The following is a 465,126-nucleotide window of genomic DNA, read 5'->3' as shown; positions in this document are numbered from 1 at the left end:
CTACATTCAGTGAACACTACAGAGCCCTCAAGGAGATGGGGAGCAGCCACATTCCCCCAGCACACTTTAATTGGAAGTGATGCTAGACAGATCATATCATAACCATTAATGATGCCCTGATAAGACTGTCCTAGGAGCTGCTCTGTGAAGCGTCTTTGTCTGAGAAGGGTCCGATGAGCCCCAGGACCCTCAGCCTGTCATCTCCAGCAGCAAACAGCCTGACCTCAGCCACCTCTCTCAGCCCTTAATGCCCAGAATACTGGCTCTGGGGCTGTGCAACAAGGGCAGTTGACCTCCCCCTCTCTGGAGGATACAAATGCTGATAGCAGGGACTAGAAATTAAAGACTGTGGCCTTTGAAAGCCTCCATTATTGTTAGCCGCAGCACAGCAATGCATCTCAGTAGCCCTCTCCATGGACATGCATTATCAGAGGGGTGATTATTTGACCTAAACTCTCAGCATGGCAATGATTTATTTTACCCAGACACAGGTATGCTTCATGACCTCTCTGCCCTTTCGGAGGACAGCTGAGTGACAAAATACACCAGCATTTTGTTGGACTTTGGAATGTAAGTGGTAAAAATGTTTCAAAGAAATGTTAGGAACCAATTTTAATCCATTTTGGAGTCCATCTCAAATACTTTTTTATCTCTGTGGAATTAATCTTTTTACAGGAATATACAGGGGACCAAAAAGATTGGATCAATTGTTCCACTGCTACAGTAATTCAGAAAGATGGATTGCAGTCCAAAGTGAAACCAAAATGTGCTGTGAAAAGCTAAAACCGAAAGAGCACCTCACTTCAAATGTCAGCTCTCATGGTTAGTGAGGTATGATCGCAGACAAGAGAGTCGTTTTCTAAAATATACAAGATCTTGAAAAACCTTTGCAGCAGTGAGAGGTCTCTGTTTTCGGAAGTGTTTCTAGCTGTTGTTCTGTTCTTTGTGATCTTTCAGCAATCAACCTACCTGTAGTTTGAAGATATTTAGACAGAATCTAAACAAAACTGAGCCAAAATGTTTTGCAGCACATGTTCTCTTTGCATCTGCATGGCTCACACCTTAACTCAATTTAACATGCTTTATTGATCATTTACTACGCATTTGATGACATATTGATTTTAACCTCTTTGATTTGCTGCTACTGCACAACATAATGTAATAGCATGTTTTCAAGCAACCGGTATAGTTTACACGGTTCATTGCTCGTTTCTTGGCCCTCCGTTTTCATATGGAGTGCCAGGGGAAATAATGCCTCCATTGTGTGTAGGTAAAGAATGCAACAGTGAAATACGCTTCTTAGAATAAAAGGCCTGTGGAGCTCAACACTGGTGAAGAAGATGAGCACTTCAGACCCATCACACACCAGTTTGTGCGTGACTTACACTAGTGGCTGTAGTTAGTCCTCATCAGAAGTCATTCTGCTGATGCAACATGTTGAATTGAACTGTCAGTGGAGGCAGTCAATGTTGTCTGACTGGCTAGTAAACCAGTGATTTCCTCCATGAAGTGTCTTTTTGCCGCTCTGATTATTGTGTCAGCCTTTTCTTTTCTTCTTCTGCAAGCCAAAGACTACTGGCTGTCTACTAATCTGACAATGATTTCTTAAGCGTACAAATAAAACATGAACCAACAGGTGTTAAGTGAGGTTAAGTTGATTTGTTTCATTCCTCTATGATGAAAAAGTAACTCAGTTATAGTGTTTTCTCCACATCAACTGCTGTTCGCATGTTAGTTTTGAAGTGGTCGTTGGTCATTTTCTTTTAGGTTTGATCAGTTTCATCTGAGACCCTGTTCAGCACATTCAGAGGTGGTCTGGTGACATTTGTCATTATTGTTTTAGCAATGTCCTGGCCCACTTTAAAGGAACTCCTATTTTACTTGCATCCTCTAAATAGGGAAAAGTAAACACTTATTCGCTGGCGGATGTCAGTGTTATAAGTACAGTATCCCTATTTTTTCACCAACCACAGAGTGAATCTATTATGTTGGATGTTATGATCATACTGTTGGTGATGTCTGTGTATATTCCAGTACTTCCAAGATCTGACACATGCCTCCTGCTCTCTGGACCTCCTTGCACCTCCATTGCCTGGTGGAGGCAGTGATGGGAGGAGGTCCGTGGGGAACGTCAGTTTACAAGTAGCTTCAATATACTGTACAGGGTCATACTGTAAAATGTCCTCCAAAAATCAGAGGATACGCTTTTTCATTAGTCATTGCACGTTTCAGTATTGTAGGCCTAACAACTGAAATATATGTAAACAAGACATTCCAATGCCAACATATACATTTGGTATATGAAAATGGAAACGATCAAGTCTTGCATGTTATGTGCATATTATTGACGGCACTTGGAAAGCAAGATCAGATCATAAGTGGTCACTGAAGAGATGCTTTGTGATACGTGCTGTGAACTGTCATTTCAGAGCTGGCAACCCAAATCACATTCAAACATTATATCCTAACACGGCCTTATTCAACCATTAGGCGATGGACAGTCTGTGTCTGTAAAAGTGTTCTCTTTAAGCCCAACTGTCAGGCATGGCAGGTCCCTTGGGTTAGTAATGTTACTAAATTTCATTTGGGTTTTACTTGAAATTAGAAGATAGAGACAGTAACCATCTGTACATTAATTAAAACTATGGAGGCTGACAGTCCTACCTCAAAAATGTCTCTAAATGAATAAACACATTTACAAGATATGGCTTTTCTCATCTTGTATTTCTTTCACAGCACAAGACACTGCACCTGCATAAAGGATAATAAAAATGTGTCCGTCAGTGATTTGAAAAAAGAAAGTCATAAAACATATGGCAAAACAAAGTTATTGCCTTCTCTCTTGTGACCTTGCTGTTAGGAAAACGTTTGTTTTTCTTCTCAACTTTAATACTAATGCTTCAATTCTGCTGAAATGCTATTGACAATAACAGGGTAGTGTTTCCCATTGCACTGTAGCCTGGCATATAACCAGTTAACTATTGTGATATACTATGTGGCTCAAAGACATTTGCACAAAGGGCCTATGGCGCTTTGAAAAAAAAAAAGTTTTACTGCTGGCAGAGCAAACAAAGTGAACCGTGAATAGATAAAAGGCTGGCAGCTGGAATATAAAAAAACACTTGTTTTGTCCTGCATGTCACCTAACTAATTTCCCTGTGATGTCTCATTGTGACAGAACAAGGCACTTTTTTTTGAGCTGCAGTAGAAACAATCATTTGTAACACCCGATCCAAAAAATACTAACTATAAAAGATTATTCATTTTTTATTATCAAGAAATGTTGCTTTGTGGTTGTATTGGCCTTTTATGATTCAGCTGTATTCCTCTGACAGAGGCAAAAGGATTGTTATGCTAAACTATTCGACTGCAGCCATTTAAGTAACTTTAGATCATAAAATGAAATTTATGTTAAAGCAGTCTTGTCACATTGGACACTACTTAGGTATAACCATGAAGAGTTTAGCATGAGGTTGCTGCTTCAATTGTATTGCAAGATTGTAAACACTGTGTAAATAATTCAATATCAACATTTTTCCCAGATATTTCCATTATCTGTTTGTTTATCTCATATGTTCTTTTGCAAATGAAAGTAGTAGGATATAAATTAAATTCTAAAGGACAGTTTGAGGGATAATTACAACTTCAGTTTTATTCCAAAAACTAAAAGATTCAAATACTTTAACCTGGGTAAACCTTTCGCTTTAGTCCAGCAGCACATCATTTATTTTGAATCCTATTCCTCATAACAAGTTATTCATACATCAGTTTCCAACCAGCTCATTGGACCTCCATGCCAACCTGATCAAATGTTTGTTTCACTCTAGTAAGTAGTAAATTGAATTTCAGGTGCAAATGTATGAGAATATCTTTATTTATTATGTGCAGTGCACTCGTGGTAATAATGACGATAAGCATTTTATAAGCAGAAAAATCCAACCTTGGAGAGGGGTCACACATTAGCCTTGGCAAGAAATGCTGTATGTAATACATCTACATATTGTTATTGTGACATTGTTTGCATTGTCAGTGACAAACAAACAAAAACAATTGTTGAGATGTTAGAGAGCAACTTTTGTAAATATTAGTCTTCAGTATTTATTGATGCATACTGTGCATTTGGATCAAACTAATTCAGATGGACATCATATTCAAATAACGTGTTAACATATTTAGATAATATTCATAATATTTACATAGGACGGTCGGTACATAGATGCTTTTGTACTCCTTCTAAGAGGCAGTGACAAAAAAAGGTTGAATGGTTTTCACTATTCTGCAGAGAAGAATGAGAGATTACTCAGAGAGCTGAAATTGGAACAATGTGTAGCGTGCGCGCTTCTTATTGTTCTCTATGTTATTTAAATCTCCGAACAAAAGTGAATGGATTGCCTGGATCTTTGGCTACAGGTGTGTGTAGCTTCTAGTGCAGCTGGTGGAAGAAATTGGACATGTTTTTTTGTTGAGTCTAAGTTGTAAAAATTGTTAGATACAGATTCCTCCTGAACACAAAAGCAGAACATGAAATAGTGTCTGGAAGAAAGCGACAGGATAGAAAGAGAGCGCTTGGGCCATGGCGGCGAGTAGCTGCATCATCACAATACATCTTCACAGATTTCTTGTGGGTGGTTTATGTAATTTGTTACTCGACACAGGGATAGTCACAGCAGTGTATATATCTCCATGCTGTGATTATTGTATCGTTAAAATCCTCTAGTTCAGCATGCAACAGCTGAAGAATTATCAACACTTGTGGCCATACTTTTTGATTTACCATGCCTGCAAGACATCTCCGGTGCAATTCTGTTGTCCAATGCCTTTCGTACTGCTCCCAATGGTTTCATTCAACTGTGCAAACTTCAGTAGTGGTGATTGAATTCAAATTGATGAGCAAATCAATTTTTCTCCTCGATGGAAAGTTTTAGTCTGACTCATCTAGCCAGTGCAGCTCATACTAACAACGTAATGCTTTTAGAAATAATAGAAAAGTCTGGAAAGTGGGTGTCTTTGTTCACTGTGACCTCATGAAGACTAAGTAGCCTGCTGCAAGGTTTTCCCCCTGAAATACTTAAACAATAGAAGGCCTGGGTGATACAATCATCACTGCAGAAAAGGGAAGGTTCAAACGTTCATCCCCCATCTCCAGGGTTTTCTCTCTACCTGACTCACTTGGGAGCTTGTTCTCAAATTCCACAGGATGGCTTCTAATGAACCTGAACCTCAATTTCCAAAGCAAACTAGCATTTGTATAGAACAGTGTGCCACCATTACGAGGAGGTCCTTAAGGGATTTAGTGGAGTCTGCATTACAGCTTCAGTGGTGCAGTTCATCAAGTGTTAGATCAGCATGGTGAGGCAGGCTATTGCAGAGGAACAAGGAAGGTCATTGGTAATGGAAATGGGGAGAGACCAAGATTTGTACAGTCAAATATCTTTCTTCAGCTACAAACCCTCAGGTCTGGCTGCAGTATAATTGCCACACACAATCACTTAGCTGTCAAGTGTTTTTTTAAGCGATTAAATTATTTGTAACTCACAAAGAGTCCTACGAACTTTGTCAGGGTCCATAAAACCAAAATAAACTCCTTTCAGGCAAAAAGCTTTTTAGACTGACAAAAGGATGTCAAAGATTATATTAACATAAAAATAAAAAACATTTGGATAGTCAATGCTCCATTTTCAAATAAATACAAATATTTTTAGCATAGAACTTTGTTTTAGTATATGAATAAATAATACAGCAAATAAAAGGTCAAGCATAATTTGAGGCAGTCATTTACCTGATTCTCCCACAATATTCTCTCCCAACCACAATGATGAATTAATCTTAATAGGAACACTTTATATCTTACTGCACATCTACTAATATTGCTAAGCAATGGAAAGATAACTTGTACATAATGTTACCATAGAAATATGATTATTATCATAATAATAAATCAAGAAGAGACCAATGTCCTTGTGCTGCAGTCATTAAGATAATCAAAAACAAAGACTGGGGAAGAAACCAGAGCCCCTGATGGTTATTGTTTCCCTCGGTAGCACCTTATAATACATCACTACAAAAGAGTTAATGGTGTGACAAAATCATTTTTTCTTTCATTAAATAAAGAAAGAAATAGTGTATTAACATTGCTATACCAAAGGTTTAATTTATGCTTTTCTAAGTCCTCTCTTTCAATGTGAAAAACAAGGGTGTCTCGTTGATTCACTCAATGTTTAAAACAGAAGACTCTTATAATAAATATCTGTGCAAGTATTTCAGATTCCTTTTTGACACTGCTCTCACAAATACAAGGAGATTATAGCTAAGGCCTTTCAGATTTTAAATACACAATAGAAACCAAGTAATACAACTGGATAATATCTTCATGGTCACAGGGAGGTCAACCGAGTAAAGCGTGTGACCCTGGACATATATCCACAGTACAGTTATAGAGATAACGCACTTGTCCTTATGCAGTGCCACAACGTTTTTCATAGGAAACAAAGAGCGTTGCGTGGCTGATGCAGACATTCATTAAAAACGGTATTTGGCATGATTAATGATACTTGTAATTTGCTGGGAAAAGTCCTGGCTCTATTGAGGCTTGGGAAGTGGAAATTGCACTGCATTGGGTAAAAGGGTGGGTGGTCCTCACCCCTCTCTGTGGAAATCCACTCACTCTGTCTTGTTGCGTTGGGCTGCAATGCCTCTCAGGGAGCAGCTCTGGCTGACTTGATTTCCTACGACGAGTACTCTCTTAGTTTTTTTCTTCTTTATTGGACAGATCGTTATTTCCTCATTTTGCATTCATTTCATCAGAGATAATTTATCTCTGCCTGCTTTAATGAAGTGATAATTCCACGATAATTAACGTAATCCTGCACCAAAGCAAATTTGCCTAATGACTGTTGTTTTGATAGTCAGAGTTGGTGCATGGGAGAATGTCCACAATGGGAGGATGCAAGGCACTGTGCCAAGCAGAGGAAATAGGAGAAAGCAGAGTCAGGAGCCAAAGGATGGAGAAAAAGTACCAGAGAATTTTACTTTGTGACCTTAACTTTCTGCGATGGGTTGAAGGGACCCTGGCACTTTTCATTCAGCAGTTCAAATAATTGGGTGCTAATAGGTCAGCTCAGTGAAAGAAAGCCTATTTGGTCTGCTCTCCTGTGTCTGACTACAAATATGACGATGAGCAGGTGAGGGAGGGCGCGTGGGCTGAGGTATTGTCCCTGACATTTCATTTGTTCACAGGTACCAACTTTGACATTTCAATTGTTTGATATGTGTTTAACTCACACCCCAGCAAAGTTTAACCTTTTCAAATCCTGGATAAAAGATCCATAAATTATGCCTTTCTGGTAAAAAAATAAATATTGAAACAGGTAAGGATTTGATTAGGAACAAAACCTCGTACAGTATATAAAACTGTGAATAAATCAGATTGACTAGTAGGCACATTCAGCATGAGAAACTTTAATAACAATTTGTAATTAAAGTGCATGTTTTTCCTGTCAAAAGTGATATCTTTGTTAATTTACTTGACAGTGAAGTCTGTTAAACACTTGTCATGTTGTCCAGTATTTATAGATGGAAATAGAGATGGATTAAGAGAGACCCAACTATACACCCATACTGTCAATACTTGTTGAATATAGCTGGATCTCGACACACTACATACATGAAGTTAATGTGCAAAATTCTAAGACACACAGTTTAGTGACAATAAGCTTGAACCTAGAGTGTAAAACCAGATTAATTGGTGACTTTTTAGGATTAAAAGCATTGTGTTTGATCAGAGAAGATAGACATTTTAATAATGTAATGGAAGGACAATATGTCTTTTTGTATTATGTAAGCTAGAAAATGATAAAGGTTCATAATGATAAATTATTGACATGTTTACAGACCAAGACCTAACATGTGGGTTCAGTTTCACACTGACGGAAGTAGAACATGTGCATTTCGTAAAACAGACATCATTATTCATATTGAGTCTTGTAACTTTTTTTTCTCCATTAAGGAACAACAGACACAAAGACCCTCAATGATGGCTTAAACGGAAAGTGGAGGTGGAACGTTCATCTGGTTTAAAATAACCACTGGCTATTCCCCAATGCTGGAAGGGCTGGCCGCCAACAATTCACTATATTTGTGTGTTTTACATGATTCAACATACGGAGGGAGCTTTAAATCACCCTCACCTTGCTTTGACAGACTGACAGCTGGGAAGACCCTTTTATTTTTCTCTGTGCATGTACCGACAGGAAGTGATTCTATTCAAAAAATTAAGATTATTCTCTGTAACATAAACTTGACCATTACACCTGATAACAACAAATTAAAAACAGCTTTGAGTGAAAGCTTGGCCCTCTTAGTGTGGAGATGATCATCTGTATTTTTTATGTGCTATATGGTTTTTCATATTATTTATTAGAATACGTGACACTATCAGCGTTATACAAACTCTGCATCGTTTTATAAAATGCTCCTGATCAAAACATGATTTAGCTTCATACCTCTGCTATAAGATATATTAAGGTGGTATATGAATAGCTTACAGGTGTGCTTTGAAGAAGTCTTTTGAAGGTTTTGTTTCAACGTATCTACTGTGATACATTTCTTCTAATGATGCATGTTTGGTTTATAAACGTGGTGACAATTTCTGCTATTTATGTTTGAACTTATTTACACAGTGGCATGTGTAAAAAGGTGGCAGCAGGTGGCACCTGAGCAGTGGGTAAAAGTTGCTGAAGTCAGCAGTTTATGCAAATTGGGTCAAGATTGATTTTGGTGGAAAATAAGAAGGAAAAATAGGATTAAGTCTATGATAAAAAAAGTGGTGAAATTCTATAATAAATAGATTTAAAAAAACATAAACAGATATTTGAAAACGTTCTAAAGTGCTTCAGGTGTTTGTAAAGTACAGTACAGTGTGAACAGATGTGTGAAGTTAAGATCGACAGATGGAAATGATTTTGCTTTTGACCACAGCAGCACATGTACGTTGTAAGATGTATTATTGACTTTTCATTCTAATGTCTACTCCAAGAAAGACAACAAATCCCTGGTCCATGAAATGCCCTTTTCAAAATCACATGACTTCTTCTGCAAAAACCAGACAACAAATGAAAGCCATGACAGCCATCACAACACCCAAACAACAATGTGTACACTGTATTTTGGCTGAGATGATATTTTTGAGCAATTTTCACTTTAAAGACTTAAAGATTATTTTCAAGAAAGTGTGGCAATTATGCTGTTATGTTATTACCTGCGCTCCATGGAGCTCACAAATGGCATTCTGCTCATTGTTGCTTCTGGTCACAAGTCCTTCAAGTCCTCCAAATGTTCTGAAGATAGCCCTCGAGGAGAAAGATGGAGAGGAATTACAGCGTGATGACTGAGGCAAACAAAATTGATATGTTATTGATGAGATGATCATTTTGCCCAGCACACTTAGGCCACTACAGCGGATCCAACCTGGACAAGGGGAACACTTTTTCCAAAAGTACAATGTTGTTCATCTTTGTGAAAAGAATACAAGAAGAGTTAAATTAAATCTTAGGTATTAAGGTCAAAATAAAATACCAAAGTATAGCTTACATTTTGAAAGATTTAAACATTTGCAATGGCTTTATAATTACAATAGCTAATTGTTATGACATCTATTGATTCAAATGAAGTAATTTCAAAAGAAAAATCCAATTAAGCATATTCAAAATGAGCTGATCTTAAATGACATTTGCATTAACTAACAGAGGTTTGCATGTGTTGATGAGTAATTCCACATTGAAGTCATGATTTGATGTGAAGTTAAAATTGAGAAGTTCACAAATCTCATTTTATTTTGAATAATGCATTCAAATCTGCCATAAAAAACTGAGCTGATAATTAACAATTTGCAGGTTGACATTTAATCAGGATAATTTGACGAAACATTAATGCAGATTAAGAAAGTGTTGTTACAGATATAAGTGTTTTGTTAAAGAAAGTACATTTATATTTAAGAACTGATCTTGTAAAAAAAAACTATCACTGCAGTTCATCCCATTTACTGAGGAAACATAATAGAAAGTCTTTCAGACCCTAAAGTCCAGCTGTGGAAAGCTGTGCCACAGACAATGTTTGAGAAACAGGGTGGTCGCTCATTAAAACCTCCAATTTGCTGGGAGAAGAATGGCAATGGGCCCAACAGGCCGCTACAGCGGTGTGTGTGCTTGTGTGTGGGTGTATCAATTAGGGAGGCTTGTTGGGTTTCTCTCTTCAAAGTACCTAAATAATTCAACCATCAGGGGTCAGATCCTATTAACCAGTGTGACATCAGGTCTACCTGTTGGCAGTGTTTATAGAACTACAAATTATTGGGGAAGCTAAAGAGAAACAGGGTTAGGAAAGTGTGACACTACATGATGCAGCCTTGCACCCGTTCTCTGACAGTGAAAGGGTATCATTGCCATAACTACAAGTATCTGATACTCGCTCTCACTACTAAGGTGGGAGCGATTAAAATTGGCTCTGCTGATTCTCTAACTGCTTCCACCAAACTAGATTAGGAAGGTGAGCCGGAAGATGGACCCCTGATGGTTAATTGAAGTTTTATTAATGCTGCTGAAATTCAAATGGAAAAGAGCCGATACGACCGCAGGGCTACTGGGGAGTCTTCTACATTGTAGTTTAAACCAATTATAGGTGTTTCCCAGTGTCTTTATCCTTACATAGTTGGCAAAGAAACCTATTTTCTTTGACCTTGAACGTCCCTTTACGGTTGTCTGCTCTGAGGAAACAGGGTAGCTCCCTAGTGAGAATTCGATGTATTATATAATTAATAATTCATCGGCTCACCGCTAACAGATAGCAGTCTGGTGAAGGAACTGACACATTAGTAGTTTGGGGCAGTCTCTTCACTCAACCTTAATGAGGTATTGATAGTTGATTATGTAACAATACTAATTTTAACTTTGACTTTCTACTTCTTTCTACCACTGTCAAAAGGATTCTAGTCTTTTTCTCAAAAAGCATTCTGACCTACTTTGAGGCCATATACGCGTTCAAAGACTGCCCATATACAGTACAGTCATTTATCATTATCTTGGAACAAAAAGACATTACAAAGTCCATTTGAGACTTCCTTAAATGATTAGTTAGACATGATGTTCACGCCTCCATTGAAGTCATTTATCTTCTGAAGTTCACAAAGCTTCGGAAAACCCTGACCGCTACATTTCACATTTGCTCCCTTAAACATTCAGGCGCTGACTGAATTTTTGAATCAGAGTGCAGAAGCAGTGGTTCTGCACAGCATGAAATGAAGTCACACTGGATGAATGGATGTTAAAGGAATAATTTTACAATTTGAGACATACCCTTATTATTGTTCTTGCAAAAAGAAAGGAAACATCTAAAAGAGACCATATAAGACAGTGCTTAGCTTCCATTCTCCCCGCTGTGGTTTCATAGTTAAAAGACAGACAAGAGTTTCCTGTGTTACTCAAGAAAGCAAATAGGGAAAATCTCCAACTATTCCTTTGTCGATAATCATGTTCTAGGTTCAGTGCTTCTTCTCCCCATATTTTCTAATAAGTCAGAAAGAGTCAAACATGTTTTGAGAGACTTCTGATCTGATCTGTGTACCTTCTAGCAAGTTCCTCAGCTGGAGAGTGAGCGTATGATGTTGCTGTCTGTGGATGTTTACTAATATCCATGGATGAATTGACACGTCCGCTCGCTGGTGTTACTGGTGCCAAGTAAATTGAAAACAGGCTGTCATAAATGTGACTGTGATGGTAACTGACACTATTTTCTGCCTTCCCAAGATCAAGGTTGCCCATGCACACACAGTTTTGTCAATTTACTTCTCTCTGTGACAGTGGGTTCCACAAATATCTATTTACAATCGCACAACTTGCAATGTTTATGTAGCTAGTGTGAATTCAAAAGGGATCAAAAAGCATGTTTTAGTGGTATGGTATTTTTAAGTGATTAAGAGTCGGACATTCCTCCCATATGTGTCCGTTGATTTGTCATTGTGAAACAGGTGTGTGCCACGGTCCCCCGCAGACATGGAAATAAGGTGCAAACAGCACTTTGCATATTGATAGAGCATGTCTTTCTGCTGGATTGGACCTTCGCAAAAACACCCTATTAAGTGCACCAAAAAATTGGCGCTAACAGCCTTTGGACTGACGACCCCTTCTGCTTCTGCCGCTTCCAGTATGTATGACATTAATATTCATTTTCTTAGTTTTAACGAAGCAGGCAACAGGCATGGGGTGCCCTGGGAGCACTGCGTTTAGCATCAATGGAGATCCAGTCAAACAACCAAACACAGAGGGAGGAAGTTGGCTGTCTCCTTCCCCTGGGCTCCATATTAATGAGATAACGGCACACTGCAGCCAATTACAGCCACTCCCAGACAGATGCCTTTGGTCCAAGACAACCTCCCACTGTAGACTCAACCCCCACCTCCCTCAAGTCACCATTCCTTTACTTGACAATACATACATCATTTCCCCATGACACCAATCCATGCAGGATATATTATGCATGATTTTGCAGAAAAAAAGAGAGACCAATAAAGTACTGTAAAATAAAAACTGTACTAGTACTAAAAACCATAAAGAAAATGTACCTTTAACTTTTATTTCCATCCTTTATGTCAAAGCATTGTCAGTTATCCATTTACCCATATTCTCTGACCCCACCTGTACAGGGTCATGGGGGGGTGGAGCTTAAATTCAGCACACATTTGGCATGAGGCAGTGTGAGAGGTCACCAGTATATCATATGGCTAACCTATACAGACAGTCAACCACTCACTCACATTCACATCTACCAACACTTTTACCTGACCTACACCTTGTAGGTGTTGGCCTGTTTGAAACCAATACAGACAGAAAGAGCAGGAGAGCAGGGGGGCAGGAAACTCAAAAACACAAAAAGGCTGTAGTTGCTGGAGGTGGGTATGAAAGCATGACTTTCTTGCTGTGAGGTGATTACCCTTCATAGTCAAATATGATTCATCAAAACCTTCCCAACAGAGTAATGTAAGAGTTTGTACTGTGGCTTCCAATAAAAATGCCATTTCACAGCAACCCCCAATAGAAAACCTATAAACTACAACTTCTAGGTGGCTAGTCTAGCATGACAAAAGACTCCAAGTGAGAGTGCTCTTGAAAGTACCTCAGTAGTTAAAAGTCCTTGTCTAACTCGTGTGAGATGGCTCATTAATTGTGCATTACAAAACTAAAGGCAGTGGAAATAAGGCTACCTGCCTGGCATCACAGCAGCCCTGATACTGGATAGCGCAACTACATGATCCTTTGAAAAGGCAGGCAGAGTGGTATGGCCTTTACTCAGCACAATGGGAGTAAGCAGCTGCTGTTTGCCTACCAAACTCTGAATTGAGACAGAGAGCAATTATCATTGCCTAAGCTCCCTGGAAAAAGGCCCCATGGCCTGATGGAATGTACCTTTACCCAGAAACAGCTGCTCCAAAAAAATGAACAGCTTTACAACACTATCTCTCATGTGACCCCATTACAAGAAGTTTCTTTAAACTGTCTTAACTTTCCCTTATTGTTATTAAACTGATGCTGGCCTAAATGTCATGCAGAGCAATTATAATGTATCAGACAAAACTCCTCATTATGTTGTTATTATGGCAGTGTTTTAAACTTTAAGGTTGGACAACATAATTGAAATTGACGATTTAGCAACAAAACATGTTTGCTACATGTTGCATCCAATCAAAATCATTGAAGTCTTTGCGAACAGATAAAGATAAATCAATGTATGATAGATATTTACTCTACCTATCCCAAATTGGGAGTTTTTTGTTCTAGCATTGTGCTCTATATTTAGTTTTGTTTGCCTTACAACATATTTTATTCATATTGATGACCTGATCAATGTAATTGTTGAAATCCACAGTCTTGCACTTGACAGAAGCTACAACATACACCTCCAGAACATTGTAAAGCAAAGATAAGCGTTGCAGTTTGAAATTATCAGCTCGTATAGAATAAAAAAATACTGAATCTGCCTTAATCAGGCAGCTTCATATGTGTGCAGACAAAAGACTGGCCCATTTCGGGAGTGGAGGCAGACAGATACCAATAGGGGCCTGGGGACAAGAAAATCGTTGGGCTTGGGTGGTACTCAGGGTGAATCAGGGCCAGTAGTACGATGTGTAGGCCCGATACAACTCAGGGGAAGGGGGGGGGGGGGGGGGGAGTGCCATGACTGGAATTAATTTCCTGTGATTGAGGCAATTGCCAAGGTTACTGCAGAGAATCAAACAGCGGAATGTCACAGGAAGTGTTGATTCAGAGGCAGTGTATCCTTGGTCACAGCTCATACCAAGGAGATACTAATGATATCTCTATCTTTTATCTCTTTGAACAACTTTAATAAAGCTTTCCCCATGAAGCAAACCTCTTTCGTAGGTAAGGACCATCATAGTCTTGTTTTCAAAGGAGATCTATCCAGTTCAGCCTTTTGAATTATTTTACAGTGTACATTGTCATAGGCACAGTGAACAGAAATGAGCAAAGAACATGAGACGTTTGTATGTTTCAAAAACAATGCAGAAGCCATATTCAAAGTAATTAATCATTTGTAAAAACATGTGATGCACAGAACTAAAGTGAGCAGCAGTTGTGTTTTGCTAAATTAGATATTCTGGTCTCCATGGTGCATCAGTGTTGTAGTGCCACTATGGGTAATTACACCTTGATCTGGGTTTGTAAGGACCTTAGGAATTGAGTGTAATAACCATAAACTGAAACCAGGCAACTCAAGTAATTTCATCCAAATGGAATTCAGATTGTTAACCTTGTGCAAACCTACTGTGAACCTTAAGTCAACTTTCACACATCTCATGGGTGTTATTCAATGGGACACTTTAAAAGTCTAAAGAGAGCTGTATTAAGTGATTAGAAACAATACAATCCTTATTGAAATTATGAGGTACTGTGTTAGGTACAGTGGTGAATAACCATGTATAACTATAATTGACATGTGAAAATATTAAAAATATATATCAGATTAAATAAAGTAGTAAAATGTACTTCCCTCCTCTGATAATCAGACTGCAGCGGCATAGGTGGTGATACTGTTGGAGCAAACAGTCCCACCAACATCATCAGGGCTGTCATCAGCGGTGGAACAAGTGTTTGATTGGCAAGACTTGTGATCTGACAACTCTTGTGGGGCAGATAGGCTAAAGTAAAGATGAGAGGGAACCCGGCAGGCCTGCAGTCAGAACACCCGGAAGAATAATACAGGCGGGAGAGATGGTGGGAGTTTGGAGCCGAGCTACATTGAAAGTGGTAATTGGTCAACTCATTTGTTCAGCCAGGAAATCGGATTGCAATGTTTATTCAATTAAGAAAAGCTGTTTAGAGCTGTTCATCAAACCCAGCAACTAAACAGAAAAGAACTGTGGGACACTAACCTTTAAAGAAAACATCTTCCTTTACCAGTGACCTGTAGTTTTGCGACCCTTACCAAGAAAATAGTTTAGCTTGTTCCCACCAGGAGGTTGGCCTTTACAAACTTTGAGTTTACATTTCTGTCATTGTTCCAGAGCTGAGTGACTTGGTGCTGTCATTGCTGGCTATGGAGTGCAACCCTGTGTGATCGATGGGGTTTGAGGATTTTATGGATCAGTTTTCACTCTCAAAGTCAATGATGGAACTCATCAAAAAGTAAGACCTTGCTCCATTAACTCTATGTAGTGTGATCATGTGTTTATTGTGCAGTATCTTAAGCTTGTGCAGTGGATGAATATCGTTGTTGTTTTTTATTTGGCTTGGTTGACCTGATTGTGGATGGTTAATGCACATCAGTGCTGCTACATATTCATCTCTGTATGAGATTTGTTTTCATGAGTTCAGTTTGTATTGTCACATCAGCCTGTTGTTGTGCTTTGTGGTTGGTGTTACTGTTCTCTGGCTATGAGTGGAGTTGCTGAGTGCTGAAGGGTTGCTGCAGTTATTCAGATGGGCTATCATATAAAACTGTTATTATGCAACTCAATACAAGTTAGGAGTGCATGCTCTTTATTTTCAGTTTTGGACATTTAGGCATGATTATATGTTGTATGTGGTATTCTGAACTGAATATTGCTAGAGCTGCAATGATTAGTAAATTCATTGATAAGTCTTTCCAATCATGTCCTGCTTTTCCCTGTTTTCCGACAAGTGATTCATCAAGAAAGTAATAGCCATTATAAAATATAATGAAAATAATCAGTATAATCATCATCACATTGTTAACCTAAGCCCAGGGCTATGTCATTTACGCAGCACTTCTACCAGCCCAAAAATGTGGGGCTTTTGTTTTAATTTACACCTGTTTCACAATGGCAACTACTAAACCTGTGAAAAGTCAATTGTCAGGGGATAACCCCACACATTGAAGGATGACCCCTTTCCTCAGCAGTGCCAGCAAACACTGAACTAAAGTAAGGGTTAGCCCACTGTGGGATTGTGCCAGAATGAAAGCTTCCTTAGCCCCAGGCCAACAGCCCCCATAACCTGGGGCAAAGTGCAGTGTAAAAAGCCCTATTTATGATTAATGAGCTGAATATTTTCTTAACTGTTAAATGAATTGTTTAATCCATGACATTTGGAAATAGAGAGAAGATCATTTTCTTTAAATCTCAAAAGTTAAATTTTTGAACAGTGCAAAACCTTAAGATATCCAGTTTACTGTCACATTAGATAGATGGACGATAGAAAAACTCACCAAAACATGATATTTCAAGAAGTGCAACCTTCAAACGTTTGTAACCAATCGTAATGGATTAATTAAGTAATTCAGCTCTTAAATCCTTGCAGTCTTTCCTATATGGAATATGCTATACGCATGTAAAAGTAAAAAAAGTTGGTACTTAGGCCCATGTTGTCTAATACACCAAACTCCCGACTGTGAGTTCTCTTGACCAGTGTTTGGTGGTGCCAATGTAAAATAAAGTGGAAAAGAGGATTGTTCTGCAGAAAAAGTTTGAGAAGCTTATATAACACTTTGATACATTGGTCATACTGAGAGTGCTGAAACGAACACCGCAGTTGTGTGAGAAAGATAGTGCTGAGGGGGCAAGGATAAATTAAATGAAAGTGATAACTCTAATAATTTGAAGAAACTGAGTGAGTTATTTAAGGACATCTTATAATACGTCTTCGGAGCACCTGCAGCCATTCTCCTGCTTGAGTTTTTTCCGTTTGCCAAGTTTAATTATCCAATCTTGACAAGTGTGGGCAATGTTCTACAAAAAAAAAACATACAACTTTATTCTCCCTCTTGATAAAAGTTTTCCTGTAGAAGGTTTTGTGTTATAGCCAATATGGAAATGAAATGACCGATACACACATAGGTGGGTTAATTGGTAACTATCTTGGCATTTTGGAGTGTTGCTTTCCACGTGCAGTCTCAAACTAACATAATTTATCAGATGGTCGCTACTTCTACTTTTTTCTGACATTTTGTTAAATTGAAATATGAAATTACAGATTCCTGAACTGATTCCAGCAAGTTGTCAGCAGCGCACTGGACTGTAGTCAGTTTGTTGTGTACATATTGTGATATGTTTAAACATGACTTAGTGCAACACAGAGAGGGACAGCTGAGTTGTGTCAGTTTCTGTGTGCTTAGGACAAATAAGGAAAGCAACAAGGAAGAAATGGTTTGTTGAGAAATAAGTTGTTGAAAGCAAGTTTCATAACATTTGACTCCCAGTTAGTTAATGGGAGGGGGACATACCATATCACAGTCAGTGTATGCACTTTGGTTTTTGTTAATGACGAATGATTTTAGCAAATTCCTCTGAATTGTTATGATGGATAGAATAATTATGATGATTTGAATTTGGTCATACTGTAAGAACAAGTATGCCATGCTTAAATTAAGATGTAACTGCAGCTCAATAAATTCAGCCTCATTAGTGGTGATTGCTAAGTGTTTTGTCACAGTTGTTAGGCCTATACAACGTAGAAAAAGCGGTGACTTACTCACATCGTAAGGGGTTACACCACAGTTAAGATAGCTTTTAGGCCCTTCATTACAAAATAAACAGCATAAAGGTAATGACTTTGTAATGAGGTGTTGCTATGCATTGAGATCACAGTTCATCTGGTCCAAAGCAAATGAGTTGGGAGGTTCGACTCGGTAGTGAGAATTACAATGCAGTAGAAGGGATTCAGGGATGTTGAGAATATGCTTACATTAGTCTTTTATTATGGAGAGGGAGTGCAAATTACCCTCCCTAAGAACTTAATTTGTTTTAGCAATCTATAGAGTGGAGAGAGATGAGATATGTGGCTCAGAGTGATCAGGAGAGCCCCAGGAGTTCTCAGATCTGCATATTTCTTTAATTGTGTCACATGCCTGCAAAAACACTGTATACTACAAAAACAGTTAGAGCCCACTCGATATATCAATCTATTGTGTAATTTATTCTTTGAAATCATCTTTAAAGAAGTGAAAGAATGTTGGTAATGTCTCTATTCAAAAGCACCACCTGTAGAGCCAATTAACACCTCAAATCTAATCTAGCCGTTCTTGTTCTCCACCTGGCACACAGGCAATAGTGCATTTCAATTGAATCAGAATCAGAATACCTTTATTCGGCCCCCAGAAGGGAAAGCACAAACCACCACAAAATAAAAGTCACATTTATGGGAAGCAAATTATATCTTGCAAAATGCTGGCAGTATTGCGATGCATAATATTACTTTGAAGAGTGATGGCAGCCACTAACCGCCAGTTTAAAATCTATCATATGAAGAACTCCAAAAATATTCTGCATGTTAAGGCTCCTGTATGAATGTGATGAAAAAGAGAGTCTTTAAAAATGCTATCCATGGGTACATTTCCTGTTTATAGGCCCAACTGCAACGTAATGCTTACTAGGCTTTTTCATCTAAGTATAAAAAAATTAACTGCAATAAATTGACCTTTACATTATATTGGGGATTATGATCTGACATATCTTAGATAAATGTTAAATATTTTGTTAAAGCTGTTGACTACTTTGTTTATTTCAAGTATAATGACAAATATATATTTGTATCCATACATATCAGAGTCAGAAATACTTTTTTCATCCCAAACTGGGATTTTGTTTTATAACAAATAGGCCATTTTAAAGGTACTGCTACTGACTTTGCCTAAAGGAAAATACAGCACAACCTTACCTAAGCCAGGGCACTGCTTTAGGCTTTTTGTTCACGCCTTTATTTACTGTGGAGATAAAAGAGGAAACACCTATCAGCAGAAATTGTTTTGCTTGGAGACCGTGAATTGTGATACCATTGGAATCAACTCAAAACGAACCTTTGGCAATGACTGTCCACCCTTGGAGAGGTCGCTTTTGCCTCTGTCCCTGAAACATATCTTTGTGGCCGAGGTGTGTTCCATAGTGACAATTTGCCACAAGGTATAAGTAATGTGATGTGGGCAGACAAAGGCGGCCTTTGCCCTCCCTGTTGCTTCCCACAAGGCAAAGAGAGGCTTCTGTCTTGTCAAGGTCAACCTCCCTTTCAAGCAGACAGCACTTCAAACTGCAGGGACTGCAGTCACCTCTGAGCCACCTACAGTAGGAGCATCACTGAGAGACTGGGCCCCCTCAAACTTGCAATTACTGCCATGTACACCACACTGATATTGCATTGCAGGAGCTGAAAAGACAGGAGAGAAGTGTAAACAAAGAGGTGGTTTAGATGTTCCACTGACACATTGGGCCAATTACCAGTGTCTGTGGTCTACAATTGGCTGTCTGGAAGAGGGAAAATGGGTCTGAAGTGAAACATCATTGAGGTCCAACAATATAAAACGATATTTACGTTTTCCGTTCATACCATCAACAAAGAGTTGTTTGGAGTTTTGAAGTATGAAGGCCAATCATTTTTATAGTTGATAAATGGTTGATATCTCAATATGTATAATGTTATGAAAGACTAAAATACAAGTACTTTTTGAAGGTGACATTCTCTGTGCTCTGCTGCTGAGAAATGTAGATTGGCTTGCAATGTCTTGTCAGGTCACTGAAGCTGGTAAACAGTGCCAATACAGTCTGCTCAAAAACAATGTGGGCGCACTGGGAACAATGCTCTTTTTTTTGCCAGTTTTGTACATACTGTATTTTTGCTTGTCAAAATCAAGCATAAGCCTTAGCAGAACTGCACATAGTGAACAGACGCCTTTTCCAAGTTTTGCAGTGTTCTTTTTCTAAGTAAATGGCAGACTTCCACATTAACTGCACATCGACTGTTTGTTTTGCTGCAGACTGACACAACTCAATTTATCTCAGAAGCAAAACCTTTTTATTGCCCACTACATGCGATTAATACATACATACATACATAGGTGCCAAATGCATTAGGTAAAATGAATGCGTAACCCTAACCCTTTCTACAGTACACTGATACAACTCTTATTATGCATTACCATGCACTCCACTCTCTGTGTGCTCATAGTTAGCATGCAGCTGATCTGAGCTGTACCTTCCTATAGACAGATATGCATGTTAACATCAGTGTACAGGGTTAATGTAGGCATCAGTTACCACTGGTACCTGTGTCAAGGAGGTCTCAAACTTAGATTTTTTGGAAGAATACTTTAAAGAAAGCTGTACTTCTTTTTGGGGGTGCTAGTGTTGGCAGTTGTGCTGGCTGATATGAGAGGGGTCAGGGAAGATATGTGTATTTAGGTGCATCTCTTGATCCTGGTGTCACACAGGCTTGGGAGGAGGATGTGATGGACACACTGGTGTTTCAGCTTTTGTGACTGTTGCAAAATAATATTATATTTCTATACAATGTAATGTAAATAAAGAATAGACTCTGTGATGGCAGTTCCTGTGGCAGCTTTCCTCAACTCCGTCGAGCCTGGGCTGCCAGCACGTTAGTTTTTCTCCCCTATGATGATAATTTGGATTTTCCGCCACAAAATTAGATTGTTATTGAGGTGAAACAGTGCCACTTTGTATGGTGTCACTGATATGGTGTCTTTCTATGTGATAAAGTTTCAGTTATTTTGTGGTTTAGCTTTTTGACTGTGGTAGCCTGTTGGATCAGAGCAGCTGAGTTTGACACCAGCTCAATGTCATTTCGCTCCAGGATCAGCCTGATCCCTCCAGCTGATCAGTAAAATCAGCTTTTTCCCTTCCCTTTCAAAAAGCAGTGAGTAGCTCCTCCAAAGAAACACCCTGTCTGCACATTGTGACACCTCTGTGTCAAAATACGCCAACATATACACAAATGCTTTGTGTGCTTTTAAAAAGAATCATGTGTGCACCGCTTGGTAAAGCCATACAAAGCTGTGACTACACCTTGCACCTTACACATGTCTGATCACGTGGCTTCCCTTACTGCCCCTTTTGTAACATATTGATGTCAATCCCATAGATAGTCACCAATATCCCAATGCATGAAAACAGCTAAGAAAGCAAACATAATTGTTGAGGTTTGGCTTTACCCCCAGACCATGTTTTATCAATTGAGCATTTGTTCTTTATTAGAGATGCACCTTGGTGTGTCCCATTTTAGGAAGGACTCTAGTTTAAAAATTACACAATTGTTTGTTTATTTGTGATGATAAAGGTGTATGAATTTCACAAACCTCTATGCTCTGTACCATTATTAACATGTTGTTCAAAGTCTGACTGTTTCATAAAAAGAGAATATGCATTCTGAATATCAAATGGATTGTACTGCAAAGTGAAAGAAACTAGAGAAAGGTTGACAAAGTTTATAAAAAACCCATTACTGTTCTCCTTCACAGTTTCCTCCATACCTCCTGTATTGTTGTGAATTAACTTTCAAGGGCACAGAGTTTCAGCAAATATTTCATTTCCCAAGATGGCCATCACTCAAGCTATCACTTGAACAACTCAAATCTCTCTTTTGTGAAGGAAAAAGGGAAAAAGATAGAGGGTATATAGAAAGTTGAAGATGATTGAGATTACTTTGTGATCTTTTTTCAGTGTCAATATCTGAAGCCAGAAGTTGAAAAAGTAATTGGATTCCTCAAGATGTCCCTTTTATCAGTGGACAATACATATAAAAGATATCTCTTAACTATATAGAAAGATGTTTTAGTTGTAATTATTATTTAGGAAAACTACACCGTTGCACATCATTTTGAATGCTTCACTTAAGCTAATTAGGATGAATTAGACTTATTTTAAGGATAAAAAGAAAAATGCTTGAGACATTGTGTTAAATGATATTATTTGCTTACTTCAAAAGTATCTATTTTTAATTGATTGGGTCTTTCTCTTATGTTAGTTAGTTTGTCCGTTAATCATTTGATGCTGTGAGCAACATGGCAGTTACCCAGCAGTGATGCAAATTGGGCTTCAAAGACAAGGTTTATTTTTAAAATCAGAGAGCTCGCAGTTCTTATTCAGGTTGATTATGTTGACATACAAAGGCTTGACGGAGAGAATTAAAGAACAAGCGGCAGCGTGTGGAATCAATGCATTCCATTTCCTTTACACATTTTGGATTCTTTGTGCTCAAAGGAAACATCTTGATGGGCCTCATCATGGTGCTTTGAAGAGTAATAGTCTGTTTTCATAAAGCATATCAGCGAACTGATAACACTGTCAGCATTTTCTCTGCTGAATTAGGTATGTTGACAACAAACGAGTAAAACAAAAAAGATGGCATGCTCTGCATTTAAAATGGGAAGCCATTCAAACATTTATCATACCTCTTTGTAATTTCCCCTTTTCCTTCCACCTTGTTTGACTATTATCTGATTCTTTGTATATATATATATTTTTGGGAGGACAAAAAAGTTGGTGTGTAAAGTGCATGTGTCTATGAGGGGGAGTGATGTTGAGGACAAGGATCTAGAGGTCAACGTCTTACCGGGTGCTGCTTTCACCACCTTGAAACAAGACGCAAAAGGTCGGATTACCCCCACTAGGATAAGAAAAGAGTGCATTAGCTATCTTTTGTTCCTCCTGCATACAGGGGTTTCTCCCACCGGTGCTGCTGCCTCATTGTCCCCAGGGTCTCAACGGGTCACAGGCCTTCAGGGTAGAAAGGACAGGGGGTTGTCATACTGCTTTCCGAAGTTCGGTGCCTACGTCTGTCAGACCCCTAAGCCATCAATGGGAAACAACTGTTGCTCCGTTATCGCAATACAGGGATATTAAAGCTATTCATCTAGATGCCCTGCCACTGCTGAGACAGCTCAGAGGGGCTCTGATGCATGCTTAATACACTAATCACGCTCTCTAGGACCCCTCCTTGCTCCCCTAATCTCTTTCTGTCTCTGGTTCTCTCTTTCTCATAACTTTGATAACGCATGCCATGCAAACATAAATTGACATGGAGTACACTCAGAAAAATACGGACATCCCCTTCATGAATACATCACTGTGTGTTGTCTTCTGCTCGGAGCAGGCTGGCAGTGCTGTGCATTCAGGGGACCTGTTTATTTTTCCAATGAAGACAGCTTACTTGGGGGCTATTTCTGTGTCCGAAGCTGTGGTCCCATTTTAAACCTTCTTCTGGTTGTCCATTTGGTGCCAACACATCAAATTATTTGGGATAAGTTTGTGGGTGCTGGTATCCAGTATAATCTCACAGAGCTGCTGATGTCACAGACATGAGATTATTATGTATGACTCAGAACTGGTTATAATTATTTATTTGCTTAATGGTTGCTCTAGAAAATGTTAGAACATTGTAAAAGCTGTCCATCACAATTTTTTTTTGATATTCAGTTTGCCGTTTTTGTGGGAAAAAGACTAGCATTCTCACGGATGAGCGGCAGGAACTAAGCAATATTTAGCATTTTATTTGGAAAACGTTGATGAATTATCTACATCTGTTTTTTAAAGCACAATTTGAATGTTGGATTAGATTTCTGCAAAATGTGTTTAAAAACATGCATGTTGATTTTGAAATGTCCAAGACAGATGGCTCTAATATATAATGAATATGTTAAAGTCTTTGTGGTGTAGGGTAGTACCGAGACTTATCAGAACTAGTTCAATGCATGACTATAATCATGAGGGATAGTAATGGCATGGAAAGCGCTATGAGGGAAAGTTTCCTCCCTAAACATCTCTCAGTTCCGTTCGATTGTACTGATGCTCGCTATGCAGCGAACTGCAGGTTGACTGATCAATTGCTGTGGCAATGTTCATTTGAAGCTGTTCACAGCCGCTGGTATGAATCAATAGCTTTTAATAATGAGTGGGACTATGTATTCTCTGTTATTATTGTCAATGATCTTGAAAAAAGAATCTGACAAACTATCGCTCTATAGCAGTGTTTACTGCTAAAACTTATTTTCCAACCAATTTAACACGTTTAATTTAGTCTAATTAAAGACAATAACAGGCCTTCTCTATTGCTATTTCTAACTTTTGTCTAGGTGTATTTGTTGAACACTTTTCTGTAAACTATTTGCTCATTATAAATGGCAGAACGCCTACAAAATCAATTCCATTAAAATGTGTATTTTTGTTTATGCTGTATTTTTAAAGCTTTATTCTATGGATAGAAAATGTAATTTTGTCCTTGGTGTTCCCTCCCATACCACAAGCTTTAATGACCCTCTATGTCCATGCACGTTTCTTTGTGCCTCAGTTTTTTCAAACTGCGTATATTGTCCGACATCTAAATGTATCTCACCCATTTATAATGTCTGCACTGGCAGTTTAGAGGAAATTGCCTTGTACTAAAAAGCCATTAAAGCATTGGGTCATGGAAATTCACCTGCAAAAGTATTCACAAAACACTTCATGTGGAGTGATACACGCTTTTGCTTTGCCACACTTCCATATTGACTTATTGTGGATGAATAGAAATGTGTATGTTTTTTTAGTTTTGGGTTCATTGCTGTAGCCTCTCTAATGCTAGAACATTATTATCTAAACACAAATTGCTTCTTGGCAGGATTTCATGTAAACATCACAAAAGAAGCTTTCCGTTTGAAGTCCTTCATCCAGTGAGCTTTAAACCAAGGTTAGCAGATTTTTTTTTTCTCTCTCACAAACTGCTAATTGCATATTTGAATAGTTTTTTATTTTATTATTTGTATGTGAGCAACATGTGTCCAATGTACAACTGCTGCATTCTCGGCTAAATCCCCTTGCAATAGAAATGCATCTGAAATAGTTCAATAAAGGTTAATGAAAAAAGTATCAAAGGGACATTGTGTGATCTTGACGTGCATTCAATGTGCACGTAGCACACAGCTGCGGTGCTTGTCCTTTTTCAATTGAAAAACTACTTTCATATTCGAATGTCTCATTTTACAATTCATATTTACACTACCTACAAAATAACCTTCAAGTTGGCACTGGCACCACACAGCTAAACTTGTTCACCTCAAACCTAATATGAGTCCTTCTGATGAATGAATACATATTTAATCGTTTTCCTTAGTGCATTCCAGCTCCTAAAGCAAACAAACACAGGGCTACTTTAGTGAAAAGATCACTACAAATATATGCATAAAGAGAGAAGGGTCCCTGTTGATATCGTTAAGTTGTCATTATTAGTTGATGCATGTTAGTTTAATAAGAAAATCCTCTCAGAATGTTAGATCCAAAAGGCACCAAGTGATGTGTGCCCTCACATAGATGTTATTTATTTATATAATATGATATAATATTTTCAACATGATATTTATATAAAACCATTTTAATGCCTGTCAGTATCACTTCAATTCAGTCACAGGGAAAAAAGATGGCAACAGATCAAGTCTAAAAGGTGCTGAAATGTACTCCATGACTCTTCCAGGCAGTGCAATTTCAAATCCAAACCATGACAGCCATGTATAGCTCTTTCAGAGCTTTTCCTTGTATAATGCAAGTGTCTAAGAATGCTAGGGATGCTTCACACACTGTAAAGCCCCTTGAGACAAATGTGAAATTTGTTATATTGGGATATATAAATACAATTGATTTGATTGATTTGTAGTTTGCTAATTGCAAACAACATGTTTTTGGAGGATGTCCTTTTGAGTGCTAGTGACCGTTCTCTCTGAACAATCAGTGGTCTGCAGTGATTCAAAGACCCCTTTTAGTCTTGGCTCAGTATGCTTCGAACCCCAGCTGAGATGGTACTGCATAAAGTTCCAGGTACTATCCATATGTTAACTGAAAAAACGAGCAGCAGTAGAGCGGTACCTGGCAAAGGAAACGTTGTATAACATATTTCATTGAGAGGGAACTGAATGTATTAATGATAGGGCCTCTTTATTCTTATTGAGTGAGGTTCAAGGTCACTCACTGAGGTGGCCATAGCTATTTATCACAGCCATAACATATTTCCATCTTCTCAAACTGTCTCATCATAGCCGTCGAACCTCAACAGAATATTACTTCCGTGCCCTCTGGCTCAACTCACTTATCCAGAACTTCAGGTCGGAGGTCAACAGAAAAACCTATCTGAGATTCATAGTCAGAACCTCCCTCCTCTGTATGTCCTGCTGTTACAATGATTGAACATGTCACCCTTTGAATAAGCCCCAGATACCTTCTTACTACACTGAATGACTGCAACAGAAATGAGCAGACAAAAAAGAAGGGGTGAACATACTGACAGATCATATGAAGCTGTAGCAAGTACCCCTAGGAACAAGAATTATTTATTTAAAAAAATACTCCCAAACCCTATAATACCTCAAGCAATCAATGTTACTTTCCCCACCAATATATAGTTATATCATTATAGGGATGGGAATCCCCAGAGGCCGAATTACATGATAAAATGAAGATACTTAAGTCCCAAATACAAAGTAATATAGAGTCTAAACATTTCACAACATGTGAGAGTATTGCAATAACATATTGCACTTTATACTACATTTTTACTAAATGGAGCTTGTACTCATCATATTGTAAATCAATGGAACGGAAAAACGTATCCCCAATCAAATTAGCAAAGGGCTAACCTGATTGCTTAACCCATGACAGCAAGAATAGTATTACCAATGGAAATGCCATTGAGCAAATAGCTTTTTTATTTAAGTATTGACTGTTACTTTTATGCAAATGTTTGAACGGTTTTTGTGTTACAATTTGAGAAAAACTAATTGGTATACAAGTGACTGTGTCTACATAAACACGTTATGAAGTTAAGATGGTGTGAAAATATAATCAATTCATGAAACAATCAAACAGGCAGGTGGCACGGTTCAAAGTGAAAATACACTAAGTGACGTACTTGCCGGTGAAGTGAGCTGGAAACTCTAAATTGTGTTTGTCCAAGTGTGTTTGCCTGGTGATAGACTGAAGATCCGTCAAGGTTGTACCCTGCCTCTCGCCCAATGCGTGCTGGGATAGGCACCAACCCCCTGTGTCATTGAACAAAATAAGTGGATATAGAAAATGGATGGATGGATATAGTCAATTTAACAGTCACATCCTTCTGTCTGTCCCTCTTTCTCGGTCCTTCTCTCTATTCAGGGTTTTTCAGAATTATCATTTTCCCAGTGCTGCTGTTCTGTCACAAGGGTCCTAAACTCTGATACACCGTCAGTTCACAGGGGACCTAGTCCTTTTCCCCGAGCTTTAGTTTCAGTCATCAAGGCCCTATCCCTCATGGCTGCCGTCTCAGGGGAAAAGCCCAGACAAAGTGGCAGCTGTGGAATTACAGGAAATCAAGAGTAACAAGATAACTTTGAAGAAATAGGAGCTGCTGGCTCAGTCGTTGCAATAGTAATTATGTAATTCATTACAAAGTGCATACTACATTTGTAAAGGACTATACTTAATCGTAAATCCAACAAAATGTAACTAATGAATAGTCAATATCATAGTGGTATAGTGATAATTAACCGCCCACCACCTAACCCAGGCATGGTATTGTTTGATCTTCTTTCTTATTTTCCAGTCACTTTCAATCATTAGGGCTACAGTGCATTTAAATACAAAGTTGATATTTGAAAGGTTTTCTCCAGTTTTCGGCCTTGATGTTATAACAACTAAACTCTTGTAGAATCTCATTACTCTTCATATCCAAACTTATTCTGGTGATAGCCCTTCACAATTCAGAGGGTTCAATCATTATTTCTCTCGAAAACAGATTTTACTTACTGCCTAAGTTTGTCCTGGCTAAATATTGTTTGTGTTAGCTGCTGTTGCGCCTAGAGCCCGGTGAGGACAGTTATTTTTATAAGCTCTCTTCTTGCCTGGCCTGCAGCACACTTGCTATCAAAAATGTTCAGCTCACCTGAGACCAATGGCAAGGTCACTGGCGATCAAAAAGCCACCTGCTCCACTTCTTTTTTCAGGGTGGTAGTGGGGTCATACGTCTGGCTGGCAAATGGCTTAGAATTTCTTTGGTTTGGGCTGATGTGTCAATTGTGGAAATATTTATTTAAACGCTTTTTGAACATTTTTATCACTACCACATTTTATAAATTATTCAGTCTCCAAGAAGGTCTAATACATTGTTGAATGTGGTGATGCAGTTTCGAATAATGGAGTCCTACTGTTAGCAGGAATATTTTCAGCTTCTCACCATTTCTGTGTTCAGCGGGTGATTCGAGTTCACTGACTGAAAGCTGTAGTGTCAATGGTGTTGCAGCAGTAGGAGGGAAACATTGTTCACCAAATCTAGCATGTGATTGGCTGGTAATGATTTATCTTGCATGTACGGTTACAGTTTTTGATGTTTTAAATACGTTTATGCTTGCCACCATTTTATTATATCATTCTATGTCATCCAAAGCCAGAAAAATGTCCATCTTCAAAGTAGTTGATTAACATATTGAAATGCTCATTATGAATTTATGTGAATTTAGTAAACGGCTTTTATAGAAGTGCAGTATGGGCTTTGTTGGTGAATTATCACAAACTTTGTTTATTGTTAGTTCTTCATGCACATTTAGGGAATTAATTTTAATGATGAATTTAGTATCACAGCAAAACATTGCTTTTCTCTTTGGCAATCAACCAGTGTAAATTGAGGCACTCATTAAGACCAGCATTGTAATTGCTTGGTGGTGTTACACTTTGATTTACTGTCATCGATAAATAAATTACAATCACCGCTGTTTGATTATACTGTGTTCCCTATTCTCAAGTGATGAGATGAGGCTGTTAGAAAGTTAATGTATGATATACATGAAAATGTAATCTAGGATAGATGAGTGTTCCTCACCCTCTGTATTGTAATGCTACATCCTATTACTGTGCTGTATACAATATGGTGAGCCTTAGAAATTGGTCTGGCTTGGCAGATTTGACTCCAACAATAGTGAAGTATAATAATTCTGAAAATGTTTAGCCCAGTGGTGTTTTGTAAAAGGCCATTTCAAGAACATAAAGAGCCAGAGGGAACATTTCTTGGAGGCAGAGTTTCTTTTGTGTTGTATCAATTTCTTATGGCATGCTGCTGTTACCCTTCTCTAGTGGTGCATAAAGCCACCCAAAACATTCTTTTAGGAACCAACCTCAAGGGTTTTTACCATTGAGTTGTAAGTCAACTGCAGTGGTATTGTAAACTTCACACGATTCCTTAATGTTAGAAGGTTGTGTAATCTATCAATTCTTAGGAAAGCATGACATATATTGCAAAGCAGCATATGTCACATAGATACAGATGGTGAGCTCTAAATAAAGCACCGTCTGATTGTTCTGATGTGAATGTATGATGAATTCATGATTAACAGTCCACCAGACGCCAAATTAAGCTTTGTTTACGAGGACATACAATCAAATATACATATATCATCTTCATTTAAAAAAATAAATGAGCTTTCCAGGGAGAGAAAAGACGTCTAGATTTGCTTTTTAATCATCTTCAAGATTCAAACCTCTCAAGCACATCTGTCATATACTAATTAATGGAGGTGGCTGCTGAATGTACTGCCGTTTCGTTTATTACTGTATGTAATCGGAGGAAGACATTCAATGCAAAAGAAACAATTAACTGTTAACTTTTTAGAGAAACCATCTTCTAACAAATATATCAGGATTATTCAAACAAAATCTCCCAACAGGGCGAATAGATTTGTTTTACCCATCCAAATGTTCTATTAAAACATTTTTGTTAAATGAGGATCTAGGGATTCTTTCAGTGGCTCTACACTAACTGAAAGCATTGCCCACAGCATTTAACTGATGGTATCAAGCTAGGCTAACTAAGTAATGTATTATTAATGAGGGACAATTACCCATAATGGCATGCAGCACTTTCTGGTCATTGTCACCTATTAGCCATTTTAGAAACACAGCCTGTACTGCAGTGCTGAGTAAAATGTGCTAGCAGATGTAGCCACAGTCATTCTGTTGGTTAACAGATTAATAATCTTGTTTAAATTCTACTCAGGTTTAATATCAATAATGCACTATCCTTAAAGGTACAGTGTTGGCAGCTACAGGGAAAAATACAGCCGACAACTACATAGATCTGTTTGTTGCTTTTCCAACCACTTACCTACCCTTCACCTGCAAAAGCAGCAACGATACAAGGTCAGGGAAAGATGAAATCATAAAGAGTTAGAAAAGTACAGCAAAAGTGCTGAAGAAACACAACAGCGAGTAGGCAATTAAATCACTTTCTGCTGTCATAAAATACTGTTAGGATCTCAGTTTTGTGTTTATAGTTTATGCTTTTATTTTGAAGTATATCTTGTTTGGTCACTTCCTGTATAGTCTTTTTCACTTCCTGTCTGTCTTTTTTACTTCCAGTCTTTAGTTTCCCTCCTGTCTGATTGTCTGATCGTGCTCACCTTTTGCCCCTGTGTGTCTCCTCCCCCTTCCCAGCTGTTTCTTGTCTTGTGATTACCCTCCTCTGTATTTAGTCTGTGCTTTCCTTTGTGTTCTTTGTCATGTCGTCGTCGTTGTTCGTCCTTTCTTGCTGTTTCCCCGTGATGTCTTGGATCGCCCTTTTTCAGCCCTCCTTTTTCCACTGGTTTGTCTGAGTTTTAATTTGATACTTTTGCTTGGTTGTACTTTTTGTCTGCGTTTTTGTCAACAGCTTTTTTATAAATAAAAGCTCGCCTTCTGTTACGTTGGAACCCCTGCCTCCTCTATTTGCTTCTGCACCTGGCTCCTTCCCCAAATCCTGACAGTAGCTACGACACGACCAAAGAATGGACCCAGCAAAAACAAATTCAATAAGTCTTGATGGCCCACCAGGCAACCTCGACCCAGGTACCTCTGCTGAGCTGACCTCCACATCATGATGCAGCAGCTGGCTACCATGATAGATCAGCTGATCCCCATAGAGGCTATTCTACCTCCACCCTTAGCGCCAGCACCTGTTCCAGCTCCTGACCTGACTGGGTACGCTATGGAGCCTCGTGTGGGAACGGCCGAATGCTACACTGCCCTTACCCCGTCCTCCTTGTCACTTCAAGGCCTTCCCGGCCTTCACATTGTTCCCAGGCCGAGTCCCGGCCGACATGCTTCCACCTGCAGTCTGGCCCACTCCATCCCTTCCTACCCTGTCGGCGGCCCGGCTGACTCCAGCCACTCCTGTCCGGTCGGCGGCCTGGCCGACCCCAGCCCCGCCTGTCCTGTTGGCGGCCCGGCCGACTCAAGCCCCGCCTGTCCAGTCGGCTCCAGCCTTGCCTCCAGTCTCGCCAGTCCTGTTGACTCCGATCTGGCCTGTTCTGTCGACTCCGGCCTCGCCTGTCCAGTCGGCTGCAGCCTCGCCTGTCCAGTCGGCTCCAGCCTCGCCTGTCCAGACGCCTCAAGCCTCGCCTGTCCAGGCGACTCCAGCCCTGCTCTGATGGGGGTCCCGCCAACACCTGTTCGTGCTGCAGGTCCTCCGGAGCGGTCCCGCAACCCTCCAGAGGGGTCCCACCGCTGCCTACGCCGTCCTCGAGCATGTTCCTGTCGTCCTCCAGCCCGACCTCCAAAGACATCTCGTCGTCCTCCAGAGGCGTCTCGTCGCCCTCCTGCCCGTCCTCCAGAGGCATCTCGTCGCCCTCCTGCCCAGGCCCCCAATGTGTCCCCGTCGCGGCCTCCGGCCCCGTCTTCGTCGCCTTGCTACCGGGCCGTCCGCCGTACTACAGTAAATATAACTTAATTATAAAAAGCCACATGTACAATATGGGAAACAATCTGACATTTATCTATTGTGTAAGGACAAAGGGACATGTAGTTAAAATTACAGTTATAAATGTTTAAGGTAGAAAAAGGAAAACCAATCAAATTGTGTTCGCAATAAACAACTTTAAATTGAGCTTTATAAGTGCATAGCCTGGCCCTACCAACATATACAGTACTGTATTGATCAAAATAAGGTGGTGAATGTTAAGTGAGAGGCAGGCAACAAGAAAAATGATGTTGAAGTAGACTACAGGTATATCCACATGCATAAAAGATTTAATTCCTAAATGTTAATCCTACATTTTGGTTTTGCGGTAACAAACACCAACCATTGTCAAAGAGCGATCATTCAACTTGACTTCCAATCAGTATGTTGTCATGAGACGCATCCAGTTATTGGGGTCGCTGAATTTTCATCCGCATATGGTCACATTCCAAGTCGAGGAAGCTGGCTGTTTCTAATCCTAATGAGGAGTATTACTTCACTGGACTGATAAGGCAGTAGTCTGTGACACTCAATTTTCAAGACCCAAACCATATCAAGGAACTATCAAGTGATAGGATAGCTGCAGGACTAGTAAGTGAATGTCTAATTAACTTATTATACAGCATTTCTGAGCTGGCTATCAAATCCCTTCTCTAGGCACCAATGCATCCTTCTGACCTGATTTGATTGCACCGTCACATTAATGAGCTCTGTGATGTCCCACATACAGGCTCACCTCGCTTCCCAGCTGCAGCCAACAGCAAAGGGGTATAAGGGGTGGGGGGTTGATTGTGTGTGAGGCGGAAAGAGAGATACCACAGTTCTAATAGATGTACAACAAGTCTAACCAGCACTTAAATGCCCCTACTGGTATTTAAAGGTTAATTTGTTTGTTTCTGTGATTAAATAGCTCTCCATTAACTCTGTGTCTCCAATAGATGTCCGATAAGTAGTCTAACGCTGAATCCTGTCAAGAATATATTCTGTTAGTGTGTGCCTGATCTTGCCATGGTGATTGAATGGGGGAAGGGGAGAAAGACCGAGTCAAAACAGTTCATTTAGAGAAACAGGACCTGCCCTCACTGCTTTGTGCAAGAACACTGGGTGGAATCAAACCCCATTTGCTATCTATGGGTGTCATGTGTCTGTGCTGGTGGAAGGGAAGAAAGGAAAAGGACAATTTATTTTCATGCAAAATAAAATAATTTGCATAACACGCGTGAAACTCATTTGCAAGACTCCCCCCAAACTTTGCCTGAAAACAACCTTGGCAACAAGCAGACAAAAGAAGTTAGGTGTCTGTCACATACTGAATCAACCAGCAACAGTGAGGAATTTTAGATAGTATAACTTTAGTCAGTTACCTACCATCCGATATTGAGACTTGTCTCTGTGTTTTAAACCTTTGGGATTGACTTTTACCTATTGATTTAGTTGCTTGTTTAACACATCCTTGAGTATGGAGTATGTGACCGAAAGTATAACCAAAGGTCATCTCCTTAAGTTGATTGTGAAGGATACTGGGGGGAGATTTTGTTAGGATTACTGTCTCTGTGTGCATAAGCCCTGGGTTTAAACTCTCACTTTAACCATCTACTGTTCTCTCTCTGAATCCCTGCGCTGGCTGAAGTCAGAGAGGTTCACTGCACTGCCCCCTCCTGTATGGGAATGACTATGAATATAAATAGGTGAGCTCCTCAAGGTATTACAACTCATCCAGGCTTGGTAGCTGGTTGAGAATGTCAATACCTACATAATACTGGAATTGTAATTTCCCTTAGTTTCTAAAGGTTACAATAGTGGAAGTTTTCACCTAGGGTTTAAATTATCTTTGGCACCCTAATATGTCAATGTAAGAGTCAAGGATATGGCAAATGTATACCATAATCCTCCCTTAATGTAACACTTAGATAAATCTGGTATTTTAAACATTTGAGTAGAAATGAATGCTCGCTACTAAGTTGGTGCTGACAATTGATGCCAGATGTTTACATGATGATAATTGTCTCTGTTTTGTTTCAGATCACTTTCTAATTTAAAATTGTGTGTAAGGGAAATAGAGTATTCTTCTCAGCCTCAGGGCGCGCTCTGGTAATCGATGAACAATCTGAACTGGAAATACCCCTATTGGATTAAAAAGCTTAGCTCTATGCATGTGCAGCCTGGCATGTGAAGTGTGCAAATACAGAACATATTGCCTACCTCTTTACGAGGTCAACATCCAACAAGCACAATAACATTTTTGGGACTACCTCAAGGATCTGCAAGTGGATCACCAGCATACCTGGCAGGAAACGACTCAGCAAATACAAATAGGAACAGAGAGAACATTATCAGGCAGGAGACAAATCCAGAGACAGATATGTGAAGACAACGATGCGGTTTAAGCAGAGTAGGCCATTAAAATTCCATTTGAATCATTGCAATCTGCGGTAGTGAAAAACTGCAAAGCTGGGTAACACATAGGGACTGATGCTGGGAATGTGTGACTCAATCCTCCCCTGAATTCAAAAATGTTGCTCCTTCCTGTGATCAGTCAGCCCGGGGCAAAACTGGCACTGCTGGACTGCGCCTTAGTGAGAGAGGGAGAGGTGAGAAAAGGGAAAGGGGAGAGGAGAAAGATGTTGCTGTGTGTATTTGAGGAGGGCTCTAGGCCATGATACCAAACTTCCTTTGAACCAAGCAGCTGCAGGACTGATATAATATTTAATGAAATAATTAGATACACGGAGAATGCATTGGTAAGGGAGAGCACCTTTTTTATGCTGAGGATCTGGAAAAATGCAGCACTAATAGACATCATTTGGCGAGTTGCCATCATCTCTCAGTTTCTCTTCCTCCCTTCTCTGCGTAACGATTGCAGCCCAACTCTGATATTAAAAATGTATGCATTAATCCAGATTTTTTTTTGTGTTGGTAATATATTCCTTTTATTTATTTCTGTAGGCAAAGTCTCATTGTCAGCAGCATTACATTCAGTGGTTTTGCATTCACATATATATATATTATGGATGACTCAACTATTCAATTTAAAAGTTGGTACCATATGTCTAAAGTAAACATGATAAAATTACACATTGTTTATTTGAATGCTGGATTTTGCCAATAGGCTGAAGCTGAGATATAAATGCTTTGTCTTGTTTTCGTGTTATTTGTTGTCTCTGTAAGTTCTGTTTCCATGGTAATATTCCAATAATGGTCTTTTTAAAGTACGCATAAATATTAATAATTGAGATATGAAGTGCTACTACCTACAACTTCATGTAAACACATTCTGCAATTAATAAAGAAATGCTAATATACTACTTTTTATAAACTTGCTTTTCGTATCATGTAGAATATTTGTTGTAATAGAAATAAAGTAGGTATTTGATTTGAATAGATTCTTTGGGCGGTTACGAATTTCAATGTGATGTATTCCAACGTGTCAACACTCTCATCATTTCTGCTTACGCCGCATCCCCCTGCCAAGCGGTGCATATATCAAATCCTTACAGAAACCCATTGCTCATCTTTCCTTTAGCAAACTACGACACACCATGCACTGTTACCTAGAAATTCATATAAGATGAATCGCTTATATCTGAAGTGCAGGACGACTTAGGAGTTGCTGATGAATCTGTACTGGTTTACCATATAGCTCTCTCTTTTATATAAAAAGCATTATGTTATCCTGTTTCTTCTGATAGGAAAAGCATTCACATGACTTTATGTCTCTCAGTCCAACGTGATACATTTATGATATTATTTTTAATTATGTTGAACATGCATTAAAAAAAATACATCAAACTTTACATTCTCTTTTTTTTCCACCCAAGTACCCCACCTTATCTTAAGTGCAGAGATTACCAGTGATTTATACATATAATAGCCAAACCCACCGCAAGCTTGCTCAATAACGGATAGATGGCGTTGCCTAGCAACTGCTGCGTGCCATAACAGTGTACCTACTCCTGGAGGCAGACTCCATCTTGTAGGTTTCTCTGTCTTCTAATTGGCCAGGTGGGTAAACACTGATCCCTTGCTCCTCCATCCTCCCATTTTCCACCAGGGTCTTAAGTGACAGGTAGCAACAACATTATGCTAACCTTCTGAATGGGGGAATGTTCACAAATGCACTGCTACTGGCATGAAATGACAACATGAAGTATGGGGGACATTTACTCCCCAACTGCAAAGACCATAACTTAACTGCCTAAAAGTATCCTGTTTTCCAACAATACATCAACTGTGTTGTCCCTCATTCCCAATCAATTAGAAATTATTCAGGAGGTAAATTGCATGAAATGTGCTTGTGGCACTTCGAGCGCAGGGAAGTCAACAGGCTGCAGGGAGAGATTGGTAATTATAAACAAGTAAACAGAGGAGCTGAGCCGGATGCAAAACGTAATGTCTGCTTTACACCTTGTCCTACTTTTCAAAGATGGACCGTGCTGTAGTTCTTGTGTGGCAGTACAACAAGCTTTTGTCTTTTCACAGATGAGGAGTTACTCATGGATGTATAAAGAGAAATGGAGTAGGCACTCGAGACGGGATCCCCTTATTTCTAGAAAGTCAGGTGCGCATTGATCCAGTACCGTTTTCCGTTATGGATATTGCAATACGTCATAAGTGTTTTTTCATCCTTAATTAGGCGACTTAAATACCTCAAACCTCAGCTTTGTATCAAATATTTAACTATATACTGTGTATATGTGTGTTTATAATCTAAATCTAATCTTAATCTAAATGTCTTGCACATTTTAATTTCCTATCCAAAACTATTCCACAAACTAACTAAAATAATGTCTTTTGATTACACAAATAAAAACGAATTATGCTTATAGTATGTCTAACGTAATATGTGTAACTTCCATTCTCATGCATCTTTTTATTATTTTGCAGCACTTGATAATGAGACTTAATTAGTCTTTGAATTCATTGAACAGTGTAAACGTGTCACATTGTGATGAGCTGATGTTTTGAAGTCTCTTCTAGTTTTCGCCCTGAAAAACTGTCACCTCACTACCTATCCATTCTCAAACCGGTGCCTAATAAGCCACAATTAAGTCTGAAAAAGGCTACAAATAGAATAGCAAAATAGAACACTTAATTATATGTCTCTTCAAGCGAAGAGGGAAAATGCATTGCTAATTAGCTGATTCTTAATATACGGTAGCCCTGCCCTGTATTTTGGAGTACCTTTTTATCAACAGGTTCTGAGAGACAATCTGTTCTAAACTGCCAACATGAAAGAAGTTTCCTCAGTATAAGGGTACTGTACGTTTGCAATGTGGTAAAGATAAGTCTTTACTACATTACCCCACTCCGTCGTCAACATGCACACACGTTTGATCAATAATTCAAAGTAGTCCTGAAAAACTGGTAGATTCTCACTCTGAAATGTTGAGCTACTTATTGGTTGAAATTACCATTCGCAATGTTTACAGGTTTTGCCAAAGTGCATATTAGTATTGAGATGAAAATGCATTGATAATTGGCATCTAATAAGCACATTCCTCTTCTAAAACATCACATTATTGCAAATGCATATTAATAGGGAAATATTACCGATATATTCCTTATGTGTGAATGTGTGCATATTCTCATGCATACATGGATTTATGTGTGCATTCATACAGAGGCATGCATCATGTTTGTTGCTATCCAATTTAACAGGGTGGAAATACATGCAATGTATATAGCTACCAGGCTAAACATTACATAATGAACATTATGATTCACCAACATGTTTTCCCAGTGACATTTAGACCCTACCTCTAACAAGTCTTCCCTCATAGCTGTAACACATGCCTTGGATGGCCTTCGAGGCTGTCATAGCCTTGCTGATTCCCCCTGAGTGCCACAGTCTCTGTCCACATACATGATCAGTCATGTCTCACTATTTATCATCAGCCCTGTGGCATGTATCAGTGTAAGTGAGAGGAACTTAGATAGCCATGTGTCACTGTAAAGACAAGAAGGAGTTGGTGGCCATCTCGGGAGATTTGATAGAGAGTAAATTCATTTGCTGTGGTGCTGATGATGATGCAGGTCATCTGTACACACAGACTAGATGGTAGTCCCTTGTGGTGAGCAGAGGACAGGAAAGGGGGGAGAAATGGAGCATGGGAAAAGGGGGGGGTAAGAAGGGTGTATCCATGCCCCTCTCACACTGAGCTGGGAGGTGAGATGGAGAAAAAAGCCATAGGGCTGATAAAAGAGCCATTCACCTGAAAAAACCGAGGACCTAATCGCCAAAAACAGCCTTGAGATTGAGCCAGATCCCAGAGGAGTGAAGAATGGGCAGATAGAGGGATTTCTGCAACCCCTCCATTAATAGCATTTTTTATTTTTTGTGTCCGTATGACATGTATCTAAAGTTATTACAATCAAATTAAATTATGCTTTATCTGAACTGGAAAACATTCAGGGCAAACTGAAGGGCAAGAAAAAGGCTAGGAAAAAAAATACATTTTTTAAGGGATTAGATAATGCATGTAGACATGTCATCACGAGTTGCAACATTGCTGCAATTTCTCTGGTGCAAAAACGTATGTTTACATTTTTTAATCAAATCCAGATGGAAATGGGGTTTTTAGCCTTCAGATCTTAGCAACTTTAACTCCACACATCTGACTCCCTCTTAACCTGCAAAAGTATTTCTACAGCGCTTCTTTAAACGGCACCTTTTATGTGTTTCTGTTTGCCTCAAAGTTGGACTGTATTGGAAAAAATGTAGCTTAATCCATCAGAGATTGTCTTCCACCTGTATGTTTTGGTGCTTTTGGATATCTGTGATAAAAAAAGGTTAAGTAATATGGACGACTTGTGATGTATTTTGACCATACTGTATCGGCAGGACTTTTTTTTTTTTTAACAAGGTATGGAATAAACCTATTTGCTTAAAGGAAAAACACAATCAGGTTATGGTTAGGTGAAGCTATAGCAATGCATTATACCTGAAGGACAAAAATGGCAACTCCTAGCTGTCAATATGTCAATGAAGTGAAAAAAGAGCAGTCACATTGCATTCAAGCAAAGGTCCAATACATCGTAACTGTGTTCACATTCTGTAGCTTTAGAAGATACTATGATCATATGTTTCTGTGAATAAAGTAAAGTGTGTTTTTAAAAGATTAAACGGCTTTATGTTATGCAGATATTTATTCATAACAATGAAGGGCAAACATTTTTGATAAGGTACTGATTAGTTTTCAACACTATTTAACTGAAGAAGGAAATCGTTAAATTCCTTGCTAATTTGAAATCCCAAACAAAATGATTTTATACACTATATCATTCCCTCAGACCAGGTACAGACCCCATATGCTATTGAAGGCTAAAAGCTTTTATTCTAAACATTTAATGTATATATTATTTTTGTTTCTTTGGTTGTAAGTAAATCCATGAAATCACCTAGGCCACATTTTGGAGCTCCAACACTTAAATGGCGTGTTAAATGCTCGGAGAATGCATGTATTTTCCACAAAAGCAAAATGATGCAGGCAGTAAACAAGACCATGGTGTTGGTTAGTGAAAAGGTGCAGACTGTTGACCCATCAGGGCAGATGTTTCTTTGTCTGTCAGAGAAACTCTACTCTCTCCGTTTCGCTCATTGGTAAAAATACGAGCTTTATGTGTCAAAAGTGTGCACTTTGCATAATGATTGATGTTTGGCAGCATGAGGTTATAAATCTTAATAATTCTGGATAGGTTTACTTGTTATACAAATAACAAGTAGCTCTTTAAAAATGGTCTGAACTCTGTAAGAGGCTCTAAAGCTCATATTCCCAGACGGGCATAGTGAAAGTTTGTATGCACATTTATAAGCAAACAGGGTTAGAGCTCATCTTTCCTGATGGAAAGTCTGTGATTCTGTTATTTATCCATTATGGTTTCAGCAAATAATGGAAAAGGAAGAAAAGCTAGTTAAAGGGCTCTCCCTGTGTTAGTAGAACTAAGGTTATAATCCATAATGGTTGCTCTATTTCACACAAGCGTTGCCCTTTAATGAGGTTGTTTTTGCAGAGGGAGTGAAGCCTGATAACTTGCTTTTTTGTAAAGCACTCAGTAAGACTATTAGACTCTTCATGAGCTTCAATTTAGTGCCACTCTCGGGTCAAGTTGTCACATTTGTACACAAATACAACCCTTGATTTCTCATTATTCTTTTCCCATTATTAACATCTAAAATGAAATGATGCCATGAAGTTAAATTTGTGACCAAAGCTGGTTTATTTGAACACATTTCAAGGATGATTGAGGTAATTTTGAGTGTCAATTCAGTTAGTCTGCAACTACCGATTATTTCCTCTGCAGATTATTTCTTGATCTTTTTTTCTATAAAATGTCAGGAAAATAAGAAAAATGCAATGGTTTCCCAGAACCCAAAGTGACATCTTTTAAATAGCTTGTTTTGTCCAGCCAATTATCCAAAACCCAAAGATACTCAATCAACTATCATATCAGACAAAGAACATCAGACGCTCACATATTAGCAGAAAAAAATATGATTTTTACTAAACTGAAGATAAACTGTATGTCTTTACAAACCTATAATATATTTTCGAAAATGAAATGATGATATATAAAGAAACGCAGCAGGATAGATATGCGTTTTCCACCTGCCGCCACCAATTTAAGAAGACACCATTACACACAATAATTTGTTTAAGACATTGAATCAATCTCAGCCAGGCAGAAAAATCTACATGCAAACTTTTGTCATTCTGTTTAGTGTTTTGACATAACTCCGTGTCTTACCAGTTTGTATACGTAAAAAAATTGGGATATTTTCATATCGCTATTTTTAGCTGTCAATTTATCTTAACTACCCCAAAAGTATCTAATAGACCATTTAACTTTATCTATTTAAATTTAATTTCTTTAAGACTTTATTTGGGTTTTTTGCCTTTCATTGATTAATAGTTAAGAAACTGAAGTGAAATCTCTGGATACTTGTAGCATCAATTTTAACACATTCACCTGCACCACCCTTTGGACAAACTTTTAGCCCTTTTACAGAGAATAGCATAATTATTAGTTTGTGGTGAATTTCATTAAATGATGTTGTCCTTATGTGAGGTTAAATGAGTATTGCAGCCTGCAAGGTCCACTTACATTGGTTTAGACTTTTTTGTCTTGATTAAAACAACCTTCTCCTTTGGGCATTTTCATTCTGCTCTCTGCGCGTTCACATGGCCTTCACACGGCAATTTGTCTGTTTCTAACTTGTTGGAACAGCAGCACAAATTTTCTCAGGTCTCTGTCTCTGGGCTGTGAATGATTTATTTGCCTCCCAAATGCCTGAACCATGACAACTTGTCAATTAAAGTCAGGATCATGGCTGCTGACACATGACAGTTTTCATTTCATTCACTGCCACCCCGGTACACCACTTCATATTTAATCACAGCGATCCATGGGAACCTTAAAATGTTTTTTAATTGGACCGTGATATTACGTAGCATGCCATTTTGCCTTGTTCGCACACACATCCTAGTTGAAGCCTCAATTTGACTGGGCCTTGGGGCCTGAATCCACATTTGTCCCTTGGGTGAAACTTTATCTTCATTTTATTACAGCTGACTCTTTGAAGGTCTTTCTACTGTAAGTTTAACATGAACAGGAAGCCATTCACTCTTCCAATGATATCAGAGCCACACATATGTTTGCTCCTACAGCATGCACATAAAGGGACAATAAATGCGTGTTAGACCTGAGTCTTGTATGTGATGTGCAACATGAGATGCAGGCCCCTAAGTATGTCATCAAAGCAGAAGGTTTACACTGGCATTTTCTTTCAAGGCATGAGACATTGTTCATTAGTTCTGATGACATGTAACCAGCACTAGAGAAAACCCTGTGTTTCAGGATAAAATACAACGGGTGCATGAATTTACATGTTATTTTAGTCCACATAGAAAAATAAACAATACAAAATCGTTATTGACCCAATTCGCCACCAGTTTACTCGGTGACAGAGTTCATTGTCAAGGGTAAACTCAGTCAACTTCACCTACATTGAATTATGCAGGAAGTATAGGCAGGGGATCATTATGTGACATCTGCAGTGCCACCAAGTGCTGGCAAAATTATAGCCTGGAGAACTGTGTGATTGGCACTTAATGAGCAAATGTGAGTGACAATGAGCCTTAGCCTGGGGGCAACAACAGCATGGGGCGGTGGTAGGTCATGAATCTAGAATAATGAAACAGTAAACGGTCTCCGTCACTGGTATTGATTTTCTTTAGCCTCTGTATGTTTTATGTCCATGATCATCCACCAACATTGTAGCCACTCACACATAAGGAAAGCTGCACTTGTAAGCACTATGTATGTTGTAAAAGAAGAAAGAATGAAATAGGGTAGGCCATATAAAGAAAATCATATCTTACTATGTTTATGGCCAAAATGTCTTTATCGATATTGTGACGATATGACAGGGTTGACCCCATTGTGCTTTCACATTGAGATGTTTAATAGGTTATATAAATTAAATGACTAAGCCCGTAAAGGCAGATAATAAAGCTGTTAGAACAGTCTGGTATATTTAGAAAAGTATCTTCATTTGCTGTAATGCAGCCTTTAAAATCAGAACAACACTTACGATATTACAATATTTAAAATATAGAGCTATCTATTCTCATAACAACACTGAAATACAATTGATATTTTTCCCATCCCTAAGATGAATTAATAATTTCTTCAGTGATGAACTCTTTTCGTCCTTATCTCAGACTATCTCTTGTGGACTGAACAGACTTCGTAAAACTGCTCATTGAGTATGCAGCTCTACCTTATAGGAGCTTAGACTTCAAAGGTCCAAATGGATGTCCTTTGTCATCACTTTTAAATGGTAAGAAAATGGACAGGTTTGCAGAAATGGCACCTTAGCAGAGGACTTGCACTTGACTCATGCTCTGTTGTCTTATCAAGTATTGCATTAGCATGCTGCTGCTGGAGCTCTTCATAAATGTAGCTGGTAATTCACAGGAAGCACCCCCACCCGCTGAGGCCTTCTCCTCCCCATCCCTAGCTCTTATGCAATTCCTCATGGTTGTGTGACTGTCTTCCACTCCCACAAACCTTTCTGCCAGTCTACTTCCCCTCCTATCTGCCACTCACATTTTCCTCTGCAACCGCCTCCTCTCCCCACAGCTACTTCTTACTTTTCATTTCGTGTCTCCATTCGGTCTCAGCTTCTAAGCACTCGGATTGATGTTTACAGTAACAGAGCTGCCATACTCTGATTTTATGTTTCATCATCAAATTAGCCGTGTGCCACATTTGAATGATCTATTTTTTCACTAAGTGATGTTAACAGGGTGATATGATATTCCCACCAATGTATTAACGTTATGTATGCATCATTACTAAGCTTTGAATAACTATAAAAGTGGCTGCCTGCTGGGGAAAGATGGAGGTATAGTCTAGCATCTCAAATGTTTCATTCATCAACATGAAAAATATCCCAGTGTGAGGCAACAGATGTGATGCAGCTTGGTCACATTTTAAAAATCCATTGATTTATTCTGGTGGTTACTCTTCCACATATGTTTTATTGGTCTTAAATAAGTTAAATAATTGGTTAATTTCTAAAATACATTGCACAGCACCCTAAAACCATATGTATCACTGTTTTTTTACATTACATTGGTATGTGTTGCATAAAAATTGTATTGTTAGACATGTAAGCAACATGGACAGATGGATGCTTGTAAACATGTGAGGTTTCAAAACAGGTTATCCAGTTCAAATTGATGCCAAAGTTACAGAAATGTGCTCCTGGCACTTTATAAGTCATATTTTATATATAACTCTTTAAAGTGGAAACAGAATGGTTTAGTAAGGAAGGAGGATATGGATAATATGCCAAATTGGAAGCTTTGCCATCACATGCACTTGGCAAGACTTGAGCCAAGTGGGAGCTGCCGCTCAGTGTCCCGAGGCAAACTATTGTTAGCCTTTGCATCCACCACAACTGACAAATCTCACTGACCTTCTGTACTGCTTAGCAAGCCAGACTATTAGCCTGTAGCCTCCTTGCTGAAAATATTTGATCAATCTAGGGGATGTTTTTGCTTTTCTCTTAATTTTTCAGACAGAAACTGAGCACAACATGACTTATCAGGTATATTATTCAAAAATGAATAACCTTGTCATTTTCAAAAGATGTTATTCAATTTAAAACCCCATCACCTTTTTTTCTAATGTCTATTGAACATTATTTTCTAAAGTTGTGCTACAATTCTCTTCTCAGCTGAATGCAGTGTTCCTCTGAGATCTGAAAGCAGTCAATAGGTAAAGAGGTGAGGGTGATTTCAGCAATCCAATTGCTATTCAGAAATTTTGATTTTTTTTGTCTCGCATTATAATAATTTGCTTTCCCTCCACTGGTATTTAGTGAAGGCCAAAATGGCTGTTTTGTTGCATTACAAATAATAAGGGTCACTTACAAACAGTGTCCTTGTATTCAAAGGTAGATGAGACCTCTTTGTATTGAACAGGAACCTCTTACTTTGACACAAATTCTGAAATTAAGGACTGCACATAAAAAGAAAGCATTTAACTCATAATTAAAGAGGATGACTTCAATTCTTGCTCCCATTAACTATGCACATCTTGATTGTCTTTATTTATTAAAAAAATCTGTCAAAAAAGATCTAATGTTTATTTGTGGTATTACACCGGTGAGAATCACCCATCAAACTTAATGTTTCAGCCTTGTCCAACTGCTCTAAAATGCAACACTGTTTCTTAACCATATGAATTCATTTAACAATTCATCATGGCTTTTTTAATATTAATGATTCTGTCGGAATGGTGAAAATTTGGTGGTGTGCCACAGATGGCCCTATGTTGGGGAGACACTGGAAACCCACAGAGTTAATCAATTCAGTATGAGCCAAATGTTGTCTGATAACTTGCAGTGAGCACCAAAATAGAAAGCATACTCCTCTCACACAGAAAAAGCTTGCTGCTACTGGGTCAGTGTTTCCACTACACAGATCCATATGTTAAAAACAAAATGTTCATTTGAATCATACAATAACTTAAACCATGCTTACAAATATTATGCTAATGTTAAAAGCATATAAACTCCTGAGCCATGGATAACAGTTTACTGTATTTGCCAGTTTAGCATTATTGCCAACTAGCATTTTCTAATTAGCACTGAAAACAAAGTATTTGTCCTGCTGGTGGTGCTAGACATGAGGCGATCTCCAAAGTCAGCTTGATTCCTCCTCTGAGGATCATGAATGTCGGTACATCATTTTAAGCCAATTGCCCAATGGAGACACAGACCAACTAGAAGCCACTAGCCTGACTAATAACGCACCCATTCCCTAATTCCCTCAAAATGTATTTTACTGCTTTTAAAATAAAATAAAATCTAATAGCATTCCCACTGTAAAGTATTTCTTCATGTGGTAACAGGAGCATTTATTCAGCATAATTTGGAAGAACTGAATGTAAGGTACAACCTCCACTATTGATTTTTATCGGAATATGCGATTCCTCGTTTAGCACTTTAACTGGAAGTATGTTCTCTCATCACTGTGATTTCTTTGAGTTCACTGGGAAGTATAGTCACTTGTGCAACTCAGCGGAGATAAGCATCCAAGACACCAAATGAGTTTCAGCGATTTCACAGTTTTTAATTGGATCCTATGGATAAAACAATTTGTTATCTCAGTTTTTGGGGGTGTTTGTGACTCTAGGCGAAGACAGACTGATCGGATTTGAATGAGAGGAGCATTGTAGTGTCGGCACATTTTCCGGTCTTGAGCAAAAGTAAGTCCCATGTTTCCATGCGTACATGCACAAACATCAGAGTATATATAACTAGACCATAAACCAAACGGAAGATCTATTATATTAGCAGTGCCAGAAATTATTACAAATATTGTAAATAAAACACTTTTTTGTTCAGGATATCAAACAAGGAAAAGAACAAAGGCAATAAACAGTAAGTTGAAATCTCAGCAAATCATTTAAAGTAATTTAAAGTTGTCATAACAAATTTAAATTACTTTTAATAAAACGTTGTCTAAATTGCATGACATCAATAAAAAGTGAAAAACATTTGAAAGCTTTTGATTGCTTTTGTGGCTTGGCAAAATTTGATGTATTATACTTTTTAAACCGTCAGGCGATGATGTCTGTCATGGGTAAGGGATCCCTCCTCCGTTGCTCTTCCTCTTTGTTTGGGGAGTTTTTCCTTATCCAAAACAAGGGTCGAAACAGGAAAGATGTTGTCATATTCTGTACCGATTGTGAGCCTCCCTGAGGCAAATGTGTGATATTGGGCTATATAAAATGGACTTTACTTGACAGGTTCATCGGGCGGTGCTGAAAGAAATATTAGGGAAAAGTTTTCCGACAAGGAAAATTAAAAGTGTTGCCTTTAGCCATAGCCTTTTCTCTGAAAACGTTCTCCTTACAAACTATTCAACAATGTTAATAGTTGACTTGGGAGTGCTTATGGCAGATGCTCATTGTTTATGTGATGGCTCAGGGGTATGAGTTGTCCCTGTTGAAGGTCTTTCATTCAGTTAATGTGTAAGAAATCTACAGTTGGAAAAAAAAAACATTGAAATGTCTGGCAAGGCCTATTGATCTTTTACTCCACCCTCTCCCCTCTCTCTCTTCCTTCCATTCAAATTCAAATAGCTTTGATGACTTTCGGTATTGCTAATGAAAATCAAATGTGTGCATTTGAAAACAAAAAAGGAATTCAAGTTTTGTAAGGAAACCAATGTACTTGTCTTTGAACAAATAAATTCAACAGATGTTATCCTGCTCCCCTTGCCTTACTTCTATTACCTTACCCGGTAATGTGACAAAAAGAAGGAAAGTAAATAAATGGATCTAGATATAGCTGATAACACATACAGTATAATACAGGAATTATAAAGAGATGTGAGGCTTGCTGTAGATAGAGCAGTTCAGCCGTATTCCTTTCTGTTGTGGCAGGCAAGATTGTCCAGCCAGAATGCAAGTTTCTGTCATTTCATCCAGTATGAGTTTTTTGATCAACCAAATTATTGTATTGTCTATCTGGCAATTTTGGGATTAATTGTTCTTGGCAGGTTTACATTTTTGGGACTGTGTGGGGAATTGCTTCTCTGTCTGTACAGCAGTTCCTCATCACTGTTGGAACATTTGCTCCACTTTTGGCGGCCACAATTTCTTAAACCTCAGAATCAAAATCCGAATACATTTATTTTTTTGTGGAAATGGTACATGCTTGACATGAATTTAGTTAACGTATCTCTATGTGTTACATCAGTGACTGTGCGCAGGTATGTCACTGTGTACTTTCTTTTTAGGGACAGATTCTGTGTTTGTGTGTGAGTTTGGGTAGCGTAACTACTTACTGTCCTGGTTAGCGGAATAACTCACACTCGTGCACAAAATTCACACTCATGCAAACATGAACTTGTGCTCATGTATGGTTCCTGGCAGTGGGATCGAAGGCAGTGGGCTGTGAGGATGGGTAATGGAGGACAGTATGTGTCCTGGGATCACGGCGGATGGATCCTCCATTGCGAGGGCGATGAGACCTGAAGGGCGACAGGGAGATGGAGGCATTGAGGGAGAGAGCAGCCGCAGCCCAACGCTCTGTTAGGCGCCTAATGGAGAGACAGCAAGGAAGCAGCAAGCACTATAGGGCCCACTGCTCACAGAGGAACGCTGGAGGAACACAAACTCACACACAGGGAAGAAAAGTCTACTGCTGCGAGACTGAGGCATTTCCGATTGACAAAATCCTTTAGTTCTGCATTACAAGAGTTCTCTGAAGGTGAAACAAGGTGCTGCCTAGTAGCACAGAAAGACCATAATGCATCTGTAAGGGTTGACTGATGTTTTGATCAATGCCTATGACATAACAATTACTTCAGTGCATGTAAGTGGATATTCAAATGTCAGGTTACTTAAATAGAAAGCTTGATTTTTTTTTACTAGCTGGAGATGGTGTATCTAAGACACGACTCATAGTGCTATTGATATAACAGACCTCAGCTGCTACGACTCCTGTTGTTGGTGACAAATGACACTAAAAAAGGTAATAGACAATTTAAGCCACAATTCGGCATTAGAACATTTTCATGACATAAGAAAGATGTGTTGTGTTTTATTCTGCTCTTAGAACTCACTTGCTTCCGAAAGCGGACTATCAATCCTGTTAGTGTATCAGGCTGCAATTAAAGGCAAATTAGCTTTAAGGTTTAAAACCAGTGCTGCATCTTGCTTCTTAATTTGTCTTTCAGGTCACTGCTTTCGCCTCATCTAATGTTAATGCTAATGTTCAGGCATTAATATCACTAACGATGAGTAGTCGTATCGAGTTGTATTCAAACATCCAGATGGCCCCTTGTACTGTCTATTTGCTATCCTATTTTCGGGAGAACTGTATTTAAGTCCAGATGAAATATTTTCGAGGGATTTATTGGTATTATTTTTCATGGTGTTTAATCAGTTTTGATTTTTCTGTGCCAAATCCTGCATTACCTTTCCCCAAATATTTATCTCTCAAGATGGAAAAAGGACTACACCATATTACGTTACTGGGACTATGTATGTAAAACTTGCTTTGATCTTTAAGTCTGGGACAAATACAAATGGGGGGACCCATTTTTTCATTTTCTTCAATTTAAAAGGCAGACATTATTTTCAGATACAGCACACGACTCAGTCTACCTTGGACCGCTGTTATCACGCTTAATTGGATCAAAGTCTTCCTTTGCAAAAGGCTTACAATTATTCTTCCTCAGTGGTAGAGCTATTTTAATGAGCTCCTTTTCAAACATTCTTACCTTGCTAGCAACTAATCTACATCATTGCTGTGTTTTCTGTACATGAAGAAAGCCTGGAAAAAACAGGCCTTCTTATAAATTAGATATTTTTGTTTTACAAAAAGTTGATATTCAGTTAATTGTGGGGAATGTTGATTCTAACCAGAAGCATTTTTTTGCTGGTTACATAAAGTGCTGTGAGTAGGTTGTACAAGTGTGAAAAGCTCAGTAAAGTACCTTTCTGTACATTTCATACACACTTAGGTGAGAAACAGTACAGACTGCACATTTGGATGGCAATACAATATATACGTATCCTCTCTTGTGCACGGCATATTTAACATGCTCTAAACATGCTACATGTTCAAAGCTAGTCACTGACACCAATTAAGGCAACACACTCAGAACAGGACTGAACAGCCAGCTATGTCTCCTTCTGTTGCAAAAGGCATTTGTTATGTAAAATGTATTATGACTACAACTATGACAACAAACATTGCTTCCAAATTACAGTTACCTTCATCCATGGGAGGTACACTAAAGAGAGAAAACAACTCTTTCAAGAGTGGTATGAGAGTCTTGAAGTAAACAGATATATTTATAGGTTTTGGAACACATTTTCAGCTCATTACTGAGTGTCTGGCGAGGACTGCTTTAATAATTTGGCATACCAAATGTTCATATATGTATCTGTTTATATACCAGTCAGTGACTTAACTGGGTGAGAAGTGTATTCAAAATCCCTCAAAGAATCAGCAACTTACAGCAGCCAGACATACACTGTGCAAGGTATAACTTTTAAAATATCTTGCATGAAATAATTATGAAACGATATCCTCACTTAATTAATCATGGCCCCTTCCATATATGGCCTTTGTACTGTTTCCAAATGTATTCACAAGTGGGAACAGGTTCATTGAAAAGACACAGAGGAGGAACTAGGTTAGAGAGCTGAAGCCCCAGAAGGACTCCACTACACTCCACTCAATAAGAAAAGCCCTAAACGGATTTCTGCAAGGAAACTGCTCAGGGAGAACTGAACAGATTGATGGATACACGTTCTGCATGCTATTGCTGGTGGAACAGCAACACCAAAAGCTTCTCATCGACAATTACAGCAGCGAGAGCAGAGAGGGAGATAAGGCCAGGGGAGACGATGCATTTCAGGAAGATATTAGGTTTGAGCAGGAGAAAAATATATCCACACAGCCTTATTCAGTCCGTTTCCAGAATGGCGTGTCGAGAATCCTTGGCAGTATTACACGAGTGTGTGCAATTCAAATCCTTTCATTGTATTTCTGCAGATTCAATACGTTTCAAGGTCACTCATAGGCACCTGTAATTGATTATTACACACAACCAGCACCAGGCTGATAAGCTCCTTTCACCATCTTAACACTGAGCCTCTTTGACGAAGAATGTGTTCATCTCCACTGTTGACACAGGAGGTGTGGCCCATTTAATAGAGCAGGCGTAAGCAATATGGCTGATCTCCACTGTGCCATTTCAAGTCACAGATAATGGAACACAATGATATGATTGCAGAGGCCTTTTTCCATGCAAGACAACAGTTATTCATCACCAATGCAGCGTGGTCAATCAAAGCATGTGTACATTAGGCGGGCCGAAGGAGAAATGGATCAGGTGCCAACAGTGTAGTTAAGAGAGACACGTTAGATCACGAGCACAAACAGATGCATTTCTTTCCTTTCCTTCAGGTGTATTGAGTGCAAAAGCAGGAATCCTCACTGCTAAATTGTTCAATATAACAGTGTGGAACACAATCACAGAAGGAGAATAGGCTGTAAGACAAGCCACCTCAGGATTCAAAGTGACATGGCGACACATCCCAGGTACTATTCAATGCATATGGCGAAAAATATTATCAGCTTCTGGGGGGCTTTGATAAGTAATCTCTCTCTCCTCTTTCTCCTCTCCGCCACTACTGTCTAGCACACAGCGGGAAGTGTATGGCTTGGCACAACTTTTGAAGTCTCACTTGGACACGCGGCAAAGGAAAGGGTTGCAGGTGTTGATTAGACGTCAGCTTCACTTTGGGAGATAAGTTGCCGTGTGAACAGGCCATTCTTGATTTTCAAGGGCACAGGATGCATTTGAGAGTCTGCCAAAGGTCCACCTTCATGCTGCTGTTCACACCGAAAACCACCAACAGAATGTTACTGTAGTTTTCATGTAGGCTTTTTTAAACACACTGTAAAATAACTCTTTCAGTCCTTTGGTCTAACACTAATGCAAAGTCTTACTCAAAAGAGGTTAAATCAGACATTAAATTAGATGCGCTCATCAAATTAAACTATTTCCAGCAGAATAATGCGTCTTAATTTTGCTTCTCTTTTATTCATACATAATTCTTAACAAAGTATGAATTAAAAGGCACACTACCAAAGAAAAACTGCAGCTTTTATTAATCAGTTACTCAAACACATATTTTTTTTAATGTATGTTTTATATTCATTTATTCAACAATGTTTACTTGTTTATAAGGAATATGCAGAAAGGAAAAAAAAATGCCTTCAGAATTTATACAGGCTGCAGGCAGTTGTACCTGGAGAAGACTGTAGAAAAATCACTTGAACATGAACCTTCACATTCTACAATGTACTGCGGGACTTGAGCCCAGTAGCCCATCAGCCAGTGTGTAAAACAATGCAGGTACTGATGATGTTGTTGCTAAGCAACACTAACTACTTGATTATTTATTAAATAAAAGGAGGTGTGTGAGTGAAGGTGATTGTGTGTGTGTGAGTGTGAGTGAAGGTGATTGTGTGTGTGTGAGTGTGAGTGAAGGTGTGTGTGTGTGTGTGTGAAGGTGATAGTGTATTATTCATGAAAATTACTTTTATTTTTCATATTTTGGCAATCTTTTCTCTCTAGAGGGGAAGCCATGTGATAGCAGTGTTCCTCTGCTTTAAACATGATGTGCTTTGGGAACGACAGAGCTCAAGGCCAGATTGAGAAGTGGTGAATGTGTGTGTGTGTGTGTGTGTGTGTGTGTGTGTGTGTGTGTGTGTGTGTGTGTGTGTGTGTGTGTGTGTGTGTTTGTGTAGCTGTGTGGATGTGTGTTCATGTGTGCATAGTTTGTCTTTTGAGCATAGTGCGCATAGTTCAATACCAAAAAAAGGCGACCGTGCAACTGAGCAACATTACCTAAATTGCAGAGAAAGTTAATTGCTGTGGCACTAAAGTTGTTGTTGCGACTGACCGAAACAAATTGAACACAGACATTAACTGTTTCTCCTCCTGTAGCTCTGGCAAATGAGTGCTGACTGAATCCTCTTTACACGCCAGTTCCATTTCTGGCGGCAGCAACATTATTAGACCTCGGACATGTACTAAGTCGCTGCATTGCAAACGGTTTAGGAGAAATGTAGGTCATCATTGAAAACCCACCTCCAAGCCCCCCTCCAGCTCAAATCCAACTGACATCTTTGTGGTAAGAGAAGTCTTGGGCTGCACACTAATCCTTCCGGTCATACCGAGTTTCAAATTCAATCTCGGTTTTCTCATTATAGGTTTTGGAGATACTGAGACCCCATATTGGTCAAGAGATAGTTCAGCTAATCTGATGGGGCTCTGTAGTGAGGCCTGTGGAAACTATGATCCTGGATCCATGGGTTAGGGATATTAACAGCACAGAGCGGGTGGTGAAAACTCAAGGGGAAAGACAGAGGGCTAATGCCAAGCATGGTGAATATAACCCCACTGATTGCTGTTTGTTTAGATAGCCAAAAAACGCGACCAAAATATCTGAAAGGGTGACTCCATGGGTTGTTTGTGCAGAAATTAAACTATGAAAGTGAAGACATCTACAGTAGGGAAGGAAGAGCCAACAAAATCAAGTTGTTGCATCGATGAACACTAAGGCAAAAGTTTACTAATTGTAAAATAAACAGCAAATGTAAAATGTGGCTTGTGCCCAGGGGACGAACACAGTGTTTATAAATGACCTTAACTACTCTCAGGCAACTTGTATAGGCACAAGAAAATATACAATCCTACCTTTTCCAACACACAACTTTTCATGGTTGCGCTGCTGTCTGATGTCTGCGTTTCATGTCTTTCTGATGAAGTCCTGTTTTTTCTTTGTGCCTTAATACAAAAGTCATGGATTTTTTTCTTCTACTACAGAGATAGCCTGACATGTTTAGTGACAGTAATTGTGACAGGAATCTAATTCCATCTCATAACAGGCTAAAACCCTCCTCATTGGGGTGAGCACTAAGATCAATACTGTAGACATGGTAGAAAATAGGTCAGTATATATGTCAAGTCAAAGCACCACAGGAAATCAACATATCTACTACACTGCTGTCTTTTGAGCTTTGCCTGGCCTGGAAGCTGTGTTTTTGGATGAAACCCAAACTCAAAACAGTGACTAACGAAATGTTAACAGGCAAAACTTCTAGCTACACAACACTTTATATTGCAATATGTTGGTTATGTTGTATAGTAACACACTTTACATACATCATGTGAGCATTCTTCAGGCATCACCCGAAGTGATTTACTATAACCAAGCACACACACTCTTGTGAGAGCTTAGCCATATCTATGCACAAGCGTGTGGATTCATACACATACACACCAGCGTTGGGAAAATGACCTTGGAAAGCTGGTCTGAATCTTGTGTTGCACAACTGTTCAGTATTAAAACATCATGTAGCAGTTGCTCAACTTCATTGTTTTTGGAAACATTAGATGTCCTGATTTGTTTATATATTCTCAGGGACTCTCAGGTTGTTGGCTGTGTGAAGGATTTCTTTTTTTCCTTTCCCTGTTCAAGCTGTTTAAAGCTAATCTCCAGCAGAGTTCTGACCCATTTAGGCAGTTTTTATGTAAGGTGAATTTTAAGGGAGGTGTGATGCGGATGTTGAGCCGAGGCTGACAGGCCAAATGTCTCCCTAAATAGAATGACAAGTAAAGCATCTAGCTTTTTTTCAGCTGGAGTTGATTTAAGTTATGTCCCAGGCTGTAAGATACAGAAAGTTGTGTTTCACGGTTTGAAATTTGGCACTGTGCTACTGGTTAGTAGACCTTGCTGGGACCTGTGTGGGCAGATGTGCTGCTCTGATTTGGCTTAAGGCTAGCAGTGGTAATGCAGTCTGCAGGGTGGAGATTGAGCATGGAGACAGATCAAAGATCTCTCAGTGTGGATCATGTGGATGCTAAAGACGACATATCAAAATTTAAGAGCACAATAAAATGATAACATTTTTAGAAAACATCAGAAATCTGCCCTGGAAAAGAGAAGTTGATTTCTCAGATACGTGTTTATGTATTGTTCTTTATTGTATTTAATGATTTTAGGATTCACATACATTTTACACAGCTAAATCATCCTAAAGGATAGTCCCCATCCAACCTTTTCTATATGTATAAAGACTTATGTACCATGCATTTTTAATAACTGCCAAAATATCAATTTTGAGTGTTTTAATACTAAGGTCTACTTCAATTAAAATAATTTGTAAATTGCAATTTGATTTTTGAAGAACAATTAAAAAAAATAAGAAGGATCATTTGTTGCATTAAGGCACCATTAAATATGATTACTCTCTTTTCACCTGTGTGATGAACAAAGGCTGTTCCAAATTATTCCTCCACTCATGTGCTCATCTAATCTTCTTTGGACAGTGAGTGGTTTGTGCATATATAGCTGCTTTAAGAAAGATACTGTCTTCCCTATAATTAAAGTCATAAATGTCTAAGTCCTAATGCAAAAGGTTTGACCTGTTTGTCATGTGATGAGTGAAGTTAATATCATCAAAGCCGACTTATCTCAAGAGGATGGCCTGATGATTAAAGTTGGCTTTTAAGACAATCCTATGCTGACATTCACCTGTATTGGAGGCTAATACTCTGCATATAAGCTACCTGACTGACAGCTAATATTTCTCGAGGGGGAATGACTCTTTAGCATATGCACACATACAAACCGATACCCAGCCACCCCCCCCCCACATACAAAGTGTTAAGACCTAGAGGTCTATGGTTTAGACCCGGACCATGGGCACACATTGAACTGCAATCCATGACTACAAGACCGGCACGGTTAAGTGCACAGCTATGGATTAGCGGTTAGCCCAGCAGTACCCCTTGATTATAAACTTTGTGGTGACAACCTGAGCACGACTCCATTATAATTGACCTCCTGTTAAACCAAGCAAGCTCACACTTTCCCATAATGGTGCCTGCGAATAAACCTTTAGTTTCTTTACCTGATGCGTGGCCAAGTCACATGGCATTTCACTCTTCAATTACCAGACAGAGAAGACCTCCTGCTCCCAGACTTTATTATCACTGCATGCTCTTTGGATCTCCCAAAAGGCAATTATCTCACCATGTTCACAGGTGATTCAGCATGAGTTCCATTAGACTCTTGGTAGAAGACTGTTACATTACTTCATGGCCTCTGGTCTATGGCTAGTTCCCCGGCCACATTAATGACAAATTGGAACAGACTCTTAAGTCAGGTTTTAAATATAAAAAACCTTATTACATTATTATTTTTTTTAGATTGACTGGCAGCCCTGTTTTCAAATACAATATAGTTTGTTTTGACGTATGTAACCAATGTCAATGCTTGCCCCTGCAGACTAAAAGGTATTGCAGATAACAATAACACAGGAATGGAAGTCAAATGTAATCAAATGGAGACCTTTAGATGTGATAAGGATTTGTTTCAACCTTGATTTGAATTACTGACAAAAAACAGCCATGCTTTGCATAAACTGAATTGTCTAAACTGTATTGTTTTTCATGTGCTGGTTGTTTTTGATATTGACACTACTATTATCTGGATACTAATGCACAATATTCATGGTTCTTTGTCACCTGTTAGAATAAGGCTGCATGAATCAACAGTTAGCTGCCTACCAGCTCCATTGTTAGGAGCTGTCTTTCACATTTACATGATCCTTTTCATGATGTCCATGTCGCGTATTCTGCGTTTGACACATGACAATGCAATACTGTACAGCAGCCAACTGAAACATGAGTCAGAGGTGTTGTTGATTTTAAATATATTATCATTGTTTTTTTGTTTGTTTTTTTAATGCTCATAGGTAGTGTGATTTATTTAACTAAATATGCCAAATTAAAACCCCAGTTATGTAATTTGAAGAAAGGCAAGACACAGTGTTTCCCTGGACCATATCTTTTTTTTTTGTCTTGAAATGAAATGGCTCTAATTAAGTCTAGCTGTTTATACAAGACATCCCAAGTAATTTCACATGCAGACAATTTAAATGTCATTCCATAAAATAACACGACAGATTAATGTAGGTTTATTATTTATTTTTTAGGTTCTAACCTTACAGTATAAGTACATTATAACAAAATACTTCCATCAATATGGCACCCACGAATGAGCAGTCAAGTGATTGAGATTATCCAGCTCTTCCCTGAATAAAAATCCATCTCTAAAGAATTTAGATCTCTGGCCATCATTGGAGAGGGGTTCCTGTGTTGCTCATCTGTGTGATGGATGATAGGGCCTTGCTCTCAGTGGTCTATGACAGGGCCTCAGTGGACTAGTCCCATAGCAACTACTCAAATGTGACAAGCAGACCAAGCTGGCAGACATTGGCCAAGGTGAGAGCAGGACAGATGGGAAGCCTCTCTCCAGAGTATCTGCTACAAAGCAGAACCAAACAAACTGCTTAAAGATTCACTTTAGATTCCCCTCCCTTCCCATCCTGCAGACCTGGCTCTCTTCTGGCCCCTCCAACAGGTCTGTTTCATTTACGTTTTGACACTGGTGTTCTTCACGCTCCCATGCTATGCCGGGTCCCAGGTCTTCAAGGTTAATCAGTCTTGTTGGTTGTATACGCCAGGATGCATCTGTAATCTCACGGTAGTCCACATACCACACTGAGAACATTAGGGATAGCAGGCACGCTGCTCTCTCAATAACCTGGAACAGTGGACTTATAATGAGTTTGGACAGACAATGCTCCCCCTTGATTTGCTGTCAAATTTTACAACAATGGAGAGGGGTGCTGGTGGAACTCATGTGAGCCACCTGAGGGGACGGCAATGCTCACACCACCAGTCAACCAGGCTCGGCTCCTCCTCTTCACGCCTGAACGGCATCCTAAACATGGCTGTGCTGACCTTGCGAGCAGCCATTAAACACCTGGAGGAATTCTCCCCGTCTAATTACATCTGCCTCTGCCAGCCCTTCAGTGAAAACAGGGACTGTTCCCCATAGTGATGTTTTATAAAATGTGAACGGTGTCACATTAAGTTCAAATTTAATTATTCCATGATAAATTGTAGTGGAAGCACTGTATGAAGATAACAATATTTGCTTGGATGATAACAATCTCTGGTATTTTAGATAAATAGCATATACAAGAAATGTCATGATCCTGCTTTCGTGTCTGTCATGTGTTTGGGTTGTGTGTTTTTATTTTGAAATGTTTTCCCCTCTTGTGTGATGTTAAGTTTCACTCCCTGTCTTAAGTTTCCCTCCTTTCCCTGATTGTGTCATTGTGTTCACCTGTTGCCCCTGTGTTTCTCCTCCCCTCTCCAGCTGTGTGTTGTTTGGTGATTAGCCTTGTGTATGAGGTCTTGGTTCCCCTTTTGTCTCTTGTTTGGTCGGCGTCATTTCTTCCCTGATGTTGTACATGTTACCTGCCTGTTCCTGCCCATCCGTCTTTCTGCTCCGGTTCCCAGTGTCCCTGTATCCCCTGGTTAGTGTTGGTGTGGTTATTTTTTGGTTGAATGTACAGCTTTAATTTCAATAAAGCTCGCCTTTTGTTTGGACCCATACCTGCCTCCCGTTCATTTTAATGCACTTGGGTCCTGTTTCCCCAAACCCTGACAAGAAACACATGCATATCTGTTTCTATCTGAGGTGATAATAAATAAATGTCAGAGAATGGTTTAAATTGCCAAACTGTAAAGCCAAAGGTTATTGCTTGTTTTGTTTTGCTAACTGTACCAAATTTAACCTCAATATCACATTACTTAAAATAGCTGCAGTTTATTTACTGTTACTCAACTAATTTAAAGTCGTCCAGGGCTTCAGCTGTATACAGGAATTGACAGGCATTTTAAAGTACATTAGATATCAAGTATTTACAGTTGTTGGTGAATGGTTTCATTTTCCAGCTGCCAATTTGAGATATTAAAGTGGAAAAACTGAAATCTTCCAAGCTCCTACAGATGGGGCATGGTATTTTTTGGACCCAATCAAACATGAAATATTATTTGAAATTGTTGTGCATCTCACCACACTCAATATGTGTCTCTTTGATTACACACGACTACAGACATTGTTCATCTGGAGCCCTGCTGAAAAGACTGCAGTGGGTCTAACAGTGGTGGAGCAATCCCAAATAGGTCTCATGGTTGAGTGAGTGAAAGCCGTTGGTAATAGCCCTTCATTGTAGATAGACAGGATGCTGAGCAGAGTGAGGTGGGTGGGTGGATGGGCAGGGTGGTGATATTTTGATATCATTCAAAAACTCAACCATGACTTCTCAGAGCAATTACTATACTGTCATTGTTGAAAATTGAGTGTCAAAACCAGATCACTAAAAAGAATGCAATTACACCTAGACCTGATATGAATGAGAATACCTTCTATTGTTAACACACTGTAGGTTGACCAATGCACCAAAGCTTAGCATCTCTCAACTCAGTCACACACAATTTTTCCAGATGAGCAAACACACTCTGTACTGTGTCGGCTGCAAAAACCATTATTCATTTAATGTTCATTAGGGTTTGAATAGGCTTGTACACCACTGGTGTAGTCCCTTTGTAACACCATTTATTTATGCAGGCCATCCTTCTATAGTGGTCAAACAACATGAGTTAATATTCTGCTTGTAAACATGGAATGATTTATAGATGTCATGTAATGGGGTGTTAAGTTTCTATTTAAGGTAAGCACTTTGTTTTAGAATAAAGTCACATTTGGGTTATGGTTAAATGAAACCATAGACAAATCATTGCTAAAAAATAAACGTATTTAATATCAGAATGTTCTTCTCCATGAGGTAGGAGAAGAACCAGAGTTGGACTTATGGAAACTACTGGGGGTGGATGAATAAAAAGTACCCTTAGTAAATTTTTTAGTTATGTAATGCAACGGCGCTGAAATAAGTTTTGCTTTTGTAATGCTGATAATGTTCATTGTGTGTTGAGTCATTGAGGGGTTGATTTAACGCAGGATTTTTGAAGCTGCATTAAAGTCTGTGTTGGTGTTTTATTCGATTGCATTCCATAGTGATGTTTCTCCCTCGCCTACATTCACCACTGGTCTATCAAACCTACTCTTTGTTGCTGAATGAACTTTTCATGCACAGATTTACTTTTGAGATAGCATGCTGACTTCGTACATTTTGGAAGACCAGACTCAAAGAAGTTGTGTTTTGGAACAAGTGATGGGAACGATTAGATTTTAGAAAAAAACCCAAAAGCTTTACTTGGAAAGAGCAACAGAAGAAAGTGGCCAGGCATGCGGTAACAACAGTAACATAGTCACAGGCTGTTTTTGTATACCACACAACTGGTACAATTCCTTTGATGCCTTTGGCCACAGAATTTCTTCTTCATCCAATTGTGCAGTATGTCCTCTTTTATTTGTGTAGTTTTTCTTTTTTGCGATTTACCAGTGATCACCCCTGATTCAGAGTTTGCCCCAAATTATGCCTGGCTGCTGCAGCAACCCAGCCAGGAGCATCTTTGAAACTATGTTTCAGTACTTTCTGGAAGAGAAGCCTGACAGCCTGAAAAGGCTGTTTGTGTTGAAAACCCAATGGTCTGAGGCTGCCTGTTTTGATGAATAAAAGTTTAAATCATTCATTTCACACTTTCAAAACTGACCAGTGTTACTGCTCGGTGTAGGTTGCGTTACATTTTAACAGCATGAAATGAAAACTTTAAAAATGAAACTAAGATGAGTGATTTATTGTTCTAAGACTGAATGGACTTAGTGGAGAAGTGAGTAAAACCAGCTTATATTGTAACCGGGTAAATAAATGGAAACAACAACAAATCAATTGTATATTTTTTTAACTGTTAACTGGAAACCCACTTCACGGATCACCAACAATAAACCCAGCTCGCATTCTGCCACATGTTTGACGCTATGACTGCATGTGACTAGTATAAGGAATAAATAAGGAATATTTTTGGGACATTCTGCAAGCTATTTAAACAGCCTATTGTCCAAAGCAAGCTAAGCTAAGCTAAACTAGTCAACAGTCTACATTAAACTAAGGATAGAAACACATCATATATGAAATATATCATTTACCTATACACATATATGTGTGGGATGCATTTCACCCATTAAATAGCACTTTAAACAGAATCAAAAGGACAAAAACAACAATGCAATAATATGACAATGCTAAAGCACAAAAGGCAAGACTGAAAGAAAAAGTGAAATGTGGCTTATGTCAGTGGATTTGTCCTAAAGTCAGAGTGACTCTTGTGATTATTCACCCTCTAAGGAGACTACCAAAGGGGATATGACCAATCCACTTGCAATTTGGAGTCACTGATGCATTGATGTAAAACAGCATTTTCCCTAAAGATAGGCCTTCATCATACCTCGGTCTCTTCAGAAAAGAGTATGAGTAATGAGGATGGATGAGGAGCCGTGGCCTTACTTGATCTTTTTGTTATTACTATTGCATCTATTAGTTCACACACAATTACTTATCGCTGAATAAATGTCATGTTTTGTTATTCAATAAATCATTTAAAATATGTTTATTGAAAAGGCAGGGCTGAACCAGATGCTGGTGAACACTGAACCTTTTTCCTTTAGTTGCTGACAATGTTCATTCTTCTGATTATTGTCAAATTGTGAATTGTCATGCCTTGTCCCTGATAGGGCTGGGAAGGCAATACAAGATTCTCAAGTTTTGTGGATGTAAACAGTTCACTGGTTGACATGAGCCAAGCCCTGTGGGATGTAAGTTCAGCATACACGGGCCGTGTTTTCTGCCAGTTCGACCACTTTATAGCAACTCAGCTGGACAAGAACTCTGATCCTTGAGTTGGTCCTTCAGTTATCTAACTTCTACTGTGAAAAACAGGACTGTTTTGTAATTGCTGTCTAGATCCTGATCAGTGTGCAGACGCTGAAAGCTTGTAGCTGCAAATAAAATGTGCTCGTGCTTCATTACATGTGGTTAATCCAACTAAATGAAGGTAACCCATGAGAAATAACTAATGCAGATTCATTTAAAACACTAATATTAGCGTCTCAGAATGTGTTTGATTGAAAAAGGAAAAGTCTTTAGGATGCAGTGTTAACTTCCACACAGCTTGAAGGAGGAAGATAATGGAGCTGTTAATTCATTCATTCATTCAAACCTTGACCTTTATTGGAATTGGCACATTACCATGTGCTGATAGCAACCATCTCAAACATGAAACATAAAACATAAAAGGTGATATTATTGTGTAAGTAACTGGTTTAACATGTGAGAATTTAGCACGGTGGTTGTTTTAAAATAACATAGCTTTGTGTTGCTTGAATAGCCTGAAGAATGTTTGAAAAAGTGATGAGTACTTTTATGAAGTCTTGTTTCCTGATTCAAGCTTTTGTGAGCAAAGGCTGATCGCCCTTCCAGGTGTCATAAAGGCTGAATGGACCGGTGGCTTTGTGCAATGACATGGTAGCCATTTCATGGCACTCCCCAATGGTCAATGACTCTGCTTCATCATTGTTCCAAGTCATTGTGCAGCATTTTATGGGCCCAGCTGCCACCTGTCCTCCATGCAGTGTTATCCAGCATGGGAATGGCATTTTTGCAATGTTAGAACTACAAATGACAAGCTTTTGTCAATGTATTTGAAACACTCCACAAACACTACCTTTTAAAATAGACTATGCTTATGTATGACATTAGTAACTGTGATTTCGCTTATCTGTTGTAGAGTTATTCTGAAATTGCAGAAGATTGACTCAGAAAATAGGCAGTTTCATGCTTCCTGAGTGGTATCCCTCCAGCTTAGCCATTAGCTTGCTGTTAATTTCATGCAGAACCAGTCACCGTCCTGAAAACCTCCCTGTGTGCAAGCACATAGTGCCTGCATATTAACTGCTGAGTCAAATCAGACATTTACAGAAAAGGGCAAGACATTTGAATTAATGTTTAATTGACATCACATTAGTTTTATGCAGTATACAGTACCCACCCAGTCAATAATCACTTATCTTTGCTGAAGCTCATCACTAAAATGTGAAAGGCTTCAATTTTCATTAATCTCTGAAACATGGAATCAGTAATGCTGTTAGCCCCAGGGCTGCAGCTTGACTGTCTTGGAAGGATCTTGTCTTTTTATCATCGTTTTGTAATTTTTCTGGATATTTGCAGTATTGGTCAAAACTACAGAAATGGACTGTGAAAAACTGCAACTATGTCATGTTATTTACCATGTATAATATTTCATAAATATACTGCATTACTTTTTTTCTTGACACATGAAAAGATGCAGGCCAAAATGTAATCATAGCAGTTACCCCAAATTAAGACCCAAATAAAAATGATAGGTCTTTAACTTCCCTTTATAAATTGTTAAAGATTCTTAGCAGTTGTCTTTGGTGTCACTAGCGTATAATTCACTCCATTTCTCTCCTGTCCCAAGAATTAACGGGAGGGTTTTTCTAGCCCTTAAGGATGCAAAAAAACAGGAAGCAGCCTCACACAATCTCTCGTAGGACACTAAGAACTTAAAAAGGCAGTGAAAGATCTGACTGTTCTTATTAGGACATAAAAAAGGCAGTGGCTGATATATGAATGTGCTAGATTATGTAAGGCTTTGTTGATGAGTAAAGGAACTTTGAAGTCAATTCTAAAAGATTTAAGAAGCCAGTGCAGTCTTGTAAATAGGGGGTCGAAGTGATTTAAAAAGATGTTCAAATAATCTAAGCATGTATACATGTTTCAGCATTGTTCTGAGTTAAACTGGACCTAATCTGTGCAATTATTCAAAGTTAAAGAAATATATTTTTAACGTAAAGATGTTTTTAAAGTGTTTGCAACCTTCTGCTCCACGCTTTTAAAAGTATGCAGGAGTTCCTTAAATGAACTTTGCTGCGTGAGACATGTATTTTAATGTATCTACACTTTATTTCTCAATTAGGAACACTGTTAAATGGTTTTGTCCTTGAGAGTCATAGTGATTTCACAGAGTTGAAAAATGGCTAATTATGTAACCACATAGCATGATAAAACTCATCTGGCACTGGGAACCATGCTGCTTCAATAGTCCTCCAGCAGTGCAAAAAGCCTACCTCTTCATATGCCTCATATCCTGTGAGATTGGAGTTCTTAATACAACCCAACTGCATTTCCCCTCGTACTCTTTGCTTATGTCAGCACGTAATTATATAGCACTCATTATAGAGTTTTTTCCATTCAGCAGTCAATTAGAACAGCCTCACCTGCTGCCTTAAATTCTCTAAAGTGGAAGCTGCACACCAGCGTTTACCTTTACCTTCTCCCATCATGCTTTGTGCATTCTAGCTTGTCTTCATGCATATACATTTGAAATGTCATGGCCATTGTCTGATGTTTAAATGCGCCGTTGTTTTTTATTGTCTGTTTGGCCATATAACTCATACATCTTTTTGTCAGGGATTAGTTCAACTATTGCCCAATGTATGTCGCTCCTCTTTTGCTTAATATTATATTTTTTTATATTTAGCTAATGCTGTTCATTGTGAATGCTGTATGTACAGCTAATTGCCCCTCAGGGAAAGTAAAAATCTACTCAAATCAAAATCCGAGGCCCATTTAACTACCAATGGTGGCGCTTTGTGAACCTAAATAAATGTATTGTATATGCATGATTTCAAAAGTGGAGGAACATTTACACTGTTCAAAATCTACTGATGTTGTAGTTTCAGTGGTGGGCCTTATGTTTGTTGAACGGGTAACCAGCTTGTGAAGGATCTTACTTAGCAACATTATCTAGCTAGCACATTTTTGCATTAATGTCTTATCAATACAGTCATTAAGCTATCATGAATATGGTTTTATAAAATGTTTGTGTTACAAGGAAAGTTGTAATTCAAGACAAACACAATGTTTTTAATGTTATATAATTGTTGAAAACTTTGAACTTTGACCTAATTCATTTAACTTGACCTTGCATAAATTTTAAATATGTGGCATATTATTACAATTTAAAAAATGCAATATATCTATATAAATTCTATAATATAGTTTAAATTTGCCTTATAAGTAAGATAGCTAATATTTATGGTCCATGCAACACATCAATATCCAGCTTTAAAAATGACTCCTGCTTATTACTCTTATACGTAAAGCTTAAGTTTTGAATACTTTAGTAAGTTTGTGTGGATGTCATAAAACAGAACAACTACTTTTCAGAATTCAACTTGTGGGATTGGGAAATGCAGAGTAGACTAGTTTTGCAATGTTTAAACTCACTTTGACTGTTGTGCGTCATGCTACTAAACATCCACATTTAATAATTGCAGCTTTGGCTGGAAGTTATTATTTGTAATAGTGTTAAGAAATATCGCCCCTCATCTCATCAAGAACAAACAAGATCAGTGTGTAATCACAAACGAATAGAAACTGTGAGACTTGAGGATGAATTATAGGCAGGCCTCTGATATCTAGTTAGAGGAAGGTTTTTATGCAATGTGCAACAGTGAAGCTGTTCTGCTCAGACCTCAGTGGGCCTGTTAGCTTGTTTAGATGACTGGTCCAGTGAAATGACCCAAATTAGGTTGTTAGAAGAATAGCTTTTATGTGCCAAAGTGCCCCCAATAGGGTTGCATGAGTGAATGCATGCACAGCTTTCAATCTGGGCAGAAGAAAGTTTTCCAATATTTCATCTGGTTTGTTGGATATGCCAACAACTCAATGAGGGCTTTATTCCATTTCTCTGTAACAATTAAATGTGTGCGTACAAATATCACATGACATTATAAACAGCTTCGATTTAGCCGAACCACTATGCTGGGAATCTGATATTTATTTTAGAAATATCAAAGGATTAACAGTTGCTGTGACGCAAGATCAGTCAATGTCTCTAAGTCTGTTTATTGCAAATATCAACAAAATGTTGAGTAATTATTTATACAGACCAAATACTAGGCCTAAATAGTTTCACAAGAGTCAAAGCATAAAACATGTTAATCTCTATTGTTTTTCCTTCTTCTCATAATTACACTTTTGAAAGTTAAATCCCAGTTGATATTTTATCTATTCTGACTCCAAATAATTTCCCCCTAAATGAATTGCTTTAATCAAAGCACAGTTATGGGAATACATTTGAGCCCTGCCTTTGGAGAGACACTGTCAAGGCAGGGACAATAAATGATGAAGTCCGTACATGGCAAGACCGAGAAACCATCAACCTGAAGCACATAACTATTCCCATTAAATACCCAGCTCACCATAACGTGTCTACCGTTGATGTAATTGCATATGTTCTATGAATTGTTTTAATATAGAGTGTAATGAATATGCCAATTACATTTTCACTTTGAAATTATGACTCTGTAATTTGAAGTAACCGGGAGAGTGTACTATATGGTTTACATGGGTTGGCACAGTAATAAGCCTCAAATGCTGACAGTGCATCAGCAGCACAGCAGCACGGCCCTCAGAGAGCCATCAAGCAGAAAATGATAATTAATTAATCATGGAGTGTGAGGCAAACTCCGCTCTATTAGCCCTTTGGTAATTCCTTCCCCTCGGCCTCCGCACTAACCATAGAGATCATGCCTCTCCAATAAGGCTTGTTTACTCAGCAGCATTTTGGTCACTGCACTGACAGCTGGTTGGAAATTGTCCATGACCTCTAAGATTAACATAATTTAACCAAAACTAAACAATCTGAAGATATGCCTGTTTCTTATGTACATGGCGTCTGGTTTTGTCTTGCAACACAACACCGATAATTTGCTTCCTTTCTCCTCTGTCAAAAAACAATAGAACATTCGCTTAAGGGGTCACTCACACCCTTCAAAGTCCTTGGTGGTTTCTTTAATAATGAAAACCTGTGTTTTCCATATGGTACTTGGTTATACAGTATATAGTGTGACTATATAATATTTCATGACTTGGTTCAAATGTGGTTCACATATCGCAAGCTGCTGTCATGCTTTTGGTTGAGGTCCAAATCCTTTCCCTCTCCTCAAAACCAGATTCTGCTGAATCATGTCTCCTTCTTCTCTCAAGACTCTCCTAATTTCATAAGTTTGAAACTGAGATTCAGCAGATTTTGATTCATAGGCCCACTGGTTGATCTCTCCCCGTAGAGTTTAAGCAAAGTATAAGGGAAATGTTTAATTATTAGCACAGGCTGTATCACTGCACTGTGTTCTATTAATTAAAAGAAGTTTCTGCTCTTTAAACTGAACCAAGCTGCTCTTCGTCTTGTATTATTGCTATTTACTGTGTTAGGATTAATAGGATCACAGACATCAAATAAATTAAAGCAAAGTACAATATAAGATCAACGCTTAGATTATGTTAGGGTAGTAAGGGTAAGATATTTTTTGATTATATCAAACATCTTTTAATCATCACTTAAACACAACACATTTTTCTTAGTATTGACTTTCATTTTGTAATGGATCATTTATTTCAATTAAACCCTATATTTAACATCATAACATTAAGTGCAACTGTGGATACCAGCTATTCAAAAGTAAAACTTCCTGTTTAAAAATGAAAATGGCCTGAATTAGTATTTTATTCTCATTAGAAAAGGTTGATATACTGATATTAAAACGATACTCAAGGCACGAGAGTCATCGCCATATATACAGTCAAAGTAAAGATCCATAAATTGATTTCTAACTATGTAAAATTGACTCTCTGGCACTAGAAGCGTGGCAATGCACATTGGCTATTACTCATAGTGGATTTTGTATGCGCAAGCGTGCCTGTGCAATTACAAAGCAAGCCCATAAATTAGTTGCTGAATCTGCCTTAAATCATGAGGGAATGCATCAAATACTATCTAATCCACATCCAGACGGGCGTCTACACTGTAAGAGGAGCAGGAATACTGTAGTTACGAGTGTGACAACAGATAACCGCCAGCCCCCCAGGGAGAAACAAAGGTGATTCTTTCTTGGTGGGAGGGAACTGCACTTCAGTGTTTCAGTAAGTGATCTTTGTTTTTGTTGCAGCATGAAGATATCAGAATTCAAAACTATGTTTTGACAACATTAACCCATAATATTTAGACAGATAAAGTTCTTATTTTCCAGAACCTGCTTAGACTGGCTAACAATTTGAAGAGAACGAGAGTGTTTGGGTCTAGAGGGCGGGTTATGTGATTCCTCTTAGGACACGCTGAACCACAGGAAATGGCAAAGTCAAAACAAAACAGAATCTCAAATAGCCCTAATAAAATATTAACAGTCTGGTAAAATTTCACTATGGACACAACAGCCTGTAGTCTCCACTTAAAGATGTTCTGATCTCTCGGATGCAGATGCTTTATCTCATAGCTTATTAAATAAATGTATGCCCCCATTAAACTGGGAGGGTTTAGAGCCACCATGCTGTAACATTAATGTTCTTGCTTGCCTAAAGTTATTACTACTGATAAAGTATAAAAGGTATCTCGAGAATACGCAACTTCCCTTGTATTTAAATTTAAAACATGCACATGACATTCATGGAATTGATGCCTGATGCTGAACTCTTTCAGCATCTGAAAGACATTATCTCAATTACGTCAAAGACAGCAGCATGTGCTTTTATTCTATGTCCCATGAGGACTATGAATATCTTTCATTTCGTTACAAACCATCTCAACCATGCAGGTCCGTATATATGGGTATTTTATAGGCCTGCGGTCTGGCAAGGACAGAGGAATTAGCCTGATCCACATTCATTAACCTCATTCTCATTCTCCAGAGCAACAGTGCTGTAGAACTATCTGTCACCGCAGCACAAAAATGATGAATTGGTAATCAGTTGAGAGCTGTCAAGAAAGCCCCAGGAATGCAAAATGTACGCACTTGTTTGCCCTTGCATTAACCATTTGTAATCAAATCACTATTTATCGTTGGTTCAGTCAGACATGTTTTATGACCCAATGTTGTCATATATAGGCAGGAAGACAACAGTGGAACTCCTCATGGAGGCAACATTCAATTCTAGGGGGAGGTAGAAGTGTCTATTTCAAATAATTACACCCCACCCCTCTCAAGCCTATGATGTGTGCTGGTTTGGATTCATTATTAATCATCCTCTTAAATTATTAATCATTTCCTTAATGAAAATGGAGTGCGAACACAACAAATCAATATGTCTAGCTGATGTGAAAAATTGAAATACACCTTCAGGTAAGCAATAAATATTTGAAATTCCACTTCCTAAAATTGCTGTTATTTAAAATCACCAAGCAGTTAAGTTAAAGTGTGCATATGTGAATCTTCAACAACAATTAGAGGACTGTCGGAGACGTCACCGCCTGGGGTCTCGTGTCAAACCTGACCAATCCATGAGCAAGAGAATCCAGGGGAGAAATCAATACATTGACAGCCGAGCTCCAGAAAAATCCAGACTGTATCCTAATTAGGAGGTCAGTCTGCACCAAGAATTTGTCTCACTCAGCTAATTGTGCTTTAAAGTTCAGACACAGTGAGTGGTTGATAGCAGAGTGCTTGGGAGGCCAGCCGATGGGTAGTCTACCAACCTGTTAATGGCTCATGTTTTAAAAGTTAATGAGAGCTGGAGTTAAAAGCAGCATTAGCTAAAGGCTAGGTGCAGTTGGGCTATGTGGATTAACTTTTCATTACCTCCTCATTAGGTGGGCCTGGGGATTAGAGAGACCCCTTTATGAAATGTAGCATGAAAATATCCAAATGGACCTGTACAAAGACAGTTTGGAAGCGGGAGAAGTCGAGGAGTTAACGTAAGTGATTGAGCTTTTAGCCTCTCCCTTTCCTTTACGCTGAGAATCTCTACGGTTAAATTGACACCATTTGCTCCCTATTAGCCAATAAGAAGGCTTGTAGGGGCAGGCAAGCATACCTATTCCTGAGGAGGTGACTTTGAAAACTAGATTGGGTCATTAAAAGTATAATAAGAAGGCCATTATAATTCCAAGACTGAAGTTGCCATTTATTTGCATTGTGAAGTCCCTGGTGTAGAAGTTAAATGTCACTTGCCAACTTTAATGAGTCTAAAGTTAGGGAGTGTGGCCAGAGCTGATTAGAATGTTTTCTACTGCAACTCCTCTTCAAATCCTGCTTCCAAAGAAATCATCAACACTTCACACTGATAGAATACTGGACAATCAGATCCAGCCTCCCCCACACCTACTACAGCCCTCACTACAACTTAATTACCCTCAATGAGGAAAAGAAGGCCACTGATCTTCAAACTTGCCGTAAGTGATTTGTAATGTGGTGAGCCAATGGGACGTGTCATTAAATCTGGTGTGTGAGCATCCCTATGTGTGTATAGTGTGCAGGACTTTTCCTCCTGTATTTCCAACGTTCATTAAAGTAATGCTGCAGAGGAAAATAGAAGGTCATATCAGCATTTCACTCAATTGAATCCGGTGTACACAAAGCTGAACGTAGCATCTGTGTGCAGATAGAGCAGCACTATCTGTTGGAGGTCTTCTAGGGTTCACTTGGTTTTCAGGAGCCCTAGTCAGACTCGTTCCAAATATACTTAATAAGCTTGGGTCTGTTTTTACTGCCACATGTTTCAGATCTGGACATATGTAGTGCTTTATTAAAATGTGCTTGATTACACTAGTGAACATATATATTATCTTCAGTTTATGTGTTGCTAGATGGCTACAGAATTGTTCCTAGTTGGAGCAGGAGGATTGAGTTTGAATATGCCAGTTAGCTTTGGATCGGATTTTGTGAGTAAAATAGGTTTTTCACACGTCCAGTTTGGATAAAGTAAACTTTTCGACATGCAAACCTCAACATGGCCATGTTCTGTTTTGGAAAATATGCGTGAGCATAAAACAGCTTAAGAGTAAGCAAGGGTGATAGAGGTGGGCCAATCTTTCCTTCTGATCCCATTTTGTTTGTTTAGTTTCTTTAATGTAAACTACATTCGTATATTGATCCTTTTAGACAAGCAGGCTGCAAACATCAGTAAGTGTGTAGTACTGCTGCAGTATATCATAAAGCACAATTCACAGGATAATTCCTTTGTTTTTAAAGTAGTGTCCTAGATGGCGATTAACCATCATATTGGTACATATTGCCTTTTTTGTTTTTTATGGCATTTCAGCCTATTCAATTACCAGCAGCATCAAGGAGCCATTACATACAATAGGTAATGGAACAATAACAGTTTATTTAGATACAGGAATAAACTCAAAGAAAACAATGTCCAGAATTTTTATAAGAAATAAGAACTTGCTCATGCTCCACTATTTCTTTAAGAAACGTGTGAACAGCCAAGAACAATCAACACCTCTTGCAGTTTATTGAAATGATCCATGTTCAACGCCTGCATATGCAGATATTAAATCCCTTGATGTTTTCGTGTCCATTTGTGTGACCTGTCAGAAAAAAAGAAAAAAGAAAATGTGTGAAAACAACCCTGAGAGGTGTGAATATAATATGTATTAATGAGGCCATATCATATAAGAGGAACATTCAGGAGTGACTGCGGGTGAATTCACATCATTTTGATAATTAAAGCTACTTACTTTGACATTTGCCACACGTTTTTGAGAATCACATTAACGATATCCGACACTAAGGCTGGCTTCTCTGATTGTGTTTATGATCATATTGTTGCACTATATTATTTCTGCTCTGATGGAGAAAGAGAGAGAAGACTGTTGCCTAACATAACTCAATGTTCATTATATCATTTTCCCCGATGCTTATCCTTAGATTGTAAAGCATAGACATGCTATTTTTTCACCTTCTCTTTCATTGCCATCCATTTAACTGCATAACCTTTCCTGCAGCAAAAAAGTAGCTTTTAAAGATGCTGCTAATGCGGGCTCCTGATAAGTTCCCTTTACCAGTCACTCGTTGGGATATCACACATGCTCCGTGACACCATTTCAATGGCTGATTTCCCTTGCTGGCCAATTAAGGGGCAGCACCTAGGAAGTTAGTTGTAGTCACATTCCTGTTTTCTTTCGTGTAGTGGAATGAAATAATCACTCACAAGCCCATGAAACAAAAAAATGCACAACAGGGAGATTTCTGTGACATTATAAATCCTCCATTAATAAAATAGTACTGCATACCATGGCATTTCACAGAGATAAATGCTCTGATATTTTATTCAGCGTTTATTCGAGAGGGATACAATATGCCTTGACAGAAAGAAAGCAGCTATCCGATACAGGTATCCTAGTGTTTATACTGAATGTTTTTCTGCAACACAACCCTGCACATAAAACAGACAGATTGATTGATAATGGAGGAACATTTCCATAACTCCAGAAGAGTTCTCGAATGCATGAATTCTGTGTGCTAGTGTGGGTGACTCATGCAAAAGCTCACAAAGAGGCCTGATGGTTAATATTCCAAACCGTGAATGCCAATTATCGATCTTTAAGGCTGTGGGTATTTATCCTGCATTGTAAACCCCAGGGTAATTAAATGCAAGTGCTATGCTTATGATAGCTATCATCAGTTTCTTTTCCAGAGCGGTCAATCATTCTATTAGGCCTTGCAGGAACTCTGAATGCTACGAGGACAGTGGCAATGCACTGCCTCGGGCTAGCAGAACTAATTAGAAGGTTGCCCAGTGGAATTCTTTCACCACCATGTCCAATCCACTCCACACATTTCAACTTTTTCGTCCCAATTTTCATCTTAATTTTAACATGCTGTATGTCTCTTTTCCTCTTAATTCCCCTGCCTCCCTCTCCAAGGCCATCCATCACATTTGCTTGATATGTAGAAAATGTGATGGCACCTTCCAATTCAGAGGGGAGCATTACGTTTTTTAACTTCTGGATATTCTCAATAGGCTTTCTGGTTATGACAAAAAAGATTTCTATTCTACCATTGTAAGGATTCTTGTATTACTCTTATTAATTTCCAATTGCCATTAAAACTATAATTTCAGCCTGATATCCTCAGCATGCAGGAAACACAATCAAGGAACAGAACATACATTTTCAGAACCAAAAGTCTTCTAATACTTTCTTTGTTCAACGAACGGTCCCAAAGCCACCATCAATTGTATTTTTACTGAAACATTTGAGAAGCTGGAAATGAAGAATATTTCACCTCTTTGTGACATAATTTTATCTCAATTGCTCAATGAATACACTAATCTAACTAACCTTTTTCAAACCACATCTCTATCACATTATATTAAGTTAATAGAATATAATGCAGACTGCAGTGTGAATACTTTCATTGAGGATGACATTATTATTTAGAATATTTATCAAGATTTGTTGTCAGGGGTTAACATATTCTAATGCAGTGGAGCATGTTCATTCCTTGAGCTATCAAAAACAAGATGGAAAGCAATCTATAGTATATTAGCACTATTATGTCAGTTAAATATAGCTATCCACTTAAGTTAGAATTAAATTACAATGACATTAAGATTGTTGATAGAAGCAAAAGACTTTACCTCTGCCAAACATAAATGTAATTTCAAATATATAACATCAAAACATCTTTAACAATTCCCACTGAATAGACTTTTGTTACACTTCAGATACAGATTGCCATCACACGTGTCAACAGATTCCCACCCATCCTGTGTCTCTCAGACACAGAGGCATTAACAGCCTGCACATGCACATCTTGATCAATGTTTGATCCACCCCCTTGCTAGTGCCCAGCCATCCTTCAAATGTACATGATGAATTACTCTCAGCTAGTCACATGGTAAATTAAAAACATACAGAGCGCTGGTTGTACAATAATTATACCCTGGGGTTCATTCAAGCAAAACTTTTTTTCATCTCTGAATCACTATACGCCACACCTTAAAAGTTGTACCATGTGTATTGTTCTGCATAACCATTGCTTTATTGCCTGGATGCTTATGTTCCCAAGTCCCCCATCTATTAAAGCCAATGCTCGTACAATATAAGCCTTTGATTTGACAGACCTGCAGATATAAAAACAAACTGACAAATGTAGAAGCAGACAGATATAAAGACAGATAGACCAAATCAGACAGAGCATTGAAAGTAAGACGACAAAGGGAAGGATGAGAAAGGCTAGATTTAGACTGTGTGTGACATGAGTTGTTTCTGTCAGTTTCAGGACTACAGGCATCCTCTGGGGTTTAGGGATTGTTCCTATACACCGCCAAAGATGGATAATTGGTTATTTTGAGTAATTTTATGAACAAAGCTCAGCTGCTGCAGCTCAACCTCAAGTAAACAACACACCTTGGGAATAGCCTCTGTTCAGCCGTCTCGTGTCTGTAGATTCCTGTTTGGATGCATGTTTTTGTCTGCCAGATTTAAAGAATAGGCCTAACCTTTTAGCCCAGATGGAGCTATTTGTATTCACTCTGATGTTCACATGTACGTTGCATTTCATTACATACACCAGGCATTTGGAAAGCTATTTTTATGTTATGGTTAAGGTAACATCCCACAAATAAATTTATTTCAACAGCTCTAGATAATAAGAGATTATTCTGTAGACACAATTGCAAATAATTTTTGAAAGTGTATCTATTTAGTATATTTATAATGAAATGCTTCCCAATCTCTATGTTAAACTACTGTAAGTCACCAGTACAATGACCATTTTGTTATAGTTATATCACTGTTGAAAAAGTCTTGTTTCCAAAATGTCAGCTTACCAGAAAGTTTGAAGAACAAAACCCTGCTGTTTGACATTTGACATTTATTTTTAGAATTGTTTCCTGCCCAGTTAGTTCTCTGAGGTTCGAACAGCGCTTTTAGAGACACAGTGCTTGAAATTACCAAAGTCACAGAGTACCACAAAACTATTCAGAAAAACATTGTATACATATGTATAAGCCCTTGTGTAAAATAACACCACATAACAATCATATACAGTGTAATAATCAACACTGCATGGAGAGACTAAATGTCATCGTAATTCTGTCACAAATTATTATTATTAATAATTCATTATTTTATAATTAGCTGATAGAATGTAATAAAGTGTTAAAGAAAACTCAGTCTTAGAGGAGCAGGCCAGGAGGAAACAGCAATTATCCACGCATACAAACAGCTTCCCTCCATACCGCTCCCCCTTCATGAGAAACATGGATTCCACAATAACATCTGTTAGCACAGCTGGTTTCATCATTTATATCTTTGTTTAATATTATCCACAGTGGATCCAGGTCTGAAGGGTTCCATTGTTTCCTGGTGTTGGCCTTGGCATACTTTACTTCCTGTAAAGCCATAATAAAAGTAATTGCTAACTTATGCGGACTGTTTTCTTAACAGCGATCTCTTTATCACCATGATGATTAATACCTTGATGATAAACTGTGGGTAGTCACACAAATCATGTGATAATAACACAGTTCAGTCATAATAGGCTTTTGGACATGAGGTGTTGTGAGGTTATTACACATTTGAGGCACATTCATATCTTATAGAACATTCTCTGTTCTACGCTACATGAATGAAGAACAATGCAGCTTGGTATAAACACAACACATATTTAAATGGTTTTATGCCGATAGTGTCAACTGTTTAGTTTAAATGTTTTATACGGAAGCTAATTTTCAGTTTTTGACCTCAGTCAGCATATATTTCCAAAGGCGAAGGGGGAAATTCTTCATTCTATCTGATATGAGGCCATTTATTGTAGGTCGGATTTATTCATTTCAATTATGCTTGCTATGCTATACTTTCATCAAATAATAACAAATGGCACTTTGTTGCACACTAGCTCTGGGATTATTCCAGTGTAACATGTTTCATACTGTTCCATAGAATTCATCATTATGTGTCATGTGATCCAGGTGGGAGGATAACTTGACACATGGTGAAACATTCACACAGTAAATGGTACATCTGCTGCTTGTCATTTAAAGCAATGTGTCTCTCACTATTTTTTCAAGTTGTCTCATATTTTGACATTCCTCCATTCAATTTGTAACAATTTGTCGGGGCAACAGTGGCAACACAGCAAGCAGAGCAGCCAGGCATAATTTCTCTCTTACAATTACTTGAATTCTTACTGTGGGAACCCCAAGTGTGCTGTGCCTGGAGCACCTCCAAAGGGAAGCATCCAGGGGAATCCTACCAGTTTCCTATACCTCTTCTCATTGTTGCTCCTGTTTCTGTGGAGGAGTAACAGTTCAATACCAAAGCCCTCCTGTCTCGTTAAAGTCTGCAGACCGAGGCCAGACACCCTGTTGAAGAAAATCAAGTCCATTTTTAGCCACTATCTATTTATTTAAGTCTCAATCCATACATTTTGATACTGGTGGTCAAAGTTCAGAGAAAGACTGACCAGATAATCAAATGCTTTGCCATGTGGCTTGCATGCCTCAGCCAGCTTCAACTTATTGTGGAATCTGTATATGGAAGTCAGTCTTTAGTTGTGATCGTAGGTAGGGTGAAAACACATTTAATGGTAGATTTCTCTCTGTGGCTCTGTATGATTGTGTTTCTTTTTATTGTAAACTGGCACATGAGCATTGCAATTTAAAAAAATAAATAAAAATACAATAAGTGAAAAAAGAAATGGATTGAGAAGCTGTATTTGAGAGGAAAACAGAAGATCCATTCCAGATGCACAGAGTAGATATAAACCATGACTTAATGCTGCTTATGTCCACCTCATGTAAAAATATAATATGATAACAACGGAGTCATTTCTTCGAAGAGATATGAAACTGTCATTACGTTAATTAGATATCTAGATATGTGCTCAGTGTTCTTCAGTGTTGGCAGAGAGAGCCAGTTAAAGACACAGAATATATCAGACGAATTATGACCAGTAATGAACACAAATCTGAGCAGCTTGATACTATTTTATATGGGTTATTGATTGACTTATAGTCTATACCCTTTCATTACAGACAGGCATATGTGCTTTATTCTTACACTACTGCCAGGGAATAAAAAGCACCTGTCACCCGCCAAATGCAGGGTAAATGTGGGTAAAAATCCGGCTTTCAGGGAATAAGGGTGAATGATATATTTCATATTTATTCTGTTTAGTAAAATGCAATCGTTTTTTGCAATCTGAATTATTCTACTTAGATTTCACAAACAACAAGTGACCTGCCATAGTGGCAACCAAGGAAATCACAAAATATTACACCCTGAATACCACTGACAATTATTATCACTATGAGTACATTTAGTTTTTAATTTCAACAAACACTGTATTTATAATTTACGGGATGTAAAAGTTAAGTGTTCCAACACCTCTCTGACATTACGGCAACAGAAATCTTAATAAATCATTGTTTAAAATACCATAATGCAATTCTATTGTACCAGTACCCATATGCTATTGTACCAGTACCCATACAATTGAGTCCACCTCCTGTATGTTATTAGTTCTTGAACCAGTTTAGAACCTAATTTCCATGTCAAATGTATTTTATAGTAGTACAATAGTAGCTAGCACAGATGACCTATAGAAAATGAAGTGAGCAGTGCAATGTGGCTTTGGGAAGTGCAGCAATGTTCTCACGCAAAGACACCCATCTTGATATTCAAAACTCTCAGCTATCTCATATAAAAATAAGCTTTCACTACTACCTCTAGCAGCTTCCTTATTCTATTGTCGATTTTCATTAGCCAAAATATGTTTGAATATTCCAGCGAGGTTATATATAAATCATTAAATAACATTTCCATTTAGACATGTCTATCCCATATCTATATTCAGTGAAGGAAGTATTTCTTCCGAGTTAGGATGAATATATATTCATGTGAACATAACAAGGATGTGATTGAATCGACTGCCTGCCCTGCCCACCAGCTAGTGAAGAGTAATTGCACAGTGCACAATTACCTACAGTCCTTTCCCTGTGTCATTGGCCAATATCAGTGTGTCAATATACTGATATTCACAGCAAGCTGGCAGAAGTGATGTCTCTACAAATGTCATCTAATTAAACAGCAACAATGAGGAGAAAAGTGTTTTGACACAGTTTAAAATGTTATATGATACAAGCACACTTTCCCTATTATACACTGAGGAGTATCCATGAAACAGAACATTTTATTTTCAGTCTCATTCCGATTCATCCGTAGCTTCTGCAAAAAGCCTCTTACACTGAATTTATGTCTCAGTATTGAAATATAATGATGGCAGTTTGAATATGGATTTGGTTCTATGTTGGTAAAATTCCCAGATTCATTACGCACAGAGCAATTTAAAAAACAATCATGCCAATTAAAATAAATCCCTTATGGGTAATGTAAATCTAGAAAACGTGCATTTTCAGTTCTTGGAGAGTCGATCTTCATCTTTATTTTCTTAGAACATGTATTATTTGAATTTCTTTTTAAAGCTAACCCTAACATACTTGTAAATCTTTTAAAAGGTTTGTTCTCAATAAGTAGATTTGATACTGAATATACTGTAGATAGCTGGTGCAACCTCCCAACAACTTCTTTAAGCAGTCAATCAGAAATCATGTTACTTATTTCTTTGGTCAAATATCTAGTATTGAAGAATACCTTTTCACAGACAGAACACATTTTTGAATATTTATTTCAAAAAACACAACGCACGTTTTTCTTAAGCACCCTCACTTAAAAATGACTTTGCTTGTTTGAAGAAAATATGTCAGCACTGTGCTTGTGGTCCTTAGTTTGAATCTCTATGGTTTATTGCACTTATTGTAAGTCCCTTTAGATAAAAGCATCAGCTAAATGCTATGTAATGTTATTTAATTTCTTAGCCTTTCACATAAAAGCTATAACCTTAAATTCATGTTTTGTGTATCCATTATTTTTTCTTCGAATATTCTGCGTTGTAATAAATTAGCTCCTGTGCATGCAAAAGAATGTGATGCCATTGAACTTCATATTCACAACATGAATGAAAATGTGCCCTCAGTCGACTTTTTTTAATTGTATTATTCCATCATATCACAAGTTTAAAGTGGCAATACAGTGGCTCACTGAACAGTGCTGGATAAACTCAGATAGTTCTAATAAATGCACTGTACTGTGGGTAGTACTCAATTCTAATTAAAATGTACACACTGATGGAAATGTGTGCAAAACTTGAGCATCATATTCAAAACCATTGCAGGTAGATAACAAAGATCATGGTCTCTTCACAATGGAAAGCATCTTGCGTATGATTTTAGACTTGCAGCATTTGTTTAACAACTGAATGCTAATCGGGAACAGTGAAAATTACTTGCATGCCAATCAGATGTGTAGTTAGCCTTTTTGCCCAATTAATGATTACTATAATAAAAAACGTTTCCCTTAGCTCTGCCGCTAATGAGTAATAAACTCAACAATGGTATTTTATCATTAGTTAGGTGTGGCAGCTCAACGCTAAAAGCCAGTGCTTTCATTATAAAATAACTTGCAGCTGTTGCTATTCTGTTGTGCATCATGCTTTCACACATATACATCTTTATCAGCTACAGGTGGGCAATATATTAACCAACAGAAATATCTGGTGTTCAGGCTGCTGCAATATTAAACAAGGTTGTATTCCTTCATAGCGAGTGTACGGATAAATGCTGCTAAATGCAGTTGGAGAGAACTTCAGGATAAAATGTACAGAAGTGCTCAATTCACCGGCATACTGAGCACTACACTTCTCATTACTGACAAAAATGGAAATTATGCGCAAAGAAACCTTTTGACCTGCACACACTCACAGAAACACACAAACTATACAAACACTACAAAGGAGGGACACACATTCCTGCTTTGTGCAATAAGAAGGTTAGCCCTGTTACTAATTATGACACTAATTCATTATGAGGGAGAATTAGAGCTGGCCTCCTCTGCGCCCAAACTCCAATCAGGCTGTAAATGAGGCAGAAAAAACTGGCTGAACCTGCTAATGGAGAGACTCTTCAGACTTGTGAATTTCAACACCTGCGCATCAAGAAATCACTTTTTAGGTTCGAAACACAGCCGACAAAAAGCCCTGATATAGAAGTCATACAATTTATGAAGTTGTTCATCTTCACCACACACTTCTAACTTTTACCCACTTGATCAACCCAGCAATATCATTCATTGCACTAGCCAATAGAAACGCCAGTTTGTTGCAATTTTATGTGAATTTCTACTTCCACAAATGATTTATACAACAAAAAGAGGCCCCTTTAAGCGCTTGTATTTATGAATGCATCCTGATTGTGATCTTGTTACCACAGAAATGGTGTTGATTTGCAGTATGATCCCAGATAAGACTCTAATTAGCACACATTAGAAATATATATCTTGAATTTAGTGTACACAAACTAATGCATGTGAGTTAATGAAATGCATATCAAACCTTCAGTATTAAATCAGAAACTTGCAAATATATTAAAAACAATTGTAGAAATAGAATGTCGATGTATTAACAGGCAAACCAAGGCATTTTGTCTTAGCACACAAAGGGAAGTTGGATGAAATATAATGAATTATTTATTTGTTAGTGACTTTTTGGAACATCAGATCTGCCACTGTTTTAAAGAACTGAATTGTAATATCTAACACCCAGATATTTAGGTCTTATAACTGAACAAGACCCCATTTGCACTGGGACATGACAATCTGTCACAATATGATGTATATTGTGTCCTCACCCTTTCGCCTCCCCCATTTCCTGTTAGGATATATACAGCTAACACCCAAGAGGACATTGGCCTAAAAGAGACTATAAAAGCAAACACTAGTTAAATATCCTAGAAACCAGCCTTCCCATCTTTTCTATTGTCCTGCGTCGAGGGAAGCATCTTTTCTGGAACTCCTCTCGGCCATAGTTTGACAGCTAATTATCCTCTGATGATGAGTGCTACATTGCTGTGATGTGAGAGTGAAAAATTAAAGATGAAAGAGGAGATTATGTTTCTATTAATATGATTTTAGTTTGCTCTTTCTCCACACCCCGGTCTTATGGAGCATCATCACTATTAGGGAGAAGGAGGACATCACAAACATTTGTCTCAGTGAAATTCATAATTGCACACAATACATCTGCATTGCACACATAACGATACAACGAGGGTTTAGTGTTCTTCTATAAAAGCTAGGGCCACTGACATATTATAACAATATTCACCAACACCGACGAGTGGAAGGTGAGAACATTAGTGGTAATAGAAAATCGTCTGAATAGCAAATCATTTTAGGAATGAAAAACACGGCTTGGTTTTACTTTAATGCCATGCATGGCTCCGCTATGAGATAAGAATATATCCTGCTGCGATTTTATATGGACATTGCTTGTGTTTACACAGCATGTTGATAGATTGATATTCAAAACTTATCTGTGAAACACTATGTAACGGTGGACATTTTTATTTCACAATCACATAAACATTTCGAGCTGTTTTTCAGTTTTCTATCGTCCTTCCATTTTGCTTATGTTATACATTTATTTTTTTCACTTGTTCTTCCATTACATTAAGAACAAGACACATTTTCATAGGTTCATATAATTTATATCCTGAGACGATTGTAAACAGAGTGAAGGAGATAAAAGATTTGAATTCATGCTCCTCCTTTTAAATCATTCTTGTACCACTCATTTGACTAACGCTTTGCACAAATATGGGTTGTATCGACCTCCAGAACCTCTCAGACTGAAGGAAATGATGAAATTAAATCAAACCTCCAAAGAATTGAGGTTGATTGATGACTTGGTGGTGGTCTGGTCATTGCAATTCCAAGTGAAATCAGATAGACTCTCAAAACATTCTCTGGGTGAGGCCACAGGGAAAGTAATAGACGTCACAGATGCAGTAATTCGCACACTTGATGAAGTACAGAGGTACTGTAGGATATACATGAAGGCGTACTGTAGATGGAAAAAGCAATATTAAGAGCAAATTGGATTGAATACACTATAAAATGTTCATTATCATTCATTCCTCCCAAGAGGTAGAATCCTACTAACTTTGGCGATTCTCTTTTTTGTCTTCTTGTTTCACCATCTTGACACTTCAGTTTTTAGTGAAATATCTCAACAATTACTGGATAAATTGCGAATTTGTATAGACATTTATAATTCCTATAGGATTAATCCTGATTACTTTGGGTATTTCGTAACATATTATCAATGGCTCTTCTACGGTTAAATGTAGTGGGCAATGATTGGTACAGACATTTGTGGTTTCTACATAATTTGTTCTTAAGACTTGAATGAAATCATTGAGAGAGATCAAGAAGGTCCACGCAGCTGTTCTAAACACTTTTTGTAACTTGTATAAGCTTCAAAATTAACATTTGGGATTTTACTGATGCACTTAATGATGAAGGAAATGTGAAAATGTCTTAACTTGTGGTGAACCCAGTTCTGAACTAACCAATAACCCATTTCCAAAACCCTACAAGATGAGGGAACCGAAAGTGCAAACATGCTAACAAATTACTCTACAACCATTCTAACAGAGCTGTGAGAATGGCTGTAGACTATCCCTATATTGTTTTAGATGCACACGCTTTGACAAAAAACTATAATAACCATCTTAAAAAATCTTTATTGAGGTAGATACATTTCACAACATACACCTGCATAGCACTGCACACAAAATAATAAGCTGCCTTGGAAAAACCTAGCTTTCTGTTCACAGTTCTTCTGGATTTGGGTCTTTGCAATACTAAGATAAACTTTGAAAGTCACTTTCAGTCAAGGCTACCTCCAAATGTATTTGAGGCTTGGCAGCAGAGTTCCCTGACAGGTTGCGCCCCCGCTGCCCTAGTTGCCGCTTGGCCCTCCTTTACTGTGTATGGTGAGAGCAGCTCTCAGCACTGGCACGCCTGTGGAGAGGCTGTGTGTGGGGGGTGTGGGTGGTGTTAGTGGTTATGTGTCTTGTGCGTGTGTGTGTGTGTGTGTGTGGTCAAACTTGCATGGGCTCAAACTATATTCTTTTAAATAAAACCTACAATCTCTCTGGTTAAAAGTGTTTATTAAAAGATGATGGTCATGGAGGAAAACATTTTCACACTGTTCAAACTGTATCTCAACGTCATTTCGATTATTTTAAAGTAATTTCCACCAAATTAATCTGCTTATTGCTATAAATTATGTCAGGCACTACAGTGACGTGCAGATGATACTTTTAATAGGGAAATAAGTAATATATGCCCTTCATCTGATGACAAAATCACATAATGAAGGCGGTGTTAATGAGGTTGTTATTCCATATCTCGACTTCCCGTTTTGGTTTTGTAGGGAGCCCTTGTTCTCAAACTAAAATATGAAGTAACAGTAACATTGTTAACATATGTTACTTTATCATATATTACCTCTTCACACGTTGTTGTTATTAAACTTCATTGTTGGCTTGAATCATAAGGACACTGTCACTCAAAGGGATGGATCCAGGGTGGGAAGTTGATGATGGGGGGTTGCTTGATATTCTTCTTTTTGACACTCAACGCGCCCACGCAGGTTGGTATGCTTGTCATGTGTGGGCGCTTGTTGACATGCCATCAAGGATGTGTGCATTGGTAGCACAAAATCAGAGAATATATAAATGTTAGACATTGCCAAATCGGGTCTTTGTGTCTGAGTCTCTTTAAAAAATATATATATATCCTTAATAATTGTTCAATTAAGGCCAGTATGTTGCACATGAAAAATGTAATTGTATTTGTCAATAATGAGGGTCATTTTCAGGAGTTAAAGACCGACTCTCTATCTGTTTGCACAGGTTGTACCATCAGTGTGAATATATTCAAAAAAGGCTCTGTGAGTGCAAAGCTTTTTGCTGGTAAAAAGCCTCCAGGCTACATTTTGAAAATCTGTGAGTATTCTGGTTAACATATTGATTATATCTTGTAATTATCATAATTTACTGCTTCACTGCATTAATGATATTAAATTGGCCATTTTTGTCATTAATTTAATTTCCACAAGGAAAATTAAAAGGTGAGGTTAAGGTAAAAGCAGAGGGAACTGAAATGTGCTAACTAACTGTGAAATGCAAAATAGAAATCTAGCACAATCTAACAGGCTTAAAGACACACTGTACATGTACATACACACACACACACACACACACACACACACACACACACACACACACACACACACACACACACACACACACACACACACACACACACACACACACACACACACACACACAAACACACACACAAACACACACACACACAGCAGCATACAGGCACATGGTGAGCACCTGCTGGGAATGTCTGTGGGTCTTGACATGACCCTGTCAAGAGTCTTCAGGAGATTAATTCCCAGGCCTGTTTTCTTAGATAAAAATTGAGACGGAATTCTGAATGTGAGACGTGGGGAACAAATCTGAAAATGATATATATTTCAAAGAGATTAAGTACATCAGCACATTTCTCAGTTCCTTCATTTGTCCTTTGTTTCAATCCAATATTTCATTTAAAAAATAGACGGTTATCTTTGTCTGAATGTAAGAATTTCGGGCGGTACACAATTGTGGATGAAGCTTGGGATTCCACGCAATGGTAATCAGGGAAAAAAAGCCCTCCTAAGTAATTTATCCTCTAAAGTAATTTCAGTATTTATGGGATTCACCTTCAAAATGTAATGTGGCATACAGGTTGAAAAAAAAAACGTGTGGGAAATGAGAAATCCAGTGAGAACGAGAGCGAGGGAGAGGCAGGAAGACAAGGAGGGAGAGAAATCCAAAGTGGGAGTCATAAAGTAAGCAATCTCCTCAGTCTGCCATCCAGACAGGTCTCCTGTGACCTCAGCCACCAGCGCCCTACGTCCTTCACATCTGACAAAGTTGAGAGGACACTGGAAATATGAGGCGGTCTGAGCCACCTCCGTATTTGAAGGAACCCATTATGTCTGTCTGGATAAGAGCATCTGTTAAATGACTGAATAGTAAATTGTGTGCTGAGGACAGCAGACTAGCAGGGCAGATAAAGGAGCTTTGTCTTAGTTACATTTCAGCAGGTAGCAGCATGGCTTAGACTGCCAACAGGTTTTTGCTACTGTGCAAGCCTAATGGTGGATGACTGAGGGGAGGAGAGGGAGTCGCTGGGAGAAGACATGCGATTTTCCACTTGTCCAAGCCATTTTCTGTGAAATCACACATGATTTGCCTTGCACTTTGTTCAAGAACTGTATTGCATCTAGATTTTTAAAAATGCATAACCCATCTTTGAAATTGTACCAAGCATTGGTCAGACAACAGAGATTGAATATCTTTGACAGTAAAGACTGTGTTCATCATGCCAGCTTTCTACAATAATACCCCAGATGTGGTGGGTTGTTCTAATAATGATTGAAAGGAATTGTGAAGTTTTATCTGTTGGATTGGTAAAAACACCATGCGTTAAAGCTTTGGTTTGCAACCAGACTTATGCTACCTGTCGTTTGAAAAATTGTGTCACCATTTAGTGTGACTTTGAAAGGTCAGATTTTCCCCAGAACATGTGAAAAGAGTTGTTCAGTGTTACCCACTCAAACACATTGTGTGAATCTCTGGGGTCTAAAAATGCGCTTAAAGTTCACCCTATAGCTTTAAACATTTGGAAAGCAAATAGTTGATATGTTTTCAAATTATGTGTTGTTTACATCTATGTTACCTTTCTAATACTCTTCTCCTTCACTGACTTTCTTGATATATTACCGCCATATAGATATAACAAACGCAGGTTGTGTGAATAATAAAGTATATTATTCACACAATCTGCGTTTGTGAATGGAGATGTGCATCCTCAATGGAAGACTTTACTGTTTACTGAGTACATCAAAACCAGAGTAAAGGCACTGTAAACTGAATTTTAATCTAGGATTTTTCTTTTACTAGCCCAACACTTTCTAGAAGTATTTATATTCAAAATTTAACTAATTGTAATTAGTAAGTCCATTTGCTATGTTTTGGACTGAGTCATCTCTATTAAGGCAGACATATATAATAGAATAAATCCATCGTTATTATTTCCCTCCTTGATTTTTTAGGAAGCTGGACCTTTGTTGTAATCTAATACAACATCAACTTTCGCATCATGTCCCTTTTTCATTTAGAAGAAGATGGACATAAATACATAAAAAAATAAAAAAGCAATTGTATTATTTTTTTTAACTTCTGAGGATTGTGTGTTAGTACTTGAACATCATCCAGGACAGTTTTCTTGCAGCTGATCAGAATTCTTTCAGACCTTCTATTTAAGGATCACACTCCCTCCGAGCTATTGTACCAGTGCCACTGTGCTAATCAATCACAGACCACGCTGTGTGCAGTAGTGTTTGTGTGTGTGTGTGTGTGTGTGTGTGTGTGTGTGTGTGTGTGTGTGTGTGTGTGTGAGCGCGTGTGTGTATATATTTGCACATTTGTGAAGGGGTGTTTAGCTGATGCTATTCGAATGATTATAAGTCCTTAAACATCAAGCCTATTGCCAAATTGCCCTTGACAAACAGGAAATATGTTGTTATCTAAGATAATGTGCTGCCTATTATTTTAGGCTATAGTGCTCTGCCAGAACGCAGGATTATTCAGAGCTTGCAGGGTGGCGGCAGCTGCATGCTTAAAGATACACAGTGCTGAAACAGGGAGCATCACCACCATTATGTTGCCAGTTATGGAGACAAAAAAGAAAATTGTAGGTTACACCTACAAGTAAATAGTAAAAGTATTTAGACATGCAACATTTTTACGCTATAAAAAAACAAACCTATTTGTGTAGCCAGAAATGAGCAATAACGACACACTCTAGGGCTTTAAAAAAAAAATCTTTTACACAAGGTACAGTCACTACAAAGATCTTCTGAGTGCTCAATTTCCCTCTAAATACTGTATGAAAACAGTATATGCCATCAGACATCATTATAACTATTCATTGGACAACAATATAAAGGAAATTATTTGTGAGTTAACTGTAATGTTATCACATTCAGCTGATTATAGGTTACCCCTCATTGCTAGTTTTGTACATTATCTCAAACTCAAGATTGAAGACTTGCAGTATGGAACAATAAAATACATTACAGATAGATTTTTTTCCTGAGTAGTTCCTGAATAAAAGCTGGATGTGATTGATGTACGTGCATCCCTATAGTTCTGACTTGCATTTCAGATATTTAAATGATTTTTATTACTTCCATTCTGTGGAGGCTAAGATAACCAATATGTCATCCCCAACAAGGCTTTCGATAAAGCAGGTGATGTGGGCTAATATCTATTGTCCTTTATATTTCCTCTATCAACATAACAGTATATGGAAATGTTTCTCTACCTATAAGACTGCATCATAAATCATTTACACATCCCAACATATAACATCTCCATGAACATGGATGCATGTAAGATGAGGGAATCTCTCTATGTGTCAATCTCCTACGGCAAGGCACGACGGTAAAATTTCTTAAAAACATGATGAATAAAAACACCCGCTGACATACATGCACCGTAAAAGAAGCTTGAGAGGATGCATGTTTCACAGTAAATCAAAGGTCTCCCCACAAAACTGTCATGGCGGTGTCAGTCTGTGAGTTTAAGTGAATCACTAGTCTATGTTGGGACTGGGAGCATGGCACTGGCAAAAGTAATTAACTCAGCAAAGGATGTTTTTTGAGGTAAGATTAAAAAAATAATAAACTGAATGTTAAAAATGTTACCATGATTGCAATGTAATGTTCTCTATGCTATCAAATTGTGTGCTGTATGATTTTTAATAGGAGGAGTTATTTAAAAAATAGAACCACCAATTGTTAAACTAGTTGACTATTAAATGATACGACAAGGTCTAATTAAAATAAATATATATACTTTAACATGTAAGTGTGTAGACAAAAAAAATGAAACACATACACAATATAAAACAATAAATATTGAATATTCCACTGCTAAAACTAGAAATGATTACACTCATGACAGTCTTAGTTAAACTTGCACTAAAGGTTTGCAAGGCCTCACAGCAGGATATTATCATAAAGGAATGTCAAAGAAAAGAGTTTTGGTAGCTTGTGGAGCGTGTACCAATTAAACCAGTTTGTGTTTTGTGGAAAACTGAAAAAACAGAAGTCCAATAGATGACAATAAATAAATGGGAACACAGCAGCCGAGACCAAGCCTGCATCAGAGGCTTGCCACGGGTAAGATGGTGTCTGTAGGACTAACACAACAGATGCGATGTACACCACCTGGCTGGTGCATCTCACACAGAACACCATTTAATCACTGACCCATTGGCTCTGAAACAAACAGAGCGGCAGACACTGCAATAAATGCCTGTAAATCAATTCTGAATCCATGAGATGTCATATGAAGCTTTACATTTGGAATACTCCTGTAAAAAAATGACCAAATGTCAAATGTACCAGCAAAAACTAATCCTTTTTATAAATCCCTACATTTTTCTACTTTGTCTTGCAAATGCGAGACCCCGTGTGTCTACTCACTCTCTTCCCTAAAAAGCATCAAATACAATATGTGGAGTGGGATGCAATCTCATCCATCATGATTAATGACTCCATGTGACTGTCATACCATTGGAAAGCAAAAACATACTTACTGTAGTTGCAATTCCCAATGATACAGAAAATAAGGGCAGAGCCTAGACTGAACATTAAGGAATATAAAAGTGAATTGGAAAGCCGAGGAAAACAATAAACATCTACAAAATAGACAGCACATGTAATAGATTGTGCACAACAACCTCTTACACTAGATTATATCAGTTACCCCTTCCGGCGGACTACACACTCCATGCTGCATTTCTGGTCAGACGTTATTGGGTTTGTAATTGTCATTATGTCTCTTCAAACCACGCAAGCTTGATAACATTTCAGTAAAATATGACTTGAGGGGGAGATTTGACGGACAAGAGAGTAAGATAAATTAAGGAGTGGCAAAAACATTGAAGCCAAACAGTCACAGAAATAAATCCTCTAATAGCACTGAGAGTAAAATGCTTTGACAGGGACTTTTGGATGGCTGAGGTCTGGAGAAGATTATTTTTGCTGAGTGACAGCTAGCTTGTGAGCAAGTTTAGCTGGTTAAGCTACTTCCAAGAAGGATGATACTTGGCAGTGTGTCCACAAAATGGCCAGAGGGATCCACCAAGCATACTCCTTCCAGACCCCACTTGTGACATTGGTACACATCGGAGGCTTGTTTTGATTTAATTATATATTTTTTATCTCCAGTAACTTAAAATGATACACATCTTTAGAATATTGTCCTGCATTTCAGGGACCATTTAATAAGGATCACTGTTGTTTATCCATTTTGTTAAACTGGATAATCTTCTGTTCTTGGCAACCAGAGCTCTGCTAAAATAGAAATATAACAATAGTGGAAAGCATTGTTTATTATAAGCTGTTATGGCATAGGGCTTTAAAAAGATACTCATTTTGAAAGTGCAAAGACTGGATAATACTTGTTTTGAATACTTGAACATTTTTATTATTATTTATTCTGATTTTGCAGATTTATGTTGTATGTGAGATGTATTTTTGATTATAATTTCCATTCACATTACATTACAATTTTATTGACTTAATCTGTACCCCAGTAATGTCCTCAGCTACACAATCAGAAGTTGGCAATCGTATGGAAAACAAAAAGTGCAAATCTGCAGTGGCACAGAGCTGAAACGAGAACTGAGGATGAATACATGCAGTGAATGAGTATGAGTATCATCCAATAAGTATTATCATAAAGTAAATGCAACCAATTTGCATTGGCAAACAGGTAACAGGAGGAATTGTAAGGGGGACCGGATTTAGTTAACAATCATCACAACGTTCAGATGCAAATGTTACACATAGATTCTAAAAATACATGCTGTTTAAACTAAAAGTTTCATTATCTTAAAAAAAAGAAATTGCTTTCCAGAAAATTGTTCACAGCTATCAGAGATGGAAAAATAAGGTTTGGAAGACAGCATGAATCAGTTATAATGATGCATCTATCACATTTCACCATCATGATAGCACAGAAACTGCTGCACTGTAGCCTATATAATCCACTGCAGGATTAGGACCCTATGGAAAGGTTCCTGTACAATCCATCCATATGGCTGTGGGAGGCCAAGTAGATTTAATCATGCATTTTGGCTCATAATCCTATCATCAACTGTGCATGGTGTCTGGCTGTTTTTTCTGTTGTTTTTTTTTTTTTTGCAATGTAGCAGTTAGTCAAATGAGGCCAGCGCAATCAGTCCTGACAGATTTAGAGCATGTTACAAGCCCTGTTTGTCACAGGCTGTACCTGCCACTCAACTAACAACTGAGAGAAACAGAATAGGAGCAAGAAAAAAGGACCATTTTGCCTTTTGAATATCTTTAGGCAACCTGAAAAGAAGTAATTTTAGGGCCCCCTGGGGCTTAAATAGCGTGCCGTGATTTTGTTGAAAATCACTGCCACCCACACAAAAGACTGTACTAATTCCATACTTCTACTAATTGCTTATAATTGCCCACCGTTATATATTTGACACTGAAGTCCTAATGATAGGTCTGTTTGATTTGAAGGGACAAAAAAGGAACCTTGTCAAGATAATCAAGACATATCTTAAAGATGTGTTTTGTAACAACGAAAAGAATGTCACTATTTGTGACGTCTTTTTATTTATAGATAATCAGTACAAGCACCTGCATTTCGTTGTTGTGACAGTCTAAATTGCTGTTTAGTTTGTATAATAGAAAACAAGACAGAAGTCAGAACAGACAACGAAAAGGATATATTTTTCAATGTCTCTGCACATCTGCATCCTGCCATCTAAATACATCTACTTATATCGCCACCTTTTAGTTTGTGACTTTACAATTTTATAAAGTTCTTTTTATCCACAGAAGGTCAATTGTTTCTGGCAAACCCACAAAAAAAATGTGATTCTTTCAGTCCTCTCTGTATTTCCTGATTTGTACAGATGTGGTTTGACACGGCAGGTGATGATTTCAGTGCTAAAAAAAATTGCCACTTTTGAAAACAGGTTTCCATTCTTGTTCAGCTTCAAGGTGAGACGTGGTGGATGGTAAATAGTTATTGCAGTTTAAAAAAAAACAACTCTGTCTTTTATGCAATGTTATTATTCAGGAAATCAGAAGAATAAAAAGTGTATGGTTTAATATTTGACATTGGCCATGACAATTGAAATAATACTCAGGTTAATTCATTTGGAAACAAACAAACCAAAATGTTGATTGTGTTTTATATTAAATGAGACCATTTCTCTACTGACCTATCTGTGAGTTTGAGTTTGTGTGTCAACACTTTCACAGCAGTGTACAGGAAGTGTAGGGGAGGAGAGCAGAGGGTGTAGCCCTGTGTTTCTCAAATTCTCTTCTCATAATCACCTGCAACAGGATTAGTTCAGGGGCTCAGGGTCTGCCACTAGGTCCAAAATATGTTTGCCAAAAGCCCCAGCTGGCCTTCCCCATTATTTGGACCAGGTACTGCAGAGTCCCTCCACCCCCCAAGTGCATGCCATGCCTCCACCTTTTTTTGCATCCTCTTATCCATCCATTCGCCTATTCCCATCAACAACACTGGGTTCTCTCTGGGTTTCCTTTTAAAAGTTCGGCCAAGTTAACAGAGCACTGGTAAATATGTTTATCAGTGCTCGATATCACTGCATTTAAACATGATAATGTGCATTTATTAGATGCAAGTCAGACAGACAGACAGACACTCCTTTCATCTGAACACGACTTCATGTCATGTAACTAAGGTTATAAGTGTTGTGCATTTTTTTCATGCCGTGTCATCATTTGTTGATTGAAGGCTTTAAAAAAACTGCCAGTTTGTATTTTGTGAACGCCTGTTATTAGCTAGCAAAGCAGTAATCAAGCTAGCTTAGGGCTGCAAACACAGCGAGGGGGTTGCAAATATAGCTCATTTGAGAAATGAATGAAAGGGACATCTCTGAAAACATTTTACTGTATATTTTATCCTGAGATACATGAACTTTAAGGTTTTATTACCTGGTGTATTGTTTCTCGAATTATCCACATGGGAACAACGATTATTGACACGTTGTAGACACTTAATGGTAGACGCTAGGCACTATGCAACACATAACATAAATTGCATACGGGAAAAATTCTAACCATGCTACTAGGCACAAAAGTCAAATCACATCAAATTAAACCTTGTTGTTTGTTGACCTTAACACCAGCCAAATCAAACTGTAAATGACCAAGAAAACCCCTTTCCTATGATGATGCTGTTAGTTCTATTTGTCAATTATTTGTGAATTTTCTTCAGCTTCAATCTAACAGTGATGTCTCTAATATGCCTGAATTAAAACATGACATATGGTCATTTAACTGAGCTCTCGACCCCCAACCGAAGGGGAGAATGTCATCCCCCTTATTATGTGTAGACAGCCTGAGACTGGGAAGCACATTTCATCAATACCTTACATTTTTTGTTGTAGGAAATTAAAAGGCAAACCAATAAAAGATAAAATCACTAAACCTCTTTGAGGCTCTTTATATAATATTTCTAATTATTTTCTTTAAATGCTGACGTTAGCTGTTTAGATAGGATGATCCCCTTCTTAGGAAGCAAATACATCAACCACACACAGAAACACTAGGATTGCATCCCTGAGGTGCCAGACAAACATTCGCCAACTATAAAAATATCTCATAATAAACCATACTTGAGAACAAAAATACACAACATCAATAAACTATTAAATATTATAAAATAGATTTCATAAGGGTTGAGATGAATTCCACCCAAAATATATTTTGTGTTTTTCTGAAAGTTCAAAAGGCAGATTATGGTTTTGCTTGTCCAAAACACTCGTAATCTTAACATTTTGATCAGCATTTGCAATTGAATTAAATGGATAAGGGGAATTTCTTTCCATACAATGCATGAAAATAATTACTTTTATTTATTTATTACCAATGATCATTATTTTAGAGCAAGAAAAAAAAGTTTGAGCATGCACAAAAAATAAATCATGATCCTAAAGTGCATTACAAACCTTCAATTTCTGGAGAGTTTTCATTCTATTATTTCTTGTAAATTATTTGAATTGGTGTTTAATAAAGTCGAGGATTTTTATTGAAGAATAAAGGTTTGACTATGCAAGTGTCAAACAGACATTTGTAAATCGATCTTAGGTCAAGCATAAAAGATTTAGATTCTAACACCTTACAATCCTGATAATCTCTCTATGCTTATCAGCGCGGAAGGACTAGGGAAAGATGAGAGCGTCCTGCTGTTGCTTATCCCTTCCCAGCATGGCCACTGCACTGATCAGAGGAGGAGGACGCAGGTGGAGACCTGGAACAGTGTCATCATCAATGCTCAAACAGAAATGAAACAGTCTGGCCCAGGCACCAAGAACTGGATTTAGCCAAGGTGGGAAATGCCAGCCAAATGTCTTTTTGCTCTTCTTGATTCCATGCTCCCCTTTCATAACAATATCAGGGGCCGTTCTGGGGATGGAGAGAAGGCTAATATTGAACAGGCAGGCCAGACAAATAAGAGCAAAGTGTACTTAGCCACCTGTGGACCAGCTGGAGCAGAAATGGCTGTAAGATGGCATGGAGCCCTTAGAGATTCAGCCTGATGAACAAAATGAATGAAAACAACAGAAGAACTGGACCTGCTGCCACACAGAAAATTATACAGACCCTTCATCAGAATTTCTAATGAATGATTTTGCCAGACCACCTAAAGACATCTGCAACTTGATGAATCATTAGTCGCTTATATTTTATTGGTCAAAACTAATTTGAAATGTGTCATTTGTCATTCGCAGATAGAACCACAACATTGTGCCTAACAAGTTCTCATTTATTAATAATACCCTTCTCTAATAAAAGCCTGCAGTGAAGTGTAAAGAATTGATCTTAGACTACTATTTAAACCATTGGGGCTTCACTGCAGCATTACCAGCTCGACTAGGGCAATAGTATATTTTACCAACCTAACAAGCTTTAGCTCCATTTTCCCCTTTTTCGGTATCATAAGTAACTTGCAGAATTTTGTGGATTATTGCGGTTATTCTAGAAAGGTTCGTGGCTGTTAAACAATATGTGCCTGAGGTCTTCCTCGCAGCTTATTTGAGCCCATTGTTAGCCTTTTATGAATGTAGCTGATGTTGGAAAACTAATCTTAAATTCACTGCTGAGAACCAGTGGTGAGGAAGGATAAGATACCACTGTGTGTTAAAGCAAGAAAGTGGCCCTTCCTGATCGTCGAAGCAAGCAGATAGCCAGGAAGGCGCCATCAGCTATGCTTCTTCCCACACACATGACCTCATGCTGCTAGTTGAGAGCGAGCCCATAGAACAACAAGGGCTAGTTTGCTACCATGCCCAAGTCTAAAGTCTGCCAGCAAATAAGAGCTAGTGGGAGATCTACAAGCTGCACCCATCTCTAGTCCTTCCAATCCAAGTACAAGCTGAAGGCTGTGCTGCATAGAGATAGAGGTCCAATTTCTTTGAGGACAGCTAAGGATTTTCAGGTCATTTCAATAGACTCAGCTCTTTGTGGCATAGATGCATTCCCCAGAGTCTTGCTACCAAAACTGAGAGCAGGGGGCAAACCATTTATTTGTGGCCCTACACCTTCGAACTGAAATTAGTGAACAAGCATACTTGACAAAATAAATGTCTTTGGGACCAAATACACCTAATTTTTAATCAGTGCAAGCTGTGTTTTTGTTCATATCCCAGGCATTGAACTCTCTTGAGTCTTGAGGCATACATCATACTTCGTCTAATTGTCCATCACATTTCCAAAAAATCAAATCAGTGGTTATTCCGTTATTTTCTTTCATAAATTAGCAATTGTGACTGTTCTATTACTTTAATAACATTTTCCAGACCATTTAATCACTGATAATGCATTCACATTAACTCTCTATATCCAATTATCTGCTTTACACTGAAATCAGTCCACCCTGTGCTCTATGTTAGCACTGATCAGTATTAATCTAATCAATTATAGAATCATTTGACAAGCCAAAGGCTACGCAAATCTTATACTAACTGAGCTCTGTAAAACACGTCATGCATTGTAATGAGAGAAATTGATAATATCCTCCAGCCTGAGCCATTTGCGTGGCAACAAGGGCAGATTATATCAAATATTGAGCATTTAAACAACATGGTATTGTTGCCAATTATACATTTCTGAATCTACAGGGGTACTACCCCCTGAGAGATGACTTTCCCCTGTCGTGATGCACATGCTCAGAAACATCTTATCCTTGGTAATATTGGCTGAGCTGTGATTGCAGAATTGCTGATATTCTGCAGTTCATTAACCTATAGTTAAAAAACTCCCCAGACAGTTGATCTAATAGAGAGGACGCAGTGCTCTATCCCCTCTGCTCCAAAAACTGAAGAGTAAAGATAATTAGGACCCAGTTAACAAGAAGAGATGCAAATTCTCTTTTCCATGGTGTAGTTCAATTATAATTTACTCCCAGCAGGCTTAACATTCTTGAGAATAGTCACCGTGTATACCCAAGGGTCATACAAATACTTTCCTTCAGTTTATTGGATGGCATTTTCACAGCAAGACAGGTGTAATCTTCTGGATATTGCGTGTCAATAACCACAACTCAAATGCAATCCTTCATTTAGCTCACACTTATGGCCGCACCAGGGAAAGTTGGCTATTCTAATAAGAGGCGGAAGTAAAAAGGAGTGCAACAATGCCAATGCATAATGGATTAGCCCAGTTTTGCCGGCTGCATATCAAGCAGGTTCTCTGATACACACAGGCCACCTGAGCTCTGTTACAACAGAGTTGTTAAGGTGGGAATAAGCCACTAGGTGAACGCCCACCCTGACACTCACTTTGACACACGTGATATAGATAAATGAGGCATGCTGATGAGCTTTCCAGAGGCTTCCCACCAACAGGAGGGGATAATCTGTAAGGACTCCCTGCTTGGATTAATTTTCAATAAAAGGAGAGCAGTGAATATCGCTGGCTACTGAGTAAAAATATGATAATATGATGCGGTCATATACAATCTTTAAAATGTAGCACAGCACTTTATTTCCTAGCACTTTTCTACTTTGTAAAGCTGAGGTAATTTGTAAAATCCTTTTCATCTAAGAAAACCTGTGCTATCGTGTCGTGGCTAAACTGGAAAAACTGATTATGTGTTGTCATAACGTTGGTATTCTCAATGACCGCAGCCAAGATGTTCACATAAATACGCAGATGTTGAATGGGTGGAGGATGTCAGAGTGAAAAGTTGCTGCAGCTGGTGCCAAGATACACAGCATTTGGAAATAGACACAGGTACACATACCCAGCACTGCCATGAGGTACTGGCACATGTTGAAGTGGACTTGGCACACGAGCTGGCGAACAGATGTTAATCCAGGACAGATAATTACATCAGTGAGTGAGCAGACATTTTTCCACTTAATTTCCGTCTTTTAAAAGTGTGACTACTCCCCAGAGGCACTTTACTAGAGAGATGCCTCTGGACCTGATACCTGGGAAGAAGCCCAAAGCATCCCGGTGAGAGTCCTGATCACTTGGCTTCAGTGTGACCCTGTCCTCAGTAGCAGTTCTGTCAGTGTCACTTCCACAGATGCGTTGCAGTGTGTGTGAGTGTCAGTCTGACTCAATTGTGTTTCTTTTCTGAAAACTCTTCTAAACATCTTCATCTAGTGCCCTAGTTAATTATGCATTACAAGGGCTTTTTTATTGGTGTGCAAAAACAAATATGCATTTTATAGTTATTTTATATCATAAATACCTATTTCATACACACACATTTTGGAAAAAAAATATATAGAGATTTTTACCATGATTGCTTTAGCTCAATTTACTGTTAAATGCAGTAACCACTGGAACGTACCTTAATTGCCTATATGAGAGTCATCCATGTGTTTACAAGGAACCAATTATTTCCACTTATAACATACACGTAGCCATTGTTTGTTTTTTTTTCTCTTTTTCCAACAGTTGGGTTTGACAGGGTGATAGCAAATTACTTCAGTGTTGAATGATTCTTCATTATTGTCTATCTGGAAACCGATAAGTAGGTTAAATTAGAGAAGGACAATTTATCAGCAGCTCTTGGTTGTAATTTAGCAACCCAGATTCACAACAGTTGAGCTACGGGACAATGGTTCTCCCCTGCCCAGGCCACAATAAATCTCACTTTAAATTAACTTAGCATGTTCTGTTACATTGCTTAATGAGCTGCGCTAGTAAACAATATTGTGGTACTCCCCCTGATTGATTGGTGACAACAGCTTTACTGCTTTAGCAAGGGCCTCAAAAGGACACTGGGGGTTTCTTACGGCTGATGCTTTCATCACTTATCCCTCACAAACAAATGTGGGCACTTTGTTGCCTCGATACACCATAAAACTGGGGATGGATGAAAATGGAGTAGTCCCACAAAGGGTGACTTTAGGGGTATTATGATTGTGTATGTGCATGGTGTATTGTGGTGTGAGTTTGTGTGCACACGTGCATATGTTTGTAGATAAGTGTAAAGGAAGGGCGCAGAACTGCATTAGGGAAATTTACAGTCCATAAGACATTAGATAATTCATGGTGTGGAACCATGCAATAAATAAAAGCACAAGCGTGGGTAAATAGTGTAGAGCAATGAGTGTCACACTTGAAAAAGACCTTCCAAAGACCTTTTTGCCTTTGACAAAGCAAGTGCGTACCAATAACTCCTCCCTACCAGCCACATGTCTGAAATATAAGTGCCTATTTCTCACAAGCTCTGCTTAAGCAAGTCTTTGTCTTATAATATATATTGCCTATGAAGAGTCAACCACATATTGTATAATAATACTAATAATACTAATAATAATAATAATAATAATAATAATAATAATAATAATAATAATAATAATAATAATAATAATAATAATAATACTAACAATAATAATATAAAAAAATAATTTAATTTAATTTGTCCAGTACAGAAATAAAGGTACCCAAATGTACTTTACACGTAAACTAATTTAGAAACCATAAAAGCAATAACGTGTACATATACATGTACATTGTTAATATGTGTACACAACATTGCATTCCCTAATCTGTCCCTCTAAAATGTGCAGTAACTGATTTGGTTTCCCTGGTTTAGGGAAATAGTGCTTTCTTATATACAGTGATGTGTTTCTGTCTTCCTCTCATTGACAGCTACTTTAGGTAACCGTACAAAGTTGGAATTAAAACAATTCCATGTGGTATAATTAAATGTAAGGTCCTCTGTTGTGTGGGAAATGAAGTGTGCAGTATTGAGCAGTGTTGATATCCAAAAAGCCCTTTCCCATCGATCCTTGGGAGAACTTAGTTTAATGTCCTTGGAAAGTGCGGCAGGTAATCTATTGGGTTATCAAACTGTGAAGGGCCAGGGAATGCTGAGGCAAATTCTAATCCTTGAGGGAATTATTGTAGCACCACAGCTTTCACCACCAACAACCTCTCCTCCATCCAAACCCAGCAGACTGCACAGATTTTCAGTATTAATAGACCAGACATTTCTCTTCTGACCTTAGATATTACAGTGCTTCAACTTAAGGTAAGGGGAAACAGTGAATGTAAAGTAGAACTGGCTTTGGATCCCAAGGGTATTAATTTGGCATAACTTTCGGTTAACAGGAGGACATGTCAAAGAGACATGTTATACACAGGAAACATGGATAACACTTCTGATCATCTCTGGTGTGAAAGCAAAATCACTACACTAGCACGGTAAAAACAACTCTGCTCGAGGGCTTGTCTTCCTGTCAAAAAAAACCAAGCAGTAGCACATGGTGAGGCAGTTCCCATGCAAAATTGTGCCATTTTTGACACGTCCCTTCTGATAGTGTTCAAACCATTGAGCTCAAATGGAGGTGGCACTCAGCCGGGCAGTTTCCTGGCCTCAGATATGTGACAAATTAATTAAAAAAAAGGTACAGGTGGCAGATGAGGCCCAGTTATTCAAAATGAGCACATATCCCTGGGCTTATTGAGAATGCCGGTATGCTCCATATGTGTTTAATAACTCATAAGGGAGCAGAGATGATGCTAGCCCAGACCTGGCACACTGTCCAATAGATTAACAATGTCTATGTGTACTATAATCAGACAGGGAAAAGCAAGTACCCGGTGCAGTAAGCTGAGAGGGAGTTCATTCCAAGTGGAGAATCAAGGGTGTGAGCTGGAGGTATGGGCAGCAGATTTTGCCTCTTGGTCTCCGGGATCAGACTTGTGTTTTTCTCCTTCTTCTGCCCATCTCCAACAGGAATCCTAAGCTCAGCAACAATATAGCTCAATTATGGGCAGCGATTGCCGCAACTATTCTCTAGTGGCATGTAAGGAGGAATTAAAATGTGTAATGTCTCAGGAATCACACACACGGACGCACTGACCTGATATGATACACTTTGGATCCTACAGCCTGGGAACTTTTGTTCTGGAAGAGTAGTCAGAGGAAAAGCTATGTTAAATAAAATTGCTTACACTGTCAGGAAGGGCTGTGCTGGAGGAGGCACGTTGGAGCAATATTGTGTTATATATTGTTCACAGCACAAGATATTTTTTTTCCCCCACAATTTATTGGAAGAAATCTGTGAGGAATCAGGTGTGAAGACAGATCCTTGAAGATGTCATTACATGAACGACACCTTACATGCAGACTGTTCTTTAGAAAAAAGAATGAAAAAATAGGTCTGACATTTGAAACACAATTTCATCTTTTCAGGGATAGAGGAAGTGTCTGTTCACTTTTATAGTTAAGTCTTCTCAGATGTTACCATAAATACATAAAAGAAAAACATCCACCGAGGCATTTGTTGCATTCAAACGAGGTGAACACAGGTGCATTTTTACTACAATATCCCCAACACATCAGGAGCCTGTTTTTATTGTCCCCATACACAGCTAACCATATCAAAACCATATCATGCAGATAAATGTCACATGCTCCCGATGTTTGTCCCTCAACAAAGCATTACGGGACCTGATAAGGACACAATGTAAATTAGGCCCGGGGCTCTACTGTACTATAAAGGAGCCTGTCATATCCAAGAATTAAATGTAAATCATGCATTATCGCCCAGCACACCCCCTGTCCAGGAGAGTGATGCTTTTGTGTTCTCATGCAGCAGCAGAAGGTGCACGGCCTTAAAAGGGAAAGAAGGTCTTTGAGAGAAAACTGCACTCCTGACTGAAAGGGACTTGTCAATCACGTGAACAATAACCATCCTTCGCCCTGTAATTATGGGTTTCATTACACAACCATGCACCTCTCTCATCCTGTCGCTACACCTCTCTCTATCTCTATGCATGGCTGCATCCACAAGCAGACACAGGCAGTCACGCACTCACATGAAGTGAAAGGGGGGGGACTAGCTGAAAACAGGATATGACAACACTTGCTTTTTTTGTAATCTTCTTAAGGAAATGTACACATCACAACAAAATGTAGTAAATCCTCAGGCTTGGCTTTTTGGCTTGTGGGAGACAAACTAAACCGTAGCGGGTTGAAGCAATGCAAAGATGGCAACAAAGAAATGTCAAAGGAGATTTTAATCAAAGATTGTGTTGGGAGCCTATGGAGAGTTACATCTACAGGCAGCTACAACAGGACTCAGAGCACTCAGTCTTTTTATACATTTAAAAGCTCCTTAAATATGCAGTCTGCCTGAACATTGTTTGAAATCTCAGAAGGAGTATCGCTAGATTTAGCAAAATCTCATTTTGTGGTAGGTGTAAAAAAACATACTTGTATTCCCAGGTTATTGTATGTCTATGACTTTGTCTCAGACTTTATTGGAGTCCTTGTGTACACCTGTGTGGGCAATTCAACTCCATTCGTTCTCACATAACCAGTGAGCAATATGCTTTGAATATGTGTTTATTGAAGCCACTAAAAGGAAGATTTAATGCTTTGTTAAAACTATGGAAAGACATCAACAATTTGTGGTTTGGTCATGCAACTTCAAAAGCTGATATTGATTAATGGCAGTGAGCAATGGGTGTGTGTGTGTGTGTGTGTGTGTGTGTGTGTGTGTGTGTGTGTGTGTGTGTGTGTGTGTGTGTGTGTGTGTGTGTGTGTGTGTGTGTGGTTGTTACTGCAGAGTACTTAAATAGAAACTTATTATGAATCCAAGTTCTTCACAAATGTGTATTGTATTGGATGTTGGCCATGTAACATTCATCCTTTTGACATCCGACAAAGGACCTCAACATTTTTCATGAACTCCCCCCCCCCCATAATAAAGGGACCCAGTGGCATTGGACAAGTCTACTCAATCTTTCATTCACTCTTTTATTCTCATATGCATGTGCTATAATGCTTTGGTGGAGGCCATTCAGAGCTAATGAATGGATGTAATTGAGAGGCTGGAGTAATACACAATTGAAGTCTTTCAAGGGTTTTATGGATCTGGGGCTAATTAATGAAAAATAGAAGCTGCATTGTCTCCCATCAAATCCAATCCTTAATTCACCAGGGTCCCAATCACCCCTTCACTGGAGCCTTACTTTTTAATCATCCTACCTCAAGAGCACAAGGCCAATCCCCTAGTCGATTATTGCAATTCAATTTAGCATATTAATTATAGCCCCTGCAGAAGGGGAAGTTTTTTCTTTCCATATGAGGTAAACCTTTCCTATCACAACATGTTTGCTTATCTCTGGCCTCGTTTAGGGCATGTGTATATTGCATTGTTACTGTGGGATTCAGTATGGGAATATGCCTCACTGCACCCCAGACCGTCCGTGTAACTGAGTGGACGACACCACCGAGGAGCTCCCACTGTTAATCCTTCTAGAAAGACTAATAAGATCAATGATGCCCCCCATGGGAGGTGAGGCGCTTCAAGGGATTCTTGGTGGTGTTGAAGATGGCCTTGACCTTTTTAAAAGACCCATGTGATTCCAAACTCTGCATAGGCTGTCTGCGGTAAACTGAACCACATGGTCAAGAGCAATTGGCTGACTGGAAGTAACCATAACCTTGTAGTGAGAACTGCAAGGTGAGAAAGTCCGCAATGCTTAATGTAATCCATGAAGAATGGATATACAGTATTATACATCTGTTTTGAACTACGAATGATAATCATTTCAAAGAGATATATTCCTGTTCAGTAATAGCCTAAAACAATTCCCATTACTTTCACATTTTATGAGTTAATACAAAACAGTTAGTGCCGTTCTAGCCGATTAATGGTTGATAGCCTGATTTGTATACACTGCACTAAGACTAAAAAGCCTAAAGGCAAGTTCAAGCTTTCCACATTACAATGCTGCAGAGTCTGCGTGATGTGAGGTGATGATAAAGTGAGTCCCCCTGCAGTGGGTCTCTCCTTGCTTGGTGCAAAGGACTTCCACCCCCCCTCCCTACGCCCAGGCCCCATCTCAGCTCCGCTCTCCCTGGGCTCCTGGCATTCTTGCCCAGACCTCTGTCAAATCCCTGAGAAGAGGCAGATGGGCCGGGCTTTTTATGTACTAATCAAGGAGGAATTTGCTCCCTCACAGACACGTCACCTCTGACCCATGTGTCTAGTCACATTCATTATTCATTCTCACTGAGGTGAGCCGCTGTACAGGGTCGAGAGCAGAGTGGAGGATGTGCAGGCGAAGGGGAAGAGGATGTGGGGCGGGGTGATGAACGCTTGCCGTGCTCTGCTACAGCTGCCAGCTCATCCCAGCATTCAAGTGTCCCTCAGTGCCTCGCACCAAGACGGGGGCCCTCGTCAGACATTTAGGTCAAAGCAGTTAGGCGTATGTTGTGCTTTTCTTGCCTTCACTCACACACACTCCCATACCTCCTTTATTTCTTTCCCTTTGTGGTGATAACTAGAGACAAACCATCCGTGTGTTACCGTCAGCAGAATGGCTGAGTTAGGAGCAAAGGAGACAAGTCCAGTGTGGGGTTCTTGAGTTTGTTTTAAGGTCAGTTTGTGTTTGCTGTAAAAAAAAAAAAAATAAGCTGCGGTCTTGATGATTTCTTTAAAGTTATGTTTTGTCCTGTTATTCCATTTAGAATTTGCTTTACCATAGCAATTTGTTTTAGATTGTTATTCCTTGTTTTTTATCTTCTCCTTCATAAACATGCTTAATCTACCATGAGAGGGTAAATCATAGAGGTCTGAAGCTTTGCATACAAAAAAAAACTTGTGAAAACCAGATTTTGAAGGCCAAGTGGAAACTAAATAATTGTAGTCAATTGAATTGCAACTTTTAGAAAAATATAAGATTTTGCTTAAAGTACTCACCTGTCAACATTTTTCAGAGCACCCATGAATGCATCACCAAACAGATTTTTCAAAACCATCTATACAGGATGATAAAGCAATAAAACACTCACTGTGATAGATGGCTTACCGTTAGTGACTATCATGCCTCTGCAAGTTTATTTTATACAGTACTGAGATGAATTTAATGTGTTTATTTTTCTTAAGTTTATGGTAAAAACCTTGTACAGTATGTGCTATATTAAAACTGTTTCTGTTGTTACTTTAAAATCCTTTAGATAACACAGCTAGAAATAGACTTGTTGGGGTACATTAGCCACAGAAACACTCATGCGCTTTCTAATGTCCTCTTCATACCACTTCAAGTTCATTACAGACATGACAACACATATTTTTGAGAACGTCAATATATTTTCTAATCAACAGAATGGGAGGAAGAGAAAAAAAAAACTCTTGAGTGCATACAGTACAAAGAAATGGCTATTAGTAAGACATTAAAATGCTAGAATGTAATAAGGTCGGCCAGTAGCAGAAAAATGTGATCACACTTTTCAAAGGCTAATTCCATATTACATTCATGTTAGCTCACTAATCAATTTAGATTCACCCATCAAGCTTAGTCAGATCATTAGGAAGCAATTTTCATTTTGCCTGAGAGTCCATTAGTTGCTTGAGTAACATTGGACTCTAAATTGATGCGCTCAAATTGCATCTGGACTGATTTCAGAACAATAACAAGCACAGAGAATTACATGCAAATGCATCATTAGATCTAAAAACACATTGTCAGTTGCAGCCACTGATGGTGCAGACCCATCAACAGCAACATCTTCACATTACCACCAACTTTGCCAAACCGTGCTTTTATAATTGATGTGTTTATGATGGCTTCGGGCACCCTTGCTCTTTCACATCTTAATAGATGGAAATAGCAGCATGAAGGCTTCACTGAGCCTCACAGGAAGTGACTTTCAGCTACCTTACACAAGGTGGGAAAATCAGTGGGGAGTGAGCCATTATGGCAGTGTTGTGGTTCATTTGAGTGCCATGCACTGTGCAAGAAAACATGATCTTTCCAAATGGCCAGGGGATTCAGCACAGCAGGGTCGCTGGGGAGGAGTTGCCCCGTAAATTACAACTAATTACAGCTTCTATTGAGCTGAAATCCAGTCTGCTCAGGCCCACAATTCCACTAAGGCACAGGAGGGATTTCACTTTCCCCACTTAAAGCTCACTATCCATAGACATCTCTGAGAGACTTATCAGCATTTAAATAAGCATACTGACATGTACTCAGATGTACTGTGTAGATAAATGTTTTAAACAGCAGAGCGTTTCATATGCAGTCATATACACAACTGTGAAATTGTGCCTTATGAATTAACAATGACAATATTTATATTAAAGGCAATTATATCTAATTTCTCTATGGATAAATAATGACCATTGGGTTAACACAATGCACAATGTATCTCAATGCACATAAGATAATTAATGTTGTATAGACCATGACATTAAAGCTATTGTCACTTTTTCATTGTCCACAATACTACGATTATTGAAATAAATTAAACACCACTGTACACTCTGTTCATAGCTAGGCATGATGTAAGTGTGATGCAATTCCCTTGGCCCATGGTTTCAGAAAAAGGAAAGTTGTTTTCAAGTCTGTAACAGTGTGAGCTCTGACAGAAAAGAGGATATGTTTTAAATAAAAATAAAAACCTGTATTTTCAGTTGCTGTGTCAAGCCTTTTATCGTGTGCTGCCGCTACACGAGACCAAGGCTTTTCACTTTCCAAATCACACATTATGCACACCAGACAAGCTTGGGCCCAGAGGATGCTAGCATTGTGAATTGTGTTTACAAGCATCTTCACACAATAAGCCCACAAGCAATATACACTCTGATAGAGAGCAAGAGCAATAGAAAAGGCTTGAGATGATGGTGCTACCTGAAATACACACAACAAAGCCATTAATTGATTTCAGAAACCAATAAAAGATACAAAATAATAATCACAGGCTGAAACTGCTTTTCGACCCACTTTGTGAAGAGAAGATGTGTTGTTTGAGAAAAATGAAATGAGAACACAGTGACCAAAAATCCTCCCAACCCCTTTTTGCTTTGTTAGATAGTGTCCAAGGAATTGTTTATGGTAGTGTGGGCGCAAGAACAAATGTCCTTTTCTCAGCTACTATTAAAGAAAACTAACTGGTGGGACTCGCTCATCATAGTGCAGGGATGATTGCCACCCGTCTCTTCTGCAATGTTTGTCATTGAAATAGAAACAGCCCTTATATCCCCTAAGAAAGGGAAACAAATGGTAGAATGGGCTGGTGGTGGTAACTTTTGTGCCAGACACTGGGCTGTTAAAAGTGAGTGTGATGCCCAATCTTCTCAGTAAGAGTGGCAGACAGACCGCACATTAACACCTGTGAGACTAGTAAGCCTCAGCTTTGGCAAAGCCTCTTAGTCCAGGCCTGTGTCATCCATTTAATGTGCCACTGGCACAGGGGCATTTATACACTGCTGCCTCACTTCTGCATTACAGAGGGATAAAGGATTGATGGCATGTCCAGTGTGGAAATGTTTGCCGTTATCTTAGTACAGCCCGGCCCATCACAAAAGTTTTTGCAACTTGGAGAAAGGCAGGAAAGAACTCCTATGTATACCAATATTAATAATTCATATTAGTGTAAGCACTCGTACTGACAATTTAAATCCAAACAGACACCCCTTACAAACACCAAACAAGCTGGGTCTTTGATTTAATTATGAAGACTCAATCAGTAAGAGAAGATTTATGTTACTAGTTGGTTGATGATAATCTGGTACAAATAGTTGATAATGCACCTGTGTTGTCTTTTTCACACCAGCAGTGACAGAATCTCCTCCATGCCGTATGTTACTGCTCTGTCGGATGTGGCTTCCTGATGTGGGTGTGTAATATTCCACTGAGTGTTCAAGATTGATTGTCACTCCACCAACTGTGAAAACCAACTGTGAAACACATCTCATCTCTGTTACATGAAGAACCTCTAAACAGGACACACACACTGAACAAGCAACATAAATCAAGCTAGGAATAAACCCTGAAACTGAAACACTTAATAGCATATAATACTGAACATATACACTCAGTTTCCAGATTTCTTGCTACAGCTACCTTAAATGAATGCAGTCAAATATTACTCCATCCTTTATGAAGGTTGAAGTGAATTGTTCATGAGACATTTTTATTATCCTTTATTGTCTTTTTGAAGGATGTGCATTTTGGCAATTTTGAATCATAATGCTAAAATGTATTTATAATAAGTGTACCCTTGTAAATATACAAGAGGTGGGAAAAAACAACAACATCAACGTTGAAGGACGTTTTTATTTAAATCAAACTAGAAGGATGGTGGGAGTGTCGGCCATGTTTATGTGGAGTGTCAACATAGCAAAGAACTCCAATCGTTGTAGCAAGCTAACCTATTCTATTCCTACAGTAAATGCACAGTGCTTTGCAGCCTTTTCCATGTACGTTATACCCTCATTCTATTACTATAATTATAACTTTCACAATGACAGAATTTACATAATAGCTGTATCAAACAAAACCCCTTTGGAATTAGTCTTAAAATGCAGAAAAATACATTATTTACTCACTGTGACGTAGCTGCAGAATCATGTATGTTTAATATAATAAAGTAAAAGAGTAAACCACTCCATCACAAGCAGTATCATAAACTTGAGTATTTAGAACATAATGGCATGAATATGTTAGAAGTCTCTTTACTGAAAAGTCACTCACCCTGTAAAAGTATGTTCGGTGTCCTTAAATAAATATTATACACGGATTGAAATAACAAATTAATTGAACAAAGTGTTCTCATTTGTACATTTTTCTGCGGACATTTTTCTGTTATTTATTTGTTCGAACCTCAACTTTCTTCTCTGAATAACATTTTATTTTGTATCACTGTATGGAAAAACAAAAAGAACAATATACACAGCGAGATCATTAAAGTTTCATCTTATTAGCCCTGTAGAGAAAAGTACAGAATGCATGAAAATGGACATCATTACTGAGTATGCTACTATATCCAGGGAAACATAATACTTTTTTTTCTTTTGGCTGACATTAATGATTGGCTTTTTTGTCGTGCCATGGCAGGCTTGTCAGATGCAGCTGCTATGGAGATGAGATCCACCTCAGGCTAACTAATGTTAATGGGATTCCCACACAAACACCTATCATATATGTCTTTAAGATGCTACACACACCCCTTAGTTTTTCCTTGCTGCAGCAAGACACTACAAATCTAAACAATTTCCTCACCCTTGAGCTGCTCTGTGATATATTACCTTGAGAACTTCCTTCCACAAAAAAATAATAGGAAAACATACATTTAAAAGTTTAACATCTGGAATCCTGTTTGTATATATATGAAATGTACGGCAAATGTACACACTGTTGCTCTCAGTCCTATAACTTGACACAGGGCTAAGTGATGTCACCACTGTGCTGACAGCTCTACAAATGCATGGGGGGTGGAGAAACAACAGTTGTGGGGAAGTGTGGAGAGTTACTAAGGGAACAAATAAGAGATGAGGGGGGAATATATTGGACACATCTGTGTGGAGGATGCTGTGGCATGGAGACACAAATAGTCTGCACCGAGAACTTCCTAGGGGAAGGGGTGAAGTGGGCTGCTTCAGCTAATGCCACATCCCTGTTGCGTGGCTGCAGAGAGGAATGAAGGCTAAAAATGATCATTGCAATCATTACATCGAATAGACAGGTGGCTGCAGTCAAGTAAATGCTGAATTCTGTCCAGTATCTGTGGGATTAAGGAGTGACGTGATTTCCTTGTCGGTAATTCTTAAAGACAAATAACAGGGCTCCCTAGACACCACCCCCTTCTAGGCAGCAGGCAGCCTGCACTAATTAGCAAGGGAGGTGTGAAGGAGAAATCATTACTATATCCACACACTGTGCCCTACATTCCGCTGTCTCTCCTCCACAGACACCTTCAGTCCATCTCTCATCTATCTCTCTCCCACAACTGCAACATGCTGCATGTTCCTTTGTCTATAAGTGTGCACATGAATTTGTGAGCAAAGTCTGCCCGCAGCAACAAGGAATACTGCCAGTGAGATCAAAATGGAGAGCAAATGGAGGACCACAGATGCAGGCAAGAAATCGGAGATGGTAAAAAAGGACACAGAAGAGGAGGGGAGATGATGATGGAGGTGCTGGAGGGAATAGAAAAGAGCGTCAGACTAACCACTTGATAAAAGAGGTGGAGGGAGGGATGGAGGGAAGGGGCATGTGCTGCAAGGTGTGGACAGCACAGCGCCATGACTCCCTGGGTGTAATTATGATAGAACGGTCTCTGATTGAGCCTGCAGAACCCACCAAAGCACCTCTGTGCGTTGGAAGAGGCCTTGGTGGCGATGCTTAGCCCCCCTCCTGTGGACCTCAGCTGGGCTCCTATTCCCAGCAGCATGATTCATGAGCGCTGGAGCTCTCTTATGACCCAGGCAGGCCTGCAGCCCAAACCATCAGTTACAACTCAAAACAGTTGCCCTCTCCGCAATTAATGAGCTAAAAAACCTGAGGGCAACCACCAGCGCCCCCACCTTGCTTTCTCATTTCAAAGCCTGCATTCATAGCTTTTCAGGATAAGATCGTGTAACCTCAGCGCACAGATCAACAAGAGGGGGGAAAACCACACAGAACAATGATCGTGCTAAAAGTGCCGCTGTTCATATACAGATACATACCGCCACAGGCTTACCAGTTGGAGTACATAGTCAAACAAATCAGATTTAGGGCTGGATGCCACAAGTAAAGTGGTGCACTTAGTACCCCAGTACCCTGGCCACTATCTCTTCAAGAGCATCTTGAATATTTAACCATGGTTCAATTTTACGTACAAGCTTTTAAAATATGTGATATTTATTTCATGGGGACAGAATGCATAAAAGCCGCGAAAATTGAGCCCTGTTGCGTCTTCCTCCATCACAAATGCACTTATATAGAGCAGCACTTACAGTACTATCACAATGCACTCTTTATCTTTGCGCCCCAAGTTAGTACCATCTCCAAATAAATAAAACGTTTTAAGTAGAAGCAAGAAAAAGTACATAAGAAAAGTATGTATTGGGGAAAGGATGAAACGGGAAAACATTGCCTATCAAGACCAGCAGTTTTAAAAGCATTTTTAAGCCATACAGTTTCACTCATACCCAAAGAAAAACATCTGCACAAGCACAGTCCCTAAGCACAAGAGTACTCCGCCCCACCAGCATCCCAAAAAAGGATCAAGACCGATACAAAATAAAAAGTGCTAAAAAAGACTCGGGAAATCTAACATTCATAGGTGGTACACAAGAGCAAAGCAAATGATAGCATTGCACAATAATCCCTCTCAACTACCCACCCACTCTGTCTCCACCCCTGAAAAAAGAGCCCTTTCAGCACATATTCATAAAGGTTCTCTAATGGCTTCCAGAGGGACGAGGGGGCCTTCTCCTCAGACGAGACATTTCACAGGCCCACAGGCAGAGCAGGGAAGAGCCAAGAGAAAAATATCAAGTCTGAGAGAGAGAGAGGTGAAAAAAGAGAAAGAGAGCGATAGACGGAGAAAGAAGGAAAGAAACAGAGAGAAAGAAAATGTCTTCATCATGAGTGGAATAGGAATGATGCCCCACTGGGGTCTATTAGTGAGCCTTTACATACAATGGCAGCTTCACTAACTTCCAAGCTTGGCAACAATGCAAAGTCCCCAGCTTACTATGGCAGGGAGATTTAGGACGTTGAGGAAAACACACCACTTGTAAAATCAAGTATAGATACTCACAGATTGGTGCGGTCCATTTCTCCTTAAAATAATATATAACTTCAGGGTGTTTTTGCTATTACAATACGATCTGACACCTTTGTGTAATATAACATGCAATTTATTACATTTCAACTGAAGTCCTAGACTTTACACGAGGAACTGGGGATTCGATAAACAATCCACTCTACCTTCTAAGTCATATAGAGTATATTCATATATGATAGAATAACATGCTCATAATGAAACCTGTGTCTGTTTCTACATTGTAGATTTAAAGTCACTGATGCAATAAACTCATACGTGCTGACACCTATATTAGACCCCATTTAAAAATAATTCCAGCAGGCCCTGTTGGATCAAACAAGCATCCAGCTGGTGATTATAAAAGTAACTTCAGCCTGGTCTTAAAATGTTTTTCATAATTGGGTCTCCATTGGCTTTCACAAAGTGTTTCCTTGTTATTTTTAAATACTTTTGGTCTGTGTTTTCTTTCTTTTTTGGTCTTTTACTTGTGAAATTGTTTATTTGATTGATTAGTTATTTTGCCTTGACTTTACTGAAGTAGAGTAGTGTTTTTGCGACATAATGATCTGAAACTCTGGCTAATAACCCCAAAGTGAATATAAATGTGGTCAATCTTCACCTGAGACCTTCACCCGGAAATGAGACTGATTGTGACATCTCGTTTGGCAATCCATTTTGTCACTAGACAGTGATTTTTCTGGCCTTTTGTAATGTGATGTAGCACCTTTTCTCTTTGTCTCTGAGAGTTATTGTGTTGTGTCCCGTCAATCGTGCTAGTCTAGTCATGTTTTTCTTGTTTGATGTTCTTCCAGTTCCAGTGTTATTTTGTACTTACCTTGGCTCTCATTTCAGGCCCCTTTACTCCCTGCCTTTGTGTCTCCTCCCATCATCGTCAGCATCTTCCCCAACCCCTGATTGTTTCCACCTGTGCCCTCATGTATAAATTGTCCTGTTTCCCCTTGTCATTTGCCAGTTTGTCTCATTCGTCCATGAAGCCAAGCGTTCCAAGCCTTTTGTTATTGAAATGAGTTTGTTCCTGTACAAGAGATTTTGCTCCATGGGAGCGCTTTTCTTTAGACAATTTGTTGCACCCTCTTTTGTCCAAAGTTATTTTGGATTTTCATCACAACATTTTTGCCTCTGGGTTGTGCATTTGAGTCCTCATACTGTGTGTCAAGGTTCATAATATAATGTTGATAAACCACATCTCAAGACAACGCTATTTTTGAGGTCGATCATTATTGTTACTGCTCATTATACAATGAATTTGTATGACATCAAACCAAAACCGCTTCTAAATAATACCATATGAGAGGGTACACATCTGCACTGGTTGGACCTTTGCATTGTGTGTTTGATGGCAAACATCTGGAAGGAAAAGCGCCCAAAGCATTTGAACTTGAATTAAGGTCCTGCTGGCAACACATGTTTGAAAGTGTGAAAACCTTACCAATTCACAGTAAAACTTTGACTGACATTGATGGACCACAATTTGGCTTGGTTCAACTACGGACCGTGCACCACCAATTAGGTAAGTCTCTAGTTCAAGTGCATTAACAATCTCTGCCTCACTGCTTAGAATCAGAAGCAGCCTATTAACAATTCCTCATGAACAGATTCCTCAACTCAACATGGTGCTCATTAAAATTGCAATGAGAAGGTGCCATTTTCACTTATTAGCTTAATTGTCAGGTCATGTAGATTGGACAGATGACAGTGAAAGTGTCAATGCCAAAGGACATGTTAGTCTCAGTCAGCCACCACCGCTAGACAGTGTAAGCCATCAATTGCCGAACACGGTCATACGTCATATATATACGGGCCAAATTAAGCCACAGACAAATTAAACGAGCTTGCTCATAAATTATAGGACAGGGATGGGGGCACCCTATACATCATTGCCATCTAAGTCATCAATCACTGTGAGGTTGGAAATCTTAACTTCTCACCTCATGGGGAACTGTGAGGGTTATTCTCTCATATACTCTTTCAGGGTCCCTTCACTCTGAATGAAAGGTGTGATGGCCGAGCTGACTGGGTAGCTAATTGCTGAACTCACAGTCTAACAAACCTCAGTCTTGCTTCATTACACGGCTTCATCTCTGATTGAACATTTGAAGACATTACTACATCCTGATAAGTTCATCAGTGATAAGCAAGAGAGAGGAATCCTAGGCTTGTAAAAGGAACAATATTGTGTGTAATTATCTATACCACAAGCCCGTATTCTAGAGCATGATTATGTGTGCTCATGTGCATGCGCCTGGTTTTCATCTGCACAGGTTGTGATTGTTATCGCCATAGCATCAACCAGTTCAAAAAGGGAATTAAATGTGTACTGGTTTCGTTTTTTTTGACTGGGAGCTAAAAAACCCGAAGGGTAAACTATTAACATAAACTTGTTCATTTGGAATTATGTGAACTCAACATTGAGGTAGCTATTGTAAAGTGTGCCAATCATCCGGACCATAAAGCTGACGGGAATGCATTAAACTGGAGTTATACGTGGGAAGTGAATGTTTGATTGATATCTATCAGCTGTCACATTTGAGTTTCACTTTGCAAACATACAACAGGTGAAAGCAATATGAGAACTCTGAAAGCACAGTGTGTTCTTTGAGGTTTGGATGGGCCTTGTATACTTCAGTTTGTTTTCACTAGATCCAGTCGGGACTGTACATCCTACGCAGTTAGTCAAACTAGAAGCTTGCAGCCAACTTTGCCCATTGGGCCTATAATTGCTCTGCTGTAGATATTTATCCAGGCTGTACGTGTACTTATTTTTCACTTTTTTATGCACTTCACAGACAGAGCCAGTAGCAAGTTGCTATAATAAAAATGTACCACAGTCCTGACTCTGTTTCATGACTGACATATTAGTGCATGTTGCCCTTTAGGCACTCCTAAGGAAACACTTGACACATGCTTCTTTACTTCAATTCCTCAAAATCCTACAGCTGCATGTAAAAAGTATATTTTATGTACAGTATATACAATTTGGAAATACCCTGCTACTTGACAAAAGTCAGGCACAAAGCTGGGAGCTGTCATGTGCTCATTCAAGATGCTCTAATAAAATATGTTTGTATTTAAAGTTATGAATGTCATTATGGAATTGAGTTGCTTTAATGATGAACTACCCTGTGTACGGTAGCAAAACAACCGTGCCCATCCCCCCACCTCCTGCGTTGATTAACCGCTGTCAGTCAACAACACATTAAAAATGTTTTTCAAGTGCAACTATATCTTATTCATCACATTGATTCACCTGATCAAAAAGATTGGAGGCATGGATTATTTATGAGAAGCCGAAACAAGTCACAACTGACCATATCATGCAATCCTGTGGGTGAAAAACAAAAATCAATCATGAAAATTAGCTGTAGTCACTGAAGTGAGACGCCAACATAGAGGGGTCTGAGGGACACACTTAAGGTCATTCAGTCCAGACGCTTTCTACAATAACAAGAGGACCTTCAGTAAATAATACTTATGGTACTTTCTGACACTTATCTGTTGCTCCGTCCTTTCGACGTGGCTCTGAAGTATATCAGAGTATTACCTAGCACGCTCTACCATCATTCTTTCTTCACTTACTCTCTCCAGTACAAGCAAACAGTCCATTTGATTATCGAAAGCCTTTTTCAAAATACTATAAGAAATATATTCTGTACCTTGTATCAGAAGAATGTGAAATTGCATTAAATGTAATGTGGTGTAAAGTAGATATATAAAGAACTGTCCAGCTTTTAACACAAAGTGAAAGGCCAACTTTGTTGTCTTGGCAATATCAGCGAAGGCATCACAGGTGCTATACTCCATGCTCTCTTAAACCTGCACAATGGCTCTCCAATAATATAAAAGGGAGGAAGTGAGAGGGCTGTGCTCCATGCTTCTCAGGTGAACAGCTGGACTGTGGAATATTTGGCGGGCAGAAAGTATGAGGCACAGCTGGCTTTTAAGAGGAAGAGCTCCCCTGGAGCCTCTGGGAGGTCACAGCCTGCTAGGCCGTGAAGCGTCGCTCGGCAGGAGCCGTGTGTAAAGGCAGAAGGCCTGTGCCACTGTGTGCAGATGTTCCCCCCCGCTCTGCTGGCTGCCTCAAAACACACACAATGCACAGACCTTGGTGCAGAGATGATTTAATATACAGAGAAAACACTTAACACAGACACCTTCACCAAACATATACATAAACACAAAGACTCCACACAATCCTTCGCACTCCACACACATATTCCCTCTCCATATCTTGTCGGCACAACCACGTCACTTTCTTGTGTCCTCCATAGCAACACGCACCACCTCAGTGCTCCTGAGTGGTGCTGCTGGAAACAATAAAGTAGGGTTTAAATGAGCTCTCCAAGGTCTGAAACACACAACCAAATGTAGGAAGGTGCCCCTCAAATGCAGCAGCAAACTGCTCTTCTCTTCATAACAGAGCAGCTTCTATTCATTACCCCCAGGTAAAGCAGAGTTATAGGACAAAATAAAGTGGGAAAAAGCTCAAGGCTCCAACCTTCACACCCCTTTAGTACTATATCTTATTATGTATGTCCCTCACACTGCGCCACATGAATAGCATTTCCCAGCAAACAATCAATACCACAAAAAAAACGTCCTTCCTTTAATTTCTGAGCTGTATGCGTGTATCGACCTGAGTGCTCCTCTGGGATATATGCATAAGGGACAAACCATGCTCTCCAATGCAAACTGAGCCAATGTTTCTGGTATCATTACAAAATAACTTGTCGAGGAATGTCAGTCAAAGGCATGTGTTATGGGAGATTTACTTCAGGTGGAACATGTGGCATGGGAGCTGCCAACATAGGGTAGGTATAGTCATCAGATACCAGCATCAGCAGTCCACTGACAGTGATGAATAGAGAAAAAGACAGTATGAGTGGCAGGCCCTAGTGAGGGACAGCACTCCGCTCAGCAACCTCCTCCGTACCGTCTGTCCACCCCGACAAAACCTTGCAAACCCAAGAGACAAATCCTGCTGCTGACACCACTGGACAAGCACATCTGGCTACCAGGGTCCACCAGGGTCTACAGTGACAGCCCCAATCAGCCACTTGATATTCACTGTGCCGACTTCCTATTCTCTCAGTCCAGTGCCAGGGAAAGAGGGTAAAAGAGCAAAGTAAGGGGGGTGGGACCTTTCAACAGGAAATGTTAATCAGCCCAATCACAGGCATATCTTCATAACTGCAGTCCGACACTGATATCCAATCAATCAAAAAGCTTAGATTGAGAGAGATCTCTGTGAGATAAACAATCCAACAATAGACCATTTAGAGGGATAGATGACAATGGAGCCATGTACAGTGGGGCAAAAAAGTATTTAGTCAGCCACCAATTGTGCAAGTTCTCCCATTTAAAAAGATGAGAGAGGCCTGTAATTTTTATCATAGGTATACCTCAACTATGAGAGACAGGATGAGAAAAAAAAATCCAGGAAATCACATTGTAGGATTTTTAATGAATTAATTGGTAAATTCTTCGGTAAAATAAGTATTTGGTCACCTACAAACAAGCAAGATTTCTGGCTCTCACAGACCTGTAACTTCTTCTTTAAGAGGCTCCTCTGTCCTCCACCCGTTACCTGTATTAATGGCACCTTTTTGAACTCGTTATCAGTATAAAAGACACCTGTCCACAACCTCAAACAGTCATACTCCAAACTCCACTATGGCCAAGACCAAAGAGCTGTCAAAGGAGACCAGAGACAAAATTGTAGACCTGCACCAGGCTGGGAAAACTGAATCTGCAATAGGTAAGCAGCTTGGTGTGAAGAAATCAACTGTGGGAGCAATTATTAGAAAATGGAAGACATATAAGACCACTGCTAATCTCCCTCGATCTGGGGCTCCACGCAAGATCTCACCCCGTGGGGTCAAAATGATCACAAGAACGGTGAGCAAAAATCCCAGAACCACACGGGGGGACCTAGTGAATGACCTGCAGAGAGCTGGGACCAAAGTAACAGAGGCTACCATCAGTAACACACTACGCCGCCAGGGACTTAAATCCTGCAGTTCCAGACGTGTCCCCCTGCTTAAGCCAGTACATGTCCAGGCCCGTCTGAAGTTTGATAGAGCGCATTTGGATGATCCAGAAGAGGATTGGGAGAATGTCATATGGTCAGATGAAACCAAAATAGAACTTTTTGGTAAAAACTCAACTCGCCGTGTTTGGAGGAGAAAGAATGCAGAGTTGCATCCAAAGAACACCATACCTACTGTGAAGCATGGGGGTGGAAACATCATGCTTTGGGGCTGTTTTTCTGCAAAGGGACCAGGACGACTGATCCGTGTAAAGGAAAGAATGAATGGGGCCATGTATCGTGAGATTTTGAGTGAAAACCTCCTTCCATCAGCAAGGGCACTGAAGATGAAGCGTGGCTGGGTCTTTCAGCATGACCATGATCCCAAACACACCGCCAGGGCAACGAAGGAGTGGCTTCGTAAGAAGCATTTCAAGGTCCTGGAGTGGCCTAGCCAGTCTCAAGATCTGAACCCCATAGAAAATCTTTGGAGGGAGTTGAAAGTCCGTGTTGCCCAGCGACAGCCCCATAACATCACTGCTTTAGAGGAGATCTGCATGGAGGAATGGGCCAAAATACCAGCAACAGTGTGTGAAAACCTGGTGAAGACTTACAGAAAACGTTTGACCTCTGTCATTGCCAACAAAGGGTATATAACAAAGTATTGAGATGAACTTTTGTTATTGACCAAATACTTATTTTCCACAATAATTTGAAAATAAATTCATTAAAAATCCTACAATGTGATTTTCTGGATTTTTTTTTCTCATTCTGTCTCTCATAGTTGAGGTATACCTATGATGAAAATTACAGGCCTCTCTCATCTTTTTAAATGGGAGAACTTGCACAATTGGTGGCTGACTAAATACTTTTTTGCCCCACTGTATATCAATGCTCCCAAAAAGCGCTTATACATTCCTCCAGAAAAGTGTCATTAGCTTTTTCCAAAGTGGCAAAGGTGGTTGTCGTTGTTAAAACCTATGTCAGGAGCACTCGTTTTGAATTAAATGTTATTTCTATTGCCCTTTCATTAATTATGCACCAAAAACTGGCCAAAGGTTATATTGTTGTCAACAGTGAAAATTAAATATTGATATAGCTCCAGCTTTCACCCCAGATTTCATTGTGTTAACAAATATGTGTTGTTTGCACAACAATTTGTATTTAATAATTCATCAAAAGGGATAGAGGCCATTATCATTCAGTATGAGCGCTGTGCGGGCTCCAGATGTCAGGGATCATGTCCCCGTGCCGACGATACATGCAAAGTCTGTGCCCTCTTTTATACATTATTGAAAGGAAATTCTGCAAGGTGGGTTTAGACATGGGCATGGGGACTGATACATAACATGTATAGGGGTGACCTGAGACTGTCAGTCAGGAAAAAATCGTGACAGAACTACAAAGACGTATTTACACACATATTCTGTGTGATCACCTTGACTCTATACAAGCAATCGCTTCTACAAAAGAGGGATTTTTCCAAACATCTGATTTAATATAGAGAGAGCTTTTTAATTAGCTCTAACCAATCTATTATCCTTTCATTTGTGAAGTACAATCAATTTACTGTGCAGCACAGAGTTTTCCCTCCGTCTGATCTGACAATGAATACTTGTTGTTTAAAGGTGAAAAACTCACAGGGCCACAAATCCAAGGTACAGAGAGATCAAAGCGTCCCAGCGGGCTATGACATTAGTCACACGCTTCATGTTGGTCATAAATCTAACACAGCGGCATCTTGACTCCGCCTGGGAACACGATTGCAATTGTTAAAACTAAAATTATCCTTTATTTGTCATTTCTGGCTGAAAGGAGGGTGAAAAACAGTGGCAATTACAAGCCTAACCTGGAACATCCAAATGGCATTGACCACTCTGTCAGCCCCGGTAACAAAGCTTGGCTTGACATTCTGTTAGCGGCAGTGAGGGGGCTGCAGAAAAAAGGGGAAGAGGTGGCTGATAGGCGTGACGGAGAAGAGAAAGAGGAAGAGACAGGGGACGCCTGTTTGGGATTTACAGCGGTGGCGTGCTCACCTAGAAGCTGACCGTACTGCTTCACAGGTCAGCCACTCTAACCGGACTCCATTAATACGCCAGTACACCTTGTGGCACACTTAATGCTCCAGCGCATCCGATGCCTTGGGGACAACTTCACTGGCACTTTACTCCAGAACAGAGTTAGAAAGGGTGGAGGCCCGGGGTCCAAGAACAAAGAAACCCTCTGAAAAGAGAGGAGGGGTAAGAGAAAAGTCACATCAAAAGTTTCAAGACTAGTCCTTCTCACTGCAGACTTATAAAGTTCTTTACAGTAAAGTTTATGCCGAGTGAACTTTCACAGCTTCAGGTCACTTATTGAAAAGATTTCTTTCTACTATAAAGGTCAAAGTGTGTTGTTTTCCTGCTTTGGAGTTGACTCAGGTTCCTCTCACATACCAGGTTTCTCTTTTTTGGCCCTGTAGCCTGAAGCACACTTTAGGGACGGGCACGGACATCATGGTATAAATGTGTTTTATGGCCAGGCAGCTGCCGGGGGCAGGCTGTTTTTTATGCTTTCTGGCCGAGTACAACATGGCCACCTGCTTGGTGTAAAACCCTCACTGCAATGCTGGGCTTTATGAGCACGTTCGGCAACTAAACAAAGATATACAAGGACGTGTGCGCGGGGAGCTGCCTGCTGCATATGGTGTGCACTTAAGCAATTCATCGGTGCCATAAGCATCGGCGGGAGAAAATCCTCAGCTCCTTGTGGCTTTCAGAGCACTATTGGACCTGAGGGACACTGCTTGGTTCATGAACCTACTGATGAATTACTTTCCTCTGCAAGTTCACGTTTCCCTTAAGCGTGACTGTATGTCTCACTCCTCTGACAACTCTGTTTGCCTAAGCTCCAGAAAGCCTGCTGATTATCCTCAGGCCCTGGGCGGACGTTCTGCAATGGGTGGGGATTCACAGATGATCACCCCTAGGATTCACAGCAATGAGCCCATGTTTGGGCTGTGGTGGGAGTTGAGTGGCACTCAACCACCTGCTCTTCTGATAAACAAGTTCATGTATGAGGGAGAGGGAAGATGATTATTAGAAGGATTTCAGAGTGTCATCCCTCCCCCTCTCCTGCTATCTCACTCTCACAACTGCGAGCGGCAGAACAAAATTACTCCCCGCCAGTGAATAATAAGGAAGTTTATGAAACGTGACGAATGCGACGGCGCTCTACATGACATACCAATGAGGGAGGCGCCCCAGCGTAGCAAATGTTACATCCTAATATCAACAGTCACCTTGTGATACTCCCTCTACTCCCCAGAAGGACACATCATGGAGAGAGTTTGAACACACGGCATAATGCGGTGACACTGCAATCTCAGGGTGGGGCACAGCAGGTGGATAGACACATGCAGGCAGCCTGGCACCACAGAGGGCCGGCAGCAGGACAAAGAGGAGGAGGAGGAGGGCCGGATGGGAGGAAGTATGGTCACACTTTCCTTGTAGGGTCGAAGGTGCAGCGGCACCTGTGAACTGACATGCTGAATGCATATTTTGTTGCAGCGAGGGTCAGAGGAAGTGTGTACATGACTCAGATACAGTTTCCAATCAGTGTATGAGTGAGTGAGTCAGCTCATACACACATGCTCATTCAGACACCCGCTTGGTTTGATACGCATGGAGGAAAGGGAACAAAGCAACAAAGAATATGACGCTGCTGACCTCTGACTCACTACCAAAACTTGTGCAAATACTATAATTTGAGGAATATGTTTTTTTCAGAAATCAGAACAGTTATGGAAGATAGTATGAATCTGAGCAACCACTAATTGCCAGATTTTGGTTCTTGACTGTTTGTTATCCCTAAAAAAGGTGTTAGATTAGATTTAGTATTTTTAGGTCTTCTAAACTCTGATGCATTTAGTTCGTCATAAAAAATGTGCTGATCATTTTATATCTACATTGTTTTATATTTATACTTGCTAACGCATACGCAGTCTTTTTTGCTCCTGTCTTTGCTGTAAATGTCTAGCTCCCTTGGCATGTTTCTGAATTCAAAAGCTACACATGCAACCTATACATTATTAATTTTTAAAAATCATAGAAGGATTAATCCATCCATCCATCTTCTCCCGCTTATCCGTCAGGGTCGCGGCGGTAACAGCTCCAGCAGAGAGCCCCAAACTTCTCTTTCCCTGGCCACATCAGCCAGCTCTGACTGGGAGATTCTAAGGCCCTCCCAGGCCAGCAAAGAGATATAATCCCTCCACCTGGTCCTAGGTCTATCCCTCGGTCTCTTCCCAGCTGGACGTGCCTGGAACACCTCGATAGGGAGGCGCCCAGGTAGCATCCTCACTAGGTGCCCGAACCACCTCAACTGGCTCCTTCCAACGTGAAGGAGCAGCAGTTCTACTCCGAGTCCCTCCCGGTTGACTGAACTTCTCACCTTATCCCTAAGGGAGATGCCAGCCACCCTGCGGAGAAATCACATTTCGGCCGCTTGTATCCGCGATCTCGTTCTTTCGGTCATGACCCATCCTTCATGACCATAGGTGAAGGTAGGAACGAAGATGGCCCGGTAGACAGAGAGCTTTGTCTTCTGGCTCAGCTCTCTTTTCGTCACAACGGTGCAGTAAAGCGACTGCAGTACCGCTCCCGCTGCTCCGATTCTCCGGCTCCATTGTTCCCTCACTCGAGAACAAGACCCCGAGATACTTGAACTCCTTCACTTGGGGTAAGGCCTCATTCCCTATCTGGAGTGGACAGTCCATCGGTTTCCTGCTGAGAACCATGGCCTCAAATTTTGAGGTACTGATCCTCATCCCAGCCGCTTCACACTCGGCCGCGAACCGATCCAGTGAGAGCTGAATATCACCGACCGATGAAGCCATTAGGACAACATCATCTGCAAAAAGCAGTGGTGCAATCCTTAGCCCACCGAACTGCAGACCCCCTCCCCCTCGACAACGCCTCGAAATCCTGTCCATGAATGAATTGGCGGAGGCCAACCCTCACCAAAAATCGGTCCGACGTACTACTGAGGACGCGGACACAGCTCTCGCTTTGGGAGCACAGAGATTGGATGGCCCTGAGTAGAGACCCCCTCACCCTATACTCCCGCAGCACCTCCCACAGTATCTCCCTGGGAACCCGGTCATACGCCTTCTCCAAATCCACAAAGCACATGTAGACCGGATGAGCCCAGGCCCCCTCCAGGCCCCCTCCAGGATCCTTGCGAGAGTAAAAAGCTGGTCCGTCGTTCCACGACCAGGACTAAATCCGCATTGTTCCTCTTCAATCTGAGGTTCGACAATCGGTTGGACCCTCCTGTCCAGCACCTGAGAGTAAACTTTCCCGGGGAGGCTGAGTAGTGTGATGCCTCTGTAATTGGCACACACCCTCTGATCCCCCTTTTTAAAAAGAGGAACTACCACCCCGGTCTGCCACTCCTTCGGTACTGTTTCCGACTTCCACGCAATGTTGATGAGACGTGTCAACCATGACAGTCCCTCAACACCCAGAGCCTTCAGCATTTCTGGGCGGATCTCATCCACCCCCGGGGCTTTGCCACTGTGGAGTTGTTTGACTACATCAGTGACTTCCCCCCGTGAGATTGGAATTGATCCCCCTTCATACCCCAGCTCCGCCTCTAACATAGAGGGCGGAGTTGTGGGGTTCGGGAGTTCCTCAAAGTGTTCCTTCCACCGCCCTAACACACTATCAGTTGAGGTCAACAGCGTCCCATCCTTACTGTAGACAGCTTGGATGGTCCCCTGCTTCCCCCTCCTGAGGTGTCGGACGGTTTTCCAGAACAACTTTGGTGCCAACCGAAAGTCCTTCTCCATGGCTTCTCCGAACGTCTCCCACACCCGCTGCTTTGCCTCGGTCATGGCTGAGGCTGCTGCCCTTTGGGCCTGTTGATACCTTGCAACTGCATCAGGAGTACCCAGGGATAACATATCCCGGAAGGCCTCCTTCTTCAGTTGGACGGCTTCCCTGACCACCGGTGTCCACCAGGAGGTTCGAGGTTTACCGCCCCTTGAGGAACCTAAGACCTTGAGACTGCAGCTCCCTGCCGCAGCTTCAGCAATAGAGGCTTTGAACACCGCCCACTCTGGTTCAATGTCCCCAGCCTCCACAGGGATGCCTGAAAAGCTCCGCCAGAGGTGTGATTTGAAGGCCTCCTGGACTTGGGATTTCTCCAGACGTTCCCAGTTCACCCGCACTACACGTTTGGGCTTACCAGGTCTGTCCATAGGCTTCCCCTGCCACTCGACCCAACTCACCACCAGATGGTGATCAGTTGACAACTCCGCTCCTCTATTCACCCGAGTGTCCAAAACATGCGGCCTCAGGTCCCATGATACGATAACCACATCAATCATGGACCTTCTGCCTGTTCGAACATGGTGTTTGTTATGGCCAATCCATGACTAGCACAGAAGTCCAGTAACAAACCACCACTCCGGTTCAGATCGGGGGGGCCGTTCCTCCCAATCATGCCCCTCCAAGTGTCTCCATCATTGCCCACGTGTGCATTGAAGTCTCCCAGCAAGACTAAGGAGTCCCCTTCGGGAGCCCCATACAGGACTCTTTTCAGGGTCTCAAGGAAGGCCGAATACTCTGAACAGCTGTTTGGTGCATAAGCACACACAACAGTCAGAGTTTTCCCCCCAATAACCCGCAGGCGTAGGGAGGCGACCCTCTCGTCCACTAGGGTAAACTCCAACAAAGCGGCACTCAACCGGGGGCTTGTGAGTATCCCCACACCTGCTCGGCGCCTCACACCTTGGGCAACTCCGGAGAAGAATAGATTCCATCCCCTATCAAGAAGTAAGGTTCCAGAGCCGACGCTCTGCGTAGAGGTGAGCCCCACCAGATCCAACTTCCACGTCCCCAAAGCCAGCTTCTGCTGCCCGGGTCTGGTCTGCCGAGACCTTCTGCTTTCAGTGCCACCCTTCTGGCAGAAGGATTAATATATATATTTTTTAAAAAGTCATTGCCCATGACCTTAAACAAAACAGTAAAGCTTATCTAAAGTGATGTGTTTATCTAGCTGCACACTGAGATTGCAGTTTTGTGTTATACATCAAGCTGTGGGTTCATCTCCAGGGTACAGCAGCTCCTGTTCACTCTCCTCTGAAGGCCATTCTGCTAGCCTCGCAGGTCATACTCTGCTGCAACAAGGATGAAAACTCTACTTCGATGGCTTGCTTTCACACTTCAAACCTTTCAGAACAAAATTAGTTGTTATGTCTCAACTAGAGCATTATTAATAATATCTCGGGTTAAGATGCAGAGCTAAAAAACTGTTAGGAGGCCTGAATGGGATGCCCTCTATTTTTTATGAGTATTTGTGTTGCTGTGTGTGTGTGTGTATGCGCATGAATGTAAGTTTGTATTTGTAGGGTCAACCCTTTTATCCTCGTCTTTCAGCAGTGAGTGTTTGTGCGTTTCTGAATTCTCCGCAGGGACTATTTCAGTGGAGGGCAAAGAACACAGAAACTTTGAAAGAGCTTTTATGTACTTTTGAGTGAAATGATCCTAAGAAAAGCATTTTATAAAAAATATTTTTTTTATATTCAGGCTTCCACATCCAGAAGGGCACTTACTCAATTACTGAGCTCCTTTCCTCCCTTTATACATCCATCAATCCCTCCTCTATTCTTAGGCCTGCCTGTATTGTGTGTGGAGGCATTGCCATGGGCTAAGAGCATGAGCTTAGTAGTAAAGCAATGTAGGGCACGTCAGTGAGTGTCCAGCCATTTGTAACCACTTTTTGGTCATATTTTAAGCCTCCAAAACATCACACAAACAGAAAAAAGGCAACATATTTGATTACCAATCTTGTTAATGTTGATTATTTTTTAAATGAAGGTTTATTGCCATCAATGTTTTTCTAGATGATTAATGTGACTTGTGAAATTGTTCAAAAAGACACGAAAAAAACCCAGACTTTTTTTCACACATTAGCTGAAGTAAAAGAGGGCACATACAGATAAGGCTGATACTGTATGACAAGCTAACTGAATGAGAGGTAAACTCATTCTGTCGCCCTCACTTTCGCATCTCAGCTTTCTTTTAACTGCAGCCTTGTCACTCAGTAGCCTGAAAGGCAAGACCTCACACAGGTTTGACAGATAAAAGTCTCCTCACTTCATTGCTGTTTGACATTTTGCCTCGCAGAAAAGTTTCTCTCCCTCCTCCTCCCTTTCTTCCTCTCCTTCCATCTTACGAACACGCACACACACACATTTATATATACTCCCCTCGATTTGAGTCCATCTCTTCTTCCCCTGTCCATCTGCCAGGCAAAATGGAGCCTCAGACAAAGGAGACGGAGGCTAACTCAGTGATCTGAATCAAATGGCAAGAGGAGGAGGGTAGCAGAGGGAAAGAGGAGTGATGGGTGCCAGGGAAGGAGCACGGGAGACGTGGGAGACGGAGGGGTGGGATGGTGAAGGCAGGCATGAGGGGCTAGATGTGAATTTTTCTGACAGGTTGAAGTCTCCTCTGAGCTGACCCTCTCCCTGCTGGGAGCCATGTCTCCTCGATGTGGGCGGTGTGAGGCAGGGTGGAGAAAAGGAGATATAAGATGGAGCAATGAACTGTGATCATGGAAATGCCGTACTGAATGCAGTAGTACCAGCAATTATCAATAATAAGAGAGCAGTATTTCAATGTGAGCAACACCAAAGCTCCAACTCTTGCAGAAATGTCGGTATTACATTTCCAAAGTAAGGTTAATACCACCATCACTCAGTGTCAAGCAGCATTATTGGACATAGTGTTACAAGCCATCACTTGAAGTATAGTGACACAGAAGACACATCTGCTGTCTGGGTCATTTTAAAATTTCATGTACTGAAAAAAGCGTATTGATTTCTAAGTAGTAACACTCCGGCAGGGTAGACTGGACAAACACGATGACAAGTGACTGCAGGGTTGAGAGGAAAAAAAACAAGATAAAGAGGACAGATCATTGCTTTGAATGTCTGGGGAGGAAGCCTGAGTGTCCTCAAGTGTACGAGATGAGTAAAATGTGTCATAGTCAGATGGTTGAGTAATGCAAAGACGTGTATAGACGTGTTGATGCATAATGCCAGCTCATTCTGGTGCTAAAACAGCTATTTAATCAACTTGTCAATCAACACAAAATTAATTAACATTTTTTTGCTCAAATGAAAGTGTATTTCTCAGAATGTCAACTTTTCACTGTTTAATATTTTCAGTAAATAAAATAATTCTTTGTATTTTGTAAGTGTTTACAAAATAAAAGCAGCAATTTAATCGCACCACTTAACCACTCTTTTTTTTTAAGATAAATTTGTAATTAGAAAAAAACCTTCCACAGATAAGTTAATTAAGAAAATAATTGTTAGTTGTGACCGACATACAAACAGCTATGTAAGGCTGCACTCGAGCACAGTAAGGCTTCAACTAAATGCTCATATTAGCGTGCTAACATACATCATGAAATCACTAATATGCTGACATAAGCAGGTATAGTTAATCATGATTAGCATGTTGACATCACAACATACTTATTTGTGTCATGACATTTTTGTTGCATATCCTGTATACTCGACCGTTTGCTATGATGTATTTTTTTTACATTGACATTTCACTTTGACTTTTTTCATGTCGTTTTCAATGACACTTTTTTTAGAAACTATGTTGTAAATATACTGAACATAAAAAGAAAGGTTTCAGATGTTATTACAGCTGTGAAACTGTTACCACCTCTGGCATATTCTTAAATGTACATATTTGTTTGGTGACATGGATGCTTGGCCAAACAGTTTAAACTAAATACCTTTACGGGTGAATTTGAAGATGGTCACCCTATTTTACACACTATTCATAGGGACAACACTAAGCTGTTTATGGCACACATTAAACATGAAAATTCCTTCACAGAAAATTGAGAGACCCATTCGCCCTGAACGCACAAATATGTGCATTTGTCAATTCTCAGAAGATTCCTCCTCAGACAGAATTAGCTCAGGTAAAGAGGGAATCGTTACTGTTGTCTCATCTCCATAATGTTTGCGTATTCTCAAGTAGGTGGAAATGCAAAATGAAACATAATTATGTTGCTCTCCCGCTGACAACTGATCTGTCACCAGGCGCATTAGAAACACATCTGTGTATAGCATGAAGAAAGAGGGTGGGCAGAGAAAAGAGAACTTGTGTGGGCTTGGCTCATCTCTCAGACTCTGACAAGGCTACTTACCTGGAGGTTGTGAAAAAAAATAACAGGATAAAAATATATATATATATACAAGTGTACCTGCCACACACACACCCTAAGCTCATTAGCTGAACACACTTTCCTTATCTCATTCCTAGTTCTACCATCCCAACCAAGACAGATCTCTCACCTTCGGTACAAAGCGCAATTACACCAGACCAGACAAAAATAGCATGGAGGTATAATCTTTCTGAATCACCTGGAAAGTCAAGAAGATAAAAAAAACGCGATTCTTCATAGCTGCCTTGCAAGGAACTAGGTTGGCCTCTTTCAGCATGTTTACTGACAGCCAAGTACAAATTAACCTCCCAAGATCAACAATAAACCTAATTAGGGTTGTGTTCTGCAGCACACATCTCTAGACACAGATCACAGCTTGTTGAGAGATGAATCTCCATCTGTCTGGCTCACACTGGGAGGAGGAGACTCGAGAAGAAACCGTCCCAAGACTCCGACGCAGACTGAAGCTTTGTGTGTTTTTGTGTGTGTGCAGGAAGAGAGTGCAAGAGGCCCTTGTGGACACAGGGTTACTTGCTCTTGTCAGACTTAATTTTATGACGTCATGCTGAAGCGGGAGAGCGGTGCATGGCACACGCAGGGGGAAACAGCAATGGATTTGAGCATGTTTGGAAGGAAGAGGGAAACGCTAAGATGCTAGGACAGGAACAGCTCTGCCCTGCCATCTGACTCTCAGTGCTGTGACTCAAGAGTTCAACTTATATTAAATATAGTCCCATATTTTCTTATTTATTACAAACTCTCATAAAATATGTTTAGTTATATATTTCTTTCTTACTTTGTACATAGGATGAACTCTGTAAATCATTCAGTATCAAATAATAAACAAATGTTAAGTGTGTTTCTGTCCTTGTCCTCCAACTTGGGCAGGGGAAATTTGTAGTGACGGGGGACATTTTAAGGTTAAGGAAAAATGATTAAAAAGCTCTATTTTTCCTGGATATATTATTTCTGATTTTGAAGTAATTTTCCTAAGCTGCCGTTGGACATGGCAGCATTTTCACATTGCCTTTGACATTGTGCAAGATAAAGTATTGGGGGCACCAAGGTCCAAATATTGTGCTTTTTTATAGGTAGGAGCTGTCTCGTTCATCATGTGCTTACACCTAGAGCTCTCTGTAATCCCTGTCCATAAGTCAGCATGGGGCAGGTTCTTCTGCCCGGCACAAAGTAAACTGAGGACGTGATTTAAGATCAAGAGTAAAAACAAAAGCTGAAGACTTGGAAAAACAAAGGGTTGATAATGAAATACTTTAACACTTCTGACAAGTCGATAAGGAAATGCATAAAGACAGAAATCCAAGACAAAGCAGACAAAGTATTTTTCAGAAATCTGTTTATATAACAAAGTGGTTATTATTTAGTACGATGATCCATTACATGATCTATGGAAGGACAGTGTGCATAACCATTTTATTTATTCATGTTCTTAAGGATACAAATAAGCTTACAATGTTACAAATATAAATGTTTCTTAAGACAATAAAACATACTCAATGACAACGACGAGGGTAGGCAGGGATATGGCAGCTTACACATCACGGTCGGACAGGGTTTGTCAACAGCTATGAGTGGTGTTTATTCCTTCGGCCGCAATTGGTCTTCCACAAATCAATAGTAAGCACTCACAAAGTAGGGAAGAACTGGATATGTGGCAGCTGGAAATGTTTACCAAAAGAAAGACTTTGCAAATAGTTTGCTCTGTTAGTGGCAATGTCGTATCCAAACAACGCTTCCTCTGCCTGAGCAGAATCTCTTGTGAGGTAAAGTGCAGTTTTCTTTTAAATAAACCACCAACTGACACCAAAATGGCACCTTTTACAGTTTGTCAATAATTCATACCCCTGCCTCCTCGTTCCTATAATCACCATGAGCACAAGTCAACACCGGTTCAGGTTTGTTAGTCACAAGCTAAAATACAACGGGATGATCGGCACAAACACATATAGGCCTGTTTTTCACACTAAAATGATGGAACAATACAGGTTCTTTGACCTGAAACACTCCTGCTATCTTCTATATCAACACATAACTCTTGATTATCTTACTAGATGGAATGAGAGGGGAAATGATTCAATCACTTACAGGGAAGATGAGGAATGTTGTCATTGTAGAAGTTTCTATTATTTTTTCTTCTTTCATAAAATAAAACAACGGTCATGTTGTCTGCCGATGCTCTCCATCAATTTTAGGTATGGAACAGCATCAACCTGTAATTTCAATGTTGTAATCCAATTTTGGGTTGCATCGCACTGTTGCAGTGAAGATGGATGATCTGAAACTTCTACAACTGCTAACGCCGTAGCTCCTAACTCATCACACTCCACAATGGAAATGAAAGTCCAAATAAATTACATCTAACTAAATATTTTTGAGTGTTTCAGATGAGAAATACCACATGACTATCACATCAAAATATCCTACTTGAATGAGTTCTTAATTGGATCAATTTTCATACAATAGTTCAAATAAAATAAAACTTAGTTTTTAAGTCTGTACAATCTTTCTCATACTTTGACAAAAAAGATACCTGTACTCCCTTTGATATACAAAACAAAATAAACATTGAGGTTTTCTCTCATTGTATGGGGAGAACTGGGTTTTTCCAAAAACAAACCAAAAGAAGAAGTTGGCACATGTGAAAATAATCTGATTTGATTTAATAGTCAAGAAAAAGTGTCAGTCAAATTGACAACCATGAACTACTGGTTGTTTTGGCATGTACAGTATTCAATCAGAGGGTTGAAAAACACCAAATGTCCCAGCAGACATTGGTGTCAATGGAGATCTGATATTCATACTGTACCTAAACCATACAGGCGCGGTCGTGTTAGAACAGAGGGTGAATTGAGATTAAAAAAGGAAATCATCTCTTTCCCCGCTTTATACAACACACCTTTAAACTCTTATCCCCGCAGCATCCGTTATGTGGAAACCTCATTCTCTATACTTTCTCTGAGCGACTGCATTCACCTTATATTTGCGGGAGAATTATTATCTTCTTAAATATGCAGACTTCTCAGAGCACTGTGGATGCACCTTGAGCCGAGATGATGTGTAAAATTGCATTTTTAGAAGCATGCGGGCCGGGAGAGGAGGCATCATGAAACAGACACATCACAAACAGCAGCGGCAGATTAGTTGAAATGAAAAATCTCCATCTCTTCAGCCCAGGAGTCAAGCACACTGAATCCTATTTTGTCTGGGTTCCTGTCCGATTACTGAGCTGGCATGGCGCGCGCACACACACAGAAACACAGAAAGCTTGAAGCAAAGCTCTGGTATTACTGAAGTAACTTGTGTTATGGTAAAAAGGGTCACTTATGCTATTAGTGTTGGGGAATTGAAGGGTCTTTGGAGACTCACTTGCTAAGACAAGCATCATCTTGTCTTCTGTTCCCCTTAGTCGATTATTCTGCTCGTGCCCAATCTCCATGTGGATTCAGTGGTTGTTTTTAGTAGCATCTGCTTACAGTTTAGGGCAGTGAGGGGACAGGGTGGCCCTAGGCATGAATATATGAATAAATAGTTCACGTGAAGAACTGTGTGACAGTGGGTCCTTACGGAGAAACAAAACTTACAGCAGAGTTTCAACTGATCTGCACGTTAACACCAAGAGCCAGGTGTTTGTGTTTCCATGCTGAAACCTTTCATGAATAAAATACATCTGAAGCCTAAGAACATTTTACATTTACCCTTTAAGCTGCATATCTCTGTTGATATTAATTACACCTTCATAGTGGTAAAAAATGTTGAAAATAATAATGTGTAAATATGACCCTAAGTTTAAATTTGTTATCCTACAGAGTTTTTTTAATTATGTATTTTTTTTTTTGCAAAACGGGGAAATAATTAAATCTGGGATTTCTAAATGGAGCAATTCGTTTCCCAGTAGTCTTATTTAGAGAGAATTCTGATAAAAAAAAGCAAAAAAATATACAAAGATTAAAATAGAATCCTTTTCAAAATGTTGTCATACCTTTGTACAATCCACACCCCCCACTGAAACCTGTGTGACAGCAGGAAAGGTCAAAGGGTCGGGTTCGCTCCCCTCGGCAGTTATATGCATTTAGAAATGTGTCAGTCTCTCACATTAACAGCAAAAGCGACCTTGGAACAGAGATCAACACCCGAAGGCATTGGTCAGATATTATACAACTAAAAATAAAATGTGTCCTGTCAAAACGGAGATTACAGTTCTGAGATCCATGAGTCACATGCTCTGAAATATCGGCACAGACAGGAGACGCCTCCTGTGGCTTTGTGGGATTTGTGATGAAACTAAATGATTAATTGAGATTTGTTTGTACATTTACTGGTGACAGAAATACAACAAAATAAAAACAAAACCACTTCCTCTTCTGTGAAAAGTTCAGAGAATTGTTGAAGAAAACATCAGCAGGATGTTGGCCGTTCAATCTTTAAAGGACCGCCGGCCCTCTGCACCGTTGCTGAGTGTGGTATGTTTTTCTGGACAATATGACAAAATGATCCATACACTACGGTGCAGTCTTCCTTGATTCTTTTCAAAACACAGCATTTTTCATATAAACTGAAGTATTTCAATAACAAAAAAAAATTAGCATGAATTAAAATGTAATTCCAAGCAAAAACACTTTACTTTCAACCGCAGCAGCCCTAATCTAAATAGGACACAAATATTTAGAGCGACGATAAAGTGTTGAATAAATATGTAAGGCATCATTATCAGTTTCTTTTGTTGAATTGCTGTGTGTTAGTTTGTGAGTGCTATGTGTGTGTGTCAGTGTGTGTGTGTGTGTGTGAGCGCTACAGTGAGGGGCGGTCTGTCCCTCCTTCAGATGTCTCCACAGTTTCCACCTCGCAGGCCTCTTTGGCACTTATCTAGCGTCTTGTGGTAGGTGTGGACGATCATCGAGCTTGGTGATTTGCGTTGTGGCGTGAACGAGACCTTTCCAGGACTGCGCGCCGGTTGTCTGTTCAGAAGGGGAAAAAAAGAAACAACAAAGAATCAGAAAGAGTGAGACTGAGAAAGAACAAGAAAGTGTTGTTACATTGATCCATACTGGCGCGCAGGAGCTCAACGTAATGAAAGACTGTATAGTGAAACCAAGGGAGGCAGAGAAAGGAGAGAAGAAACAACATGAGGCAAATCCAGGCTGATTGAGGGCAGAGCAGCAGGGGAGGACGGAGAAACAGAAGAAGCTGCTGGAGTTGAGGTGCTTGTGTCTGGTGTCATAGTAACTCCATTCAACTCCTGATGCAGGCTTCCACTCAAGAGCCTCTCAACTCCTCACAGAAGCAGCATATGCACAGGAGACAAAGTAAATGCAAACATGCACGCACAAACACTGCCGAACAAAGCCAAACATACGAGTAGAAAGACTACATGTACTGTACAAAAAGAGCAGGGAAGGAACAAGGAAGCAAGACTTCTTTTTGCTATTCAGAACTATGTCCTTGTAGGAATAAACATTCGCTAAACCTTACATTTGATAGTTTAATGACAACCAAAGAAGCAGTTAGAATTACATTGAAGTAATAAAACAAAAGTTGCTGCTGGTCATTTGTGGCAGAGAATGTTCCACTGTGGCGTTTGTGGTCAAATAGCACTCTGGGTTTTCTCAGTTGCCAGTTCTGTGACAGAGTCATACAAACACAACCTCCCATGCTATCCAGCCACGTCTGCCCAGAAATGCCCATGGCATCTGCCGGGCAGCCAGGTGGCAGGTGGGGTTGGACAGAACCAGGAAGCAGAGCCATGGAGATGACTGCAAGCGCACCACACAGGACTCCCTGGTGTTTCCACGCACGGCGCCACCACTATGCCCATTACTCAGTGCCAGCTGCAGGGTGCCAGGCGTCCCGGGCAGGGCGTTATTTAATAGCACTCGCTCCATCCATCATGTCAGGTAATGAGCTGAGAGTGACTTTGATGGCTAGGAGCACATACACAAACATACAGTACAGGCACACAGACAAACACACTCCCACCATCACAGTGGAGAACAGAAAGCCCTCCTTCAGATTGGATACAAAGCACCATGCAGATGGTGCACAGGAGGAGAGAGAGAGAAAGAAGGAGGGAAGGAACAGAGAGAGCGAAAGGAAGACATAATGAAATGTTCCCAGAAAAAACTGATGAAAGGTTTATATTCTCTGCTGCTTTGAATTTAATGCACATTAATACAGTTGCTGGTCGTCAAAGCTAGCATGCTCTGACAGCGTGTCCTACATCATGACTACTTACCGTATGCTCACACTAGTTTTTCTATCCACAGGTTGTTTTTGTAAACAGGATTTATACAACCTGCCTACTTTCTAAACAGAAATTTATACAACACACAAAAGAACGAGGACAAAATTGAAAAGCCAAAAAGTAGAGCATGCACTATCAATCCCTGCCAATCATTTGCAAGCCCAATTGCTGCAACCTCATATCTGGGCAAGCAGTTGCCTTTAACCCTTGGTCTATCAGAGGAGCAAGGAAAACAGAGCTGGCAGAAAACAGACCCTGTGTCTCTAATGCAGTATCCTCTTGCGCTACGTCTATTACTGTAAATAGGACGGACAGGCGGAAAGGATCAAGGAGAGGACTACACAAAGAAAGACTATAAATGAATTGGGAGACAAATGAAATCAAGATAAAAACTGGAACAATCAAAACTTGTATACAACAAAAGATGTATACAAATGACTAGAGTGAATGCAGAATACAGGTATACTATTTTTTCTCTCTACATAAACACACATAATACCCACCATTAACCCAACCTTTCAAATCTGTTTTGCATCTTTATTGTTCTTTGTTCTTTCATTACAGTAAACCATAACTGGGCTACATTTTGCCCTTAGCTCTCTACACCGCGGCAGCAGACTTATAGTTAACCTTGATGTTGATTAAAGCAGACATATATTGAGATGTTTATGACAACATTTGACAAGCACACACACACACACACACACACACACACACACACACACACACACACACACACACACACACACACACACACACACACACACACACACACACACACACACACACACACACACACACACACACACACACACACACACACACACACACACACTTGTTGTTGGCTTTGTGATTTGAAGAGGCAGCCATGTGTGCACTGTGTAAACTGAAAACAATAGAGACCATTAGTATGACCACTTGTTGAGACCCTTTGGAAACATGTATAGCATGGTCCTTTTTTTTGGAATAACAAATGAGAAGTGCCCTTTTTGGGGGGTTGCCTAAATACATGGGAAAGCTTTTGTCAAAGACTTCACAGAACGGGAGGAAAAACTTCCAGCAAAATGCATCTCCCATCATACGATCCTTGAGCGGAGAGCTATTGGCTTCACATAAAGACTTTTCTATTCCTATCTTCAGGTGCATAAAAGCCCATCTTTTCCCACCCCACATCAATCTATCACAACAATTGAACAAACAGCAGCCATTTCTGCTGGGAGAGGAACATTACTACTAGCCTCTACTGAATTGAACGCTTCAAGCACACAGACAGAGAGGGGAACAAAGTGAGACTGGGGGATAGGGGGGAGCGATCCAAACAAAAGACTAACTCTACGGTTATTTGGAGCACTGATTGCAACTCTTTCTACTTGCATCGGTTTTGATGGCTTCTTTACCTGCTTTTCCCAGCGGCAACATCTTTCCGAGTTACAGTAGGCGCGACACAGAGGAGCACAAGAACAGGAGAAGAAATTGACAAAAGAAGATCAGGTATTCGATGTTTCAGTAGGGAAATGTTGGCATACCAGAACTTAATTAAATGCTGGCACCGCTTCTCAAAATGTTACTAAATGCACCGAGGATTTCCATGAGGGTGGGCAGATGGAGGGGGAAGTCACTGACACACACTATCTCTTCCTCTCTCTCACACACAAACAGAAGGAAATACATTGTTGCTTAAATGTTCAAGCGATGCGCAGAAAAACAGCTCAATGCACTGCTCTAAGGAAGTCACACACATACACACCCATCTGTTTCTAACACACACCAGCATATCCTTCATGTATATCATGATGATCTGTGGCATCAGGGAGACGCTCTGAATGAGACAAGGGTAATAGGAGGAGGAGAGGAAGCCAAGATTACTAAACAGCTAAGCAGAGGCCTTAAGCTGGCGTAGTCAACTCCAACCTTCTCCTGACTGTTTGCGGGGCCTCCAGTGAGATGTCATTTCATGTTATAATAAAGCCGCAGTTTCCCCAGTGGATTCCCTAAAAGAGATTAAATATCATAATGACTTTTGTGTTACTGTCATCTTTGGCTAATTACGCGGAATTACATCATGATGAGGCTCTATGATCCGTAAAAGAAGGAAAAGCTGCCAGTCATCTATCAAAGCCTTTCAGCATGGGATACTTTGAAGAATTGCCTCTCGTTGGGCAATCTAAACAGGAAGACTTTCGGAGTGATTATGCTATGTTTGTTGAATATCGTCTGGGTAGCGACAGACCCTGGGCCAACATCTAAACATGGTACTCACATTCATCAAGGCCACAATAACAAGGTCAGGCTCACATAATCACCCATCATGTGTGTAAATAGCTCTAGAAGGAAAACAGGACGCATCATACGGCATGACTGGAGCTGCATCTATTTTTGAAAGTCGGTGCATATCATGCAATCTCGTGAACAACGGCATGTTTTCTCCGACATTTCATTGCCTTTGTCTAATTCTCTCTCCAAGTCGCTCGGCACTTTATATTTTGATGAGATAAAACATAATAAAGGTGATTAAATCTCTGCTCGCTGCGCATCAACATGTTGTGTTTGCTCCTGCGTTGAAGTAAAGAGCGTCTGCAGCAACAGCAACAGCAACAGCAACAGCCGCAATCTTCTATCACCTCTTTTCATCTCGTGCACCTCCCTTCCCCCTTCCCCTCTTCCAGCCTGCAAGCTACAGAGAAATGGAACTCCCTACACAGAAACAAGATACGGTATATAAACGGGATGCAGAGGGAGAGAACCTATTTCTTTGTACTGAAAGTTATTGGCTGGGTATCGCAAAACTACAGTCGTAGCAAATACAGCCCCTCGTTCAGCGGTGAGAGTAATCACCCCAAACTAGGAGCTGGGCAGGGGAAAAAGTGCAACTGAAGAAAAAAGCGAGTTCAGATGTGGAGAACTGGGGGAGAAATAAAGCTGGAAGGACTATGGGGGTGGAGAATAAAGAGTGTCATTGACCCTTTTCTATCTGAAGTCACTCATTGATTTATAACAAGCAGCTGAAATGTATAAAAACCAAGGCATGGTGGAAGGTTAAAGGATTAGAAGCCAAACTCTTGGATACTGCACTATGGAAGTTAGGCTTGTTGTGTGTTTTAGGAGGGGGGATGGTTAGTGTTGAATTATAGAAAAAATATCTAGGTTCTTAAAAAAGCAAAGGTTGTCTAGCTTCCATTAAAATAAATATATGATTCTGTGGTTGAGTTTCTAGTTACCAAAAAAGGAATACAATCATGCCTACCATGGACTATAGCTGGGCCTTGCATGATTTCACCTTGAAGTGTGTTTGTCTCTCTATAATAATAGCGAAAAGGCAACAAAAAAAACCAAACAAAATTGCTGATGAACACACACACACACACACACACACACACACACACACACACACACACACACACACACACACACACACACACACACACACACACACACACACACACACACACACACACACACACACACACACACACACACACACTACTCTTCATACTTTGTCTTACGGAAATGATGAGCTGAGAGCTTTTCTGTATTTCAGCTGATGTGTTAAAATTTAGGGAGAGTTGACTTTTAAAATGAGGTTTTATCTAATTTACCAGATTGATATATCCAGTTTCACACATCCAGCCTCAGCAACATTTTCACCCATTGATTTCCTATATGTCCTAGAATGACTTTCACAAATTCCCTTGGTAATAAACATGGTACTTTCACAGACGACTGTGAGTGGCTAAAGATATATTAAGCTAGCCAACCTTTCTTTGAACACAAGGATGCATCTCTGTTGTCAAACACAACGGGCCTGCATTGTATTACAATCTGTGGAGGTTTATGGAGAAAATGTTCTCTCCGACTTCCTTTCCCAACTTTAACTTTACATTACATGAAGCCAGTGTTTTTTTTAGTATCACCTAAAGTAGGAAGGTGTAAAAATGTCATGGGATCTGAGACCGCGGGGGCTGAAATCCGGTGCTTGATGTGTTTTGGTGTGTTTTCTCAGCATGCCGTTGCAGGCAGAGGCCATCAGAATAGCACGACAGAGGGAATGCCTAAGACAGCCCTGGATAAACATGCTGAGGCAAGATACAGAAACTCTCCCACTCAGTCCCTTGTGCGCCAGACTGTCTTGCATTTACTCGTTTTCAATTTTCTTCTCCTGCCCTCCTTTACTTTTCTCTTTGTAATCCCCCTTATTACTGACATAACCTCCAATGTTTACAAAAAAAAGACCACTTGTGATTTCTAGCCGCCCAGGAAGCATAGAAAGCAATCTAAACAATGACAGCAAATTTGAACTTGAAATGGACACTAAATGTGATATTATTCAGATTAGGCATGCTTGTATACAAATTCACGTTCCTGCTTGACAGTTTGTATACGAAATGTGGAGGAAAAGTGAGTTTAACTGACAGTCTGTTGAGATAAGTGGTAATGACGAGAGGTTCGCAGAGAGCAGGGTGGTCATAACACATGCAATGGCTTTTGACAGCGCAAGGATGTGGTTAATCTTTCCATGCTTCTATCACCACTCTATCTCAGACGGTTTTGTGATGTGCATGCTTGGAAATACCGGTGACTGACCCAGATAGTGAATATAGACATTCTTCCTCCTAACAGCCTCTCACGACTCTCTATTCCTCCATTCCATTTAAGTCCCAGATTCTCTTTGACAAAAGCTGAGCTCTTCACCGTCACTCAAAAAGTGGCAAAAAGTGCTTTTTCCCCACTTACTGCAACTTGCCCCATTGGTCCTTGTAGTGCTTTTATTGTCAGACATACAGTACGGTGCATAAATCGAGCCTATTTCTCTGAACTGCTTGTGCACACACTCACTCACTCCCCCTTAATAACCCTGCTGAAAAAAGTTTGGTTGTAGAGCGATGTTTCCTAACTGCTTGGCACAAAATATGTTAGGAGAGGAGGAAATCACTGCATGTTTATGTACAAGTGAGAGGAAAGAAAATCAGTTGTTTACCTTCTCAGTAGGAAAGCTTTGACAGGTCTGAACCGGGGACGACACAGCAGGAGAGGAGAAAGGAGCTTTCACGTATTTTGTGCAGGTAAACACCTGTGTGTACTACATACACTTTAAGCTCAGCGTGAATCTATGTGTGGGGTAATTTTAAGAAAATCTATCATATTCTTTAAAGCTCGGCTAACATTGGTTAGGATTCTGATTGAAAACAACAAGCCTGACAGACTTAAGGTAGCACGGATTCCTCAGCGGGCCCTCAGGTTCAGAGATCTTCCTGAAAATATCTCTGCTGGACCTGATTCCTCAGTCACGGAACAATGCCTCTTTGCATTCTGGGATGCAGCGGAGGCACACACAGCCCAAATGAACAGTTATATGAAAACACTTTTGCGATCGATCAGTGCCTGAGGCAAAACTCACATTCATGATTGTCCTCTCAGCAGTTTCAGAAGGCAGACTTAAACCTAAGTATAACCATGTTAGAAAACAACTATCCTCAAGAGTAAAATCCTGAAACTGCTAAACACTGCCTGCTGTTAGAGTTTTCTTTTCCCTTTCACATTATCTCCTTACTTTTGCGTAACACTTAAGCACACCATAGCTTATAAGTGGTGTGGTATTATACAGTATGTGCAAAACATTATGTGCTGTACTGAGAGCAGGAGCACTCATACTGCATTTGAACAACTCTTGGGCTGCAATTAGACGATATTTCAAAATCAATGATACCATTTTCTTTGTTATTAATTGTTTACTCTGTTAAAACTGTGAGACTGCCTTGTTTTGTTCAGCCAGCAATGAAAACCCCCAAAATAATCATTTTACTAATGCAAGCATCAACATTTCAGAAACAAATCTGAATATATGACAAACTATTAATACGTTCTCAAAAAAACTGCAGATTATGTCTCTAATAATGAATTAATTATGAAGTTCTAATTAAGGCCTTTATTTGCTCCAGTCCACTTTATGCACGGAGGGTTTCGGCACTTTGAGAATGTGTACACTAGACTGAAGCTTTGATTTGGGGCTTCACCAGCAGCCTGCGACTTTGAACACAAGGCATGCGGGAGCCATGGAGAGCACAGATGGGGCCTGTAGCCGAGGCCTGTGCTTCACAGGCCCGAGCCAGGAGAGAAAGTAATCCATCAGGCCATGGCACTCTGGTGCCTGGGGGGGCCAGTCACTGACCCTATAAGACTGATTGGGCCTCTATGGGGGGCCAGACCCCCTGACTACATGGACATCAGTGTCTGGCTCGCTCCACCGAGGCTTGATCTGAACTGTACCGAGCCAAAGCGGTGACCTGCTTCCGTTTGGATTATGTTGATGGAACGATCTAGATCACAGAGTGTGAAAATACAGCCTAAATTTTTATATTGTACAACTTAACTAAAATATGTTCAAGTTAAAATTTTGTGTGTAAAAATAGGTCAACGTACTGCCATTAATAATTTATAACATCTGTCCATATATTTAGCCTCATGTCACCCCTGAAATTGATATACCTCCGTTACTATAATTACATTGTGGTGTAGTTAAAAGTGTAAAACTTCAGATTAAGTGATAGGAATCTAATTATTCTATATCAACGGTCCTCTGAGCTGACGAGGTCAGACACAGCATCAGGCAGACGGGTGGCAGGAACCTGAAGCAGCCAAGGCAAGCGGCATGATTGACAGGTGAATGAGTAAACAGAGAGATAGTTAGACAAATGGAAGCTAAGATATAGTTTGACAGACAGATGGGAGCGTAAATGGATGGTTTGGCAGCATGATAAGGTAAATAGGCTGATGGATCACAAAACAAATGTGGGAGGAGGAAGGAAGAAAAGAAAAGAGAAGAAAAGAAAAGAATGCCTGCCTGCAGACAACAGAAGATAGAAAGTCAGATAGCCTGATGAACACAGATGGATTGTGTTGTTACACGGGGAGGTGGGGCAAGATCGATAGATTGTTTTATACTATTTGCCTGGCAAACTGGAGATTTGATGTCACTGGTATCGAGGTGATGTGATGTGATGACACCAGGCATGACTGTTACAGATGGCGAGATAGCGACACATCTCAATCTTTGGCTAGCTGGCTCAGCCTCGCTTATCTTCGCCTTAGTGCTAGCACCACTTTTGGTGTCAGCACTTCTGAGCGTTATCAAAAAGGGGTTTTGTGCAATGTATCTCTTCCTATCAGTCTAAATTAGAGTTTGTGAATCACTAGGTGATGTAAGGATGCTGTGAGGTGTTCACCTCTGTATTGGCAAGGAGCTGTAGCTTAAAGAGAATCGGCTCCAGGTGTTTCAAAATGGAGAAGGGCTAGACTAGGGCTAGGCTTCTACTCAGATTTGAGAAAAACAAAATGGATTCCCTGACAACGGGACGCCTCATTACTGCTGCTTGCGTTTATCATGTCAAAATGGAAGACAAGGGTATGTGAAGTTTAGAGGCAAGGGCTCTCCTAGTTAGAAAGGTGGCTTTTCTCTGTGGCTGCTTGAGGGACATGGGGGTGCACTTCAACAGACTTGATGAGTGTTGCAGGGCTTATAATAGACAGGAAAGGCCCAGAAAGCATGCCCTTTAGAGGTGCAGCATCTCTCACTGTCTGACAGCTTACAGGGCCTAGGCTGCACAATGACACCTTCACAGTGCGCTCGAGATGACACACAAACACACACACACACACACTCACTCACAGGTGCATAATGCTCAGACACACTTGCAAAGAAACCAAATACGTTTGGCAGAAACAAGTGCACAATTACACACAAACACGTTTTCTAAGTCTAAGTGCACACACTCACGCTCACGCACACACACACACACACACACTAATCCAACTGCGATGTTTAGATAATACCTGACAAGTCGAATTTCAGCATTATGCTAGCAGTATTAAAACTCATAAAATAATCCAGGCTATAAAAACATCCAGTGTTCACTCCAAGAAAAGGTTTATGGAAACAAACATCTGTTTGTGCCATGTAAAGAAAGCAGTACAACTTCCTCACTGTAAACACAAATCCAGCTGAAGCCCCATCCCTAGGAAAAGTCTTGGATTTCTGTCAAACCACATTGTAGGTTAATAAGATAAGTAACCAGAGGTGGCTGTTTGACGAAGAGTGTGCAGAACATGTGTCAATCAAAGTCCACGAGGAAGGGGAGCACTGTCCATCACTCTTTTTAGAGTTATTTTTCCTCTTTTCATTGCACTGAATTGAATGTTGGAATGTTAGCTGATGAAAATAAAGAAATGAACTATCAGCAATTTAAATTAAATCCACTGAGTTTGTTGAGCAACATTTGGTTGTTCCAGCTTGTTTGAATCAGATTTGCTTGCTCTGTTTCATATACATTTAAATAATTTAAAATTAATTATCTGGACTGCCTCAGATTCTCGCTCTGACAAAATGAACAATTATTAAACGTCAGTTTGGGCTCTTAAAACTTTAAGACATTGTAATATTTGTTGGCATTTTACAAACCAAACAATTCATAACTTAATTAAAAAAGTCGTGCAGATTCATCATAACTGTTAGCTGCGGTCGTTCTGTATTGTTTGAAAATAATCGGGCCATGTATCCATTTACTGTAGGTGTTTATGACATACTTTTCAAATAACAAAATGAGAGTGCACATGAAGAAGTATTAAAACACACCCCTACAGCAGTGCAGCCGTGAGTTCCTGTTGTGCATATCACATTAATAAGCGACTATTTCTGAAAATGCTTCTCATGCACATGCTGTACTGTAATACACACTGATCTTTATCCATCTACAGGGTCTCCATGTGACAGTGAGAAATGCAGTGTCTGCAGTTTACTACTATTTTTGTCATTGCTTAGTTCAATGAAAACTTCCTAGAAGAATCTGCAACTGGTTAGACAGCTGCTACAAGTTTTCCAACAACAATCCAAGCCGCCATCCAATCTCAGGATTCTCAGAGACCACTCTCCACGGATGCCTTACCCAAGTTAATAAAACATGGTGTTGTGTGTTATTTATTTATTAATTCCCTTTTTGATGTGTCCCAGCGTGCAGTGAGAGTGGTGGTGGAGATCATAAGGCTGTGCAAGCGAGCAGCCCTGCTCCCTCCTCCATGCCATCACCATCAGACCCATTTGGCCATGTGAAGATGCTCCCTTCTGTTCACATGGAGGGGAGCGCAGGGTGGGTGTGCTTCCAGAAAGACTTTTCACTTTCTCTTTTAAAATAAATCATTTATACAGAGAGATGCTCCCTCATGTACACAAAACACCACAACCCTTCCTGTGATGCGCTACACTTTGCTACCTTCATGTTTCTGCTTGTGCATTGCCCCTGTGACTGTCAACGCGGGTTTCTGTGTACAAGACTTAAAGTCGATGCTGTAGACGCAGAACACAGCAATATACCATCTCTTTTTGTTATTTTACAATATATTAATTTCAATATTTTGATTAAATTCCCCATCATTTAGTAAAACTTTGTCAGTTTTTTCCGTTCATATTTTTTAAAATTAATTTCCTTTTTAAACTTTAAGAAAAACAGAGCCATTTATCAGCTTTTTTCTGGGTTGTGGATGTGTCAGTGCTTTGACTGATAACCTGACTTGCAGTCATGTGGCAGAGTAAACTCTAATTAATCTATCTTCCTTAACAAAATCTGACAGTCACTGTCTATCAGAGCTCCGCGCTGTCCACAACTCGATTGGAGCTTGTGTGTTTCTGCATTTATGTGTGAGTTTTTTAATATACATTATGTGCTTATATTCATTTGTGTTTGTGCATGTGTGTCGAAGGGAGGTTATGTTTCTTTTTAACTGCCTGCAGGTTGACTACACACCCACAGACCAGACATCTCTCAAGCGACAATGGATTCTGTGTGAATGAAAAATGTATCTGTCCCCTTCACTTATTCATCAAGGAGGAACATTTTTCTGCAGGGACGCCCTCCAGAGATGTGGCGCTCACATGCCAGGCGGCCTGCCGCCACTTTACCCACAAGGTTTTCAATAAAACAAGCAAACAACACAATTCCAACACCTATAAATAAGTGATTGTTCCTGAATAAAGTGCTGTACACAGAGCCCCTCACTGAGGCCACTCATCACACTTTAATGGGCCCTGTACCGGCCAAAGTTATTCCTCTCCTCTCTCCCTCTCTCCATCTTTCTATCTTTCTCTATCTTCGCACAGAGTGGGAACAAAGTCAATGGACGTAGCTGAAATAGGAGACGCTGAGTCGCATTCAGATCATCATCATGCCATCACCTGGCTCAACACTGGTTAAGATACAGCACTATCTCTTTCATGATTTATGAGGCTATCAACATGCTCTTTCTTCCCCCTCTCCCTCTTTCTTTCCCTCTCTCCCTCATCTCGCTCACACACACACAAAAACACAAACACAAACACGCAAGCACACAAACTCCTTGAGTTTCCTTCCCAGTTATTTTCTCTCTTGGAGACAGGTTGTTCACAGCAGTTTGAACATTCAGAGCGGTGGCTTGCCAGATGCTTGGGCGTCTGTCAACGTGGTGCTATTGTTAGCTCGTTTTTGATAAGATTTACATGGCAGAAAAGCCATCAAATAAGATATACTACTGAGAATATGAGAAGGGATCACACCTAATCCACACACCTGCGTCTTGGCAGTGTTAAGTCTCTTCTCTATCAAGACCAACACACGCGCATGCAGATACATGCGACCGCCCACCCACACCCACACAATCTGTAAACTTACAGCATAAATCTGAGAGTTATACAGCAGCTTGGGTCTGATTTTGTCGTGGGTTTTCCTTGGGCTCAAATGCTCACAATTATCATACTTGTTCAAAAACTAACACACATACATTACACAGAGTCCTTCACACACACACACACACACACACACACACACACACACACACACACACACACACACACACACACACACACACACACACACACACACACACACACACACACACACACACACACACACACACACACACACACACACACACACACACACACACACACACACACACACACACACACACACACACACGCATCAACGTATCGTATGGTTCCTTTTCACCACAGGAGCTTTCTTTTTGGAATTTCACCAGCATTTAAGCCAGACAAACCTTCCATTGTCAACATTTGCAAAATGACATTTCAAAGCAAGTGGTTCTTCAAGTTCTAATGAGCTTAACATTTATTATTCTCAAGGTGAAATTTAAATGCAGACATAGATTCTTGGGGCCTTTAACTTTCTGGGACTATTTGGCTAAAAAAATCCCATTTCACTTTTTGTCTACCTGATGTGTCTGCACGCACACACACACGCACACACACACACGCACACACACACACACACACACACACACACACACACACATCAAACCTGTGCTGATTAGAAAAGAACTGGGTCACTTGTGCCCCGGCTGGTGGCACTTTCTGCTCTGGCCCTATAAGCCCCTCGGTTACCCAGAATCCCTTGGCATCCCTGTCAGAGCCAGGGCCCGCGGCAACACACCTGTGTCCACGCTTCTTCACTGGGATCAATTAGCATTAAAGTTTCAGAGCTGCTCTCCCGCAGTGTGGACATAGTGTACACTGGAGGGGTACAGCCTGAGAACATCCCCAGAAAGAGACTGACAGAAACGTGAAGAGAGAGATAGATTTGTAGACACACACAACAGCGGTACTAACACAGACACACACACACAAACAGGCTTCTGCGGTTAACCCTATACTACATTGCTAGGTCCAGTTTAAAACATCTGGGGGTTCTTGTAATGAACAAATCACCACATTTCACAGGAAGGTTTTCAATGCAACTTCTAAAGAGTCAAAAAGAAAAAGATTCCTCCACATACTATCTGACTATCAAAACCAACATCAGCACATCCATAAGAATACAGACATACGTTAGATAATCTGCTGTGGTTGTAACTGTATTATATCCCAGTTGACTTGAAATGTGAGTAGGGAAAGTATGGTTGTTTTTTTTCTTGATGAAAGTCTATCCAAATCACGTTCCTTAAATTAGCTCTGAGCACTGAAGGGAGGAAACTGTGACTTTATTGTGTGTACCTCTACTTTAAAGTCATTTATTATGAAGTTTGGTTGGATTCTCGTACAATCTATTAAAAAAAACCATAACATTCACCTGTTCTTAAAGCTCTTTGTGGAGAAAGTGTGACTTATTATCTGCACACTTATTCCATTATATGTTAACATCATTAACTATATTAATGTTCTAAATAAGGTTTATAGAAACTTTTGAAAATCAAATTCAAAGCTGTTAATATCAATATGAGGGAATGTCTTTTGACTGACTATTACATTACATTATCAACATCTTTTTCCAGAAGATTTTCAGGTCTTAACTACAACTGGACTCGATAGAGGTCATCCGTTCAAACTAACATTATATGTCTTCTATATGAAATATCTATCCACCCACAGGTTGTTGTTGTTTTTCACCCAAACTCTTCCACAATTCCCTTGGTGGCTCTGCTTGAGTTTCTATCTTTCTATTTATACGAAGTGTCACATAGCTAGCCACCAGCAAACATACAGTCAACAAGTAGGCGGTACCATTTGTTTTGAAAAGACTGTACAATCCTAGAGTTTTCTCCCTGGGGGGGGTTTCCCATCACTGTGTGTCAGTTTACACGAAGCATAGATGGTTTGTCTGTTTGTCCCTGTCAATGTGTGTATGTGTGTGTGTGTGTGTGTACCATCGAGGAAAAAGAGCACTGAGGCCAGCTGTACCTGTGCTGCCTCGTGGTTGTCTCTTGACAGTGCCCTTCACATCACAGCATGGGCCTGGTCGCTGGATCTGACAGAAGTGACCTCCATGCCACATCACCCGCGCAAGACACACAAACACGTGCCTAGACAAAAACAGACGTGCACCAAAACCAGACAGACAGATCCCACACACACACACACACACACACACACACACACACACACACACACACACACACACACACACACACACACACACACACACACACACACACACACACACACACACACACACACACACACACACACACACACACACACACAGGAATACCCCTGGTAACTTGCTGGCATATATGAAGACACTTCATTTGTGACGAATGGCACACAAAACAATCTACCTAGATATGCATAAAATGACACACATTAACACATTCATACCGTGTACGACAACAAACTGCACAACTCAAAAACCCCTCTGGGCTCCTTAATGTCAGACAGTTATCAAAAGGGATTCCAGAAGAGCGACTGCTAAGCAGCATGGGTAAACAAAGGAGGGATGAAAAAAGATCCTAAATCAAAGGCAGAGTGGGGACCCTGTTATTTTTCCGGAGCAGGAAATCATTTGCTGGCAATTTGTGACTCATCAAAGCATTTTGTGTGGGGGTGCTTGTGACACATACTGTAATGATGGGGAGGTGGGTTGAAGGCAGTTGAGTTTGGTGGTAAACTTGACTTAAATATTTAAAATGTCAAGTCGTTTGCTTTTTACAATGCTGCTATTTCCAGAGAATTGTTGGCTAATCAGAATTGGTGTTCCATGTGTCAAACAGAAAGCAGTAATTGATGGGATTCAGTGCAGGCACAATTTAGTGTGATTGATGGAGAGTGAATGAAGCACTGAGACGTGCATTTTTCTCCCTCTGTAAATAATAAACAATAGACAGCAATTGTGCCATTGTTTGGAAATCAGTAAAATATTTTGTTTCCATTTGGCGTCTCTTTCCTGAACTTGTCAATCAGTACTGGTCTAACATAGACAACTTTCTCAACTGATTAGCCTTATCTAAATCCCCATAATCATAATTTCATTACAAGTAAATCCATTTCCTCAACACTCTTTCCAACAGACATATTTTCCTGGCCTCCAATAGGGCTGATTGAAATAAAGTCAGGTGACCTTTGGTGTGCCTATAGGCGTCTGCTTGTTCTACTAGCCCCTTACTATATTTCATGCTAGAACCTCATAAATCAGCCTGTTGAACTGGGCCGCAATGATGGTCCCGACCTTTCTCATGACATTTCCAAATGGCTACATCCTCTACCTAGGCTCATGGCACCATGAAAGGCACCCAACCATGGTATATGAAGATGAGAATGAGCCCACTACACTCTGCGCAGGGTAGCAAATAAACCAGTGGCATTGGGAAATGGCGCAGGGAATTGCCATTGATTGTCAAAAATGCTCATCCGTTTGTCAGTTTATCACTGAAAATGCAATGCACTCTTTCACATACCGTGAGTTTATGAAGAATGCTTTTGACTTTGAAAAAAATGAGTCAAACTCATTCACAATATACACCTGTGTACTGTGAAGAGGAGCTTTAGATTTTCTAAGGACACATTCCAAATTACTGTTGGGGAAAGAAAAAAGGCTTTATCTTTGAGGCCAGGTGGGTTTTACATGTCTTCCACTTCAGCATCCTCTGAACAAGATCCTTATTGTATGCAAATCTACAGTGGCAACAGCATGAAGTAGCTTTCCATTATGTTTCTGTGCATGTACTATGTATAGTCGGTTGAAGAAATCCTGTGTGTGTGTGTGTGTGTGTGTGTGTGTGTGTGTGTACTGCAGGGAGAGAAAGCAAGGTCCACTTGTGACAAGTCTGGTGGGAATAGAAACATCTGGTGGGCCGGCTGCTCCTCTGGTTAACATGCTCCTCCTCAGTGGCCCCCAACGACACAAACCCAGACACCACATGCACAACATACATATGGACACAACCAAAGTGAAGTGCATGTTCATGTGTGTATACACACACACACACACACACACACACACACACACACACACACACACACACACACACACACACACACACACACACACACACACACACACACACACACACACACACACACACACACACACACAGAGTCTTTATTCCTGGCTATTGTTGTGATATACTTCAAATGCGAATCCACATTAAAGTACATTAATCTCATGGCAATAACGGTCACTCTTGGGAAAAGACTCAATGCCATTATCACACTGGAGAGAGGTATGAATAGAAGGCCTATCATTCATGTAATGATGCTAAAGAACAACTATGTCCAATTTGCACCAGATGCTCTTCAGAGCCGCATTAAGCCTGCATTATTGCCGGAAGAAAATGTCATGTTATTGGCAAGGTGAACCCTCTCCACTCCAACCCCTCTTCTTGATGTTGCTTTGCATGGATTTGTGCTGGCTCACTCCCATATCCACCCTGTAATCGACTAAATACAGAGCCATTACTTATTTTATCTTTCACACTCTGTCACTTAAGCACACAAACACATGTACATAAAGTCATCACTCATAACTCTGCTGAGCTTGAGTGAAATGTCATCCTGGCGGCCATGGATAAAACACAGCATCAATTTACACAGCCTTTATCAAGTAATGCTATAGGCAGGGGTCACATTATCACAGAGTATATGGTGGTATAACAGAAAACATCACGCAGAATGGATCACTATTCTTTCATGAAAGGTTGAGTTACTTGATAGAAGTGGCAGCAGTCCAACTAGAATGATTGCTCACTGCCTCCAGGCCTGGCATTTGGCGCCTTAGGCGAGATTTTGGACTAATAACTCCGGCCTCCGTTCACTCCCTTCCTCCTCGCTCTCTCCCTTCCTCACACATTTCCATGTCTGTAAAGACCAAAGTTAATTCTTATATTCAGATCTTCCATTAACAATACCACAATCTAATATTGTAATAGCTCTGTAACTAACATCGTCTCCAGAAATAACCCAACTCTGTAGGAGTTAAAACTAAGAACAAATGTTCCCTAGCCTTGCCATCATCATGAAGATATTTGGTCCTCAAAGTGATAGTAAATGTACATGGCCATAAAAACACACACCTAATCTCCAGCTTATCTGCAGCCTGCAGCCAGGTCTCAATGGAGACATAGTGGGAGGAGGGTGTTTGTGTGGATGAAGCAAACTAGACTTCCTGATGACCCGGCCAGCCGAAGGAACACTCAGCTGATCTCCTGCCAGGGCCTCAGCACACTTCCTTCACCAATATATATAATGGCCGTGCTAATGATGCCAAAGCAGCCAGTACCTTAGAGAGCAGTAATTTAGACACTGCTAACACTATCACCAGTGCAGTCATTCCATGGCGATGATATGCTCCTGATATCAGCCACTAGAGCAGCCAGCGATTTACTTGTGGCAGCATGACAAAAGTACATAATTAGACAAAGAGCATGTGTGCACACACATACTTTCAGATTGAAAAAGAAAACCTTGGAATCTGAACAGAAAATACCACTCTAGACTTATTGTGAGTGTTTACTTTCTCAGCTGTTCTCACGGCTAAGAAAGGGAGTGCATTGATTTTTCTTTTCAGAAAAACAATACTGAAGAAAAAATAAACCCAAATAAAAGCAAGAAAACTAGAGAATGTTATAGAGAAGAGGAGGAAGAGTGGAAGGCATGAAAGAGGAGGATAAATTGCCCAACATGAAAAGGCTTTTTAATGTTATTGGGCAACAGTAGTAAACAGCAGTCTTAAATCTTAAACAAGGGGATATTTTTACTCCCAGCGCTCATATGAGCAAGCATGTGTGAAGCAATGAACCTGTTGGATATGAATCAATGACTCTAATATTGAACAACACAAGAAGCGAGAGTTTGGCCTCCTGTAGCTGACCATCACAAACACCCTGCACCCAAATTGATAAATCTCAATCTCATGGTTTCCCTGTGGTTATCTGTCGTCCATCAATCATTTCCACCTGGGAATAGAAGTTTGTTTGTGTGCATTTGTGCAATTCTGTGTGAAGCTGCACTATAAAGCAAATACAAAATACCTTGATTCACTTACACAGGGGAAGACATGGACATACAGTGATTAAAAAACATAGGTGTTAAAAGGCAAGGAGTCTAAAGTCCAAGCAGCATTGTAATGCCTTAATTGCCTTCTAACTTTTTTTACTTTAGAAGTTTGCTTTTGCCCTTGTCGACAGCCGATTTAACTGAGACTTCATGGGCAACACTTCAGATGATGATGTAATCAAGCTGCATTTAAGTCACACAGGCTTTTAATTATTTAATTTTATTTATCTTCTTTTCTAATCAAACTCAAACTACTATTTTATTTTCCCTGGTCAGTGGCAGTTGTTGGTCACAATAAGGAGCTCTGATGTATCTTATGATATGAAAAATGCCACTAAGTGTTGTAAAAGTCATCGCCTCAATATGTCTATTACTTTCTTAAATTAAGACATCTCTTCGTGCTTTATCGCTTATTTAACCGCATAATGTTTAATTAAATCAAACTAGCTCTTTTCAAGCAAATACATGAACATCTTTACTGATTAAAAATATAACCATGGATGCATCTGAGTGAGCAACTTAGACACATGTCGAGGTAAATCAAAGTTGTCCAAGAAGCTGCAGCTAATTTGATTGGGATACATTTTGACAGAAAATCAACTTTTAATGAAGAGTCGTGTGGTGGGAGAAATTAGCCATTACCCTGCAGAGCTGGCATAAAATGTTTATAAATGACAATGATGTTAGCACTGACTATAAAGGAAGTGCAGAGCTTGGGGAACACACTGACGTTTAGGCTGTCAGAGAACAGGGCACAGACTGTGTTTCATCTAGGGAGAGAGAGAGAAAGAAAAGGAAGGGGGGGAAAGGAAGAGAGTGTGCGACAAAGGAGGAAAAAGAGCACAAGGGGGCATGCAGTAGATTGCAGTTATGATGTGCATGAGAGAGGGAGACAGTGAACGACAGGGCGAGAGAGTTTAAAAGGCACGGCGTCTGTTGGCTGGCAGGATGGACAGAGGGAGAGAGGGAAGTATGCGACAGCAGAGCGTGACAAGTGCGGCAGAACAAACCGGTGGTGACTCACGGGCTCCTTCATTCACGACTGTGATCAGATCCAGCAGGACAGCCAACCATATGGGATGGCACAACTTATTCATCCAATCACTTGGACTACATACAAGACCAGAGGAGAGGGGATGGTGTGTGTGTGTGTGTGTGTGTGTGTGTGTGTGTGTGTGTGTGTGTGTGTGTGTGTGTGTGTGTGTGTGTGTGTGTGTGTGTGTGTGTGTGTGTGTGTGTGTGTGTGTGTGTGTGTGTGTGTGTGTGTGTGTGTGTGGGCTGGGGAGAAGGTGCCTGAAGGTAAATATGAAAGTAAACGAAAGGGGAAGTGAGGAGAACAAGGCCACAACAAACAGAGTAATTAATCTACGTAAAGCTCAACATTGTTTAACAAATAGAAAAGAGGCATATCTGTCATAGGGAATGAACAATTGCAATATACAGTAAAACATGCGCCGCTACATGATTTGCTTGTTGCAGTTATAAAAACAGATCAATTAATTAAGCCCTTTGTGGGTCCCCTATGATGATCCTATTAACAGTTTTTTTTTTCAAATTTGAAACCAAACCAATTGTGCCTGCAATTTGACTACGAATCTTGAATACAGCATAATTAAATGGGGGATTCTCTAACAATAAAATTAGCTCCTGTCTCCCCAAACTACAGATTATTTGTTTATCCAAAACAAAATTAAAAATAACCTCTGACTCTGTCACCCAGATGACACATTGAAAGTAGTTCAAGACATTAAATTATTAAATAAGGCTTCTGAGAATATAAACGTAGTGATAATCACTTCTGTCTTTTTCCGGGCCTCCGTTAAATGCAGATTAAAGCTAAGCTCTGAGAGGTGAAGGGCCTGGCAAATTGAGCCCCAACACACCAAGCCTAGGAATAGAAACAGACATAATCTAACCAAAGCCAGATATTTTTGTGAAGAAAAGAATGTTTCAACCCGGTTGGCAAGAGGCGTCTTAAACCCTTTTATAAGGTACCTAAAGTACACAGTGCTTCACTGAAAGCAGAACAAATTTGCTTAACTTCACAACATGCAGGGGCCCTCCGATAAAAGTGTCTGTCCTATGCTGTGGCTGGCAAAGATATTGTTATCCACTTTGTTCCTCTGCCACCTTGCCAGCTTACTCAATTTTTGCAAGACCGATAGCGATCGTCGTGGGGTAATTTAGGGATTAGACTCGAGGTGTATTGTAATCGCATACTTCTGCTGTAGCACGACAGTCATTGCCGATATCTGAGGCAGAAACAGTCCAAGATCTTCCTTTTGTCTGTTATATAAAACACGGGTTCTAAGAAATCCTCAGACCTACACCCAAATTAGGGATTTGTATTTTCATGGTTTCAACATGCTTTATACATCGTACATTTTCCATTAAAAAAACTGTGAACAGTCTGATTGGGAGCATTTTTCAAACCGAGAATGTGGCACAACATGAATTCTGAGAGACTACCCTTTAAGACCTCCTGATATTTTCATTTTCCTCAAGCTGAGCAAGAAACTGTTTCACCGACATCATTTGCAATTTAATGGTGATATGTTCTCACATAGGAATCAATTTGACTTTTTCCTTTTTAATAACCTCTGATGTAGCACACATCTTAAACGGTAACTGAAACACTGCAGTACACACTTAAGCTTTCAGTAAACAGATAATTAGTGGTTATTTACAATAAAACCCTCGAAAAAGAGGACATTATGACAATAAATGAGAATTCAGCCGGAAAGTCAGAGGGTAGCATTAGCTAAGGTAAAGAAACACATTACAAATCCCACGAGGTTAGTTGCAGTGTTATCACATTGTCAGTGAGTCTTATTCACAGCCAATCCCTCTGCCTTCCTGTTCCCTCTGCCCTCTGCCACAGGCTCTCTTCTATTCTTAGATCCTCCACTCCAAATGATCTACTTTTCACTTTTTTGGTCCCTATATTGCAGGCAATTCAGGAGCAATTCCGTTTGTCAGGTACAATACTGCACTTTAAAGAGGATATTTGAATTGTACAATGAATGTAATGTCATGTTGTATCTTGTCATTGTTCAGCTGTCTAAAGGAATTCAATTACTACTAGACAGCTCAAAAAAACGCATCTTTCCTATAGGTTTCTACTGGGAGTAGTGTGACTCTAGACCCTTATATTCAGTACAGTTAAATTTTATCTGAAATGTATTACAGTTTTAAGCAGTAGCATCTGTCAGCACTAAAAAGGAAAGCCAAAATGTCCTTATTACAGCGGCTGCCTGATACTGTAAAAGGAAAGTTAGGGACATTACTCACACTCATCAAGACAGAGCTCCATCTCAAGTCTAAAGAGACATTAACAGTTCCTATATCTGACCACTGCCTGGAGGCTCCCACTCTCCACATTGTGCCTGTTGCCCTATCTGGGGCAGCAATATTTGATGAGGTTTGACAGTAGTAAAAGACTGTCCACATCAGAAAAGAAAAGAAAAAATGGTCACATTCTGACTCCAGATAATAGATGCTGCCATTCTAAGCCAATAATAGTGTCTATAATGAAATCAGTGGAGCAGAAAAGAGGCACTCTTTCATTTCCTTATGCAGGGCCATGCGTTTTGTACATCCCATTATTCATCAGGTCCTGGCTGCTGATAACTGTCCCATTTGCATCTGAATCAAGAATGCCTTATTACCTTCCCCCGAAAAGTACCACTCCCCATGCAAATGAAGTGACCTAAAAAGAGCAGGTACTGTATTTAGTTGTTTGTGAGAAACTGTGACCTACTCTTGAGGTAGTGTTAATGCCAAGAAGCGTGCACTCGGTCTGTGGCCATGCATCCTGGCAACATTGCTATGACAGTATTAGGATACTTGCATGTATCATTTCTGTTGTTGACCCCCTTGAAAACAAATAGTGCATCTCAATGGGTAATTCCTAATGAAACATTTAAAGAATGTTGGACATCTGGATGCAATGTTAAAATATTATTGATAAAAGTGCTTTCTATTTTTCCTTACTCCAAAAGCGGCAGTTTTCCTGAGGATGTCTGTGTCCATACATTATGTTGTGCTTCCTTTTTTCCTTGACATGTCCTACTTCTATTAACAAAAAACTTCATAGAAATCAGTGAATAATCTTGGGCTTCCTTTTCAGAGAATGTCTGACTCACTTCAGTAAACCCTGGAGTTTTAAATCCCTGCTGCAAGCCAGGAACACACCATCTGATATTTGTGATCAATCATAACTGCAGAAAAAGATTGCACTGGCTCAAAATAATAAAAAAGATGCTATCCATAAAGGGGCGACCTGTGGAGGGATAAACTCCTCAGAGTAAAGTGAAGCTGCGCCAGACAGACTGTTCAAAACCTCTGTAGACGGGCAGATTAATGGAGTTTCTTTCATATAAAGTAGTGGTCTTGAACCTAACATTAAGTTGGGTGCAATCCTCAGCTGTCTCAACAGCATGGTCAGGCAACATTCTGTATGGTCATGTTTGTGTCATGTGTTGAATCATGGGGGGGTTTTGCTTTTATGTGTAAATCGATGTATACTTGACCATTTACCAACTATACAGTAAAAGCTATTCTAAACCCGGCATTAACATAACAAAACGTGTTCAAACAAACACACACACAATGTCTGTTTCACACCCGTTACAAACAAAAACAATTCCTAAAGCCAGAGGGCAAATGGGTAGGATGGGGGAGTGGGGGGCTTTTTTGCGCACTCTGAGTTTAGGTCGTGGCCATTAAATAAGCTGCCGCTGCAGAGGTGAGCCGCATTGACAATGATGTATGGGGGAACCACAAAGCATTGCTGTTATGAATTGGTTGGTTCTGGTGCGGACAATGCTTGCGCACACGCACACACACACACACACACACACACACACACACACACACACACACACAACAGGCAGTGGTAGAGCCAATAGTATCTAACTCTCTTCCAGACAAATTCAATTTTCATCCAGGACATATGTAAGTTGATTAAAACAGCCAACAAAGACTGGAGAAATATGTCACATCCTTCAGGACTGGACACAATATTGAGTGCTGCTTTGGCAATGCGATGCCTACTCTCCTCTCTCTTTCGCCTGCTCTTTTCTCTAATGACCTTTCTGTGTCACCTGATGTCATCATGCATCACTTCTTTCTTTTCTCTTTCACTTTCCGCTTTCCTTTTCTACACTCGCTAGCTCTCTTTCCTACACAGCTGACCTGGAAAAGGAAGACACACAGTATTTTTCATTATACTGTATGCACAGTAATACATGCTATGAATTCCCTCTATAAGGACATTTCAGTTATTTAGCTTTGTGCTTAACCATTCAAAGCAGGTATTGCAAACCTTCGACTGTTGAAGTAGCAACGTGTAAGATCAAAAGCATGTGCAGTGGTTATCTAAGCTCTAGCTGTAAGCACGTATGTCTTTTTTGTCATAAACCATCTGCAAACAATGAAACTAAGAAAATCTTCAAAGTAAAATAATAATCTGAAAAACCATCGCGCAGTTACAAGATAACAAAGGAAGGAAGTGGTGGCAGCTTCGTCTTCCACTGTGCACTTGTGGCTGGGGTGGAGCCTTGACAGTCAGAAGTGTGTCAGGCAGACACACATGCCGATGCACCAGGGGCGTCACAATGTCTGTTTAGCCACCGAAAAAAATGTCATATCACCAGAAGATGTGTGAAGAACACAACTGAATTATGAATGTAGGGAGGTTAATTATGGATGGAGGGAGGGCAGAAGAAATACCTTAGACATTTCCTTGAAACACATGGTTGGATTCATGGCTCTGGACCAACTGCACTCTCCTTGGCAAGTAACGAGTCAGAGAGACTCTTTAATTAGCTAGTCGGCACTGATAATGGTGGGTCTTTGTTGCGTGTGGACGTATTCAACCTAATTTTTGTTAAAGAACACTCTTCAAATGAGTGCAAAAGATGAATGTGCTTAACTTAAGTTGACAAGAAAAACTGTGCTCTTGTCGACAATAAAGCAGCACCGTTTTTATATGAAAAGCAATTATAATCACAGCTCATCCTTATAGGCTGATGTGGAAAGTGATAGTCAAGACAGATATAAAAGGAATCCATTAAAAGAGAGAACAAAGCGTTGAAGTTGACTAGTGTCAAAACTTTCTTTTTGGGCAAATATCCTGCTTTCACTCATGTTAGATGTACTTAATGGTGATGACACACATAAATATTTGACAGGTATAATATGTGTCCTTTTCATAAGTCTAACGTTAAAGATGTTTTCTGTTTGATGCAATCAACCATCTGCATTTATATGGACAAATTATTCCTTTGCAAGAGAGCTGCACCTGGAACTCTGATGGATTGAACAGACTGTCAACCACAAACAAAAGCAATACCCTCCAAAAAGGGAGACCAAGATTTAGTTCCATAGCAAAGAATAGGGGGGATGCAGCCTGGGTTGGCGGGGTGATTTAAAGACAAGCAAAAGGATAAGGGTGGAACTAACAAGGGGCGTGCCTCCGCCTGCATGGGAAAAAAGACAAGGCCATTGGGGATGAATGATGTTCCAGACACCCTTGGGGTCTTGATTTGGGGGCTTGTGACCCCTGGAGGTTGTGAGGAGTAGTAGGTGGACTGACCCCACTGTCTCCACTGCTTACGTATCACTGTCATGACAAAATGACCCTGTGCAGCTTGTAGTCATAATTGAACTTTTACTGAAAACAGCAAATTCTCCTCACACACCAGCTAAAGGCACCATCTAGTCACCAACCCAAAGCTTTAAAATATAATAATCAAAATATCTGAATCATGTCAGTTAGTCACAGGAAACTGAACATTTTGTCTTACATCTACCAGACTTCTGTTTGGCAGTGAAATTCAATAAAAAAAAAAATAAAAAAAAACCGTACAAAGCTTTTTTGAGTTCTGAACAGTGTTGTTGAACTGAGCTCCCTCTATATCTGTCTCCTCTAGCCATACCAGCCATGTCTCTAACTCTACTTCTTTACTTAGATATAGATATACAGTATACTACTGCTGATTGTAATAAAGATATGACTATGCCTAAATAGTAATGACATAATGTCATACATTCATGCAGGTTTCATCATTGGGTGTACGCAGGTAAAGCTGATTGCCAGTCTCAGTATAAAATACAATTTGAATTCCAACATTGCCAGTGTCTAATAAGGGCCAACATATAAAAAAACATTTCTCGTGGGTTCCAGTTTGCAGACAAAAGAAGAAGAAAAGGAGCTGTCTCTGACATTGTCAGGTCCAAAGGCAGCTGAGGGTCCTGGACAAGCCAGGGTCTGACGCCTGCCTGTTGCAGTCCACAGCACTCAGAGCCTTGGGACATCCACAGGGCCCATTCACGCTGTTATGCTGAAACATTCAAAGCCTCGCTTCCAAAGGGCCAAACTTTTGTTCCTTCACAAAAGGCAAGACCAGAGGTTCTCCCATAAATGGGAGCTCCCTTCAAAATCTGATTATTTCCAGTGAAATCCTCCTTTCTCCACCTGCCAGTTAACTATGTCAGTGCCATCGTGTTTCCCTTGAAAAAGCTCTCCATTTTGGCATAATGGAGGCTGGATGTGTATTATTGCTTTTACTGCCATTTATTCTTGAAGGAAAGAGGCACACCCCACCCCCACGCTCCTTCCTCTCCTTAGATTTTTTTTAAAAGAAAAATCTGGGCCACATGCCCCAGAGGAACGCAAAGTGCTTTAATTCATTCGCACCTTTTCTCTCTGGCTGCCATCTCCAAGGCCTCTTTTTATGCCCAGAAGTGATTTGTTCAGGCTGGACCATCAAAGCAATTATGGTAGCGGCCTGCTTCCCTATTATGAGGAGAGATGACTGACAACACAGGGATAGTGCGGGGGTGGAAGGGCACTTGGCTTCAATTTATTTGATCTGAAAACTTCTTTTTTTTCCCGTTGGCATCCACTCATGTCACAAAACCCAAACAAACTGGTCAGAAGATCTGCTTGAGAATGTTTGACTATAAACAGCTTATCCAATTCACTTTAAAACAGTTTTCAATTACCTTTCTCACCTTCATGGGCAAAGAGATTGTCGGCCACAGTTAGGCGGTGCAGGACAGAGGATGTCAGCCGTGTAACAGAATACTGAAGGGCATGGCAGGCAGTGATGTGTAGCAATTAATGTAATGGACATGAGAGAGAGTACAATCCATGGACTAATGAGAATGTCTTATACTACAGTGCAAATGTACAGGGTCGCCAAGACTCTTATCATTACAGGGCTATAGGAAGATGGCTCACCACAGAAGGGGATACTCCATAAATGGATAATGCGTAGAGAGCAGAGTACGGCGCCACTGAGCCGGTGTTCCATCCAAGAGTAATAATTCTGCCTGGAGTGACATGGGGTCATTGGGATGGATGGAAACAGGATGTGAGGCTAAAGTATTCATTTAAAGAAAAACAGGGCATTAGGTTGAAGAGGGGGGTGGTGAGGAATGTGGCAAAATGAGGTTGATAGGGAAGAAATTAGAGTAGTACAAGAGTAAAAGCTGGAAGTGAAACAGTAAGTAAGGAAGAAGACTGAGTGGAACGGGGGCGAAAAAAAGATGAGAGAGCATAGTTTACAGACAGCAACGAAGCAATATGACACATTGACTAATCAGTCTGCTGTCTTTTTCTTTCACAAGCTGTCATCTCTGCCATCCAGCCATCAAGACCTTGTGCCTCTTCCCCTTTCATTGACTGATTCCCCTGTTCAATTATTCAAGGTTTATAAGCAGGAACCATCTATTCAGCAAGCAGCAGATCCAGTAAAATAATGAAAGGGCTGCTTCTTCAGCCATATTGACTGTCATAACACTTTTACAATTGGCAAAATAAAAATCAATTTCTCAGACAGACTTGTTGCCAACACGGTAAACACATTTAGGGTGGTATTAGGAGCGAAGAAAGAGCCATATTATGTAAGGGACTTTAATAATGCCCACCATAAAATATTTTACATGCTCTCTCACTAATCATAAGGCATGCCGGCTAGTATTTACAATGAGGGAATGCTATATTTAGACATGCAGAAATACAGAACATTTTTGCATATTTAGCTATGCTACAGCTGGAGTAAGTATGTGATAAGATGTAGGGAACATACTGTATATGTGGTTTCAAGTTTTCCCACTGACCTTACTGCCCCTTAAAAAGAACCCTATGTGAGTCATATTGTTACACAGAAATCAGGTTAACCGCTCCCCTACTAAGGAACGCTAAGCTTCAGTAAACATTACCACAAATAAACAGCTCACACACAGTCACACAAACCAACAAGCACACACACAAAAAGAGATCAAACGTTTGGACACACACTCCCTCCCTTCACTTGTCAGAAATCTTAAGGAACATCAAAGCTCCCATATGCCATAATCCACCCTGGGGCAACAGTGACCTGAGCCACTGGAAGAAACTCATCTAGAGTGGAAGGAAAACAAATATATAATAGTTGAGGTAATGCAGTGTGCAGCCTCATCCTTTACTTAGCTGGCAATGCCTTCAGGGTGCAGATGTTACAAACTCAGCAACCTCCAAAGGCTTTCCACTAATGCATGACCCTCTGTACGGCTGGACTACTTCTCAGGCCTTCACCCTTACATAGAAACTGAGCTCCTTTTACATACAGTACACCTGCAAAAATACACACACATAAACCAACACATTTATAGTATACACACATAAATCACACACAATTATATCTGTGTACATATACCCTCTAACTGTGAAGACGGACTACACTGTCACATCAACACACACTCAACCAAAATATCACAAATATCTACCCTTTACCTTATAACTGTTAATCCCTCATCCACTGGAGGAAGAGGGTCTGAACTCTGTGGCAAACTGTCTATTTTTAAACTTGACATATTCGTCATCTCTTAGGGGAGTGACATTGTAATTTATGGAATTCATGAATACCAAGCTGTTGTGTTCCCTTCAGGTTTATTTTCTCCCACCTTCTCAGCACAGCAACTGTTGCGGAAGAATTCGAATGAACCCACAGATGCAGTTGGGTAGGATCCGTGTCTCCATAAGAGCACAGATGCCAATCAGCTCCTGCTGAAGGACCTCGGTAGCTCATCATATCATCTTGGGCGTTTTGTAAAATGTGTTGTGGAGTCGTAACCCAATTTATTTCCTCCTCAGCCACCAGGGGAACGATAAAATTGCTCTGAGATACAAAAGGTGCACAGGCAAACACTGTAATTTGGTTTATCTGTCTGTTTTATCCTCTACTATTAATCCTACCAAATTGAGTCTCAAGTCAGACAACTGATCCCCTCTCAAAGAAGATCCCCATAGTTCCCCTTAATTCAGTTTGATTAGGCATTATCACTTATAAATCAGCTGCTAAATCTCCATTTATATTTTGTCTCAGCTGATCTCAGACTTAGCCGTATAAAAGTTAATCAGAATTGTAGATAAAGACAGCTGACTTTGATGAATCTAATAATGGCGATCATGTGGAAAGGAAACTAACGTTAAGTATGTTAAAACACAATTCCCTGGGCCATTTTCTAACTTGCCATGCTTTGTTCGACTACAAGACAAGGTCCTTGGCAGACCTCTGGCCGGAGATATTGGCATCCAAAGCTAATGGTCTCAAATTGTACACTTCTGGGTAATTAAGAGTCGCTGTTCCCTCAGTAGCTTACAACAGCAAATATGTCATTGTGAGAATAAACATAAATTGCACTTCCACTCATAACATTCTAATTGCAACATCCAATGTTATAATGATAAGCCAAGACACAACATATTAGAAACCTAAACAAACAATATGTAAAGCCATAACACAATAAAAGACAATAGCCCAAAAACAAACAAAAATCCATTTCGGAGAAAAAGGTGGTTTTGTGAACACAAGGCATTAAATAGAGCATGCATTTAAAAACCTCGTGGGTATTCGGTGGTCAACTGGAACTGAAACGTGCTGCATGCACTTAATGTGGATCTGAATATTGGGAAACTAATACAGGGAGTAATTTGACCCCACTCAAATCCTTCCATCAGACACTAACCAAATAGAAGTCAAAGGACGAATGAAGAAAGACAAAGAGATAAAAGGGAAGAAAAAATCGAGAAGCGGCTAACCCATTGGGATTAGTGCTAAAGTAACTAAATGGGCCATATCACTTTTCCATTACCAGAAAGGAATAGCTATTTCAACTGCTGGAATTTAAATAAAAAAGGTGAACTCTGTCCCCCCGCTGTCTTTTGTTCATCCATGTGTAAATGTACCATTATAGCTTTCCGTTTATGCCATCCCTATATGAGCAAATGGAGATTTGCCATCACATCCTTGAGGCCCATCAATAAATAAAGTTGACGCAAATAAACAGATAAATAAATAAATGTTTAGAGGCTCGCAAATGGGCATCAGTCAGCTGATGGAACCATGTCAAGCACAATCATGCTTGCCTGGAGGGGAGTGCCTCAGTGTAGGGAGCATTCTTGCCGATTGCACATCCAGTGTGTGTGTGTGTGTGTGTGTGTGTCAGTGTGTTTTCTGCTTTTTACCTTCATTTATCCCTCTCAGTCTCTCCTGCACTCTTTAACTTTTTAGATCTGTCTTTTACTGCACACCCACTCACTCAATTTCACGTGATTCCACGCCTCCCTTGTACATTGACCCTTTCACATACACACTCCTTTTACATACCATACCTTTTGTTTTACCACAACATACATCAGATCACAACTTCTGTATCTTTCAAGCCTCGTTCAGATAATATAGTTTGAACGTTTTTACTTTCTAAATGGCTTCGTCATCTGTTTCCCCCCCTGTGTTTTACATAATTGAATTGCTTATACCAAAGCTTTATATATATTTTTAGTCATTGGTCTGAACAGCCGACAGTATAATTGTTAAGCATGTACCATTTATACTGTATATGTATATAGTTTCACTTATGCGATAGCGACAGTCACTCAGGAAATAAAAAAAGAACACACTTTTTCTTGGCCTGAAAGTCAGGGTCTCTCACAATGATATGCCTATTCTATTCGTTTTTGCTTTGTTCTCCAGACAGCAAGTATCTTTAAGATATTTAGTTGCATAAAATCATGTTAGGCAAGCAACACACCAAAAATATGCAAAGTGTGCACATCTCACCAAGAGTGTGGGAGGATTTATTGATGCCAAACATTGTTTTTTACACTTTTAAACTAGTGTTAATTACAGGGTATTAATCCAATAACATTTTATAACAGGCATCAGACATAATTAACCTTTACCTTTTTTTCTCAAAATAAGGCAAGGTAAGTCTGTCAGGCACTCCGGCTCTAACAGCCTGAAATTGACGATCTATATATATATTTATATTAATCAACTTGTCACATAACGGCAACATGAAACTACAAGAGCAACTTGTTTTTTTCTTTTAACAGTTGTGTTTTTTTCACATATCTTGATTCCCAAATGTATCATCATTTATCACCATTAGTTATCATCATTTTTTTGTTGGTCCTAGGTTTGTTCCTAAGAACTACATGAAGGTTACACCATGCTGATCGTGTTCTGTGTGTTATATCACAGCGAAAAATGTAAAGTGTTAATGCCATTGTTACTTGCCCTTGCTGCCAAAACCATCGCAGAAACTTTGTTAACGAATTATGCTTTATTCGTTTTGATCTGAGGATTTTTTTTTTTGTGGTTGATTTTGAGATATTCTCAAAATTAGCATATTCAAATACTAACTATAATGCTGGAAGCACAATTTTCTCTTGCACTTCAGACAAGGAGAGTCTGACTTAATCAACACCACTGCAAAACATGTTGAATTAATTTTGTAACACGTTTATATGAAGTGTGAAATACTCAGGAAAGCAATGCTGCCCGATCTACCGACTTTTAGATGAAACACTAATTCCAAACATCTCCTTAAATAGTATGTCCCATTGAATGGAACATTTAACATTATTTGACACATTCTCTTTTGTCTGAATCATTTGGGAATTACTATGATCATTCTTCGCCTGGACTGCCGTTACTTTTCTATACCTCCTTATTACAGACATCAAGCCAACCTAATGGGAATGTAAAATATTAATTCCACCTCATTGAGGCTGACAGATTGTAGATTGTGACTGACACTTCAAATGCAAACATCAGCCTAGACATTATATCTTATAATTCAATAATAGCCACATTAAGGTGTTTAAAAAAAACCCACAAGTATGACAGCAGAGGAAGCAGCCTTTTATTCTGGCACTGCCTCCTATTGTCAGTGGAACACGTAACTATACAGGATGGCGTGCTATTCCACTGCACATTATTTGCTCTCTAGCCGATCATCAGTTGGCCCTGCTGTATGCCTAATGAGCGATAAATAAGGTTTAATTCAACCGACACAAGTCGCCCATCCTTCAACACTAAGCATGATGGCCTGGGCGAGATTCCATTGGAATTATATGAGGGCAATCTTTCAGCTAGTGGGACGGTCAGACTTTCACAGGCATTCCTTTGGCTTTAAGCTCTGCAAGTTTATAGGTCTATTAGGAATTCATCAAACAATGAACGATATCAATCTTATTGTGTGAGTGTGCCCTGGGTAAAAATAAGATGAAACCTTCCATTATGGGGCCTCCAAAGCATATTTGCCCTCCAAAATTGATCTAGCATTGACAATTTACACTTAGGGTGACCTTTCATAACTGCCCACATACTTGAAAGCCAATATTGTTTGGAGAGTGAGCAAGGAAAAAACACAGCCCACTGCAAACGCTCTAGGATATTATTGAATATGATAAGCTAGTAGAAATGTTTTGCTCTGCAGTTGTTTGTTGATGGTCCAATGGTGGGAGGGCTGAGTACTTGTTACGTCAAAGAGGACTTATGCTTGTCATTCAGCAGCATTAAAGACAATATGTGACACATGTGTTGAGAGTTCTGAGTCTATAATAAGACCAGGTCATTGACTTTATTAAAAAAAAGAAAAGAAAAAGAAAAGTGTTACTAAGGGAAGCTAGGCTCCACATGATAAGTCTCAAAATGAAGTTGCAAAAGGGCATAAAGACATCAAAAGGGCAAGCAGACAGCCCCCTGTCGATAGCCTGTACTAAAGCTGATACCTTCAGTATATTTTAAACAGAAAAGGGTTTAGGGGGTACTTAATAGCAGGGGCAGGGGCGAGAGACCCCTCATTTCCTCTTAAAGAGACCGCCTTTTATTAGGATTTGATTTATCCTCTCAAAATGGCTCCATGTCACACTTCACTAACTTTATTTCCTTTCTTGGCAGAGTCAAGCAACGGATCAGTTATGCGTCAAGGGTACTCAAATGGTACATAAAATCTCCATCTATATTTCCATGATGGTGTTTTGGATGTGGATGAAAAATGATTAAGTCCAAAGAAAGGGCCTATGGGTCAATGGGAGGGACAATGGCTTTGCCTATGACCTCGAACGTCGAAATGTAAATGGAGTGGCTGTCCATGCCTCGGTCCCTTTCGGCCTGCCTTTCCCTTTGGCTGTTGAAAAATATCCTTATCTATGAGAAGCAGGTGATAGAGTTAGACCAGCATGTCTCTACAGTGCTCTGCTCTCACCTACTCTATTGATATCTCTCATCTACAAAGCAATCCAAGCTATAGCAAAAAAGAACCCGCACCCTCTGGATCTCTTAGCCCCAAATCATGTTGGCTCTACTTCCCGTAGGAACACCTCTGGGGTCGCCACAATGAATAACATCTATTAACACCCTGAAGTGGAAGCCAGGAGCTTCTGGAGGGAAAAGGTTTTAGTCCTCAACTCAGAGAGCCTACAGCAGCAGTCCCTATCTGATATGTGACACAAGCTTGCAAATGTGTGCTTGTGAAACAGTACAGGAGAACAACTGCTGGATAGGTTGAGCGACAACAAGAGAGAGATAAAGCGCTGGGTACGACATATGTGTGAGCAAATTAATTGCTAAGGGAATTGCGATCACTATCACATCCTGTGATGTAATTTAAGAAACAAATGGGTGATTTGCAACCAGATCAGGGGAAAGATGAGAAAATAGCTGCCAGGCTGAACATAGTGTGGCTGTCTACATCAGGGTGATGTGGATAACAAACATATAAGATTAAAATATAATTTAAGTCAAACAAGGGGTTAGGAAATGTAAGAGAACCAGGGGCCATTCTTTATCTTTGCCACCGTCTCCTTCTTACAGACACTTCCCCTTAGTCTTTTCATTGGCCTATTTGCACATTTATCCCCTTCCTTCTCTTTAAAATTTCATGACAGAAAATAGGTAATTTAATCTTCATTAAACTTACAGGGGGCCTACTCTCTGGCCTGACCGGCTGAATTAACTGCAAGGCTTCGGGGGATTAGACAGTTGGGCTGAAATTCCGTAACCCTGACAAGCATTATATCATTGCATCTCTATATTTTAATGGAAACGAGATGATCCCTCCCTGTTCAATGTCAAATAAGTCCTTAAGAAGCTTACTATACAGAACACAGGGGGGAACTTTTGATGGACTCACTTGTGAAGGTGAAGAGAGTAGGGCAGAGAGAGGAAAGGAGATAGGTCCTGGTTTGGGATTGAAATGACGTTGAAAAGACGGTAAATAAATAAGATTAGCTTGGTCCTCTTTGAAATCTGATTGATGTGTCTTTTGGGATGCCCCCCCAGAATGAAAGACCTACTGAGTCTGTGGCTTTCATCCCTGACCGAAAATCGATGAGCCAGGATGTATGAGAAGCTCCTGCCCTCTACCCACCAATCTCTTGCAAGATACCCAGGTAACTGTCTCACAATAAAGTGAAGAGGATCATTTATTTACTATCCCTATCCAAGTAAAACTTTGATATATATATAAATATACGGTGTTAAACCAACATGATTCAACACCATTTAGTACTTGATAGATTATCTTCCTGAAATGAGACTGAACCCACAACAGAAATGCTTTTCTGGTCTCCATCAATCCATCCAGCTGCTGTGTGTTGAATTAGGACTGGCTGGTGTAATTGCATAACACATGAGTATGGCCTCCCGGGTTAGGTTTTCCATCTAACACAAAGTGGAGACAAGGAAATGGGAAATGCTCCTGGAATTGGGTGTAATTGTGACTGGCGGCGCCTTGAATTGTGTTCTGTTTGACACTTGAGGTAGTCTAACTGCAGTATAGTTTAGCCTGAAGGACGACAAAAACTACACGCCAGGTTTAAATGAACTCCTTTGACGTAAGTGGAGATTCTTGTGCGACACTGAGCGACTCTCTTTGGTACACGCTGCTCGTTTGAGGATGACAGAAGGTTAATCAAGCTTTAAAGCATGAGATTAGAACAGCCATGACAAGCAGAATACAACAGATTTAGCACACTGTCTGATACAACTACTCGAGGAACCTTCTCCACTAATGAATTCAGAGACTGAAAAGCTGTCATTCTGCATGAGAGAAAGCAGATATGTACCCAAAAAAGAAAATAAACATGATTGCTGCTGCACTGATCCAAAAGTAAAAACTTAATTCAGTAAATATTGACTATACCTTGAAAGTTTCTCCATTAACAGAAACTAACAGGTTTTAGTGGCTGAAATTTCCTTTGTCACCAAATTGTCCATCGCTGGGGAACTTTACTTTGTATTTTTTACAGTCCTTAAAAAATAACCAGCTTTTACCTCAAACTGTGTGTAATGGTTTTTGATTGTCCCTCCCTAGCTTTCTAAATCTGATCTGGAAACGAGTTCAATCGCTATAGAGCGTCGGGGAATATGTTTCATCTCATGAAAGGGGACAAAAATAAGTCTTTAGGCACATATTCCCCCTGTGCTGTATAGCAACTGAATTTATTTCCAGATTCCATTAAAAAAAATCCATTGAGCCAGCATGTCAAAAGGATTTTCCCCTCTCATCACCTCAGAGTACAGCATCCATGCAGCTGTTTATCAAACCATACTCTAGGTTCCATATCAGTAAACAGGGACCGTCAGTGAATAATACATTTTGGTAGCATCGTGGTGTGCAATAGCAGACACAGTTCACTGGTAAGGGGCTGATGCAGGGGAGAGAGCCATCATAAGAAGCACAGTTCTCTAGCTAGTATAAGAAAATATGTCACAGTTTTTTTTATATCAGGCAAAAACAAACAAACCATTCACAACCCTCATGTTCATTCAAAAATGTAACATAGCAGTGCTACTCTGGGAATATCCCCACATCCAACCAGCGTTTGTCACCTAGTATTTCCAAAGTTCGTAAGAACAGCTGTGCAAAAGCTGTCCAGAGGTTTGGTTTGAGAAGGTGTTTTGCATAGGGATGAGACTAACTTTATTTAATTGGTACTTCTGCATCCTGAATACTAGAAGCAGCTTTTTTCAACCAACAAATTATTCCACATCTTTAAAGACAATTATCATAGTTAGGTGTCCTATCTTTGCTTTGCTTAAATTACCTTCAGTTTCTTCTTCTGATTTGAGGAGAAAACACACATATAGAAAATGGTTTAGCAAAAACACTCAATACATTTTTGACATATACTCCATTAAAACACCAGCATGATGTCAGGTACTTGGACAAACAAACAAACAAATCAAACATATAATAGCAAGAGACATTTTTGAAACACGCAGAGGGGCAGTCTGAGTTGCAGCCAATTCATTCTTAGCCAAAGTTGCCTAAAAGTAGGCCTGCAGAGCACAGCTTACAAGGAAAGAATCCTTCAGAAACAGCATACATGTATCCAGGTAGCTTTGCACATCAGTTAAGACGTTGAAATAAAAATAAAGAAAGATGTTACACAAAACCATTATTTGTACCCAAAGTATGGAGGTCTACTGGACATGTGTCTCAAGTAGAGACGTTTCCTAAACATCGCCACACGATAGCAAATGATATCATGCTGTGACAACATAGGCCAACCGGAAGAGCAAGACATGAGATGATAACTGGAGCTGCTCTACAAGGCAGAAATTATGCAGAGTAAATCAGAAATGATTTCCTTCAAGTAAAGTGACCGCTGCCAGGATTGTATTAGTGTGACAAGATTAAACATTTCAGATCAAAGGGCTGACACAAGGGCAACTTTAATAATAGTGTACTTAACGGTATTGGATTTTAAAGGTATTCAATGTAAGATTTCCATCATGTCATTCAGCAGCATTAATGTCCATTAGAGGCTGTCCAGTCAATCGTTTTCTTCTTTTGTACTGCACTTGTTCATTTTATACTATGCTAAAAAAAGATGTATTAATGGTTATGAAATATATTGTAATATGTTTAAATTCTGTGATATTTTTACCTGTTATTTGTAAAATTGTTTCACTTGCTTTTATTCTAAGGAACACAGGGCATCAATTTGTTTGAGAATTCCTTTTGGTCATTAACAAAAGCGTTACTTTTTAATGTGTTTTTGGAACTAGGGTAATGTTACCTTATGCCATACTTCCGCAAGACTTTAGTATGAGTATTTTCTACTCTAAAAATTATATATGTAGAAAGAGAAGTGGTTCCCAACACAGACCACAAGGGAGAGAATAATATCGACTTAAAGCTCCACTTGTGGTCTTTGCATATTACAACACTGACTATAACACGCCCTGTTGTGTTAATAACTGTGCAATATATATCTGGCTGCTATACTCGGTTTGAGTTTCAGAGGTTTTTATTTTGTGTATTTTGTAAATTGTTTGATTGTTGTATATTTTTTTAGTATCTTGGGTGTGCTGTCTTTGGCTTTTCCTGCTGTACAAATGACAATTTCCCCTCTGTTGGACGATTAAAGGTATTCTGATTCTGATAAATGCTCGCTAATAAAGACCAGTAATTACTCAGTTATTTTCACATGCCATTGCAAATTGAAGTCGAGGACATTTTAGACATCATGTGTCCCTATGAATCATTCCTCGAGGCTATCTATACATTTTATTCCTTATAAAAGTACAGTGTTTTTTTTTTCTCAATAAGGGGCTATGTGTTAATAAGAAGCAGGTTTTGTCTTGTCTCAAATTGTTCACGGTTGCTTTTTTACATACATTAAATCTTACATGTTATACCTTGTCAAACTGCCTAGTCAAGTTCAGTAACACAGCACAATTCTCTGCATGTTGTAGACCAGCTCAGCTTAAGGAACGACAGACATTTGAGTTATGTAGCAAAGAAAAAGAAGTGCAGCAAGAGGCAGGGCCGTGCTCTATGTGGGTTAAAAAGGTAGTTTAATGCACACACCTAGTGTTCTGTTACCATAGTTAGCACCCGGCCACCGAGAGGATGGACTGGAAGGGCTTTGATCACCTGTAACAATGTTGGTGATAAAAAAAGGAAACAAAAGCAGAAAAACAAGAAAAAGAGAAGGATGGAGAAAAGGGGAAAGAGAAAAGGCCATCAGAGGTGACACATTGCAGACATAAGGCAGGAAATATCCACTCCCAGAGTTTTGTGAAAAACACAGTTTCTTAAAAACCTGCACACACATTTTGACACAGACTCAAGCTAAATCCAATCCCAAGAAAGAAAAAGAAAAGAAAGCAGCTGGTTCTTTTTTGAATGAAAAGCAGCATTTTAGGTGGAGAAATAAGAGTGAAGTGTGTGTGAGTAAGTGTCAACATTATTTGGATGATGATTATTATATGGTTAATGATCTTTCATGAATTATATATTTAGAAATGGTCTTTGATTAATCATAAAAACATAATTATGTGTAATAACTTGCATTATATTGCCTATGATCATATCATAAAGTGTTTTTAAAGTGGAATTAATTTATTCCACTGTTCTGTATGTACACATTTGAGTAATCACATAATTGCAAATTCAAAAAGTCACAGTCAAAAGCACATGAAGATTGTGTAAATATGAGAGTCAAATTAACCTATTTATTATTAGAGAAACCAACCAAAAAAGGTTCAACGTGAGATAATGTGACCCAGGCAGTGTTAGAAAAAGACTGACAATATGTCCTGGCCTTGTCATCAAACAGGTAACTTTGCATTATTTTATTTATCTTATTTGCACTATGTATGTTGAGTCGTTGGAGGAGTCTGGGATATAAGATTTTCATTGCCAACATATGCGCTGTATCTGCTGTGCATATGACCAATAAAACCTTTGAACCTTTGCCCCCCTTACTTATGTGTAAATAACACGTTTCTCTACAGTGTCTTAATTCAGTTGGACCATATATTGTATTTTAAATGTTGCCCACTTACCCTTTTATAACATATATTAGACAGGAAATTACTTGCTGAAGCTTAAAATGATACATTTGTATTGCTTGCTGCTCAGAGTATAGCCTGTCTATTGCAGAATCATCTTATCCAGCCATGGTCTGATTTTTCTCCCCTCTTTTTTTTCTACCATGATTGCCACTGTGGAATTGGCTGCACCTGTTGCTCTTCCACAGAACTCTGACTTGCATATGAATTGACCCTGGCACCCCTACCAGGTGGAACTCCCCTGGGTACAGGCCATTCAACGAGGCATAATGAAATGTATTAACACCAGGATTACACTAAATCAGCCTCGGTCCAACTGCAACCAGCATGGCTACATTATAACAAGTGCTTTATGAATGGCAAAGGGACAATACATCACTAATGACATGTACTGGGCCACACATGTACTTCTTTCTGTGACATCTATTGTTATTCGACATATGTTACATGTTCATGTTTAATGTGTGTTTCAATCATGAATCCTTGGAACCAGACAAAATACAAAAGCACAGGAATACATACTAAGTACATAAACACTGTACAGCAAAGATTATTGCATAGGATAAACAGGAAACTGTAACCAACTAGAAGGGTCAGGTGGTATTTTTCTGCCCACAGGTGGGAACAGAAATTATAAATTGGCACATACCATTTCGAGGTGTCCGTTTTCGCCGATCACGGAAGGCAGCTCCAGACTGCAGAGCTTCCATTAGGCTGTCCATCACACCAGTTTCATCTCCCTCTGTAAGAGAGCACATGATAGAGGCAAACATGTTTATACATACATTAACATAACATAATTAATAACAAGCATACAGGTCTGTACATGTAAGCAATGAAAACACACACACACACACACACACACACACACACACACACACACACACACACACACACACACACACACACACACACACACACACACACACACACACACACACACACACACACACACACACACACACACACACACACACACACACACTCCTTGTCTAATTGTAGGCATTCTGTAGTGGAAACAATGGATGCCGTCTAACTAAAGGTGCATAAACAATCAGCTTACTTCAAAGGAAAAGTGAGCTGAGTGAATAAACAAGCATTTTAAAGAGCACATGAGTGAGACAGAGGCCTGTCACTCAGGCCTCTCCTTTTTTCAGTAAACAGTTTTAGAGGAAAAATACACTTAGAGTTTAGCAACTAATACAGGCAGAGGAGCCTTAGGATGAAAGCTTCCACTGATGGTCATTGACAGATATTCTTTCTGTGGCTAACGCAGGGGAGCTAAGTGCTCTTTACAAAGATTTAGTGGGGAGCCGCTCGATACCCGGGCGCTCTATCATTGTTCAGTCAATGACACCAGGACCGGCCTTCGAAAAACATTCCCCCTGCCCACTGTTTTAGCTGTCGTGTGGATCCATGCAACTAGAGAACTGCAGGCAGTTGGCCTGGCTGAAGAGACAGGTAGGAGACACTTAAAGTGCTATGAGGCCAACAGCATGACAAGTTGTGCCCACAGTGCATATGCAGCATAAGGAAAGAGAGTTCAAAAATAAGCTTAGGTTCGATATCTGGGTCATCTATCTTTACGCCCCAATACTAATGAGTCAGAGGGACACCCTTTTTATCATTGTGGTCCAGAACAGACATTATTTTAAACTAGGATCATTAGGGTGACTTATTGTGGAGCTGGAGACTTGGCCATCAATTATTTTCCATACATGAGTGAACTACCTCTTCCCCATGTTTACCGTCGGAGTCCAGGCATCTTGTTTTTGTACTGCGATAAGAGCTAGAGCAGAAGGGTAACGTTCCAAAATAAGTGCAGACAACTGCTACTTTCAGCACAAAGCACTTTTTCAGACACTGTGGTGATCAATCTTTTGTTATTTTCGTGTTCCCCAAAAGACACGACACTCAGCCAAATTGAATTTATGAACAAAACACGTTGACACAGAATGCTACACGATTAATATGAGGAAACGGCACATATTTTGCCATTATCATAGAAAGTAGGGCCTGGTTATGCTTTTCCCTTCTCCTCCAGCAACAAACCACCAAACCTGCAATCATTCATGCAAGTGAAAGAAGACAGAACAACTAAGAATAGAAAAATGTCTTATGCAAATTAAAAAAAACAACAACTTCACTCATACTCAGACTACTTTCTGTCTATATCTCATTCCTTGTCTTTCTTCCTCAAGTCCTTCCCAAGGGCTACTTTGAAATCAAAGTATCTGTTCCGGTTGTGTGCTGTGCTTTAAAGCAATTCCGATTAAATCAGGCTTAATTAGACCAGCTTTATCAGAACAAAACCAAAGCTGAGCCAAGTAGTGCTTATCTGAAATTGCAGCACTACACCTTAGATAACAAGCTCATTGGTTTAAAAGGGGAGAGCATGGGTTTTGTGTGCTGTGGACCCAACGAACAATATGGGAAACAGCTTGCAGCTACTATAACTGTATCAACTCCAAAATCTCTAGCTTCCTTCTTCTTATGTAGGCTAGCAAGGACACATGGTGAGTCTGACAGAAGGTAGAACGTGTTAAGTGGCAGGTAAACATTTATCTACAACCACCTTGGCACAAGAAACTTTTTGACAGCCGTTTCTTCATGGAGACCTAGACATCACAGGGGGCACCTGACACTTTGATCAATTTGTCCTACTTCTAGCTTAACTGTAGCACAATTCATCATTTGTAATGGCCAGGACTTGGGAGTTGTAGTAGACAAGGGTTCAGAGGGAGGACTGAAGACACAAAGAACCAAAATGACTAAAACGGGAAACATACTCCCAAGTCACTCCACAGTGCTCAATTAACTATGTCCTATTGGACCAGAGCTTAAACTCGAGCAGACCTTACTTATTAATATAGGCCTATATATGCATTTAAGTACCTTTATTTAACAAAGACAAGGAAGCCCTTAGTAGAAAAAGAAATAAAACAGAATATTATTTAACTAGACTTCTTCCAGTAATCCTCAGAGCAAACTTTCTTCATCATTTATTGTCTTGCATTGCCCACTTTAGTAGACATTTTGGTCTCATTTCCGCAATTTACACTTGTCTTATTTTCAGCTGTTAAACCTAGGGCAAATTTTCATCCGCTACTCATTAGCAGCAGTGGTAGTTTGCATGCTGGGGAATTACAGAAAAGCTAACCTTTTATGCCCAAAGATCTTTCTCAAGAGGAAAGATCCCCTCTGCTCACAGGAAATTGCTTTCTAAATGGGTTAAGATGGGCTAAGACCCAAGACATTGACAAACCCTTCCAGTGATGAAACACCTTGGTGGGCACCTCAACAGACAGCCCCGGGGTCCTTTAATGATCTTATGAAAGCTTTTGGAAGTGCTTAACGTGGTTGCGGCTTTTGTACTTTTAGGTACTTTCTTAAATAGTTAAACCTTTAAGAGTCGAAATAAAGCTATGTGAAACTCTACCTCCCTGAGAGAGATGGTGTACCAATTCCATATCTATCCCTTTGATCCATGCCAGCATCCAGTCTCTCATTTACCTTCTCCTATACCTGGATATCAGGTGGTACTTTGACCGAGAGGCTGTGTCAAATGTAACAATGAACCCTCGAGATTGGCTCACTCTGCCATATATTTACAACAGGTACTATCACATTTTGTAATCAGGAGGCATAACAAGAGAAATGTGCTCTCACCAGGATTGGCATGAATGCAAAACAGATTAGTTTTTCCCTAAGAAAAAAAAACCAAAACAATAAAAAGGGATGAAAATGGCTGCAATGTACCATTCATCAACCCTAGCAGCTGAACACAAAGTGGAGTGTCAACAGTTGCAAGGACATAAATGGAAGTAAAGGAAAGGAATAAATAACGATATAGTATGTGTGAGTATCAGAGAGGAGGAAGAATATGGGGAGAAAGACAGCGCCAGGAAGGCAGCGAGTGAGAGAGGGGAACACGGTTTCTCCTGGTGTGCTTGGTGGAGTGGGTTATTGAGAGAGGCTAGTGGAGCGAGGTAAGACACAAGGTCGTAAAACACCTTCCTGGATACTTGACGGCCTGAGCCCTGTGACATTTAATTATTCCTAAAACATATACCGCACAATGTCTGCACGCACATACCCTTGCCTATGCTTTTAAAACCTGCCTACACATTTGTAGTGATTCGGATGCATGTTGTGTACTTGTAAGTCTACTTGTTCGACTTAACTGATCTTAATTTATCAGACAAAAATTTCAGGTGACATTAGTTTTTGACAAACAAAGACAAGTAGGCATGACGAGTAGATAGAAAGTGTATTGACTCATGTTAGATGCTACATGACCTATACTCATGGCTGATCATGGCAAGATCATTTAAAGGAGGCAAAGGATTCTAGCCAAGTCATCCAGAAAACCAATGCATCACAAAGCCGCCATATACAACTTTTGAACCTCAGTCAAGGACCATTTAGGAATCAATAAAACAAACTTAATTTATGCAAAACCTGACATCTCATTTGTCTATTTATACAAATTAAAAAATATGTTTATAACTGCAAAGTCAAAGAACAGCTGTTGCCTCGAAAACGTGTCTAAAGCATTTCAATCATCCAACCCAGAATAAAATGCTTGGCTTTTTTTTTTTTTTTAAACACCAAAGGCATGGCATTCCTATAATTATGCAGCAGTGTCAACAAAGCCTGTTCATAAATTCATTTTGCTATCTGTCATCTCCTGCATGTTGTGCAGGGGAGAAAAAACACAGTGGATCGATTGAGAACTCAATTTCTGATGGCTCGCATGCAGCCTTCGTGATTCATGGGGGAAAAGAGAGACAAATAAGTTTTAGAATTCTAAAAAGCTTGTGTCTGGTACGTGCGGGTTTCCAACATATCGACAAATTATGACATCCTTTATACCACGAGTGAAAATGGTAGCAACAGTGGCATGTTAATTCAATAGATAAATAACAGTACAAGCATACAAAGTCACATATTTTAATCATTTACAGCTACATATCCTCTGAATTTATTAAAGCGTAGCACTCTCCTTCCTAAACAAATTAAAGAGTTTGACATAAGGAACATCAGGGATAAGAGATATGTCTCTTATCCACTTCTATTTACTATCCTTCCACTAGCCAATCCCTGAGTTTAATTTGCACTGTAATGAGATCTAATGAGTGCTTACAGGCCTTGTCCTTGATGAATTAAAACCACTGGAAGAGAGTAAAAAAGTAATAGTTTAACCTCACCCCAGTCACCCCCCATGACTGCAGGAGAGTATATCAGAGAGAGAAACAGATGAATAAAGAGGAGAGGAAGATCTTTCCTTGATGCGGACTGTTTTTGAACACATTTGAGCCCATCTGTTCCCCCACTGAGAGTCACCTGTGCAATTAACCTGGACCATTAGCCGTGAAACAAAAACCTCATGGAGGACGGGGGTGGTTGTTGCTTTATGGCCAGGTGGAGAGGCAACAAATACACTTTTTTTAAATCTCGCCTCCCTCTCTCAACTTTGACATCTGAATTCAGGCTCAGTCATCTAGACATACACAACCACCTGCATTACTCAATATCCCCCTCCTCTTACGGCGCTGCTGCCTACTCTCTAACTGTCTGGCTTTGAGGGGAATAACCCCCCTCCCTTCGCCCTGCTTACCTGCAGTCACAGCAGCTCCTAAGACCCAGGCAGACAGACTATTACTGCCACAGAGAGCAAAGAAAACACAAGTGCCGGAAGGACAGCAGTCATGCACCTGTTAGGTGTCCTTCCTTTGTTTTTTCCTCTCTCCCTTTTGTTCCATCGCCCTGCAGTCCAACCAACAAACTCTTACGAAAGCTTTGACACAATGACCCTGGAAACTTTTCAGACATGCCACCGCCCAATTTGTAGGTGTGTGTCTGTGTGCATGTTTGCTAACCTACTGCAGTGAAATAGAGAGGAGGAAAAAGGGCAGCGGAAGGTTAAGATGGATAATAAAAAAGACAGATTTGTTTGCTGATTCATCTGAATTGTTTTACTGTAACAACTTGATGAGCAAACCCACTCATGTCCTCCTTAACTGAATTAGGGATGCTCCCACAACCCTCCACTCTAGGGGGAAGTGCATTGTAGATTCTACTTTCCTCTTGATATGAGCCCCTGTGTGGCGCCAGGGTCAGGGGGGAGAGGGGGAGGGAAAATGTGAAGAGGGCCGAATGTCTTGAAGATGGAAAAGGTGGGTGGGAGGTCAGAGGTGAATTGTGTTTGACGTGCATGAAGTAGAGACAAGTATTGGAGTTAGGCTGGCATGGTCACTGCAGGCCTGATCCCGTACCCTGGAAGAAAGAGAGATGTCCCGACTGCGAGAGACTCGTGAAAACGCAGAGAGAAGTTGGATGTCGACAAGGGAGAGATGAAAGTGGATTAGCCGCCGTGGCGATTTGCATTCTGTGGTGGAACGAAAGCTCCTGCGATGCCCCGAATAGCTGGATGCATGAATAAGTAAACAAACAAAAACAAAAATAAACCTTCCATCTGGATGGATGCTGCCAGGCCCCAAGTGGGAAACAGTAGGGAGGGGAAGTTGAGAGATGGGGGGTGATGCTTGCAACGTAGCAGTCACCATGCTTTGCTTCCTCTGCTGTAATTTACTTTTACTGCCTGCGGGCCCCCCCAGTAACCATATTGCTATTGCTATCCATCTACTGCTTCTGGCTACTTTGCCCCGTAACACCACCAACACACAAGGGAGAGCTCCGACCAAGCAGTGACAGATGTTAAGATGACACACTTTCTCTAGGCCACAGAGGGTCAACATTTCAGGGTGCCAGCAGGGCCACGAGACCCCTGTCCTCAAAGCGAAGTGGACCACTACTGACACTGTTGTATAGTCTGAGTACAGCTAATTTGAGCTGCAATACGGAAGACCCTGAACTATATGTATTTTCACTGTGGTCACACACCAGGGGATCAACAGTGATGGGTCTGCTCAGTGGTATCTGATCTAAATGCTGTTGTGGATATTACTATGTTTAGCAGTATGGTAGTATCTCTGTAAGAAACACTCGGGTTTAGAGATTAGTGTCAAGTCATTTGCGTCTTTTTTTAACCTAATCTAACACATTCTTGTGAGAATGTGTTATGAACTGCTCTCTACCATGACACAAGAGTATGAATTCTGCTAAAATTCAACCCCCTTAATGTTATTTTTTGTGGCCTTCACATTTTCTGAAGAAAAAACAAGACAATTCCAGTGAATATGTGTGTAGTTTGCATAGAAAGTTTTACTTTCACTATAGTTTCCTGATGGTGGATCTTCAGAAAAGGACAGGTGCTTCAGTGTTCATTTATGCTAGCTACAACAGTGTCTATTGCAATCTGAAACATTGTGCTAATTCACATTAGATGTTTTTACATGCTAAGCGTTAGAAGGCTTCTATAACGCTACAGCAACAGGAAGTGCAACCGTAATCCTCTATGTTAGTGACTGTGAGTGATGTGTCTACTTTAAGGACAACTTCTGTGCTTTACACAAAATGGTTTTGAAATATTGCAGGGGGAAGTATGTCAAAGAGGATGAGGTGAAATAGAGCTGGCAAGATCAAGAGGTGCAGGTGACAGCATTTTGGGTGAACCTCAAACCTTTTATCACCTTTCACCATGCTGCTTTGACGTATGGATGGCAACTACTGCCATGGCAACATCACAAGGTCTTATCAGTCACCTATGTACAGTATATGGCAGGGTATATTAACTGCACAGACATTAGCATATGGAAGTGGCTCTTGACGTGGATGCTACAAACAGTTTGGGTTTCATCCATCCATGGCAGAGGTCTATTACCTCTTTTACAGAAGTGCACATATGGATTCTGGATGCAGAGATTTGGAATCCAGATCAAGTTAACTTCCGAACCAAACCACACGTAGGCTGTTTGCATCAGTTCAAGGCGGTGCTGTCTGGGGAAGCTAAATGGATTTGACAATAGGATTTGATTATCTTTGTAGTGAGGGTAATTACGCTTGATTGACTGTAAAGTGACTGGTGAGGTCCAGATCTGGAAGGGGAAATGATCAGGCACTTGAACTACCCACACATTAATGAGATTCAACTGTGCCTGAGCTGAACTTACCAACAAGATACTTAAATAAAAAAAATGGATAAGATAAATTAGTATAGTGAGAGTGAGATGCAGACATAGACCCACATGAGAAAACAGGAAAGGCAGAGATATCTGATGCATGTCTCACTTCCTTGATGGTGACCTTAACTTAATTAAGTTAAAGATAAGAGATAAATGTGATTAAAAGCTTGAAGGTGCAATTTAATTGGTGTTCTTTGTCTTTCTCTCGATACAAAAGAGCGTGCCACACAATTTAAAATAACAATACACATGGAGGCATAAGGCAGGCGGACAAACGTGGGCGATACTTTTCCCTGGTGTTTAATTGCTAATGAAGTATTGTATTTATCATAGAATATTCAAGGGTTTCCTTTAAAGCCAGGCTCGTTTTCCTCATGCTCACATTTGTTTGTAGAAATGCATTGGTAATCTTATCATTTGGGGTATTTTATTGTAATACCTTCATAAACAACATCAGGATGTGTTTAATTTGTGTCACTTTTTATTAATTATTTATCTTTTTCTACAGGTTTCTCATCATGCTGGCTGCTCCTATGGGTCTTATTTGAGATGCAGTCAGCCATATTCTGTATGCCATCATTGCTGGAGGCAGATTCTGATTTCAAGTCGAGATATAACACAATCTAATATGCTGTTATTTATTAGAATGGGTGTATGACAGCAGATAATCCTGCTGCCCTTGTTCCTGTCTTTGGAGGTAATGAAGGAATTCGGCAATCTATACTCAGTAGTTTCAGAGCATCCTGCACATCCTGCACCCCGGATCGAGTCAAATGCAATGACAAAGAAAAAAGCAATTTGCTCAGAGTTTGTCATTCTACTGCTGCAACATCCATATGCAGATGTTGTGAAAGATCCTTCATCTTTATAACTCATCAGATACTACAATTATATACCCAGAGATGGACGCCATCAGCTGCATGACAAAGAAATGACACTTTAGGGAATAAACAGGGAGCACATCTCATAGCATTTTGCCATAAATCATCATTACATTCTGGAAAGGTCTGTCCTTCGTCTGTTCGTTATATTCTGCAGCAAACATGAAGGTCAGCTTTAGCTTTCTAATACTGGATTCATTTCCCAAGCTAAGCTGAGGAATGGTGAGTCTTATAAGACACTTTTCTTTTATCTACTTATGTTTCTGACCTTCACGTCTCAATAAGGCCATCTCCCCTGGTGATATTGTTTGCCATGTCGGCTGTGCTGTTGAGACACTATGCAAACTTATAGAGCTAACCTGTTCACCCGAACACTAGCTGTCAGCGCGTGTCAATGATCACCTAGCTGTTATGGCTCAGACGTAGGTATGCACTGGCCATCCGGCAGCTGTCAGTGTCACACAAAGCCATCAATCCACATCTCTGCCACTGTCATTGCTGACAGAGCTTCGCCGGCCACAGACAGCTGCATAGAAATATGCCAATTTAGCTTAGCATGCCCAACTAATGTACACTTAAATTTAAACAAAGTAGTACAACAGTTAATTGCAGTACTTTTTCTTTCAGGAAAATTCAACAACAGCACTACACTATGATGAGGCTATACTAACTCTAGACATGAAATACGAGTGAAGTCCAAATTAACTCCATCAGCCAAACAAATGACACAAAAAAAAAAAGCTGAAAGATAAATTGTGCAGATGTGGATCTTTAATTTGTATTATTTGACATCTGAATCTTCTTGAATCATGTTTCCAAGTGTGGATGTATTCACATACAATTTATTGTACAGACACTGCAGTCTGAAATGCAGTCAAAGCCTAGACTAAGTTTTTTTTGCATGTATTTAGTAAAGTCAATGCCTTTTTTTTTTACAGCGGAGCCTACTTTTATTTATGTAAACACACACTTGTTCATCTTGTGTGAAAGGTTGACAAGGAGGATGCATAAATAGAAGCTGCAGACCCATCATTGTCAACATGCCAACTGCTCTCTGCAGAGAATCACAGAGACATGGAGACCTCCTTCTAGCAGGCCTTGCTGAACGGGAAATATGCCTAGACGACAATCACCAGCACACAAACAAACCAAAAAAAAGGTTTTTGGAGAAGGAAGGAGGATGCAACTGAATGAAAAATGTATTTAAATGCAAATGAAACCCGATGTATAGATTAACTTAAAATGACAAGGAATTTGCTGCCAGCTGGTCCTTAAATTATTTGACATTTTGTTAAATATCGTTGGCTTTGTGAAATTTAACATAATAAGACCTACATTATTAACGGAGTGATTGAGTATGATATAAACATAGCTTCCAGCTGTTGTATAAACAAAGACAATCAGATTTATAGTGATGATATATTCTTCAATAGTTTTGTAATTCTAACATAAACACTTCGACAGAACCTATTCTTCCACTATATTATTCTCAGAGAACAACCTAATGTACAGGTCTTCATTCTGCAGCTGTCTACAAGCTGACTCAGCTGAGTGGGCTCCAAGTTATAAAGATTAAAAATAGCATTCTGCGATGAAAACTTTGTCATAAAACTACATTACTACACTACTGTTTTAGGGTTTAAAGGGATCATTGAATTTATGTTTAGTTTTTTCAAAAGTGTTTGTTTTTTTTATCGAATATTACATGCCAGCAGTTTGATTACAATTAATGCATGCAGTCAATTAAGATAGCAGACAGTTGGAGCAACCATAACGGGTGTTGTAAAACTTGAAAGCTACAACAAATATGATCCTACTCTTGATACTCAGGTTGGCAATAACAATGTTTTGTAGAGGTTCATATGGTTGAGGGGGCTGCAACACCTGCTACTACAACCATTCACTGACTGAAAACCGTACTGTATAAAGTAAGTCTAAGAAACGCTCACAGTGAACATGTTAAACACAAAGTTATACAACATTTCTCTTAGGTACCTGGGTGAATCGCCTGGCCTGAATAAAATGTTGGAATAACTTTTTTTGCCCTGCTTGTTTGTTTATTACTATGTGCCTTATGCCAAGCTGGATTGAGCTCAAAGCATGTGGGCTTTCCGGCTCTGTTCTAAGCTTATTGGATTTGACTGGGGTACACAGTTGACATGTGGGTGCAGACACTTGCCCCAGACGGGAGCACTGACCTCCGTGATGCCAGCCGAGCAGGCAGCCAGAGGGGCCTGCATCTCCTCACAAATGCCTTAGAGAAAAAAAGTCCAGATGCTTTACCATGCTCCGGCTTTTGACACACTCTGCATGCTGCTTGTGACATTGTTTCGTATGCCGCAGTGATGAACCTTCCATCTCTGTTTTAGACAGAAGCATTACTTTGGGTTTATTCTACAATGTTTAACAATGATTTCCAGTGACATGAAGTGATTGTGTAAATGTGGAACATCTGGTCAGTTCAAGAGAATATGGAAATCCACTTAGAGAAAATTAAAACAAATGGGGTGACCGGGTAATGATTTCATAAGCTATTTCCCACATTAGGATTTCTAATACTTCACAAGGAAAACACGTTTAGCTCGGCACTTGTCTCATCTATCAATCATGCTTTTTGAAGAAGGGCATATGCAATGCATTCGGGAGGGTATATTATCAAGTTTTATCAACTGGGAAATGGCAGGAAAAAAAAAATCTGTTTCCTAAAAGCATTTGTCTGCTTCCCCTCCCCAATCTGGTGCCATCCTGACAGAAACCAAATGAATTAAACTCTCATTAAATATGCATTTCTTTGTTAATCATTTTCAAGCGAGGAGGATTATGTCGCAATTTGTGAAATGACTCAAAATCTATCCCTTCTCAAAAATAGCCTCTTGAAATTGCATTAAACACAATAGTATTATCCATCAAACAGTATGTAAAGCTCTTTAAAGCATTAAAATAAGTAAATCAGTAAATCCATTAAAGAGATATTGACCTGTAAATACTTCTCTTAATACAATGGCCATATGTTTACTCCATCTGTTAATGCAAATGGGTTTGTAAACATAAAGAATGTGCTATATTCAGGTCAGCAGACCTACTTATCTATCCGTCTGTCTGCCTGTCTGTCAATCTGTCTGTATGCCTGTCTGTCTTTCTGAAGACTCAAGGTAATGAACACAAGAGTAGGTATATGAGACTGCCGATATATTTCAGTGCTTGAATAAGCCTTTCAACCTTAAAAATGTAAAATTAATTTGGAAATGTTTGGCCACGATTCAATAATGGTAAGAGGAATTAAAAAAGCCTCTTTGTGCCAAACACTACCTTATATTCATCAACCTTCACAGAAAACATGGCTGATGCTCGGCATGAAATATTGATGTGAAAGGGCTCCTCAAATAACCAACTCAAAATTTCTGAAGCACACATTGAATATTAAAACAGAATGGAAGAAAAGAGTCAAGACTCTAAAGCCAAGGCTGTCAACTGGAGAGGAGTAGAGGCAGAGAAAAGAAAGATGTGCAACAAGAAAACACTGCATATCGTGCTATATGTGACCCTACCAAACAGCTTGAAGAGAAACTGAGAGTGAACACAAGAGCTGCTGTAACCTCCAACCTGCTTCTGGCTTCGGTTCAGATTTCCATTCACTTAATCCATTTAGAAAACTTGATTGTCCTTTCTCTGATTGCTTTGCACATCAAAAACAAGTTAGTACACAGAAATGAACTATTCAAGGTTTAATGAAAATGTGTAGTCAGTGCAGGTAAGAACCTTGACAGGGGGAAAAAAGCAGCCTGGATTTAGCATATCTTGAATTTCAATTTAAAAAGGTGTATTTCTTAACTGCGAAGGTCATTGTGTTTGCGACAGTCCAACGAACTAGGTGTTGGTGTGGAGGACAATCCTCACTATCTCCAAGGCTGCAGGCAATGCTGCCCATGTCATCCTCATGTTTTATTCATGAAAATCATATTATGGCATTCAGAAACTGAGATCAAGATCTGCTCTGGCAGAAATATTTAATATCATACCTACTTCTCTACCCTTCTCCATCTGGTTAGCCAGCATGAGAGAGAGGGCTAGACAGACTCCTCCAGCTCAGCCATGTTGGATTATTAAAAGTGAAGCTTTCAAAGAGGTCACTGCTCAGGGAAAAAAAAAGTGTAGCATGCATCAATTATCTTGGAGAGTTTGTGGCATACTGAAGACTGTCTTGTCATATTTCCCAATGTGGCTGAGCTACAGGGAGGTTCTTGGCTGGCGCTGACATTTAGAAGCTGGTGAGTTGTGGAAATCTCAGTCTGTTTGTCAGAAAATGGACAAAAGACCACACTGACTACTTGCAAAGCCCCTTCAGGCTTGAAATTCCTTCTCAATGTCATAGGCATAACCAGACACAGGCATCCAGCTCTGTCGCCCTAATTTTTCATGTCGGAACAACTGCAACTTATACTGATCAATAAACAGTTTTACTGGCAACGCTGGAGGACAATAGAGTAATTCAAATGATTCACAACAATAAATATAGCACGCTACCCGCAAATAGTCACAGACTGGAGAAATTATATTTATTTTGTCGTGCTGCTTGCACATGACCAGTGATAAATAACAACATGATGATGGTGTTGGAAATCTAGAGCCAATTACAGCTGCGGTTCGAAGTCGACCACATCTTCCCGTCTGTACGTGTGACCTACATAGTGCGTGCCACAGTTGCAAAGTCTTTGTAATTACAGTATAAATGTCTACCCTTCATAACTGTTGCTTATACTGATTTATAACACTCTTTCTTCACTTGTGTTACATGTTTGGATAGAAATGTGCATCTTACTGCATAGAAGAATGTTTCTTTTTATGTGACCAGATGTACCATGGAGAAAAACAATCTAAAAGTAGCATAATCTTCCTATTGTTTGGGAGCATTGTATCAGCTATGGGTGTAAGTATATGAAATCTTCACAGCTGAGAAAAGATGACTCCACCCACTCCTACACATTATTCTCTTCCTTCAGAGTTCAAATCTGTGTGAAGCACAATTCCATGAAACCCCCTCTTCTATCCTCCTGTTCTCCTCGTCCTAACTCCCCACCTGCCTCCCCGTCTCCGCCTCTGTGGTGGCGCAGAGAGAAGTGGCATACCTTTGTTCATGTCAATCAGCTGCTTCTTCTTCTGCTGGCGCTCCTGCTTCTCGCGCTCTGCTTTCTCCTTCGCCAGCTTGGCTCTCTTGATCTTCTCCTCCATCTCCCTCTTCTTGTGGTTCTCCTTCATTGCTTCCTGATAACACACACACACACACACACACACACACACACACACACACACACAGACACACAGTCATATATAATAAGAGCCTTGCTCTTGCTCAAACCAGCAGCATCTCATCAGCAGTACTTCTTGGTTTTTTTTCTAGTCTGAGATAAAAACTGCTGGAATAAACAGCATATCATTCCTTGTGTCTGGGCTTTGTAATACAAGTGTATTTGTCTGCAAGCCTTGTGCCCAAATTTACATATTTCCGATCACTCACAGAGCTTATTTGTTGTCAATAAAACATAAAACTATGCTTGATGAGCAATGATAATTACATATATGTAGCATGCTGGAAAGTTTCTTTTGACGATATTGAGGAGCTGTTGCACAAGAAAAGAAAAGTGTAGCAGCGGTGTGTCAGTCTCTGAGGATAGAGACAGAGATATCACCCTCCTCTCCCTTCTAGACCGGCCGAAATGTCAGGAAGGAGTCAGAGAAGAGAGATAATCAACGGTACGGATACAGCCTTTACAAATGTGTCAGCTTGTTTTTGTGCCAACAGAGAGTAAGATGCAACCATGTGACCTTTGCGGACAACAAAATGTTCTTTCATCCCAGGCCTGTAGCAGCGCCCATGACAGGAACCATCATAGGTACTGGTGTTAGTGGGTAAACGTGTCATACTGTATCCATATGCATGCAAATTCACTGTGTGCCTATACTGCCCATTGGTATCTCGGTGATTCTGCTCATCTGTGGTGTTCCATCTAATATATGCATATGTGTGTGTGTGTGTGTGTGTGTGTGTGTGTGTGTGTGTGTGTGTGTGTGTGTGTGTGTGTGTGTGTGTGTGTGTGTGTGTGTGTGTGTGTGTGTGTGTGTGTGTGTGTGTGTGTGTGCGCGCGCATGTCAGTAAGTGAAGGCATGGCCCTGTCTTTGCACTGATATAATAAGTGGCGACAGTACGCCCCCCCCATCTAATGCCCCTGTGGTCCTGATGTGTGTGTCGTGTTGGCAGCTAAGACAGAGGGATTACAGGGATTGTAGGGAAGGAACAAGGAAAGAGCAGCTCATGATGCCAGTCAATAGCAGAGCTTTGCTCCATGTCCAAGGACACAAGCCCTCATTGTCACTGTCTCCTTGTTGGATGACAAGGGCAATGAAAGAGACAGAGTGAGAGGGAGAGAGAGAGAGCAGTATAATAAGAGAGTGAGCATGCTTTTGTATTATGTGCATTATAAAAGCACATGATATCTTTTGCTTCGTCAGCTGCTTCCAAGTCGATGAACACTCAAAAATCAACCTACATTTTATCACTTGATCGAGGTTGTATAAATGATACAGCTACACTCTATAAGGGCTATTGACTGTGTGCACTTTGCTGCTGTTTTGAATTAGAGAGGATGATGGAGAGCTGTGCTGCATATTCAGTAATGCAACAGTTAACGTTCTGTTTAAGTGATGGGCAGCACTGCCAGCACAAATCAAATTGATGTCTGTCTTCATCTGCTGACAGGACAATTCATTTTTTAAGAAATATCACAGCCTCAGTCAACATATACAGCATAAATTGGCAGATAAATTATGCAGATTACAAATAAAATCCTGCCGGCAAAACTTATTTTAAACAAACAACTAATTCTGACTGTAAACATGATTATGCAACACAATTATGTTGCTCTAATCACACAGAACCCCTAATTGCCATAGTAACAAATATGTTTTCACTGATCTTTTTTTCACCATTCTCTTTGACGGCCTCCATTTTGCCGCTGGCAACAACTGATTCTATCAGGTCTCATTTTCTTGCCAACTCTGTATATTGTAGGAGGATAAACGATGCTCATGAGGCATGTGAAAACACTCTTCAGTGCAGGGACCCTGTTTTAAACCGCATCGGAACAAGCTAAAAATATAGGGTTCCTCTGCAATTTGCTCAGGTATTCGATATGAATGTTGACAACTATGTTAAAAAAAAAGTCCATGCAATTTAATTGTCTTGGGGTGCTCTTATCTACTCAAGATCAAAGAACTTACAATATGATTTCAGGTGACCATGGAAACAAGTTATTTTTAGCCTTAACAATGAGTCATGTGTCCCCCTTTGAAGACAATCAGTACAGTTAGAGTGCCAACCAATAAGAGCCTCATATTTTTCAAATGGAAACACTCTACAAAATAACACCTGGGTCTAAATAATATAATAATAGGATTTTGTAAATAAGTAAATAACACAATTTACAAAAAATCCATAACACCTAGGCAAATAAAGTCACATAATTGAGAGAAGGAGAAAAAATAATGCCAGTATAAAAAAATGAAAAATGAAACCAAAATTAATTGTTGTGTGTGAACTAAACCTCCATTCACACTGATAGCTCTGTAAGCACTGTAGCTTTGGCCACTTCAATGTTCGATGTGGCTCGGAATTCCGTGTATAGCACTTTTAACACCAGGTGGGGTTGTCAACAACACTATCGACGCAGCACTTTCAGCCTATATGAGCCGGAAAACCTGTCCATCTCAGACACACCAGAGGCCATGAGTGTGACATACACTCTCTTCTACTCAGGTGCCCCTGGTGTGTTTCAGATGCAGATTATAAATGCTACTCTGTCTATAACAGGCGTAAAACTGAATGGTGTGCAACCCACAGGTCCAATCTACCAGCAAGGGCCACAAAGCATTTTCCCTTTGCAGGTCTGTTCTTTTAATAATTCATGAAATGTGTTTTCTGTTCTTCCTTGACCCTGCACAACACAATACATTTCCCACAGCATGGCTTCCCTCCATGCATACAAGTGTGCCAGTCTAATGATGGAGCGATAAGTATTTCCAACCGCTCAGTTGCACCAGTGATTTCACACAGAGAGTGTCACTGCTATATCTCATTTGAATTTTACAAACACTACAGCGCTGGGCTTTAGGCAGCAAATGTGTTTATTAGCCATCTGTTACACTGTGTGCCAGGATGTGAGGGGAAATGGCTTCAAGAAGTTATAGGTTACAGATTGTGAGACTTCTGCTCTGCGGTATAGATGTATTCCCATATTGATAGGTGACCTCCAAAATCTGCTGCAATGATTTGTGAGTGTATTTGCTTGGTTAAAAAAAAGAGGGACACTGACAGTGATTCAGCAAGAAGGTGGGCCGAGTGGCACTGCAGAAGCATCATCTTCAGCATCATCAGCATTATTATGATAATTTGTCATATTGTGAGGAAATTAGCAAGCTTTAGAAATATGAAATGGGTTCCGAAGTGGACGGACACACCCGCAAACAGGAACAAATTATCATTCTAATCTCATAGATGCTCTATCTTGCTACTTTGGGAACCAGGTCTGGGTCTTTTTGGTCTTATTCTAAAGTCACTCAATTAACAAGAAAGACTGTTAGCTCATCCCAGTCCATCTGCTGTGCTTTGATAACTCATTAATGGAAAATATCTCATCCCCCCTGCTCCTGGTCAGGATTACACATACAGACCCTGCGATTGCATTTCACTCATACTCTATTTCAGAATATGGCAGCAGCATTAAATTAGCAAATTGTTGGACTCTTCCAATACTGACTCCATGTGCTGAAATCAAATAATATTTCAAAGGTCGCAGAAAAAAGAGAGAATGGGACAGGATTGAGGGAGAGAAAGAGAATGAAACAGAAGGAAAATAGAGTTAATGGATTCTCTTATCGGTTACATTCAGTTCTGTGAGGACTGTCTGTCAATGCGTTTACTCAAATGCCTCATGTCGGTCGGGTGCATTAAGCCTTAGCTTTTGAGTAAAAGCAATTTAGGGTGACTGTATTGCAATGGAAATCTTTAATACTGCAGATGCTTTGTGCTGTGAATGCATTACACAGGGCAATGCAACAAAGACAGAAGTTAGCAAATATGTTCTGTCTGAGTCAAACACCTCAATGTCTCAATATTGAAATGAAAGTCGGAGGCTCACCAGGCAAATCAAGAAGTTGAATTCAATGCTGTTAAATTATTAGCTGCCAAGAGGTAAAAGTGTTCATTAGATGTGCCATTTAGAACAAATCACTACTGGTTGATGTAGGTCAACTTTGTCAAAGATAAATAACCAGCAGACATCTCCCTGAAATTCCTTTGCTTACAAGAAAAGGATAGAAGGATGCTGAAAAATAGCTAGCTTAATTATTTTCAGAGTATAAAATAATAATTAAAGAAACATTCAAGTAGACAACCACTGATTCCTTGCTCTGCAAGCAGATGGGATTAGCCTTTCTGTCAGCAGAGCTGAGGAGCCAAAAACTATAAATAATATCTGAAGAATATGGTGATTAAAGGATTGTTTTTATATGAATACATTAACTTATAACCATCCCCCCTATTTCAACCACACCACAACACTTTATCCCACTCAGTTCCCTCCCCTTATCCATAGCAGGAAAGTTTAAATCAGTAATAAAATATTCATATGCAGCTATTTGCTTGAGAGAATAATTTATTTTCTTGGGTGGATGCCTCTTTTAGAGATATGCAACTCTGGAATCCTTGAGGGATGGTTGTGTTGTGTGTTGGTGCACTTTGATCAGTGGGAATGAAAAGTTGGTTTGAGATGGGGATCAGAGTAAAGAGTGGAGAAGGATTCAGACAAGGGGACCTTGCCATTCACGTTAATAGATTGTGAATACTGAGAGCATGCCTTTTGGACACCATGTCATCATCCTGACACCAGGATCTTTGGGGTGGTGCCAGGAGGGAGGGATACACTGTAGAAGGTGGAAAAGCAAAGCCATTTGAATAAATGTTTAACAGCCTTGCCAATTCGGGAAACAAAGAGCAGTTGGTTTGTTCTGAGATGATGTGGTGTTTATCTTGTCATTAATATAACTTGTTTAAAAACTAAAATGCTTTGGTGTATGTGCTTTATTCACCGCCCTATGTAACCCAATTTTATATAACAGAAGGAGAAATCCTTTTTAGTTTTACTTTTTTCTACTTTAGGACTTGAAATATTTACCTTCTCTCTAGACTCATTACCTCCCAATACAATCCAACAAGTCCCGCAGTGGACACATACTCACACACAAGCAGCTGCAAGCTAATGGAACTATGTTAAACAGGTTATGAGGCTTGCCCAATATTTTAAATAGCCCTTTTATCAGCAAGACACTGGCATTATCATTTTTCATATTCTGAGGTACTTTCAAATAATATGTTTTATAACTTTGTCTTTCTCTTACAGCTCCCAAGATGGTACTAGATCTTACTAAGTACTTTATCAGTACTAGTAGGGAAGATAAAATGTTCACAAGTGTCTACTTTCAAGCAAAATTATGTTCTGCAGGTTTAAACTTCTGAAACAGGATTAGACTTCAGTATGCTCAGGACAATGCCATTAAGTTATGTTGTTTCCCTTTTGGTCCAGAACACAGTAGTACTGAAAGCCGAAAGAAAGGATGTATGTGAGCTTATACCCATACTACATTATATCATATTTCACACACAATGAGCTTTGAAAAACATATATATATATTTTATGACATTAAATACATGCTAAATCCAGCATGCCAATTTGAGTAAAATGATCTTGAATATGATAAAGAAAACTCGCCTGAAACAATTTAGCAAACGAAAAAGGTAACAATAAACTTTAAGCCCCATTAAATAAAGCACATTAAAGCTGTTCATATACATTTTATAAATGCTTTATAACATAATGTCATTTGAAGTTTTTATTAATAAACATTATTTTATAGCAAATGTTTTATTTTTACTTCCCGGACTCCTATGGCACTGGAGAAACAAATAAAATAAACACTTCTATGACAAAAAAAGAGGTTACCTCTGTGGTAGCTAAAAAGAAAAATCGTTCAAGCCACAGTGGCATTATGACCTACTAAAAGATGACATATGGAAGGAAATCACACAGCAGGGGAGGACATGCACATTTCTTCAGAGAAAAAGTGCAAGAACTTAAAAGAAAAACTGAAAAGGATGTCAGGGCCAACCAAGGAACAAACCAAAAGAGGTGGTCAGAAAATATGCTGCACTCTCCACAATCACAAAACCTTCTGGCAGTTTTATCTGAGGAAAGTAGAGTCATCACCAGAACAGAAACTAGAAGCAGATAACCTCAAAAGCACAAACCTAAGTGGACTATGAGATGACTGTGAGGCAAATGGTTCTATCCTTGTTGCTCACTCCCATATTACAGCTGTATAATGTCCTCTGTGGCTCTGCAGCAAATATGTCATGACACAGGCCTGTAAGGGCTGGCCACAGTGACACACAATCAAAAGACCAGGTTTTCCTCTTTAAAAAGGATCTTTCACTTTCAGGTGTGGTTCAAGTAAAAAAACTATGATCAATATTGAGGATACACACATCAAGTTTTCTGAGATGAGTGTGTGCGTTTACCTCAAATTAATGTCAAACACAGGTGTCTGGAGTAACTGTTTGAGGCTCAATAATAGCTCAAATAATAAAACAAAAGCATAATTTTCATTATAAATATTCCAAAACAGCCTCCCAGTAGGAAAAAAAGACCTGCATGCAATCTATTTCTCCCTTAGTTTTAAATGTATACTGTTTTTATCCTTCCTGCTGCATATAGTTTGATAAGTGGTTGTAATGAGCGACATGATGTGCTACAGATCGGTCAGGTTCAGTTTTTATGCTGCTAAGTGATACAAAATAAGCGGTTATCAGCCCATTCGTGTTCCATCTGTATGTTAAAGTTGAAATATTCTCAATCATAGGAATCATATCATGCTATAATTACATTATAATGAGTTCAACATCCAACTAGAGACGTTTTTCTTCAGCTATCAGTTTTGTATTCTCGTAAGTAAATCATTAGCATGCATGTGATCCCGCTGAAAATATGTTCCCTGGCACATGAGTTTCATCCATAAGAGTACAATTATAATGTTTTTATCTCCATCGGTTAGGATGTACTCTAAGTCGGATGTGTGCATATTTAACACACAAATTCTGCTCACATTTCACTGACACCGTATATGTATGAGCAAGTGAAAGTGTATGCAGAAGAATGTGCATGTGTGGGTGGTGGCTGCTGTCAGTCAGAATCTGTCTACTTTGAAGAAACCGTCAAGACGAGTCTCTTTATGTCCATATGCACAGACCATATACTCACCAAGAAGAGCAGGCGGAAGTTGGCGAGCTCTCCGAAGAAATCCTCCACAGTGACTGAGTGGGGGTCAAAGGCCAAAAAACTGCCTATGTTCTCGTAGAGCTTCTGCATGTTCTTGTGCATCGTTGACAGTTTTTCATACTGCTCCCTTGCATGCTTGGAGAAGCCGTGAGAAACACATGGTTAAGGAAAAATGGAGAAAAACATCAAACACAGACTGAGCATATTCAAAGGCACTGTAATCATCAATATAATGACACTTCACAAATATGTTCATCCATGACAAAACAGGCCATTGTAAGGAATGATCACTTCAGAGGCTTTATAGCATTCAAAAGCCCACCTATGTCAAGGTCAACAAAACAAAACACTGGATAAAGAAGGGTCAGAGACAATTTAATGTGCCATTACAATAACCTCTCCAACTCACTTTGGAGTCAATGGCATGGTGAGCTAATAGCTGCAGCCCTGGAGTAATGGAAAGGTGTTTTGTAGTCAGCAGCATGACACAGATGGTTGCTGGAAAAGCTGATTGCAGTCATTGTTCTATTGTTTCTCCCAACAACAGTGGGGTCAGGTTGTTTTGAACCTAAAGGGCTCACGTCGCACTGTGTAATTTACTGAACAGGCGAGCACTTTTCTCCTGGTGAATGGCTATTGACAGCCGGCATCAGTTAAGCATTATCACAGCAGCCACTGACCTCATGGAGACTGCACTTGGACACTCTAAGACTCACATGCCCTGTGTGGGATGAGCACTACACAACTATGCACAACACGCACAACACACACGCACACGCACAACACACACACACACACACACACACACACACACACACACACACTGTGTATGCTCACAAAGGCAGACAAAATAAATAAAAAATACCATTATTATCAACTGTGTGTGTGTGTGTGTGTGTGTGTGTGTGTGTGTGTGTGTGTGTGTGTGTGTGTGTGTGTGTGTGTGTGTGTGTGTGTGTGTCCGTGTGTGTTTTCAACCCTTTAAATGATTCTTCTTAAGTGGCTATAGTTATTAAAGCTATATTTTCTATAATAGCTCAAAGCTTATTACTATGATGTTGGAAATTTGGTTTTATTTTTTATAGGTCTGGGCATCGGTTACATTGCTTACTAAAAGGTAAGTGCATAAAGCTAAGTGCTGAGATCTCACAATGTGGCAAAACTCCCTAAATAGGCCCAACAGACCAACATTTATAAGCAATCAGATTAAAAATCATGTTTCACCAGATTAGCTACAACTCACACAAACGTGAGCACAGCTGTAATGTTGCTAATAATTCCTCGTTGAACAGAACAATGGTGAACCACTTTATCAAGTACACTGCCAAAGTTGACACTCGATTTATCTTGTAACACATTTTGATTATCTTATGAGTTTGTTTACAACCTTCCTGATAAAATAGATGGAGATGGTCCCGGATGGATCTTTGTTTTAGAGGGAATACTCTCTGTTTCTCCGATGTTCAAAGCTCATAAATGTACGAATCTCAGTAAAACCAAAACCTAATAGTCAGCTTATGAATCGATATCTGTCGTATTTCTAGACAGTTTTGGCACCTTTCTGTTTTACAGTAAATGTCAATAAATCCTGATTATCCTATAATGTTGGATTTCTGTGTACGTGTTGAGAAAAAGGCTTTCGATACAGACATGAAGTGTGAGTGTGTAGAGAGAAGCATGATTCAATTGTGCTGCTACATGTGTTCACATATAAAGGCAGCTGTCTCTTGTTCACAGCATCTCAGGTACAGATAAATACAATAAGTGGCATACGCGGTCGCCTTGACAACATACACAAGCTGGTGATACAGAATGACGCCTGTGATTGTGTGTCAAGGTCAAACAGTTACTAAGATATTCTTATTGTATTTTCATCTTTGTAGATGTCCATGTTCATAGATGTTTCTAGATGTCTTTAGTCACGTTTTTAACTCACATTTTTTCCATCTGGATTCAGTGTTCTGTGCCTGTACAAGTGCGTTGTATTTGTGCTCTTAGTGTATATATGCTCACTTTTAAGTGTGCATGTGTGGAGAGGCTTTGTGTAGTTGACGGAAAACAAACCCTAACGGGGTCGGCTGGTTGGAATAACTCCCTGTATGCTTGGGTTTACCAAAAGACCCACACCGACGGCAAAGTCCAGGTTAGCACCGAGCCCACACACTGCCCCGATGGATGGACTCAGCCTTCTGTCTTTCCTCTTCCCTGTCTATATCTCCTTGTCTGCCTGGACCTGCTTTATCCCCCCTGCTTCTGTCAGCCTGCCTTTATCTCTCCTTTTGTCCACCTCCCCCTCACTGCACTTATGTGAAAAATCACGGGCCCTACGGATGGTTGTAAAATGTAACTTTGCAAAAGAAAGATATCTTTTCAAAGTCCAAACTTCTGACAGAATTGAAGTTTTTATTTGTTTGGTCAAGTCTTGAAAAGGCCCCTTGGAGAGGAATGAATCAATTTGGAGGGACCAATCTATGATGATGACCCAAATCATATTTTTTTGGTATAGTCAAGCTCTGACTTGAAATGTTATTTTCTATAACTGTTATTTGTTTTATATCTGAAACTTTCCTTGATGTACTGCTGCTGCTCTGCCAGTAGATCTTTAAGTTAATGTCTGAATCTCTGTAAAGCTTTCCTGGTTAAATACACAAATATAATATATATTTTGGTGTCAATTATTTTGTGGAACTAAAATCAACAGTGCTTTATCTAATAAAACAACTGCAGCAAGTTCCAAGAAATTGACTTTGCTTCACATAACGTGCCCCTTCAGAACAATTACTAGTCGGTAAGAATGCAAGATTTCGTCTGAGGGAAAGGAAAAAGAGAAAGCAGAAATATTTATAATGTTAATGACAACAAAGATCAGCAACAGGTTCATGCCAGAAAGCGATCCAACCATTAATGTGTCAAATTAGCAGTAACAGAGATGTTGATATTGCTCTGGCATGATGATTTAAATACAATATTGATTCCTGTCAGCAGCAAAGTCCACACTGCCTTTAGTTTGTAACTGTTCGGGTCAACACTGCTGCCTCCCTTGTAGATTGAAAGATAAACATTAGTAAAATATTGAGGCAGTGGTTATTTTTTCGGTGCTTGTTGTGGCTTGTGGCTCTCAGGTTCTTTTTCTCTCCTCTCTCCGGCTTAGTCTTTTTCACACACACACGCTCATATACACACGTGTGCACATGCACAGTGGTAGATGTGTCCCGCTGAGGACTGGACTGAGGCTGACTGGGCTTTTGCTCCTTGTATTTCCACATCAAAGACATGTCATATTGACAGAGCCTGATGCACACTATCCTGCAGCAACACAACCGGTATGCTGGAGCCTTCACCAAACACACATACTGACACAGGCAACACACGCACGCACACGCACACGCACGCAAACACACACACACACACACACACACACACACACACACACACACACACACACACACAGAGTACTTTTTACAAATGCACACATTCACACCTGACAGTCCCTCTGTCAGCTTGTCTGTTACTCTTTTCTTGCCCTTAGTTTCTCATAGCCATTGTATCCTTTATTGTCTCTTCTCCTCTATGTCTTTCTCCTTTCTTCCTGTCCTCCACTCTTTTAAATATATTCCCTTTATAATTCTTTCTACATCTCCTCTTGAAATTCCCTCCATAACATTCTCTCTGTAAAACAAGAACTTCTTTTTTTCTCTTCTACTCACCAGAGTGAACTTTCAGAAGTATGCCGTCTGAGGTGTCTCTGGTATTCACTTGGGCTTGAGGCAGAGCAGGGAGCAGAGGCGATGGGTCTCCAGGTAAAGCATCATGCAGCCTTTAGTTGCCCCGACCCTGTTTGTCAGTCTGTGCTCTCCCCTTCTCGCTGTCCTCATAGAAGTGCTACTGCCTGCACTTCCTGTGCACTGCACCTCAACAACCCGAAGCAAAACAATTGCTCGAGGACTCAATGGTGTAAATATGAATACTAGTAAAGATACCTGTGGATTGCTAGCTGCTTTATTATGATATTGATACGATTAGGACATTTTACAAATAAAGGCATTTTAAACATTATCTCTAAGCCTTATCCTTCTTAAATGTCTGTTAGCCCATGAATGACTGTTTAAAGACTATTTAAATAACTGAAGCTGGCACAGCTGGTGGATAAACAATTATAGTTCAAAAGGGGCTCATGGAATAGAAGCAAGTCACTAAACATAACACACTCAGGGTAGACTTACACAACTCTAGTTTCTGACAGCGTCTTATCTGACAGTGTTGATTTACAAAGACAATGTCAGATGTAAAATGTGACGGCAGTGCTCTGCTAGTTCATGTTTTTATAATTCTCCCTCTCTCAAATCTTCTGTTTCTCCTGTCTCCTATAAAATCCCAGCCTGTCCTTGTGAAAATCCAGAGTTCTTTGTCCTGCCACAGTGTCCTCATTACTGTGTTTAATCAGTCACTTTTTATCTGTGTATTTGACATGCCAGAAAGGGTACATTTAACTTCAGTAAGCTGCGATTAAGGGCACTCATTTTTAAAACCACAGAGTGACATCAAAATCATATCCAAGTCAGACTTACCCCAGATGTAAAAAAAACAGAAGCATTTTTGGAGCCGGGATCTATTCAAATTTGTAATAAAAGCCAAAGGGGAAGAGGAGAAACCTGATGTATTTGCCAAAACAAAGTTAAAACAGTTTTCACAATGGCCACCTATGAGGATGGCAATAAATTACCTGGTTTGTTTACCTGTGTGCATGGGAGAGTTATTAAAGTGCTGCATAAAACCTTACAGTGGGGGCCCAAAAAGCTTCCTCAATAAATCTCCTGTAACCTAGTTACATTAATGTTTATTTAATGCTTTTCGTATGTGCTTTCTGGCCCCTCCATCCAAGGCCGCACACTAAGCCTGCTTTTCTCCAAGCCCCACCATCGCTGCTCCCTTTATCCCCACACCTACTGCCAACAGCCCCTGCGGGCCAAATTACACTAAGGCTGCCCACTGACTGGACACAACCCATCATGTTAAGAGTGAGAGTAGGATGAGGGGCGGATGAAGGAATGGAGTGCAGAGGTAGAAAAAGAGAGCATACAGATCACTCAAATCCGTCTATAATTCAGATCTTTTTTTTGCAATGTAAGACATATGCAATTCTTTGTTTAATCACATTTTCCCAACTTTATATGAAAAACAAGGAGAATAGAGAATAAGTGACAGGAAAAGGCAAAGTTTCATATATATACTGTGTTGATAGTTGTACAGGTCCCCCCGTATTAGCCAATACAATTTTAGAATTACTCTCCACAAGTCAGGTTCCTTAGTGAACTCAAATTGTTCTAATTCATCCACTGAGGTTAATGAATACATGTGCCACTTATCACGGCAATCCATCCAATAATGATCAGGAAAATTAGGACCAAGACAAATGTGTCAACCTCACTATCATGCAAGATGAAGAGTCAGGGGCTCACAAACTATAATTATTAAATCTAGGGGAAACATTGATGCTTGCATGACATTCCGGTGAAATAAATCCAGAATTAAAGACATTTTATTCTGGATCAGTGGCTGACAGGCTGTCTGAACAAACAACCAACATCCCACATTTCAAGTCCAAGAGTCATGCTACAACCTTGGCCAATAAAAACGGTGGAAATATCCCCTGCAGCAGCAATAGTAGTCGGGTGTATTTTAACAAGACCTGCATTTGGTAAATGATTATACTCCACTCTGGATAATAAATGACTTAATACTAAAAGAACAAGAGGAAATGTGTTTAGGCCTCAACACTCTCAGCTAATATCAAATGGGAACTTGGGAGACCAAGAATAAAAAATTCAAGTCAGGTTCATTTCACATGGTGAAAATAATTAAATCTGTAACAAACTGAATGCCTTAGTGAACCAATACTCTCTTTGAATATTGCTGGACGTTGTCCAAAGTAATCAAAACAACACCTTGGATGAAAATCAACAGTGTGTCATCAAAAAACTCTATCCTGTTGATCAGTCGTTGCCACTGCACACGCACACACAAACACACACACACCAAACTGTATCTGTTTCCCCTCTCTCCCCCTCTGTCTCTCTCTGTTGGATTACAGAAGGTGCCAACTGGGTGATTACTCGATGCCATCTCCCTCCCTTTCACAAAATGTAATTAATGTAATACTCAGTGTGGCGCTGCAGTGATCAGACTCTGCTGTAACCTCCTAACCTTCATGTTCTCAGTGTCTCAAAAGCTTCCTTAAGTTACTTTGCAGCCAGATTACAAAATATTCCAATCTTTAACTTCACATCGCACACACACACACACACACACACACACACACACACACACACACACACACACACACACACACACACACACACACACACACACACACACACACACACACACACACACACACACACACACACACACACACACAGAAGACAGAGAGTGTACAATAGAGTATGTTAAATGCATAGATAGCATATATATATATATATATATATATATATATATTTAATAACTCAGATGCATTTTTCACACATCACAGGCTCAGTAGATTATATTACCACTTTGACCTGGAGTCATGACCTTCCAGTATCCTCCTCTACAACATCTCCCCTACAGCTCATACCTACTTTTTCTCTTGAAATTAAAAGCCCGATTTGATGTCAATTTTACTGTCAATTTATTCTGCCCGTCTGCCCCTGAAATATTTATACCTGTAGAGAGGAAGGTTGTTTCTGCTTAAGCATTCAAAGCCCTTCACTACAGCACCCAGCTGGTGTTGGAACAACTCAATGAGGGGCAGGCTGTTGGGTGTAATGACTACATCCGAAATAGGAAAAGAGACTATATAAATTAGATATGAGGGGATTAGGTCCATGGGAATGACCTGCTGAATCATGAATAGGCTATTAAAAAGGGAAGAGGTAGCATGGAAAAATTTGAAAAATAATTTGGTGTCCACTATAATGGTGCCGGTGAGTGAGTGTGTTTGCACACAGCTCAGTCCCATTAAAGATTATTGAAAAACACACCCACGCTCACAAACAATTTTATCTTTGATGACCTTTTATGGCGTTGTCATCCTTTCATGCTTATCCAAAGCAATCTCATGTCACATCAATGCCCAGGGCGTATGCCTCTCAGAGTCATTTTCACAGAGTGGAAACATGACAATGCAAATCCACTGTGTTTACAATGTTCATACTTGTCAAACTGTAAAAGGTCAAGTCTCTCGCTTCCCCTGGTGCTGATCTAATCGGTAAACATCAATCCTACCTCTACATTACAATGGCTCACAAGATGCCTCTTGAAGAGACACGCATGTGAAAGACAACAGACACTGGTTTGTTACATGTTCACAGAAAACACCTTTGGAGTGCATGTTTTGACACCATTTTGAAAAATATCCACAAGTTAGCTTTCCAGTGATAACTAGTGTTGCACATTTATTAGTTTGGTCTAAAATATATTTCTTTTCTACAGCAAACACCTGGTTGAATCTGGTATAGGACAATTAATACATTATGTTCATTTTATAATTACACATCCTTTTAGTTCAATTATAATCATGATGCATATAATATACACCTCGGGACTGAAACAACATACACTAACGCATTATCAACACAGCTAGTTTTAGTGCAAAATACTTTTGCTGTCAATGGTGCTGCCTTGTGTCTCATTTACATTGCCCCACTTTCTGACCTGGCTTCCCTTATTTTTAGATTTCATATTAGGATGCTAACACACTATGCTCCAAGTCTCCTACTGGGGAGGAGGACGTGTTTTTCTGATCAATTGAAAAGACTTTTCTGGCGTTTCTACTAAGGGAGCACAAAAAATGTGTGGGATGCAGTATAGACTTGTTGTTTTTTTACCACACATGCTATGTCTATGTAATCGACGCTGACAGTGATGAATCACAATTGCTGGTCTGCACTTTTCGTTCTCTGCTCCTCAGCCTCTTTGTTTTAACAGTCTTTATCAGCGTCTAACCAGCGTTTTGCCAAGTTACTCACTGGCAGATATACACGCCCATTGTCCATTCTGTTTCATAACAACAGCATATTTTCTAGATTTGTACAATGTGTGGCACAATCACATTCACTTATATTATGGATTGTAATTTCGATACTGGTGAATATTATGTTTAATGTTATATTGATTCGCAAAAATAACAATCAATGTATTTAAGTTTCTTATAACTTCTTATAACAGATCAACATTTATATTTTGAGTCAATGCCAATCTCATGGTGTCCAAGGCATGGGAGACATGGCACCAAACTGCTGCCATATTTCTAAAAGGGACATCTTTGGAGCTGCCATGTCTCCAGTTACCCTCCATCATGTAAGTACTTTTCTAAAGAAGAAAGATTGCAACAAGAAAAAGCAAGTACTTATCATTGACAAAAAAATGACACATGCCTGAACCACGGTAATGTGATCAACTCTATTCTATACAATCTACTTCTCCGATCCACTTTGGAAAAATGTATTTGAAAAGTGCCATTTGACCAAGGTTTGCTCACAGCATGACCAGATTACATCTTTTTCGTGTGATCACGGTGCATAAAGCTGGAAATGGGACCTCTTAGGTGGCCACTTAATGCATGCCTTCTGAACAGACCAGTAATCAACCCAGACAGCACAGTTTGCAAATAGACATCATGTTGGGCTGCCTTTGATGTGTGCCTGGAGACTGCTGGCGAGTGTTTTAAATGTCAATGGAATCTCCCGCCTTCATGCAACCCTTTGCGCTGCACAATGAACAGAACACAGACTATACTTGAATTTCTGGATATTATGTAAATTACATCGATATGCTGTAAATAACTTGATGATTAAATCAAGCGTTGGTCTCTTCTAATATGGGAATGAGAGCAAGGGTTAGCTTCACTGGATATGGAAAGTATTATTTCCACAATCGACAACAAAGACAGATTTATTCAAATCAATTAGATGTAAGCGCATAAGTGTGGGTTTGTTTGTTGTGTATGTGTTTGTGAGAAAGGAATACATCTGACATCTAGCAAGGTCAACTTGCATGGTTTGTGCACTAATCATTAAATGTGCTTGGATAAAGTAACAATCAATGTCTAAATTGTTTTCACTTATGTATCCAACATATTTACATTAAAAGGTACGGGTTTCTACTGTAGCTTTCAAAGGCCTTATCTGTAGCTATAATTATGGTTTAGGAAGGCATGCTTAGTGCCGTAACGATGAGAGTAAATTGTATTTCTATTTGGTAAAACTTTTAATTTGTGTGTAAATAAATAAATAAAAAAACAACTGGTGGTGTGATAGAAGAAAACAAAGAGGAAGTATATTGATCAGATTCCTTCAGTAGGACCACTGGCCCAGCAGCTAGCGTGACAGAGTACAGCTCCATTCAATAGCCTTATCATTATCACAGCACAAACCCATTCAGCAGGTCAACCTATTTGGCCCCTGGTTTAGTGTGATTGTGTTTGCGTGTGTCTCTGCGTGAGTGTATGTGTGCGTGAGTGCATTCAGTGGGGAAAAAAGAAGGGCTACATTTCGATTCTTTAAGCCAATGAATCCCATTATAAGACCACTTACAGCACATTCCTTTGTTGAAAACACTTTCAGCCTAATGAAGTGTCCTAGGAGTAGAGGTAGAAGTAGAAAGAAGATGCTAGCCACTAAAGACTTTGAAGAAAGACCATGGAAAGTTATTTGTGGTCAACCATCTGCTAAGTCCCAACAAAAATTGGATGTTACAAAACAAAGTTAGCCTTTAAAATCTAAACCTACACTTTTCATCTTGTGCTCTAATCATACATGCAAGTTCCTATAGATGTGCCATAGTCCTCTGTGATTTACATGATGTAAATTAAGTAACATTTTCATAACAGAGAGAGCAATGACAAACACAACTAGGAGAAATTCATATAATCAGCGGCATTAAGATCGTGTTGCTTTAAACATCCTTATATTCCATTAATCAGACATGAGTGGCAGAAGTACTTGTCAATGACGGTGAGTGAGAGAAGAAAAGATGCAGGCCGGGGAGAAAGGAATAATGGAGCTGTCTCCATTGGCAACGTAGAGGCACAGAGGCTATTTTTAGCAAATTAATTTAAGGCTCTAAATAATTAACTGATAATTATCTGGCAATCAAGAGTAAGATAAAATGATCTCGCCATGAGTTTTTTTGTCATGCGCCTCAGCAGGTGGCTGGAGGGGCTTTCAGTGACTCGCTAGTCAGAAAACTGCTGGGCGACATGAGAGAGAATTAAAAAGAGTGACAGGAGGAATACATTAAGATGTCCTCCTTAAAAGGCAAGGGGATTTGCCAATGAACAGTGCCTAATGAGTAACGGATAACTGGCACTTACAATCGGTTTGATAGTAGGATGTTAGATGTATGTAGCAGTTGTCCTCCATGTGTTTATCACATTTACGCACATAAACATATAAGCAGTCACAGAAGGAGCAAGTGGCACACACATTCTTGAGACATTGCCTGGCAGAAAGCAACATCAAATGCAATTACCGTAAGTCAAATTAAGCACAGAAATCTGTCAACTCATCTTTTGCTCCAACACCTCTACCTTTGTACAGCTTCCTTATCTGTTGTGTTAATGGCACACATCTAATAGTTAAGCCCTGTTACTGCTGAATTGTGCTGGAGGGAGAAGAAATCCCTGCTGGATAATAAAGAGAATGCATGTTTTGGGCACTTACCAATTGGCTTCAATTTTTAAAACCTATATAATCATGACTTTGCAGCCTTTATACTATCCTAATTATTATTATTATCTACAAATATAAAACCCTTTCCTCAGTGTTGCCTTATAAATAATCAGGGAATATGACAAACATGTTGAATACAAGATACATAAATAGAGAAACTCTTTTGTTCTAGCTTTGTACTTGAAATGTAATCTTGAAATGGAAAACATGCAATAATTGTACTAAAAAAGTACAATCACACACAACAACTTGTTATAGTAACGAGAGCAAATGTCATTAATGTTCTCCACCTCTACATATGTTTGCAAAATGGGTCGTTTAAAGGGTTTTGGGATTACAGAGAGGGCACAATTAGCTTGACAGTTTGATGTGCTTTGGTGAAAGCTAAGGTTGACAGGCCTACCTATCCTCCCCACTGTGCAACCTTTTATAAAATCAATGCCACCACTAAACACAACTCTCCCCTGTGGAGCTGGGTCCTGTTACAGCCTCCTTTCCCCTCCTCGTGTGGGAAGGAAAACACGGACAAACAGATACATTAGAGCCTCCCGAGCTGCCCTCTTCTAATTCTCGAGTCTCTCCCAACACTGGGAAGTGACAACACTACGGTCAGTAACAAAAAACAACAAAAACATTCCTTTATTGAACACTTGCATTTAAACGTGCACTTTCTTCAGACAATGATATTCTTTTTTCTCCACAAACACATAGAGCTGTCTGTGAAAATCATGGTTATTGGCTTAATTGGTTGTCGATGGGTTACATAGCAGAAAGGTTTGCGAGGCTTTGTACAAATCCAAGAATCCTAACAACAAGTTGACCGCTGAAGAAAACATTTGCTCAAATTATATCAGCTGTGATACAAACATTTTTCTCCCTGGAAAAATACTGCAAGAGATATGTATTATCACAACACGAACATAAAGGAGTGCGAGGAAAAGTCTTGAAAGGGGATGAACAACCATGTCGTTTTAGAGGAGCAAACAATATATCTATTGATGGGTCTTTCATTTCCAGGTAGGAGCCTCAACTATAGATGATAGCTGTGCTAGGGGAACAAACTGACATAAGACAACGGAAACCGGACAATAAGAACCCACAATCCTTCGCAAGCGTAACATCCATTCATTGCTGCATTACACCATTTTTCCTGGCAAGTGGCATGCTAAGACACTGGGATCGATTTGGGGCCTCGTCAATTTCACAAAATCTTTATGAAGACGTGTATCGGAGAGACACACACACGCACACGCACACACATACACACACACACAACAACACTAAAGGTATGTAGCTCAGCTGTGTTACCTGTTACAACTGCTCTATTTGGCAGTCTGCTGCTGTAATTTGCATCAGATTACATGCCCACAGAGGCAAACTCTCCTTAATGGGTAGCATCATCCTCTGCAGGTGGCAGGGGAAGAAAACGTGAGCTGGGAACACAAAAATGATCTGCCTCCTCAAATGCTCACTTGTCATTGGCTGGTTGCTGCTCTGATGACATCCATTTGTGCTCTGAGATATAATTTTCAACTGCTCAATCTCTCTTCATTAACATCAACTGCACCATTCCACAATGTGGACACATTAACCCAGTTATTTTCTAAATTACCATATCTGGACTTTTTTTTTTTTATTCTTGTCCTGCTGTCACTTGAAACACTGGAGAGCTGATAGGCCACTATGCTGCCTCTTCAAAATAAAGCCGCCTTTTATGCTCGTGGATAGAACATCTGCGTTTTAATTGTCGCTTACTGTACTGTGCGGTTGCAGTTGTTCTTATTAACTAAACTCTGTGTAGCCCCCTTTTTTATCTACGATGGCAGGGGTGAGTTGTGGGTTGATGGGGATATTGAGCAAAATAACAATCCATATCACTCATTAAAATGCAAATGTGTCTACCGAGTCTTGCTTTGATTCTGCACTAATAACAAGCAGTGGGGAACAATCATGTATCAAACTTGTGTAGCGACCTATTGAACGCATGCCGACGCCATGTAATGAAACAAGAGCTGAACTAAGAGCAGTTTTCGACAGTCAATACAAATTCCCGTCATTAACGTGGAACAGAGACTTAAGCAGCACGAGATGATGCTGGCACAATTCCAAAGCTGAATTTCAAAGGAAACCTACATTCATTCCCCAAATTAAAGACTATTACATGTGAAACAGATAGGAAATGCTAGTGTGCTCAGTAAATACACATGGCTTAAAGCACAGCACCTGTTTATGCATTGTAATCCTATGCAGCTGGATAGACTTTGCGGGTAGCCCCATTTAGGGTCCCCTGCTGACTGTGTCAACTGAGGTACAGAGATAATAACACACCGGGTTTCTTGTATAAATACTTTTGTAATTTAAAGCCTTGCCTCTAACCCAGTAGTTCCCAACAGTTTACGGCTTTTGACCCTAAAAATGAAATGGACCCCTGTTTATAGGTTGCTTATGTTCTATGATCAGCTTATCTTAACAGTAAGTCTGTTTCTAAAATGTTTGAACTGGTCATTTTTAGAAGGCTAAAAAGGAAAACTTTCCAGCACAAAAAAAACAAACCGAGAAACAAATTGAATACACAATTCTTAACACAAATAAAATATATATAATTTCTGTACTTTGAAGCTCCCCCAAAACATACAAGGAAATGCTTTAAATAATATCTAGTGTCCTTTTTATAAGATGCCATTATGATGAACTGAGAAAAGTCAGTGTTAGGGGAAAAAAGCTTCAATCTATCAGTCATTTCTCATTAGGCTGCTAATTGATCGTAACGCCTCCCTTCCTCTATTAGCTAGTGATCAGTGAACATGTGGATTACTATCGAGCTACACAACCACACCTAAATATTTAAACTCCAGATGAGCACAATACAGAAAAGGAAAATTCCCTACAGTCCTCAAACAAATTACAGGATGCTACGTTTAGATGAGACGTCTGTCACATCAAAAAGAACAGACACATTTAAAGCCACAACATACATACTGTTCATCCTCCTTCTGCAACTACTAGTTTAGAAATGCAATACTTTTTCATCAAAAGCCACACCATTATACAGTCATATAAGATGGTATCAAATGAAGCACCGTAAACAATGCTGTCCGGCAACTTCTTCTTTTTTCCTGTATTGTCAACAAGTGGAACAGAAAACCATACTACTAATCACTACGGATTGACACCCCTTTATACGTCTAAAAAAAATGAAGGTCTCCACAAATCTAGTGGATGCCCTACTGGGAGTGTGCGTAGCAACACAAAGCCATTTGGGGCTCTGTTCAGAATGTCTACTCTCATACAATGTCTTCCTCTTGGAATCCTGAAGAGAGTTAGCAACCCACTTTTGAGCTTAGTTAAGCTGAGAGAAAAGGGATAAAGAGAAGAAAGGAGATGGGCACCATGAGAGAATGAGGACTAGGCAGTAATAAATGGTTGAGGAAACAGAGAGAGTAAGTGAGAGAGATAGAAAGGGGGTCTCATTTTTTGCAAATCGTATCATCTCTGTGAAAGAGGACAGAAAGATAGATATGAGCATTACTACTAATCTCCAATCCGCACCTTGAATAGAAATCTAACTTTCATTTGACACTGACAAGCTCCCTCCTGTGATCACTGAGGATGACAATAGCACTCAAATGAGCAGATTACATAGTGTATTTACTGTCCTACAGTATGGAGTACATCTCCAGTCCGTAATACACTGTCTTGATTTAAATTCAATGAATTTCAGTTATTTTAAGGATGTTTTTCAAATCTACAGTTTAGAAAAATTAAAAAAAACATACCTTATATTATATATACACAATCGGTGGACTGTGAAATTAAAACTACTTTCTGAAAGGATTATTATCTCTGATCAGCCTTGCATCAGGGAGAGAATACTTGATACTGCTCTGTTTTAGATCAAATCTAATAAGCTTAAAGGTAAGTATATGGCTTAGTATTCATTTGTGGATAGAGGAGCCCATTCTGTACATAGTTCACTTGTAATATGATAAGGAGATATTGTTGGGGGATTAGGTTATCTCCCAAGAGATCTATTAGTGGATAAATCCTACTGGCTGTCTTATGAATCATTACCTTACTGGTTACAATCTGATCTGCACACGCTCTTTTTTAACAACCGACACAATGACCACACACATGCACACGGAAGCAAAGCACCAGTGCAAAAACAATGATTTAAACCCTCGTGTCTAACAGCACAGCAATGCATTTTCAAGACATTATAAATCCCTTCCAGGTACGTTTTTAAGAATGAAAGTCATACAATACATATTCTTTTCCACCACAACAAAAACCTCTGAAAATGGACTGGAAGCTAATCCTCTTTCTGCTTCATTAAGACCTTCTGGATCTGGTCTTTCTCTGGCCACTGCTGCTAACATGTCTAGACAGCACATACAGTAAGGGCATATCCATAGCCCTTTGTGTGATAGAAAGGTAGGGAACAGGTAATTAATTAGTGATAAATCCTGAAATAATGGCTTATGTGACATTAAATAACACAATGAATAATCTTCTACGTGGGGGATACAGTTCCTGTCACACTGGCTCCAGCAAAGTGCTTTTTGGCTATTAACACCATAACCAAAATGCAGGGCTTTAACAGGATGGAAATTTAGAGGCAATCGGTGGGATAATTCTGTGAAGAATGCCTTTTCTAAAATCATTATTAAAACATTAGCACAATGTATCACCAGCATGGCTCTTTTTATTTCATGCTCAGCTCAGACAGCATCCTGTACCAAAGTCACGACTGATATTTAGCAAGGAGAGAAAAAAAAAAGACAACAAACTGAACCGTGTTCCAACACAGAGCCTAAGGGTTGGACGGGTGGAATTCAATCTACTTTTTTCTACCTGTTAGAAATCTATTAGAGGCCAATAAGGATGTTGAGGGGAGAAGGTTTGCGATATTTCAGGTCAGACTTAGAGGTTAATTGTTGAGTCGTCTGTCTGGTCAGTGTGGGGATCACTGTGTGAATCCAATCCAGAAGGAAGGGGATGAGCAGGAGTGTGGATGGCATTCAGGAGATTAGAGCAGTTGATGGAGAGGCAGAGGTAGGTAGAGAGAGTGAAAGAGGAGGGAAACATGAACCCATAGACCTCAAATCAACCCTTTCACAGGGCTGCCAATGCTAAGTAGATTTAGACATACACTTAATGTGCTTGAGAATGGTTATGTGTAGCCAACAAGGCCATTGAGGCTAGCTGTACTTACACTTAAGGTACAGGGTGGGGTTTAACCTTTGTGTCGAACAGACTCTCCAATGTTCTACTGACACATGTAAGTCTATCTGTAACACCTACTCACCCTTCAATGAGGTAATTAAATAGACTGATGAACAGAGGAGACAAACTGATTACTGACCGGCTTAATCATATTCACATAAACCTCAAGAAAATTCCATTCAACCCATTTTACCCCTGTTTTTTAAGGATAACATTTTAGCAAATACAAAAACAAGGCGTCGAGGTTTGCAATTGGGGATTGTTTACTGTTCTGATGAAGGTCAAATTAAAATGTAGACTGTGGCGGGGTGATGATAAATATTTGGCTGTCTATTCAGATGTAAAGTGAAAAGACGTGGCCCTCCTGTGGGCATTGCTTCACATCTCTCTGGCCGCCCCCACGCCATTCCCATTTCACAACATGTTCTACATCTGTGACACACACAAACACACAGGCTCTCACATTTACATGAATGCAGTAAAGGACTTTTTTCACAGACACTGGCACATACTGAATGTCCCTCGTCACCTTGCTCAGAGATGAATGAGTTTGCCATTGTCTTCAATCATTTTAATCACTTCAATGGAAAATGCCTCATTCACTGCTATCATTCTGTACTGCCTTGCAGCAATCTCATGTGTAAACATTCATACACTCCCAAAAACCTCCCCCTCCTTCACCAATACAATGATCACCACTGTCTTACAAACGCCTGTGATGCTATAACCCTGAGTAACCCCCTCTAATAATTATGATAAATGAGCAATTATTAACTAACAACTATATTAATCAGCATACATAAACACACAACTGCAAAGTAAAATAGGCTAAGAGAAAGATCTGTAGTTTGTCTTCTTTGAAACATATGCATTTTATAGTATCCTTTCCCTTATCATGACAAAGTATGATATTAAGGTAACAGTACAGACTACTTACAGAGCAACATGTCTTTTTATCTGCATTCTTTTGAATTCAGAATGATTGTTACATTTTATGATCTCTAGTATAGGGGTTGGGGATACACAAATAACACAACCTAATTGAAAAACTGTTCAAACAATGATAGATCGTAAACAATCCCAAATATGACGGATAAGAAAGCAACACACAATGATACAGTTAATATTAATGAATATAGCTGTAAGGCTTAAACCGGGGTCAACCTGAATGTTTCAAAGTGCATACGCTTCATCCGTAGCCATGGCAATGCTAAAACAAGAAATATAAATTAAATTACTTTGTTTTTTTAAGATGTGATCTCTGGTCTTCCTGTCATGCACATACCAGGGGAGGATGGTTCAATCCATTATTGTTATTGGACAAAAATGAAAACTGAGATTTGTTACTTTAAGAGCACTGCCCTTTGAGTATGCTGCTCTGCTGTCTAGGTTTTACATGGAAGGTTCCACGCTGCTAAAGGTAAAAATGAACAATTACAGAGAAGAGTTGTTTCTTTTAGAGATCATCCTAATTATGCTTGGTTGGAAAAATAAACCAGATTGAAAGACATGGTGTAAGAATCAGTTAAAAAGCTTCTCAGCAAAGTGGCATGTGTTTGTTTCCATGTAAAATGAATAATGTATTAATGTATTATAGAATATGCTATTTAACATTTAACTTCGAAGCAACACTTTGGACTTATTTAACCAACATACTTTGAATAAAAACATGTTTTTCAGTCGATCTAAGCCAATATTACATAATGTATGTTTTATGCAAGTGTCTACAATTTGAATTATGAAGAGAAGTTTTGATTTCCAACCAACAGATACTGAATGTTGAGTATTCAGTCACATCAGAAAATAATATGAAAATAAAGGGAATATACTAGAGGCTACAGAAACAACGTGATCAGATGATACATTGTTTTTGATGGACCGGTGATAAGCGGCTTTTTATAAAAGAGATCATTATGTTTTTTAATCAAACATTTTCAATATTCTGACTTCACATGCAAACTGAACGAGTGGGCTAATGGAGAACAAGCAAATAAAATACATGGATTCAGATTTATTTCAGATGCAGCATCATAACCTTGTTCGTAGATGTTCAAGAATATGACCAATAGATCCAACAAGCCTGAGGCATCATGACCTCTACTGTACTATTCATCACAGACATGACTCAAGAGAACATCGAGCCCACAGAGCTGATAACAATGGCAATCATTTGAATAGTTTAAGTTATTCTTCATTTTGCAACATTATGTTTTACTTTGCCTCTACAAACATTGTGGAAACCTTTCCAACCTGTGTTCAATCCCAATGATGGGTACCATGTCTTATTTGACAACAGTGGGGCGGGTGCTTTTAAGATGGCTGTGCAACACCAGCTTGTCACCACTGAGCTTCACAGCACCAAACTGACATCTCCCTCCACTTAACGCCTGTTGCTACCTACACCTCTGCAAGTGTGTTTTCACACCTGCGAGTGATCTGTGACGTGGAACATCAGGACACAGTTGGACAAAAATGAACTTGAATTTAATACAGTTGGCACTGTTGTGAGTGTGTTTAAACATATCAGCACAGCGGGCTTTTAAAGAAGGAGGTGTGTAAACAAAAAAAGAACTAAACATATTTTCTAAAAACAATCTCATCATCACCCAGGAGTTGTGTGAAGTGGGAGGAGCGGCGGGTTCCAAAAGGATTTTTGCCCAAATTTAAATGAGCATTTCTTTACACAAAACCTCAATGCCACATAGTCTCCTAAACATTGTTGTCCTTTTATGTTATAGCCATATGATTTCAATATTCAACTTAATTTCTGAGAAGGTATGATATTTTTATTTTGTTTATTAGCTTGGTGAGTTTGATCCAAATGCTATAGTACCCATCAGCCTCAGCGGTTGTTGCCACGGATAATAAAATCTACCCTGAGGTAAAAATCAGAGCTGCAGCTTATTCAGATTATTTTTTCATTGTTGCTATTGGGAACAAAACAATGAGCCAGAGTTGCCGAAATTCATCTAATATTGATGTAAGTGAACTGATTTGAACTAAAAGGGAATTGATTTAATATTTATGATCAGGTTTCTGCAAAACATAATCATTACTTTGAGCACGCTTTTAGCAACTGTTCAACATCATTTTAGGCTCAGGGGAAGGGTTGGTTTCAGAATGAATCTTGGGAGTTGTAGTACACTACTTATGTACGGGGACATGTGCCTTTGACTTATTATTAAAGAGCAGATATCATTCCATCTGCTGTACAAAGAACAAACTAAGGCACTTCAAAATACTCAACGTTTTTATATTTCAAGAAAGGGAAAGTAAATGCACAACATGTGGTGCTCCTGAAGGAACTCGTGTTTATCCATTTTGGGTGTGCAATGGAAGATCTTTGGTTTTGCAAAAAAACAAACAAATAAAAAACAATGAACCACTCATAGCCAATCCACGGATATCTTAGGTAAAATGAATCACTGACCCAATACAAATGGTTAGGTTGAAAAGGGAAGCCGGTAACAATATAACATAATGAGACAGGGTGGCAGTCAAGGACTTGAAAGAGAACTGATTATAATTATTAAGTGTTGTCTTTCATGTCTGTTTTAGCAATTTGTGTTATGTGTTGAAAGGTTAATGTACAGTAGAACAATGACATTTGATGTAAAGTCAAACTGTTTGCATTATGTCAGTGAACAATGAACAGAAAACAACATATTTGATCTAACAGCATTTATGATCTTTTGTAATAATTAATCAACCTGCCCATCCAAGCCTCAGATTTTTCACACTATAACATGAGCAGGTGTATACATTTCACCAAATAACCTAAATGTTAGTTTCATGTTACCTGAGAAACCACAGTTTCACAGTGTAGGGGTATATGTGTATGTATACAAACACACACAAGAGTAATGTGTGATGGACTTTCTTCCACTTAATTTGCTGTAAGGATGCATCTCAAAAAAGTAGATACTGTTGTCTGTTGCAAAAATATCTTTCCTTAATACTTCCACTCTATACTCTTGGCTTTAAGCACACATTTTGGGATGTGTTATGCTTCAAAATGCTGGTTATACCCTGGTGGTGCAAATGTTCTCCTCTAATTATACTTTTGATGTAAGCATAAGCAAAACGGTTTTAAGAGAAGCATTTATTCATAGAGAGGAGAGAATCATACTTGTTTGGTTCATACAGAATCAGATGCCTATGACAAGATATCCCAAGTAGAGGGAAACAGTTCTGTTTTTTCAAAAGGTATGAAAGCATAAAAGTCATTTTGATACTGAAGAATATTTCAGCCTGCAATTTGGGATAAAAAGAAAATTCTACTTTTCTACTCATTTTGCAGTTTTGTAACTATATGTTTTTGCTTTCGGAACACAGGAACCTTTGAAAGTCTTGCCAAAAAAAAGAAAAAGATTTACGAAAAGGAGTGAAACACTACGTTCTTAAGTTAGGATGGAAAGCTGCCAAGCATCAAGCCAAAAAGCCCAGGGATCAACCAAAAGCCTTCATCACGGAAAGTCAATTCAAGGTCAGCTGCTGGTTCAGGTAGCAGATGTGTTTCACACATCCCTGTTGCTGTTAAGTGACAGGGCTTAGATCCTTAGACCCACCAGCAGCATACAGTCTGAAAATGTGTGTGACAGGAGGAAACAAAGAGAGGAAATACAGAGAGGGAAAAAGGAATCTGAAGCATGTATGTTGCTAATCCATTTTTATTTTCATGTTACTGCTATTGCGACTAACTGCAATGTGTTAAATGCCTCTCTCTCTTTCTGTCACTGTAGGTGTTAGTGCAGCAGCCAGAGGTTCCTCTTCACAGCTCATCTCATGCAATCATGTCCATGGAAGAGCCGTCATCAACACAACCACTAGCACTTGTGGAGGTCACCCTATCTATCAGTTCTGCTAATTGTCAATAAAAAACTCACACAGGCATGACTGTTGTGTACACTCGCCGTATATTAACATCCTGACATATAACTGGTTCGATGCATTGGAACGAGGTAATGAGGTTATCAACATACAACACATGTTCTAATGTGGGAGTGAGTATACAAATCAGGTGACATTGGAGTGTCTGTGCCAAGTCAGTCTGCACCGTAAAGATACATGAAGTAACATACTAATACAGATAAAGCAGAGGAGCAATTAAGACCAATAACCATCGGAAATAAGCGTTTCCCTGTGATAGCTTTACATCAAGCAAGTTACATATAGACTAGGGACCGTCCATTGATTGGTCAAATTGATGAAACAGTCAATTATTGCCTGGGTAAATTACTGACCTGTAGGCAGAAGTGGTATGTTACGTGCCCCAGCATTTATTTTGCCTACTTAATCATCGCAGCACATTGCTCATCGGGATATTACTCTCCTTGTTAGGTTCATTCAAAGTTCATAATATGCTCCCTTTGCATGCTTCCAATCCTAGGTTCCTAGTTCCTGCCAATTTAGAGGATGGCTGTCAATATCACAGGAAACAAATGGTATTATTAATTGAATACAATTATCAAGGTCTTTTGAATAGGACATTAGCAGTTCAAGTATTTTCCTGATTGTCTATATATAGAGGGAGTATGTAGTTAGAAGCCTTTAAGGACAATTCATAAGCAACGAATATCCTCTAAAAGCTGACATTCAACAGTGTGTTTTGACAATTCTGTCTAGGCCTTGACTGGCAGAGAATGCCAGCCAATCCCTATTTGAAATGCGACAAGGAAAAACAAAGCCTGTCAGAATGAGTTGGGGAGACGTCTACTGAGAGCCACATGTGGTGGGAAACAGAGTCGTGGGGAGAGAGGGAGGGAGGGAAAGAGAGAGAGAGAAACCGTTCCGTCTCTACATGACTCTGTCCCTGAGACACACATCATGCTGCTCCCCCCACAGTTGGAGACTCTGACAGGATACTGTCTGTGCAGCATTCCCCCTCTGTGTGATTGATGAGCCTCATTTTGCCAATTAATGGAGAATCCCCTGTTGACTACCATCAGATTGCCGTTTGTAACTGTTAGTGTTTCTGACTGTCACAGACTCATTTTAATTAGACATGTCTTTCTCCTTCGACTTTCCTATTGTGCCTCAAATTTCGCAACGCTGAGTGCACAGTTACATGCTGGGGAAATGGCTCACTCTGTTATTTGCCGTCATTAGTTTATCCACAAGGTGCACGGCCCAAACTGTTGAAGGCCTAGTCTTTCTGAGGAAGTCAACCCTAAAGTCAACCATATACCGTATCTTATAATCAATTAGCAAACTTGAGGTAATTAGAGCACTTATTTGCATAATGAAGCGCCTAATTGCTCCAGTACGTGCGAATGCAGTCAATAACTTTGGCTAATCGCTTCTGTGGCCATGTATACGAGCAGGGAGCAGGGAGATGGCCTGCAGTCATGCAGGCAGTGATCCCTGGGTCCTGCCAGGTGAGAGGAAGGATAGCCACCATGGAGCGAAGTTAGAAATCAACAGAGAGGCCAGAAGCAAACAGCAGAAGAATACTGTATTCCCTCGACAGCATCAGCAAGAAAGGAATAACATTACTGTGGGCATAGGAGAGGAAGTGTTTGGGCATTAGTTTGATTTACATTTTAGAGAGGCTTTCAACTGGCACACACAGCATCTTCAGCTAATGATACAAAGACCTTTTCATCAAGGAGCGTGTCCACGCCTTTTTGGCGCTGCCCCCAAGCCACTATTTGCAATAAAGGCACAGAAATGGTGCTACTAGATGTCTCTACAGGAATAAATGTCAGCCTTATAAATGTCTCCTCCGTACACCATCTATTAACATTAAGTACATTTCACCCAACTCACTTCACAGTTAAATTATGCTATGGCTATTGTAGTAACATGAGTCATTATGGCAATCCTATGAATGGATAATGCAGGGGCCTATCAAGCACATGAAAACAGCATTATATCGACCACTTTGTCTGAATCCATTTCCTGTGAGTCAACCTGTGTCCTTTAACTCAATCCATCTTATATTCTGGATTCCCATAGTGAGAAACACTCTTAATCCTTGATAGCTCATATTTACTAGACAAATAACTCCAGCCACATTTTCCTTCCACTTGCATTTGATAGAATAATTTGCCAACAATGGGCCTGCCATTCAACTGAGTCTCAGGGATTTCATTAAAACATCAAATGAAAGTGAAATCATGAGCCATGACGGTGGAGAGTGGGGATGGCTAAGCAGAGAAGCGTGGCTGGTGTCTACTGCAGGATTAGAGCTCAGCAACAAGTGCTCAAGGGGGGCTTTGAATCAAACCCAGGAGCCCATGACAAATGAGGGCGGCTGGGCCTCTGTCTATTACCCTGCACTAAGCTCGGGCCTTTTGGGGAAGTAATGAGGTGCAGATTGGTGCTGCTGCCACTGGGTCCTCAGCCCAACTTTCTGTAGAGCAGAAATAATCAGTGGGGACCCGAGCCAATAGGGACAAGGCTATACAGGAGCCGAGCAACACATGGAATCCTGTAGATAAAACAGAATAACTAAAATAATATTATTTTCAAACCACTATAGCCTGATACATACATTGGCTCTTCTCCTTTCACACATAAGCACTTACTTATACTGTGACTCAACAAGAGGCAAATCTATACAGAAGGTGTTTTTTTAAAGGGGGAGTAGTTCTGAATCCCTACAGGATTCAGCAGATCCCAAAGGGCACCTTCCAGACTGGCAAAGCACAGAGGCCTTATCAGTGGCATATGAAAGTTGTATACTCAGGAGCAAATAATAATAATAATAATAATAATAATACATTTTATTTGTAAGCGCTCAAAGGCATAAATCCAGAGTACACCATGGGTGTAGCTTCTGCACTCCAACACCACACTGCTCCTGCCCCTGGGAGCAGCAGTCCAGGCAGCCTGTCAGCAGGATTATTCTGCTGGTTAATGGAGCTGCCACATCAGGCCTGGTGTCACTGCCTAACAAGATACTGATTGGCCAACTTCTAGGGAATTCACTTTTATGACCAGAGGGCACTAATACGGTCTTCTGTCTGACATTGAACATGACGAGAGACTGACAAGACAATGGCAAAATGACATGTTTTGCACGGTACACATAACGTCTGTAAAATAATACATTTCTTGGCCTGATATAAAATATTCAATATTTCAAAATGTTATATACATATTCATGACTTACAGATTTTGTATTGTGAAAAGTATAAACCTTTCTTGCTAAGTAGTTGCTCTGCTCATGTATATGTCCCATGTACTGTACTTTCCAATTTGGCTCTGAGAGGAAGCACTGTCAAAGTGAAATGTAAAGATCTGTAAGCAGAATTGTTATTTCAATATGTCATATGTGAAAACAAACAAACAACAAATCTCTGCCTTCAAATTAAAGTGTTTGATTGCAATTCATTCTGTCATTTGCAATTTGTAAATTGCAGAGCTCAAAGTATTGGTCAATAAGCCACTAATTAAAGCAACATCATGTCTAAAAGGTGAGGAGCTGTTTGTCTTTCTGTTTCTTTCATTATATTATATTTGACTGGATGAAATTCACCATTTCTGTTATATCACATAGTAAATACCAGTAGAATGAAACAAGTTTGGCATCCAACCAAATAGTGCATGTGGATAAATATATACATGTGGAAAAAAACATAAATAATGAACAATTAACAAACAGAGATTAAATAGAAATAGTCTCAGAGAGCAGTATGAGAGTAGTAGTGTATACAAGTGTGAGACGATATACAGTAGGTGCTGTTGGTTAAGCAAAATCATATTTTAGTCAGCGTTTGTACTTTTTGAGGTCAATTTAATAGGCTCTGTGTGCAACAATGCCAGTTAATGCCTTACTTAAGGTAATTAAAAACTGTATATAAATGTGGTTAATTTTATATTTGCTATCATACATAATACAAAATAATGTAACAAATAATGAAAATCCTTAGGACTGCAAAAAAAATCACCAAAACATTATTTTGTCATTTATCAATTAGAATTACAGTTTTAGCAAAATAACAAATAATTATTCCAGAAACATCTATTAAAATATGTTAATTAAAATGGTACTATCACTTTCACTGTGTGGAATGTGACATGAACTATGACGATTTGTTTCAGGGGTTGTCATTTTCTGTTGCTTTATCTGAGTCATGGACATTCATATTGAGGTGAGAGATACGGACACGAACTCCATCAGTCCGTCTTATACACCTCTACTTATTTACACGGGTAAGATAATTAAAAGGCTCCATGGCTTATCTGTGCTTCAGTTAATTGGCGACACAGTTTACAGTGAATTCCATTAGCAGAGGGTTTGGGAGTGGGGGGTAGGCTCAAAGGAAGGTGGTGATTAAGAGAGGGCTTGCGTGTGGCAAGCAGGGTGGCTGTTTGTGTTATTCTGCTTTAAATTTATAATGTGCTACTGAAAGAGCCACCAGCATGTTTTAACCCAGTTTCTAGTATACAAACATGCAGAAACAGTCATATAATATCTGTAAATAACCCAACTTACATCTCATTCAAACACATACAAGGTGTGGTAAAGCAGAATAACTCCTTGAAACAACTGTGCTTCTCTAGACCAAACAAGCCTCTAAGAGGGGATGTTTCCAAGCTTAAACTCAGCTGCCTGCTAAATAGAACAATTGTTGCACTAACAACCATTTATTTAACCTTAAGTGCCTGGTGCCAAAACAGGAGAATGCTATGTAGACCTGTTCACTAGCCTGAAGGAAACAGTTTCAACTATTGCAGTTTGACCCAGGCCATTCATAAGCACATTGTAGTGAATAACTCCCTTTGTGAGTGTAAACTAAATCAGGCTGAAGTATCTGAGAACAACATAGAGGTGGTACCTGTATAAATACATCTATCAATTGTTTTACCCTGAGTGGGCCACAAAGTTGGTGTGAGAAACTGCCAATGGCAGGTGTGTGGGCTTTTTAGGATCACGTAGAAGATTTCCATTTCATCAACATGTAGGTACTGCAAATCTGTCTTGCTCTTTGAAAAATGGCTTCTTCACAGTGGCAGGGAATTGTCAAGGGAGGCGTCAATATAATAGACGTACTAGAATATGAAATTATGTTTGGGTAATTAAGCACACTGCTTCAACAATATAAATGCACCTCCATTTGACAAAGAAGCTGGTTTCAGTTGAACAATGCGTTGCACGTCCTTGGTATTTTAAAGAATTGTTTTTTATTTTGGGCAAATAAGGAATGTTTTGAACAACATTCATGGCCAATGGCTTCAAGCTACAGAGTTCCATTCACTCAGCCTTGTAGCCATTTAATTATTCGGCAAGGCTATTTTACGGGCAAACCCCACAGTGTGTAACAATACCACACCCACACACACAGGTAGACAAGCGACCATTTTTTGAGAAAATATGGCAGTAAACAGGAGCATCAAATGTATTTCAGAAGAATAAAAAGAGAAAAGTAAAGCATTTGTAAGACTATAGGAAAGTACTCTTCAACAGGTAAACAACAACAGGGTAATATTTAAAACACAAAAACACTGCAATGCATCCACAACACTCAGTGGTTACTTCTTTTTATGTCTGTTAATAATAGCAGGTAGCACTGATTGTTACTATGGAAACACAACTCTAATTTAAGGCCTGAGCTTGAGGGGAAAGGGTATTGGCTTACCTTTAGGCCAATTCTGATTTGTGTGAAACTGTCTTACTCACATTAGACTACTCAGAGACAAAAACAAATTAAGACTGGCTAAATCTTTGAGCCCGGTCTAATATATCTTAATGAAACTGGCCTGAGAAGACAGCTCCTTGTCACTCAATGTGTGAATATGTGAGAGAATGATGTGCTCTTACTCTGGTCTTCTGGGAAATGAAAGGTTAAGCTGAATATCAGTGGGTTGGTTAAAGGCGTTGAGAACAGTGGGAAGGAGATGTATTGGACATGTCCAGGCACCCATCAAGGTTCAGTCCGGTCTCTCATCATCCCTATCGAGCCAACTCACCACCATTAATATTCCAGTATGCAGAGTCCCGCTCTACACCCCCAGCCCTACTCTATCATATCCAGCAGGAACTAGAAATGGGTATGTGAGTAACTGTGTGTGTGTGTGTGTGTGTGTGTGTGTGTGTGTGTGATAACCATAGCCTCTCTGGTGAAATAGGGCTCTCTGGGGGCTTGTGCCTCAACTCTACAGCCTTTGTGGGCTCCCATTACTCCTGACAGATAGAGATCACTAAACTGCTGAACAAACACCCCATTCAGTCATTTGCATACATTACAGTAATGGAAAGAGAAAAATGTATCAATAAAGCCAAATGAAGTGCTTCCACTAAGCTGTTCTTCCTTTCTTTTTTCCTTTCTGCATGTCGTTCATTCTTCATTTCTTCCTTCATTTCCTCTTTCTTTTATTCCATACTTTTTTTCTTTCAGTATTTCATCTTTTCACATTTCTTTCTGAATTGCATAACTGCCGCTAAGTTTTGCCTGCAAGTCTTATTCATTTGTGGAAATATTTGCTCTTAAGGTTAACAAATTATATGATAGATTGTTTGATTGCTTGACAGATTTGTTCTCACAAATTGTTTGCGGCAAACATTCATCAGGTTTTTTAATGGGAAAAACCTGGAATATCTGAAGCCTAAACAAATTAGTAAAACTAATCATGCGTGGTTAACAAAAACAAATCATAATTTATTGTTGAAGGTTTAATTAAAACTATGCTGCTTTGGGGCAGATATTACTTTAAAAATACCTCGCAGTGACCATGGCCTCCTGAAATTAATCTCAGGATAAAGCTGACAAGAGTCAGAGTGAAAAAGAGTACTCACCTACACTTTCACTGTAAATTACTCTCTCTCTTTCTCTTTCTGTGACTGACACACACACACACACACACACACACACACACACACACACACACACACACACACACACACACACACTGACTCATTCATCACAGTGCCCAACAGTCAAGACAACAGAGCTTTACTTAACTTTTTCAGGGTTGCTCAAGCATCAAATGCATGACTTTTAGCTGTTGTTTTTCTTCCATCTGTCATGCTTCAAGGAACGAACATCCTTTTTTTAATCCCAGGGATAAGTAAAAAAAAAAGTATGTTTGCCTTGAATCTACTATCTTATGTGTACCAAAGGAAATGCCAATTGAAAATACACAGCGCTGTATTTCACACTGTCATTGTTCCAACCCTTTGCTGTGCAACACAGATTAGAACACCACCTAAGCTGCCTGCAACACTGGTACTAAAAACCTCCGCAAATCAAGCACAGCCTGCACTTCTATCTCCTGCACAGAAAAAAAAATCACACACATTTAATATCTTGGAAGGTTAAAAGCGGTAGAAAATATTGTCCTTCAGAAAAGTGTTTGTAAAAATATATATTTAATGTGTTTTATTTTATTGTATTATTATTATTATTATTATTATTATTATTATTATTATTATTTGTATTTCTTTATTTATTATTCCTCGATTTATCTATTGACTGATTTCATGTCTTTAGTCTTAGTCTGGGATTATATTCTTAGTCTGCTGTGTTTGTCTGTCCTGTCTTGTTTTGGTTCATTTAACTTGCACTGTTACTTTGTCACTTATATTTACCAAATGTTATTGTATTGTATATTTGTTTTAATTGAAAAATCTCAATAAACAGATTGTTAAAAAGAAAAGAAAAAGAAAAGTAGGTTAAGTTTAGAGACACACTTGTATACACACATATGCAGAAATGTCTTAGTGTTACAAACAGAAACACATATACTTGAAGGAACAATGTGTGTATACTCAGTGTCCTATTGCAATGAACATCCAGACAAAGACAAGTACAACACAACATACACTATATACTCACTGGAAAGTAGAGGTAACATTTTCCTGATACCTTTTTGTTATGATTAAATTACATCAATAATATTTACATTATAACCAGGAGATGAAAAGCAGATAGACGCCCCAGGGAACTAACTGAGAACAAACAAGGATGCCTATTTAATCATTTGAATCCTTCCTGTGTCTGCCTCCCAAAAATAAGAACAATGAAAGTTGTGATAAAAAATAATCACAATTTAAGCAATTTTGCACTTGAAAAATCAAGGAGAGGGAAAACACAATGCCTTGAACCATTACGGAACAACTCCAAATGGAACACAACGCAGATGGGGAATTAAATATATATGCTTGTCAGTGCTTGCTATCGGGGGTTTCTTAAATAAGGCAAAAAACAAAATAGATCTTTTTAAATTCTACTAAGTCTTCTTCCTGGCACCAAAACTCGATCAAGTGGGAGAAAAGGGGAGGAAGTGGGATGTTTCAGGTCATGGCGAGCGAGCTTCCTCCCTCTGCCCCCCTCTGGAGAGGAACTCCAGACAGTGAGGAAGAGCCGAGCTGCAGTATATCTACACTTCTCCATTTCCTCTCACTCAAGCCTCTAGTTCGCAAAGAGGCCTGGGAATCAATACTGACATAGGGGGGCCGCGTAGCTTTCTTTCCTGCCTGCTCTGCCTCCAAGCCGCCACCAGGGAGGTCTCTGCTTCAGTCTTTTTAATTACACAAATTTAAGTGCCCTTCTTTGACTGGGAGCAGATTGTTAATGCGTTAGGAAGCTATTACTCTTATACCACCCTATGTGCACACTCAGCTTTAATAAATCTCAGACAAAAGGAAGCAAACATCAGGTTAAATGCTGTCTTACGTGAGGTTGCCTAGCATATGGAAACACCTACTCACTTGTTTAATTAGTAAAGTAATTATTTCTTTCCTTAATAACGAAAGACACAAACAAAGAATTCTGCTTTACTGTTTTTTCTCCTATAAAAGGAACTCTTGCCTCAAGGTATTGACGACAGACTTGATTTCCACCATTGATCAAACCTATACAGTGAGGAGCTTTTCTCTCAGAAAGGGCATTCAAGAAAGTGCAGAGACATGGCTAATTCAATTTGGGAGCAGAGATTCTTGACTTTAAGTGAAACACTCTGTTATCGAAACAGGAGAGGTGCCATGAGAGAAGATAGTGCACGGATGGTTGTGTGGAGAGACTTGTGGCTGGTCAGGAGATGAAATCAGGGATCGGCGATAAGTTGGTGTGAGGGTCTAGAGCCCCCATTAGAGTGTCCCGGGGGACAGGCAGCGGTGGGAGAGTGCAGTAAAAATAGCCACAGGCATGATTTTACACTTGGGACCAAGGGAGGAGTGAAGAGGGAGATCCGATCAGCATCTCATAGTGAGGCTGCCAGATCCATTCCCCTATGTTCCCTTGGGTGCCACCTATCACACCGAGTGACTTTAACTGCTTACCACTGCCAAGCAAAACACAAACAGCACACGCTTTTGCCCCTGATGGTGACAAATGAGTGCACACAATGTCCTAAAAAGCAAGGTTTGAAAATGACCACCAGAAAAAGGATATCAACATCTTTTCCACAAACTTATCTTGTTGGTCATCTGTTTTGGGGAAGTTCTCGATGTCGCTCTCAAGCCTCTGAATGTGACGTTCCATGGTGGTCAAACTGCTTTTTAAGATCTCAGCAGACACTAGAAACAGATGAAACAAAATGAAAAACAAAAACAATACATTATTAGGTACCACCATTATGACTTACTATACTGTGACAGTATGGGACATGGTGAAACAACACATATTGCAGTAGGTTGTGTTTACATTTAAACATAAAAACAACCCACAACTGAGTCAGAGTGTATGCTGTGACAAACCGACTCCTGTATAATCCAAGTGTGTGTGGCCTAGATATCAAGCATGTGCAAACGTGTGTGTGGAGTGTTCGTGTGACTCATTATTCAGTCTGTAATCACTGTTTGCAGAGTTGCTGTGAAATCCACAGTATTCAGATCAGGCCTTTCAAGTGGAGATTTCAAACAGTAAGCAGGGTCTTAGGGGATCAGATGGGGCAGGAGCATGGATGTAGTACCATATTTAGGTTGCTTTTAAGGGTTTACTCTTATTGACACAACACACACACACACACACACACACACACACACGCATACACACACACACACACACACACAGAAAAAAAACCATTACATTAAAAGTGATATGCAGAATTTTAGTAGATGAAACATTATCCTTTACATCTTAAAAAATACAGAGTAAAAACCTCTTCTTATATTGAGTATTTTAATTACATTGAATACCACATGTCAATTCTCGGCAATATTGACTGCATTTTATAAAACTTCTGATTGAAATTATTTTCCATTGACATTGCTTTTGATATGCTTTTAAAACCCTTGACCTTTTACAAAACACAGACTCATGACAAAAGCAAGCAAGTGGAGATAGCAGACCGCTGCGTTATAAACCCGTGTTAATCCTCAAGAGCAAAACAAACATTGTACTGTGTAAGGATAATGAATAGTTATTTGGGACTAGTCTAAAAGGGGTGATGTGTAGAATATTAAAAGATACATCAATTGTATTGTTTAGAAACACACCAACTTAAATAGATAATATTTAAGCCAGATTAAAAAACCGATGGAGAGGTCATGGGGTCATTAAAATAAGTCTGTTTGAATTGCTCTTTGACACAATGTGAATCAGAGCTATGTTTATTTGAAACTGGAAGCTCGGGCCTGTACAACAGGAAAGGTTGCAGGGTCGCAAAACCAATAAGATTCTTCCTCTTGAGAGAGTTAATGTGCACAACTAATTCCATCCCAGTCTAGCCTTGAGTTTCAACATCTAGGTGGAAGAAAGACAAAAAGCAAACCCATAGATGGAGGCAATCATGTCTCCTTGGCAGTAGTAAAAAAGAACAAAGGCATGCACACAAATGTTACATGCCAATATTCAGTGATACTTTTAAATGTTCTTCATTCAACTTGAATTTAATATTGATTATTTTTATATAATGGCAAGTGTCATGAGTGTATGAAACAAATGTGTATTTGTTGTTTATGTAATTACTGGCCAATCAGCAGATGGAAGTATATCATGCATGAACAGCAAGTGGTCCATACTATGTTGGAGACAGTAAGAGTGATTTGCTGATAGATAACCTTAAAGAGCACCAATAAGGACAGCCCTCCTAAAAAAAATCGTTGGTCATTTAACCTACACTACACCCACACCCACATCTGCAAGGTTGGCGCTCCTGCTACACCGTAATTGTAGCGCTGAGGGATTGAGGAGTGGCAAAATGGACAAGCTGTCAAGAGATTTGGCCTCGGTGACACAGGGGTCAAACTTGTCTTGCTTTACATCAATTCCATAGCTTGGATTTGTTCTTTTCTCATTCTATGACAATACAATTGAATGGTGAGCTTGTGTATCACAGGCACCCCCTGGCACACAACCTTCCACCTAAACAAAAAAGGTAAAGTGCATTACCTCTGGAAAGCACACATAAATAGACACAATGCACAGATGGACACAGACCACCTGCTGTGATAGGTCTAGAAGCAATATAATAAGAGTAAAGGGTGAGGTCACTGTCATTATTACACTTCGCACAGAGCAGACTGGCTGTACAGATCCAGTGCCTGGGAGTTTCAAAATCCCTCCTCCTCACTCCCACAGAAGTGACTCTCGGGGCTGACAGTGAGAAAACCACACTATCACATTGCTGTTTCTCCACTGATAGGGCCTCTGAGATCCACATGCTCTTGTCAGTATGCTCTCAGACTCAGTATTGGTGAAAAAGTAGAAGGAACAAAACACAACACGGTGGGTAGACAGATGGATGCATGAAACAAAACAAATGTATTCATATAAATGTATCAAGCCAAACTACTTTGTCACTCAATGTGGCTCTTAATAATAACTTGTAGCATGAGTGATATCATTTAGTAATAATTTGGCTGTATCACCGATCACTATGGTAGCCAAGAAACAGTGGCTCAAGTTAACAGTGATAGCGTGTCAGGGGAGCCATTTACAGGATCAGAGCCAAGCCCTGGGACTTCAATACAGACTATTGTTTACATGGTAATTACTCACCGTTGAGACAAACTGAAACAAATAAACGTGGTGGGTGAAGTTTGCTAGTGTTTGGGTCCTCAAACAACTTGACTAATATACATGTTTTATGGTATGGGTAAGTGTATTCATTTTACAAATACATATACATTAAAATCATAATCTTCTTAGCTTGGAAACTGTCATTAATACAGAATCTAACTTATATTGTTTCATGTATTTATTTTCAAAGTACAAAACATGGCAACACTGGTATCTTCTGAATGCACATTGCAAGTGGATCAGAGGAGAACGAGGGGATAGAGGGGGTTGTATATTTTGTCTTTCCAGACAGAGAGAATCTCTGAGACATGTACAATTATTCTAATGACTGCTGTCAGCAAAGCCTGCCAGTGTCTTTGAATGACACACAAAATATGTCTGTCTCCTAAACCAGAAAACACGCAATTTTATTCTCAAGTAACGTCAGTTTTACACAGGGAAAAAATCATGTTTCTTTAAGTTGTCTGTGTGCAGTTTCTGCTATTCTTGGCAAGCAAACTAAATAAAAACTGCAGAGGCTGATTCATGGGGGACATGAAAGAGGACAAGAAGCCATTTGAAAGACAATAAGTTAACTTGTTTGAACAACAGACATCATAAAACTCCACTGTGGTCAACATCCTTTAGTTATAGATACGAGCTCTGCAATATTGGCCCTTGATGCATTACTTATTCTCAGGAACAAAAGACAGACAATGAGCATTTCATTAAGCTTTGCACTGCTACTTTCAAATAAACTGCCAGGGAAAAATACTGTTACAGCTCACAATACCAAATCAACCACTATAATGTGAAGATGTCAACTTTATATTCAGTCATTTGTAGAAAGGGGCAATTTTCATTTTGATTTATAGACAAACAATACCAATTCCTCATCCACTGCTCTTGCTATGCCGCCAAAGGTTACAAAGGAAATTGAGATTTATTTTGAGCTTTGCTGCCAACGTAAAATAAAAGATCAAGTTCTAAATAATCTACACACTTGAGAAAACAAAGACAATGCAACATAAAACTAAAGGAGAAGGTCGTTCATACATGCATTCATCACCTTAGCCAAGTAAGTGTATATATGTTTGTGGATGTGTGGAAAGAGATGGCCCTGATAGAAAGACAAAAAGTGCAAACATAAAGACAGTAAGTAAATGTGGTCATAATAACAATGAAGTCATCATACTGGTGGACCAAGTGTTGTTTTGCACATTCGTTAAAGGACGTTAACATTGGAGGCGGAGCGTGCATAAAGAAGTTCTCTTGGTTAAATGATTAGGACTCGGAATTGAGGCAAGAATTTGCATTATCAAGGCATTTAAATTAAACACATCTTAGAGCCAAACAAAAGTGAAAAAGTGAGACTCAAAGTCTACATTCGACTTGCTTTACGTACTTAGGCTAGCACATAAACACCTCAAGCTAAATTCATCTTTATAAAGTCATCAAGTTGAAAATGAACAGTTGCTGATCTTTAGCAGTGGAAATGTTAATAGAGTTAACCATGTTAGTTTAACATGGACAGCTCCGGAAAAAAATAATAGACCACCAAACATTTTTCCTTAATCTTTATCTCTACATGTTTGGCAGCCATTCCTGTGTCTGTTGAATTCCAACACAGTGAAAACATCGTCAGAAGTTTATAGAAAACCATACAAAAAGGATAATAACCATTTCACTCAAAGACAACTATAAATAATAAAACCAGAGCAACTGATAATGCTGCGGTGGTCTACCAATTTTGTCCACGGCTGTATGTTAACAATTGCCAATCAGCATTAAACACAAAGTATGTCTGAGGATGATTGGAATTCACTGTGTAGATATTTAGTCATCTAACAGAGCCTGAAAAAAAACATCTTTCTACCTGATGGTCACATTAGATCAAAAGTCAAATGATCACCAACAATATTACAATTCATACTCACACGTAAACTATTCACCCAGCGATAATAATTGACATGTGACCATGAACATAAGAAAAAGGTGTTTCAAGCTCTATAGGTTATACATGTTAAACCCTTTAAGAGCTTTGCAGAAGTTGTTGTACCCCAGTTAATAATCATCTCATCAAACCTCCCCTCGCAGCGTCTTTTTTTTTTACAGCACAGGCTGTAAACGACAACCTTGAAGGGACTCCACACATGAAACCAGACACACATACTGTCTGGCAAAGAGCATACTCATCACAACAGGGCAAAACTGACTATTGATCAGCAGCGTGATAGCACGACTATGATGAATTGTGTGTCAATTTGAAACATATTTGACTAAATTAGATTTCAAATTCCCCCACACCCTTTTAAATGACGCAAAATTTGATTCATTCCCAATAAAAAAAAAAAATCACGATTTGTCTTTTAGCTGTTGGTAGCACCTTAGAGTGAATATGAGTTGAAGTAGGAGGCAGACTAGAGAACATCAGAGGAAAGAAACAAAAGGATAAACACGACTATGTGTTCCCCTTTCAGCAGGAATCAAAGCAGCTCAAGTTGCAGGAGTGAAAGTGATATTATTGCTGTGACAAAGCACTCACATTGTCCTTTCTGATTACCTCGGATCATGTGATGTTAAAAACAGCAGGCAGGGGAAAAACGGCAAATGAGAAAATGTAATGGACAGCATAAACAAAGGAGTTTCCAGTTAGCAGACAACAAGCAAATTGTATCGGCCTGTTTTCCTTTTTTACTGCTGGGGGAAAAATAGACCAAGCAACTTATCTATTTGTTAATAATTAAACACAGTTCTTATGTTGCCATATCAATTATTACTCACATATAGAAGAATTGTGTTGTTACATCATACCAGACAATAGACACTGTCGTTGGTAGACAATGGAATTAATATCACTCAGAGGACACACATCCACACTCGCACAAACAATCACAATTTTCCATCAATGTTGCATTAATTGCATGCACATAAAAGGCTAAATCCTTTTTACTTTTGCTCTATTTCCTCTTTTAATTTGCATTTTCCTTAAACCCTCCATATTACAGAACTGTTATCATAATGAAGGATTTGTTTTCTGATTAGAACTAATGGCCCCCCCAAGAGACAAACCATAAGGTTAAAATATGTAATGGTTAATCTGCAAATGGGTAATGCAGCAATGATCACACATTCCAGTCTTTTTAATAAATCAAGATGAAATTCATATTATGGAGGAATGTGTTTCCACATATAATAGAATATTAAGTTAAAATGTAATACATTATTTAATGTTGTATTAATTGAAATCTGGGCAACGACTACATTTTTTTTTTTACCACAACAAAATTCATACATAACTTACAGCACATTAGAAGTGCTATAATAGAAATTGCTTAAACATGAATTATTACAGCTATAGTCCACTGCATTATAGCATATCTATGACGTAGTGCACAGTGCAATGTAATATTCACTGTGCTTGCTTCCAGCCAACACTGGTATATATAAAAACGGTTGTATGAGACAACTCTATTTTGCACTATAGGGTCACCCAATAACTTAAAACAGCAAGATATATAATGGAGAAGGAGCAGCCGGGCCAAGAAGAATACAACATGACGTGATAACTACACAATGAGGAATTACACAAATTGAATGGAGGTATGGGCTGGGGCCAGAGACCAAAGGAACACACTGGTGTGCGCCTCACACTCTGGGAGGAGGCCTTGTTTACAATGGCGGTCATGTCTGTGAGACTTTATTGTTTTCGGCAGCCATCAGAGCTGCAGCCCGGTGCCAGATCTCTGGAGGAATTACAAATGGAGTCAATTACAATACATTTTGATGCATGGGAAAGTTTAGACATTGACCCGGAAAGGAGACAATTCCCCAGGAAGTGCTGAGGAAATCAGTCAGGGAGATGTGCTGGTACTATAGGTGAGTCTCTGCCCACTGCACTACAAATAAGGAACTCACAGAGGCACAATGGTTCCCCTCCACTTCTCATCCTGCACTTACTTGAAGATGATCATTTGTGTTTCCAGAGATATATTTTTCTGTGATATTGTTAGGATACATTTCTAGTGTCAGACTTACAACGGAGGAGAAAGGAGTGTACACTTGGTTAGCTGTAGAGCTGATTTATTTTTTAAGGTTGAATGAAATATAGTGATACGACATGTGTGACCATTTTGCCAATTGTTTGTTTTTATGCATTTTTTTACACACCCCACTGTCAGTGTTGGCTTGGTTGTTAAGATGTGTGAGCCTGTTGAGTGAGATAGATGGAAAAGCTGGAGGATATTTGTGAGTAAAAACTCAATTTTGTAAAGGTAATCAAGGTAAATGATCAGATTCATTGCCTCTGGTGTCGCTGTTAAAGCCAAAGATACTAGCACAACGTTTAAAATGAGTAATTAACTTCAACTAAATAAGAACATGCAAACAGACATAATTCCAACATAATGCTAGAGGTAAATAACAGACTTTTACTTTAAAAAAAAAAAACAACAACAAAAAAAACGGACTGCATTATTGGAACAGGGACATGCTTGAGGCAGGGAAAGGAAATGACTTATGTGAGTGTAGTGGACAGGAGAGATGCTCAGAGATGGGGTGTGGTGGTTATAATAGCCTGCAGAGGTTGACTGCTGCCTCTAACCTCATTCAACACTTCAAAGTTACACCTTATCACACAGCTGAGGCCAACACCTCCAAGGGACACACTTCATTTAAAATTTCAAGAAGCAAGAAACCTACCAAACTGAGATCTGCAAAATGCGGGGCAAAGACATAACTAAATAAAGTCAAACCAAGCCCCAGCTTTTAAATATTGTAAAACATCAACATCAATTAATATGCAGGAGCTGCAAGCAGCCATTACAAGGGTGTGAGCCTTCAGGCGCAGACACACACACATAAACAAACTGCACCACACACACCTGAGAGTAATTCTCCCTCACAAAAACATTGTGCGACATGACCAATTTCATCTGGCACACTTTAGAGTACCATTTCAAATATAAGAATGATTACTCTGAAAATAAAGTTTAGGACATAAACACCTTTGGCATGTAATCATCTTCATGTGTCAAACTTTTTTTATTCTAAATGCTAAATAAAGGTGGGTTAAACATACTGGCCGTTAAGGCTATTGAAGACTATATCGACTTTATCAGCAAGAAAAGGTTCTGCAGAATATCAAAGACAATACATGTATGGTGTTTCTTGTAAGCAGCAGCTAAAGATATGGTGTGTTCAAAGTACAGTGTTGACCTGCATTGCAGTGCCAATAAAAAAGGTGTGACCTCTATATTAACGAGATTATAATTCACATTTTTTGTATTCAGCACTCCAGAGAAAAACACAACGCCCTTTAGCTTGTCGGATGCTCTGCTGCACTTGCCAGCTATTGGCTAATTTTGTATGACCTGAGGGTTTATTAGCTTTTTAGCCAAAATAAAGTTCAGAGTTTGCGGGCCAGTGAGCCCCCCGGAAAAAAGCTTGGAAAGTGAAAGTTCCAAGAAGAGAACTGCAGAGTTGATGATTATTTTCTAAACTTTGGGTGACCCTATTGTGAAAACACGTCCACTTGAATCCATCATAACAGATCTGAAGTTGATCACACTGTTTATACAAAGGACACCAGAAACTGAAGCCACTGCTCGAGATTATTTATATAGTATCCTTTTACATTAGAAATGGCAGAAACATTGCAAACTTTCTCTCCCTCATCCTGTATGTTAGTCAATACTTGTTCTCTTTTTTTTTATCAGACTCCCTTTTTCCCTACTGTCTCTTTTTTTGTGCCTGTTATGTTCCCATTTTTAGCTCAACAGCTCCCTCTGTGAGAGATTGTTGCCCACATAAGAAAGTACTTTTATGGACATATTTAAACAAATGCTATAAAAGTTAACAGTTAGACTATCCGATACAGTTCCTTGATAAGATTGCTTACCGACAGATACCGATTGCAAATACTATACAAATACAAACAAATATAATGGTTGATTTGATATTTTCCTTGTGATGATGGATATGAGCTATGAAAATGCTTAACAATACAATATAATATCTGACATGTTGTTAATTAAACACTGAGATGTTCAAGGAAAACAGATGCATGTATTAACATTATTCCAGCATAACATTTCAATGATCTCCCCAAGACATATTCTAAATTTCAGATACTTTTTGTAATAAGCAAAAATTGTGTTAGTTATAATTTGAACCACTGAGCATATTTCAGATATTGGATTTGTAACTCCTAAATGTCTGCACATGTGTGGTGGTGCATGACTCATAAGAAGAGTGTGCGGGTGGGCGATGACTAAAGGACTGTGTTTGTCTCCCCTCTCTCGCTTTTGTTGATGAAGGGAATGTAAAAGATAGGTTTTCCCACAAAACATAATGTACATACATATTCTTGTGCCTGTCAAGAAAGAAAAAAGCCTCACATGGATTATTACTCAGCTTTTGTCTTTGACACATGTAGGTGAATATGTTTGTTGTCTGAGAATCACAGGTTCACATCATATCACTGTTGTAACTGTAGAGGTATAGATCACGTTATTCTTTCAGTATGGCTTGCTTATTTAATTCATATAAATTAAATATATAAAGTTAAAACAGAATGGTTAAACCCTTAGTTGTATTTGTGGGTTATTTGCTGGACTATTTCTGTACAAATCCTCCCAACATTTTATTTTTCTTTCAAAAGATGTTGACCGAGCAAGGCCACTATTTCCCCCCATTTCCAGTTTCCAAGCCAACCATCTCCTTGCTCTTGTTTTAAATTAAACAGACCAATAAGCGTGTGTTTTTGCACTTTGGACCGAACTCTGTACAAAGTGAATAGGCATGTTTTCAAAAATGTATGTTTTAAATCTATGTCTTACTTCACAGGCAACGAGACTCCAATAACAACAACCGCAGTGCTCATATTTTGAACATCAAAACATGTTGACTTCAAAGAGGTGGCATAATATTGTATTTCTTTGTTTAATTTAAATGTGAAACCCTTAAATACATCCCCAAGAACAATGTAATTCCTCTCCATTCTGATGAGAGTAGGCTGCATCTCGTCATTGGATCCAAGCAAACACACTACCCAGCAATCCAGTGTTTCAACAACCACAAATGTTGGCTCTTAATCACTCTGTTTTTGATTTACACCATCCATCCATGCAGACAGCAATCTTTACAGTATTGCTCTGTGAACTCTGGCAATCATGCCAATTGCTGCCATTGCCATCCCTGATTATTGATGAGATTGAGATGGAAATGATGTAGTCACTGGAGAAGAAAAGAAAGCCAGGCTCTTCCTGATTGGCTTTAAGCTGAGCGGTCATACTAAAGAGGCATCTGTCAGGTGGTAGGAAACTATTGGTTTTGTATTCCAGTACAGAGTGAAGAAGGTTAAAAAACAACAGAAACGGAGCAGGGCTTGGGAAGGTAACTGCAGGTATTACATAGGCTGACAGACTAAAATATATGGAAATGGGTAAATGGTATTTGGCAGTGGCAACAGCAACACATTTTGCATTATTTAGTTAGAGGAACAGTTGTCAATAAAAATGCAGAATAGATGCAGTATAAAACAGCCATCTTCCTCACCTCAGCAACTCATACATGTGCATTCAAAAAATCTAACAGGATTATAGAGTAATCAACTCCTTTATCAATAACCATGAATTTGTTTGGCAATTGAAATCAATAATAAAGTCAAATTAATTGTTTTCACTGACTTATCACCAGCTGATACCAACAATGTTTCACTACTTCATTTTGGAATGGGAGTCTCTGTTATTGTTATTTATTTCTCAAAATTCAGGTGCATTTATGGGCGTCGTCCTTTTTACAGTGGATGTGTAGTCCGGCAACACCTGCAACTTGACTTTGTGTTTAAAATGTGACTTTTCCTGAAATACATATATTAAAAAATATATATTATTGGTCTAATTTTCAGACATGGTTCAGCAGACTCAAAGCAAATCAGCAAAAGTCAACCATTTAGTCTCTCCCAAATCTAGTTGTACATGTAACACAGAGATTTGTATTCCACGGACAAATATTGTGCATTTGTGTTTTGTTACCGGCTGTAAAAATACCTTTCTGTCTGTCTTTGATTTGAATTTAAAATATTTAGAAAAAAATAACAATGTATTGTAAATGTTAAAACCTTGTGCCAAAATAGATGCCTCGATACTTTCAAAAAATGCCGCTATACCACTTGTATCTGTGCTGTGACCTACATATATCCGCCTAAATTAGGATTTCCTGTGTCCCTACATCACACTGATGAAGTAGATGCGGAGAGATTCATATTCCTTACACGGCGAGAAAGGTCAGATCAATTTTTCTACCAACCATATCTGTCTTCATTTGGCAGCCGCCATATGAAGACTTCAGAGGACATAACATCTCTTTAGAAATGTGTTTAAATAAATGTAAGATCATGAAGTATTTAAGAAGGGATGTGTTCAGTAATAATTTGGCTGTAGTGTCGACATGTCTTTTGTTTTCCACCCACAGGAGACAAGGAGACTCGGTACGCACGATTGCCGAGCCATAAACACAGTCCCTTTCCACCTCAGGCAATCCTTAAACTCATCAGCAGTGTAATGAGACTTTCGAGCTGGGAGATGAATTAACTGGCTGATTTTCTTGTTTTTATCCCCCTCCCTACATACAGAGTAGCTTAATATATCCAGGACTGTGATGTATGTAGCATGACCGAGACACATACAAGCATAGATGAGTGCAAACAGAGGAATTGATTCTCTGTTGCTGGAACAGTATGAGACAATCAGGCTATGGCATTAATCAATGTATGAAAAATGGCGTGCTGAAAGGCACTCTGGTAGAATAAGACGTTATGTATACACTAACATGCTTAGATATATATAAAGACACTATTTAATTGTAGTTTCATAACTTTACCCGCCAAGGGGTTAAGAGTAAAACAACATATTTTCCAAAAAGACTCAAAAGTGTTCTCACTATCCTCACTTTCCTCTCAAACATGTTAGATAAATACAATGTCAAAGTTCAAATCCCACAAAAAAATGGTTCACAATGAATTTGATTGCATTGCTTTAAGAATAATGAATCACAAGTGAAATAGTTTCCTAATGTGTGTCAACAGAATACAAAGTATCTGTCTACCGTAAGAGACCACATATAGTATAGTGTACAGGCAAACACGTCTGCCACCAACCCACCATAACTACATCTAAACCACACAATGAAAAACATATTTGAATACATTCCAACCTTTATTATATTTGCAAAGAGTCAAAGCCAGATACAAGTGAAAACCTGTATTGCTACTCTATCTAAACCACCAAAAAATGAAGCCTTTGAAAACATAGCCAAACTATTTTTACGTGGACGTGGCGTGTGCCTGGTTTACAGGGAAATTACAATTAAACAAATCGTTAAAAAGCCTGTCTTTATCCAATCATGCAGTTTCTTAGAACAACTCTATTGAAGTTCCCACCCAAGGACATCAGGCAACACAAAAGGTAAAGAGTTGCTTTAACGACACAATAAACCTTGCAGCAAAAAAGTATTTCAGTGAATTGAGCCTTGTGCCAATTTTTGACCCTTATTTTACCTTACTCTACTTCAGGAATGTCTTGAAAGGTTTTTTAAAAAAAATGTTTCCGGTTTATGTTTTTGTCTCTCAAAAATGTGAATTACTAGAATATTTTGATTTCAATAAATAACAGGTTTTGAAAATAAAAAGGACTAAATGTCAGCAAACTCAGTTGCAAGTTAAAAGTGGATTGTATCAGGTGCTATGGCTTTAGGGCTGAAAGAAGCATTAGGGAACTAGAACTGCAAAAGACATACAGTCCTGGGGTGTTTGTGCTGTTATCTTGTAGCCAAAGGCAGCTTCAATGTGTGCTCCCATTTACCCATTACTTAGGGGCATTTATAGCTTGCAGCCAATCAGCCTATTGTAAGAACCAACAGCTTTAGGCTTTGCTGAGAGCTGTCATTACCCTGCATGTACTGTATTACTCCATGAATATAGGTCACCAAGACAATTTAAACTTCAACACAACAGGAAAAGGGTTATAACACATATATTGGGGGGGGCTTTTGTGGCTTATTATATCTGGTTTTATATTGCTTTTAGGCACCTCTTTTCAGTATTATTTAATTTAAACTATGGTATTATAAGAGTAAACATGAAACTTTACCTTAATGTGCATTGTCTATAAATCCATGTCAGGAGGGTAATGAGAGTATACGTGAAGTAGAAGCCTTCAACTGTAAAACATTACCATGTCAATGTTTAGGCTTTTCATATAGGAAAACATACACATAAGGGAAAATTACACTGTTATTATGCCTTAAGGGCTCTCTGACTTGAATACCTGTGCGGGCCTTTTTCCACTATTGTTTACTGCAGGTGGTCAGCTATTGATGGTGAAGTGGGAGGAGAGGAAGCTTTGTAAACTGGAAGACAACAGAGGCCCGATGGTGGACATGTGGTTCATGTCCATCCACAAAGTCAATTTCAGACTCAAAATATAGTTACAAATAGTGACTCTAAGAAGTGAGAACACTCATCAGAACATTTCAGTAAGAACAAAGGGAGGTCTAGTTTAGTGTAACTGTTTTCCCATAAAGCAAGTTGTGGGGTGTATTTTACTGCAATGGGACAAGGCATAGCTAGCATCTAAACACATTCTGGATATATGTGCGGCATGCTTGAGAAGCACTGGTGTGATTCTTTTTTTTACTTGATTAAGTCAGCTTTGAAACATAGCCCAAGGGCGAAAAGGAGGAGATTATCATCGTCTTCCTCAAAGAAAAAAAGCTTTAAATGCGGCCATAAAATTACTGGAGTCATTGTCATTTCCCGCTAATGGGCTGCGTGATTAGCTACAAGGCTATTGCCCACCTTCTCTGAGAATAGGTGGGCAGTATTTAGCTGGTCATCCCAGATAACGACTGGTGTAACAGAGATAGCACACTCCACTGAGTATGTAGTGGCTCACAATAAGAGTTCTTGGTAGCACAGGCAATCTTGGAATAGACATTCTTAAAACCACAAGCAAGGGTCACACAAGCTGGGAGAAGCTGTGCTGCCAGGGCACATTCGAGTCCAACGCTGACCAAATACACTGTATGAGCACCTCTGCCAAGGTTGTACACCCACAGTGGCAAATTATATCTATTGGTTGAGGGAGAAGGCTTGGCAGAGGACAGTCAGTAGCAATAAAATTGTTTCGCTGCTGTGTCATACTTCAAAATGACCAAGCAGTGCCCAACACTTACTTTTAGAAGTGTTTGCCAGGCATCACATTTTGGTTGTCAAAACTGCAAATACTGTTGCCCTTTGAGATCAATTCATATATTTCAGATACATGAGAACCAACAAAAATGAATTACAGTAAGGGATGCTTTTATGTACAGTAGATGTGATTTATCTGATCCATCAGTTTAAGTGTTATTAGTTAATGTGTGTCCACTTATGGAAGAAAAACCTTCTAGTAAAGCTAGGTGTTTTTTTTAACCTAATTTTGCTAATAAGTTAGCCTGCATCAGAAGAATATGGGCAGATAAATCAATTTTTCTCTTTAGTGATTGCTTTGGGATTCACATATTGCCGTCCATATTTTCTTTATATCTTCAAAAACAAAGAACATCCACTGGTGGCCGATAGCTGCAAATGTTAAGCCATCCAAAGGAATTTTTACTGCATGTTATAACATATCCAACGTATCCAACCAGCTGTCAATAAATAACTTAGTATTTTTAGAGTGACCTGGACAAAAAGTAGATCGATAGCTGCTGCCTCAGCTTGCAGGGTGTCATAAATCAAATGTAATTATTTGGGTACAACTTAATTAATAGGTTAAATCCAGCTAGCTGAATGGCTGTAAGGTGGCGGCAGTTCTGAGCTGATTGTGTGTATGGTGGCAGTATGTATGGTGTGTCTGTAGAACACACAGGGTCATTTGGTGAAAGGAACATAAGTGTCCTTCTATTGCTGGGCGTTCAAAGTCCAATTTTTAGTATAGAACATTGTTAATAATTAAACCAATCTCTGTTGCTGTTTGATATTTTGGAAAGCATAACATTCTGTGGACCAAGGCCTAACAACTCCACGTGAGTGATAGTCATTTTAATAACAGGAAGACTAACATTTAAAGAGCATCACACTGAAAACTTTGCCACTCTTAAATATGAACAAAAAAAAAGGGACCATGGCAAAGCAGAAAAGAGGGCTGTAGAATCAAGAAAAGGCCTCTTGAGGTGGAAAAAGGGTACAGGGGAAGCTGGAAACAATAATGGGCTGACATGAAACATAATCCCCTCTGTCTGCAATTTTATTGGCAGCCCTTCCAAAGAATGGTGGCTCCCCTATTATGACTTAACACATCAAAATAGCAGCATAGCACACACAGAAAAGGCCACCTGATGATAAACACAGCAGACAGCGTCAGAGGCTTTATCTTGTGGCTGCCTGCAGCTCGACACAGGTTCAATTTGGCCCGCAACAATCGATTCTGTCCCTCCTTACCTCTGCTTCAGTCCGCAGAATGAAAACAGACCTTTCTGTAAGGAGCAGGTCTCAGCTGGAATGCCATGTCAAGGCAAAGGAGAGGCAACCTAAAGGTGCCAACACACCTGAATTGTGGCTGCCAATGAAACTGGCACGCATATATTTGTCTCAGCAAAACATTTTAATCATAGCCACAGCAGAAAAATGGAACCTTTATTGACTCAAAAATGTATAAGTTAATTTAAATATAAATCAATGAAGGTAATTGAACATTAGCATGTCTATAAATAAGGAGAAACACATTCAAAACTTAAACTAAATTGAACAGTACAAGTGTAACATGCCATTTTAGTTACAGTATATAAAGGATCAGACTGCTCTATATTTTATTAAACATATGTAGGTTGATAAATATATATATAAAAAGTGACACCATGGCTGGGTCACTATTTGAAGAGAATATAATCATTTCCTGAGCTGAAAGGGTTGAGCTTGATATCAGATTCATTACATGGGAGGAAACACACCCCTTTATTGCAGTGCACAATATAGAACACTCCTTTCATGACAATTATTAATACGCTGTCCCATTTATTTGCAATATCAACCCTCACTCAAATGAAGGTTGTCCCTCTCATCAGTATGCAGGCGACCTGGCATCAAATCCTCAATTTCAAATGCAAATGTGGTGCAACTGATTTAAATAATATTTGAATATGGATCACACAGTGTGACTCCATATCACAAAGCTGGAAAAAAAGAAGGTGGGAAATGCAAATCATCAACATGTAAGAGAAAGGTCAGAGTCAGGACCTGTTTGATTTATTTTGGAAATAAAGGGCTGACTGTTATAAACTCATTCCATAAAGCCTCAGGACAAAATTAGAGGAGATCTGCATGATTTACATTATGAAGGGAAAAAAACAAAATGTGCTCTGCACTACACAAAGGAAGAAAGGAAGTGCTTTGGTTTCATGATACAAAAGGTGCCTGGTTTCATCCTACACTCCAATCTTTGTCTTGAACCAACCTCTCCCAGAACACTGAGCCATCCCTGTAAACACTTGAGAGAAATGACAATATTGTAGCTACAATAGTTTATACACCCATTTACAAAAGTATAGCCGAGATGACTTTGAAATTCACCAGTGCATATGATCCTGGAATGACAACAACAAACAAGTACCTGGAAGATGTTCCATGATATGTTACATATAAGCATGGGCTTGGCAGACTCTGGAATAGCCTGAGAGTGCCTTATAAATGTTGCAATGCAGGCAGTGCATGTCTGTGTACCGCAATGTCTTTGCTCCTCTGGGGGTATAAATCACAAGTGATGGTGGAATCTTCACACACATAGAGGCATGCATTAACTGAAAGGGGCACATGGGAATCTTATCCCCTGGGCCTAGTAAAACTCCGATGAGCAGCCCTGCAATGCTCGCTTTAGGCCACACTTTTAAATTATATATTGATGACAGCCCATGATAAAAATGACCCAATTTAGTATCCAAAATCAATTCCCACCCTCACTGATGCACAGGCTTTGCCGAAAGCTGCACAGATTCTTATGACAGCATTTGAGCCACAGACACGTTTTCCCAAACACTGGTCAATAGAGTGTGGGAAGGAATTGAGAGAAACGGAGGCACTTTACGGCAATGACCACCTAGCCAATAAATGATGTGTTGCACTTTTAGGTAAATGGCATGTTTGGTATGATGGGGTGATTAATGTGCATAGAACAACATGGTTGAACTTGATCGGCAACATAGATAAGAGCTCTAGATTCCATACTGCATTGTATATCACACGACATTTGCCATTTGTTTATACATAAATTATGCTGATAGCATTTGTTCAGGATGCCTTGCTCTTAGAAGTATAATACCATAAGAGGATAACACCCAAATGTGGAGCAACACCAACATAGACACTTCTTAGAGAGGCACCTAAAGCACGTGATGTTAAGACAGTCGTCACTTTCAAGACAGTGAAAAGGATCACACCTCACCTCACACCTCTAATGTGTTCTTCAACATAAAAAAATATTTGGTATACAGCCTAGTTTTTTAACCACTCTACACCCCAAAAAACAAATTGGCTAATTGTTCAAACAAAACTGAATAAATGATTTGTAACATTTGATTTATATTCTTGCTGGATTTGAAAAAATAAATAATGCAAGCCAGGGATATTTTGGAAGGGCACTCCTTGCTAGTGCTACGATTTAACAATTGTATGATACCGAGTTGGAAAGCTTAGCCTTTTTAATAAAGATCTTACCACTGAGCCATCACATAAATCCTGAACAGTGTGGACACATATTGTACTGTAGATTATGCTCTTCCAGTCAGTCAATATTATAAATCCCTGCACTTGTTATTGTAACACCTCAACAGGGCCTTATCTGGAGGGAGCAGGGATCACCTAAGGGAAAACTCAATTTCCTGCTCATTTGTACAACAATCCTCATCATTATCTTACCTATCAGGAGCGCCTGACAGCCAACCTATCCACGTTTCTCCATGACAACTTCAGAGTTCCCTAATGTTTAGTAATATGTCGTGTCAGTGACTGCTACAGTTCAGGAATATAGCAGTTCAGTTGCTAAACAATTGTTATGACAGGTCAAAAGCGTTGAATGTGTCACAGCTCTTATTATAAAGCATAGTGTACATTTGGCTTTGTGATACTGTTCTTAGTGAAAGCAGATGTCAAGCATTGTTGTCGTAATCTGCTCAGCCAATCCCTGGAGATTTGAACCACGGTACCTACTGCATATGTCAGACTTTGTTAGAGGAGGAGACTATGATTTGGTGAGGTACTGCAGTTGTTTTCTCAATGACATTATGCCTAAGCCGAAAACTAATGAATAACCATACAGTTGCAAAATCACCCTAATTAAAATGCAGAAATGTCATCAACACATCATTAACATTTCTGCAAGGAAAAAAAAATAGACATGACTGTAATTGATATGAGAACCACCTGCCTCCCACGAATGCTGCTGAATGAGGCAGGTGGTTATTAGAGAGGCACTCAGTTTCTCCACAACAAACACTATGTTTATGATGATTTAGCAATTTAAAAATCTAACTAATGCAGATCAAAGGCAGAGAAGTGGATTTTGCTGCATGGGTGGTTTGAAGAGTGTATCTGAATGTTCTGATATGTGGTTTGCAGTTATATGGGTTGCCTTAAAACTGCTGGTGGATCCAAGTGCAGAAGATGTTGTCCTCAACTAATGAGCAAGCCACCATTCAAACCAAAGGGCTGGGCATTACGTGATCAAAAGTGTAGAGTATGCTGTCAAATGATACAAAAAAATAATAAGTTTATTGACCTTTCTTTTAAAGTAAAATATGATTAAACATATAGCAACAATTAACTTGGAAACAGGGCAATAATCAAGTGAATGACTTGTAAAATTGTAATAAATTGTAGAGGAGGAAGCAGGTATGCATTACTGATTGATAGGGTTATTTATACGCCAATTACTTGAAAGTAGTTGCCCATTATTTGTCTTCTCCCAATAAGGAAACACAAAATGGTGCTTCCATCGCTGCGAAGTCCAAACCAATGTCCCACCCTGAGAAGCATGTGGTCTCTAAGCCTTTCTATAGGTGTGGAAACAAACAAACAAACCCTACATATCTTAATGCTCTCATGGCACTGTGAATTTTAAAGGAAGCTGAACCAGTTCTTGGTAATGACTTTAAAAGTAACAAAATCTGCTCCTCTATGTACCCCTGTTCCCACACACCCACCCACCCACACACCCACACCCACACACACACACACACACAAGCTACACTTGGGATTTGCTTTGTGTGAGTCCTGAGTTCAATTCCTGTTTGTCATTTAACAGGACTTGATGCTTAGCAGTGTTTGAATTCAGATGAGCAGATCTGTTTTGAAGGCCATTTTGTGGACCCAACTGGTGATACATTCTGAAAATAACAATTATTTCAATCTACAGGGGTGAATTGCTTCTTCTTATGAGATAGTGCAGGAATACAGATTTGCTTTTAAAATGGAGCTTTCTTGTTCCCTTCAGCTCATGGAATATTCCCAGCATGGGAAATGGTCCACTGTGACAGGCTGAATTTCTAGGCTGGCAAACAGCATTATTCTCATTCCTGGTTCCATTGTCACCTCTCATTGAAATCTGCTGTCACGGAGTGGAGCCTGATGCTAAGCAGGTCTGCTAGCCTCCCTGCATGTGTGTGTCTCTGTGTACACTCATACTGGCTGGCCAAAGTGGTGATGTAAGAAATCAGAGGTGGAGGGAAAGAGAAATGGACAGCAAGAACAAAAATAAAAGTCACAATACACTAGTCATCCACCAAGAAGTGAGGAAGAAGAAAACGGGAAAAGAAAATGAAAACTCTCTAGAGCTCTTCACTCAGTTTGAGCGGGTGTAGATAGACAGTTCTGTTTCGTGTTCCTAATATCATATATGACAGACTGTCCATTTAAAAGGCTGCCCTCGCTGATCGTGCTCTATCACTTTCAGGGTCGAGGGATCAGTATACCTTAAAACAAGCGGCGGGGAAATTGCTTCCATTACTAGCCATGGTGACTAACAGTACATTGACCAATGGTGGTGTTTACTTGATGTTTTATTTGTGGCCATTTTAACATATTTGTTGTACAAAATTCTGATCTCAGAAGTAGTGGAACATTTAAATGATGCTAGTTTTATCTTATTGTTTCCTTATACAAAACAATGTGTCAGTGTGAAGGTGATTGTAAAACATCCAGATAATTGAATTACCCCGGCTTTGATTTGTTATGGTTTAAAAACACTCTGATCAAGTACATCTGTATGTGCAACAGCGCAGAAAATGTCCGATCAAATCAACTGGAAATCTGAGTCTCCAAAGGCTGTCATTGGTTGAGTATTTTTTTAAGACTGTTCCTTCAATAATACAAGTACCCTTTTTCAAATATCTTTGATGTATAAATTATGAGTTCTCAAACACGAAAAGCTTCCGAGGCGCATACTTGATGCTGAAACACCAAATGATAGATGGAAGGGTGCAGACCTAGCACAGGGAAGGCAATCAAATGTAAACAAATCATTACCAGCACTACAGAATTGTATGACTTGACCACAACATGACAGCCAGTAACAACAACAAAAGTGCATTCGTCCAAATTGCACAATCCACAACAAATTTGTCAAATCAGCTGGTAGAAAGTACAAATTGTGTATCCCCAAAACAAACCATATTCCATCTACCGCAACCTATGTGTACCTTTTGTTTGTTCCTAGTGATTTAACATTGACTTTCTCAGGTTTAAAATGACATTGAAAGACTACAATGTGGGAATAAATTGAAGTCAGAACATTAACAACTTAAAATAGCTATGAATGCCAAAAAGGGTGATAATGTACATTGTTGCTTCCTTCTGACTGATTTGCCGATTTATGGGTCTTCTAATGTACAAAAAAAAAGACTTTCTTTAGTTTTATGGGAGATCTTGAACTGCAGTGGCTACTTTTTTAGGGCAGTAATCTGCAATCTTCAGGTCTCTCCTTTGCTTTTCAAAGGAGTTCAAATCCAGGCTTTGGTTGGGCATCTCAAGTATATACAGAGACAAGACAATCACACCCTTTTCACCAAGTTCTAAAGTTGTGTGAACACTGGCTTTTCCCTTGCTCGTAATTCCCATAGTCACAACAACTATATCTGCTGCTGGAAGCATCACAATCAAAACAATGACGATGACATACCTTTAAACAATATCCCATTTTAGAAAACTGTCTTTACGTTTACCTACATGCAATTTCCCACTTTATAAAACGCAATAAACTTGAGATGTGAGCCTCATACCACACCCTATTAACTCCCACGATTAAATGGCAAATGGAATTCCCACTGAGAATATTAATATGAACCTAAATCAGATTGTCATTCAATTACTTCTAAGGGAGAATGAAAAAGTTTCACTACATATCTAAGAAAGGGAACTTCACTGAGTGTGAAATAGATTTTTTTTTTTCAAAGGTTGGGATGGCCTGGTGTTGGTGTTATAAGTAGTCATCTTTGTGACACCTACTTTTTCAAGTGGCTGCATATCAAAGCAGTAATGAAACTGTGTTATTCAGAGAGCAAAACTAGACTGCTAAACCATTTCTTAAATTAAAGAGGAGGGGCTATACATGAACAATCAATGACAGGAAGCCTGTTAGTATGCACTGGCAAACCAAAGGTAACACCGGAGGAGGTCAGGGGACACAAATGATAACATGTCTCAGTGCCTCTGGAGTTTGCATCTCACATAATTGGAGAATGCATCATGCAACCCACAAGGGAAAATATCATACATTCAGCTATAGCACCAGGTAAATAAGATACCTGTGTACCAATGATGACATTGTATTTTAATCTTTGTAGATGTCTAAATATGGCAATAGATGCAAATGAATGTCGATAGTAATGCGTGAACTGTTTGCCTAAGAGGAACAATTCAGCATTAATAAGGATCCCTTGTTATAGAAAAATAACCAAAGTACAGGCAAGATGTTAAAAAAAAAACAAGAACATACTCTCAACATACTGTACACAACATTTTTAAGCTTGTATAATCATTCAACTGAATAATATTATTGAATCGAGGCAATCTTTCCAATTTGTGAGATGGTTGCTACTTGCACCTATGTTTCTATTAACAAAAAAAGAAGATATTAAAGTACCGTGAGAAAAATAACTAATAAAAAAGTCTATCTAATTTCAATTAACACACTTCACAAAGTAGATAATCATAAAAGTCATAGCTGCACTGTGCCATAAGCAATAACACACTCAGTTCAAAGGTCTATATGGCTCTGTGTTGCCATGGAGACAACATTAACTACTTTTTACATTTCCCACCTATTTGAAAAATGGCAATGAATGATTTAAAAAAAATAAAAATCTGCGTCAACATAAGGGGGAAACATGGCACCAGGAGGTTCAGAAGGAGAGGTATTAAAATCATTAGTCGTCAGGGGGAAATCTTTAAGGATGCCAAGCAAACAGGTGACATACAGAATAATAATTTAGGTCGAACAGAATTTAAATTAAGCTTTTTCACAGTTTGTCATTCATTAATGCCCATTCCTTTTTTTATCATAAGAAGTTAGGGATTGGTATTTTGATTCATGGGTAGTTTAAACATTGTTTCTGCTATCATTATAACACATTTGTGATGTATTCCCCTGACATAGACACATATAAATGGGGACATTATAAGGTTACTGAAACAGTGGGAATATTCTAACTAGTGCAATTCCAGTCCAACAGGCTAGTAGACAATTCAACTAGAACTACATACATGCCATAATATTAAAATGCAATACAAATGAAATAAACACATATCATGCAATATGATTCATATCAAAATAAATCTGGATATAAGTGTATATATTTAAAATATACACTTAGTGAGACCCACCTAAAGCAGATAGCATGTAATGTTATCATGTACTGTAAGTGCAGCTATCCACTGACGTTTAGGTAGCACAGCTGCTAGAAAATAACTTCCACAGTATTCCCAAAACTATACATTTTTCATGATCTCCTCTGTTTAAAATGTTTGAAATGCGAGTTAACACTTCTGTTGTTAAAAAAAACGTTGCTTCATTGGAAACTATCAACTGTGAATCTTGAGTTTCAGGCACACATCTCTTTGCAATAAAAGGAACATGTAAGCACGTTGCAGCGGTTATTAAGTGTTTGGATGGAATTACATCCATTCTACCTCAAGCATCTGCAGCTGACTTTAGTTAAATGCCCTCCCCGGACTGGCATGAGAGACTATCTTCTCAACCCCATGATTCCCTAAAACTCCATTGAAACCAAAAGACAAATGATCACTTCTGCGTTCCAGCCCATCCAGAAAGGCATTTTGTCTACGTAATACAGAGGCAAGTACTGCTATGGGTTTAAATGGGAAATGGGCGCTGCTTTATTATGCTGCAGTGCCTTGAAATGAATGTGGATAATAGATATATTCACAGCGGTATTAATATCCTCAGAGTTCATCTTTTTTTCTCCCTTCATTCTCCATTTTCTCTCTCACAGGCTCCAAAGTACTTTGCCCTTGGCTATGCCTTATACCAAATAGATTTATGAGAACATTTGTGTCATATTTCCTCTTTTCCCGGATTGTCAAGACAGATTGTCAGTGCACCACTGATTGAGTGGAATCACCATACAGACTTAGTTCCCATTGTCAGGCCCCACATATTCATCTCTGGGGGGGGATTTAACAAGGCAAATTGGCCAATGACACTTCTCTCAAGGCTTTGCGGCTGCTATTAAGATGAGGTCAGAGGTATGAAAATAGTGGATTCTATGACTGCATTTCAAATGGTTATGGTCCCAATATCCAATACAACATTTATGAATAAATCCAAATACAGTATATGAATAGTTCATTTGCATAGCAGTTTCATTATTATTCCCTGAAGAGCAATATAGAACAAGGAAAATAAATAACAAACACATCTGCATTTGCAAATAAACTCTTCCTGTATACAGTATTCAGCCTACCATATGTGTTAGTATTGACTGATATTTAGGGGGTTTATCATCACCCTCGGAAAATAAGGAAGGAATTCTACGATGTAGAACTCTCGTTTACTAAGCACATGAGGGGAGAGAAGTTGATGGTGGTTCATATGTACAGCTATCACCATGGCATTCCCACAGTTACTGCACAACTAGCTCACTTGAGCTTTAGAAATATCCCCTATTGCTGCAACGCCCGAGAGCTTAATGTTAAATGCACACTAGAAGAGGACATACTATATTTTAAATTCTAATGTGGACAAAACAGCCCTGGTGTCCTGTATTTTTATAGGCACACTGGGAAAATGGCAAAATAAACCAATTTTCAATCTTTAGGGGAGTTTGAGTTCCAAACTGAAGCGAAGTCTTACATTTATTTAAGTGCCTTCTTTAAAAAAAAAATATATATATAGGCATTATTCAAACAAACATTATATGGTCTCAATCAAAAAGTAAGGCGCTATCCTGCTGTGTATTTATAGAGTGAGAATTAGCTTGAATCAGTTTATGTTTGACAGTCTGATATACAGTATCACATCTGTTCGGTACAAGGGTGTCAGCATCAGTGTTTAACCTGAGAATATTTAGGGATAAATCAAAACAGATGCAATGGATCAGGGCTCACTAACAATGCAACTTTATAATATTCTAATTGAGCAAGCAATTCCAGTTACTACTACATACTAAATTGCAACAGATGCTTTCCCCTGCCACTACAATAATCACTACAGTTCAATTAGGGATGTACTGAATATCTTTACAAACTCCAGTGGGGAGTTGGGACAGTGAGCACGCTAGGTGGGACCAGCTATTAAGAAGGAAGGGATGAAATCAAAGAAATGTAAATTTAATTCACTTTCTACGACGAGGCCAGAGTCCCTTTCAGCTACCCAGACCTCCTTCAAATCTTTCATCCCGCAGAGTGATTTATCAGTAGAGATCAAAGATGACATGGTGGCAATAGTGGCTTTAATCCTCCATTCAGACAGAGATGGAGCTCACAGTGAAATATGGTTGTGGTTTGGAAACAAACTCAGAAATAAACGCAGTATTGGTCTCAAAAAGGAAGGTTGAATATGATGGAGGATCTCTCAGGCAACAACCCTGATGTCTTTGCCACCTCATTACATTACCCTACACCTCATTCATCTGAAAACCAATCTGTCCAAAAGAGCATTACAGTACACTAGATCCAGCATAATTACTTTGTTATTCCTTATTCTTTTTTTTTTTTGGTTGCAAGAACACTTTGAGCTGCTGTAAGTTTAGTTTATTCTGAACTTGACTTATTTTAATAATATGGCATACACAACTGAGTCATGAACATTGCCTTTTTCCAGGTCCTATCTGGAAGATATTCACGGCTGCCCAGGCCCTGTTACGCAATCATGGACATTTTAATCAAAATTGACCCAATACAGTTAGTCTTTGAATAGTTGAATCCTAGGAGGAGTAATGTCTCCTATGGGAACGTCTCTACATGTTGGACCTAGACTTAGTTAATGCTTACTTCAAGCTACCATTAGGACACTTACTTCCTCCTCTGATCCAGGCTAATATATGTTTTTGGGAAGCGCTTTGTTTGAAAATAAAATAAATTGATAAACATGTCCAGTACTTATAGTTATGAAGCTAACAGCAACGTGAGCATTTTGCTGGTGTGCCACATGTATTTAAATTACACACCTTCTATATCTTGCTTTGTCAATACTATATTTAATATGGTCATACCAATAAAGCTTCTTTGAATTTGAGTGTGAGGAAGATACTGTTCAATTCAATTCAGTGGAATTTAAAATATCAGCTAGAAAATATTGGTTGCACTATTTCAGTCAAGCATGAACTACTATCATAACACCTCAGTTGAATACAAACATTTACGTAGCACTGTGTCGATAGATATTTGCAGTAAGAGTTTTAAATCAGGCTTTGATTTTTAGCTGTAGCCATTAATGCTAAATACTGTCATAGGCCAAAAGACAAAAATTAAATAATCATTGAAGCAATTAACAATAATTATCAGTCACCCATCATTTAAATATGTATAGGCCTGCTATATAATGGAAATATAATTTGAATTACTGTATGAAAAAGATAATGCATCATTTTAAATGATGACTGAATACAAATTGTTTCCAGACAATAGCAAGGTGGAAATCCAATTTGTGAGAAACTGGCTGACTGGCACTGGTTGAGTAAAAATCTGAAGCAGCCAATCAAGGCAGGGGAATTACGCTTTCTTAGGGAAATTATACTTGCCTGATTGCACTTATCAATGAGGTGCATTGATTATACAACCTCCAACCATTGTAGATGGCCGTTTTGATTAGATTTGAGTCCCAACATCATTGCCAGAACCCCCCATAAGCCTCTGGCAAACAACACTCAGAAATGGCATGCAGACCAGAGTCTTTACACAGTGTTTTTAAACCATATGTTAACCATTCAAACACAGCAATACAATGCTTTTAGACATTTAATTCATTCTTAGAAAATGAAGTATGCATTGTCAAAGTTTTCACTTTATGTCTTGATTATGATATTTGAAGTTAAGGTAAAAGGCAAATGTTAAATAAAAACGGCGTCATCAGAGGAGACCTTTCATGCTTAATTAGTTCTTAAAAGGGCCATGTTATGCTTTTTCTGGGTTTTCCTTTTCCTGTAGTGTGTTGTTGTGCATGTACTAGGTCTGCAAAAGCTAGAATCCCAAAGTTCAGGCTAGAGGAAGAGTCTCTCCAATATCCCTCCCCAAAAGTTGTGTTCAAGGGCATACAAACGCTGCTGAAGGTTAATCCAATGTCTTTGTGTCACTTTGAAATGATTACTGATAATCCATCATTATTTATTTTTAATAAACTGGTACGGCGCAACAAGCAATGCCATTTTTTCACAGGTTTTCGGAGTATGGACATTTTTGACAACCCTCTAAGCGGTTGACCAATCACAGAAGAGTCACCAGCTAACCAATCAGAGCAGAGTGCACTTTTGCAAAGGTGGGGGCATGGGTTCTTCAGAGCGTTTTCAAACGGAGTGAAAAGTAGTACTTTATGCACAGGCAGTGTGAGGGAAATAAAGCACATTTTCAACATTAAAGCATTTACACATGCTTTAGTGGGGCAACGAGATAGATCTATGAACCTGAAAAAGGTGTATAATATGACCCCTTTAACATCATGTTCTTGACTGTACGGCATATTAAGCTAAAAGGAAGCTTTGTTTAATGTTCTTTGGGTAGTTTTACTTAAGCTTGTAAAGGATCTGAAGATAATGGTAAATAATTCAAAGAAGCCCTAATGTTTTTACAGGCAGTACCAGCTTTTCAAAGACATGGAGTGCACCAGTATATGGCCTCTGGTCACACTGTTCCTTTGTGCCTCAAAGAACTGGAGAGCTAATGAAAAAAGATTTTAAGAGGCCCGTCAGCAGAGATTTCAATCTTTGCATTTATCTGGCTTGAATATAGTAAGGACACTGTAACATATACGGAATAAAATAGCACTTTTTATTTCTAGAACGGATAATTTATTTAAGGTACAAAAAAGATAAATATGTGTTTGTTTTTTTCATAAGATCAATGGGTTATTCAAAAATGTTAACCCTACCAGTAATTACCACTTTGTGTCTCAACAAAGTAAACAGAAGTCCCCTTCATTGTAACAGTTTCCTATGGAAATCCTGTTTTATTGTTAGTGATGACCAATGAAACAAGAGGCATGATGTACCCATTTTAAACATGTTTTTTTGGGGAGATTTTTCACCCCTAGACCTTAAATACTTCAGTCAACAAACTGGCATCTTCTTAATTCATTTCCATGAAATTACAAAGTTGATATAATTCAGATTCTGTGCATACAGTATTGTCATCTAAATATATACAGAGCATGAAGTCTATTCAGTCCATTTACACAATGGCTGGCAGCTTCAGTCAAGTGCATAATTAGTTGAATTAGATTAAATAACCAATTACCAGACTAACAAAGTAAATAAGCCTTCAGGGATTCCACCAAATGCTTGAGAATAGAATTAAATTGGAATTAGTTTATCGACAGGCTGAATGACAGTGTGGTCAGAAAAAAACAACTCTATTTCTGTCACCTAGAGAGTACTAGCTGTTGACGAGGGATGAAAGACAGCAAAAGGGAGAAAATGGGCTGAAAAAGGAACTAAAATAAATCAATGAATAAACGCATTAATGGATATCTTCTGGTAGTTGCATCGCCCACTTTAAAGACCACCTTATTCAGACTATTAAATCCTGCATGATGTCAGTGCTTTCATAATGTACATGTGAGTTCTATGAAATGACGTTTTTCCAATGCACAAAGACCTACCTTTGCTGGCACTCTCCACATGCTCCAGTTCATCTGGAAACCTCAAAATCTCTTGGTGAGCCTCTTCACACCTCTCAACAAGGAAATGAAGAAGTGTTGTATTCTGACTGATGGATTTTGTGTCTCGGAGCTAAAGAGAAAAGAAAGAGAAGAACAAAGAAAATCATAATTTAACACTAATTTACTTGGAAAATGTCCTTCCCACATGAACTCCACTGACTATTGATTAAGGTTCATACATGCTCTTAACAACCATGCTTATTATAATTACAAAGTATGCCAAATTAGGGCTACTGCGCGTGAAGACAATAAGGGATAGGGTTCTAGTTAACCGCCCCATTAATCTCCAGTGTCGAATGGGGAAATGGACAGAGGCCCAGTATTTGAGCATATACATTACATTTACATTATGAGTCACATAGTTTCAAATCCTATTTCAGATGCTTAAAAATCACACACATGCTTACACTATATAAAACAACAATGCAAAACGATGGCTCATCTATACGAATACAACAATGTGGCAAAAAGTTTGAATACAAGTCCTGTACTTTGTTTGCTGTGTGTGTGTGTGTGTGTGTGTGTGAGAGAGAGAGTGTGTTTAAACACAAAAGCCGGAGTCTCCACATCAGTGCATAGAAAACTTGTTCCATATTCATTCCCCATCGTGAGTGCCATGCTGTTCGAGTGGCATGCTGGGAAAACTAATTAGCACAACCCACCCTGTGTACTCCTACTGATATTATCACTGCTGTAAACATCCTGCAGTTGGACATGCCCACATATGTGCACATGCAACCACGTGTGTACAGAAGCGCACACATTTTAGGCAATAGTGAATTTGAACGATTACAGGTAGACATTGGCATACTGTCTCTCTCTCACACACACACACACACACACACACACACACACACACACAAACACACACACACAAACACACACACATATTCATTAGATGAGGATCAATCATGTGCTCACGTTGGGTAATCACAATTTAATTTCATGGATTAAAATTTTTAATTTGTTTATTGTTATACCCCAAACTGTCATTACCAGGCAAAAAGGTGCATCTCTGGTATAATAACTCAATCTGCTATCTAATATTAGTAATTCGTAATAAAGAGAGGGGAAGATGGGAGAGGTAAAAGTTATTGTTTAATAAGATACTATTTGTAAGCTATTAAGAAACATTTGATTAAATAAGTATAAACAATGTGGATTAGTCAGTGAACAGTGTGTTGTGTACCTCTACATTGTTGCATATAGTCTGTAGTTTTAAAAAAAAGTGTTTATGCTATAAAGTGGTATCTTAAGCCTTATATGATATTGTGCATAGTGTTCGGTTTTACTGATTCCAGGTCTGAGGTTGAGTCTGGGTTCAGGGAAAAGTGCAGTCATATAATTGTCAGATGACACTTGGGAGTATGTTAGCTTTGTGAAGTGAATATCATTGACATAAGAAAACAGGACCAAGTCCTCGATGCTAATTATATCAGAAGTAAATACATAAGTTGTCATGAACACTGCTACGCTCATCTGACGGATTTCTATAAACACAGTTTATTAAAAAAAAACTATGGACAGGTGAAGCAGCTGTGCCAGAAGTCATTTTTAATTGACTTGGCTTTAACATGACGGCTCATAGGCAAGGATGTCTAGTTTTGTTAAGCATCCGCAACCTCGCATACTCTCCCTCATGCAAGAGAGAGAAGTCGTGGATGTATAAACATAAAAATAGAAAATTCAATAAGTAGTTTAAGCTTTTGTTTTACGGCGTTTTATTGTATAGGATTTTTATGACCAGGAACATACTGCATTGTCTCTCCATTGGGTATGGATATTGGCCTAAAGAGGGTTAATATTGATATATATATTTGAATGAAAATGTAATCTTCACTGTTACAGTTTCTGGCATTTTTCCCTTATTTTAATGTTATGGTTAATTTGATAAAGGTTTGTATAATTAAGGGGCACTTTTAGGGCAAATTCAGGTAACAGGTTAGATCATTTCCCAGAAGACTAGTTTTTATGGCAGTACCATGTGTACCGTACATTTTGTTTGTTGAGCTATAAATAATGGTGGTGGCACTGGTAACACATTCTGTTAAGGGCCAATTTAAGGTCAGGAGGAATCCTACATAAACCCAAGGTGCTGATGTTACATTCATTCAATTTTACATCAGGTATTTCAGTCCATGCAGCTTAAGGTATCGTGAGAACTATGCCAAGGGCTGTGGAGATCTGTGCACAGTTAGTAGTGAGCTGGTCTGTCAAAGTGTAGGGCCATTTTAATTTGTCCAGGCCAGTGCAATGTGCTAAATGCCAAAAGTGCAAAAGCCATAAACATCAGAGCTCTGAAACTTTGGAATTCTCTACTTGAAGATACTAGTTCTACCTCTAAAAAATAACTTTGAAACTACCCTTTTTTAACATGTTTTGCACTAACTGCTTGCAATGTGTATTATCCCATTAAGCATTAATGGTGGTGCAAGATGGAGTGTATATAAATGCTACTTCTCCAAACAAATCTGCTCATTTCAAATTGATGGAATAATGCTGCTTCATTACAGTGATGCTGGAAGCAAATTCTAAACAGTGATATCATACAAGCTCTGACAAGATACATTGCCTTGAGGTAGAATTATTTCAAATCCCTGACTGGTTAGTAAGATACATTCCAAATATATTCAGCATTTAGAGTGGCATGGTTTATTACAAGCAAACACAATTCCCCTTAAATATCCAGATCGGAAATAAATAAACAACACCATAATTAACTAATAACACAATAAGCGGCAGTGGGAATAAAGAAGCTTCGCCGTAACAGAAGGATTGTTGGCTCTTGATTGCTCAATTTAATTTCTGCAGATGGAGCTGCGGCACAGGGCACCACATTTTATACCTGCTCTTGTAGTTGTACTGTATACAATACTATGAAGGAGGAGAACAATAATGGAAAGTACTATAAACAGAGAAGCATACAAAATGAGTTTTGGGAATAGAAGAAACAAGTGAGTTCAATGTATACATGTGGTGTCAAATTGTGTAATCACTTTAATAATTGTAGTTTTTACTTTGTGAAAATACTATATTTCACAAGGTCAGACAGATGCTGCCTTGTTTAACCAAGTCAAGTGTCTAATAGGAAGCCGTTCTGTTTAACCTCATCCGAACACAAATCATTGCCATGTGGTCATTAATTATTAAGAACAGCCTGTTACTGTTTTGTTTTTTTTCTTCAGTGGGATCAAACCCAAGAGAAAATACTATTTCTTTGTTTTTGAGTCATGCAGCAGATGGTTTTGTCCAGTTACCTAATATGGTTCATAACAGAATCACTCTTTTATACTTTTAATTGTCCTGTGTAGTTTTCTTACAATATGGATTTCCTTGAACACATACTGTATACTGTAGTTCAAACTGATCCTATCATTACATTAGCTTACATTTCAATGACACTTAACAATTGTGACTTGCATTCCACATTTTCCTTCCTTGTAAAGCCACAGCGGATGTTTGCAAGATGTATGCGACAAGGCGGGCTCCCAGGGGAGGTGGGTGTCCTTGGCAGGACGCAGAGCTGTTGTGTAGGGGTTGTAGGTGGGTCAGCTTTTGCCCTTCCTCTTGCTCGTCATTCCTATCATCAAACTCAACCTCCCTGATGAGCCCATTAGGTTCCCTAGACCTGCCACCCAGGGGGCCATTTACTTGATTGAGTAAATTGAGAAAGCAGACTTTTTTCTTGTCCATCTATAATGGCCCAATCAGCCCCCTGAGGCATTACCAGGCTCTACACTGACACACCACACTGATTCAGTCAGCCTGCAGGAATACGGAAGGCGCACTGGATTCACCATACTAAAACCCTTTTCACACTTGCAAAGATGACTGGCTCCCATAAAACATGTAAGGCTGTAGCTCTATGTCATTCACACTTGGATCTCACGTATGGAAAAAAAATCCCATGTTGAGTATTCTCACATGACATGACCGATCCATTTGACATGATGGCTTTTCTTCACATGACATTTGTAGGACTGCTACAGAACAGCAGAGTTGAGAATAATTTCACACAGGCTGCATTAAAGGTGGATTTTGGAACTTCTTTTGGTCATTTCTCCCCACTACCTGATGGCTAATTTTAGGGTAAGCTGGGAGAAGGCACCCCCCCCCCCCCCCCCCTCTCATAGTCCTCACAAGGTTTTCCAAGCTGCCCAATACATCTTCTTATTAGTTTTATCATCAATTAGATGGGACACCGAAAACCGTTGCCTAAACTACAAAGCACCAGTGTGAAAGCCACTTTAAAGGATAGAAAGATGGAGAGAACATTTTTGTCCCTCAATGACATTTAATAACATGCTTTTGATTTTTTAGATATTTTGCTGGAACTTTATCTTTTCAAGCAGTTGGCATTAAAGAAAGTTAAACATTACGAGGACTTTTGTCAAACTACGTGCATTTGCCAAGTTTCAAATGTTTTATGGATATGTATGGGAAACATGTCCTCAAGGTGTGTGTAAACTTAATGTTGCTGCGTGCCCACGGCTGCCAGTCCACTCTTTCAAACCTTTGACATGCTGTGATTTTTTACCTGGCAGTGGACAAAGAAAATAGCACACTCTGGCAAGTTCCACTGTGCTCTACATGGTTTTGATATTTGTTGTATTAAAACATGGTTTTGAATAAATAGGTACTGTAGACTTGATAAGACCACATTTCTTCAAGGTATTTTAAGGAATGCTTGAAAGAGGCTCAATAAATGACTTCTTTTTACACCCGGTAAACCTTTATCTCTTGCATCAAAACGATCTTGTGAAATTGTGACTTTCATCTGAGAGTATTCGATGAAGGCTGAACCAGTCTGACTGAGAATGATAAGTATGCATTTTAATGTTCATACCACTAGACATTTTATTGACTAACAAACAAATACCAATCCATACACTGTTGCATAACACATTTCAGTCATATGATGACAAACAACTTTGATCCTCCAAGAATACTAACTGACCTAGAATGTTCTTTCTTTCTCTCTATCAAGCGATTTGCTATGCATGTACGTATGTGTTACTTCATGCACCTGCAACCCTGTGGGACTTTTGTTCAGATAACACGCATGAGAGTTTTGTAACACTTATTCTCTGTGGCTTTGTTGGAAACATTTAAATACATGCACATGTATTCATATATATATATATTTAGACACATTTACATACACTTTTGCTTACTCCTTGTATGTCTATGTTAATTCATTTTTCAAATCATGGTGTTTGTCTGTGTGGTGTGTTACCTTGCAAAGGAAGTTGATGTTGAAACCAAATGTCTGGGCATTCCTTGAGCCGGCATTCATGTAATTGCCGACCAGCAACACAAACTCCAGGAGTCTGCTTAGGCCTTCACTCTTCTTCACCTCCTCACAGGCAAATGTCACATTCATGATGTCTGGCCGGATGTTGTTCACCTGCTCCTCAAACGTCAACTTGAATATAATGCTGTTAAGACGTGGTCGTAGGAGTTTTACTGAACTCATCTGAGGGTATGAATGAAAAAAACAAAAACATAAGGCAGGAACACTTTAGCTTGTACATAATAACAAACTAAAAAACAAGGCCTTGGTACGGTTGTGCAGTTTTCAGGGTAATTGTCAAGAGCACATTTTCATCTTATTGGCAACTCCACATTCTGCAAGCAATTTTTGATTTCTTTTTTATGTTGTGCACTAGTGTTTACAAGCTCTCCCAAAAATGTCTAGAGGGAGAGCGACCCTAAATTGCCACCTGCAACCACTGGTAACAAGTTTCAAAATAAACACTGTTGTTCTCTGTAGGGCAGGGGAGAGCATGCTGGCATGATATACAAAGTGTTACTGTAGTACTTTCAGACAATTGTACATTCTTTTTGAGAGAAACCCAATGTCCCCATACAAAACGGACACAAATTGAATGTTATTATAACAAATGGTACTTAATGTAAGCTCACGAGTCGTCCGATTCACTTCACAAAGTGTAAATATTAAGTAAAATGCAAAACTTGAAAATAAACTGAAGGTTTTGACCCCCTGGACAGGAAAACGCACATGATAGACCAACAAGGCACATTTTTATGAGCAAATAATGTTATTATTCAATCGTGAATTTGGCTGAACCTGACTATCTTAGAGTTATTTTAAAATGATTTCAGGATCAACAGCACTATAACTATTCAACATTTGATACTGTAGAATTACAGGAAAAACATCATTTAAAGTCACACTACTTTGCCATCAATACCATGTTGAATCTTCTGTGTTGTACTCACTGCTTTGATTCATTCTAATGAATTGATCATCAACTACCTTCGTCAGCCGACGGGGCTAACCTCTCTCCTGCCTCCCTCATGACTTTCTGATTGATAAAGGAATCTACTATTAAAAGATCTGTTGTAAATAATACAACAACCTCAATCAATAAGTGTGGGCTTGGGAGTAGAATCACAGGAAATATAGTTATGAAAATGGGAGAACATTAAAACAAATTGGGTTTTGGCTGTAAGATAAGTAGCAAAGCAGCAACAACAGACACCATATTCAGATTGCTGCTTAATCCAGTGCTTCAAGGCAACCTTCAGATCCAGCCCATAATGTTACATTACTGCTCAAATTTATTCATGTGAATGGGGGAGTTGTCTGTCAAACAACACCCCCACTTTCCCCATAACCACAAACCTAGCCATCTCACTTCCTCGCACAAATGCATGCATCTACTCTCCCTCACTTGATTTGTATACAATAAGGAGACATCACAATGAAAGTGAGCACGTTGGTGACAGCTCTGTCAGAGAAAAGCTTGAACATGGCTTATTTCCCAGGGGAACTAAATAGCTTGGCATTGAGGAGCTACTTCATCAGTGGGGTGGCATATGATCACAAAATTGGTGTGATCACAAGGGGAACTGCCACCCCTGCTTCATTACATCTCTTAAAAGAGGTAGGGAAAAAACAAAAAAGTAAAAGGAATAGCTCAGGAGATGGAGCACATCTGCGACCTTTGTGTCTAAATTGAACAAATCTTTTGTGAAAACGTGCAGTGTATGTCTATGATCTTATTGTAAAGTTATGTAGATACAACTTCTTCACAGTCACTTAAAATGCTGGGTATTCACTTGGTAAATGGATGGCAAGAGCAGTTCATTCAAAACTAATTACAGCTGTAACTAACTGGAAAGGTCAGAACAGCTTGAAAGGCTTGATTATGCACTTCCTTTCTTTAAAAACAGATTTACAGAACATCTCTTTTCAGTCACTCTTTACGTTAGGTAAAGTTACAATTTGAAATGTCTTTCATAATCAAGGTAACAATATGTCAATAGATTAGGTACAATTCCAGATTGGGCCTCGAAATGAGCATTAATTACATCCTAATCAATACTATTGGTCAGATTTACTTTGATAACTGAACATGTTTCACATAGAACAGAATTATTTATCCTTCTGGCTGCAAAAGATACAACTCTGGCTAGTCATTGTAAATTGATTAGAGGATCGGGACACATCACTAAGTGGGTTGAGTGCAGTTGCATGCTTTTGAAATAACTTTTTTTTTCCAGACAGGATTCATAGCCTTAGGGTTTGATTTGTTCATGAGACAACATTGACAGTTGATGTCAAAAATATGAGTTTTTGTTGCTGAATCCTAATCAAGAACGATTGAAATGTTCTTGACAAGTCCAGAGTGTCTCTGTCATTTGGAAGTTGTGTTATTAAATATGCCCTTTATGTGTTTAAATATTGAAAGTGTCTGGAATCGCTTTTAAATTATATATGTGTTCATTTCCTCGTCCCTTGTTAAACAGCTGTCCAAACCCAGGAGTCCTCTCAAAAATAATGTGTGAAACAACACAGGGAGTGCATGTTTGTGAGTTTGTGCGAGGTATTGAGGGAGACAAAGAGAGCGAGCAATAAAAAAAGAAAAAGAAAATTGAATTTCTCAACTGTGCATGCTTGCAAGTGTTTGACTACAGCAGACTGGAAGAATGACCGTGTATACTGTGTGTTCTCTTGAGGCGATCCAGTAGTCACCAGGAAATTATACTCACCACAATGCCAAACTGCTCCGACTCCACAAGCTCTTCATATTCACCCTTTAGTTCCGCCAGCGCATTCAGCTCTTTCTGCTCCGGCAGGTTCTTTATCAGGTTCTACAAACGGAAGAGCACACACAAACACAGACACACACACACACACACACACAGACACAGACACAGACACAGACACAGACACACACACACACACACACACACACACACACACACACACACACACACACACACACACACACACACACACAGACACACACACACACACAAAGAGAGAAAGCTAGTGTTAATGCAAATCTCATTTTCTGTTTATGTCAGGATAAAATCACCTCACGGACAAGGGTGACAGGGTAACTCACACAGTAGGAGAGAGGAGGCTATACAGACAAAGCTGCTGAGTCGGTCCCTCTTCAACTATCCCGGTTAATGAACATTTTGAAAATAACTTTATTTACATTTTTTCTTTTTTCTTATCATAACAGGCGCTAAAAAATGAAAACCGTTGGCGCTGAAAAAACAAAACAAAAAAATGATGCCAATACAACAAATGAAAGATACAAAATAAGAAGCTAACAGCTAAGTGCCAGATACTGAAGTTCCCCTCAATGGCCATTTGAGTCAGGTTCCAGAAGTGAATCAATCAACAGAGGCAACAAGGGGGGGGGGGAGGGGCTTGTTGAAATGTAAACAAATAAGAAAGACAAATATACATGTTTACAGCCTGTTATAAAAAATAAAAAAACACATATTGGGACTTCATTGCAAATGCATGCGCCACTGACAGTGAATATTCAACCAGTGCAGGTGTTATCACATGCAAGACTTGTCATCCATGTGTAAATTAATACAGATTATTCATGAAACTTCCGGGTTCTGACGCTGTCAACATGTTTCATCCCGTTTTCTGTCTTTATTACAACCCATTTCAGAATGCATTAAGGTGTGTTGATGGTCTGGTAGGAGGATAAGTAGATAAGGTCACATAATCACTGCTCACTGTTGGCTTTTACTGTGACAGTGGTGGCCGTTAACCAATTACAGAACATGTCAGGGACCTTCAGATGAGTGACCTTCTACTGCATAATCCACATTACCTTGCAATTGTCTTAAAAGTACATGCAGCAATTTTTCCGTTAATTTGCTACTTTAATGTTCCATTTCCCCTGCAGAAGTAGGAAAAAAGTAGTGCTAGTGTTGAGGTTGAAGATTAAGATGGAGATGAGGAACATAATGGGAGGGGCTGTGTTTTCTGTAAATGTTAATTGTTTGTGTGAAGGTCAGCCAAGTTAATAAAATTGACCACAGCGACTTTTCCTTCCTTTTCTCAGAGGAGAAGAAGAGGAAGAGGTGCCCTTTTCCCGATCTTCACAAAGCCTCCCTCCTCATTAGCGCCCTACATTTATTCAGCGGGAGCAGATTGGTGCGGGGTCACGTGGCCAGATGGAGACGAGATAGGAAAAAATAGAGAGTAGACACTGCTGCTGGGCCACAGGCCTGGCTGACCACTCTTAGACCTCGGCACCACGGCCAGTGTCTACTGCCCACTAATGATGACATCTCTGTCCTCCCCTCAGGGAATGAAGCAATAAAAAGTCAGCTATAATGCAGGCCTGGCATTCCTGTTTGGGAGGGAGCCATTATATCAAATGTTGCTTGCTTTTGTTGAAGCTCCAATTAGGGTCTGCAGCAAGCATGGGTGCCATGGTAATGACGGCTTTTGATCATATCAGCAGAAGTAGAAAGGATTTTTTATAAAATAGAAAAATTAAAAACACATTTGTGTAATTAACTTTAAAAGGCCGAATTAATGATGGAGTTAAATGATGACCAGGCACATGTTTTTTTTTTTCTTTTGTGTCCCCTTTTGGTTGAGAGCAAAGGATATATTGTATTCAGCAAAAAGCTAAAATTGCTAATTATTCACTCATGACCTTTTGAGAACAAAACTCTTCCTGAAGCCAGTTCATATACCTAGAGATGTTTATCTCAAAGAATAGGTACAAAGAAAGAAAAAAAAACACAATTCTAATACTGGGAGTTTTTTGATTACATTTGTTCTCAAATTGTTTGGTTTTTGGTCAAGGTTAAAAGTTGACTAAAAAGTAATTAAAGCTGTTCCTGAGAACATTAACCATTGGAAATACACACATTTGAATGTAGTCAATAATCAGAAAGGAGTGAATGAAAGTTTAAGAATTAAAGTGAAAAAAAACATCTGAAAAACCTTTCATGGTAAATGTTAGTGAAAAAAGCGTCTGATTTCTATGTGTAAATAGTAAGATGGTTTTTGCTATGTATCAGCAGATGGATTAATAACACGGTTATCCTTGAGAATGTAACAATGGTTCTGAATTGAACATCATAAACGCAGCAGAAAAACAATAGCTACTTAATACTGCGGCAAATCGGATTAACTATATTGTTATTTTCTGACGATGCGTCCAGCACAAAATTCAACAATAAGGGTAATATTGTTACCCCTTGTACAGCAAGCTTTACAGTGCCTTTCCATTTCAGTTGAGTGCGGTATGGCACAGTATAGTAATAAAGGGACGAGTGTCCTTGGCAGAATCTGGGGAATGCATTTCTGCATATTTCTAATATTGCATTTTCCTTCTTCAGTGAAGCTTGTCAGTAATTTGTCCATATGCATAAATCCATAATGACATATCCAAACATACATAAGCACAGCATTAATGTCATTCATTGGATTTGCCATTTCCGAAGTGGCTTTATACATGAAGAATGCATTCAAAGTTTTGAGCGAGGTCAATTTCAAAAAGTGCTACAGCTAAACACATCTGAAATACTCCAAGAAAAGACTACGTAATAGAAACACGAATCCACCGTGTGTTCGTCATTTCATTTTTATGTCATCTTGTTAATTATTAGAGACCCCATAGAGCACAGTTGACACAAAGGCAGCGCCATATGTGTGGCAATGTGGGAGACTGGGTGATGATGCTGGGCCAGACTTCTCACCACAGGCCACCAGACACACACAGCAGTCAGGGAGAGATTACTGGGAGAATGCTAGCAACACTACACATTCATTTACCACCTTGAGTTCAGATGGAGGCGCTACATATTGGCACACTTGGCAAGCTACAAGCAATCCACCAAGAAAGCAAACTACTACTGTTCAAATTAAAACCTCATAAAGTGTGCTTCATTATGGAACATAATAAACAAAGTGTAGGTTGAATGTGTGAAAACAAGGACTATATTAATCCAATCTATGCATTCGACTGTTAATGTGAGTGGGAATTGATGATCTCACTGCCCTGCTGCCATTTGTTAGGAAACAATGTTGAATAATTGAATTTCACATTACTGAAATGGGTACTTTGTACAATATGTTAACCAACAGAACATGTGCCCAACAAAATTATGACTTAGATTAATGTGTTAACAGAAAACGTTAAACCCAATGTAAATGGATACTTTCCTCGTACTGTCCTCATTTCAGGAAGCTTTCACTTCAGTTTGTGTGCATGTCAGTTGCTCCTACATTAAATAACAGCTATGGCCTTCATCTTTAGATTTATTCAAGGTTCAAGGGTTTTTATTATCATGTGCACACTCACTACAGAGTAGTTATTGCATTGACAATCTTAGGTCCAGAGTTCCTCCAACAGTGCTACATATTATAAAAATCTCTCAGCGTCACAGTTCAAAAGCTTTTCAAAGTACCAGTAGAGCATATATTATAAGCACACATTTTTGTTACAGCTTCTCAAAACTGCCTTTTGTCAATTATGGGAGTCATCATTAAAATATGTATTCAACTGTCAATCAATTGCACGCTCAGTAGACAGATCAGAATCAATTAATCTTTGCCAGGGAAAGCAGTAGTTCAATAACACTGGCACTAGCACTATTCATTTTCATCCGAGTCTTATATGACGCAATCATTGCCTGCCTGTCAAGGTGTGTTACATTGAACTGAAAGAATAACCATACCATTATTGTGCATTGAGTTGTTTTTGGTTGTTATCCTACTCTGAAACAAATTAGAATATTATTGAAGACATTAGTCCATCAATTTAGTATAGACTTGCTGTCAGAAGGTCAACTCAAGGACTCAGAGAACCTCACAACACTGTAACTGGTCCTTTCCCTTTACTTGAGCATGAAATTATACATTTCTAATATGAATAGAAGCAAAACAAAGTATAAACATACAGGTGAAATCATTCCACTACTGTAAAACAGGCATTGAGAGGTGTACCAGAGGAAGGAGAGCGGTTGTGAGGGTAGAAGAGAGTTTGAAAGTAATGAGATACAGGTTACGGTTCACTAAACATTTGTAGAAGATGACAGTATCTGTAGGGCTTTCACTTTCCTACTTTGATCTCTGCTGCTGTCAACTAGCTTCCAGTGAATCATGTTTATATTCACAGCATCTGTGAATGAACCCATGCCACGTTAATACAGTTTAAAACGGGGGGTATTAAGCATGTATTCGGCATACACTTAACCATACCATTTACAGCACGGCATGCTGTTAAAAGCAGCAGGTAGTGATGTACAGCAGTGCAAAGTCAGAAAGCTTTGATATCCAGAACACAATCCAGTCAAGCCATATTGGAATGCACCCTTGTTGTGAGGAGCCGGACGTGTAACCACACCTTGTTTACGACCCATACTATGTGTAATCAGAGCACAGAGGAGCATATTCCCAACAGTAATGTGAAAATGATAAAGAAAAGCATGAAGGCTTGAGATATAGTCTGAGTCATGTCAATCGATAAAGCTTCTCTCAGAGCAATAAAGTCTTTATTAAACTGGGTTAAATAAAGGAGAAAGAGAGCGAATAACTTGACGTCTGAAAGATGATCTGAGTAAACGGTGTTCCTATCTGCTAGGCCTGGGAGGCCTTCAACAAAGACAGAAGAGGAGCCAAGTCTGCCATGTGCTTGACAGATGTGATGTTCTCCTGTTTAATTGATTTCCTCTTCAATTTTGGGAGACAGCAAAACATGTAGTATTCTGTCCATGCTTTTTGATAAGGAGCAACATGGGAGTGCAACTCCCTGTTGTGACACCTCAGCAGGCTCCCTACCTGGCTCATGGCAAATCATTGAAGACTTCAGTTTGAATCAATAACAAAATAGTAGACGGACAAGATGACTATTCACCATCCTACGAGCATTATCTTCTAAAATGAATGCTTGACAGTTCCGGAAAAGATTATGTTGAATTTCAAACGTTTTTAGTTCAAACTAAGCTTGAGAGTCAAAGGACAGAAAAGTAACTTTGCACAATAGTTTGTGGGTGTTGACAGCATCCATCTCAAACAAAAGGTTACTATCACAGAAATACAAATCGAATTTGTGGAAAAAGGGCCATCATGTTGTGTTTTTGTTTACGAAAATGGGGCTAGTTTTGACATATAATGCTCAGTAAAATGCATTTAGGTTTCAAATAAAATAGTTCAAACCAAATGTATAGCATAGTTATCTTATGAAATATTCATTAATATAAGCAAACATTATTACCATTTAAACCATTTTAGAGGATGACTTACAGGATAAATAAAAGAACAAACAACAACAACACATGGTGAATCTTGTCTTACAGGTAGATATGTTAAACAATACACATCAGTTTTAAAGACAGTTGTCGTCTTACCAAATCTACACGGTGCCAAACAGCACAAACACCTCAAATCTCAGTATGAGCAGAGCAACAGTGACAGGCTGACAAGCAACAAACTGAGTGTGACAGATTCTAAAATCGCATTAAAGTAAATGAGAAATGCACTCTGAGAAAAAGACACAAACACAGTGAGAGGGAGGAAAAGGTTGAGAGAGAGATAGAGGGGGAGGGATTAATTTGAGGGTTTGGGGCTGGAAAACCTGACAGACTTACTGTGACATTAAATGTGTCTTTTAGAAGGGAATAAGGGGGATTTTTTTGAAATGTGCACACCTGAGCACTAACATTTACCATGAAAGGTTTGAAGCAGGATTAAGAGCCACATCAACCTCACAAGTTAAGGAAGAAAAGAGATGAGCACTGGGATAAATACAAATAAAAAGAATAGATAAAAGTAACTGTGACAAACGATAAAAACAACAAATAAAAAAACAGACAGAGAGAGATAAACAAAGCATATTGAACTTTAACCTGAATGTATTGAGAGCATTCTGTACTTAAAGCTGAATTTAGCTTTTATAAATAAACTGCAAGTGGTATATACTTCAAAATGTGAATTCACTTATGCCTATTTAATGTTGTCAACTTCTTTGATGAAACCATTTTTACCTAATACATAAAGAATAGCTATGCAGAACATCAGCTCAAAAACAAATTGGGAAGAAAAAGGGCATGAATTATTTTTCTTTTCATAATGCCTCATACAGTCATCGTAATACAGTGCTGGGATATGATGAGACTGTCAATCAAATAAGAAGAGAGCAAGCGTGCAAAACAGTAATAGAAATTAATTTGTTTGTGGAGTGTGCTGTCTGAGAGAGTCTCTGTGAGTTATGTGCCATCTGTCACAGAAACAAAGACACGGAATTGGAGAGTGAAAACAGAAAATACATTTTTACTCGGTTAAGAAAATACAGCAACCAGTGTGCCTGAGGAGGAGCTGCATGGACTCCACCTAATCAAAATGGAACTGTTGTGCTGTAGTGTGCATTAACTCGACTGTGTCTATGCATTTGAGTGTGTGTGTGTCTGCGTGTGTGAATGGCAATATGTGAGCTTTTTATCAATATTCAACCTCAGGACAGAGCACCTTGCCTGGGCCCTGCAGCTACAGATCAGCAGCGTGGTGATGATCGTTGAAAAGTACATGTACAGTAGTACCTTGGGTCCTAGCCATCAATTTCTGAGACACATTTGTTATTTCACAATGCCAAACCTTGCCTCTCTTTCCCCTGCCTTTACTTTGTTTAATCAATACTTCTCCCCCTTTTTTCTGTCTTATTTTTCCAGCCCTAAAACATCAGCATAATGTATTTTACATGTCATTGTTAAATTAGCATTTGATGCAGAAGAGAGTTATATGCGCCGTGCCAAAATAAACCACAATTAAGCCCAAGGGGGACCCCGTTCCTCATGCTTAAGCTCTAATCCAGAAGGCCCAACACACAGACATACTTATCACCTTGCCCCACATGTGCACTTTTACACCATGCAAATGATGCCCGACAATGTGCCAGGCTGCAACAATCACCTGTTGTTACAGCGGAGAACAAAGGCTGGCATGGGCACTGCCAGACCCTGCAGCCAATGAGCTTCCGAGTGTAATGATGGCTCCATGCATATGGATGAGCATCATGGTGATCCGGGTGATTGACAAGAGAGATAAACAATAATAACAAGCATGGCTAGTAAGAATGACTCCTGAGAGACCTGGTGGAAAGGTTGTTGCCATGGCGAGGTGAAGAGAAGCGGTGCAAAGCCGAAAGCAGATAACGCTTCTATGCACTGTGAGACAAACTAGTCAGTGTGTGTTGTGATTTCATTTGACACGTGATGTCATTTTCAACAATTCCAAAGGAAGGTAACATGTAAACACATACGTATCTTTATATGTATCTGAACATAATTGGAGAGAATATCCATGTATGCACTCCCTGAACTTGAGCAATGTACAGCTTACACAATGCATAATGTTTAGGTGATAGCCACTGCTATACATTATCATTTTTTAATATACACTGTGTGGTGTAAATTAATAGTTTGGAATTAACATCTAAATAAAACACATCTGGGGATCATAATTGTAAACCACAATTAAATAAATCTCACTTATAAAAGCTTTTAATGCCCAGGGTAGGGAAGGCAGACAAACTGCACAGTTGATGTACTGCTTCATTTGTACGGTTAAACATCCGGTCATGATACTGTGGCAAGTAGTGAGTGACAATATACAAATTGTGACAGATCTTTATAGATCTATACTGCTGTCCATTCTGCTGTGTTCCCTCTCTCCACTTCAGCTTTCCCCAGTCACTCCCGAAGGCCTTATTCAGGTGTGCATTGAACTCAGGTGGAGAAAAGGGGGGGAACAAAGGAAGAGGGAAATGTTTGGTAGAGAGGAAGAAAAATAGTTTTGGACGGTGAGGAAGTAAGTAAAAAAGGGGAGCCTTTAGCTAGAGGGGGTTCTTTAATTGTGTATAGTTAATCTGTGTGTTAACCTGTAGGTTAACCTGGGATATAGGGCTGGTAGTAGGATCCTTTAGAGCCCCTGAACCAGACTCAAACACAGCGTCAACCCCTACTTTCTTTTGGACAGCGGCCAGGTACATTATTTTTGTGGATATTCTTCTTCTTTCTGCCGAGTTTTTGCCCTGCTGGCATATCTTTTTTGTGGAGTGACTTTGGTACTACTTTTTCCGCGTATCCTAAAGACTGCAATTTAACTTGGACATGTTATTGAAAAATACACCAGAATTATTCTATGTTTGTGCTTTTGTTGGAGGTGTGTGCATGTTTTGGGCTCATTAAACTGTGTATTAGCAGCCAGACCTACGTTGTTTCGGGTTTAGTTGGGGGGATCATTATGAGTTAGTGGACACTTAATACCTCAGCCCCACTCCTTGCCAGGTTGAATAACCCCAGTAGCTCCCGAACCTTTTTTCTTGGGGAACTAGGCTTAGAATACAAGCTGATTGTTACAACATATTGAGAGGCTGCATAATATTAATTTTATTGGATGAGAAAATATGAATTAAATCAACATATGTTCACACAGGGAAGAGCGGGACTTGCATTTGTGTGCTTACTACTATTATACTGAGACAACAAACTCAAAGGTCTTGAAGATGAAAATATGCTATCAGTATTTCCAGAAATATGGTTTAATAAGAGTATGCAAATGTTCAACATGCTGTAGAACTCTTCCCTGTATCATTTCTGCAACATTGCACCATTTTGACTTTGACATAGTGTTCCCTGCTGACTCAGGATGTGCAGCAACTGGTTTATTATGTGTAACAGTATACTGCTCCTCTTAAATTATGAAAGGAATAACATTTTTTCACAATGATTACTTAAAAGCTCTGGTAAAACAACCAATGAGTGCTCTAAATGATGTGCACACCTGTTCTTTTTAAGACATGCTGGGTTTAAACGCAAGAGATGCTGGACACTTGTCTGCAGTTCTTTGATATTCTTACTTGTGCATTTGAACACAACATAGAGCACTACTAATTACAAATGAAAAGCGACAGTGCAATGTTAGTCATTAGCCTTTCCTTTTGAAAAGGAGATGGGGGTAATATAAAACACACTGGCAGACATTAAACATTAAGAAACCACTCTGATATTCAACAAAACAAGCCCCCGGGGGCGTATCATCCACTGACGAGAGTTAGCTTACCACACGCACCAAAAACTGTGCGTGCTTAAACATTTAGTGATGACTCCCTTATTTCAAGCAACATGTAGTGATCTGTGTGGGGGTGCAAAAAAAAAGAGCAGCAGCATATAAAACTGCTGTTACTGTTTGTTTGAAATCAATCCTCAGTCTGTGTTCACTATCTATTTTTCTGTGTATGTCAATTTGCCTTTTTCTTGTGTGCGTACAGATCGTTGAGGTCACCTGTCTGCCTGAGGGCCTGATTATATGCAAAGTCCTAATCTCATGTGCAACTGGTTGTCAGACAAATAAATGATGGACATAACATGTGCTTGTATGACTCATCCTGTTTTGGAACATGTATTTTTGTTTTTAAAACATTTTGCCTGAACACAACATTTCAAATTTAAAGCACAAGAGTGCAAGCTTGATTTACATTAGAATATTATTAGAATATATGTAGTTTAAATATTCGTGCACTAACACCCACTCACATCTGTTGGTCACACAAATCCTCTGGGTTTAAAATGAGGCACATGTTTTAAATAGATATTGTAGGTTAAGTGCACTGGAGAACCTTGTTCCCTAAAAGCTCAACACAAGAAAATCCTGACAAGCCCGAAGGCATGGACTGGATGTGGGCCATTTAAATCAAGTTTCACATAGTCCTGTCATTTCATCAAAATAAAATAGCATGACTATGTATATTTAATAAATATGCACCTCACAATATATAAATATTAGTTATATGTTGTGAGGTGCATTAGCTAAGATCTACTTAGGATACATGTGATGATAAGCTTTGATAGGACTTTGTTAAATTAGAAAAGGGTCATAATTGAACATTAAAGGGATTTTGCAACCACCAAACTTTATAAAGTGCACAAGGAACTATGGTCTTCTTTTGCTTTTTGAAGATACACCTGGCTGGTGCCATTATAAGACTGTATGCATGCATTACACCACATTTAAAAAAAGGTGAGGTAGTCCAGTACGACAAGTTGACAAAGACAAAGTAAAAACGTTGGTGAGTTTGGATAGAACACTTGCTGAGCATAATTCCCCCAAATCTGTCATAATTAATATCTTTGGAATATACTGTATGGTCATTTAATATGACATATTTCTTAATCATTGTGAAAATTCTTCAATGCATTAATATGTCAGTCTGTGAACACTACTTAAATAAGCAGAGTATCCTCAAAATGTTCTCTCAGAATCTCAATTGGGATTTTGAAGCATGAATGTATAAGACTATTATTGTATCACCACAAAAGCACACATGTCTGGTGACACAATACTGATGCTTTTCCTGTATATTTAAATTATTTTCGTTTTCAATTGTATCTAACAGTTTGTAATATTTTAAGGTTGTTGCTGATTTCCATCTTGATGATTTGTGGATCTTTTTGTGAAATATGTGATTATAATAATGCATTACTGAACTGATAGCAAAACAACAACACAACAGATGAGCATTGCTTTACATTACCTCAACAAATGTTTGCAACATCTTGAGTAATGACAAAGTCATAAAATAAAGTTGTACTTAGGTAACGCGTAAAGGTTATAATCAATCTTACAACAATGCTCTGTATTATATCATAGAACATTTGCCAGTGAGCTATCATAAGCAAGCCCATGTGCACCAGTTGATTATCATAAATTATTCAAGTTTACAAGTGCTTATTAATAATCTGGCACTTGCTTGGCCTCCTTATGTTCCATTGGCAGGAACTGCAAGGGCATTGGACCAAATTCAGCCGGTTAAGCTTTGGACTCCCTGGGGCACAAAAGCTTTTGGGAGAATTGAAAACACCAAAAGAGGTGAACCCAAGTCAATGACAGCAAGGTCATGGGTCATATCAATATTTTACCAATGTGAGTACAAGGTGTATACACCTAGCCATGGTGCCACTTCAGAGAACTAGGGTTGCTGGACGTCTTGTAGAGCCAAACCAAACACAAACCCAATGCAGCCAGGAGAAGCGCAGCGTGCCTGACTCATTCCCACACAAACAAGGTCTACAGAACCTTCCCTTGTCGCTTCTGTTGCCAGCCAACAATAGCAATGAAAAGCTTTGTCAGGCTGTCGGGCCTTTTAATGCAGACCTTTGCCAAGCTTCCTGGGGCTCAATCTGTTTTCATTGAGCCAATGCTCATTATTGTCTTTCATTGTCCACTTTATCTCATTGTTATACAGTGCAGGATGGAGGGGTGGCTCTGATGTCTTTTGAATTTGATTAAGCTGACCTGATATACAAAAGTGACCTCTGTCCACCAGCACCATGAATATTGCAATCAAATGAGATTGAGAGATAAAGAGAGACATTGCATACAAACATGTGTGTGTTTGCACCTTTGCATGAACCTTGCACACATGTATAGCTGGATGATAAATGACAACATTGTGCAGGGCATAAAAGTCAGAGGGGATAACTGAGAATGTTTATCCATTTGCATGTGCAGTATGTTTGTTTGTATGCTTGTCACAGAGATGAAAATAAGTGTGGTATTGCAAAGATTCATATGGAGTCTGGATGAATGGTGGGAACAGGTCTGTCTGCCAGCATTCAGGGATATGTACATCATCTCTGAGGCGTTGATGGGCCTTAATGCAGAATAAGGAGAGCCAATCAACTCCTATCTATCCACTCTGCCAGGGTGACACATTGTAGGGGTACTTCAAGGCCAGCGCTCTGCCACATTCTGCTGACAAATCATTACATTAGAAATGTCTACGGAGAAGGAAGATAATAAGATTGAGTTACAGAGTTTTAGATGCATTATGAGCACCTATTGCTTCCTTGATTCCTTCAATTTTATCTATTCCCTCCATTCATCAGTTACTAGCTTGGTTGACACTTGCCTCTTCAAAATAATACAAAGGAAGAATCTGAACTGGACTGAGTTTTGAAGTGTTATATTTCATCGTGTATGATGTGCTCCTAGACCAGTTAAAACGAAGCCACAGCGTTTGTCAGAGCCTTTCATCCCAGTAGAGTGGATGATACAGGAGAGTGTTGTGGAGCTGCCAGGTATGATCCTGAATTATTTATTTCAAGGTTGGACTGTTCATTGGAACCTACCATTGTTTAAACTGATAGACAACATGTTTACCAACTTTGTTACAAAATAGAGTAATGACGTCTAATTACTGATAGTGGTACAAGTGTCAATAAAGGTTATAGGTTGATCCAATCAGCATTTTCAAATGTGATATGAAATGTACCCTAAACCTGTTTGGCAAAGTCTATTTCATGGTTTTAATTATGCAGTGAAAAAGCCACAAGTGACACCAAGCATCCAACACTAATACAAATAGTGTCTAATTGAAGGCAATGAACATGTCATCCCATTTATTGAAATATGTGTTCTCCCTTCTTTCCCTTCTGTCTGTTATGTATTTACTTTCATATCAAGCCCACTACTTCTAACATTAGCAAGACGGTGAATGCATTTCCTTTTAGTATTGCCCAAGCCTTGCAGACACATATTCCTGGTCTGTATGTGTGTGCAGTTGTCCATGTGGATAAATGGTGATTGGCGTGTGGCTGAAAGTGGGTGGTGTAGAGTGATTAATCAGCATAATGAGTGTAGATGAGCACTGTGCAGATGGAGCCCACACTCAGGACTGTGTCACCCAGCAGGAGGTCTCTTTGCCTCCCTTCAGTGCCTCTGGAAAGCTCTAACTGTATTTCTTAGGAGCGTGTGGCTGGCGTCCTTGTTTAATTTGTGAGCTCATTCCTGCATGATGTTGTAGGCCTACTATAATGATCTTCGTCTCATTGCAAGTGCTTTATAAGGTTGTCTTGGCATACATTCAATAACATTTTCTCATACAAATGCCAAAGTGTACCTCACTGATGTGTGTATACCAGTATTTGAGAAATACCTATTCTGTTGGAAAAGGATAAGAACAAATTGCACTGTCCATCAAACAACAACAATAGTTCAGTTAGATTTGTTCCCAGGGAAGCAAAAACCTCCCTGGGAACTGTGTGGCACAAGAAGTCTAACTAAAGAGAAGTTTCTTTAAAGCATACCAGTTGAGACGTAATAACAATAATAAAAAAAATCAAATAATAGTAATAATAACAACAACACTAATAGTAATAATAATAATAATAATAATAATAATAATAATAATAATAATAATAATAATAATAATAATAATAATAATAATAATAATAATTAGGAAAACTAGCTCTGACTGAAAATGCTGTGAATAATGAAAATGTGCTTCAAAAATGCTAACCACTTCTATACTACAATTATAACCACTTTGCTCAATGGACTAGTGGACAAACTATCCAAGTGGCCAGGCTTATTGCTCCCGGCACCACGAGAAAGCATTTAGCAACACCGTACGACATGACAGCCAAATACAACCCATTTACTGTGTGGGTTCAAACTGATATAAAGTGAAGTGTTAAACCCTGTGAATGTAAAAATTGCTATTTCAATTGTTCACATGTTTAAATAATCATTAAAGGAGAGATACATTGTTTACACTCAAGCAACCGACTCATAATACATACTCCAACATCATACAATATTAATGAGAGCAAAAATGTAGGTGTCTAATTATCACTTGAGAATAAATGTAATCAGAACTTACTAGGCAAAGCTAAGGCAATATTTACCAGTAATATTTGATTACAAAATAATGAATGTAAATGGAAAACACTCTTCAAGTTAAACACGGCACACAAAGGAGGGTACACTGACAGTAAACTGTAAGTAAATAGAACATTTTGCTGTCCTAATTGTCCAGTCCAGGCTTTATTGTGACTCTAGCATCATTATCTAACCAGCAGTGACACACTTGCCAGATGTGGGCTCCTTCTGCACCGATAACTTAACTCAGTGGGTTCTCTCGCCTCCCCCTGGACTCTGTGACATTAGCTCAGCTCCCAGATGCTTGTGCCGACTCACACACATGCTCTCATGAGCGTTGTTGAGCCTTCCTCTTTTTAAGCAGCCTCATTGTCCTGCTTCAAATTTACTAAAGAGGGAAATGGAAGAGGTAATGGGGACAACAGAAACCCTTACAAAAAGGCACTTGCATTTGGAAAAAAAATACGTATTTTTGGTCACTTATCCCTGACCACGTAACACATCCAAAACACACTATTGATTCACATGGAGTTTTGTTAATAAGTGAACGGAAGGAACTTGAGGGTTACAGCCGATGCCCGTATCATAGTAACTGCACCGATATATTTTATTGAGAACAGGCGGGGAAACCTTTTTCTCGTCTTTGTTTGAATTTTGACTATTCAAGTGCAAGCTGTTGAGTGCTGACACGCACTTATTGTTGGTAGCCTGGTCAAAGAAAGTGTATTGATACCTGTGTGTTGGTGTGTGGAGTGCTTATTTTCCTTGTAAGCAAACCAAACTGAAGTAAACCTGCCCATCCATTGGTCTGCTGTTGGCAGCTATACACCATATATTGTATTCTTTGCTACAGAGAAGTTGAGGGTTAAAAGGTCAACACCTTCATTTCCTTTCTGCTTTAAAAAGCAGAGGGGGTTCTGCCATTTCACAATGTACACTCCATACTTCTTGCCAGATTGTTAGTTAATTAAAACATAACATAATAACCTAGCTCTTTATATAGATGGTTGATAAACCAAGTGGGAAAGAAACTATCTTACAGTGATGTCTGTATTTATTTGATTTACTTTTAGAAAAATAGGAAAGAACCCCTTACGTTGTAACTAAACTTGAATGATGTTGCTGGTTGCAAACAAACTAATTTCCTGCACGCACAATTATTACAATCCATTATTGCTCTACATATATCAAATTGTCCATGTGTTTAATCCTGAAATGTAAACGTCCTACATCGGAAACCCAACACAAACAATAGACATCAGCACTGCTTTTGTGCGCAACACAAACACAGTGCGGGATATAGAAGTGCAATCGAGGCTTGCTCTCCTCAGTGATGCATATTCACCTCAGATGCCCCCGCTCTGCTTTCAATTAATGCTTTCTGAGATGAGACAAAACATAAATAAAAAAGGTAGCAAAACAAGTAGCCTTTAGGAAGCTCATCAATTATTGTAAAAGACAAAAGCAAGAGGAAAGGAGGGTGGAGTTGGGAAGACGTTGCCAAGCCTTGTCCTTCATTATCCATTATAGGAAGATGGATGGGGGTCTCTGTGGTCCACATGAGAATGAGAGGATAGACTTGTGCCAAAAACAGACCACACTAAATGTAAAATGGGGTCACCGAGCTGGCCGGCAGACACAAAAAATCAAAAATGACATTTTCATTTGAACGTCTATAGAAAATCTCTCTCAATCTCTCTCTCTCTCTCTCTCTCTCAGTCACAAACACACAAAGCGCACACATTTTACAGAGGGTAAAAATAAGTGTGTGTATGTGGGGGAAAAAACAAACACACCACATTGAACATCAGTCTTACCTGGATGAGTGATTCGCTCAGTCTTTCCTCGTCTACCTCCAGCACAATGTCCCGGATCTCTTCATAAGGCAGGCGGAACGAGCCCAAGAAAATTGCTGTTGTGATGGAAAGAGAAGAGAGTCATTTCCTCTCCTTTTTTTGTATTAGACCTCGGGGTTCAAAGAGACATTTCAGCACTCATCGCTCCTCAGACAAAATGACCACAGACCAAACGTGTCACTAGGAAAAACTAATACACTTTCTGGCCCGCAACAGGATAGTTTGTGTCACCCTGACATGAAAAAGGAAGTAAGACATCAAGTCTGTTCATAAACAAAAGTCATAAAAAGTGAATCGTACCCGTGAATCATATTAATTACAAAGTAAGTCATAATATAAAGCTGGCTGTGGTAGCTGCAATGGTGTCATCCGGGGGGGGCTACATGTTTTTTTTTTGGGTGGATACAAAGAAACACACTGAAATTGCCTCAGGGGACAACCTAGTGGGAGTTTCACTCTCCAGGTGGGGTGCCTACAATAGAAATTGGAGCTGATGGTGTATCCAGGTGGAAGTCACAGGTGGAGGTTTGGTAATGAGTTGGAGGAGACTCTCTCAACAGCTGCCATGCTGCTGCAGTGGGACCTGATGTCTGTATTTGACGCGAAACAAACTGAGAGGTAGTGCAACTTTTTTTTTCTTTTTTCTCAGACTATTTACAGCATTTACTTTATACATTGTCATGGCATATCAGGACTATTGCTGGTCTGGTGTAATGTATTCGTTTATAACATGTATGGCTTCACTGTGTCATGGTGACTCAGAGTTGTATAACTAAATATAAAGTTATTCTATCCAGATTGATGTCTTGTTATGTTGCTAATTTACATTTATACTTGATCTTCTCTCCTCATTAGCATGACATTTTATGATTAGGCTGCATTTATATCAAATGGATCATGCCATCCGTGTTTGCAGTCTAAACCTTGTACAATTTTAAAGATGTCCTGTTCATATGAAACCAACAGCTGGATACAACATTCTCTTAGGGGAGGGTTGTCAAAAGTAATGCTGGGAAATATTGTAAATTACAAACTGGAGTAGACTCAGATGGGATAAGGAAGTTAAGTGACCGTTTGAAAATTCAACCTTGGCTGCTATCTAGCATTTTGACCTTGTTGTATGCTCTCTTGGTGATGGGTGTGGTCTCCCCTGCAACTGCTTGGTTATTTCCTGGCTGCATTATAACCTAACTGTGCCAAGATGAGCAAAGTGGTGCAGGTGGAGCTGTGTGTCAATGTAGTTTTGTTGCAAACTATCATAAATAGCTGTGCATCCACTCGCCAAGTCTGTTCTTAGATGTGTTATTTGTGGCTTTAGTATTGAGGGGGGTCACAGGAAGGCAGTGCATGGTAAAAGTGTTGAGAATGTTTCGATTCATTGTCTTCTTCTAAGCGTACACATTTTGCAATATGTCAAGCCTAAAGTTAAAAAAAATATAATGACTATTTTCAAAAAGTGCATACCTGCATCTCAATGCAAAATATGCAGGTATGTTTTTAGATGGACAGACGGAGATGGATAGGATATGTAGACAATGCATCAGATAGTAGTATGCATAACCATTATATCAGAACACAAAGTGCTGCTAGCCTCACAATAATTCACTTCCTGCTACCCATCCCGGTTACTGAACGTTCAATAGCAACACACATCAAACTTGAAAATAGAGCAGGCAGAGAATTTGAGCTATGATGCTTCAGTATGTCAGGGCGACCCGAGGGAGCTGTGTTGCTGTGTACGACCACATGCCACATTCCACCAGTTGCCATGCTGGAGGTGAGATTTTCTACACTTATTTTTGCTTCCTGCTAAACTCAGAGCCCATCTGCTGGTGCTGTAATCAAAGATGGCAGTGACACCTATCAACAATGTCACAGCCCATACACAAGTGCAATGACATGCGCACACTGGCACATACTCAAATGCGTACACATGCTCGAACACACACACACACACACACACACACACACACACACACACACACACACACACACACACACACACACACACACACACACACACACACACACACACACACACACACACACACACACACACACACACACACACACACACACACACACACACACTTCTATGTGGTATCCTTATGTTCATGCCACATGCCCCTTTCTGATATGATGTCTCGAATCTTTGCCCGATGAACTAATTTATCTGACCTCGCCTCAAAAAACGCAAGAATATGAAGTCATTGCAAGATATTAACAGCACCACACAGGAAGGGAACTGGTTAGGAGAGACATGCTTTTGGGTATTTTTGTGATGTAAGCCAATCCCTGAGCTTATGTTGTTATTCTGCCTTGATTGAACTCATCATCCACAGCTTATAGGAATCCATACACTAATATAAATATCAACAAATATACTCATCCTAGTCTCCAGTACAAGAGTAAGGGTTGCTACAATAGTGACCTTTTATATTAGCATTTGACACACACAGTTAAAAAAAGTGTTATTTTCTAAATTCTAACGGGAAAGTAAGAGACATCGAGGTTGTAGATGCAATCCCGAATACTTAGGGTAACGAAAATGCATGTTTTACCATCCAACCAAAACTAGGCTGATGCAAGGCAAGGAATAAATATACATACCAATGATTTTTTGTTTTCATAGAGAAATGAACACCAGATGTTAGTGAAACTCACAGGTAGAAAGAATGTGTAGATCATTTGGATCAAACCTGAACCGAATAATCATGGTGTCCACCAAATCAAAACAAAGGAGTGTTTTGAGAGTTAGGAAAAAACTGTACACCAGTATAGACTAAACATTTAGTCCACTTGAGCTCCTGGGGATTAAAACACCTACATATAGCATTAGTGCTCAGTCCTAATAGGGATTTGTTTTACACATGATTACAGACAGGGAGCTTGGACACGATATATGTGCACTTTTGGTGACCACTAAACCACTGCCAAGAAAACAATTCCCCAAAGGGTTTGGTAAAACAGTATCACTGCTGAGGGCTTTCTGCTGTGTGTTTCCCACAAACACCTTTCCTGAGCTATTCATGGGGGTATAAAAAGCCTGGGGTGTCATGGAATATAACACTGGCATTTCTGTCACAAAAGGTCATGGTTAAAAAGCATATAGAACGTTATGAACTCATGGTGTTCAACCGGTGGTTATTGTGGTTTTACTCTTTAAATACACTGTATATACTCACAGAGATTCTGAGCTGTTTTGGCATCCAGGATACGAAGCTCTTTCGCCTTTTTCTTGAAATGTTGCATTCTGTCATCGGTCTCATCTTTCAGGTCTTTTTTCACTGGAAGACAAAACAATATTTGCATTAAATTAAATGCAATATAAAACTACTGTACATCATGCTTTTTTTAATCAAAATGATACATTGAGTGCTTTCAGGCCTGAAGAGAAGAAGAAATTGAATTATATAAAAACAAAAAAAGATGTCAGTATCCCACAACAAAGTGAAATTAATAATTTACATACATTAGAATGCAAATACATGTATGCATATTACAGTGAAAGCTGACATGAAACGATGGGTGAGACAGCAACAGATGGCATACACCAATTAAAAAGTATAGCACCCATAACGGGAAAAAAAGCAGGTTCTATAATACTCTACAAGGGAGACACCTGTTGAGTTGCTACTTTAAAATACCTCTGTAAGAAAGGTGTTATATCAAAACAGATAAACCTCTCTTGATCTCTTGACCATTTTGCTAAAATTAGATAACTGGCGACATTGTGTTGCTATGTATTCTTTGTGTCCAGTCTTGTTTCCTTAAGGCCACAACTCTGGTATAACATTGTTTTTTTGAGGCAGATACGATTGATGAAAGCACCCCGCTTTTTCCACATTATGATGAAAATCCATAGTGTGCAACATCATCAGCTGTAGCATCAGAGAGGTCTCGCAGATGACTTTGCCCTCTTTATTTGTTTGTGTGTGCTAACATTTTTGTCATTGTGACAGAGGGGAGATGGTTGATAAGCACAGTTCCTTCCCTTAGGCCCTGTCTGTCAACTCGCTAGAGCCAAGGAGAAGGAGATAATTGTGTTACCCCCTCCCGCTATCCAAGAAAATGGCATTAGGTCTTTGTTACTGAACACAATAGAAAAATTAGTCCAAGAATGAAGAGACCTTTGTTGTATAATGGAGACATCATCGAGGCCACATGTCAGTGTGTATTACTCTTCATTTACACGTTAACAGCAAACTCTGAATACATAGGTGCCCATGTACAGGAATTACAGTAATGAGGAGGGATGAATCAGACAGAGGAAGAAACAGAATGACAAAGAAGAATCCTTAGACTCGTTCCGCGCATTCCCATGCCTTATGGGAGAGTCAGCACACTTTGTTGCTAATCATCACAACTGCTCTGTTTAAGCCCAAGATGGGAGTCTCCCAGGAAATCCAGAACAAACAATCTGCTCCCCGAGCGCTGGCTTGCATGTTTGAAGAAACAATCAAAGAGGCAACATCTCCTGGGCAGCCAGAAGAAGCAATGCTGAAGGCACCTGCCTACATCCAGTGCTTTCCGACACATGGCATCGGGGAGGCAGTTGTTTACTGTATTAAGTGGCGCTAAAAAGGGTTCAAGTACATACCAATGCTACATAAAGTAATACGGTTTGATTTTCTGTCAACATCCAAGGATGTTTCTCAGAGGCTGACAAGACTCTGCACTCTAGCTTTAAGTCTACTCGGACCACAACTCACAATGTGCAGTATCACCTTCATCCTCAGTTGAGCACAGAGATGCACATAAGCCAATGGTTTGAACTTTTCTTTTTGTAAACATGAGCGGGGTGCTGATGGGGAAAGTGGGTGGAGTGATTTAGAATTCCCAAATATGTATAGGTAGATAAATGTAATACATGTGCCTTGAACTGAAGTGGAACTTTAAGATAAATGCACATTTGTATTTGGCAAATCGGTGGGGGTGAAGGGGGGTGAAAGTATTGCATAATTGCAGTCAACACATTAATTGGTCATGTAATGTCAATGCCATCATCTCCTTTCAGATAAAAAAAATAGAAACCCAAATTATAGGGTTAGGCTTTATTGTAGCTTTGATTTTACAAAACTGGCATATCCGTTTCTGTGCATCAGTGTCAGCACCTCATAATTGTTTCAAGGAAGTAAGACAGCAATAAATAAATATCAATCACTTCTTGAATAAATCCAGTGACAACAGTAAAGCCACACTATCCTGACTAACATAAAGTCAGAGACCAGTGAGGCCCAAGATATCATGAAGGATTTATTTTTTATGTGGCAAGAGCCTTGGACAAAGAAACTGGAGAGCCAGCAAAAATAAAACATGAGGAAAAAATGATCCCCCTTAGAGAATGGCCCAAAGACGGAGGGCAAATTACACTGAGAGGGAAAACGTGGCTGCTTTTGGTATTGAATTGTTCTATTAAACCTCCATTCTTTTTTCTCTGGTGCCACTTGAATCTCTCACCTAGTTACCTTACACTCTCAGCAGGGTGCTCTCAGCCCATTCGTCAGTACCTATGCTGTCTTCGTCTCCCAGGACCCCATGCTATCTCAAATTAAACAGCGAAACAGTGCCTTTTATAATCTGAGACAGGCACATTCTTTTCTGATGCCATCCTATACAGCTCAGAGATCTCCCGCTGGGCAATGAGTAGTGGCATCAGTTTGCTGATATCTGCTACAGTATTTGCTGGCTGACTCAATTATGCCACATGTCACATGTTTCCTCTGAGTGCTACATGGGGACTGGAGGGCTTGCACACATTCAAGCTGCCTCACAAGTCAGGGTCCCAGGTAGGGGGGAAGAGGATGACTATATGTGGCATTTCAAACAGATGGTCTGCCACCACAATAAAGCAAATTCTATAAATGTAAAAATGTAAAGTAAAACAATCACACCCTCCTCTTGGCATAATAATTGTGTTGAGTTAAATAAATAACAATTTTGACATTTGAGTTTGTGTTTTTCTTTTGGAAAACAAATGATACTTTTGAAATGCACACCATCTTACTGCTGCTTTCTGCCAAGAGAGCTTAAACTGTCCACCAGTGTAGCTGATCAAAGTCCTTGCCAATATTTAGACGTGTTTTACGAGTTGCCGAGTGGCTAGAATGTAATACTCTGACAACAAAGCCAGCCTTTGTACACAGATGTATATTTGTTAATGAAATCTCCTAAATAATTAGTCATTAAAGAGCCTTTTGTGATGGGTAAAATGGAGGTGTTTTTTTTTTCCTTTTGTTTTCTTGGTAGCTCACTGGTTTCCTTTAGACTATGGCAAGATCATAACACATACCAATATAATGTATAATGTATGTGTTAGGTATAGGGTTAGGGTCAGATCAATACAAAGTGACAATCAAATCCTAACTATAAGCCAAATACCAGCAGCACAATAATGTTTTGATTGAAGTTGGGTGGAATTAGGTGAGGGGTCAGAATAGGAACGGGTTTTGATCTGAACATCAGAGTCTATGAAACACTGGCAGTTATGTTAAGCAATATATTAGATTTGGACCAACTGTATTTTTAGCTCAACTTGAGCATCACTGATTCTTGGGCCAGATGGTAGTCTAAGGGAAATAATAGGGTCAAATATGTTTTTACTTTATATCAACCAGGCAAGATTGAGAAAACAAATGTAACAATGAATTATGAGTACTTGGTTTAACACATGTATATATTGTAAAGTATTAACATGCAAGGGTGAAAAGGTTTGAAAAAGACTGCAGGGAGGAAGTGTTTCAAAATCAGGCTGGAGCCAACATAACAACACGATGAAAAGTCTCTGCTGAGTGAAACTGTTACACATTACATTAACTGAGGGGGAGTTAAAGCTTGCTCAATGCCAAAAGGAGTCACCAAATTGATAGAGGTTCCATTGAAAAGATACATCAATGTTTGAACAAAACAGATTTGGCTTACTAAAAATGACTCTGTGGGCCTTGGACTGAGGTATACCCATGAGAAGGACTGTGATAACAAGAGTTCTCCAACACTTGGACAACCAGTCTGTTTGGTGGCCCAGAATCCCTATGCTGGTTTCCTTCCATGTTATATCTCCCTCAAGACGTCCATAAAACCCACAGCATTACAAAGCTAAACACTACCACATGTTCACTTCCGGACACAAACTATTCGGCTGTGCTGTGCCACCAGACACCAGAAAATGAGCGGGCCTTGAAGAGAAATAAAAGCAACTGCAGATGACAGGTCTTCAACAAACATATTTAAAGGCAAAGGAACACAGAGTGGAACCGACAATGTGGAGTCTGGTCCACTTCGAGGCAATTTATTTCCTCAAATGTGCAATCTGCCTGCAAACATGTGCCCTGTCCTCCATCTCAGGGACTCACACTGAGGATTGAGCTGCTGGAGAGCTGCCAGCCCGTCTAAAGGAGATGGTGTCAGAGGAAGAGTCATTGGACTCAGACATGTATTATCCATGGAAATACTAATTTCACAGAAGGGTTAAATAGATAAGCACATGCACACATATGCTGGTATATATTCTCTGAATCCTTTAAAGTTCATCATCCCTACCACGTTATTCATAGACACACAACAAAAACAAAACAGATGTGATTGAGAAAACCATGAGTGGAAATGAAAAGTATTAAGTAAATACGGGCAAACGGTGAATAGTGAAAAGATGTTACTGAATGTCCCGGGCCCAGTTATAGCTGGAATAATGAGAGAGACCTTAAAAAGAGAGAGCACGCTCAATATCTGAACGTATCAATTGACCAGTGAAATCCAGCTGTGACCAATTTTTCCCACTGACGAAGGCTAAACAGAGGTCTATTTCTCAAGCCAAAAGCCACTTTGCTGTTTGGATACACACCGTCTTCTCCCATCATCCCACTGTCTTGGATCTCAAAAGCATGCTCCCACTCGCAAACAGGCAATTATTTTTCCATTGATACACAAACTTGAAATTATTTACTTTACTTTCAGCTTGGATAAAACTACATTGATTGTGTATACGAAAACATAATAGAAAAGCATACAAATGAAGTATGAATGAGACATATCATAGGCTGTGACAACAACTGCCTGATAATAACACTTGGTTTCTCTTTTAGAAATAAAAGCTCCAAGTTTTTTTTTGTGAGCATTTTGTGTCTTACTTTGTCAGGCTTTAACTAGTTTTCTTACAGAAATACTCTCCGGCTCAAGGTGAACCATTACATTTGAGGTGCAGTTTGGGGGGGTTGAGCTCCCAACCAAGCAATCATCATCATGCCTAATGATAACAGGGAGTGGGGGAAGTGGCTGATAATTATAATGAGGATGGAAATTGCGGATAGTGTGTCATTGTTGAGTGCATGCACACTCAATTGTGACAAAGCACACTTCCAAAATATACGTACACACCCATTCAACTGGACATGATTATGTGAGTTTCAAAGTGGTCAATCTTTCTGGAGTTATCTGTCCTCCCATTCTAAACCATCTGGTTCTGCTTATCTAAGATCTCAACATGAAAGGTGTGTGTGTAGGGAGCAGGAGAAGTCCCACAGAGTGACACTCCGACCTGTGGCCAGTAATGTTTTCAGTATGCAGGGAGCGGCGCAGCCCACGTTGGAAGGTACACAGCTGGGCTTGGAGCTCGGCCCAGGGAGAAAAAAAAAAAAAAGCCTCCTCTTCTAATTGAGACAACACAGATCTCCTTTAGTGATCCTCCTCTTTTTTTTTCTATTCCAAGAGGAGAGGGGAAGGCCTCAGTAGCAAAGTAGTAATGATGGTGTTACCATGAACATACATGACTTGCTAAACTTGCAGTTAATGGCTGTGATTAGGTATCTCTTTTTGACTCATTTCAAGGAATTTTATCTATTGTTGTATTAGTTATATAATCCAAACTTGACTTTTGGAAAGTCAATAGATCATTTAATATATTAATGATTTGCATGCATCAAGGCAGGACCAATCATGCTGCAATATTTCTCAGAAAAACATTTGTTATTAGACCAACACAGAACCAATGTGTAGAAAATAAACTGTGAAAATGCACGTTACAAACATCATTCAACAATGCTGAGCAAATAAAAGAAAAAGCTCAAATCAATAACTCTGAGCATTGTCAATGACCTGGAGCTTGATGCAGCCTTTTAACAAGTATATATTTAATCTGCCCACATCTACACATGACTGTTGTTCTCTCTCTCAGAGGCAGGGAGTGTGGGAAGGCTCTGACTCTGCCTCTTAAATTGGTCATGGAGACATGCTCCTGGGGGCAGCGAGTGGATTGAGCCTGACAGCCAATCAGTCCTAGGAAACCATTCTCTTGTGGTGCCGAGGCAGCTCGTTGTAAACCAATGCACTTGAGCGCTGGTGGGAAGGCACTAGCTGATGGTCCAAATGGCTGCCCCCTGGCGTCTGTTAAGACCCCAGCAGCCAACCAACTTAAAGCATTCAGTAAACACGCTGAAACTGGACTCATGTCACTACAAGGGGATGAAGAACAGAGATTTCCGGCAAAGGCAGCTAGAATGAAAATGTATCTGCTAACAGTCTCCATCACCTCCTCCAGCACCATAGTACTATAGGACCAAGCCCAGACAGGGACTCCAGAGTACCCACCAACACAGGTGCAGATATTAGGCTATGCTCATCTTTAGACGAGGTATTAAGAAGAATGTCAGTGGTCAGTCTAACTGGGAGATAAATGAGAACATTTGTGAGACTCATCCCTGTTTTTAAAAGATAATGAAAGAAATCTCTCCACTGGGGAGATTAAATCAATAAAGTCACTATCATTGAACTTTCGGTAAGACAGTAAAAAAAAACACTGATTAATATGATAGATTTTATAAAATATTTAATATATTTTCATTAAAAGCATGGTTCAATAATAAAATGTAAAAACACGTTCTTTATTCTGTTTGCTACAGAAAAAAGTGCTTGGTTTTGTCTGTACAGTGACTGGCCTACTTCTAAGTGTATTCGACAGGGTTGCATTTGGTACATTTGTCAGCTGACAGAACACAATCTGCCCTTTCTCTATGTTTTTCTAAAGCACAGTTATACCTTTACCCTTTGTGTCTTTTTTAGAAGCAGGAAAGTTATTCTCTCTTCTTTTGATTATTATTTTTTAATTATTTCAGGATTAAAATAGGATGCTCAACATGCAAGTCAAACAGGAAAAGTAAACTGTATTTGGCAGTGTAGACGGCATTGCTTTCTGTACAAATCCAACACGCAGGTGTGTCTAAGCAAGCAGCTCTAAAGAGTGATGCATCAAAGGTTGTCAAACAAGGTAAAATACGACTATGCTTATGTATTATTTTTAAGGAATGTGCTCAAGTATTATCTCTTTTTCTTGTGAAGGTTAACCGATAGGTTGATCCAATTTGTCAACTGATCCGTGAAAGGACTTAAGAAATACTTCACATTTCTCTGCTGGAAAATGTCAAGGTTTGCTGAGAGATGAGGACAAGAGGAGGGGAAATGACTTTCTCTCATTCTGGCAGCTTGACTCCACGCTTGTTAGCAGCAATAGGTTTATCCTTGGCAATCAACACAGGGACAGATATATACTGTAAAGTTGGAAGTCCCCAATCAAATCAAAGACAGCTGGTGCTGTGTATGCCACTAAAATGCATGCATTGCCCCTCATACACACACACATAATATAAAAAGCTGAGATTGGTCTCGGAATGTGATTGAGGTTGCAGTTGCTTCCATCATGTCACCCCCCGATGGCTATTCTTCAAACAGCTGCAGAGAAGCATGTTCTAGTGACATGAAGGTGTCAAGTCAGACATGCCCTGATTAAAGATGCACGGTGGGGCACCTGGGGATGGAGTTAAAAGTGAGGCAAGGAGAATATGAGCGTAAAGAGAGGCACTCAATCGTGAACAGCATTTAAATCCCAACACCACAGTAGTTGAGCTGCTTACCTACATGGATGTTTACAGTAGAATGAGTAGTCCTCTCTCTGTTTCAGTTCATGCTTTCCTTTTCATTGAAAACACTGCATTGTGACCATACATGCTAGATGACCTCTAGCAACACTCTTAGCATGTTACAATTGTGTGACACAGCAAGCATTTGCACTGTCAAAAGTCCAAACCTAATGTTGTTTCTATATAGAGTTATAATAACAGCCAAAGAACAATAATACATAATTGGATTGAAAAGCAAGGGTTTGAGAAAGAAAAAAAAACACTATCAATCGGATCATTTCATGTCACCCAGGAAGAATGCATCAAACCCCGCTCACACATATTGCGGCCTTGTAAGACTAGGTTACCACATCTAGTAACTACTTCTAGTGAAATTACTATATTCCATCTCCCACTAATAAAGACGTCATAACAGAGGTAGAAGCCGTACTTGTGGGCAGAAACACTACAAAACGTTCAAAATCCCTCAAGATACAGGAAAGCAGCTTGATGAGTGAAGGTTGAGAAAATAATAGATTAACGGTAATTTACACACATACTATCAGTTTTAATTTCCATCATCTTAATTGTGTGACTTTAAAAGCAGTTGTTTTAAATATGGCTTACTATAATTGCAGTCTGTGAAATGCCATACTGTTCAGTACAGAGTTAAAATCTTGATTACAATCATCCTCTGTTTAGTCAGTGAGAATAAAAACAGGCTAGTCAGGCTTAATGAGTGCTAATGATGATGACTTGTTTTTGTGCCGTAGGCAAAGGTTCAGAGCTCTGTACGTAAAGCAGACTTTTGTCTGTGACACTGCATGCCTGATGACTCCAGCAGTACTTTAACGGGACTCTTGACTTGTGCTACTATTGAAAAGGGGTGTTCACGTTGTTTGGGGACACAAACCATTTAAGTACAGTCCAGCTTCTCGATTATGAGGTGTTTATTTGTCCTGCTGCTACCATGCTGTCCCTGGATTCTGTATTAACCTGTAAAAGTGATGGTAACACATTCAGTTGGTCGCTTAGTGAGGTTTCCCTTGTAAAGTGAAACCTGTGAGCAAGTGGAGGGATCCAATAAAAGGTACTGCTGACCTAGACTTCTAGTTATTACTACCCTTAATGTGCAATACACTATCGACTGAGATCCTTCTTCACAGCTACACAGCCCTCCATCATCAGGCCCCCTCCTACCTCACAGACCTGCTCCAACACCCCACTCCTTCCCGCAGCCTCCGGTCCTCAGACGCCAACCTCCTCTCACTTCCTCACAGGAACAAGGTCCGGACCTAGGGGGACAGAGCCTTCTCTGTCGCTGCCCCCTCCTTCTGGAACTCACTCCCCAAAAACATCTGTGATTGCCCTGACCTCAGCATGTTTAAATCTCAAATCAAAACTCACCTTTTCAAAACGGCTTTTAATCTGTAAATGAATGTGGTATTTTAAATGTATTAAGTGTGTTGTTTGAGTTATGTTTTTATGAATTATACCTCTGTAAAGTGTCTGAGTTTTCAGAAAAAGTGCTCTATAAATAAAATGGATTTTTATTATTATTTATACAATGGCATCACAGCTAGCCACCTCAATTACACAACAATGCTTATTATTTGTTGCATGAGTTGCCTAAAATGACTATCTATTTGAGTGAAAACAGTCTAGACACAATGTCATATACAGCTCTGGAAAAAAATGAAGACCTTCAAAAATAGAAACCACTACAGCATTATCAGTGTCTTTTTTTTTCCTATAAACTACTGACAACATTTCTCTGTGTTGGAGTTCAACAGACACTGGAACGGCTGCCTTATATGTAGAGATACAGCTTTAAGAGACATGTGTTCTCTGATTGTTTCCAGAGCTGTGTAGGGTTCACATTGAAAGCAATAGTTTTATTGAACTAAAGTTTTGAGTCCTAGTGTTACACAACCACCATGTTGGTGCAGTGGGGGTAAAAAGGGCATGTAACATGAATACATTCGTTTTTTAATAGGAGGAATGTGATCCTTAGATACATTTGAATTAAATATGAGGAAGCAGTGGGGATGCACAATGTAAACATTTGTCCTTTCTCTACAGTATGATCTCACGTGAATTAACATTTTTGTCAACTATACAGTGAATATACGGTGAATGTATTCAAGTCGAAAGAAATTCACAGAGAGGGCATGATTTGACGGTAAAAATGTATACAATTATCTCCTTTACTGAGTAGATCATTTTGTATTAGCAAGATGTCAAGAAGGACAATCATATTAATAGTGAATTGTAAAAGGATACTTGAGCTCAGTGATCCCCGTATGAACAAGTCAGTATAGCGCCTACTGAGGATATTATAATAGTGTAAAGGCATGTGGTGGAACACATGCTTTACCAAAGTAGCTTTGGTGTGCTGATGAAACGGAAGTACAGTGTCAGGCCTCTGCAGCTCTAAGCCTTTCAGTAGGTACTGCTAGATGAATGGACACAGCATGAGGGCAAATACATGTCCAAAGGAACAAGATGAAATCTGAAATGTTTGTTCTCTCTAGTTTGTATGGAGTAGTCAGCCTACTCCTGTACTATAATGTCTCACTCTCTTTCTCTCACAGACATACACACACATTGGCCTTCATCTTGACATGAGCCTTTAGACTTTCTGACTCCCTGGTCCCTCTCTGATAGATTGGAACAAGCTCTGCAAACTGAAAATGTACACATACCCCAGATGCACATAAAAAGTGACATCAGGAGTGCAAAAGAGAAAAACAAAAGATCAATGTGTTCCACTCCCATTTGCCATTTCATCCTTAATAGCCATAAACACAGGTTGTGCTAGCACCAGATGTTTATCTCCAGCCAAGTGTCAGTTGTCAGGTGGATTTTATGGATGTTCCCATTTGCCTCTGACATATGAAGCAAAAGAGAAAATATTGCTGAATCCTGCCAAGACATGTTTTAGAAGTGAAGAGACAAATTCATACTGGCATTTCTCCAGGTGTCAGGGAGACAGAATTGGGTTAAAATGTAAGAAAATGTGGGGAAAATACATCCTATGCAAAGAAGGATACACTTTATTATGCACATTCTGTTTATCATATTGTGCATCTTGTAAATGCTTAATACACTGTGCAGAGCATAGCAGATGCGGCATTCAGTACACTGCAAACATTATGTATTAGTAGCATGTGAGAGAACAATATCAAAGTTTCCCACACAGGCACATCACTGTATAACAAGGGAAGGCTGCCAGGGTTTCCTCACACTGCACAGTGCAGCACTCTGCCCTCTGTTATATATAAATAAAAAATGTATCCATCTACATTTGATATGCTTTTGAGATAACACTCTCATGAAATCATAAAAGCTGAAATACTGTCATTACAGCCCTAAAGGAAGAGTTGGTCGAGCTTTGACATGCAAGTACTTCACTTTAGCGATGTGGTGTTCTGAATAGGCGTTACTGGCATTCTATTAAGCATCTTCTGAATTGATGTGCTCCACCTGAGAATTGTATTCATGTGAATCAGCACATACAAGAATTTCACACTGCTAGGTTGTATGAGTAGTTGCCATAAGTGTGTGCTCTGCCTTGACACATTCATTTTAATGCCAATGTGGGAAAACATGACAGTAAATACAGACATTTCTGAAGACAAAGAGACAAAAGGATAAACCCTTTTAGAACTTGATGCCACTGATCCTCGTTCATCTGAAAGGAAAGTGTACCAAGATTACATTTGTGTTCCATCCTCCCCTTTTCTCCTTCCAACCATATCTCCACCTGATTCACACTGATCCTTGCAGCAGTGCTGGGACTCGTGAGGAGGGGAGGTTCACAGATCCTACAGCAGAGGATAAGCCTTCCATTGGAGGAGGTGGAAACAAGGGGAGTGGATAATCTTGAAAGGGATATACAGTGGTCTCCTGCCGGCCATTTGTGACAAGTGTTATAGAGAACTGCCTGTGTGTGTGTTGACATGTTAATGTAAATTATAAGTTGTGTTTGCATGCACATAACTCCATGTGTGCACACAAAACTAGAAATGTGTGCTTCATACAGGAAACATTTGCTCAGTCTGTAAGACAGCTTCCCTGTAGCCTCATCTCTGTCCACCCAGGAGCTGTTATCTGTGACTGCAGTCGAGTCTGGTGGGGTCGGGTGGCTGTGAGATGCACAAAGAAACAGTAGGAACCACCCCTCTGCTGTGTTTGTCAAAGGCAAAAGCAACCAAAAATAGTCTTGACATTTACAAGGAAAATGTGTTAAATTAAAAAAAGAATGAATTAAGAATGTATGAAGGAAGGCAAAATCCTTTGTAAATGTTTACCTCTGCTCTGACAACCTATTACAATGAATCACATCTCCAACATTAAAATGAGGGTCCGGAATCTATGAGGAAAGATAATGATATAACTTGTCCAACAACCTTGTCTCTGCCGTATCTCTACCTTTAAAAATGTTGCTCTGTATTCATTGAATAGATGAATTAAAAAAAAAACACAGATAAGCAATGTTGTATTCGTAGATGAACTGATGGTGAAATGTATTCATTTTAATACAAATAATATGTTGGCTATAGGGCTGAATTGTGGGAATTGTTACTTTCAGCACCATCTCTGACATATGCAGAAGGGAGCACCTCCTAAACTGCAAGTATTTCCACAAACCATGATTTAAAAAGAAAACCTACCAATATAAAAAAGTGTGAAAGCCTGCGTTTTAAGATGGATGCACTGAAAAGTGCCAACTCCTCTACGTGTTCAATCTATAAACATATAAGTCCATCCTCTCTCACAAGACGCAAACATTCAGAAAACGGATCTGCAATAGCGTCGAGCAGCACATGCACTTCAGGACCAAGATAATTGCATGGCAGTCTATTTCAGACGACCAGGTGGCAGCATGTGTTTTTGAGGCTTATGACTTTCCATACCACCCACAATCAGCAGCGTCCTCCAGGACTTCAAACACTCCCTCTGTTCTCCAAGCCCTCCGGTCCCCACTCTCTCGGGGAACCAAGCACCTGGCCAGGAGTTTCATATTCCTCTCAGGTGCGCCTCCACAGCATTGCAGCAGACTGATATGCACACATATTAAGTACCGTATTGGCATTCTGTTTTTCCAATAGTTGCCATTTCACTTTCAAAAGTAGGCCACCAATGAAGGACAGAGCACTTTTTCTGCCTACCAATTTCATCAGATGGAGGATGAGTGGTCTTCGAATGCCTTCAGGGTTAAAATGCCTGTGTTTGAGTGGTTGAAACTAATGAATAAAAAAAAAAACAACCTGATGTATGCTGATGTTCATGCTATTATCACAGTAGCTGCTATATAACAGAGGCAACACATAGTCTTTGCACATTCCTTCCTCAACAATCCTCTGAATTACACCACTTTACTCTTTCTCTCCTCAACTCCGTCTCCAAACCTCCTGTTCTCCGTCCATCCTCCTACTCTGTTGTAAGTAGCTGTCTTCTTATCAGAGCAGGAGGCTCACAGAGTATTCCCAGTGGCCACTCATGGGCTCTTCTCTTATGGGACTCCACAGATTTAAAAAGCAGCAGAGGAAGCCCACACTGACTTCATTTCCCGGGAGAACAAAGTGCATAGTGGAAGGTAGTGGATGCATTAAAGGTAACCCCATCCCTGTCACTTACGAAGTCAGCCTACAGTCGTGACAGACCCTGTTGCATGAAGCATGGCTGAAACTCTCCACAACACCAGCTGTGTCTCGTTTCATTCTTTTGAGCAAGTTTGCTTGCTAACAATCCCAACTTTATTTTGGTGTATTGTTAGTAAACTAATGTCTGGAATGGACTTTTAGTATAATTGTCTGAACATGGAAAATGCTTATACCACATGTTCATTATCAGTGCACCAGATATTGGAAGTGGAAAACATTGCTAACATGTTCATAATTCTGTGATCCTGCTGTGTGCTTTTGGTTGCTTAAAGGGCGGGACAATCATAACATGACAATCAAAATGCTCTGCGCTTAGAAGCCCGTGGCAGCAATTCATCAGATATGTGCTGGCTGTGCTTCTCAGATGCAAGATTAAATGTTTGTAAGCAGTCAACTCCACATTTACCCCCCGTCTGCTGCTGCATGCTGGACTGAAACAGACAAAAAAGGAGGGTGTGTACGCTTTTTTTGTGTTCAGCACCCATCAAAGCAACACTTAAGGGGGATCTCTGTTCCGTAAAGGATCAATGCACATTATAATAATGGTACGGTGAAACACATAGCCAGCGTTAAAGTTGCATGTAAAGTTATTGTGTATTCTACTGATAATGAAAAAGTAACAGCTATTTAATGAGAGTTGTAATTTGTCCATGAGGACAAAGGCACGGGCCACAGAAGAACATATAGCATCCATTAAGATCAGTTTTGTGCCAGAACGGCTCCACAGGAGGGAAAGGTTAAGTGAGCTCATAGGCAAAAACAATCACTCGTATGGCTCCTGGCCCTAAGAAAAGCACACCAACATGACTCATGGCTGTGTGATGAACAATAAGGGATTCGACGCTGTTCAGAAATTACCAAAGATTATCCACTTGGATATGAAAACGACTTTGCTGTACTTAACAATTCTCTATATTCTTCATACGTGTGGCATCGACAGGTAGAATGAATGTGAAGAGCTAATTTATCTCATGTTTGAAATGTCAAACCCACTCAACGGATAGAGTGGGGTCTGCCTTGTTTTTTTTTTTCTTCTCTGCACCAGAGGGGATGATTGTATGTTTCCCATCTAAAGCAATACTATCACCCTGTCTCCAAACCACAACTGCTCCCTCAGTCTTCACTTCTTCTGTCCATCACTTAAAACATCTGGATTCATTTTAGAAGGTCAGCGCTAGTGAAGCGGAAACTGTCAGTTGATGTTGTCTTGATGTGTGTCATGAAATGGAGCAAAGAAATGCCAGCCTCAGATGGACGAGGAAATAACATTTGTGTTGACAGAATTGAGTCCGAGAAAGCTTCTGCTGGGATTAAGGTGGGAATGGGGGCTTCAGAAAATACATATATAGGAAATAAGAACCTTGCAGTGGTTGGTAAACCTGATTATGTTCAGCTGTATAGAAAATAACTTTATACCCAAAGATGTTTTAGAAAACGGTTGGACAATTGTTGTTGAATAGCTGATCAAATCCTCTCCTTCCCAGACATAGTAACCTCCACCAAGGATATCATGTTTTCCGTTCAGTTTTTTTATCAACCAGATTATATAAAAAAACAAATGGCTAGATTTTCCAGAAACGTTATTAAAGGGGTGTGTCATGGGCCAAGGAATAACACCTCACATTTTGGAGCAGATGTGAAACCATGGTGTTTGTACACATGGCCTTGGCGGAGCTTTGCTCTTTCCCGGTGCCCTTCCAGTTAATGAAACTGAATATGCATCTACCCACGCAAACTGGTGCAGAAATGTGACAAGACTTGCCTTTTTTTTTCAAACAACAAGGTCCTGTATGGGAAGGAAGGCTGCGCTTTCAAGGCCCCATACAAAAATAACAACATCTTTATAATGAGTATCTTTATTAGGTGTGTGCTTCTGGGTCCTTTCTCATTTCTTCAGGGGCAAACAAAAGTAAGCTAAGCACTAGTTCCACAGTCCCTCCCACCCATCTCACCATGCCAATAGTTCCCTCACAATGCTCTCCCCCTTCCCATTTGCCTTCCTACCATCCCTCCTCCAGGATTAAAAGCTCTTAATTTCCACTAATTACACAAACTCATTTCTTTTTCTTCATGTCTCGGCATTTCTCCCTGTTTTCTCTCCATGGGGCTCATAAACACGTTTTGAAACTGGGTTTAATAAACCTGCCTTCTGAGGGTTTAAGGCCTTTAATGGACACAGGGCTTGTTTGATAAGTCTCCACTTCATCACACACTTTATTAATTAAAGTTTATATTACATTAGAAACAAAGTTAAAGCTATTTGCTCCCCATTAATGGTTTCATGTAGCTGCATATCTATGGCCAATTAATTGGAGTCTTGCACTTTTGTCCTTGTTTGACAAAAGTGTGTTGGGGTTAGCTTCGGGCAATATGTTGCAAGCAGCAGCAATACTGCACTTGTAATCCAGAATTAACAGAGGGTTGACTTCAGTAGCAAATTTAAAGGTGACGATAATGTGTCTGAACGTGGTAAATATATGCAATCTTGTTTCCTTTGTAGCACCAAGAAGAGTCAAAAAGCATCCCTCCTTTCTGGGTCCATTAGGTACAAAACCCAAAGTGGTGTTAGGGAATGTTTTAAAGTAAAATGCATTTTAATATATAAAAGAAAACACAGTTTGCCCAATGAAATGTATCTAAAAGCCAGCCAGACTTTCTAAACTGCAATTAATGAACACTTTGTATAGGTGTAAACACTGGAAATTGACATGTTCTGCATGACACACTCTGAGAATCTTAAAAACAAGGTTTAGCATAAGTAGTAGCATGAGGAAAACTGACTCTGTGTGAAGGTTTGTGAAGCCCTGCATGAGTGGACACTGCCCACTCATACACATTGTGAGGGTGTGTGTCTGTGTACTTGGAATGGGGATGATGTAGGAGGCAACCATAGGAGGCAACGCACAGGAAACAGCAGGAGAGCAGAAGTGGTGTGGCTTGTCAGACATAATGAGTAAGCAACGATACAAACAATAATTGTGGCCAACTCCAGGGACCCCATTCTGTGTGTGGTTGTGAGGATATGGGTGGTGATGTGTGCAGGCACGCGCGCACACACACACACACACACACACACACACACACACACACACACACACACACACACACACACACACACACACACACACACACACACACACACACACACACACACACACACACACACACACACACACACACACACACACACACACACACAACTCAGACACATGCAGGAAGCAATAAGTTGTAAGAAGAAAAGGCACACTGGGGGCAGCGCCACAGAGTGAGACTGAAGGGAACAAAGAGGGCTATAAACACTTAGTGTTGCATGTTGATTGCTTACAATATTTCAAGGAACACTTAGCAACACAAAGTTATAACTACAGTAACTTTTATGAACAGCCAAACACATACCAGATCCACAGAAATACCTACCTCTAAATGTTCACAACGCAGTGATAGTTGAAGACTCGTTATTTATTAATGTATTGTCAGCACAGAAGAAATCAAGGACTCCAAGTATAGCAATTATCAGCAGATTGGAAACAAACTAATTATTTTTGCTTTATTTTAATTGTAATATTCCACTAATTATTCCCCAAAATGTTTAAAGTATAAAAGAAACGGGGGGAAAATACTTGAAAACAATAACCCTCTTGCTTCCTCCCCTAACCCTGTGACTAATGTAAGTGTTGTAAGTGAACAACAACATGTACAGTACAAATTATTTAGAAGCTGAACATTCCCTCAGATAATAGTTGTCCCTTTTTTTTTAAAGTAACAATAAAAAAGACCATAACTAAGACTAAATAAACTACATTGAAATGTATATACTCTAGAGAATTAACAAAGGAAAGGAAATGATCTGTGTTGTACAATTAAATACACAGAAGAGTAAATGAACAAATTAAAAAGAAGACTAAACAAAAAGCAAATGTCTTAAGAGTATGCAGTTTTAGGGACTGGAATAAAAATAGTTTTCCTCTTGAAATGCTTGCAGGGGATTTAGCTCATGTGAAAACTAAATTAGGCTATCACAGAAAAAACTTGGAAAGCAGTGGGACAAGTCCAGATTTAAAGAACGTAGGGGTCAGCATCATTTATGCAACAGGGGAAAATACATATTTATGAGAAAGGGGGGAATGAAAATCTATTAAGTTGACAGAGGGTTAACACAAAACTCTTAAAATAAGGGGACACTAAGATTAGTCCTCCCATCAACATAAATACATACTGCCATATTCTGCCCCCAGACCCTGACACTGGGGTTTTTCACATCTATTAATACATATGCAAATGAGGTTGATGGGGTGAGGCGGCAGTGGTCAGCTCCTTGTGATCATAGTGGCCTATGAATGACCAGTACTTTAGTATGATGCCCGCTACTGCAGATTAAAGGAGCGTAGCACCAGTCGGGCGGGGGGAGGACGTTTCACTGTTTACCCTGTGTCAGGACACCAATGCAGGGCCTACGCAATGCTAAAATGTCCTCTATTGTGTTTCTGTCTTCCTTTGTGTGTTTGACAAATGAAGTGTATAGCGATACAGGGTGGGAAACCAGTAAGGGAGGGGGAGAATCCCACAATGGCAGCAGGTGCACCGGGACAGCTAATATTTGCAAAGCAGCTTCTGTGGTAGGAAAGCATCTCCCCCTGAAGAAAAGGGGCAACTGTCTCCTCACAAATGGCTCTGTTACAGACACATAAATTTAGCACTGACTCCACCAACCTATCTCTATCCCCATTCTCATCCCTCTTCTTCTCCCCGCAAATCCCTTCAGTGCAGGACAATTGCCAAGATTCATCTTGGCAACATGTGACATTGTAGAGGTCAAGCTGCAACCAATTGTGTGAATGTGGTGTGTGTTTGTGTGTATGCTATCTCCCCACCTGCAGTGTGCCAGACACATGGGCGGCCACACTTCAGTTTCAGTCACACTTTAAATGTGATGAATGTAGGAGAAGACTTTTTGTTTAGTCTGTGGCCAAATTGATTGTCTAAACATACAAAAGAGAATCTAATGCACAGGTTACGGTTGGGTCAGTCAATCCCAAAGTAATGATACTAAAATAAATGACGTTGAATAGATTAAGTGTATATTCAAAATACTTTTCTAGCTTCACAAAGGGGCACATGTACAAAAAAATATCTCTGTTTTTGTGGTATGCATTAGTAACTCTAAAAACAAAATATATATTAAGTAAGAGAGATACACAAAAGACACTAAGCCCTCATATATATGCATAGGCCTTGTTCAAAACAAGCCCCCAAAAGGTGGGGGTCGATCTGAAGGGGGCTGTGAAGGAACTGAGTGATTGTTTGGAGGCAAAGCCCTTTATCTCATGTTTTCTTGGTTCCTAACCTCTCTTTTTGGTGGTTAGGCATAAGAAATGAATGCTTAATCCATTTAGATGGAAAATCCATGGCAGCCGCCCTGGCCGTGTGGGGGTATTAATAAGATGACAATGCAGATTCATCAACAGGACCAGACTATTGTTCCATCACTGCCTGTCCAGAGGTAATAAGTAAGCCCCGCACTAGCAGTTATGCTCGAACCTTTCGAATTTCATTACAATCTACTGTGGACATGCATAGAATGTTATATATCATTAGATGAGCCGAATCAGCTTTAGATAACCAGCAGGGCAAAACGTGACAGTGGATTCACTTCCCTGATGCAACAGAATCAGTTCAGCAATCTTGTCAACAGAAAATACTGGCAAGAGTCAAAGAGTCAAAAGTGTGCAGTCTTTAAACAGAAAGTTGAAGTATTGCTGCATATGGTGTCAACACTGCTCACATGATCGAATTAAATATATCAAGTACTACATAGTCATTATGGTACATCAGCAAATTATATAAATATGCAACTCTCCTGAGACATAATATTAGCAGATGTACAGATCTTCACAAATAGAAATTGTAAATTATTACCAGTGTAGCATCCCCATGCGTGCATGCACACTGCAACATCTATTTGGTAGTAGGTTGGGGGTTTAAACTGGGACCAGGCATAATTAAAATAAAATGATAAAAATCTCTAGACGTGTGAATCTGAGTTATTTACGATCTGGTAGACATGGAACCTGTATAAGGTTTAAAACTCATCCTATGGATGAATAACTGCATGGTTGGAAGGATAGACATTTAGGTGCCCTTGGTATGGCGTTCTTCCTCTTGGGATCCAACAACATGTATTGACATATGGAAGCCTCAGGAAACATTTTGGCCAAGGATGCACCAATTCACTTGGGTCTAGCTGCAGGTATATGAACCTTTGGGGGATGCCCAGGGTAAAAAGCAAATCCAGCCATTCCATCCCAGTAACATCAGCCCACTAGCAATGAATGTGTTGTCATTTAAAGATGAATTCCTACTATGTGAATAACATAGAAAAAGTCAACTTTAACTTGGTGACTCATGTGAGAGGTGTTGACACATCTGGAGTCAGAGCTCAAAGGTGGGGGAACTTCGGTCTTTGATGGACATGGGATTGGTGTGGATTGTAGAAGGACTAAAGACAGGAGGACCACTGGGACTCAAAGGCTTGTTACAAGAAAAGAGATACTAGAATTGGCAGCTTCAGCTTCAAGAAATCTTACCTCACAGCTGAACAATACATTGTAAATGTGAAAAACAGAATACAGTTGAGAAGTAGTAACAAAGGTGAACATTTGAATCAATAGCACATGGACATCTCTTAAGACTTGGCTAAGCTTAAGGAAAATCTATGTGAAGCAGGCAGAGATTGGGCAGGTGAGGGGTATCAGCTTGGTCAATAAACTGGGCATCCGCCTCAAGGCAACAAACTGACTCCAGCTGTGAGACACGACCGTAGGCCAGTGTTTAACTTTCATCCTGTCAGCCAATGGCTCTCCCACTGCTCCCCACCACTTGCCACTCAGCGCGACATTCACCTCTTCCTCACTGCACACCCCCGTCCCCTTGATGAAAACGCAATCAATGAGCTGGACTGGCCTGCATGGTAGCCTGAGGCGAGACTGAACAGTCTGCAGTCAAGAGTTTTCTATGCGAGATGGCTCACTGTGGGTAAGAGATTGCAGGCTTGGTAAAAAAAAAAAGATATATATTGCTACTCCTACTACTACTACTTCAACATATGAGAAACTGATGTAAATACAATAAAAGATACTGAAACCCTACCGTTAAAGTGTACTGTAATGTGCCAATGTTCTCAGAAGACAGTGGGTGCTTTTTTATAATGCATGCAAGTCTCCCCTTTTCATTAACTTCCATCCTTGTTTCTTAGTTACATCTAGCAAGATATTATTTATGCATCACATCTCTTGAAAAAAAAGATTGCTGGGCAGGATACACCTAAAACCTTCCTGACTTTAAGCTCCAACATAATTATTCTTGCTCCTCTCATGGAGATAAATTCAAAGGATTGCAAGATGTTCTATAATGGCAGAGGTGAAATGATTACAGGGTCAAGGGATGAGAGAGGATGTGAGGAAGCGTAAGCAAGCATAATGAATAGCACCCACTGCTTTTCGAGGGCTGTAACACATCAATGAAAGTCACAATTTCCACACTTAACTTATAGGCAAAAAACAGTCTCTGCCTGACACAGCTTTATGCATTGGCATAGTCTGTTCTTTCAAAAACATGTATTCCTTCCTGTTCTCAATGGGTGTCTTGTGTGTCAGCCTGGCAGGGAATAACAGACATAAGGTAATATGAAGCTGAAGGATATCTTTTGAAGTTCCATGTTCAAAATGTCAAGTGTTTTTTACAAGTCCTACTTTAGTTGTTATTAGCCAGGTACATTTTGTATCCCTTTTTGACTAGTTTCTGAAGGAGAACTTGGTTGAAATGCTTGTCAAAAGCTATTTTTGTGCACATGCAATGTAGGTTAATTTGGAATAATACACAGCAAGTGATTGCCATGATATCTTAGCACATCCTTTTCAGTAACTATAAAACATAAAGACAAAGAATCAAAGTTAAAAATGTAAGTGACGGAATAAAAAAAAAACAGTGTAACCTATCTACCTGTATGATTCAGAGCAGCAGAACTGATTGGTATGTCTTTGGAATGTGTGAAAGATGTGGAAACTCGGAAAAGAAATATGAGAACAGGGAATAGCCTGTTATCTTCACACAGAGCAAAGTGTAAACCCAGGGGTGAATAGATGTGATAACTAGTATACAAAACAGGAACAGCTACATGTTAGCAATTTCATAAGACCTTGGTAAAAAAGTACATGAAATTCCCCTACCGTTGACTGCAGAAAGAGCAAGATTAATTTTTAAGCCATCCTTTCTTAGCCCCAAAGTGACAAAAGACAAATCTACAGTTGCAAATTAACCCCGGAATAATGAATGAGGAATGGAGCCCTGAGGTCTTAATTGAATATTTGCTGGACTCATTTTGTTGACAATGATGGATGTCTGCAAAAAAGAAGGCCTCAGCAAACTCATAATTCATATTTCATCATGTCTACATCTCACTACAGCTTTGCAGATGTATTGATTGGTAAGTGATGGGGTTTTCATTGTGCAGCAAAACTGAAAGAAGTCTGACACTTGTCACGGTGAGGTTTGATAAATTGGACTTCTGGGTTTTGGACTTTGAATAGATGAACATGAGTGCTTCACAGAAACATATGAAATGGAACAAAGGTAGCTTGAGATCAAAGATGTTCCAAACCGATAGCATACACATCCCAGCACATACTGTATGATCTTGCCCTACCCAAGCATTGACCTGTAGCCCAGTTGTTCGATGGATTGTCTAAGTAAGGGATTCTAAAACACAAGTCGCTGAAAGGTCACTTTGTACTGTGAGCTTATGGCTTAGTCTAGCAAAAAGCAACAAGTATACTTTTGAAAACACAACCCCAGACTTGTTAAAAAACATACTGTTCATCAGGCTTTGTGTCAAGTATTTTCTGTGACTGCTTTAGAAGGAGTGGTATGACCTCCAGAACAAATGTGTGTAAACTCCATCTTTCCTACCACTGACATACATAAATAGCTTGCTTCATCGAAAATATAAGGCCTCTGAAAGATGAGTATCAAAAGTGTGTGTGAGCACTACCATAAAGAGCTTAGCTTTTTTTGTAATCTATAAATTGCGTTACTGCTCAGTATTCTGTTTTTTTTTCCTGACAGATCTTTCAGATGACAGTGGTTGACTTTGAAAACGAGAATGTCAATTCAAGCCTCTAAAAAGACTTAAGCATTTGGCAGCGACCTTGTTTCGGTTGCTATTTCTGTGGGCAAGCAACACTAAGCATGTTACTAGAGTAAGACGATTTTTGATGTGGGAGAAGTCACTCAAGGAAATAAGTCAGATCGCAATGCCCGAAGCACTTTAAGGACATGTTGGATATGCACAATGCAGTACTGATCACAGAGCACACTGGGTGGATCTCTTTAAAATGCTGCTCTGTGAATGTGACAGTGCTGCTCTAGGCATACTTATTTATGGGATTAACAGCGTAAGGCAGAGCTGGAATTCTACAACTTTTGTCCCAGTTGTCAGAACTGTGCTTCTTAAGAGGAGAAAAATATCAGTCAGAGAAAAAGAGGTTAGAAACATTGGGTATCGATGGTGTTTTCTCCGGGCTTTTTACCCAGGGGCTGATTTACAACCGGGCTGCAAGGTGAATGCAAGAAAATATCAGGAGTGGATGAAAAACATGTAAACATCTCTTCAATACACATCCACATTTTTTGTTTTTTTTACAGCACAGTCAGATAAAGTTAACCATTTTTGATTAATACGGCAGAAGCTAAGCATGATATTTTTAGATTTTCACTGCCTGGGTGCATTTGTGTTCTGATTCAAAGTCAAGCTTGCTTACAATGTAAATATTTGATTATAGTAATACTTTGAGTAAAATAAAATAGTCCTAGATGAAATACATCCCATCACTCTAGGATTATTCTGGATGTATTCCCTTGCTTTGTTGAGTATAAAGACAGATGAGAAATATGCATACTCCTTTTGTCAAACCCTTCAAAGACCCATAGGTTTAAGATAAGTAACCATTTATTACTTAGCTCATATATGAAACTGAATTTAAATAAAAACAATGTAGTGTAGTAACTACAATTGTATTGAGAAGATGTTGGGATTGCATTAACATGTTCAAGTCGATTGATTTTCCCCTTTGATTGCAGGGCGTGTATTGTCAATTAAGTCCTGCAGTTTAACATTTGAAGCCCTCTAGACTCAAGGGTTAAAACAAGAGTATGAGGCCTACACTGTCCCCTTCTAGAGATGTAAACAAACCCACTCAAGCTGAATGTCAGCCCTTAAACCTAATAGTATGGGTTTCATTTGAATGCTAGAATAGAGCCAAAACAATGAAAAACATTTTCTATCCCAGTGGGGACTGTGTGCATTTTGGCAGGAATCTCCCCTTCAGACCATACAGTTCAACTTGAAGGAACTCAGTGATGAAGCAGATAAAACCTCAACTTTTCCAACCCATCCAAGGGATGTAATGAAGAAAGACCATTAATAAATACTTTCCCAGAAGATTAAACCGGGAGGAGACTGAAAAAATGTGAAAAGGGAGGATGTGGGCCCAGTCTTTGTGTGTAAGAGTATTTGCGCAGGAGGTAAGGTAGAGAGTGGGGAAGAGAATGCAGCTATCTGGGGCATATACTGTACTGTAATGTGCTGGGAGGCTCTGAAACGGCCTAACCCTCCCACCCCCAACCAGCAGATGAAGGCAAGGAATGTCTCCTTTGAGTTCAGAGGCCGCCAGAAACTCCCTCTATGTCACAAGGCTCAGCTAAAACAACATTCCCTGCCAAATAAACTGCTATACACACCAAAAGGGAAGAGATAAAACCACAGAAGCATTCCAAGAGGGAGGAAAATAAGAGCCATGTACTGCCTGTTACAGAGGAAACCTACTCATCAAAGCACACTGAATGTATGCAAATGTGCATTTCAAATATAGGGTTTGATCAACAACATCCTTTTGATGTCAAATGACAATTGTGGGGCTGGGTTTTGGTGGTCTATTTGGTGGTCTATTTGCAAGTGTGCCAATGTATGTACTGGATGTGAAATAGCATGCCTGCAGGTCTATACAAATTACAATACATCTGGGGAGGTTTCCTTTAGTTGATCTACCAACCATGAAGTTGGGGTGCAGTAATTGAGTTTCACATCAGCAGTGGCAATCTTGCAAATTGGTCACTTTCCTTTATGTTTGCAATGCAAACAAACACGTTTCCAGCATTTTAAACTACACTCCCAAATGAAAGTACTCTCTAGCTGATACAAATATAAAGGTACATTTACAGTTGCTCTATAAATGCAGCACATTTGTGCTTATGGAGCTTACTATGTTGCACTACTTTAGATGTGTGAGATGATTTAACTGTATAGAATATGTTGATGTATACAATATAGTGTTGCACGGTATACCGGTACTAACGAAGTATCGCGGTACTGAGGCATTTAAAACGGTACGGTACGGGATTTGGAAAGTACCGGTACATGGCGGGAAACTCATCAGTAACGTTGCGTGGTAACTAGGATACAACTGAGAGGAGCAGGAGAGAAGAATGGCTGCTGCACCACCTGTCACTCCCCTGGTTGACAAACACGTCCAACCTAACGAAACACTTACAGGACAAGCACCCAGACCTGTATACAGAGCTCAGGGGACAACAGGTAGGCTAACTCACAAACTAAGGTTTTCCCCCTTAAAATGACAGGGAGCCAAACTATTTTTGAAGTGAGCAAGTCATGTCAGGGCAAAAAAAAAGTTGCACCTTACGTGTAGGCTAGATAACGCCTTCAATAGCGGAGAATGCGGCACTTTCGCTTTTCAAATGGAATAGCTCAGTAGCCTAGTTAATATTTGGAAGGGCACACAGAGACCAACCACATTTCACGTTTTTAAAGTTTGTTTCAGTCCGTAGGCTACCATCCTCGCAGAAATACGATCAGTAGCCAAGAACTAGTCTTTCACAAAACAAATTCAGTGATGTGTCAGAGAGCCGGTTCTCTGACGTGACAACGGCTCCATTGCAGGCTACTGTTAGGAGGTCCGAGCCCGTATACTCTCTCTCTCTCTTCGGCCCCTCTCTCTCTCTCTCGCTGCTGCACGGAGACAAATGTTTCCCCCCCCCCCCCCCCCCCCGCCTCATCACGTCACACTCATGCAATATAATAGTAATAATGAAAAAAATAAAACGCATTAGGTGCAAGTTGTGACAGCGTTTTCTGACATAGGCATATCGTCTGCATAATAGTCTTAATGCCGTCACTATCTTTCGATCTGAAGCGACGTTTCGGCAATCTTGCTGAAAAGTACCGAAAAGTACCGAAAAGTATCGAAATACATGTTAGTATCGGTACCGGTACCAAAATATTGGTATCGTGACAACACTAATACAATATATTGAAAGAAGATTTAATTGATCCTTCCTGATAATGGGTTTATATTCAGACCTTGCAGCTTGATTTATGGTCATATGTTTCATTGTTACATGGAACAATACTTAATTGTATTTCTTAGCAATTGCAAGTATGCATCAGATATGCAGTAGTGAATATGTGAAACATAAATCTGATCATTATCAATCACTTTTTTCTTTTAAGAAATAATGTCATATTTCAATGAATATGTTAGATGCTATAAAAAAGTTCCTTATGTATTTAAATAGTTTGAATAGTTTTATTTCAAAGGCAATAAAGGTGAATATGTTTTTCCAAAGAAAACCAACTTTGCCGTGTCCTCCGACCACTGTTGACAACAGCTCTGTGAGCAAAATCCATTACACTCACTGTCTGCAACACTAGGTCCGTTCATTTAATAGCTTCATCACCAGATGGAGCTTGCCAGTGACAGTGGGAGCAGACATGACTTTGAAGTTCCACAAAACAACAAATAAACATACTGTAGAAATAAACCAAAATATGAAACCAAAAACCAATTACATGGCCTTGTTGAAAAGTAAGGGACAATAGGGGGCAGGAAAAAACAAGTGTAAAACTTGCAAGCTCAGATGGCTATTCTCAGCACACTGCGGATTGTAGTCAAATGTAAATGGCAGAGTTTGGCTCACACGTTGCATACAGTTAAAAAATGTGAATTAGATTTTGAATTAGGGTCAATGGTGAATCCTTGGATTGTTTTAATTACCAAATAGGTTATGTAAAGCTTAATCCACATTCTTGATTTCTTTGTTTTCTTGGCAAATTGTAGCTGTCAATATCGCACTTATCAAAACACAAGAACCACAGTGTGTTGTGAGCATAAGAAATGTACAGTGTTGAACAATCAATACTAACAGCAGCCCACATGTTCCTTTAATGATCAATGATCAAGCTCTGCCATTGTTGTTTCACTAAAGTTAATTGTGTAAATAAGTTGACGATGCCTTGCCAAACTTATGCATGACATCTTTCTCAACACACTAAGACTTTCACATTAAGGTAAATGGAATGTTGGCAACATGTAGCTTAACCATAAGAGGAACAACAATTCTGTGCAGAGGACACAGTTACAATACCAACCATTAGCGGATGCCTCCACAGGTAGACACATTGCCATGCTAATCAGTGCCGCAACACACCAACTTCTCACAAAAAACTCAATAAGCATACGAAATGAAAAATAAATGACATCCTGTCTCCCGCGTAGAAACACCAGATCAAAACCTCTCCATCAACTGTTAATCAATATAGGTGTAGAACAAATGGATTTTTTGAAAAATGTATAACCTTCAGTCACGTGAATCGTTGCAGCTTTGTTTGGTTTTTTTGCAAATGCACTTCCCCTGCAGACAGTCATATAATCTAGCAAACAAACATACTGCATAGCCGGGCATGCGGCGTCACCCAAACAGATGGCCTTAGCCGGGGCCTGGCAGGGAGTCGAGTAGAGAGGAGCATACTGTAACTGTCAGGCCAGGTCCCTTGAATCCCACAGCTTTCTGCTACACTGATCCCAATCACAGTACGCCTGCTCTCCATCTTCCCCACTTTCAAACTTCAGATGTAAGACAGACTGAGAGATTTGAGGAAGATGTGAAAAAGGGATATTACTTTCCTTAACACTTAAGCCCCAACTGAAGTGAAAGCTGATCCAAGACCACTACATCACAAAAACTTTTATTTCCAGCTTTTCCAATGAACACATGCATGGCACATTTGGTGAGGTCACAGTATAACTGCAGGCCATCTGCCTTCTCATGCTGGACTGTGATTACGAGCCTTAGGACTCCCTAAGGTGATAGGAGTGAACACGGGCAGTTCACTCTAAAGCCTGCTGTCTCCTAGACTGAATTTCACGCATAATGTCTGTCTGCTATATTGCCCTACTTCATGTGATCTACATTCACTGAAATGTCATCAATTGCACCCACATTAAGTTTCAAGGTTGTTCAGAAACCTTTTCAAGACATATAAATAAAAGTCAACAGGTAGTGAAATATATAACTTTTTCACACATGTCGTAACACATATGTAATAGTTTTGGATACTAGATAGTACAATTGCATTTTATGTAACTCTAGGACTGGAATTTATTTACCTAATACTTACAATACATTTTAAACACCAATATGTATAAATGTGTTAAAACTTTATTTTGCAAAAAATGTCATGAATCATCAAAATATGTATTTGTGATTTAGATCCAGGTTAATAATAGTACCCAAAACCCCAATGCATTGTTTAAATGAAACCAAAGCATTTGCCCCTTTAAATATTTGATAGTTCATGTACAAAGCATCTTCCAGTTAATTATGCATCTTTTCACCAATGTCTACCCCCTTTGAAAAACATCCTTAATTTAACTTGCCTCAGTTAAACATAGTCTTTGGAGTATTGCTGTGTGTTGGGCTATGAGATGGTCCCTGTATGCTCTGAAACCAGAAGTCAATATAAAACCATAAGGAGAAAAACAAACTGCCAATCATTCCTGGTCTAAAAAAAATCTAAACAAATACATGTGTTCTAATTATGATTGTATAAGCCAGTGGCTAGAAACTATTTGTTGATAGAGCGTGAATGAATATTGTTGACTTCAACATTAGCCCGAATTATTCTGGGCTTATTCAACTATAGCCCTTATTTTCATAGCTTGTTGCATGTTATTCAGGTATTATTCAGAATCATTGCTGTTCACAACATTAGGTATGTATTAAGAATACAAGGCCTTTGGTGAAGAGCTTTGCAATGTTTAAATATAAATATTACTTTATTTAATGAACTGGCAGTTCTGTTTTGCGAACTACAGCTCCAATGTTTAATTAATGAGTGTTCTTAATTAACTCATCATTAATAACACATTATACATCAGTTTTAAAGAAGGAGCAATCCACCAAGTTAGTGTAACGGCACTAACTTGATGAAGGCATGAAAAGCTCATTCCTGGTTAATGATGATTGCAATGTTTCAATTCAACTGCATGCATGTTCTCTGTGCTGTGAAGGGACGGTTATTAGTTCTCACATTTAATTGCTAAAACCGATAAGGATAACGTCAACATGTTTAATACAGGAACCGCGATTATGGAAATACTTCAGTTCATGAACTAATGTGTGTGTACTGTAAAATTGCATGAGATTGTGAATTATTTTACAACAGTCAATAGCTATTACACATATGTAATCAAGGTGTTTCAAGCATGAATTCACAGCAACGTGTGCTCCTTAACAATGGGTTGTCAAGTTGGTGTTGGGACTCAAATAGTTGAGCATTGGTCTACGCATCCTGCATTCTATTTTCACTACGGAAAAAAGGCTACAATGTTTTCTAAGTCTGGGAAAATATAAAGTAAGTTCTATATTCATACACCTTGTTTAAAGGGTTCCACATAGCTAATCAACATGAATGAAGTTTGTATAGAAAGACAGAAAAATACTATTTAAAAGTGTGTTGCTTTGCACTGCCACATTTATTTTAAGATGATAATGATGTTTTCTTCTTAGTAAGTAAGTATACTTTATGTTTTCCCTCCCACACAAGGTCTCATGAAATGATGGCCAAGGCCTCAAAGAATTACTTTGGTTTCAAGGACAAGGGCTACATCAAAACAAGGCTCATGCTGGGTGCACCCTCCCCTGTGGCTGCCCTACCTGGAGGCAGCCATAGAAGCTGCCCTGTCCACACTAATAGGGAGGGCACAGGAGAGATACTTTCAACTGTTGCTTGCATAGTTAAATAAATGCTATCAAATGAAAGAAAAAAAACATTGAAAGAGCTTGATATGCGCTCCTGACTGGCAATGAAAATAGCTAACAACTCTAAATCATTCAGCCCTCCTGCTTCTTTGCTGGTCTACCTGAGGGTTGAACTAGCATCTACCTTTGCGCTCTTTCTCTCCCTCTTTAATTCTCCCACTCACCAGTCCAATGCTTTGGGATCAATTTAGAGCCAGTGTAATTGGCTAGAAACTATTGTAGCATCATTAGACCACAGCTCTAAGATGGCATTTGCAGGAAAAAAGAAAGGGCATGGCTAACAGCTTCTCCATAGCTCTAAAGGTTACTTTTAATCACCCAATGAGGAATCCTCTTCTACCGCCCCATTCCTTGTTTAATTTTACTTCCAGTTCCAGTCAAGGGTCCATATCCACTATGCAGCGGCGTATCTGACAGGCAACTCCCTTAATTAAGTGGTGGGTTTGTTTGTTTCAAAAGGATTGTGACCTTTGACATGTTGTGTGAGGATACAAAAAAGTGGCTTTCACTTGGACACTTGGATGTTAAACTTTCGCTCATAAAAGTTCAAGGACTGACCTGAATTTATACATGTATACACCCTCAGTACACTGTAAATACATTTCTTTTCATCTCATGAAATGGACAGATTCTGTCTTATTCAGGTAAGAGCTGAAGTGTGTCCTCAAGACACTTCAACTGATGCTTAAATGGTCACACTCTTAAGTTTCTAAATCATCGTGAGAAAAGGCATGATGGCAGACGAGGATTTTATGTCATTGGAAGATGATTACACTAGAGTGGGCTATTCATGCTTCCATTCCCGGAAGAGGCATCACTTTGCTTAAGAGGTGTCTTTGCTTTACTAGCAACAAAACAAAGTGGCTGGGGCAGAAGACCAAGCTGCCAAATTGAAACGAAGAAAGCTATAATTCAGTTTTTACCCTGTCAGTGCATACACTACGCTATGGTATGATTGTCAGTGATGAGTCTTACATTTCTATGCTTCTGTCTGTCGGACTTTTGCAGTAGACCCTAAAGCCCAAGTGTGACTCTTTCATAAATGTAAATAAATTAAGTGCACATTATTATACACAGCACAGGGCTTAATTATGATAGTTCAGCACCACAAGTTCATCAGAAGGTTGTTTTTCTTAAGCAATAAATACATGCTTATGCAGACAAGACGGTGGAACAGAAATTATTGCTAGCACAGAATATCTGCTTTACTATACCCTTCCCCCCTCCATCAATGGCAAATATGTTTCTTCAGCTGACAGTGGTAAGACTGACATGTATCAGAAACACACACACACACACACACACACACACACACACACACACATATGCACGTATGCACACACACATGCACACACCAAATCTAGGTCAAAGAACCATTAAAATTTCAACAAAGTCCTGTGCTCTGCCATGGAGGTGGACTGAAAACAATTCAAATGGATGTGGAATGCCCACAGGGCTGTGCTATACCTTCCATGGTGACCAGCAGTACACTACAAAGCCTGTTCAGACTGTGCACCAGCACATAGAGGAGAAAGACACGTCTACACACACAAACACACAGAGAACTCACTACACTGTAGCTATCTGTACGGGCACTTCATTGACAACATTTATTATTTATCACTAAAACATAATTTCAGTCAATTCAGTGCACCCCTTACCTTATCTGGAATTCCATTTAATTATCAACCTAACCCTCAAATATCCCTTGAAGCAATAGCAGTTAATGTGCAGACAGATTTCATGTACAGTTTCACAAATGTGCTTTCCTTTAAAGTCTGTAAACACCAACACATCATATGTACAAACAGGCATGGCTTCCTGTCTGCCTTAATATGTTTGTGCTAGTGAAACGAGCAACCCACAATCCAATCCTAGCAAACGCACAATGTTCAATGCCTGCCCACTCACAATAACTCCACAACAAATAAGCAAGGCTGCGTATAGGTCATTGCAGTGTCGCATAGCAGCCAGTGCGGCGCCCGAGTTAAAAGCACTGATAACTGTACACCTCACCAGCCTTTATAAGCCAACTATGGTTATGCTTTCCCATTTAACCATTAAAATATATATATATATTGCATAAAAACAGTATGTTTCATAGGAATACTACTTTTTTTTTTTCAACAGAGCTGATTGTTGAGACAAACAAATGTTTCTAACTAATTTAACTTTAACACAACTTTGGAAATCTAGAAATATTTTCTAAAACATATTGTTTGTAGCGTTTCAGTTCTTTATTAGTATTTTCTTGCTAATCAACACCAGTGTATAAGAAAACAGATAATAATTAGAAAAACAATTGACTGAAAAAGATAAATAGCTGTACAGTTCAACATTAAACACATTAATAATAATAATTGCATTGGAGAAATTATCATTATTAGAAATATGACTTGCATACTCTCCTTCTTTTTGGAAAAAAGGTGTTGACTTGAAAAATCTGAAGGTAAGATATTAAACTAAATGATTGTGCAATAAGTTGTACAAACGGATTTATCAGAAAAACATTTGACCTGTTGGAATCTGTATCAGAGATAGACATGATTTCCCCACTGTATGGAGCTTTACACACAGGAGTTAACTCTGATCACACAGTGGGAGGATGCCCCTAGTACAAAATCCAAACACTTCTATCACTGCTGGAGGATTATATCTGGTAGAGAGCACTATAAAAGTTGATAAATTATCCTCTGTTGACTCCACTGATCACAGTGGAGAGTCCTGTGTTCAGAGATGAGGGTTGAAGGCACGGACCGACAGATACAAACTGTCCAAACTCGCTGGGCATTGGGGAATTGGAACTGTGAGTGAATTGGAGACGTAGCACGGACATGAAAACACAAAAGCGCACGCAGAGTAACAGGCTTTGGTGGAATGTGTTTTACTCGATGTTGTGACAGCCGCTGCTTAGGTTGATTGTGTGTGTGTTATGGTGTGTTATCGTTGCGCTGGTTACCGTGTCTACATATGTTGTCTTCAAGGTGCCAGAGGAGCCTAATTGCAGTGACCAGCCAGATTTGGAGCACCTGGGCTTCCACTGTTGCTCGCTTACTTCCCTACCAGCACCTGGAAAGTATGTTGCTTTGCTTAAGTTTCCCTGTTAGACGATGAGTACAAATGCCTTTTTGATGAAAACTTTTTTTTAAAACTAAAGAAAATATGTTTGTTTACTTTCTTAAATGACCCTAAAATGTTCCTTTAGACATATCAACCTTGGAAGCATCTTAGCCACCATTTGGAATAAGTCTTTATATTTATAGCCAGGCATTATTTTTAAAAATAGGGTCAATAGCCTCATAGTCACTGACATGAAGCTGGCTAATGATATTTTGCTTTTGGAATTAAGAAAATGTAACATGTCATGTTGTCCAAAATGCTCACAGGTTGGCAGCTGAGTCAGACACATGTACAGACAAAAATGACATTTCTCTATCATGTTGTTGTCCATCAGTGATTAGGCCAGCCCTTTTGTTTTCATTTGCTCACACTTGCTGTGTATTTCTAGATAATTTGGCTGAAAGGCTCTGAAGGGATCCAGAAATAACAATTTAAATGATATTCATAGATGACAATAAGAAATCACTGTTAATTATAGAGCTTTTCCAAAGAAACCAAAGAAGAAAAAAATAAAACTGCACGAACATGACACAATCTGATTAATGACTCGCATTTCATTCTAAGTAAAGCACTTGCCGGTGACATTTGAAAAACAGTGTCAAATTCAGGAGCAATTCTCAGTGGGTGCTGGCAGAACCTAATTAAACTACAGCGTCTACTTTCAGCATCTCTCGGTGCCGTCAAACTAAAAATCTGGATCCAGACTCTCTTGTCTGTCTAAATGCCTGTGAAAGTGTGTGTTGATGTGTTTGTGTGTGTGTGTGTATATAATCATATATGTGTGTGCACAACAAAGAGTGTATATATGCCGTTGTGCATGTTGGGTCTGGAGCATACGCAGAGACAGAAGACCTAGTATGGAAAAGACAAATTTTCCACCTAGTGCCATTTGCCCCGAGGAGAGGCTTGCCCATGGTGTTTAATCTCTGTGGGGATGTGTGTATATGGGGATGTGTGTATATGGGCCTATCAGCCTTCAACGGAGCCAGAAATGCTCATATCTTCCCCTGCCGAGCCAGCAAGTTCCCCTGGTGAAGGAGAAACCCACACACATTCGTTGCACTTGCACAAGAACACACAAAGACAACTGCAACGGCACATGCAGAGCGGATGAACATGACAAAAGGGAGAAATACAGTATGTAATATAAACGTTAAGGCCACCGTGTACTGTGCTTTTTTATTTGCTACAATTGAACTGTAAGGTGTACAGCTCATAAAAGTAGAAAACAATAGAGTGTGTATCTAAATTGAGAACTAACAGTTACCAGTTGCACAATAAGTCATTGGGAACGTCCTGATGCGTTTTAAATACCACTAAAATCATGTTTGAATACCACCAGTTTTTTTGCCAGTGTATAACAATCGCAGGTTGACTGCCCGCAAATTATTGTAGTGTAAATAACAATAAACAAGATGTAGTTACAGAGTTTGCATACTGTTTTATCTCTAGTCTCAATATGGTGAATTACAATAACCATTTTCAGTTTCTTATTAGAAAATAGTTTTTTCACAACTCTCTGACACCGCTCCCAAACAATTAAATGTTGTAAATGTCAGAAAGATAAAACGTATTACCAAGCAACTGGAATGTATCAACTGAAGCAAAAGCAAAACTCCTGATTAGTTTCAATATGTGTGTGAAGGTTTTGGTCACATTCAGTCAGAAGCCTCAAACAACATTAAAAATAATAATTAAGTGAATAACGGGAGGAAAAAGGGACCATGGCTTTTTCTCTTTGCAACGCATTTTCATCAGTTTCACTGTTTCTGTGTGCTCCTCTTCATGTTGTAATTGGCTTCATCATGAAATGAAGGTCATCAATGCTGTGATGTCACTGGTGGCGTCCGCGTCTGATTGTGCACACCACAGTCCTAATTATCACAGAAGAACACAACGGCGCTGACCCACAATAACCCTTTCATAGCATGCAGTTGGGCCTGTACGCGCACGCGCACGCACACACTCACACTCACACTCTCACACACACACACACACACACACACACACACACACACACACACACACACACACACACACACACACACACACACACACACACACACACACACACACAGACACACACACACACACACACACACACACACACACACACACACACACACATTGATTTCAGATGAAAGAAGCACCACAAACAACATGAGATGCTCTCAGCCCACACGGTTAGCTGGTTTCTACCCATTACATGTCACAATGACAGTAACCCTAATACATTCCTTATTAACAGGAGAAGAACCTGCCTGGAGTTTTAATTGGGAAAGTGAGCAGGTATTGGCAGTGCATCAGATATGAGGGCTTGATGGTTATTTCAAGTGGTCTGATATGAATTCCAGGGGGCCTCTTGCATGGCTTTGTTGTGCTTATTAGTCGTCTGAACAGATAACAGATTGCATCCTAATTGGAAATCCCACCAGAAGCCTTGGTTACCATATTGTAAAATGATCCACACCTAAGGAGTTTGTGGTTCCCATGGTATTTTGCCTATGGTTACAGGTTAGGAGAAATACAGTTTCACAAAAACAACAAACAAATCACTTTCAGTTTCCAGTTTCCAGCTGAAATGTATGAAATTGTAATAACATGTTCTGACTTCATAAAATCATCCATATGCAATGTCTTAGAGTACCTATGTGTAAAGAATAGTGCTTTAAAGAATGTTGATTAATAGATATCTATCATAGATAGTCTTCTTCTTTCTCATTAACACTTCCCCAGATATGATTTACATCCATTAACACGCTCCCTGTATGTATACACATTGCACCCCACTTCTTATCCTAATCATGCTGTGTTACATTAGCAGGGAGGGAAGCTAGCTAGCTAAGGCTGAGTGTCCGCTCTCTATTTGGTATATTTTCACATTGGGTGTCAAGTCGGGAAAAAAACATTCAACCAAAACACTCCACCAAGTGTTGCTGTAAAAAACAATCAAATGAGAGTAGTAAGCAGACTTATTTATATAGTCACTCAATCTAGGGAGAATGTTAAGAACAAATATAGCTATTCTTAGTACCCACAGTTGTATGGGCCCCAGCTTGTGAAATAATTGTGTTACAAATGGGTAATTGTGCACATTTCCTTTTTTTAGCAGAATTTGTTTTAATAATGAGCCATGTTTGAAATATAACAACCTTTTTTTTCTGAAAAACATCACCAACCCTAGCTCACATTTCCTCCATTGCAGGTGGCCAAGGTGATTGCAGCCACAATCCCACTTAACACTTCTCTTTTTTAAGAACATGAAGGGCAGCATGAACACTAAACTCAATTCCGTGTTCAAGTTGAATGTTCCATGCCGTGGTGATCTCAGTAGAGCTAGACTTGCAAATCTGCCATTGTTATTTGAACTCAGATGAATCCATATCAATGCATATGTCAGCCCACAGCTGCGTGAAGTTATCATTGCAACATAAGGTCATTCAGAAATTCTGTCTCTATTGTTATAATGTGTCCACAAGAGAGTACAGACACATTGATTTGTCACTTAATAGTTTACGTTCAGTATGTGTGTCACAACTCAGTCAAAACACTGGATGGAGATATTAGACAGGAAAAGGAGTAACAGAAATGCATAGACATGCAGACGTATTTAAACCAAAAGGTTGTGGGTCGATGTATCCTTGGGAAAGATATACCCTGAGCTGCTTCGATGGCATGGCCAAAGGCGTGTGAATGTCTGTGAATGTTAGCTTCCGGAGAGTGGCACTGCTCTGAATGAATGAGGTTTGAAGGGGTAAATGACTCATAGTATGTAAAGCGCTTTGAGGGGTCGAAAAGACCTAAAAAAACCACTATATGAGTACAGTCCATTTACCATGTAGACATAATGCTATGTAATGTCAGATTCCAATAAAGTAAAGAAGCTGATTCAAGTTGACCACATTTATATTGACAAGGCACAATCCTGTTGAATTGTTTTGGATGGTATCAATGTGTTTCATGAATATATTTTCACTTGGCTTGGTATGAAATATTCAAGGACTATCTTTCCAGAGGGTTACTGTGTAGTTGCACAAACAACAGGCTCTATGCAGGGGGACAATCAATGCACAGTCAAATGACCACAGTGTGTATGATAGCAACAGTAAGACACATATTCAAAATAAACATTATTGTAGACATCAACCGTGTGTACGCTGCAATAAAGCTTAAAAAAATGCAATGTGGGAGAAAAAAAAATGTTGTTTTCTAAGATAAATTCCCTTCCTGGGTTCCTCATAACATGTTTTTTTCTATGTATGACATAACCTTTCAGCATTTCAAGATAGAAAACTATATCTGAGAGGAAGAGTTTGGCCTTTTCTTGAGCTAACTGTTTTTCTAAGCTGTCTCCACACATAAAGCAAAGCAGTGAACATTCCTTCGCTAAAAAAACATTTAATCTTCTCAATGACATCCAACACTAAACTTATGCTCTTGAGGGCACAAGCTCCTGAGAGAAAAAGGTTCAACTGGTCTTGACACAAGCCATTACCTGATAAAAGCCAGATTGTCCGCAGCATTGAAATACACTTGTTCCTCAGGGAAATGAAACATGTGAAAGTTAATATTTTGGCACTCCTTCAGAAAACCAGTCCAATCGATTCTGGGTCAGCCTAGTTCAGACATCCAGATCATTCCCTGTCACAATATGTATAAACCCCTCACTGTGAGATCTGATGAAATCTTGATGGTGGTTATGTTGTGTTGGCTTGTATTAGGTATGTCGTTGATTTCAAAACCTCGATGAGGCTGTGAGAGGATGTGTTCTTCCCTTCACTATCCACAGATTCAAACCTGAGAGTGGCTTGTGTTATTGGCCTGTAGCACAGTGCCCCCTACTGGCAGCAAGACTCTCTGATAACGGCAACTGGTGAAATGATGACATGTAATGTGAATAAAGTATCCTCACAAGACAAACAGGGACTACGGTAGACGAAGGACTAAAATGTTTTATTTAAAATGGAAAAGGAGAAAAGCAAATAATGAGATATAACATAAAAAAAAGCAAAGATAAATTGAACCTAAAGCTGGATAACGGTCTACATTTTCTTATACACATGCAATATATTAATTGTATCATGTTTCAAGTGTATTTATTTTATCTTATTCATATTTCAAGATCGAATCATTTTAATAAATAATTAAAAATAAAATAAAAATGAAGGGGATAACTTGCCGTTTCGGAGAACGACTCAAGAACCAGGCATACTAAAGCAAAGTGTTAGATTTTTAAAAAGGCTTTGTAACTAGGAGATAAACTGGTGAGTTCAATCTGATTAAAAGTTGATATTTACTCGCTGTTTAAATTCTCTCCAGGTGAAGTTTAAGTCCCGGTAAGATATAGAAATGGCTGGTTGTGTATCTACAGTAGATCATATCTAAAAAATAAACGACAAATATAGGCTCACTAACAAAATACTGCTTTCTGCAAATCATAAGCTATTATAATTATTTAATGATATGATAAACTCAATGTGACTAATGTTAAAACGATTGGTAATTTATTGATTTTATTGGTTGAAGGAATGTAAATCACGGCCAACATTTCAAAAAACCATTTATTATTTGTCAAATAAAAACTATAAACATTTGCTTCACAAGGGCTAATACTGTTTTCACCCCACTGGTTTAATAGCATCATAAATTATATCCGTAAATTATGTGGTTTATTTTGGCTGTTTCCCAGAAAATGCGGGAATAGCTGAATTTGTCTCTTGCTACTTGTGATTGGTATTTGCCATTATTTTTAACATCAATTGGTAACACAATAACACTTTTCCTGCTGTGCTAAATGAACATCAACACCTCTCCTTTCATGTTTATGGTGCTCTTTACCCAAAGAGCTGTCGGATAACATGTCTGCGTGTAGCAGATGACAGGATTTTGTGCTGACTTGGTCTAGCAACAGAGAGCAGGAATGCATTTCCTCCAGGTTTGGCAGCTTGTTTAGGGATGATTGTTGGAAAGTAGCTATATACCCTTGACCTGCCAGCACTGATCAGCAATTAGCTGCTTTAGAGACTTTGAATTGTGGTACTGTTATGAAAGTGCTATTCATATTTTCACATAATTTGGGGCTTATTTAATGTGTGCTGGAGGACACTGAAATCAAGCCACATTCAGTGGAGAAAAAAGTCAGACACCAGTAAACCAATGTTGATTGTTGGTTTGACGGCATGTTTTTCCTAATTACAACAGACAGAATAATAATACTTGCTCAGGCAGCCTGTCGAGGCCCCTGTGTGTGTGTCCGAGTGTGTATTTCCTGGCGGTGTATAACAGTGCAACATTAATGTCAGGGGTGCATGTGTGTCTAAATACTTCCTTCTGAACACACTGCCAATTAACCTTTGGCTAATTTAAAAATCAAACTGCTTTCCCAGTTACATCTCAATGGAATCAACAAAAAAACAGTGTAATAACAGAGTAAAGGCTCGGTGCCCGTGAAGGAAGATAATTTAGAAATCTCGCAGCTCGCTCCTGATCCAATAAAGTTGACGGAAGTGTGGCCCTGTATGCACAAATCCTCCACTGAGGAATGTTATCACTTTCCTTAGCAGCAATACGAGCCTCCACCGGTGTACTTATCACTCCCTTCATCTCAAATAATACTACTTCTTGAAACATCTCTTTCGTGTGAGCAAGTCGATGTCTCTCTTCTCACACTCATGTGATTTCTTCTGTTCTTGTTCTTCTCCAACACACACCCTGCCTTGCATTCACATATTCTCTCCCTCTTCTCAATACAAACACACATGTCTTGTGGCATGATGTGTGGATTAAAAAGCAGAAGTATGAACATAAATTAAGTGGTTTGTATCCATAATAAATAAAAGTAGTGATAAATAAAAAAGAAAAATATTAAAAATAATTATAGCTATGAACTATATGATAGTAAGACAGTTCTTCAGTAGGAATGTTGTGTAGTATATTATATTATTTATTTAAAATGCTATGTGCCTTTTAAAAAAAAATAATAGTGTTCAATTTTATTTTGTCTCTATCTATACTTTGTTGTAACAACGTACATTAACCCGTTTTCGGATGAATAAAGGAATTCTGATAAAAAATAAGAGAAAGAAAGAAGGTCTTCACACAAGAGCTTTCTGAAATGCAATCATGTATAATTTAACCAAATTCCTCTATGTCTCTCTCTTAAAACAAATGTGTTTGCTCATGAACACGGGTAAGATACACATGGTAAATGGCACGGTGTAAACTCAAAAAGAGAATCTCATCATTACCCTCAATGTTTCTTTGACACAAAACCCAACGTGCGCTGTGGATAATAATTGTATTTCTCCTATAGATGTCAATCTTTTTTTACATATGACATTCTTCTGGCAATAATATGTGGCTATACAATTCAAAGCTTTTGGCTGAGACTTTCTGTTGAATGATTTTTGGATCAACAGTGCAGAGGAAGATTGCCATTGTAAGTGCTCAGTTAGTGAAGGACGTTCAAATACTCAATTTTCTCACTCACTTTGTACATTGTGCAGTTTATGTCTAAAATGTAGAACAAAAATTACTTCACTGCTCAGCACAGGAATCCCTGCATAGTTTCAGACATGTATTGCCATTGTTGCTGAAACATTATAAAGTGTACTGTATACATTATCTATATAATATATCATTTATAAACTGTAACTGTTCCAATCCTTTAAAAGCTCCTAGAGCAACCACACCAACAGCCATGCCATTAGCAGAAACAATGTAACGGCAGTTTCCTTTGACAATGAAATGTCATTGGAGTCTGTTGTAGCTCTCATGCTGGTATCAGCGCCCACCTGTGTCTAAGTATGTATCAGAACACCCTGGGGGCGACTGCATCGGATTCTACAAGGTACCACCACGTTCGGAGCACAATGGAGCACTGGCTGCTCTGCTGTGGGGCCCTTGGTACTTCTCTAATAATCTACCCAGCATGTGTTTATCTTTGTTGGACCAGGTTGTGTGGAGGAGGCGCTCGGAAGAGGAAGGAAAGAAAGAATCCTGCCAGGCTGCATGTGAGGAGCCCGCAAATCCAGAGGGACTGCTGGCTTTGTTTGGCCGTGTGTTGTCGTGTGTGCGTCTGAAGACAGAAGTGGCAGCAGAACAGTTATACAAACATGAGTTATGGTCTGACTTACACAGACACACACACAAAACATTTAATTGCCAACAAAAAAAAGTCTCTCCCGGGCTCCATTGTGTCTAATGTGTTCAACGTTAATCTTACCCTTCGGGGACATTTGCTGTTGTGTTAATTACACACCACCAGGAGCCCTCATTAACACACATACAAATACGTGCACGCACCAGCACACACACAAACACAAACACACTATGTACACAATTTTGGTGGAGTAAATAGAAGTGCAGATTAAGTGACGCAGCCCAGTATGGGAAAAGCAAAGCTAATGAAGCATTTTCAGAGGGGGGGAGGTCATTTGAGACTTGCCTGAGGTCAAAACGCCCCATACACCTTTAATGAACAAACCGGGCCTCAGTTGTAGGGAGGGATTCATGGGCCCGGGTGGTTTCTATGCCCTGCTTAGTCATCCACTACACTGCTCACTCATCACATCCTGGCACAAACCTGTGCTTTCACCAATGTGCGAGCTTTGGCTTCTTCCAGTAAAGTAAAGCAAAATGCAGCCGTGGCATGCAAAAAAATAACCCTAGAGTATTTTCACTGGCCCTCTTGTCCGTCTGTTATCTGTGCTCATTACTCTGTGCTGCATCTGTTACAACTAGGGAAGGCTAAGGAGACATAAACGAAAACTAAAGCCAAATGTTACTATTTGTTTATCTCACCCGTTTCAGACTACTTCAGCGATCACATAGGAAGAGTATCGTGAGCTGTTTCTTTTACGTCCTAGAAGCAGCTTCCTGTAGGGTGGAACGCCAATGTCAGGGGCAGAGTAATGGGCTACAAGGTGACCCTTATGCACCGTTCTCTCCAAAGCATTCACCCTCGCCGCGGGACATCTAATTGCATCACAGGGGGGGGTTTCACACCAATTCTTGATAGTCAATTATAGATACAGCTGTATCACATTTGTAAAAGATGTAAAGCATTTGCTTGGAAGACATTGCCCAAGATGAATTGGCACAGGTAACCGGGGAAACAAGGCAACACCTCCATAATGAAATGCCTGGCCATACGCACACCCCATTAGGAAGATGTGAGTGAATGTGTGTGGATTAATTATATTTTTGTTGCCAAAGACAATATTGTTGAACACATCTGTGAAATGGCTTATAAAAGGGACATCACTTGCACAGAGAGGTGTATCCCAGTGTTGCAATAGCAATGTAGAGTGTGAAAATGTTTCACTATTAAACAGAGACAGCAATAACAAACTAACAGTACATTACTCATGTTTTATTTTTGTTTTCTTAACTTAACATGACACCAAAATTGTCAGTCCACACTCAAATCCATTCTCATGTGTGGAGTGAAAAGTTTCCATTGCCATTCTTCCAGCTGAAATCTCTATTTTAGTATGGCTGAACTTTAATACAAAATGTAATCTGTTATTCACATTTGCATCAGACGTAAAATACCCAATGTGTTCCGCTGCTTACTTTGATTAAAATTAAAATCAAGGCGTATCAATCCTCTAGGGTTAATTTGTCTTACACAGTACGCCTGCGGTGTCTTTCTATCCTGGGTATGCCTATGGCCTCAGAAAGGTTAATAAGCTGCTTTACCTCAGCCAGAGATGGATTGAAAGTGAGCTAGAGAGGTGGAAAGAAAGGCCAGGAGAGCAGAAACACCTTAATGCAAATCTGCACAGAGAAAGTAATCTGTCTAGTCTTTAAAACCACCGGCTTCCCTACTTAACAGTCTCCATCCACCTGTACTCTCCATGCAGTGAAGCATTTATCCACGGACTTGACATCCGTCAGCCCTCATCTGGCGATGAGCAACTGGGGTCAAAGGTCAGGACAGAATGTGGGGATGATGAAATACCTGCTGGAATACATTGTTCCGTGGTCTACCTGTCTAGTTAGGATTTTAATGACAGCTAAGTAAATGTGTCAGGATACAATTTAGATTATTTGATGAAGCATTGCAGGCTTTAGTGTTCTGATGCATACAGTAAAATCAAATGTAAAATCCTCATAAGTGTCTACCCTGAAGTGTAACTGATTTAGTTTGTGCTTGCTTGTGTGGGTGGGTTGAGTAAAAGTGCAATAGAAGCGCATCACCAGCGAAAGAATCAAAGCTCAACATGTCGGAGCCTGGCATAGAGCAGGATCGTGCAATCTCAGAATTAGGAAATGTTCAGTTTGTTTATAAGGTAAGAAATCAGGCCAAACAAACTTTACAATAACGGTGTACGCTTCTTCAGTCTTTGCACATGTATCACAGTGCAGCTTTAGATTGTGTTTCACAGTAGACTCTGTGTTTAATAAAGCATGGTCAAAAAGAGAGGACAAAGTAGGAACCAATCTGCAAATGCTGCACTTCAGAGAAAGTCTCCCCCCTCACGGCGTCTGCATTGCAACAACAAATGACACACAGCCTTGTGATTTATCTCTAATTTCTCCTGCACAAAGCTGTATGTGCCTTGTTCTCTTGATTAAACTCATCAAATGTTAAATGATCATTCTGTTATTCATCTACTTTAGAGGGGGCACAGGGAGACAGACAAGAATCACACCTGGAGAAAAAAAGCAACGTTCACGCGTGTTTCATTGAGCAGATTCATTATTAGGAGTTTTGAAATCTATTTTTTGCTGTCCTTCAGAATTCTGAAATTAGGAACTATGAGCAAACTTTAATTGGTTTTTAACAAAAATAAATCAGATTCAAAAACTCATACTGAGATGCTAAACACACAATGAAACCAACATTCATGCACACAGATGTGAAATATGTATGCTGTGGATACTGCAGCAAGACAATGATGAGAGGAAAGGGAGGAAAAGATTATGACTTAAAGTTCAAGGGAGATGACAGGGAGGGAAAGACGGTGTAGAGCACAGAATGAGATAGGGTGGGAGGATGGGGAAGAAAGCACAAGAAAGGGAAAATGAATAAAAGAAAAGGGAAAAGGAAAAGCAGAACTGTACCAATATATGTATCTGGGGGAGAAATGGAGAAGAGGGCTTTGGACAGTGCATATGCCTTTCATGCAGAGGTGGTACTCAGTCTTCTTGAGTGGAAGAGTAGAGAAAGCTTCATAATATAACTTTTATGCCATATTGGATATTTAGAAATGACACTTCTGAGCTGAACATTGTCGTGTTTATTCTAGGACTTGATCCTTGCTTTCTCTCTTGGGGTGATATTCAGTTTACATGAGAACAGCAGCTTTGTTTGTTTGTTTTTTGTGTTTTATTAATCTGTCACACTGACTATCAGACTAACCCATTATTTATTTCCCCACTATCAGTTACTTATATTCATAAAATAAGTTATAGTAGTATCCCAACAAAAGCATAAAAAGGACTGCCTCTATTAGTTGTTTTCAGATGGAAATATTTTATTATAAACGAACAAAGACACCCTGAATGCTGAGTGGTTTAAAGATCTGGTGCAAAGCTGGAGTTACATCAGCAATGAAATATTCACAACCAAATCAAACAAGAAAAAGCCAAATTAGCATATTGCTAAGTTAGCTGTCTCAGAATAGCTGAAGCCTTTTAGTATGTTTTATTAGCTTTTGAATAATGTGTTTTATCTCCATGCATATTATGCAAAAACAGCAATGAATCACAATCTACAAAAGCACACTTAGGCAGTTAAAAAGTCATTACGTTTTGGAATTTGAGTATCCATCTTTAACAATTTCCCTTAAGTGTCACTGTTTTCATTGTTTTGCTGTTATTTTGTTTTTTGTTCGTTTTTCAATTCCAGGAGACTGTGGATCAGAGTCTGGCTGCTCTCTCTGACTGACGCTCACTTTATCCTTCTGTGCAGTAATTTACCTTGCTGTGGCATGAGAAGTCATGATTGTTTATCTTCAAGGAGGCACCGTCTTGAACACGCAAGACTCTGATTGTTTACCCATCCTGCATGTGACATCACGCTTGTTCTCTCCCTCCGGTGCTGCTCTGTCTCCTCTCTGTCTCTTTCCAGCCAGATTGGCCGTGGAGTGTCAGCCCCTGGTGCACTTGTAGTCACAAACCAATTCCACCAAAGACAAATTAAACTTAATGCCATGTAACAAACTCAGTGGGCTACTGTGAACTGCCAGGCTTTCTGTTAGCCGGGGTAGAGATGTGGCTTGTGTGCACTTTTTTTTTTTTAAATCTGTGTAGGAATCATGGGTTTAACACTAAGCCGTATTCAAAGACATTTAGAGAGTTAGACAACAGGTGTAAAATTGAGAAACTAGTGCAATTACAACTGATGAATTTTGTTAACTGCGTGGCCGACGATAGTTTGTGTTCGATCTCATTTAGGAGGAGATTATGAAATACAGCGGGTGGTTGAGTTGTAACAGCTTGAAAAACAAACGGTGTCTACAGTCCTATCAGAGAAAAAACATACCAACCATTGCTAAAGTGGAGGCAAAGCTATCCGCCCCTGAAATTAATACCTGGAAAGACGAGTGCAAACAAAGCTTTAGAAGATAATAAAATAAAATCTAACAATCTGCCACTATACGTGTAAAAAGAAATGAGAGCAATGGGAATTGTTCTTTTTTCTTTGTATTAATATTTGACACATTAATTAGTTAAGCTTTTTTCAATAGATAATTACTCTTGTCAAAGGAGCTTCACACATCAAGTATTCCCTATATATATATATATATATATATATATATATATATATATATATGTCTGTTGTACTCAAATGTCTAAGCTGGATTAGATATGCACTCCATACTCTTCTGTCTGGGATCATGGGGGGGAAGTTAATGAAGCTCCGCTAGAGGTTTTTCCATATGAAAAGCTCCACTGACAGCGCTGACATTGTCTTCATTTTAATCGCAGGTTCCAGTGATAAGAAGTATCCTATCACTCAATTAGGCCGGCACAGAGACAATAAATGTACTTCAGGAGGACACACACACAGATAAACACACCTGTCAAACTCGGAAAACCTAACCACATGCTTCCTTTTGTTCTCTTAAATGCACTGGCTGGAGTTGCACTGTTACAGGTAAATGTCATCCGGTTTAGTTTGGGGAAGATTGTTGTTATAAAGCAAGATATAACAAAATGCAATTCCTGGTAAATGTCATGGAATGCAAATGAAGAAAGAACTTATTCAAAATACTGAGTCTTGATATGAATGCACAAACAAGATGTGACAGACCCAAAAATAAAAGGAAGTTTAACGTGTAACTATCAAAATGAATTATGTGTTTAACTAATGCATTCAGGAACAAATCAGAGAAAAACATCTCTAGTGTGTTTTGGTCGAGTTACATCCTTTGTTGTCCTCTTTCCAGACTTGATGGTGTTCAGTATATGAACACTAAGTATTGTTGACAGAACCGTTCCAGGCGGATGACATGCAGAACATGCCTGTGCAAAAGTAACAAAAAAAATGAAATGGGATTCCTTAAATATATTGTTGATAAGTTATGAGACAAACTGAGACACAAATGTGTACTTGGAGAGCCAGCAGAGACTAAGATTAAAAAGACAACTTTGAAAGATTGATATATCCCAAACAGCTGAAATGAGGTTTGCCAGCATGGAGAAAAATAACATAAAATATGTAGATGCAAGGGAGATATTTATTTTTGAAGAGACAGATTGTGATGAACATAACGGTGTACCTGAAGGCACATAAAAGTTAGCAGGGTGTAGGCTTGGGAGGTTGTAAGCGGCAGGTATCAAAGAAAGCTAATATTCAGAGGGCTAAAGTTAAAGTGCACTGTGATAGCCAGAATGGCTCTCATCTGAGAAGAGAAGATTAAAATCAGTGGGACATCACAGCCAGGCAATATGAAGTAGGAGTGAGAGGAAATATCTCTCGCTCGCTCTCCCTCCCTCTCAGAGACACACACACATAATATAGTCTCCTACAATAAACCAATTACTTGTCATTAATATTTAAGGGCCTAATTTCCATTCATATGTGATACATTAAAAATGTGCAGGGATGAGCAAGGAAAATGGCTGACCCAGAGATATTCACAGTGGGCTGGCTGCCCCAAACAGAGAGAAATATACATCAGGGTGTTTTGTGTTTTAGTGAGACAAATGTCTTCTGCCTGAGCCAGCAATTAATGTCCCATCTTCTAAAATGAGTAAAATGGTACAATTTGAGGCCTTTCTTTTCTACAATGGGATGTATCCTCAATGGTTCACTTCGAGTAATAATGGACATTTATTCCAGCATGCATCATTTACTGGTGTGAGGAAAGGTCTTGGGTCATCAAAGCAATTGACCAAAGGGAAGCATCAGTCCACTCAGAGACACTGATGACAGTTTACAAAATGAGGATGTGGCAAAATGCCAATTGTGATCTTGTTTGTCGAAGACTGCATCTGTTAAACAAAGGGCCAGAGAGAGTGAGTTGAGAGTGAGGGTGTTTATCTACCAGGCTGGCCCTGACTCCAGATGGACACTGTCATGTCCAAAGAGATGATTTGAGGAAAATGAGATAAGGGGAGAGAAAGGGAGCGATGTCAAGAGAAGAAAGAAAGAAAAGGCCAGGGCAAAGATGCAGAGGAAGCTGCCTCGCCAGATACTCCCTCCTCTCAATTAGCAGAATCTGTAATAAACAGCCTTGTTCTCAGGGGACACCGTCGCGTTGACTTTGATATAGAACGTATCAAAAGCTTATCGTTGTACACACGCTATTAATACAAGGCAGCCTATTCCACAGTGGTCTGTAGTGTCTTGAGTTAAGCTTAAACTCATTAGACAAAAGCCTTTTATTACATTGAGACTATCTGAGGAGGCAGAGCTCCAACTGTAGTCTTGGGATAGTTTTCATTCAAGAGCAACAAGCTTTTCTATCAACAAGGCATATTGTTACTGAATGAATACAGCTTAACCGGATTAAAATATTCTGAGTGGCACTTATTGTTGCTACAGCATTCTGTGAGCCAAAACTTCTATCCATAAACGTGTGTTGAATACTTACTGTGGGCCTCCACCACAGTGTGACAGTGGGCTGGTCAGCAACAGTTCTCCTGCCTGAGAGGTCGCCGAGTGTCACGGGGGGGGTGGCCGGCCATGCGTGAGTGTGTTTGATCTGGTGGCCGGGTCAGCCCTGATGTTAACAGAGTTATTAGGGGACTTATTAAGGCGAGTCAGGAGCCATGAAACCCCCCACTGATTCCATCATTACTGCCGTTGTGGCAGGGTCATTACCGCCCTGCTGCTGGGGCTTTGTAGCAAGGATCGAGAATGTGCTGCTGTGCACACCACATTGGATGGGTGGGGAGAGGATGTGTGCGCGGGTTGAGTTCTAGGGATTGAGGTGAAGGTAAATGGGTGTCAGAGTGAGGAGATCTCCTGAGGGATTTGATCAAATACCATGTGATGAGGGGGCAGTCGACTGCAGCCATCACAAGTGGTAAAGGTTTTACCAAACTACCTTTCCAGGGTTGACCTTTAAAGGCACAACACGTGTGGAAGGATTTCTCTCCACAGAACCCGATGCCGTAATAATACCATGAAATGAAACGCACATGCTGTATTTCATTTTCATACATCAGTAAAACATGATTCTGCCTACAATACTCCAGGCAAAGAACTCCCTCGTTATTCAGTATTAAGCCATTATTTCACAGCTCTCTCTTTCTTTCTCTCAACCAATTTTTTGATTTATTTTTAAAGGTGCAGTTTGGTTTGGTAACACTTCTCCCCGTCCCCTCCGGCCTTATTCACCACAAGCACTTTGCTAAGAATGTTCATTAGCCAGCATCATTAACACAGAGGCATGCTGGGAAAGAAAAAAGTCCCAATGACCCAGCTCAGAGGGGTGGAATGAGCCTCTGATTCCTCCTTCAGGATGTGCATGCATCTTCATTAGGCCTTTGTCTCTCTGCAGAAATATGAGTGTTGTTGACTTTTAAACCATAAATTATAAAAAATTAAAAAAGGCCTCTGCTACACAACACCAATTGCACTGTTAATGAAAGCTTAAAGATGTCAGTTAGCATAAACATGTTTGAATATATGTATTCACCCTACTGTAAAATAGTGGTTAGTAACGGTTTAATATTTAAGAAATAATGTAAAAGTTATGAAAAACTGAGAAATACAGTATACTCAGGGTTGATGTTTAGTAACTTCTCTTTTGCATTGTGTTGTTCCTGAAAAGCCCAGACATCGCCATTACAAAGTGGCATAGGCCCTTAGTCCGTCAGCAATTGGTGCGTGCAATGGAGGAAACATTTTGGAAGAAAGAGGGTGTGAAGTTTGCCAACATCAATCTTGTTTCAAATTGAACTGCAAAGTTCCAGCTGAATGAATTGCCTTTCAAATGCAGCAGGCCATGGCTACACACATTCAATCCCGAAGTGAATCTGATTTGATCCCAAGAGCCATACAAAGGCACAACCCACTGATTGATAAAGTGAACTGAAGGGGAGATGAGGGTAAAAGGAAAAAAAGAGAGGCAAGTCAATGGAGAAGAGGGTAAAGAAAGAGAGAAAAGACGATAAAGCCAAGTGAAGGCAATTTTTTTATTTTTATGTGAGATAAGATAACTATGACATGGAAAGGTTGATCTACAGTGTCTATTCAATGTGTGGTATTCAATTTCAAACAATGTGAAAATTGAGGTGGTGAGCAGAAGATGTGTGTCTCTAATAAGAGATTGCTGGGTGGTCACAATTTTCCGAACACAAAACACTCGATGGTGCTAAAGGTGGAATGCTTGCCTTGACATCACTGAATAAGGTGTAGGTTTAAGTGTATCCCAATTTCATCTCACAGGAGAAGAGCCTACATTTTCCACACAGTACATACACACTTGACTCTGTGTGATTATTAAATATGTGAACAAGCATATAACATGTTTTTTTTTTGTACCTGATACTGCTACAGTGTGGACAAGAAATCCATTTTAAAATAGTGAAAATGAGAGATAGATAGGGAGGAAGTAACTGAATAAATGCAGTTGTTTGATGATTTTTTAACAGAACGTATAATATTGTATGATAAAGAAGAAGTAAATTTGATTCACTGCTCATATTGCTTCACAAAAACAACCAAGTTAAAATACATGAAGTTAATGTACAGGTTGTATGATCGATCTGTATGAAGTGAATAAGAAATTTGAATTAGCCTTAAAAAAAAAAAAAGCTGTAGAGTAAACTGTATATTTGAAATGTGAAATGTGCCCTGTTTTGACCACCTAAAAGAATCTCAGTCCGAACAGTTGACAATTAATAAGAGCACCTAAACTTTTTATATAGCAACACAGACCTGTGATCAACAGACAACGTCCGTTATATACCGTTTTTATAATGCATATTTCTAGTAGCTGGTAAAACTTTTTGTTTGTTAAAGACGTGACAGGTTTGCTTGCGTTGCTCTGAGGTATGATTTGATTGGACATTGCAGGATTACTTAATCAGTGACATGTCAGTGGTCCTCACACTTAATAACTGACATATCTGTTGAATTCCCAATCAGGCCAAAGAAAAAGCATTTAATAAATGACAACAAAAAATGCGTTAATAAAAAGCCACTTTTAGAAGATTGAAGCCAAGCTCAAAATCGCTCTTGATTATCATTTCCTTTTCTTGGAAAACTCATTAAACAGTGAGACTCATAAAAGCAGCAGGGGAGATGGCAGTCTTGCTTCTCCGTTGTTTTAGAGGCCTCTGAGCACAATAAGATTCTGAAAATTGGGGGCTGTTAAAGTGATTCTTTTTTTTCTTTTCTTTTTACTGCTGAAGTGTTCTTCTTCAACAATGCAAGTAACAAGCAAGAATTCCTAGGTCCGTGAAGTTAACAGACGCCTTTTGGCACCATTTTATGAGGGCAGCTCTGCAGGGAAGGTATTTACACCTGCTTGCCTCATCTTTCACGATACACTAGTCCCCCTGAAGTACGCTTTACTTATAAATATCCATGTCTTAGATGTGGCAAAGATGGAAGTTTAGAAGCTTAGAGAGAAAAAACAAGTGTGTGTGTGCATGCGTTCTTCCGTGTGTGTGTGTGTGTGTGTGTGTGTGTGTGTGTGTGTGTGTGTGTGTGTGTGTGTGTGTGTGTGTGTGTGTGTGTGTGTGTGTGTGTGTGTGTGTGTGTGTGTGTGTGTGTGTGTGTGTGTGGGATAAAAAAAAAGAAAAAGGCAATATGGCAGACAAATGAAGTCGGTTTTCACCAGTGACTTGTTTGTCAAATCAGCAGAAAGGATTTATGCTCCGTGGTTACAATGAGAGTACCGGATATCATGAATTATTCCTGCAGGAGCGTTTCTCCACCTAACCCTTCAACACAACAACCAATAAAAGTGAACAGACTTGACTCTGGAACTCTCTACTCAAATAAGTCATATTCAAAGCAGAAATAAGTCAGGAATGTTAAAGACAAAATGTTAAATGTTGAAGCACACTTATCGTTTTTATATCCTCAGATGGCATGTCTTTAAAGACTATGCTGCATGAATCATGAAACAGAGGAAATAGAAAAACAAATGAACTACTATTTCATTTTAAGAAGATCTGATCTAGCACCTTTTTTTGCAATACCATCTACATCAAAGGCCTTCTCATTGACTTTCAACTTCACTGACGAGTGTGTGTGGGGGGGGGGGGGGGGGTGGATATCAAACATTAAACAGCATTTTTCATTCATGAGCAAGTCATGTTCTCTTTCAACAATAGAGGGAAAAGCGCTGATTCAGTGAAGTCGCTGCAGGGGTAATTGATAGGGATCCAGCAAAGGTAACTCCCAGGGGAAAAGCTGGATCATGAATTCTTACACTGCCAGCGGGAACACGGACTATCTCTTGTGCTTTTTTTTTTAAAAACCCAAGTGGGGGAAAAAGTGAATTTAATAAAGAATTGAAAAGGACATTTAAATCTGAATTAATGCCGTGTGTCTGTGAGGTTATATTTCATTTTAGGACTCCATCTGAAAATATAGTTTATAGCAGGTGTGCTTTGCAAACATACAGATTTACTGAATTACTGACACTAAATTTAATATAAAAGACCAAAAAAATTAGATACATGAATAGTTATTGAAAAAGTCTGGTTAAACTACTTCAGACATTTCAGAGAGCACATGCTGAAATATATAACATCTGGCAGATATCCTCTAGTGAAAGACGGGAGACCGATCTCTGCTACTTCATTTAGCCTTGCAACAACTGTTCTTTCCTTCCCACATTCTCCTTCCATCTGTATTATGACGGTAAATAACCTAGCGGCAGCTGAGGAAAAGTTGCTATTTATGTCACAGAACAGAAATGAGTTGAGTCTATTTTGTAGACCTGGAGGCGGTGAGAGAGATAGAGCAAGAAGCTGCCGCTGGCGGGCAGACTGGTGTCCAGACAGACGGTGGGAATATGGGAGAAGTTGGAGGATTGTGTAAAGTTGTGTCCACACACCCTGACAGAGCTCAGATTTGACTGTTGTGCGCTTGACAGGGCTCTGACTTCTCCCCTCCCACTGTTGCTCGAATTAGAGGGATGTACAACACACAAACACTGTCAAATAAGTGGATAACACTCACATTGTCATGGGAGGAATACATCATGTGCCTTCTCACACATTCTTTTTTTCCCCATATAAAAACAAACTTGCTCTGTGCTGCTTGTGTTATTCATCAGCAAGTTAGGTAGCCTGGTTGTGTATCTGAGAAACAAACTGGCAGAGACAAGGAAACTCCCAGAGCTTCCTTCACAAAAGTCTCCCATCTTCCAAGACGCAGAATTGGCCTACTGGACTGGAAAAAGCATGAAGCAAACCAAGCATAACTGCTCTCGGTTCACACATATACGGACAGGTTCAAGTTTGTGCACATCCACACACAAAAACACTGATCTGTTACTACTCAATGGGTACACAGAACAAACACAATGTGCAGCCGGATTGCATTTATGTCTTTCTCAAACACATAAAAACACTGCAGCAACAGAATTGCTACCCTTAATTGGCACAGATATTTGACTTGAGAGCATGTATACTGTAGATGGTGCTCAAATGTATTGGGAAAAGTGCTTGGTTTTAGGATAATTAACATTTCAGTGAGGAAAATAGCTTCTTAAAGTGTCACAAGATGAAAGTGACTTGGTGTCTATTTCCTGAGAGGCTAAATGAAGCATGTGTGTGTAGATTAATTAAGGAAGAGGTGCAGACAGATGACGCCTCCTTACCTTTGCTCTGCGAGGAGAAGCACAGGGACAGCTGAGCAAATAGGTCAGGATCCTCAAACTTCTCTTCTTTGACTTTGATCCAGAAGCAATTCTCTGCCATTTCCTGAGGCACTATCTGCAATGACACAAGGATTCCATTATCACCACAATCAGAGACCGCCATTCCAGCAACCTGCCACTCAAAAAGTTCTTCTCACTGAAGATGAGGTTTGTGTGTGTGGATGCACATATATGTCCTTGTGTGAGCATCTATAGAATCTGAAGAGGCGACACAACAAATAAAAATTGCGCAAAACCGGAGCCTGTAAGGTTAAATAAGTCATTTTATGGCCAAACGCCCATAAATATGACCACCAAAACAAAATGGACATGTGGCTAGGTCTTGATTGTCACATTAAAGCTCTTGATGACCTTCCAAAAGAACAAATATTTGAAACCTCTGAAATGTCAGTTTCGAGTGCATAATATCAGCAACTCTGTGTATACACTCCTCCTACATAGACTTGCCTGAAACAGCAAAGCCTCTAAGAAGCAACCTACACACTCTGAGCTGATAGCAGGCCACAGGGATGCCTCACCCCCCTCATCTCTCATTCCCTCCTCTCTGCTCAGTAGACGAGAGAGTAGGTGTACAGAGATTCAGACATAAACAAACCCTTCTGACATGTTGCAGTTATTACTGGCTAATTGTGTAAGACAACATCTGCTGTACATAGTGTTCAGCGCTATGGTTAGAGCTCTTTGACCTGCAGCTGCAACACCTATGCGAAATAATTCCCAAAACCATATAAAAAATGGTGATGGGTGTAACAGTGTTGCAGATTCCTATCATAGCAACACTAGGTGTGTAAATACAATGCTGGAGTGGAGTGTGGATAACAACGTGCCTCTATTCAGAAGAACACAGATATGACTTATATTTCCTGATCAAAACTCTTACACCTACAGCAGCATGCCTTTGTTTTCCTCAGCATAAGTTCATGCTGATACAAAACAAATGCTAGCAACCAAGTTGAGTGTGGAAGTGCAAAGTAGCACAATGAAACAAGTCGGAAAAAAACACTTTTTTGGAATGGCAACTTCTCTTAACTCTAACATTGTTTTAATGAACCGAAACAACTTAACCTGGCCGGTAGTCAAAGCCCATAGTCCCTTTAAACAAGCAATCCAAGGTTGACATAAACCTGCAATCCCTTAAAAAATAAACTGAAGGATAACAAAGAGAATGTGATGTGGATAAAGTACCTATGTATCATCTGATTATAACTAAAAACATACACCCTAGCTATGTAACATCAAACTATCTAATGATTGTGGCCAACAGATACATGTACAATAAGAAACAAAGGTGGTTGGAAGAACTGTAACACCATGAGATGTGTTTAAATGCATAATTCCTACAGCTCATTGAGTTTGTGCTGCTTGGTAAACTCAAAGGACAGCAGTCATTATGTGGAAAGGATTCCAAGATGGTAAAAGTGGTACAGAATATTGAACTCTTATTGAAAAGCCACATTAGTAACTAGTCAAAAGGTGTGTTATACCATTCTCATCTCAAATAAAATACAGCATTGGGCCGAATAGAAAAGTGCTGTAAGGATCACCAATAGACTGGCTAGAATATTTATTTGTGAATTTCTTGTGGGAAATTCAGCCCGGTGCATACTGTACCTCTTGGGGTTTCACACTGGGCCTGACCTAAAAAAGATGTCATCTATTTTAGAGAGAAGGCATCTGTTAATGCTGGAGCTAATGAGATAATGTTGATCTTAAAAATGAGTCTCAAGATGATCTGAACAACAAAGTTATTTTCTTTATCCGATTTATTTCATGCAGCCTTTAGTTCCTCCATGTCCATGTTTACAGATATCAGCTCATGACATTATATGCATTTTAATTATGATGGGGAATGCATATAACATGTACTAACTTCATTATTATTATTACAGTTTCTAAATTCAAAAATACACAGCTGAAATGGAAGCGTGAAAAACATTTGTTGTGTTGTTTATGTTGGCATTTTGACAGTCCCGAAGTTATTTGCTAATAACTTTCTGTGGGAATCACTGACACAGATGTGGGAGAACATGCAGGGTAAAAATAACTCAGGCTAATATAAAAGGCACTCGGCCCTTAAACAAAGCTGACATTTCCGAATGTATGCCTAAGCTGGTTGATTCCCATGGGGGGGGCCTTGTACGACTGCTTCTGACTAAGAATTCACTGCCACCAAATCTCTAGCACTGTAATTTGAAATGTGAAAATATGACGACGTTCCCACGTTAAAGCTGCCCCTATTTTAACAATAACACAGCAGTCCTCTTTTTCCCCATGGATTTATAGTATGTTTCTTTTCTCTTTCCTCTTTATACAATTAAATCATAGTTGCTCCTGGCACTCCAATACTTCCATCTGCTACACATAGAGAAGACAGACGACTCTTGTCCCACTTAATCGACACAAGAGAGACACAGATTGTGTTTCCTCAGGTGGTTATGAATTTCATTTGCATTACCAAACGACAATTCCTGTGGAGGCAAGGTCAATGCACCTGTCCATTAACCTCTGCACACTCTCTGTGCACATTACAAACCATATGAGCAAAACCATGATAACACTTCTCAAGGAAAAGGACAAATAAAATAGTACAAAGCATTTTCTTAACGCTTACATAACTTGCTGTTTTAATAATTGTACCTCCTGGAAACACAAACTCCAAAATTCCAATGTGTTCAATTAATTTTTAAGGAAAATAATAACGTGATGAAGTGATAGAAAGTGATGACCACGGTGAAACGCAGATTCATTCGTAAAAATGTTTCTTTGATGCATTAAAATCAATGAATACACTGCGCAGTCCTAACATGATTTCAAAAGAACTAGTCTGGTATTTTGGTTGCTTTCAGTAATTGAAGACAAAGATGCAAGGTCATACAAGTATCGGTAAATAACCATTAAAAAAGACGTCCCGCGCCCTCACACAAAAGATCGTTGTGTTGAAATTGTATTTAAATGTGAAGGAATGTTACAGAGCCCAGTTTTCATTCAATTATGCTAATTGTGTAAATCCAAGGACATTTGAGCAATGAAAACTGTTTACTGTTAAATCCTTTGAAATGGGTGCTGAGTGTGGAACAGTGTGGCCTTTGGCTGAACGGCTGTTTGACTAAATTGCCTTAGTAGAGTGCATTTGAATAGAGCCGTTTTGGTTTGGATCTAAGACTTTCTTTCTGCATTTTTAATAGTGTAGGGTTCCTTCAAGACTTCTAAAGCTAAATGTTTGCATATGTGATTGGAAAGGAATTGGATAATATTTCATGTCAACGATGGTTTCCTTACAGTCTGAAATCACTCGTATTTTCAGTGAACCTGAGAATATGTGTCGCAGTGATTCAGAGCTCGGGTCACCTACCTTGGTCCAGTTCACTCTCTTCATCACGGACTCAGGCTTGTAGGTCTTCTTGGCCTCCAGTCCGTAAGGCAGCTTGACGACAGGCAGTGAGGGAGGTGGTGGAGGCCCACCTGGGCCCCCAAAGAAAGGTGGCGGGGGAGGTGGAGGTCCTCCACCGGGTGGAGGTGGAGGTGGTGGCGGCGGTATGCTAGCATGACCAGGGAGAGGAGGAGGTGGCGGTGGAGGGGGGGGGCAGCCACCAGGTGGAGGTGGGGGAGGAGGTGGTGGAGGAGGTGGGGGAGCTGCTACACCCCCTGGAAGAGGTGGTGGGGCTCCGGGCGCAGTTGGACCTGCTGCAATCTGCAAATACAGGGTAGAAATGTTAACGATGGTCACAACATCAGAGGAGGTGCTAAGTGCTTCGTCTAAACCTCGACCTGCCTGGTGTGATGGAGCAAACGCCTCACCCCACAGTTTTATGTTAACTAGGTTTGTGCTGCTTTCAAATTTAGACCACATGGCATGTCTTATGCTGTTTTCAGGATTCTATTTACCAAAGAAATCATGATGAAAACCATGTTTATGTGTGTGGTTGCCAAGTAGATTGGTCAAGTAATTTAAGCAAAAGACTACAAACTATATACAATTTGGTTGATCATTGTCTCGAAAAAATCATGTATCAATTTGGCACAATAATTAATGTGAGCAAGTCATTGTACATAAGGAAAAATGTCAAAGTTGTATAATGTTTCATGTCTTCTTTACTTAATTGTTTTTTCATTGGGATGAGCTGTTTTGTTGTTGTGTGTATAAGTGTAAGTGTGTGTGTGTGTGTGTGTGTGTGTGTGTGTGTGTGTGTGTGTGTGTGTGTGTGTGTGTGTGTGTGTGTGTGTGTGTGTGTGTGTGTGTGTGTGTGTGTGTGTGGAGCCCGGGAGATTCAGCCAATACAGTACATAAGTTAGTGTTCACGGGGATCCTAATAAAGACGGAAAGAAAATCTGAGGGGCAATTGAACTTACGAGGAAAATAAAAAAATACACTTGAATAAAACACTTAGCTCATGGTGATTGTAAAAAGCAATGGTTCTCTGAAGCAGTCGTATTATTTCTCATTATTAATCACATAACCACATAAAGCCAGATATCCTGCACTTCAGTAACAGAAGCCCATGGAAGGCAGAACTCACACTACGATTCAATTAACGCCAACAATCTTAGAAACAACTAGTTGAGCTGATTTTAGAATAACGTTACTGGAACACTGCCGTCCATTACGATTACATATGGAGCGTTATGAACTGGTTCAAGGGTGGGCCCATTGTGTTCATTAATCTCACTGGATATCAATGTAGATAATAAAATGTATGAAAAGCTGTGATTTACTGCTGTGATATTTTACAAAAGATAAGAATGTTGCTCTCCCATGAAGTCGTCATCGTAAGTCCTCACAATGTCAGGCTATTAACCAGTAGACAGGGGTGTAATTACAGCACAGACTGATAAGACCAACTCTTTCAGTCCTTTGACATGCCTGCGCTATCACACAAACCACGTACACAGGTATTCGTGTGGGGAAAAAAGTTATGCAAATACAACAATTACAGACACCCGGGCTAAGACAGAGTGTGATCTTTGGAGCTGATTAGATGCCAGCTTTAACCAAATAGCGTTCCCACTTGCATTTCTCATTTCCCAAAACCAATTCCCCAAATTGTGCAATTGCCCCAGTCACTTGATTGTGTGCCTAACATGTGATTGGCTTCATATTTAAAGACATTACGTTTTGTTTCATTACATAATAACACTGGCTGATTTTTTTATTAGGGCCAAAATTAAAAAGGGAGCTTCTTACACAGATTGCCCAGAACCTTTTGCTGAAAATCAACATCAATGATTACACGTCTGTCAATCTCAAGCCTTCCGTGGCCCGTTTCCTCTTTTAAGATTAATATGAGAGAATGGAAGCAAATTAGCTGCTAAATTGGAGTGCAGTTGTTTCCAAACCGAGAGGCCCTCTGAGTCTCTCCCCCCCCCCCCCCCCCCCTAACAGATCCAGCCAATAATAAGCCCAGTGTTTCAAAGAACCCTTAGGATCCAATATCATCACTACTGGCTTGTTATTTCTAAGATACTAAAACAAACATCTAATAAAAAAAGATGTGCCAATGTTGTAAAGCTTATAATAATTGTGTATTTCGACTCAAATAAAACAGCTATTTTAAACTGAAGTCATATTGGACAACATCAGATGTTTTGTGTTGCATTGTAATTAAAAATCTCAAACATTTATTGCATGTAACATGTACTGTATGTCCATAACCCACATGTGTCTTGGTCTGAATTAATAAACACAAGTACAGTTTACAGTATAGGACGATTAATGCTTGAATAAAATACACAAACATTTCTACAAAGACAGTGTACAATTTATATTTGTATTGTAACATGTTATGTCTAATTACTCTATAATGATGCATGTTTGATGTCGTGTTTCTCGCCAGCTTGTGAAGGTTCACTTTGATGCTTTTTTGGCTGTTAATTTTTTTTGCAGAGCCCATCTGGAGCTCTTTGTTAAGTATAAATTGTGGCTAATATGAAATATAACCCATCCAATTTAGATTCTAAGTCTTCTGGACTCAACTGGGAGGCCAGCATGGCAGGTAATTAACTGTGAATGCTATGAGATTAAATCTATGCCCCAATCTCATCTCTGAAAGGGGAATTCAATCGCAAAGTGTTTACTTGTGAAACTTGTATTAAGCAAACAGGAATCGTGTGAAGTTAAAAACTACAAAAGGAATGTCATTATTATTTTAATAAAAACATGTTTATTTCAAGCTGATTTTTTGAAGTTATTTTAAGAATCAAGCAATCCATCAAGTTGTGTTTGAATTCAGGGTTAATGTTATTGCATTTCATTTTGAATGTGTCATATTTGCAATAACAGCTTTTCTCAAATGTATAGGTGATCAAATAAATATATATTTAAAAAGTGTGCTTGATATGGAGAGGTGCACAGAGAGGACAACAGATTTGATGAAAGATCCAGATCAAGCGTGTTCTTTAACAAAGGATCTGAAGCACCACAGTGTAATTTGTTAAAAATAAAGATTGTGTTTGCAGGTTGTTCAAAGTGGGATTGTGTTCAGGGCTGCACATGCAAAGAGGACACCCACCTTGGCTTCAGATTCACTGATGAGTCTCTGAGCCTCTGTGAGCTTGTCTTTTTCAATAGTTAACTGTGCATACACCACACACACACACACACACACACACACACACACACACACACACACACACACACACACACACACACACACACACACACACACACACACACACACACACACACACACACACACACACACACACACACACACACACACACACACACACACACACACACACACACACACACACACACACACACACACACGGGACGGACATAGAGGGCAACAGAAAGGCACAAATGGGCGTGGGTTAGATAGAGAAGGAGAAGGTACAAACACAGAGAAGGTAAGCAGGGAAAAGAAGATGAACCTTACACCGTTAATGACAAATACACTCTTATACTCCCATTATGACTGAACGAGCTATTTGATGTGCAAAAGGCACGGAGTACCGCACCTATACACCTGAAACAAGATGTAATCTGCCTTCAAAAGAACATCAGTGTAGAGCACTGACTGCAGCATGAAAGGAACAAGGCACAGCTTCACTGACAGTTGGTGCACCTTTAAAAACCCTGCTTCCATTTCCCTTTTCTTCTTTTTTAGCATTGCAAAATACATTTCAACTTAACACTCTTAGATGTGTGATGGGCATTGATTTCACTCTGTAGTCTTCGTTTTTTTAGAAATGTACCCATTTTGCTTTGATATTTCACTCTGTGCAACCCTGCCAAAAGAAAAAGGCTGGTAATGTGTTCCACAGCAACTGAAATGCAATATTTTTATGGAGTCATTCCTACCGAACACATCTTATCATGGACTGTAGAAAACTAAATATTTAATGTCTGGAATTGAAGAGATGGAAACTTTTGGTATGGTTGCTCAAAAAAACGTTCAATTTCAAAGAAGTTTAGGACATTGTAGTAAAGTAAAATATCTAAAGTGAAGACAGTTCTGAAGAACCAGCCAAAGAGAATTAAATTGGATAAAGTACAGCACGACTTGCTTTCTTAGAAGTCCAGCTCTTTTGACCACCATTTTCTCTTCATGTATAACACATTTGAATGGCAGTGAAATTGACAGCACATGTTTGACTTAATAACTCGACTGGCTCTCCCGGAATAACAGCGACTGCATTGTGAGTTTTGCTGTCATTATCAGTTGAGTCAAATTCAGTAATCAGTCATGGTAGCCTGACAGAAAAAGAAAGAGGAAGTGGTGCACTACACCTCCAGCTCCTCTGGGGGCTTAGCCGGGTCAGCTACAAGAGCGCCAGGTTGTTAAAACCTATTAGTGGGATAGTGCAGAGTGCTCCACTGTACCACTGCAGTGCTACATTATTCATCACATCCGGAGCCAATTCAATGAATAGTTTCCTTTTTTCTTGCTTTCAATGGTTGCAAGCAAGAGATTGGGAAACGATGGATGATTTCCACTTGTGATTCATATGTCCGTTTGTTTTTTATGTTTACATGCAGCACCTCCACTCAACTCGATTGGGAGATAATCAAACAGACACATCAAGCACGCTGCTTGTTACAATGCCAAAGATCCCAGACAAAAACCCTCATTAAATGTGTTGGTTCACAAACAAGGTGAAGAGGAGCAACTCAGGCATGCATGTATTTTAGTATCTGACAGGAATTCTGAGTAGAAGATGAAAGGTTAGGGTTAGCTCCCAATTTGATGGACAAACTGAATGTGTGTCCTCGAGCCGATTCAAAAGTTCTGCGCTCTCAGTTAATGGCCTTTGACAACATTCTGTCGAGATTGACTCAGGATGCAAAACACATTCTTTCAGCCATCTGAGAGGACGACACTGCTGTTTAGTCCATTGCTTAAGGTAGCAATTGAATGGTCTATGTGAACTCCTGCCTTAAAAAACAGGAGATATCTCTGAATTACTAATACAGAACTTGCATGCAATAGAAGATATCTTCTTATTTTTAAATGAAGCCCTTACAGTCCAAAAATAAACTCTTATTAAGACTGAATTTTTTTCAGGGGGGTTTATGTGCAATCTTATTGAAGGTAAAGTTTATTTTTGGGTATACAGCCACGGAAAAAAAGTCAACAATTAAGAGACCACTGCAGCACTATCAGTTCCTCTAGTTTTATTATGTATAGTCTTTGAGTTAAATGATTTGTGTTTTGATTGTATTCTATAAACTACTGACAATTGTTCTCTGGGTTGGAATTCAACAGACACAGGAATGGCTGCCATACATGTAGAGATAAAGATTTAAGAACAATTTGGAGTTGTGTCTTATTTTTTTCCGAAGCTGTACTTTATTTACGTACTTTAGTTGTTATGGCCACATTCATGCAAGTTTGTACAAGACAAATTGCACATTTCCTGAGGTTCATGCATGCTGATGTGTAGCTCTCCTGCAGTAACGGGTCTTTGAAGGAGCAGTCAGACAAACAGAGGAAGAGAGGGCTTGACTCTTGGGGTTCTCTGCTTTACACTAGCTGTTAATATACCACAGTCTGTCAGTCTTCAAAAGACAGAGGCCTGGCAGCGGATGGTGAGGGGAAGATGAGTTGAAAAACACTTGGAAACACAACATAAAAAGCCCCAACAAGGGAGGGAGGGTAAGCTAAGGTAACACAGCCTGATGCATTCATATCTGACAGGAGGTGAAGAAGGAGAGAGCAAGTGAGGAAGGGGCGAGCACACGGAGCAGGTGGACAGGAGCTTTAGATTTGGATGCTGTCAATAAAACAGCCAGGCCTTCATCAGGAACAAACTGAGTGATAAACCAGGTAGGGTACGCAGGAAGGAAACAAGTAGGGACTATGAAGTGCAAGAGTGAGAGCTACACACATTTTGAGGAGAGAGACAATGTGTGACTTTGGCCAAGACGACAGCCATAGCTTGTACTACATAACAGCATTTGTTGTTAACCTAAGAATGATTGCTAGCGGCTGGAGTAACACTATTTTACAACTGAGAAAATTCCCAGTGATGGACCACATATGCAGGTGCAGTTTATCAGACAGCCTAAGCAACCTGAGATGAATGTTTGAAAGAAAAAGCAATTTCTGATATAAATGTAGCTATACCGTCTTTCAAAGCTGGTTTATATTAAATTCCCTAAGCAGCGCAGCAAACTGCCCTTTTGTCCCAAGGCAGTGCTAAAGTATCTGGAATTGGGTTAAGGGGGAAATAGCAGTCATTTTCTGTGCTCGAATTGGACGGTATAGCAGGGGAAGAAATTAAGTGGAGTCCAGGAAAAGAAATCCATCTCTGTGATGATATAATTACATAGGAAAAGCTTCAATAGCACCATTTGCCTATATAAAGAGCTACAACTTAAGAAGGAGATTGACCCTTTATTAAATCAAATGTTCTTGCATGGATGCTAACTTCCACTCAGAGCAGCACAGCTGTAAGTGAGGTGGAAAGGTATCCTTCTGACCAAATCAGCTCTTTATGGAGTGGAGCCATTACTTCTGGAAGGTAAACATTTATTTGTTTTCTATATAAGACGGCATTAGTGGGGGTTTTTTTCCACTTAGAACAGTGATCAAAAGAGCTTTTGGATATTAGAATTTACATTATTTTCCTGTGTTGTGGTTTTGTGGAAAACATACAGTCTTAAAGATGTTTGGGAGAATGTAACAGTGTTTTGCAGAGCAGTGGGATTCCTCTTAATGGATTTACCTGGGACTCCAAGGCCTGGATCTTCCCCTCCAACTCTTTGATCTTCTCTTCCTTCTTCTGAGACTCGGCCTGGGCCTCCTGTCGTGCACTGAACTCCTCATCAAACTGCAAAGAAAAGATAAAGCAAATAGGTGCACGTATGAGATGGATGCCAATGCACACACACACACTGGTTGGTGAGCGGCACATTGTCTCCTGAGAGTAGCCACAGGGCAAATCAACAGCCACCGAAACACGCTGTCTTACACTGGCCGATTTCTATTCATAGCTCTCATGGCCCCAAAACCCTGTTGTCCTCCGTCTTTGTTTCAGGCATGGCTTTCATTAATGTTGATGGATCTAACCTTTGCAGAAACCAAGACATGTCGCTACAATGATTTCATTGGCCCAGCAGGGTAGGCGGTGGGCTGCTATCACAGGAGTCTTAAGAAAAAAACAACCAGGACCCCCTTGGTGTTTTTGCCAGACAGGGGCAGTGAGGCTCTTTAAGATTCATTAAAACATAATAGAAAATGTGCAGGAGGTAAGGTTTCAAATTGGATTTTTTTTTACCATAACATTTATAAAAAACTGGTTAATTTGGGAACAAATTGTTTCATAATTGCCGCTCTTGAACTTGACAGCATTGCATGAGACCTAATATGTCAATTAACTGTCATCATACAGCAAAACAGTATACTGTAATGCATTTGAGGTCCAGAAATAGGCACCACAGTTGAAAAGTATCAACTTCTATGTGATCTGCGCTGCCTCGTTTAACAGTTTGAGTTCAGGGTGCAGTGTGGTTTAGTTTTGGTGTGTTGCCAAATGCCATTAGGAGCAATTGCAGAAGCAGGCAGAGGAATATGTTTCATTTCATAACTTGGTCCATGCTACTATCAGCATATAGTCTCAACCTCAGGACATATGATCAACACTTGTAACCTTTTCAACCATTAATCAATGTATTGTAATTACCTTAAAAGGAAGTGTTAAATAAAGAGAGAACCCCTTCAAGAGCCAGCTTGAAATGCAGAACAGAATTAAAAGAGCCGGCACATATCTTAACTCTGTCCCGGCCCTGTGCACAAATAAGTATACATCAGTACATCGCCATTGATTCTTGTAATGCTGATACGGATCATGTAGCGTCACACCCAGGTATTGATCAGGGCATGCAAAATCAATAGCTTGTCTGGGAGCTCTTACAGAGGAAAAACTTTCCTGATGGGCCAACCAAGGGGGGCTGTTGGGAGTGATTAATGTCTCACCTTTTTGGAGTACTCTGCAGCATTCTGCTCACTCTCCTCAACTTTGGCTTTATCCACACACTGATCTGCAAGACAAAAGAGCCACAGTTACGAGACACTTCAGAGGCGCAACAATTAGACCTGGGTCTTGTTTCTCAAAGAAGCTGGTATGATTTGAAATGTAATGTCTGTTAGATCTATTAAATGTGTACATCTTAAGATTGTATTACAAAGCTGTTATAAATCATAGGTGCATATCACCATCTTGAAAGATAACAAGCCCTTCATATAAATCATATAACCTTAGATGTTAAGGGTTTATCAGTCGATGATATTATACTATTTAAAGTAATATATATTCAGATGCTTAATTTTAAGTCTCTAGTGGAGATGTGTTTATGTGTCCACATTAGTTAAATGCATGTGATTCAATGTAAAAAAACAAAAAGCAATTTAATAAATGAAAAATAAAAGGCAAGGGGAATAAAGGAGACAAACTTATAAATGAATGCAGCTGAGTGACAAGGGAAATTGTTTCATGATATGTTCAAAATCTGCTTTACATATCACAAAACTTAATTGTACTTCATTTATTTCAAATTCCTTTTTGGGTGTTTTTTTTTTTCTTTCTTTTTTTGTTTTTTGGGTAGATTTTCAAAACTCACATGGTCCAATTAACCTGGAAATGAATCACCTGAAAGAATAGTGTTATGAGCAAGTTTGAGGTGTAAATTAATGTTAGATCACACATCCCATAACAGGTTTCAAAATATCTTTTTTTAGGAAACTGCACCCTGAGAGGAAAATGAAAGAAAACAGGATAGAAGAAAAGATGAAATGCGCCGTCAAATGACTCATGATGATATGGCGTATATGTTGTTTTATGTGAGTTTAACAAAAAATGTTCTTGAAAGTTTTATTTCCTCAACTGATCAAATTGCAGTAAAGTCCGAATTGAATACTGTAATATTTCTCACTGAATATGTTAGAAACTTTTAATGATCCTTTGTTGGCAAGTCGCAGAGCAGCCTGTGACACAACAGAAGAAAGTGGTGTTATTTATTTATTTCCTCTATTTGAAAATAATTCTGCATTAGAAATGCAGTGCAAAAAGAAGTTGTGTCTTTGATTCCAGGAACACCATTCTGCAAACGAGTAACTCAGGGAAACAACATAAGCAATGTTTCTGAACTGGCTGAATTAATTTGACCAGATATAATGTATTATTCATTAAAAATAAGTCTACCTCATGTTACAGGTCAAGCCACTGCAGGTGTTTGTCAGAGAAAAATCTCAAGGTGATCAGGGAGGATAAATGCACAATGAGAATGCAAAACCTCTTTTAGTATAATCAGTAACGTGCATCATGTACACGTGTTTAAAAAAAATGAAATTAAGGATGATTTTTGGATATAAGGATCTTAACTAGAATATTTTAAGACTGAAAAAAAAAAGATGTAAATGAATGAGTGAGGAAATAGGAAGCAATTCAAAAAGTACCAATCAGGTGGGTGAAGTCCACGTCCAATCTTTTACTGTAGCCAAAGTCAGGGTCCATTCCACTGCGGTGCAGGACCACCTGAGACACGCACTCTTCTATCACCTTGTAATACTGAGGCCTGAGGGGTCAAAAAATATAAAGCAGAACAATTAGACAAGCCACAGAAAAATATGACTGACACAAACTCTACAAGGCTAATTAGCCACAAATAATTCCCTTATCCAAGCTAGAGGTCACAAAATGCCATGTCAGAAAGTGTGCCGCTGGAAAAAATAGGAACCCCATTAAATGTGATCACTTGCTTCACCCCGATCATGAAATTAGCAGATTAATGGGCACGCAGAAGCCAGGTCTGTGTTAGTCTGTCCATTTCAAGGTGACAGACGGTAGCCAAGGCTGCGCTTGCCCTCTTGCCTAATTTGCAATCATCTTTGCCAATTAGAGCAACCATAAAAACTGAAATGTAAATCTAATCAGTGTAATGTGTGTAATTGAAAGCACAATGACCGGGAAAACATGTCGGCCAGTTAGGAGTGAGACTGAGTGCTTGGTGTTTGTTGGGCAGGGTGTGTGAATCAGCCCAAGAGGCCAATACCGCCACACAGGTTTTTATGTGACCTTTTCTCCGTAACATTATCAACTCTAATTGCAAGTGACATTTTGCAAATACAATGGCAGCTTAAGATCAGCTCCAAACTGAGAAATAATTAATTTCAGAGCATGACATTGACCTGAAGTTGATGGTTAAATTCACAGAGGAGACAACTTGTTTCGTATTCCTCTTAAACTCAAGCTAGATTTATTGTAATTTGACTGAGGAGTCAGGTGTAGAAGAGATGTTCCCTAAACTAGTGACAACCAAATCACAGAAGCAAACTCCTTGTGACGACACCAAGTAAATGTTGCAGTTTGCATTCAAGTGGTGCGTTTGGCTAACTGTGGGCTTTACAATTTGAAATGTAAATTATTGTATTGTTTTTTAAAGCTCTTAATGGTCTTTCTACCTAAGTCTTTATCAGGGTTTTATTTTTATTACCATATAATCCCTCTAGAAAAACCTCAGGTCTTCTGTTACTGGCCTTTTAATTCTACCTGAAGTGAAAACAAAGACCCTCGGCGAGGCACATTTTTATTATTACAGCCCACAATTGTGGAACAGCCTTCCGTAGGGCTGAGGGCGTTGGAGAATGGTTATACTTTTAAGAGCCAATTCAAGACTCTCCTTTTGAACTTGGATTTCAACTGATATCTATTTATTCTCAATTGATTACTTTATTGTTGTTTAATCTTATTTTATTGTTGTGTTCTTGTTTTATTCAGTCCTGTGTTGGTATTAAGTGTGCTTATTAACCACAGCACTATGTATTACTCTGTTCATTACCCGTTTAGGGGAGGTTTGTATTAGTTTTATTTGTGTTTATGTGTTTGGCTTTACAAAGCACCTGACCATTGTGTTACCAAAAGTGCTGTATGAATAAAGTTTGATTTGATTAACGTTATTGAAAATAATCATTCATTTGGGCAGGCGGAGATGTGAGCGAAGTGTTTTCAGGGTGAATTTGTCTAATACCAAGAAAGCACAAAAATCTAAGTATGTGTTGAAAGTAAAAGGAAAATGAAAAACAGCAACTTCTTTTATCAATATTGAAACGAAATGAAGTTTATTTCCAAAGCTTTCTAACTGTTGCCCATAAATCCAACAGCTATGTTGTGGGTGGACAGGCCATTTCACATTATGAACAGAAATAAGGAAAAACACAAAATTCTGAGCCAAAGCAAATAAGAATAAATCAGCATTTAGGTGCACTGTTTTGAAAGCATGAAATGCCATACATTAAGCTTGAGCTGGCAGATTCGCCCACTCATGATTGGAACAAGCTAGTGAAAGCTCACACATCGCCCTGCATGGCTTAAGCACTGTGGCACTCGGCTTACAACTGTCACCAATGTACACCACATTATTATCTCAATAAGCCGCCCTATTTTCCCTCCGTCCTCCATCCTCCGCCACCACCCAGCAGATAGGGGCTGGGTGGAGATAACTAGAGACACAGAGAGTGACCCAGAACTGTCAGGCCCCTCCACAGTGGGCAGGGCTGGGCTCCAGAAGCTAGCAAATGTCCCCTGCATCATTCCCCACCTCTTTTTTCACTTTGGCACCTTCCATTTCTTCCAACGATAGCTTGCAGTTCAGCACAGCCCCAGCCACTTGATCCAGCTCTGCTCCACATAACCAGTTTAATCCCCATATCACTAGGCTCCAAAAGAGCAGATCTGCTCTATATTTACTGGGTGGGTTTGATGTGCTCCCATTCATTAGGCTTGCAGTGAGAGATTAATTATCAAAAATAAACCAAGTCCCAGAGGGGAGCGCAACAACTAATGTTGTGTTAGGAGGAATGACAGTAGACGGAGCACTTAAACCCTTTGCCCACTGTTGACGTTATTATTAGAATATGTATTATACTCATACATTAATTATCATTTAATTAAGATATCCAGTTGACATATGACTCAAGGTACCATGTGTGCTATTATTTCCAAGAAATACAATAATAAAAACAACCCAATCCTTTATTGTGGATGGAATATAATGAGCACACATGCATTCCTTCAAAGCCAAAACATGTCACATGAGTTTACAACATGCAGTACCTCACATTAAACAATATTCTTTGACATGCATAATGCTGTCTTTGTTGCGAGTACGCACATCTCCTACTAAAAATTGTGCAATTACTATTTCAAAGTCACCCAATGTTGACCGTGACATAAAGGATGGTTAGTTTATTGGTAAAGACTGAAAAAAGATGGATAGTATCTATTGGAAAAAGCTGCATGTACCGTGGAACCGCATCTCCTATCATCTTAAATCACACACCAGTGATGTGTTTGGAATAAAATGCCTCAGTCAAGATGAATTCCTGGTTTAAATGTTTGTATGTTCACATGTGTGGGTTTGTCCTTGCATTTGTGATGGAGGCTGGATGCAAAAAATATTTCAAAAACATATCTTTAAAAGAAACGATCAGTTTTTTTTTTTTCGAGCGCTGTTACTGATCGCTCGTAGTGCTGTCTCACAGAGGGGAACATGGACACTGGTCCGACGTGGACGTGGCTGAACTAGCTGGTTAATGTGAATTTCATTCCTCACTTCCTGCACGGAGATGTGGAATGAATAATTCATTACTCCAAAGGAACGGCAACTTGTCTAAAGTCACACACCCCCCCCTCCTGTTTTTAAAGTCTTATTCCTGCAAAAATGGTCTGACACAGCAGTGAATTCATCAGTGTCACTCCATTCAGAGGAGAAGCAGCTTTACTTCCCAGTGTATGACTTATTTGATCCTCAAAAGAAAGGAAGAAAGCAAACCCAACAATGTAAAATGACTTAATACTGGAACAATACAGAAGTGATTACTACTCTAATCATTCGCCACCTGCTCAATATAAATTTGACCTTGCATGGAGGGTTTTAGCATGTGTTTAATGTCGCTTTGGTCTATGGATCAGTGTTTTAAGGTCAAATCAAGTTTCACATGACTGTTAGACTACTCTTCTCTGAGGTAATGCATGTTGCGTTCAATGGCAGCAGTTATAGGCAAACTAAGTTAGAGAAATATAAAGATATTTTAGGTTTCGCTCCAAACTCGAATACATCTGTAGTGTTGGGAGCACAGATAATGGTCAAAGCCAACAAAACAAAACAACAGAAACAACAGAACTATTTACCTTCATAAAAAACAATGGTGAGACTATCCAAACACAAAAAGAGGTAATTTAAGGGACGAGCTGTTTGTAAAAATCAAAGAACTTACCTGATGTAATAGTCATTCCTGATGAGCAAAAGGTGTTGAAGGATTGACAGGAAGTAGTTCTCTGATCCAGTGTCTTTCACCATATTGGACAGGAGGTGGTACACTTCATTCATATCAGTACAAGAGCAAGGTTAAGGAAAACATTTCTAACGTCACCAGTTAGATAAACTTCTTGAGAAAACACACACTTTGAGTTTCTATTCACGTGCATTCAACTCGTAAACATTTACTTTTTTATTAGTTTGTGTTTTGTTATTACCCATTTATTTATTTCCCCCCAGTTCCTCACTTCAGGGTTTCTGACAGGCATCATTGTGCAAAAGCAAAAAGAAATGTGATTTTTCTTATTCATTCTCTCTCGGGGGAGCTAAAACACTGTACACAGCTAACTTGAGGAGGGGGGCTGGTAATAAGGAATGCTCCCTCTGGTCTACCTGTCACTCTAAAACTTTGACAATAGAGAAAGTTAATTACAAGAAAAAGTGATGGGTTTGAATGTTTAAAAGCAAGAATGATGGGGAACTGATCGTACACTGCAAAAATACGGTTCACTTCTCAGACTAAAACTGACATTTAGTCAGAAGTAACAACTCGAGTTATTACATTTGCAAAAGGTATTGATTATGTGTCTTGTGTCAGCTTTCCCCAGGAGGAAGACGTGATGGCTTTGACATATAAAACAGATGTTAAGATTGTATTATTCTCTGTTCAAAAATGATACACTATTTATATATATTTATTTTATTTTATTTTACTCAGCATTTGTTTACGTATTAAAAGTATTGATGCTTTTTTTCAAAGAAACACAAAAAGTTTGACATAGAAAATGATCAAATCCAAAACTATGCAAGGACTAGGATGACATACAGTAAAGGAAGCACCTCATTTAAAAAAAAAAAAGAGTTTGTGCTTCTTAAACTTCTACTAGGGTTCTAAAAGTGTAGCTCCAACAAGCAAAGAGCCCAGGAAACTGGATGATTTGGTGCCTATTTAATTTGCTTGCTTGAGAAAGGAGGAAAACCCCCGTGGAGAATTGTCTTGTTTGAAAAAGTGGAATAAGCCTTTCAGAAGTGTGCACACATGGAAAAAAAAAAGACTTAGGAGAGAGTACCCTGTTAAGCTTCTAGTGATGAAAACCTGATTGCCATCCCAACATGAAGTGCAGATCTTGACAATGTGTTAAATATTTACGACTGCCTGCAAAGCAATGAAGCGACACTTTCATAAAGGTGGCAGGATAAACCACGTTGTGATTCCTCTCCCTAGTGCATTAAGTAGAGAATATATCAGTAAAATGTGTTGGTGTTTTCAAGACTAAACCGATCACTATAGCAACAGTTATATTTATAATAATTCTACTACTCCAAGCATGCTATACAAATTGACAGACTTACTAATGGTGTTATTCAAAACCCCATGACCGATTAGAGCGGACACATGCACCTAACGTGTTTTAAACGGTTCTGTCAATGCTTTATTTATTCCTAATGTTACTTGTCATGTCACATCAACAGCTAATGAATGATGACTCTGTACAAAAAATAACCAATAATTGAGTTCCTCAAAAAAAAGAATGCCCAGCACTTAACTGCCTTCTCCATTTCCCATGCCATCATCCACACAATACAATCTGCAGCCGTTGCAATTGGAGAAGATCAATTATTTTAAATACTGTTTGACACTTTTCCTATTAATTTCAACAATGTCTGTAATTAAACTCGTATCCCATATCAAATTTTAAGAGAGAGAGAGAGGAATGGGAATACAGGCTCAGCTGCAGTATCATTTCTCTCCCTTGTATTAGCCGAGTATGAAGCCTGGGAGAATTACAAATCCTGCGAGATTCAATTATAGCCTCACCACAGCAGCATTTGAGAGGACATGAGAAGGAGCTCAGACTGGGAAAGTATCCAACTAGCTTCATCTATCACTAAGCTGCAGACATAAACCTAATGTAGAATGCCTATCCGTTCGATGACACCCCCTCCACGGTGTCTTTTTCTCGCTCTTTTAGACTTCCTCTTGAAATAATGAATAAACATGAGTGGCAGTCAGGTGTGACGTAGGCCAGTCAGTGTTGGGGTCAATCAATCACCATTCCACAGCTCATCAATATTCATTAGTGGCCTGGAGTCACCTCCTCTGCACCTGGACTGGGGCCGGACACAGAGGAGACGAGCCCCTTGGGTTGATATTCATGAAACTGCTGGGAGAAACAAGACACACGTGCAATGCTCAGGTAGTACAAGTGCTACTAGCGTGTGTGTGTGTGTGTGTGTGTGTGTGTGTGTGAAGTTGTGCGGGTGGGTGTTTGAGAGCTATGCAGGAAAATGGACAAAAGGCCGCCTGGGTATTCGAATCATGCTCAGAGTCTGCAGATCAATACCACATTGTCCTTGGAAACAAACATTGGGCCTACTCATTTGTGAACCTGCTCAAGCACATCATTAATCCAGGTGCTTTTTTTTTTCTCTCCATCTTTTCTTCACACACACACACACACACACACACACCATCCTCCCCTCAACTACATGTGTCAACACAAACTGTCACTCACTGCGGAACTTCGTGCCAGTACTAGAAGTCAGGGATTTTGTGGAAGAAAAGAGGATGTGCGAATGACCATCTGCATAACAATGTCAGTGTCTGGTTTGTCTGCTCACAATGTCAGCCATTCAAACATCGCCGCGGAGAAGATTTGTGAATAATTAAAGGGTATTCTCTGGGATGCTTGCAGAAGTTTCACACTCTGGACTAATTTACCGCTCACCTTATCAACTTCTACTCTGCATGTTTGGAGTTAAATGGACCCTGGCAGAGAGCTTGGGGAGAGAAAAGTCTAATGTCGAAAATGGAACAGTAAGACAAGTTGTGATAATGGCTGGAAAAAATATTGTGTGTGTAATATAATATGAATACAAATAAAAAGGTTTAATTGTCTTCTGTGAGTAATAATTGGTAAGAACTGGTCCGTCTGATATTTTCCTCTTGAGTCTTACAACAGTCCTACTTAAGCAAAATAGAAGAGGAAAGGAGAGGAGAAAGGACAAGAGGAGAGGAGACAAGGATGAGAGACAATAAAAAGAAGAGTGCATAGGTGGGATGACAGGGTTATTTACCTATACCTGGTCAGAGACGGAGCTGGATATTGTGCTCTGGCTCATCAAATCCTTCTCTAATGAACCAAGCTATGAGAGGCTTAAGAGTGTAAAGCTTGACCAAACCCACAATATACACTCATCTCACACTGATATTTCTGCAGGCCGATTTATCTGTATATTCACACAGAGGGAGGGGGAAAAAAGGATATTCCATCTCAGCGCGGATGTCATCCAGGCGATGAGAGAGTTCGATGGAGTCCTCCTCCTTGTTCTCATTGAACACCTTCAGCTGGATGTCGAGCTCCTCTGTCTCTTTCAGCTCCTAGAACGAGTAAGACACAGAACATAGCTGAAAACATGAAGACTAAAGGTCGTCTTGCACTGCAGATTATGATTAAAAACTTGTAGCACCTGCAAAGAAAAAACTAAGATATAGCTTAAATTCTTCTAGTATTGGAATTGTGTCACTTTATCAGGCCTGTAAAAACTGTAATGCTAGTATATTACTCTTCCGGCTGTAGAGCACTGTGAACTGAGACGCCCTGGACTCTCTCACTACGTTTTCCAGACAGTACCTTTTCCTACACACCTGTTCCAGCCACAAGGGGCTCCGGCAGTGCTCTTTACCACTTCTCTATGAATCACCGGCAGTGGAGTTTACCGACAGAGACAGGGCCGAATGTAACCCAATTTCTGCAGGTATCAATCACCCTGCGCTGTTTTTTGGGCGCACCATCTGTCTTGAGCAACAGTGGTTCAGAGGGAGGAGCACAATTGAACAAAAAAAAAGAGGGAAGGAGAAGAGAAGGGCCAAGTACATGTGTCAAGGACTATAAGAACAAAACAGATTGTGCTCTTTTTTTTCAGTGGAGATCACTTGTTTTCCGGCTATGCTGGCTCCTGAGCATAACTCATAATTAGATGAGCGAGTGTCAGTTTGAATGTGGGCATTAAAAGCAGTGAATGTGGCTTTCATAAATGACTGTACACTCAGACTCTTTCATATCAGGGGGCAGAATTGAAGATAATTAAAGTAATGGCAGTAATAATCAACAGGAGCAGATGGGATGACTTATTAACAACTGGCTTTGTGACAAGCTCACCCTGCTCGCTACAAATGAGGGCTTGAGTGATGAGTCGGGGCTCGTTTGCCTTCGCCTCATGTGAAGATTTGTAGGCCTGCTGATAATGATGCCAGGTCGACCTGTGTGATGAGGGGCTGGCACTGCATCACATCTGACACAAGCTACTACTACCGCTACTTCTAATGTAAATTATGATAAATGATTTTCTTGTTTATGGTATTTCTGTTATGTGACACCTTGATTATTTGGTTTGAACGCCTTATTGTTGAATCCATACACATCTGCAGAAATGGCACATGTTTTTTAAAGTGTTTGCATGGCTAAAAATGTTGTTTCTTTACTATAGTCTAAAAAACGTTCAAGTTTGGACACTTGAACTTTAATATGTTATGATGTAATGCTATCTGCTAGCTGCAGTTAGAAAGTATTCAAAGAGCCTCTTGGAATCATTACCATTAAAAGAAAGGTTTCAACAGAATCACTAAAGCAACACAGTGTTGTGTTATTTGATCAGAATGTTTTATGAATAGCATTGATCAAATATACCGATTGACACAGGGAAAAGTAAATGTTTGGGCTAAAACGTCTTTCACAAAGTCTGGAGCGACCTTGGGTTAACATGCATGTGAATAATGCAGCCATGTGCTGTGGGAAAGTTGATCACTCACAGGTAGGATCTTCTTGAGGCCACATCTCAAGAACTCGTTGCGTAGGTGTATCCGGAAGTCCAGGTCATCAGGGGAGGTGACCAGAGCATTGATCAGCTGCATGCAAGCGACCTGTGGAGAAGACACACAAAATAAGGAAAAGAACACAAAAGGAAATAAACAACTAAAGACCTATTTCCTGAGAACCCATTAATAAATGACTAATAAGTGTGCATTGTGTGTTGTTGTATGTAAAAAATAGTCTTTCAGAGTAATCGTTTTCTCTTAATATTCTCTTTCCAAAACAGAAAAGGGATGGATTTCATCGATGAGGGAAGAAGGGTAAGGAGAGAGAGACACAGACAGAGAGAGAGAGAGAAAGCACAGTGTGTGCATTATTAATAGATTTATTGGTAAGGGAAAAGCTGCAGTGTGTGTGTGTGTAGGGTGAGAGAGAGGGGTTAAGAAAAAATCGCTGATGAATTATAATGAGCAGTAAGGTGCTTCAGGGGAGCAAGCCATGGATGAGACAGTTTTCCTTGGACAAAAAATCGATAGCAGGCTGAAGGATTCCCATGGATGCTGTGAAACGTCGTTTTCTGAAACCTTGACCCTGTACTTCCTGTTCTGAAATGTCTGTTTTATTAATAAGAGCCGAAACAATGCTGATGTTGTGAAGTTTCCTGGGTCCGTTTCATCACTTTTCTTACCTACTTAAACCTAGAAAAGAAGCTCCAAGAATGTTATCTGACTGTATGTTGTAAAAAACCCTCTTATCACTCTAACAAATCATAGGGGCGTCACATAGATGCCTATTTATTTACTTATTTATGAATTTTGAATGCCCATGTTTGTACCAGTGTTTATCTTTTTAAATGGTTTTAAAAGTTTCAAGATTTGACAGAGCAGTGTGTACTTTTATTAGAGATGTGTGTGTTTATAGGGTGTGTCAGGATGGATCCCTTGTCTTTTTATCTGCAAACCACATCTACCTATGGGTACAAATAAATAACCTGAACCATTCTCTTACTTTCACGTTAAATATTTCTATAATTTTGTTCAAAAGAACTTAATTCTGATTGTGATCGACTATGATTAGTGCTAGCATCTAATCTGTTTGAGTTTTATTTGAGGTAAGGCACAATAAAAACATCTTTGAAAGAAGAGTATTTGTATGTTTTGGTGCATGCTGTTATGCAACACAAATAGACTGAAGTACTGCATATTCCCATTGGGAAAGCACAAGCTTGTCGCAGTCAAAGATGCACCGTTATTGACTACGTTGCACCAGTGCCAGGCTCCAGAAACATGGCAGACTTTTTCCATGTTCAACTAAAGCTTTAGAGCCTCGAACCAGACCTGTGCATTGAAACCTGACATTGTACTGTATACACCAGAGGCCACATTCATAACAGATATTCCACCTAATCTTCACAGAACTTATGTGCAGCAAGAAAGCTGTGGAGCTCATGAAAAATGATTTCTCTTCTTCTGCATAGAGATTGAAACATATATCAAGCACCTCAAACATACCTCAGTCATGAACTGTGGATTGGGAAGTGGTTGTATTGGGGTTGAGGTTGGGGGGGGGGGGGGGTTATTGGTGTTAGGTTTACAGCTGCGGTGCGGGTTCCAAACATCGTAATTAAAGTGCCACTGCTGCGACGTTTTTTTTTTTTTAAGTTGAAATGCTGAGTTTTTCCTTGTGTTCGGCAGGCAAGCATAGCCTGAACTGCGGCAAAACAAATTTGAATCACATTAGCAACTTCTACATCCCATCACAGGTTCGGGATAAAAAGTCTATTAATTTCCTCAAACCCCCTGCATCAGCAAAGCATTTTCATTTACTTCACAATTAGCACAGCTTCATTTCATTAACCGCAAAATTTAAAGGAAAAACAACAGTCCCCTAATAAAAGAATATCTACTTTCACTTTCAGCACCCGCCTCATCAGTTTCCTTCATGACTTCCCAATCCCGCAGTTAAAAAGGTAATTCCCTTCTTTTGTATCACAAAACATGTTTTAAGCTTCGATTTTATCGCTGCTGTAAAGATTTTGTTCCTGCTGCTAAAGAAAACTAGTGGAAATGAAGAGAGGTAGGTGCTTTACAGTCGTTGCCCCTTCACACTGAGACTCCTCTGAGACACAACTTGACAGCAGCATCGAAAAAAGCAAGGGGAAGTATTTGTAAGATGTGAGAAAAAAATGAGCAAGATGGTGAGAGGAGGAGAAAATGTGAGAAGAGAGGAAAAAAAAGACAAAAGGTTTCTCGGGAACTCAACCTCTGCTTTTTTTTCTTTCATATATCTCTTTTTTTTTGTGTTCGCAAAACTCAGCAGATGTGCTCAATGAAGCAGGTGTTTTGGATTAAAGCAGTGGCAATGGAGCTCCGGGTGCATTTCAATAGTGCAGTGATCACATCCCATCATGTACAAGAGGTGCAGCGGGGTTGACAAGAGGACCCAAGGACAGTAAGAGAAGCAGAGAAAAACACATGTATGAAGACAGCTGAGGTACGACGGACCCCAGAGTGACTCAACTGTCAACTTATGTCTTGTCTGGCATCAAATGTGGTTTGAGAGACAAAACTGAATGTGTGTGGACTGTGCTGGGTTGCTTTCCACAAGACATTGCAGAACTCCTGCTTTGGTTATTAAGTTCCCTTTTTATTTGTTAAAAGTTTGGGCAGTAAGTGTGTACTCAAGGAATACTGAAATGTCGACTGTACTGCAGAGTAGCAGTATCTGTGCTAAAATAACAAGAGTTTTGGCCTCTGAACCATAAGGGTCACTTTTATCCTTTAAAAGTAAACAAATGCATAATGACTATCAGTTCAAATATTGTTGGTGTGATTCCTAACCTGGAGCTGCTGGGCTTCATGGTTCTCCAGTCCCTCCACAATCGAAGCAAATCTCTCTCTGTTGTTCCTCTCTGCAGCAATCGTCATGGCAGCAAGAATCTTATCCAGGCTGGAAGAAAACAGGGAACGGGCATAACACAAGAGTCAACAAATACTTGTATCACCTCACTGACAGGACATTTCACTGTGTATCTTATCTCACTTGTGTGCTGGTGTGGACGTTTGCTCAGCCAGTCTTTGGTCACCCTGACAAATGCTACCTCTTTCCATCTCTTTGAATACAATCCGGTCTATTACTGTGGCAGTATCCAATTTTGACCTCATCATGCTTGTTACTAAAGTGATGCTAGACTAAAACAGGGTTTTACTACGAGTGTGTTCAGTTGTCAAAGCAATTGTGGTAAAGTGTATTTGGCTGTGTGAGAAAGGATGAAAATTATAGTAAGGACTGCCAGACTAATGGGCAAACACACCTATTGAGAAGGTAAGCAAATTGAGCACTTGCAAGGGCTCAAGGCAGCTCGGCTAAATAGAACATCGGACAATTTCCGCCTCTAAATTATAAATGAAAGAGAAGAGCCGCACATGCAAACACACAAACACAGAACGCAATAAAAGTAATTTGATGTCTTTTGAGCACTTATGTAAACAGTGATTTACAAGCGCGCACACAATAATTGGAAACAGGTGGTCTCTCTGTCACTTCAAGGCCCTGTTTGCTATTTTACGGTCATCAATTGAGATATTGAAAAGCTTAATCCTTTCTTTAACCTTCTTTCTCCCGTGGGTACAAAAGAGCTCTTAGCCTGATATACAAGCTCACATTGTTGTTCCAATGAAAGTGTTGAAAAATAAATAAATGGACACTCGGGTAAAGGTCAACATTTTGAAATATCAGCCTTATGCATGTGCCTACTCACACATGCCACGTAGGCTTGCTGTTTTCTGTTTACATCAGCACAAAAAAATAAGACTTTCAGGAAGACAAATTAATAGCAGTTGCTTTGTGATCTTGTGTTCGACCAAAAGGACTGCATGTGTGGAGTTCGCCTGACAAAGAGATAAATTGAACAGCCATGCTCTGTGATAGGGGTTACAGAGTCACAGACAAGCATGGGGGGCTGCATACTGAGCAGCTTTAAAGCCGGTTCAGACGACGCTTCAAACAGGCCAGATAGATCTGCTTAACTTGTCGTGTTCCCTTTTGATGCTGTCAGCTGAAGTGGGTGTTGAACATGAGCGTCACAACATCGGTTGGAAGAGAAGTTTTTTGAGCAAAAAAGTGACGCCTCGGCTGCTTTGGCTGTCATTTTGACAGGATGGGTTCATTTTAATGCAGGGATGAGATCATGGCAAAGATGTCCATGTTTGCTCTAACTTAGTCTTGAACACTTTGAGATTGAGGGAGAGACAGACAGACAATCTACTCTCCCCGTGGAAGGTTAAATAGCTGTGGTGTAATGATGACTGTAATAGTTAATTTATTCAATTGTGTATTTCGGGTAGTGGGTGACAAAAAAACTGAAATGAAAAGAATGCTCGTAAAGCAAATACAAAATGTATTAAATAAATGTTAACTATAAGAAGTGTACTCCTTGGTATATGCAGAGCCACAGTGTTATATTCATAAAGGCATTTTAGATGGTCAGAGATGTGAGACTCTGCTGAACTCGTCTTCTCCAGCAGATATTGTGGGTTTGTTTATTTCCAGCACTGCATACAGACTGACTTTGAAGTGCCATTGTTATTCTAGTCTGGCCCTGTGGGAAACAATAAAAAACACTCCCTTAAATCCAATTTATAAGCTGTCAGACAGGTTGTGTGTCCGTGGCAAACTACACTGAGTAGTTCAACACATTAAACAGACTAAACTGCATCGTCTAACCATGTGACCCTACAAATGTCTATACTGTGTGAGGTCATCTGTCATCGCAGTGCACGCTCACAGGGTTAACATGAATATACGCGGCTCAGCCGCTGACTGAGTGCATGCCACCCAGTGAGAGGAGATTGAAGCAATAGCGATATTCAAGTGTTTACAAGAAACAGCCGTCTCCGATCTTCTCTCTAAGCATAACAGAGAGTGAAAACAGAGATGAGACAGACCTAATCTCTACCATCTTTTTATATATATTTGGTATCGGTATTGTGCTGTTTCACTATCAGCAGTGATTTACTGAGAAAGTACTCTTTCAACTTTAAATGAAGGAGGTTACGCAAAATACTTAAAGGGTCAGTTTCTGAAAATTACAAAACAACATACCCGAGGTAGGTTGGAAAATAGCCGTGCTTATATTTTTTATTTGAGAAATGCTCATGGTATCTGTCAATGAAACCTCTGGACAGTATCTAAAGATAAAAATATATCCAATGGGAAATGTCCACAGTGAGGATTGCAGATTAGCCTGAGAAACAGGGAATTACACTAAGCTAATATTTTGAAACTTTAGCGAATAAAACTGAACCTTTTAAATATATTTGTAAATCAAATATGTATGCTATGTGACATTATTGGGGGGGATAACATTTACATATTGAGTCTTTAATGGTATGTATGACACGAGAAAGAGCAAAATGTGTAAGAACATAATGAGACAAACAGACAGGACTTTAACTTACATGTTTTCCTCTCCAATAATACAGAAAGCAGAGAGAATTTTGACGGTCTCTGTCATCATGCTGGTCTGTTTTGGGTCAATGGCTCGTGCCAACAGCAGCAGGCTCCGCTCATCTCCCAAGATCCTTTGCAGTCCATACTGTGAGACACGGAATGGAGGAGGTGTGGAACAGAAAAGGTCCATTGGGTATAAATTAATGAGAGCATTTGCATTCGTGGAGAACTTTCATTTCAGGTATAAAAAAAGAAAAAAAGAATTATAGAAAAGAAGCTCTAACGTACGTTAGTTATAGTTAGCCTTCATTTTCTTTTAAGGAGGGACAACGAGGCCATGGGAGAAAATGGGGAGGATGATGAATTAATTCAATTCAGGACAGGACTATAGGGACAAATGCTTATAGTCTCCTGTACCTTTTAGTCTGAAGGAATGGGCAGAGCAGACCACATGTGGGGATTAGCTCCACGACGAGCAATATCAATAGTTCATTTATCCTTGAAATGTGTGCCACTTTTGAGAAATGAGCCAGGCCTTCCCAAGAAAAGATAATTGAAAGATTCGAGACTGTGTGCTTGAAATAGTGGAATTAGCTTCCCTTTGCTTTGACACTATTCCGGGCTTGTCAGAGTTTCAGGTATTTCTTATTATGATTTTTACTCACTGGTAGTTAATTTTAGACGTTACCTTTACACTTTTAATAGTGACTGCATCTAAGCAATATAATTTCATCATGCATTTATAATGACAGGAAATTAATGACCTCATTTATTAGAGTGTAGATCATCTTTGTTGACTCATACAAACCTTGTTGTTCATAAAAGCCTTCAAGCATTGGATGAGTTTATGTTGGTTCCGTTTATCAATATTCTCTTGCCTGAAAAACAAAAATGAAAAGGATATTGTGATTATATGAACAGAACCTGCCACTTTACTCCCAGATATTTGGAAATAATAAGAGATCACTTACTGTTTCTTATCCAGCAGCTTTTCCAACGCATCCAGCAGAAGGCCAAGACCCTCATGACCGAAATTATTAACCCAACTAGAAAAGAAGAAAGAGAGATGCACAAAAAGTCAGTCAAAATAGTAATTCTGGTTTATTGTCAGCCATGTTGAATTACAGGACAAACAATAGTGTGTTAACCTCAGAGGACTTTATCCATTCATTCATAGCAATAGCAAAGGTTTAGCACTTATTCGGAAAAATTGTCTGTTATTCTTTCTAATTTCTAACACAAGCAGCGGCAAATAAAAAAACGCCCTACCCTCCCTGACACTGAATAAAGTCTGAATGAGTTTGAGTTTAAACTGTTCCCATCTACAAGCAAATGAACAACCATCCATCTAAACTAGTGTTCTCATCGCTAAGCAGTTTGTACCCCGGCCCCCCTGCGAGCCGCTGTGTTCCTGTGCCAAAAGATTAAGCAATGCAAGAAAGATAACACTGTAATCGATAATGGATCGCCAGAAATAATTGGCTATAAACCACAGCCTATCAAGAGACGGCAAATGATCCAGTACAGATGAGCCCGTTTGTCTGAGGCAGGAGGAGAGACAGGCTGGAGGGTGGGGGGGCAGGATAGCTAGATTATGTCGTTAGAATTACTTGTTTTCAGGCCCTTAAGTGTCAATAACGCAAAATGCATGGAACAATTTCCCGGCATTAATCGGGCATAAGTCACTGATTCATCCCGCCTTTCTGACAATGATTTGAAATAATAATGGTTTGAGTATTAAGATCTCTTTTATTGACTCGGGGAGTCAGAGGAGACCCTCAGTTAAAAATGAGAAGCATTAGCCTGTGGCGACGGGCAAAGCTGAGGTGGGGAATTCCTTTGATCTGTGACGGGCTACAACCCCCCACCCCCATCTACCATTACTCAAATGTCATTACCAGACAAGCCGAGGTAATGTGTAAGTTATTCATACTTAGTGTAGTGTATAATGATGATCTGTTTTCTTAATAAAAACTAAACATTATATTGCAATTTATAAATGTCTGTTTACAATGAGCCTTCATGGTGGATGTGTCCCTCCCTATGCTTAGATTATATTTAAGTTTATAAAAGAAGAGATAACAAACTGTCTCAGTTCAGTGCAGAATAACAATGCTGTTGTATTTGTGACACAGAGGTGGTGAAAGTAAATAACAAAAGTTAGACAACAAAGAGAAAAAGATTTAGCGTGTCCGAGGGAGCACAATTCAGTAAATCCACAGTGTGTGCGTAGCTACGCTCCTTCCTAATGATGCTATTGTCAGTGTTCAGGCAACAGGAAATGGTGAGGAAAAAAGTAAAGAAACATTGTGTTTATTACACGGTGAAACTGCAATGTGAGACTCTGGGAATAATGTGTAAGAATAATGTGTGACCTCAAGAAGAGGTGTGAGAACAGCACCGAAGGAAATAAAAAGCTTTGTTCCCTGCAGCAAGGACGAGTAGAGGTTATACTTAATTTCTGTCAGGCTATGCTTTTTGCATCAAATAAGGTTGATGTACTGCTCGGTGAGGGTTGTTATGTTTTAAATACATTTCTGACCATTAAATAAACTAAACTGATTCATTTTACATCAAGTGAGATGGATGCACAAATAATACTCTTGCTTATAAATGTAAAATGATCACAGTTATTACTAAATGTTGACTTTAAGGAGAATATTTAAGTGGAAATGATTATTTCCCTACTGTGATGGAGGGACTTAATAGGGATAAAATATTTGTTTAGATTGATAATACAGGCTCCCAATCACCATACTTTTAAATATGTTATTTTTGCATAAATCCTTAACATAATTCAATCAAATAGCATTCTTAAACAATAACTGATACAGTTAAATTAAGTTCTATAAGTAAATTCTTATCTCCATAAAACTTTACTTAAGAACTTTATAAAATACAGGGATAGGATGGCTTCATGATGATTCTCATGATGACCCTGACAGAGCAGAAGGAGGCTCTGGAGGACATAAAGACAAACTGGACATCTGGTATGTTTGGAAATGAGCGTTCATTCACGCACACGCTGTCACACAACGACCAGTCAGGGAACCCATCCCATCCCATTGACTGACTGTGACCAACAGTCTGAAAGAGTGAAAACCTATTCCCGCAGTCAGAGCGGGCCAGAACGTGTCTTCACTATGGTCAACAGTAAATGATAAACATTTGTTTAACAGCATCGATCCAACCTAACGACTCCTTTTCTACACTTTTCACAGAGCTAATGGGTTGAGATTATGTTAATGCTACAATCCATTTTTCTGCCGCAGAATGTAGCGAACATCGTTTTTCACACCCCTGGTGCTTTTGAGTATACATTAGGTACGGGTATAATATGTTGACATTTGAATGCTTTAAGAAACTTGGATGAAGATCAAACTTGTAGCAAAACGTTGGTGAGAAAGTTGTTTATTTCAACTGTTCACAAAACAACTCAACGAGTATAAGAAGTTACACTAATTAAAACACAGTATAAATTGGATATTTGTAACAGATGTTTGTTGGAAATGTTAACCTTCTCTCTATTGTTGTTGGACTCAAACAGAATGGACATAAAAGAAAGGAGGGACTTGGATTGTCTGCACAGAATCCTTTTTTTTTTTCCTGAAGAATGTATGCCTTGCTGCAGTTGCAACATAATGCAGTCCTCCTTCAAGGTTTTTAAGGCACTAAATGATTTCACTCCTCCCTACATCCCCAGACTGTCGATCACTTTCTGTCCCCTCACGTATCCCCTAAGGTCCTCAGCAGCTTGCCTTCTAAATGTCCCCAAAGTTACCACAAAGAAAATGAGAGATGGTACTTCTACAGGGTTTTCCCTGAGGCTACGCAATGCTCTATCTCTCTTCATCAGAGGAACTGCGTCTATGGACAACATACTATTACAACTAATAAAACAAACAACAATATAAATACCACAACTCCTTATTGCAGTGTTAACAATGGTATCACTCCTTTTAATAGGAGCCCAGTCTTTTTATACTTGTTCTTCATAAAAATAATGTATCCCAGCATTAAGTAAACATGCTTACAGTTTTAACTATGAGTATTGTAATCTGATAAGCAGTGTGACTCAGGAAGTAGAACAGAGAACGTATACTGGCTGAAGCGCTGCTGGGTCAAACATAAAGTAATTGTATCTCTAGGCGATTAAAATATCAATATAGCAATTCAACTGTTTAGGAACAGGAGGTTGAATGATCCGTTCCTTATCAGTCTCCCCTCCGAATACTGGCGTTCATCCAAGGATTTCATTAACTTGAGGGAGAACTTCTTCATCTAATATTGATGGCTATAATCCTCTAGTTAAGTGCCACCAAATTGTGTTACTTTTTTGCAATCATGTATATACCGCAGGCAAAATAAAAAATTCATGGTCAGACTTAGGGAAGCAATTTTATATTTTGTGTGGTTTTTTTTTTCGTCTTGCTATGCAGAAATAGGCTGCAGTTACTATAACGGCAAGAAGTGTAGGCATTTAAAATCCTTATATCAAGTGTAAAGGTATTAACAAAATGCTGAAAGAGAAGGTGGATGTTAATTAAAAACATTTCAGCCACACAGAAAGTCCATTATGACCCGCTTTTAACCCAAAAACAGTAGAAATGTTCCCCCAAAAGATGGTACTGATTTGCCATAACAAATGTACTTATGTCTCTGATATTAATCCACGCTCCGATTTTTAAACTGTACTCTATGTGCTGTTAAGAGTCAGCCAGGACTATCCCATCATGCATTTTCATTAGAGGCAGGCTACTCCCTGGACAGGTCACCAATCCATCACAGGGAAAACACAAACAAGGGAGAAATGATTGAGGAAAGCCAGAAAATGTTAACTGGAAACCACACAGATGGCCATCCTGCTGGAAGGTGTACTGAGCCACTATGAAAAAAATATGCACACGTTTTCTGGCATGTGCACACTATTTTATCTTATTATTTTATACATTATTTCCAGGCTTACCACTAGTAAGCCTTTGCTGCTGCTTTGAATATAACATGACATTCAATCCATCACCTGCTCCCTACTTCATTCAGACAGTCTTGACAAATCTCTCTTCAAATTGTACTTCAAGGTTCTCCATTGAAACGCAGAAAAAGGGTACGAACAAAATAACCCACAGTAGCACTTCTGTCGCTCTGCATGTAGGCAAGGCGTGTTTATTTATAAGGCACTTTTCAGCTACAAGGCTATTCAAGCTGTTTTACACAAAACATCTAAAGTGTCGAAACAAAGTGCAAAACAAACATCACTATTAGACTAAAGAGCCAAGGAAAAATAACATTTAAAAAAAGGATAAAATAAGACACTTAGAAAAACAAGTACATATTGTACAGAGCAGTGAAAGAAATTAATAAAACATTTGATTGAATAAAAGGCAGCATAAAACCGAAGAGTCTTCAGTCCTTGATTTTAAAGAACTGAGAGTAGCAGAAGACCTGCAGTTTTCTGGGAGTTTGAGTAACTAAGTAAGGTGCCTGACAACTTAATGCTGCTTCTCCATGTTTAGTTTTGATGGTGGGGAAAAAAACCAGACCCTAAACATCTAAGAACATATAAAACGTATGTTGGCCCAAAACCATCAAGGACCTCACAAACCATTGGTAGTGTTTTAAAATGAGTTCTTACGATAGGAAACCAAGGTAAAGAGCTCAACACTGGACGAACGTGATTTACCTCCAGGTTTCTGAATCAGCAGCAGCTGTCTCATACATTTCTGAGGGAGACCCATAAAGACACTGCTAAAGTTGTTTCTACTGATGATAAATGTATTGACAAGCTTTACAAAACACTGCTGAGACATGAGTCCTTTAATACATAAAATATTCTTAAGGTGATAGTGTAAAGTAAATAATATTAGAATTATAATAAATCATTTAGCTGTGTTTTATTGTCTTTGACCTCACTCACTCACCTTGTCTTGTCCAAGGGAAGACAGGTAGCTACAGCATGTTTTCTAAGTCACTGCATCTAGGGACTTCGACATTAGTTCGGCCTTACCTTGTTAAAACAGAGCAGATGATACGGGTAGCACCGGCATCAAGTTAGCAGACGGTACTGTCCGTTTTAATACACAAGTGTCTCTGCATGTGCAAAGCCCCCTTTTCTTTAAATCAGAGATGAAAGGAGAGGAGTGAAACTAGCGTGAATAAGTAAGTAGGCAGTAAACATCAAATATGTTGTTTCTTTTTTCAGGGTGAGGTGTATACCCTAAGTGGGACAGAGCAAAGGTAGGATAAACAATGACTGACAGTGTATACATGGCTGTATATTGCTAAATGTAAGGACATGAAGCTATAGCAATGAAGGCAGAGAACCGTGTAGCAAACAGGCCTCTGTTTGTAGAGTATTAGAAATGGGAAATGATAAAAAGATGACAGCACGTCATCAGAAAGTGACTCAACAGCTTCAGAAGCAGTGCACTCTCACAACTTGTTTGACTGATGGCTGGTCTCGTGTGTGGATGGCTTGTACACACATTTATTTTGGTCGATATACCAGTGTTATTATTTCATCATGACTAGGTGTGGAGCTTTGTTAATGAAGGCTTTGGTGCAAGTGCATTATCTTCCATATTGTATTACAGGCAAAGTCATATAACTGTCCCCCTGTGTGAGTTCTGACCTATTCAGTGCTTCAGTATTCCAACTGAAGCAGAAAGCTCTATGAAACCAAGAGCTCTGAACATCATAGTTCGGAAACCAAGCACCACCAGTGTCTGCTTGGAGATTTATCGTGCCAAGCATGGAGCTACATTATACTTTGATCCATTGAATAGCCTTCTGAAATATCTATAATTTAAAGGGCACATCAAATGGCAGATATTACGTTTACTGTACTCTCCTCAAAAAAGGAATATGTTTTATAAAAGAGTTAGAAAGAGCAACAATGTCATGTTGCCCTTATTTTTAAATTGTCCTTTAGAGTTTTTATTTTTAATATAATAATTATTATTATCATGGTTAGTGTAATGTAATGATGGTATGAACGTTATCAGTTATATTACGCGGTGACGTAGTTCCGGTCTCCGCTGTACAGTTGAACAAGTTATAGAGACACGCGTGAGTTAGCTCCGCAATGCAGTTTGTAACGTGTTAATCCAAAGCCCTAATAAACTACACGATAAGTGACACAGTGTGTGCGTATCGTGACATGGTGTCAGAAGTTACGGACTGAACGCCGAAAGAACTAAGATGGCCAAGTTTGGACCGCCAGAACAGTTTGACTTTACCCGGCCAGGGGAATGGCCAGTGTGGAGGCGCCGATTCGACAGGTTTCGAGCGGCTTCCAAGCTCAACAAAGAGAACTGTGAGGTACAAGTCAACGCTCTTCTGTATTCGATGGGGAAAGAAGCAGAGCCAATTTATGAATCGTTTGTGTATACGGAGGACGACGAAAGTGATAACCCAGAACTTGACTACGATATAGTTATAGCTAGGTTTAATGATCACTTCGTGCCTAAGCGCAACGTGATACATGAGCGAGCATGCTTCCACAAGCGTGTGCAGAGGGCTGGAGAAATGGTGGAATCTTTCGTGAGGAGCCTTTATGAGCTAGCCCAATACTGTGAATTCGGCATAACAAAGGATGAACAAATTAGAGACCGACTCGTCATTGGCATCCTAGATAGCGAGGTCTCACAAAAGTTGCAACTTGAGGCGGATCTTACGCTGGAGAGGGCTATCCAGCTAGCCCGACAGAGCGAGCAGATCAAGAAGCAGAGCGAGGAGCGGGCAGAGTGCTCAGTGAATGCTGTGGGACAAAGGGGACAGGCAGGCTGGAAACGCGGCAAGGGCAGGTGGCAGCGAGATGGACGAAACGGTCCCAAACGAGAGGAGTACAGCAAACAAAATGGATGCTGCTCACGGTGTGGCAGGACACACGCACGTGAAGAACGTTGCCCCGCACACGACAAGGAATGCCGGGGATGCGGTAAGCTAGGACACTTTGAACTGGTGTGCAAAAGCAAAATGACAAAACAATTAATGGCTGTGACACACGAATTTGACGATGATGATGATGATGATCAAGCTTTCTTTATCGGTGCAGTGACAAATCAGGCCCATACAGTAGTTGAGCAGCCAGATTTCAGTGATGATTGGCGTGTCACACTTCCCATCAACAATAGTCTAGTTGACTTTAAAATTGACACGGGGGCAGACATTACTGTAATGACTGTGAAAACGTACAACAAAATGCCAAACAAGCCCCAATTAGCTAAGACTACAGTCAGTGCCACAAGCCCAGGCGGGGAAGTAAAGTGCATAGGCAGATTCCTGGCCACATGCCGGCACAAGGGCCAAAAGTATGCCTTCTGGATAACGGTAATCAAAGGACAGTTTGCACAGAACCTACTGGGGGGAGGAGTGGCAAAATCCATGGGCCTTGTGAAACGGCTGAATGCAGTGTGCACCGTGACGGACGACCTATTCGGAGAAATAGGACTCCTACAGTGCGACCCTGTCAAAATCGAGCTGAAACCAGGCGTGGAGCCCTATGTCGCCACAACGCCGCGCCGGGTGCCGTTTCCCCTCCTGCCAAAGGTCGAAAAGGAGCTGGGGCGCATGTTGGAGATGGGCATAATCGAGCATGTCACAGGGCCCACCGACTGGTGCGCACCCATGGTGCCTGCGGAAAAAAAGAATAAAGACCAGGTCAGAGTGTGCGTGGACCTCAAGAGGCTCAACAAGGCTGTCAAGCGAGAACGGTATGTTTTGCCCACACTGGAGGACATTGCTCCCAAGCTAGCGGGGGCAAAGGTGTTCTCCACGCTAGATGCCTCTAGTGGCTTCTGGCAAATTCCCCTGGACCCCGACAGCCAAAAACTGACCACCTTCATCACACCCATGGGCAGGTTCTGTTTCAGGCGGCTCCCATTCGGGATCTCTTCAGCCCCTGAGATTTTCCAGAGACTGATGACCGACCTGCTCAGGGGCCATGAGGGAGTCGTGGTCGTGATGGACGACATACTCGTCTACGGTGCGGACGAGGAGGAGCACAACAGGCGGCTGAACACAGTCCTCCAGACCATCAGGCGGTCTGGACTGAAACTGAACAAAGCAAAGTGCCGGTTCAACAAGTCGGAGACCGGCTACTTCGGACACATAATCAGCGCAGAGGGCATGAAAGTAGACAAAAGCAAAGTGAGTGCAATCACTGAGATGCCCAGCCCAAACAACGTGGGAGAGCTGCGCCAGGTCCTGGGCATGATCAACTACCTGGGGAGGTTCCTGCCAGGCCTCTCAACCGCGCTACACCCAGTCACTGACCTGCTCAAGAAGGACAGTGCGTGGGCATGGGGTGACCTCCAAGAGAGAGCGCTGCAGAAAGCCAAAGACATGCTCTCGTCAGCCCCAGCACTGGCCTACTACGACTCCAACCGCCGCACCATCGTCAGCGCGGACGCCAGCAGCTACGGCCTGGGCGCCACACTACTCCAGGAGCACAGCGGTGAGTTGAAACCTGTTGCATTCTGCTCACGCACTCTTACAGAAACCGAGAAACGCTACTCCCAAATAGAAAAGGAGTGCTTGGCAGCGGTGTGGTCATGCGAACGCTTTGTACGTTATGTACAGGGGCTAGACAGTTTTTGCCTCCAGACAGACCACAAGCCGCTAGTCCCATTGATAAATGCATGTGACCTGGACAAAGCACCCGTGCGGTGCCAGAGACTGTTGATGCGCCTGATGCGGTTCAATGCGACAGCTGTCCATGTTCCAGGAAAGCAGCTGATCGTGGCAGATGCGCTGTCCAGGAGCCCTCTGACTCAGGAGGCCGAGTCAGAGACGGAGCGCCACGTCGAGGCGTACGTCGATGCAGTGGTGACAAACAAGCCGATGTCACCAGAGAAGTTGGAGGAGATAAGAGGAGCAACGCGGATGGATCCAGACCTTCAGGCGGTCATCTCCAGTGTGCGAAACGGCTGGCGTAAGAGACACAACTTTTCCTCCTTCTCTGCACTCTATTCTGCCAGGCATCACCTCTCTGAAGCGGGGGGACTAGTTCTGTACGACGACAGAATTGTGATTCCAAAAGGACTGAGAGCAGACATTCTGAAAAGAATCCATACAGGTCACCAAGGACTGACGAAGTGCCGTGAGAGAGCCAGGCTCTCTGTCTGGTGGCCTGGCATCGGAGGCGACATCAAAACAACCGTGACGCAGTGCAAGTTCTGCATAGAGCACAAGCCCAAGCAGAGGCGTGAGCCTCTCATCACTACGGCCCTGCCAGAGGGGCCTTGGCAGAGGATCGCTGCTGACTTATGCGAGCTGGAAGGGAAGCAGTATCTAGTAGTCGTGGACTACTATTCCAGGTATGTCGAAATGGTACACTTACCTTCTACATCAAGCCAGCAGGTCATCACGCGCCTCAAAGCCATCTTCAGCCGATGGGGTGTACCTCTCGAACTAGTCAGCGACAATGGTCTGCAGTTCACGTCAGCTGAATTCACTGACTTTTGCAAAGAGTACGGGTTCACGCGCACAACCTCGAGCCCCCACTACCCCCAGGCCAACGGGGCAGCCGAGAGAGCAGTCCAGACTGCTAAAAGACTGCTGAAACAACCAGACCCGTACCTTGCCCTGATGAGCTATCTGGCCACACCCATTGCTGCAACGGGGGCCAGTCCGGCTCAACTGATGCTGGGACGACAGATTCGCACCACAGTCCCCACATTGGAGCAAAACTTGCAAATGACTCCAATAAGCCCTGAACAAGTAAGAACAAATGACTCTAAAGCCAAGAGATCTTACGAGTACTTCTACAACCGCCGACACTCCACCCTCCATCTCCCAGAGCTGCCAACAGGTCAGGCAGTGCGTGTCAAGCTGGACACAGACAAGGGGTGGAAGACCCCTGCGCAGGTGTTGGGGAAAGCGGAACAACCCAGATCCTACATGGTCAAGATGGACAACGGCACAGTGTTGCGGCGTAACAGGAGACACCTCCAGGCTGTCCCTGAGACCACCGGGCCTGCTGAGACCACCGGGCCTGCAGAACCACAACTACAGCCCGAGACCAGCCCAGCACGTCCCGTCAGCAGTCCACTTCCTGTGATGGTCACCAGGGGCCACACAGCATCACCGGGGCCTACACCAGAGACTACACAGGGAACACCGGCACGGCCTACTCTGTCCAGTGGCACAGCCAGACTGACCTCCAGGGGCCGTGAAATCAGACCACCTCTCCGGTTCAGACTCAATGAGTGATTTATGACTGCTGACTGCTTTATTGCTAATGCCTAATTTTTTTTTTTTTTCAGGTTTCCCTACTGAAACAGATTTAGTTCAATGGACAAAATGTAAAAAAAAAAAAAAAAAAAGGAGGAGAAAGAAAGAAATGTTTTCTGCAGTTAATGTTGCTAATGCACTTAAGGGTAATGTTTATATTAATGTGTTACAAATACTACAGTACAGTAGTATGAATGGGGAATGGGTTCTGGAAAAAAATGAGAAGAAATTGCTCTTGGTAAAAATAGATTTAATTTTGATTAAGACTTAATTTACTTACCTGAATCTGCAATTGGAGTAAGTATTGTTTATTTATGTTTTAGGATACTCTGAATGGACTCAGTTCTGGTAAAGGTTACTTTTAGTTTATTGTCTCAAAAGGGGGAGATGTAATGTAATGATGGTATGAACGTTATCAGTTATATTACGCGGTGACGTAGTTCCGGTCTCCGCTGTACAGTTGAACAAGTTATAGAGACACGCGTGAGTTAGCTCCGCAATGCAGTTTGTAACGTGTTAATCCAAAGCCCTAATAAACTACACGATAAGTGACACAGTGTGTGCGTATCGTGACAGTTAGTATTAATATTATTGTAATTGGTATTATAAGTAGTGGTAGTGGTAGTGGTAGTGGTAGTAGTAGTAGTAGTAGTAGTAGTAGTAGTAGTAGCGGTAGCGGTAGCGGGTAGCGGGTAGCGGGTAGCGGGTAGCGGTAGCGGTAGCAGTAGTAGTAGCAGCAGTAGCAGTAGCAGTAGCAGTAGCAGTAGCAGTAGTATTGTTATTGTTATTATGTCCAATAGAAATTTCAGAAAGAATTGTTCTGGCATTTGAAACAGTTTCCCCCTAATATACTGTATATATAGAGAGATAGATCAGTGATCAGTGAAATAATCACAAAAGATAAGAGGTAAAACAGGCTATAAAAAACGTTGTTGTGGCATATGTTTTAGTATAAGTAGTATAAAGCAAAAAGAGTCTTAATGTTTTTTTTCCGGTAGGCTAGAGACCTTTTTGGTTCCCTGAAAAATGAGTTGTTATTGCTTGGAACTTTATGTTACCAATAGATTGTGTGCAAACCCATTGCATTACCATATAATATTAGTAAACTAAAGTGTATGACATGTTAGTCGCTGTTGCACAAACAGACTGATAAACAAACAGCCTGTCATTGTTATGCCCAGAGACACACTTCTATCTCATTTAATGCTATTTCAAAAAGTTAAATAGTATGCAGGAGTTCTTTCCCCAGTCTGTCTATGGAACTGCATGAAAAAAATCAGGGCTGCAAAACAATACATACACAAGTAGGTTATAACCAGCATCAACAAACAAAACCAAAACAATAAAATTCTCATTTCTTTACAGATTTGATGGAAATCTACCAAACACAGTTCCCTCAGTTGTTTGTTGACCCTCACTCGTATAATCCTTCACCTCACACAAAAGTGAGTTAAATATTTAATAGATTGCCAATGGAAGCGGTGGATCCCAGGTTACACACACACAGATCCAAAAGCATTGACCCATGCCGTCCTTGAAAAAGAACATTGAGAAGCTGATATTGTTCACATGTAACTCAAGGTACATGCACTCTCTTCTTCCAAGTGACAGGCGCTATGTCACTCCACTGAGCCGTCGTGGTAATATCTCAAGTCCCTTTCTCCTGCTGACTTGCACAGTTCTTAAATATAATGCAACAAAGCAGAGAAAATGTCAAGGATAGACAACCCAAAACACACATTATTTTCATTTTACTCAACAGATAAACAATTTTTGAAAGTGGTTTCTCTTTAACTGATGTTTCATGATAATATAAAAGAAAAAAGCCACTGCAAAGGATCTGGTCATGGTAACAACAGGAGCTGTAGTCTGAGTAAAATATTCGTGATGTCAGCACCTCAACAATGGGATTGCTGGTGTAGCCAAGCGAGCGCAGGAACATGAGCAGTGCGGTACTCAAAAGGAGCACTTTGCACTTCTGATGGTATTTGAGTCACAGCTTGAATCCAAAACATGGTTCTTTTAACAAAGACTGATGCTCAGGCCTAAGGTGGGTGAGTGGGTGTGTGTGTGTGTGTGTGTGTGTGTGTGTGTGTACAGAAGCGGTGAAAAGCTGGAAATATTAAGTCTCAATTGGAATTAAATAGACTAGTGAGTGCAGACAGCTGACAGAACACCGTGTTCCCCAGTCACATAGAAAATGACCCCCCGTGGAGTGGAAAACACTTCTAATTATTCCCAGTACGACAGCAAGGAGTCCACAAATAGTCTGTACTGCCGGGTGACAGCAGACAGAAACCAGTAGAACGACTGACAGATTGCAGGTTGATTAGACTAATTAATTTCCTTGTTATCTATACAGTCAATGTGTACATGTTGTCGAACATCAGAGGAAGAATCATCCGGTTTGATGCGAAGCATTGACAAGCATTACTTCAAAGTCTACTTTCAAAGCCATAAAGTTGCCATTTTTGTTGCTGTCACCTTGTATTTATAAAATACTTTCCAAAGTTTATTAGTAAATGTTCCAGAATGAGCATGAACGTTTGTGCTATTATTTGAGAACTCCTGGGAACTGTTAAAAACCTAGGACAGCTCTGCAGCACTCCTAAATCCTGGAGCAGCCGGGATGCTTTTCGTAGGTTACAAACGTCTTTAAATGGTTGTATTCGGAAGCAAAAGGAAGGGACAACAATGAGTCACTCTGAGAATTTAGAGCAGATTGGACAGATTTCTCACTCATTAGTTGTGTGTTAAATATGGGCTGAGGTCACAGAAGATTTGGGATTATGTCCCACATACAAAACAGGACATTAATAATAGAAACGTGCCGATATGATGTAATAGCATGCAAACAAGACATGTGGTCCAGCTGTTCCGTTGGATGCATGTTAAAACAGAAAATAAATTACATACTTTTTGCGTCCAAAGACATCTTATCCTCCACAATAAAATCCAAGGCCACATTTAGAAACAGATATTCCTGAATTATGTATGTATCGCGTTGGGGCCGTAACAGATATGATTATCTTGGAGGTTAGCAGATGGTGTCATAAAATGAAATACACATCACTCTTAAAATATACCCCGGCACTGAGGACATTAATGTCTCCAAAATCATTTTAACTGCCTTTGAGGAAGAAGGGCGAACGTCAACTCCGAAGTCAGCTGCAAGGGTAAAAACTAGTTAACTTGCTAATTTCTGACTGCTCATCACGTCTGTGGAAGCCAGTGTCATAACATTTGTGCCAAATTTAACCGTCAAATAAATCTCCTTGAATGCTATAAAACGAGAATGATGGCACCATTGTGAGACGTAAAAGACAAAGGAGTGAGGATTCTTTAATGAGTGAAATATTTCTGTTACTTTTGCAAAATGTGGAGGGCTAAAGATACCTTTGCCTGCAGACCTCAGCTAAATTATTATGTCATTTCCACAGCGTCCCTGTCAAGTTTCTCCTCGACAAGTGAAAGAGCAAGGCCTTGAGGGTGAGAGTGGTTTGTAATAACACTTGGAGTCCAGGGAGTAGAGTCTCACAGCCTGGTGCGAAGAAAATTACCCTACCGGAAAGCTTCCACTCCCACTTACGTCCTCGCTGTGTGTATAACATCCACAACATATTTTATGGTCCTGACAGGTTAGGTTTTTGGATCTCTTGTGTCTCTCCTCCTTCCTTCCTCAAACCTTCCTGGAGGATGTTAAAACTTGTTCTAAATGTTAGGAAGTCAAATTGCTATTTTTCCATTACTCTAAAAGTGATGGGCTGGGAAGAAATGGGGCTTGATCCAGAAATGTCAAAAGGTGGTCATGTGTCCTAAGTTAGCCTGTCGCCTTGAACTCCAATAACCACATCAGAATGCTAATGCTAAAATAAAATTCAAATTGACATGGAGTCTGATTGAGCTTACAAAAGTGCTATCCGGGATAACAAAGTGAATACAGATGATCAATTATGGATGATTCACTGAGATGAGAGCTATTTCCACATCAAAAATGACAAGACTTGAAACAGTTATTCATCTCTGTGAAGAAAGGATGTCAGACAGAGCGAGCCCATTGATGTCTACTGTACCTAAGTCTTAGGGCTCGGTACTCAGTATCAGCAAGATATGGACCTAAATAACATGATACCAAGTATTACGAAACTTCCTTCAGACACACGATACCGGCACCTGATCGTTTTTTTTTACCCTGATCTATAAAAAATAGGTTTGTATGGTATTACACAAAGCCAATCACCACAAGGGTCGCCCTCTATCACACATACAGTCTGTGTCTTGGTGGAATTGAGCATAAGTAACAATAATAAGAATTGGAATACTTTCAAAATGTATTCGTGTTCAAGTCATTTGTTTGGGGAGGAATGATGGTGGCTTTTTTTTCTAGTGTTAAGTGCTGTTCTTTATACTGTGGACAGAAGATGCTAAAAGAGGAAGAGTCAGGTATATAAGTGTAGTATTTAGTGCTACTAATAAAAAAGCTATGTGTGCGTAGGGAGTGGCTTTTTTTGATACCTTTTAATTGTTTTGGTTTTAATCGTATCAGTCTGTGCCAAACACATAAAGTGTAATGATAATCAAGTACAGTCGTCTCTTCACCTTCCAGCTGGCATCTCACTATTTACGAGTGGTTTGATTATCTAGAAATGATTGTTTGGGTCATGTAAGGGTTTATTTGACTGCATTTAACTATAATACACACTGATTATGAGATTAGGAAGTGCTTTGTGCTTTTCTATCACTGTACTTGGCAGAAATGTTTGTCAAAATGCTTTATCAAGCCGTGCATTAGGACCCACAGTCAATAGGACACGCAGCTTTATGTTAGCAGGCATAGTAACTTCAAAGCTCGTAGGAAAAATATTACTAGTGTTCCATGCAACCCTCGGTGCTCAGCTACAAGCATTCAACTGAGAAAAGCTGGTGAGACTGATTCACACTCAGAGACATCCTGTGTGGCAGAGCAGCAAGATCATCACAACAACCCACACCTTGAGTATTCAGACACAGAGAGAAACTCTGGTGTCAGCAAATGTCTCCCGCCTCCATAAAGACCCCACAAGAAAATGCCCCCGAGAAAATGTCTGACTTGTACCGTGAAGATTCCACATAATGAAAAGTAGGAAGCCCAGTTCAATTTTGCTTAAATGTGTCTTAGGGATCTGAGAGCTAGCAGGTCTAATATGGCAGTCACTGTCGGGATTTGACAGAGCCATAGTGTAATGCCTTTGGGCTAAACATAGGGAGCTCTAAAGCTGGGGCCATGGTTGTGTGCTCTGCTGCCCAAAACCACTATAACCACTCAGCTATTTTTATATTGGAAAGTCTATTGATGGAAGAGCAGCTGAGTTAGATCAGAGGAAGTGAGGTTTAACCCTACTGCTCCTGACTTAAATTAGCAAATCACTTTTAAAAGTAATGTATGCCCTGTCATGCAAAGCCAAGATATCGGTTTGCCTCGGTGATATCAAAATATATAACTTTTTGCCTACTGAGAATTTCTAATATGCTATAAAAAGGGACGGACAGAAAAACCACACATTTCTCTGGCCCTAAATGAGAAAAATAAGAGGGGAGTAATTTTCTCTAAGTTGGCATCTCACTCCATGTTAGTGGATTAAGAAATGAATGAAAAGTGGCTAGTCAATCTGACACTTCTAAATTAAGAAGAGAGTATCCAAATGACAAAATTAAAATGGGAAGAATGAAGTAGAGGATAAATAATTGGCGGGGTAAAGTCTGACAGAAAGAGAAGAGGAAAACATGGCAGCTGATGAGAAGAGAGTGGAAACAGAGTAAGCAGCCGATGCTCCAGGCAATGCCATCTGTGGGTGGATCTGCAAAGGCTGCATGCCACACACCTGTGTGAAAGTGCCTGGAGATAAGGCCCTCAGCACAATGGCCCTGTGGCCACCTGTGCTGCCAAACAGGTGCACAGCCCAGCCAATTAAACTATTAGACAAACACAGGCCTCTGGGAGCAAATTAGCAAGCTGCCCAAACATCCGAGGAAAAACAAAAAGCAATGGTAAGCAGTAACTGAGAAACAACAACACTTTGATGGGGAGACTTTCATTTCAGAATCAAGATCATTTGTTATGAAATGGTTTTCTTGTAATTAAAACATCTCCACTGCCTTAACACAACATAAGATTTATACGATTTAAACGGAATGAATATAAATATGCACACCATGTATTAATGGGTTAGGGTTATATTTAGCTAAAGTTATCCAAATGACACGTATTTCTGAAACAACATTGCTGCATCATGTAAGCCATAAGAGTAAGTACTATTTGTATATGGCCCACTTGAGACAAAGCAGTGTTTTAACTAACTAAAATGATACATTTCACTTGAACAGCAAATGTAACTTAAGACAAAGTTCATTTTTACACATGGAAATTCAATCATGTCCTGCTTCGCTCTAGCGCTCATGCAGTACTTCTACATTGCTTGTTGACTCTGCATTAAATATCTGTGTCGAGAAAATGTATTCATTAGTATGTGTTATTTATCAAATACAGTTAAGGACCATTCATACATTTTACTGAAAAACAGGCCATGTTGCACTGATTCCAGTGCTTAAATGGTTAAGAAATGCAGATATGTTTCTCTGGCCTTGTTTCCTTTGAGACACTGATGTATAAGTGCCACTCTACAATAAGACTACCTTTATGAAGGGGTTAAACATAGTTTGTAATGCATGTATTAATTAGGTTGTAAACACTTTATAAATTATTAATAAGCTTTTATAAGACAAGAGATAAACAGGGCAACTGTGACCGGTTGCTTGCCAAATACTGAGCCAACATTGATATGTACTGCTAAGCCTTATATTGGCTACTTAGCTCACTTTGTCTTCTTCATCAGCCAACATCCTTGGTATCTGTCGTTCATTGAATTGATTCTCCCCCCTTCCATCTTGATGTGTCTTGCCATCTCTTATGACCATTTATGAAAGGCTTAGTCATCTTGCCAAATAGTGAGCCTGTGTTGATGTATGAAAACTATGTTAGAACTGGTTTATAATTGGCTCTTAATGATTAATAAAGTGTTTGCAACCTAATCAATAACCTAATTGTAAACACTATGAATGAAGGGTAGTCTTATTATAAAGTGGTACCCACCAGAATTGCTTTTGGAATTTAAGTGTACACTCTGTAATGAGAAAATCCTGCTTAAGGTTATAAACTAGGAAACACCAGCAAGACAATAATACATGGTAGGATATAATGCACAAACTACCAGTATATTTGTGTACAGGCATATTAGTATTCGGGTTAAATTTTAAAATGAAGTCTCCAAAGTATAAATATTCATAAGCTGGCCAAGTGATAATTTGTTTAAAGGTGTAAATTAAAACAAGCATGAATGCACTGCTCTGCTATATACTTCACGGTTATTTTCTGTTTATGATAACATGGCGAGACAAAGGTTACATTAACATAGTTGAGTCTGAAGATCAGTAAACCAAATGTGGGTTTCCTGTGGGTTGTGATCCATGACAATTAAGTGCATTCATATTCATTATGAGTAACCTTATCCATGCTTCAAGAAAACAATCAGTCCCTTTACCCAGGAGGGAAATAATGAAGGGCGCAAAGATGAGCAGAACACCTGTGTCAGTCTACATCCGCACTGTTCTTTGCCGCCACACACACAACCATAACGTGGCTTTCTCCCTGCATGGAGCTGACCATCCGTAGGAGGCGACACGTCCGTGAAGCACTGGTCCTTTACATGCTGGTCAGAGGATCAGCCATTTGAAAACACACACAGGGCGAGCTGGCCTCACTTACATCCCCTCGGCACCAGTTGGCCTTTCTGAGTGCAGAGGCTGACTTGACTCCCCACAGCTTGCTGGAGACTGTGGAGACTGGCTGCACAGCTCTGCGATCACTCCAGGGATAATCACTTAGCTATTCAGTATACTATTCAACATACGACCATATATAAAATATGCATTTATGCTAAGCATGGTGTGGTTCCGTTGTGTGTGTGTATCACTTGCTATAACTATTACATCTGACTGAATAAATGGGTATACTTGTCCTTAATCAATCCAAAATGTGCATCATGTTGGTTGAATGACTTCCTGTCCTTAGTTTATTATTGGAAAGGTCAATTTTACCCTCATATGAATGGGTGTCTTGAGTGATAAAAGGTTTGTATGAACTCTTATTTCCCTAAAATTGTTCAATGCAAGGATGCAGCAGTAATGCCGGTATTAGCAAACAGATTAAATAAAAGCTCTTCTGGGGCCATGCTGGCGAGTCTATCTCTGTACCCAGGGTGAACATAAAAAAGAATTCCACTTATCCAGTGACCGTTTAATATGCACCATTCATTGATTCACATTAGGAAACATCTCCTCAACAGCGAGCTGGTACATAATTTAAAGGATCTGCTGTCACTAAGGGTTCTGCAGCACTAGTGGGACCAAATTAAAATTGGAGATCCTATTTAAAGAGAGAATTTGGTTAAAAATTAGAGACAAGGTTTATAAAGCCAGTGAGGTCTGGTAATGAATGATTCTAGAGCCAACCAAGGCAAAAATCACATTGGAGTAGAGTTTGTGTTCCTAACAGCTTACATAGAATTGGTGCGGACACTGGCCATTTCTCTCATTGATGGCAGGTTTGCTTTTGAGGTCTCAGAATGGCTTGATGTCTGATGTGGAGAATCTAATTATTAGGCTTTGATGGAGAGAGTGGTCTGGGACTCACTCCTCATATCTTCACACTTTGTTTCAAAAGTTGATGTGCTGTCCTTTCTAACTAACCTGATCAGCAACAGGTCCAATGAAATGCCTTTACATACATCAAATGATTATTTAATCATGTCCAGCAGACACCTCGCTCGCTATGCTTAATGTCGAGCGACTTGAGTAATGGTAGTGCCTGGATGAGTATTGCTTGAAAAATACATGTTTCCTCATTACACATTTCAATAAATAGACAAAGGAATAAAGTAAAAAATGAGGATGCAATTTCAGGAGTAGAAAATAAAGTGTATATTCATCCTTCACACATTCCAGGTACATATACCTTAAGTTGCCAAGGTACACCTACACAGTATTATAATTAATTCTACTTTCATGAAGGTTACAAAGATCCATCCTTAGAGAAGTGTTGATTCCACCAATCAAGTTGATATACAAATGCTGGTTAACAGAAACAAATAAATAGCATGAGTAATTTGTGTAAAGCTTGTGCCAGTCCTTCACTGAACCACTTACTCTGAGCTTTGTCACTGTGCTGCACTCTACCAACAAGTGATCATTCTGTGCAGTCAGGGTTATCATTTGGTCTTCTGTGATGGTGATGTATCCCCTTAGCGCATGCGTCAGCATTATTGATGTCTGCCAGAAGCTGTCATTAAAGTACCTTTCTCCAGTTTTAAGCCCTGTTCCTATTATATATTTTTTTAGATCTTGATGGAACTGGATGAAGGATCTTAGTCATCGATCAGAGTAACAAGCTGAGAAAACCTCAGCCTGGAGGTTTGTTGAGTTACTAACCTGACAGGGTTACTTGTTAGAGACACTCTTAGCGACTCCAGACAGTTGAGCAGCTTTTCTTCTGTGATGCCGGAGCGCAGCTCGTGGACGTATTCTTGGGAGGAAAGCGTACTCTCATGCCTGCTGTTCCTAAGTCCACCCTGAAAACCAAATATCAAAAGTTTAGATTACATTCATACACTATATCACCTTGGTAGGTAAAACTAAAACAAAAAGTGTAACACAAAGGACATCCATGCATGATTTGATGATAACGACATAACCATCAACAACATGAAGAGGACTGTGTGTTAGTGAGTATGTATTGTTATCAGTAGGGTTAGTTGTTGAGACTTGTTTGGATTCTCACAATGCTAGTGATAAAAGCTGGAAAAAATGACTGTGTTTAAGTGAAAGTACAAGTGAGCCTTTAGTGATGTGTTGGCCAACTTCTATTTTTTTCTCAATCAGCCAATATTCTAATGATGGACTTTTCGCAGAGCCAAGCACAGCGGAATAAATGGATGCTTGTGTATAGTCTCCACAGAGGCCTCGAGGGACATGTTGCTACACTGATGTTTACGCAAGGAGACTACATATTGGCAGCAATACACACACTTACACCCCAGCAGGGAAACAGACATTTACAAACTCACTCACCCTGCACACACTGTAGACAACATTTAGCTGCAGCTTGATTCAAAAGTAACAGAATGATTGAATCCATGGTCTGACTTTGTTTCCGTGCAGGAAAACAAATAACAAAAAGCCTTGCCGTGCAAATTGATTAATTTAACTTAATTATCTCTACTCCCAGATGTGCTCCGACAAATATGTGTTAAATTGGTATCTTTTCAGTTTGTGTCAAAATGAGCTACATTTTAGATGGGGGTTGAGTATAGGAGCGGTGCAAAACAAAATGAGCACACTCTCTCTGCAAAACAACATCACAAGTTAAGCCGAACCAGACTGCTAGACAAAATCATTTTCACTGTGATCATCCCTGGACTGCTGGTTCCCCACAAAGTGAGCTGTGCTAATAGGCAGTTTGGGAAGTAATAAGCTAGCTCATTTATCTGGAGAAAAGAGATGCCTGCTGCTCTCCTGCAATGCACAGTCAACATGAAAGAACCATATTTCTCTGATGGAAAAAGCAGAGGGAGTTTAAAGACAAATACTAATAACTGTGTGTTTTAGATTTAATCTGAACTCAGAGTTTGATTAGCTCAAAAATGTGAAGTAGTGCTGTGACGCAAGATCAATCTGCAGGATTGATTCCTACCAAAATCCAGTTGAAGAGTTATCTTCTATTGTTTATTATTGACAGTGAAAATAAAAAAGCACAGAGCCAACCTCATTATAATAATGAGAAAGGCTTTTTGTACGGAACATCAATCGAAAATAAAAGCTGAAAAACAAAGATCTATTATGTTCTAGTTAAATGTTACTGTTCTTATTGGTGCTCACAGAAGAACCAATATTGCTGTTTTTCTACTACTATTAGTGGCATGTTTTTAAACATTGTATCTGTTCTGCTACTGTGATATAACTTTACCAAAAAAAGGTAAGATCTCAAAGCAGGGAAAGCTGACAGTATGCTTTCACACAATTTGATGGCTTACATCTACAGCTAAATGTGAATACATGTTCTGTGATTCTTGTCTTTTCTCTATCCTTCTCATCTTGGTCTATACTGTACTTTTTCTCAAGCACCGTTGCGTGAATGTGCAGACTGTCTCAGCTTTCACCTGGCTGAAGGTACTTATTGGACCATAGGGAGAAGTACGAAACCTTCTCATTACATCTATATTTTTTCAACTATTACAGCCAGACTCTTTCTTGCACTTTCCCGACTAACATTTTTACGTGTTTTCTTCATTGACTATGAAACTAATGAAAAACGTAAAGACCAAATGTGAACTGTGTGAAAGCTCGATGAGTCCTTGCAGAAAGAAAGAGAGATGCTGAAGACACATAGCAAAACCCCAGGGTGAATTGTCTCGACTTTTGAGTTGTCAAGGTTCCACTAAGACGGTGATGTAAAACTTTATAGTGCTTTTAAAACCTGGGAGGTAGTGCTTTTTTTAAACCTGCTTATTGAAACCAGGGCACAAAAAGACCTGGGATGGCAGTGCTTGCAGAAAGTTCTGTGTTCAGAGAGTTTTGGTGAGGTCTGAGCTCTTCCCTGGGAGAAAAGGTAGCCAAATTCAGTATTTCGGACTTCAGTGTGAAGGTAGACTGCTACACGTTGTGGTTAGTTACTCAGCTTAGTGGTGGGTTTCATTCAAGTCTGAAGACCAAAGGCCTGCCATTTCGCAGAGGCTGGTGTTAGTGCTCAATAAAATGTACTCAGCAGCTTTGTCAAGGACAGCTTGGAACATTGAGTATGTAGACTTTAGTTATTGGTAAACTATAAATGTATGCACTTCAGCAGGGTAATAGGGCCTCGATAACATCAACCCAAACAGTAAGAGAATACACAGTCAAATAATAATAGTAAATATGCATCCTAAATCACTGCGATTCTATATTTGGATATGGTTGATAAGGAGGCAGCATGAACAGTTTGTCACTTTCTCAATACAGAGCGCAGTGAGAGGAGAACTCATCGGCCACTTTATATTTATCTTCCAAGCAGTTCCCAGCAGGCATTGCACTATGTCCAGAAAAGCTATGGCTCTGGTTTCACCGCATGCTCTGACCCCTGGAAACCAAAGACACTGACCATAAACTGCTTTTTCATGACCATAGCCCAAATCAATGGAATCCTTTGGGATAATATCAACATTACACCACCACACTGGCAGCAGAGAAACAATCTGAGGATTAGAGGGAGGTGGCATTACCTGCTGGCTACTGTGTAATAGAGTCGTCCCCCCCCCCCCCCCCCCTTCAGGCTCACAAAAATGGTCAACAGAAGAAAATGGTCAAAAAGAGGCCCCAGAGAAAAAAAGCCAAGGAAGAAAGAGGGATGAGGGGAAGAGATGTTGAGAGGGGAAGTGAGTGATGAAGTAGTAAGACATAAAAAGTGAGAGGAGCAGAGGTAGTTTGAGGGAGATATGAGAAAAAGTAGGGCTTGGACACAAAAACAAAGAGAAAGACTATGGAGGAGGAAGAGCAGTGTGGAGAGATAGAGCACCAGGAGACAACCTCAACAGTAGAGGACAGACACAGCCTTTTGACCACTGCCTAGAGCCTCATCTCCTGCCGCTTATTGAATCCCCTATTTGTCGATAACAGTATTTCCTGCCAAAGAAAATAGTGCTGGGAGCAATTACTTCAGCGAGCCTGTCAATTTCATTTTGGGGGGTTAGGGGAGCATTGAGGCTCATTCCCTCCTCCTCTATCCCCTCTCTCTGCCTTCCACTATACCACGGGGAGTGACAGAGTGCTGTGCTTTCTATCGAGGGCAGGGCAGGGAGACAATGCCAAGGCGGCTGCACCTCCACATGTCATCTTCACCTGTAATGAGCCTATAACAAGCTGGCAGCTTCCTCTGTGCCCAGTTCTCGGTACACTCGGGCAGACTGATGGATACATTATTCAGCTTCTTTGTCAGCTTACTGGAAAAACCACATGGCGGCAATGTGTCTGGCCTGGAAGCCGTAGCTGGGAGATAGTTGATTGCTTCCTTCTTCCAGTGTGCCCTGCTACCTTTCGCTGTCTCTCAGACATATGCAGACAGTATAGGCAATTCTCTGAACAATGTTTTCACAACTCTCTTGTCGGAATGATCAAGAAATGCAATTAGCAAGTGAAGCAAGAACAGGAGAACAGCACTTGTGTCTCTGTAAATCATCTCAGCGTGAGATTAACATGGTACAATGATTTCTTTAGATGCCTTGTATTAAAGTCATTAAAAGCTTTGTGTCTGAATGCATTAGGTTTCTTTAAAGCAAAATCACCAAACAACCCTGACCCCACTGTATTCATTCGAATGTCGTGACTCATTGAAGCACTAAATGATATATAAACAAGGGCACTGACGTTCCATCCTATTTATTCTGAAGCCTTATTTTAAGGAGAAATGTAATAACCAAGATTGTAGAAAAGAAACAACTGTCTATTTACTGGTTTGATTATTTGAACTTGAGGTGGACTGAATAAAACTGTTTTGTGAAGAATGTGTTTGAGTGAGAGGGAATTTGCTTTAACTCATTCCTCCTTTTCTGATAATTCAATGTGACTAAGGACAAATTAAACTCGTTGAAGGTTGGACCAGCAAAAATGTACTGCATACGAGGAAAGAGTGATCGGCAAGAAGACATTTTGGTTGTGATTTTGGAAAGAATGGGCATCGAAAGGCAGTTTTTTTCTTTAGAGGAAACCCAAGTGTATTCAAATGTTTCACATAATATCTACAACCCTATTCTTGAGAGGTAATAAATCCAGACATACTGAGACACACGCCCACGGCTCCCACCTCACATTTAAACAAAGTCTGACACAAAATTATGAAATAAATAATGAGGAATCCAATTACTCTTTCTTTGGGTGTAATTAATGAAAATTACTAGAGCACCCTACTGCTCTTTGTTAAAAAAGAATACAGATAAAATCTGAGCAATTAGTGCATATCACGCTGTATGATAGCCACGTTACAACTTAATTTCCTGCTCATTAGTGGATGGTTGATTAGTTGAGAGGAGAGATACTGCAAGAATTGGTAAAAGACGGTGAGGTAGATCCAAATGCTACACGTCTTACCCTTTCCCCTATGATACAAATATGACCTATGAACAGCGCTGTCAATGCTGCTGTGCAAAGAAATAGGGTTTGCACGCAACACACATCCACACACGTAAGATATGTTATAAAATTGAGAAATCTTACATTTAACACAATCTAAAGTTTGGCTTGTGTTGGTGGCAGTGGTGGTTAAGGTCAAAGGCAACACGGATCAGTTGAGATGCCGGTTGGCTGGACAATGAGTTTTCCCTAGACCTACTTAAAGGACAGAGTCCTGCTGCCGGCTGATAAGACATTTCATCTAGCCAGCAGGGCGCAGGGCTCCCAGCTCAGCGGGGGATTTCCCAAAAGACCATGTGGCCAAGCATGTCACCCCTTCCTCTCAAATTCAGTCTCTTTACTCCTCCTTATTTTCCCCATGTTGTTGTCCTATTTGTCTGTCTCTCACTCTGTCCACTGAGAATAGTTTGAACTCTGGGTGACAGCCATAAAAATATGTGTATATCTGTAAGCACTGTGGGCATTTTCCTCTTTTTCTATGTAGTTTATTCCACTATCTTTAGCCTGGGGGTGCCAAAACACTAAATGTACACACCTCTTTGTTCCCTCATGTCAGCACAACTAGACCTTGCTGATAACACGGACACAATTAGGCCCAGAATTTTCTCTTAAAAATCAGGCTGGTGGCATTACATCGTTTGTCGGACAAGACCGGCACACAACAACAGAGAGGCAAACTGAAAAGAAAACAAAGAAAAAATAAGGTAATAGGCTGGAAACAGCATGAAAATAACACTGCAGGGTTCACTTTGTAAATAATACTGGGCAGTGGCCAAGGCATCATGGTGTGTGTGTATGTGTGTGTTGATCCCAAAGGACCAGAGGAAGAACACCCAGTGACAAAACCAACCACAAAAACCTGGGGATATTAAACATTGCTATTTTCCTAGTTGTATTTCAAACACGATCATTTGTAAGGTTGACTCAATTACCAGCAGGGATAAGCTACATTTGTGTGTATGTGTGTGTTTGTGCGTGTGTACCTAAATACACTAAAAGGTCACACATAAATATGGGGTAAGATAATATGAGATTTATTTATTCAGAACTATAATTTATATGGGAATATGCTTTTTTATAAGAGAAAGGCCGTGTTTTTATAAATGGGTTTTAAACTTTTAAACAGAAAGGAGCAAGCCCTCCCTTGTTTTTCTAGAATGTATCTTCCTGCGGTGATAAATAAATGATGCTTCTGTTCTTACTGAGAAGCCTTATATGTCTTTAGCTATATTAAATACATGTTATGTTTGACTGAATTTGCACAAATAATAAAATTGTCTTCGGTATGTTGCTGTCATAATGCAAGAGAAAGTCTCCAAATCCACAAAATAAATCCATGTGCTTTTCTTAGTCTTAGTCGTTTAACACATGTTTGCATCTTCTCACTGCCTTAATCCTGCCAAAGTCAAGTAGAAGTCGTTTCAAGTTTAACTTGTTTGTGTTAGTTTGACCCCTAAGCGACTAACAACAATGGGCGAATGTGTTCACCTTCCTCTCTTAACTTTGGCTGAACCACAGCACACAGTTCATGCTTTGGACACACACACACACACACACACACACACACACACACACACACACACACACACACACACACACACACACACACACACACACACACACACACACACACACACACACACACACACACACACACACACACACACACACACACACACACACACACACACACACACACACACACACACACACACACACACACACACACACACACACACCTGTGCTTCTGGCTGTGCCCCAGCTATAGACTAGGGGAGGGCAGGCCAACAGGCAACGTCAGCAAACTCTCCTGGCTTTAATCCCACTGAAAGTTGACAAACAATGTACCATCATCAGGGTTTCAAACAGTAACTGAAACATATTCACAATGATAGAACATTCCGGCTAGCAGAGCTAACACTCACATGACCCTTGAGGTAAAAGCAGTGTCGATCAGTTAAGCAAGGTTAAAATCAAAAACTACTTCCTGACAAAGGGAAGCTGAAACTACACCCACTCACCCAACCAACCGAACCACTGGAACTCTTTTAAACCTGAGGAGACTGTAAGATGGATATTAAACAGTACAGTTTTTGAGCTGCTACATGATCTGCTGCTTAAAGAGGGAAGAATTTACGCCCTGGAACCTTAATGCCAGCATACACTTTGGGTCAGAACTTTGGCCTTGACTTATTGATTTTCACAGAGCTGTTGGACCAAGCACAAAAGGCATATTTGCATCCCAATACAAGTAACACTGGCAAAACACAAAATCCCTGAAGCACAAACACACACAGCCACACTGTGGGTTCAAGACTGTGTTTAAGAATATACAAAAATGTAATTCAATTACTCTTTGTCTAAGTACCATGTAGAATTTGGTTTATTATTGCCACAGCTAGTTAATACCTGTAAAGATTGAATCGCACATGTTCAGTATTGTGTCTATGTGCACTTATTTTAATTAAGTTTTCCTCGCATTTTTGTATGCGTCTACTTTTGTGCCTGTGTTGGTACATGAACGCCTTTTGGGTTTTGTTTGTGAGTGGTGCAGAATATTCCTCTGAGCAGTTCTCCCTGACTTGTGTCTGCACTGAATTTCAATGACACTGCTATAAAGATAGGAGCAGATGTCAGCCAGCTCGCTGAAAGTTAGGTAGAAGACAGTGAGAAAGGTAGGGTAGAGTAAAATTGAGTGCACACTAGCTGCAGAAAGAAATCTTAAGTTTGGTGTTCACTTGCAGCAGTGTCACACACGAAAACAACTATTCATTCCTGTGAAGATGAAACATCAAAACACACCTAAAAAACAAAACAAGAATGCTAACAGACTGAAAGTCAGATGATGGACAGGTATTGTTGGTTAAAGTCCTGACAACAATAGAGTGGTGCAGGACTGAGTCCTAAAACCCAGAAGTGAGTTAGCATTGAACCACTTCCGGTTCCCTCGTCTCAGAGTCAATGCGATTTCTCTGTAGGATTTTGGCCAATAGCTCAAAATAAGGTCTGTGGTTGACTCAAATTTAAGAGACGGATCACGTTTTGTTCTGCGACATTGAATGCATCAGCAGTGACCCCACTGGTGATTTTTGATTGAGAGCAAGTACAGTAACTGCACTCTTGCAAACTCTTAAACAAACGCTTCAACTTGTAAAATTTTGAATCTGTATTTTTGCGCGTGAAAGTCAGTTGAAACCATCTTAAGTTGGCATGCCGTTGATGTCGTGCGACCCTGCTGTACTCATCTGTAGTTTCTTAATAGCATAACGTTAGCATTTTGCTTCTGGTGATTAGATTTATGATTAGAAAATTATAAAAGTAGGGTAGACATGTGGAGATTATCCGGCTGAACAAAATGTGCATTTACCCAACAGCTTTGTTTTCCACAGATCTTTTTTGTATACAATATTCCAAAATCCTATGGAGAAATCACATTGATTTTCTGTCGGAAATGGAGATGTGTAGACCCCCGCCTCTTACTCAACCTAAAAATAAGCCCTTGTATTGATTTACCCACAATGCTATCATGATAATGTAATTCAACATTGCGCCAATCAATTACAAATCAGCAGGTGGCTCAATGTTGTCTCACAAGTTCCCCGATATCACAAAGACAAGCAGTGTTTCATATGTAGATTAAGTGAAAAAGTACTCAAATGTCATAGTTATTTGAAAACAACAAATAATGACAAACCTGAAAAGCATGTCAATCCATTTAGACGCTTCTTTCCTACTCATATCCTGTCATTGTTGTGACGGGGGGGTTAACAAGTGAGCTGTTAAGCAGGCAAAGTCACATAGGATCTAATTTAACTTTTCAATGAGGTCTCTGCTGCATTGATTGCAGCGTGAAGGCCTAATGAACCTTGTGCTCTTGTTTTCAGCTCTGGGAGTTTGGGTATGAAGCCAAGAGCTGCAACTACTGACTAAAAGTTTGGGGAAGGAATACACAAAATGTTTGGAAATAAACAAACAATGAATAAAGAGCACAAGTACTGACACCGGTTTCTAATACGAGTCCTGTTGTATAATCCTTAGTCCTTCTTGGCTGACCCTCTCTATAAGGGACTAGCCTTGATAAATCATACATAGCGCAAACACGCAATGGGGGCAAAAGGTCCAGGTCGTTCTGATGGTGTTATGTTCTGCTTTGCTTTCCCTAGTGACTCAGATGGATAAGATGCCTAGTTCATAGAATAAACAACATTTTATTACCTTTTGTTCACTTAAAATGTTGCGAGAGATTATGTGTAAGGAGACAATTTGAGAAAATAGATCCTGAGTAAAACCCTCAACAGGAGTGGAATTAGGTTTGTTTAGACAATTTGATGGTGCACAATAAAGCCTGAAGCTAACATAGCACTAGAGAGTCATGAGACGAGGTTGTAATATTAAGTAAAGGTTTAGACTCACATCACTTTAGATTTTTCCTAAAAAGTTTATACACACTTGCACCTGAGAATGCAGACAATGCATACACTCTGGCATGCACAGGCAGCTAGGTGACTCAGTGATCCTGTTAGAGGGTTTGTTTTTGGTGTAGGTTATTGTAATGTTGTTTTTGTTTTTTTTTCCCAGGCGCACCCCCTTTTCATAAGTTCTTGAGGCTTGCCTGCATACCACTGTCAAACACCACATTAGGATTCACCTGTTCTGGTTGTCAAATCAGATCAGAAATCCTAGCAAATGTAAAGGGGTGTTTTTTTATTTTTTTATTACAGCAGCCAAAAAATGAAAAAACTAAAGTGCTTAAAGATTGTCTTTGTTCCTTCTCTGATGAATTTGCTGCACACGTCTCACCATGGTGGCAGGTCAGTTTGTCTTTACCATCAATAGAGGGCATTTCTAATTAAGTACTATATCATCCCCACAGAAAGCTTTGTCTTATGATTAGCTCAGGTGTGTAATACACAGATCGGTTCCAGCTCTGGTTCTCTGCTGTTAGTCGGTTCACATTTTGTTGTTGGCCTTTTGTTGAGCTTCTTGTGAAACTGTGCGAGGTTAATCAAGCTCTGTTACCTTAGCCTCAGCCTTCTGGCCCTACTACTGTATGTGAGAGGGCTCCAATGGTGATCCAAACTCTTGCATGACCAAAGGTCAACCACAGTCTGGTGTTGTGTTGGTTCCACAGGAGGAAGTATTGAGCTTCCCTTATAGCCTCCCTTAAAGTGCAGACAGAGCCCTATAAACTTTTCATTTGCTTATTGACTCAACAGTGTAAAATTAGAGTATACTGACAATGTATTTATTTAGTACAACACCACAGCTTAAAAGGGCAAGCCTATAGTCAGATAGAGTGGTGCTCATTGAAGAAATGGAGCAATTTGTAACCTTCCTTACTTAACCCTTGCTCCTGAAATAGAGTGCAGCCTTATCAGTACAGCACACACAACCCATCATCCCCTGGTCATCCTCTCTAACTGAGAACAAACTGCCCAGAATGTGCAATAAATAAAAAAGAGGAAAAGAATAGGCAGGACAAAAACTGGGCTCAGGTAAACATGATTTGGCAGGGACATTAATGATGTCCAATCCCTACACAGGTTCTGTGGGCAGATTCTGATGGAGGGGACAAGCATGATTTACGACAATGGCAGTCCAGGGAGAATGGAGATGGGCCTTGCCAGGAGCAGAATGGCCGGCATGCGAGTGTGTTTGTATCTGTGTTCATGTTTGTGTTTGCAGTACTGACCCTCAACTTGGACAGCATTGTAAATGGGAGTAGACTGAGCTCTGACCAGGTAAACACAGCAGATGTGCACACGAATACCCACACAGAGGCCGTTCGCACACATCTAATATCACAAGGAAGAGCTCTGCATTTCCTGAACCTCAAAGCAGTGGGTTGGGTACATCCGACTCAGTTATTATTTCCAGGGCGGTCAGCTTTGATCTCCTTCTCATGTCTGTATTGGGGTCGTCTCATCTCTAATAACCACTGATACATTTCCTCTCCTCTTACCTGTTAGCCAGATAAATAGGATTTCAAATTGTCTGGTGCTACCCCATCAAAAGAAAAACATGATCTATCAAATATCTTCCCATGAAATCCCATACTGAAAGATTATCCTCTCATCACACAGACAGCACAGCTAACAGATAAGGGTGAGAGAGGTGGTCTGCGCTGAGAGTGAAACACCTTGTGTATGTGAGGAGGTGATAGCGTGTGCATGGACGTGTTTGTGTGCATGTAAATACACATAACGTAATATAGATTTAGAGAAACAGCAAGAGCAATGCAATTGCAGTGTGATTTCAGCCATTTATATGTTAGTCTCAAACCTGAGGGGGCTCCCCTTCTAATCAACCCATATTGGATTCATTCACATTGAGGTCTCAGGAAGCATAAAACCTTTCTGCTAACATCCACACTATTACTTTGTCTCCATCTGCAGCCATTTCACTAGCAGCAGGACTACCTGTTCATCAAGATGTCTGTGTCTAGGACCTGCCTAATAATGGAGGGAGGGGTTTTTAAATGCCCATAAATGTAGGCTTCAAACTTGAGAGAAAGAACTTGCATCAGCAGAGCAACAGCTCAATGAACTCTCCCCCAGGTTGGGCTTGACTACTCCAACAAAGCAAGATTAATTTGCCTGTTGAATTGAGGCCGAGGCCCCAGCCATGGCACGCTGCCTAGCTGATGTTGTGCAGGTGCAGCGGTGCCTCCCATGCACCAGGAACATTGGTATAATGTCAGCAGCGCAGCGCTACAGGGGGAAGCAGAAACTGGATTCAACATCTTTAGAGAGAAGAGGAGATTCAGAGAAAGGATATATAGACAGTCTGTGAACAAGTTGCTATACATACAGTATATGCAGCATTCATAGCTCACACATGTTATCCGTGAAATGGGAAATAATATGCAAACCATGCCAAGCCAATACAAATGTCAAGATGAATAAGAACAGGACAATGAAACTGTTCTCAGGTGCTATGGCAGAGGCGATAATTTATGTTTCATTGAGTAAAGATTATTAAGTATGGTAAAGTTCCTTAGGAAATTATTAATTCAAAGGGATATTGCAAATCCAATATCCCTGAAATAAATCAATATTAAGATTTACAATAAAACTGATGGACCATTCAACACACTAACACGAAAGACAATATGTGACCTTGGGTGAATTAATTAAATACTTGAACCTGCGCAAAATGTGAGATGAGGATGCTGCTAGCGAGACTCTGCTCTTGAGAGAGAGCAAGGATGAATGGGAGAATGTAATTGTTTCAATAACTGTATGCCTACTTCAAACTCATACACACACACGACGTGTGTCAATGCGCGTCAGCGGACTACACCATTTGAGACACTATGAAGCTGTATCTTCTCATGCAGCGGCCACTACAGTGCCGGAATCCCCTCGTAGCCTCTTCTTTCCCCAACCTTTGACAGGTCTGACCTTTCGGCTGTGCTGGTAGCGGACATTCTCGCCCCCAGACAGTAGGCCCGGATTAGTCACCATCTCTGAGGATTGTGACGCCTTGCACGAATGCACATGTGAGGCCCAAGCTCTCTCCAGCATGGCCGAAGGGCCCGCAGTGAAAAATAGAACACCTAATACTGGGAGATAGAGACATTCATCAAAGAGCAGGGGCCTGCCTGCCTGCTTTGTGTGCTGCCTTCACTACTTACTCTCTATTCAGTACTGAAAAGCAGAAACAACTCACTTATTGGAGAGTCATAAAAGAGAGATGGTGAGTTTTATTATTATTGCTGTATGATTATAATATTATTGCTAGTCTTTTTTTTTTTCAAAAAGAGTCCCTTGCGTTTTTTTCAAGTAATCTCTGATGTTTAGAATGAAATAAGGATATCATAGTGTCATGAGGGAAGACATCAACAGATGGAGGCGTGTAGAGCTTCTTCACCACTTGATTCAGCACAGTGGGGTGCCTCCATTGGCTGACGTATGAATGACAATTGCATGAAGACCACTGAGAATACTAGGAGGGGGGGTCACCCTGGGAAATAGTAGTCATGCCAACAGGCGCAGAGCAGCGAGACCAGTTAACCTCTGCAGTGAACTGCTAAACCCTGGGGTAAGGCTTGGTAATGACATCTCTTCCTATACTTCTCTGCTCCATCACTGCATGCCTTACTGTTGATCTTGGCAGGACACAGAGGAATACGTTGATGGTACATGCTGCCCAATGAGTGTTCATGCCAAAATATGCTGGTAAGACTGCTCTCTTTTAATGTATTCAAATTCAACCCTTCCAACACTGGCTTAGGATGATACAGGGAGGGGGCCGGCTATTGAAAATATCAAAGCCTAAAGGTTTTGTGCCATGAGACTTCTGCATTGCCTGGAAGACATGGTAATGAGAGCAAACTTTAGGAGCAAGGATTGTAGATATCTCTGGAACAGAGAACAAACATTGAGATCCAGAAAGCATTCCCATACAGATGCGGTATATATCTTATTCTCCCAAATAACGATCATTCAACACTTCCAATTGCAAATGTAATCTACATTTTGAGCTCTTCTTGCTGTAAGAATTGGGTTCAAAAAGCTATGTTGACAAGCAATGGCCCAAAACATCGGGCTTCTTTCTGTAGGTAAGGATGCTTTTTTCTTACACAGAGCCTGTACATAACAACACACAGCAGAATATGCCAAAGGCAAGCCGGCAGGATTGCATATACACAAACACACACAGACCATATTTCTGAGTAACACCACAGCTACAGGTTCCTCATGGGGCCACTGCCTTCCTTCATCCCTCCATCTCCCTACCCATAGCCCTGTCTCTCTGATCCTCATGCTCTCTCAAAACCTGAGCTTTAGATAGGCCGTCAGTGAGAGAGCTCCGGCTGTCATACAAAGTTCTTTGAAGAGTAATAAGAAATAGGGGGGAAAAAAACAGAATGAGGCAATACTCAAACAATAGTTCAGCTGGGCTAAAGTAAAACATATTGAGTGATTCTTGTTTATAGTTAACAACCCAAGAAGAAGGACTGTATAAGTGTAAACGTACTGTTGCACTGATAGGAGCAGACACACTGCGATGCTGTTTCATGTACCCAAAAGTGACTGAACATTGCATCAGGCATGTAGATTGTGTTTGTGTGTGTGCCTCGGTGTGTGTCTGCTGCCAATGCAAAGGGCCTCTCAGACGTAGGGGGCAAAATGCTCTTTGAGAATGGGATTAGGTAACACACAGGCAGCTCTGGCATGGCTGCTTCAAAGTGGAGGCAGGCAGAAATTATTTCTGTACACGTGCGTGTTCATGTGATTTTGTGTGTGTGTGTGTGGTGTACGTTTTCTCATGGATAAAACCGCTGCTGCTCCAGAGAAATTTCATTTCAAGAGCTACCCATGGTAGTACCACCACACAACCTTGTGAAGATGATACAAAAAAAGCTTGAATGATATTTAATATTCCAAAATATTAGTCAGACAATAAAACTAGAAAACAGAGCATGAGAGGGGGGGACTAAGGGGATGAGGTTCGGAGAATGACGTAGGTGAGGCATCTCCAGTTTGAATTAAGTGGTAATTCCCATAATCACCAGGGTAGAATGTTGTTGGCACATTCTCACCCACAAAGATACTGATACACATGCATAAAACAATGTTTGTGGCAGGCACGTTATGTCATGTGTCTGATCCATGTCTAGCCAAAATGTAGAGTAGAAAGGGGTAGATGTGTATTCCTCCAGTGGCGTCCCTTGCAACACACATACTGCATCACCTCCATACAACATTCCAGATGAGAAGCACAAGCTCCTGGTATCTGACTTTCAATCATGCTAGTGGGTAATAGAACATGAACATATTACTTGCCCCAGAATCACACAGCATTTCATCTCATTCCATTTGGTTTAGCTGACCGTAACTCTGTCTGGTTCCACTACCCCTGCCAGTCACTACAGACTGATACGCCACCTCCAAGAGTCTGATGAATAGGCATAGATTGCTCAGACTTCTGCTCGGTAGGCTCTCTGCCAGACAGCCAGCCACCCGGAAAGCCAACTAAAAAGATTTATAATTTGATCTAAAAATTAGTTATCTAAATTTGCCTAGTGACAGGGACAGGACTTTATGATTTTTCCATACAGACATTTCTGTAGACTGACAAGGATAAAAGTGAAATGAAAGAGTCCGCCAAGATGCCAACCATAAAATTCCATCAGACAGAGACTTTACTGCGCCGGGCCCTCACCCAATGGGCAACAGGATACAGAAAGAGAGAGAGAGAAAGAGAAAGGGAGAGAGATATGAAGAGGAAACAGATGGGAAAAGGGAGAGGATTTACGATGGGTGACGGTCTCCCTTTAACCCCAATATTTGCTAAGAGGAAAAGGGATGGTGAAATTACATTACGGGGGCTGCGATCAATAACCACAAATATTAAATAGCCCCTCAGTCCTTCTGCGTATTCACATGGCTTATGTGGAGCAACACCACTTAGAGCTCGCTTTAGCTGGCGTGGTGATAACAGACGTGATCCTGACGCAATAATGTGCTACTGAGCATCATGGCCCTGCCTTCACTTCTCTTCCACAGGTCACTAGCGAAATACTATAAAACCAAAGCACACAGTCAATACTAATGAGGGGAGACATATTCCAAGTGGAGCTGGTGACAGCAAGTGTATCAGCAGCTTTTCCCACCACTATCTGCCTATCAGTGGGTGAGCAAGGCCAGGCTGGAGATTAGGTTCCAAGAGAAATGCAGTGAGTGAGTATGACTTGCCTGTCACTGCATCTACAAACACCTCAGAGAGTTGTCACAATAATGGAATTTTTGTTTGGAAGGATGGAGGTAGCAGTGGGAACGGAGCACAGAGATAAACAAGAATCTAGGCTCAGCTGCCGGTGCAGATGTGAATCGGGAGCACTAGATTATCAAATATAACTCTACATCGGTAGACAAACATCAGTACTACAATTTGTTCGGGATATCGTGATCATAAGGTGATTATGCAGCCTTAATATTACAGGTTTCTGTATTGGCTAAACTTCACAGATCACATTACTGTTTGACCCAACTCTAAACACGTCTGCCATAAAACCAATACCAGAATCAATTTGTCATCGCTCAACACGCACAAGCAAGGGCTCAAAGCAGCTGTTCTAACCTCTGAGCTGTGTCTATTTTCACTTCCCTATCCATATTTAATTTCAACATGTGTAAGACTTCATATTGATTTTGTTTAATCACTTCATAACACAATCTACAGAAATATAGATTAGCTAACTTTTATACCTTGTGCATCTCTAGAAACACTGTAGCTCTGCTTTGTTCAACTTATTCACTGTAGTATTTCCTTTATGTAACACAAGTGCGAAACTTGCATGATTAACATGCATAAAGGCGCATTCAACTTGCTATGCACCAGTGACGGCAATAATGTCCCGCGGTGGACGCAAAATCCCTGGGGTTTAATCACCTCAATACAAAGACTCCAAAGGAAGAGTGCATCCTCATTCTGAGCAGGAGTAACATTAGCTCAGTCAGGCTAAGACAAGCATCGCATTCATGGACCAACAATGGAACCAAGTGCTGTGGTAAATTGGCCTGCATAAGCCCCATAAACCATTACAGATAATGCGCAACTGGTTAGTGGGCCTACATAATGAGGTTTATCGCATTGTAAATGCACACAATCGGCCCAGTTTGGTAAAATACGAGGAACGCACATGGGCACTGGGGTGTGAACATCTTCAAGCGTCTCTAAGAATCGTGGGGGGATGTCGATGAGCGCTTTCACCAAAGAACATCATTATCCAACATGCAAAAGAATTAAAAAAGCAAGTCATTTATCATCAAGTGCATACCTTGATCAAAAGTCAAGGACCCTGCCATCCTCTCTTCGCTCTTTGTGCTTGGTATTGACAACATTTGGTAAGACTTCCTTGAAACCAGAGGATCTGACAAAGCTTTACTCTATTTCCCCTGGTAAGGGCTCAGTGCCTGCATGAGTGAAGTGAATGCTGCTTCCCAAGTGGCACTCTGAAAATGCACCTGGACTCCTTAATGGAGACACCCACACTGGAACAATGAAGTAATTGACAACTATCCTACAAAGCTTTTCAGCTTTGGCTCTGAATAACATGACAATAACAACCAGAGAAAAATATCCAGACAATGGCAGATAAACAAGTGTGTGAATATTAATGTCCCACTTCGCAAAATGTGGGCCCTGGCAACACCATCAGAAACATCCAAGCCAATTAATTAGAAAACCGGACTTGACCTTCAAGGTGCATCCACTGCAGTTGTTTGTTGTTAGGAAACCAGGACAGATTTGCTCATTTGAGATTACACGGGTGGGAGGAAGAAGTAATGGCTGTAATAGTGGATGATGTTAGGATGCAGTAGTTTGATTCTGGGGAAAAAACTGCAGAATAAGCCAGATAACTTGCATAGGGGGACTGTTTTCCAGGGAAGCCAATAAAGCTACAGCAACGTCCCAAATCTAAGTTACAAGTGAGGCTCGATTGACATATTACTAGTCACAGTATTTAGGAAACATAACATACTAATAAACAAAAAACCCTTTGAAATGTATCACAGACCACAGTGAGGCACAGTAGATGTAGTGTTCAAACATTAAAGCTACTATCCTTTAATTGAAAATAATTCAATTTAAAGACCGTCCATTTTATATCCATTAGAACAGATGAAACAATTGTGATATACAAACAACAAATCGATTACTTGAGGTCAACTGCCGATCTACATCACAGCCCTAAAAAACGTGGTTGAAGCATCTCCGTCATTTTAATTGTGAGCAATATATTATAGTACTTACCATACTTAAGATAATAAAAGATAAAATGTTACCTCACTGTTAGAGTCAAACTGCAAACAACCGGGGGAAAGGGAGATGCAAGTCATCAACAGCTATTGACACGTATCAGATAATGCTCACACCAAAGAAAACAGCATGGCAATTTAAAAAGACCATGAATACAAAATAGCACAAAAAAAACAACTGTTTTCACTACAATAATTATGCTGCAACACTAATGGTAAAAGTAAGTCATTGATTCTGACAGACCTTAAAAGAATCTTGGATTAATAGGTAAATTGTGACGGGCTGAAATGTGTAAAATTCATTTTTTAATATGTCTTCATTAAACATGACAACTTGAAAACTCATTTGTGGAAGCCATTAATTGTTATGCCAGTGAAGTGTTCAAATGAAACCTTCAAATGTCTGCACATTAATACGGGGGATCAATCTGTTGCATTGCTCGTGCTCAGCTATATGTTTGAACAAATTCGTGGACACTGTAAATCAATACTTCTTGACATTTGAAAGGAAGGGGGACAAGACAGATGTTACTCAATACTATTTACTATCTAGGCCTTCATAATGTTGACACAGCGTCATTTAGGGGGAACACTTCTGCCCATGGAATCTAGTTTGGTGTCTGAATTATTCACAGATTCTGAGCATTTGTACTTATTGCACACATTCAGATATACGTTCACAAGCGTGGTTGTGTTTGCCATATGCGTTTGAAAAGATGACAGGTGGTGGGAAGTTACTAGATCTTTGGAGACTTGTCACAGTGTTCCGGTTTATGAGCCAATGACAGGAGACACACACCCATCCACATCAAAGTTTATTAGAGTTCATCACCTCCCCACCTGCAGTGTAATGACATTTAGCCAATCCTATAAAAATCCCAGGAAACCTGTGGGTATAAATCAATGCCTTTCCACCTTTCCAGCTGCTGCTCACATCCATTATTAAAGCGTCCACATCATATTCCAATATGAGTGCGCTACTATGACAAGCACATGTACAGATATACCCGTCTCCCCCAAAAATCTGGCTCAAGAGAACAAATAAACTGACATAACTACACAGAAATAGCATTTGAACAAACACAGGCAAACAACACATCGCTGTAGCAACCCCCCCCCCCCCCCCGTGGAAAAAAGGATCAGTGTGTATTTCAGCTGACAAGCAGTTTACATAAAATCCCATTCGTTTCATCTGGGCAACCCTGGTGTATGTATGGTTTGCTGCAACCTGGTACAGGGTTGCACAAGCCCCACCTGTTTGGGACTGGGGTTTATCTTCCTTTTATTTTTATTTTTTAAATCACATCAGGCAATAACATGTTTTCCTTCCTATCACACTTACCTAAAGCCTAATCAGATTGAGATGTAATACTTTGAATCCAAAATGTGTTGTAACAAAAGAAGCATGTTTGTTTCTGTGTTACAATGTGTGTTTAAGCTTGCTTGTGCACCCGCATACATGTGCAAATATGTAAGATTGTTACATGGAATGAGGGTATGGCGATCGGTTTCTAATACAGTCAGTGACTACCCTCTGCAGGCAGGCTGAGGAAACATCAGCCTGAAGACGAGCAGAGGCAGGGAGACAGGAGAGGAAAGATAATATGAAACAAGGTACAGTAGTACAGTAGGTATCTAAATGTTGATGTACAAACATGTTCAATCAAATAACAATACAATCAAATAAAAGAAAACAGATGGAAATGACTGTTTTCTGTTTATTTGTGACTACACGCAGTCCTTTATCAACAGCATTAATTGTGATACATGATCGCTGCTTGTATTATTTCCCAAAGGACCAATTTGTAGAACCATTTACCCAATTGATCTGTGTGCTCCTTTGTGACAACTGACTGAAAACCATTATTTAAAATGAACCATCATAGCAGACAAGCACATTTTTAAAGAAAATGTTGTTAAAAGGGGAAAATGTTTTACTGTGGCAATAGTGTTTCAAGTATAGCTCATTAAGGACATTTCTAACATCCAGCACATTATGATGTGAGTGTTGGCACTTTACAAACACAAAATATGTTTTAAAAAATGATGATTACCTTAATTATAATCAATTTAGAACTACTGAATACATTTACAAAAGTTGAATGGTGGTTATGATGGTTTTGAAAACAACATAATCGACATTTCAAGGACCAAATCAAGTGACAACATTCTGTCTTCATTCATTTGCAACTTGAGTCAGGGCTCTTTTTATACCCGATTGCTCAATACAACTTTTTTCAGGAAACCTTGTCGTCTTTCAGCTCCCACTATTGAGGAAATAGCTCAATTTCATACAGATCTTCATGAAAAACATGAGCAACACTGAAACTATCAACAAACGGGAGAGCTAACCTATCAATACCACTGAAAGGTGTGTGCACATCCACACCGCTGTCATTTCCATCTCTCTGAAGATGGCACATCAAGCCCTATTCCCCATAGGTTAAACAATAGCAGTGGAAGTACCTCATTGCTGCACATCAAAAAACAATGCACCACATGAGTCTTTGAATGAGCAGTTGAAAGAAAACAGCCAGTTTCCTGTCAAGGTGAACATCCTGAAATTATTAGCATTATTTACTGCATTGACATACTGCGGGGAAGAGCAACGCAGGAAACAATAGGTATTTGAAGATAGCGTTCAAGATTGGTGTGCAGCTGCACCTTGATATGCAAACTGAACAAAGGGAATCGTTTTGGGGTGCAAAACATCATCATTTAAAGGGGGTGTAGTATATTCTGTGAGGAAATATTTATTGTATTCCTTTCTCTCTCTCTCTCAAACACATACACCCTTCTCTCCTCTATTTATTTCCCACAGCCAGACTTTCTACTCCACTGCCCTGGCTGTTAACACATGTTAAATACGGAGGTCAGCTGGGTGCTCGGGGTCTCTCGGTTCTGTTAAAAAGAAGAATCAGCTTATTAAAAAGTGAGCTCTGGAGGAAGTATCCATGCTCTACCTCCCACTGTACATAACCACTTTACGAAGCTAATTAGATACTTGGGCCAGTAGCAAGTGTCAAGAGGGGAAACAACATATGTCACCCTGTCAGCTTCCAATGGTGACCTCGGCTGAACTTTTGATACACTATCAAAGTAAACGCCCAGAGATGTCAATGCGACCGAGCAGAATCAGCGCATCTTTATAAATAATAACTACAGCCCAATGTCATCAATTAGCTAATAGGTCACTGAAATAAGGTGCACTGGTTTTCAAACTGGTTATGACTATGTCCAAAGCTGTTTTTTTATCTCTTACTCTTTACTGTTGTGAGTGCTTCGTCATAAAACGAGCTACAGGTTCCCAGCTTTACCTAAGAATGCGCTAATTTGACATGTAAATAGCGATTACTGCAGATTCATTTCAATTGAGGTTAAACAGCTCTGGCTTTTCAGCCACAGAGTTTGCTGTAATCACAGTTGAGGATCATGCGTTTGCACTGAAAGAAAGGAAGGACTTCGAATGTTGCTGGATATTTTCACTGAGTTGCCTGAAACGATCACGTACTGATTGTTTCTCCGTGCCTGCCTTCTGGCACAGCAGCCTGGATTTCTGATTAGAAGAGACTCCCCCATAATCACAAGTGTATGATTATGGCATTAGGCCGGATTCTTCACATCAGAATTTGCAATCAAGAAATTGGCGTCAGGGATCGATACAGAGCAGCACCTTATCTGATGACAGAGAGGGGAGTGGAGATTGTGTGGGGTGGCGGCTCAGGATCAATTAGGAAGTGACTGCCACGTCCAGACATTACTTTTAATCTTCTAATGCATCGGCATGAAGGCGTTGGGCCCTGCGTCTGTCGGCTTCTAAGCGGAAGGAATCGATCCTTTCTTCACATCTCGACGCCAGTCCATCCTGCGCTGTTTCAACAGCATTCAAGAAATAATGAAAGAGAGCCTCTATCCGCTCACCCTCCCGAAGTGGAGAAACTGTATTTGATGTCGTACTTTAGGTGAGGCGGAAACATTTTAATCCTTTGAAATAGTTTCTTATACATCTGAATACCTGGTTAATCTCTCAGATGTGCTGTAGTCTAGTGTAGTGCTGGAGGCTTGCCCACTGTGTTCATACCCTGTTTCATCATATCGATATGTCAGGCAGAGGCACACAAAGCCAGATAAGAGTTCTTGATTGACCTGCAAAGTCACAAAGCTAACAATCTCTGAAAAACACAACCTGATGTGGGGGTTTTTCAACTATTCCTTTACAATGAAGCCAATTACTGAACTCGGAATTGAAAGCCCACGATAGACTGGCAAACTATTGCACTGTGGTGTAATACTGTTCCGTTGGATAATCAAAACTGTCTTGAACAGATTCATGCTGCAATTGTGGTGAAAGTAATACATGGGGAACTGGTGTTGTATCGAGTCCGTATCATTCAATGCGGAGTGTGTGGCTCATTGAATTAATCAGGCATCATTTAAACCAGCCGGCTCGGTGACAGGGGACCCAATCACTGGTGGAAAAAAGCCATTCCCGACATTCCCAGTCCATGTCCCCTACACTAATGCACTGTGGCAACCTTCTAACTATCCAATTGCAGACCCAGACCCCTACGGTTTACACAGTCCCTCAGCTTCCTCCCAGTCCCCATCGCTTCACTTTCATTAGACCCCACACCTTTATCAAAAGGTAGGAGGGAGGGAAGCCGCGGCTTCATCTCATGTCAGAGACATGCCCCTGAGGTATGGGAGAGTGGGGGGAGAGAACAGGGACTGAGGAGTGGCAGGAAAGAGAGAGAAAGTAAGAGTGACGAGGGAGAAGGAATAACCAGTAAATCCTACCTGAATGTTACAATTCTGAGGAATTTAAAAATGATAATTTAAGAGGTGCATGGGTCTATGTCTATGAACAAGTTGGTTTTACCTAAATTAAAATGAAAATAATTTAGCAGACAGGCAAATCTAGTTAGACAATTAATATTATTAATATCTCAACATTTTCAAAAGAGGTCTGATAATCACTACTTTAAAGTATGAATTATTGAAGCAACGTGAGGCAAACACTTGTTACTTGAATGCAGGCTCAAACACACACAAGAAAACCTGACAAGTAACGACAATAAACTGTATATAGAAAATTGTCAGCAGAAAAGACCACATGAAAACGCAATTCAACAAATGAACACCTTCGTAATAACTTCAGGTATAAGCTCCAACAACCTGTAATACATCACTATCTCAAATCTACCCAACGACCACAAAAATAATAATATAATATATAAATGAAGAGATATGGAGATTTAGTCCGTGATTTTCAAAGTTGTTAGGATTTCTTATCTACGAACAGTCCAGGAAATGAGTGACAGCACTACGAGAAAACTTCTTCAAAGCCAGACAGTTTCCCTATGCCTTAATAGCTATAGATATTCTTATACTGCTGGGTCTTTGTTATTATTTCCACAGTCTGTGTATTTGTGTGTGCAGTGAAAGGAAAACTTGTCCTGCTGACAGATTCTAAATATGACCTGAGTGATGACCCCGAGCAGCAGCAGCTCATGTAGAAAAAGATGGACAAGCTGGCAGGATGCCTGAGCTTGCCAACATCTTCTCTCTTTCCGAAGTCTCTCAGGGACTCACAAAGCTTTAAAAGGTGCTGCAATGATGCTGAGCATGGAAGCTACACCCCCACACACATGAAATGATATTCTGTCCTGCAGAGAGAGGACATTATAACTCTGAGTTCCTCAACAGTGTGATGATTAAAATAGGTGGAGTAAAAGAGAAAATGAGTTAAAGGAGAAGGAAAAATTGGCAAATGTTCACAGAGACTGTGTAATTGTCAATTTGTGTGTGTGAGAATGTGTGTGTGTTAAGTAACAGAGACAGTTCAAAGGACAGAATTATTGCTTCGAATGCTGGACAGAGTAAAACTGAGTGGGCATAAAAGTGAGAAAGAGGTGCATTGCCTGATGACCCGCCTTGTTGTAAATCTTGTGGGCGACAAAATATGCCTTCCAATCAGAACCTAGACGTGAAGTGCATTTACACTAAATCTGGATCTAACATATACTAGTGGCAGAGGAGTGGAATGGCAAGTAAATTTGTATATTTTTATACCAAGAGAATATGCTATGTGGAAACTCCAGGTGTCCTTTACTTTTTAGTTTTCCCAACAAACATGTATACCTTTTTGAAGGCAGTCCACCTTCAGGAAGTGAGATAAGCAGCGTGATATCAACCAGGGGTTCAAAATATGCAGCACCACAGCACACTATATGTACCATTTTATATAAGCCCAAAAATAAAGCTGCTGTACTTGGCATTCATTTTAAGTACAGCATCCAGAATGCTGTTGCATATGATGCGTAGGATTTTGAATAGGAAATAGCGGCGAAGGTGATAAATGAGAGATATGCGATGTTTGAGTCACACTGTGTGTCTCAACATAACGGTATGGAATGGTCGTTAACTTGGAAGTTGAAAGTGTACAGGGTATGATAGAAATAGAGAGTCCCTCTGGGTCCCAGCCACTCCAATTTCAACCGTAGCGTCCCAATTAAAAGAGATGCAGGGCAGAAGAGGTTCCCAAGCTAGGCTGGCAGAAAGTGGTTCACAGACCCCCATCTGAGAAGGATGATGAAGTAGCAGATTGCTCACATTTAAATGATCATTTCCACAGTAAAGATAAAACCTTATGGACAATTTATGTCATGACTTTGTCAAATATACATGTTAAATGCCAATTGGACTAAGAAAGTTTGTTATTTTCAGACTTGATAACTTTAAAATAGAACACAACAAATGTAGGTTTTACAGGATGTTACACAGACTATTGAATAGTTTATTTCTTTCACAATGAGCTTAGTGCATATCCTTTACTGAGTCTGAATCTTTGCACTCTTTTTTTTTCTCCAAATACTCTCAAGAAAGTGACAAAAAGAACAACAATTTGTACAACAGCATCTACTTAGTTTTGCCTCAGTTGCCCTATATTAGTTCATCTCAACCTGACTTGCCAATTACGGCTCTCTTTCATAGCAATTACATTATTTTGGATTCTTATTTGTAGTCATCTGTGGAGAAGAGCACTCATTATTTTGTTACTGGCTCTCCGTCCTTAAAACTTAATGAAACAGACAGTCACAAATAGGCTGTATAACCACTGGGGCTAGGAAAGACCTTGCTTTAAAAAGCCTATTGTTTTCATTTAGTTTTCATTGATGACCACAAATGGAGACATTAAAAACTGTAGCACACTGTGTTGTTGTGTCTAACTGCGGACTACACAAGGAATGCAAGAGTCTGCTGGCAAAAGACCAAGAAAGTGTTTTAGGAAGTAATGTTTGTCAGTATTCATGTTGACGTGCAAACTGAACCAAACAATTTAAGTACAAATAAGAGTTGTGTAAAAAAAAAAGAGTAAGCATGTAATCTTCCACAAATTATTTAAAACCCCCTTGGGCCACATCCAACGTGTCAATTTAATTTGAATTTAAATTGTGGCACGTCATGATATTTCACCATACTACAGCAGAAAAACTCAAGGAAAATTGGAATATCATGTCACACGATCAATATCACATTAATATTATCCCCACGGAAAGAAGGAACACGTGAGACAATGCTTTTCATCAGAAAAACATGTTTAGGTGTTAAGAGGTACAGTAAATGAGTAGAAAGAACAGAGCCGTTTTTCTACATTAACTGAATATCAACACAAAGATTAATCTATTGCCTTCCAGCTGATGCAACACAGAGGCAATCAGCCGGCTTTATGTATAACTTCAGTGTCTCCTGAGGAAGTGCTGCCTCTGAGTCCACAGGCAAACCATGGCAGCATATGGATGCAGGCGTGCACAAACGCACAGATGTGCAGCGAGGGTACTTAACTGTCTGTCAGGTTGTATTAGGGCAAACGAAAAAGCAGTCTGTCGAGGGAAAGAAGTGGCCGACTAGATCTGTGTGTGGCTGCCTGACTTGATTTTTACCTGCTGCCGACAACAGGGGGTCAAGCTAATGAGGTTGTTCCATGGTCCTAGCACCACCGGCCCGGGCGTCCTCTAGCACTCCATATATCCTCATTTTCTACGCCATCATCATCAAGTCCACTCCTTGCCACATTTGTTTTCCTGGAAAGACAATGCCCTCACATATCTGGCGGACTGAAACGCTGGAACATCCTTTGTTCATAAACACAGGCAATGAAGACAGAACGGACCAAAGCAGGGAGCTGTGAAGTCACAGTGACATGGCACACAGTGTGTCATAAAGTCCCATATCCCGTCAGGCTCAAAGGGAAGTAAAAAAAAAAAAAAAAGGGGGAGAATATGAAGACAAATGGAGCCATAATAAGAACAAGAAGCAGATATGAGTGAATGATAATGGATTTGTGTGTATGTGCAGATGACACAGATGAAGCCATGTAGGATGAATCATTGAGCCAGACCCTGACCACAAGTGGCCCGATGCCTATTCCCTTAAAATACATACTGGGCCACTTAATGATCTGCAGGACAAAACTCCAAAATAGAGCAGTTAAAAACACTTTAAATAATCTACAATACCAAAGCAACCCCAGAAAATTGTTGCCTTCATTTGCAACTTTAACAAAGACAAAATAGCTTGGTCAGGATGTGTCTCTGTTAGCCTTTCCAACAAACAATAATACACACAGCTGTTTGTTATCCTATATTGGGAGGACTGAAAAAAAAATCCTTACCTTTCCCAAGCAATTATTACAGTAATAATACAATCTGTAAATTATTAAGTGGCCGTTACAATGGCCTAACCTCATCCAATCATGCTGCTGTGATTTATAATTCAACAAGGGCTGCCGAGGTTCCCTTATTATTACAAACACACTGGAATTCCAAATGAGCTCACTACTCATCCTCGCTCTGTGTCACTCTATCAGTCTGTCTCCCTCACTCTTTCGCCATGTCTATCTCTTTCTGAACTTAACAGCACACCATCTAAAATTCACCACATCCAGTCATTACTGCTGTGCCTGAGAATCATCATTAGCAGACACTGTTCGCAATAACATTTTTAATTCTAAATGGAAATTCGGCATTGGGTCCAATGTTACTCCGAGCGGCAGGAGACGGGCTGAGGGAGTGAACGTCACAAAAAAGCCTGTTTGATCATCTTCTTAATTACGTCTGAAACAATACCCAAGTTGTTTTGCACAGTATCAGCTAGGGAATATGCAAATAGGCACCATTGCACTGCACTGGTATTCTGAGACTGGGCAGAAGCTAAAAGTGTATTGTGGTGCTTTTATAGTTTTGAATTTCAAAAGGAAAGTGAAAAACGTTTCCAAGAATTCTCTTTATAACCCTAGGCATTAATTCTGCATATTAAAATCAATTATAGAGATCTGAATAGCAGATTTATCTATGGAGAGAACATCTGGAGAGGAGGACTTCAATGAGACTATTGTATCAAAAAGGACTTCTCTGTGGACATGAAATGCTAGCAGCAACCAAAGGCTGTGAGAGAAAAGGAGACAGGGTTAGGGGTGCAATTAGGACAGAGGAGACAGCTGAAAAGTCTGTGATTGATGGTGTTGCATATTCAGTAACACACTGCTAACACAGGAGGACAGGCGGTCATTGAGGGCCACACATGCCTCTACATAAACACAGAAAACAAGCGTATATGCTCATACACACACCACACATACACTCAACTTAAATGCACAAAACACCAACAAAGAAAAGTACAACTGGGAATCTATCTCAATCACATCCCCAACTTAACTGAACCAATTTCTTCCAAACACTAAACCACAAGCACTCAATACGACAGCAGAGAAACACACCCGGAGATTAGAATCGTGTGGATCCCACAGTGCATCTCTCATACGTAATCCTAGAGGTAACATAATATAAATCTCACAGCACACTTCTCTCCGTACTACGCAGGGCTTGACTTCTTTAATAACATATGCATATGATATCATTAGACTCCTGAGCTTTGCTCTTTACTATCAGTTACTTCAGACTACTTCTGCCCATTCGATCTTACTTTCACATTCCTATCATCAAGACCCCCCTGGGAAATGTAACAGTGCATGTGTTATCAGTGTAATTGTGTCTGTGTGTGTGTTCTGAGTTAAAGACAGAAAACTCAAGACAGCTTTGTGCTGTGCAGGCTCTTGTGTTCTTTGGTTTAGTAATTTAAGTGACAGAGTTGGGACTAGGTGGGCTGTCTCTCTTCTATCTATGGCAGTCTACTGAGACAATACCATGTGCATTAAGCAAGGCTTTTAGCATCCCCGAGACCAAGCCAGAGTTAAACCTTTTCTCAGAAAGGCAGCGAGAGAGCTGAACAGGCCCCTTCAGAGTTGGCACAGACCAGCCAAAGAAAGTGACTCTTTTCCCTTCACATGTCAGCTCTCCAGGGGTGTCGAGGCTCGAGAGTACACCAGGTTCACAGAGATGTGATGGAGTGCCTGTGAAACTCATGAAAACTGGCAGGGCACGAAGAGGGAGAAAATGCTTCATCTGATGTACAGTTACATTTTCTACAAAGTGCACACAACACGCAAATATGTACCTGTGTATCTGCAGCACTTTTTAAAGAACTGCATATCTCTGCCCTTGGAATTCAAATGTGAATGTAATGAAAGTGTATAATTGTAAACACAAGACATGTTTCCACAGGAATCTTACATATAAGCTCTACAAGGAGAATGAAGACCTACCTCATAGAAAGCTGGAGGCCAACTGCAGAGATGTATCACATCACCCTTCTCGTCGTCAGTGGTGGGAAGTACATTTACTCAAGTACTGTACTTAAGTATCAACGTTGTATGCTACTTTGTACTTCTACTCCACTACAATTCAATTCCACAACATTTATTTTGTACCTTTAGTTACTTTACTTTTAGATTAGGATTAAATATAATCAACCCTTGAATCAGACTTTAGTTACACCGGGAGTAACATGCTGTACACAAGCTACCCTGCAGTGTACAAAGTCATTAAGACTATCTGCATCAATAATTATAATCAAAACACATCATATTATTCTGAAATGGAATAATCTGAATAAGGAGTACTTTTACTTCTGTTACTGTAAGTATATTTTGATGCTCATACTTTTCTATTTTTACTTGAGTAACATTTTGAATGAGGACTTTCACTTGTAACAGAGTATTCGTCCACTCTGGTACTTCTACTTTTACTCAAGTATAAGATCTGAGTACTTCTCCCACCTCCATTTGTCGCTTCAATAACACAAGAATATGGCAATTTAATCTTGAACAGTACATGTCTGTCCTTGGTGACATTACCTCAATAGGTGGCTCTGCACCTGTGTTGGTTTACTCTCCAGCTAGTTACTAAACACACACTTAGATGTTTCATGTGGCACAGTCGAGTGACACAGCTTTGCCACACCACTCGCTTTGCGTGTAAAGTGATATGGGTTTGAACGCCAAGCAAAAATCTTACACAATCACAAGCTCACCCAGAGAAAACCCAACGAGCATGCACACATACTATCCTCTCACACAGGCATGGAAGCACAAACGAATAGACAAATGCCATAGCCAGCTTGCCTTCCCTCTGCGGACAGGAGGAACACTCCCGCCACATCATCTCAGAGTGCTTTTCATCACAGTGTGACAACATGTCAGCTCCAGTCCCCGTCACTACGCCACACTGCATTGATATTCACCAACTGTGCAGCAGCCTGGGACACAACACAACCATGCCAAAAATATGACACTGGAAGAATAACTCTCCTGGATTTACTTTCCTACACAAACACCCACGTGCACACTGACAACTGTCACATACATTCACGTGTGTGTGAGCGCACACCAATTTAACTCAATGCATGAATATAGCAAGCAACCATCTGAACAAAAGCGGTGAAATGACCAAGTCTGTCCTCCATATGCTACTGGTCCCATTTTCAACTACATTTACGTACCAACATTTAAAATTATACTTTGTTGTTTTTTCTTTTAGCACGGCCCTGAATAGAAGCTCTAAACGTCTGTTCATGTACCAGGGAGCCTACCTCCAACACCTGTCAGCTAGAATGACAGACTGATTTATTGACTGACTGACTGACAGGGCCAATGTTGTAAATATTCACTCTTAACCCATCCCACAAGCTTCACTCACAAAATACATTCAGCACACACTCACATTTACACCCCCGAGGCAAAAAACAGGGGAGTGGGGTGAGGGAGAATGTAGTTGGAGAATATATGTGTGTGTGTGTGTGTGTGTGTGTGTGTGTGTGTGTGTGTGTGTGTGTGTGTGTGTGTGTGTGTGTGTGTGTGTGTGTGTGTGTGTGTGTGTGTGTGTGTGTGTGTGTGTGTGTATTTCACGGGGTTGAATTGAAACATGTTGTGATTTAATTACTGTCATTTTTATCTGTCATTTGGTAAAGAAAACACAAAATGTGGGAATAAAACAATCATCTGAGGCTCAGAAAAACACCACAGTGACTGGTAAACTGTTTTATTATTTTGATATAACATAAGGATATTACAATTAACTTTTTTAGTACATTTACATTGCAGGGAGCTGCAGTATAAAGTATGAATCATTGATGATCTCCCATGACGTGAAGGGGATATGAAATTGATGGGGAATCACATAGGCAGCCAAGTCAATCTGCTCAACAAATATTGCCGGCACTGGAACACCAGGTAAGCATGTAATGAAATTTCTGGTGCAGTCTAAAAACCCTGCATAAGGATGTGATTATGCATCCTCTCTTTCGACTGCTCTGTATCTCTGACACAAACACATTCCTGAGTGGGAATACAAACACATTGGCTGGGGAGATGCATTCAGTGGAGCAATTAAACGTCCCTGTGCGTCTGCATACAAACTATCATCTAGATCAGACTCTACAGGTATCCTCTGTGGAGGGGAGGTAGTGTGGATTAATCCACCACTGCGTGTCAGAGCTGCATGGCTGCTCTACTAGCTACTGGGCTTGTTAAAGTTGATTTATTAGGCCTATATTTACTCTGGCTTTCCCAGGCAAGGCAAGGTCAACAATAACGGTCCTCTGAATGGGAATAAATCTGGACCTGGCTACATGGCCCACACTGCTTTTCCCCAGCAACCTTTCATGGCATCCAAGATCAAATCACCCTCTCATCCCTATCTCATGCAAACACCCACATGGTTTCTATCTCTTAGTAACCAAGGTATCACTTGGGAACATTTTAAATGTGTGCCCCTTCTGCTACTCTTCTTTTTGTTACTGTATCCTACCTCCCACCCCTCCTATTTTAGCACTGCTTGATGTTGCATCTGTTCACACATGTGGGAGTGAACCACCGCTAAATCAATTAAGGCCTTAATTTTTATGTAGCCTGAGGTAGGAGGGGGAACAGGGAGGAATGGAGTCAACATGGCATCTACAATCCTGCCTGATAACCAGTTGCATCTACAAACTCGCTCGCTGATAAAACAGAGCATCACATACTCATGACAGTTGCCAAAGCATCTCTCTCTTTGTCCCTTTAATTCAAGGCTGACAAGACAATGTATTTGTGCAACTCAAGACTTCCCCGAACAAGATGAAACACACAAACTTGTTTCTTGATCTATTATATATTTATTTTAAACCCTATCCCTTGATTGTTGTGGGGAAGGGAACATGAAGCTTTGACTTGTGCAAGTTAATAATAATTCTGGTGACGGTCTTAACAAAAATAGAGCACTTTAAATCTCTGTTTGCCCTGAAAAGTCCAATGCTGATGGACAAATGGAACCGGCCATTACTTGGTTAACATGGATGTCAACATGTTCGTTTGAAGAAATATTTTGCTCTTATCAACATTCTTTCTCTGCATCTGGCTCACTTTGCATGGGGGACTTAGAGAAAGACGGATTGAGAGGAGGTGGATGTGCTATTTTCAGGCCTTTTAGCGTTAAAGAAGCATCTATGAAAAAAAAGATGATGAATATTTCAATACTCTGAAGACTACGCTACATGGTCAGTAAAGAAAGAAATATGGATGTTTTCCCAGAGCTTCTCTATTTACAGAGCTAGCCATTAGAGCATTTTTTCTTATTTTATGCTGCAACACTTTTGCAGTGGTGCTTAACTGTGGACAAACAAATATCTGAAGTCTTCCTCCAGACAAGCCTTTTAAGAAACCAACATTGAACCCACCCTTAAATTGAAACACACAAATAATGCTTTGTTTTGTTTTACTACAAATGTAAATAGGACCTAAAGAACAACATGGAAAGAGAACAAATATTGGTGGGACATTGTTCTGCTTACAAAAAATTGGCTGTTCTTTCAAAAAGGTATCTCACCTTGTGGTAAGCCACCTTTCATTCAGTGCTGCCAGGGGAGAAATTATAATAGAGGAATAAAGGTCATCACTGGAGTCCTGCCATTAATCCTCATCTTCAGGTGCCCCGGCACAAAGACTTGGGCCATGTGATTAGGCCATGTGCCAGTGCCGCATCAGGCAAAGACTGTCTCACTTTTCAAAGACTTCATAGTTACAACTGGACTTTAAGTTTGTAAAAAAAAAAAAAAAAGGTCATTTCATGTTGTTAATTTAGCTTAATTTAGCAACTTTATGTACTGTTAAATCACAAGAATACTGAACCTTTGAAACACTGGTGGCTATAAAACAGAGCGCCATCCCAAGTCCCCACTTCAATGTCCATTGATAATATATTACAGCAGAGATTGATTCGGGAAACTCAGCTGCATCCAAAAGGTTCAGTGAATTAGGCTGTGAATTACTCATGCACCACTGTGGGTGTTGGAGTAGTTTGCAACCTTTATAAAATGTCATCCTCTTTTCCCTCTTGCATTTGTAACTTTTGTACTGTGTCTAATGAAGCAAACGCACTACAAAATAATATTAAAAATAACAAAAAATGTATCCTGGGTGATTTGTCAAGATTCTGACATGTTGGCGCAGAGCTCTTTGATAAAGTCATTACCCTCTCTGTGTGGCTGATTGCACAGACTTAAAGGAACTTTAGCAGAACCCCCCACCCCCCCCAAATCCACCCACTGCTCCTTCATCATACAGCAAAGCAATGCAGTTAATAAAAAAACAACCAGCTATTTAATATTCCCCCACAAGCGCTGAAATGTTCTGTAATGCCTCAGAGACATGCCGGTCAGATTACCATAAACCTCTGTACCAATATGCTTAGTTTAATTTTAAGAAATTAACTCTTGCCTCTAGCATTCCTCTGAGCTTAAATGAATTGCATGCCAATATGTAGCCACCGGTGCTAGCTCGTTCAACAGCAACACATTCAGCCGCTGTTTGAAATCATCCGTGTTTTTAAATGCTCCTCAAGAGTAGATGGAAACACGTGTAACAATGCGACTTTTGCAATATTTTACCTTTCCCCCGTGAAAAATGTAGATGTAAAAAGGATAAACTTTGGAGAAAAACATACATTTTAAGGAAAGATCAATAACAGGAAGAAAGGAATCAAATATAGTTTCACAGCCTACTGGGACTTTAACCTAAGTATGGGAAAACAAGGGATATGATTGCAAAACCATCTATTGAGAAGACAGCAAAATGTAAGAGTGATAAAGCACAACACTGACCTCTGCTGCAAACATGATAGCTTCTCTTTACAGTCAGTGGCAATCCAAAACCTCATCTCTATTAATACAATCCGAAAACTTGACAAGAGTTGTATTCTTTGCATCCGTAGCCGCATCAAAGAGTGAAGTGAGTTGAAAAAGGGAGAATTTAACTGTGATGCGATTAATAAACGAGGCCTCACAGTGAAGAGGCCGTTAAAAAGGGTTAGCAGGGTGCTTCCATTCCCTACCAGAGTTACAAGTAAATCTGCAGCAGCTATCAGAGTTTTATGCACAACTCCTGATCAACTATTAAACTTTTACCCTCATGATTACCTTGCCCAGTGCAACACAGTGCTGAACATTCATGAATGCAGGGCACACCCCCTCATTTAGAGCAGTCTTCCACATGAATCAACCATTTTTATTCCAGCAACTAATGTGAAGTGTTTTCCCAACTTGAGAGGCTACGATGACTTTGAGTGAGCATCCTTCCAGTCATTAGATCATGCCACACCACAGCTCTTGAAGCATTTTAACACCCCATAAATGCACCACTCAGTCCACGTTTTTGATGAGCCTTTTGATATGCCTTCACTCCATTAGGCAGTCAAAGGGAATATACTGGATATAAAGAAGAAATAAAGGAGATTTAATTTCAGCCATACAATAAACTCAAAGCAAAGAGAGTGCTAAAAGTGCTACTAGACACAGCGCTCATCAGGGTCATTCATTTCACTCTCCTAGTACGATTTGAAAACAGAACTTTGACTAAACTTAACACTTGAGAAAGTCTTGCCACTTAATCTAGAGTTCAAATTAAGCCCCGACACATTGATGCAGTAGTCTCATAAATGTAGGTGTGTGCAAAACTGACGGAGGAACTCTTGAACAGGTGGCATTGTCCTTATAGTGGTGACTGTTCGGATTACTGTGGCTCTCAAACCAGATCAGACTCATCTGTATCTGTGATCAAGCGGATGCTATGAGCAAAAAGTGGTTATGGTCTTTTGTCAGGGTAATTCTTTTTAGTTTTTGTATATTTATTTTAGAGATACCAAATCAATAATGCCCTTTCTTTCAAATACTTCCAATGGATGGACCACCCAATTTTCTAACGATGGCCTTTTTTGATTACAGAAACGCTACATCAGTCATGTGAATGAGCCACCACACTTGACAAACTACATGTTGGCCAACACAAAGCGTGTTCCTTTCAAGAGAAAATGTTTCTATGCGTGTTTAACTGATGGTGTGCCAGCAAAAGCCACCAGTGATGCCCCCCGTTTATCCCACAATCCGAAGAGTCAGATAAGTGTTGATTAACAATGGCTTTGGTCGTATAGAGTCATTTGCTCGAAGCAAGAAAGACTTAAGCAATGGACAGGAAATGAGGGGAATGACACAAGGCCCGGGATAGGATGGAAAAGATAAAGGAAGCAGAAGGAAAGAGATATGAAAGGGAAAATTGTGATGAAACAGATTAGGTTCCTGTCAAAGGGCAGTCGCAAATATACAGCTAGAAAATTCTAAAACAGAAAAAGACAATGACGGGAGTAAAGAGACCAGCGGAGAAACATCTCAGCAGCAGCATGCATAATTGTGTAATTGAACCAGACACGACAGCACTATATCAGTTAATCAGCTTTCCTCAGTGGAGTGTTCAATACCTCTCATGGAGCAACGTGGTACAGTTCAGCAATAAAGAGAGAGCAACGTAATTTTCTACCAAGCCGTGATAACTTGCATTTAATGGGTTTATCTCCAATGACTGCTTGTGATTGATATGTGGCTCTGAAACCTGCTTAGGTCTCTGTGAAGGGATCTTATAAATACAGGTCAGGCTATTTTTCATATCCTCCCCAACTCGCCCCCAACAAATTATCTGACATTTGTCTAATAGGATTGTCTTTGCCTGCTGTTAATTGTATTGCTGCACTTTGATTCCTTGGCTTATCCTGCACACCGCTCCACACATGAATGGCCACTCCTTCTCCCCAAACTCTCTCTGTCTGTCGAACCTTTCAATCAAATTGAAAAACCCTTTGTTGTTAGGACAGGATCAATTTGGCATCAGTGTTGTGTATATGTGCGTTGTGTTCTTTAGTGAGTAAGTACTTTGTTTTAAAGTTTGATTAAAACAGAAAGAAAATTGAGTGCAAATAGGTCAGATTTAAAAACATCTAATGAGTGCCAAATAAAGTATGTGTTGCCAAATCACTGTTAGTTATATCACAAATGATCACCACTGTTCCCGCATCGATATAAGAAAAAAAATCTGACTCCTTCTGCATGTCAAACACAGGCTGTAGGTCTTCATATTCAAATATCTTGACACAATATTATAATAGAACAAATAATGTCACGAGCCTTAAACAAAGTACTACTATATACCTACTTTTAAAAAAGTAGGTATATAGATTGTTTTAAATAACTACACAATCTATAACTAAACAAAGAGGAAATTAGATTTGCAGTGCTATGATCCGGGGTTGCTGCAGTTGGTCTGGTCTAGGTTCAGCAACATTATGTGCCGAAAGAATGAGGTCAGCTGACTACCTGAATATACTGAATGACCAGGTTATTCCATCAATTTTTTCTCTTTCTTCTCTGATGGGGTGTGCTGGAGAAGACTTTGCGCAGTGGTCCGAATCTCCCGTCATCAATACAAGATCTTGGCGAAAAATAGACAGACAAATAAATGTTGTGACATGACAGAAGCTTGTGGAAACGATGCCACAGCGAATGTGTGCCGTAATCAAAGCTAAAGGCGGTCCGAAATATTAGAGTGTGTGACCTTTTTTTTTGGCAAGGCAGTGTACTTTCATTTCATTTTTATAAATCGTAAAAAATAGTTCTGGTCTTTGGCTAAAATATCGATATCTGTAAAATTAGGCCATCTGTGAATCCCTTTTAATGGTTTAGGCCAACAGGAAATCTGAGCCTCTGACACTAAATGCATCAGGCCACTGACACACTGTAGGAGAGCTGTTGTCAAGTCACATTTGTTGTTATTTACTAGAGGTTTACTGCTTTATTTAGTTTTAGAAAGCCACTTTCCAGTCCCAATGCTGCCTTTCTTTTCTATGTCTAGCTTGTCTGCAGTATTCCATAAAATCAACAGAGGCCAGAAATGAATGAAAATCTTTATTTGAAGTGCCTCCCCTGAACATTACAAAGTTTGTAAGCTACATTTCTTTCACTTTCAGGAGCTAATGTAGGGATACGACCAGGTGGCCAATTCCCATTAGTTTCACAAAAAAACTAACTCTCCTGGTTCTCTGTAAATAATTAGTAGATTTTCTGCCGCACTGATTCCCACTCTGATCCGCAGTTAAAACAAAGGCCCATTTCATCCCTGCAACCATCAAGACATAATCTATTTTAAAAAAGATGAAGAGATGTGATTCTTATTATCTAATTAATCCTGCCCATGCCCTGAAGTTATTTAATTTGTTGAAAGACCATTAAAAACCCTGCATCCGACAAATAGAATAATGAGGATCTTAATTTGCTCTAATTCAGGAGAGCAGTGCCATAAACAAGAGCTGGCAACATCAGACCCCAAAGACAGGCCAAGCTACTCACAAAATTAGGCAAATGCTTCTAACAGAGAACTTTTGGAAATGTAATACCTCTGACAGCGGTGACAATAATTTACTCATTGTGCCCACATGACGCCCCATAAACAGGAAAACAAAGCATTAACTTGTCAGATTAAAAATGATGTCTATTTAACTGACTCAATTGCAAAGAACAAGGAAAACGTTTTTTTTTGTTCAAGAACTTCATGTGTCTATTACCGCACAAGGAAAAGACAAAGTAATTCATCAAAGGCAGATTAAGGCTGTTGAGAAGCTTGGTTTGTCGGTTGTAGCATATGAAAGGACATACCAACCCCCATCGATGACAGATTAATAAGGGAAGAAGAAATGTTTTAAGAAGAGTAGTAATAACAAGCTCGACTGCAGGGCTGGGGATCGACCGCCTCCTATTCAACAAAATGATGTAACGCAGTATTTTAGGATGAACCATTATTTAAAGTACTCTTGCTAATTTGTGAAATAACTATTGAATTCATTTCCATGCTACAATGAAATTCAGCCAAATGATAGGCTAAGAAAAAAAAGAGAGATAGCCTCAGCCAACTTCAAAGAACAAAACTTTTGACTTAACTTACTCATCCGTGAAGCGCTGAGTATTGTGTACGACCATCCTCTTAACATCCATTATATCCAAGTAGCTGTGGCATCAGAGAGGCAGCACAAAATGCGTTATCTTAAATCGATCTGTAGCTTTAATTAATTCTTTCGTTTTTCTGTAACCAGCACGAGATCGATAAGGGCTGGGCGCTACTTGAAGAATGTCATAGATACCACTATGATAATTTTGAGTATTAAGCTCCGCTTTATCTGCAAATGCCATCTGAACTGCAACTACCATCAATATTCCTAAGGCATCCCAGTGACAAGATTCATGTTTTCTAATAAAAGCGTGATTCCCCAGCCCTGGTCTGGCTTGATGCCTAAGAATAATTTCATTCAAGAAAGTGTTTATTGAACCTAGAGAAAGATGGCACGGGGCCATTGTTCACGGAACAAGACAAAAAATAGACAATACTCATAAACAGAAAAATACACACAGTTATTTGTGGAATAACTAAATTCAGAGAGGCAGAAAATCCCATGACAGTTTTTGAGCTGCTTTGCTTATTCCTGTGTCTGTTTCCACCAAAGCTCAAATGGCCAGCAGTGGCGCATCTGACCAGTATATTAAAAAAGCCTCATTTAATGTAAGCATTTCTCCAGGGAATAATAAATCCACTTGATAATGAAGTAAAGCTTTCTGGGATGGGATGTTTTTCAAGTCCCACTTTTTTCCTCTCTCTATTCTTCCTCTCTTACTCGGCCAACAGAAATCCTATTTTGTCTATGTGCATTGCGCACATACTGATCTCAGCATGAACTGCATTCCTAGGGCTTTCTTTAGCTTTGTGCAAAAAACTAATAAATCTAAAATGCATGCCCTTCTCTCCCCATGCTGGGGATTAGGCCTCATAGGAGCCATGGTTTTACATGGGGAGAGGATAATACCATTGAAATGGAACCCTGCTTCTGCTACATCGAGACTGGCGTTGAAGGAAACAGTGTTCAAAGGCCACTAGAGCCGCTGATGTCTCATTAGGTGAGGGCTACACACTCAGACACAGAGGAAATCTGATTATGAGGGACTGTTGTTAGCTTAACCTGCTCCTGCCATGCTATGTTACTACAATGAGCTAATAATGCAGCATATCATGGACTTTTCAAGGCTTCTTCAAATGTTTTTTGTGAACCTTTCTCCTCCTATCACAGGCACAAAGAAAAGCCTAATGTTCTATGGACTTAATATCCGATGAAACATACTGTACGTACATGTGTGAAAGTGTACATTTGTACTGCAAATGCCGCCATACTAATGCGCACCAACCAATACATGCTATAGAAAACGGCAGAAGGAAAAACGTTCACAAACGTAACCTCAGGGATATATTTATCAGGATCTGCTCCATTTCCTTTAAGTCTTAATGCCCACATACATATACAGCTTACAGCAGAGTTAATATACCCAAACACAAACATAATAGAGTTCTCTCCACTCTGAAACTGACTGATATATCAAGTCACAAAAAAAACATATGTGCAAACACATCAGATGCCCCTGAGCTGTAATATACTAACAAACTGAATAAATCTCTCAGAGCGATGATCACCTTCAGCCGTACGGAGGTAACATGCTCCCTCTGAGTCGGAGCAAAGCCGCTCCTAAGCAGGCATGTGGGAGTCGACACAGATCAGCCCACACGGCAGTGTGTTTACACAGCGTTACAGTGTGACCCAGCAGGGGAATACTCTATGGTTCAAACAAAGAGAAATATTATATTAATCTGTGTATTAAAGCACATATTTCATTCCCTCACTCTTGCTTTTATATTCTCATAATCTGCTAAATTATCATTTGAAATGATTGCACATATCTGAAAAGATATAATAGATGCTGCTCCATTCATAAACAGATGAAAGGTGGCTGGAGAAGGCATAAAGATTTTCCCCTGACCGTTCACCTTCTTCACAGCCTTCTTCAAAAAGTTGTAAGGGTGTGCAGGCACAGAGGTGAAACAGTTGCTTCCCTCCCCCCCTCCTTTAGTGTGATGTCTGCCAGCTTGCCATGCCACACTCACACAGAATGTTTCACAGCTCTTCTCTCTTTAAACACTAAAGATCGGTCTCTGCGCTCAGTACCACTTACCAACTTCAAGGTGATGCAAACGCCAAAGCGTTAACTCTACAAAGTACATAAGTTTCAGACAGAGACGCATGCTCTCGATAGAGAGCTGGGAAGAAAGCATTGGTGGAGGAGGGGAGAGGTGACAGGCATGTGAGGAACACCTTCTGAAGTGTCAAAAGATGGGCTCAGCTGATGAAAGAGGATAGGAAAGAGGAAAGGGGGGAGGGGGAGAGCAAGAGACAGAACGAGCTGATGTCACATCTGAGGCAGTGGAGAGGCTTTCAAGTCAGGAGCATTGGCTCTGTATTTCACGCAGGAGCTTCTCAGGGTGAATTTTAAGGTTTCTGCGTGTGTGCATTTGTGCGTGCCTGAGTGTGTGTGTTTGATAAAGCACATGATGAGTACATTCATGAATGTGTAACAGTTGTTATGCTTGTGTCTAGTAAATAGAGAAAAACTTGTGGGGAGGAATGTGGTGTATTTAAGCATGAAGTGTAGAGCAAAATAAAACTGGTGATGTGGAGAGTGTGCAGGCAAATTCAGCACAGTGGTTTTCAAAACATGAAGAGATGTGAACTACTGGCAAGTGTGCAACCAACGTAATAATTGCTCCATTCTTCTTATGGGTCTTCTTAAAAATGCCTGAGATACAATGCCAACAGATTAATGATTAACAGTAATATAAACATAAGACCACCACTCCTGACACCTGCAAAATCGATTTGCTGGACTGGGCTTGCATAGAAAATTGCTGCAGAACAATCAATCCCTCTTAAGTTTTGTGAATCCAGTCGGGTAGCTTAGCCTGGAGGAGACTAGACAGGGGTATCAATGTGGGCACAAGGGAGACCAGGGGAAGACAAAGCTTGTCAATACTACTTCGTTTTCCATCAACTCTGTTCCTTAATCACCCTGGTCTTAATGCGCCTTTCTTTCCGACAGGCCCACACCCATTCCAATATATCCACCACCAGCTAGCCCTAAACAAACATCTACCTGCCTCACACTCTCTCGCTCTCACAGAGCTGCCCTCATCCATCTAAGCCAATAGCAAAGGTCTTCATTACAGAGTGTGTGGCGAGAGGGTTGGGGAAAGTTTGTCCTTATTGATGGTGTCTCCATTGTCTTTTCCTCATTGAAAAAAGCACTCCTCAGTAATTACCTTCTCTGCCCCCCCTCTCCCATGGTCAAGTCACAGTTACTTTAAGTCCTTACAACAGCAATTAGCTCAATGGGAAACAAATCTAGAGTGAATAATAAACTGTATAAAGTTATATAAGTTATATATTATAGAAAAGCCAGAGACACACATATGAGTTGTATATGAGGAAACTCCAAGTAGCTATTTGTATTTTAAGGTCCAACAAAGTATTATTTAAAAAAGAAATGAATGAGCAAATCATATGAATAATGCAGCACACAGCACTCCATAGAGTACGACACGATGAAAGAGAGAATATGGGAAGAGACGTGGCGTTAAACTGGCATTAAGCCCGATAAGAGTGCAGGCACACCTGAACACTGTTTAAGACAACTGTGGCAGAAAGCTCATCTTCATTCAGTTAATTAGCAACACCCAACAGTAAGCATCTCAGGGTGTGGGAAGGAGAACCTGAGGGAAAGCAGACTGTCTTCGTGTCGATTGGAGTAAATGGCTGGCCTCCCTGATGAGCTCCCATCAGCCCTTGGAACCTCCTGCCGTCACGTCCAATTGATGGTAATTATTTGGAAGGCAAGCACTTGGCCAATGTCATTATTTAGATTTGGAAGTTTTTGTTTTTATTAAGCTTACTGCAAATTGCCATCATGGCCACACAAATCCTGCATGTTTTCCATGAGGCGGGCTATTTAATACTAATGTTTCAAATGAGCATAGCCTTAGTTTAGTTAGTTTGAAGGCCTTGTCGCTAATTGAGTCACAAAGCTGGTTTGTTTACATACTCTTGCACAAGCCAGTAAACATATTTCAGAACTAGACATGCATGCACTTTGTAATAACAGAAAAGATTTAGAAGGATGGCTAAAGTTATGAATCTCACCACTCCTCTATCTCCATCAAACTCTCCCTCTGTGAGCACCAAAAACAAACAACATTTCTGCTTCTCCATTAAAATCCCAGATGTAATTGTCTCTAATGTAGCTGCAATCATTGTAAGCGATTTAGAGGTCATTTGTGTACATTTCAAGTCCCTAACCTCATATTTAGAAAATATAAGCCAAATGCTTCCTGATCGCTCGTACCTTTAAAACAAATCCTTGGTAAAACAATCTGAAAAAAAGGATCAAAAGCCTTAAAGTTCAATATATGACTGAATCAAAAATGTGTTTAAATGTATAGATACTAGGCTCATTTTTTAAGCTGCTCTCCATCTAAGATATCAAGCTATCTAAGCAAGTGGAAGGTGGTGGGCGCCTCACTAAGCAGGGTCATTTCTACATAATTTAAAGCTCAACTACCATCATCTACCCTCAAACTGTCAAACTCTTATGCAGTCAGACTGAGACTAAGGTTTACAACCTACAACAAACAGGTGTATCTATAGACCAGAAGAAGCAACCAGCTTCTTGAAATGTTCGTGTTGAGTGGCTCATATTATTATGCTCAAACAGGGCTGAGATTCTTGGTCTGCTAAACAATGAGTCGAACAACAAAATACTAAATATATATAATTAATAATTATAATAATGGGTAAATAACCTAAGATGTCAATGCCAAATGACTCTTCAAAAAAATGAAGGAAGAAGAAAATTATACTTCTTTCAATTTCAAATGTCATTCAGTGTATGCTGAATATCTCTTCACTTTCAGTCAAGGTTAAAACCAAAATAAAAAAATGTATTTGCAATACAATGTGATTGTGCAGGAGGAATAAGATAACCATTTGTGAACATGTTGGTGATCTATGTCAAAGTGAATTATTCTTCAGTAATGATACAGCTTCCTAATACGGCTGTTTGATAAAAGTAAAGACGACCTCACAGAGTCCCAGGAGGGGGTAAAGGAGAGAAGCAGGAACAGATGATAAGGAGCAAAAAAGGGAAAAGAGTACTAAGCCCCACAGGAACTCCAGCGCAGAGACTTCTATTTATAGAGGCGGGACCAGAGCAGAAGAATGACAGGCATCTCCTCTGTACCTGGAGCACCACTGCACTCACAGCAACACAAACAAACACAACCAAACATATGCATATTGATACACTTTTGGAACTCATTCCTCTATTCCTTTTTCTCAAGATACTTTCTGCTTTTTTCCTCTATTTGTATTCTTCCTCTCTAAGATACACACTTTAACATATATGATCCAGAACTCCGCCCCCTGGGCAAGAGACTGAGGCAGCAAGACAGAAGGAGATAAGGGGGGCAGAGAGGTGAAGGTGTCTGTTTGGGGGAGCACAGCTTGGCATATAATTTGACGAGTGCGACTTAATCTATATCTGTTAACAAAGCTCTAGTGCGATGTGGGAGCAGTTGACAGCAAATAAACAACATTGGGATAGACTTTTTCTAGGCTTCTGAGTGGAAGCAAAGCAACCAATGACAACAAACATCTGTGCCTGTGCCGTCACTTATAAAAGCATTTATGAGGAGCATCAATCTGTCCCATGACATCTGTCACACCATCTCAAGCTGGTGAACTGCAAAGTGGAGACAACTCCACCTCTACCTTTGCCTCCTGCTTAATGACTCATCCAGTGAGTCACAAAACCAAATTAATAATGGTGCCTGCACCACTACAGAAAATTCATAATTAGAAGTTTGAGATTACGTAGTCAACTATTTGAGGTGCCTGACACCCATTTGATACGAGTCAAAGGTGCTATTCTTCAGCTTCATGTACACTGATGAAGAGTCTTGCGACCTCATTTACTTCCAGGCAACTTGTGGTGCCCAGTGTGAATCAGCCTGTGTGAGTCAAGTGTCATTTATTTATTTATGAGTCAGGGTATTTTTCTACAAGGCTTCATGTGGCCCTCATCATCTTCTTTAAAAAAAATTAAAATCACACTTTTTGTTTCCCATTTTTCTAGAATTTACGACTATTTCTTCAACATGATCACTTTTTTCCTAAAATATCAGATTTTTTTCTAAATGTCGACTTTTAGTGATGTCAGTTTTTTTTGTTATTATCACTTTTTTCCTAAAAATTCAGACTTTTTTCTAAAAATTCAGGAAACAGGAAGTGGAAGGCATATACTACCAGTTATCACACAGTAGAGTTTTTGATCACTCTCCTTCCTGCTTATGTTTTTTAAAGCTATCTTTAGCTTGTATGAAAATTTTAATAAGCTCACCCTCATTATTCTATGGGCTCGGGACTAACACACGTGTTTGGCTAACATGCAAATGCCTCAAAATGAAACTTAATGATATACACTTGATCGTCCCACAACTCCCTTAGGCTTTAAACTAGTCATACTCTGAAGCTGATTAACATGTTGCTACTGGAATTAAAGATATGTCTGTTATAGGATATGTTTTTCTTTACACACATTATCAAGAAAGCAATGTGTGGTGTTGGAGCATTGGAAGCCAGGGAGGATGGAGTGTGTTAAGAGGCTTAGCACCACAGGCAGATCCAACTAGCTGGGCCTTGCTGGCTGCCCCTGGGCCCACCCTATGCTCTCATTATCCTCCTGACTCCCTCCACTCATCCTCCTTCACCAGTGGGACTAATCCAGACTGAGGGGGCAGTACCTTAACCTGGCAGAGGAGTCTCTGCGCACACACTCTCACAGCACATTGAGGTGTTGCAGTCACTGAGAGAACTAAACAGAAAACAATCAAGCTGTGAAGTGTCAAAATCATCTAATTATAAAACTGCAGTGGCAAAAAAACCTCAAATAGTAATTTATCTTTGGAAACTTGATAACCCACTCTGATGCTACAAACATGCACAATAACACACACGCAGACACATATTGATCTCAAATTGCTATTATTATTCAGTCCATTATTATTTAAGCATGATGCTTTCCTATGCATTTTGCAACCACAGACTGTTTATGCATCCATTACTGATGTAGAACATATGCCAAACTCTTCCAATCAATAAATGATGCCTGCCACATGAAATGTAATTTATTGCTTTGATATTTTTATTTTCTCATTTACCAAGCAAACATAGAGAATATGTCAGGGGTGGCTGTAACGTGTGTGTGTGTGTGTGTGTGTGGGAGTGGGGGGGGGGTTACAGATAATTATATTGCATATTGTGCTCTTCAGTCTTATAATGCCAGGAACCTTTTGGGAACTTGGCTTTTCAAGTTAAAATGAAGCTTGAGGCTATCCAACAGGGTATCAATCAGTGTGACTGAGGCTTGAAGATTCACGAAACAAGCTGGTGTGTTGTGGAGCTGCAGTGGGGGGGGGGGTTAGCAGTTTTTCCCTAAGCAAAAGGGTCAGCAGAAATTCAGTGCAATTCTCTTCCCTTGTTGCCATGCATAAAGCTTCTGTCAACAGACCTGGACCATCTGTCTTGTTATTTACCACATCCTTGTTTTTCCATAATCCAAAACTCCACTTCATGTTTCAGTGAAGAGCTGCATTTATGAATATGATAAAGAGACGGCCAGTAATTAAAAGGCATAGTTTGTAAACTATGCAGAAGAAAAACTTTGAGAAGCTTTCTGGACTTCATCAAATTTGCATCTTTTTCTAAAGTAATTAAAACCTTTCTAATATTTGAGGTTTTACATATATATTAAAAGTTTGTTCCTTGTTTTTGTTTTGCCATGACAAGCCAGAGTCATGGAGTTGAAGTGATCTAAAGTAAAAGAGGAATTTAAGTGATTATACTAGGGCACACAAAAAGACTCATGCTAATCATGCATAGCAAATGGCTCCAACACCTAAAGTGAGGGCATCGTCTTTAATCAGAGGGTAATTTATTGACTCCCATTTACAAAGCCATAATACTAGTGATCAAGCCCCTCAACCGTAAAATGCAATAAACTAGGAAGGTGTTTTGTGAACAAAGGCAAATAACAAGGCCCCACACATCATTATGTCCCTTCATATCCCATTAGATTAGTTCCAAATGGGTTTGGGTTCAGGTAGTTATGCCACATACAGCCAGGGTCATGGGTAGGAATTTAAATGTATCATAACGTGTCTGAATAACGCAGTTTAAATACTCAACCCTATACCAAACATGTCCACAAGAAGCAAAACTGAACCACCCAATGTCTTAAAGGCTTAATAAGGACTGGGCAGCAGAAAGAAACAATGGCAGAATTTGCGAACGTCACGTAACTTACAGCCGGGAAGGCCATTATTGCAAATGCCAACCATCATCTCTCTCTAAAAACGGTCTTTCTCTTCAACAAGCAATTTAAGAGCCAATTTCGACTAAAAAATAAAACCTATATGGCGTAAGTACTAAGATCTTATGAGAAATGGTACACATTCCACTTTACCTGAAGCAGAAAATTGTCTGGCAGTAGATGGCGGGAAGATGAAGCTGTATTTTGTCCCGTACAATTTTCACAAATGATTTCTCCCTCAACAGAGGCACAAATACTTGTCCATCAGGGAGAAAAAAGCCATGTGATTGGCTGCTTCCACACTTGAGCCCCAGATAGCACAATGTTAATAACAAACTGATGAGAAATTCATTAGGGCTCCAAATAAAAACAATCTCTCCTCGATAAGAAGCGAGTACATTATAATTAAACTGATGCCTCTCCGTTTTCATTAGGCCGTGGAGCCAGGAAACCTGAAGACAAAACCACTGAGATGGATGCAATTAAGCATTGTTGTTTTACTACACATCTGAGTATAGTAAGTATAAAACAGAGGCACCGGGTTAATACAATAGGTATTCATGGAGCAGGGAAAAGAGATAGGCAAGTTTACACTGTAGTCTGAGGGGATTGGTAAAGTCAGCAGCTATAGCTACACTGCTCTCTGGTAGGAGGAAGTTACAGACAGGAAAGTGAAATATGACATTTCACTCTCCATGTCTTGATCTTCCCATTAGTTTGCGTGGAAACTTATCTTTTTCTTGCTATTCTTTCTGCTCACATCCTACTCTTAACCGTCCACCATGCTTTTCATCTCTCACCAAATACTGTCCTCTTTACCCCTTCAAATGCCCTGTCTCTTGCTATCACAGCACCATCACCACTTTTACACACACAGATGAACCAGTGGCCCTCTCATGCATGCAGATACGTCTCACAAAAAAGTAGGAATACACAGACATGCACAAAAGGAAAGCCTTGGGTGTAGCATAATATGAATGAGACAACTCAATATCCCCAGTTATCATGAATTCTGATATGTATTTCTTTTAGATGTTTTGAATAGAAAAGCACACAATGCCAAATATCCTCACTTTACGAAACCTTGCTCTATCAGACAGTTACTTGTTGACAAAGGCTTCAATTTTGCAAACTTGAACCTAATGTGAAGCAGGTGTATATCAAAAACAGTACAACCATTTATAAAGAGAGCCATTTATGCAATGACACTGGGTCAATTCACTGACAAATAACTGTGTGCACTAAACATTAGCCCAATGATAAACAATAGGACTGTGCTTAATATGTACTAATTACCCTGTTTATAACACGCGTGCAGCAATATTCAAGTCATTCCTGCGTCCCATTCACTGGCATCCCATATACAGGTCACCATGACTAGAGGAAATGGCTGACATACTTGAACCGTCAACAGAACATATGGATGGGTGAAGCTTGTGGTTTGACCTCAGGGAAAGAAGCAGCGACGGGTCACACTAATGTGGACCAATAATCTCTCCTGGAGTCATTAGGATGATCAATGCCATTCTAATGAGATAACATCTGGAACAAAGGACCCTAATAGCAGACAGCTGCTGGGCAAAGTGAGCTAATTAGAGGAACATACCGCCGTGCTAACTAATGCTGCAGTCATTGTGCCCAGGTTTTGGGTCCCATCCGCTTAACATCCAAAATACAACATGTTGAATATTTCATAACTCCTCTGATAACTAATCATGACACTGTAATATCAGTGCATGAGAGAGAAAGGGGGGAGGAAGAGAGACAGAAATACCACAACAGCTCAGCTTGACATGAATGCTTATCGAGCGGCACTAAATTGGTCAATTATGGAGAAAATCTGTTTTGAGGTAACCTTTCAGCTTATTAAATAAGCTATAAATCAATCTTTAGGGGAGAATGAGTGGCTGGCTTTTAATGAGTGAACGTGGCTAATCTCTCTTGTTTTCTCTTTCCTTCTCTCATTCAGCGTGTGTGTGTGTGTGTGTGTGTGTGTGTGTGTGTGTGTGTGTGTGTGTGTGTGTGTGTGTGTGTGTGTGTGTGTGTGTGTGTGTGTGTGTGTGTGTGTGTGTGTGTGTGTGTGTGTGTGTGTGTGAACATACAATATGCTTCATAAGGTGATTGATGCCACAACTGTGCAGTACTGTAGAGTTGACCACAACTTCCAAGGTACACACCGGGGTGAATCAGGTGACTGTAAGTGACACTATTAGAGGACAGAAATGTGAAAATTCAAACAAAAGGTCCAGCTGTAAAAACCTAGCTGAGGGAAGCAGGATCCAATTAGTCTCCTGCTCAGAAAATAACATAACGGAGAGTAGCATCAAATAAAAACTTTGTAATAGTGTCTGTACAAGTCTTTGTTGATCACGAATAATATAATTACTATGAACAAAGAACATTGTGTTTAATGGGATTTTAAAACGGCCTTCTTTTGTTCGACCACAAAGCAGTAATTACACATGTTGAGGTAAAAAGAACTAAATGTAAAAAACGTTCCGGTATTCCAATTAGCACAGGCCCTGTATCCCATACATGTCAACCCCCATACACAACACACTTCCTTTCATATCAGTCTTAAACCTTTTTTTTTTTTAAATGTGTTTGCTTTTTTGTCTAAATCAACAATTAGAATTACATTTGTAGCCCTGTAGTCATCAACGCTGATTAACTGAAGGCTTTGGATAGAAGCCAAGTTTTAAGATCTAGAATAACTATAAAGTGAGCTCCTCCCCATTGTGTGGCCAAACACATTAAAAACGTCATGTTGCTACTATATATTGTGAAAAATCATTATGTCTACCCCTGCACTTAAAATCATGGTATGGGAAACACAATGTGCCCGTATTCCATTGCTTTACTTGCATTCGCATTCCTTCTCATTCAAAGACTGCATTAGCTTTAGAGTATTCAGCAGATTATTTAATTCAAAGTAAAAAATGCATTTATTGCTGCAATTTCTTAATTTCTGGTTCACACAAACACTAATGCTCTGTATGGAGCAGTTACTGTAACATCAGAAAGCTACATTAGCATGGGAGGTTATGGAAATAATAAGAAATACCATCAGGTTTCAGTGCAGTCGACACTGCAACAGCAATATTCCTCAGAGAGCACGACAACGGCGGGGAAAAGCTCCCAACTAACAGTAATTGGTTTTAAAATAATAGAATTCATTACAGTTATGGCGCTTGTTCAGAAATGCAAACAGGGGAAGAAAAAACATTCACAAGAGACTTGGGCTGAACTGCTTCACTAAAAACCATGGGGAGATGAAAGGCATAATTCAAATGACAATTTTAGAACCCTTAGTTCATTTATATCAGAAGCTCAGAAGATGTTGCCGGCATAATAACATCACGATTCTTTTGTTCTACTTGCAGGGCTTGGAAGGAACTTTTTTCCCTCTCAATTTCATTCTTTTGTGGAAGCAAATTCCTCCTCCTCACACACAGACATGTGAGGTGACACACAAACAATCCAGCAAACAACACCCGTCGGCAGCCGAGACAGCCAACTGAAAGCTAACATGGGAAATCTTGACAGGAAGGAAGGAAAAACACCCCACACATGACACTGAATTTGCTGCTTGTCTTATTAAATGACTGTGTAATTATACACATCAGGGGTCTGCATTGTAAGGTCCTCTGTTTTTATCATAGCCAATGACAGGCTATGTTTGATTCAAGGCCAGCATCTCAGGTGTGAAAAAAAGACATTCACGTAATCAGCATTAAAAAGATCATCTCCCAAGCCCACTCACACCATAAAGAGACAGGTCAGCCATCTCAACATGATTGGATGTCCCCTCTCACGCTGGGTCTATAGCCAACATCAAGGACATCACCATTTGCAACCATATACATCCGCCATCAAATCAACCTCAGGCCAACATTAAGCAATTGGCCCCGTTCTAAAAGGTGCTTGATACATTTTGACCATCAATTGATAGAGCCTTATGTGAAGAAAAAATCAGCAGGGGGTTTTGTTTTACCTTACTCATATTTCGTGCGACAGTACCTGAAGAAAAACAAGACCAACATATGGTTGTGCATTAAAAATTGATGTGCTATGTTAGGGAGGGCACCTGAGCCGAATGACAAGGTGAAGAAAGTCGACATAGTGAGCGCAGCGTGTGTGGGGAAGCAAAGATGTGCAGTGCTCACAATGTCTATGCTGAAAACAACCTTAAATGTAAAGCCATACCTACCCTGAGACCGCATTTCAGCAGAACACATGTGGCTAAGAATCTGTGTCATGTCAAAAGCTTAGGGTGTCAATAAACAAATATGGCATTCATGAAAAGATGGGGTCAGAAGAGAGATTTGATGTTCATATCTCTGAGGGAGAGCAACTGCAGTGGAATAACAATAAGAGTAAGACAGTGATGTGGTGTCAGTCTGCTGGCATAATATATAAGGGGGATATACTGAGGGAACAAGGAGGATAGAGAAGTGATATGGGGAGGCTCTCTAAACATAACTGATGTTTTGTTGGTGTGGGACTGCATATGTTCATCAGTGTGGGGCCAGTCCAATAAATAATTCAGGTTTAACTGCGTAAAAGTGCGGTCAATACAACAGGTTGAGTCGATAGCAGGTAAGATAAGACGTGCTTACTTATTGGCCCTGGGTGAGCGAGTGAAGCGTTAAAATGAAAAAAACACGGCATGGACTCGATACAGTTAGCTGTCTTCAATGTTATAAGCGGTCTCACTTCTGAATCTGTTCAGAGGAAAGATAATAATGATGAATCTGTTCTTTATCCCCTCTCTGTCTAGGGTAGGAGGATGGAAGTATTGATCAGAAAAGACAGGCCGATTTGAATGCTGTTGAGCCGTTTCACACTTATTGTCGCCTTTAAAGATCATATGTCTAACAAATGGCATTAATGGCACACATAACGGTGCGTTACGTGGGCTGAGAGAAACCCATTAGGTCAATTCCATAGCAACAATGTGGCTTTTCTAGCCCTATGCACTGCACCAACCGGCCGATTAAATGGGCACCCACTGCCACCAAGTGCTAGCCATCAGTACTACAACCCTGGCAGGAGGACTGCAGCAGTTCCCGCATCTGGTCATGCATGGTCTTGGTCGGCCTTTACTCAGACAGCTACTCTCTGAGAAGAATACACTTGCAGCCAGCCAAACAACTAAGATCAAATGTCAGCAACGCTGTCAAACGGCCTAAACGAACTTCACAATACTTTGCCTTTTGGACACAGCAACAAAGTGTAAGACAGCACAAAGAAAATGCACAAAAAAAAGACCATCTGATTTGCATAAAGCTGCGACCAGTTTGGCGGTTGAAGATATAGCCAGCATGCATGATCAGGAGTTAGTGCCAACTCGGTCAGGATATGCCCTCATTCTCAGATAACCTATGCTTAACGTCAATCATAGCAGCTCGAGGCGTTATATTTAACACAGTTTACCTGTACTCAAGCGTTCAGTCTATCTATTATTATTTTAATATAATAAAGAAGGAGCAGCGAATCAACCAGATGTGTGCTACTGGTCAACGGCTAAAACGTAAAACGATTTTGAAGGCTGACAATTAAAAAAAAAAAAAGGAATGCCCATCTCTCCTGAGCACCCTTAGAATGAAACTGCAAGCCAGACAATATCGCAGCAAGTGATCTGGCCTTGATCATGTCACAAATCATTACAACAGAGAGCTGTCTGGGGAATCGGGGGGGGAACCTGGGTGTTGATGAGGCGATTATGTGGCTTTACCCTTGTGTGTCCAAGTATGACAGCGCTATGGAAACACAGTAGCTGATAGGCAGAGACTGCAGCTTGTTAGTCAGTCTTGTGCTGAGTGGACTAGTTGGCTGAGCAGTAGGGCGCTCCCACGGGGCCTGGTGGGCTTACTGTGAGAGCAGGGGGGATTATAAGCATGCCATCAATGTTACTTCTCCTAACCCGACAGCGACAACAACTTTGTTTCCACTCATGTTGACCAGTGGTCCTTGTCTACAGATCTATGTTCTTATTGTCCTCAAAACCTTGCATTTTGAGACAGAGAGGTCAGCCAGGTCTATGAATATGCTGTTGTATGCAAGTCTCAGAGTGAAGTCTGCATTACCAACGATCAGAAAAGCAAGAGGAGAGAACCTGGCAAGGTTACGAACGGAAGTGCATTATCAAATCACCCACTGCAAGCGTTCTCCGAGATAACATCGAGAAAAAGCCGACAACTCCATCAACCAAAGCAAATAACTTACTAAATATACACAGATGTAGAGAAGGATATCAAAAAGCTAAAGGAGCAAATAAAGAAATTGGGAGTGACGGGAGGAGCAGGCAGCCATAAAACATGGGGATACACAGAATTTCACAGCTGTGTGAACAGTTAAAGCAGATGCGATGGGATGTGATGGTGGATGCATACAGAGAGGCGGGTTGTAAAAATATGCTATAAAGTTTATGGAGCCTAATGCAGCCCTGCAGGAGCCTCCTGCCGAGCTGAGCATGCCGACAGTGCCGTTGAGTGTTTGACAGAGCTGTGGGGGAGAGATGTACAACTGAGAGCATAGCTAGTATTCACAAGCTCCATCACTGGTGTGGGGATGAGCATACAGTACATAAAATTCACAGGAATGCAATCAACAGAACTAAGCATCCTATTCCTACTACCTTCCCCTTCTCTATCTGTTCTGTGCAATATCTAAATCCAAGTTGTAATACCCAGGTATATGAAACTGTGTGGAGAAAAAAAAAGTACCACTTACTACACACAAGGACATATAAGCATTTGCACACACCAACACAAATACAGAGCACTGCCATAACCACTGTTCAATCCAATATCAGAATACTGGGACCACTTCAGCCTTTCATGTTTCCTTCCAAATAACGAGATCCAGCTCTCCTTTTCTGATTGAAGAGCAATGATTGTTTCTGCCTTTGAAAAGACATATGTTGTATAGAGAGATGCGTGAGGGGAGAAACATGATAAAAAGGTAGAAGAGAACGAATATAAAAAGAGCAAAACAAGACAAAAATGCTGATAGAAAAAGGAACCTATTTTTCTCATTCCCAGTGAGAGCTAGTGTTGACTTAATCCTTCCTCCACAGCCATCTCTCTGACACATCTAAACGTGACAGCAAAAACAAAAGTAAATCCAACTGTGAACACCTGAAGAAGAGACATTTAGAAGAAACGTTCATTTTTTAATCATATGTACACATTAAAAACTCCACTTCTGCACAATGAAGCTTACTGCAATAGTTAGGCACTATTAATCAAACTGTGTTGCTTCACCAAGTCCAATACGACTTCAAAGAGCATTTAGAGAGATGTTATAATCCTAAATAAAACTGTCAACCTGAAGGTGCTCCAGGCAACTGCAGTATGACTGATGGCCCTCACAATATGAAGAGGAAAAGGTACAAGGGTTTCCCAAAAATAAAATATGAGTGATTTAAATCTTGAAGTAATAAAATGACGTTCAGTAAACTTCCCGTTCACTGAAACAGTACCATTGGATCTGATTTGTACTCCAACAAACAGGAATGGCAGCAACTCCAGAAGCTTACAGCCAAGGTAGAATAACATGACAGACTAAATTAATGAAATACAATGGCAACACCTGGGGGGGATACTATTTTTGCCAAACTGCTTTAAAATCTTACGACTTAAAATCTGATTGCCAGTAAAAACAAGTACATTTGGTCATTTCATATGGTCTAGCAACACAACACTAAACTGTTTCATTTTGCACCATTTTCTTTATTTTTTATTATTCTCTTATGTTGTCTTATGTCCTATTCATAATATGTTGCATTGTTGGAAGGACCTAAGATTTTCATAACTATACTGTAGCTACCGTGCATTTGATAATAAAAACCCTTGAATCTTGATTTGAGAACTTCACTTCTCTGAGAATTCTGATAACCGTAGTATTAAGGTATTGGTTATTCTACCAGCATGGAGGTGATACCCCACACATGGCCACTCTTAAACCTCCTATCACAGGAAGGTTCCTTGAAATAGAATTTCCATCTGATTATAACTGAACAAAAAAAGTGTTTGAGGAGATGAAATAGCACATATTTGATATCTATTAAAAACACCCGAGATACGATATTCAAAAGAGTTAAATAAATTAATCCTTCCTCATCTCACTCCCAGACAACTTTTTATGTCCATCAGATGAACTCTAAAATAAGCGTTCAGGCAATCAAAGAAACATCTTATTCAAACAGTCCCCTTGAGAGCATGTTTCCTTGATCTTAATTTAAGATGGAATCTATGGTGAACACAGGCTCAGGGCATGGGAGGCACATGCTATTGATTAATTTTTCATTGCCATTCTTTTTAAACACCAAGGACATGTGCCACATCAAATCTGCTCAACCCCTTAGCACCCAGTTTAACAGCTCGGTTGGAACAAAACAGTCTTTTGAGGTATTTGGTTTTAAAAGGTAAAGAGGGGAATAAAAGAGGAAGGGTGCCTTGATATCCTTTCAGACTCACCATATTTCTTCTTTTTTTTTCGGTCCTTTTGTAAGCTCTCCTGGCATAGTGAACGAGCACTTGATTGGAGTTAAAGAGGAGCCAGATGTCTGCGTGTCCTCATATCAAGGCAACTCTCTTCCTGTCTCACTCGTCTCTCATCTGGATGCTTTGCAATCCCCTAGCCTGATATATAACTACTTATTTACTGGTGATAATACATTCTGTAAATCATCAGCAGTTTCAAATAGAGGTGAACACGGGGAGAGCACAGGTAACAAAAGAAACACATTTCTTGGTCTTACATTTTATCATGAATATGTTTTATATCGTACATTGTAGTTTTTCAAATCGATGATTGTTCTTGTTCTTTTTTAAATATATGTTTAACTTTGGGTTTTTGAGAGCTCATGAACTGTGACTGGCTAGAGAGGAATTTGTCTTTTTGTGTAAGCTATTGAAAAATATTTGATACATTTAGAAGTGAAAAATTCATGTGTATCTTTAGAAGTACTTTGGAATACACTTTTAGAGTAAAGAGTAAAAAGCAAGAGTGGGATACAGATACCTCACATTCATTTTCAGTAAATGTATTTCTTTATCTCAATTCGATAACGATGAAAGCATTTCAAGGTTCAAGGCTTGTCCAATATGTTGCTTGTAGAAAACGTCTTTCATTTGAAATGTTGTCAAATATACAGCCACACGGAGCAATTTAAATTAATTAAAAACGAATGTAGCCTTGTAGTCTTTCCAAGCCAAATTCTTTAGATGTTATTTTATGTTCATAAATTATCATTTTCTCACAATTTTGGCCCTATTTCACTTCTGAACTCATTATTGTCAAAAAACGTTTTCAATTGTGAGAAATCATTATACAACCATACACCAAGGAAAGAAATTGATGTTAAAACACGTTCTTGGCAGCTAAAGAAAACTAAAACCTGCTGTAAAACTACATCAGTACAGCCAGCAGACCATGGGATCTTTTCTCAGGTCGGAGGTGTGTTTGGCTATTTTGTCAAATGCACATACTGACAGCTATACACAGGGATGTACATGTTTACACAACTGCACTAACCATCACTGTCTGGCATCTCGGAGTTGACCAGCATGTTACCATGGAAATAAGCAGTCATCTGTCCAGTAATACAGATATTGATCACCTCCCTGTGGTCTGGAGATTGCTGCTTTTCAGCACATGGAGCACACACCCTTTTTCCCGCTCATATGTGCTCTCACACTCATGGTCTCAGCAGCATTCCATCTGAGCTGCAGAACCTGTCAATGTCTGTGCAGAGAGACGGAAGTCTACCCTCACAGTCGCACTGCAGGAGCCATTGATGGATTGTTACAGCGTGGCCCTTGACTTGTGACGTAAATCAGGCCAATCTTTACAGAGACTGACGCTATAAAAGCACAGTAGTAATCAATAGGCGCCTGCAGCACAACTGCAAAAGAAGAGGTGTCTGGTCCATCTGGACTGTACGAGTTTAACTGCGGGATGCTGTTACCCAGGTATGTGTGCTGCTCATATTTCCTTCAATCTTGCTTAAGGAGGTGGAGAGAGCATATGAGACGTAGCTGTGTTGCACACTTACACGCCGGTCAGACTGGATTAGAGCCAATTCACACGGTCTTCTAGTCCCATCTCATTCTCTACTGGGAGAGGGGAAAGTGCCAGAGAGATTTCATGCCTGAGACAGAGGAGTTACAGTTGTATGTTCCCTATAGACAATCCTAACCAACACTCTGCTGCCAGCACATCTGAGAGCTCTCTATCCCGCCGACGCATGCTGACAGTGTGAAAATGAAAATCTGCCAGCAAAGCAGGGAGCTAACTGTAGACCAAAATCGGCTAACCAGGCTAAACGCCCTATTTTTTCCCACTATAGGGGGGGGGGGGGATATTCAGTAGCCATATCAGTAGGCTGCTGCTCCCGTTTTGACACAGAGGTTACAAAGGTCAGGTCCAATGCTTCAGTTTGCTATCGAGTGAAAGACAATTCTTGAAAACCAAGGTCTCTGGCATTGGTGACATGAACGGCTGAAAAGTAGGCCTCCTCTACATCTAAGATGAGCGGTCATGATACAAGCCGGCATAATTCTCTCATATCCCATTTACGGAACACAATGTGGCTATTGCTCCTGATCGAGAGCTTCTCCATCCACGTCCAAACAGGCCGAGCTGGAAAAAAACCCTCTTCTCACTGAAATAACCAAGCACAAAAGAACAGTTTGACAAAGGGGAGAAAGAAAGAAGGAGAAAATACAATCGATACAAAATGTCTCTGTAAAATGCCTCAAAGTACAAGGTTTGTCTGAGAGCATTGGCAGGGCAGGGGCCAGGTCACAGTGTGCTGCTTGGTCTTGCCTGTATTCTTGCTAAACTTTAGAGTCCACTTAATCCTTACGAAGCTCTCAAAAGGCAATGGAATACCATTTAAAGTGACAATTCAACACTTGCTAAACTAATGACAAAGCGTTTCCGTTTTCTTTTCTTTTTTAAAGGACCGAAAAAGAACAAAAAAATATCAGAAACCAAACATCTTTAACCGGGTTCTGCTCAATGGAATCTTGAGAGGGAAAAGAAGCAAGAAGTACATCAGTGTGATTCAAAATGTAGGTTTAACCTATACATTTATAGCATACATTTCATTTGTTAAGATTATGTGGGTCTAAACTAGGAGAGGGTGAAGTTAAATGGCATTAACAAAAAAAACATGAAACTGCATTGGTAAAATATGTCTTCTGCTTCAATTTCTTTGAGACCCAGACATTTCTTCACAGCAAATTCAAATGTATTGCCAGGGAAGAAAAAGTTAACTGAATTAATGAAGTGTAATATTTCTGTTTGATGCAGAAAATCTGTACTTGTATTCTCGATACGAGTTGTGTCTCATGGAGAAATAAAGTTCAAAACCATTTAGAAGAAACATGTTTGATAAAAAAAAAAGATTAGATTCCAGATTATGAGAATGTGTATAAAAGCGATCACTTTTTGTAGGCATCACTAAATTCAAATGCTAATAGTGTTACACTGTAATCTATTTCAAAAGAGAAATGGCAAAAAAAACAACAAAAAGGCCTCCCACTTCTTTTCAGGCTGCAGCATTTCAAAATCTCTCATTTGAAAGTGCTACCATTTACATGCAGGAATTGTGCTGGCATGTTATGGCTTTTTCTAAATTACAGCTCATTAGCAATATGAGGGCTGAAGAAAAAAATCCAAGACGAAGTTTGGACCATTCCCCTCAACATCCCTCCCAAATATGATGTGTGTGTGTGTGTGTGTGGTGTGTGTATATGTAAAGGGGTAGAATGACAACAGATACACAGAGGGAATAACATTCAGAAGCCAAATAAATAATGGGCTACTTACCGGAACTTTGCTCCCAGTTATCTGCATGCAGCGATCAGCGTAGAAGGTTAATGTGCAAAAAGACACAAACAGCACAATCATTAGTCGGCCAAAGAATCCTTTCTAATACACGTTGAGGCATAAGCGTAACTTGTGTGAGATCGCAAACACACTATACAACACAAATATTTAAGCTAACAAGAGACATTATAAAACTATAGGCGCATACTAAAGATAATGTCTGGGTTGTGCTGCTGCAGTTTTTAAATGTCCAAATCAATAATAAGAAAATGAAAATGTGGATAAACATAAATACATTTGCAAAGTATGTACCTCACAGAAAGTATGTTGTTATTAGCAGGCCCCACGTAGCTGACTGGCTGGTGGTAATTTACAGATAAGAAAAAATGGTTTGAGTAGATTAAGAGTCTTGTGCCAATATCAATCAGCTGCCGTTAACGTTGGGCTTCAGGTGTCAACACTGTGTGGCAGAGCTACCATGAACCTATGCAGTCGGCACGACGCTTTGAGTTTAACCTTGTTATCTGTCAATAGTGGCAGGAAGCAGGATTTTTTTTTTTATTACTGCAACTGCGGTCCTTGTTTCACAGCAGGAGTGTGTCTGCCGGCAGACTAAATGTATTCATACTGTGGCTGATCGCTTCTTTCTCTGCTACATGTTTCTGATAAAATGTGTTTTGATTGCAGGAAGTTACAGGACATATTGAGCTCCTTGTTTTCTTGCCCTTTCTTTATCTCCTGTTTCCATCCCCTCCCACTCGCGCCCCCCTCCGAACTCTTATCTCCCTTCCCATTTCTTTTATTGTCACTCTCCAACTCTTCAACTCTGTGGCCATTTGATGCTTGATTACCCCTCCCCACCCCTCTACCAAGAGTTTATGACAGCCATAAAGTCTGTTTTACATGTGCCATCACCCGATCACGCACACACTGTTTGCTAACCATTCTGTGAATCCACATTTCATTTGCTTTCTAGTGAAAGCAGCATGTTACTGTCTGCCACTCGGTATTATTTTACCTGAATACTGCAGGCTGGACATCTTGAAGAGTCCCAATGACATTACTCCACTTTCACAGATGTTGATGCTTGACATTGGACACATTTGTGAATCTTGTTTTAGAGCAGCTTGACCAAAATATCAGACATCATCTTGAGCATGCACAGACAAGTCAGGGAGGAGCTTGAGGGGGAAAGCACAGTTTCTTCAACAGCAATTTTCTATTTTCAATACGATGTAACACCTCGTCCTAAAAAGGGGTGAACTATTTTATGTTCAAACAACAAGTAATCATTTGAGCAGTGCTGAGGTAAAACTACTTAGTTAAATGTCCTATTAAAACTACAGTGAAAAATAAGGTCACTGTTCATTTTTATTATTAAATGATGTACGATAATTGGCAAAACCAAATCAAACATTAAAAAAGAGACCTTAATGATCTAAGATCCAGGCCCTATTTAAAGAAGAACACTGAAAACATCAGTTGGATTAAAACTGCATTAATAACACTGGACAATCCCCCTCACGAGACCCTGCCATCACAAGCTTCCGACATCACAGACACAGCAGGTTTGACTGGAAAGAAATAATTACATTTTTGGGGAGAAATAAGCAATTGTATTAGTGTGATGGTGAAGTGTGGCAGATTCAATGATGTTGGCACAAATTTACAGCAAGAAAGAAGATCAAGAAATGAAATGAGAGAGAAAGGCATCTGTTCATGCAAAGCTAATGGTCGAGGACGTCCACAAACACACTCCGACAAAAGAGCTGGATTCCATTGATACAGTTCAGATTAACGGAGCTACCGATGTACAGGTCTCCCTTGAAAATAAAGAAAGAAAATATTTGACTTTCCTTTGAGAGACATAGGCAAGGGTAAACAGGATAAAGTATCTATTAGCCTTTTTTTCCAAAAATACCTTTAACTTTAAAGACTGATAGTTTTTATACATATAGCCTTTTGTTGTAATTCAACAAGCATGAATAATGAATATGAATAAAAGAAAGTTGTACATTGCAAAGGAAACTTCAATCGCCTACAGTAATGCTACTCAATAAGCTCATATTCTTCCCTTCCTGTTGCAAAAAGAAATAAGGCTACACAGTGTTTGGAAATAATTCTTGTTCCAATTAATACGTTATACCTTTTAAGCCTTTTCAAAAGTATAATAATAGGGCAGCAAAGTGTGTCATGTTTGAAATATCATTGCAACGTCTAACACACAGCACATAAACCGAGAAGATAGTGCTCAGTGATTTTTTGAGTTTGTTAAAAAAGACTATACAAAGGAAATAACTTTAAGACTATATGTAAAAAAAAAATCCCTATCTTTCAAATATTCTAATGGGACGTCAAAAAAACCATCAAGAAGGAAAACAATTGAGATGAGAGTGTGTGTTTAAAGACCCCAAAACTTCACAAAATAGTCACAATGCAGCATATGATTTTAGAAAAAAAGATCGCGATGCATTACCAGTGAAGGCACCATGACAAAAACAACACACCCCAACACGTCCAAAATCCACCACGCCCAAATCCATCACTGTTTCGTTTTGCAATGCAACACTGACACCAAGCGACATCAGCCCCATATAATGCCTTAGCCTGAACAGGAAATACATTTTAGTGGTGATATGCTTTAATACACAAAGGCGACACACGCATACATGAAGTATGATGAAAGTCTAGAGAGAGGCCAAGTAAACACTCAACCTGCCGTTCAAACACCTTGAAATCAGTTTCTATTTTTTAAAGAAATGTCACTTCTGATATATTTGTTGAAAAACTAAGCTTTAATGTACCCCGTGATTCTGGGTTATACATGGACTTTTTATTTATGAGGATATTCTTTACATTAAGAAGCTCTAAAAACCCAAACCACACTATTCAAGATCTTACAGAGTGGGATAATTATAAAGGAACACTTTTACAAGTAGCCTGCTGGGATGCTTAAGCGTCTTTGTTCAGGTTTTTAATAATATGTTTTCACTCTTTACTCACTTCTAAAGAAATTAGGCTTTTTGTTCGTGTCTTTACTGAATCAAAATCGTTTTTGTTTTGTAGGATTACCTGATGTACTTTCTCAAATTTAACTGAATCGCCTCCTGCTGTGTGCTTTATAGTTTCTCAAAAGTGTCCCTCTGCAGAGGACATTATGTAGCAGTGTCACTATATTATCAGAGACATGCACTAAAGTGTCCTAAACTTATCCAGCTAAATTGTCCTTTGGGTCACTTGAGTGTTATCAGTGTTTGACAGTCGATCTATTTAAAGGTGTTCTAGTGTAACTGTATGCACTGGATGAAAGAACATATACATCATCCCTGACACTCAGCCATCCCCCTTCCTTCACTTCTATTAAACGTGATAGCAGGGTGCAGAGAGACATTACATGTCCTCTGTCCTTTGACTACATAGATTACGTTATTCATTTGAATAAAATATCAGTGCTCACAAAGCATAATGGGCCCCGTGAGGAATTCAATCATCTTGGATAATCATCATTATCAATAATGCCAGTTAATTACCATAACAATGAGGAAGGTAATAAATGATGATGTCAAGAGAGAGCTACCAGGTCCGGGAAGCAATGGGGACAGAAATCTCTTTCTCAGTGCTGAACCCCATAAGGTTGGCCATAATTTCAGAAGATTCTAGGATAATACCTCATACTTTTATGGACTAAACTTCTTTAATTTCCCTTCTGTTTTTGGGTAAGAGTGATGATCAAGATTTAAGATTAAATGCATTCATTTGGTCCATATTGGCCAGCCCGACACACAGGATAGTTCTCCATTTTAAATGTACATTTCACCGGCGGCAAAGTTTGTTGACCTGTTGGATGCCGAAATTGTGAAATATTCAAATAATTGTGCAGATCTAGTGTCCATCATTTCATTTTTTAGTCTGGATTTCCCATACAATGTGCTACAGAAGGGGGAGTTTTGATTTGCAGTGTATGGTGCAGCTGTCAGTAATGTGGCCTATATAGTCCACTTTAAGTCATCATAGGCTTGTGTTGAACATAGCTTTAGATACCACCACCAAACTCCCATGCAATTAAACTGGACATCCAACAATTTGCATGCAAGCATATGACTGGAAAAGCTATGACGTATGTGAGTGAGTGAGTGAGTGAGTGAGTGAGTGAGTGAGTGAGTGAGTGAGTGAGTGAGTGAGTGAGTGAGTGAGTGAGTGAGTGAGTGAGTGAGTGAATGAGTGAGTGAGTGAGTACAAGTGAAATCTGATAATCCTAAAATGGCAGATGGGGAAAATAATGACGGGAATTAATCAAAATTGCAATCAAAGATGTGTGACTCAAGCATGAAGATTTGAGAGGGATACAACAACAGAAGTGAGTGCGCAAGAACGGATGAAAAAGCAAGCCATAAAGTATGCGATCAGGTAAACTCATTCTGGAGATTTGTGATGAGTGTCACTATACTTCAGTGAATCCACAACATCATCACAGTACACACACAGTGTATAAAAACAGAGCTGTTAGGTGAACTTCCACACTTACAGATTTTGCAGTGGCTGAGATGTACTGGACCACCATCTCGCGTTTGGTGCTTAGGTCCTTTCCACGCAGAGGGGCTTTGCGTTCTTCATTCAGGTTCATGTCCTCCTAGACGCACAGGACACAGCAAAAAAAACAATTTAATGTAATGGTAGAAAATGACTGCTACCCCAACACATGTATGTAGAACATTGAGGAATATTACAAAATAAACTGAACATGAACACTGGTATGAGTTTAACAAAATAGACAAATGTCCAGTTGTATGCCTCAAACTCAGATAGATTCCAGCAAATGAATGCTCCTCAAATCTTTGAACCACATTATTTTCAGTCCAATAGCTGCACTTGCAGAGGAAATATTTCACAGCCACCAACAAACATACTTTTATTTCCATTATAGTCCTTTTACATCATATCCTTTACTTCTACAGGTGAATGCATTTCTGCGTTTCAAAGTGACGAGGTACAGCAACAGGAAATATTGTCAGTTAGAATTAGTCCTTGGAACGACAGTAGCAAGGCTACAGCAATAAAAAGTGTACGCCCCAACTCCGAACAAGAGAGCAAAATCAAACAACACCGCTTCTATTGAGGCCATGCAATCACATCAGATAGGCTGGATAGGCAGGATCTGCGTGTTATTGGGAGTATTATCTTCGTACTACTTTAATTCTGCATCACAAAAGAGGTCTTTGATGTGAAAGACATCAGGGGATGGAGCGAAGGCCGGACAGAGCACTAAAAGCCAGGGAATGGCATGATGATTAGAATGGAGGGGGATGTTTATCAGAAGCACTCTCACAAAGAGACAGCTAGAATGAACAGAGAGAGACAAAAGAATTCTCCTCGGGGTTTTAGGGTAGAGAGCCAAATGTGCTGGAGCTATGCTGCCCTCTGCTGGGCAGCACGGGAAATCATGTTCCCCTTCGTTTGGTTGATCTGATTTTCCATGTATCACTCTCTATTTGAGCTAATGTAATACACACCGGATTATGATCAAATGTGCCACTTCATCATAGATACTTTTTAACACAATGGTTTGGATATCTTACCAAAAGTAATCAACTGTTTTTCATAATTTTGTCAGTGAATGAACAGGAATCCCATCCAGGGGCACTGTGACCTAAATTCCTTCAACTACATTTCCTCCAGTAAATACCTTCGGAACAAGAAAAGTCATTAACATCGTTTCTGTGGAACAGGGAGGGGAAAAATGGCGCTGAAAGTTTTACAATTGCCAGTTTTTTTTCAACGAAAGGAAACCAGCAGGTTTTTTAATTAATCTTTGAACCCTGCTAATTTATCTGCTTAATTGGCATTCAATAAACGAGAATTATGAGGCGGGTTGATGTTGTAGGAGGGGGGAGGAGTAGTGGGGCCTGCGGGACGCTTGTCAGGGGGCAAACTCGAGGAATGAGCCCTCCACGTTAAGTCTTCGAAATGATTAATGCTCTTTTATTAATTATACCCTCACAGGCTACATGAAAAGAGTCCCAGGATAACTATTCTGCCAGCGTAACTGAAATGAGAGGATTGTGTCGTGTATGGAGGACATTGGCGTTACCAATAAATGTGGCGGATCTTGGTGTCTCGTGTTGGTGTGGGAAGCTAATCAATCTGATTGTCTTGCTTATGCTAAAAATAATCTGATTCCGAAACCAGCCGGCTCTTTTTTTATATACATTTTTAAACCTCTTAAAAAATTGTTGATATTAACAAGTAGTTCCTTAAGTGAGCTCATTTTACAACCAATAGCCTCCGCCTTAAAACAATACGAGCCTGAAGATAGATACGTGCCTCAGCCTCTGTATCAGACACACCCGTCACACACTCCATATAAAACTTCCGTGTGAATGCAAGCTAAACAAGAGGATGTGTCTTGCTGATTTAGGGTTGGACAAATATTAGCAAAATAACACAAAGAATTACTGGACAGACGGGGTAAACTCATGAAAAGGGCTATTTCTCAGAGAAAGACATTTGTGTGCTTGATGAAAGAATCAATGAATGAAATCTTAATTTACATTACACACATTCAAAATGAAAAAAAAAGATACATATCCATCCCACTGAGTTTTGGGATAATGCAGACACACATCGATCCTAAATACAGCCAAAGCAACCATGTTCTTGACTGGCCAAGACAGTAAACTCAAATCCAACCAAACAGGTGTTCCAGTCACTGAAGACCAGCCCCAAAACAAGCAATTATTAAAGATGGCTGCATGACAGGCCTGTTAGCATATCGACAGAATAAAGCACATGGTAAGGATTGGGGACAAATATTTAATATACTTTTTGTTTCGCTCGTAAGTTGTGTTACCCCCAAATTTGGGAGAAAATGTTTAGAAGTTCTACAATTCCTACATGCTCTTTAAAAAAACAAACTAAATAACATCATAGGGATTGTTTTGTTTCAACTCTGATATGCTTGGGTAGAGAGCCAAAACAACACACAGTAGAGTGTGTCAATGTCTTTCTACCTAGGGACTACCCTGCAGGAAAAAAATTGAGATGGGTAAAAGTTCTGAAATCCTGTGATGCGATGTGGCCGCAAACACAGCCTAATCCAAGATTGCCACAGGCTTCGAATCACAGAGAAGAGCAATTAACGCCGAGCATCAAATACGTCTCGTCCTGAAATAGAGATGAAAAGTCCACGCTATGGGGAAAAGTGGATCCGAGCAAAGTGGAAGAAGTAAAAAAATAAAATAAATGTTTTGCTTCAACTGTGACCAAGCGATTATTTTGTCCACTACCCTCAAGTCTGATTCATGTGTGTGAGCAGGCACAGAGCATCTCTCCTGTGGGCTTGTTTTATACATCATGGTGCAGAGTGTAACTGCTGAGGGATCACATTGGAGCTTATTACTAGGAGTGTTCATCCTGACAATGGCGCACACAGAGAAACATAAAACCTTGAACGAGCCACAGCAGCCTGCGATATGGCGTTCTTTTCTCACTGGTCCTGTGTCTATGTGACTCGATGCCGTACACTACTCTTCACATTGAGACAAAGCTCACTTTCGATTTAATCAATTCTTAGTAAGGACGTGTTTCTCTTTGGGGATTTAATGCTGACGGATAACTAAAACCATCATTTGGGCAATAATGCAATGCCTGCTAATGGCTACATCAGCAATATTCAACGACTATTGACACAGTCTCAACACAATTTAACATGATGGATTTAAGGGTTGAGAAGGGGATTTACTGTGTAAAATGTTCTTAAAATAAATCAATAAGGATGTTATCGAAATAAAAATTGATACGTTTTTTGTTTTTACTGAAATCAAATTAAATGTTTTTGCAGATTGAGTTAAGTTAAAAAAGAAAGTTCTACAGTTGACTCAATGCTGATTCAATTAGATCACATCATAGGTTGAACCTGTTGGATAGGAGTCTGCTCCTGCAACACAGCTGCCTCTTTAGTGAGATGCAAATACCGGGCATTTAATCGGGGGATTTACTGCTGTGCATTTTGATGAGGGGCTCTGAATTCCATCTGTGCACATCTTGGGAAATCCAATGACAGGACACACACAGTAAAGACATACGCTCTTCTAAAGGCAGTGCTGAGAGCCATTTCTTTCATGCACGTACACTGCTATAGTTCAATGAATATACTCGTGCTCTTAAAACAAATCTACAAAGTGTGGTGATGTGGTTATCTTCCAAACTGAGTGTTGCTTTCTATATTTTCCCAGATCCCTTTGATGACCTTTCACTAATAGGATGTGTGCCATTTGGGCGTAGAGATACAAAGCGCAACGTGTGAACCCCTTTCCAGAGAAAAATATTTTAGTTTTCTCCTACTCGTTAATGCACAGTAGGTGGTCTCACTAATGTGGCAAGGGCCATCCCTTTATTTGAAGCACGCTAAACATCTGAGGCTTGGGCATGTAGCTTCATAAGAACAACAATCAATAACAGAATGGGTGTAAAGACAAATAGATCTAAAGTGTGCAGAGTGTGCAGAGTGTGTAACATAAAAAGAGATAGAGATGATAAAAAAAAAAGAAGACACAAAGAAAAGCTACCGGTGTCAACAGAAACTACCCACCACTGTCGTGTCTGTGTTTGCTGTAAAAAAGCAGAAAAGTTTACAGTCTATAAGAGCAAGTGGTCAGGTGGCTTCAAGAGTACTTCGATGAATACCCCATTTGATTTTGATTTTATTACTGTAATTATACTTCTATACCCCAAGTGTCAAGGCCTGTCAAATGTCAGAGCAGCAAGCATGCCCTCTGTGTCGTATGTCACTGCACAAATTTAAGCCTGGGTTTAATGTCACGCCGCTGTGAGCACAAACACAGTAATTGAGAGGTGAGCTGAGTGACAGGGATGAGCAGCCAGGCAAGAAAACACCGAGGAGCCGCCTGATGGAAACCAGGAGCATCGGTCGCATTTCTTCTGGCCCTTGCAATAAAGACCATTGTATAAGAAAAAAGAAAAAGGCAAGCACACACACACACACACACACACACACACACACACACTCAGACATTATCCACAATAGTACACACAACCTAAGCAATGAAGCCAGTGTGATTCGGCTCCCCACTTCAAAGAAGATGGGCTGAAAGCTTTTTGTTAGATTTCAATCTTTCAGTACATAAGGCCAAAAATGCATTTCAATGGAGGAAAATCACGAGTGTGACAGAAATTTGACCCCACAGATGAGTGCGAAGTGAATTTCAAAGTCTGGAGCTTTTTGACAGTGGCCAAGGGAATATGTAGGTGGAACTCTGGTCACAGGCACTTCACATTGGAATGCAAAATTCATTCTTCTTTACTATAAATACCGTACATATCCAAGTCCAATTTACATTTATAAGTAAATATAGTTACTATATTTGTGTAAAACTATTGTAGTATTGCACATCTCTCAAAAATGAACATATTTGTGGCTGCATTTCACACATTTGGTACTGCAAGTCAAGTTCAGCCTCCAAAGGAGACGTCCTGTGTAACCCCATGAGAGGGCACTGTTTCATGACACCATGAGCTGTGTACGCTGCTTTCTAGTGATGCTGCTGTGGCTGGCATTATTGGTTTGTGGGTGCTTCCATCTGCCCAGTATTTACAGCATTTCAGAAACCCAAGTTACCTCAGTGGTTTACCACCGCACAATTCCATACAAAGGATGATAGATACCTACCCTACCTACGTATATCATGGTTAAACAATAAAATAGTCACATTTTACTGAATTTAAAAAGATTTAGCCCCGTCTCTGGGTGTACGGAAGAGGATTAGGGCCACATGAAAATATCACTGACCCAAGTGAGTTTAATCTCAGAATTCTGACCTTTTGTCTCAGAACTAAAAGAATTTTTTTTTATTTTTTCACATCCCCCGAAAAATATTTTCATGTGGCCCTAATCGTCTTCCTTAGGGTGCGAGCAAAATCACACTGGATATTTTTTTGCAGATGTTGACTAGTATTACTGGGTCTTTAAATATTGCAGTTGTAAATATCAAATCCAGGACAGAAGGATTTAGGATGTTGCATGAATATAACACTTCAAAGTTTCACTATCATCCTGTTTTGAAGGCCTGTTGAAACTTTATTGAAAAACATATCTCCTAATCTGTGGGCAATATGTTGATATAAAACAAGCTTTGTTCTGTCCAACAGCAGCTCTGTTTCTCTAGATGAATAATATGTTTAGGATTTCACAATGGTGTGTTTACAACTGACTAACAACAAAACAAACACAAAGCTCACCATCATCTTCTCGAAGAGGTCAATGATCTCCTTCTCTGAAAGGTTCATAGAGCGGTCGTCAAACAGAGGCTGAGGAACTGGCAGCTCCGCCTGGATAGAGAGGGGGTCTGTTGGGTGCTGTATCAGGGCTTCTCCTTCTTCATCCCTGTTTTCCTGAAACTGGTAATGCGATCACGCTGGAAGAAAACAGAGGGTTTGAAATGTTAAATATGGCACAGCAAATGATCTAGTTTATATTCGGCCAAGGCTCACAGTTTTTTGCTTTTTGCTGATTTGACGTGAAAAAAATGTTGTATAAATTGTCTGTAACCCAAAGTTAATGTTCCCACACATCAGAGGGGTTTTGTCTTTCTTGCCTTGAGAGGACACTGTTCACCACAATTTATAGTTAACAGAATCCTCACATAGCAAGGGCAGCTCTGAATGGGTATCTGTTCAAAAAGGTTGTGTTACGTCACAGTGACCTGGCCAAACTTTAAGAAAGGTCCCTCAGAATGAAAAGGACATTTTAACACCAAAATGTAATCAGTTTATCCTTGATTCCAAGGCAATGTGTGAGCCAAAATTCAAGAAACTTAAAGAAATTCCCTCCAGGCGTTCCTGAGATGTCATGAGGATGGGAGGCATACAAACAAGAACATTTATATTTCACAAAGTAAACTGTATGAAACTGTCCAGGACTTTACTTACCATCGTACCCATAGGATTACCTGGTTTATGCATGTGGTATTAGAATAGTTTCAGCATACATTCACTATCATAACATCAGTGTGAGGTTCAGTCGAGAGTGTTTGTTAATCATGTTCAGACTGATGAACGCAGTTTAATATAAAAGCGAAGAAAATAAATAAACTTCATGCAGAAAGTAAATGTTAGTCAAATTATTCAAACGGAAATGCAGTTGACATGCTGGATGAATGAACACATAAATGAAATGGAAGAAACATCATTAATATGATGACATACGTGACGTCGTCACTACTATTAGTCTGCTGAAATACCACAGGAGGGATCAAACATACTAGGTGCGTTATTCACAAAAGCAGCATCAACTTCAATAAGTGTCAAAGTTAAAGCTATTTGTTGTCAAATGGTATTAAAAAAGCTCCAGGCAGAAACATCTAATCGGAAGTGCTACTGATAATTGCACACTAAATGATCTATGAGCTGCTTATACAAGTCTAAATGCAATGGATTGAATTTGGCTCATTATGAAAGACGTAGGATGTTTGTGGAGCTGAATCATGGCACCAGGAAAAATAATCTTTTAGTTACACAGCAGTATTGTGGACTACCGCAACAGTACTTAAGATAGGGTTTAAGATAAGCTTTTATTCTGACTGTAAGTACAATAAACTCTCACACCTTACAGGAACTATGTGTTATCTATCAGTGTTTCATGTTCTGTAAATTGAATGAATTTACTACTGGCACATTTGATCCATCCATATATTTCAGTTCTTAGTTCCATGCAACAGTGACAAAGCATGAGACGATGTAAAACAAAACTAGGCACAACAAAATTAAACCGAGCACCTTACCATATCATCAGCCAATGTTTTTATATGTATGTTCTGTTGGAGGGAGGGCAAAAGGGTGAAAAACAAGTCCCAAAAGAAAATGACAACAGAAAGTGCACAGTATGTTTCCCGCTGGAAGTGCGCTCACATGTACAGTGTCCTCTGGATCTCCTTTTCTTCTAACAAATGAAGTATCCAACTGGCAAATGAAATATACACCAGAGAGGCTAATAAGGACAAAGCCTAAAACCACATGGCCCATTCTCTTTATACCTGTGTTTTTAATTGTTTAAAGAGGATATCTTGGACACTGTACATGTGGAAGAATAGTTAGGATAATACCTGATGATCTCAAATAATAATGTGTGGGAGTGAACATCCCAAGCAAACACACACTTTAAGACACAAACCAAACAAAAACATAAAAGGAGAAGCACCATGAAGCACCTCAAATCCCACAGACATAATGAGAAAGCACACCTGTTCAGAGAGCCCATTGGAAACATGCAAGTAAGGGCTGTTTGGATTTAGATTGGTGTATCCCAAGAATAATACACTTCTGCATGGTTAACCACCAAAGGGTCGTATTATCTCTGTGTGTTCTGAAGAGCATCTCTTGTCGTGCAGCTGGCCCAAAATAATCATTCATGTTCACTAAGTGTTATTATAAACAGCACTCAAAGAAAATGCCCAACTTTTCAATTATCTTCGTTTGTTGGCAATCCTTAGCTTCCTCCAAAAATGTTACAAAGAGCTCATATAACAAAATAAAACCACAAATTCTCTTTACTACAGATGTTTATCTTCATCTGAGTCCCAATAAGACAGGCTACTGCCAAAGGCTTGTGGCTCTGCAAGGGACAGCCGTTTAAAACACACCTCAAATGGGAAGCAGCAGCAGCACCGCCATATGCTGCGGCGCGAGGCTGTGAAGCACTAATGAGCAGGGAGAGGTGGGGTGGTGATGGCCATAAAGCCTGCCTCTAGCCGCAGATTTCTCCCCTATTCTAATCAGGAAACTACTGATGCTGGGGCGAGCAAACAGATTGGCTCTAACCTGCACCTCTCTCTGTGTGTCTTCATCTGCTGTCGCTGTGGGCAACCCTGAGCCGACATTTAAACTGCCATACCTATCACTACTTTAGTCTGCAACAGCTGATCAAACATTGTGAGACAAAGCTAAGAGCCATAAAAACACACCTCTGTCTTTTTGAAGTTGGTATTCAAAGTCGACATAACAAAAGTCATACTCATCCGGCATCACGCATGAAAGGCTGTTTGGGATGTCCAGGTGTTTGTTTCACCGTCATTTGTGTTCTTTTTTCATATCTGCACAACTTCACCCAATATTGTGACCTGAGCAACAACTTTTCCCACTCTCACTCAGAGTATGTATCATTAAGCCCAGCATTCTCTTGAAGGCTAAAACTGCGTGAAACAATAGCTAATTTTCAAATAGAGTACTTAGACATTTTCTAATCAATTTAACAACAATCAAACCACTGTTTGGTTAATTGCCTTGACTTGAGGGCCTTTCCTTGCCCATTATCTTGGCAACATCGCAACAACGCAATTTAACATCTAACAATTAAGCTTGCATGTCCTCTGGGCTTCTCCCGCTTATTAAAGTAAACTTTTTCATCATAATAAATGTTTATTACCAAACACATATTCCTCTAAATAACCTAATCAAATTAGCTCTGGGTCCCTCCTTAATCAAATATGATTATGACTCCACGCAGATCTTTAAAAATGAATTCACAGAGCAATATCCCACAACTTGAGAGTCAATTTGGGTACACAAAGCCATATCAGTTTGCAATAACTTTTTTAATTAATCTTACAAAATACAATTATTGTTAATATTACATTATCTCATTTTGATATTAGCCTTCTAAGGATCTTAGTTTTATTATAAAAATCCACCGGGTGTCACATCGAAGATGGACAAAGGACAGACTTTGTTTCAAATGGGCTACCAGTGCACAGCTTTTAAACAGCAACCCCTCTTATTCCCAATTTAACTACACCATCTGTATGATGTCATTTTAACGCACTCACTGGAACTATCACTATAAAATCAGTAGCCATGATTCCTTTGTAAAACGAGTATAGGAGGAAATCTGTTTTACTTTAATTAGTTCTAATAATAATACGTTTTCCAGAATAGCTGTAAAGACGGCCATGGTGTGTTTCTACCAAGCCACCTTTGTCTGTCGAACATGTCATCATTTCATTCTGTTAGTCATCTGGGGGAAAAATATCATAATTAGCTATACAAAATTCAAGTAAATGCCCAAAACATGAAAAAAAATAAAGGAATTTTGAAGGAGTGCACTACAGGTAATGCAAAAACTGTGTTTGCCAGAGCGTATAAACAAAAAGGGCTTTTGTTGAGCAGGATACTTATCAGCAACCAGAAAAAACTAAGCTGATAAATAAAATCAGCTATTTACACATTTAATATTGGAAAAGTTAGAAACAATGATCATGTTCTGAACTTCAATAAAATAGGGCCTCTTAATTTCAGCTGTTGCTTCTGAAGACGTTGATAAGGTTCTTTATCTTTATGTAAGCTATGATGTCTGATGTCTCAATTTTGGAGGCAGTGGCATCGGACAGCACAAAATACCAAGTAACTGAATATAGTATACAGTATCTATAGTTTTCGACACATAAATCAATGTATCTTCATTCTCTTGTTAAAAAGTATTCTCATTAGTCGTCTTTGTAAACTCAGAGATTCTATGATGCCACAAACGATTATAGAAGCATAAAAGTATCATTTATCCTTCTTGATCAAATCTATGAAATGAATCTTAAAGTTTGCGCTGTGCGCCCAACTCAAGCAGATCAGGGAACAAGAGACACTAACAGTAAGACCCTATTTATCCCTGGCTTTTCATGTGACGTATATCCAAACTTGATTTAGAAAGCCATTTAGAATACACAAAATGCTCTATTAAAAAACATCTTCAGCAGCCAGGTATGAATTATGAAACCCTTCTGGCGTATTCCCTCACACTATGCAAATATTTTTTGCGGAAAGTTAAATGACAGTAAACATCTGTTTCATTTGCCCTAAAGCTGAAAGCCCCATCTTTATTCAGATGTGGATGGTAGAGCTCATCTCTCCAGCACCAGGGCCTGTTTCAGTTGTCTGAATAACTTTACAGAGTAAAATCATCAGCAGGTATTTCACACCTTTCACATGATCTGAAATCAAGATAATTCAGTAAACCTGTTTCTTGACAGCATTTTAGGGATGTTAATGAACAATTCCCAGTCATTTTTTTAAATGTATCGATAGAATTTATCCATGTAACCAATTGTTCCTCGAGCAACAGAAAGGTTCCCATGCCATAAATAAGTGAGAGTTGGTAAAAAAAAATAATAAAATGGGAGTAAAACTCTTTTGGAAGAGAGAAATGGGAGATTTCAGTCATGAGCTTATTATTATTATGATTGCTAAACAGCATGTAGGATGTGGTGTCACAACTGTAGGGAGTGCCACAAGAGAAGCAGCCTTTTATCCCGGAACACACACTCACCATGAAGGCCCCACTTGCACTCTCGACAAACAGGTTTAGGAACCGTTTAATGAAGTACAGATCACATAGTTATTCTTCTAAAAAAATATTCAGAGTTGACTTAGTTCTGAAGCACAGTATTGACTTTCACTTTTCTCAAAATTCAACTCAAATATTTGTCAGAACATGTCATTTAAAAAAGAAAGATGCAGTAGGTTTCTGTGAGAGCTGAGGGGACTTTAAAAGGGCATGAGCCTGTGGTAGTTTTATTATTTCAGGAGAGTGCTGGTACTGTTTACAGCTTCCTAAAACAGCAACTATTGAAAAGGGAAGCACACAAAGACCAGTAGAGCTAAGATTTGAATGGCACCGCACTGGACGGCCTGACCATGTGACTGCAGACTGGCACAGCTCTGCCCTCAGGTTCTCTCTGCTGAGAGCAAATGTGTAATATTCCACGCATGAGGGTGAGCAAGATATGCAGCTATTACAAAAGTGAAGGTTAATAAGATAGGCTGGAAATGTCAGCGTATAGGGCCTTCTTAAATTGTTCATGGCATCATTTAAATGTTCAGAGTATGGATTTAAAAGATATCCAGCAAATACTATTTGAACTGCAGCCATTTATGTAATAATAACTTGTCCTACTTTAATAGCAACAACTTAAAATCACACTTTTATTGTGTATTGTTCAAAATGGGACTTTATGACCTCGTATCTCAGGCTGTTTGCTAATGAGTGCCCGCTACACAGTATGGTATTTTTTACAAACAATTTCAGGGATATAACACATAACAATTATTGAATTGTGTGTCCTTTAACATAGGATGAAACATGATTTCCCTGTGTCAAGCCTTTTTCATTAGACATTAACCTTTAGAATATATTATATACAGTCTTTGATAATAACCGGGCAGTGAATCAGGTCCACTCTGACGGCCAGTTAGTCGTGCATATTCATTGACCTCTTTTTGCGTTCCGCATTACAAGAAAATTTTTTTTCAACAAATCAATTACTTTAACTTAATCATTACATTTTACACTTCAAATGCACTATAATATGATGTAGTCAATCCATAAGGGCTACTGCTATGAGGACATGAATGTAAGAAAACGCTTCTTTGACACAGTATGAACTGTAACAGATGTCACATTCTGTCGTAGCCTATATCTCGCAACTGTATCTGATTTAAAATGAAGTGTGAACAGCTGTCCATTTAACCCTGATAAATAATGAATGAAGGTAAAACAAAACAAAACAAAACCTCCCATTGCAATCTTTCAATGTCATACAAGTAAAAGAGCTTGGAATCCCCTTCATCACGGCCCACTTTATACTCTTCACTTGATCAGTCAAAACACAGACTACCACTCATGCATCAATTACTGTATGCAGCTATGACCAAGTGCATTCATACATTGTTAGACTAGACTGGAAAGCAGGATGCTCAAGATCCCCATTCATGAGTCTTAGATCCATCCCACTGATGCTCATGAATAGGGCTTATCTTAGAGTGTTACATTAGAGCAGTGGATCTGCCTTCTTCTTAAACTGCCAGTGAAGCATTCTTCACCACTTCCTCTCTCCCCCTTCCTGAAGCATTAAAATGCTCACATGTGTTCAGTTTCCTGCCGCTTCTCAAACGCATCCCTGTTCATATTCACTCAACAATAAATAATGTCAGAGTGGCAAAAAAAATATCAGATAAAGAGTAAATGAAACAAACTTTTTGAGGTTAACCTAGAAGGGGGGTAAGCAATGTAAAACAATGTGTGCAACAACATAACAAATTGTAACCACATGCTTACATGACCTAAAATGATCCCTGAGGCTTCCCTCAAGCTCATGTATCAAAGCTTCAAAGGCTTCAAATGACACAGCTTCCAACAACAGCCAAAGTGAGCCATAATGAATAAGATTCACAATGCAATCGTGTCAAAAGCATGAAAGTAGACAGTATTGTTGCCTAACAAAAAAACTTTAAATCTGACACAATGTACTACTTTGGCTCTGGCCTAATAAATAGCAGAGCTGAGTGATATCACAAAGTGAGTCAATGACAATATCTCTTGCCATGTGGTAAAACACTAATGAACTTATTTATTCGAAGTCCATCACAGTGTTCATTAAATGTCATACTGGAATTGTATCCAAGTGTTTCAGAAATATTCAGAGAAAAATGGCCAAGTGATGTTATTCCAGAAGGTCAAATCTAGATACAGCATTGTAATACTCCATAATATAAACGACGAATCACACTTGTGTCAATGCATGTATGCAGATTTCAAAGTATTGTTTGCCTCTCCACTAATCTCTCCCATGTCCAGGGTCTCTCATTACTGGGGGACTGCTGAACTGTCCATTCATTACTGAAACCCTAATTACTTTAATGACAAGCATGATTACATTTATTAAATCCCAGTTAATTAAAAAAAGGGTTAAATACAAATTACGAACACTCTCAAATAAAACCTGACAAAAAACGATGGACATGTGCCAATGTTGACACTGTGCCAGCTTCACATTGTCCTATTTTAAAGACCGTTTGCAACACATTTTTAGAAAGCACTTCATTTGAGCAAAGCAAGCGAGATTAACATCATGTACTATTGGGTCAAGTCAACTAATTAAGCTAACGTTACACAAATGAGCATAACGAAGATACAATACTTTGAAAAATTATCAACACATGATTACATAGATGTAAAGTTAAAATGTTTCATTTGGATTAAATTAATACTAGGTGTGGTCAATGTTGATACACCGAGGCCATGACTGGACATGTTGGCTAGCTTAGAGTGTATGTCAGCATAACGGTTCCGACATGTTTGACCGTTTTAGTGTTTTGAAATGGTGGCGTTTACTAACCTGTCAAACTTCTTTGTCGTCATAAGGGTGTGGTTAGTTAGACAAAATGCTATAGCACTTTTTGTTGGTAACTTTTTTGTTACATCTTATCCACCCGTGCCTTGAAGCTATTTACACACAGTTTGACGGTTACCCTCCCAGACTTTAGCTAGCTGAAAAATCATAGTAGCTGGGAGACGGGCCGGCCAACGCTAATGATAATTAGCTGCACCCGGCTTCTTCCTGTAGCTTTGGCTAACAAGTAGCATGCTTCCTGCGCTCTCCAAACACGTGTCACACTAGCACAAACACTCATTTAACACGGCAACTCTCATAAACCTGTAGAAAGAAGCCTACAGCATAGCTACAGATGTCATGTCTGGTTGCATCGCACATTTGCTGAATATTTACTGACCACCACAACTTGCATACCTGTCGGTTTTCTTTAAACTAAAGTGTCCTTTTCGTTATCTATTTGTTATTATTCGGAGCAAATATTCCCCTACTTCCCACAGTACCAAATACAAATACTTTCTTGTATTAAATAGACATTTTGGCCGGTTTGACCACTCATTAACCAGAATGTCTACACTGTGTGAATAGGGACCCACATGAACGTGACCTCTGTGCCTTGCTACTTCTTAATGTGCCGCCAGGGTGTTATTTTTTGTATGTAGTTTAGTAATTCAATTTTTTTTCCCATCATATTTTTCACCTGAGCTTACAAATTGGAAGCAATAAAACACTTGCTTGTGAAGTGAGAATGGGTACAGTACTGTAAACATTTATTTTTTGATTACACTCGCTCATTAGTTCTAAGGTCACAAGCAACCATCCAAATCAAGTTGTAAATGTTGATAAGCACGTTCATTCAGACCTCATTCACTAAGGTGCAGACTAACTTGTCAAACTATGTGCAGTTAAAGTGTAGGATACTGGCGGAAAAGAATAGACAGTCATCTCAGTTATGCAGTTAACCCCTGACCAGTTTCCCTCTCCCTCCCATTCACACACCAACAAATGACCTTTGAGATACAGATCACCCTTGTTCCTTTCTTATAGATAATAGAAAAGCTGACAAGAACAGCCTGTAAACTAACATAAATCAGTATGTTAACTGACAGCAATCACAATTCTACAATCTATCTAAATTGCAGCAAAATCCTTTGTTAAATATAATGTGAGCTTGTGCATGAACATCTCTGATGTATGACAAATCCCTGCTGAGTGGATTTGATGTACTTTTATATTCCTGATACTATAATTCAGCTGTTTCTATAAAATTACAGCAAAGTTGTTTAAGATTATCATTCTTTCTCACATCATAAAGGATGTGTTATGTTTAAGTTTTCTGGTAAAGAGAAAAATTACTTAATTAGTTCAAAATAAATGACTGTATCCTATGTTGCAATTGAAGGTTTAAAATAAGCTTGTACCTAAAAAGGGTTTGATGTGAAGTCGAAAGGTTAATATAGGGATGCACTGGGATGACGTTTCCCTCATGCTGTTCTGAGTGAGGTCATCTTTTACTCTGGTATGCAGAAAGATAATATTACTCCTGTCAAACTTGCTCCTCTGAATTCCTTTAAATAACCTCATTCCAACTGCCTTTTTTGGATGCCATGTTTTCTACCATATCACAAAAAGGACAAAGTATAGCAACAAACAACAACTCACATTCTAATGTCTTTGTCTATGTTTTTGAGTATCTACATTCGGTGCCAAAACCTGAATGCAACTGCTGTGATGTAATCCTACTCTGTGACTTGTTAAACAAACATACCGCTTTCAGTGTTTCTCCTTTAAAGCCTGATTTGACTTTGCGGAGACCAAACTGTGCCAGTTTCGGACACTTTGCATCTTAGCCATGCAAACAGTAAGTGTACTTTTCAGCAGCTCTTAGGTTGGACGGACAGTGACAACTTCTACTTTAATCCAGTTTATGATGGACATTAGCGCATGTCTGGAACACATCCACACATGTCAGTAATGCACGCCCGTAGCCCCATATATGGTAAAAACTGTAAATATTAACCTAGAAGTAAAATGAGTAATGTTAAAGTGGCTAACCCAGAGAAAGAAGGAGATGAGATAATCATCTGATAAATGTTCGTTTTGAGCTGATTTTAATTTCCTATTTCACTGATTACATTTTCAAGTACTTTTAAGGTTGTACATCTTATTTACATGCATGCAGACAAACTTGGAGCTACAGTTTACATTGGGGTAGCTAAAAAGTGGGAACAAACCAAAGAGAACAGATCATGGCTACACCCAGGGATGAATGATTACTTCCTCCCCCAAACTAAGTGTTGAGATTTTTGCAGCTGCCACAGTTCAGGCTTCCTTTGCTTTGGACTGCTCTGCCTGGAGGATTGAGCAACAGGGCCCTGAGACCACTTTAAGGAACAAAAATAAGTGATCTCACAGAGAATTCTGCTGAAGGCTTACGTCATCCAGATTCCCTTTGCAAAGATTTTTTAAACTTGGGAGGCAGGATGTTCAAGAGATGCAGGCTGTTGATTCTCAAGACAACACCCTTAAGGTAGCTCTAGGAGAACATGTCATTTCAGTCCACTAAGGGATTTCCTGTCTGGCAGTTGTTATGGTCACACTTTCCCTCACCTTGACTTTGCTGAACACAACCAGTGATTATAGGTGTGGGAATGTTTACCCAATCTAAAACACAGCAGTACTGTTTGACTCCATATGTCACAGTTTTAGGACTGGTTATATACAGGAGGAACACCTCCTATGTAGACAATTGAGGTGTTGATGAAGTAATTAGCGGCCAGTCTTTGTGTGTGCAATCAGTCCGACTTGGCTCATTGGCCAGTTTCTATAAAAGTAGGAACAACTCAAAAGAAAAGTAGAGACAAAATATAAAGCTGTTTTAAAACCCTATGAGTCAATTAAGCTCTTTTAGGAAGTTCAACAGCAGCCAAACATGCTGACAAACGTTGAAAAGCAGAAACGATTATTAACAGCAGCCAAGGTGTTTTGTCTTTGGTATGGAAAATGCATTTCCACCATGACTTTCTACAGCTGATGACAATGTGTAAGCAGTGACATACATTTGACAGAGATTTACAGGTTTACATTCCACTCAAGACCGAGAATGCAAAGCTGTGGCTAAAGTTCACCAAATAAGACCCTTGCTCTAAAAGGAAGAAACACTGTTTAAACAAGTACTGCAAAGGCTGTGATTAGAAGTTATCGATCCAGACTTTAAACAGAATCCACCTCCCCTATTGCCACCACAACCTCAAGTCTTCATTCAAGGCATTCAGGTATAGCTTAATGACACCTCAGCTCCAATGATGCAGATTCAGGGTAGCTTACTTCTTAATAAGCACAATCCTTACTCTACATTAACCATTAAACTACCTAAAGCAAAAAGAGAATGTTGGTGACATAGTTGGCCACTTGTTATCTAGTAACAAGTGGCAACATGGGACTGTCATTAATTGAGTAGATAATACAGTTCAGGCTGACTGTTGACAGTTTTTATCAATCACACACACTCTCGCAATTTACAAAACACCCTCGAACCATGCAGATATCCTGCTTTGCAACGAGTCATTTTGTAACTGAACTTTGCATATAAAAAAATCAATTGGTAGACCAACTGTCACAACAAGAATGCTCTTCAGAGAACTTCCAGGAGATGTATTGACAGGGATAATCACATGATGCGATGAGTGCTTTGAAAAGTAAAGCACTCAATGTAATACTAGCTCTTCTGTTGAACACTCACAGCTATTAGCCCCTCTTATTCAGCTACATTAAATAGTAACAACACATCAATAACCATTTGAGCCTCATCCTGCGTTCAAATGTGCTGTATTGGCAATACGTGGTTTACTAACTTTACTGGAGTTAAGTATCAAATTTGCCTTGTTTGATTAGCTAGACTTTAACATTATACAATTGTATTTTAGAAGTCTATATTTTCAGTTAAATGTGCCAAACTAAGCCATTATAACCTGAATTAATAATGCAAAGTAGTGAAACGTTTGCTACCATGGAGTGCAACTTTCTAAGACTTAGGCTACTAAAGCTGAGAGAGAAATTAACCCTTCCTCTGGGAATACAGGATGTGACAGTTCACTGCACACTTTCTTCCATACAACGAGCAATGAGCCAGTCTGAACACCTACCAGCTTTTTGTTTTTACCCTCGTCCTCGTTGGACTTCTTTTTAGAGGGTTTATTCGGGTCCTCCCCGCCACTGGCTTGATCCATATTCCGGCTTTAGGTTAGTTCCCCTCCAGAAAGACTTAATGCAACCTCTTCAAAACTTTGCAAACTCCAACAGCAGGCTTTCAACAAAACAGCAAACCATCCAGGTTAGGTCTTTTCAAAATCCATTACTTTCAAAAGGTTATAAAAGTGTGTTGTCCGGTTTCAAAAAGTTCCTGAACAGTATCCAACAGTCGAGGGGGCTGCTTTGAAAAGAAGAGGTGTGGTAGGATATGGTATCCGTCCTGATGTCTCCTCAGCTAGGTAGTAAGTCAGTTCTCACAGCGGTAAAGGCTCTATAAATAAGAACAAAATAGTATGTTAACATTAGATAATGAGTTTATCATAATGACTAGGGCGTTTCTTGTACAAATGTTTCCCTGAGCAACCTTTTTAGTATTCAGTTTGCAGACAGTGGAGCCAGTGTACTGTGATCGGTAAAACAGATGTAAACAATATGTAAGAGGTAGCTATAGGAAGCAAGGTTAAATTAAAATCCAATGTGTTTTTACACTCACAGACAGAGCCCTTTGTTAGCCCATTTAACAGTTTTAAATTGTAAGAGAAAGCAAACTTAAACCGTGTAACTTAGCTATAACAAAGTAGTAACTGACAAAAAAAGGTTTCAAGGCAGCCGGATCCTCTGACATTTTTCTACGTGCACTGACAGGGCTGTTATAGAGCTGACAATACAGCCATCAATCAGAATAAAAGAACAATTGTTATAATAGTGGAAATCACCGTTGTTCTCTCTGATTGGGATACTTTGCAGTGATGTACACTTAGCCAGCCAGGCTAACTGGGCGACCGTTAACCGCCAAACATAATTTATTTTAACAGACTCAATCATACAAAAGCACATGCAGCAATATGTTATAACTTAGAGAATTAATAATAAGCTAAATGTGAAATAAAACTCACAAATACCCATCCAGAGCTTACCTTCGCAACCAAGCTTGAAAGCCAGGCCCACGGTGATTCCGCCCACATCCGTACTGATTGGAGCACGAGATACGTCGGCTGTGGGGATCCAGTTTCCATTGGTCAGATTTGATGACACTCATAAGGTCGGCGTGGCGTCCAAGGGGAGGAGACTGCTGTGACGGAGGGGTCAGTCTGATCTCACAGCAAGCGGATAGGACTCAGTCATTTGTAAGAATAGATCTGAGATTATTATGAAAGGAGGGCCGCGGATAGGACGCCGGGCGGGAAATTCACACATCCTTTTATGTCTATGTGTGTGATGATAACAGCTTGTGTTATTGTTTTGTTGTAACCAAGTTATATAATAGTGTCTACAAACATGTCCTACTGGGTGTGTTTGGGATCATTTTTGTTTTGGTATAAACATTAAGCATATTTAGGCTAAAACGATGTATTGTTTTGTATTATATGGGTTTTAATGTAACACCTAAATGTGTGATCTGACTATTGATGGTTGATGTTTTTTTTTAATTATTATTCTCCTTTTCTTGTATGATAACAGTCTTATCCATTTCAAATAATGGGTATTTCTTAGCTAAATAAAGGTTAAATTATTTATTTTTTAAAACATTGTTGAAACAATACCCTGTGCCTGATGAAAAAGACACGTGCATAGATTGTGCTTTGGTCAAACAGGTAACAAACAAAAAAATGCTCACCCTTGTTGCAAAGAACAGAGAATGTGTCCAGTTGTCTGTGATTGCCCCACTGACACAGCTCAAGTTGTATTGATGATTTTCTCATGTTTCATTGAAATTAAGTTCTCGTTCACCTGCTCACAGAGAGATGTTATGACACCCTTAATATCCAAATCCACAATGGTGATGCTGACAATAAAGCCTGTTTCTTTCATTCACCTTCTTGCCTTACCCAATGTTTACCTATACTATTCCACAGAGGCCAAGTGAAAACATACCAAGATTTCACATCCAGTTTCAATCACACATTCACACTTGCAACATTTCCTTCTCTCTCGCAAATCACACTTCCCCAATGAAGACAACCAAACACTAGAACCAAAGTGATATGTATCTTAGTAATGGAGACAAACACATTGTTTATCTAACCACAACATGACCAAAATGTTGGGCGTTTCGCTCTCTTCAGTAAATACGACTTCTGTCTCTTGCTCACATGTCATTCTGTGGCATGTGACTACCATGTGCAAGCTGCAAACTGTAAATAATGCACTATACACTCATTAAGATCCTTTCCCTGAGGAGTTTAAGAGAGTTCTGTACGTTTTTTTGTTTTGTTCTTTGCAGCAGTTAAGCTTTGATATGCCGGAAACTATTATTGGCATAGTAATAACCTATACAGACTAAGAATGAAATAAAACAGTGAAATTAGTATACCCACACTTGCCATGGTACTGGTTATGCCAACTTAAAAAAAAAAAAAAAAACATTGTTTCTAAAAATATGGGAAGCATTTCATTCTGTTTTTCAGTTTTCTCTCTATATTATATATGAGTCCAGCTGCTCGTAAGCAGCTTCAAATATTTAATCAGGTCATTCAGTGTTCCATCTGTCTGTGTTGGGCTTATGTTATTGACTGCTTGGTTGAGCCTTTTGGATCTGTTGCAAGAAACTGCAACAAAGCATTTTCTTGCAGTAAAAATTAGCATTCATGTTTTTTTTTAATTGATTAATCAAAAATGATCATGACCATAATCCCCACTACAAAAGTTTTAATTGAGGTACACATTATTTCCAATTGACCTTTGATCAGATCAACTCCAAAAAGTAATGAAAACAACAAAGCAGCCACTGATTCTGCAGTTATATACAGTATGACATATTGCAGAGATAACTATTGTTAATCCAATGTCTATCCAAATGCAACCAATGTTTCAATGATGTTCGTAATGCCGTTTCTATTTTCTGTAGCTACCATTCCCTTGCAATCAAATTCCACTTACCAGCTCTATAATTAAATTCATGCAGCTGCTCGGAAGAGGGACGTAATTTTCCCAAGGTTCATTGGCCAATCTGACATGACTCACCATGGCCGTGAAAAAGTAGACATACAATCACAAAAATAAGTTCTTAATGCTTATTACTTTTCATAGTATTTAGTTGAATGCTTTTCCATTAGTGTCAGTCTCAACACTGCACTAGTTAAACATTGACAAGAAACTACAAATGTCATACTATGATAATATGTGAGCTTTTGATTGAAGACGGTAAGATCCATAACTCCCGTTTGATATTCAATCAAATGTGCACTCTACTAGAAAAAACAGTATTAATGGGGTTGTTTGACTCCAGCAAGTATTTAATAATTTATTTCTGTGAACATTTTTCTATATTAACTTTTCACATCCTATTTAAAGTTTGGCCAAAAGGTCCCCCAGCATGTTTTGCACTTGTTATGCAGAGCCAATCCTCTCCTCCTACAGTATGGCAAGACTTAGAGAGATATGAGGTGATCATAGGCAGCGACGTCAAAGAGCACCGTGTTCAGACCTTAGAGATGAAAGTGAAATGACTTGTAAATTATTAATTGACCCCCCACTTTAATAAAATGCAGCACAACACTCTTCCTTAGCCTTGCAGAACCCAAACAAACTCAGGGAAAACTTAGTTACCAGTCTACCACTGCTAGCTAGATGTGTTGCTTGTATAGATTTTACCTCATTAGGAACAGTCTTTGCATGTTCTGCTCTACTTTTTTCGCACTGTATATGAAGGGACTTAGCTACATTGGTTGAATATTAATATATATTAATATAAAATTAGTGATTTTTTATCATACAGATTTAAAGTAATTGTTTAATTATATAAAGTATATTTTTCAGGTAGAGAGTCCTGGATGATGAGTTTCCCCTTTTGCAATATCACTCTTGTTTTTCTTAACTCTTTATTTTCAATTACTTAATTACAAAAACACATTACAAGGACATTACAGGTACAAGGACTCCAACATTTTCATTGAGCCTCAGCTAATATACAAATGAAAATGCATTTTCATTGAAAACTGTATAGGGATATAAGTGTACAACTGATGATTATGTAAACCTCCCCCTGAAGGTTTACCTGTTACCATGGAAGCAAGCTACACGAGTGTGCTGTTGAAAGGGCACCTGAAATATGCTTATGTGAGAACGCTGAGACACAAACAAAAAGATGTTTCTGAGAGGACTGTGTCACTGCTCAATGTTATGCAAATAAACTCTGAGCGAACATTTTTATGTAAGCCTAAGTATGAGGTCAAGCGTGGAGACCTTGGCCTGACCTCTAGCAACTCACTGCTTTTTGCACATCTGACTGTGACGATAACAAATCATGGAGATATAGATCAAGAAACCTGGAACACATGGATGATAAGAAAGTTTATTTTTTATCGGATACAAACAAAATGAAAAGTTACTCGATGAACTTCAAATCGGAAATGTTACATTATTACCATATGAGCGACATCTTGTAGGGACTGAGGTAAGCCTGAAAAAGGGAATTATTGAAAGTAATATTGCTATCACTTCAAAAAGCAGATCTATAAGTATTTCAAAGAGTTTCCATACTACAGTAAACCCCTACTTGCACATTTTTCAGTTCTGAAAATAAAAAAATATATTATAATCTTAAAGAAGCATCAATTTCAATTACTGACACAAGACACAACATTCAACAGCACTATTAAAAGATGAACAAGCACAACTTGATGCTCCAGATTTGTCCCTTTGGGGTCAGGTTGTTCAGTTTAAGCAGGCGTAAGTGGAAGGTAAATAATGTGCACAAAGCACTAAGTAAACAACTTGACTCTCCATCCGCAATCGGCGCCACCTCAAGAAAGACCTATTGTTCAAGCCAGGCAGCAACTGCAGTTTCCTTTAACAAGTTGTGGACAGATGTTACACTGTGACTGCTTACAGGGGAGCAACACAATTGTGCAAAACCTTGTAATAGTCTGCTTCTTTCTTAGGACTTTAAAATGCTGGTTGTTACTTGTGGTGTAAATTCCACACGTAGTCACCTTCTGGTAAGAAGTGAACAAATCTACAAGTTTAAACCAAAGTTGTGTTGTTGAATAAAGGGTTATTGCATTTAACAGAATCAATCTTTTTTCCACCTGGAAGGCCTGATAACCCTGTACCAATGTGTGCTAAAGAAAACTGAACCTGGATCAAACAAAAGACAAGTCTCTTTTAGGAAGACATCAAGAGATGGGAAGGGGGAACAGCCCATCATAGCATGAGACCAATACTTTTGTATTAAAGGCGTGGGGAAAAGCCTTGGAGTGGCAGAGGTATTGAGCCAAGGCTAAATCAAGTTTCCATAGAACTGAATGACACTTAAAAGATACATTTCCACGGTATTACTCATTTTTAACTTAACAGCCCCTACACGTTACTCTGAATTTTATCAAGTTAAAAGGTAGGTTTTCTTATTGTTCATCACTATTTCTGTGGGGTATCCATGTTTATTTTGAATGTCCCTGTAGGTGGCTTGTACTTTTGTGAAGTATTTAATTGATGTGGACATTCTACACTTGACTGACCAAGCCCCCAACTTCAATGCATTGTAAGGAAAAAGTTATGTTCTGAGAATAACTCCAGTCATTAATTTCATAATTTCAATATTTTCTGAAGTCTCCTTAATTAAAAAGTGTTTAATGTTCAACATTATTGCCAAAATAACCTTGTAATTAAAATGCTAATTCAGGCAGGTTGTAATTCTTGCAGAGAAACCTGGATCCCAAGATGACAGAAAATATATATTCGAAATGCCACCCAATTAAAAAAATACTTGGATTTAAGTGTGCAAATCCAACTCTGAAAATAAAAAAGAAATTACATATTTCATACACACAATAGCTCATGCAGAGAGTATCTTTACAAGCACAGACCATACCCTTGAGTTAGTCAAAAATGCCTAACCACTATTAATGTTTTGTGGTGAGATTATACAGTGTGAATATATATCAACTTTAGTGGATTAGCCTCGTTGCTTTTCTTACTATTGTATATCAATTGCATGTCTGTGCTTGGTATGCACACTGCTGCTCCACACAACTCTCCACTCATTCTGAAAGCTGGCGCTTTGGTCCCCTGACCAAAGCATTTAGTCTTTATATCCTCTACTGGCCAAAAGTGGGTGTGAAGTCAGAACCAATGTTTGAATACATACAACCGTACGAATAAGAAGCCAGGACACGATTAAAAAAAGTTTGCAACCAACTAAACCACATAACCGCAACATTAAGTAACTCTATTATTAGTATAGATATACGGACATCTTGATATTAATAGAATGAAGTTCAAAAGGGTAGACAGATCCCACAGACTGGAAAGTATTACAATTTGAATACATTTCTAAAAGTATATAATTCTATTGTAATCCAAGTAGAACAAAAGATATCCAACACAATGTAAGATGACACTCATACATATAAATATACACAATTTGGAAAATACAACATATAACCATTTAGGTGGAATATAATATCTATTTCTATTACTTTTGAGTGCTTTACAAGAGTAGTAATGTCAAGATGCCTGTAAAAGGTTATGCGGCAGACCATAACTACAAAGATTATACTTGAGCTGGAATACAAGTGCACTCATCTGAAACTGGAAGCACCTGAGAATAAAAAAAAACATATAATATATACACAGGGGATAGAGCAGTATAGAGTAACACAAACACAGGCCCTTGGAATTCAGAAAGTGTAGTTGAACCTGAGCCCATAATGTAAATCCACAGTCTTTCCCTTCTGGGGTTTATGGAAGTCACATTGTGTGGGCGCTTGCATCCAGGACCAGCATGACCCACGTCTCCCAGTGATTGATATATACCATATTCTTCTTCCTGTCATAAATTATAAATAGCCATACTGTTCAATACTCTGAGGGTAAGGTTGATTTCCTGGAATTTGAAATACATATTCAGTAGTACTTCCTTCCTCAGGTTATTGTTCAAACTGACTCTCAGCATTGCTTAAGATGCTTTAGTAAAGAGCGCATACTGGACTGTAGGTTTGGGAGAAATCAGACATAAACAAAGATTACATTATATTTCTTATTTTGATCAAACTGCATTCAATTTTTATAAATAATAGCAATTGTAGAGCAATGATGCAAACAACTTCAACTTTTGTAAGGGGTTGTTTCAACAATTTCTAAATCTTTTCATCATCGTTTGATCTCTCTTAGTTCCCAATATTAATTCAGGTAACAGACATAGTAGAACAAAGAAATATCACAACAGAAAATGTATTCAGTAGGCACAAATGTACTGTTCACTTAACCAAAATGTTAAAAAAATGTAATGCATTGAATGAAATAATAAATGAGTATCAGATATAGTATAGTATCAGCACAAAAGAGCTGGTGGTTTAACACTGTGTGACCAAAAAATCATTTGGAATGCGCACTAAGCTAAGAGATGAAAGTAGTTTAGGACGATGTAGCAGAAACATGAAATCTGTAAAAAGATATAAAGCTTGGCATTTCTGCCCTAGGTAGCAACAGCACAAACTGTCTGATACAGTGTCATTTAAAGTGCCCAAGGACAGAAAACTCATGGTGCCAGGAGGTATGTAAAATCAATTCTAAAAGGATGTGCCCCTCACATGACCCCCATCCCCGAGGCAAATTAAGAGGCTGTCAATCACTCGGAAGGTAACTGTCAACTTCAGAAATGTCTTGAGAGCCGTGACAGTGTAGAGTGTCTCTGATAGTTTCTGTCTTACCAGCAGAATTGAATTCCATCAACTCATTGGTTGTAAACACGAAAACTTTGTAAAGATCATTCTGACCAGAGAGTACTCAGCGACCAAATCTACAAATTGAAATAGCAAACATGTCTATCCCTAGAATGGTCTCTCAATAATCCCCTTGGATATGCAGGGGAGTTGGAGTGGCTGGGACTACACACAATGTGGTCTTTTCAGGAAACAACCCAGGCTGTTGTGGCAGTAAAGCAAATTGTTTCAGCTTAATCCACCTGTACACAGCTCTCAAGAACTGGCAGGGCCTGCATTGGCAGTGTGGTTGAACATCTAGCTTGAATCCACTGGGAAAGAGGAGAGAGTCAACACACAGACAGTGGCATGCCTGGGTTAAGGCTGAGATTAACCTTCAAAATTCTCCAAGCAAAGGAATGTCTTACCTGAAGAGTTGAGAGAAAAAACAACCGAACTCATTATCTATAAGGAGGATGTCATTTGTTAAACAACACTTGAGGCTAGCTAGCATTAAGTCTAAGAGCAATATTTTTGGTACACTTTGAGGGAGTCAATGAAAAGTTCAACCAAGGACGCATAATAAATTATGTTTAGCTAATGCTTCAGGCATTTCAGCAAAGGAGGGGAACTAAGTCTGAAAACCATGGATCTTCTAAAATGTACCTTTGAGGAAAGTGCAATACATTTTTAAGGCTATATTCAAAGATTGGTGTTTTGAAAGACTTTTACGAACTATGAATCGTGTTCCTTAATCTTTTGAATTGCAGTATCGAGATCACAGATGATGTTGACTTTGTCTCAGCCTTTGTGAAAGAAGAACAACTCACTGAGCTTTGGGTTACAAGATTACCAGCAACTTATAAGCAAACCATTTTTTTTGGACAGCATTTTTAGAAGATATCAAAACAAGCCTTAGGTGGGAGGATATACAGAAGAAAAGGACAACCAAATAAAGCAACAAGAATCTTTACAATTCCCGTTCATAGTGCTCATTTAAAAACCAGAAAAAGCTCAAGGAAAAAGTACAAAGCTTTTTTGTTTAGACATTTTTTGTTGGTTAAATGAACTACAGGGCAGACTTTCAATACAAAATATCTCCACTGGAACTGTTCCAATGCCAGCTGGAATTTATTTTTTAATGGTTGGTGGGCAAGGTAAAGTAATAGCAGAACACCTCCCTCTGCCCATATATTGCAAAATGTACCAGATTAGGTACAATGCTGCGATCTATTTCTGGATGTTCAAACAGAGTTGCAGCAGACCCCACCTCTGATTCTCCAGTGTGGAGAAGCAGCAGGCTGTTGGTTTTCACTGAGAGAGGAAGAGGGCAGCTCTGGGACAGGAAACATGAGTAGATTTCCCTGGTGGGAAGCCCTTTTAGTCTGTCATAGATTTGCGGACCAAAAACACAATGGAGGCTGCAAACACTCATCTGAACTCCTTGTGGGAGATCCCTTAGCCTACAGTAATAGTCTCAGTGTTTACCCTGAACATCCAGGAACATTTGTCCTTCTAAATTTAACTCACATGCATTCAAGTAAATAGTGATATCTGATCTTACTTTGTTCCTTAAAAAAACTTGTTTTTAACAAAGCCTCTTCAGACAGAGATTGATTATTTCGTTTATAGAAGATAGTGATTAATATCAGAAATTACCAGGTAAAATGTGGCTGTAAATCTCAAATGATTTGCAGATAACATGTGAAAAATGCTTTCTACTGCCCAGCTGAATAATGATACCCCATTTCCCAACAATTTGCCATCTTTCTCTCACCATAGTGTGTACTGTAAAGCAACAGAGACAGATCAAAATGCTTTGGAAGAAAAAGAGAGAAACTAATATATTCACAAGCTTCATTATAGAACAGAAGTGAACAGATTGTGTTGCAAACTCACGTAAACCACTGATTTAATCAGTATATCCGTAATTCAGATTAATGTGTTATGGTAGACGGTATTCCATCTTTGT

General features: G+C 39.6%; 2 protein-coding genes across 4 annotated transcripts; one reads left to right on the top strand and one right to left on the bottom strand.

The window, feature by feature from the left end:
• Positions 1-30,801: 30,801 nt before the first annotated feature.
• Positions 30,802-35,798, top strand: LOC134859468 (uncharacterized). 3 transcript variants are annotated; one of them, XM_063875975.1, is made up of 3 exons: positions 30,802-31,985; positions 33,640-33,697; positions 34,032-35,798. In XM_063875975.1, exons 1-2 carry the CDS (start codon positions 31,149-31,151, stop codon positions 33,679-33,681), a joined length of 879 nt encoding a protein of 292 aa, XP_063732045.1. In that variant the 5' UTR covers positions 30,802-31,148; the 3' UTR covers positions 33,682-33,697; positions 34,032-35,798. The 3 variants fall into 3 exon arrangements, with proteins under 3 accessions (XP_063732045.1, XP_063732046.1, XP_063732044.1); XM_063875976.1 differs by lacking the exon at positions 33,640-33,697; XM_063875974.1 differs by having other exon boundaries at positions 33,640-35,798.
• A 90,703-nt stretch (positions 35,799-126,501) lies between these two features.
• diaph2 (diaphanous-related formin 2) lies at positions 126,502-456,458 on the bottom strand. Its single transcript, XM_063876203.1, is given in 31 exon segments — positions 126,502-130,137; positions 167,383-167,448; positions 169,018-169,110; positions 182,463-182,598; positions 189,702-189,866; positions 219,994-220,118; positions 247,905-248,034; positions 253,201-253,440; positions 255,984-256,085; positions 271,743-271,837; positions 274,967-275,068; positions 327,873-327,987; positions 331,285-331,623; positions 338,100-338,204; positions 339,350-339,414; positions 340,829-340,947; positions 344,648-344,764; positions 347,958-348,070; positions 349,502-349,612; positions 352,343-352,451; positions 354,962-355,098; positions 355,762-355,831; positions 355,925-355,999; positions 375,708-375,847; positions 433,094-433,114; positions 437,619-437,723; positions 443,348-443,475; positions 443,478-443,523; positions 444,889-444,921; positions 455,406-455,782; positions 456,429-456,458. Coding segments are annotated over 30 exon segments (3,351 nt in total). The 5' UTR covers positions 455,490-455,782; positions 456,429-456,458; the 3' UTR covers positions 126,502-130,072.
• Between the last annotated feature and the right edge of the window lie 8,668 nt (positions 456,459-465,126).

Source organism: Eleginops maclovinus, chromosome 23 (assembly GCF_036324505.1).
Source record: "Eleginops maclovinus isolate JMC-PN-2008 ecotype Puerto Natales chromosome 23, JC_Emac_rtc_rv5, whole genome shotgun sequence".
Classification (NCBI taxonomy): domain Eukaryota; kingdom Metazoa; phylum Chordata; class Actinopteri; order Perciformes; family Eleginopidae; genus Eleginops; species Eleginops maclovinus.
This window is presented reverse-complemented; position numbering and strand designations above follow the sequence as displayed.

Coding starts and splice junctions, on each gene's coding strand:
- LOC134859468 (XM_063875975.1), top strand. CDS start 31,149: ATGATGCAGCAGCTGGCTACCATGATAGATCAGCTGATCCCCATAGAG. Junction 31,986..33,639: donor GGGCCGTCCGCCGTACTACA/GTAAATATAACT, acceptor CGCTGGCTGAAG/TCAGAGAGGTTCACTGCACT.